The 534,759-nt window shown below is 42.5% G+C and overlaps 4 protein-coding genes, 2 long non-coding RNA genes and 2 other non-coding genes across 10 annotated transcripts; 2 read left to right on the forward strand and 6 right to left on the reverse strand.

Annotated features, from left to right (window-relative positions):
* Positions 1–27,449: 27,449 nt before the first annotated feature.
* On the reverse strand, positions 27,450–41,275 carry KCNK17 (potassium two pore domain channel subfamily K member 17). Its single transcript, XM_037051986.1, has 5 exons — positions 40,890–41,275; positions 37,912–38,026; positions 33,206–33,366; positions 32,590–32,764; positions 27,450–28,198 (listed from the first exon to the last, which is right to left on the reverse strand). Exons 1-5 carry the CDS (start codon positions 41,160–41,162, stop codon positions 27,888–27,890), a joined length of 1,035 nt encoding a protein of 344 aa, XP_036907881.1. The 5' UTR covers positions 41,163–41,275; the 3' UTR covers positions 27,450–27,887.
* Positions 41,276–43,024: 1,749 nt separating this feature from the next.
* Positions 43,025–49,150, reverse strand: KCNK16 (potassium two pore domain channel subfamily K member 16). The gene is made up of 5 exons (XM_037052000.1): positions 48,938–49,150; positions 45,943–46,057; positions 44,501–44,667; positions 43,609–43,774; positions 43,025–43,248 (listed from the first exon to the last, which is right to left on the reverse strand). Exons 1-5 carry the CDS (start codon positions 49,148–49,150, stop codon positions 43,025–43,027), a joined length of 885 nt encoding a protein of 294 aa, XP_036907895.1.
* LOC118991059 (uncharacterized) lies at positions 43,152–45,029 on the forward strand. Its single transcript, XR_005067336.1, has 3 exons — positions 43,152–43,213; positions 43,620–43,780; positions 44,128–45,029. It is a non-coding gene; the product is annotated as an uncharacterized LOC118991059 (long non-coding RNA).
* A 9,566-nt stretch (positions 49,151–58,716) lies between the features above and the next one.
* On the reverse strand, positions 58,717–486,068 carry KIF6 (kinesin family member 6). Of its 3 annotated transcripts, XR_005067343.1 has the most exons (23): positions 485,924–486,068; positions 480,351–480,460; positions 475,434–475,508; positions 387,931–388,078; positions 382,915–383,024; positions 364,322–364,451; positions 342,456–342,662; positions 329,009–329,152; positions 328,008–328,094; positions 315,383–315,486; positions 266,635–266,740; positions 265,630–265,768; positions 260,969–261,184; positions 157,787–157,895; positions 145,369–145,424; positions 100,142–100,192; positions 79,820–79,904; positions 78,041–78,176; positions 76,946–77,043; positions 67,960–68,067; positions 66,519–66,625; positions 59,470–59,913; positions 58,717–59,159 (listed from the first exon to the last, which is right to left on the reverse strand). XR_005067343.1 is itself a non-coding variant. In XM_037052020.1 (22 exons), exons 1-22 carry the CDS (start codon positions 485,987–485,989, stop codon positions 59,903–59,905), a joined length of 2,403 nt encoding a protein of 800 aa, XP_036907915.1. In that variant the 5' UTR covers positions 485,990–486,068; the 3' UTR covers positions 59,299–59,902. The 3 variants fall into 3 exon arrangements, 2 of the variants coding, with proteins under 2 accessions (XP_036907915.1, XP_036907928.1); XM_037052020.1 differs by lacking the exon at positions 58,717–59,159 and having other exon boundaries at positions 59,299–59,913; XM_037052033.1 differs by lacking the exons at positions 58,717–59,159; positions 364,322–364,451; positions 387,931–388,078; ... (1 more) ...; positions 480,351–480,460; positions 485,924–486,068 and having other exon boundaries at positions 59,299–59,913; positions 382,915–382,979.
* Positions 146,654–148,539, reverse strand: LOC118991073 (ganglioside-induced differentiation-associated protein 2-like). Its single transcript, XM_037052047.1, is given in 6 exon segments — positions 146,654–146,841; positions 146,843–147,215; positions 147,461–147,662; positions 147,665–147,818; positions 147,820–148,181; positions 148,317–148,539. Coding segments are annotated over 6 exon segments (1,488 nt in total). The 3' UTR covers positions 146,654–146,667.
* Positions 301,429–301,563, reverse strand: LOC118994556 (small nucleolar RNA SNORA48). The gene has a single exon (XR_005068081.1). It is a non-coding gene; the product is annotated as a small nucleolar RNA SNORA48 (small nucleolar RNA).
* Positions 313,560–313,666, reverse strand: LOC118994454 (U6 spliceosomal RNA). Its single transcript, XR_005068052.1, has one exon. It is a non-coding gene; the product is annotated as a U6 spliceosomal RNA (small nuclear RNA).
* LOC118991078 (uncharacterized) lies at positions 460,572–462,360 on the forward strand. The gene is made up of 3 exons (XR_005067345.1): positions 460,572–460,648; positions 461,130–461,229; positions 461,700–462,360. It is a non-coding gene; the product is annotated as an uncharacterized LOC118991078 (long non-coding RNA).
* Positions 486,069–534,759: the final 48,691 nt, after the last annotated feature.

Consider the following 534,759-nt stretch of genomic DNA (forward strand, 5'->3'; position numbering starts at 1 on the left):
CATATGCACACAGCCGTGGAGATGAACACATGGCCGCTGTGTGTGACAGTGGGAGGCAGCTAACAAACGTGTCGTTGGAAGACGCCAGGGTAAAAAACGGGCATGTGTCTCGGAAGTGCAGGCACAGCAACAATGAAGCTACTGTTAGGTGTCAGCCTAGTGGTTACTGTTGGGGCAGAGGCAGGGGCAGCAAGGGGAGAGGTTTCTGAAGTGCTATCAGTCCCCACTTTGGCTCAGACCCTGAAGTCCCTGCGCCTGTCTGGGGCCTACGCTACACTAGAGCTGAAGACCCATCAAAAATGTGGGTGACATTGTGGCAGAGGGAAAGCAACACATGTGAGAAGCATGGTGAGTCCCTTGGGGGCTGGGGGGCTGGAGGCCAGCCCTTCACACGGCTTCATGGCAGGTTGGCCTGACCAGCACTGGGGAGACTAGTATTAGAGGTGGTGAATGAAACGCAGGATCTGGGTCCAAAGCCCATCTGTTCAGTTCAGTGGACACCAAAGTACCTGCTCTGTGCCAAGCATGGATCTAGGTTCCCTAGAGTTCCAGATGGAATAGGACTTGGTCCCTGGTCTCACAAAGCTCACAGCTTGGTGAGAGAAAGACGTGGTGTGCAGAAAAATAGTTAGTATACAACAAGATAAACGCTGCGCAGGGAGGTACGTGCCCATGTCACCAGAGCCCAGAGAAGGAAGCATCTGCTGTGAGCGGGAGAGACGGCACACGAGAGTTGAGCTCTGAAGGGCCACCAGGAACCACAAGGCCAGCAAAGAGGGTCTAGGCAGGGCACAGCATGTACAAGGGTTCAGGGGGTAGAAAAGAGCATGGTGCTTTGGGGAACTGCATTTCCTCTGCATTTCCTTGTTTGTGCAAGACAGAGAAAAGGTGTGAGGCAAGACATTTGGACAGAGCAGGGCCCCAAACTGAAGTGCTTGGTTTACCTCACTCAGGAGCTTGGACAGCAACAGATCTTTCCTCCCTCCATCCCCCTCCCTCCCTTTTTCCCTTCCTTTTTTTCTCCCACTTTTTCTTTTCCCATTATAAAACCAATACATGCTCCCTAAAATCACTTTGAAACATGCAAAAACCAGGAGGGTAGAAAGTAAAGACGAGAACTTTGCCAATTCCCCATCATTTTCCCATGGCTTATTATGATGCCTGATTCCAGTAGAGGCTCAAAAAATACTTATTGATGGCACGGTACTGTGAGGCATGGCAGGCAGGGGATCATCCTCCTTGGATTCTTCGTATTCACCAGTAACAGTAAATGCCATGGCAAGGAGTCGACGTAGAAACACCTCACTTTGGGGCAGGGTGGGGAATTCAGGGAGGGCTTCCTGGAGGGAGCAGTGGGGACACTGAGACCTGAAAGTCACAGCAGGAATTAGTCCCAGTGAGGATGTTCCAGGGAGGGGGAGCAGGATTCAGTGAGGCCCAGAGGCATCAGAGCCCTGGGGTCAGGTGGGAGTGGGACTGACAGAGAGCAGAGGTGGCTGCACCTCAGAGTAGGGGCATGTCCCGTGGGGCTTTGTCTGGAGGACAGCTGGGTTTCGACGAGATAAATTGTGCTGCGATACATTTTGTAGCAAAAAGAGTGAATCCAGGGAGGCAAGAAGATGGGACGCACAGAGAGGAGAGACCGTTACCCAGGGGACAGAGGGAAAAGTGGTCCAAGCAAGGGCAAAAGGGACAGGGCAAAGAGCAGGACTCATGGAGACCTTGAAGGTAGAGTAGTCCTGGGGACTGATGGGCTGAAGGGGCGGAGGAGAGCGAAGCGTCTAGCAGGACTCTCAGGTTCACGGACCTAGCTGGGCAAGTAACTCAGTCTGGGGAAGGGGAGGCCTGGGGACAGTATGTAAAGGCTTTACTTACTGTAAAGGTTTTATTTACTGCCACACCTTTTCATTATTCAAATTCACTGTTTGCAAGTGGCTCACAGTCACTGATGACTGACTGAAGTGACAGGTGGACTGCCCTGGTGCTCCGCTGGCTCTCAGCCCCTTGCTCACTCCTTGCTAGCTGGCTCCTTCCTGCCTGAAGGGCTCGTCTTAGCCCTGGTTCTTGGTCTTTGGGCTTCCCTCACCACCCCTTCTCCTCCCGTCACTCCCTAGTTCTTAAGGAAGCAGACGCTTTTCCTCCCTGGCCCTAAGCCCAGTGGCTGGCCCTCCTCACTGTCACCTCACTGCTCCTGACTCATTCCTGCACAGAAATGCTCCCTCTACCCCCAACCCCGGCTTGGCAGTCCCGACTCTATTTCCCGTTCTCCTACCCGGGGTTTTTTGCTGGCCTTCTCTCATCTTTCTTCTGAAGCCGAAGCTTCTTCAAAAATCTTCCTGAGCCTTCCAGGGCCCCCTGAATTCTGCACGAGTGTGTGCTTCAAATGTGCATGCACACAGGCAGACACAACCACAGCTGTAGGTCTTCCGTGACACAGGCAGGAGGTCACCCTGATGCTGACACGCAGATGTCGGGGCACATACCCTGGTGCCTGCAGAGACACGTTAGGCTGGCATCTCCCCAGAGCCCGGTCTGATTCGTTCGTCTCACAGCCTGGCACCGAGGAGGTTCCCAGTGAACACTTGTTGGATCGAAGAACGTGGCAGGCACATGTGCTGCGCAGGCCTCCCTTTAACAAGGACTTGCTGCCCAGCTGCAAGGAGTATGGTGAGCTGATGGTCCCAGTGTTAGGTTCTTTGGGGACCCCAGGGCTGGGACTAGGGTGAGGAGAGTGAGGCACTGGGGACACGAAATGGCAAGAGGTGCTGCCTCTCAGGGTCATGCAAGGACCTCCTTTCATTCTGTGCTCCAGGCACCTTACTCACTGTTCTCTGGCCTGGCCTTGTAGGCCAGTGTCTTGGGCCTGGGCATCTCGACCCAGCTCAGTCAGGGCTTCCCATGGGTAACATTTGCTCTGGAGTTCCCCCTTGGGCTGGTAGAAACCTGTCAGATCTGCCCAATCTTGCTTCTGCCTATTTCCCTGCATGGAAGTTGCTTCCTAGTGACCCTGTCCTGTGCCTAATTTCATCTCAGCAGCTGCTTCCTAGAGCACCAGACCTGATGAACAGGTGCATCCAGATAACAAAGAAATTCACACACCCCTGTGAGTGTCTCAAGCTTGGTCCTAAGCCCAGTGCCTAGCACACATGAGATGCTCAATAAATCACCAGTGAGTAACTGAGTGGGGAGGAGATCCCCAAGTTGTCTGAACTCCTGGTGGGAGGCCAGCGACTTCTTATGCTGAGCTGGCTGGATGTCTCCAAGCTGGAGTTTCCACAGCACCTTGAAGGTAATAACTAGGGTGGAGGAGCTTTTCCGTGGTTTAAACAGTTCCGTAGAATTTATGCTTTTAGATGAGATAAGGCCACTCAGGTCAAGTTAAAGGCCGCCCCTTTGCATTTGGCAGGGTGGCTATCAGAGCAGCGTGGTAACACTGGCTTACCTGGGGGTGAGCGACCGGCAGCTACGCAGAAACATGATGTCACCAGGCATCACAGAGGCACATGAGAGGACTGGGAAGGTCTGTGGTGTTGGACCGTCATGCCGATATCCTCAGGGAAATCCCCCCGACAACTCTGAGCCTCAGTTTCCCCAACTGTAAATGTCCTCTAGGAATGTCCTGTCACGGAGGCTGTGAGGATTGGGTGAGACCGTTATGTAATGAGTCCATAATTGTATCCAGCCCTGGGAACAGTGGCGCCACCATTATTGTCATCTAATGCCCATTGAAACCTTTTGAAACGTGGAGTCACTGGGCATAAATGCCATGAGGTGTCCTTGGCGGCTGTTGGCCTAACCGCATGGAATGGACCAGGTCAGACGGAGACTGTTCATTTTGAGAATGAGAGAGAGAATGCCAATGTGAATACAGAAAACATGGGCAGGAGCTGAGCCTGGGAGACAGGGACAAGCTGGAAGAGTCAAAGGCACAGAGAATCCTCAAGGTCTCAGCCCCCAGCGGGGCTTGGTCAGGGGTGTGGGAAGTGGATAGCCTGTCTGTACTTACAGCATTAGGGTTTGGTCAATGTCCCAGGGATGTTCACGGCAGTCAGCCTGAAGGGTTGTTACAGGCACAGGATCTGATACCTGGATTCACCAGGAAGAGCCACAGGCCTGCCTTTCTGTGGGTACCCCAAGGCCTTTTAGAAAGAAGACTGTTTCGTTCTAGGAAGCAGGAGGTTGCATATAAAGCCTTAACATGGTCTTGTGTTCTGTGAAATACTCATGTATATACAGAATAAAGACTGGAAGGGAATATGCCAGAGTGTTAACCATCACATTTTTCACTTAGAGAATGGGATAATGAGCAATTTAAATTTTCTCCATGGCGTGATGATGTGGGTGGATGGAAGGTGGAATGGAGAAAGCCAACAAAGATTAAAAAACCGTATTATCCTCAAGGTCCGCTTAACGTGGGGATGAGAATCCACCGCCAGCTTATGACTTCTGGTGAACACGTGACGGCGAGCCAGCAGTGGGAGCCCTATTACTCCTTTCAGGATGGACGCAGGGGTGGCCTGTGAGGCCTGAGCGATCCTCTCAGAGTCTCATTTATTCTCTTCTTCCACAGGAGGGAAACACGGAGACACAGGTCCCATTTGCCCCCAGGGCTTTGCTTGGAGGAGCTTGACACTTGGAGGAGACCTGTGGAGAGAGATCTCTGCACTCTGACACCGGATGCAGCTTCTCATTCTTGGGAGGAAGAGTCTGGACCCTGGGCCTTTAAAAATTATGTATGTGTTTATTTATTTATGTATTTATTTTTAGAGAGAGGGAAGGGAGGGAGAACAAAAGGGAGAGAAACATCAATCGGTTGCCTCTCCCATGCTTCCTACAGGGACTTGGCCCACAAACCAGGCCTGTGCCCTGACTGAGAATCAAACCCATGGCCTTTCACTTTGTGGACCGCTGCCCAAACCACCGAGTCCCACTGGTCATGGCGGTTCACCGAGCCTTTGGATAATCTGGTAAAGTTTGTGTCTGGCACTCTCATCTCTCTTTTCTGAGCTTTCTCTCTACTTACAGACAAACCTTCTTGTTCCCCACTGTCTGCATATTTTAATGACTCTCCTGGCCTCATGCCTTACCTGTTGCCAAATTATCCTCTTTCATCCCCAGATTCCTTCCCCACTTTTATGTTTCCCTCACTGCCCTGTTCTTCGCTATCTCTTTGCAACGCATGCTGACATCTTATTCATACTATAGTGTAAAAGACCCCCACTCTGTATTACCATTCATAGAACAAGATATTTTAAAATATATTTTATTGATTATGCCATTACAGTTGTTCTATTCCCCCCCTTCATTTCCCTCCACCCTGCACAACCCCTCCCCCACCATCCCCCCCTTTAGTTTATGACCATGTGTCTCAAGTACTTTAGATTCTATATTTCCCCTACTAGTCTTGCCCTCCCCCCTGTCTATTTTCTACCTACTGTCTATGCTACTTATTTTCTGTACCTTCTTCCTCCTTCTCCTCCTCCCACTCCCCTGTTGCTAACCCTCCATGTGTTCTTCATTTCTATGGTTCCACTCCTGATCTAGCTGTCCTCTTGGTTTGCTTTTGTTTTAGGCGTGGTTGTTAATAACTGTGAGTTTGCTGTCCTTTCACTGTTCATATTTTTTATCTTCTTTTTCTTAGATAAGTCCTTTTAACATTTCATATAATAAAGGTGTGGTGATGATGAACTCCTTGAACTTGACCTTATCTGAGAAGTACTTTATCTGTCCTTCCATTCTAAATGAAAGCTTTGCTGGATAGAGCAATCTTGGCTGTAGGTCTTTGGATTTCATGACTTGGAATACTTCTTTCCAGCCCCTTCTTGCCTGTAAGGTCTCTTTTGAGAAATCAGCTGACAGTCTGATGGGAACTCCTTTGTAGGTGACTGTCCCCTTATCTCTTGCTGCTTCTAGGATTCTCTCCTTCATTTTAATCTTGGCTAATGTAATTATGATGTGCCTTGGTGTGTTCCTTCTTGGGTCCAACTTCTTTGGGACTCTCTGAGCTTCCTGGATTTCCTGGAAGTCTATTTCCTTTGCCAGACTGGGGAAGTTCTCCTTTATTATGTGTTCAAATAAGTTTTCCACTCGTGGCTGTTCCTTTTCCCCCTTCTGATACCCCTACAATTCGGATGTTGGAACATTTAAAGATGTCCTGGAGTTTCCTAAGCCTCTCCTCATTTTTTGGAATTCTTGTTACTTCATATTTTTCTGTTTAGTCATTTTTTTCTTCCTCTGGTCCACCCCCTTGATTTGAGTTCCAGTTTCCTTTCTATCACTATTGGTTTCCTGTGCATTCCCCTTCATTTCAATTAGTTTAGCCTTCATATGTTCCTCTAATTTCCTCTAGTTTAGCCTTCATAATTTCCTCTAATTTCCTTCATTTGTTCCTCTAACTGGTTAAAATCAACCAGTTCTGTGAGTGTCCTGATCACCAGTATTTTTGAACTGTGCATCTGAGAGGTTCGCTATTTCTTGGTCGCTTAGAGTTATTGGCCCTGGGGCTTTGAGTTCTTCTTGAGCCATATTTTGGACTGCTCATGCCTGTTATGTATGAGGAGCACAGCCCTAGGTGTTCACCAGGGCGGGGCAACTCAGTGGCTGGGTTGTGACGCTGCATGTGGGGGTGGGGTCAAAGAGGAGCAATGGCGGTCCCCTCTGCTGCTTCTCGCCGCTGGGGCCAGCGCAGTCTGTCTCACTGCTCACTCCTTTGCTGGCTTATCTGCGCACGCATGTGTGACCACAGTCAGCCTGCCTCCCTGCACCCTCACTGGGTCTGCCCGTCGCCACCCCACACCTGGGATTTGCCCATGGCTGCCTGAGCACCTGGGTCAGGGCGGGCGGGGGGTCTTTCCTGCTCAACCCTGCTCCACTGCTGGCTCCGCCCCTCTTACCATCCTGGTTTAACAGTTCGTTGTTGTTGGACTTCCGTATAGTTCAATTTTCTGTGTTTTGGCTGCGTTTTTGTTTACTAAACCTTTGTTGTCTTTAAACTTGGTTGTGGGAGAAGGCACAGTGTTTCCACCTATGCCTCCATCTTGGCAGACGTCCCATAAAACAAGATATTAGTAAAAGCGGCTTTATAATGGAATTCACTCTCTGGAGAAGTAAGTGTAGATGAGCCAGAATCCAGAGCTGAAATCAAAGGCCTGGGTTTAAATTTTGTCTTTGCCGCTAAATCATTGGCTAACTTTGGGCAAGTCACATTCTTTATGAACCTCAGATTACTCACCTGTGGAAGCGTGATAGGCCCTCAACATGCCTTTTTACAAATCAGATCACAAGATATTTTTCATCTGATTTTCACGCAAATCCTGGGGTTCCCCGGGTAGGAAGCCCTGCTATTCCAATTTGCCTTTCAAAGCCCAGCTCAGATAAGCCCCTCTCCAGTGGCAACCCTGCCCCCACCCCCAGGTTGATCAGTCTATTCCAGGGCTGGGCAGCCTCTGCATCTGGCACTGGTTCTTGCCTCTCAGCCCCCTACCTTGCATTAAGAGCAGTGATCTGTTATTGTTCCTTTGGTTCCCCAGGGCCTGGCACACAGTAGGCCTTCAGTGGCTGTTCTAGTAACACGGAATGACACCAGCTGCTCTGGATCCTCTCTTCCACAGTGTTCAGTAGCTCACCCTGCGTGGCTTCTACTAGAAACCCCGTGGGTGGGTGTTTGTGTCTCCATCCAGGTTTCTAAAGACCATACTAGAAAGGTCTAAGTGTGGAGGCCAGGGCCCCCTCTGCTGAGGCCGCCACTCTCACAGTCCTACAATCACAGCTGGTTCAAACACCAAGGAACTTTCAAATGACTTGCCCTGCCCTGGGCCAAATATCATTTTAGAAGTGCCCAGCCCAGCACTGGCACCCAGTAGGTGCTTCTTGGATGTCAAACACTAGTTCCTGCCTCCTCCCCTCCCTAGCAGGTGAAGGTAAGAAGGGGGTTTCTGATAAACGCCTCTGTGAGGGCTGAGTGAGGGGTCCCACTGCCACCCCGTGCCCTGGCACCTAGGCTCCTTTGTAACTTGTCCGGAGTCTGCTTCTTGCTCTCAGGGGTCTGGGTGTCCTTCTCCTAGAGGAGTTGGAGAGGTTGGGGTGTGCGACAGAGAGCGTGGATTTGGAGCTGGGCAGTCCCAGAACCACCACTTCACAGACGGGCCACCTGGGCAAGTTCTGTGCCTCTCAGGACCCTGATGCCCTCATTTTATAAAATGGAATAATCACAGTAACTGCCCCATTGGGTTGTTGAGAGGCGTAGGTGAGAAAATATTTGTGAGGTGACAGGCAGAGTAATCCGGAATAGTAATCCCTATGTTCATCTCCAAACAGCGTTGCCATTGTGGGCAGTAAGAAATACCCGCCTAGAGCAGCCCCTGCCAGGGCCTCTGGCCTGGAGTGGGCCCAGGGGAGGCCCTGGCAGTTGCAGAGCACCCAGACAGCCGTGCTCTGGCTGCTGGCAGGGCTGCAAGGACCAGGGTGCTTGCACAAGATTCGGGATGGAGAGGCAGGTGGCTCAGTGTTGTGCAAAGCACAGATTTCCCCAGGGCCACAGGAGCGGCAAGCCCTGGCCAGGCTCTCTTGGTGATGAAATGTGCCCAACCTGGGTGGAGCGGGTCAGCCACAGCTATGGTCTGGCTGCCCCACCCTGTTCTCTGGAGTGAGGAGAGAACGACATGTCTTCCTCTGGGTGTAAGCCTGGCCCAGAGCCCAGGGTCCAGGTACAAGGAGGGAGGGGTCAAGCAGAGGCAGAGAGAGGGCAGACCCTGATGAGAGCCCTAGCTCTGCTGCTGGCAAGCTGTGTGGCCTGGGGCAGGCCCCTTTCCCTGGCTGGGCCTCAGTTTCCACTCGTTTCTAAGGCCCCTTTTACCTCCAGGAGTGCCTGCTTCCCACCCTCCCAGGAAAAGGCAGTGGGGTTGGCTAAGTTTCTGTTTCTGTAAAGGAACCTGAGTTTGGGTTCTAGTTTCATTTGTTCGTTCATTCATTCACACATTTATTTGTGTTTTCCTAAGAGCTGGGTCAATTCTGCGGCAGTTAGAACCCCTGTTCTTGAAGCTTGAGGGTCCTACTAAGGTGAGAAGAAAAGGTACATGTCCTCACATACCCTGAATCAGTCAGGTGATGGCAAGTGCCCAGAGCATCTCAGAGGGTGTGATGGCAGCTGAGAGGAGCCACGTGGGGCTGGAGGAGCGAAGGATGTGGCACACCAAAGGGAAAGGGGGGGCATTTCAGGTGGGGGGGGGCATGGTGTGTGCCTGAGAGGGCAGGAGCTGGAAACCCGGACAGTGCGGGACCCCTCAGGCCATCGTCCACACTTCTGCTTCAGTGCACTGGCCCTGCTGTGGGGGGTCCTTTGGGGCTAAGCTTCATTCCTGTCCCCCTACCCCCGGCTCTGTCAGTGGTTTCAGTGGTGCTGGTGACCGGTTGAGAGCAGCCGCTCGTGTGGATGAGACTGGACATCTGCGGAGTGTGTGTCAATAGCTGCCTTTCTCTCACCATGCTCTCTTTCCAGGTTGCATCCTGGTTCTGTCAGGAGCTGTGATTTTCCTACCGCTGAGTCACCCGGGGAAGGGCAAGGAAGGAGCGTGATTAGAAGTATTCCAGTTCCCGGGATTTCTCATTTCTGTTTACAGGAATTGATAGCCGAGTCCCAGGAGTCCTGTGGTGAGCTGGGCCAGAGCCCTGGCAGCGCCCTAACAAGAATCTTCATCAGATGAATGGATCTCTCAGGGCACAGCCAGGGTCTCCAGAGCCTGTGTCTCCCCTCGGACTGGGGCTCCCTGGACAGGGCTGTGTCTCCTTCTTTCATCTGGAGTTTTTTTGAGGGGTCGGTTGGTTCTCATATTTTTGTGCCAAGCTCCCTGTTGTCAGGGGACTCCGCATGCCCATTTGGAGATACTATTCACCCCATTGTCAGGAATAGACTAGGTGGGCTGGTATCTCCTCCTGGGGTTCCTCTTACGGAGGTTCCCCAGAGCCTCCTGGGTTCCTCCAGAGCGGCCCCAAGTGGAAGATTCCAGGACATGGAATCTGTCGTTTCCTTTTCCTTCCTCCTAGTCGGATCACCAAGGGCTTCAACCCTTCTCTCATCTCCCCTCCCCATCCCTCAACATACCATTTCTACCCATCCCTTTGGGCCCCTGGTGTGACTGCGGGCCGCTCTGGTACTCTGGTATTGACCAGGGACCGAAGGTGGCAGAATTGGGCCCTGTGGTCGCAACCAGAGAACAAACAGATGGAGCAGCACTGGCCATCTTCCCCCTTGCCTCCTCCTGACTAAAGTCCACGTGGGCTTGCTCTGGCTCCATCCTCAGTGGGAGCTGAGGGCCAGAGAGAGCTAACTCATGCTGTGCCCACAGGTGAGATAACAGGAAGGACTTGCTGGTAACTGGCCAGGCTGGGGGCAGTGAATATTAACCAGAGAGAGGCTCTGGCAGCATTTCCGTCATCCCTCACATTGTCTGGGACTCTGAGGCCACTGCCCTGGGAGCAGCTCATCAAGGTGACTCCTGTGTGCCTTGTAGCCCCTTCCACGCACAGCTGCTCCTGGCAGAGGCAGGTACTGTTTGCAGAGCCTGCCCTTCTGACCTTGGGTGTTAGATAATGTGGATCCTTCTCAAACTTTTCCACCCAAGACGAGCCCAAAAGGGCCAGACCACATTTCCCTGAAGGCCTTGGCTTGAAATAGCCAACTAGAAGCCCTAGTAAAATCTCAAGTCTTCTCTTTATCTAAAGCCCATGCATAAAGTTTGCATTCTCCTTCATCATATTTGTGTTTAATATACAAGTAATATTATTTTTCTCACATTCTTTGGGTCAAATGGATGTTGCAGGAAGATGGGGCACATTCACCCTTTGGCTTCAGCGCCCTGTGTAGGGTGCTGTGGCCCTTCCTCTCCTAGGGCCACTTGGCTCTTCTCCCTGGGGGAGATCAGAGAGGAATCTCAGTCAGCAACTAGTTGGCTAATGAATTCACCGACAGTTGGGGCTGTGTGCCCCCTTCTGCCTCGGGCCCCCTTGTCATGCCCACGAGCCCAGCCACCTGACAGGCCCGCAGGGGGAGCACCGTGGCACTGGCAGAAGCGTGAGGGTGCCATCCAGCCAGAATCGGGGCCAACTCAGAGGAGGAGGTGCTGTGAGAGCCGGAGGGGCGGCCTTTTCCCTCTTCCCTGTGCCTAAGACCTGACATTTCTGACTCCCAAATGCTTCTCAAACCCACTTAACTTTATTTTCCCAGTTTTGTTGAGACATAATTGACCTACAGCACTGTGTAAATTTAAGGTGTACAGCAAATGACTTGACTTTCACATATTGTGAAACGACGATCACAATAAGTTCAGTTAACATCCATCATCTCATATAGACACCCTCCTGCCGCAAAAAAAAAAAAAGAAAAAAGAAAAAAGAAAGAAAGAAAGAAAAAAGGTTTTTTTCCTTGTGATGAGAGTGGTTAGGATCTATTATCTTGGCAGCTTTCAAACATCCCCTGGAGCAGTGTGGGCTCTAGTTATCACGTGCATCACATCCCCAGGACTCACTTGTCTTAGAACTGGAAGTTCCTACCTTTTGACCACTTTTATCCAAGTCCCCTCCCTCCTACCTCTGGTAACCGCAAATCTGATCTCTTTTTCTGAGTTCTGGTGTTTTTGGTTTTTTTAAAGATGTTACATATAAGTGATGTCATATAGTCTTTGCGCTTCTGTCCGACTTATTTGACTTACTATAATGTCCTCCAGTTTCATTTATGTTGCCACAAATGGCGTTCACTTCTTTCATGGCTGGATAATATTTCATTATTAATCGCACATTTCTTTATCCATTTCATCCATCAATGGACACTTAGGCTGTTTCTGTGTCTTGGCTATTGTCAGTAATGCTGCTAGGAGATGGGGGTGAGGTTATCCGTTTGACACAGTCTTTCTGTTTCCTTTGGATGTATTCCCAGCCGCGAGTTTGCTGGACCGTATGGTAGTTAGATTTGCTTGTTTGGAGGAACCTCCAAACCGTTTTCCACAGTGGCTGCCCCAGTGTACAGTCCCGTCAACAGTGACAAGGGCTCCCTTTTCTCCGCATCCTCACCAGCATTTATCGCTTGTCTTCTTCACCATGGCCATTCTAATGGGTATAAGGTGATATCTCACTGTTGTTTTGATTTGCATTTCCCTATTAATCAGTAACATTTAGCAGCTCTTCATGTACCTGTTGGTCATCCATACGTCTTTGGAAAAATGTCTATTTAGGTCCTTTGCCCATTTTAAAAAACAATTTTAAAAAATATTTCACATATTTTTTAGAGAGAAAGTGGGCTTGAGAAACACTGATGTGTTTGAGAAAAATATCAGTTGGCTGCCTCTTGTACACCCCCAGCTGGGGGCCTGACCCGAAACCCAGGCATGTGCCTGGACTAGGAATCAAACCGGCAACCTTTGGTTCACAGGCTGGCTCTCAATCCACTGAGCCTCAGCAGCCAGGGCCATCTCTAAAATTGGATTGTTTGGGTTTTTGCTGTTGAGTTGTAAGAGTTTTTTTTAAAGTATATTGGATAGTAATCCCTTATCAGATATGTGGTTTGAATTATCTTTTTCTATTTTATAGGTGGTATTTTTATTCTGTTGACACATTTTTCAAAGTAAGCTTTGAATCTTATCTCAAAATCTTATCGCATTCTTTTGCTTAAAACCCTCTGTACATGTCCCAGTAAATTCTGGGTAAGATCTGCCTGGTGGCCCGTCTGCCTGCCTCTCCATTCCCATTTCTTCCCTCTCTCAAGTCTGACATCTTTCTTTTCTCTTCTTTCAGAGGCTTTGCAGGTGCTATTTATTATCTCTCTTGTAGAACAATTTTCCAACCCCACCCCCAAGCCCATGCACCACACTCCTCTCCCTACACATTTCTGCTGCCTCTACTTGGCCTCCTCATGTCCCAGGCCTGGATGAGGTGCCCCTTCGTCCCAGCACTTTTCCTCAAAGCCGCTGGAAGATATTTGTGAGAGGTTAACTGGTGCCCTATTTTCTCAGGGATGGGCCATGACAAAGCAGAAGGTGGAGAAGTCCCTGGTCTTTGTGTTCTACTCCCCAAGCTCCTAGGGGAATGGCAAGGATGAGGGCATTGAAGAATGTGAGAAACATTTTTAAAAAAGTAATCATGTGAAAAAACGCTGAATATCACTAGTTATTAGGGCAAAGCAAATTAAGACTACAGTGGGATGTCACTTCATACACATTACGATGACTACTATTTAAAAAATGCATTTGTTGGAATGAGGAGAAACTGGAACCCTTGTGCACTGTTAGTAGGAATGTAAGTGGTGCAGTTGCTGTGGAATACAGTGTGACAGTTTCTGTAAAAATTAAAAATAGTATTACCATAAGATCTAGCAATTCCACTTTTGGGTATTCATCGAAAAAAACTGAAAGCAGGGTCTTGGAAAGATGTTTGTACACCTGTTTCATCGTAGCATTATTCATAACAGCCAAAAAATGGAAGCAACCCAAGTGTCCCTTGATGGATAAGCAAACTGTGGTGTATACTCACAATGCAATATTATTCAGCCTTAAAAAAGGAGGAAGTGCTGCCATATGCTACAACAAAGATAAACCTTCAGATGTTATACTAAATGAAATAAGCCAGTCACAAAAAGATAAATACTGCATGATTCTACTCATATGAAGCACTTAGAGTAGTCAAATTATGGAGACAGAACGTGGAATGGTAGTTGCCAGAGGCTGGAGGAGAGGAACGGAATAGGGATGATTGTTCAATGGGTATAGGGTTTTAGATTTTCCAGATGAAAAGAATTATGGGGATGGATGGTGGCAAAGGTTGCACAACAATGTGAATGTATTTAATACCACTGAGCTCTACACTCACAATGGTTGAGATGGTAAATGTTACGTTGTGTGTATTTTACCACAATTTTTAAAAAGGTGAACCCCCCTAAAAAAACAAGGGAAACAGGACCCCTCTCCACTTCCATGATAGATTGTATTTTCAAAAAATGGTCACAACCATATTTCTTTCCCATACGCTCTTCCAGAAGAGGTGCAGTCTATTTCCTTCAAGAGATGGAGTCTATTCCTCATCCCATTGTAACTGGCTGGGGCTTTGTGAGTGTCTGGAAGAACTGTGTGCTTCCCAGGCAGTACAGCTTCTCTCCTCTCACTGTGCTCACCCTTGACAAGCAGCCACCGTGTTGAGAGAAAGCCTAGGCCATGTGTAGGAGTGCTAGGTCTCAGCCAACAACAAACCTCAAATACCAGGCCTGAGTGAGTGACTGCAAATGACCCGTCCTGTTTTCAAGACCCAGCTGCTGCTGGGAGGAGCAGAGATGTCCCCATTGAGCCCTACCTGAATTGTAGCTTTATGAGCAAAATAAATGTGGTAATTTTAAGCCATTAAGTTTTTTGGAATATTTTGTTACACAACCATAATAACTAGACTCCCCAACCCCTATCCCTTCCTTGACTTGAAAAAATACTTTGGGCTAGAAGAAAGGAGGGGAGATTGAAAGGAGGGGATAGAAATAGCGAGGTTGAGAGTACAGGATAATTAGTACATTCTCTTTTCACCTCACTCTAAGAGGCATTTGAAATAGAGATTGAGCTATAAAGAAATAAAAAACATTGCAATTCATGCTGACACGAGATTGTAAGCAGAAACCTCTGTGTCCACACAGAAGTGGGATTGCCTGTTGACATGTTTGTGTCCTAGACTCCATGTCTGTCATTGTCTGGGTCCCCTGTGACTCATCAGGCCCAGGACCATCCTGTTACAGAGAAGACACTCAACAAATAGGCATCCATGAGTCAATGAATGAATGGCGAATGAGTGAAACCCAAAGCCCATTATGGGTTTTTCATAAAGGTCTTGGTCATATATTCAGAGATTATTCATGTAAAGTCAGGCTGAGAGACTTACTCTTTTTATAGATAAAGACACTGAAGTCCAGATGAGGGTGGTGACTGGCCCAAGGTCTCATGTCTAGTGGGTGGCAGAGATGATCCAAAACTTAGTCTTCAGGTGCCCACCTGTGCTCTGCCCACCCCTCACTGGCCCTGACCACCACCAGGCCAGTCAGACCCTGGAAAGGGTCAATTTGGAGAGTCTTCACCATCCCAGTTATGATCTGCTCCTGAGTTTACTGGCTGGGCTGGTCCTGGACCCTTAAGGGATAATGGGAGATGCAGAGAAACCATCAGAAAGGGAGCTCTTGTGGGCTGGTGATGGGGACCAAGAGAAGATGCTGTGGAAGAGTATCTATCACATAGTAGGTAACTCCATAAATATTTGCACTGAAAATGAATTGCACTGAAATGAATGGAAACACCCAAATAACTATATAAACAAAAATAAATCTGACAAGTTTTGTGACTGAAAGTAAACTCATGGGGTGATCTGATCATAAATTCCTAACTGAGCAGGCCATGGTGGGTAGTCACACCCCCCCACCTGTAAAAGATTTGTCTCTACCTTAAGCCTCCCTGTCCGTATTGTCCTTGTGCATCTAGGTTAGCACCCCTTTGAAAGGTCAGAAGTGGTCCTCTTTTCCAGGCCCCTCAGAGGCATCACTGCCTCCAAAAGCATGTAATCTTGTCCCAAATGAATGAAAATAACTGGAACCGTCATTCTCCGGGTTCTGAAACTGTCATGCTCAGGGCACTTGAGACCTTGCTTCCTGGCTCAAATAAACTTGTAAAAATCCTCTACAGATTTGGATGTTCCAATATCTACAATAATTACAAACTTGTATGGTGAGTGCCGTGTAAAAGGTTTCGGGGAGATGTAGAGCGTCTGAAGAGGGTCATGCCTTCCTTCTGGTGAGGCCTCCAAGGAGATGGCACTTGAGCTGAGCACCGGTAGGTGAGAGGGAGTTGAGGGTATGGAGAGGGTGAGGGGGCAGCCTGCATGGTGTTCTTGGCAGAGGATATGGTTTATGTAAAAGGCTCCAAGTGATGGAGAACCGGGCTTGTCTGAGGAAACAAGATAAGGCAATGTGACTGTTTTAACAGAGGAAGGCAGCGTGTGACAGTGGTGGAGATGACAAGGCTAATGAAATAAGCAGAAGCCAGACCATTGGGGCCTGGGCACTTTGTCAGCTAGCTAAAAGACTTCATTTCCCAGCTCTCCTGGCAGTGAATTGTGGTCATGTGACTAAATTCTAGCCAATGAAATGTGAGCAAATGTGTTGCCTGATCTTTAAAAACATCTCTTTAAAAAGAGCGAGGGACCGTGGCTGGGTGGCTCAGTTGGTTCTAGCATTGTCCTGTATACCAAGATTGCTGGTTTGATCCTGGTCAGGGAGTGTATGGGAGGAAACTGATTGATGTTTGTCTTTCACACAGATGTTTCTCACTCCCTCTCTCTCTTCTCACCCTTCCTCCCTTTCTAAAATCAATAAACGTATCTTTGGCTGAGGATTAAAAGAAAGGTGAGGAGTGCGGAGTTCCTTTTTTTCCTCTTCTTTTATTCTCTCCACCTGAATGTAGACGACTCAGCTAGAATTCACGAGGCCATCTGGCACCATGAGATGACTAGAAGATGACGATCATAAACCAGTCAGTGTCAGGAGCTCCATGGGGAAATATAGTGTGGAGATAAAAATTTGAGATAGGTCAAGCTGTGTATAGTTGGTTGTTGAAATCTTGGCAGGCACATGATGGCCTAGGGGAAATGTGGAATGAGAAAAGAAGATGGCCTAAGGAGGAACCTTGGGAAAAAACAACATTTGTAGAAATTGAGCTGGCTGGGTGTCCGGGATATGACTCCAGTTAAAGCCTCCAGTCTCCACCAGCCCAGTTAGAGGAGCTCCAATGTCTTCCTCTGGAATTCCCTTATCTGCAAACAACAGGACCCTTCAGAGTTGTAGTCAGTCCCAAAGGGCTAACTCCTGAGGCCAAGAACGGGCTGAGAGGATTGGAGCCTTTTCGTCCCACAGACCTCATGGCCACAGGTCAGTATTGCAGACTGGTGCAGCACATTCCTCTCCCTGAACATCCCTAAGAATTTATGCAAACTGGTCTGCCCCCTCCCCAGTTGTCCTCAATTTGAGTGGCTAAGGGGTTCCTTAGAAGCAACACTTTACCTGACAAAGAAGGTCAGTTGTCCTCCATTTCAGAAAGGAAGGAAGAAAAGAAAGAAGCAAGAAAGGAGGAAGAAAGGAAAAAAGGAAAAAACTTAAAGACAGACAAATGGTCCTGCTACACCTCGAAGGGTGACAAGGTAGGCAGGAAGAAGTCCAGGAAAGGCAGCCCCCAAGACGGCCAGGCTCTTGAGAGGGATAAGGGAGATGAGGCTGCAAAGTGGCTGGTGCTGTGGCCTGAATGTCTGTTTTCCCTCAAAATCCCCCCGTGGAAGTCCTACCCCCAAGGTGATGGTGTTAGGAAGCAAGGGCTTTGGTAGTTGCTTAGGCCATGAGAGTAGAGCCTGCATGAATGGAAGTCATTCCCCTTATGAAAGAGGCCCTAGAAAACCTCCATCTCCCCTCCCACCACTGAGGACACACTGAGAAGGGGGCCATCTGGGAGCCTGGAAATGGCACTCACCAGACTTCCCAGCCTTCAGATCACGAGGACTGAACTTCTGTTGTTTACAAGTCACCCAGTTAATGGTGTTTGGTTATGGCAGCCCGAGCTGACTAAGACATCTGGACTTAACAACACGAAGGGACGCTTTGGGGTCAGATTCCACAATGGAGGGTGTGAAGGGTGTGGCCAGGTGAGGAAGCCGCCCCTGTGTACCTCCTTGTCCTCCGTGTCCTCCTGGAATCCTCACAGCTGCCCTGAGGACAGGTATTAGATCCTGACATACCTGAGGACAAGTGTTTAGAAGCAGGAAGACTGAGGCCCCAAGAGGTTAATGTCAAGGACCTCCTAGGAGTACAACTGGAATTCACACAAGGTCTCTTTGTGCCTACGTTCCTGAACCAGCAGTTCTCAGAGTGTGCTTCCCAGACCAGCAGCTTCAGCATAAGAATGCCTTAGAAAAGTCATTTCCCCTAAAATTGCACACTCTGTGGGTGGGGCCAGCAACTTGTGTTAGGACAAGCACTCTAGAGCATACAAAATGCATGTTCAAGTTTGAGAGTGACTGTTCCAAGCCCAATCTGAAAATGGTGCATGCTGACCCTCCCTGCCCCTCTCCTAGGCAAGTGAAACCATGGGGAGGGATTTAACCCTGACCAGCTCCAAGCTTCAGTTTGCCTGCCAGCCCCACCCTTGAACTTAGCTCCATTAGTGCAGGCAGGGTCTCCTCTGCGGGGAGAGACGGCTCTGCCAATCTGGTTTTTTCTTTCTTTCTTTTTTTAAAAATACATTTTATTGATTATACCATTACAGTTGTTCTATTCCCCCCTTCATTTCCCTCCACCCTGCACATCCCCTCTCCCCCCTTCCCCCCTTTAGTTTATGACCATGTGTCTCAAGTTCTTTAGATTCTACATTTCCCACACTACTCTTGCCCCCCCCTATCTATTTTCTACCTACTGTCTATGCTACTTATTCTCTGTACCTTCTCCCCCCTCTCCTCCTCCCACTCCCCTGTTGCTAACCCTCCATGTGTTCTTCATTTCTATGGTTCCGTTTCTGATCTAGCTGCCCTCTTGGTTTGCTTTTGTTTTAGGTGTGGTTGTTAATAACTGTGAATTTGCTGTCCTTTCACTGTTCATATTTTTCATTTTCTTTTTCTTAGATAAGTCCCTTTAACATTTCATATAATAAGGGCTTGGTGATGATGAACTCCTTGAATTTGATCTTATCTGAGAAGCACTTTATCTGCCCTTCCATTCTAAATGAAAGCTTTGCTGGATAGGGCAATCTTGTATGTAGCTCTTTGGATTTCATGAGTTGGAATATTTCTTTCCAGCCCCTTCTGGCCTGGAAGGTCTCTTTTGAGAAATCCGCTGACAGTGTGATGGGCACTTCTTTGTAGGTGACTGTCCCCTTATCTCTTGCTGCTTCTAGGATTCTCTCCTTCATTTTAATCTTGGCTAATATAATGATGATGTGCCTTGACGTGTTCCTTCTTGGGTCCAACTTCTTTGGGACTCTCTGAGCTTCCTGGATTTCCTGGAAGTCTATTTCTTTTGCCAGACTGGGGAAGTTCTCCTTTATTATTTGTTCCAATAAGTTTTCCACTCGTGGCTGTTTCTTTTCCCCTTCTGGTACCCCTATAATTCAGATGTTGGAACGTTTAAAGATGTCCTGGAGGTTCCTAAGCCTCTCCTCATTTTTTTGAATTCTTGTAACTTCACTTTTTCCTGTTTGGTCATTTCTTCCTTCCTTCTGGTCCACCCCCTTGATTTGAGTTCCAGTTTCCTTTCCATCACTATTGGTTTCCTGTGCATTTCCCTTCATTTCAATTAGTTTAGCCTTCATATGTTCCTCTAATTTGCAACTAAAATCAACCAGTTCTGTGAGCATCCTGATCACCAGTGTCTTGAATTGTGCATCTGAGAGGTTCGCTATTTCCTGGTCGCTTAGAGTTATTTGCTCTGGGGCTTTGAGTTTTTCTTGAGCCATATTTTGGACTGTTCGTGCCTGTTAGGTATGAGGAGCAGGGCCCTAGGTGTTCACCAGGGCCGGGCAACCCAGTTGCTGGGTTGTGAAGCTGTATGTGGGGGCGGGGCCAAAGGAAAGCAATGGCGGGCCCCCTCTGCTGCCTCCAGCCGACACCACGGGCTGCGTAGTCTGTCCCACTGCTCACTCCTTTGCTGGTTTATCTGCGTGCGAATGTGTGACCACAGCCAGCCCCCCACCCGAGCCCTCACTGGGTCAGCCCAATGCGGAGCTGCCTGGGCACCTGGAGTCAGGGGATCTTTCTTGCCTGTCCCTGCTCTGCTGCTGGCTCTGCCCCTCTTGCCGGCTGGTTGAACGGTTCATTGTTGTCCGACTTCCGTATAGTTCAATTTTCTGTTCTTTGGCTCCGTCTTTGTTCTCCAAACCTTTGTTGTATTCAAACTTGGTTGTGGGAGAAGGCACAGTGTTTCTACCTGTACCTCCATCTTGGTGGAAGTCTGCCCGGTTTTTCCCCAGGAAATTCCTAATGAGGGTGGGCAGAGAGGGGTGTAGCTGTGGCCTCAAACCCTGGATGTAGTCTGGGGTGAGAAGGGGAGGTTCATGTCATCTTGGAATCAAGTCTTTTGGTCACCTGACATTTTGTGTAAAATGCATGGGATCTCTCTCACTCTCCCCTCACTCTGCCCCCTGTAGTCTCAGGACACGACTGTCCAAGCCAAGGTTGCTTTTAAAGGGGAGTTGGGGAAATGGGAGTTTCTGGCACAGGCTTTGGGGAGTTTGGTCATTTCCGGTTCCCTCCATGAACAGAGGGTGATGATGGTAATGATGATGACCACCGTGTCTATAACCTTTACTCAGAGCCAGTCCATATTCTAAAGTCTTTATATGCATTAATCATTCAATTCTCACAACCTTGTGAGGGAGGTATTATTATTATCCGGTATTAGATGGAGAAACAGAAGCACAGAGCGGGTAAGGCCCCTGCCCACTGTCAAACAACCAGTAAGCCGTAGAGCTGGGCTCTGAACCCAGATGGCCTTCCTGTCGTGTCCACGCTCTGGGCTGCTGCGCTGCTCAGCCTCCAAATAATAATCAAGGCGGTGATGGGGCTTTTCAGATTCCAGGCACTGTTGAAATCGCTCTACTGTTGAATCGCTTTAAAAAATGTGGATGTTCTTACGATTGCAACAAGTGAGATATTTCCAGCTGACCCGTGGCATTGATGGATCGAGCAGTTGTGGTTTAGGTTATTTTTGTAACGGAGCGTGTGTGTGTGTGTGAATGTGTGTGTCTCAGCAGGAGAAGTCGGGAAAGGCGAGGCCAGAGATTGTTGCTCTTCTCGTGGTGTCATGTTCTAAAATGAACCTGCACATCGCGCCTGTGGTTCCTGGGGAAAAATAAACCAATCCCCACTACCAGTCAAAACAACAATATTTGCACAGCTCTGGTAATAATCGCTGGAACCCGCCCTCCCTCTGGCTTGCTGGCGGCACTTTGCCCCCAGCTCACTCTCAGTCACAGGGCCCTGCAGCCTTCTGTCCACGGAGCTCGAGTTCTTGGACTCACAGCTGCTCCTGGCTGCCTCGGGGCTCGCCTCTTCTGGGAAGGCTTCCCGATGGCTCACGCCTCCACACTGGGCAGGACTCAGTTCAAGACCTTGATGCTACCTCGTTGCCCTTCTCTCCCTTCGACCTCAGTGATGCAGGATTCTGTGGTTCTCCTTCCACTCCTAGATGGAACTGCCTGTTTCTCCACCCCCCCCTCTAAGCTCAATTCTCCCCTTCTCTTCTTCCTTCTTTTCCCTTGTTTCTCTTTCCTTTCCCTTTTCTTGTCCTTCCTTTTCTTTCTTTTACACTCCTTTCTGCCCTGCCCATTCCTGCCCCTGCCTTTGCTCTTGAGGTTCTTCCACCTGGTCTACCCTCCTTCCCCCTACCTGTCCACCAGGGACCAACTCAGGTCCTCAGGCCTTAGTCCTGCCTTTCCTGAGGCCCACAGGCCTGACTGCACCCTTCAACTGCCCACAGCTCTTCACCATCCAGCCAGCCCCACTAGCTCAAGCATTCGGATCATCCTCAACTTATCTGCCATTCATTTAAACATGTACCGTGCATCCTCCAGGTTCAAGGCCTGCCTCCTCCATTGTCTGGACAACTCCTACTCATGCTTCAAACTCACCCAGACGATATCTCTTCCTGCCGTGATGACTTTTCCCCCAGGTAGGCAGGTGTCCCCTGTGCTCCCCTGCCCCCTGCAAATGGAAAGTGTGGCTAACACATATGTGATGGATGCTGGCAGTGCCCTGCCCGCTCTGGACTCACCATTCCCACATACTCAGTAGGCTTCCGTGCCCCATGTGCTGGGGAGTTAGCACCTCCCTCCCCAGGGAGCAGTCCCCAGGCCGTGAGGAAGGGGATTTGGGGATTATATTTCCCAGCTCCCTTGTCCCTCAGTGGGGTAACTGGGAGACATGCTCCCCGTACCCCAGGCTTCCAAAGTTCTGTAGTGAGACGGAGCCCCAATTGCTGACAGCAGTTACCTGCTCATTACCCCTCTCCACAATGGTGTCTTTTCTTTGCTTATTTTACCTCCTTGCTGATGCTCTTGGAGCCACTTCCTAAATAAACTACTTGCAGTCAAGTCCTGTCCCATGATCTGCTTCTGGGGAACTCAAACAAAGAAGCCAAATCATATAGAACTTAGTCCATGTCAGGCACTTTCTGAGTTCTGGATTTTTATGAGCTCATTTCATTGACGCGACAGTGTCTCTCATGAGGCAGAGATTACAAATATCACAACTATTCACCTATGAGGAAACTGAGGCACAGAGAGTTTAAATAGAGTGGGGACTGAGGGGTTTCCTTGGATGTGGGACTTCCCTAGGTCAGCGGCTGGAAAACTGGGGCCAGCTGGTCACCCGAAGGTGAAGTGACTTGCCCGAGGTCAATAGCAGTGAGTGGGGGGTGAGATTGCACCCGCTCTGGGCCACCAGCCCAGCCCCAGCCACGTGCTTCCCCTCTAGAAGGCAGGGTCATGTTTTGCACATTTCTGTATCTCTACATTTTGTGAAGATGTTGGTTGATGATTGAGCTGGATGTTGGGGATGAGAAGGAAACAGGCAAGATGCAGCCCTGTCCTTGGGGAGCCACAAGTCAGAGGGGGAGAGGTGATTTCTCCCGTCACAGAGCTCCCGGTCTGGTGAAGCAGTTTCCTGTTGGGGACAGGTCTGCCCTTCCTCCCTGACCCCTCTGTAGGGCCCAGAACAAGGTTTAGAGGAGACTTTTTCCTTCCCTCAAGCTGCTGTCACCACCCAGGCACAGGCAAAAGCAAGTGAGAATGACAGGGTCTGCCTGGCACCTGGTCTGGGTCTCCACTCTCGATGTCACTCAAAGCAAGAGCTGGAACCTCTCCTGGATCAGGTGGTTGGACTGGCTCCACCAAGGCTTTAATTGGGCGCTTTGAGCCTCCATCCCAGTCGGACTGCACTGTCAGTAGGAGGATGGAAGACTGATGGACTTGGTGCTTGGATCAGTCAGGTCCTTGCAGGGAGCAGGTGGTATTTTCCGGGGGTTCACTGTGGAGACTATAGTGAAGGGCCCAGGCACAGAATGTGGGCAGGTCTAAGCCATGAAGTGACTCCCAGAGACCAGCACAGTGGGGAGTCGTTGCCACCCCTTGCCTGAGGACACAAGAGGGCTCTTGCTGCAGCTCAGCCAATGCTGAGGGGGGGGCGGCACAAGGACAGGTTCTGTGCTCTGGGGCAAGGAAGGAGGCCACTGCCTGAGCCAAGGCCAGCAGGGAAAGGGGGCAAATACCCTGGCTTCTCTCTGAGCCTTCGGTCCCACCACCTCCCCTCTCAGGCCCAGTCACATCAAAAATGAAAGACTGAAAGAGCCTGGGGGACTCAGTTGGTGGGGGTCAGCCCCTGCACCCACTCCGAGGGTTTGGGGGTTCAGAGAGTGAATGGGGAGAGGGAGCAGAGAGACCTTACTCTGGTTAGAGTAAGGCTGAGGCTCACACCCACCCTCTGTCCCCTCCACCCAGGGCAGTGACCTGACCCCAGAGGCCCTGCCACTGGGTGAGTGGGAAACTGCTCCTCCAAGACACACACTGCCCTCTCACTTTACAGGCCGTCTCCTGGCCTCCCAGAACATTGGCAAGTTTATTCCTTCCATCCCCACCTCGTTTCCTGCCCCTCCCAGGTCCGCTGGAGGCCCCAAAGCAGGCATGCCCAGGAGGTCTCCTCAGAGGCAGAGGTGCACAGAGGCTCCAGGAACTGCCCCATGAAAGAGGATGGGGGTGGGGGAGCGTCAGTCCAAGAAGAAGGGAAAGAGGGGAGAATAAATATTTCAGAGCCCTATTTTGTACCCTATTTTGCAGCACGGTTGCTTTTTCATCCATTACTCATCCCCCCACATTCATTCAAATATTCCTGAGATTGATATCAGAATTTCCAATTTGGGGATGGAGACAGGAGGCCCAGAGAGGTTTTGTGGTTTCCCAAGTGTTGCACAGCAAGCCAGCAAGCAATAGAGTCCGTTATAGATTCACATCTGCCTGAGTCCAGGAGAGAATAAATGAGGTAAAAGTTGGTTTGAAAAGACGTGGAAAAGCTGGAATGTGGGCAAAGGCTGAAGAGCATCCTGACCTCAGGGCCAGGCAGGGGCAGGGAGCTCAGCCAGTGGCTGGTGGGAGGAGTCGCCATGACTTTGTTTTGAACTTTGGGAGAAAGAGCTAGTAGGGTGGGGAGCCCCCCTGGCTTCCCACAGGGCCATAACTGGGGTGGGGGACGTTCAGCTTGGTCACCGGGTTGCCATTTCTGCCTCCAGGCCTTGGTCTCCCATGGATCCTTGAGGGGTAGGGAGAGGCTTTGGGACCCGAGCGGAGAGGGCCTGAGAATCTTGAGCAAAGATCCTAGAGAGGAGCTGAGAAGCCCTTCGAGAAGGGAGACTGCTATCTTTCTCGCCCCAAGAAATAATTTTACTGGAGATGAGTTTTGGCCAGGAAAGAAGGCTAAGAGACAGGGGCTCCAGCATTGTGTACTGGGGCAGGGGGCGGAGAGAGAGGTCAGGGGGGTCAGGGCCAGGACCCGTACTGTGTATTTGTGGGGGTGGGGGTGGGAGGCGCAGGGACCAGCAGGCAGGGTGGTTGGGGGAAGGCAGAGGGAGGGGTGTGGCTTCAGGGCAGTGCTCTCTGGGCCTGGGGCCCGGGGTGGGGACATGGTGAAGTAAGGGCCCAGGGGAATTGGGGATGGGGGAGTCTAGCATAGCTGTTACCCCAGACTGAGGAGTCCTCTGGCCTGGCTCCTAATGTAAGTGGTCACCCCACCCCCCGCCAGGCCTTGGGATTGGAGGAGCCATGAGGGAAGGGCCTGGGGAACTGCTTGCGTGTGTGTCCAAATGCTTAAGGTGGCCCCAGGAGATGGGTGGGGCTGGGAACTGCCCTCCCAGAAATGTGGTCATGAGAGCAGCTCAGACAACAGCCGAGGGAGTCGTAGTAGTAGTAGTAAAATTCACACTCCCTGAAGTCAGCCCTTTCACAGGTGAAGAGGCACAGAAAGGGAGGTGGCCGGCCAACATCACTCAGGGCTTAAAGGGAGTGTCTCCCTGCCCCAGGCTGGGCACGCTCTTCCCGCCAGAGGGCTGGCAGCAACCTTTGTGATTACCTGCAGGGACAGACGACTGACTACCTTTGGTCTTCACGTCCACCAAAAAAATATTTTTCCTTGTCTTCAAACAGCATAAAGATAGCTCCTTTCTCACAGAGATGATGGGAGAAGTAAACGACTTAGTGAAAGAGCTTAGGACAGTGCTTGGTACACAATAAGCACCCAATAACTGTTAAAAAAACAATGACAATGATGACGATAGAAGATGCCACTGTTTTAAAGGGGACCAAAATATGACACAGCCTGATTTTGCCCTGGCTGTGCGGAAGCCACGGAGCTGGGCAGCCTGTCCAGCAGGGAAGGCCGCTGGCGTGTGGGGTCTGCCTGTCCCCCGGTGTCACGGGAACAGCAGTGGCCCAGCATCTGCCAACTCGGCCTGCACCTCCTGGTCTCCGCCAGGAGGCTCCCCTGTGACTTGTGCCTGTCCAGACCCTCCCTCCAGTCCCACGTCACTGCTTGCTCAGCCCAGTCTGCTGGTCCGAGCCCCAGGAGGGGTCAGCTGAGACACCGCTTGCTACATCACATCGTCTGCCTCCTGCCTTGCCCTTTGGGTCTGCTGTGAGTTGCCAGCAGCCAAAATGCTCACTATTGCTCTTTCTGGGTTGGTGCACATGTCTCTGGTACTTTACATGCGGGCCCATTTAGTTCTGGGAGAGCAGCCCTGCTCCTATCTCCGTTTTGGAAGGAGAAAACTGATGCAGAGACCTTAAGTGACTTGCACAGGGTCACAGAAATGGTGAACCAGCAGGTTGGCTGCAAATTTCACACCCTTATCAGCCACACTCTACTGCTCTGAGCGGACCCCTTTACTTTCTCCTAAGGCTTGGTGGCCTGACCAAGGCTTTGTGAATGAATGAATGACTTTGGTGCTTGTTGGCACACCGGAGGACTACTTTTTCAGACTGCCCTTATCAAGTCATCATCACCTCCCCTCCCTCTCCCTCTTGCCTATGAGGAAAAGCTCTCACTGCCCATTTTATTCTATGATTTCTGTCCAGTGGCCTGATTCTGTTTTCTGGTGCCTTCCCCAGACTCAGACCTCTCCACATGACTCCAAACCCGGTTTCTTACACCTCTCTCTACAACCCCTCTCTCTTCAGTATTTGTAAAGCAATGCCAGTGACTCTTCTCATTGGCTGTGGAGGTGACATCTGTAAGGAACTGGCCAATCAGAAGCTTTCCTCTGCTCCACTCCCAACACCACAGGTTGCTTATCTCTGAACAGGAGTAAGAGTGTGCATGGGGTAAAGGGTTTGATGGGGGACAAGGAATCTCTCTAGAGAGGCCAGGCATGAGAAAGGGTTCAAGGTGAGTTGAGACCACAAAGGCCAACTCAGTGCTCTGACCTCTCTCTCTCTCGGCTTTTAATTGCTTGGTACTCATTCTGGAGTGTAAGTACAGAGGATGCCACTTCCATACCTTCAGCAGTCTCTTCTTCACCTCCCTTTACCTCTGCTCAGGCTGTGGGCCTTAGGCAATGGGCACAGGCCTTGTTTACTCACTGGTGTTTGCCCCTGGGTCTAGCCTTGGTCCCACGTAGGCCCAGGCCAAATGGTGCAAGCCTCATGATGTAACAGCTCTTCCTTTTTCTTTGGTCAGAAGGCTACTCCTGACCCAGTTCCCGGAGGGCCCTGATGCTAACGGGTTTGTCCACAAGGAGGTGCAACATGTGTCCCCAGGGTCCCTGTGATGCTGTCTGTAGGATGGTGGACAGGAGTGGAATCACAGGTATCTACTGGGGCCAAGAATCTAGCTGCCCCAGGTGACCATCAGGTGTTGGTTGATACTGTCAGGGGCTCCTGGTTGGGCTTGGGTACCCAGGTATGGTGAGGACCACACCATTATGTCCTGATTAGTAGCAACCCTGAGCGAGAGATAGAAATGCTCAGGGTGAGATGCTCTGCAAACCCTACCTGGCTTCCCAAACTGTGGCCGGAGCCTTCATATGCAGTGGGGCAGGATGAGGCAGGAGGAACCCACTGGCCTGCCCCTGGCTTTTCCGTGGTGTGAGTGAATGACAGAGCACGGAATCAGCATCCAAACTCCGACCAGCCACCCGCTGGCTGTAGCAGCGGTGCAAGTTCTCACAAGTCTTTAGTGGGCTTGCCTGAGGGTCTCTGGTGGTGTGGGTGGGGGGCACACTCCAGCCTTCAATCAGTTCCCTCCACCAGCCCTGGGAAAACTCACCTGGGGAAGAAGTGGTTTCTCTGTGTGTGCCTTTGTCTCCGGGTATGTGTATGTCAATTAGACTTAGTTTTGGTTGTGTCAGAAAAACTCAAATAATAGTGTTTTAAATAAGATTTACATTTATTTCTCTCTCACATCAGTGAAGTCTGGCAGTATTTAGTCCAGGTTTGTTATGGTGTCTCTGTGACCATTAGAAATCCAGGCTCTTCCTATTTTACTGTGCCACCCACAACAAATATGACCTCTACCTCACGGTGCAACATGGCTGCTGGAGCTCCAGCCACCAAAACAGCATTGTAGTCAGCTGAAAAAAGGGAGTGGGGAAGAAAAGCACACACTGCCCTGAACTGAAAAACACATCCATGTATCACACAGGATACTCCTTTATGCATCCTATTGGGCAGAATCTAATCATATAGCTGCCCTTAACCTTAAGAGAAGACAAAAAAACGTAGTCTTTAGTCTGGGTGGTCATGTGCAAGACTAAAATAAGGAGTCTTGTTACCGAGGAAGAAGGTGGAACAAATACTGGAGTAGAACTAGCTGTGCTTTCCGCAGCACAAGACCTGGGTAGGGGGTTCCAGATGCTGCGTGGTTTCCACAGGCCTCTCCCGATAGCAGCCGGGTCGTGGGGAGTGGGGCTCTGCCTCGTCATCTGGGTCCTGCCTCCAGCCTCGGGGCTTGGAGTCCCCCTTGCAGCTGTGGTGACAGCAGGAACACGATCTTCCTGGGGTCTCCATCAGGGAGAGGAGCAGTTGGATGATCAAGGCCAGCCATGCCATCCCAAAGAGGATCCAGAGGGACACTGTGTTCTTGTACCACAGCGGGTACCTCCGGGAGGGGTCCATCCCTAGAGGAGAGGCAAGGTCAGAGGATGAAGTCCTGGGAAAGTCAGGGCCATGGCTCCACAACAGAAATGGACAGACACAGTGTGACACCATGAGCAGAATATGGGAAGTCCAAACTGGTCTGAGATTGCTGGCCTGGTGGTCAGGTCCACAAGACTCCAGGAAGCCTCCCTGGATTGGCAGCTTGGGTTCGGAAGCAAAGTTTCCTCTTTGTCTAAGGTGCTCTGTGTTCTAACATGGGGTTCCAGGCCAGCAGCGCCAGCACCACCTCAGAGTTTGTTCGAAATGCAAATGGTTGGGCCTCACTCCACACCTCCTGAATCGGAAACCCTGGGCGTGGGCCCAGCAAGCTGTTCTGATGCCTGATCTCCTTTTTGCCTCTCTCTGTGTGTGGTTCTCCTCATCTGAAGGGAGGCGGTATGCTAGGAGCCTCAGGAAGAACAGGTGGAGCTGCTGGAGTTTGTAGCCTGCCTCAGTTCTCACTATCTGAGTGACCATCTGTCTGACTGTCCCTCACCTGTGAAAAAGAGAAAATAATTTCTTATCCTTGGTTTTTATGATTAAGCCCTAAATTCTTATCCCAGGGCTCCTGTTTACTTCTCCAGCCTCAACTTACACACTTCTCCCTTTGAGTGTTGGGCTCCAGTTACTCTGGTCTTTTTCCCTTTGCTTCATCTATCATCTTTCCTGCCCCAGGGCCTTTGCACTTGCTGTCCCCTAAGCTCAGAATGTTCTTCATTTCTAATTCCTCTTGGCCTGGTTATCTCCCTCATCCCCCAGGTGTCAGTTCAGCCGTCACTCCCCAGTGACTAGACTGAGACCCTCGGTTCAAAGTTCTCACAGTGCATGCGCTTTCGCTGGGTGAGTGGGCCTCAGCTTCCTCATCTAGAAGGCGTCCTCCTTCTAAGACTGTTGTGACTATCCTACAGGTCCACGGTCCGAAGTGCTCAGAGTGGTGCCTGCAACACAGCATGGCGTGCTGTTTGCTGTGGGTGGGCGATCGTTGCCCTCGCCATTGGTCCCCACACTGGTGCCCAGGACTGGGCGCAGTCAGGACTGGATGAGGAATCGTTGAGGGAGGGCACAAAGGGGGTGCTGTGGGGTTCAGATCCTCATGTCGAGGGCCTGCTTCATAACGGAGTTCTCCCCTGTCTGTTTCCTGGGGGCCGTCTTGCTTCCTTCATTAGCCTGGGATCGCTCAGAGGAAGAGCTGTGCTCCTACTTCCTGACATCCTTTCTCTCTTAGCTCCCTGTACCAGCCGTCTGTCCACCCCCAACCCTGTCCCAATGGCCCCAAGACAACCTCTCGGCCTGTCCTCCCACGGCCAGGACCCTCGCCTGGGTCCCAGCTCAGGGAGGAGCCCACAGCCCACGACTGACCTCACCACCGGCAGGAGCCAGCATTGGATTAGGCTGATTGGGTTAGGGGGCGACGATTCCGCTGGCAGTCCCAAATGCGATCAGCACTGCGTCAGCTCACCGCCCCTGCCACCCGCTGGCTCAGCTCGCTCCTGGCAGCGGAGGGGAGAAGGTGTTCCTCTCCACGTTCATTTTATTTTTTTAGCTGAAATCACAAGTGGCAGGAGACCTGGCAGCTGGCAAGGCGCTCAACTGAGTTGCAAATGCAATTGTGGGGCCTCCAGGTCCAGGGAGGAGCCGGTGGCTGGGACCTGGAGACTGGTCCTGCCACTGCCTCTGGGCAAAGAGGAGCAGCTGTCTGTTGGGACACCACCCCTGAGGCTGCTGACTCAGGGACAATGGACACCCACAGTCCAGTGGTGGACCCTGGCATTCCCATCCAAGAAAGGGGGTTGACCCTGTACCTGGAGGACAGGGGAGGCTGAGAGACATAGAGAGTGGGGTTTGCCCCCTCTCAGCTGTGGAAGATTCTGGAACACATGCATATAAGGAGCCCTGACTTGGGGGGTCTCTCCTAAACCTGCCCTAGGCTTGTCTGCTCTATGACCTTAATGAACTTTTCCGCCTCTCGGGGCCTCACTATCTCCTCGTAAATGAAGCAGTCAAGGGCTCTCGGTGTGGTCACTTGCCACTGAAATGGCTGCAGGAGGAATCAGAGTGAGTAGCAAATCTCTGAAGAGGTAGCAAAGGGGGCAGCTCTGCCTGCTGCCCCTCTGGACTTTGAACGGGCTCTCGTGGGTTTGGGCCAGGCTGCCTGAGTCAGGGTGTTTGGTGGAAGGGGGCTCTGTCAGGTCTGTGCCCCGTGCCCCTGCCTGGCCACTCCCCAGGCGTGGCTCGTAGGATAGCAGAGGCCCCGATCCGCCCTGCCCCTCCCTGGATGGCAGCAGAGGCCCTTCCTCCCATCCCCAGGGTGCCCATGTCTGGAGAGGGCCCCCCCCCCTTCCCTGCCTCAGGGGCTATGGGGCCTCACACACCCTCACAGAGACTCCCCTCAACTCCGCATTGGTTTTCCCACAAAGACCAGACTTTGGGAGCCCCGGTGACTCCTGGCTGGGGTCCCGTTCCCACTTTTTTGCCCTCCCCATGCACTGGGCTCTCTCAGAGAACCAGGCCTTCTAGGACTAACACCGGGGACAAATCCTGAGTTTCATGCTCTGAACCCTGGGGGCGGGGGAAGGGGGAAGGGTGCTGCAGGACCCGCTGGTCAGAAGAGCATTTTGGGAAGGCCCAAGTGTGTCATGGGAGGAAGGGGGCTCAGAGTGGAGAGGGAGGCGGGACCTGGTCATGCAGAAATTCCCACAGGCCTCGTCATGGATTTTGTACTCCGTCCTAAGACTCTGGGAAAAACGGAAGACTCTCAGAGGAGCTGGGCAGGTGACTTGATAGCACTTGTCATTTTTAGAGACCGTAAGAGCCAAGGGGGGACAAGATGGAGACTGTACCCACCCACGGTGTCATCCTCATTGTCCTCTGTGTCAGTGGGACACAACCAGCCAGGTGAAGCTGCCCCGCCTGGACTAGGGGAACGGCAGTGGGAACAGAGAGGAGAATTCAGATCCCAGAATCATCCTGTGCGCTGCCACGGCAGGCGGAGCCCCTGGCGCTGCTGGCCTCAGCTCTCCTAAGACACACCTCTCCACCCTGAGGGTAGCAGGGGAAACATGACCCAGCTGGAAGAAGACGTCTCCAGGACTTCCTGCCAGAGTGAGGCTCCCTCCCAGGATGAAGGATGTCAGGAAGCGGTAGCATAAGGCACCTGACACCAGACCCTTCTTCCTGCAGAAGGAGAGTTTCAGAGAAGGGGACCTTGCACACAGGCTAGAAGGCACTGAGGACATCTTAGCCATCGCCTCTCCCAGGCACCTCATTTTACAGTCAGGAGCACTGAGTGAGGCCCCAAGAGGGAGTGTGTGGAGGGGTCTGGAGACAGTATGAGTTTTGGAATCAAACAGGTGAGAATTGAGATCTCACTAGCTGTGCAATCTCAGGCAAGTGGCTTGGCCTCTCTGAGCTTCAGCTTCCTCCTTAGTGGAGTGGGGTGACACCCGTGACTCTAGGTTTCCTGATGAGCTAGCTCTTCGTTACTTGGATAAAACCACATACCCATATTCCAGGCTGGTTCTGTCTCCGAAGGAGTGAAGGTGGGCAGGGCTGCCTCCCTAGTTTAAGACCAGGGGTCCAAACAAATGCACAGAGCTCCTTGAGCCCAGTGTGGTGGTGGTGGTAGTGGCCACTGCTCATACAGTGGACCTTCAGCTCCTGAGGCTGAGCTGCTGGGTCCAGCCACCCCTCCCTCCCACCCCCACAGAGTGTCCTCTACTGCCACCTGCTGGGCATGTGCCTCAGCTTTATTATGCAAGGATTTCTAGGGCCCTAGTCTTGCCCAGAGGGGTTAAATCACAGATTAAACCCCACCTTTGGGATTTTGGCCCTTAGGGCCATGCAGCCCATTCTTCCTGGCACCCAGAGTGCGGTTGCCAATTGTTTCCCAGTGCAGGGGCTGGGGAGTGGTTTCCTTAGTCTCCTGGGCTCTCCAGCCTGATCCTCGTGGGCGCAGCCCAGGGGCAGTAGGAGGCTTGGTGTTTAATGGGGCAGCGTGAGGTGGGGAGGAGAGACCCTGGGACGAGGACAGACTGGGGAGGGGGTCAGGGACTCCCCTTCTCTGGTGAGCTCCAAGAATGGAAGTTGACCCGTGGACGTGCGAGGCGTTCCCGGCGCTTGTCAAGATGGCCAGGAGTTCGACTTACAGCCTGAAGCTCTGCCTCAGACTCCAGCTGTCACTTTTGCTGAACAACCTTAGCCTGCTCACACGACAAAGGTGGGCTGACCCTGTCTTCTGGTCTTTGGGCATCAAGCCCCCACTGGGCCTGGAATGAGCGGGTGTCCCGACGACATGGCCAAAGGGGCAGACGAGTGGAGGGCCAGGCCGCGGAATCCCCAGCCACCCCTCCCGCTCGCCGCCAGGGGCTCTCACCAATCACGTAGTCCCCGAAGCCCACGGTGCTGAGGGTGATGAAGGCGAAGTAGAAGCCCTCCACGTAGCTCCAGCCCTCCATGTAGGAGAAGAGCAGCGGGGGCAGCAGCAGGAAGAGCGGGAGGCCCAAGAGGAGGGCGCCGGAGCCTGCCAGCCAGCGGGCCTTGGCTGGGTCCTGGGGGTGCACACAGCGCTCAGCCCGCGTGTAGCCTGTCAGTGCAGGGGCAGGGAGCGGACAGCATGGGGGCCCTGGGCTGCCTGGGGCCTCTGCACCTGGCTGTGTCTCCGGGTTCCCAGCCAAGGCCTTGGCGCCTTGTGCCCTTCCTAACTACCAGGTCCCACCACGTCTCCCCCAGTGATGCTCTTTTATTACTAAACACCCCTTCTAGGCAGTGACCCCCCAATCCCACCAGGTCCCCACCAGTAACTCTGATACCTAGAAATAGTCCTCCTGTCCCTGCATTGACCCCAGGCCCCCATTCCCACCACGGCTCCTTTCCCACCAGACACTCTCCGGGGGCACAGTGACTGCCCTCGCCCTCATCGGCCAGGACTCCCCGCGGTGCCCCCTCACTCCACAAGCGCCCCTCCCCTGCTCTGCTCCCTTGCCCCTCACCTGCCAGGTGCCGCCCAGCCTGTGGGCCCAGCGGCGCACTCCCTGTTCCATGAGGTGCCCCAGGCGATTGAGCACCACGAGGTTGAGTGGGATTCCCACCAGAGCAAAGAAGATGCAGAAGAGGCGGGCGGCCATTGTGTGGGGGCTCAGGTTGCCGTAGCCTGAGGGGAGACAAGGCACTTCAGAGGATCTTTCCTTCACTGGGGGCCCCATTCCTAATCCACTTCCGACGTGGCAGTTAGTGTTGGTTGAGGCCTTCCTGTCCTGTGCAGGCGCTGTGCGGGGCGCCAGTACATCCATTCCCTCCTTCCAGGTGGGTTGACGCCCCATGTTCCACAGATTGGAGGCTCAGCGGTGTGTGTGAGCTCCAACCCACAAAGTGTGAGTCCGTCTTTCCTCTCTTCACTTCCTGCCTCTCTGGTGGGCGAAGGAATGTAAGACAGGGGCACAGGACCCCATGGAGCCCACTGCCCCCGCCCCTCTGGGACGCAAGCTGCTGGGCCCAGGTGGCTCCCAGCACCAAAGGCAGGCTGCCCCTGCCCGATGAAGGACTCCTCTAACCAGTCATCTTGCTGGGGGACTCCCATTGCCTGGCCAGGCCTTTCTCAGAGCCTCACCGCATCCAAGCTCATCCCCACCCAGGGCCCCGCTTCCTCTCTCTCCATTCACAGATATCAGACCCACTTTGCAGCCGAGGCTCTTGCCATCTCTCCTGCTCCTACTCTATGCTTCAAAGGTGCCCCCCCTCCATCTCTTACACACCTGATTCTGTCCTGATAATCTGATTTCCAGATGGTCCTAACACACCTGGGATCCTTCCCAAACCCCTCGGGAGTGAGGGTCAGAGGATGGACCATAGGTAACCTGGGGGAGGTGGAGGTTGGGCTTCTGTCCTGAGGATAAGGGAGGGGGGAGGCTCGGGGAGGGGGAGGTGTACCTAAAAGGAGTCCATCATTCTGGACATTCCTTCCTCTTCCATTCCCCTCCACCCCTGTCTCTCCACTTCTTGGTCACTATTGTCTTGTCTTTCTAAAATGTGAAACTGATTATACCATCCCCCAAGTTATTATGCTTTATGATCGCTCACATCTGCTGTGGAAAGTCCAAACTTTCGCCCAGCCCATCACTGGTCCAGTTCTGGCTACACTCCTGCCCTGCTGAACCCCCAGATGCCCTCATGGCCTTTGAACACGATATTCCCCCCACTAAAAGAATGCTTCTTTCCCTCTCTGCCCACCTGTAAATGGCCCAGCAAGTCAAGTCCTGGCCCCTGGTGGAGAAGTGGCTCTACCAACACTCTGCTTGGCTTTGCGGGTAACCTACCCCTGTGGGAGAATGATTTGTTTCCCTGCCTGCCGCCCCTGAGGGCTGGGAGCCCCTGAAGAGCAGGGCCTGGGCCTTAGTCATCTTTATATTCGCAACAACCGGCACAGGACTGACGCTCCCTAGGAGCTCGCCATACATGCGTCACATGAGTACAACACTGAATGAATGAATGGAAAGTACAGGAATGAATGTATAAATATTAAATAGACAACAGAACTCCTGGGGGGTTTGGGAAGGATCCCTGGCACCCTGCCCCGTGTCACCACTTAAAGTCCCCACCCCTGACTCCACACTTAACTCCCACTGTATTGAAACTGGCGGTTTACTCATCCGCCTCACTAAGAGTTCTCAGGGGATCCGGTCCCGAGAGAGGCCAGAGCATGTGCTAGTACAGAGGGTGGTTTGGGAGGCAGAGTCCCTTCCGGGGTTTGAATCCCAGCTCTGCCCCTTCAGATTCTGTTTCTTCATCTGTAAAATGGAGACCTCACAGTGTGGTACAGGAATGAAGGGGGCCATGAGGTGTCCTGCAGATGAGAATGTGAGCTCTTGAGCATCCAGCACACAGAAAGCGCTAAGCAGCTGTTTGCCGTGGGAATGAGTGGATGGATGATTGAACTCCCCTGAATCAGCTCTGGTCCGAGGGCTTCAGAGGCCTCGTCCGGAGCCCCCTCTATTTTTCCTTCCTGGCCTTTATGGGTCCCTCCTTAAGAGGAGAGAAGTCTCTTTGCTACTGGCATTGGGAAGAGGTAAATGTCTCGGGGACCCTGTCTGTCTGCCTTCTCACCAACTCCTTCTCCTCCAGCTGTGGGTCCCCCAGGGTCCCATCCTCCGTCCCTGGGGGTCTTTTCATTCTAACTGGAGGGATGGCAGCACTTAGATTCTGAATCTGGGAGGCCTCCACAGACGCCTTTGCCTTTCCAAGGCTGACAAAGGTGGGTTTTTCTCCTTCCCATCCTCTCTGTCAGCCCTCAGGTCGGCAGAACTAGTGGACATCAGTTCAGTCTGTTGAATGCTTGGTGGCCATGGCCCCAGTGCCACCTAATGCCCCTCTCATGTCAGTCTCTCTCCCACCTGTCAGCTCTGTTGCTAAGTCCGGTTCTAAGACACCCTGCCCTACCAGGTCCTCTGTGGTTGGGCTCCCCTGTATCTTCCCAAAACCAACACTCAGTTCCAACCCTCTCCAGCCATCTGGTCCTCCTTATTGTTCCCCCAACTCACCAGCCACACTGTTCTTCGGGCCTTTGCACATGCTGGCGGAGGGTGCTTTCCCCACTTGTCTGCCTGGTTTGTTCCCTTATTTTGTGTATGTTTCTGCTTCCATGTTACTATGTCAATGGCCAGCCATCTACAGCAGCCCCCACCTTCCATCACCGTCAAACTCCCTTCCCTGGATTTATTTTTCTCTAAGCACCTCTTATAACCCAAGTGTTGTCTACGTATCTGTGAGTTTGGTATGTGCTCCCACACAGTAGAATGTCATTCCGCCAAACCTAGGGACTTGCCAGCTTGCTCACCACTATATTTCCGGCACCCAGAGCTGTCTGGCCCACACGAGGTACTCAGTCTTTTCATTGAATGAATGGGTGGATCGATGAGTGAACAGATGAGCCGGCTGTGGGTGGACTTGCAGATGACGAAGGGCTCAGGCCTGTCCTGCCGGCCCAGGAGTGTCACGTGCCTGTCAAACCCTGTTTCCTTCCAGGGCTTCAAAAGCACAGCCTGTACAGGGTGCTGGTCCGAAGGTACTGGAAAGAGCCAGCGGCCCTCAGCTAGGTTTCAAATCCTAACTCTGCTTCTTACTAGCTATGTGATCTTGTGAGGGGGGGGGGCGTGCCACTTCTCTGTGCCTCAGTTTCCTCATCTGTGGCATAAAAATGGTAAACCCTGTCCTTGGAGTTTGTACCCTATGGACAAAATGTGAGGTGAGGCAAGGCCCCCTTTTATCCGCCCTCCTTCCCCTCAGCCAGCAGAACAAAGCAGAGAGGAGGGGAAGGGAAATAGACCAGGCTAAGCCCTATAGAGTCGGGAAGAGACATCCTGTGGAATTCTGAATTCAGGGGGCCAAAGCCATAGGCCTGGGGCAGATGGTGTAGTCAGTGTGGGGTTCAGAGACCTAAGATCCCTACACATGTGACCGTGCATGACATCCTGTCACCCTGGAACTCAATACATGCTGGCGGAACGGGTATTTGGGGGACTCATTAGCCTATCAGCGTTTGTTGAGTCCCACTGAATGCTGGACCTTGTACTAGATCCTGGGGGTATAGAGATGAATAGATACCATCCTGGCCGGTCCTTCCAGGGCACAGGGTCCGTGGAGTGTGAGGCGCCTTCCAGGAATGCTTGCCTCAAGTTGGAGCACTGTCCAAGCTCCTTTGTAGCCCTGAGACCTGCTTCCCAGAGGCTGGTCTCAAACTAGGTCAAAAGTTTGGCTGATTTAAAACTAGATGGAGAGTCCCCTGGGTGCTCCTGCCCGGCTCCTCTCTGGGAGTACAGAGCACGGGGTGCTGCTTTCCTGGGGAGAGGAGCCTGGCTAGGCAGAGCTGGTGGAGGTAGCCTGAGACACAGGCGGTATCAGCCTGCCACCTGGTGGTCATCCTTGTGTCATGCAGGGCCAGGGCAGGGGGATGGAGCCATTTGACTTATTTCCTGGGTCTAGAGCTGGGGTACCTAAGGCTGCTCTTCACCTTCCCCTCACAAAAGCCCTCAGGTGCCCTCCCAAGAGAAGCTCCACCTCTGCTCTCGTGAGGGCAGGGCTAGAGAAATGGGGGTGGTGGGGCGGGCTGATCTGGCCCAGGTGTCCTGGGTGTGAGGGAAGAAAGGGGCTTGGAGGGGATAGTGGTGGGGTGAGGTGGTGCCTTCGTGAGCTGAGGAGCGGCCTCCAGGAATGGCCACTTCTCCCTAAAGGCTGAGAACAGGTCAGGTGGAAAGGCTGTTTGGGGGGGTTCTCTCCCCCCTTCCTCACCTCACAAGCCTCACCCATGTCCCACCTCCAATTACTCCTGGGGTCAGTGTTGGGTGGGTTTGGCCGAGGAGACCAGGGCACGTACAGCACCCAGAGCAGCTTTACTCCTGCACGGGAGACCCTCTGCTTCCCGAGAGGTTGTGGGAGGCAGAACCCCAGGGAACTGTCCATGCTTCTTCCCCGGACCTTGCACAGAAAGGGAGGACCCTGGTGAAATGCATAACCTGATACGGCAGATCTGCTGTGGGCCTGGGACTCTATTCCCAGATGGTGCCCGCACTGCAGGCACCACCTCTCTCGGAGTCCTGAGGCCCTGGTAACCTCACAACCCCCCCCCAAAAGGCACTGGTCCACTGTCCCTGAGGGGGAGGCCACCCTCCCCAGCCCCGCCCACCTGGCCCCATCCTGCTCTTACCAATGGTGGTGATGGTGGACACGGAAAAGAAGAAAGAGCCCATGATCTCCCAGCGTCCCATGCTGGTGGTGTTGCTAAGGACGATGTCCCCGCTTTGGTAAGCATGGACGATGCCCTGGGGGAAGAGGCTGCAGTGACCACCAGGCTCTGCGGTGTGACTAGGCTCCTGTGCCCAAACCCATATGCATGTGCACACGCACACACCTGCACACACAAGCTCATGGCCGATCCTCACAACCACTGAGGCCAGACTGGCCTGGGCCAGCAGGCACTTCCCTTCCAACCTGGGGCCCCCTAGGGCAGGAAACACGGGGGCAGCTCCCTCCCTGCCCTTTCCCCCAGAGCCCAGGTCAGCCCAGGATATCTATCTCACAGGCTGGAGGAACACCTTTTCTTCTCTGCTCACTCCTGTTCTTGCAACAAGCATGGCCAGGCACAGCATGTGGTATTTTAGGGGACATGAAGATGAAAGAGACATGACCTCAGCCCTCAGTGGGACAGAGACAAACTTAACTCTAATGTGGTGCAGTCAATGCAACTTTCAGGCAGCACAACTGCGTGATAGCAGGCAAGGCACCCCGCCTCTCTGGGCCTCAGTGCAAGATGGAACACTAACAGCACCTACCTCATAGAGCTGTGAGGGCTAAACGAAGTACTCGGTGTAAAGACTCAGAACAGTGCCTTGGACGTAGTAAGTGGTAGTGGTGGTTGTCATCGTTATTGTTACAAATATGATGCTGGAGGAACACGGAGAGGAAAGGGGCTCATTCTGACGGGGGTAGGGAAAGAGGCTTCATGGAGTGGATGACATTTTAGTTGGATCTTCCTTGAGAGTCAGACAGGATTCTCCCAGTGGAAGGATGTTTGTTTAAGTAGATGGCAGACAGGAGTGCACCTGGGATTTCAAACAGGGAGACTGAAAGGTCTTTGGGAGCCAGGCCGTGCTTGGCTCTGCCACGCCAGGGATAGGGTGACAGGCCTCTTCCAAGGCCACTGAGCAAAGGAGAGGCAAGCTCAGGGTGTGTGCTCCACGGCAGCTGGCAGTGGAGAAGATGCGGGCAGACTGGAAGGGGAAGGACTCCTGCAGGGGTGAGTGATGGAGAGGGCCTGGCCTGCATCCTGGCACAGAGTGGCCCAGGAGGAACAGAGAGGAGATATTCAGAAGCCCAGCCCTCTGGCCCTATTTGGTGTGGGCAGTGAGGGAAGAATGTGTATCTGTGAGGCTGGTGGAGGAGGAGGGCTGCCTGGTCTTGGCCTTGGGGGAACTATATGGCCGCTAGGAAGTTGCATGTACATGTCTGGACTCAGGGGGGCAGATCTGGGTTGGAGACACCATATCCTTGTTCCTGGGGATGAAACCAGAGGACGGTGTGAATGGCGTGAAGCAGAAGGAGGTTGGAGGGGGAAGCCTTGCTGGAAACACCCACATCTACAGGTGCACACTGAGGCAGTGCTCATGGTGGTTCACAGCCCCAGCTTCTTGGCTATGTAGCTATATATCATCTGTACTCAACCTCTCTGAGCCTCTGTTTCTTCATCTCTAAAACTGGGGTTGTAACAATGGTACCTATCAGTGAGGTAGGTGAGGATGAAGCAAGTCAATACGCTAGGGACAGGGCTTGACACACAGTAAGTGCCACATAGAAGCATTTAGTATTGTTCTCATCCCATCATTGTCATTTTTCCTGGGCCCAGGGAAGTTGATCTCCTTTGCAAGGGGAGTGGCACAGAGCCTCCAGGACCACCAGGCAGAGGACTGTAGAAGTTCCGCGGTGGGCAATGGAGGTGCTACATTAGCTCTTTAGTGGAGATGGTCCTTGCCCTGCCCAGCTCCAGGCCCTGCTGAGCCTCTCAGTCCAAGGGCTCAGGACTCCACCACAGTCAGGTGCCCAGGTTGCAGGCCCTGCCCCCTGGGAAGAAATTTCCGGCTATCGGGCAGCTGTCTGAGCTCCCGGACAAAGCCAGGGCCTGGGATGTTTACACATCCTCCAAATCCCAGCAGCTCCCAGTCCAGCACCGCCTGCGCTGAGTTGGAGGGCACCTTAAGCCATCCTCCATGCCCAGCCCCAAGAACCTCCCCTTGCTCTCCCTCCTCCGAATGCCTGGCTGGGTCCCCATCCCCTGAGCCATGTGGGTCCTCAGGAACCCCTGCATCCTCCAGCCCAAGGCTCCCTTCTGCCCTTCCAAGTCTCCAAGCCCAGCCCAGTGTCCCAAAACGTGGGGTCAGCTAAAGAGCGCCCCTACATCCTCCCCTCCTTCTCTCTGACTCGGATCTACGCACTTGGAGCCCCAGGACCCTGGCACACCCATCTGGACTCCATTCCACCACCGTCCGGACAGGCGTGCCCTGAATCCCCTTCTCCCCCCAGTCCTAGAGGGTCATGCCCCTGTTGTTGCTCATTTTTGGCACCGCGCAGCGCCTCCTATAGCCCTCGTCCCTAATTCGCATATTTGCACCCGGAGTCTGTCGAAGGGGCCAGGCATGCCCTTTCGTTCTTCGCCCGTGGTCCGACCCCGACACAGCGCCGCTGGGTCCCAGTTCGACTCCCTCTCTTCCACTTCCCAAGCCGGCCAAGAAGACCCTGCCCCTGTTCTGACTCGACCTGGCTCTGGAAGCTCGTGACCCAGGTAAGAGCGCCCTCAGTCGTCCTCATCCCCAAACTTGGTGTTTGCACTGAGAAACTCTCGACTGGGCGGGTGCTGCCGTCTGGTCCCTACAGCGCTCACTGCGCGGTCTGGTGCGGCGCGTTCCTCTCGGGAAAGTTCCCGGGCTGTCCAGCCCAACCCTCTCCCCGACCCCCGACACACGCGCCGCTCGTCGCCCCGATGTCTAGCCCCTCCACCTCTCTTTCGGAGAAGAGCTTCCGGCCTTTTCCCGTCCCGAGCCAGGGAGGCACCTGTCGCCCTCCGCCCGCCACCCCGGGCTCTCCTGTCCCGGATTTCCCCGCCGCTCCCGGGCGGCTCCGCTCGTCCCTGACCCGGATCAGCGAGTCCAGCGCCGAGCTGTCGAGACACGTGAAGTTCCGCAGCAGCGCCCACTTGTCGCGCTGGAATTTCGCGCTGGAGTCCTTCGCCGCGGGGCTCTCCAGCATCCAGAACACGGCAGTGCCCAGTGCCAGGTAGGCCAAGTAGATAAGTAGCAGGAGCACGATGCCCGGCACCGCACAGCCCTGCGCCTTGCCCTTGGGCGCTGCCCGGGCTCTCCGCTTGCACATAGCAGAACAGACACGGAGGCTGGAGCCGGGAGCCATGGATGGAGGTGGAAACAGGAGTTCTGCAGTCTCTTCTCTGGCTAGTGGCTGCCTGTGCCCAGTCTTCTCAGCAAAGGAGGCGCGTGCCGGACAGCCCTGCCCCACCCTGCACCGAGATCCAATCCCGGGGGCAAAAAGAGGCCCTGAGCTCTGGCATCTGGCCCCGCCTCGAATGTGTACGAGTGCCCCCCGCCCCCCCTCGCCGCCCCGCCCCGATCTGAGGAGAAGGGGGGCTCTGGGTGACTGCCTGCGCTGAGAAGGAAGGGGTCCAGGGGCCTCAGCTGTCCTGGAGCGAACAGTGGGAGGGACGCCTGGAGACCACACTCAGAGGGGAAGAGAAAGCAGAAGCCAAGTTTATTGTCGTAGGGTCCCTGCCTGAGTCCTTGGACCCTGGGACTATCTCCAGGATTCGCTGCCTTTCAAGCCCTCCCTGGCTCTCTCACACCATCATCCTTTCCTATGTGTACCCAAAGATGAGGGCCCCAGCTGATCACCACTTGTCCGTGGACTTGGAAGGCAGAGGGGCCTTGACCAGGGGGCTTGTCCATTACCTAGTTCTGAAGGGACCCTAACTCCCTCTTCTACCCAGAGTGGAGGAAGGGTCCTGGGTCCCCAGGGTTCCTCAGCTTCTGATCAGAAAGTCCTGGGGTGGAACTTAGGTCTCTCTTGCTGCTGCTGCTGCAGATCCTTCCCTGGGTGTCCCACTTGGAGCCTCCTCTGCTTCACAGCCCTTGCTGCAGGCCCATCCAGAGTTCCCCGGCCACTTATGGGCCTGCCATGCTGGCAGTGGCCTGGGAAAGGTAGGGGACCAGGTTTGCAGTCCTTGGTGAGGCTGGGCCTTGGGACAGACTGGTCTAACTCTGTTCTCTCCCTCCAGCCAGAGGTGTCGCAATCTGGCAAGAGAAAGGCCATGCAGCAGAACGTGTTCCCAAGGGGAGGCTGGCTGGTGGAGCTCATTTCCCGGAAGTCCCCTGGGATCTGCTGACTCTCCGTTTTCCCAGGGAAACACGTGTTTGAAAAGGCTCTTAAGAAGACAGGATCCTAGAGAGGGTGATGAGGTCAAGGGGTGCCCTGGGTGGGAGTCAAGAGAGACCATGTCCAGGAGAGTGGGAGGGATACCCAAGACCCTGTAAGCCTTATTCACTGACAGCTCTAGCCTTCTAGGCAAGAGGCACTGGTAGGCTTTGACGGGCAGCTTGCCTGCCTCTCAGTGTGGCTTCCTGAGGGCAGGGATCTTGTTTGCACTGAGATGTGCCCAAATCCCTGCCCCTTTCCTTCACCCTCCCTGCCAGCCATTCCCCTGGGCTCTCCCATACCCTGGTCTGCCCTTGTCATAGCAGTTTGACTACTGGGTTGGGTGGGGTTGCCTCTCTACTTGGCTAGTCCTTCTGCTCAGCTAAATGCACATGGAGGGCAGGGACTTTCTTTCTTGTACCCCAGACCCTGACACAGTGCCCGACACTAGTGGGCCCAGACCAGTGCACCTGTGCAAAGAGGCAAAAGTAAAGTCACCCTTTGTTTGTGTCCTGTATGAGGTCTCCTGGGAGGGGGTGTGAGCAGGACAGTGGGGATCTGGCCACAGTGATCCACATGCCTGGTCTCTCTGGAGGAGAGAAGGGCAGGGGCTCTGAGATGGCATACATCTCGCTCCACACACATCTGTTCTTGATGCTGTCTTGACATTTTCTTTCTGCTACTTTCTTGGACATGCCTGCCTCCTTTCTTTTTCCAGTGAGCTCCAGCAACCAGTCCTGGCTGGGAAATGAGTGGATTGGGAGAGGAAGAGGTGGGTTGGGAGGTCCAGAAGGAGTATGGGCTGGGCTGGGGAAGCTGGGAGGGGCTCCAGGGGCCACTGGGGGGCCTCATGCAGAGACTGGGATCTTCTGAGATCTGGAGAGCCCGTTGGTCTCAGGGACTCCCTCTTCCTTGAGGCTGAGGCCCCTGCTGAGCAGCCAGAGCTGAGAGCACCTGTGCAGAAGCAGGGGACCTAATGGGAGGACCAGAGCCAGCCATGCCAGGCCCAGGAGGATCCAGATGGCTGCCAGGCTCCGGTACACCGAGATGTAGTGCTTGCTGGGGTCCGTGCCTGGCAGGGAAGGGGGGCATGATATGTTCCAGGGGTCTGTGGGCACAGCAACCCCCTGCCCCCGCTCCCCACATCCAGAGGGGTCCTGCTAGCCTCACAACAAGGATCTGCAATAGATGCTTCTGGGGAAAGGTGACGGGTTCCAGACCAGCAATTTTGCAGGATGTTGTGAGAATTAACAGCAGCCTCAGAAATCACTCATCTCTTCCAAAAACCATGGGCTGTCTGATCCTCAGTAGGACCCCCCACTGACATCTCCTCATCCCCCAAGTCCCGGTGTCTTTGACCCTGAGATACACCTAATGCTTGCTGGGGTCTGTGCCTGGCAGGGAAGGGGGACATGATATGTTTCTTTCTTACCAACAACATAGTCCCCAAAGCCGATGGTGCTGAGAGTGATGAAGGCAAAGTAGAAACCCTCACTGAAACTCCAGCCCTCCACGTGGCTGAAGACCATGGGCGGGAAGACGAGAATGACCAGAGTCCCCAGGGTCAGGAACAGAGCCAGGCCCAGGACCTGCAATAGCTGGAGGTAGGAAGGGGATCTGTCACTGAGTCCACTTGGAAGGCCCCAGGACTGTATGGGGTGGGGGGAGTCTGGGGCAAATTTGGGAGTGGGCCTGGGTATTAGCTAGGTCCCTTTCCTGCCCCCGCAGAGCTTGGGGGTGGGGCTTAGATCTCTTTGTGTATGATCTTGCTCAGCTTAATAAAGGTGTGGTCAGGTGTCTCAAGGCAGAATTCGGATTCCTTTGGCCTGGGAGATCCACTTGCACTGAGGTATCCCAGATTCCCCTGCACCCTTGTCCTCCTAGTGTGCCTGGCCAATGGGGTGGGCACTGGGGGCACGCGGGGCGGTCTGGTGTTTGTTTTCAACCCCAGGAAAGGATGTGAAGCTCTGCAATGACCATGGAGATGCACCATGTTGACCTGCTGTCGGCAGGAGGCGTCCGGCTGTTAGCTCCTTCGGGATGTGTGGCAGCTACAGAGAACTGCCTGGCTCAAGGGCATGCCTTCTCAGGGAGTTCTGGTCTTTCAGCCCGCTGCAGGACGACTCCGACGGGTTGCAGAGGTCCTCGAGGGCGGGCCAAGTCTTTGCCCAGCCCGCACTGCATTCGACCTCTGCCCACTCCTGTTCTCCCACTGGCGCCTACCTAATGCCCACTTGCCACACTCCATCTCAGTGTCAACCTCTGAAGGATCAACCTGCAACAGGCTCTGTCACAGCAGGGCCTCGGGGAGGGAGGGGCCCTACCTGGAAGCGTCTGGGCTGGTCCTCCCACCTCTCGAGGGTGGTCAGGTGGGCACGCAGCCCTGTGCCCAGGTGGTTGAGGAAGATCACGTTGAGTGGGATACCCACCAGGGCGTAGAAGACACAGAAGACCTGGCCTGCGTCTGTGCTGGGTGCCAGATTCCCATATCCTGCAGGGGAGGAGGAGTGTGTCAATGTGGGGAAGAGAGAGCTCAGAACTGCTTCCCCCACAGACTCTAGCAGAGGGTGGTGGTCTTCTACCACCTCTGCAGGGAGGAGGGAAAGGTCTTGCGATCTCATGAGCACTCTTCCCATTCTCTGCTAGAATGATCTCTATTGATAAGACTCCTGCTTGTCTTTCAAGGCTTGTCTGAAACGACACTGCCTCTAGGAAGCCCTCCTGACTGCCACCCTTTTCCTCCCTACTAGGTGTGATTCCCCACAGTGCTTTGTGTCATTCCTATCTAATTGTCTACTTTGCCTTGTACTATTAAAAAAAAATCCTTACCAGAGGATATGTTCACTGATTCTAAGAAAGAGGAAGGAAGAGAGAGAAATGTAGATGTGAGAGAGAAACATGCATCAGCTGCCTCCCAAACGCCCCCAGCTGAGGATCAAACCTGTAACCCAGGCCTATGCCCTGACCAGAATCAAACCTACAACCCACTGGTGAACAGGATGATTCTCCAACAGCCGGGGTCACCTGGCCGGGCATGTATTGCCATTTTTGGTGTGTTTATCTTACTCCTCTTCATGGGAGTGGAAGCTCCTTGAGGGCTGAGTCTGGGTCTGATCCGAGTTTGTGTATGTACCCTCCCACCCGACTCCTTCCTCTGCCTCTGTGTCACCGGGGCTCAAAGAAGGTGTTGGATTTAACTGGCCTTGATTGAATGGATGGGGGTTTCCTTGAGGGAGGTGGAGTGGGTTTTCTGGCTGAGGGGTGTAGCAGACACTCTCAGTGCCCTGTCCCCTCGGAACACCTGGGATATCGCCCACAGCTCTGTGCACAGCTCCTGCACACACAGATGACTCCCTACCCCAGGTCCCCGCATCTCTCTGTGCCTGAGAGATTTTTCTGGCTGCAGGAGTTCACTAGGTCTGTGGGCAGGTCCAAAATGCTAGAGAGTTAACACATCCAGGATTAGCTCTCAACCAGCCAGGGCAGGAGTTAGGAGGTAAATACCCCTGCTTTTCACCCCTCACAAGGAGGACGTGCTCTACCTAGCCTCTCAGAGGGTCCCCAGTGGGCATGAGCCCAGTTGCCCTGCCCAAGAACCTGCTCATGGATGCAAACTTCATTGCTTTCTCTCCCCATTTCATTTTCCCACTCCTCTACTGGTGCTTCCTGGAACTGTCTCCTAGATAAACCACATCTGTGTTTCAGCATCTGCTTTTGGGTAACCCAAACCTAGAGAGGGAAAGCCCCTCTTCGCCCCGCCCATTACCTATGGTGGTGACAACTGTGCCCGCAAAGAAGAAACTGCTGCCGAAGTCCCAGTTGCTGGGGTTGGTGGAGTTGCCTTTGGGGTTCACGCCCTTCACCCAGGCTTCCACGATGACCTACGGGATGGCAGGAAGAGGCCGCTGACCACACCAGCTGTTGGTTAAGTTCTCAGCAGGTGCTTCTGTTGTCACCTCACTTGGTCATATTCTTAGAAAGTCTCTTTTCCCCTTCATGGGAGAGGAAACTAAGACTCAGAGTGGCTCCTTGCCCAAGATCACTGGATTTCAAATGCACTGTCTGTCCTCTGTCCAGGACTGACTGCAGTGTGGGCTGTAAGCATGAGCTGGTGGACGGGAATGGGCCTAAGGAGGCAGAAGATGCCTAAGGAATGGACCAGGTGGGAGAGCCTGCCTGGGGCCAACAGGGTGAGGTGCAAATGGGTTGTAATGGCAATGGGACGATTTCAGGCTGTTCTTGGAAGGGTTTAACTTGCGAACACAGGGTTTAGGGTCCATTGGGAAGGCAAGGAGCTGCCTTCCCATGGGGCTGAGGTTTCCCTGTGCTTCCAGGGAGCTGGTAGCTTTGCTCTTTGCTGCCCCCTAGTGATCCTCAGCCCAGGACTACAAGAGAAATTCCAACAGAGGCCAGGGCAAAGGTCTCCTTTTGTGTGTGTTGCAGGTGTATGCATGCTTTATGTGTATGTTGAATGTGTGATGCTTTGTATGTATGTGTGGTAAGTGTGTGTTTACAGAACCTGAACCCGTCCCTGTAGACTCAAGCCAAGACCCTCTGCCCCTGGGCTCAGCCCTCTTGGATATGGGCAGGGCTCCCTCCCTGTCGGCTTCCTGATCCAAAGGCAGGCAAGAGTCAGTGGGGAGGGGGGCAGCTCCGGCCTCTAGTTCCTGTGGGAACTGTTTCCCAACTGAGCTCTGGCCAGGGTCGGGTAGTCCCCTTGGGCCAGGCCGGTTAGGGGTCCTGACACAGGCTGTCTGCTTCTTCTCACTTTGGCAGAACTGGCCTCTTCACATGTGGACTTTGGCCTCCCTCTCTTTCCCACACACCCAGTCAGACCAGGATGGAACATTCTGGAGCACACCGTCTCCTTGGAGACCTTTCCCCTTGGGAACCCCACTTGCCTGGACCCCGACTGTTCCCCACCCTGACGTTCTCCATTCTGCTGAGGAGGGGCCTTGATGTCATCGCACGTGCTGGTTGGGGCACCCTGCGTGGACCTTCTGCCCTTCTCTAAGAACCCATGGCGGGGAAAGTCAGACTCTGGTCCTGTGGACCTTGGCTTCATTTCCTGATGGAGTCGGCCCTTCATACTGCTTGTAGTACTGTTTATAGCTTTTCCCCTTGTGATCTGAACAGCAATGCGTGTTCTGGAATCTCGTCCCAGAATTCTGCTTTTCAGCTAGACATCCTTGGGCAAGTGAGGTCCCTCCTAAGGGGCTGAGGACCTAGGGATGTCCTGGGCTGCCCTGGGGAGGCCCCCCCGGTGGGGTGGGGTTAATCAGTGGCGCCTCCCTCGGGGCTGCAGTCAAGCCTCCTTTTACAGAGCTTCCCACCTCAGCCAGCAGGTCCTTCCCACACCCTCTGGGTTGGCTTTGACTCAGGGCCGAGGGAGAAGGAGGTGCCAAGGCCTCCAGGGCCTCTCCCTTACCCGCACCCCACACCTCCCAGAGTCTTGAGCGACTTCTGAATCCTTCTCAGCTCTGATATGGGTGCTGTGGCCCCAGCCCTGTATTGCTGGGGAGCAGCGAGTGAAGCCTGAGGCTGGGGGCCTTATTTCCTAGAAGAAAGGGCCAGGGCAGGTCTCTCATAGCCAACCCATCTTCTAGGCCAGCTGTTTTCCATCTTGAGTGGGCACCAGCATTCCTGATTCGTGGGTCTGGCATTTCTAATGAGCTCCCAGGTGACTGGTGCCGAGGCAGCTGGTCTCGGGGGCCACACTCTGAGAACTGCTGCTACTCTAGGTTGTATCCTGCCTGGCACTTGTGCTCATTTGTGTGGTGAAGAGCATCAGTCTGGATGTGAGTTCTGTCTCAGCCACGAACGGTGCAGCCTTGGCCAGCACAGGCCACCCTCTGTGCCTCAGTTCCCACCTACAAACTCAAGATGGCAGTAATGTAGGTGATTATGAGAAAACCCCTAAAACGCTGGGCCCCAGGTGCTGGATCATGACCGGTGTAGCCCCATCATGGCGATGTGGTTCCCCACTGTTTAAGGCACGTTGTAAATGCTCAACAAATATCAATGATCATGGTGATGACCTTGCACTTGGCTTGTTTTTTTGAGGTGGGTGTTGTCATTCACTCCGCCCCCTAGTCTCCAATGCATTTACCTTCCCCAACAACACCCAGGTTTTGCCTTGTTTCTTGGAGAGATCATTCTGGGGCCCCAAAGTTTGTACAGGGAAGCACAAAGGGTCTAGGCAGGGGGACCCTTGGTGAGCAGGGGGTGACCTGCTCTCCTATCAGAGGGAGTTTCCCATGGGTGTGGGGCTGGTGGAGCTCAGTTGCCCTGGCCATGCTCACCAAGCCCAGCTCCAGGTGGAACCAGGCTGGGGACGGCCACTGTGGTGGCTCCTCATGGCCTTTATCTGGGACGTGAGGTGGGGAGAGGGTGGAAGGAACAGCGGCCTGGGGGGGGAGGGGTCAGGGAAGTGCAGAAGTCTGGGAGAAGGAAATTTGCACAGCATGGAAACGCTGATGCTCTCAGCTCACATTTATGTAGCAAGTGGCAAGTTAGAAAGTGCTTTTAATCTGCTGTTGAATGTCAGCAGCACAGATATGATTATTCTCTCCACCTTCTCAATGAGGAAATTTGGGGCCAATGTCACGGCATTCCAGTTTTAGACCTGGCCCTAAGTCTCCCTTTGTTCTGTTCCCATATCCTCTGCTTCCAAACAGGGCACTGGTCCTGGGTTGTGGCTCTGGATGGGCCACCCAAACCCCCATTCTGCCCACCATCCCACAGTAGCATCCCCACTTCACCTGCAGAAACTGCTCCAGGGCCCGGTGGTCCAGGCAGGTGTAGTTCTCCAGGAAGCGCAGCTTCTCAAACTGAAACTCATCCCTGGACTGAGTCTCCGCCTGCTTCTCCAGCATCTGGAAGACAGTGGCTCCGAGCAGCAGGTAGCAGATGTAGGCTAGCAGCAGGGGCAGCACCCGGCTGCCCCAGCAGTGGCAGAGCCCAGCGTAGGGCATGGCGTGGCCAGGACTCTGCCAGGTCTGTGGGGCTGGCTTTGGGAGGAGAAGTGGGATGTGCGTGGGGGACCTGCACCAGCCTCCTGCCTGCCTTGCCCTCCTCTGCGCAGGTGGCCGGGAGTCTGTTTGAACAGTGCAGCTCAGCTTGGATGCACTAAGTGCTGTGAGTGCAAACAGCCTGCCACCCCCCACCCAGCCTTCATTTTCCGTAGAGAGCAGCAAATGGAGTGGACCCCTGAAATAGACCTACTGGTTCCTCCTGAGGTCATCGTGTCTCATCGCCCTCTGCCTCCAAGCTGGATGTTTCTGGGCCAAATCTGATGCTTTCACTCTGCCCAGGCCTGAGTGGCCCCCTCAGCAGCCCCCAGCTTCTTACCCATGATGGCTCCAAGCCCCCAAGCTTAGGAGCTGGGAAGAAATTAGATTTGGTGTGACTAGAACTTGTCCTCAGTTGCCTTGACTACAAAATGGGACAGGAGAATTGACCTGCTTATTGGGGGAATTAAGGATGAGTAAACTGGGTGACAAATCAGGGCAAAGCAAATAGACAAATGACACTCTCAACGAGGAAGGGTTTAAGGGTTGGTGCTCCTAACAAATTGGATGCAATTGCTTCAGAGCTTTTGCTGGCAGTTCCCCTTGCTTGAAATCCTTGAGCTGGTTCCCTTCAGAGGGTATTGTGTTGGTGAGATATTTGTGTGAATGGAAAAGAGGCTAAAAGCATACGCTGGCGCTGGGTGGGCGTGAGTGAAGGTCTTTCCTCTCTTTCTCTACTTTGCTTATGTATGTGTGTATTTGTAATTGAGTTTTATTGAGATATGATTTACACACCATACCATACATTGAGAGCACACAATCGAATGGTTTTTTAGCGTATTTTTAGAGTTGTGCAATCATTCCCACAATCAGTGTGAGAACAACTTCATCGCCTTGAGGGGAGACCCTGGACGCCTTAGCTGTCAGCTCCCCGCCTCGCAGCCTGCCCTGCCAGCCCCGGCAGGAGTTAGTCTGCACCTGTCGCGCTGGGCTTGTCTGTTCTGGCCATTTCACATGCAACCGCTCAGTATGTGGCCTTGGGTGTCTGGCTTCTGTTAGTTTAATGTTTTTTAGGGCTCATCCATACTGTAGCATATCAGTACCTTATTCTTCTTTATGGCTCAATAATGTTTCATTGTATGAATATGCCAACATTTTATTTATCCATTTTCAGTGGACAGATACTTGGGTTGTTTCTACTTTTTGGCTATTATGAATAATGCTGTTATGCATATCCATGTGTAAGTTTTTGTGCACACATGCGTTTTCAAGTCCTTTGGCTATGTACTCAGGAATGGAATTGCTGGGCCACATGGTTACTCTATGTTAAGTGTTCTGAGGACCCACCAGACCATTTTCCAAAGTGGCTGCACCACTCTACATCCCCACCTGCAGTGTGTGGAGGTTCCAGCCTCTCTGCTTGTGTTTTCTGATGGTTTTTGTAACGAGCTCTGGCAGAAGACACCAAGTGGCCTGCCCAATAGCCTCTCTTTTCTTCCTGGCAAACGGAACCCCACTTTGTACATGTCCGGCAGTGGAACATGATTGGTCCCACCCATCACAATAGTCCCCTTCCCTGCTGTCCCCGGGAGCAGCCCTGAGAGGGGGTTTGTGTGTGAGCAGTGCAGTAAGTCAAGACCAATAAGGGAGCGGGGCAAGTGGGGCCAAGAAGGCACCATCGTCCTGGACCGCCTCCACCTGGTTCCCGGGGAGCCCAGGTGGGTCAAGCACACCCAGTGAGGCCCAAGTGGAGGCAGGGGAGCTGAGCTCTCGTGTTCCCACACTGGCCATCTGGGCACCTCTGGCTCTGTGCATTTGCCCGCAGTATGGCCCCAGTAGCTCGTGGACACTCCACTGAAGAGCCCCAGGTGCAGGTGAGGCCATTGGAAGCAAAAACACATTCAAGTGGGAGAGAGGAGTTCAGAAATGGGGAGGGGATTAAAGGATTGACACCTCCTTTCCAAGGTCCCTCGCTGCTGGGGTGGCCATGTGACCCAATTCTGACCAATTAGATCTGGGCAGAGTAGGCGGAGGAGGTTCTCTCCTGACAAAGGGTTCAGCCCCAGCCGGCCCTCTTCCTGTCTTTTCTGAAGGCAGAGATGACCGCACTGCGGAGCGAACGTGTGTCCTCCAGGGAGAGGTCAAGAATGATGAAAAGATGCTCAGCTGATTTGTGCACACACCTGCCTCTAGCTCTCTATTCATGTCAGAAACATAAGGCCCACTTGTTTAAGCTGCTGTTATGTATTCCATTACTTCCCAATAGTTACACGAGGCTTTAGTTTTTTAGTTGTTCAAGGCTTATTTGAGTTGGAAGGGATAGGACCCCCCTCGAGATATCTCTGGTAATTGAAATAATCTGTGGTGGGAAGCCAGGAGCAGCCAGCGTTCTGGAGGAACCAGGTCTGCCTCCCCACTCCCCACTCCCCACTGGTAATGTGCCTGCCGCCTCTTCTCAGGGGAGCCCCTTCCACTCATCCCAGAGGGTGAGTTTCTGGTCGGCGCCAGCTCCCAGGGCCTTCTTCTCCCAGCATTTCTCGGCTCAAATGCTCTAGGAGGCAGTGTGTCTGAACGCACCCTTTCACAGGGGCCATGCCAGGCTGAGGATGGGCCGTCCATGGGTCAATCCCCACCCTCAGCCAACTGGCCCCAGCCAGCTGACACCCCACATACAGGTGTCACTTGGAAGGGACTATGGGGAGTCATGCACCGTGGCAAGTATGTCTGGGACAAGTAACTATGGTTCTGGAGGGAGGAGGAGGAAGGGGGGGAGGAAGGGAAAGAGAGGGAGAGGCAGGCAGGTGTGCCTTACAGAAAATAAAAACGAGGGGGGATTTTTGCTCTTTTCAGGTACAGGAAAGATCAAGAGAATGATAGTGACATAGGGTTCTTCATCTGCTCCAAGGCCAAAACCAGAATGACCACAAATACAGGCTGGCCATGAAGGCTGCACATAAGGACTATCCCGAGGCAGTGACTAGTGGGGTCCTTTGTAACACCTCACCCATTTAGTGGTTCAGGTGGGGTCCCGTCTCGGGTGGCAGCTGCCTTCTCTGCAGTCCTGCCGATTCTGGGTTCCGTGAGGTCACCTGGGATCTGCAGCCGCCCAGTACAAGGCCCTCCTCACACCCAGAGCTTTCCCAGACAGCACTGCGCTGGGATGTGGCCTATTCTTGGAGGCAGATGAAAGGTCTGGGGCCGTAAAGCTCACCCTGGACTAGTGTTTCCTTGTGTTTTGGAGAAGTGGGACAACAGAGTGCAGGCTGTCATCTTGTCACTACAGACTCATTAGTTTCTGGTTTTAAGCAAAAGTTGTAGTTAGAATTGCAAGGCTGTGTGATAATCAAATCCTATTTTATTGCCCTGGAGAAATTCAGTACGTGAAGAGTTCTCTTGTGTGCCATTTAGGAAGCTTATCTGTTGACGTCTGGGGATCTCAGGAAGGTCTTAGCAACCTCTGTGGCCTGAGTATCCTCAACAGGTCTAGACACCGTTCACAGGTAGTGGTGGTGGTTCTCAGGTGGGAGGAAATGAAGGGCGAGAGAACGCACTCTCTGCATGGGAGAACGTGGTGAGCCAGAGGGACGTCTGTGAGGCGTTGGGGTGCAGGGAGGGCTGGATCAGCCATCACCGACGCCCTCCCTCACTCAGGTCCGGGGCAGGGAGTGGTGCCAGGCTCACTGCGGGCAGGGCACAGCACTCCGTTCCTTTACGGACAGCAATGGTGCCCCTCATCTGCAGTTTCGCTTTCCATGGTTTTAGTTATCCAGGGTCAACCACAGTCTTAAAATACTAAGTGGAAAATCCCAGAAATAAACAAATCACAGCTTTTAAATTGCATGCCATTCTGAGCAGTGTGATGAAATCTTATGCCTCCTGCTCCGTCCCACCCAGACGTGAGCCATCCCTTTGCCCAGTGGCTCCACACTGCACACGCTCCTGCCCATCCGTCACTGAGTAGCCTGCCAATTACAGGATTGGCTGTCACAGTGTTGCAGTGCACGTCACCCTTATTTTATTTCATAATGGCCCCAAAGCACGAGAGTAGCAATGCTGGCAATTTGGATGTGCCGAAGAGAAGCCATAAAGTGCTTCCTTTGAGTGAAAAGGTACATATGTATAGGAAAACACACACACACACACATTTCAGTACTATTGTGGTTTCAGGCATCCACTGGGGGGCTTAGAACATATCCCTGTCAGATAAGGGGGAACTACAGTCCCTGTTGAGAACCTACTATGTGCTGGCAAAATTGGACAGACTATGGCCTCCTCCCACCTTTCACAGCCGCTCTTCATCTCTCTGCTCTCTCTGGGCCCACCCCATCCCCTCCTCTCACACTCAGGCTCTTGCAGACACCCACAGACCAGCAAGGCTGGAGTTAAGGATAGAGTCTTCCCCAGGAGCACTTTCTGCTCAGTGGGGGATGTCGGAAAACCCGAGGCTGCAGAGCCAAAGGATGGCGACATTATGGTGGGTTTGGCGGGTGGGGTTCAACGTGAGAGGTTCTGGAAGTGCTCCGGCTGCATCCAGGGAGCCCCCTTTCCCTGTCGCCCCCCTTTACTCATTCAGTGCGTGCCGATGGAGGCCCTGTGTGTGCTGGGTCGTGCCTCAGTTTCTGGTTGGCTGTGGCCACACGAGCTCAGGTTTAGGAGCAGGGCTGCAAGGCTGCTGGGGCCTCCTCTACCCTGCAAACCTTCCAGCTGCTTGCCTGACACCTCCCCACAGGGGCCTCACTCCACTGTGAGCAGCCGATGGACATAGGTCATGATTTATAATCCCTTTCGGGGAATTATTGCTGCTAATGGGCCAAGCCAATTCGTGCTTCCCAAGGAGGGGAGGGCAAAATCAATTAATGGACGGTACCACGGCCAGGCCTGATGGCAGAGTGTGGGCCGACATCCGGCAGTGATAAGGAACTTTCTGAGGCTGAACTAATAAGGAGATTGGAGGAAAAAGAAGAAAAACAACCCCCCTCCCCGCCCCAGATCAATTTTATGTATAATGGGCAGAGAATGCAGAGTAAACAGAGCAGCGGGGTCGGGCTCTTTCCATCTGGGTGAGTCCTGAGATAAGGAAAGGACAGGCTGCCTCCCCACCGTCCAACATCGGCATTCACTTATGCAGCCACTCAATGTGCACATATCCGCACAAACGAAAAAGGGCACGTTCCAAACCGGAACCAACGGGAGAAGATAAGGCAGACCTGCCCCTGCAGGGAAAGCCCACAGGCAGGCAAGGAGCCCTGGTTTAAGATCCTGCCACCCTGGCTGAGCCAAGCTAACAGACGGCACCACGGGCCACAGCGACACGGGCTGCCTGTGGTTGTTTGGGCTCCAGAGGTCTCCCCACGGCACAGCACAGGGTGTCGTCCTGTGTGGAGGCAGCGGTGCAGGTGCAGGTTCCTGCGGGCCTTTGTCTGTCCTCATGGCCAGAGAGAGTGATGTCAGGGGACCCGCAGAGAGGATGGGGAAAGTTGAGGGGTGATTGGAGGGAAAAGCTCAAGACAGGCAGAGAGACCAACAAACAGACAAACCTTTATTGAACTTGCTCAGAAATTTCCTTTTTTTTTTTGAGCAGCAGAACTCTTCTCTCACGCGAGACCTTTCCCAGATGCCCAGTGTGTAGCATGAGAGCAGGGCCCTGGTTGAAGGTGGGAGGGCTCTTGTTTTCACCAGCCCAGAGAGCTGGATTGCAAGAGCCCTGCATGATTCTGAAATAGATGCCCTTGCCTAACTGGACTTGCCTCAGAGCGGACCCCAAGGCAAAGTTCGGATGGGAGTAGTTCATCTGGGAAGAGATCCCGGGAAAAGGTGCCAAGAGAGTGTGGAAGAGAGACAGGGGCCAGTGCATGGTATGTAATGGAGCAGGTGACTGCTGTGGGCACCTGGGCCTCAGCTCCCACTGAGGACCTCTGGGAGAGTGTGTGAGGCTGTCCTGCAGGGCAGCAAGGAGCCGGCTGCTTAACTACCCTCTCCTGTCCTTCATTAGGTGAGGACTGCTCCAGGGGAGGTTACCTGCTGCACCACCAGCTGCCTTGCCCATGGGCTGAGAGTGCTCTTGTGGCCAAAGAGAATCTTCAGAAAGAGACACACAGGTGCTTGGGACAGGAAGCCATTGGTATGGATGGGACTGTCCACAAAAGCTGCACATGAACTTCAGGTGGGCTGGGAGACATGGGCAGGGCACTGCCGATGTCTGTCACAGACTCTTAGTTTGCTACCTCTTTTTCTGAGTCATTGTGGTTTGTAACCCCTATAGGGCAATAGCTCCACTGTGCAACCTAGTGAAGGAGTTGCCCAGCTTGGGAGCACAAGAGTGAGGGGACCATGCCTCTTTCCCTTGGTGGCCACTGCATTTGAGGAAGGCAAAGGGATTGTTCAGGAATTCACTGGATACCTCACATTAAAGCAGCCCCTGAAGTCTCCTTACCTCTACAAACGATGGAAAAAACCCAGAAGCAAGAGAGTTTGGAGCTAAAGCAGCAATAAGCCTGAGAAGACATGGACCAGGAGGTGGATGAGGGGTGTTGACCAAGACAGACTTCGTCTTGACCTCAGGGAAGAGCAGAGCCTCCCCAGGGCCTGAGAGAGAGAATGAACCGGGGACTGGAGAGGAGAAAAGGCCATGGCTGCTCCTGGGTGTGTGGGGCCCTGGCACATATTTTTTGTCTGTATAAGCAATTTGATTAAAAATGTACCACATTCATGAGTCCACGTGAGGTATAGTGATTTGTTGGTGAACATCCAGAATATATGGTAGAGAGTGATACTCATTGATTTGTTTGTTGTCTAATCATAAACATGTAAAGATTCTTTGTCCTGTGTCTGTGAGGGTCACTCAGAGTGGCACATTGGCACCCTTCTGGTGGCCCAGTCGTGAGCGATGCCATGAAAGGAACGACCAGTCAGCAGGAGTGATCGGCTCATGGGGCTGTCCTCCCTGAACCTGGGACTGACAAAGGAACTCCAAGACAACTCCAGACACATGAACCCTGGAGTGCCTCGGGGCATCTGGTCAACCCCTTGCAGGAGTTGAAGAGCACCCGGCAGGGAGAAAGCTGAGGCCCACGGGAGCCTGGTCTGGGCTGGGGGCGGCCCACAGGGATGGCACTGCTGGCCATGATGGCCTCAGAGGGGACTTGGAAACTTCCTAGCACGGCACTTCAAAGTTCAGCGTCCTCTGAGGCATGGTTGAGGGGATCTCCTTGCCCGGCCTTAAGGACACTAATGAAAAAGCAAACGCAAAAGATACTTACTTGAAGAGAAGATGATAACAATCACTCACACATAGGACCAGAGGGGGAATGAAGCTGGTCTGGGGAAGAGTTGCCTTGTTTGAGACAAGGAGTTCAGTGGATAGAGAGGGTGGACCTAACCAGCTCTCTGCCTGCTCTTGGCTCTGAGTTCCCCCTCAGTGGGCACAAAATTGGCTCAGCCTGGCTAGCTGCCACGTGGCCGCAGAGACCCCTAAAGGAGGGTGCTGCCTCTTCCTTTGCTGTAAGAGAAGCACCCAGGGCCATATCCAGAGGCCACTCTTCAAACAGGGGAGAAAGCCTGTTTTCAAGGAAACGCTATTCCCTCTCCCCTGTTTTACACATACATTTTCAACTTTCAACACTCACAGCCGACTTTTCTACACCTCCTCCGTCTTAAAGCCCTGGAAGCCCCTGGAGACACGGCACAGAAGACTTTCCTCCCCCATATTCTTAGATGACTCAAATCCCTGGTAGATCCCCTATTTGCCACACTCCACGTTCCTGTTAAACTGCTGAGCCTGACCTCCTCTCGCAGCCCCCTGACCTGCTATTCTGGTCCCAAGGCTTTTTCTCTTTTCCCTTCCGCTCCACACCTGCCTGGCTCTCACACCCTTGTCCACGTTGCCAGTGAGCCTAGGCCCATCCTATCCCACCCCACTCCTTAGCTCAGGTTCTGTTTATTTGCTCATTGTCTATCTCCCTAATTAGAATCTAAGTTCCAAGAGAGCTGGTGCTTTCTCTGTCTTGGTTACCTCCAACTCCTTAGAACTCGGGACAGTGGGAGGCATATCCTGTTCAAAGAATGTCTCCATCAGTGACTCATGTTGACAATGAAGGAATTACAACAGACATCTTTCTGCCTATATTTTAAATACATATGCACCGCATTTTAAAAATGTCCCTGTCTACCTTACCTGTCATCTATGTCATTCATAGGTCTGTTTCTATTTGTATTGCTTGGTTTCTCTCCGCATTATGAGCTATACTTTCCTGCTTCTTTGCACGCCTGGTAATTTTTAAATTGGATGTCAGATGGTGTGAATTCTGCACTGTTGGGTGCTGGATATTTTGTATTCTTTTACATATTTTCAAGTTTTTTTTCTGAGACTCAGTGGAGTTACTTGGAAACTTACTGGAAACAGTGTGCTCTTCTGAGGCTTGCTTTCTGGACTGTCAGGCAGGACCAGAGCAGCCTTTCTCTGAGGCTCACTTGGACCCATTTCTGAGGCACTACCCTTCTGAACTTTGGATTCAATGACCTTGTCGTGAGGAGGTTTCTCTGCTTGACTGTTGGAAACATGAACTGTTCCTGGCCCTGTGTTATCCACCTCCTTCCTTCTGCTAGTTCTTTCTCCAGTCCTGGGTGATTTTCTCACATCTATTCATTGGTCAGCAGTTAGCTGAAGACTCAGGAGCACCCCCTGCTGCTCTCCAGAGGGAGCCCTCCACCTCCACCTCCCCATCCCCATCGCTATCTCTTTCTCTCCCTCTTCTCTGCAGCTGACACACCTCTGGTACTCTGCGTTGCAAATTTAAGCCACCTCGGCCCTCCCCGGACTGCCCCCTCCATTTCCCAAATTCAGGGAAACCAGTAGGCACCCCCTGACGCCCCCTTCTTGAACTGCAGCCTGAACACTGCAGGCAGTAAGTTGCGGTAATCATAGGGCCACCTCATTTGTTTCTCTTTTGGGTATCAATATCCTCGACTGCCTTTTATCCAATACCTGAAAACCATTGTTTATATATATATGGCAGTTTTCAGTTGTTATTGTGCTCCAGAAGGACTGGGCCCTGCCCCAGGGCCTCTGTCACAGAGCCAGCCTCAGCAGCAGGAGATCTGGGCCCTGCCTCTCCCGCTCACCAACTGGAGGAGCATGTATTGGGTACCGACTCATGCTGGGGCCACAGTGAGAGCAAGACAGACGGATCCCTGTGCCATGGAGTTTTTAATCTTGGGGTCGGGGGTGCAGGCCATAAAAATATAGGCCAATAAAGATGATATATTAGATAGTGATGAAGAAGGTAAAACAATCATGGGTTATAGGGGGTACTTCTAGTTGAGGTGGTCAGGGGAAGCCCCCCCAGGTGGGCGCTTTTGCCACTAACTAGCTATATAATTGTGAGCCAGGGCCTCCCTTTGCTTCAGCTTCCTAATCAAGTCAATGAGAGTGTTCCTTAGTGGAGCTCTAAGGGCCTGTCCAGCTTTCAAATGCAAGGATCTGTCTTCTTCAAGGTCCTGTGCCTATAGAACAGAGAGAACAGGGGCAGTGGACGAGCACTTTTATTCTGTTAGCTTCATTTCCAGGTGCCAGTCCTCCCCCCGCCCTTGCAGCCACCACCCAATGCCTCCCAAGGGTTGGGCATCCTCCGCTGGACCTGCATCGGGAGCCAGGGCCTGGATGTAGGGGGGCTGCCTGAGACAAGACTCCCGGCAACTGTTTCTCCAGTGGGAGTGGGAGTCTCGGCCCAAATCCTGTAGTTTCCCACGGTGCCCACGTTGTAGAGCTCCTGGGAGCTGTCCACTGCTCTGTGGGTGCTGTGGTGTCCTTTGACCCTGCGGGGTGGAGGGCTCCCTGGAGACACAGATCACTCAGACACTGCCTAGGGGTTATCAGGGCATTGGGGTGATGGTGCAGGGTTTGGTCTCAGAGATTGGAACTGGTCACCAAGATGCCCTGCCTCCCACTGCCCTGTTGTTGACTCTGACCTACTACCTGGCTTGCCCTGGCCATTCCTGGGCTTCTACACCAGGGGANGTTTCTCCAGTGGGAGTGGGAGTCTCAGCTCAAATCCTGTAGTTTCCCACGGTGCCCATGTTGTAGAGCTCCTGGGAGCTGTCCACTGCTCTGTGGTGTCCTTTGACCCTGCGGGGTGGAGGGCTCCCTGGAGACACAGATCACTCAGACACTGCCTAGGGGTCATCAGGGCATTGGGGTGATGGTGCAGGGTTTGGTCTCAGAGATTGGAACTGGTCACCAAGATGCCCTGCCTCCCACTGCCCTGTTGTTGACTCTGACCTACTACCTGGCTTGCCCTGGCCATTCCTGGGCTTCTACACCAGGGGAGGGGCAGGGAAGTAGGCTGGTGAATAGCTAAAAACGACTGTTATTTCCCCCTGTCCCACCACCGTGAGTGTCTCTGCACTATATTATGATGGCACCACTTATAATCTAAAAGGGTCACCGCCATCTATGAGACGACCACTGCACGAGTGAGCTGAACCCCTCGTCCTGATCCCAGCACCCTGGCACTGCCCGTCCTGGCCTACAGCTCCAGCACCCACAGCGCAGGTGGCCCCAGCCTTGTGGGCAGCCTCCAGGACACCACCCCTAAAGAAACACAGCCCCCTCCATTGAAATTAAAGTCACTAGTTGCTCCCAGCAGCCCCCAGATCACTTCTGGGGCCAGGGTGAGTGAGAAGAGGAGCCTTCATCTGTCCTCCATTCTTGCTGGACACTTATTGGAAACCTGGAAGGAGACAAGATGTTCTTGTTAGGCTGTGCAAGGAGGCTCCGACTTCACCCGGGACCGAAGGGCGAGGGGTGGGCCACGCAGGCCCCACCCCCTGGGTGTCCAGCCCTGCACTTCTCAGAGGCCTGACTCCCAGGGGCTTCATTTACTCCCCAGGCTCTGAAGGAAGAAGTCTTCTTTGCCCTTTGCCAGTTTCATGTCTCTGAGCCAGAACCAACACTCATTTTCCACCCCGTGGTTCTCAGGGACACACCTACTTCATTCTCCAACAGATTCTGTCCTTTCTTTTTGCTCCAGATATTTGTTATAGGCCAGCCTGGTTCCCCCCAAACACGTCATCTCCATGCCTGTCACCTCCCATGGTTGGGCACAGAGATGGGTTCTCTGGATTAAGAACCAGAGCTCCTGAGTTCTAGCCAGGATGGTCCCCCACCTGTGACACTTGTAACTTTGGAACAATAATGTTAGTTCTCTGGGCCTTGCTTTCCTTGTTTCCTAATACCTGGAAAAAGCAAAGTGGCCAGCATGGCTCCTGGCTTCTCCCAGTGGTCCATGGACCATTAGCATGGGCATCTCTGGGGAGCTTGTTCAGAAACACAGAATCTTGTCCCCCCTCCCCACTGCTCCCCAGACTCGCTGGACCAGAACCTGCTTTTTAACAAAACCTCTAGTTTCAGTGACACGTTAAGGTGTGAGGAGAACTGGTATGAGTGACATGCAGTTAATCTGCTTAAAGTTTTGCTCTCACAATAAGAGTGAAAGGGAATTTCTGACGATTTTTGGGTGGAGTAATGAACATAGTGTTTAAAAGCAGCTGCAGAAGGTGGTGAGCTGGAGGGGTGAGGCCGTTGCAACCATCCGGTGTGGCCACGGGGGCCCAGCAGTGGGTGGGGAGGGGGTGTGTGGTCGGCCTGATGGTGCTGAAGAAGAATCGGTAATTCTCTGTGACACACTGAATGTGGGAGGTAGTGGGGAGGATGAGGTTGAAAAAAATTCAAGGCTCTGAGCCCTTGGTCCTTCAGATCGAATTCTGTGTGCAGCCCCCCAGGCTGGCCTCACTGCTCACAGAGCTGATCTTCAGTTTTAAATCATTCCTAGCTGTCCCCACTGAAGCAACCCTGGGACAGGATGGAAGACAGGCAGGCACAGCAGAGCATACGACAGCGATGTGTCCCAGTCACTCTGGACCTTTCGCGCACAGCCCTGCTGCTGGTTAGAAACCCCTGCGGGGCCTGTGGAAATCCTGATGCCCAGGCCACTCCTGTGACTGATGAAGTCAGAATCTCTGGGTGGGCTCAGTAGATTCTGATGAACAGCTGGGGCTGAGACCCACTGCTTTCCTGTCTCTGTTCCAAGGACTGGCGAGGGCAGGTACAGGGCACCACCAGCCATGTGGCTGCTGACCAAGTCTCTGGTCTTGTTTCCTCTGCACCACTGACCGAGCAGCCTGGGCCAGCAGTGTGGAGACAGAGCCAGCTGTCACCCCAGGACTCTCACTGGCTTCCCAAGACACTTGCGTGCAGGGGTGACGGGTGGGGATGGGGTGGAGAAGAAAAGCCACAGACTTGGGCTCAGAGGGCGTAGCACTCCAAGACATGGTTCTCGACCCCAAATAAGAGGCACTATTTTACCCTGGCTGGTGTAGCTCAGTGGTTTGAACACGGGCCTGTGAACCGAAGGGTCATTGGTTTGATTCCCCATCAGGTCACACACCTGGATTGCGGGCCAGGTCCCCAGTAGGGGGCATGTGAAAGGCAATCACACATTGATGTTTCTCTCCCTCTCTTTCTCTTTCCCTTCCCCTCTGTCTAAAAATAAATAAAATCTTTTTTAAAAAAGGCACCATTTTTACTTCATATTTTACTTTATGAGCCCCAGTTAAGTGGTGGAGCTGTCAGTCGATATTCAGATTTTGTGACTGTACATTCCCAGAGTGGAGGTTTATCTGCGGCCACAGATAAACCATTAATAAAAATCACACCTCACCACGTGGGCCAGACTTCACCACAGAGGCCAATTGCCCCACCCACAGCACCCTGGCGCTTGGCATCTGTGGTCATTATTTGGGAGAGGCTGACCGCTGGGCAAAGGGGGAATCTGAATTTGACAGATGAGAGAAAGGCTGCCAGGGCCACACAAGGCAGAGACAGCCCCTGCATTTAAGCCTCTTCTCTCCCAGTTCCGTGTCCTTTCCATGCCACAGGGAAGGTTCCAGAACAAAGGAGAGAGAGAAAGCTGGAGACTCCTTAGAGTGGAGATGACGGGGTGGGGGCGGTGGGGACACTGAGGCGCCCGGTCGGAGCCTCTTCCTGGCACCAACCGGAGAAACGGGCATCGTGGTCACAGGAGTCACACAGAGGTTCCTGTCCAGATGGAAATACTTCTGATCTCAAGAAATGAGGAAGATTAAAGAAAAAAAACACTCTAGAAAGGATTTAACCTCATTTTCTCAGATTTTAAAGCCATCCTTGGTAGTTAGAAACAGCAGATTTGGCACCATGGACGACTAACCCCTCTTATGGGAGATATATACCTGTCCACAGCTGCCCCTGGCGGGGATTCAAACTTTCCACAGCTTTTCCTTGAACCCTAAATCAGGTAGATTCACATGGGCCTTGGCGAGGTCTAAGAGCCAGTGGGAGGCTTATGCTAAATCACCCTCTCTGGGCTCCTGTTCCCAGACTGATAGTCACAAATTCCCCATAATGAGCACTCCTGAAAAGCCCAGACACACAGGCCCCTAAATTAAGAGCGGAGGGAGCCCAGGGGAGAGGGAAGTGTTTGCTTTGGCCGGGGAAGGTGCCTGGGCCCCGGCCTGTGTGTTTGCCTGACAGGCAGGCTTGATAAGTGGGCTGTGTAGACAGTGCCGCGCAGTGGGACTGGCGCCATCTGCCACGCGGCCAGAGAGGCAGCACCTGCTGGCCTTTCCGCCCTGACCTGGCAGGGGGAGGACCTTTGTCATCCTGTCTTCAGCTTCCTTTGCAGCCCATGGTCACTAAGAACCCAGGGTTATTTTTCTTCCCTTAAGAATAAAAATTGAACCCTTGAACTTGCTTGTTTTGATGAATGACTTCCAGGCTGCTGTTTGTTTGGAGAACAAAGCTCCCCAGCTGCAGGGAGGGTGGAGGCCCAGAGACCAGCACCGAGGGAAGGGTGGCTTTTGAGACCGCGGGGCCCGGTGGAGAGTGTGCAGAAATCCTGGGCTCTCCTGGCTCCGCCATGTGTTTGCTGGGCGAGTTATTCAACCTCTGTGAGCATCCGTGTCCTCACCTGTCCAAAGGGAGGTCACACTCTTGGCTCCGTATACCTTACAGGAGTGCTGAAAGCATCAGATGGAATAATATAAATAAAAGATGTATAACTGGTAATGTGCTGTACACGTTTTAATAAGAGTCCTGCCCTTCAGGCCAGCTTTTCTGCATCGTCGAGTGTGGCGGGAAGACAGCATCGTGACTCAGACCTTGGGTTCAGGTTTCTTCTCTTCTGAGAGGGGTGGATGAAAAAGTCTCTGTGATGTGTAAAAAAGGTGAGTAAAGGTAACTCAAAAGTCTTGCTCACTTGTGGACTTCTTGATGGGAGAAATGGCCGTTGATTTTTATGAATTGTTCTGGGGAGGGGCCTCCCTGCCCCCAAAGCCAACCTCTTTCTCCACCTGGCCTGGAAATTATATCTTGTACTTTCTCAAAAGATGTTCTCCTGCAGTTCTGGTCCTGTTTTCCACACCATCAATTTCCTTTGTTTCACTGACCATTCCTTTCAGTAGATAAACGTCTTCAAAACCATTTAAAACAAAAACAAAATCCTTGCCGCTCTATGCCGCCTTCCTTCAGCTGCAGCCCCCTCTCCCCTCTTCACAGGCAGACTCCCCGAAAAGACGTCTCCACTCACTGAACTGTGAGTTTAGAGGCACCTAAACTCACAGAGAGAGGCGTCTCTGCCTCCTCTCCCTCCTTCTTCCCTCCCCCCTGCAGCCACGGGGGCTTTATCCTCATAGTTCCTGGCCTGAAAGGACACGTGTCCAGGACCGTGTGTCATGCACGTGGCCAGTGGTCCATGTTCTGCCCTTGCTGACTCGACCTCTCAGTAGCACCGTACTCTCCTGGCCTGTCTACCCTGCGACATGCTCTCTGGCTGACTTGTCTGGGGTCATCACACTTGTTCACCCACTGGCCCATCTCTTGCACTGGCTGCACCTTCTCAGGGTCTTTGGCTGCGTCTTCCAGCCAACAATAAATGTCATAGCAACTAGGGATTTTACACAGTGCAGCAGCTTTCCACACCACCCAGACCTCCCCGCTGAGCTCCTGACTCAAGTCCAGCTGCCTACTCATCTCTTCTGGGCTTTCACACGGCATCTGAAACTCCAGGTCCTTCCTTCTCTATCCACTCCTCCCTGTCTTCTTCATTTCAGAATATGACACCACCATCCTATCACCAGCTGCTCAGATCAGAAGCCCAGAAGCCCTCCTGGCTCCCCGGTCTCCTTCACATCTCATACCCAATTCGCTGGCAAGTCCAGGCTGCCCCCATCCCTGGCCTGGACCTTCCCAGGAGCCTGATCACTGCTCCTCCTGGCCCTCTACAGCCCCCCGCCCATGCATACAACAGCCAGAGTGAGCTTTCCAAAGCAGCAGTCACAGCTCAACCTGCCGTGGTTTGAACTCTTCAGTGAGTTCTCACTGCATTTAGAATAGAAGCCAAACCCCTTACACAAGACTTGTGTGGTCCTGCTGCCTTGCTCAGCCCCCAGCCACCTCTGGCCTCCTTCCCATCCTGTGACCAAGCAAAGCTCCTTCCCTTCAGGCCCACTCACTCTCCGAGTTCTCTGCATGGACCTCCCACCCACAGAACACCACACAGCTGCTTCATTCTCACTGCTCAGCCATCGGGTCAAAGTTCTCTTCTCCAGAGAGGCCTCCCCCATCCATCCGGCTAAAAGTGGACTTCCTTGTTGTGCTGTACATTACATATTATAGCTATTTCACAGCACTCATGAGCGCTTCAAATGATCTGATGTATCAGTTGATGTGTTCCTCACATCTCCTCCCTCCTCCTGGAATGTCGAGGGCACTCTGTCTTGTTCGCTGCTGTGGTACAGCTCACTGCACTGGTACAGCACCTGACCTACACAAGATGCCCAGTAAATAGTGCTGTTTCGCTGACTGGCTGCGCAGAACTATTCAGTGTCTGACACATGTCAATAGAGCATTTTGGGGATAGATGAGGCCTTGGAGATCACTGAATCAAAATTCAATGTTTTCCTTTTCCTTTCTTTCTTATTTTAAAGATTTTATTTATTTGTCTTTAGAGGGGAAGGGAAGGAGAGAAAGAGAGAAATATCTATGTATGGTTGCCTCTCGTGAGTCCCCTTCTGGGAACTGGCCTGCAACCCTGGCATGTGTCCCGACTGGGAATCAAACCGTGATCGTGTGGTTCGCAGGCCTGCGCTCAATCCACTGAGCTACACCAGCCAGGGCACCTTTTTCTCTTTTAGACAAGGAAACTGAGGATGAGAGAAAGCAAGTTACGTGACCGAGGCAACAGGCAAGATTAGTGGAAGAGCCTAACTGTCTCAGGGCTCAGACCAGATTTGACAACGGTGTTGATGGCGCTGGTCCAGTGGGGAGCAGAGGACAGTAACTGGCCAGCATCCTGGTGAGGGAGCTTGCTTGCCACGGATGAGGACAACAGGGCAAAGGCCAACCTCTGCTGGGGGTGCTCCACTCCTGTGCAAACCTCCCACAGTCTAAAGGGCAGAGAGTTGGTCATGAAGCCAAGGGTAGGCCCCTCAGGGCAGGTCTCAGTCCTTATAGGATCCAGGTCTGTCATTTTATCCACCAAGGAGCCTGTTGACATGTGAAAGCAATGCTAAGCCTGTCTAGTAACCTTGGATCATTGGGTCGAGGCTAAGAGTAGAAGCAGGCTGGGGCGAGGCCCTGAGGCTCGCCTGTGTGTCTCTGGGGAGAGGGAAGGCAGGAGAAGAGGCGGCCTGTCCAGCTCTTGGGCAGGTGGGCACCTGCCAAGGGGAAGGGGGGGCAGTGGTGAGGCCAGGAAGGGCCTTGGCTTTCTCCTCCTGTCGTCTGGCACCCACACAGATGTTTTCCGTAATTGTTATGGTGCCCTCAGGCCTGGGCCTTCTAGTAGGAGTGTTTACAACTACAGCTCATTGGCGAGATCCACTCCCCAGCAGGAGACTGATATTTCTAGCCAGGGATTCCACAAGTTACCACCCCCCCCTCCAGCCCCCTTCTGTTGGGTGGGGCCTGAGGCAAAGAGAGGTGGTTTTGGGGACAGCGATTAAAGGGAGATGATGACCTGGAAGAGGAAGAGATGCTTTGCCAAACAGGGAAGGCGGGGCTGGGCTGGTCACGCTCTTCGCCTGGCTTGGGGTTTCTGTTACTGTCTCTTGTGGATTTCTCCAGGAGGACGCAGAGTCCAGGCACAAGGGAGTGACCGCAAGGCCAGGCCTGTGGCTTCAGGGACATGCAGGGAGCTTCCTACTTCCTTCTCACCTCACTGCCTGCCCAGCCTCCCCCCTCTCCTGTCCCAGGGCAGGTGAGCAGAGTGCGGTCACCTGCGGCCCTGGAGGAAGGTGCACTTACATTTCTTCTGTAGAACGTTCTGTCTGGCCTTGATGAATGCCAGGATGTCAGAATCTGTCTGGCTGTCTCCGGTGAGAGGGATGGACGACACTGGCTTCTCAGAGATGCTGGGGACAGCCACATGTCACACTTTACTACACCCTGTGTTTGGGCTCAGTGCTTACCTTTCCAAAGTGCGTTTTCATTTTCAGTGACCCGATGTCCCCCAGGACGCCATGAGAATGAATCTGCCTCTTTCTCACTCCCTCCCCCGTATCTGTGTGGGAGCCACAGCGAAACTTCACGTGCAGATGTGTCCTGTTCTCCCCACCTCTCCATCCCCTCACCATTACTCCCCTCCCCTTGCCCCCCAATTTACCCAAAGCCAGCCCGTTTGACCCGGGACCTATCTTCTTCAGCACCCACTTTAGACGTCATATGCCTTAGGATGCTTCCCCAGTGTGTCCCCATCCCCTCCATGGCTTAGCTGGTTGCTTCTGAGGCAGAGATAACTATTCTCCCTTCTCTCCTTAAAAACAGAACCATAATATTTAGCTAAAGAAGCTGCTATAGTGCAAAACTACATTTCCCAGGTTCCTTTGCAACTAAGTGCGGCCAGGTGACCAGGCTCTGGCTGATGAGATTTGTAAGAAGTGCAGAAATCCCCTTACAAAGGGAGGGATGTATGTGGCTTTCTCCCTCTTCTTTCTCCACCCAACTCCTTCATGTAAAACCCTCCTCAAGAAAATCCAGAGCTATGTACTCTCCTGGCTTTACCACGCTTCCATTCTCACACCCATCCCTCCACACAGCAGGTGACAGTCTCCACTCCCTTGGAAGGCAGTGGGGATTACATGCAACCAAATATTAATTATCACAAGTAATTTTTTGTATCCTCATTCCAGCTGCAACTCAGCCAGAGGTGCTAAAGCAGAATCACAGCAGGGGGCAGGGAGCTGGGCTGGGGCTAGCCCTTCTCTGTTCTCTCTGGGGTGGGGGAAGACCTGGCAGAATTCACCCCTGGACGTCTTGGGTGAAGAGAAGGGTCTGCCAGGCGCAAAGGGCAGGCACGGGGGAGAGGCTCGATTCACTTTGTTCACCCTGGAATGAATGGCTCACAGGACTTGGGCCAAGCTTGCTAACTCTGTGTCCTTCCCTGCTTGAGGTGGAGTTAGTAGCCGATTTTGGGACTGTCTTGGGCTGGCTCTTCTTTCTTTTAATGGCCCCATGTACATCTATTCACAAGAGACACGATGTGTCTCTGCCCACACAGGGCCCCAGTAGCACTGGGAGAGATTCCAGGGGATTCTGGGTGGCAGAGTGGAGACTAGCCTGGGCTCTCTCTGTGCGGCCCCTGGACAAGGGCCTCCTCAGGTTGTGGGGGAAACAGACTGACGACTTCGATCCAATCTACCCACAGCAGGGGCTGGCCCAGGCTCAGAGGGAGGAGAAGACCACAGACCTGTCATCCAGGGAGGCTTGAGTGCTGGTCTGCTCCAGGCTGCTGCACAGGGTGGGGCAAGGTGAGGGCAGGATTTTCCTGGCACTCACATCACCGTAAAAACCAAACCTACAAAGGAGAAGGTATGGGAGGAGGCTTACAAAGAGAAATTCAGTGTCTATATTTAGGGACTGTATGGACTGAATATTTGTGTCCCCTGAAAACTCATCTATTGCCATCCCAACTTTGATGATGTCTGGAGGTAAGGTCTTTGTGACTCTAAACCAGGTTTAGATGAGGTTATGAGGGTGGGTCCTCATGCTGGTACTGGTGTCTTCATAAGAAGATGAAGAGAGACCAGTGCTCTCTCCATCACGTGAAGACAAGGCAAGAAGGCAGCCACCTGCAAGCCAGGAATAGGGTTCTCCCCAGACTCTCTCTTGACATTGATATGGGTTTCTTCAGCCTTCGGAACTGTGAGACGTGGATACACTTCTGTAGTTTAAGCTTGCCTATGGGATTTTGTTATGGTAGCCTGAGCTGACTCAGACAGTGGGCCAAGACTCCTCAGCTGTGAAAGATGTCTTAGTCAGTTCTGGCTGCTGTAACAGAATACCACAGACTGGGTGGCTTAAACAACAGGAATCCGTTTCTCTCAGTTCTGGAGGCTCGAATTCCGAGCTCAGGGTGCCAGCGTGGCTGTGACTCTGTGGGAGCCCTCTTCAGGAGAGCCGATGGCAGACTCGCCTGTGTTCACGTGGTGGAAGGAGAGCCAGGCACCTCCCTGGCTTCTTTGTTTAAGGGCACCAATCCCATTCAGGAGGCCTCCACCCTCATGACCTAGTCACCTCCCGAAGACCCTATCTCCAAACACTATCACATTAGGGATTAGGTTTCAACATACACATTTTCGGAGGACACATTCAGTCCATAATACTCCATTTCTGGCCCTTCAGAACTCATGTCCTTCTCACCTGCAAAATATACTCATTCCATCCTCCTAGCTACCCTCCCCCCGCCATCTTAACTTGTTTCAGCACCAACTCTAAATCTGAAGTTCAAAGTCTCATCTAAATTCACTTAATCAACTATAGGTGAGATTCAGGGTATTCTTGGTTTGTCCAGAGGCTAAATTGCCCTCCAGCTGTGAACCTGTGAGTCCAGATAAGCTTTGTGCTTGTAAAACACGGTGATGGGACTGGATTTAGACTCTTTCCAAAAGGGTAAACAGAAAATAAGGAAGGGTGATGGGTGCCAGGGGAGACAAAATCCTAGCAAGGCAAACTCCCCAGGATTCTGAAGGCTTGAGAAGAATCTTCATTGGCTCGACGACCTGCCCTTCAGACTCACTAGAGTCAAGGTCCTGCCTTCTGGACCCACTGGGGTGGAGGCCATCCAGGCTCTGCTGGGCAGGGGTCACGCTCTCATGGTTCTGCTAGATGCTGGCTTTCCTCCGGTTTTGGGCAAATGCTGTTTGCCCTGTGGAAAGCAAGTCAGTGGGCCCTCCTTTTGAAATGGAGGGGCAGCTCTGAAGGTCTCTGAATCACCTTTGGCGTCGTTCGTCTATTGCCTTCAAGAATAGCACATATTCACAGCAGGATAGCTCTATGGTCCCATCCTGTGAAATCCAAGAAGTCCAACAGCCTGCCCTCATTCCTTCCCAGCTTCTCCTCTTCAGTTCACACTGTCAGTGTTCCTGGTGGGGTGGCTACTGAGTCCCTGGTTCACACCTACACTCATCTCCTCATGGTCACCTGGCCACACCCTTGGTGCTCTCTTCTGAAGACACTTCCTTATATTTTGCAATAACAATAGGCTGAGATTTTCCAAGTCTTTACATTCTAGTTCTTTTTTGCTTAATAATTTCAACTGCAAGTGATCACTTGCTTCTTATATTTTACTATAAGCAGTCAGGAGAAGCCAAGCCAATCCTTCAACACTTGGCTTAGAAATTTCCTCAGCTAATATCCAATTTCATCACATGTAAGCTCTACCTCCCACAGAATACTAGAACTTAAACACAACTCAGCCAAGTTCTTTGCCACCTTATTACAAGGATTGCCTTTTCTTTATCGTCTAATGCCATGTTCCTCATTTCTGTCTGAGACCTCATGAGAATAGTCTTTACCATTCGTCCCTATTTCTGTCAACATTCTGAACATGGTTATTTGTCTTCTGGGAGATGATGGGAGCTTTCTCGACAGCTCTTCTGTTTCCTCTCGGAGCTCTCATCAGAATTGCCTTTAAAAGTCCCTTTATGCCCTGGCCAGGTGGCTCAGTTGGTGGGAGCATCATCTCATGCACCAAAATGTTGCAGGTTCGATCTCTGGTCAGGGAGTGTAGGGAGGCAACTGACAGATATTTCTTTCCATTGATGTTTCTCTCTCTGTCTCTGTCAGTTTCTCTCTCTCTTCCTTCTTCTCTATTTAAAGAGTCAATAAACATATTTCTCAGGTGAGGAAAAAAAGTACCCTTATGATAGTTTTGGCTACTTCTTATTGTGTAGTTCAAAACTTTCTAGCTTCTACAGACCACCTGGCTCCAAAGCTTCTTCTACATTTTTTGGTGTTTGCTATAGCAGCACCCCGTTTCTGGTACCAATTCCTGTTTGAGTAAGGTCAGGCTGCTCTAATAAAGTACCACAGACTGGGTGAAATTCACTTCTCACAGCCCTGAAGGCCGGAAGTCTGAGATCAGGGTGTAGCGTGGCTGTATGCTGCTGAGAGCCCTCTTCTGGGTTTCGGACTGCTCACTTCTCATTGTGTCCTTACACAGAAAGAGAGTGAGCTTCATCTCACGACCTACTCTCTTCCCAAAGATCCCATCTCCAAATATTATCACAATGAAGTTAGAGTTTCAACATACCGATTTTAGTGGGGCGAGGGGGACACAGACATTCAGTCCAGAACAGATGGTTCATACAATAATTTTCATGTTAGAGCATTGCATGCATTGGATATGCAAATTGAACAAAAATAACCGAGATCACAGTTGTCATTTATAGACACTGTCTACACACCAGGTTCTGGGAAAGCGCTCTGCAAACATCCTGCTATTTAATCCTCTCAATAGCCTCATTATCCCTACCATATACATGAGAAGACTGAGGTTTAAGAGATTTTGAAAGAGGTTAAAGGAATTTTGAAAGTTACCCAGCTGGAAGTGGCAGAATCTGGGTCTAACATGACTCAGTCAGGCTTCAGGATCCGTGCGCTGAGTCTTGATGCAATATTAACTGGACCCAACTCTGGTGCTCTGCAGGAGCAGGCTGGACACATGGCTTATCCCTGGCCACACCAGCTGCCCTTAGGAGGCCAGCTGTGTTTCCTGAGTGAGGTGTCAGAATGAGCAGCTCACACAGATACGTTTTTGCCTATTTTACTAGGCTGTCTGGTGCAAGGGCCTCACCTCGGGTTCTTAGTTGGGTATAGCCGAACCCAGAAGCACCCCCTGGGAGATAAAGGGCCAGCGGCCAGAGCTGTCCCAGATGCCAGTGGCAGGGTGGGATCTTCCTGACCGCTTTGGATCCGGTCTCACCTAAACAGCACAACAAAGCTGGAAGAAATCTAAAAAATTACCTGCTCAGAACCCTCTGTTTAAGAATGGGAACACTCAGACCCATGGTTAGAGGCAGGTACACCAGCTTTGCCAAGTCTGCACCAAGAGTCCAAGGAACTCCCCAGGCCTGACCTGATGCTAGCTCACCCCTGACTACAGCCCCTTCCCCTACAGCTCCAGCCTCTGCCCTCTCCGTTCTCTTCCAGCCTCGGGCCTTCCTACCCTGGGCCTGCCCTTCACAGGTTCAAGACTGTGGTTCAAACAAGCAGGAACATAAATCAGACCTGGGACTTTTTCCCCCTGATGCTTATTTCCCTGCACCCCAGAGACTCTCCACTGAGTGGGCCAGTTGAAGATCTGTTGTTTGATGAGGGCTGCTGCAGGACCAGAGATAGCCACTAGGTGGCAGGCTGTGCACACTTTTTTTTTTTTTTAAAGAATAGGGGTCAATTGTCAGAGCTCTAATTGAAGAGTTCTCCCTGCAGGCCAAGAGAGGGGAAGGAGAAAGGGCTTTCCATTTCGCACGTCCAGGTCAGTTTGGAAGCCATAGCAAATCTTGTAAGATCAAGTCATTAGCACACAGATGCTTCATTAGTTTGATGGTTTCCCAGGGGATCCTTTCCTACTATCCCAGGGAGTGTTCACAGGGGCCAATTGGGAGTGGACGGGAGAGGGCAGAGATGGACATGGCAGGGCAGAAGGGCCTTGTGACCACACCATGGCAGGCCCCCCTGCAGGCCCAGATGCCCAGCCTGGTGCTTCAACCAGCTCATGCAGGAGCATGGCACAATGCAAAGGCGTGGGGCTCCTAAAGGAAGTAGCTCCTCTGTTCCTAAGCTGCTCCAGTGTCGCCGGATGCCCTGGCCTGGTTTCTGAACCCTCACGTTGCAAATGCTTCTGTCCTTTCTCTTGACCAACCTGCCTTGGACAGCGAATTAATTTCTCATGTTGACCTGTATTCTGGAGGGAACCTACCAGTCATCAGAATTAATTATCTTTCTTAATAAAAGTTAATCAGCAATATTAATTATAATTAGACCTCCTGGGTTGCCAATCAGAGTGTTGTGAATGGAGCGTGATGGGCCCGCAGGCCCTGAGCATCCCCTGGGAAGTGATGACATCGGGTTTCCTCCAGACCCGAGGGGCGAGGAGCAGCCCCTGTCCCGAACTGAGTCCGTCAGCAGCAGCCACGCTGGGGCTCAGGTGCAGACAGCCAGCCGGACTCAGTCGCTCCAGCAGCTCCTCAGTGGCACTGGAACATTTATCTGCTCACAGAATAACAGTGTCGGAGGGGCCCTGATGCACCTTACAGAAGACAGAGGGAATTCCAAAGAGGGAGCTGGCTTGCCCAAGGGCCTGCTGCTCGAAAGACCTCTGATGAGGATTTGTTTAATACACTCTTTGTGAAAGTCTAAATGGAGGGACTCTTGGAGGTGACCACCAGTGATCTCCTGGGCACCTGTGAAATCCAAGGTCCTGAACTTCAAGGCTAAAGATCTCTTAGCAGGCGCATCCAGGGATCATCCTGAATTGGAATACCCAGGAATGCTGAGCCAGCATAGGTCCTACTTCTCAGACGAGGTGGGTGCTGGAGCAGGAGCGCGATCCTAATAGCTGGTTTTGGAAGGGTATCGCATTCAGGGCTAGTTCTTAGACCTAGTCTGTGGTGGGCACTCTCTCAGAGAGCTGGCAGGCGAAGGCCTGATGAAGGACACATGGGCAAGCGATACAGAGTGGCAACCTTTGCTGATAAGGACACGGCAGAAGGGCAAAGAAGCACAGAGAGGATGAGAGAAGGAGAAGAGGGAGAAAGGGAATCAGGGTGGGCAGGCAGACGAGTAGAGTGAGAAAGTGAAAGAAAGAATGGGAAAATGAAGGAAGTGAGGAGTAGAGCTGAGAAAGGAGGAGAGGCAAGGAGTGGGAAGGAAGCAAGAAATGCCACTCGACGTGGCACCTGAAATTCTGGAGTGAGCTGTAGCTCTTCACATTACTAACCAGAGTTTAAAGCATCACACCCTGTTCTTTGGCCTCAGTTTTCTCACTAGTGCGACGAGGGGATTCACTTTCAGGTTTCTCAACCAAAATGGTGGGGCTGATAACGGAAGTCTGCTCTCCAGGCCAGAAGCTGGCCTTTGAGGGGAGGACAGATTTGCTCTGTGCAAACCCTGAGCCTTAGGAAAATCAGAATGTGGACACATTGAGAGAGGAGAGGTTCCAAGCAGGAGAGGCTGATGTTAGAAAGAATATAAAGAAAGCACATTTGTATGAAACAGTACAGAATACAAGCAGGAAAATGCTACCTCCCACTAAAGAACAGAAGGTACATGTGTCCCTGAAGGTCGGTCATTAATGTCAGTGGAAATCAACTCGAGGAGTGGAGTTGGGGGCGGCCAGATGCTGGCTGGCCTGGGTTCCAATCCCATTTCAGCACCTATTAGCTGGGCGACCCTGAGCTAGCTAATCAGTCTCTCAGAGCCCAGTGTTCTCACCTGTAAGGTGGGGACAACGAGAGTACATACTTTGCACGTTTGTTCAGTGCCTGGGCCAGGGAGCCCTTGGGAATGGCAAGGGATATTATTACAAGAAAGTCAATGCTGTCTCCTTGGGGAATTTAAGGACATCAGAGACTAGCCCTCCACTTGGATATTCACAGACAGTGTTTGAGATGCCACAGTGACCAGGCAGAGTTTTGTGAGCTTCTCCGTCAGCTGATAAAGCAGGTGGCAGGTGATTTCTTTGTCAGAGGGGCGCCCCAGGCCTCGCCCTTTCCGAGCTCTGGCCAGAACTCCTTCCCTCTCACCTGCCTGTTTATGACGTTTCCACCTGTAGTTTTTGGTGTTGAACTCCTGCTGTGGGAGGGAATTTGGGGGTGCTGACCACGTGCAGTCCAGGCATCTTAACACACACTGTTCAGGACAGTTGGTTATTCCTGACAAGGGCCAGCGATTGGACCAGAGCGTGGCTGCCACCTCCGGGGACGCCTGAGGGCCATACCCCAGGGACTGTGCTTCAGCAGCCCTCAAAGGGCTTGCCTGTGGGGAAAAGCTCCCACAGCCATCTGACATGCGCACTTGAAATCCAGGGTTCTGAACGTCACTTTGCAGGCACAGTCTATTCCTACCTCCTAGCCCCGGGGTGTGTTTACTGGGCTTTTCCTGACGGGCCCACTCATCACAGGTACACACACCCTCTTTCTTCATTCACTGTCTTTGGAACAAGAGAAAAGTTGGAGACGGGACTTCATTGGGCAGGATAGTCCCACCAGCAGGAGCTATGCCGGAGATCAGACTGAGCCTGGGGAATACCCAGCGGTTCTGAGCCTCGAAATTGCGTGGGGAGCTTATTCTCCGGTGGAGGACACAGGAGGGGCTCAGAGGGGAGCCAGAGCAATGACGCGGGGGGGGGGGGGGGCAGCTCTGGCCTCTGGGCCAGCTCGATGTGTGTTTTTCAAGCATGCTCCGGGGAGTCCTGGGGTTTCTGGGAGGGGGCCTCTGTGGGGAAGGGGGCAGGTGTGCAGGGCTGCAAACTCAAGTGCCCCAGAGGCTGTCAGGGACCCAGGGGAAGGCACAGGGGAGGTGCAGACGCCAGCTGCCTGCACGGCCCAGGGCAGCGCTGTGGTTTACTTACATGGCCTTTTACTCTTCATGAATGGCCTATTTTTAGGGAAGTTTTATACAAAATCGAGCAGATAGTACAGAGAGTTCCCATGTAACCCCTCCTCTCTCCTTATAGTTTCCCCCTCATTACCACCTTTCATTGGTATGGTATATTTGTTATATCTGATAAACTAGTACCAGTACATTATTACTCAGTGACACAGGGGCTCGTTCTTTCCGCTGTGTGTTCCGTGGGTTTTGAGAAATGCATAACATGCACCAACCATTGCAGGGTCCCACAGCACAGTCTCATTGACTTAAAAATGCCCTGTGGCCCTGACTGGGGACACTCAGTTGATTGACAATTGTCCTGCAAAGAGAAAGGTTGCCAGTTTGACTCCCAGCCAGGGCATGTGCCTGGGTTGCCGTTTCCAGTTCCCAGTTAGGGGCCTGTGAGAGGCAACAGATTGATGTTTCTCTCTCTCTCTTTCTCCCTTCTTTCTTGTCCCTCTAAAAATAAATAAATAAAGTCTTTAAAAAAAATTCCCCTGCATTCTCCTCTTCATCCTTTCACCCCTCCACCCATCCCCTAGACATTACTGATCTTTTTGCTGTCTCCATAGTTTTGCCTTTTCCAGAATATCATAGTTGGAATCATATAGTGTTTAACCCTTTCAGACTGGCTTCTTTCACTCAGTAACATGCATTTAATTTCCTCCATGTCTTTCTGGCTCGATAATTTGCCTCTTTATCACTGAGTAATATTCCATCACCTGGATGCTCCACAATTTGTTTCCCCATTCACACTTTGAAGGACGTCTTGGGGCAATTATGAACGAAGCCACTGTGAACACCCACGTGCGAGTTTTGGGGTGGACAGGATCCCCAACTCCCTTGGGTATCTCCGTCGGTTCTTCACACTTGTGACAATTTCTCAGACATTTCCCGTGTCTGCTGACTTTGACAGCTCTGAGGAGAACAGGTCAGGTATTTTGTAGACCGTCCCTACATTGGGACTTGCCTGCTGTTTGCCTCATGGTCTGACGGGGTCATGGGTTTTGAGAAGAAGACCAATGAGAGCCATTCCCAGCACATCCTATCAAGCAGACTGTCTGACACCTGCCCCATCCCCCTCCTTCCCAGTGAGAGAGCTCAGCCCCTATCCAAACCCAGTGAGAGGATCGCTCCTGATGGCCCAGACGAAGGCTGCTCTCCTGCCCTGGCCTCTGTCAGGAATGTCTGACTGGGGGCTGGCGAAGGCCAGAGTCACCGACTCTGCCGCCTGAGTAGTGTGGTTGGAAAGAGATAAGGGTGCAGATGGCACCAGAAGGAACCTGCCTTCAAAAGGCAGTGAGCAGGGAGGTGGTGCCCCTGCTGGGTTGTGCCATCATTTGGGGAAACCAGCTCTGGGCTGCCGTCCTCACTGGGGCTGCCCACCTCTGTCTTCACTCTGTGCTGGACAGTCTTTACCAGAGCAGACCGACTCCCCTCTGCCCTCCCACCGACACCCACCCCTCCCTCTCCCCCGCCCCCTCCCACGCTGACCCCTTATTCTCCTTACTCTCCATTCCCACCTGCTGCCGACCCCTTCTTCAGGGCAAGACCAGGGCTTATGTGGTCAGTTGCTTCTCCTGTTGCCATGGCAGCGGGTCTGTGGCGGTCAGGATAAGGGGAGGCCTGAGAGGTTGTGCTCAAACAGGCCTAAAAGGCACCAGCCTGCGTATTTACAGATGATTGAACAGTGAAAGTGAATAGACCCTGCAGCCTGTCACCATTTACAGCAGAAAGAGCTGGCTAAGGGCAGGAAGGAGCCATTTGGGGCCCCAGCCTTGTCAGCAGAATTGTCTTCCTACCTGTTGCTGGAGGGAAGCCGGGGCCCTTCGTGCTGAGATTCAGGCACCTGGGGGAAGGGCTGCGTGTGGCTGAGTGGGTTCCCCGCTGCAGAGTCCACCTGTTGGCCCAAGGAGGAGCTTCATTCACAGTGTTAGCCTGAGTCTGATGGCATGGGACATGCCCTTCATTTAGTTCCCAGGGGGAAAGACCAGCCGTGAATCCGCATACGTGGCATAGGTGGGAAGAAGGAAATGTAGGCGTAGTGACGAGTGTGATGACAGGCCTAAGACACTAATTTTGGGTGGCAGGGTTATAACAGGTAATGTGCGATTTATTCTTTGTGCTCTCCTGGGCTAAGTTTTCCAAATTGAGCATGTATTACTTTCTGCAGTTAGGAAAACATGTTTAAAATGTGATCCAACAATTCTCCAGAAGTGCTTTCTGGTTTCGCTTCCCTTGTTCCAGAGAGATGCTCCACTTCATGTGGGGGGCTGCTCCGCCACCCACCCCGGGACCTGCGCGCCCCCACACGGGGCTCGGGGACAAGGGACCTGCGCGCCCCCACACGGGGCTCGGGGACAAGGCTTCACTGCAGCTCACCTGGGGCTTGGCAGAACGCCCAGAGCATGGTGGGGGGGGGTTCATTTCCCACTTGCCTCCCTGTGTCCCCAGGATGCTGTCACGGGGCAGTTCTGAATCACCTCCCGTGTTCTGATGAGGCTTACTGCTTTCCAGCTAGCCCTACTCAGGAAGCAGCCCCACTCAGGGTGTGTCCACAGGCTGTAAAACTGCTCAGTGGCAGCACAGAATTGGCACGTCAGGAGCAGGGTGCCCCATCCTCCCTGTTGCAGTCACCTGGTCCCTTTTAGGTCAGTGACACCCTGTGGGACAGAGGACCCACGGAGCTGACACCTTTGCATTTCTTGTTACTAAAACGAGGGCTTGCTTCATGAGCTGGGGCTGAGGGCACATGGGCCTGGGAGTTGAAGCCCCACACTCTTCCCCTGGCAGCCCCGTGGGGGCTGTCTGCCTCTCCCCAGCTGCCCTGCTGGTCCCTAGGCCCCAGGAGGAGGACGGGTGCTAGGGCAGCAAGGAGCCCGGCCAGGCACCCGTACCTGCAGTCTGCTGGCCTCCCTGGTCCACCAGGCTTCAAATTCCTTCTGCAGCTTCACCTTGGCTTTATCCATGAGCAGCTGCAAGTGCTCTATCTCCACCTTCAGGGCCTTCAGGCGTGTGAACATTACTTTATACCTGCAGTGGCATCAGAGGAGAGTCTTGAAAGTCACTGGTGGCAGGAAGCGCTGTCCATGGACCTTTAGCTGCCCGTCTGTGCCTCAGTACTGTGCTGGTGATTGGGACTCTAAAGTTGCCCACTGAGGCCAGGGTGTCCTCCCACCACAGAGGAGCAGAGCCGGGCATTTTTGTCCAGGGGGCCCACGGGCCTCCGTGTGGGAGATGAACAACCATCTCCCAGAGTGGCAGCTACCGTTATGGAGCATTTGCGAAAAAGCAGTTGCTGCTCTGGGCACTGGACACACATACGCTCATTCAATCCTCTCCCCAGGATTAGGAAGGAGACACTGTTATGCATCCTATCTGCTGCACAGCTTTGGAACCTCGGGCATGGAGAGGGTAAGTATTATAACTTATTCCATGGCACGGAGGTAACAATGAGAGCAGCCAGGGTGGAGCCCCAGGCCGTCTGGCTCTGGAAGCACGGTCTTCACTGCCTCCCAGTCCACTGGTTCGCCCCTGTGCTGAGGACCAGAAGGGGCAACGCGCTTGTCAGTGCACGAGTGGGTGTGAACCACGCACATTTGGGCGTAGGGCATGCTGCGGTGAGTCAGAAGTCGTCCAGCGGGAAGCACTGAGCCGACCCTGAGGTGGAGAGTGAGGACCAAGGGGTCAGGACGGGGCACAGGAAAGACACAGAGGGATGGATGGGAAAGGAACTGAGAAAAGTAAATGGAGTGAGGGGGACAGCAGACACCTGGGGGGTGAACCCGGGGAGTGGAGAGCAGCCGTGCGGGAGGGCAGTACCAGCTTTCCGGAAGGAGGATGTTGGCAGGAGGAAACAGCACATGGTTATCAGGAGCGACCTGCCCGCCAGTTGCACGGGACCTGGTCCTCAAGTCCCTGGAAGGCAGGGGTGTGTGTGTGTGTGTGTGTGTGTGTGTGGTGTGGGGGCAAGGGTGAACAGGTTTGCTCATGGTACGTGCCTAGCCAGCCTAGGGGTGGCCTGTATTGCAATGATACCATTGGCACCTTGAGAGCAAGGAGGTGACTTGTTTGGTCTCCCCAAATCTCTCCATGGCATGGAGGAAAGAGCAAACGTTTGCTGAATGCACGTACAAATGAATGAACTAAGAAGCTTGACCGAAGTGTTAGTCACAAGCAAGATTCTGTGACCATGCTGCGTACCAGTAGTAATCGCCATGTGTCTGTTTAGGCCTGAGGTTTCTCACTCTGTAATTGAAATCACTGGGGACTCAAAATGGGTACAGGGGGGTATGATGTTCTCAGGATGCTTGCAGACACGTGAGGGAGGCAGACCTCTGTGGTCATATTTCTTGTCTCCCCTAGATGGCAGCAGCAGACAAGGCTGGTTGCTTCGGCAGTGCCAGCCTTGGACCTTGAGCTGGTGAGTGGGCCTACAGCAAAGGGCTCTCCCTTCTTGATACTTCTGCTTCCATCCCAACCTCGCCTGTCCAGGGTTCCCCCTCAAGGGCAGCAACTTCTCCAACTGTTTTAGGACCCAGCTGCTAGGCCCACTTCCCAGGGAAGCTCCAGGCGTGATCCGGGCATAGCTACTCTTTAGACCTTAGGCAGCTCCAGTCTCCCTGGGAACCCTCTGCGGCTGGGGGCAGGGTGGGCAAGGAGAAGAGAAAGGGCACCTTGTCTTTTCTTCCTCCAGTTGTGACCGCAGCTTCTCTTCCAGCTGGTCTGGCCCCGAGCGCGCGGCCATGTTTTCAGAGATACCTGGAGAAGGGAGATCAATGCTCATGGCTTACTTCAATGGGGGAGAAAGGTGAAGGGAAAATGTGATATTTAGGCAGATGATAGAGCCAAATGGATGAAAGGGAACCCTGTGAGTTCCTTCCGGGGCCTCAGGATGGGAGCCCACTTCAGGCCCCTCCTCTGGATGGTGGCCCCTGCTCTGATGGACGCCCCCACGAGGCTCCCGTGACTCTGCTGGTCGGCTGTCCTCACGCCCAATGTCTGTCAGAGGAAGAGGATTCTTCCTCACATGGCTACTAATCCTTTTGCTATTGAGTTCACTCACTTCCTTGGAGTCCCCGGGGAAGATGCAGACTCACACTTCCCCATCCTCTGGTGCAGAGACCTTTGCAAACCAAGATGTTATTAAACCAGCTCCCGTCTTTCTTTGCACCAGCTGAGGGGCTGAAGTCTGTAGTCTTCTGGTTTTGACTTCTCTCTAAAGCCGTGGTTCCCAAGCCTGATTCATCCAGGCATTGCAACAAGGGCCGAGACCCACACTCAGATGCGCTGTCCATAAGACAGGGTGACAGGACTGTGGTGAGGCCTTGGGGAGGGCTGTGTCCCCACGGGTGATGACCCCCACAGCAGGTTGCCGGGCTGCCCGCTCCGGCTGGTGTGGTTACCTGGAACCTGTTCTTTCCTGGCTGGGTGGTGAGGTCTGCTTACCCTCCCAGGAGTCTCTGTGGGGCTGCACTGCATTTTTAGCCTCAGAGAAGGCCCTGCTTTCAACTCCATGCAGGGCAGAACCCACTATGGGCTGGGTGATTTCTCTGAACATGACTAGACTTAATCCTTTTAGTGCCTACCTGAGGTGGTGTTGTTCCCACTTTACAGAGAAGGGCACCGAGGGTCAGAGAGGTTAACTTGCACAAGGCCACATGGGTTTGTTTGATTGCAGGGGTCTTGGATTCAGAAATTCCTTCAATGACATTTCCGATACACGGCCATTCGGTTTCTGCCTAAATGCTTACTTCCATTGGTGGGGAGCTCACTACTTCCTATGATAGCACATTTCACTGTGGGCAGCTCTGTTTTCCCTACGAGCTGAGGCCTGCCACACTAACTTCTTTTCACCTCTATTTTGGATCTTTGGAACAGTATAGCATGTCCTCCTAATGTGATAGTTCTTTAAATATCTTAATAACAACAACAACAAGATACCACATATGTCTGGAGCGATATTCTCAGGCTGACTCTGCCCTCACCCAAGGTCTCAGTGACAGTTGACTTTCTAACTGATCTTAAGTCCAGAGTCTAAACCTGGACCTAACACTCCCGTACGTGTGAGAGGGACTGGGCAGAGAGGGGCTCTCCTTGCTGTGAAAAGATCATGCTCTTTATTTCCACAGCAGGTGAATTACTACCTGACCATGTATCGAGGGCCTTCGTATGCCAGGTTCTGCCCAGTGCTCTGCATGTCTCATTGTCAATTCTCAAACAGCCAGGCAGGGGAGGCGTTACTGTCTCACTCCAGTTAGACTGGGGGCTCAGAAAGGGCTGTGACTAACCCAGGGACCCAGCTAGTACGTGGCGGAGCTGGTTCTGAAGAGCTGAACGTTGACACCAGGCAGCCTTCCCAGCAGCTTTGTCACGGTTTTGGCCATGTCAGCTTCCCATTGGCCATTGCTAGGCTTGAGGTCAGTGGAAACACTTCTCATGTTTTTAGGAGTGGCTGTCAAAACACGTCCTGTCTCAGTGTGATTGTCATTCTGACCCCAAACGCGACGTGCCCGTTTACTGGGGTTCGGTCTGTTGAGAGGCCCTTACTCTGTCCTGTGCTTATTCTCCCCTGACTGTTGTTTTTGTCGTCACCTAATTCATTGTTAAGTGTGTTCGGCAGATTAGGATTCTGTCCTTTATCTTCCCTGTTGCTTTCTATCCCTGTGTCAAGTGACAGCTGTCATTTGTAAAGTGATGGAGCAAGCGTCTGACTCCATCGTTGACACACAGGAGACGTTTCTTAAACTTCCCAACAGAAGACCACACTGTCACCCACGCTGGTGCATTTTACTGGCCCCAAGGAGCCAGACTGCCTGTCCGTGTAGCCACGTGCCCCAAGCATAGCCCCCACGACAGGGACCGGCCCTTCTGCTCTTTGCATCTCGCCTACTTTGTTCACGGGCAGGATGCCCTCGGTGCTCTCGGTGTTCACTGGCCCTCGTCCTCTGGAGAATGTCAGCCGTGAGAAACTGAAGAAAGTGTCTTAGCACCAAACTGATACCGGTAGGACTTGAAATGGACAGAATATTTCCTCTTCACAGTTTCAGAAATGGGCAAATGTATCTTCCAGCCTCTTAAAAACAAAAGCTGTGAATCTGTTTCCTTCTTTTAATACATTTGAGCACCCCACCAAGACAACCTCTTAGAAATCCAGTGAAGTCCCTCCTCTGTGGGGACTGGCTGGGCGTTCTGCAGGCACACACTGCACGACTGGACACTGGGGGCTGGGCTCCTGGGGCTGTCCAGGGGAGTCTCATCCAGTGTCCCCCCCGCCCCCAGGGGGTCTCAAGGGGCCTCGGGCCTGGCTGAGGGAGGACAGAGGCCGAGATGCGCTGGCTGCCCCAGCTTGAGCCCCGAGCCCTGTGCAGGAGAGGGGCTCTTGCCCCACCCTGTGGCCGGCTGTCTTTTCCTGGAGCCCTTGCAGGTGCCCCTAGCAGGTCAGAGTTGTGGGTGTGCTGGAAACCTGAGGGCATCCAGGGGCCTAGGGCAGGGAGAGCATTCTGAAGGCAGCTGACGAAGAATGGAAGATGATGTTGGCTACTGTGTGGGGGGCATGCCCTTGGCCACACTCACTGTGCTGCCTCATTCATTCTTGTCATTCTAGCCAGCAGATATCATCACCTCCGTTTTCCAGGCAAGGAGGCCAAGGCTCAGGGTGACCAGGTGGCTTGCTCAATGCCATAAAGCTACCAAATAGCAGAGCCAGCCTTTGAATCCAGGACTAGCCATCCATTCACTTATGTAACAAATGTTTATGAGTGTTGATGTGGGCCCACTCCTGTGCCAGGGCAGCCTACTGTGGAGGGCAGACATTAAACCACCCCAAAACTGAGTCTGTGGTGGAATGCCAGGGGCTGAGAGCTTCTGCAAGGAAAGAGAAAGCTGGGTGCAGGTTGGAGGGCAGCCATACTAGGCAAGAAGTCAGGGGCCTCTCTGAGGAGGGGACATTTGAGCAGAGCCCTGAATGAAGAGCGAGAACAGAGTGCAGAATTCAGGGTGGAGAGTAGAGCAGCAAGTACAAAGGGCCTGAGGGGCGTCTGCTGGTGCATCTGAGAACAGTGGGAAGGCCAGTACGTCAGAGTGTGGCCCCTTCTCCCTGGCGTGATTTTGGCATGTGAGAGCGATCACTAAAACTCCTCTTCCAACTTCTCCATTCTTCTCTGACCCCCCCCTCCACACACAGGGCAAGGGAGAGAGTGGTGGGAGCTGAGGCCAGTGAGGAAACTGAGCCCAGATCACACAGGACCTTGTAGTCATGGTCAGGGATTTGGCTTGGAGAGAAACCAGAAGCTGGAGGGTTTTGAGTAGAGGAATAGCTTGATCTATTCCTTTGGTAGCTAAGTCGAGCAGGTTTTTTTGCTGAGCAAGACAAAGCTACTTCAAACTGAAGAATAGTTCATGTGCGGTGGCGCCAGCGTGCTGTAGACCCGTCAGTGATCTAGGAGAGAAAGCTGGGGCACGGAACCTCGGCAGCCAGAATGAGGGCACAGCATACCCCCAGGACACAAGCCATCTGCCTGGTCACGACACCCAAACGGGGCTCTTGCCCAAGTTGCTGTTTGCTTAGTGAAATGCACTGTAACCCCACCAGGAGACAGCCCCTGGCTGCATCTGATGCTTTTGGCTGCTTGGCCTTTCTGACGAGAAATAGGGGCTGGGAACTAAAGGGAAGTGAATAAAAGCACTGAGCAGAAGAGCAGAGGAGGAGGGAGTTACTAACGAGTGTTTGGGCTTTGTCGGTCTCTGTGCCTGTGGGACTGCTGCCAGAGACAGGGCCTCCAGCCACCTGACAGGAGCACACAGAGCCCTCCTTTCAAGCATGGGGTTCTGGCTGGGACAGGGGCACAGGAGGTCACAGCCCCGAGTGGCCTCCGAGGTCACACTGTGAATCTGTATGGGCAGTCGGCTCCAAAGCAACACAAAAGCAAGAAGGAAGGGCTTTATGCCGGTGGCTGTGGATCTGAATGTCACACTCGGAGGAAGCTCTGAGCTGTGAAATAGTAACTGAAACTTCAAACAGGGCACACGTGGTCCCAGGCTGGCCCTGCCTCTGCAGTGTCAGGTCTTCAGGGGCCAGCAACACACGGAGGACGGGCCCCTGGCCAGGAAGGCCAGCCTCCTGTGTGCCCCCGTGCTCCCTCCCGCCTGGCGTGATTTCAGAGGCACTGGAGAGATCACTATAACTCCTCTTCACACACACGCACACACACACACAGACTCTCCTGTGCAGTTATTTAATGTCTGAGGTGTGCAGAATTTCCTTTCTTTGGTCAGGGTCTCTCAGCTGGGGGTGCCCACGGGGGTCACTTACAGAGTCTGCAAAAACACAGGCAGCCGAGCCCCACCCAGACCTACTGAGTTAGAGTTCGCCTGTACGTTCCCTCGTGAACCCTTTTTTTAAATCAAAATATTTATAACCATAAGCATTTATTTGGTAAATGCTAAAGCAACTAAATAAGCAAAACCCAAGACAGTCAGGGAAGAATTGACAGGCAAATTAGCATTTGGTCTTTGTCACATAATTTAAATTAAATAATCAATAATTACATGCTGGAACAGAATGATATTATTGATAAGGTTGATTTAAGTGCCATCAGTGGAAATCTCCTACAAAGACAACACATGTACTCTCACTCAGCCAATACAAACCTAAAATAAATTGTCATGTGAAAGACTCCATAATTTAAAAAATCAAGATGAACTATATTGGGATCGAATTATCGGATTACACTATTCTGAAAGGAAAAGCTGACTGATAAGTTTAAGCAACAATCAAGGTTATTAATAAATGTAAAATAACACTGTGGCTAATTAATCTCGTTTTACATTATCTCCCTGGAGACTTCTGATGCTCACCCCGTGTTAAGAAACGCCGTTGAAGGCTCCGAGCCCTGTTTCAAAGCAAGTGCTTCATCAGGATACAGCCGGGTGCAGAGCTGCCGAAGGTTGGGGAGGGCGGTGTATGAGCTGGCGTGTCCCTCTGGGCCCTGCCCGCCTGCTAGATCTGTGGGAGCCACTGTGGAGAAAAGGGGCCTCGGAGTTCGCAGCGAGAAAGTGCGCTTTCTGTGGGGCTGGATCTGCCTGCACCGGCCCTTGTGGGTGGTGGATAAAAGCTGAATAACGATATCCACTGTGTGGTTGCTCCATGGATCAGGGACTCCATGTGTCTTATATAATTATCACAACCCCCACTGCGGATGAGTTCCGACAGGAGAAGTAATCTGCTCAGGATCACCTCACTGGTGGGTACAGCTGAAGTCAGGAACTGGCTTTATCTAACTTCAAAGCCTGTGCTTTTTCCTCTGTAAGTGAATCCAATAATGAAGGAAGCCACAGGGCAGATCATTGAAGTTGGTCTTGACTTGTCCTTGGTATTCGAAGGTGATGCTCTTTTCCTTGGATGCCTTTCAGATCTGGGGCTTGGGCAGAGAGAAAGCCTCAGTTTCTTCCTGAGTGCTGGCCTTTGAAAGCTGCCCTTTCCTAACAAAACCGTGGCCTGCATCCTCACTCCACCTGGCATTTGCAGCTCGCCTGCCCCTCTCCAAGTTCAGACCCCGGAACGCCCAGGGCCAGCCTGCTGTACCCACCTCCTTGAAAGGAAACATTGACTCTCAATCAGAATGGCAACACTGACAGCACCAGAGCTGAATGTGGGTTTCCACAGAGCAAAGGCTGCAGGCCCCGACGTGGCAGTCCTTGGCCAGTGCTGCGTGGGAGGAGGCCGTGAGTTATGTGGCTCTTCCGTGGCAGGCAGACCTCAGAGCCAGGGCAGCCCTCCCGCTGGTCGCCTCAGCTCTCCAGCACATGATTCATTCGCTGAACACCCTCTCTGGGCCTCCTTGGGGCTAAGCTGTCTCACAGAACAGTAGATCACTCGGCCGCACCTTGTTTGAGGAGTCAAAGTGTCCATTCTTGTGGAGATTAATGGTGTCAGTGGCTCAATGACCATGATGGTCGGCAGCTCAGAGGGAAAGAGTCTGGCTTCCCAATCAGGCCATTTCCTGTTTAATGGCTCAAATTTATTGTCAGCTGAAGTGATCACACGCTAACGGGGGCTCAGCACCACCATCGGTCTTGGTGCTGATTCTCCGAAACAGCAGAGCTGCCCGTGGCCTGCTCAGACTGAAGGGCTTGAAGAACAACATCCTGCAGGCACATGGCTGGGACTGATAACGGCACACTCACAGCCCCCCCGCCACAAGCCCCACACTCACTGCCTTCCACGCAGGGAGAACAGGGCACTCTCTAGAGAGGACACAGCCCTGCTTCTGAGCAATCACGATGGTTTGGCATGCCAGTTCAGAGCAAAGACACGCCCAGACACCCCCTAATAGAAGGCCGTCTGCCATCTCTTTCTGCCTGAGGCACCTGTTACCTCCCCTGCTGCTACTCTAGGCCTTGCTGCCTGAGATCACGCCCCTGGGATGCTGGCTTCCCTCCTTCACCCCCTCCCCTTCCCCATCTTGTTCCCTGGGGAGGACGTGGACCCCAGAGGGTTAGCGTGCACCAGGGTCAGTGAACTTGCAGGCAATATGAGGGAGACCTGGGGCATACGGCATACCCAGGAAAGCCATTTTTAGTCTTGTTACTTGCTTTAGTTCACACAGGTTCCCTTCCATGGCCACCTCTGTTCTCACTCTCCCCTATCTCTTCACAGCCCTTTCTGCTTTAACCCAAGATCTACCGTTTGGCTTCTAGTCAGCATTTCTCTGGTGGCAGCCACTCAGAGCCTGGCTTGGTGACACTCTTACCAAAGCTTGTAGTGCTTCTTCTCCCACCCATGTTGGCCCTCCAGGGGCAGGTTTGTCCTGAGGCTGCCCCTGCCTGCTCTCCGGCCCACTGTGACTTCCTCACGCCTCAGTGGGAAGCATGTTCGAATCTGAACTCAGAATCCAGTCCCTTGGCAATTCTACCCTCTCTCACTCCAGCCTCACTGGCTCATGGTGACCACAAGCCCCGGTCCCAGCGGCTATTTAGAGACATTAGCAGGAACCTTGGCATCTCTAAAACCCAGTCACATCTTTGTCACACAGGACCCAGCCAATCAGGAGTGTTCTCAGGACACACATAACCTTTCAGGGAAGACAGTTTCTGTTGTGCCTGCAAGAGTGAGCCGGGCCGTTCCCCCGAGAAATGCCTCTGAGGGTTCCGGTCAGTGGGGTCTGGGTGATTGTCTTGATTGGCTTATAAGAGAAATTTCAGGACCATCAGGAACTGAGTTGAGGACTCTTCACCAAACCATCTCCTTCCACTCTTGGAAAATGTACCTGTGACTAGACAATTTGTAAGTTAATACGTTCATCTGGCAAAAGTGTGTTATATACAGTCAAAAGCTCTGAGACAGACCTCACAGTGGAATTGGTACATTTTCCAAGTAAGGTGGCAAAAGGTGGTTAGACAACCAAAGTACCCACGTCAGTGTTGGAAAGGACTGAGAGGGATTTTCGAAGAGGATTTCATTAAAGAGAGCTAGCACTTGCCCTAAGCCTGCCTTATCTTCCGCACTGGGCGATGTGTGTGGAGGGCCTTCTCCCTCTCTCAAAAGTAGTCATGGGGCTCTGAGCTGGCTCCAAGGAGACCACTTGGAAAGCTTGGTAAGAGTTTTCAGGCAGGACAGTGAGAAGCTAGGGAAGTTCCTGGGCAAGTGGAACAGGGAAACTGAGACAGCTGAGCACAATGGCCTGAGCAGTTTACAGCCAGGGGCAGAGAGATGGCAGGGGGCACAACTGGGAAAAACAGGGACCTCACCCCCAGGGTAACCTCTCCTGCCCTGGCCTTTCCTCCCTGGAAGTGACATCTAGGCCCCAGCTGTGTTTTAGCTCCAGGCCCAGAAAAGCTGCAAAACCAGGTGGGGAAGCCAGAACCGATGCAATGACTAAAGACCCCCTGCCCTGGAGTTGACCAGTCAGTGGAGACCACGACCCTGAGAGAGCACACCTGGAGAATGGATGGCTGTTCTGCTGCAGCCCTCCCCCGAGACCTCCCCCAAGAGTGATAAAGGCCTTAAGACAAAGGACTCAGGTCTTGCATTCTCCGGGAAGCAGGCCTCCCCATTCCCTTCTTCTTCCCCCACTTCTTTTCCCGGGGACACGAGTCGGGAAAGGCAATGGGCAGCTGGCAGCTGGTCCCAGGCTAATCTCCTAAACCCTGTCCCCGAAGCCCCCTTTGCTGTGACTTCCCAGTGAGCCACGGCAGCCCAGCCAAGGCTCTCCTGTTGCTTCTTCTATGCTAGCCCTTCCTTGTCTTACTGTTAACAGCTTTAATAAATGGATTCTCATAGTCATAAAAAAAAGAGTCCTTGGGAGTGTGCATGTGTTTGTGTGCACACACATGTGCCCAGTGGACTGATGTCTGATTCCCACTCAGGAATGGGACAGAGGGGGCAGGGTCTGCCCTCAGAGAGGGCAGGGTCTGGGCTGATGGCATGCTGGGAGCGAACAGAGACCTGCTGCTGTGTTCCTGTGGACCTGGCGTGGGCTACAGGCTATGAGCACGGAAGAGAGGGTATGGTCACCCAAGTAAGCCGGTAAACGAGTAACAACCAGCTCTCTGAAAACAAACAAATGAACACCCTGATTTGTAGTGGTAGCCAATTTTGTGGTGTATATACTCCCATCATGGCCAATTTTATTGTAATTAATTACTTTATTTTTAAAAGATTTTAATTAATTTTTAGAAAGAGGGGAAGGGAGGGAGAAAGAGATGGAGAGGAAACACCGATGTGAGAGAGAAACATAGATTGGTTGCTTCTTGTGCGTACCTCAGCCAAGGGACCAAACCTGCAACCCAGGCCTGTGCCCCTATCGGGGATCAAACCAGTGACCTTTCACTTTGTGGGACGCTGCCCAACCAACTGAGTCACATCACTCAGGGCATCATGACCCATTTTAAGCTACCAACTCGATGTTCCTGAATTTGGACCAGGGAAGAGATACACACAGTTCTCATGAGCCAGTATGAGCTGGCTACTACCCACTTAGACTCTCTAGCACATGACTTGACTCAGATCCTTTTTAATAGCGCCACCTAGAGGGGCAATGGGACCTTAGTAGAAAAAAGCCTGGCAGTGGACCACAGGGGGCCTGGGGGCTATGCATCGGATCTATTCCATTTGCTTCTCCAGATCCACCCTCCACCCTCTTCCACTCTTCTGCTACTTGCCCCAGGAAGCTGGCTGGTAGAACACTGCACTTCCTTACCCCTTGCCTCTGGCTGGGCTCAGCCAGTGGGGAACACAGGCAAGCGACTGGGGGCTGGGAGGAGAAAGAGGCTGAGGCAGTTCTTTCTCTGGACATCTCTGCAGGTACCATGAGCTGGATGTGCTGCTTGACCTAAGATCACAGCTCCTGTCAGATGGTTAGAGCCTTTCTGTGTTCAGGTCCTGGTACCTGCTCACTTCTCTTGCTCCCTGGATGTCTAGGGGTGGCGATGCTTCCTGCTTTGCTGCTACTACTATGTCTGGGCTGCGGTGGTCTCCCTTCCAATTCCCCTGCACTGCTCCCATCTTTGTCCACAGACCCGTTTGCAACTCTCTTCCTAACACCTAATTTGAGTCCTGCCACCTGCTTCCTGTTTGAACCTTCACTCACACAAGTTCAAAAATGAAGATTAATCAGAATCAAATTGGGTTTTGCTTTTTACTACTATTATCACAACGATTCCAATGACACAGTAATTTTATTTGATCTCTGAACTGTGGGAATCGAATCCTTTTTAGAGTTCTGGAAATTATTATAGACCATTTCAAAAACAAACAATTTTGGAGAATTATATAAATAACATGCATGTACCACCCCTGTATTTTGAAAAATCGAAATAGTTAGCTATAGTTGCTTCAGTTTTTGTTTTTGACCTTGAACATTGCAGAGCTGGCAGAAAGCTTCCTTGGTGCCCTCCCCAGCTCCTAAGACACGCCGCCCCCTTTTATATTCTCACCCTATATATTTAATTCCCTTAAACATGACTTAGCTAGTTCTTATGGAGAGGTGGTGGCATAGGTGTTCTTTTTGGAAATATTTGTTGGACTGAGTACCTGCATGTAAATATTTTGTGTATCTTTCTGGATTTATGTTATCTTTGACAACAAAATGTACAAAGCTCCCACCCCTTGCTCCCCAGTAAGTACTGGGCTGGCCAAATGTTCCTGCCCCGCCCCCCACATGATGGCTGTAGGAGAGCTTAGTTGTCTTTAACTTCATTCAAAACAATTTTGTTAGATCGTATTGTGACAGCTGTCATATCAGCATGCACTTAAAAAACATCAAAACGGGTGAATTTTTGCATAGCCATTTTAGTATTGAATATGGAAGGAAATATGCAACATTTTTGGCATATTATGCTTATCTTTTTGAGAAAGGTAAAAATACAACGGAAATACAAAAGATTTGTGCAGTGTACGGAGAGGGTGCTGTGACTGACTGGACGTGTCAAAAGTGGTTTGGGAAGTTTCGTGCTTTTTGCTGGGTGATGGTGCATGGTTGGGCAGGCCGGTGGAGTAGACAGGAATCAAATCGAGACAGTACTTGGAACGATCAATGTCATACCGTGCAGGAGACGGCCAACATACTCAAAATACCCAATTCAGTAATGTTATTGGTGAAAATGAAAAAGGTGTCTTTTATTTTACAGGAAAACTAAATGGACTTTTTGGCCAACCCAATAGTATTGAACATTTTTGGATTTACATAAATGTTATTATTACATATATATTCTTCAACAATTTTCTTTCTTTCAATCACCATTGTGTTTTTTGAGATTTATTCACATTGCTACAGGTAGATCTAGTTTATTAGTTTTAAATTCTCTACAGTGTTCCATTGTATGACTGTATCATAACTATAGCTCTATTCACCCTCCTGCTGGGAGGTCTTCAGCTCGTCCCCTGTGTTTGTCCATTTGACTCTTCGGTGTGGTGAGAACAAGGCTGCAGTGAGCATCTCAGGCACATGTGTGACCCCTCCTTGGTGTATGTTCCTGGCATGGACTTTCAGGGGTGTGGGGTTTAGGTATCTTCATCCCTATATGATTGTTCATAGATTTTAACTGTACAGTTCACTTTGCCCTGCTTCTCTTTTCCTTTTTGTTTCTTTTTTCTGAGTGGAAACTCCTCTGCTCTGCTCTCTGGGTGTCACCTGTTGGCAGCTCTGCCCTGATAGACTAGTTATATCTATCTCCTGTGGGCCCCTGGCTCCTCAGCATGGCTCTCCTGTGGTCTCCTGATCAGACACTAGCATATTCAAAATAGCCCTTAAACCTTTTTGTTGGTTGTTTGGAAATGGAACCTATTGTTTGTGACTGAGCACATATGACCCTGGTTTCTTGTTGGAGGGTCACCCAAGCTCATCAGCTTCTTTGAAGAAATGGAAAGGTCTTACCCAGCTCACTACATGCACAGCAGAATCAGTCCTAGGAAACACAGGGACCTTTCCTGGGCTGAGATTTGCCAAGCGTAACTGGTGATGTCTACTACTAGACTAAATTCTACTAAAATTTTGTTTTCTGTGTTTGTTATGGGCTGAGTGTGTGCCCCACCCCCAAATCTGTGTGTTGAAATTTAATCCCCAGTGTGACAGTATTTGGAGGTGGGGCCTTCGGGAGGTAACTAGGTCAGGAGGGTGGGATTGGTGCCCTTACAAGAAGAGGCCCAAGAGCTAGCTCACTCTTTGTCTGCCATATAAAGAGAAGGCAGCAGTCTGCAACCCAGAAGAGGGCTCTCAGCAGAACCCGACCATGCTGACACCACAATCTCAAGCTTCCAGCCTCCGGAAGAAATACATTTCTGTGAGAAATGAATTTCTGCTTATCAGCCACCTAGTCTATGGCAATTTGTCATAGGTAGCCCTAACTGACTAAGACATTGGTCAAATGCCTAATTCACCCAAAGTAGCAGTCATGGTTTCTGCACATTTGGAGGCTGAAAGAAAAGGTTCTGGCAACTGCTAGCAGGATCATCAGTGGTCAAGTACTCAAGGCAGTAGACAGCCCTTCCTGGAGCTTGACTGTATCTGTGCACAGAAGTGTGATTAATAGTGCCTGTGAGCAAATATGGGGGGAGAGATGAGGGAACTATAGGACTGGGGTGACCTCCACCAGCTTTGTCAATTGTTGCTGGTGGCCCAGAGCCAGGTAGGCTCTGTACCCTGGGGCTATGGTATTTGGTTCATTTAGTTCCTGGCACTCAGAGTCCAAGACCATGACGATCCACTGAGCCTTCTACTCTGTCCTCAGTTTCATCACACGGACACTGTGCTTGACACTCAGACCAGCCCATTGGAGTAGGTGTTCTGGTGTGGACAAGGAAACAGAAATTCAGGAAGATTAGTGGACCAAGGTCACAGGACTAGCACATGGTAGAGGAACAATTCAAGCAGGGATCTCCTGAGTTCATGGTGAGGGCTCTTTTTACTAAACCACAGTTACTGTTCAAGACTGGCACCGGCGCTGAGGCCCACAGCCTCCTTCTGTTCTCCAGGTTGGCTGGAGCGAGAGTCTGGAACCATTCAAAGGGTCTGGAGCCTCAGAGATTGGGAGATGGGCTGGGGAGTGGTGTGAGGACTCCTTCTCACTTCCAGCTTCCATCTTGAGCCTAGAAACTTGGTCAAGGACTTGTGTCACTGAAGCTGGTCCTATTTGCACAAGGAACCATGGATTAGAATAGATACAGGAGGTGAGCTTTTATCACTGGCTGTACTGAGCTACCAATTGAAATGCCATCTCAGCCTTGGGGGCAGCTGCTTCCCTTACAATCTGCCTTGCTGCCAGGGGTCGGCATTTTGACCACTTACTTCTGAGAAGATGAAGGCATTGCTAACCCACCCAGGCCCTCCATGTCTCCTCACTAAGATTGCGTGTGTTTCCTGCCATGTCTTTCCAGACTTCCTGTGAAGTCTGCATTCACAAAGAGGTAAAGTTGCAGCCCTTGAGAGCTGGGGGCTATGAGATTCACTTGTTCACTCAACAAGCTGACACACATGCCAGCTAAGTCTGAGACTGTGCTGGCCACAGGATATCATTTGGCCAGTCACCCCATTTTACAGGTGTTGGAGCCTGGGCACAGAGCCCCTTAGCTGGTGCCTGGTGCATTTTTAAGGGAAAAATGTGATCCCTGAGACGTCACTGATTTATTCAACAAACGTTTACAGAGGACCTACTGTGTGTCGATCATTGTGGGCGGTGTTGGGGAAGTTACTCCGCACAGCGGGGGAGACACATGAGACCAGCACTTACCACAGATGTGCTAAGTTCCGTCACAGAGGTGTGTGCAGAGTTCTGCATGAGCCCAAAGGAAAGACAGCTCTGGGAAGGGAAGCTTGGACTACCTGCCTATGCAAATGTCTTACACCAAGCCCCAAGGTTGGAAGGGAGGAAGACGTGTTAAAAGCTGCAGAACCCTCTCTTCAAACAGAAGCTTAGTGGCAAAAAGAGGTATAAAACTTGCTTTGGTTGAATCAGGGTGGGTGGAAATCCCGAGGTCCAGCCACTTACAGAGTGACTTCCCTCACACTCACCTCTGGGTCCCACAGAGCCCATTTTGAAAACCACACTCTAGACTCTAGGCCGGAGGTCCCCTCCAGTTCTGCCTCACTCAGTGGTTCCCCTGCACACCCGGAAATCCTGGTTCACACACTGTCTGGGTTGTGCCAGGTGCTCAGTGAACCAGGTGAATCAATGGACAAGTGTCTGGCCTTTTGCTTTCTCTCAGATTCGTTGTCTCCCTGTGCAGAATTCCAAAGAGCATTTCAATACTCAATCTTAAGTGATTTTACACCAAATGGTAGAAAGTGGTGACTTGGAGACCAGCAGGGATGCCACAAGAGGTCACTGCAGGAATTCTGTTTGGGAGGAAGGAGCTGCTTGGAGGATGCTGGAGCAACAAAGTAAAACACAAGCCCTCAGTTTGGTGCTTCCCCACCCTCCTTAAGGCCCCAGCTGGGGACTAGAGCTGTCACTGCCCTGTTTCCAGGGTCTGGTGGCGCACACCACCGGTGGCACTGCAGCCACAGTGGACTGTTCTTGGGGCTGCTTTGCTCCTGGGGTAGTGGGAGGTGGGGGAGGGGAGAGGAGGGCTGTTCAGGAGGCTAGTGTTTGTGGGGGCATCTCACATGTCATTTGGAAACTACCAGTGCCATGCTTATGAAATTTACTTGTCATTTGTTAATCATTATTATTGTTGCTATCTTCTGTAACAGCATATGAACAACATGCTTACATAGAGGCAATGGGAATGTTCCAATCAGTTATGTTTTTGCAGGAGTTAGGTCAAGGAATAAATGTGGAGAAAGGTGTGGTGTCATCCAACGTGGACTGAGCTTCTCCAGGGCAGAGATCCCCTACTTCCATCTACCACAGAAGAAAGTAATTGACTGACCACCTACCCTCAGAGGCAAGGCCAGGTAGGGTGGCGAGTGATCGGTGCTCTATGCAGAGACAGCCAGGCGTCCTTGAGGCCCTTCCTGACTTGGGTTGGGAGTGTGTGTACCCGGAGAAACAGCCCGGGTGGGGGCGAGGTGAAGGCTGAGGTAAAGGCTGGGGTGAAGGCTGGGGTGAAGGCTGGGGTGAGGGCAGTGTGGGTGGGACAGACTGGTCAGTCAGCTAATGAATGCTGGGGAGCTGGGTGACTGCCTGAGGCTTTCTTTTTTCTAAAAGGCCTCTTTGACCAAGACTTCCTTGCTCACAAATGCTCATTGGCTCCACTGTCTATAATGTAAAGGCTCAGATCCAAAGTTCTCAATGGACTGGCCCAAGGCACCCTTTTAGCCTTTTCCTCAACTGCTTCAAATCTACTCCCTAGGGGGGTACTTCTTCCTCTACCCCTGCACACACCAAAACATACCATGCACATGCCACACACTACATACACCACACATACATCACACCACCCACACACCATACACATGCCACAGACACAGCCCCCTCACACCTTATACACCATAAACATTCATGCCACACATACCAAACATATGACACACACGCCACATGCACACACCACACAAACATACACACTACACGCAACAGCCCCTCCTTCCCACACTCTCCACTTAGGCTTTGAATCCTGCCTGTTCTTTAAGGCTCAGCCCAGGCTGTGGTCTTAGTGACATGCCCCAGGCGCCATCCCCTCTGGAAAGTCCTCGAAGCTCTGATGGTCAGTTCCTTTCTCCTGACACAGGCCACATGCTGCTTGGTAGTGCCAGGTGCCTTTTCAACTTGAATCACAGGCAGTTGGTAGAATTTTGCCAGCCCCTGATTGAATGTTGCTCAGAAGAGACTCTTGAGGGTGACAGCCCACGGTCTTGGGGCTGGTTCCCCCCGGTTTTATTCCTGTTCTCTGCAGCTACCAGAAAGCGGGATACTTGGAGCATATTTTCTCGGCCTCTTACATAAACACTTTCAATGAGTTATGATTTCGTGTCAGGCCTCTCACTTCTATGGAGGGTCGATATAAGACTCATCTGGTTGAACAACATTTTGGCTTATTTTGTAAAGCTGCAGTTGAAGACATCTTTCATGATGCCACTCAGTGTCCTGTATACAAAGATCCACATGATAAATTCTGGGTTGTGTTTGGTTCCAGGGAGAAATTCTATTTTTTGCAGATACATTGGTTAGCACACTTCCTGTTGCCAGAAAAGAAAACGGTAACTCAGGGTGCTTCACTTTCTGCTTAGTGGCTAGATAAGAAGGAGCCAAATTTATCACCCATGTGTTATAATCTGCTCAGTTATGGGGTCTGAAAGCACTTACTCCTACTTCTTCTAATGGACTTATTTTATTTTATGTTCAAATGTTTCATTATACTTTTGCAAGATGTGTGAGTCTGGAAGTCATCTGGAGAAGCACTGATTGGGCCTATTTATTGCCTGTGCTGGCTGCTAGGGGTAAAGATTCATTTGACTGCACCCAGCCTTCTAGGAGCTCACATTTCAGTGTGGAGAATAGTTGGCTGGTGCTCTAACAGAGGTGCGTGGGCTGGAGGGCAAAGAAGACCTGGGGACAAGGGCCCAGGGCATGAGTCATGGAGAAAGTCAAGGCTGAACTGGTTTGGGGACAGCAGGGGAAAGAGGACACTGAATGGCACAATATGTATGCATCAAAGCCTGACATTAGAGTTATCCTTTTATGCACGCAGCACCTCATGCTGGCTAGAGTAGAAACCTTGGAGGGCAGGCAGCGAACCTCTGTGCCTTTGTGGACCCTGCTATGCCTGCCTGACGCAGGGCTGAGGGCCCGGCTGCAGGTTGGAGCATGGGGTCTGAAGCCAAGCCGCCTGTATTTGCATTCTTAACTGAGTAACGCTAGGCAGATTCACGTAACCCCTTTGGGCTTTAATGTAAACTGAGGATAATAGTAGTCTCTACTCATGGGGATTTTAGGAACGTTACAAAAGAAAATATAAGAGCTTAGAATCACGCCTGATGTGTGGTAAAGTACTCAGGAAACGTTTGCTGATTGCATTATTGACAATACTATACCACTGAGGGTAACCAGGGCAACGAAGTGGGAAAAAAGCAGTGAATTCAACTCAGCTAGCTGAATCTAGTTCAACTAGTATCATTCCCAAATGATGCTTAATTTAAAAATAACATTGTTGCCTGGGTCAGTGTGTCTCAGTTGGTTGGAGTGTTGTCCCATAAACTAAAAGGCTGAGGGTTCGGTTCCTGGTCAGGACACACACCTACATTGCAGGTTTGGCCCCTGGGTAGGGGTGCACAGGAGGCAACCGATCAACGTGCTTCTCTCATATCAATGTTTCTCTCCCTGTCTTGCTATCTCTTTCTTTCCCTCTCTCTTTAAAATCAATAGGCCTGTCCTTGGGTTAGAATAAATAACAACAACAAAAACCATTATTTTGTTTTCTGAAATATAGTGTGGGAGCAGGCTCTGCTCTAAGCCCACTAGGGACTTTTGGTGGTTAATTATATTTTTGGAACTGGTCATTTATGTGTCTCTTAAAGAACCCCCTCCTACTCCAGCGGCTACATCCAGGGGCTCCCTGGACCCAGTGCTTCACCCGCTCCCCTTCTGTCCACTTGCTTTGGAGAGGGCCAGGGTTCGTGGGGAGGCAGTCTGTGCAGGAGAGCTGTCACGTGGATTTCCAGCCAGGAAGGGAGTAGAAGTCATTTTCAGAGTGCAGACATGTTTGCACAATCTGGCCTCTCAACGGATGCTTGTCTGTGTGCCCCTGGCGTGATGCTAAATGCTTAACAATGGGCTCCTCAGGGAAAAGGGCCTCGAGTTACATTTGCCAGTTCCTTGGTGCATACTCCCACCCCGCGTCTCCCGGCCGCCTGAGTGATGTCCTGCATGCGGGTCCACAAGACGTGCACAGGAGCCACGTCGGATCGCGTCTCTGTGACACCCACACAGCTCGTGTCAAGGATCTCAAGAGCAGAGATAATAGTAAAATGCAGTAAATTAGTTAGGAAGTGATGAATTTTGAGTATCTGTTGCCTTTGCTTTTAATGTACTTTATTTAACTGTATACAATTAATTTGAACAATACTGGGTTTAACCACGGCTCCCAAATTCCTGAAGTGGTAACAGCTGCTCTTCCCACGCGGCCGAGCCCCTCTGGAGCAGGGCTGGGCCCGCCTCCCTCCACCAGGGTGCGCCTCTCCCACACGGCGCCTCTCTGGTCACTGAGCTGTGCTCCTTTGAGATCCGAGACTGCCTTATCCGAGACTGTTTTCTTGGGTATCAAGATACTTATACATACAGAGCTCTATTCTTATGCAAAATACATGAGAAAACATCTGCTCAAAATTGCTCATTACCTCCCACCCCACAGACAACCAACCGTCTTCTACGCTTTCATGGAAACTTAGGAACATGGCGGCAAAAAGAAACAATACCAACGGGAACACTTAGAATGGAGAATGAATGAGGGAGGAGTGAAGAGAAGAAGACAAACCAACAGAGGAGAAGGGAATGGGAGACACACACAAAGCCAACAAGGGGGGGGGCAAGAGAAGACCTGCCCTGTCACAGGACATCAGGGTGGGTTCTAGCCTTCCACCCAGCGTTAGGCTGAAGGGCAAGGTTAAGGCGGGGGCGGCTCTGTGAACAGTCTGCTGCACTGAGAGATTTCTCTCAACAAGAAGAACTCTTTTCTGAGCTGTGGTCCCCTGGGACCATGAGCACTGGTGGCTCCAAGTCTCCCTCAAACAGCTCTTAAGGAGTTTGGTCAGCAACATGGTGTTCGCTCCCAGAATGGCAGCTGGGTGACATGAACAAATCTTCTCTAAAATGGAATAGCATGCTTTAAAAATAAATAGGTATTTCAAACGCACTTAGTAGACTTCCAGCCAAAGTGCTTTCTGTTTGAAGTGGGCTGGTTACTTTGGGCAGAGCTGGGCCCTCTGGCCCTGACACCTGCTGTAATTTGGAAGAAGGCTCCCAGGAATGAGTGGAGGAAGTACCGAGGGGGATGGTTGAAGACAGGCAGCAGTTTTCCAAGGACCCCGGGGGGCCAGACAATGGGGCGGGGCAGGGAGGATGGAGTACCTCTTGGCCTGAAAGCCACAGAAAAGGCTCCCCAGGCCCTAGATAAAAATTATCCCTGGAGTTACACGAGTGGTACCTTCCACCTCATTGTTCCTATTCGGCCAGGGTCATAGAGATTGGAGGAGACACCAGATAGCAACCTTTAAATGAAGGGCCCAGGGGCAGCCCTTAGGGATGACTTCCCATTCAGTGACCTACCCAGGAGGCCCAAAGGACACCTTGACAGCTCCCCAGCAGAGGTCATTGTGCCCTTCCTAAGTCCAGCTCTACAAGTTAGGGTCCCAGGGAATCCCTGGCTGCTTGTTGAGAAAGGTACTTGGCAGAATCTTGGCTCTGAGCCCCACTCTCTGGCCTTGGGAGGGCAGGCATGGCACACTGACCTGCCCCTCAGTCCTGAGGCCAACAGTGGGAAGCTCAAGCTCAGGTCAGTGGTCGGGCTTTGCTTCTTTATTTCTGACATAATCAGTAGGTATTGATAGGATCGTTATTATTACTGAAACTGAACAACAAACCTTCCTCATTATCCAGGTTACTAGGATCAAGTGTGTCATCCTCATGACATTGAAGCTGTCCTGCATTTCTCCCCTAGAAGTCCTGAGTACTGGCTTCTCCAACTCCAGGTCACCCCAGGACCAGGCCATCTCTGGAGGAGCCCTTTGTTTGAACACAGAAATTGCTTATTTAGTCAAAGCTGTGTGTGTCCTTGGTCCCAGGCTCGCTGGAGAGGAACAAGCTGGTCCTGCCCAGATGCCTGCTCCATCAGCCTTCCTGGGAGCTGCGTGCTCCTCCCAGCTCACTTCCTGGGGGTCACAAATCAAAAGGGAGCATTTTCTGCAGATGTCCCTGCTTAAAAGATGCCAAGGGCCTTTTAGAATATCACCACATTTGTTTAGCATTTGCATTATTAGTGTACTGAAGTTGTGGTTAGTAAGTGGCATCGACTCAGAGAACTGGGTTCAAATCCGAGTTTCACACTTAGTGTAGCCATGTGACCTGCAAGTCAGAGTTGTCTTCACACGGAAAATGCACTTACCTTTCAGAACAGTGGTGGGGATAAAAAAAGACAGGGCACGTAAAGTGTGCACAGAAGTGCCCAGCAACCAGAGGCTGTTTTCTCCACCAGGAAACAGGCTGTTACCGTTAGCAGGGGCTCTAGATTAGTTAGTAGTGGCTCTAGAAAGCTCAGAGTGGGACCCTGAGAGGCTGGGTCATAGGGGATGAATTTAGTTTGGGGTATGGGTGGACAAGGTCAAGAGGATGAGGCGGCAGCTGGGAGGGTGGGTGCCAGGTGTGATAGCCATGAGCAAGCACACAGGTGGGGGAAACGGTCCCCGGGAGGAGGGGCATCAGTCGACAGCTGCACTCCACAGCAGACCTTCCTTTCTTCACCTTTCCTAGGCTTTGGATGGGCTATGTTTTAGCTGAACGTGGGCTTTCAGGACAGGCTAGCTTGTATTACCTTCACCTTCCTCCTACAGGACCCACTTTGTACTCACCTAGAGCTACTTGCTGCAGATGCCGCTGGGTGATTTCTTCCTTCAGGTGACCTGTCAGAGACACAAGAGAAAACACTAGTGAGTTTGCAGTGGTCTGGAAGAAGAGCTGGCCTCAGAAGCATGCGGCAAGCTAAAAGAAAATATAGGGGAAATAAACGAGACAAGCAGGTGCAGCTTCCAAGAAGAGCCCTTCTATGCTCTGAGTTTTGTTGAAAGAAGAGGCTGCAAAGGCTGGGCCCTGGCCCTGGCACCTCACTGCCACTACATTTCACCTTTGGAGTCTATTATTTGGGGGTTCAATTACCTTAGTCTGTCATTGCTAATTTTTGTCAGGGCTCTGATCTCTTAAATAGGGATGGAGGGTCTGATGCTTTATAATGCATAGGGCCACTTTTAAATTCACTCATTATTTTAAGCTATATGAAACTGTGTCAAATGAGAAAGACGGTTTTGATTTGTCGTAATCTTAAGATAAACACAATGTTTGACCATTTGGTATGAAACACATATAATTCTAGGTTGTATTAATAAAGGTATAATGTGTAGATCAAAGGAGGTGATAGATCCACTGCACCTTGCAGTGATAAGACCACAGTTGGTATTTTTTCTAGAAGCTACTTTTTATAAGGAACATTAGTAAAATAAAAAAATATATTTAGAAGATGGTAACTGGGATGGTGAGGCATCTGAAATTATGCCATATGAGAAATATCTGAGGTGACCTGAGACAATTAGGTGGGGAAGAAAACATTTGGAGCGAGAAGGGGTATGAAGATAATGACTGTCTTAAAAAATCTAAAAGTCCTACAGCTGAGGGCTGAGGAAACAGTTGTTTTTGTCCTACTGCTGAGGGCAAAGGCAAACTGAATGAAGGCGGACTTGGAGCTCAATATGAGGAAGAAACAGCTCATAATGAGGACTGTCTCAACATGGATTATGTTGTCTCAAAATCGACCAATTTCCTGGCAAAGCAGAGAGCCCCTTCCTGAAAGTGCTCAAGGAAAAGCCGAGTGACCCACATTGGGTTGTTAGAGGGAGAATTCCTGCCCTGGGGAAGAGTTTCCTCCATCTCCAAAACTCTAGAATTCCATGCTTGAGAATGGGTGAAACAGCAACCCTGGGGGGTGTTTACCTCCAAGGGCTCAGCATGCTTGCTAAAATATCAGTGTACATTACATTTGCGGGATGTGATCAGGCCCCTGGGGGATTCCAAGAAAGCCTGGGAACTTCACTGCTTCCTTGTCTAACATACAGGAACTGGCACAAATAACACCCCTTTTTATTACATAAAAATCTTTTATTACAAAATCATAAGCATGCAATTCTGTAACAACAATATCACATTCAAACACACTATATGACATTCTAGGTGAATGTTCACATTGCTGTCCATCCTGTGTAAGACATTCACACACCCTAACGACCACACTCAACGTGTCAGATCCTGTATTTCTTTCTCCACACAAAGTGCGTTCTACACCTCAGGGGCTACAGCTGAACTGAGTCTTCAAAAGTTGTCTACAGCTGAACTGAGCAGACAATAAGGCAGTCACAGGAGACCCCGTTGTTCACCCAAAGTTCTAGGGCACTTGTGGAATGTCATGATTGGGGGGACAGCGGGGATGGCAGAGGTCATTCAATTTAGCTTCCCACACGACTTAGGAATGTCTTCTACAGAATGGAATGGTCATTTCACGTGTCCTGCCCGCCCCACTGATTAAATTGTATATAAGCAATGACTGATGTGCTGACACCTGTTTCTTCATCACTATCCAATTTGGGTCTGGTCCGTTCTCTGGAGGAGCATAGAAGAAGGACCCTCTCATGGGCAGTGAGAGCCCTTCATATGACTCAGGATGCTGTGAATTCCCCACTTAGACCCGTCCTTTCTGGGTTAACATCATCAGTTCCTTCAGCTCCCCCTTGGAGGCAGCTGTTTCCAGGTGTGTCATTGTGCCTTGCCTTCCTGTGTCCCCCACTGGAGAGGACTGTGCTCAGAGGAAGCCAAAGATTGGGCGGGCGCGGTGACTGCACCCTAATTCCTAGTTGGGAGGGTGGGACTCAGGGGATGTGTTGAGAGGGAGTTGGGGATGTGGTCACCTGGTCCAAGGATGAGTACTGGAAGGGCCTGGAGCCAACAGGAACACGACCTGAAGCACAGGCCAGCCCCAGCCTCAGCCCCAAATGGGATCTGCTCCCCACTCTGAGCACCCCACTCTGAAGACAATAATGGCCATTATTGTCTTCATCAGCAGAGCGAAGAGGCTGGGGGTAGGGGTGCTGCTGGGCTGAGACTCCTGTCTGCATTAAATATCGCTGACTTGAATTTTAAAAAAGCACAGCACACACATTCTTTGAGTAAGAAGACACAGTGCTGTGACAAAGGCAACACACCACTTAGACACGTCCCTTTGTTTAGAGTAGGCCACTGAGGACTTTCTCATGCCCACTGTCTGGAGAGCCAATGCCACACAGGACCCAGCCCATTTCCTGGGGATCTGGCCCGGGTGCCTTGCAGCGGGAGCCTCCTGTGTGCCTGGGTTCCTCCTTCCCAGTGACATTGACACTGACCTGCTGCTGTGGAGCCTCCTTGACAACCTGCCTTCCCAACTACGGCCTCCCTGACACGGGTGTCCCCAGCTCACTCATTGCCCCCAGTAGGTGCTCAGCCTTGCAGGTCGTGTGACCTGCCTGTCTCTGTTGGAATGACCGGGCTCCTGCTGCCAAACCCTGGGGAAGCTCTTTTGGAATGACAGGGTTAAGGGCTCTCACAGCCTCCAACCTGGGGATGTAAATATAGATGGGATTTTGCCACCAGGACTGAAAGTTCTACAAACTCCCCAAACATACCACCTACCCTTGGAACAATGAGCTATTCCTAGGGGACAAAAGGTCCGTCTTTATAATGCTCCATATTGTTAAAGGTAAGTTTAAAATGTGTTTAATGATGCTCTTTTGGTGAATTGGCTAACATCTCTCATCACAGGGCAATTTTTGTTTCTGAGATCTTCCTGAACAAGCTTCTAAAAATAGCCTTATGGCTGATACCTAACTGCATTTTCCAACAGAGCCGTTCTTCCTGCGAAGATAAGTCTCTGCAGTCTGTTGGATCTTCCAGCTCCACAGGTTTTGGCAAAGGAAGGAGTTGAGGGGGACAGCAGAATTCACTCAGCACGCAGTGCGCTGTCACCAGCACGGCGATACATTTTGCTGGTTTTGGCCTGTGTTCCTGGACACATCCCCACCCCGACGTACAGTGAAGAGATGAAATGGAAACAGAACTCCAGGCCTGAGGCAGGAGGTGGTCTGGGAGGGAAGCCAGGGTGGGGAGGAGAGCTGGCTTATAGGAGAAGAGTAATTAGTAGTTTTGTCTGCAGTAAGTTATGACAGTACATGCCAGAAACATCTCTCCCTTTCTGATTCATTAATTGACAGAGAGGGGGTGGCAGCAGCAGGTAGTGGGGTGGTGTATCATCTATGCAAATTCATTACCCCTTGATCTTCCCCAGAGTCCTGAGATGTAGTAAAGCTGATATTATCACATGGGATTTGAGGGAAGCTCCAGAGGAGACACATGACTTAGGAGTAGCCATGTGCAGGTGTGTGCACTGCACGGTGTATGTGCTGCCCTGTACCAAGTAGTACATATGAAAAGTATTATCACCAAGCAGAAGCAACACTAATTTTTTACATCGATACTCACTCTTCCAGATCAAACAATTTTCCTAAGCTTCACACTTTATTCTGCATGCATGTTAGTTTGGAATCATTCAGCAAGCAAAGCTGCTCAGCTGGTGCGAGCAGAGCTATTCACTTTCAACCCCCACGCTGGGCCGTCGCAGGGACCGGAGCAGCTTCTCGGCTCGGCGCCTGCCTGCGCGTGTTGATGTAGCTATAAGTAGGAATATTTACGCTCATCCACTATGTGTTAAGCACTATGTTTGAAGTGCTGTGGAATCTACATACTGGTGGCAGATTCTCTGCTAGCTCAAGAAAGTTCGCATGATACAGGGGACAGTAACGGGTGGCCGTGGGCTCTTCGTTTTAAAGCTGGACCCATGGCTGACCTTGCTCCTTCATTGTGGATGGTTCCCTTTCCTGCTGAGTCTGTTTGTCTTTCACCACAGCACTTTTGGGCATTTACAACCAACCACTTGGAACTGGACGTGAGGTGAGTCAAACCTCTTTGCCGTTTTGGTTATAGTAGAAAATAATGACAAAATTTGTTGACAGAAAAAGTTCAGCTCAAATCCCAGTTCTGCTACTTCCTGTTTGGCAGGTTACTTAACATCTCTAAGCCTCCATGTTATCATTTGAAAAATGAGAATAATAATATAACTGTGATAATATCTGCCCCATTGTATCTCAATATTTTTGAGAGAATCGAGAGCTACCAGCACAGATGATATGCCTCACGAGTTTTAGGCAGCAAGGCACTTTCAGGCATTGGACGGACACTACACACATAAGGGGACAGGTCCTGCCGGCCAGGTGGCCAAATGCCAGCCGCGGAGGTAAGTGTAGAGGAGGGAAAGGTGGGTTAGTGGCGTGAAGGAAGGCGTGACGACCAAACGTGAGACTTGAGTGGATCCCTGAAAGAGCAGCGGTGTTAAGGTGGGGTTGGGAGAGTCATCCCAAGCCAAAGAAGACTGCTGGGCAACAGGGTGGGGAAGGCCAGGCGCACACTGGTTTGGGGCAGGAGTTAGAAGGGAGGGCTGGAGTGAAGGAGTAGGCCTGGGGGAGATCAAGTTCTAGTCATACTAGGGTCCAGGTAATCACCGAAACCTCTGGGCAAAGCTGTTCTTCTCTTAGGGTGAGGGTCAGAAAAAACAAAACAAAACAAAACAAAAAAGAGAAGCAAAACACAAAAAAGAGAAAAAGTCTGTTCTGTTCAGCTATATTGCTGCAGTATTCCAGTAAAATCGGCACAGAACGAACGTCAGTAGCGGCATTGGGGAAGGGGAGAACGCATAGAATAGGCCTCCTGTCTGAGGACCCCCTGAAAGAAAAGTTGTAGTTAGTGGTCCTGAATTAGAGTGTTTATTTCCGCTGTGATGTGGGAAGCCAGTTTCTTTGTATTAACAGAAGATGGCGATGACTAAAAGGTTACATTCTCTAAAGGCTGTTTGTAGAAATAATGGGATTAGCATAAATTAAATGTGTAATCTTTAGATAAATTTCCAACAAATAGGAGTGTGTAAATGCTTTGATGCCTCAAGTCAATCATTTTCCTTTCCTCCTTGTTAATTATATCACATCAGGTTTTATCTAAACTTGCTTCTATAATTTGAATATCCATTGAGACAGGAACCACCTCTTCCCACCGTAGCAGTGGCGGATAAAATAAAAAAAAAAAAGAGAGAGGATATCAAGAAAACATTGCTGGATTAGATGACCAGACAATTCTGAAGACCAGAAGTGGGACAGAAATGCGAAGCGGCTCACGGAGCCTCAGCCTCAGCTAGCAGGGCTCTGGGTCCCGGAGCTGGAGGGTGACAAAAAGGCTCTGTGCAAGGCAGGGCGCAGAAGCCCGGCTCACGGTCTGATGCTGCAGGTTGGGGTGAGACCCCCATCCCTCCACATGTGAGTAGAAGGGGACTGAGGAAGAAAAGTGATGCCAGATGTCGCTGGGGGCTGTGGTTCACGTTCCCCAGGAAGTCCAAGTAGGAAGAAAGGTACAAAGTCAGCCTCTCTCCAGTTCATATATGCCAAGCTGACTACTGACACTATGACCAAGTGGACCATAGCCCAATACTGCCGTGATGTCACTCAAATTGTCATTATTATAGCTGCTTCTGGCCTGGGGGCCTGGAGGGTCTGGCAGACAGAGAGGGATGAGCACAAAGGGACAGAGAGAAAGGGAAATAAATAAAATGTGTTTTATTAAAAATGGGCCTGCCCACCAAAATGCCAAAATATATGAAGAAATCTAATGCTGTAAAAAGATAGCAAAATCAATAGTTGGGACATGAATTCATTACAGATGAAAGTAATTTCCTGGACAGGCGGATCAAGACATTTATCAATGCGGCAGCACAGAGGGTGAATTAGTCTTGCTCTCCAGTCCATGGCCCGCCGTCCTCATCAGTCTGCACGTACGTGCGCCTGTGCTTTTGTCCCTGAGCCCAGGCCCCACCCCACCCCCACTCTCCTTTTCCTCCAGTGGGCTTCCGCATACATGTACTTTCATTGTATGTATTCTTACGGTTTGTCTTAAAAGTTTTTAATGTATGAAGGTAAAATTATGTGACAACTCTCTTTCTGTTTCTTAATCATCACTACTGTTTTTGACAGCTACTCACTTTGCTGTATGTGTATCTAATTCTCAGTTTCTAAGCGCTACATGCACCCCACAGTGTACACCCTCACACTTTATTCCCCTTCCCTGAGGTCTGAACAGCTGGATTGCCTCCCATTCCCACGGGTGCAGATCGTGCTGAGATGGCCGTCCTGGAATGTGCAGTCCGACCCGTCTGTGAGGAAAGGTCTTCTGCCATCTCAGCAGTGCTGTGCCCTTGGTTGGAGGTGCTGCTCTCCATAACGGCTGTGCCAGCCTACACTTCCAAGACAGATGTTAAAATAGGTGTGTTGTGAATACCCAGAGTTAATGGAGGTCTAGGTTTTCTTTAAAAAAATAAGAAATCATACAACAAATGGGTATAGATAAAATAATAAGTGAATAGGAAAGAAATGTTGAAATGAAAATTAGAGTGACTGAAACAAAAAAAAGCAATAAAAGAAGACTCTGGCCAAGATGGAGGCATAGGCGGAAACACTGTACCACTTCACACAACTAAATTTAAAGACAACAAAGATTAAGACACAAAAACACAACCAAAACAGGCAGAAAATTGAACTGTACCAAAGTCCAACAACAATGAACCATTCAGTCAAACTGATAAGAGGGGTGGAGTCAATGGCCTGTGGAGACCGGTCACGGCAGGAAGAGCCGGTGGTTGGCATGGGGAGAAAACAAGCAAACCCAGTGAGGCGCACAAGGCGGCTGGCTGACCGCAAACGCACATTCACACACGGATAAACCAGGCCAAAAAAAGGGCAGTGAGACAGACCACATAACCCAGGGCTCCAGCGACAGGAAATAAAGCCTAAAAGCACCAGTTGAAAACAGTTGCGGGGGTTGAGGTGCTGGGAGAGGCTCCTAGCCTCACAGGAGAGTTTGTTGGGGAGACCCACAGGGTCCTAGAAGGTACACAAGCCCACCCACTGGGAACCAGCACCAGAAGGGCCCAGTTTGCTTGTGGGAAGTGGCAGAGGGGACCAAATCCAAGAGAGAGTGGAACAAACATCATTGCTCCCTCTCTGACCCTGCCCCTGGTCACAACCTAGCAACTGGGTTGCCCCACCCTGGTGAACACCTGAGCCTCCACCCCTCAGACGAAACAGACATGAATAGACCAAAACATTATGGCTCAAGCAAAAGAACACATCAAAGCCCCAGAGGCCATATTTGTAAGCGGCCAAGAGATAGTCAACCTATCAGATGCACAGTCCAAAATACTGGTGATCAGGATGCTCACAGAATTGGTTGATTTAAGCCACAAATTAGATGAAAAAATGAAGGCTACACTAAGTGAAATGAAGCAAAATGCACAGGGAACCAATAGTGATGGAAACAAAACTGGGACTAAAATCAATGGAGTGGACTAAAAGGAAGGAAGAAATAACCAAACAGAAAAGAATGAAGAAACAAGAATTCAAAAAATGAGGAGAGGCTTAGGAACCTCTAGGACATCTTTAAATGTTCCAACATCCAAATTATAGGGGACCCAGAAGGGGAAGAGGAAGAGCAACAAGTGGAAAACTTATTGGAACAAATAATAAAGGAGAACTTCCCCAATCTAGCAAAGGAAATAGACTTCCAGGAAGTCCAGGAAGCTCAGAGAGTCCCAAAGAAGGTAGACCCGAGGAGGAACACACCAAGGCACATCATAATTACATTAGCCAAGATGAAAATGAAGGAGAGAATCCTAGAAGCATCAAGAGATAAGGGGACAGTTACCTTCAAAGGAGTTCCCATCAGACTGTCAGCTGATTTCTCCAAAGAGACCTTACAGGCAAGAAGGGGCTGGAAAGAAGTATTCCAAATCATGAAATCCAAAGACCTACAGCCAAGATTGCTTTATCCAGCAAAGCTCTCATTTAGAATGGAAGGGCAGATAAAGTGCTTCTCAGATAAGGTCAAATTCAAGGAGTTCACCATCACCAAGCCCTTATTATATGAAATGTTAAAGGGACTTATCTAAGAAAAAGAAGATAAAAATATGAACAGTGAAAGGACAGCAAACTCACAGTTATTAACAACCACACCTAAAACAAAAGCAAACCAAGAGGACAGCTAGATCAGGAGCGGAGCCACAGAAATGGAGATCACATGAAGGGTTAGCAACAGGGGAGTGGGAGGAGGAGAAGGGGGGAGAAGGTACAGAGAATAAGTAGCATAGACAGTAGGGAGAAAATAAACAGGGGGGGGGAGGGCAAGAATAGTATAGGAAATGTAGAAGCTAAGAACTTGTGACACATGGAGATGAACTAAAGGGGGGGAATGTGGGGGAGGGGTGTGCAGGGTGGAGAGGAGTGAAGGGGAATGGGACAACTATAATGGCATAATCAATAAAATATTTTTAAAAAGCATTAAAAGAAATAAGAGAATAAACCACAGACTTGACATATTTTAAAGAGAAATCAGTGAATTAGAAGATAATATAGAAAAACTCATCCAAACATAGCATAGAAAGCAAAAAAGACAAAAATGGGAAAAAGCAGTTAAAAGTCACAGACAAGAGATCGAGAACCACCATCACCTGTCTAATACGAGTTCTAGAAGAAAAGAATGGGCAATGAGGAAGAAGGAATATTTGAAAAGATAGCAGTTGAGATTTTCCAGAATTGAAGAAAGACATGAGCTCCCTGGTTGCCCATGTACTCTGAGTATTGGACCAGATAAATATAAATAAATCTGCCCCTAGACATGTTATAGTGAAACTGCACAGCTTCAGGGAAGAAGAACCACTGTCACCAGCTTCCAGGCAACCTGCCCCGGAACCACTTAGATCATCACCTAAGGTGAGGTGGTCCCCACCTCAGTGACAATAGGTGCCAGGAGTCAACCAGGGAAAATAATGTTCACTTGAATTTTACAGATAGTCAGGCTGCCATACAGAGGGGAGGGCACAGTAAAGACATTTCCTGTGACGAGGGGTCTAGGAGCACATGCCACCCACAGAACCCCTGCCCCCAAAAGAACTCAACTGAGAGGCAACCAGACATGAAGTTTAAGTGCATGCACTCTGGAGCCAGGATCCCTGGTTTGCATATCAGCTGGGTCACTGATTCTGCTCATGGTTTGGCAAATTAATAGCAGGGATAATAATAGTATCTGCTATGAGAATTGCATTAGGTCACATATGTCACTAGAAGAGTGCCTGGCATATAAGCTGTGTTGGTGTGAAGAGTAACTGTTGTGATCAGTGAGAAGAAAAATAAACACAAATAGTAGGGTAAAAGAAACAATGATGAGCATGAAAACAAAATAGTTAAATAAAAATATTTAAGTATTGACCATAAAAACTCTGGGTGTGTGTATATGTGTGTGTGTGTGTGAAAACTAACCCTTTATGCAAAATACAAGATGGAGATAAAGTAAGGGCATGTCCAATGGGGAGTTAACATGAGCTACAGCTCTGGATGAAGGTGGAGGGAGGATGCATTTGGAACGACTACAGACATTGTTATAGTTATTTTTTAACTTAAGAAAAATAAAAATACATCATATAAAGACCAAATAGATAGAGGATCCGAAAAAAGATGGGGGATGGTTGTGGGGACAGAATGACAAAATTTTAACAATTCAACAGAGCAGGAAAAGAGAAAAAGGAAACAAAGGAGACAATGGGGGGGAAAGGGGTAAGCCATCCTGTTTTTGGTCAAACAAACAATGGCCAGAGCCTTACATGGGTATTTGCACGTGTGCGTGTGCACAGATATATGATCGTATGGCCAGGGGGGTAACAGGAATGGATGTCCACAGAGCTGTTGTGATGGGTCACCTGAGGGTGGAAGATGAATTGGGTAGAAGAGGTAGAGCCAAGTAAGACAAGAAAAAGATCATACTTTAATAAGTGTGTCTGGTGTATGGTTTGTATGACAGTATATTTGTATATATTGATAAGAAGAAGTGAAAAATTAAAGTCCCACTGCAACACACTTCCTTGAGAGGAAAATGCGATGTTATACAGCACGCTGAAAACTGTGCTTGGGCATCCGCCACACATGTGATGTCATCTGTCATGTGTGCTGACAAACATTCACAACCTGAGTCTCAGTGACGGGGCTGGGGCAATGAGGAGAGTTTCCGCTTGTTCGTCAGAGCTCTGTTATTGCCTGGGAGCCTGCTGATGGAGGAGGAGGAGGATGGAGACTCAGGGAGCCCAGAACAGCAGCAGCAACCCATTGGCCTGGGCTGGGCAGCCCCTAAGGAGTCTCAGCTCCCTGGGAGAGCAGAGGAAGACAGATCCTCCCCTGGGTTCTCCAAGGAGAAAAGTTCAGCGATGAAGCATTGAAGGAAAAGCCAGGAATGGTCTAAATTCTGGGCAAATATTTTTAAGCCTTCTCATACCAAAATGACACTTCAATTGTCCAGAATTCAAGATTCTTCTTCCATTTAGGATGCCTAACACCATATTTGGTAATGTTATTAAGTAACAGAGAGGGGAAAAACAGTTCATTCTTAAAAATAATAATTTCAAGATGAACATTGTAACTTGACTTGACCCCTCCCACACACTCCTCCCCTCCACCCAGGATTTTCTCAGGAGTGCCCATCACCTTGACCCCAGTCTTGTAGAGGAGGATGTGCCTCATAATTGATGAGCATCTCAACTCAGGATGAAAACCCCAGACAGCAGTCTGGGCTCCCCAGCTAGTTCCTCTCTTATCTCATGTTGGGGAGTACTCTCGTTTTTAAAAAATGACCAAATTATACCATGTGTGGGAGACCTGCTTTCTGTTCCTATGGGATTTTCATTCTGGCTACCCAAGTAATCATCATAATGATGCTAGATTAGCGCATTTTGTCTGAAGCTCAGGCATTTGGCTCTGTATATGCTTAATTAAGCTAAGGAGCTTATTAATATCACTATTCCAGTATGTGATAATATTCCATAAACATGTTCAGAGAATTAAGTAACTGAGCTCATTTGTTAACAGCTCAAACAAATGTGCAAGTAGGTAAGCGCAGGAAAAATTTCAGCTCAGCAACCAGCATGCATTGTTAAATACTAAACACCTCAGGGAGCTCAGGGCTCACGATTATGTTGGCATCCACCCAACAGTTGTTACTTTAGATGCTCAGATGTTCTCATCTCAGCCAGGGAGAGAGGCAACCAGCTTCCAAAACCTGCCCTGGAGGAGTAGCTGCAGACCAGTCCTTCCTTCCGTTTTGGAGACATGGCTCTGGCTGCCTGGGATGCCCCCTGGGGTGAGGGGAGGGCCCACACAGCATGGCCTTGGACTTTCATTCCTGCTTTTAAGCCCAGAGGTGGCACTGGGGACACTCCCAGGGGTGCTCCTCTGTTCCAGTGAGGGTGGGGGCAGGTACATCCCACCTCTTCCCGATGGCCCCTCTCACAATGGGGGCTGGTTTGTATGGGTCCCTTATTGACTGTGGAGGTGAAGGGCAGGGTTCACTTAAAGCTGTGAGATAAACCCCAAGCACGAAGATGTTTGACTTGGCAGTAGACGTAATTCTTGGATCGATTAAAACATGCAAACAGTGAGTTTTACATGGCTCTTTGATATAAGCAATAAACTCATACTACAAGAGAAAGCTTGATCCCACTCACTTAGTTTAAATCAGTAGAAAGAAACATGCCCCAGTTAAGGCTCCTGGCTGGTCGAAACATCAGCTAGCCTGTGAATAACAGAGTTGGTGCTTTTCTCGGTGTGGGAACTGGTCTCCAGTAGCAGAGGCTGGAGATGGGGAGAAATGTGTCAATGAGTTTATAAATGAAAGTCAAAATCAAATGGAAATGGTTTTGGCTTTCAGGTTCAAAGGTCATTTCTTATGTGCTACGTACATGTACTTGTTGCTTCTTTCAGGTGCAGTGGGCCAGGCCCTCCACCTAATTCACATGGGGTCCTGTGCTCAGTCTGTGCAGTCGCCTACTGTAGGCAGGGGGCAGGGGGCTGGGATATATTAGTGGAACTCAGGGTGCTGAGTCCCAGGAAAGGGGCCAGTGGAGACCCTGGGGAATCAGAGTGGAAGTGGGAAGTCAGAGAAGGATGCCAGACCAGAAGGATGTCTGGTCTTCAGAGACCACCGAACTGTCATGCAGGCTCACTTGGAAGGAGGAGCAATGGGAAATGGCAGGAGAAATAGCAGAGGGAATCGTGGGCCTGGAACAGTGGAAAGAACATGGGCTTTGGGAACAGGTACCACTTACTACCTTTTACCTTGGGCTACTTAATGAGCTGAAAGAGAAGCAACTTGGGCTTCGTGCCTTCATTTAAATAGGAAGGTAACATCTTCATGGCAAGGGTGCTGCAAGGATTAGAGAAAATGTACAGAAAGCACCCAGCACAGGGCCTGGTATGTGCTAGGTGCACAGTAAGTGGGAGTGAGTGGGTGGTAGTGGAAAGAGTGATTACCACAGTGGAGGGAGGTTGCAGTGCTTGGAACACGGGTAACAGTACTGTGTGGAGGACAGAAAAACATAAAGCCACTGCAGTTGTTTCCAAGGCCTTGATTATGGTCAAATATGATATGACATTGGCATTTTCCCCTGTTCTCTTTTCTAAAAGCATCTTTAAGCCTAAATTAATAAGTTATCTTGGGTCCAGTGGACTAAACTGAAGGGGCCTCTATCCCCCAGTGGGGACAGTCACATGTCCTTGCAGTAGACACAACTCAGGGCTTCACAAAGCAAAGCTTCAGAGTTTGGGAGTCGGTGACTACAGCTACAGCTTTTTATAGATGTGGGACCCCATGCTAGCCCTCTGCCTTCCGATCAGTTACTTACCCTCAAATTCACCACTACTTTCTTTAGTAACAGGGTCTTTCATTTCCAAGTTTATACAGTCAAATATGATTGATTTCTGGATACGGAAGTAAATGACTTTTTAATAAGCTTGCTTGAAATGTTGGTAGTAATAGTCCTGTTTTCAGAACTGGAATGCCTCCTACCATCATCCTTTAGTTTTTTTTTTTTCTTCTAGAAAATAACACTAAAGCTCTTTCTCTTTTTGTTTGTATTATGGCAAAACATCACCGCAGAGGGGGAGCAGGAGAGAGGCACAGACAGACTTGCTGACCATGGCAAAGAATGATTTTCAGGAATGATGTGCTTCAGAGGGAACAGTGTCTCCTCTCGGAACTTGAGTTCTGCCCACATGAAATGCTGCTATACATGGCTCTGTTTCTGTACCGATTTCAAGCCCAGTGGGCGTCACCTGGGCATTCTGGAGAAGTGGAGAGTAAGGAAACCCAGGGAGTTAGGACTAGCATTAGGGTGCAAAGCTGATAGCAAAGCCAGAGGGAGGTGTTTGTGAGGAAGCCCTGGGAGAGGCGAAGGAAGCTGAAGGAGGGAGAACCAGGCTTTTCTGTAGGAGACCGTTCTGCTTGGTGTGGGCCCAGCCCCCAGGGGCAAACATTTACTGCAAAGTAACTTCCTAAAATCCAGGCTAAACCTTCCAAGGACGAGTGTAACCAGTTCAACCACTTTTGTCCTTTTCATTTGCAAATATCCCTCTTTTGTGATGTGATTAGCAGCATTGGCTCCTTTGTTATCTGCAAAAGGTAACCACCTAAAGCAATCTGTGCATAGTAAATGAGGGCCATCATGTCATGTGCCCAGAAACCCAATAAAGGCCTGTCATGGTAGAGGCCTCGGCTTTTTCTCCCCTTGAGAGAAAGGCCATGTTGTCCCTTTTCCTCCCCCAGACTCAGTAGTCCATGTGAATGTCTCATTTCATCCATAATGACGCGGACACTGCGGGCCAGTGTCTGCATCACTTTTTCACACATCAGAAGGGGCAGGGAAGGGGGGGACTGGAACCTGTGTAATGGGCTGATGGCACATGCTCAGGTGTAGCATCTTTGAGTCGACAAATTCTAGTAATAACATCAGGAAAGCATCAAACACTCAGTAAGAAGAAACACAGATGCTGGGAAGGAATTGTCATAATATGCAAAGATAAGAACAATTTACAAGCTTAATGTTAAAACTTTAGGGAACAGAGATCCTTCAGTGTGTAAAGAATCCCTTATGACAGATTGACAATGAATTACATGTTATATGTTCTTTAGTGTATTGGCATTAGTGTTTTGGTGATTATAAAAATATTTGTAGGGTCTTTCATAGATTTACTTGCATACAATCTTATTTTTCACATAAAGGCCTAATCCTGAATTATGGCTTTTCCTATCCCTTGTGGCTGGGGATGTATGGACAACTGTACTCTGTGGAGTAGACAGTGACGGTGACATCCCAGGGCACAGTGATTGTTGAGAATTCTCATTTCAGCAGAAGCAGCTTCTCTTTCAGCTCATGGGCTACACTGGTCAGCAGCTGCTCTGGGGTCTAACAGGTGAGAGAAGGAGACAGACCTTCACATTCTTTGAGCTTGGAAAGATCAAAAACTTCACAATCAGGAGCAACCTCTGCCTTTCAGGGGAGAGTCTGGACATTATCTCTGAGGCAAAGGCAGCTCTGTTTGAGATATTACAATCATTTAATGGGCCACCTGAGGTCTGTACATAGAAAGTTAAATTTAACCATTCTTTGGGAGGCTCTAAAAATGAAAATAACTTAAATGCAGGTGCTTCAGGCTACAAGTTAGGTGTTCTGAGTTCAGAAACACAGGTTGGGTGTTTCTAGATTGGGTATTTCTTTAGCAGAACTATGTTTCCACATGGCTAGAGAATTTTTTTCTCTAAATATGCATGTACATTTTCCAATGCCTAAAAAGTAGTGTTTGGCCCTGGCTGGTGTGGCTCAGTGGAGTGAGTGCCAAATTGAACCCGTGAACCAAAGGGTCACAGGTTCAATTCCCAGTCAGGACACATGTCTAGGTTGTGGGCCAGATCCCCGCTAGGGGGCGTGCAAGAGGCAACTACACATTGATGTTTCTCTCCTTCTCTTTCTCCCTCCCTTCTCCTCTCTAAGAGTAAATAAATATATATTTTTTAAGTAGTATTTGTGCTTGAATGGTGTGATGGTTAATTTTATGGGTCAACTTGGCTGAGGTATGGTATCCAGATGTTTGGCCAAACACCAGTTTAGATGTTACTTTGAGATATGATTTCAAAGTAACATTAGATAACATTTCCATCAATAGGTTTTCTGTAAAGAAGGCTACCCTCCATAATGTGGATGGCCCTAATGCAACCAGATGAAGACCTAACAGAAAGAAGACAGAGGTCTCCTGAGCAAGAAGAAGCTCCAGACTACCTTGAGACTTGAGCTGTAACATCACCTCTTCCCTGGGTCTCCAGCTTGCAGACATGCACGGCAGGAGTTGAACTGGCCAACTCCCACAATCACACGAGGGAATTCCTCATAATACATCAATCTCTCCTCTCTCTGTCACTCTGTCTCTCCATCTCTCTCTCTCTCTCTCTCTCTCTATATATATATATATATATATATGTAAATATATATATATTCTCTCTCTCTCTCTATATATATATTCTTTCTATCTATCTATCTACCTACCTACCTACCTACCTACCTATGCATATTCTATGGTTCTGTTTCTCTGGAGCACACTGACTAATATAGAGGGTATGGGTGTATAATATTGCCCAAGCACTTGTTCCAGCACTTTGGGAGCAGAGGACAGACCACAGTGAGAGGGACATGCAGGCCCTAATCTTGTTCTCACCTTGCATGTGAATGGAGGTTCTAATTCAGGTAACTAATCATGCTTATAATAACAGGGGAAAGGCACTACTGGTATTTAGTGGGGTGGTCCTTGTCCTGTACAATAAAGAATGGCCCCTCTCAACAGGCCAATGGCATTCCCATTGGAAAACATGACATTTGATGAACAATATGACAAGGAGCCACTTGGATTAGTGACTTGCTTGTGTCATTTAAGACTAAGTAGCCCAGAGTTTGGAAAAACAAAGTGCTATGAACTATTTGGTAGGGCTATGAGTCCAGACAGTGGCCTGGAGAGAGTGAATATATAAAGAGACAGGTGGGCCTGGAGGCCAAAGTAGGTGGCTGCTTGGAGCACCTGGCTGAAGGGACAAAGAGGCCACCAAGAATGAGGCCTCAGAGCCACTGGGTCAAGACCCTGAAAGAGTCCCACTTCCATAGTAGTTTTTAGCTACTTTCCCAGGAGCATTTCCATTAGCCCCAAGCCTTTGGTAAAGTCTTGTAGAAGTCAGCTTGGCCTAGTTAGATGTGGTAGCCAGGGAAACAGGGCCCCTGAAGCTAGAGCAGTGGCCACTGGCATGCCACCAGCAGAAGACAATGGGCCCAGCCAACCGGCAGCACAGAGGAAGATGAGGAAGGTCGATGCATATAACAGAGCATTCAAGAGGCAGTTCTAGGAGACCACCCCAGGAAGAGTCTGGGGACTAGTTTTAAACTGAATGGACCAATTTTTAGCAGTAAAGCCAGTAGGGACTTTGGCTCTAACAATTTGGGAATAAAAAGGAGGCACACACCTCTCAGGCTGTCACAGGTTGGTGAGGCCAGGGCTGTCTGAGAGACTCAATAGGAAAAGTTTCCACCAGTGCAGCTCCTACTCCAGGACAAGAACAAGTGGCTTACATGGGAGGGCGGGGGGCGAGAGAGCCATGCAAACTGGAAGAGGACCACATTCTTTCAAACACAGCCTGGATGGTCATATTCCTAACTAATGCCAACTCGAACTCACAAACTGCTGAAGAAATAAAATCTGGTTAAATTTGTTCCTTTTCACCCTTTTTAGAAAATTTCAAAAGCTAATATTTTGCAGACAGCTCTATGCTGGACACTCTGACAGGCCTCATGGGGTCCAAAATAAACATACCTGATCTAGATTCAGTCTCATCAGGGGGCCCAAGAAGCAGCCAAGGAATTAACAGAGGAATCCAATGATCGTTTCTTGTTTCAAAGGGCCTCAACTGGAAATAACTCTGGCTTTGGAGGATTCGTGTGAGTGTGGTAGGAGGGAGGATGGAGCTGTGGGGAGAGTTTATGGATCCGTGTAGGTTTATTTAAAAGGATTTTGATGCTGACATTGGAGAAAAGATCGGACTCCTGCTTCATGGCGATGAATATTTATAATCTTTTCAGAGTCAATACCAGTGAAGAATGAAGATGTGTGACATACAGTTTCTGGTGAGAACTTTGCTCTGGGCCTTAGAATATTGTCTGCTGGAGACAGTCTGCTTGAGGTAACGATTTTCCGTACCACAGAATTGCAGAAATCTGTTTTCTAGAGTATGTGTCAGCACATTCATGCCAATGATCCTCTGTGGGTTGTTATTTTAGCAATGAGAGGGCGTTTAGTGGAATTGGTGGTTTTTCACCTGGATCTTAGGAAATCACCGACTATGCTAATATAGCGGATGAATGACGGGTGAGCTAAGATCTTGCATAAACATCAAGAAAAGAACAACTAATTATCTGGATGGCAAGTAGAGCATCTTGAATTCCTAATAATGTGATATTATCAATGTGGACAGTGATTTCTAGGAAGCTGTCCAAGGGGCCAGAGGCCTTCCTGTGGGTTCTCAACTCACTTTTTTGTGGGTTCTCTCAGATCCCGTCCGAATAATCCAGGCCCAATTCCCCGTCTGCCCTTCACGACCTCAGTTATGGTGACCCTTTAGTGTGGGTCACCTTTAGGGTGGTTTCTCCCAGCAGCAGACCCTGGTACAAGTAGTTCCTTTGATAAGTGATCCTTGGAAATACTGATAAGAAAGTGGGGAAATGAAACAGGGATGGAAGGCAGCCAGAGGGGGGCCATAGCCCCCAATGTGGGCAACTGAAACTCAATCCTCCTGGGGACCTCCGGGGGCTGTGTAGGACACACACCTCTGAGTTGTCCTTCCTAGGGGTAAAGGAGGTGGGTATAGGTACACCAACTTCCACCAGTCATTGGTTGAGGGCTCCTGGAGGGAGTTAAATCCCTAACACTGGCCTGTCCAGGTGCAGACCTTGGGTGGCTGGAGAAGGCTCTCAGGGAGAGGTGAAGGTGCTTGCAGGTGGAGTCATGCTAGCGTGCACAGAAGGTACCAGGGAAGTGGAGCTCTGACAGTGTCTGCTCTATCCTTTATTTCTTTTTCTTTGTCCTCCCTGTTTGAAAATATTATTACCTCCTCAGCTAATATAGTCTCTTAGAAACACAGGTAATTCTCTGGCAACCAAGTCAGCACAAAGACAGGCAGATGAAATGAAATAAACTTGCCAGTCCATTGCATAATTTTGTATAGGTCTGGCTGGTAATTTGGGGGCCAGGTTTATTGGACCAGCATATGGGAATAACTATCGTAGCTCCTAGTTTTCTACTGACCATATTTTAATAGGAACCATATTGCCCAAGCCTTGGCTCATATTCTACATGCTAGGATGTGCTGCTCTCTCTTGCTACCTCAGTTACCCTTTTAGGAGTGATACCTAAAAATGAAGCTCTGACACCAGAAGCTCCTTAGCTCTTTTTATCAAGATCAGCTTTTGCTTGGTGCAGTGGAAAGGAGACAATGTGTTGCTATGATGGTAAATGCCTCTTGGACCAATTCTGGCAGAGGCTGACACCATCTGGGGCATGAAGGACTCAAGCCATTTCAAGGACTTATCCTAGAACAATTCAAACAATGCCTCTTCCTTAGCCTCGGTTCCTCAGTCTAGAATTATCCTCTTTGGTAAAATGTCTGATCACCAGTCACCTTTGCCCCCCACCCAACCTTTTATACTCTCTCACCTGCTCCATTGGTCTACCCACCTGTCCTTTTGCCAATTCTACACTCTCTTAATTACAGCAGCCTACAGTAAATCTTAAACTTGGGCTGTGTGAGTTCTCCAGCATTATTCTTTTATAAAATTGTTCTCATTGTTCTAATTCTATTACCTTTCCATATAAATTTTAGAATCACCATCTTCATAGCTATAAAAATTCTGCTGTAATTTTTATTTAAATTGTATTAAATCCAAAGATATAAAATTTTCTAATTATTGAACATAGCATATCATCATCTGTTGATGATTTTTAAAAATCATCATGATCTGTTGATGTTTTTTAAAAAAATTGTTTCATAGATTTTGCTAGTTTTTAGCATTGGAGTCTTTCACATATTATTTCTTTATTTTTTAACTTTTTAAAGTTATACATTAATCCTATTATATATACACACATATATTCATACACATATGTTCTATAACTATATAATACATTTTAAACTATAGAAAAATAAATATTTAGCCCTGGTCAGTGTGGCTCAGTTGATTGGAGTATCATCTCATAAACCAAAAGGCTGTGGGTTTGATTCCCAGTCAGGGCACATGCCTGGATTGTGGGCTTAGTTCTATACCAGGGCATGTATTGGGGCCAACTGATCCAGGTTTATCTTTCCTGCTGACATTTCTCTCCCTTTCTTTCCCTACCTTCCCCTCTCTTTAAAATCAGTGTGCATGTCCTCTGGTGAGGATAAAAAATATGTAGTTTTGGTTGTCAGCTGTTCATTACTAGTATAAAAAAGTATGATTAATTTCTGTGTGTTAACACTGTATCCTGCAACCTTGCTAAACTCCTTTATTGCTTCTAGGAGATCTTTTGTAGATTCTTGGAATTATCTAAGTAGCTGTACAAGTACTCATACAACCTCTCATGTGTGACTAGGGACAGTTTTATTTTTTCTTTTCAAATTCTATGCTTTTTATGTGTTTTTCTTGCTTAATTGCACTGGCTAAAACTTTCAGTATGGTGTTAAACAGGAGTGGTGAGAGTTGACAATCTTGTCTGGCTGCTGATCATAGAGAAAAAGCATTAATTCATTCACCATTAAGTATGGTGTTACTGTGAGTTAATAGATGCCCTTTATTTGGTGGAAGGAATTCCTTTATATTTCTAGTTTGTGGAAGTTTTTATTGTGCATGTTAAATTTTATCATTTTTTTCTGCATCAAACAACATGATCATGCATTTTTTCTTCCTCAGTCTGTTAATATGGTAGATTATAGTATTGATTGGTTTCTGAATACTGAGCTAGAATTGTTTTCCTGAGATAAGCCTCATTCATTGTGGTATAGTATTCTTTTTATATATTGCTGGATTTAATATGCTAGTATTTCAATGTATGATTGGGGAGTACATTAATTTATAGTTTTCTTGCGATGGTTGTCTGGCTTGAGATCAGGATGATACTGGCCTATAAAATGTGTGGGAAGTGTTCCATCTTGTATGTTCTGGAAGAGATTGTGTGAAATTGGTGTGTGTGTGTGTATGTGTTTTTAAATGTTTGGTACACTTGAAAAATAAAAGTATCTGGCCCTTCAGATTTGTTTTTTGGAGGACTTTTAACTATGAATTTGATTTCTTTAATAGATATAGAAGCAATTTTTGTCATTTGAGTGAGTTTTGGTAGTTTGTGGCTTTCAAAAAATTTGTCCATTTGCTCTAAATTGTTAATTTATGGATTGTTTGCAATAATATTATCCTTTTGATATCTGCAATGATATATCTCTTTCATTCTTGTTATTGTTATTTGTGTTTTTTATTTTTTATTTTTTGTCAATCTGGCTAGATGTTTATCAGTGTTAACGATCTTTTCAAGGAACCAGTTTTGGTTTCATTGACTTTGATTAATTTTCTTCTTGCTTTTCCTTCTTCAATTTCATTGACTTTTTGGCTCTTTACAGTTTCCTTTCTTCTGCTTATTTTTTAAATTATTTTTTTCTAGTTTCTTAAGATGAATGCTAAGGTTGTTAATTTTAGACCTTTTATTTTTTTAACCAACATAAGTGTTTAAATGGTATAAATTTTTTCCTAAGTACTGCTTCCAGTGCAACCCACACATTTTGATGTGTTTTATATTCATATTCATTCCTTCTGTTGAAAATATTCTAATTTCTATAGAATATTTAGAAATGTGTTTCGGAAATTTCTATTATCTTTCTTTTATTGATTTCTAGTTTAATTCTATTAGTTAGAAATCACACTTTGAATTATCTCAATTATTTTAAATTTGTTCTTTTTTTCTAACAAACATTTTATTGTTTTTTTCTCTGAACAGATCCTCATGCAAAATGGTTACTTTTCCCCAGTATTCTCCAGTAATTATTTTTTATTTTAAATTTGTTAATGTTTTCTTATAACCAAGAATGTGGTCTGTGTTGGTAAATGCTTCAAGTACAACTGAAAACGAAGTATATTCTGCTATTTTGGGGTAGAGTGTTCAATAAATGTTAATTAGATTAAGTTGGCTGATTGTACTGCTTGATTTTTCTATATCCTTGTTATGTTATGTCCACTGTACTATTGACTACTATGAGAGGAGTATTGAAGTCTATACTTATAATTATGAATTTTCCCAATTCTCTTTTCAGTTTTATCAGTTTTTGCTTCACATATTTTGGAGTTTTGTTGTTAACTGCATACACATTTAGGATTGCTAGGACTTCTTGCTGAATCATCATGTCATGTTCTTTGTATGCTTAATTGTTTTTTTTTTTTTGCTCCTCTGTAGTCTACATTGTCTGATTTCCTTTGATTAGAGTTCATGGTGCATGCTTTTCCGTACTTGTACTTTAATCTGTGTATATGATTATATTTAAAGCAGGGTTCTTGTGTAGGTCGTAGGGTTTGGTCTTCCTCTTGAATAGGGTTTGGTCTTTTTCTTGAATCCATTCTGCTAATCTTTGCCTTTTAATTGATATGCTTAGACTGTTTGTATTTAATGTCACTATTGTTATGTTTAGATTTAGGTCTACCATTTTCCTATTTGTTTTCTCTGTTTTTCATTCTACTGCTTTTCCTTTCCTGCCTTCTTTTAAATTATTTGAGTGTTTTTAGGATTCTATTTTAATTCACTGATTCAGTTTTTGATTATATTCCTTTGTAGTGTTTAAAGTGGTTCCTTTAGGGATTATAATATATACTAAAATATTCAAAGTGTACTTAGAATTAATATTTACCACTGGAAAGCATAGCAACATAGAGGCCCCTTTACCCTCTACTCTTCTGTTGTAGTTGTCATATATATATATAATCCCATCAGACAGTGTTATAGTTTTTACTTTCAAAGTCATAAATTTTTAAATTAATGTAAGAGAAGAATAACAGACTATTAACTTATTTAGGCATATACCATTTTGATTGGTCTTCCTTTATTTCTGATTATTCTAGTTTCCTTCTGATATCGCTTACCATCTGTCTGAACAATTTTCCTCAGTTTCTCTTAGAGCAGGTGCTGGCAGCTGGCAGAAAATTTTCTTAATTTTCTTTCTTCTGAGAACGCCTTCACTTCATCTTCATTTATGAAGGATATTTTCTCTCATTATAGTATTCTGGGTTGATAGTTTTTTACTTTCAGCACTTTAAAAATGCTCCTGCCTTCCTTCTGGTTTCTGATGTGACACATACAATCAACTGAAGAGTTGCTACACTGGAAACTTTCTCAATTTTTCTGTTTGTCTTAAATTTTAACAATTTTATTATGATATGTTTGGATGTGAATTTCTCTGAGTAACCTGATATCTTTCAACAACTTGGGAGGTTTTCATTCTTTCTTCATTCAAATACTTTTTACAGCACCACATCTTTCTTTCCTTCTGGGACGGATAAAACAAAGGTTAAACTTCTGTTGTTGCCTCGCAAGTCCCTGTGCCTCTGTTCATTTAAAAATATATAATGTACCCATTTATATTATGCACATCAATGGTGTTTAGCATATCCACAGGATTATAACCTATAACCACCATATATTTTTTAAATTTAAATTTAAATTTTTAAATATATTTTATTGATTATGCTATTACAGTTGTCCCATTTCCCACCTCCCCTTTCTTCCCCTCTGCCCTGCACACCCTCTCCCACCTGCATTCCCTCATACCCCCTTAGTTCATGCCCATGGGTCATATGTATAAGTTCTTTGGCTTCTATATTTCCTGTACTATTCTTAACCTCCCTGTCTATTTTCTACCTACCATTTATGCTACTTATTCCCTGTATCTTTCCCATTTCCTTCCTCCCCATCCCTGCTGATAACCCTCCATGTGATCTCCATTTCTGTGATTCTGTTTGCGAGTTTCTTGTCATTTTACTGTTCATAGTTTTGATCTTCTTTTTCTTAGATAAATCCCTCTAACACTCATATAATAAGGGCTTGGTGATGATGAACTCCTTTAACTTTATCTTATCTGGGAAGCACTTTATGTGCCCTTCCATTCTACATGACAGCTTTGCTGGGTAGAATAATCTTGGATTAGGTTCTTGCTTTTCATGGCTTGGAATATTTTTTTCCTAGCCCTTTCTTGCATGTAAGAAATGGAAGGCAAGAAATTGCCTTTTAAGAAAGGCAATTTTCTTTTAAGAAAAGAAATTGTAGTTTCTTTTAAGAAATCAGCTGCTAGTCTTATAGGAACTCCTTTGTAGGTAACTCTCTCCTTTTCTCTTGCTGCTTTTAAGATTCTTTCCTTCTCTTTAATCTTGGGTAATGTGATTCTGATGTGCCTTGGTATGTGCTTCCTTGGGTCCAACTTCTTTGGGACTCTCTGAGTTTCCTAGACTTCCTTCAAGTCCATTTCCTTTGTCAGATTGGGGAAGTTCTCCTTCATTATATTTTCAAATAAGTTTTCACTTTCTTACTCTTCTTCTTCCCCTTCTGGCACCCCTATGATTTGGATGTTGGAATGCTTAAAGTTTTTCCTAAGCCTCTTCTCCTTTTTTTTGAATTCTTGTTTCTTCATTCTGTTCTGGTTGAATGTTTATTCCTTCCTTCTGGTCCAAACCATTGATTTGAGTCCCAGTTTCCTTCCCTTTGCTGTTGGGTCCCTATACATTTCCCCTTATTTCACTTTTCATAGCCTTTACTTCTTTATCTTGCAACCATACTCAACCAGTGCTGTAAGCACCCTGATTACCATTGTTTGGAACTGTACATCTAATAGTTTAGCTATCTCTTTGTTGCTTAGTTGTATATTTTCTGGAGCTTTGATCTGTTCTTTCATTTAGGCCTTTTTTTTTTTTTATCTCAGCTCACCTGTTATGTAGTAAGGGGCAGAGCCTTAGGTGAGGCAACTGATGTCTCTATGTTGTGTTGCTGCATGTAGGGGAGGGGTCCGAGGGGAAACAATGGCACTTGTTCAGCTCTCTGCTAGCTTTCAGTCACTTTCCTTGCTACCCTCAAGCAAATTGGGCCCTTTCAGTGATGATTCCCAGGTGGGTGGGCTTGTGTACTTTCTAGGACCCTGTGGGTTTCTCTGATGAACTCGTCTGTGAGGCTGGGAGTCTCTCCCACCGCCTCAGCACCCAAAGGTTTTTTCAGTCAGAGGTTTCGAGGCTCTATTTCCCTGTGCTGGAACCCTGGGTTGCGTGGTCTGTCTCCCTCCCCAGTTGTTCTTCCTGGTTTACCATACACAAATGTGGGACTGCCCACTCTGCCAGCTGCTGCCTCACCTGATCCGTGAGCTGCTGCCTTGCCCACCCAGCTGCTGCACTGCCATGAGTCCTGTCTACCCTGGCTGCCCATCTCCTCCCCTCCTACTGGTCTGGATGAATGTTTCTTCTTTAACTCCTTGGTTGTCAGACCTCCATACAGTTTGATTTTTCTGTCAGTTCTGGTCATTTTTCATTTTTAAATTTGTTGTTGTCTTCCTTTTGATTTTGTGAGGAGGTACGGTGTATCTATCTACACCTCCATCTTGGCCAAAAGTCCTGTTTTTTGAACATTTTCATCATTTCTAAAGGGAACCCCATACCCATTAACAGCTATTCCTCATTGAGCCTCCTTAGCTGTAGGTAAGCACTAATATACTTTCTGTATCTACAGATTTGCCTGTTTTAGGTATGTTATATATTAGGATCATATGTAGTCTTTTGTGCCTGGCATCTCTCACTGAGCACAATGGTTTTCAGGCTCATCCATGTTATAGCCTCTGCCAGCGCTTCATTCCTTTTTGAGGCTGAATAACACTCCATTACACGAATGTGCTGCACTGTGTTCATACATTCAATGATTTGTGGAGACGGGTTATTTCCACTCTGTAGCTATGGTGAAGAATGCTGCTATGAACATGCCTGTACAAGTTTTTTTGTGAACATAAGTTTTCAATTCTCCTGAGTATATTCCTAGGAGTGGAATTGCTGGGTCATGGTGACTCTGCATTTGACCTTTGGAGGAACTGCCAGGCTGATTCCCAAAGAGGCTGCCCGTTTTACTTTCCCACCAGCAGTGTGTGAGCGCCAGTTCCTCTACATCCTCCCCAACACCTGGCTCTTCGATCTTGCTGCCACCGTGCGCGTGAACTGGTGTCTTGTGGCTTTGATTTGCTTTTTCATGATGACTAATGAGCTTGAGTATCTTTTCATATGCCTACTGGTCATTTGTGTATAATTTTGGAGAAATGTTTATTCAAATCCATTGTCTTTTTAAAATAATTGAGGTGTAATTGACACATACCACTTTATTAGTTTCAGGTGTATAACATAATGATTTGATATTTGAATATATTGCAATATAATCACAACAATAAGCAGTTTTCTTAATTGTTTTCATATTACTCATTGCAAAGAAATACAATTGATTTTTGCATATGATCTTCTATGCTTCAACCATGCTGAACTCTATTAGTTCTAATAGGTTTTCTTTTATGAACTGCCTTAGAATTTTCTCTATATAAGATCATTTCATTTATGAATACAGGTAGTTTACACCTTCCTTTCCAATCTGGATATCTTTATAGAGTTAATTTTTTAATACTAAAAGTGGAACTTTACATTATTCTTCCCTCATTTAATTTTGTTTTGATACATAGTTCAGTTCTCTTCATTTGGGCTGAAGAGTGCATTGTGTTTGCGTTTCATCATTTTTACCCCCAGCACCTGGCACACTGTCTGAAGTTTTGCCTTTAATAAATGTTTGCCAGATTAAGATGGTGGTATGACTTTGTAATTTTGGTAAGAATGTTTCCTCTGTGTCTTTCATTGATGTAAATGTTAAACAATATTGGTGCCACCAAGATGTCTAGGGTTCCAGGATATCAACAGTGGTGGCAGTGACACTCAGAACCTGGCCTTTCACAGAACCAAGAGGCCGCACTGGAAGTAGGAACAGCAGCCTCAAGAAGCAGTGTGGACGCCCCAGCACAGCACTGGCGCCGGTCTCGGGGATGCTGACATCAGAGGATGAAGGTGGGGCATCTTCACCTGGCTGGGGCTGCAGGCAGCGCCGAGGAGCCTGAGTGGGACAGGAGGCAAACAGCTGCTACAATCTGGGTTGAGAAACCTCGATTATGAGCAAATGTGAAATGCTGTCTGTGGACTCTTAAATTCAGTGGGAGGGGATACTCTCAGGTGGCTGAGGGCCCCAGAATAGGATGTAGGAGTAGAACCAAGCGTAATGGCTATTTCATCACAGACTGCAGTGGTCTGGGAAAACTTGGGGTAGACCTGCAAAAGTTTATCGCAAATATTTATCTGATTCGTTTCTCCCCTCAAGTGCCAGTCCATTTTTCTTCTTTCCCTTAATGTTAAATCCCTAAACTATCTTCTGTTTCTTAAAATCCTAGACAACCTGCAACACATTATTTCTGGCTTCAGTACCCACCACAGAGCCCCTCACAGTCTACTCTCCATCATAATCAATTGACATGCTAATTTTTTGGAATACACCTTTTCCTTTGTGTTGCTCAGATTAGATAATTTCTCTTATTCTTTCTTTAAGTTCACTAACTCTTCCCTCTGTCTCTCCATTCTTTTCTGGAGTTCATTTGCTATTTTATTTTCCATTTGGTTCTTCATATTTTTGATATTTTGATTGATACTTCCTTTCAGTTTATTTCAAGAGGCTCTTCCTTAATTCTTGAAGCATAGTTTTAGGAGCTGCTTTGTCTTTGATAATTCTACCACCATGTCAGGTAGGGGTTGGAATTTAGTGATTGTCTTTTCTTTGACGAGTTGAGATTTTCTTCGTTCTTTCTATGCCACATAATTTTGGATCACATCCGGAACATTTTCAGGGTCTTGTCTAAATTCTAAGACTACTGATTTCCATTTGTTTGTTTCAGCAGACAGTCAATCTGGTTAGGTTCAGGTCACAGATTCCAATAAAATTTCTTTGGCCTGTGGTCCCAATGGCAGCTCTGTTTTCAAAGGCTTTGCAGTGCTATTCGAATTCATCCCATGTGCGGGATGAACAGCAAATGTGTGGGTAGAATGTGGCTACCCAGTGGCCAGTATGGGGCCTGGGGGTAGCCTACCTTATAGCAAGACAGTCAAAGCCTTTGGTGCACTCTTTAGATCCATGCATGGTCAGTTTGAAAGTGAGCCCAGGAGTTTATATAAACAACTTTCTGGAGCCATTGGCCTGATCTCTTTCCCCTCTGTGATCTATCTGTCATATTATGACTCCTGAGGCCCCACTCTGGACCTCTAAATTCTGCTGTGCAATTTCCATGACTATGTCTGCATTTAGGACTGGGACCAAGCAGTGGAAGGACAGACAGGAAGAAGCAATGGAGAGTCTTCCCACACTTTTGCTACCACAGCTCCTCTGGTTAGAATGGAGGAATCTCCTCCATCAGTTCTACCTTTCTGTCTGGCTGCTGCTGCTGCTTGTCTCTACCGCCAAATGATCTTCCGGAGTGCCAACGTGATGGTACTTCGAATTCTGGTCTTCTCCCCAAATCTGCCTGCTACCAATTGCTTTTGGGGTTCTCAGGTAGCTGCTCCATGTGTTTATAGTTGCTTTCAGTAGGAGAGAAAGGATGGAGTGTGATTATTCCACTTTGCTCAGAAGTGGAACCTCATAGTTTTTAAAAAAATTTTTTTATAACAATGTGTCCATCTCACTGGCCATTTGTACAGTTAGGGCTGAAAAGTTACATCCATAATATTTGCTTTATTTCCTTTTCTCATCATGCAGGCAGACACAATCTCTCATTCATTCAGCTCATTAAGTGATTGTATTTGTACTGTACTTAATACCTTTTCAAACCTCAGACATTTGTGCCCATGTGATACTATCGACCAGGTCAGTTCTCAGAGTCCCTCCTTACCTCCCCTGCCTCTAGAACATCAAAGTTGAATTATAGAAATCCTAACAGCCTGGCCTTGGGTGATGTATGGCAATACTTATCACAGCCATATGTCTTCTATCATTCATTTAATTGTGTAATCTTAAGCCATTTTCATTAAATTCAGGCACAAAAAGGAGAGGTTGTTACCACTATTAGCTAATAGTAATTCAGATGCTCTAATGAATGCAGTAAGATAAGAAAAAAATGCTAAGTAAATGTTAGAAAAAGATTTTTCTTTTGTGATGAATACAATTGCACTTCTAGAAAACTTAAGAAAATAGCAAGAGAAAGACCTCTAAAATTAAAAAGAGAATTTGATAAGATAAATGAATACAAAGAAAATATATTTTTAAAAAATATATATTTTTCTATCTCGGGAAAAAATATTCCATTCACAAAACAGCAAAAATTATAATGCATTTAGGAAGAAATCTTACTCCTAGGACTCTGTTCCAAGGATCGGCAAATTGGGGGCTGGCAGGCCATTCTGTCCTGCGGTCTGTTTTTGTATGGCTTTGGACTGTGAGCTAAGAATGGTTTTTACATTTTTATAGGGCTGTTTAAAAAAGGAAGAGGAATATGCAACAAAGACCACGTAAAGCCCATAAAGCCTAAAATATTGATATTTACTCTCCGGTCCCTTACAGAAAACGTTTCCATAGAGGTAAAAGCACCAATATATAAAAATATATGTGCATGGGTGTTGGTGTAGCATATTTCATATGGCAGAAAAGTGGAAATAAAGCAAATACCTGTCAACTGGAAGATAATTAAAAAGATTGTGATAAAACCACTCTGCAGAATATTATGCAACCAATTAAAAAATGAAATACACCAGTTGATTTGGAGGAATGTACAAGAAATTCTGGATGCAGTGAAAAGCAGGATGCAGATTAATATATTTAACATGATTATGTTTATCTCTTTTTCTTTCTTGTTTAAAAAATACACCTCAATCTCCCATGTAAGTATGTGAATGTTAATATATTACACTGACAAGGAGAAAGAATTTTGAAAGTTAGGCTAAGGGGCGTGAACACTTCTGAATGGCGTTGAGTAGGTCTCAGAGGTGTCTGAGTGGGAGTGTGGGGGAGAGAGGTGAACTGGAGCTGTGGCTTGGGGATATGAATCTTTATAATGCAATCCTTACTACTGATTACACAGAATCCCAATTTAAAGGTGGCCCACTTCCTACTGGCAGACTACTGCCAAATCTGCTGTTTTCCTCACCACCGACCCTTCTGTTCAACGGATTTTTCATGTTTGGATTCTTCTTTTGCATTTGAACAGCCTTGTGGCTTTGGCAGTACCTTGAGTCAAAGCTGGCTCTGAACTTTTTCCTCTGCAATCCATCCTCTCCATCAAGGGACACAGGCAGAAAGGTATTGCCAATACTGTCTTCCTGAGACCACCTAGGGAGTCACCCTTTTATTCTAGTTAGTGGCTGTTAGGGCAAAGTCTTCCCCAATTCAGCTCCACCACTTGAGGATTTGGTATCTGGCCTCCCAAGTGTTGGGCCCATTTTTGCATGTAATGTCATCTCTGTTTTGGGGGTTAATAAAGGTTTTGTTCCAGGTATCTCACTGAAGTTAAATTCTCATGAGTCCTCTTCATCACACATTTTTTAAACAAGATTGTAGCATTTACTTCTGTACAAATACATGGTTTCATAATCTTCAAATATATACCTGGTCTTGTTTTTGATTATTGGTGCAGGCAATTAGTAAACTTTATGTCTTTGAGGTTCCTTGTCTATTAAGTTTACTTGGTACATTACCCATTTCTGTAATCATTCCTTAATTATTTACTTTTGTCTTCCAACAAAAGGGAGTACCTCAAAGGACCCTAGTGTTTGCTATTGAGTTGCTAGGTACTGTTACATTCTAATTATTTATTAGGAGGTTTTCTAGACTTCAACATCATCTCAACATGTGTTAATAAGTTGTATTGCAAAACACAATTAAATTTTAAAAATATTCAAGCATCATTAAAGATGTCTTCAATAAAGATTAAGTTAATAAAGTTGGCATTTACATCATTACAAAGCTTACATTTTCAGCAGTAAAATCATTAGACTTGTGACCTGTATGCAGGAGTCATTTATTCATGTAGTGACTACAGGCCAACTGATTGGGAATCACCATGTCCAGTTTTGACCCACAGATGTTTGAGTGAGATCTTTGCAGTGTGACCAAGGTTACCTTGAACAAGTGTGATGGTGAGGCAGCCATGATAACTCCTAACTAACAATTTCAATAAAAGAAGAGCAGATAATACAATCGTTTGTAAGAAAATTTTTACAAATTAGAGAAAAACAATTTTCCTAGGGTTCTTCCAAAAACTTAAGAGAAGATTAAAACAAGTGAGAGACTGGAAGACAACATCTGCTACATACTCCAAGACAAAGGCCCAATATCCAGAGAACACAAGGAACTCCAGCAAATCAGAAAGAGAAATTCAGCCAACCAATGGGCAAAGGATGTAAGACATTCGATTCCACCGGCTGTCAGGGAAATGCAAATTAGGACAGTAATGAAACACCATGTTTTGCTCTCCAGCTGGCAAACCCTAAAATGACTGGTATTATTATGTATGAGCAAGGATGCAGGGAACAGGTACTGCCACATACTGAGGGGGCTACAAACTAACGAAGAATTTTGGGAAGAGAACCGGGGAGGAGCTGTGAAAATTAAAAATATACAGCCACTGTTATTCTCCCCAGTTCTACTTTTAGGTGTCTATCTCAAAGAAATACTCATTTGTACACAAAAATTCTGGCCTTGTTTGTGATAGAGAAAAACTGAGGGAAAATGAAATGGTTTATCCATACTTAAAAATAGCTGCAGTAGAAATGGTGAGCAATAGACCAATACTCATTCTTTAGTGAGAAATGCAAAATTCAGAATAACACGTTCATTATGGTCCCATTTATGCAACAAAACAAGGCATTATTGTATGTCTGCTGCTTGTCTGTTATCCATCTATGCATCTGTCATCTATCAATCATCAATCAATCAATCATCTATCTATACATCTACAAATGCAGAAGGGGATGGAAGGACATGCAATAAATTGTTGAAAGTGATTATTCCCCTCTGGAGAGGGGCTATAGTTTGTACTGGGGGAAAAGCACTTATGTTTGATATGTATATTAATGCAGTGTTTGAACATTCCACAGCAAAATACACGAATGAATCACTTGAGCAATTAGAAAGAGACAAAAATCTAACCCTCCAATGGCTCCATAATTTTCTAAACTCCAGATTAGGGGAGAGGCCCTAGGAAGACAGGCTTGCCCTTCCTTGACTGACTTAGCCCTTGACCACTCTCAGCAAGCTATCTGCCTCCCTCTTTCACTCTCTTCCTGGGAGTAAAGATAGGGGAAAGGCTTCTTTCACTGACTCTCATTCCTTCTTTTTATCATCAACTTGAACTCAGAGAGAACATGTAAGTTTACTGGGTACCTATACAACAGAGGCCTAACACCTCCTTCTTAGTTGGGCTGTGAATTTTCCTGCCACCTAAGGGCATTGACCTTGGAGCACAACAGAAACTGGATTCCAGTTGTGCCCCTTATGAGCTGTGTCTTATTCGGCATGTTCATTAACTCCTATAGGTCTCAGTTTCTTTATGTATGAGAGGATAATAACAATATCTCTACCAAAGGTAGCCATTATTATCATTAGGGTGGGGACTCAACCTCTTTGACACTTGCAGGCCCAAAGTCTGGCTTAGACACATGACGGCTGACCTTGAGCTTCTCTGCTTACCCCTAGTCCTTTTAGGCAACCCCAGCTTGGTCCAAACACTGATACCAGGTTTCAGGGTCTCTGTGGCATTCCTGCCCCTTGCCATCCTTTCAGCATTGCTCAGGAAGCTGCCCAGGGTCCTGCTGTTATTATTTATTTTTCCCACCAAACTGCCTGGGCTTGGCTTTTGTTCATGAGATGCCTGATTAATGGTGCAGCCTGGGTGTGCTAGGGAGCATCCCTGCCTTTTAAATGCTGTCCAACAGCAGACAGACACCTGAGGGAGGAAGAGCACAGGACTCCTGCGGTGGGTCAAGGGCTTCTGCTTTCGACTTCTTCCTCTCCTCTGAAAGTCTGTGCTTTCCTGAGCTCATTTGACCATGGAGTCACACATGTATAATTTTAGGCTTGAGAAAGGAAGTCATGGTACAGGCTGTGTGTTAGAGAGTGGGGCTGGTCCACAGGGTCATGTTACTACATGAAACCAACACCAAACCAAAGCCATCTCCACCCTGAGCAGAATGGCTACTGTCTAGGGAAGATATTCCCACACCAGTGTGTTCTGTTTTTGAAAGCTATTAGTGGTTTTTAGCACGGGTTGCATCCACGTTTTCATGGTGGTCAACAGTGGACACAGCAAAGCCTCTGCAATTTTCAGCTTTCTGCTGTCCAGCATCACCAACAGAGCCCCTACTCAGCCACAGTTACTCATTCCCCCTTTTAATGAACATAAAATGATGAAATACACTTTTCTCCTTAGAAAAGAAATAACATGATATCAACTCTCTTTCCTTGGAAGATGAGTATGGTGAGTCCAGCTCATGCTCCTGTATTTAAAGACAGTCTCCCAAGAAAAGGGACTTCTGCCAAGATGGAGGCATAGGTGGAAACACTGTGCCTTCTACCACAACCAAGTTTGAATACAACAAAGGTTTGGAGAACAAAGACACAGCCAAAGAACAGAAAATTGAATTATACGGAAGTCTGACAACAACGAACCGTTCAACTGGGACCGGTAAGAGGGGCGGAGCCAGCAGCGGAGCAGGGTCAGGCAGGAAAGATCCCCCGACCCAGGCACACAGGCAGCCCAGACCCAATCGGGATGCAGGGCAGACTGACCGCGGTCGCACATTCGAGCACAGTGAGACGGACCTCGCAGGCCCCAGTGGGCGAACCCAGTGGGCGAACCCAGTGGCTGAGGGCTGACGGCAGTGGCACATTTGCGTGCAATGGGACGAAAAGCGCGGGCTCTGGTGACGGTGGCAGCTGCGGCCTTAGTGGCGGGAGGCGGCAGACCGGACCACAATTGCTCCTCTTTGGCCCCGCCCCCATGTACAGCGTCACAACCCAGTGACTGAGTTGCCTTGCTCTGGTGAACACCTAGGGCTCCGATCCTGATACGTAACAGGCACGAACAATCCAAAAGATGGCTCAAGAAGAACTCAAAGCCCCAGAGCCGATAACTTTAAGCGACCAGGAAATAGCCAGCCTCTCAGATGCACAGTTCAAAACACTGGTCATCAGGATGCTCACAGAACTGGTTGATTATAGTCACAAATTACAGGAACATAGGAAGGCTAAACTGACTGAAATGAAGGGAAATGCACGGGAAACCAATAGGAAAGTAAACTGGGACTCAAATCATTGGAGTGGACCAGAAGGAAGAATGAAACATCCAACCAGAAAGGAATGAAGAAACAAGAATTCAAAAAAATGAGGAGAGGCTTAGGAACCTCCAGGACATCTTTAAACATTCCAACATCCGAATTATAGGGGTACCAGAAGGGGGAAAGAAACAGCCATGAGTGGAAAACGTATTTGAACAAATAATAAAGGAGAAATTCCCCAGTCTGGCAAAGGAAATAGACTTCCAGGAAATCCAGGAAGCTCAGAGAGTCCCAAAGAAGGTGGACCCAAGAAGGAACACACCAAGGCACATCATAATTACATTAGCCAAGATGAAAATGAAGGAGAGAATTCTAGAAGTAGCAACAGATAAGGGGACAGTCACCTACAAAGGACTTCCCATCAGACTGTCAGCTGATTTCTCAAAAGAGACCTTACAGGAAAGAAGGGGCTGGAAAGAAGTATTCCAAGTCATGAAATCCAAAGACCTACATCCAAGATTGCTCTATCCAGTGAAGTTTTCCTTTAGAATGGAAGGACAGATAAAGTGCTTCTCAGATAAGGTCAAGTTCAAGGAGTTCATCATCACCAAGCCCTTATTATATGAAATGCTAAAGGGACTTATATAAAAAAAGAAGATGAAAATATGAATAGTGAAAGGACAGCAAACTCACAGTTATTAACAACCACACCTAAAACAAAAGCAAACCAAGAGGACAGCTAGATCAGGAGCAGAACCATAGAAATGAAGAACACATGGAGGGTTAGCAACAGGGGAGTGGGAGGAGGAGAAGGGGGAAGAAGGTACAGAAAATAGCATAGGCAGTTGGTAGAAAATAGATAGGGGGGAGGGCAAGAATAGTAGGGAAAATATGGAATCTAAAGAACTTGAGACACGTGGTTATAAACTAAGAGGGGGAGAATGATGGGGGAGGGAGTGTGTGGGTGGATGGGAATGAAGGGGGGGGAATAGAACAACTGTAATGGTATAATCAATAAAATATATATATTAAAAAAAAGAAAAAGTAAAAAAAATAATAAAAAATAAAAACTTAAAAAAAAAAGACAGTCTCCCTACTCTGGGTGCCGAGGGAGCCCTCAGCCTGGAGGGACCACCCACCCACAGACTCGTGCTGCCTCTCCCCAGCCAGGAGCTTCCTGCTTCCCAGAAGAGTTGGCACTTTCTGCAGGTTATTCTGACACCTAGATCTGGCAAGTTATTTTTGCAATAGGTGCATGAAACTTATCATGTCAAGGATGTACATTACTCTTATGATGAGATTAGAATACATCAGCTGTCTTCCAAAGATCTGAAATGACTCTCCTATGAGGGGAAGAAATTTTATTTTAAGGCATTTTGTTAAATAGAATAGGTGTTGGAAAAATTGGTTCTTTGAAAGAAATTCAGCTTAGAGACTCAGCTTATGCAATATTTCACAATAAATCCTAAATAAGTTGAGTGTGAATAATAGAATAATAAAATAAACTATAGGGAAATTTAGGAAAGCATTAAATAGATAGCTATCAATGAAAAACCCATCATTATTATTGTTATAACAGTAAGTACAAAAGCAATGGAAGAAGTCATAAAAGAAAATATCAATAGATTTGATGATATAAACAATAATAAAATAAAACCCTGCATATTAGAGTGCACTTTACAAAGACTAGTCACTATCATTGTTGGTATAACAAAGCAGTAATGGCCAGGTGCTTCCTGGAGAATCTGGAAATAAAGAAGTTGATGTCATCTTATAAGGCTTGGACCAACAAAAATTTTCACCCAACTTTCCGTGAGGTAAAGCCAAGAGGATACAAGATGTTAATCACTGTGCCTGCCCTACTTATCTGCTTTAAGGGAAACCCCCCTGTCACTCTGTCTGCTGCCTTAGTGGTCACTTTCTGAAACACAAGATCTTGCTTCCTCCCTGGCCACAGTTGTCTGGCCCAGAGGTGGGTTTCTGACCCAAACGTAATACATTCTCAAGCAGCTACTCTCTTTGAGGCCTAGACTCATAAATCGGGCCAGCCAGGGTCTCTTTCTCTTAACATTGAGTTAAGAAACAAGCAAATAATCAGCTTGTTAGCCTTGGGGACAATGTTTCAAGGCGCTCTCAGGTTACGTCTGGAGTAGACTATGGGCCTACTCGGTGGCTGTAAAGCAGACCTGCACGTGTGGAGCAGAGGCCCTGAGGGTAGCAGCGGTCAGTGCTGGGCTCAGCCCCCAGGCTCCTGATGGCCCCCAGGTGGTGGCTCTGGGTCCCATTCCAGTTTGGAGCAGTCCTAGATCTCGTTACTGTATCGTGATGAGATTCTTGTCATCTCCACACACACACCCTAAGTCTGAGCTAGTTTACTGCGTCTCTGTTTCTGATGACCAAGGGATGATCAAACTAAAAGTAATTGTTTCTATGACTCCAAACACTATCAACATGACTAGAAGTTCATCCTGAGAGGCAGGAGTGGGATATAATTGTAGTTTAGTAAGTAGAAGCCTAATAGAAGAGGTATTTTATCTTTTCTGAAGAAAGGGGTCTGTGCACCAGAGGGGGCAGGTCTGTCTTGAACTGACTGTAATTGCTGTAGGATATTTGCTGCTGAGGGCAGTGGACATGGAGTGAGGCTTCACCGTGACCTTGAGAATCTAGGTCTCAAATCACTTCACTTCTCTTTGTTTTGATTCCTTTTGTGCTTTGTCACACCTATTGACTAACCTTCTGATAACGAATCCATTTTGTTCCCTAGGAGAAGATGCCTTAGAAGGAGGCAAGTTTAAGAGTTCCTGTCTATAAAAGAACATCCTCCGTGGTATATTTAAAAATTGCCTCTCTGGTTTATAATGAATTGATTGGCATCTGTCATTCTTTCTCAATCCCGACAGCCACGGTCAGATCCTGGACCCTGGTACATTTACTGAGTTCAGACCACCCTGTCAGGACTCTTGGAAAGCAGTCATCCATCTTTTTCTGCTGATGTTCCTTCGTTTATGCATGACAATTATTGGTGTTACCCATTGTCAGTTACTATACTCTACAGCCCTCCAGCTTGTTCAAACCTTATTTTTTGTTTATTTGTTTCATACCCAAGATGACAGCAACACATTCAATCAATTCCACAAAGATATCATAGGGCTGATTATGGGCTATCATTCAGATAACTCCATGTCTTGAAATTTCAACCTACTGAATTGTTACAGAAGGGATCTTAAGAAATCAGCTTTGCTCTCTCCATCTCCATGAGCTCTCTCAGAAAGATGTTTATCTATCCTGCACGTAAAGGTTCCTAGGATTTCTACCCATTTAATTACCCTTTTGGGGCAAAATGTCTTTTTAAATGAGCAACTATTTTTTTTGCAATACAATTGAAAATTATTTCCTGCTTTCTCAGTCTCTTTAAGGATAAATTATGTCACTGGCCTGCCTGCATGATATCAGGTAACCAACGGTGGGTTCTCCTACAGCTGTTTCTTTTACAGGAATCAGCTCATATGTGATAGGTGGAAATGGTGTTATTGGAAGTGGTCTCTCTACATCCCTGCCCTCGGTCCAGTGTGGCCAGTATCCTTTCTTAGAAGAGAGAATCTCTCTCACTGGGTGGCCCTTTTCATCTCTCTGTGCACTGTTCACGTCTCTGTTACTCAGAGCCTCGACCCTCCTCATGCCCTCTCTGTCACAATAGCTTCAGTTTAGAAGAACAAATCTGCTGTTTTAGATAGCGTTTATTTTTACATTAAGAATGTAACATGTTTTTAAATTTATAGTATGATTTTTATTAGAACTGTAATTGGTTTGTTAGAGTTCTAGCTATAAAGTTGCATGGATTTTGAGATGTCCTCCTAATCTTAATAACAATCCTTGCTTTTTTGAGCATGTATTCTTGTATTCATTGCATTATAGCAGGAGCAACTGTACTTAACACCAGTTTTTGAGTTGCCCATTTACAGTTTTCTTTTTTCCTAGGATAAATTAGCATGACTGTTTCTAACTAATATCTCCTTTACAGAGTTCTCGTTTCAGGCAGCAATACATTTCTGAGAGGTCTGTAGTGAACATGAGGGTTTTTCTGTCCAGTTAGGCAGGGCATTTCACTGCTCTGGATGCAGGGATCCCCTCAGAGAGGCCCATGGTTGAAGCCAGGACAGCCATTCTTCCCCATAGGGACTTCCGCCAACATTGTTGGGAAAAATCCCTTAGATTGGGATTATGAATTCTACAGACCATGCAGGCTTAGAGCTTTCAGGGGCACTCTCCTGCTAAATGCAGAGGGGCCATCAGAGAACCTAGTCCAGTAGGATTGAGAGATTGAAGAAGGAGAGGAGAAACAGGAGGGGGAGGGGGACGGAATGGGAGGTCTAGGGGAGGAAGAAGTGTGCCTTTGAAGCCAACCGCAGTCCTTGGACTTTTTGGTTACAGAGACAATAAATTCCTTTTTATGCTTACAGCCAAACATCCTGACCAACACAAATTAAGCCCAAATTAATTGATTTTTTTGATAGGTTTAATTTAAAAATCAAACTAAATACTCCAGTGCACAACCAGAGCTTAAAACAAACATGTGGTGAATCACTCCACAAAGCAAAAATCTACTCTGTAACTTTTTAGTCATCACTTTAGCTGCTGTTTTCTGAACCTCCTCTCTCCCATGGAGAGTTACAGAGGATATGCAAGGTGGGCGATGAGAGGCTGGGCAGGGACAGGCTGGTGTCTTGACTTCCGCATTTCTTCTTTTTCAGATACAGCATTTTTCCCTTTATGGTACAATTTTGTTTCGTGTCCCTGATGACTTCCATGCCTGTCCTTAATCAGGCTTTCTCTACTCCTGTCTGCTAGTTTTGGTATTTAAGTACAAGTACTTCATTACACCTTCTCCTTTCAAACCCCATCTAGGTTTAAGTTTTGAATTCTCTCATGTTTTCTGAAGCATCAGTAAACCCACTCTGCTGCAACTGTATACAGCCTGAAAACACAACCCTTCCATTTTCCAAACCATTGAGTGGGATAGTCAAAATCCATGTGGGTCTCGTAATCCTACCAGGACTCCTGGAAGCCCAGAGCACATCTTTCTGCAAACTAGAAAAGGGTGCTCGTAGGTGCCCTAAGGGAAGATGTGCCCCTGATCTTGTGCACATGGAGTGGGGAGCAAGGACAGGCTGGGTTTCAGACCCCTCTCACTGCCACAGCTGAGTCCATTAGTCATGTACCTTGGTAGATGTACATGAGTAATCTTCTTGGGCTACGTGTGCATGGGCTAGGGTCTAGTTGGAGCCAGTTGTTGGGCATATCATGTAGGATGAAGGCCAAATACTCAGGGAAACTTGGTAGCAGCCTCGTAAAATTCTAGTTAGAAGAAAATGTCACAGTTAAATATATCTGAATTTATGAAGGTAGTATACTGTATTTAAAAGTTTTTGAGTTGGATAGAAATTGATTTTAATTCCAGCCTGTCTGCTTAGTAGGTCACCTCACTGAAACTCCATTAAAAATCTGCAAAATAATGATAATACCATGTTTCATAGACTTTAGACTGCATCAACTGTAAGATATAATCATCATTACAGAGGTTTTTAAAATATAAAAAATTTAAAATCAGACTATGAAAAAATAGCCAGGTGGGGTTATTAACTGTATCCTGATTTGAAGTGTTAAGACTATAAAAATTGTGTATCTTAGAATATGTGACGCATGGTAATACTCGCTTATAGCTAATGGCTCTTCTCTGTGAGGATTAAATGAAATAACATATGTCAAGTTCTTGCCACAGCTCAGAGTCAGTGTTCAATAAATTGTGGAGGCTGTTGTTGAAGCTGGTGACTAATAGTAACAAAAGAATATGCTTGACTCAGGTCTTCATAATCTAGCAAAATTACCTGGCTGTTGCTTTTCCCCTCCTCCAGGATAAGATACCAGAAACCAACATGCACAAGTAGGTCTAGAAGTAAATCTCAGAGGAAGATTAAAGTACAGAAAATGTACAAAACTGAAAAACAGTCCTATTTATTCTGCTGATGGAGACCCAATCTGATTTCCCCAAATCCCAAATGTACAAGACAAACATTTTTAAAAAGAGTATTGTTCACAAGATGGAAGCATCAGTTGATATACTGTGCCTCCTCGCACAACCAAAATAAGGACAACAAAAATTTAGAAACAGAAAAATAACCAGTACTAAAAGAAAATTGAACTGTATGGAAGTCTGACAACCAAGGAGTTAAAATAGACATATTCATTCAGACCAGTAGAAGGGGCAGAGTCAGGCAGCTGGGCAGAGAGGGGTCGGGGCAAAAATGTGGTGGTTGGCGGACCCTGGGCATGCAGGTGGTGGCTGGAAAACCCCGGGTGCAGGGCGGCAGTGGGCAAACCCAGCGAGGTGGTAGATTGTGGATGGGTGCAGCACACAAGGTGGCTGGCAGACTGGGCGGTCCCACATTCATGTGCAGATAAACCAGGTGAAACTGGGGAGTGAGACAAACCTCACAGCCTCAAAACACCGATTGAAAACACCTGTGGGAGTTGAGCTTCCAGGCGAGACTCTCAGACTCATGGGAGAGTTCACTGGAGACACCCACAGGGTCCTAGAATGTATGCAAGCCCACCCACTCAGGAACCAGTACCAGAAGGGCCCAGTTTGCTTGGAGGAAGCAGTAGAAGAGACTGAAATTCAGTAGAGAGTGGAGCAAGTGCTATTGTTGCCTGTCGGACCCCTCTCCCCACAAATAGCATCACAACCCAGTGATATGGGTTGCCCCGCCCTAATACCTAAGGTTCCGCCCCTCACTGTGTAACAGGTGCATCAACACACAAAAAAAGGGCCCGAATGAAAGAAGAGATCAAAGCTCCAGAGAAAATATGACTAAGTGACAAAGAGATAGCCAACCTATCAGATGCACAGTTCAAAGCACTGGTGATCAGGATGCTCACAGAATTGATTGAATTTGGTCGCAAATTAGATGAAAAAATGAAGGCTACACTAAGTGAAATAAAGGAAAATGTACAGGGAATCAGTAGTGATGGGAAGGAAATTGGGACTCAAGTCAATGGAGTGGACCAGAAGGAAGAAAGAAACAATCAAACAGAAAAGAATGAAGAAACAAGAATTAAAAAAACTGAGGAGAGGCTCAGGAACCTCCAGGACATCTTTAAACTTTCCAACATCTGAATTATAGGGGTACCAGAAGGGGAAAAGAAACAGCCACGAGTGGAAAACTTATTGGAACAAATAATAGAGGAGAACTTCCCCAGTCTGATAAAGGAAATAGATTTCCAGGAAATCCAGGAAGCTCAGAGAGTCCCAAAGAAGGTGGATCCAAGAAGGGACACACCAAGGCACATCATAATTACATTACCCGAGATTAAAATGAAGGAGAGAATCCTAGAAATAGCAAGAGATAAGGAGATAGTTACCTACAAAGGACTTCCCATCAGACTGTCAGCGGATTTCTCAAAAGAGACCTTACAGGCAAGAAGGGGCTGGAAAGAAGTATTCCAAGTCATGAAAGACAAGGACCTACATCCAAGATTGCTCTATCCAGCAAAGCTTTTATTTAGGATGAAAGAGCAGATAAAGTGTTTCTCAGATAAGGTCAAGTTCAAGGAGTTCATCATCTCCAAGCCCTTATTTTATGAAATGTTAAAGAGACTTAGAAAAAGAAGATAAAAAACATGTATAGATGTAGAAAATGACAGCAAACTCACAGTTATTAACAACCATACCTAAAACAAAAACAAACTAAGCAAACAACTAGAACAGGAATAGAACCACAGAAATAGAGATCACATGGAGGGTTAGCAAAAGGGAAGTGGGAAGAGGAAAGAGAGGGAAAACGTACAGAGAATAAGTAGCATAGATGGTGGGGAGAAAATAGACAGGGGAGGGCATGAATAGTATGGGAAATGTAGAAGCTAAAGAACTTAAGACACATGGACATGAACTAAAAGGGGGAATGTGGGTGGGAGAAGGTGTGCAGGGTGGAGGGGAGTAAAGGGGGGAAAATGGGACAACTGTAACAGCATAATCAATAAAATATATTTAAAAAATAAAAATCATTTTAAAAAGAGAAAAAAAGAGTATTGTTCAGATGGTGGTTTGGGATCCTTCTCTGAATTTGGGGTAGGAGAAAGGAAACTTTCAGAAAGCTTTGATAGCTCTTTTAGTGTTTGTTTTTCCTTCATCTCTCACTCACAGTAACTTCTATGACATTTCCTGTGATCTTCTAAATGAACATTGATTGGCTCACTCGTGAAAACCCTTCTGTGCAGCACCCTGTGACGTTAGCTCTCATTTAGGTCTGGACGGGTCTGTGGAGGATGAAGATGTGCCAAGAGGTGTCAATCAAACCCCTTCACCTGCCTCCAAAGCAGCTGGTTCCTGGACTGGTCTAGAAGTGGGACTTACACCAGAAAACAGCCATTCATTGTTCTCTGTTGCCAAAGACAATGCTGCCAGTGGTAGAAAGAACTCTGATATAGAAACACTGATGCCAGAATTCTAATGAGTGAAAAATGTCCTGTTTTTTGCACTACCTCCAAAGCATTCTATTTCTTTTCCCACAGTTTGGGTTCAATAGCATTTCCAGAGACAGATAAATGGAATCAGGGTGTATATGAACATGTTCAAGACATCGCTGACATGATGAAAAACTCTTGTGTGTAGAACAGGTAGACACAATGAAAATGAATCTCCTATGGAAACAAATATTCTATTATTTTTTTATTCTTCCATCTCTGATCTAAACTTGTTTCAATATCAGTCTTGATCTAAATAAATAATGAACGTAGAAGAACAAAAAGAAGTTTGCGGCAAGAGTTCATCTACCTAGTTTGGGGTGGCTTGTTATAAGACAAGCAAATAACACGGAAGTTTCAGATTTACTGACGATGCCATGTAAGTATAGATACGTGGTCCCTGTCAAATTGATAGTGTCCAGAATGACACTCAAGTGGCAGCTCTAGATCACAACGCCAGAGAAAAGCCAAACTACCTGAGAAGACAGCGGCGACCTCAACTTGAAACATGGGGACTGGCTGATCTGTAGTTCCCACACAGTTTCCTCTCTGCAGGCCAATTACTCTTGCACTCACTGCGTCTCACTTTTCCCCGGGGGGCCAGAGACAGCATGTGGCACAGCTTGGGAGTGAAGCTGAGCTATCATCTCACGCAGGTAATAATACATCCCTGCCATGGGCTCACCTCCTGACCTTTAGATTCACAAAAGGACTCCCTGGGAACTGAAAATGTCACTTGACTTAATTTCTCCCTGGGAAGTACTAGCTAGTTCTGCTAGTTCTCCTCGTAAGGTCATAAATATCCTGAAAACAATTCCTTCAAGGTTACCTTGGAAACTTTAAATATGTATATCAATTCTACCTTATACCTCCTCACTCTTAACCTTGTGTCTGAGACGCCGTGATGGTGGGTTGTTCAGTAATGGGGTTGAGTCTCAGTGACCCACTTACTTGGGCCTCCTCGGATCAAGAGCACATTTGAAAGATGAGTGACTAGAACACCAGCGTTAGTCTGCTATTCGCACAAAATGAAGAGTGACATTGGCTTTATCAGTACCACTAAACCGGCTACATTCTTGTTAGCAGTGAATGTTAGAATCTCAACATTGTTAGTCTCCAGAACAAAACACAGGTCTACTTGCCCAGGGCTTCTGTGAGCACATCTGCTATCACAGACAGCCCTGTGGTGGCTCAGTTACAGCCTCAGCCCCTGCCCCAACTCGTGCAGACGCGGGGCAGCCTCCCACTCACCTGGTCTCAAGAATGTGGCAAACGGGATCCATCAACACACATCACTGCACTGAAATTACGGAAGATCTGGGACTGTTTGTGACAACAACTCAAGGTCTCAGACTGAAAAGCTAAGTATATTAGTATAGGTCATTGGTCCCTTCCGTCAGTATTCTTCTATCAGTTTCATTAGTGTTGGGACAGCTTTATTTTGGTATGAAGTGTAAGATATTTTTAAGGAGCAAAACCTTACACTACTTTTTTTTTTTTGTGGAGAAGCTATCTATTTATTTATTTGAGAAGCAATTTATAAAAGTTCTTTCCCTCTTATCTCCCCAGGTATGAAAACAGACCATTGGGTCCTTGGAGTCGGACAATGCTCACAAGTCAGCTGATCGACGGGAGCCTGCTTCCCTGCCTCCCTCCTGGCCGCCAGCCAGGTAGGTAGGTCAGCAGTGACCTGCTGTAGGGGATCTGCTTTCCTGCCCCAATCAACTACCTCATTGCTTTGGGCCACCGATCCCGAATCAGGTAAGCTATGAATATTATTTCCAGAAAAAATGCACACGCTCGTAACCCCTAATTTTTTCACGCAGTTTCAGGAGTTTGGGGCCCAGGCCAAGAAAAGAGCTTTCCATAGGGTTTTAAAAAAACAATTACATTAAAGAAGTTATTAAAAATTTAAAACATTTTTGGTACAGAAATATCTATGTGCTTTTCTATAAATGCATTAAACAATCAGATCTAATGATGAGTCGAACAGCTACTGTAACTTTGAAGTACTGATGACTATAAAGTGTATTTTCCCATGTCTGCCAACCGTGCTGTGAAATGAAGATATCTGTGATCGCCACTGGCGACAGGTGCTGCTTGTTCTGCTGTGGCCTGCTGCCTGCACTCATCACTGAAGCCGGGCGAAACTGCAGTTAGAGGTCAGTGCAGCACTAACCTCTAAGACTCTAGAGGTTCTTGGCCTGATGCTGGGCATAGCCTTTCTGACTCAGGCCAATGAGGAGAATATAGAGCTCCCATTTTCTCAAATAAAGCAACTAGAGGTTATCACAATTTTCAATATCTGTAGAAAACACCAAAAGGGACATTCAGGGTGGCTTTTGTCCCAGCCTTATTCATGAAGGGAGGAAGACGGGGACAAGAGGGACTCGGAGACTCAGCTGTGAGCTGGTTGGTAACTTCTGCCTTCCCTGCCACAGTGGCAAAGGCTCAAGGAATCCCCTCCGTGAGTCTGCCCCAGGCTGGGAGATGGATCTCCACGTGTCTTCTAGCTTGAAGTGAAAGACACTTTCCTCTTGCTTTAACGAAGATCTGTGGCATACTTTCTTTGAGTCTGCCTCTGGCTCTACCCTCAGCTTTCTCAGGATGCTCACTTAAGTGGGGGAGCCCTGCTGAGCAGCCTGCATCCTGGGTAGACACACTGGCTCATTTTTGCTTCCTCCCATTGGCTTACTGAATGCCCCCCCCAACCCCCCAAATAAACACCTGTGCCAAAATGCTAAGTATAAGCTTTGGGAGGTGGAAGAGTGTTTCACAGCACTTGAAAAAATGAATTGTCACTGTAATCCTGTGGTGATGATGGGCTGAGCTATTGCTGAAAGACACCAGGGGAAAGCTTTCTCATTGGGATGCTAGAGCTCAGGCCTGCATGGGGATGAAAGTTCAAGTTTTAGACAAAAGAAACTGCTTTTCCTGATGGTTGAAGGGAGGGATGACACACTTCCAAGGAAAGGCATTCTCAAAGCCCCTCCTTGGCTGGGCCCTCCGGGATCCAGGTGGCACGGCTTTGGGGAAGCACGTCCTGACCTGATTTTCACCAGGGAAGTGATCTGTGAGAGAGGCTCACAGAAGATCGTTGCTTACCAATTTTACTTCTTGCTTCATTTATGTTTTCTCCCAGGGCCTTTGCTTCAGAAAATCTGGAGAAAAGAAAAAAAGCAATGAGAGTTTATTTTGTTCTCTTCAACCTAAACTATGTTTTAAAAATGATAGATTTCAGGGAGGCCTCTAAATTATTATAAAACTTTCTTAAAAGACATAAAATGAAATCCAAATAAATGAAATATACTAGGCTTAAAATAAAGATACATTTTGTATTAATCACAAGTATTGTGAATTTTTACTCCTCTACCCAGCACAGAATTTGCATTCTCATATTCACTAGCGTACAACTTTCAAGTTCTAGAATAAAGCATGGCTCTACGCTTTCTGTGCTATGTGTGCTCTACAGCATTAGGATCTTATAGTTACAGTCAAAGACCACATGCTTAGTGTAAATTAAGTAACTTTTTCTCTTTTATTATAAAGTCCTGCATCAGAAGGCAGCAAACGATGGGTGGTGAGGAAACAAACCCAGCCCACCCCGTGTTCCTGCGGAAGGACCTGTGTTGGAGCACAACCATGTCCAACTTACACCCTGTCTGTGGCTGCTCGCCCGCTATGATAGCAGAGCTGAGCAGGCTGGACACAGGCTGCATGGCCTGCAGAGCTGAAAATGTTTACTATCTGACCCTTTACCGAAAACATTTGCTGACTCTTGTTATAGCTGATGTTAACCACATTTTGAAAATATAAAAACAAGAAAAATTATCTGTAATAATCCCTTACCCAGAAAGAAGCACATTTTGAGATGTTTCCAGTCTTTTTTCTAGCCAGTTTTTTTACAGAGTCCAGATCATGCCGTATACATGGTACTGTGCTTTGATTTTTTTCATTTAGCATTATAACGTATTTCCCTGTGTCTTTATTTTTTCCCCACTGGTTCTATATAATCTGAGAAAAACTTAAGTATACAAGGGAAGTGTGAAATGTTAAAGAGATGATGTGAACAATATTGGTGGCTTGTCTAATGGAGAATCCAGCGTCCTTTCAGGAAACTGAAGATGCTCAAAAGCTGCTCCCTATTTTCTATCAACCACCCTCTAAAAATGAACATTTTCATTCGATACAAATATACACATTGAAAATAAGTGTGTAATTCAGAACGGTCTACCATTTTTAGATTGCTTGTGTGCCAGAAAATATAGAGTCAATAAAAAATACCAGAGAGGTGGAGACAAAAGACTCTGGATCTGTACAGCAAAAATGAGTATCACTTCAACAGGTAATGATTCGGGGAGGAAGTGGTGACCTTGGAAACCAGTAGCACTGAAAGGCGGCAGGTCACAAATCTGGTGATGGGGGGTAAGATGTATAGTTAGGCCCATTTTCCCTAGCACCACATTCAAGGATAAAAGGAGGAAAGTCAGAATGTTCAGGTGAGATGGCAGAAAAGAGCTGGTGGAGGCTGTCCATACGGTGGGTTTTGTCCTTCAGTTCTGAGACAGAGAAGGCGGTCAAAAAACCATGTTGATACCTTTGAATGAAGTGTCGGATGAGTAAAATAAGCAGCCTTCAAATTTCTCTTGTACTCAACATCAACAACATTGTCAAGTTTCTTCAGGAGGTCAGAGTCCAGGTGATTGTGTTCGCTGGTCAGTGTGTGCAAATATACTACTACAGAGTCCTTCACAACAATGTGATCCATTACATGGATAAAACATAAGACAGCCTTGTCCATATCTACTAATGTTAGTAGATAGGTAATGTTTCTTCCAATGACCACCATCACTGTGCGACCATAGTTATCAACATCTGTTTGGTATAAGGCTTTTAGAGACGCAATATCAGAGAGAGCCTCAGATCGTGCTTGACATAACCAGTGATTGTAACAGCTCTGAAGTGCCGGGGAGAGATCACACCCCAGGTGTTCTTAAAGTGGGATTGAGGTCCTGAGCCTTTTTCCAGGGGTTTGTGAGGTGAAAATTATTTTCATAATAATACTAAAATATCCTATGCATTTTCCACGTGGACATCTGCACAGATGGTGCAGCAGCAGCTGCTGGGTGAAACTCCTGGTGCCTCCGTAGGAGTCGAGTCCGAGGCCCCTGATGGGGGGAGCAGTCAGAGTCCTTCATTTCTCTGATGTTGCTTCTGCACGGCTGCCTCTGATAACTGTCCCTGAAGGATCAGCTTTCTCTGCTCATCAATATCCCCTTCCATTCCAGCAAAAACATGAGAGCCAATGAAACAGAGATCAACCTCCAAGCCTTCGTCCTCCTCCTCTTGGTCATCCTCACTGGGTTTCTTACTTATTCGCATCTGCTGTTCAGATACCAAGGCTCCTCTTCTGCAGTTCCGATACCTGCAGGTAGGTACAGCAATGACAGCCTCTCCTCCTGCAGTGACCTTGGGAAGTCCAGGGGTAGCAGCTTTTGGTAAGTAGCCTCTTCCAGTTCAGAGACAGCAAATACTACGCTTTCAATGGTCTCTCCTATGAATCTCAAAGAATCTCCTTACAGTGTGAAGTGCTATGTGTTTTGCATCCTCTAAAGGATAACCTCGTTTTACAGAATTGATGACACAGACTCCAACAGAAGAGACGGACTGCTCTGTTAGCAGCTGAAGTACGTTTCTGTAGCAGCTGTACAGGGAGCTTGCAGCTGCTGTGTAGTAGCAGCCCTTGTACTTCGGCCCCACTGTGTGAACGATGAATAGGGCAGCTAAGTGAAATTCTTTTGCCAATTTGGCTTTACCCATCCAGCAACATTGAGGTTTCTGGAGTTCCTCCTTCAGATCAGACCCTGAAAGCATGAAGATACTTTTTTTTTCATGCTGCCTACTGGGGACCTGGCCCACTACCCAGGCATGTGTCCTGACTGAGAATCAAACTGGCAACACTTTGGTTCTTGGGCCGGTGCTCAATCTACTGAGCCACACCTGCCAGGGCTGAAGATACTTTCTGATACAGGATTTTTATCTAGGACTTCCACTGCTGGTATTTGCAACGGCTGTACAGTTCAGTAATGCCACATCTTTCCTGAAGAAACAAAGAACAACTTTTCCATTGATATTCTTGCTATACAGAAAAGGTGATCTAATAGTGTCTGTTTCAGGTGCAGTATCAGGACCACTTAATTCATCCTCACGCGAGTCACCCCAGTTTGGTAGTGTATCCGCATCCACAAGCTGGGAAGGTGCACCCAAGGTATTCATAAAACGGGAACTTCAGCTTGTCTTCTCCCAAATTTCTCAGCAAGTCAATTCACTGGAGACATTGGCCCCTCTCTTCTCCCGGATAAGCTGTCCCCAAAAGCACCTCAGGGGAGAGGAACCCAGCAGTCGGGGGGAGATGAGGCAGGCTCATCCTTCCAGAGAACTGACAGAACTGACCCCGCCCCCACCCCACCCCTCTGCCCGCACATGCCAAGTCTGGGTGCCTCCCCTCCCCATGTCTTTAGAAACTTCCCCCTTATCTTTGATGGCTGTCTACTTGGTGGCCGTTTACTAATGCACCAGATGGTTGTGCTGATGTTTACTTCATGGTTCCTCTATATTTTCCAACAAACATTGATGAGACACCGTGGAGAGATGCAGAAGTGGTGTGGGTCAAGGCCCACGAGAGAAACATGTGCTACAGGACCTTACGAAATACTCATTGCTTTCCCATCTTCTCTTTTCTGCCATGAAACTGAAGAGGCCCCTGAAAATCTATGAAACAAATACATAACATATGGCTATAGTATATCATTGTGCTATGGAGCAACGCTGGCCATGCCACTAGAGGGCTGGGAGGGGCCTATCCGTGGGTCAGGAAAGCTCACGTACAAGGTAGGACTGACCTGGATTTTATGGTGCATAGAACTTTTTAGAAAACTTTTATTATGGAAATTTCCAAATAGACACAAAATAGAAAAATAGAATGAACCCGCATATCCCACCATCATATGTCATCAATTGTCAACATTTAGCCAGTTTGATTTTAGTTATCTCCTCTCTCCCCATCCTCTCCCCACCTCTCAAATCTTTCTGGAACCAGTAAGACCCAGATGTATTGTTTACCCATCACTGCTTTAGTTGCATAGGTTTTTGTGAGAGGAAGTAGAGAGAGGAGGGCATTTCAGGCAGGGGAACAATATGAGCAAAGGCCAGGGTGCCACGGCTGCTCTGTGCTTGATGGAGAGAAGTGTGAATTATGTCATTGCTATTTTCCAAATCTGTCTCCTTGGCCTGTGGCTGCAGACAGGGGAAGTTTCCAGTGAAGGGGACTAAATTGTCCCTCAACATTAGGTTTCTTGGAACTCCACCCCTGGCTCCCTTAGGTATTCAGGCTCATCAAAGATTATGCATGTTCTCTCTTCAGTTAGGGCCTGTCACCTCCTGGAGAGGAGTGCAGTTTCTTTTGATACCATGAAGATTGAATCTGGCTCAGTATACATTCCTATTACATGTAGGTCACTGTGTTGGGCTCGGTGGGCTTGAACTGGCTTTGTCTGCTGGGCAGCCATCATCTGAGGTTTGGTCCAGGTTGCTCAGAAGATGAGGACTTTTCATGCTTTGTTTCAGCCAAGTGGGGGGACTAGAATGGTTTGATGGTCACCCTGTCTATCACCAGTACCTAGGATTTCATAGGAATTTGATAGTCTTTTATTGCTCAGTGAATGATTCCTCTTCCTGCCAGATGGGTAGAGTGTGGAAACTAGAATTATGAAAATGCAAGAGCAAGGCTGCAAAGCTGCTGAAATTCATGTCAGCACTGGAAGACAGCTGAGTGGAGACAGCAAGCTGAGTGGAGTGGAAGGTACCTTAGGCAGAACAGGCGGCCTCCATAGCAGCACTGCTCAGAGAAGTCCTGACAGGCCTGGGATGAGGCCCCGGGTGACCACACCACCACCACAGCAGGGCCGGAGGCATGGCAGAGGGACCTGCTTGGTGCTGTGGTCCATTCTCTCCAAAGAGCTGCCCAGGTCTGGCAGACATGATGGGGGACCCTGTGAGCTGTTCCAGCTTCTTCTCTGCAGCCCAGTGCCAAGCTAAAAAGGGCTTGCCCACTGAAGAGGTGTGGCTGAGGGCTGTCCTGTCTCCATGAGACCATTTTCCCTTTACTCCATAGTTGTCAGCACTCCAGGCCACTCCACCCACATGTGTTCCTGATCCCTAGTTGTCAAGACAAACTTTTTCTTAAGGAATCCCAGCCCTGAGGGAGATGAAAAGGGAAAGGAAGCTACCAAAGAGCTGAGACAAAGGGTGACTCCTAGGCTGCTATGCCCTCATTCGTCCTTGCCCACTCTGCCCCACAAGGACCCAGGCTGAGTTCTGCTCATCCAGACTGCGCCAGGAGGAGTCTTCAACTCCTGATCTTCTAAAAGACACACACTCCCATTATTGGTGTGGCACAGGGAGCCAACCTGTGGCCAAGGTGGGGACCCTGTGATGATTTTCCCTAGTGCACCTGCCTCAATAAATGCCCTAAGGTGCTGAGGAGGTGTGGCCTTCCAGGGAGGTCCTTGAGGAGGGCCAGGTAGAAGGCTCTGGGACTCGCCAGAACCTCCTGTGAGTACCTTGGGTCTCACTGCTGGGGCCAGTTTCCCATCAGAGAGTCCCTGGTTGTGTGCTCACACTGGAGAGTGCAGCGCTACTGGGGACAGGTCCAGTGTTGAGCTGGCAGGCTGTCCCATTCACCAAACAGAAACATCTCTACCTCAGGGCGAGGCCTGGGTTTGGAAGGGAGAAGAAATGCAGTGTCTGGTTGTTCTTTCACACTTGGCTTCCCATGACATCCAGCCTTCACAGATCCAATTGCATTCACTTTGTGCCTGGCACCGTACTGGCAACGGTCCCGAGTGCAATTCTCTTCCATTGGCTTCTGTGTCACATCACTTGGCTGTCCCCGGCTGCTCTGTCTGTCTCCTTTTCTGTGTCTTCTTCTGTAGGTTTCATCCCAACCCTGTCCTCATGCCAGTGCCTCGTCTGTAACCTCTACCTCAGCTCTGCTTTATTTCCTGACCCTGATCCAGCTGCTTATTGGATGCCCTGCAAATAATCAAAATTCATTGTTTCCAGAGTAGAACTGATTGCCTTCCCTAAAGACTTCCCCCTCCTTCCTATCTTTTCTCGTTTCATTGCAGGGCACCAACATGCACCCATGTGCTCATGCCAATAACCTGCACACCATCCTTTGCTCCTGTCTCCATTAGCCCCTCCACTCAATCCTGGAGTCTCATCTATTCTCCACTCTCATTATCTATCATAACATTCCAGTTAGCTTTATTCTACTTGGACTTGTAGAAGAAGCTGTCATCTCTTTCCCAGATTACTCTAATGACTGCTTGTTTGGCTCCTTGCATTCATATTACTCGTCTTTCCACATTTTAGCCTGAATGAGCCCTTATCTTAAAAGCAAACCTGACCCTGTTATTCTCCTGCTTAAAACTCTTCAAGGGTTCCCCAGTGACATCAGGAAATAGCTCGGGTTCTTTAACATGGCAAGGCAGACTCCTCCAGCTCTGGCTCCTGCCAATCTCCCCCGATCTTCCCTGGCATACACACCTCTGTTCTTCCAGGAGGCCTGAATTGTTTTCAGTTCAATCAGAGTTCACATTTTCTTGCTATTCCTTTGCTAGGACTCTCTTTTCTTGATCTGGCTAATGTCTAGTGAGCGTTTCAGTTTCAGCTGAGATGTCTCTTTCTGTGGACAGTGTTCCAGGACTGTGTAAGTCTGCAGTAAGTGTCACCTGTGTGCTCTGCAGCACTCCAAACTTCTGTCACCACAGGCAGATGGTGCGCTATCTTGGGATTGCTTGTCTACTTGTTTGTTTCCCTTTTGATATCCTAAATGCCATGAGGATAGTGACCACATCTGTTTAATTCACTCTTACATCCCCAGAGTTTAGGACAGGGGCTCACACTTAGTAAGAATCCCATAAATTCTAGAGTAAAAGAAGGGGCACGTGGGTGAGCAACGTTTGTGATGTGGGAAGGTGCAGGACTGGGAGTCAGACACTGGATTCCAACAACCATTCTTCCTCTTAGCAGCTGGATCTCAGAGTTCTCATTTCTAGATGAGAAAGAGACACCTCTCAGGGCCAGGATGACGTGAAAAGTTCATGTGCAAGTGTGCTTTGGGATTGTGAATCATGATCACTACCTGGCCCTGTAGGAACCCCAGGGTGGGATTGCCTTTTGGAAGCAGTAACCACAGACAAAAGTAGGTGAGCATCATCTTGGCAGCAAACCAAAGATGGGATCCTTGCAAGTCTGGTCAAGGACATCCAACACAGTTTCAAAGTTTCTCATCTTCAAAGGGAATACAAAGGATAGGGGGATTGAGTTAGAAATTCATGTAACTTCCAGGGCCAGCCCCTGCCAGAATCCCATCCTGCCTCAGTGTGTGTTTGGCAGACATAGACGTCATCACGGGGGCAGCAGCTGAGGAGGCCTGATGAAGAACCGTTTACTGAGGACCTTGTGCAGTGGCCACTTTAACCCAGGGCCACAGAGTGTTCAAAGCCAAGGGCTCTCCAAGGGCCTCTGCAGTCATGCTCTTTGTCATGTCAGCTCAGACAGTTTCTTTAGGCCAATATAGAAAACACATCATTGGAAGGCAAGAGGGCTCCTACAACATCTTTCCTAGTATTCTTGTCTAGGGTGATGAAGTTAATATATTGATTATTTGTAGAGTGAATATTTAATTCTTTTTCATGTCAGAGAGGAAGAGAGAAGACTGGGCCTGTATCTATGCCACTGCCTTCTCTGTAGACCTGTCCCTGACATGGTACCTTGGTGCATCTGCTATATTGCAATGAAAATGCACCTTTCATTTCCCTTACACTTTTAGAAATAGGGTATTACTGCTCTATTTTGTCTCACTTCTGCCTCAAGATGGCTGTCGTCTCATTACCTGTTGAGAAGTTCCTTCCCTGAGTCACAAGAAGTCTATTGCTCCACTGTCCTACTTCTAAAAAGATACAGCACAATCAAGCAGTTTTCTGGATTGCTAAAATTTCCCAAAGTCAATTTCAAATTGTCATTCTGAAGCAAAACAGTGTTTTTGAGTATAATTTTTGAGGCCAGCACTGTCTTAATAACTGTAGGGCAGCTGAGAAGATTCTAACCTAATATCTGCTCTCAGAGTTTATAATTCTAGTTCAGGAGACATGTGTAAATGCAAAAAACAAATGAAAAAAATAATAAAGGTTAAAATTGAAGTCTAATAGGAATCAGAGAACTCCTATTTGTCACATACATTATTTCCAGATGGTACTATGGGATTTGTTGGGTTTAGAGTCTATGTCTGAAGGCTCCAGCTGAGTAAAGGGAAGCTTTTCTTGGTTTAATTCATGTTATCAAGGACTTCTTTCCAACTGCGGTTAATCTCCCTGTTTTTTCTTCCTTTGCTATTTAATGGCACTCTTTGAGTGACAGGTTCAGTTTGTATGAAAGCTCTGGCACAACAGAGTTAGCTGTGTGGTGCGGGGCACGTGGGGTTTCCGGACTCTCTTCACATTATTATATCCTGTGAGGATGAGTCATGCCTGAAAATGCAGCGATTTTCAATCACAGTTGTCTTGTACTGAAAAATTGGCTCTAATTCCGTGAAGGGCAAACATCCTATTATCGTGCCAACATCTTTGTTGTAAGAGTCAGGCTTTCCCCAGATGGAAGCCAGAGCTGAAGCTAGAAATCACCTGTGAGGGCAGCACAGGGTACGGGTAAGAAGGGGAAGAAAGCCACTCTATTAAGTAACACAGACATGTAAGCCACTGATCATCTCCTCCTGCAACTCTAAATCGACTCTTACACTCTTGGGGAGCTGGGGGAATCAGAAGGGATCCCTATATTTGGGCTTAGAACTTGATTACCATGTGTTGGAGAGGCTGAGCTGGCCCAAGGCTCAGGTGTGGAGGCAATTCATTCTGAGTCCCTCTTTCATGGACTTTGCCAACACGCTGTCACAACACTAGAACCAATGACAAGAGTTATTTAATATGGAAGTCGGGATAAAATGGCAAGCCAGGCCACTATGTCCTAGTTGTTGAGGGCTATTACAAAGGTGAGACTAGGTAGTCAGTAGAGTTAGGAAATAGTTTAATGCCATCCTGAGGAAACTCCACTGGTGCATATCTGCATTCCTAAGACTAGCTAGTCTTCGCAGACATGGTCCCTGTGATGCTCCTGGTCTCTGGAGGGAATGGGAGGGAATGGAAGCAAACATGCGAAGGGGATCAGGGTTATGGTGGACCGGTTCCTACAGTAGGGGTAGTACGGAGGACATCCCTATAAAGCACATGTAGGACCTCATTTTGATGCCTTCTGTAGGAACACTGGTTCATAGTTACCTGTTTTCATATAAAAACATTTTCTTTAGTCCTCTTCTTTAAGCAGTCATGAGCATGTCATATATAGTAATTGAATACATTTCATGAATGCAAATAAAAGCTCCCTCCCTGAGAAAGCGGTAGGTCATATGTTAAACTCCCCAGTACCAAATATTCCTTTAATGATCATTCATTATGGTAACTTCAAACAGATGTGACATTTTTTAAAAATGTGGGCAGGTCTCCCAACTTTTCATTTGACTTAAAAAGACTGATTTACTGCCGGGAAAAGCTCTTTCCAGAGGAAAGCTTTGTGTGAGTTTCATTAATTCCTTTGTTCAATGGCCTCAGGGAAGATGGGACCACCAGTATTGCCAGCCCATCCTGAGTGATTTAGATGTGTTTAAACCCAAAAGCACATTTGTCACATGGGTTGTCAGAACTCTACTAAAGTTTAGTGAGCTCTGTAGTAGGAGGCTTCAAAAGACAACATCTTCATCTCTGTCTCTCCCCCAACACACCCACCCCCACACCCTGCTGAAAACAGACCTAATTAGACCAGAGGGTACAAACCAGGGCTGGGAAACATGCATGCTAATTTTACAATAAGAGAGATGAAGTAGTCTGTCTTTTTAGGTCAATGGTTCTTAAGTTTGAGTGTGCAAGAGAATCACCTGGTAACTGGTTTAACCTGTGGAGGTTTTGAGATCCTATCTCAGAGGTTCTGGATCGCAAGGTCTCTGGACACTGTCTAGGTAGCGGTTTTCAAACCTGGTTGCATGTTAGAGCCTTTAAGCAAATGGATGCTCAGGCTTTATCTAATTGAGTTAGATTGTCTGGGGAGGTAGGACAAGGTGTTGGCAGCTTTTACAAGCTCCATGGAGCCAGGTTATAGGCACTGGTATGAGCAATGACAACTCAGACAGGGACACAGCTAAGGGCTCTTTGGAAGTCCTTCCCGGATAAAGCAGCTGTCATCTAGCTTGACATGCTTATCTTCAGACAAACAAAGTATCCTGCTTCAACATGTCCCACTGACTCTACTAAAAATGCATGGCCTACAGCATGGAGAAGCCATGGACAGTTTGTGAAACCCCTGATTTATATGCCAAAATGTGTGGATGTGCATGTGTCCATCCTTCTGAGGAGAGGGCTCTCAGCCTTCACCAGCTTCACTTCATTTTCTGCTCCCATCCCTCATTTTCTTCGTTTATTTATTTATTCACTCATATCCCTAAGTTTTGGTCCAGTTATATTGCCCCACAGAGGTGACCATTCTTATGGTCAAAGTATGCTACAGTTTATCTTTTTGTTTGACTATTTTGTTTGTGTGTGTGAACATATTTGTAAGTTATGTAAGTTGTTTGTTCTCAGGACTCTCCTTGGTAGCACATTACTCCATGGCTCCCACAGGCTGCATCTGACCCCACAGAAGCTCTCCCAGTGTTTCACCTCTCCACTCCCCTGGGGATGGACACCCAGAAGGTTTCCAAATGTCTTTGGCCACCCACACAGCTGCTGCGGGCATCTTCATATATGTCTCCTTCTGAACCATGAGAACTTCCTGGGTGATACACCCGGAAGGGGAGTTGCCGGGTCACTGGGGTGCATATACGTCTTTGGACTAAGAAGGACTGTGCTGTGCTCCAGATGGCTGCTCCGATTACACTCCTATCACCTTCACTGCATTCCTGTCAATCTAAGACCCCACCAACCTCCCCACCAAGTATAAAAGCTGTTGGTTAAGGTGGAAACTGGGCCCTCAAAGCTGATCGCCATTCCTTTCTGTTTTCCCAGTCTACCTTCTTTCCCACGCCCCATGGCAGCTGTGCAGAACCTTCATTACCATCTGCACAGAGAAAAGAGATGTCACCTTTAATTTTCTCCTTCTACTTGTACATGCACTGATGTCAGCCATGTCTTGCTTGGCCGTTCTACTCAGGCCTCCTCCTGACTCCCAGAAGCCTTGCTGTGGCCGTCTTTCTTTCCTTTGCTTCTCTCTCAATCTCCCACTTTTCGCTTCTGTGGCCTACAGTCTCGGCTGAGTCTCTGAAACAGACTTCCCTTCTCCTTAAGCCAGCTCCTTTTTTCTTACAGAAATGTTTTTACCCATCATAAACTTTTTGAACACATTGTTTGCTCAGTTTCTTCTGACTTGCTTTGTCACTCCTGACACTCCAATCCCTGTTCTTCTAGGTGCCAAGTCCACGTGAGCTTCCAGCTCCACCTGCTGATTTCTTGGTAGCATCTGCCACCACTGACAGCACGCGGCTTCTTGGAGCAGTTCCCCCTCTCAGCTGTTGGGACAGTATTTTCTCCTGGTTCTCCCTCTTCTTTTCTCTCTGCTTCTTCTCAGGCCCTGCTATGGCCTCCTCTTCCTCTCCCTGTCCTTCAGAGCTTTCCCTTGTCGTTTTCTTGAGAGAGCTCATCTACTCACGCATTCTTGAATTGTCATTTACAAGCATGACTCTCAATCCTGGATCTCATTTTAATTCAGAAATAGTTTTTGAAAATATACTGTATGTTGAGATCCAGAGTCACATGTGACATAAAAGGGTTCACAGTCTAGAACTCTCTTTCGAGACCCATACAATGTGAGAGTCATTCTGTTTGCAATGGTTCGAGGTATGTATCTAATTCATGGGTTACCTGAAACAAAGAGTAAGTTTATTCTGAAGGACTCATAACAGCCTGGCTCCACGCTGTCAGGAGACGAGGCTGCCTGCTCTGCTTCTGGCCTGGAGAATGCCCCCAAGGCTTGTGGGTAACAAGACGTGCATGTGCGCACTTTCTGTGAAGTTGTGCAGGGCCACCTTCTAGGACATCTTTTTCCCCTGCCTTTGGAATAGTGGATATTGAGAGAGTCTCAAGCTGATGAGAATAAACATACAATGTGAGTCTTGTGTAGAAAGTTAGTGCTGCCAATCCGACCCCTGACGTTACTTACCCAGCAGTACTAGGGTGATGATGCTTACACACCTGAAAGAGAATAGTACCAGGCTGGATGTAATTCACTGTGAAACTGAGTATAGGTCATGCCTTCCTTTCAGGAGTTAGGTTGGGCAGATGAGAGAGGACAGAAGCAAGACTCCTCTTGCTGGCCTGGCTAAGCCTCGGAGGACCAGTGAGTCCCCAACCAGCCTTACCTCTGTTTCAGAATCTGCTTGTTGTCTTCGATGGTAACGCTGTCAGTGTGGTCCCTCTTGAAGATTTCAAAAGCCTCCTGCCGTCCTAATGACATCTCCTCTCTCATCCCTGTTGGAGACACAGGGAAAAGGCCTCAGTCTCAGCATCAGGATCCTATTAATTGCATTGTCACTTTACTCAGACCACAAAGCCAGCCCTGCTCCAAGAGGCCCAGAGCAGAGAGGGTCTGGCCAGACAGGTGGCCCCAGGCTCTTCCAGCTGGCTGCCAACCGGGAGGAGGTCGTTCCAACGACAGTGACACCCACTGCACCCTGTGGGGCTGTGCCTGCTTATCCATGTGACTTGTGAGGGGTGGGGTTTGGAATGCCTGGTCAAAGGAAATGAAAACAAGAGTGCCAAGCCCTCAATTGCCAGGAACATCTGCAAATGCACTTTCTGCCATCACTCAGTGCCATATTTCTCTCTGTTTTCCTGTTATTCCCCATTTTGGTTTTCTGTTAAATTTCAACCTGAATTTCCAGGCATTTAGTTTTAAAAAAGTGTAATTTAGACTGAAAGATTTAGAATCTAGACAATTCTGCTATTTGTCTCCATAGAACAGCTTATTCTTGTTTCCTGGGGCTACCAAGGAACCTTGGGTCTTACCCAGGACTTAGCTTCTCAGTTGCAAGACCCACAAGCAGACAGAGGTGGAGGTCCCTAGTTCATGTCTAACTTAAACATCCTGTATCACTATTGCCACCACAGACTAACCTTCACTGCTGGGCTCCACTCAGGGACCAACTTCTGAAACCCAGAGTCAGAATGGCCAAGGCCCTTGGAGAATGCAGCTGACATTCCTGCATTCAGGCTCTCTTCCTTACGCCTCCCAGGGTGAGGGTCAAATGCAGGTGTGTGCTTAGGACTCTCTAGGTGAGAGCTGAATTCACAGCTGGATTTTTGGATGACCCACAATCATTTTTATGCCCCTGCCCTTAGTTCCTTTGTCCATGTGCTCTTTGTCCATTTAACTCTACTTACCTTTCCAGCCCTGGCTGAGTATTACCACCTCCCCAAAGCTTTTCCTGAAGCCCAGATAGAATAAATCCTCCCTCCACTAAGTACCTATCGATGCTTCTGTAACATGCACAGCCCATAGACACTGTCACTTTACATGACAATTCTTTCTGGTGAAATATAAATTTCTCTGTGGGTAGAGAGGTATTTTTTTGGTGAATCCTTGGTGTCTTGTTTTATGACTGGTATTTGGTATGTGCTCAACATATGTCTATTAAATGAGTCAGGTCCAGAATGAATTGGGATGATGATGAGTTTCATTCTTATTGCCCTAGGAACACAGTCCAGGGCTACAGGGGTTTACCCTGAGGCCTAGGGCGCCAGAGATGATGCATTCATATTCGCCACATAACACGTCTCCTGCCTGTAAAAAACCCATGGAGTCCCGTAACCTAGCCTCAGGGGGAGGAACTGGACCAGCCCATCTGACACCAATTTAGTGATTACTGTTGATAAAAATAGCACCATAAAGAATGTCTGAATGGTGAAGCACACAAAGACACTCCACCCTTTTCCATCAGAAGCGAACGGGCACAGCTCAGTGCTGTCTCCACATCTGCTCTGCACACTGCAGAACTGGGGCAGGGGGGCCTGGAACTGGTCTATGAGAGACTTGGACAGATGAACCCTGATGTACAAGAGACATTAACCAGGAGCTGAGGGACATTCTCCATACCTCTCCCCTGCCCCTGGTCTGTGCTCATTTTAACATGTATGACATGACTTTCACTGTGTAATAGAATGACAGAAGGTAGAGTGAATGAGTCTCTTTGAATAGAGTTGGGGAAGAGAGAAACTACATAGAGACCACGTTGGAATCTGCCTGTGGGATCCCCAAAGTGCCTCCCACAGAGGAGATGAGAAGTCTCCCACCAACCAGTGGTGGCAAGGGTGGGAGCATGGGATGGAAGGTTGCTCTAAAAGCTGCAGTGAAGGAGAGGGTTCATGGCCTTTCCTCTCCCAGGCTCTGCTTTTTTGTAGAGCTGACAGTCTGAATGGACAGCTGTGTGGGGAGGATATGTAGAGGTCTGTCAGTGCCCGGGATGCTGTTATGGCAGTAGGTCCTGGATGAACTTAGACTCAGTGGAAAACCCCACTGGATCCTCCCTGAGGCGGGGAGAGGCCTGGGCAGTGGGGGCAGAAATGGCAGGATGTGCGCAGAAGAGACAATCCCAGGAAGGTAGGTTGGGATCATTTTGCAGAGAATCTGGAAGGTCTCACTAAGAAATTTGGTGCCAGTGTGATATCATACACAAGTCACCAATTTTCAAAGACTTGAAATATAGTGAAGTACACATTACGGGGAAGTTACACTGGAGGTGTTTAATACTTTCGGTGATTTAAAGAGCACTGGGGTCCTGCAGTGCTATGGGCTTATCATCAGCAAAGTGGTATCAGTTTTCCTCCTGTCACAGTGGACACATATTCTGGAATTGGGGTTCTTTGATGGTGGTGACCTCAGGTGGATGAACATTAGTGTGATGGCCATAATCCTGGCAATAAGCATCCTAAGTGTCTCCTCAGGAAGGCCAAGGTGAGTTGGCAGCTGATGCCCATCGTCTGAGAGCGAAGAGGCAAAGTAGTTCCTGAAAGCCCAGAGAGACTTCATAGCTGCCTTGTGGAGGGGCAGACTGAGTCCGCAGACAGGGCAGCTGAAAGATGAGACCCCAGGCTCCATCTCAGACCTACTCTTGTCCATCCCCATTCTGCTTGTTTAGAGCCCACATCCAGCTCCTTTTGGGTTGTACTAACAGATCAGGTTCCACTACAGTTTGGGGTCACCCATGAAGGTAATGAACCCCTTTTTACTTACTGAAGAGCTGTCTCCACCTCATTTTCCCTCTCAGGATTAGAAAACAACTCCTTCTCACATGCCAAGCTCTCACACTTGCAGTATGTGGTAGAAAGAGAAGGACAGTGGAGCACAGGAGTGACTGACAGCTCACCCTGCTAATGAGATAATGAGCCTGTCTCTCACTTTAAATCAAAAGCTAGCAGTGATTAAGCTTACTGAGGAAAGCATGTTGAAAGCCATGGTAGGTGAAAATCTAGGCCTTTTGTGCCAAGCAATTAGCCAGGTTGTGAATGCAAAGGAAAAGTTCTTGAAGGAAATTAAAAGTGCTACTCCAGTAAACACATGAATGCTAAGAAAGTGAAACAACCTTACTGCTGAGGTGGGGAAAGTCTTCGTGGTCTGGATGAGATCAAACTGGCCATGGCATCCTCTTAAGCCAAAGCCTAATCCCCAGCAAGGCCCTAAATTTCTTCAATTCTATGAAGGCTGAGAGAGGTGAGGAAGCTGCAGAACAAAAGTGTGAAGCTAGCAGAGGTTGATTTAAGAGAAGAATCCATTTCTATGAAATAAAAGTACAAGGACAAGTAGTAAGTGCTGATGTAGAAACTAAGGCAAAATTATCTAGAAGATCCAGCTAAGATAATGAATGAAAATGGCTATACTAAAAAACAGATTTTCCAAAACAGCCTTTTATTGGAAAAAGATGCCATCTATGGCTTTCACAGCTAGAGAGGAGAAGTCAATTCCTGGCCTCAAAACTTCAAAGGACAGGAAGACTTACCTGTTAGAGGCTAATGCAGCTGGTGAGTTTAAGTTGAAGCAGGTGCCCATTTACCATTCTGATCATTCTAGGGCTTTTAAAATTAAGCTAAATCTACTCAGCCTGTGCTATATAAATGGAACAATGAAGCCTGGATGACAGAACATCTGTTTACAAGATGATTTACTGAAAATTAAGCCCACTGTTGAGACCTAGTACTCAGAAAAAAAGATTCTTTTCAAAATATTATTGCTCATGCCCTGACCTATGTGGCTCAGTCAGTTGGGCATTGTCCCACAAAATGAAAAGGTCACTGGTTTGATTTCCTGTCAGGGCACATGCTTGGGTTGAGGGCTGGTCCCTAGCTGGGGTGCACACAAGAGGCAACCAATTGATGTTTCTCTCACAGATTGATATTTCTCTCCCTCTCTTCCTCCCCTCCCCTCTCTCTAAAAATAAATGAAAAAATATTACTGCTAATTAACAATACATTTAGTTACCCCAGATCTCTGATGGAGATGTACAATAAGATTAATGTTGTTTTTATGTCTGTTAACACAACTTCCATTCTATAGCCCATGGACCAGAGAGTAATTTTGACTTTCAAGTCTTCTTATTTAATAAGTACATTTCATAAAGCTATAGAGGCCATAGATAGTAATTCCCCTGATGGATCTGAGCAAAGTCCATGGAAAACCTTCTAGAAAGAATTCATCATTCCAGGTGCCAATACAAACATTTATGACTCATGGGAAGAGTTCAAAATATCAACATTAACAAGAGTTTTGAACACGTTGATGCCAACCCTCATGGATCACTCTGAGGGATTTAACACTTCATTGGGGGAAGTAATTGCAGATGTGGTGGAAACAGCAGAGAACAAGAATTAGAAGTAGAGCCTGAAGATGCAACTTAATTGCTGCAATTGTGCGATAAAGCTTTAATGGATAGAGAGTTGCTTTTTACGAATGAGCAAAGAAAGAGGTTTCTTGAGATAGAATCTACTCTTGGTGAAGAGGCTGTGAAAATTGTTGAAATGATGAAATATTTAGCACATTACAAAACTTAGTTGAAAAAGCAGTGGTAGGGTTTGAGATGATTGGCTCAAATTTTGAAAAAGTTCTACTGTGGGTAAAATGCTGTCAAAGAGCACCGCATGCTACAGAGAAATTGTTCATGAAAGGAAGAATCAACCAATGGGCAAATGTCATTATTGTGTCATTTTAAGAACTTAAGACATTTCCACAGCCACCCCTAACCTCAGCAAACACTGCCCTGATCACCAGCAGCCATCAACTCTCCAGCAAGACCCTCCACCAGCAACAAGCTTATGACGCACTGAAGACTCAAATGATTCGCATTTTTTAGCAATAAATTATTTTTAAATTAAGCTATGCACATTATTTTTAGGCATAATGCTATTATAAAAAAACTTTTATATGCACCGAGAAGCCAAAAATATCTGTGTTACTTGCTCTTTTGTGATATTCATTTTATTGCAGTTTTCTGCAATATCTCCAAGGTATGCCTGTATTAACTTACTCAAACTTCTCCATGATCCCTGGTCATAATTTCATTTTACAGATGAGGAAGCTGAGATTCAATTAAGAAACTATTACATGGGTGAAAATGGCCCAGTTCTGCTCTTAGATCAGTTTTTCTAGGGAAAGCATGCACAGTTAGGGTGGGGGTGGGGTGAGCAGGGAGCAGACATGGAAATGACATGGCAGTAGTAGATTTAACCACGAAATTGCGCTCTTGTGAATGCCTATCTTGTCCAAATCTTTGAGTTTGCTTTATAGTATCACAGGAAAAAAGAAGCATGAGTTTTGTATACCATTTGCATAGTTCACTTCATTTATTGGAATATTCTAAAGCTGTTTCTGGAATTTATAAGCTCCACGAGGGCAGAAATCTTTGTCAGGTTTTGTCTGTGGCAATGATTCTGGCACGTGGATGGTCCCTGGCACTCAGGAAGACTCAGTCAGATGTCTTTTGGGAGAATGGGTAAATATTTTAAAGGCTTATTGTTTTTCTTTTCAATGTAGCATATGATGACTTTATAGGGGAAGCAAAGCAGGCCTCTATCGCTCTCCCTCCGCCACATGCTCCCAGGCAGGCTCATCCCTCATCTAGTGTGATTTTACAAATGTAACACTGTTTTCTCTGCATTGCACACCACCATGCTTCAGAGCCCACCATTAGAGACGAATGCCAAATATTTGCATACATAAAAACACGAATATTTTTGAAAACATCACTATTTTAGGGCGAGCAAAGAAAAATCCCATGATTTGTTGACAGTTAGCTAACAGGGTCTGCGAAGACGGGAGACATAAGATGGTGTCTCAGGTTGGTGCCAGAATCAGAGGGAGCTGAGCTTGACAGGGAAAATAAATTGCAACTTCTTGCCACCTTTGTTTAGTCTGATGGACTCAGCTGCTCACGAAAGTGCAGGCCCCGAAGAGCTCCAACTTCCCATTCCCATTTTTAGCTCTTAGCTGTTTTCTTTTAGCGAATTTCAATCACAGGACCCAGTGTCAAGTCCCAGAAAATATAGATGACTCAAAGAAGCCTGCTGGCTTGCTGAGTCACAGGACTGTTTAAAACCTAAAGGAGAGCAAATAAAGCATCATAGGATGGTATAAAATTTCAAACAAAGCAAAACAAAACAAACAAAGACCCCAACACACCCAAAGATCCTGAAAGGAGAGGAGTTTCTCAGTCTAAGTCCCCAAAACATGACGTTGCACTTATGGGCTGGGAACTGAATGAAAAACACTTCCAAGTCCTAAAGGTGCCCCCTTCCGGATTTCGATGACTATTAAGGAGCACTCAGGTAGAAATGAGAGTCAACAGATGCTCTCCATGTTAGTCTTGCATTGGATTTCTGAAAACGTCAGGCTGCCAAAGTTCTAGGCCCTGGTGCCCGTGCGTTTCTTAATGCTTTCCCCTTTTTGCCAGCCTGAAATTTGGTTTCTTATTCGCTAAAGAATCAGTACTTTTGTAAGCAGTCCCCACTCCCAATGCAGGGTCCCATGGAAACCAAATGGAAAGGAAAAACATCGGAAGTAGAGAGTTTATGCTGCCGCCTTTGGGCCTGCTGTCTGACTTCCTTTAGTCAAGGGCATGTGGGCCAGAGCGCATTTTCCTGGCTGTTCCCAAACAACCTACTGCTGCTGAAGTTATTGCTTAAAAATTGACAAAAGTAAAATAATGGAGACTTATGTTATTCGTGCTGAAAAATGATTTCTTAGAGCCAAAAAAAATTTTCCGTGGGAAAGACATTTGTTCACGTTGGTGCCTCTGACCAAACAGGGAAGGGGAGAGGAGAAGACCAAGGGGGAATGAGGGAAAGTGAGAGATGGGGTGGATTCCCAAGGCAGGGGGCTTTGGGGCACATTGCTTGGGGCTAAAAGCATGAGAAGGCTCAGAAGTGGCTGGAGACACTCAGGTCTGACTCTGGGCAGAAGCTAGATGTGGGAGGTGATTATAGTATCTGTGGCTCGGTAACAGAAGCTTTCAAAGCTTACTGAAGGTAAGAGAGTGATACAATGATGTGATAAGAATATACACTATGTAGCACATAGATGTGCCTATCATCATGGGAAGCAACAGGCAGGGATGAAACTTTTTTCTTGTATGCTACATGATACAAGGTTCTATAGGCACTGAGAGTTCTCAGTAAATGTCAACTTCGTGAAATATACAAAAATATCCTCAGATATTGTTAGAAGAGAAGTCCATCCTTTAGTGTGTGGAAAGGTTAGAATGAATGGCCCAACGGGATGGAGAGGAATGAAGAACTTAGAAGAGAGAAGGGGATAATCTATCAAGGCAGTACAGCACACAAAGGTCAGGAGGGCTGTGAGAACCAAAGGAAAGGTCAGCGGTCCAGCACCCTTGGGGATGAGGCTGGGAACAAGGATGTCCCGGGGACGTGTTGGCTACAACAGAAACTCTGGGATGAAGGATGAGTCAGCAGCTTCTAGCATGGAGAGCAAAGGGTCTGTTGATGCTGAACTGAATAAATTTGTGATGTGCGGAAATGCTTTAGGATCTTATAAAGAGAAATGGATTATCTCCTAGAAAAATCAAAAAGCACATCTGAGACATTGCCTTTCCTGTCTTCCCCCCATGGTGGGGAGGATGCTGTCATCTAGGAAGGAGGAGGTTTTAGAAGTTACATGAAGGAGTGGCACATAGGAAGCCCATGTTCCCACTTTCCTTCCTCCCACTGACGGAGGACATTGCTAACTGATCACATATCCTTTGCTAGGGACACAAATGATAGCATCAGAGTTTTTAGCACAGTTCTTTAGGCAGCCTCTCCCAGTCAGCTGTCCCTGGCCTGGAAGCACTTCCTCTATTAGACGGCTCCCAGATTACTACCCAGTACAAGACATCTGCTGTTACTTTTGCCACTCCTGTGCTTTCAGGATCAAATAGCTGCCTGGTTCCATCACCCTAGCAGTGATGTGCAGGGGCCTTCCCCCGGGAGCAGTGAGCAGCATGTGCTAGAGTGCCTGAATCACCAAGAGTGGCTGTAGCAGTCTGGGAGTAGGTGCCGAGGAGGCCCCTGTCCCTGCTTCTGCAGGGCCAGGATGATGGAGGCCAGCACAGGAAGTGGTGCCATGTGCCATAGGCCTGTTTGCTTTAAGGGCCAGGAGAAGCTCAGCTACAATTTGAGGGGTTGCTGGGTGGGGACAGCAGGGTATGAAATCTGAGGATGAGGGGAAGACAAAACCACTTAGCCACGGCCAAAGTGACTGCAGATGTGAAGACTAAAAAGTAGAATTTGGGGGTGACCAAGGACATTTGCACAACCTACTTCCTGCTTTTGATTGACAACTTCTGGAATGGGTTAGTGCACCATGGCCTTGGGGTTAAAGGCCTATGTTCAAACCAGATGATACCACCTGGGCCGAAATCCTCAGATTAAGACTTGCCTTGGAGTTTCCTAAATTGCCACATGAAAGATGTCAAAGGAGAACCTTTAATTAGTAGATTCTTCGGGCTGGGTTGGACCAGGCTGGAGCATGGCAGGCTTGGCAGGGGCTCTAGGGAGTGGAGTGTAGGAAGAATCTGAAGTGGAAAGCCACAGAAACCTTAGGAGACCCACCCAATGGTGGCACCACGTCTAAATAAATCAAACGGGTTCCTAACTCCTGGTGCCAGAAATCACACATCCCACCAGCAACTCTACCAGGCCCAGCAGCGCAGACCACGTGGGCTGGGTGGAATTAAGGCGTGGGGCTTGAGGCAGGGTGTGTTTCTCTTTTGTCTTGGTAACCATGTCCCATTCATCCTCCTGCCAGAAGCGTCCTGGGCATTAGCCTGAGCAGGTGAAGAAAGGCCAGGTGTGCCAACCAAGTGGGCAGGCCTAGGGCCCCTGTGAGAATGGCAGCTGCTTGGGGGTAGTTGCCCATTCCCAGCAGTAACGGTAAACCTTAAACAATGGTCCCAAAGGTCATCTTCAGAGATACTTAATTTTCCTAACCCTGCATCTCTGGGGTTTTTATTTTGTGAGTGTTTTTATTCAGGACAAAGTACCCACATGGGTTGCTTAGAGAAACCCATAGGCAAATGCAGGCATGGAGCTTGGAGAGCAGCCTGGGTCACGTTGGCATTTCTGTGTTTTGGAGTTAACTCAGGAATCTGGAGACTAGCAATGTTTCCATTAAACATTAGCCAGCATGCTGCCAGGCTAACCTGGATTTGTGAAGCCTTTTCCATCAGTTTCAGTCCATAGATGTGGCAGCCCTGAAAGAGCCTTGGTGTCTAGTTCCATGTCCAGTATCTGGACCAACCCTGGGAATTTGGTGGAAGGACATGTGTCCTAGCACTTTGTGGGTTAAAGAGCGGTGGCCGAGAGGCCACCTGAACAGAAAGTCAACATTCCTCTTCAGCTTAGAAAGAGGCCCCAAATTCTTTGGATCTGATCAGCACAGGACTCCCTGAGTTTGAGATGGCTCGGCCACTTCCAAAGGCCATGGTTAATAAGATTCCACTGACCAGCTTCCTCCTGATGAGTTCAGTTCTCGTGCGGGCCTGTGCTTTGAGGGCAGTGGCTAAAGCTGTGTCCACATGTCCAGTTGTCTGAAAAACGAGGCAAGTTTTCTATCTATGCCTAAATTAGGGATGAATTCTGTTCTAGCCTCAAATGTATTTATATACATTTTTAAAAGAGAATTAAAGAATTATAATCTGGCCTAGCAGCAAAAATGTCCCTTTTCCTGAAATACAAGTGGATTTAAATAAAATTCTGATGCCCTGGCTTGGAAATAAGCACAAGGCAATATGGAACTTGGGTATGCTAGAGTTCATTCTTTGGGGAAAAAGAGAAAGGGAAACTTATTTTTTACTTGCTTTCTAAGTGACAGACACTATTCTGTATTTCACAAGCATTAACTCACAAATCCTAACTCAGTATTCACTACAACTGTATTGGTGGTGAGTGGGGGAGCTAACACTGATTGAGAACTTGGTGTGTGCTAGAGGAATCGAATATGTTGTCTCATGTAATTGTCAGTGATCCTGTCAAGTAGGTAGTATTGGGCACATTCTAGAGGTAAGGTAGCTAAAGTTGAAAAGGTTAAAAGTAACCACAGGACAACAGTTAGTAAAATAAATTCTTAATAGGTTTGTTTGACTCCAAACCTTTTCTTTTGCATATTGTGTTGCAAGTGAAAGTCATTTGCCAAGTAGAAATAATCTCATAAATACTGGCAAATCACTGAGGTCAGACCTATAGGGTCAGGGGGTCAGAGGTAGTAAAAAGCAAAAGGCAGTTTTGGAGGATTGTGATTGGACGTGGACCAAGAATCATAAATGCAAACAGCAGGCAGCTCAGAAGAGCTAGAGATCTATCTCTGTGAATGGGAAGCTGGGGAAGGTCCCAGGTGGCCCTGCTTCACCTGGGAACCCAGGGAGCTGGGTATGGGGGACACACACAAGGGGAAGGTTGGCTGACTTGAGTCTCTGCCAATACAACTTTATTAGTTAGCCAATTATCTCAGGTCTGCTTGAATAATTATCTTTCCCTAATCCACATGGAGCTTGCACTCAGAAGAGTTGCCACAATAAAATAGTTTATGCACTTAAAATGGTTCTGTTGGGCTGGAGCAGGGGTGGGGTGGGGTTACTACAGAGGAGAGAAGGGGGAGGGCCCAGGTCCAAAGAGTGTGGTCTTTGGCAGAAGAGGTGAAAAGGACCCAGGAGGCCTTCATTTTCCTTTTGAATTCTTTGTGTCCTAACTGCTTCTTCTCTGGAAAGCATTTCACTATTTAAACATAACATTTGTTTATTCACTCAGGCAGTGAGTTAACTGGGGAAGCAGATCATCTGTCAAGAAGTACAGAGCGTATACTCTATTGACAATCCTCTCCTATAGGCAGTCACAGATAAATAAAAGAAATGCTGTCCTTGAACTTATAATGGGTTATGGGAAGGCCAAAGCTTACAGTATAAAGCATAAAACTCCCCACTCATAGACAATGCATTGGTGGTGAGACAACACAGATAGTGCAGGTGGTCGTGCGGGAGCAAACAACGGCACCTAATCAGATTGCAGAGGGACTTTTCAAGGAAAAGCCCTCCTAAAGCAGGGTTTAAGGAACTCAGGGGCAGGAGCTGGAGGGAAAGAGGTCGATGTTGCTGCCTGCGTAGGGAACATAAAGGCAAAGCCGTAGGTGTGGGGAGGAGCCCCCTGTGTGGAAGATCCAGCACAGAGATTAATTAGAGGGACCTTGGGGTTTCCTTTGGTGTAGGGGGATTTGTTCCCAAGTGACCTCTTGGTCCTGACACCACTCCCTTAACCGGTTCCCTGCTTGCCCAGGGCGGTCCCAGGCAGAGAGCCACTGAAGTTTTCTATAGGCTTGTCAGGCAGTTCTCCCTTCCTCAAACGACCAAAGAAGAATGTTGGCTTTACAGTGTAACCTCAGGCTATTCTTCTGTTATTTTTGTCTAGTGGCTGGGCAAAGGAAATAGAATTTGTAGTCAGAAGACAGGGGTATGAATGCTGGTTTTGCTTATTAGCTGTAGGACTTGGGTCTGCCATTTAAATTGCTCTAATCTTAGGCTCCTCATCTATACAATGAAGCTAATAAAAACTCCCATTTCTTATAAGATTATTTTGAGCATGATATGAATTAATCCATGTAAAAAGGAAAGAACAAATGTAGCTTTTATAATAAGGTTAGCTATAACTGCTTTTTGCTTCTGAGATTTTGCGTTCTATCTGCAAGAAATGTACAAGATCTTATGGCTTGTACTGGCTTATGGATTCATTATGAGTTACTTCCCCTTTGGCATTTTTCTCAACTACTCTTTTACTGTGTTGTACCTTATGACTTTGCATAAGCTATTACAAATAAAGTTTGGAGGGTGTATGTGTTAAAAAAAAAGAACTCCCGTCTCTTAGTGTTACTGTGAAGGGTCAGTAAGAGGAGGGGGCCCTTTGTGTAGATCTTGTGTTTGGAGCTACTGACCACCTTCGCAATGACGTATTTCTGCGACCATCTCACCTGCCCACTTCTCCAGCCCTCTGGCCATGAACTCCAGATGCATGTGAATTTGCCTTCTATGTTTGTAGACCCAGGCCCAGTGCCTGAAACATAGTAGACACTCCAGACAAGGTTTGTAGATGGAATGAATGAGCAAGGATGAAATATCTCTAGTTACCTTGTTTTTCTTAAAAGCATTGTTAACTGTACATATATCTAATGCAGTTTTCTGTGTATATGTTCTATAATAAAAATAAAGAAAGCAGAACATAGCATCTATGACTTACTGATATAAAAGTCTCTGACAGAATGAATGAATAAATGCGGAATACAGTATAAAAAGTGGAAGTGTAAAAATGAGTTATTTTCATCATATGTAATAATAAGTCATCTAAAAACCTACACACAGCAAGCTGTTTAGAGAGCAAAAACTACTTTAATACAGTAGGAGAACTCTTAAGTGGGTTGCAAATTATGGGTTAGTCAGGTAGGGTGAGAGTGGCTTAAACTGTCAGGCGGGCTGCATCTACTGTGTTCTCTGCTTCCCAACCACACCAGCTGGGCTCGTGCCACAGGAATAACTTCAGCTCATGAGAAAATAGATGCAACAAGGCAGAGGCTTCCTCCTCTTCCCAGCACCACATCTCCTGGTGGCTTCACCTGCAGTCCAGGCTTCCCTCTGGTCACCATCTTATCAAAGGTCCCTTTTCATAGACAAAGCCTCAGCAGAATCGTCTACATTCACCTTCTCTATCCCTCACCTCCCATTCTCTCCTTGATGCGGTCCAATGGAGTTTCATCTCCTCAACTCCACTAAACATCCCCAGTGATCTCAGCATCGCCAAAACCAACAGCCAGTTTTCTGGTCTCATTTTAGTTAACCTCTCAGTAAATGGCAGAGCAGTGAAGTCACCAACTACTCCATGTGCCACCATCCAGGTCCTAGGTCCCCTGCAGGGAACAGATAGCCTAGGTCCCCAGACTATGAGCAGCAGTGAGGGGACTTTTTGGCTAAAGAACTGAAGAGCCACTGTGGTCCCTCTGCCCTCGCTCTGGTGAGTGGTGTCATTCCAGACAGAGTCCACGTCAGCCTTGCCCTGGTGGCCACGGACCAGAGATCCCACCCTTCCAGCCCACACTGTGCATGCAGCGAGAACAAGGAATAACTCGTTGTGATAAGCTACCCAAGTTCACTGTTAATTTATCACCAGTCTGTCCCGACCAGGGTGCAGCAGTGTTTGACACAGCTGACCCCCGCCTCCCTTCTGCCTGAGCACTTCCTTCCTCCTCACTCCCTCCTGGTTTTTCTCCTGCCTTCCTGGCTCCCTTTTCCAGCCTCCAGATGCTGCAGCGCAGTGGGGTGCAGTGCAGTGGGGCTCAGCCCTGGGCATTTTTCTCTTTCAACAGGTGATTTCATTTAGTCTCATAGCTTTAATGAGTATTATAACCAATGGCTCCAAAATTTATATATTTAGCTCTGACCTCTCCATGGAGGGTCAGGTTCGGATATTGAATAGCTTACTTGAAATCTCAATTTGAATGTCTACTTGGCATCTCAGACTTAACATGCCCCCAAACAGAACCCTTAATTTCAAACTCCATTCCAAACTCTACTCCAAGCTGTTTTCCCTAATTGCTTCCATACCAGTAAATGGTACCACTCCTCAAGCAGAAACCCCAGGACTCTTCCACGATTCTTCAATTTCCACATCAGCTCCAGAGGCAGGTCCTGTTTGCAACCCTTTAAAAATGAGCCTTACGTCTCTTTGCTTCTCTTTGTCTCTTTTTTAAAATCCCAACCTAAGTCACTACCATCTCTCACCTGGAATGTCTCTCACCTGCATTGTCAGCTCCTATCTTGCCCTCCTACAATGTATTCTCCACATAGCAACCTGAGTGATTTATTAACAATGCAATCATGTCAGTCCTCTGCTTTAAACTCCCCACGGCTCCTGAACAAACCCCAGCTCCCCAGTCTGGCAGGCCTTACATCATCTCTCCTCCTCACGCGTCACCCAGATCTTAGCTCACGCCTTCTCGGCTCATTGACCTTCTTTCAGTTCCTCAAATGTGTCAGTCATATCCCCACCTGCAAGCCTTTATGCTTGCTGTTTGCTCCTTCTGTCCGGAATGTTCTTTCCCTGATTCTTTCTGACTATCAGTTCACCTCTCTGCTCACAAGTCACCACTTTTGGTCCCCACCCCAACTGTTTCCACCTGATTAATCTGTTTCACATCTGTCCTAGCTTCCATCACCATCTGAAACTGTGCGTATGTATGTATTGTATGGAATGAAAACTCCACAAAGGAAAGACCATTCTGTCTCATTCACTGCTTTTCTCCAGTGCTGGGAAGGCAGGAAGAAAGGGAGGGAGGAGGAGAGGATCACAATCTTACTGGAAATAGGATCCCCTAATAGGTGCAAGATTTGCACCCTTGCCCCTGCCTTCCAAATCAAACCTAAACTGCTCTCTTGTGGAGATGCTGACTCTCACTCATGCTGGAGTCTCCCGTCTCCGCACCCACAACCGGAATTAGAAAAATGCCCCTTTTTTCCACAGGCCCTTGCTAACCCACCTCCCGATTAATCCTATTGGCTTTATGCTTCTGTTCTTTCCTTCTTACTTGGTTTTCACTTTCGTGCTTGTTTACGTTTTGTTTTTGTTTTATGAATACCACACCTATAAGTAATTCTTTCTAAAGGGAGCCACACTGAAGTCCACCTATAAACGGTGAGGCGGCTTGTGAGAACAGTTATCTTTCCTCGTCCTGGCAAGAACTTCCACGTCTGAAACAGAGGAGCGAGAGGCGCTGGGGCTGCCCGTCAGAGTTTCTGCCGGCTGCAGGGCCCGCCAAGTAGACAGCTGCCGGGCATCCTCAGCAGAGAGAAGTCACTTACCACTAGAGCTCATTGGCATTACGCCATTCAGGGAGGTTTCTGAGGGATTTTTCTTTCCCAGAAGCATTATCCCATAAGAATTCAGAGAAATACATTTGATGCTGAAGGCAAGTCCTAAAGATTTAAATCCCCATATCTTTACCTGATAAGGTAAGAACAGGTCCAAAGCTTTTACTTTTTCTAATTATCAAGGTATAACTTGTCCATTGCAAAAAAAGTTTGGGAAATAATAAATGATGTAAAGACGCAGAAAAAAAGGCACTCATAATCCCTCTACCTTTCAGTTTTTTCTGTGCTTTATTTTACTGTGTAGTTAAGATAGCATTATATATACAATTTTACAGACTATTTATTTCACTTAACATTATCTCATGTTTTTCTAAGCTACTACATTCTTTATGAATATTACTTTCTTTGGTTGTATAATATTTCATTATAGTCCATTCCCTAATACTGAATACATATTTATATATAAATAATGCTGCAGTGAGCACATTGGTATATAAATTTGATTCCGCATGTAATTAAATTAATTATCATAGGTATTACTAAGGATCCACTCTATCCCTGTTACAGTTCTTGGAGCTGGTGAGCAAAGATCTATTTCCTTAGAAAGCTTACGTTCTACTGAAGGGAACAGGCAGAAGAAGCAAATGAACACATACTGTTAATTAGCTCTAGGAAGAGAATAATGGAAAGTGAGGAATATGTGATATATGAATAATGGAGGAGGCTATTTTCGTTAGAGAGATGAGAAGAAGGGGATTCCTCCTCAGAGGAAGTGGTATTTGCATAAAGGCATATTGGATGATTTCTGGAGGCTAGACTCCTCAAGGAAGTTTCTGAGTTCAAAGTTCTTGCTTTCTAGGAAGTTAGATTGCTCCCTGTCAGCAGTTATCAGCAGTGCCTGGAAGGAACAACAGTTATAAAAAAGGCACCTGGCCAGGGTATGATCTGGACAAAGTTACCCTGTTCCTCTATTGCTTAGTTTTCCTTCATGAAGTGGCAATAATACTACTTGCATGTGTACATTTGTGTTGTGTGTGTGTGTGTGTGTGTGTGTGTGTGTGTGTGGTAGAGGTGGCGGGTTGGGGATAGCTGGGAGAGGAGATGGTTCTTGCATCCCAGAAGCACTGGATGAAGGAGCAAACACACACACACATCTGTGAAAAGGGAACAGCCAGGTTGTCCAGTGTGAGCAGGGCATTCCAGTTGGTGAAAACTTAACTGGAAGATGATTATGGAGTGTGTGGCATGAACACTTACTGTGTCTGTGTTCTACACATAGTAGGTGGTCAATAATGCACAGTGAATGAAAGGAAGAATCCAACCTCTTGAGAAAAACTTACTGACACTGGAAGACTGAGAAGGAAAGGTCTTCGTTGACTGGTCACATAGCAGTACAGCGTGGCTCATGATTTGTTTATCAGACGCTACAAAGAAAGCCTCTTTTCATTCACGAGCCTGCAAATTAGTGGTATCCTCAGTTTCCTCATTCATAAAATGAGATTAGTAATGCCTACTTCATAGGGCTGTGTGAGAGGTTAAAAGGGATTGAAATATGGAAAGAGCACAACACGGATTCGTTCAGAGCATCCCCGGATAAATGCTGTTGCTCTCCCTCGACTTATACAAGTGGGTGGGAAAGGATCAGGGGTGGTGGGAGGTGGGGCAGCCGTAGGAAGAGCTGCGAGGTCTCTAAGTAACTTGTACTTCCCCAAACTCCAGACAGGGTTGTACTCTTTTGATTTATCTGATCTTTAGTAGTGAAAATATTTTGTTGCATGTACGATAATTAATGTTGACAAAAACTCCAAGGAAGCCTTGTTTGATGGCTGGTATTAAGCAAAGTTATCAAAGGCATGCATATTAGCATCAGATTTAAATCCTCTCTTCATGTCAAATGATTAACCTGATTTGGAAAACATAGCTCAAATCCTATCCCCTGATTTCCCTTGGGTCTTTCCAGCAGCTTCTCCTGCAGACCTAGGTCCTGCTGCTTCCACAGGCCCTGCTGTAATCCCCCTGCTCTGTGTACCCTCCTCCACACCACTCTGACTTCAGGCACAGGTCTTTGTAAGGTGCATTGGACTGGGCACACACTACTTGGGTAGTGTATATTTGTCTGGAGTGGAACACACATTGGACACGACCTCCTGTATCACCCTTCTCTTTCCCACACTCCAGTGATGTCCAGGGCTCCTCACTCTTTGAGGTATCCAGGGGAAACCACGGATCTGTTCCATCTGCTCTGGCCTCACAGTTCCTCCTTGTATTTAGCTTCTTCTCTCTTTGCTGCATCTCCTCACGTGGCAGGGGCACATGAGTAGCTTTCCTCTCGGTGCTTGCAGTAATAGCTTTTGTCTGACTTCTTCCCTCACTGCTTAGGTTCGTGTGTGTGTTTCAAAATCCTGTCTTTTCTGTAAGCCAGAAGCAGAACTGGATTGTGGAAAACAAAACCAAGGGCTTTAGGCCCTGATTGCCACCATCTGCTACAACTGCAGGGAGAGGAGGAAGAAGGAGAGGGTGCTAAAAGTTAGGTAGGAAGGATGAAGAATCTAAATTTGGAGAAGCTTCTCAGATTGGCATTCATCAGTGGTGGAAAGTGCTCACTGGCACATGCTCTGGGGCTCCAGGACCTGGTTAACTGTTTGTAGTGCACATGGCTGGCCAGAAAGATTCTCCTCTCTGCCCAAGCCTGAGAGGCTGCCTTTCACTTGACTGGGTTTGCTAATGAGCTGTGGTTGCCTCGAGCAGTGATTTGCTCTCTGGATATAATGAATACAAAGAGGGAGCCCCCCTGCATGGGCTTAAAGCCCCCCTGCATGGGCTTCCTCTTGTTATACACAGCTAGTCTTTGAACTTGTAATTATGAGTCACAGGGCTCCCAGTCTGGTGCAAAAGTGACTCATTTTAAGCAAATTATCAGTTTTTGCCCTGTAACCAAATGCTGTGATCAGTCATTCGTTAAACAAAACAAAAAAAAGGAACAGTTTTATTAAAAGAGCGGGATGTGTGAAAGAACAAACTGCACTGTGCTTTCCAGACGTATGGACCAAAGTCAAACTCAGGCCCAGGGTGAGCCAAGCAACAAAATAAATAGTAAAAATGGCACAGAAAGCAAATGATCAGGAAAATTCATTTCAGAACAGATGCAAAACCAACTTTTGCAGCCAATAGCATAAAATTTCAATAATGCAATGATTCCTGGACATTCTCTACTGCCCTCATGCCAACTCACTCGGACCTACTGGAATTGAGGTCGAAGAAGAAATATATTTTGGGGGGTTGATTTAAACATAGTTTAAGAGTCGGTGATGATAGATGCAGATGAGTTGCCCAAAGGTGGTTACTTTGACAGAAGGACTGGTAGACACAGTAATCAGAGTAAATAAATGTAATCTAGTGATGAGTCTGTGATGGAGGGAAAATTCCAGAGCCTTCTGTTATGGAGCCTTCTGAGGACACCTGCTATGTTAATGGTCTTTGGCTGAGGAAATACTTGAAATGATCATTATCCCTTTGTCAGTTGCCAGAGTAGTAATGGACCTGAAAAGACAAAGACAATTTTTTCTCTGATGCCTTAGGAATGCTTAACACTTCCCAGGACCACAATAAAGGGAAGTGGGCCCAGAGTGAACTGGTCCAAGTATGGGTTTTTTTTGAAGAATGGTTTGAAATTTCTAATTAATCCCTTTAAATAGCCACCTACTCATCAACACCATGACAGTACATTCCATAAGCTGCATGGGGAGCTTGGCTCTGGGTTAAATTGTCTGACTTACAAATTTTAGATGCTTCCCAAATTACTTTCAATTTAAACTTGCCTTTCTTGTTTCTTTCTTACATTATTTCTTGCCCCTTCCATAGAAATCATAGTGGTTAAATGGCTATTTTCATATGTTCTTAACTCCTCCAAATTAAATAAATTAATCACTCAATATATTTTGGAATATCTATCTTCTATGCTTTCTGCTAATCATTATAATTGATAAAGAATCAGTAAGAGCCATGAAAAGTAAAGGCAGAACATAATGGTTAGCAATCATCTCCTAACTGACAATTTCAGTACACATTTTCAATTTTCATACTTCTATGCCTCTCTCCAGTATCTGAATATTCCTTAATTATTAAAATTGTCTTCCCTGGTATCTCCAAAGAGGTTCCTCCTTATTCCCTGCTGAGGTCTCTGACTGTTCAGTGAACGCCTCCTTCATCGGCTGCTGCCCTGACTGCCCATCTCAGTGGCATTACTGACAGTGACGTGAGTAGGGATGGAAAGGGCGTGTCAAGTTCATTAGACATTTCTGTAAAATGTGATGACTAACTAGCTGTGTGAATATATATATTAGAACTTGAGTTGCAAATAACAAAAACCTAAGGTTTAATCTGGCTTTAAAAATGGATTGTGTTAGTAAAGGTAACTGAAAAATGCAAAGACAACACTGGCTTCAGGCATGCTTTGATGCAAAGAATCAAAAAAAGGAGAAAAGATTAACCTGAGGAAATCACTAAAAAGGAAGCTCAGACATCTACTGATGTAGAAAATATGAAAGACTGAAATGGAAAAGAGATTAATAAGGTCCAACAGATGTCTAATAGGAGTTTATAAAGAATAGAGAGAATGGTAGAGAGTTGAGAATATGGTTCTACATTTTCTAGAAATAATAAATATGTAAATCCTGGCATTTAAGAAGCACAATAAATTCTCAGCAGAAGAGTAAATTAAAAAAACCCTTATTTGCTAGACATACTATTGATAGTGGGAGCACCAAAGACACGGGATCTTAAAAATAGCCAGGGGTTTTAAAAGGCATATTGCTGCTAAGAAGTAACAATTAGATTGAAAGCATATTTCCCAATGATAACAATGGACACAAAAAGTCAATAGGATAGTATCATTAAAGTATTGATAGAAGATAAGTATTAAGTTTCTATACTCAGCTAAATCGTCATCCAAGTGTGGGGGCAGGAAAATGCTCACTCTCCATTCTACCCATGTAGCAAGTTCCAGATCTAGCCTCAATTTCAAGCACTTGTTCACCAGCATCCAAACACACTATGTCCTCTCCTGACCTCTGGGCTTTTGCAGTACTGCCTCCTTGGCATGGAATGCCCCTCCTCACATGCGGTTTCCAACTAATTCTCCCATTTTACCTCAGGAAGAAGACTGCTGAATCCAAAAGAAAAAAATAGATAAATAAAGAAATAGGAAAATCTAAACAAGAAGTGCTTGTATATAATAATATTCACACTATTTATTAACTTAGAGAAAAGAAAGAATAAAAATAAATCATCATATTTTGGACAACAATAATGGTTAAGATGAAGAGAACTTTTAATTAAAATGTTCTGAGGCACTTCTGTTGTTGAGGAAGGTGGTAGGACTATTAACTAATTCTAGATTTCATAAAGTAAAAGTTGCTTGATAAAAGGTAAGAATAATAGATATAATAATACATAAAATGTCCAAGCCAATATAAAAAACTGGAACAAAAGAACTTCTCAATAAATCTACTAGAAATAGGAAAGAAAAAAAGAAACAAAGACAAACTACGGTGAATAGAAAAGATACATTGAATAGAAACAATAAAATCCAAGACACCAGTAATCACAATATATAGAAATAGATCAAATTCACCAGTGTAACAATAAACATTGTCAGATTGGACTTTAAAAATCTAAGTATATTCTATTTATGAGAGACACATGTAAAAGACAAGGGCTTGGAAAGGTTGAAAGTAATAGGATTGAAAAAGATACTCAAAGCAAACGCTAACCAAAAGAAAACTAGTGTAGCAAGAAAATTCCAGTAGCAGATTATTATCAGGCAAACTATATTTTAAACAAAGTACATTGTTGGACCTAATAGGCTCAGTATATATTGATAAAAAGAAGAACTCACAAAGACATAATTCATAAATTAGAAACACTAAAGTATAGCATCAAAACATATAAAAACAAAGTAAACAAATTACAAGAAAAAATGGCCAAACTATTACCATAATGAAACATTTTAATATTTTATCATAATAATTGAAATATCAATGAGATAAAAATTAGTAAAAACATTGACAATTTTAAGTAAATGTCCATAAGCTTAACACAAAGAACACACAAAAACCTTATACCCCCAAAACAGAAAATATATATTCCTTTAAAACATACATGGAATATTGACGGGTCTCAACAAGTATACAGAGTTAGTCACAGATAACACTGATAACAGTGCAATAAAATTAGAGGCTGACAAAAAGCATCCTTAAAAACTTTGTATGTTTAAACATATACAGAACATCTCAAAGTTACTCATGGGTAGAAGAAGACTGAAAAGAAAAGTAGGTGCTATTTATACAATGGTAATATTTTCATATCAAATTGGACTACAGCTAAATCTGTAATTACTGGAAAATTTACAGTTTAAGGATTATATTAGAAAATAAAGAAGAGAGTAAGTTAATGAAATAAGCATGTATAATAAGAACAAATTTACTTATACCATTCCCCTGCTTAGAGAAGTATCCCACTTACTCCCCACCCAACCCTTATAGAAGGTCCGAATTCTAGCCTCAATTCCAAGCAACCTTTTCTCAGTACCCACATACACTGTGCTGCTTCCTCGATTTGGAAGGCCCTTCCCCACATGGCAGCTCCAACTCACTCTTCTAATTACATACAGGTCAAGGGCTGCCTCTTCTGGGAAACCTTTTATTTCTCCTCAGCAGAATTATTAATTTATTCTTACATTGTTCACATCCATTTCAATATACAATGAACTTTTGTCATATGAAAGGGAGTGTGTATTCATGAATAAAACTGCTAAACTGGGTTGTCAAAGAAAAGTTTTTAGAAGAGGTCAGCCTTAAGCTAGAATTTATGTGAAGCCAAGCTAGGTATTGTTTGAGGCTCAACTTAATAGCAGTAGGAGTAAGCTCAACAACAAATTATAGTTAAGATTTATTGAGCACTGCTTTTGTAGGTAAGGAGAGAAAAAGTCCCTCATGAGCAGACTATGCAGGCAATATGAATGAGACTGACTCTGTCAACTGGCTAACCTGAAAATCATCCCTAGTCCTCTTCACCTTTGCCTTCCTTTCACTATAGATAGACAAAGACTGTTCAATAAAAATACAATGTAAGTCACATATACACAATTTTAAGTTTTCTAGTAGATCCACCAAAAATGTAAAAAGAAAAGGTGAAATTGATTCTAATATTTTACTTAACTCAATATAACCAAAATACTGTAACTTCTATATGGAATCAATATTTATAAAATCAAGATATTTTACATTTGCCTTTTATAATAAATCATTGAACCTCTTTGCATCTTACACACTTACAGCACACCTCCTTTTAGACACTGAATTGACATGATAAACATGATCTTTATATTTCATAAAATTTACAATGTTCCCAAACATTCTTAAAGGTTTTCCAATAACCACAATATGTGCTAAAAATCTTGTCCTTAATATTTGCATCCAAATTGAAAAAACTGGTCAATTAAGCCCTGGGTGGCGTGGCTCAGTGGGTTCAATGTTGGACTGAGAAGCAAAGGGTCACTGGTTCAATTCCCAGTCAGGGCACATGCCTGGGTTACAGGCCAATTCCCCAGCAGCGCACACTTGAGAGGTAATCTCACATTGATGCTTCTCTCCCTCTTTCTCCCTCTCTTCCCCTCTCTAAAAAGAAATAAATAAAATATTGAAAAAACCCGGTCCATTAAATATTTATGTGTAATACTAGAAAGCATGCATGTGGCTGTTGACATGTGTACTACAATACCATTAATTCTTGTGCCATGCAATGATTAAAATGAAATGTAGTCTTACCAAAGCAATAAAGTGTACCCAATGGAAAAATGTTTTTACTGCTTCTATGTTTATATTTAAATTAAATTAATTAAAATTACATAAAATTCGAAAGTCAAAGCCTCAGTCACACTAACCACATTTCAAGTACTTAACAGTCACATGTAGCTAGAGGCTCCCACATTGTACAGTGCAGCCTTAGAGGCTAGAAGAGCCACATATCCGTGTTCTCGGCAATTTTTGTATCTTAGGGTGGCTGTATGATACATTTTGGCCAAAGAAATGTATAACAAAGTTTAGAGGAATCTTCTGAAAATTCTTTTGCTTTCCTGATAAAGGAACAAACACAAGAAAGAAACTCCTCCTTTTTCTTGCTTTGAAATGTGAATGTTATGTGATACCCAGAGTTAGAGCAGACTACCTCCTTCATTACCTCCTTCTCATCACATCATTAGTGATGAAGCAACAACCTGAGATCCTCATGACACTCACTGAGCTGCTGAACTAACTCTGAGATTGTCTACCTTTGAACTACAGTGTCTGTTCTTATAATTTAAGTCATTAATTGACATATAATACTTGCAGCTGAAAGCATTCCTAATTGATACAATGAGGATGACACATTGGGAAAAGAGACAAATAGGCAGCCTGAGTAGGGCAGAAGTATATGTTGAAAATAGTAAGTTTTCGGAGATGGGGTAGAGTGAGAAAATAGAAGGCCCACCATACATCTCAAGAGAGAAGCCCAAAGTAATATAGCTGCCCTTGCCTTATGAACCATATCACACCCTGTCCTTTCTATAATAGTTTGTACATGCCATTTTTTGTTACTAGATTATAAGGGTACTTTTACAGAGAAAGTATTCAGTAAATATTCATTAAGCTAAATAATTAGATTTAGAGCTGGAAGCATCAAGATTGGCTCTTCAGCCTAGATCAAATGTTTAACATTAAAGAAAACCCAGTAAACTAAAGCCCTCAGTGAGAATATCTATTAAGGGTTCCTGTATTATTATGTCAAGTAGAAAGTCCTTGGCTTAACTTTCATATCCCATAAACACCTAAAACAAAAAGGGCCATATTGAATTGAATTTTGCCTAACCCCCTCCACTTTCCACTTAATTACTAGGTAGCACCTTTACCCTTCCTCTGACATTGGCTTCTATTTTAACTTCTCTGAACACATCACACCGAACCTCATGGTGTCCTTTCTCTTATTCCTCTGAACCAAGCTTCCTATTTTCTCTCCTTTTTCTCATGCCTACAGTGTGAGAACAGGCCTCTGACTTATAGCTAGAATACTCGGCAAACAGCTTCCAGCCTCATCAACCCTAACCTACAGTACAGTCAAATTCCTCTGATACTATTTTTAAAGTCACATTCAATATTTTTTCAGATTTTAAAATAATACATTTTTGCCCTGGCTGATGCAGCTCAGTCAGTTGGAGAGTCATCCCGTACACTAAAGGTTGGGGGTTTGATTCCCAGTCAGGACACTTGCCTAGGCTGTGGGTTCAATTCCTGGTCTGTCAGAGTGTGAACGAGAGGCAGCCAATTGATGTTTCTCTTTCATACTGCTCTCTCTCTCTCTCTCCCTTCCTTCTTCTCTCACTAAAATCAGTACACATACTTAAATGAATATATTCTTTGTAGAATATTTGGAACAAATTTTAAAAAGAAAAAATAATCTCTAATCTGACTACCAAGAGATAACAATTATATTTTAGTGTCTCTTCTAGACTTTCAGTGCATGTTTAGATCTATGTACCATGACTGAAATTGTATTATAAACAAACTTGCATTCATCGTTTCCACTTCTCATCACATCATGAAACATTTCCTGTGTAATTAAAAATTCTGCAAAAGTATTTAAAAAACAACTTCATGAATCCCATCAGATGGCCGTTCTTTAACTCACTTAGCCATATTTTCATTTCATCACTTCTCTTTTCTGATTCCCCACAGTGGCTGCCAATTGTCTTTTGTGTTAAATACAAATTCCGACTCCTGGGCCTTGTTCGGTGCTGCTGCTCCACAGCTGCCTCTGGCATTTCACATGCAGCCCAACAGATTCCTTCCCACGTAAAACTCGCTTCTCTCCTGCAGAGCCATCATTCATTTCCTTCCTCTTACATCTCTGTCAAACCACTGGGTTCCTTAAAATTTACCTTGGTCGTCATTCCAAGTCTTCTACTGTCCTTTTCCTTGTATTTCATATATCACAGTTTACCTGGTGTGCATGTTTATGACTTCGACAGTTTGTAGCTGGTCATATTTAGGTTTCTACCATGTGCGTAGAGTCTGACAGAATGGCAGGGGCTGGCAGTTGGCCAGAAGAAAGAAGCATGGAGCTAGTGGGCTGCAGGCCACTTCTGGGACCTCTGTTGCACTTTATGAGGTCTGGTCCTCTTGGGAAGGCAGAGGGTATGAGGTAGGACTGCTCTCGAGCTCAGGGATGAGCAGCAGGGAGTAGTCGATGTTAGCCGGCTTTGATCAACAGGATAGACCATCAGGCATTTGGATACCCCCTGCATTTCCAGGTTAACTGAAAACACATGTATTTTGGCTGCTGAGTATCTGGAGGAGGAGAGAACCTCTGTATATATTGGAGGCTTACCTTCCTTTTGGAAAAAAATGTTCTCAATGAAATTCAATATTTGCTTTCGATTAGCTGGTGTGTTAAAGTATAAACTTGTGCACTAACTCAGTGAAGCATCCCTACTTTTGCATCTAATGTTCCTTTATCTCACACAGCTACTCTTTTATAATTGAAAATTGTGAGCATTTGGTTAAAAGCAGAGTCTGGAATACAAAACAGCCACTAGTCTCCTCAGCCCAGTCAGGCCATCACTTGGCAGCTTGCTTTGAACCAGCCCGCATGCCGGTGGGCTGAGGGGCTCGGCTAGGCCTGGTGGGCTGATCACAGCACCACTCACTGGAGCTGGGCTTGTGCTCTCGAGTCTGGTCCTCTGCCTGAGGGAGATGTCACAGCTTGTTGATTTCATTGCAGTGGTACACTTAGGGTGGATTAAAGGCCTCTTAAAAACTGCCTTCCCAAACTGATCACTTTACTCTTGTTGGACAACAAACTTTGGTCCTGACAGCATGACTGTCCGAGTTTATGGCAAAAGAAAACTATGTGAAAACCAGGTTCTGTGCTTGTTAGACACTCGAGCAAACATTTGGATGGCACTTAGCAACTTTTTGATGTATTTGTAAACTCTAAGTGGTCAGCACTGCTTTCCTAGTAGCCCATTTTTCTAAATATGTGTCATATCAGCAGATGGTGGTATGTTTCTCATTTTCCAGAACATGCCATGGACTGGCTTTGCTGCTTCTCTGGGTGGGCAGGGATGCCATGCCCGAGGTACGCAGGAGCCCTGGAGGAGTCAGCTGTGTTCTGTGGGTGCTAGCATCCTGGCTATGAAGTCACCGAGGGAGACAAGGAGGAAGGTCAGATGTGCCCACAGAGCGACACACAGACACAGCTTTGGTTAAAGAAGAATTTTGTACAAGTATTTTTGTCTGCAAAAATCACAGCAATGATGTTATCATCAAGAGGCAACAGCAGTAAATGAAAAAGTTGCCAAATGTGAAACCTCTGAATCATCTGTAACTCCTTCCCTATCACTGGTATTTTATCGGCCACAAAGACCTTTTGACTCTGTCTCAGGTGGAGCTCTCCTACTCTCCTCTTCTTCGTCCCCATCACCACTGCCTTCCTTGGTTCAAACCCTCATCAGCTCATCTCTAAACACACGCACCTTAAACCTTCTTAATGTGTCTCTCTGACTCCACTGCAAGCCTCTCTTTATGCCTGTCAGGAGTAGTTTTCTAAAATACATCTAACTGTTTTCCTCTGAGGCTTAAACACTTTCAGAGTTTCCCTCGTGTTTATGTTCACAGTGTAATTTCCAAACTTTATGAGTTTAACAACTGGGTCCCAACCTAACCCTTTTCTTCTGCTGTTCTCCACTATACAGTGCATCTGGTGGTGTAACTCCACTCAACCACCCAAAGTCCTCTGAGCAATTCACACATATTGTGCTTTTGCATGCTTCTGTTCTCTCTGACCACACTCGTATCCATTCCTCGAATGTTCTTCTCCATCACTTCTGTAGGACGAATTTATTTCAAGAGGCAGCTGAGATGCTGCTGCCCCAGAAGCCTCCTTAATTCCTCTAGGAAGAATGTTACTCCCTCTTGTCTGTGACACAGCACTACCCACATGCCTTTCTCATCCCCTGCGACATTATATGGGAAGCGCTCCTTTACTTTGATCTCCGACTTCTCTGTGAGCTCCTGACCCCAGGACTTTGCACCCCAGGAGTAGCACAGAGCCTCATATATGCATGGTGCTCATTCGTGTTTGCTGAATACACAAATATGGTGGCAGAGGAAGTTTTTCTAATAAACTGTTTGGTGTGACAATAAGACCAACCTGCCACCCTCCCTGTTTTTCTCCCTCCCCACACTCCCTGTCTTCCTTCCAAAAAATCACCAGTATCCAAACTCTTCTGGACCTCCTGGAAGACATAGAGCAAGGGTCCCTAAGGTCAAAATCAAAGACAAGGGAGTTGGTATTTCCAAAATGGTGGTGTGAGGAGCTCGAGGGCCCTCTCACCAGCAAAACAACCACAGCTAGTGAATTTATTTTTAAATTAAAATCTCTGGAAATTATCCTATGGGCACATAGGAAATGGGAAAATATTTATTTAAAAATCTGCTAAATCTTTGTAAGAATAGTGAGAGTTTTTAGCACTTGAGCCAGGAGTCATTCCCACCCCCACCCCTCAACAAATTAGTGATAGTAGCTATACTTTGGGTGAGCGCAGATTGGAATACAAGGCTCCCTTTTCTCATAGCTCCCAGTCTGGGGTTATGGTGTCTTCCTAGGAGGGGTGGACTGCTGGCATTTCTTATGACCCCCAGCTCTGTGTTGCAAATGAAAGATCGGGGGCTCCCCTGCTCCACTCAATCTCCACTTTTAAAGCAGAAGCTCTACCCCAGGTGTTGCAGGACTAATTGCCTTGGTCCTAATCGCCTTTGTCCCATTGTGCTCATAAAGTGATTGCTCCATGCTGGGAGAGGCCAGGAAAGAAGGGAAAACGTTACTGCCCCTGGCTAGCACCTCACTCATTAAGCTGCAGCATCACTTCAAGAGAAGACCATGGTCCCCATCCTCAGTTCCAGAGCAGCTCAGAGGTTTGGCTCAGACGAAGAGGAAGGCATAACAAAGAAAGCTTCATAGTTCTCCTCCAGGTAACGAACTTTATTTTGAACAGAAACCATGGAGAAGTTCACATCTAAGGGTGCTACTGAAGCAATGGAGATTTTGGTAGAAAGAAATTCTGAGATTGGTAGCTCCATGAAGGCAACAACTAAACTAGCTTAAGTTTAATAGGCCAGTTAGAAATTTAAGAAAGAGACAGCTAATGAGAGCCCTCCTGAGATTTGAACAGTCTCGAAGCCTGGCCTCAAAGAGGACTCCTGCAAAGGGGCCGAATTTAAGCACACCAAACTGTGGAGCACTTTATGCTCAGCACTGTTACAAACAATAGAGCAGTCAGCTGTCAATGAGTAGAGGCCAACAGCTAGATGTGATGCTAACAGAGGCAGAAAGCTTAACAGAGAGATCAGAAAAACAGTGAAAGAAAGGCCTGTGAAAACCACTGTCATTACAGGGTAACTGCCCACAGATAGGATTGTGTCTTCTGGAGAGTATCACCAGAGGCTGCACACTGCTCCGGAAATAGACTTCGCTGAGATAGTCCAGCCAAGTCAATAAACAGGTAAACAAACAAATAACAACAGGCCCTGGGGGTGGGTGACAGGGATCAGTCTCCATAGTTGCTACAATACATTATCTACAATGTCCAAATTTAAACAAAGAATTATGAGAAATGCAAAAAACATGGAAGTGTGATCCATACACACACAAAAAAGTAAATAGAAACTGCCTATTAGAGGGTTTAAATGTCAGCTTAGGAAACAAGGATTTCAAACCAGCTATTATAAATATGTTCAGAGAGCTGACTTAATTAAAAGCTTAGATTAAAGCTGACTTCTCCTCAGAAATTATAGAATCCAGAAGGCAGTGGGATTATATAGTCAGCCCTGAAAGAAAAAACAACTATCAATAAAGAACTTATATCCAGCAAAATTATTTTTCAAAAATTAAGGTAAAATAAAGACATCTGAAAGCAAAGTGGAGAGAATTCATTGCTGGATCTTCCTTACAAGAAATGCTGAAGAGGGGACTTCCAGCCAAGATGGAGGTGTAGGTGGAAACACTGTGCCCCTTCCCATAACTAAATTTAAGGACAGCTAATTTTTAGAAACAAAAACGCAGCCAAAACAGTGAAAATTGAACTGTACGGAAGTCCGACAACAAACCATTCGGCCAGACAGGTAAGAGGGGCGGAGTCATCGGCGGAGCAGGGTCGGGCTGGAAAGATCATTGGGTCCAATCGACCCAGGAGCGGAAGCACAGGTGGTTGGTGGATCCCAGGCATGGGGTGGTGATGGGCGGACCCAGTGAGGGTGCAGGTAAGCTGGCTGACTGCAGTCACACATTCGAGTGCAGATAAACCAAGCGAAGCAGCGGACAGTGAGACAGACCACTCAGGCTAGGGCCTCAGGAGGAATTAGAGCCTGAAAGCACCAACTGGAAAGACTTTCTCAGCCCCACAGAGAGTTCATTGGAGAGACCCACAGGGTCCTGGAGAGTACACGGGCCCACACACCCAGGAACGAGCACCAGAGGGGCCCAATTTGCTTGTGGGAAGCCACAGAGGGGACAGAAATCTGAGAGAGAGCAGAGCGGAGCAAAGCGCCATTTTCTCCCCCTCTCTGACCCCACCCCCACATACAGCATCACAACCCAGCCACTGGGTCGCCTGGCCCTAGTGCGGACCTAAGGCTCTGCCCCTCATATATAACACGTGTGAATAGACCAAACATTATGACTCAAGAACAGCTCAAAGCTCCAGAGCCTATAATTCTAAGTGACCAAGAAATAGCCAACCTTTCCTATGCATATTTCAAAATACTGGTGATCAGGATGCTCAAAGAATTGGTTGATTTTAGCCACAAATTAGAGGAACATATAAAGGCTAAACTGATTGAAATGAAGGGAAATGCATAGGAAACCAATAGTGATGGAAAGGAAACTGGGAGTCAAATCAAGGGAGTGGACTAGAAGGAAGAAAGAAACAACCAAACAGAAAAGAAGGAAGAAACAAGAATTCAAAAAAATGAGAAGAGGCTTAGGAACCTCCAGGACATCTTTAAATGTTCCAACATCCAAATTATAGGGGTACCAGAAGGGGAAGAGAAACAGCCACAAGTGGAAAACTTACTTGAACAAATAATAAAGGAGAACTTCCCCAGTCTGGCAAAGGAAATAGACTTCCAGGAAATCCAGGAAGCTCAGAGAGTCCCAAAGAAGGTGGACCCAAGAAGGGACACACCAAGGCACATCATAATTACATTAGCGAATATTAAAATGAAGGAGAGAATTCTAGAAGCAGCAAGAGATAAGGGGACAGTCACCTACAAAGGACTTCCCATCAGACTGTCAGCTGATTTCTCAAAAGAGACCTTACAGGCAAGAAGGGGCTGGAAAGAAGTATTCCAACTCATGAAATCCAAAGACCTACAGCCAAGATTGCTCTATCCAGCAAAGCTTTCATTTAGAATGGAAGGGCAGATAAAGTGCTTCTCAGATAAGATCAAATTCAAGGAGTTCATCATCACCAAGCCCTTATTATATGAAATGTTAAAGGGACTTATCTAAGAAAAAGAAGATAAAAAAATATGAACAGTGAAAGGACAGCAAACTCACAGTTATTAACAACCACACCTAAAACAAAAGTAAACTAAGAGGACAGCTAGATCGGGAGCAGAACCATAGAAATGAAGATCACATGGAGGGTTAGCAACAGGGGAGTGGGAGGAGGAGAATGGGGGAGAAGGTACAGAGAATAAGTAGCATAGATGGTAGGTAGAAAATAGATGGGGGGAGGGCAGGAATACTATGGGAAATACAGAAACTAAAGAACTTGTGACACATGGACATGAACGAAAGGGGGGGATGGTGGGGGAGGGGTGTGCAGGGTGGAGGGGAGTGAAGGGGGGGAATGGGACAACTGTAATGGCATAATCAATAAAATATATTTTTTAAAAAAGAGCCCTGGCTGATGTAGCTCAGCGGATTGAGCGCGGGCCTGCAAACCACACGATCGCGGTTCAATTCCCAGTCAGGGCACATGCCTGAGTTTCAGGCCAGTTCCCAGCAGGGGACTCACAAGAGGCAACCATACATTGATATTTCTCTCCTTCTCTCCTTCCCTTCCTCGCTAAAGATAAATAAATAAAATCCTAAAAAAATAAATAAAAATAAAAGAAATGCTGAAGAAATTTCTTCAGGCCAAACACAAGTGACTCTAGATATTCAAATCCATATGAGAAAACAAAGACCACAAGTAAATGTGATGATGAAGGTAATTACGGACATTAGATTGTATATTTTTTTCTTTTAACTGATTTTTAAAGGCATTTGTATAAAACAATGTGTATATAATTGTATTGTGTGGCTTCTAACATATGGAAATTTAATATAGTTGACAATAACACCACAAAGAAGGTAGGTGGGGGCAAAGCTGTACTGAAGTAAGGAAATTAGCAGCTTATACCTGATAGTAACTTGAATTCATGAAGTAAATGAAGAGAACCAAAATGATAAATCATAAATATAATAAACTCTATAAAGGCATTGTTACTTGCCTTTCTTCTCTCAGCTCCTTTAAGAGGTAAAATTATATGAAGGAATAATTATAACAGTGCCGTGTTGGGTTTATAACATATAAAGATGTAATATGTATATCAATAATAGCACAAAAGGGAAGATAAATAGATCTATATAGAATTAACATTTTTATATCTCACTGGGGTTAATTAGTATATATCTGAAATAGATTCATGTACTTTGTTTGGGCATATTTTAAGCCCAAACAAACAATAAGAAATTACTCACTAATTAATAGTAAAGAAAACATTCATTAAAGAGTCCTGACTGATGTGGCTCAGTTGGCTAGGCATCATTCCACCAGGTGAAAGGTCAGTGGTTTGATTCCTGGCCAGGGCACAAGCTTGGGTTGCAAGTTCGACCCCTCATCAGGGCGCATAGGATGGGCAACCAATTGATATTTCTCTCCCTCCTTTTCTCTCTACCTTCTCCTCTCTCTATAAAATGAATGAATGAATAAATAAATGATCATTAAATGAATTAAAATGCTACACTAGAAAATATTCACTTGATTCAAAATAAAGCAGTTAAAGAAGAAGAGAGGAAAGAAAAAGACATGATACTTAGTAAACAAAAAGTAACATGGCAGATACAAATTCAACTAAAGCAATAATAACATTAAGCGTGAGTGGATTAAACAATCCAAACAAAAAGCAGATGTTACCAAATGGGATCAAAAGAACAAGAACCGAGTATATGCTATTAGAGACACACTTTATATTCAAAGGTACAAACAGGTTGAAAGTAAAGGATACAAAAGTTACATTATGTGAACAGCAGTCATAAGGAAGCTAAAGGGGATGTCAAACTGCTTGAATTACAGAGGCAAAATGGTGGAGGAGTGAATGGAGGCCACACTAACCTCCTCTCAGGACCCACCTGGAGTTACAACTAAATTGTGGACAAATCACTGAGAATAGACAACTGAAAAATAGCCAGAGAGAAGCCTTATGACCTCCAAAAGACAGAAGAATCAGCTTCAGCAGCAGCTGACTGGTAAGGAGTGCAGTGGAACTCAAGAGGGCTGACTGGGTTCCCACAGGCAGCAACACTGGAGGAATAAATAAGTGGCTGGTTAGATCACCCTGAGAAGTGTGAGGTCTAAACCCTTCACTGGGACCCCCAGACTAGAGCACCAGAGCCCAAAAAGTACACAGATAACAACCAGTGGCGAAATGTGGCAGGGTTGCTCTCTGCTAGAGACATGCAGTTGGAGATGCAAAGAGCTGTTTAAAGGGCCAACACAGAAATTCTCATTTGTAGCCACTTACGCAGGGCTCCAGCAAAGGCAGGGGCACGGAGGCTGGAGATGCCTGAGAGGAGACCGAGGATGGAAGCTTTGGTGAGAAAGACCAGAGAGTAGTCTCAGGGATCCTGGTGCTGAGTCATTAACCTATGGCAGCAATCGTTTTGCTCAGGCAGATCACTCCCCTCTGAGTAGCAGCCTGAGGGGAAACAATAGCCCCAACCCCCAGGAGTGATTCTGCCCTGCCCTATGGGGCTTATGCATGACTCCTGGGTGCAGAGTGACTAGATTAACAAAAGAATGAGACAGTCACAGACAATAGATCACTGGCAGTCTTAGAGCAGCCAGCCTAAGGTCAGATGGGGTCAACATCTGACATCACCAGAGGCAGATCCAGAAAGGAAAAACAGTGGTAAATACTAGAGGCTACCAAGAAGAAATCCACTGTGGTCTTCTCCAGGATTAGCAATATTTTTTCTCCTTTAGAGTTTTTTAACATTCATTTCTTTTCCATCAAGTTTGTGTATACTACATTACTAGATTTTATATCTAGTTTCTTCCTCTTTTTTCTTATAATAGTCTTAATCTCTTTATATCCTTATTACCACTGGTTCTTTTGCTGTTGATAATAGGATTGTGGGAAGGGAGGAAGATATTTTTGTGGATGTGGGTTTGTTCCCTGGGCTTTGAGGTTTTGTCTTGGCAGGACCTGCACAAAAGCACACAAGACGTGGTGGGCCAAGGGACCCTCAGTCAACCAGCTGGAGGGAAAGACCCACTGAAGAATGACCCAACAACAATCAAAACCCAATTACATACAGAGAAACAATATAAATGTCATAAAGGGCATCCCAAGAGCATCAAGTTGAGGAGATCAAGTACACTGCACGATGGAATCTCACAAGTATTCTACCTTAGAAGTTCACACCACAAACTCAAAACAGATCAACTGAAGAAACAGAGGCAAAAAAGAAGAGTCTCACAAATAACGGGAAGACAAAGAAACAACCATCAATTGAAAGGGAAGGAGGAATCTTCAGAAAGAGTGCTAAATGAAATACAGGCAAGTCAACGATCAGATAGTGAGTTCAAAATAATGGTTATAAGGAAACTCAATGAGCTCAGTGAGAATCACCAAAACTACAGGGAAGCTACAAGGAACTTACTGCGAATTACACCCACATGAAAAAGTACATAAAAACAATCAACAAGGGCCAAGAGGAAATAAAGAATACAATTTCTGAACTGAAGAACACAGTAGAAGGAATCAAAACCAGCCTAGATGAAGCAGAGGATCAAATTAGCCAGCTGGAAGACAAAGTAGAAAAGAACTCTCAGAAAGAGCAATAAAAGGAGAAAAGACTCAGAAAGAACAAACAGTGTTAAGGGAATTGCAGGACAACATGAACCAGAATAATATCCATATACAGGGATACCAGAAGGAGAAGAAGAGGATCAAGGGATAGAAAACCTGTTTAAAAAAGTAATGATGAAAAACATCCTTAATTTGATGAGAGAAAAAGTCATACAAATCCAAGAACCAGAGAGGGTCCCAATCAAGAGGAACCCACAGAGGCCCACTCCAAAACACATTAAAATGTCAAAATTCCAAGACAGAGAGAGAATCTTAAATGCGGCAACGGAGAAACAGGAAGTAACAAACAAGGGAGCCCAATACGGTTAGCAGCTGACTGCTCAATGGAAATGCTCCAAGCCAGAAGAGATTGGCAAGTAATATTCTAAGTAATGGAAAGCAAAGGCCTGCAACTGAGACTGCTATACCTGGCAAGGCTCTCAATTAAAATGAAAGACAAAATAAGGAGTTTCCCAGATAAAAGAAGGCTCAAAGAATATACCTCCTCCAAAACCAGCACTGCAAGATATGCTAAAGGGACTGCTTTAAGAAAAGGGAGAAAACGAGTGAGAGAGATAGAGAGAAATACAGGTATGAAAGGAGTTAAATGGCAAGGAATAAGTATGTATCAACAACAACCTTAAATGTAAATGGATTAAATGCTTCACTTAAAAGACATAGGGTAGCTGAATGGATAAGAAAATGTGACCTGCACGTTTGCTGCCTACAAGAGACCCGCTTCAGAACAAGACTTACACAGACTGAAAGTGAAGGTTTGGAAAAAAATATTCCAAGCAAATAGACAGGAAAAAAAGCTGGGGTAGCAATACTTATATCAAACACAATAGATTTCAAAACAAAGTTCATAAAAAGAGACACAGAAGGAAACTTCATAATACTCAAGTGAAGAAGCTATCAAGAAGACATAAACATTATAAACATATATGCACCCAACATAGGAGCACCCAAATACATAAGGAAAATCTTGGAGGACTTCAAGAAAGATATAGGCAGCAACATACTTATATTAGGGGATTTTAACACCCTACTGTCAACAATGGGTAAATCTTCCAACAAAATACCAATGAGGATATTGAGGCATTTGACAATGCCCTAGATTAAATGGAATTAAATAAGTATATATAATATATCAGTTAAAAATATATATTTTACATATGATGTATAACTAATATGTATGTAAAAGACCTATACATAGAAAACTACACTCAGAAAAGTACACCACATCAAAGAGAGAAATTAAGGAAGACACAAATAAATGGAAGCAAATATCATGTTCATGGACTGGAAGAATTAACATCATCAAAATGTCCATAATACCCAAAGCAATTTATAGATTCAGTGGAATCCCTATTAAAATAGCAATGATATATTTCACAGATATAGAACAAACCTTTCAAAAATTTATATGGAACCATAAATGATCCCAAATAGCCATAGTAATTTTGAAAAAGAAGAACAAAGTAGGAGAGATAACAGTACCTGACATCAAACTATATTATAAGGCCACAGAAATCAAAAGTCTGGTAATGGCATAAGAACAGACACATAGATCAATGGAGCAGAACAGAGAGCCCAGAAATAAACCTGAGTCTCTATAGTCAATTAATATTCAACAAAGGGGGCAGACGCATAAAATGGAGAAAAAATAGCCTTTTCCACAAATGGTGCTGGGAGATATGGACAGCTACATGCAAAAAAAAAAAAAAGAAAAGAAAGAAAGAAACTCAACCACCAATACACATCACATACAAAAATAAATTCGAGATGGATAAAAGACTAAAATATAAGTTGCAACACCATAAAAGTCCTAGAAGAGAACATGGGGGGGAAATCTCAGATATTCCAAGCAGCAATATTTCATTGATATGTCCCCTAGAGCAAGGGACATAAAGAAAAGAATAAACAAATGGGACTTCATCAAAATAAAAAGCTTTTGCACAGCTCAAGAAAACATCAGTAAAATGAAAAGGGGACCAACTGTATGGGAAAATGTATTTGCCAATGCTACCTCAGACAAGGGTTTGATCTCCAAACTACATAAAGAACTCACATGACCCCACTCCAGAAAGACAAACAACGCAATTAAAAAATGGGCAAAGGACCTGAACAGACACTTCTCCAAGGAGGACAGGGGGCCCAGAGACACCTGAAAAGATGCTCAGCATCACTAGCCATCAGAGAGATGCAAATTAAAAACACAATGAGATACCACTTTCCACCAGTCAGAATGGTCGTCAAAATCAAATTAACAAACAACAAGTGCTGGAGAAGTTGTGGAGAAAAGGGCTGTTCGTGGGAATGTAGACTGGTGCAGCCACTGTGGAAAGCAGTATGAAATTTCCTCAGAAAACTAAAAATGGAACTGCCTTTGACCCAGCAATTCCACTGCTGGGATTATACCTTAAGAACCCTGAAACACCAATTCAAAAGAACATATGCACCTCAATGTTCATAGAAGTACAATTCACAATAGCCAAGTGCTGGAAGCAACCTAGATTCCTATCAGTAAACGAGTAGATCAAAAAACCACAGTACATTTACACAATGGAATACTATGCAGCAGAAAGAAAGAAGCAGCTCCTACTCTTTGTGACAGCATGGATGGACCTGGAGAGCATTATGCTAAGTGAAATAAGCCAGGTGGTGAAAGAGAAATGCCATATAATCTCACCTATAATCAGCAAAATCTAATCTAATAAAGTCTAGGAATCTAATCAGCAAAACAAACAAGAAAGAAAAATATAAGCAGAGACATAGAAATTAAGAACAAACTGACAGTAATCAGAGGGGAGGTGGGAGGAGATAACAGTGGGAAAGGGAGAAGGGTCATCAAAGGATGTGTATAAGGGACACATGGACAAAGCCAAAGGAGGGTAGTATTGAGGGTGGGAGGAGGGGATGGCTGGGGTGTGTGGGAGTGGTGGGGGAAAAATGGAGACAAGTGTACCAGAACAATAATAAATAATAATAGAGAATAAATAAGTAAAAAAATTTTAAAAAGGAAGTGAAAGTGGCTATACTAATGTGAGGCAAAATAGATTTTAAAACAATAAATGTCAGTAGAGATAAAAGGGTTCATTCTATAAAGATAGAAGGATTAATCCTTCAGGAAGCTATAACAATTACATATATACAACTAAAAACAGAGCCCCAGGAAAGGTGAAACAAATCTGACAGAACTGAAGAGAGAAACAGACAACTCAACAATAATATTTGAAGATTTTAATATGTCACATTCAAAAATGTATAGAACAACTAAGGAGAAGATCAACAGGGACACAGAAGACTTGAACTATTCTATGTATCAACTGGACCTAACAGACATCTATAAAATACTCTATCTAAACCAAAATACACATTCTTTTCAAGTGTAATATTTTCCAGGACAGACTATATTTTAAACCATAAAATAAGCCTCCATAAATTCAAGGATTAAAATCATACCAAGTATGTTCCCTGAATAGATTGGTGGTAGGAAAAGGCAAGGGGGATTATAGAGCAGAGAATAGGGAAGAGCCCGGAGTTGGGATGTCAAGGATAAGGGAGGGGCAGGTAAGGAGGCAGAGGAGGGAACTTTAGGGTGTGAGGTTCAAAGTTCAGAGTTCTGATAGCCATTTTATATAGATAAAGGACCAAGGCAGTAACAGCAGCTCACACACTCTGACAGGTGGCTGAGCTGTACAAGAGGCATGATGTGACTGAGTACCACCCAAAGCCTGCCTGGCACCTCCTGCCAGTGATACAGGAGAGCACAGACTTCTGAATAGAAGCATCTGGATTGGTCATAACAGATCATCCAATAGTGTATCCTAGTCAACTTGTCCTCAGGTACTTCAATCTGGAGTCCCCCAGATTGTCCTGGAGAGGATCTAAGGATGACACCTGTGACACTGAGTATGGTTAGGAGAGATCTTTTTGCGTGCTCCCCAGGTCATGTGGAAGATGTGCATTTATAGGATTTGGTTTAGAAAACAACAGCTTTTGGGGAAGGAAAAAGAAATAATATGTAGAGGTTTTTTTGTTACTTTCATGGGTAATCATCTACTAACAGACGTTTCCACTATTCCCCTTAAGTGAAACATTTGGAGAAAAGTGTGAACTTCACCCATGAAGACCCTTCCCAGCACGTGCATGTACTTCCAAGGGAGTAACAGGCACTCACTACCTGTATTTATGTACTCCCCCTTTTCACACTGGCTCTTTCTAGATCATATTGCTTTAAGATGATCAGATTTTTCCTTCAATGGAACAGCTCTTTTCCTCCTTGACCTTTTAATTCGTGTTGAATAATAAAACTTAACATTGAACTGTGATTTGATATTACAACACCAGGGATGCCAAAGGTAAGGCCTCAAGTTTGCCAGAAGTCTGTATTTCTTGGTCCAGTGAGATTTCAAGATGCAATCTGGAAGTGTTTTAAATGTCAAAAGAAATGTGACACCCTCTCTGCTGTTTTCATTTCCTTTTCTCTCGTTCATCTTTTCCCCTTGGCATCTTTATGGTCTCCATGTTTCCTCCTTGAGGTAGTCTGTCCAGCACAAGGACCCACCTCTTCCCAGGGAAGGCTCTGCTGTGCACAGAGCAGCTGTGTTTGCTGACCATCTATTTTTGCTTCCTCTTCTTGGACTCTGACCTTTCTTTCCATTATGCTTCTGTGGCCCACACCTAGACTCCTCAATGCTTTTTTTGTCTGGCTGTGACATTGAGCTCTTTCTGTCCTTTGTGCCAGCTATGCACATGGATTTATTGTACTGTTTCTGGACAAGGACACTGGCCACATGGCCAGAGCTGGGCATTTCATGTATTGGGTTCTTATCACTGTATAGGCCCTCAGTTAATGAAGCCACATGTGTTCAGTAAATGAGTACCTGTGATGGCTGTAGGCTATCCAGAGACTCTCAGGTGCTCTGGCCCTGAATGCTATCAGGAGAAATGTAATTTTCTACCTTGAGTTGGGTCCCAGATGTGTTGGAAGAGGATTCTAAGTAATTCAAGCCATAGTATTCTTCCCAATGGAGCTACTTTAACTCTAGGAAAGGGAGGTTTTCCCTATATATTTACCTTGATCTCAATAGAGCTACTTCGTGAGCATCTAAATTCAGAGAATACATGTGTAGCCTTTCTGAGGAATGAACAAACATCAGGATATCATAGAGTGGAGTAATAATAACTACATGGACTTCTTTCCCCATTTTTAAGTGAAACCACTGATATTTCTGACACACCCAGGAATTCCAACTGTATCCTGAAGCCACAGAAATCTAGCACATGAAGCATTTAGACTTGATGTCTGAGAGCACTGTATGCTAATACAAGTAGCAATAAATCCCTCCCTGGACCCAACACTTCCAATAAGCTATTAACTTGCACCTTCTTCCCCTTCACAAGCAAACTCCTGGAAATGCTGTCAGTGTTCCCTGGCTCCTTTTCCTCAACTACTCTTCACACCTCATTTCACTGCAGTCTGGTTTCTATACTCAGCACCTCATTGAAATTGCTCCTCTGAGGTCCCCTACCACTTCCTTATTGCCACACCCAATCTCACTCTCTTTTAAATAGACTTTATTTTTTGAGCAGTTTTGGGTTTACAGGAAAACTGAGCAGAAGGTACTGAGATTTCCCATATGCTCCCTACCCCCACACATGCATAACCTTCTCCATTATCAACATCCCCCACCAAAGTGACACATTAAAATTGTTGGATCTACATTGACACATCATTATCACCCAAAGTCCGTAATTTACATTATGGTTCACTCTTGGTGTTGTACATTCTGTGAATTTGGACAAATGTATAATGATCTGTATCCACCATCATAGTATCATACAGAGTAATTTCACTATTGTAAAAAATTATCTGGTCTCTGCCTGATTTTATTTTCCTTCATACAACCCCTGGTAACCACTCAGCTTTTTACTGTTACCATAGTTTTGCCATTTCCAGAATGTTATACAGTTAGAATTATATAGTATATAACATTTTAAGACTGGCTTCTTTCATTTAATAGTATGTGTTTAAGGTTATTTCATGTCTTTGCATGAGTTAATAGTTCATTTCTTTTTAGCCCTGCCTAATATTCCATTGTCTGGATGAACCACAGTTTATTTAACCATTCACTTTCTGAAGGACATCTTAGTTGCTTCAAAGTTTTAAAAATCATAAAGAAAGCTGCTACAAACATCCCTGTGCAGGTGTTTTGTAGACATAGTTTTAAAAGTCCATTGGCTAAAAATCAAGGTGTGTAATTGCTAGATCGTATGGTAAGAGTATGTTTAGTTTTGCAAGAAGCTGTCAAACTGTCTTCTAAAGTGGCCATTCCATTTTGCATTTCCACCAACAATGAATAAGAGTTTCTGTTGTTCCACATCCTTTCCAGCATTTAGTGCTGTCGGTGTTCTGAATTTTGGCCATTCAAGAGGTGTAGTTATCTTATTATTGTTTTAAATTTTGTTAAAAAGTTAAAACAACATCCTTATTGTTTTAACTTTTGTTTCCCTGATGACATATGATATGACAGGTCTCTAGCCCATTTTATTGTTTAGTTACAGTTGGCCCACAATATTATCTTAGTTTCAGGTATATATAACCCAGTGATGGTTATATAACTTACAAAGTGATCATCCCAATAAATTTAGTACCCATCTGACACCATACATAGTTATTACAATATTATTGACTGTATTCCCTATGCTGTACTTTACATCCTGATGACTATTCTGTAACTACCAATTTGTACTTCTTAGTCCCCTTACCTTTTTCACTCATCCTCCCAATCCCCCTCCCATCTGGCAACCATCAATATGCTCTTTGTATCTGTGAGTCTGTTTCTGTTTGGTTGTTTGCTTACTTTGTTTTTTTAGATTTAATTGTTAATAGATATCTATTCATTGCCATTTTGTTCTTGTTGTTGTTCTTGTTGTTGTTATTCTTCTTCTCTTCCTCCTCCTTCTTCTCCCCTTGACATTTCATGTAATACTGTTTAGGTGATGATAAATTTCTTTAGCTTTTTCTCATCTGGGAAGCTCTTTTTATGTCTTTTGATTCTAAATGATAGCTTCTGCTGGGTTAGAGTAATCTTGGTTGTGGGTCCTTGCTTTCTATTGCTTTGAATATTTTTTTGCCAATCCCATCTGCCCTGCAAAGTTTCTGTTGAGAAAACATCTGACAGTTTTATGGGAGCCTCCTTGTAGGTAACTAGCTGCTTTTTAATTTCTGCTTTTAAGATTTCTCACTGACTTTAATTTTGGCATTTTACTTATGATGTGCCTTGGTGTGGACCTCTTTGGATTCATCTTGTTTGGGACTCTGTGCTTCCTGGATTTGATATTATTTCCTTCACCAGAGTAGGGAAATTATTTCTCCATCATTTTCTACATAGGTTTCCAATTCCTTGCTCTCTCTTTTCTTTCTGGCACTCCCATGTTGCAAATGTTGGCACACCTGAATTTGTCCCAAACGCTTCTTATACTATGCTCATTTTTTGATTCATTTTTATTTTTGCTATTCTGATTGGTTTTCTTCTGTTTATCTTCCAAACCTCTGATTTGATCATCTGCTTCATCTACTCCACTGTTGACTTCCTGTAATGTATTCATTTGAGTTAATGTATTCTTCATTTATGACTGTTCACTTTTTCTATTTTCTAGTTCTGTTTTCATGTTTTCTCTGTGTTGAAGTTCTCACCAAGTTCCCTTACTCTTCCCCTCAGTTCATTAGGCATTCTTATAGCCAGCATTTTGAACTCTGCATCTGGTACTTTGCTTGTCTCCATTTTATTGAGTTCTTTTTCTGAGTTTTGTTCTGTTTTTTTCATTTGGAACATGTTTCTTTGTCCCCTCATTTTGGCAGCCTCTCTGTGTTTGTTGCTGGTAGAGCTACTATGTCTCCTGGGCTTGGTAGTGTGGCCTGATGTAGTAGATGCCCTGTAGGGCATGGAATTACCAAGCTTGGAATTCCAGGTCATCCTCCACTCCAGCACACCATGTGGGCTGTGTGCACCCTCCTGTTGTAGTTGAGGCTTGATTGCCATTGACAAACCAATGGGAGGGATTTACCCCCAGGCTGATTGGCTGCAAAAACTGGCTGCAATCATTGTGGAGGATTGGCTGTGCAGGAGCCAACCTCATGGAGCAGGACTTCAGTGGGGCTCTGGTGTCCACTGAGTCCACCCCTTAACCGTGTTGCTTGTGGAGGTGGTTGGGTGCTCCTTTGATGTGTTATGAAGCTGTCCACTGAGTGTGCCAGCTCTGGACCACCCAGGATGCACAGGACAAAGTTAGCCACTACTTGTGTCCTGCCCAGGGTCACCTGGCATTAGCTCCAAAGTAATCTACAGATAGCTACCACCTGTACTGGGCCTGGAGGTTCCCAGGAAAGGCCAAGCTGTGAAACAGCTTGCCATTAATGGCCAGCTGCCATTGATGCTGGGCCTGGAGCCAGTTAGTGAGAGGTATGGGGCATGCTGATACTGCTTGTTTGAGAGATTTTAAGAAAGTCTGAAGCCTGAGCCACGACAGGCCATTTGTATGTATAATCACTGGAAACAGGTTGAATGGGGATCTCAGGGAATCACCAGGGCAAGGTGAAGACTGTTATCCAGGTATGGTGCCTGCCTAATGGCTCTGTGTGTGTGTGGGGGGCGGGGGAGGCTGGCTCAGGAAAAGAAAAATGTCCTCTGCCAGAACTTCTGTCTGGGAGAAAGCTGCCCCTTCAGCCCTCACCTTGATGCTGTATGTCTTTGGTGTCTTTTGAGGACTCCNGCACGCTAATACTGCTTGTTTGAGAGATTTTAAGAAAGTCTGAAGCCTGAGCCAAGACAGGCCATTTGTATGTATAATCACTGGAAACAGGTTGAATGGGGATCTCAGGGAATCACCAGGGCAGGGTGAAGACTGTTATCCAGGTATGGTGCCTGCCTAATGGCTCTGTGTGTGTGTGGGGGGCGGGGGAGGCTGGCTCAGGAAAAGAAAAATGTCCTCTGCCAGAACTTCTGTCTGGGAGAAAGCTGCCCCTTCAGCCCTCACCTTGATGCTGTATGTCTTTGGTGTCTTTTGAGGACTCCTGTCCAGCTAAATTTCAGGCAGTTTTGAGTGATGGTTATTCTGTGGTTTTGTTGTAATTTTGATGTAATTGTGGGAGAATGTAAATAGCATGTTTACCTACAACACCATCTTGACGGGAAGGTTTTGGCCCACTTTTTAATTGGGTCATTTGCTTCCTAATTGTTAAGTTTTAATTCTTTGAATATTTTGAATAATAGTCTTTTACCAAGTGTGTCTTCACAAATATTTTCTCCTAGTCCGTGGCTTCTCTTTTTATATTCTTGACAGTGTATTTTAGAGGGCAGAAGTTTCTAATGTTACAAGTCCAGTTTATCAACTCTGTTGTATCTAAAAAGCCATCACCAAATCCTAGGTCACTGGATTTTCTTCTATGTTATCTTCTAGGAGTTTTACAGTTTTGTCTTTTACATTTAGGACTGTAATCCACTTTGAGTTAATTTTTGTGAAGAGTGTAAGATCTCTGTCTAGATTCATTTTCTCACTTATGTATGTCCAATTGTTTTAGCACCATTTGTTGAAAAGACTATCTTTTCCCCATTGTATTGTTCTTCCTCTGACAGAAAACTGTACTTGAACAAGAATTAAATTTAAAAAAAATCAATTGACTCTATTTATACAAGTTTGCTTCTGAGTGTCCTGTTCTTTTTCATTAACCTATTTGTCTATTCTTTCACCAGTAGTACACTGTCTTGATTACTGTAGCTCTTGAAGTAAATCTTGACGTTGAGTAGTGTCAGTCTTCCAACTTTGTTCTTCTCCAATATTGTGTCGACTATTCTCGGTCTTCTGCCTCTCAATATAAACTTTAGTTTATCTACATACACAAAATAAGGTTTTTTTGGATTTTGATAGGAATTGCATTGAATCTGTAGATCAAATTGGGAAGTACTGACATCTGTACAATGTTGAGTCTTCCTATCCATGTACATGAAATACCTTTACATTTATTTAGTTCTATTTATTTTATTAGAGTTTTGTAACCTTCCTCATAAAAATCTTATATGAATTTTGTTAGATTCTTAAGTGTATCATTGTTTTGGATACTAATGATAACAGTATTGTGTTCTTATTTTTTATTTACTTATTTTTTTGAATGGCCCCGATTTCTTTATTTTTTTAAGTATTTCTATTGATTATGCTGTTACAGTTTTCACAATTTTTTCCCCTTTATCTTCTCTCCACCCTGCTACCCCAACCCTCCAGCATTCCCCCCTCCCGCTCCTTAGGACATGTCCATGGGTTGTACATATAAGTTCTCTGATTTCTCTGTTTCCTATATCATTTTTATCTCTCCCATCTATTTTATGCCTACTAATTATGTCGCCGTACCTTTCCCCTCCCCACTGAAATCCCTCCATGTGATGTCCATTTCTGCGATTATGTTCCTGTTGTAGATGTTTGCTTAGTTTGTTTTGTTTTTGTCTTTTTTAGGATCAGCTGTTGATAGCTGTGAGTTTGTTGTCATTTTAGTGTTCATACTTTTGATCTACTTTTTCTTAGGTAAGTCCCTTTCATATTTCATATAATAATGGCGTGGTGGTGATGAACTCCTTTAACTTGACCTTATCTGGGAAGCACTTTATCTGCCCTTCCATTCTAAATGAAAGCTTTACTTGATAGAGTAATCTTGGATGTAGGTCCTTGCCTTGCATGACTTCAAATACTTCTTTCCAGCTCCTTCTTGCCTGCAAGGTTTCTTTTGAGAAATTGGCTGATAGTCTTATGGGCACTCCTTTGTAATTAACTCTCTCCTTTCCTCTTGCTTCTTTTAGGATTCTCTCTTTATCTTTAATCTTAGGTAACTTAATGATGATGTGCCTTGGTGTGTTCCTCTTTGGGTTCGACTTCTTTGAGACTCTGTGAGCTTCCTGGACTTCCTGGAAGTCTATTTCCTTCACCAGATTGGGGAAATTTTCCTTTATCATTTGTTCAAATAAGTTTTCAGTTTCTTGCTCTTGTTCTTCTCCTTCTGGCACCCCTATAATTTGGATATTGGAACATTTCAGGTTGTCCCAGAGTTTTGTCTCTCTTCACTTTTCTAGTCTGAATTCTAGTCTCTTCACTTTTGAATTCTAGTTTCTTCATTCTGTACCTGTTGGATGTTTATTTTTTCCTTTTGTTTCAAATTGTTGCTTTGAGTCCTGGTTTCCTTCCCATCACTGTTGTTTCCCTGAATATTTTGCTTTATTTCATTTTGGATATCTTTCATTTGTTTTTTCATTTTTTGACCAAGCTCAATCAGATCTGTGAGCATTTTGATTACCGGGTCTTTAAATTCTTCATCATTCAGGTTGGCTATCTCCTCCTCACTTGGTTTTCTTTCTGAGGTTTGCTGTGTTCTTTCATTTGAGCCATATCTCTTTGTCTTAGCACCTGAGAAGTTGTAAGGGGGCAGGGTCTTAGGTATTCACCAGGGCAGGGCAACCCTCTTTGCTGTGCTGTGGGAAAGGGGCCAGACAGGGAACAGTGCAGCTTGCCTGCTTGTCTCTAAGTGCACTTTCCAATGGACTCTCATGTGAGGCTGGGAGTTTCTCCCACTGTGGCAACTGCCATAGTCCACAGTCAACTCTGAGTCTCAGGTTCCCCTTAAGTCAACCTCTCCTGCGCCACCTCACCACAGCCAGCCCCACCCCCAAGGTCTGCGGCCTCCCTGTGGTTTTTATGAGCAGGCCTGCACAGTCTACTGCCTTACCAGTCTGGTTGTTCTGGTTGACTTTTTCTTTAATTCCTTGGTTGTTGGAGTTCCATGCAGTTTGACTTTCTGGCACTTCTGGCACTTTCTGGCACTTGATTTTAGATTGGTTGTTATCCACCTTTTAGTTATTCGAGGAAGGGAAGGGTTTCTACCTATGCCTCCATCTTGGTGGAAACTCCCATGTTGTGGTATTGTTTTTTTAATTTAAAATTGTACTTGCTTATGTATGGCATATAGGAAAGATATTGACTGTATGTGAACTCTGCACCATGCAACATTTTTTTAACTTATTCCTTTCTAGGTTTTATTTGTTTGTTTGTTTTTTCTCTGAGCTTCCAGGATCTGTGATTTGGTTTCTGACATTACTTTGTGGGAAATTCTGAGTCATTACTGTTTCAAATAATTTCTGTGTTCCTTTTTCTTTTCTCATTCTGGTATTCCTATTATACATGTGTTACACCATTTGTAGCTGTCTTACTCTTCTTGGGTATTCTGTTCTATTTTTTTCAGTCTCTTTTTTCTTTCACTTTTCAGGTTTAGAATTTCCATTTATCTGCTTACATTGGCCAGCTCTTCTTGAATGATGTCTACTTTATGTATGAGAGCCTTCAGCATATTCATCATAGCTGTTTCAAATTCCTGATCTGATAATTCCAACATCCCTGCAATATCTGTGTCTAGTTTTGGTCTGTCTCTTCAAACCTTTTTTTTGTATGTATTGTAATTTTTTTCTTGATAGCTAAACATAATGTCCTGGGTAAAAAGAATGGCTATAATTAGGCCTTTAGTAATGTGGTGGTAAGGTGTAGGGAGAGGGAAAACATTCTGTACTACTGTGATTAGATCTCAGTCTTTTAGTGAGCCCGTGCCTCTGGACTGTGACCTTCACACATACTTCTCATTTCCTGCCTCTCCCACCCCTTGTGTGGGACGGGAAGGCTACAGGGGACTCGAGTGGGGTACTTCTCCTTTTCCACATGGAAGGCTAGAAGGGGCTGGTTGGGTGTTCTCCTTTCCTCAGCTCAGTCAGGCTCTGAAGAAACCCCAGCAGGTTAGGTTCTGGTTAAGCAGTTTCTCCTGAGGGCAGACCTTGTTAAGAGGAACAGAATGCTTGGGTATGTTTCCAAACATCCCTTTTCCCCCTCCCACTGTCAGATACATCAGGGGATTTTTCTCTGATATTCACTGTAAGAATATGGTAGAACCCTTGGAAATAAAACTCACAAAAGTGTGCCCCCCCCCATAAAATTCCGTGGAACTCTTAACTCTCAGAGTTGGCTGCACTGAACCTCCAACAATCCATCAATCACACTCCAGGTTTCCCTACCACCGGTTCCTGTGGGTTTTTGCTTCAGTTAAGTTACAGTTCTCTATATTTGCTTGTTGGTCTCTCTAATTTTGGAGGCAGTGGTTTGCCTTGTGACCTCACTTCTTTCATGGATCTAAGAAGGATTGTTTTTTTCAGTTTGTTTATCTTTTTACTATTGTTAGGACAGGCAAAGTGGTGACTTGCAAACATTTTAATTGTGGGACCAGAAACCCTGCAGTGGTCTCTCTGCAGTCCTTAACCTTATTTGATACTATCTACTAATTTCGATTCTGTTCTCTTGGTCCCTAGGACCCCGAATTTTGGCTGTCCTCCCTCTCCCTGTCTGTTCTCACTCAATTTTCATGACAGGCTTCTTCTCTTTTTAAATGTAGAAATCCCTCCCCCCACCCCCGCAACTAGAAACTTTTATGACCCAGGTACCAATATAATTCAAAAATTGCTACCCTAAAAATGGTAAATGATAAATGACCCCAAAAGATTAATTGTTGGTATTTTTGCCTTTTGTATTATTGAGGAACTAAACACAGACCCATAATATAAACAAAATCTATGGTTGTTCTCAAAGGCAGTAGGAAATCAAACAGCTGTGTAGGGCATTTTCATAATGCAAAGCAAAAATAACAAATAACATGCACCCATGCACATGCATGTTCTAAGGTGACACTCTAGTTTTAAAAAATAGCTGCCTGGCTTTCTTGGCCTTGCTGAGCAATCGAACACTCCAGACTTTCTGCTTCTGCAGGTGAGTCCTTGCCAAGTAGGCCAGAGTGATTCACACCCTCTCTGATAACTCCTCAGGCAGCTTTTGTTTTCATGCAACTGCAGTGCCAATGTCCCCAGAATCCCCAAAAAGAAGAATGCTGCAAATTTTCCAATCATTTACTGAGCATAAAAATGATACTTTCTAAACATTCACAAAAATGTAAAGGATACAAATTGACATGTAGAAAAATAATATTTTGATCCTTTTGTTGTATGTGTGACAAAACCTTTAAAGAGCCCTGAAGTTCACACTTTCCCTACACATTCTCCAGTTTAATAGGCAATCCAGGAAGGCCAGCTGCATGTTCATTCAGTTTCCCTGAGTTCTCTGGACCTACTACTGCTTACTTGACAATATTGAGTTTAAGACACAGGGCCCTACATATCAGGAAGAGACTAAATGTTGTATAATGTTATATTCTCTTTACAATTGATTTCTAGAATGATGTTAAGAAAAATTGGTTAAAAACAAAAGTGATAAACTTCAGTTTTTTGCAAACTTTTCTTATCAGAAAAATCTTCATTCTCTGGTAGTATAGGATAAATGACTCTGCTTGATATATGGGTCAAAAATGTAACAGAAATCAGGGTTAGAACACTAGGTATATTTATCTCTAACTTGACTTGTAGCTGTATTTTTTCCTTTGCTCAAGAGCTTTGCTGATTAATTTGGTAATTGAAGTATGATAGAAAACTCAGGACGCGTTCTTTTCAATAAACAATTTTTCCTGGTGGAAAATTCATTTGAGTTTTGATCCAGGATCATGACAATATCGCCCACTTCTGTTCTCTGTTTGGCCTTGGAAAAATCCAATCCTGGAAATAAAATAGATGTATATTTCCTAAAAGGTTTCATAGTATTTCTGTGTGACTCTATAGAAAAGCTAGTATCTGGAAACAGGTAACAACTAAAAGAAGGGATCTCTGACATGAGAATGTTTAAAGACAGTTATTTTTAAGAGTTTGAAATATTTTAAAATCTTTGGTTATATGTAAGCCATAATGTATAGTAGGTAATTCTAAGTAGGTAAAATATTAATAAAGATATTACCCATTTTGGGCTTAACAAAGTCTTATAGCAAACTTCTTTCGCAGTTAAGAATTCTCTTTGATCGCAGCTATCCAGTAACTAAGGTAACTAGCACACCGTAAGCACTTGATAAATTTCCCTTCTTTATTTGCATGAATGAAGTACATCTCACAAACCTTGTATTTTATGTCAGAAAGCCAGAGTCTTGCCTATTTCCATGGGGGTGAAACTGACCATGGAAACATAATAACGTGAGCTGGATCGCCCGTTCTTCCTGTGATGGGGCTGTGGTCTGCAGGCTTGTTCTCTTTTTCTGTCTCACAGCTCCTCTGGGAACTGTGGGCACATGGTGGGGCTAAGCGAGTACTTGGTTAGAGCTGTGTGTTGTCATATGTGGTTTGTGAATTTTGACAGGACAAGCTTATCTCTGAATAAGTGGCAAATTTTAAAGAGTGGTTCCAACCCTAACTTTAGTTGAGCTGCCTTGCAGCGCACCCATTGCCCAGTGGCATGCATAGTCACTGGGAAATCGTCAGAGGTATCGATGCTCATTTATCCCAGAGTTTGGATCCAGGACAACTGCTGTGACTTCACATGATCACAAAACAGTTTTATAATGGTTCTGTTGATGAATGTGGAGGTAATGTTTCTTCCCTTGCACTACTCAATGCCTGAATTCCTTCATTTATAAACTAATTTTACAATTAGTTAAGAAACAAATCCCAGAAAGGGCACCAGTTTGGTTCAAAGAGTCTAATCAAAGTCCTGGCTTCTTTTCACACATTGTGTGATCTTGGGCAAGTCATTCAACCTCTCCTGGCTCCTCCTCGCCTATGAAATGGGTGGGTGGTGAATATGGAAATAACATATACATGTGTTCTGGGGAGGAAGTGACAAAATGAACACAGGTGAATGAACCAGACTGTTAAATGCTGAACATATGTTAAAGTTGTTTCTTCTTGACCTGCCATTCAAACAAACATCCTTCCGCCCACAAAGTAACAACAGAAAAGAACCAGTGATGGAGAGTTTGCAGGTAACCCAATTTTGCAAGTGCTCTCATTCTAAGTAGTTACCATATTTTTCGAACTATAAGATGTACTTTTCTCTCCACAAATTTGGGAGGAATACTGGTTGTTAATGCTGCTGTTGAGTTATGTTTACATTTACATTGGTGAAATATGTTATTTATGTTATTAAATATTTTACCACATTTTTTGCTTCAAAATTTTTTTCCCTATTTTCCTCCTCTAAAACCTAGGTGTGTCTTACGGTCTGAAAAATATGGTAATCTCCATCAACAGAACTATTAAAAATATCAAGGAGAGTCCCCATTCACATTATTTGCTTAGATCCCTGACACTGTTTGATGAAGCTGTTTTCCGACATAGAAGGTATGGAATCAGGGCTGCAACCCAAGTTTCAGGTCCGCCTCCTTTTCCTGGAGCCTTTCTGCCTCCCAGCTCCTCAGCGGGGCTGTGGCTCCTGACCAGTCCCTGGCTAGATAGGAGCTTATGTTCTGGGCTGGGCTCAGCTCTCATTCTGTCATGAGGAAGGGGGAACTTCATGAGCAGGTGGAGGGCTTTGTGCTTCCTTTTGGGGTATGTTTTCCTTTGGGGGCCACAGGTCAGCTGGAGCAGAGCTGTTAGGAAAGGCCCTTCAGGTACCAGTGCACCATGGAGGGTCTTGCTGACAATTGCTCTCACTCTTTGCTCACCTAACAGTGGCTTCTTTTTGACTGAAGGCAGAATAAAGCAAACAGTAGTTGGCAAATATGCTGCCAGAGACTGGAAATCATAAAATTCATACAACTAACAGACAGGCAATCGAACATGCTATGTTTGTGGGCTACGGTATTTTCATGTGGGAACACACAGAAACAACAGAAAAACAAGGAAACTCGGGCCTGTAACTCCAGCAAATGACAGTCTGCATGGTCACCAGAGCTGATTTCTGGGTGGAATCTGAGGAGAAATGAAGCTGAAAGGAGCCTGATGAAGCCACATACTGGGGCCTTGTTTTGTCTCTCCTGATTTACTAGATAGTTCTATGAAAACCACTTAATCATACCAGCTCCAAACCACTCTTTAAGTGAATAAGAACCCACAAAAAAGAGCTGTGAGAGCCCTTCTCTCCCTAATCCCTCACCTTTCTGGGGATAAATAAGGCATTTCATGTAAGATTCTCCAGTTTTCGGCCTAAGGCAAATAACTCTTCACCCTTTGAATCCTGCATGTAATCTTTGAATACATACATGCTGCTTTTACATCTGCTCCGTGAACTTATCAGATCTTTACGCTGCTTGTAGGAAGAACCATTTCTGAGTGAAGACTAGTAACCCCAATCACATGAGCATTTATTTAATAGTTTATGTATTCATTCACACAAACATTTATTGTACTTATCAATCTTCATGGAAAACTGATTATGTAGCAAAGCATTTGGGAAAGCTCTGGGAGGGATACAAAAATGAAGATGTCAGTCCCCTAAGAAGAAGCTTAAAATTCTTTGGGCCCCTGAATATAAAGAGATGCTCAACCTCATTCATAGTAAGAGAAGAGCAAATTAGAGCCACACAAAGATTTTGCTAATAGATGGGAACAGACGGCAAAGTGGAAGTCACTGTGCTGGCGGGGCTGCAGGGACCAGGCAGGCTCAGGCACTGCTGGGAGACCGCAGGTTAGCACCACCCCCCAGAGGGGAAGGCTGCACGTCTCTACTAAAATTATAAATATACATAGACTTTGATGCAATGAGCCCATTTGTGGAAATTCATTCTACAAATAGATATGCACACCTACAGAATGATATGAGGGCAAATTATTTCTTACAGCACCATCTAGAATAGCAAAAGATTAAAGAAAAACACACCCATCAATAAGGGGCTGGTTCTGTGTATAATGGAATACTAAGCAGCAGATAAGAAGAATGATGTGGAAAAGTCTTCAAGAAGAATGATGTGGAAAAGTCTGACAAAAGCAAAATCCAGGTAAGTATGTACAGCATGTTATTATTTTTTTTTGTAAAAAAACCAAGAAAGATAAGAATATACATTAGTATTTTCTTGAGTTATCATAAAGAAACCCTGGAAGTGTACCCAAGGGAGTCCTGGCAGTGGCTTGGAGTGGGGGTGCGAGTGGGTGGGGTGGGGAGTGGAGTGCCAGGTGGGAATGAAGCAGCTAGGGACAGAGGGGGGAAACCTATCACTGTATACCTCTTTATGTTGTCTGCACTTAAAAGCCATGTGGGTATATTGCCCTTCATAAAATGAAATAAGTATGCTTTAAAATTTTTTTAGGAGAGACAGATGTTCTAATAATATGTACAATACACATAAGTACCTCATTTTAAATTAAATTTAAAACTCCTTGAGGGATGAAACACATAGAACAGGGGTGTCAAACTCATTTTCACTAGAAGCCACATCAGCCTCACGGTGGCCTTCAAAGGGCCAAAATAATTTTAAGACTGTGTCAATGTAACTACTCCTTAACTGTTAAGGAGTTGAAATTGCATTCAGCCCTTTGAAGGCCACCACGAGGCTGATGTGGCCCCCAGTGAAAATAGTTTGACACCCCTGACATAAAACCTTTTAAATTAATCTCTCAAAGACAGTTTCTCCCTCTCCAATTTCTCTTATAAACTCTTGACAGATTAATCTTCCCAAACACCCCTTTAAGACAGAGTGCCAGAAATGTTCCTTTTTGATGCCGGCATCAGATTCAAATATCTCTGACTTTTAGGGCTCTCCATAAACTCACCACACCTGCCCGATACAGTCCAATGTCCACTGTTGAGATGCTTTCCAAGCATCTGGGTTTGTCGTTGTTCTTGACTGTGTCCATGCCTGTGCCTCTGCCTGGCCTAGTTTTCCTGTCTGTGGGGATGCCCTCCACTCTGCCCTCTGTCTATCCTGAGCTCTGCTGACCTCCAAGGCCCCTCTCGCCCTTAAAAGCTGCACTTTAAGCCCATGTTTATGTATTCCTCATATGACCTCCATGGTACTAATCATCAGTACTGCATGCTTAAGTGATTCCACAGTGAGATTGTTATGTCTTCAAAGGTAAAGCCAACGGAATGCATGCACACATGCATGCTCACACACACACACACACACACACACACACACACACCACTGGGACCCTTGGCAGGAAGCAACGTCAGCCTCACATGTGTCCAGCTTTGTGGGTCCTTCTAAGAAGAGGTTGTCCAGGTCATAGCTGTAAGGATTGGCTAGACCCCAACCTGTCCCTCCCTTGCTGATTCAAATAGGTATATAGGAAATCTGATTAAATGATCTGGATTCTTATCAACTTTTACTTATATAATATGCTCCCATTCTTGAAATCAAACTGAAATCCAAACGTTACTGATGGTGTCTGGTGAACTGGAGGGTGGTCCCATGTGGAGCTTGTTTGCATATGGGTCCCTGCCACCACTAGTACCATCACCCCCAATCAGGAGGGGTAAGAGGGAAGAGGGGACAGCTTCAGTTCTCAACCCTTTTAAGCCCAGTCTGAGCAGGATGGAGCAAGAGCCTGCAGGTGGAATCAAAAGCATGTCTCTGACTCTGTGAGGGAGCCAGCCATTCATGGCAATGGGGCTCTGGGACAGTGAGAAATGGTGAGAATGTAAAGTAGCTTTGACAGTTTTTGAGTTTTGCAGCTTTGGGGAGCCCAAGAAGCCAGAGCCTGAGCAGGGTAGCATGGTGAGGGATGAATAAAAAGTGACTTCTCAAGCCATGGACATCAAGGAGGAGAACACTACAGAATTACGAGACACGTCAGTTCTTGAGCAATGCAAGATACCCACAGGGGCTGCCAGAAGTCCCTGGGTGCTGAGGGGATTCTGAAGGAGGCTGGGGATGGAAGCGGGTAGTGGTGAAAGCCAGCAGCATCCGGATTATTTCTGTGGGGGTAACCTCGTCCACATACCCAAGTAGACGACATCTTGAGAAATTCAGCTTAAACTTGATATTCATCAATTCCCCCTGCAGTGTGGGGCCCATGATCTCACTGATAAGGAACACATAGTTTGCATGACAGAATTTTAGAGCTAGTGCTGGGAACCACCAGCAGGTTTCAGCCCAGGGGCTGACTCCCTCCATCCACTGGTAGTGACTCCTTGGAGTCCTGCTGAGATGGATTTTGAAGCCAAGTTGGACTCATTGGACGAGAGCATCACAGTCCTTTATAGAAGTCTATGGTGGTTCAGAGTGGAGGGCACACTTTCTGCAGATTTGTCATCTCACTCCTATATTACAGTTAAGGAGAAAAGAAGTGGCTTGTTGCTTGCTCAAGGTCTCTTTACCAAGCTAGGTCTCTTCTCTCCCTCCCTTGGCTTCTCCATTGCCTTTTACATTTCTTTTATTTTTTTAGATAAATGGAAAATTAAGGATAATCAAAATAACAAATGATCTAAAACCTTGATTTTAGATAATAGTCTTATTCTTCCAGCCCTTTCCTACACTCCTCTATAAAAGAAACTACGAGTTGCTCATAAAATAGTCAACAAAATTGAGATTTTTTCCTTTCTTTCTGACTTTCTGTTATCCTTCTGGGGAAGAAAGAAAAGGGAATCAAATAGGCAAAGCACAGGAAGTCTAAGGAGAAACAAGTAGAAAGTATTTGACTGGCACACAAACTGAGTGAGTAACCCAGAACGGACGGTGCCCACAGACCTTTCTCGTTTGCATCATGATTGCCCTCCACAACCTTGCTTTCCTGATGCCCCCTTCTCCATCTCTGCCACACACAATGCCTACCCAGCTCCACATCTGATTCCTGAAGCTGGTTTTTTATGAGGAAGTAGTGATTTTTAAAGATGTCCCACCTGTCGCATCACATTATGAGTCACCACACTGGGGTGCACCTTTGTCTGACAGGCCAAGTTTTCTCTGCTCACACTTTAAAAGGCCATCTTTCACTCACAATAACAATTCAAAGACCATTGATACAGGACAGAGTTTAAACTAGTGCATCTCAAGCATCTGAAAGAGATCTAAGCTTGGACCCTAACATAAGGGCGTGAGTACTTCAGTGTTTTGCTGCTCTTTGAGGCCTTTGTCCTCAAAGACTCTGCAGGACTCAGAGAGAAAAACTCAAGGACTGTTACTATATAGCCAAGGTGTTAGCCCAAAGAGAAAAGGGAAGTAGAAAATCCTAAGAGCATTTCAGAATCAGTAAATGAAACAAGACAGACTCTGATGGAAGACAAAGTATCTAAAAGTGACATTGTAGGTTAAGGCTGCACAACCAAAAGAAGGATAACAACCAATTTAAAAACAAAAACCAACCAGAACCACCAGAAAATCCATCTGTATGGAAGTCCAACAACCAAGGAGTTAAAGAAGAAAACATTCATCTGGACAGGTGGGAGGGGTAGAAATGGGCACTTGGGTCAGAGAGGACATCTGTCAAGGCAACTCCTGGCAGATTGGGTGGTCCTATATTTGTGTGTTGATAAGCCAGGAGGAACAACTGGGGAGCAAGAGACCACACAACCCAGGGTTCCAGGGCTGGAAAAAGAAAGTTTCAAAACCTTCGGCTGTAAAAATCTGTGGGGGTTGTAGCAGCAGGAAAAACTGCCGGGCCTATAGGAGAGTCTATTGGAGGGGTCCACAAGGTCAGAGAACACACACAAACCGTCCCACTCAGGAATCAGCACCAGGAGGGAAGTGTACCTACAATTTGCTTATGGGTGACAGGGGAAGTGGCTGAAAGGGGGAAGAGTTGAGCAAGCAGCACTGCTCCCTCTCCGACCCCTCCCCCACATACAGCCACATGACTCAGTGAAGTAAGTTGCCCTGCCCTTCCCTGCCCTAAGGTTCTGCCCCTTACAACACAACAGGTGCACCAAGACAAAGAAATATGGCCCAAATGAAAGAATAGATAAAAAAGAACTAAACAATGAGGAGACAGTCAAGCTATCAGATGAAAAGTTCAAAACACTGGTAATCAGGATGCTCACAGAAATGATCAAGGATAGATGCAAAATAAAAAAAGAAGTGAAGGTTATACAAAGTGAAGTAAAGAAAAAGATACAGGGAACCAACAGTGAAGGGAAGGAAACTGGTATTCAAGTCAGTTACTTGAAACAGAAGGAAGAAATACGTATTCAACCAGAAAAGAATGAAGAAACAAGAATTCAAAAAAATGAGGAGAGACTGAGGAACTTCAGGGACAACTTTAAACATTCCAACATCCTAATCATAGGGATGCCAGAGGGAAAAAAGAAAGAGCAAGAAATTGAAAACTTATTTGAAAAAACAATGAAAGAAAACTTCCCCAATCTGGTGAAGGAAATATATATATACAAGTCCAGGAAGCACAGACAATTTCAAAGAAGTTGGAGCCAAAGAGGAACACACCAAGACACATCATAATTATACTACTCAAGGTTAAAGATAAGGAGAGAACCTTAAAAGCAGCAAGAGAAAAGGAAATAGTCACCTAGAAAGGAGTTCCCATAAAACTATCGGCTGGTTTCTCAAAAGAAACCTTGCAGGCAAGAAGGGGCTGGAAAGAAGCATTCAAAGTCATGAAAGGCAAGGACCTACATCCAAAATTACTCTATCCAGCAAAGCTATCATTTAGAATGGAAGGGCAGATAAAGTGCTTCCCAGATAAGGTCAAGTTCAAGGAGTTCACCACCACCAAGCCATTATTACATAAAATGTGAAAGGGACTTATCTAAGAGAAAGAAGATCAAAACTATGAACAGTAAAATCACAACAAACTCACAGCTATCAACAAGTGATCCTAAAAAAGACAAAAACAAAACAATCTAAGCAAACAACTAGAATAGGAACAGAATCAGAGAAATGGACCCTCCAATCACATGGAGGGTTATTAGTGGGGAGGGGTGGGGGACAGGGGAAAGATGCAGAGAATAAGAGGCATAACTGGTAGGTACAAAATAGGGGGAGTTAAGAATAGCTTAGGAAATGGAGAGGCCAAAGAACTCACATGTATGACTCACGGACATGAACTAAAGGGGAGGAATGCTGGAGGGAGGGGGAGAATAGGGTTGAGAGGGATAAAGGGGAGGAAAAATGGGACAACTGCTGTAATAGCATATCAATAAAATATACTTAAAATTATTTTGTTAATTATAAGACATAAACAAACTCATTTTTATTAAAGGAAAGTGACATTTCTCTGTGACTACCTGTTCTATTTGTTCCAAAAAATACTTATTGAATTGTGACTGAGGGCCAGAAACCAGGGATAAAAAACAAACGCATCAGTCATACTCTGTGCTCTTCAAGTCATTGTGTGGGGGCCCCACACACATGTAAACAGATGATTTCAGTAACGTGTGACAAGTGCAATGAAGACGAAGGCATAGAGCCAGGAGAACACTTTCCAAAGTGATTTAAAAGTGATTGCTGCTGCTAACATTGGTTTTACTCTTCTTGCACACTACTCCACATGTGCATCTGTGCATTTCTATCTCATCTCCCCTCCTATGTGTAGGGACCACATTTTCAGCTTACGTGTTTTGTTTGTAGGATCTGGTCTACACAGATGCTTAGTAAATAACTAGATCCAGAGATATTTATTGAGCAGCTGGTACCTGGTGTAAGACTGAAAGTAGAGGCTTCCTATGTTGAATAAATTAATTCTCACATTCAAGAGTGTAGTTCAATGAAAATGAAAGGCATGGTCTGATAAAGGATCTCAACAGCAACACACACAAAAGCGCTGTGGGACAGCGAGGCCAGGAGTGAATAGTCTGCTTGAATAAACAGCAAGGCAGGAGGTGGAGGAGGGTGTGGAGTGTATGGAAGGGAGTCCAGGGAAAGAAACCGGTGGGGGACGCAGCAGCAGGAGACGAGAAAAACGTAGACAGGCCAACGCCACGTTGAGGACCTGGAACTTGATTTTCCAGTCAACAAAAAGTCCGTGTTGACTGACTGATGGCATTAATGGATTTCAGGAGTGCTGCGTATATGTGCAGATTAGTCAGTATTACTGAAGTGAAGCAGTTACTGAGAGCCACCTGTTCTGTGAATCTTGATGTGAATTTTCTCTGTACTAAGCTGCATCACCTATGCTAAGCACTGGGCCTTTATATATAAAGGTATTACTACTTCCTCACGCACAGGCCAGGCCACAGGGCAACAGGTTCCCTAAGGTGGTCAGCCTGTGCTGGTGATTGCCATCATCTCTGCCTCGCCTGCACCTGGTGTCGGCCTCTCTGGCGGGGCGGGGGGGGGGGGGGGGGGGCGTGCCGTGGGGGCCACTCTTACCAAGTCTGCAGGACATGCCCTCTGGGCCCCTTTCCCTGGCATCTTCTCTCAGCTCTGACCCCTCCCTTTATCAGCTTCCCTCTGCCTGGAAATTAACTGTCACCACCCTCCCCAGGGCTCCGCCTTTGTCCTGGAGATTTCTCCATTTTATAGTGAGGAAATTAAAGCTTAGTGATGTTAAGCAACTTGTCCATTGTCACACTAGCAAGCCTAGTTAGTGGAAGGGGACCTGCAGTGGTGCCCCCAGGGCTGGAACCCTGGGTACATTCTGACAGTGACACGAATGCAATCTACATGTAGTATATGAGATTAACCACCTGCAGAGCTATGTCATAGATAGACTAGAAGAAAGGGAAGCTCTAGAAGTTTAATCAAGATATGATGAAATGTAAAAATACTCACATCTCCTCATCAAAGAGATCATTCCTGAAGCTTTGTCTAAAATCATGCCCCTCGCTCAATCCTCCCCAAGGGCTCAACATCAAAGAACACTTATGATGTCTTTGCTCACCTCACTGTTTACTGTCCCATTCCCTTGAATACGAGTCCCTTGAAGGCTGGGGTTTTGTGTCTTAACCAGACTCTGCTCCCCAGCACTTTGAATAGAGTTTGGCACATAGCAGTGGATTGATACAACCTAACCTTTAGTGATTCTCAAGTGAGAAGCTTGAGAAAGCACTACCCATGTTCCACTTCCTAGAGGGAGATTTGGACCCTCCTCTCTCTCACCGGTAATCAGTGTGCAGAGCGTCACTATCGCAAAGGGATTGTTGGCCCCTCGGGTCTGTCGGAGCAGCACTGGGGGCAAGCCTCTGATATCTAGGCTGAACAAGGGAATTAACACATTGTTAGAAAGAAAATGCCAACACACAAAGATGGTAAAGAAAAGAGATAGCACTTACTCTGGGCCCAGCAAGGTCTAAGTGCTTTATATTTTGTGAGTCATTGAATCCTAACAACTATCTTAGGAGGGAGATGGTATATATTATCCCTCTTTTGTAGATGAGAAAACAGGCACAGAGAAATTAAGTAACTTGCCTGAGGATATACTGTTAGGAAGTGGGATTTGACTCCAGGTACTCTGGCCTGGAGTCCATGCCAGGTGATACAGAACACTGCATGAGGAATATTCCTAGATTGGCCTGCAGCTGATTTGTGCAACAAGGTAAGACAGAAGTAACAATACCAGTCTGGGCCTCGCTTTCCAGATTAGCAATTTCCATTTCTTCCCTCTGGAAGCTCTGAGCTTTTAGGGAAGTAGTCTGACAACCCTGCGGGGCAAAGCCAAGTAGAGAAGCCTGAGACTACATGGAGAAAGATGGGCTCAGCGGGGTCCAGGTTTCCAGCTGTCCCTTCTCAGGCACCAGGTAGATGAGTCATCTTGAACTGTCAGCCCTGCCCAGCTGACTGTCACTGGGGATTTAATGTCACATGGAGCTGACCCCTACCTAAATTTCTGATTCACAAAGGAATAAGCTATGGTAAAATTGTTGTTGCTTCTCACCACTGAGTTCTGGGACGGTTTGTTAGGCAGTTATGTCGTGTTAACCAGAATAGTGGTCTTTGAACATTTTGACTGTGACACACAGAAGGAAATATATTTTCCAGAAAACACATACACACAGGACAACCCCGAGATTTAGCATTGGCTACTGGCTTTGAAACTCCAAGTGACCGACTGCTGACCTTCCATATCTTTTTTTAAAAAATATTTTATTTATTTATTTTTAGAGAAAGGAGAAGGGAAGGAGAAAGAGTGGAAGAGAAACATCAGTGCGTGGCTGCTTCTCACGTGTCCCCCACCGGGGACCCGGCCCGCAACCCAGGCAGGTTCCCTGACTAGGAATCAAACCAGCGACCCTTTGCTTCACAGGCCCATGCTCAATCCACTGAGCCACACCAGCCAGGGCCATATCTTTATCAGAATTAAACTGAAGACAGCTTTAGAAATAGGTTTTAAAGTATTTTCTACTTTTCTTAATTTTATATAAAATTTTTGTTTTCAAAACTATCTTTGACTGTTTGAATTTCTTTTGTGGGATTTTTTTTCTTCCTTGAGGATCAGTTTTCCCTAAGGAAGGCTATTGACAATTTTCCAAATTGTTTCTGTCCCAAATCACATAAATTGGTGCTCACTGAATACATGTTAGTTTAAAAATGGACTGGAGAGATATCTCAGCTGGAAATGAGGTCTGCACTGAGCTACGTAATTGTTATCACTAAAAAGAACCTTAGATTATTTATTTCTTACTTGTTGCCAGCACAGAAAATGAAGAATACTTGCACTTGAGCAAAAATCTCAAACAGGAAATCTGAAGATCGGAGAGGGTCGAGGACCAGGACAGGAGCAGCGCACGGTTGTGGGATGAAGTGTTTCCCCTGTGGCTGGCTTGATAAAAACAAAACAAAGACAGCTCTGCCAGGTAAGGCCGCAGGAGAAGGGGATGAAAGGACAAAGCTCTCACCAATGAACAAACCAAACCTTACAAAGATACTTAATGCAAACCCAGAGGCACTGTGAGTTTACACTGCCAGTCATTTCCAAAAGGAAAACTGAGGTCTTCTTCAGAGCAGTGCACTGAGTCCAGGGAATGGCACGGATGGCAAAAATCACATTCAGAAGTTCTGAATGTGAAGTTAACCTGTGACAGTGTTGTTCTTCTTATCCTCTGGCCCAATTTCACCCTTGAATATATGGAAAAGTTCTTACTAAGACAGGTGGAAGTTAAATGTGCATGCTCAAAGGACAAATTTGGCCCACTGTATCTTTGCAAAGATATAAATAAAGCACTAGAAGTGAAAATGATGGTTGGGCGATGAGGGTTCTTGTCTCAGATGAGGGATGCTGGGGGAGAGGGGAAGCGCTTCATTATTTTCTCCTTTGGAGAGGCTCCAGCTCTGTGTTCCACAGAGGCCGTGCCTCTCACTGATCCTGCAGTGTGTCCACAGGAACATCATCTTTCCAAGGAAATGCTCTGACCCCTGCCGCAGAAGGTTCTGGATGATGTGAATAAACTTTTATATCAAAGGATGAAAAGTGAGTTACCACATCTTTCTTGATGAAAGAAGTGGAAATGCCATTGGTGGGGGGGAGTACAGGTTTGGGAGTCCAAACCAGTGTTTTTTGAGCCTGTTGTCTGTTACCAATAAGTTACCTGACTTTGTGTGCACAGCAAATGACCTTCCTGTACTAAGCTTCAGATCTGTAACTAAAAATAAAATGGCTGGTTGACAGGCTAAATAAGACATCTTTAGCTCCAGTAGTCTGTGATTTTATGACATACAAAATTTCCTGTAAAAATGTTCTACTAGCAATTAAAGGTGATGATAAAATTAAAAAGGGGAATAAAAGAAGTTAAAACAGTACTTTATCTGAGAAGATTGTGACAACCCTTTGGTTTTCCTAAGGGTGAATGTCACTGTACTATACATGTAATAATAGCATGAGTAATAATAGCAAACTTTATTTAGCAGCTACTACATGAATGTCAGGCTGTATGCTGGGCACTTCACATTCACCACCCCTGACCGTTACGGCAGGCTACACACTAAGTGTGGTAAATTGTATTTTCCAAAGCTGGCCACAATGATATTCCCCATCCCACACATGCTTCTAGAATTTTGTCCTTTCTCAAGAGGTGGAAGACTGATTTATTTGAATCTGGATGGACTCATTACTCACATGTAACCAAGTGAATGTTGCAGAAGTAATTCTGGATGGTTCCTGGGGCTAAATCCTAAAAGGCAATGCAGCTTCTGGTTTCTTAGCTAGAATACTTGCTCTTGAAGACTTTAGTTGGTAAATAGGCAATCTGGCTGGCTGCTTATATGTTGGGGGCTGGCATGTTGTGAAAAAACCATGACAGAGACCACGTGGACAGGTCCTGAGACAACATGAAAAGAGATGCCTAGACAGCTCCCAGCTTCTCCAGCAGCCCTCTCCCCACGACGCAGCACCAGCTCCCATTGGAGAGTCCCTAAACCAGATCCACCAAGCCAATCCCTTCCAATATCCTGATCCAGAGAAATTGTGAGTGATAACAAGATGATTATTATCTTAAGCCACTAAGTTTGAAGTAATTTGTTACTTGGCTAGCTGACCAGTAGATTTTGGTAATTTTGGTACCTGAATTAGAGTATCTCGTCAACAAAAACCTGTGGTATACAATATAACAGGTGGTATTGGCCTTGGGACTAGACAGTTGTAGGAAGCTAGAAGACTTGAGGAGTCTGTTAGTGAAAGCCTAAAGATTTTTAAAGAGAGTGTTAGCCAAAGGCTCCAGAAGGCTATTGGTGAGGCCTTAATGAAAAGTGAGGGAAATATCATTTGAAGAGAAGTAAAGGAGACTCTTGTTATACAGCAGGGGAAAGTTTAGCAAAATTATCACCAGCAATAATGTAGAAAATATAAATTGTTCCTAAAGAACTCAATGATTCAGCTAGGAAGATTTCCAGGAAGAGTGTTAATGTGCTGCCTGGTGTCTCCTAGCTGCCCATATTAAGTGAGAGAGGAGAAAAATGAATTATGAAAGAAGCTTCTCAGTTTTTGAATGGAAGTTGAAGAAGTTTTATAGAATACAGAAATTTTAAAGGGTACAGCCTTTCCTGGCTCAACCCTTTTCAGCTAGCAAGGGGTTCTCAAATGGCTTCCTGGAAAAGATGGCATCCAAGGTAGGGTGTTAAGATGCTTTGTTAAGACCCCATAAAGAACTCTGATCCTTTCAGACAGATAAAAGGACTCCTAAGAATCATGGCTCTCAGATACTTATAGAGTTAGAGAAGGACTGACCTTAAAGAGATTCATGGGTGTGAGTTTTGTCTAATGGAGTAGATTATAAATTGATATTCAGGCAGCCCATAAAGTTTTTAAGGAAATTGTATCCTTTTGGGCTGAAGGGGACAAAGATAGTGCACAATATAAAAGAGCCATTGGACCTTCAACCTTTTGTGGGTAGGAAGTAAGCTGAGAAGTTGCTCAGTTGCAAATGTAGGCCACTTTGCATGGAAAGAAATGGATACTCCAGAGACTGGACCCAAGGGAAGAGGCAAAGCCACAGAAAACAACAGCCAGGAAGTAGGTTGGATTCCATTGAAGGACCTGGAGCTTTGTGCCTGGATAGATTTTATAATTGCTATAACTCGGTGCTTGCTGAGTGCCTCTCATTCTCCCCCTTTCTGAGTAGGGTCATCTAGCAGTTATGTGAGTTTGACATCACAGCGTATCCATTGTATGTTATCTGTGTTGGGGCAGGTGACTTGGGGAAGTACGGTGCTCACAGAGAACTACCCAAGGAGTAAAAACCAGGACCTGATTTAGAGTCTAGACCTTGAGCCTAATGCTTTCTTGAGGCTCCTAATTCTTAGAGGAAAAATTATAGCTCAGAGCACAGAAACTGTCATGTTTAGTGTCTTGACTTCTTTTTCTCCCTGACATCTAAGTCATTAACTTAGGTCTTATTTCCTTCATGAAGATGACTACTTTCATGTTCATGATGATGAAAAAATGGTGATGAAAGCCTGGTGTCCTTCCTTCTCCTTTTCCAGAACCTAGGGGGTGTACTTCTCACCGGAGAATTCTTAGTTCCATCACTTTCACTTGTGAATGACTCAGAACCTACTTATGGAAGATAAATCTTGTATATTCTGTAATTTTAGAGCTGGAAAGGATCTTAGAAGTCCAAGAGTTCAAACCTTTCATTTCATAGATGAGAACCTTGAGGTTTTATTTGTCAGTGGAATGATTTACCGTAAAGTGGTTAAGTGACTTGCCCAAGGTCATGTAATTAATGACAGAGTGAAGGCTAGAAATCTCTCCTGTCATTCCATTCCTGCATTCTACAAGCTTTTCTGAGAGCCTGCTATTTGTAACCCATGTCTTAGATTCTTCCCTTCTCTGGGTCCCTTTCACACTGACTAGATGTTAACCAGAATCAGAAGTAAACAGGCATTCCAGCCAGTCTACTGAACCCTTCTTGTTTAGCATATAGTTCTAGAAAAAGTTTGATGAGCAGAGATGTTAAAGCTATTGTCTTTGGCATCCTGTTGTCTGTGGTTTTGGATTGTTTATGCCACATGGCTTGTATACCACCTTACCACAGATAATCAGAAACTAAGTAAATTGGCTATTTTCTTCCTTTAAAAATTTTTTTATTTATTTACTTTTAGAGAGAGGGGAAAGAAGGGAGAAAGACAGGGAGAGAAACATCAATATGTGGTTGCCTCTCACGTGGCCCCTACTGGGGATTGGGCCTACACCCCAGGCATGTGCCCTGACTAGGAATCGAACCAGCTACTCCTTGATTCGCAGCCTGCACTCAATCCACTGAGCTACACTGACCAGGGCTACTTTCTAACCAGAACATTCTTCTTTCTCATATGGCCAACTTCAAATGTACAAACTGCATTTAATTCAAAATTTTACAGCAACTTTTCTTACCAGCTGCTTTGGTACATTCCCTGGCTTTTCCCAAAACCCATCACTGCTGCTTAGCAAAATGGAGCTCAACCTGGAGCTCCTCCCAGAATCTTCTTTTGGTTTCTTTCTACACACATCTCAGTGAGATCTTGGCATCTTTAACCAAAATTTTCCCCACTGCTGGCACCAAACCTGTGTTGCACAACTCCCTACGTGAGGAATATTCTCTGTTTCCAAGAACATTAAGAACTTTCTTGATATCTTTGGAAAAATCTCAGTAAAGAAACCACTTCCTCTCTAGTCCATTAGGGACTGTCAGTGTGGAACGTAGATTCTCCACTCCTTCCCGGTTTCTTGTTTAGTGTTTACTATTGACTTGATAGTTACATAACACACAAGGTAAGGATGATATCTCATGAGTGATGCCGGGCAGTCCCTGGTATATAATCCTGCACTCATGAGACTATAATATTACCCTTAGAGTATAAGATTCAATTGACTAAGTCCTGCGAATATTGCTCACTTTACATCTTAGATGTTTATATATTAAGAAGTATATACAGCCTCTTTCTTAAGAAGTTTCTAAAGTAAATGTTTTACAATGAAATAACTGATAAATTAAAAGAAATTAATACTCAGTATCAAATGAGAAAGTATTGTGGCTTTTTGTAGGTTAAATAATCATAGACATTTTTGGAGCACAAGAGAAGGGGAAGACACTTGAAACAGTATTTTGATGAAAGAAATGTGCAGAACTACATTATTTGAGCAGAAGCATATGTTAAACTTGATAACAAATTAATGTGTTTAGAATTATACATTTTTGAAAGAAAGTCTAATATTCAGATGTAAAAGAGTGGGGTATTTTATTTATGGAAAGAAAAAGTATTACAATATTTTCTTATTCCCGGTAATTTTTGTAGAAAATGGTGAGGTGTATGAGTGTAAGCAATGGCAAATAGCTAAAACCTATGCAAATGCCTCATGACTCTATAGACAAAAATGACAGGAAAGACTATTTGGACTGGGTAATCCACAGAAACTTTTCTAAACAGGAAGGGTCATTGCCAGGGTCATCTTTGACCAGCCTGCAAACATACTTTTCACATTAGGGGAGTTTCTTGGGGAACTGGAGATGGGGACATCAGAGGCTGCGGAGCTGCCAAAGTTATTTTGGGGAAGGAAATAAAGGTGGAAAAAATCTGCATCAGTGTTTCCACACCCCATGTCGGTGGTCACTCCAATTCCAACTGGTCACCAACATTTCCAGTAGATGAGATAACTGCATTCCCAAATAGCCACGGAAGGGACAAATCACTGTAATTAAAACAGTTTCCAGATCCTGGGTCTTTGAAGACACAAGTGAAGGGATAGCTGAGAGGACTTGGTCTGGGCTCTGCTCTGCATGTCTCTGTACCAAAGTGAAGCTGGAACAGGGAGGACACACAGCCCAGTAATTTGTAGCAGCAAGAGAGCAGCAGCCCCTGTGTTGAGTGGAAGAGGAAGCACTTGGTATAAACAAGGATGCAGGAGGCCTCCAGGAGTGTGAGCACTTACTCAGCAGCTCCCTGTTCTCCCAGCTGGAGCTGGATGTAAGTTTTCTGAGGGCAGGCAGAGTGACCATCATCTTTCCACTTTGTATCTCTTTCCTCAGTGGCCACCTTGGTGCCTCATCCCAGTATTTCCTGCAGTATCCTGCAAGGAACAGAATCTTTGCCCTGTTAAAGGTCTTACGTATGTAAAAGAGTGGAGCAGTGCAGAGATCAAATAAGCCTTAAAAATGACAGGTTAAACAAAACAAACAGTTGTATGGGGGTTTTGATAGACCATCAATAAATCAATGGACCACATGACTCTTAAAGGGCAAGATGGATTACTTAGCATCTCTTAAACTTTCAGATCAGAGAATACCTCATGCATGGATTATTTTGCAGGACTCTATTTTATGGGTGGCACCTTCCATCTGGGAGGTGCTCCACATTTTTTGAATTGAATTGATATAGAGTAAGTCTTACCCTTTCACTCGTGCCAGTACATTTCTCCCCGGGTTTCCTTTCCTGTGTTAAATATTCTCTGTAGACATACTTCTCCTGTAATTATTACCATAGTTTCTATCATTCATTCCTTTTTAGTCTGTCTGCGTTCCACACTGTTAAGACCTGTGAAGGAAGGTTCACCACTTGTCCCCATAAGCTCCCTCTTGTGGGGATGTTCATTAATAACTTTCAAGACTGGGGTGTTCAGACTGAATCTGTCACTTCAGAGGCCATCCAAATGGCCAAGGCAACCCAACAGGTGAGACTGTCACTACCGCTGTGTTATGGACACTGCCTCTCTCCAGCTACCCGGGATCCCACTGGCAGCCAACACTGGTCCTGCTGACTCACCCAAAGCTGGCAGCCATCGATATCCCTGGCCCTTCTACACGGGGAGCTTCCTCTCCCACTACCCTACTTTTGCCATTTTCTTTGTATTTGTTTGAAAGAGCTTTATTGAGATAATTCATATAGCCTAAATTTTATCCACGTGAAGTGTATAATCTAATAATTTTTGGTATATTCGCATAGTTGTGGAACTATCCCCACAATCGGTTTTGGACTATTTCACCGTGCCACAAAGAAACCCTGTGTGCTTTAGTTACTACCTCCCAGTCTCCCCATGCTCTCAGGCCCTAAGTGACCACCACTATACTTGCTGTCTCCATAGACTTGCCTATTTAGACATGTCACTTAAATAGAATCATATGTGTTTTTTTGTGGTGGGCATTTTTTACCAAGCATTATGTTTTCCAGGCTCATCCATGTTATAGCATGTGCCAGTGCTTCATTCCATTTGGGGGCTGAATAAAATTCCATCACACCCTGGCTGGTCTGGTTCAGTGGACTGAGTATTGGCCTGCAAACCCAAAGGTCACCAGTTTGATTCCCAGTCACGGCACATGCCTGGGTTGTGGGCCAGGTCCCCAGTTGGAAGAGAGTGAGACGCAAAAGATAGATGCTTCCCCTGCATTGATGTTCTCTCCCTCTCTTTCTCCCTCCATTCCCCTCTCTGTAAAAATAAATAAATCAATAAAATCTTTAAAAAATAATACTCCATCAAATGGATATATCACATCTTGATTATACATTCATCAACTGGTGGACATCTGAGCTGTTTCTACCTTTTAGCTTTGTGAAGAATGCTGCCATGAATATTCATATACAAATTTTTGTATACACGTATGCTTTCAGTTCTTTTGGATGCATACCCAGGAGCAGAAGGGCTGGGCCATAAGTCTACGCTTAACCTTTGGAGGAACTGCCAGACTGTTTCCCAAAGAGGCTGCCCATTTACTTTCCCACCAGCAGTGTGTGAGCGCCAGTTCCTCTACATCCTCCCCAACACCTGGCTCTTCGATCTTGCTGCCACCGTGGGCGTGAACTGGTGACTTGTGGTTTTGATTTGCTTTTCCATGATGACTAATGAGCTTGAGTATCTTTTCATATACCTATTGGTCATTTGTGTGTAACTTTGGAGACATGTTTATTCAAATCCATTGCTCATTTTTCAACTGAGTTATTTGACTTTTTATTGTTGAGTTGTTTGTATTCTTTATATTCTGGATACCAGACCTTTATCAGATATATTAATTTTCAAATACTTTTCTCCCATTTTATTTTATTTTTAAATATATTTTATTGATTATGCTATTACAGTTGTCCTGTTTCCCCCCTTCATTCCCCTCCACCCTGCACACTCCCTCCCACCCACATTCCCCCGCTTTAGTTCATGTCCATGTGCATACTTATAAGTTTTTCAGCTTCTACATTTCCCATACCATTCTTACCCTCCCCCTGTTTATTTTCTTCCTACCATCTATGCTACTCATTCTCTGTACCTTTTCTCCCTCTCTCCTCCTCCTACCCCCCTATTGCTAACCCTCCATGTGATCTCCATTTCTGTGGTTCTGTTCCTGTTCTAGTTGTTTGCTTAGTTTGTTTTCGTTTTTGTTTTAGGTATGGTTGTTAATAATTGTGAGTTTGCTGTCATTTTACTAGACATGTTTTTTATCTTCTTTTTCTTGGATAAGTCCCTTTAACATTTCATATAATAAGAGCTTGGAGATGATGAACTCCTTGAAGTTGACCTTATCTGAGAAGCACTTTATCTGCTCTTTCATCCTAAATAAAAGCTTTGCTGGACAGAGCAATCTTGGATGTAGGTCCTTGTCTTTCATGACTTGGAATACTTCTTTCAACCTCTTCTTGCCTTCGAGGTCTCTTTTGAGAAATCAGCTGACAGTCTGATGGGAACTCTTTTGTAGGTTACTGTCCCTTTTTCTCTTGCTGCTTCTCAGATTCTCGCCTTCGTTTTAATCTTGGCTAATGTAATTATGACATGCCCTGGTGTGTTCCTCCTTGGGTCCAACTTCTTTGGGACTCTCTGAGCTTCCTCGACTTCCTGAAAGTCTATTTCCTTTGCCAGACTGGGGAAGTTCTCCTTTATTATTTGTTCAAATAAGTTTTCCACTTGTTGCTCTTCCTCTTCCCCTTCTGGTACCCCTATAATTCAGATGTTGGAATGTTTAAAGATGTCCTGGAGGTTCCTGAGTCTCTCGGTTTTTTTTTTTTTTTTGAATTCTTGTTTCTTCATTCTTTTCTGTTTGGTTGTTTCTTTCTTCCTTCTGGTCCACTCCATCGATTTGAGTCTCAGATTTCTTCCCATCACTATTGGTTCCCTGTACATTTTCCTTCATTTCACTTAGCATAGCCTTCATTTTTTCATCTAACTTGTGACCAAATTCAATCAATTCTGTGAGCGTCCTGATCACCAGTGCTTTGAATTGTGCATCTGATAGGTTGGCTCTCTCTTTGTCGCTTGGTTGTATTTGCTGTGGAGCTTTGATCTGTTCTTCTGTTTGGGCCATTTTTTTTTGTCTTGTGGCACCTGTTACATAATGAGGGGTGGAACCTTAGGTGTTCACCAGGGCAGGGCAAAAGTCAGAGAGGGAACAACGGTGTTTGCTCTGCTCTCTGTTGAATTTCAGTCCCTTTTGCCACTTCCCCCAAGCAAACTAGGCCCTTTTGATGCTGATTCCTGTGTGAGCGGGTTTGTGTACATTCTAGGACCCTGTGGGTCTCTCCATTGAACTCTCCTGTGAGGCTGGGAGTCTCTCCCGGCACCTCAACCCCCACAGGTGTTTTCAATCAGTGTCTTGAGGCTTTATTTCCCCGCGCTGGGACCCTGGGTTGTGTGGTCTGTCTCCCTCCCCAGTTTTGCCTGGTTTATCTCCGTGGGAATGTGGGACTGCCCAGTTTGCCAGCTGCCCTGCATGCTGTGCCCCTCCACAATCCACTGCCTCATTGGGTCTGCCCGCTGCCACCCCACACCTGGTGTCTGCCAGACACTGCCCATGTGCCCGGAGTCCAAAAGCCACCACTTTTTTTTTTTTTGACAGTAACCCCTCTCCTCCTGTTAGCCCAATTCTGCCCCTCCTATCAGTCTGGATGAATATGTCTATTTTAACTCCCATGGACTTCCATACAATTCAATTTTCTGTCAGTCTGGTTTTTTTTTTGTTTCTGAATTTCTGTTGTCCTTATTTGGTTGTGCAAGAAGGTACAGTGTGTCTACCTACACCTCCATCTTGGCCAGAAGTCCCTTTTCTCCCATTTTGTAGGTTGTCTTTGCACTTGCTTGGTCGTATTCTTTGAATTACAAAAGTTTTGAACTCTGGTGAAGTTCAATTTATCTATTTCTTGTTGTTTACATTTCAAATGTCATATTCATAGAACCATTGCCAAATCCAATGTCACGGATATTTACCCCTACGTGTTTTTCTTAGAATTTGTAAGTTTAGCTCATCAATCTATTTTGAGCTATCTTTTGCAGATGGTATGAAGCTGAGATTCAACTTAATTCTTTTGAATGTGGGTATCCTGTTTTCCTACTGCCACCACTGAAGAGACCATTCTTTTCCCACTGTATGGTCCTGGCACCTTTCTTGAAAACCAGTCAACCATAGCTGTGTGGCTTTATTTCTGAACTCTCAATTCTATTCCACTGGTCTATGTGTCTATCTTTATACCACTACTATACTGTCTTGCTTATTGTCACTTTGCTGTGAGTTTTGGATTTAGAAAGTGGTGAGTCCTCTAACTTTTCCTTTTTCAAGAACATTTTGGCTATCGGGGTCCTTTGAATTTTCATATAAATTTTAGGATAAGCTTGTGCTTTTTACAAAGAGGCCAATGGCATTGCCTCTGTAGGTCAATTTGGGAAGCATTACCATCTTATCAATTTTAAGTCTTCTGATCCATGAACATGGGTTATCTTCCTATCTATTCAGATGTTCTTTAACTTCTTTCAATAATGTTTTACAGCTTTCAAATCTTAAGTTTTGCACTTTTTAAATTAAATTTATTCCTAAATATTTTATTTTTTGATAGTGTTGTAAATGGAATTTTCTTATTTTTATTTTCAAACTGTTATAGCAAAATGTATAGAAATATAATACACTTTTATATATTAATCTTGTACCTTACAAACTGATGAGCTCTTTTGTTAGCTCTAATAGTTTTTTAGTGGATTCCTTAGAATTATCTATACACCAGATCATGTCATCTGTGAATAAAGATAGCTTTTTACTTTTTCTCTTCCAATCTGAATGCCTTTTATGATGTTGACTTTTTAATATAAGAGTAGAACTTTACATTTACTTCAATCCCATTTAATTTTGTTTGTCTTAACCCACAGAATGCTTTTTTAATTGGATAGTCTTTTAGTGCATTTTGTTTACGATTCATTTTTTTACTGCCAGAAGTTTTCACAGTGTCTGCTGTTTTGCACTCAATAAATGTTTGTCTGCTGTTTGCATTAAAAAAATGAGATGTGATATGAATCTGCAACTTTGGTAAGCTAGTAGTGTTCTGGATCTTTCACTGATGTAAATGTTAAACAATATTGGTGCCATTAAAATGTCTAGGGTTCCAGGTTATCAACAGTGATGGCAGTGATACCCATAACGCACCCTTTCACAGAACCAAGAGGCCACACCAGAAGCTAGAGAGCAATGAAGATAAAACCTCAAGAAGCAATGGAGGTACAACCATTTTTAAAAGAGTTTTGTCTTTTCTTTCTTTTTATTAGTTGCTCAAATACAGCTGTCTCCATTTTCCCACCACCACTTTTCCTTAGTCCACACACCCCCACCCCCACCCTCAATCCTTCCCCTCTTTGGCTTTGTCCATAGGCCTTTTATACATGCTCATCAATGACCCTTCCCCTTCTTCCCCCCTTTGTTGTCCTCCCTCTCCCCTCTGGTCACTGTCAGTTTGTTCTTGATTTCAATGTCTCTGGTTATATTTTGTTTGCTTGTTTGTTTTGTTGATTAGGTTCCAAAACAGTTTTCTTCAAAACAAATTGAACCACACATAATCCAGCAATTTCTCTTGGGTATATATCCAAAGGAAATGAAATCAGAAGTGTTTTGAAGAGATATCTGTACTTCCATATTCATTACAGCCTCACTCACAATAGCTAAGATATGGATACAACACAAGTGTCCACCAGTGGATGACGGGGATGAGTGGAGGGAGGAGGAAGAGAGTGGATGAGGGATAAATGATGATGGTCAAAGACCTGACTTGGGGTGGTGAACATGCAATACGGTGTACAGATGATGTATTGTAGAATTGTGTACCTGAGACCTGTATAATTTTGTTAACCAGTGTCATCCCAAGAAATTCAATAAAAAAGAAAATGTGGTACATGTACAATAAAATATTATTCAGCCTTTAAAAAGTAAACCCTGTCATTTACACATTGAGGAACCTAGAAGGCACTATGTTAAATGAAATAGTGCAGGCACAGAAAGACAAATACATCATTATCTCACTTACATGAGGAATCTAAAAGTGTCAAACTCAAAGAAGCAGAGAGTAGAATAGAGATTGTCAGGGGTCAGGGCACTGCAGTGTTATTAACTATGGTTGCCATGCTGCATGTTAGACCATTAGAACTGATTCACCCTGCGTGACTGGAATTTTGAACTCTTTGACTGACCCTTTATTTTTATAACTTATTCAGAATAAATTCTGGAGATCTAATGTATAGCATGGTACCTATAGTTAATAATACTGTATCGAATTTTTGAAATTTGCTAACAGAGTAAATCTTAAATGTTCTCACCACACACACACACAAAGGCATGTAAAGTGATGGATATGTTAATCAGTTTGATTGTGGTAATCATTTGACAATGTGTACATATGTCAAAACATCATGTTGTATACCTTGAATATGTACAATTTTTATTTGTCAGTTATATACACCTCAAGAAAGCTGGAAAATAGTGATGAATAACATTTTAACAAAAGAAGCAGTGTGGACAGCACCAGCACAGCAATGGCACCGGCCTCACGGACACTGACATCAGAGGATGAAGGTGGGGCATCCTCACCGGGCTGGGGCAGCGGACAGCACCGAGGAAGCCACAGCAGGAAAGGAGGCAAACAGCTGCTATGATCTGGGTTGAGAAACCTCGATTATGAGCAAATGTGAAATGCTGTCTGTGGACTCTTAAAATTAATGCAAGGGGATACTCTCAAGGGGCTGAGAGCCTCAGAATAGGAGGTAGGAGTGAAAGCCAAAAGAGGGCTATTTCATCTCAGGCTGCAGTGGTCTGGGAAAACTTGAGTCAGACCTGCAAAAATCTCTCAATCACAAATTATTTCTTTGATTCACCCTTCCCCTCAAGATGCCAGTCCATGTTTCTTCTTTCTGTCAATTTAAAACCCTTAAGCTGTCGGCTCTACTTCCTCAAATCCCATACAAACTGCAATCCATTATTTTGGGCTTTAATATCCACCACCTACTGAAGGCGATCTACCCAAAAGTCTCTTAGATTTTGCTGTCATATCACACTTCATTTGCCACACGACCACAGGGCTGATGGAAGTCACAAGGGAAGGCGGAGCCTGCCACATTCTGGCTGGGTGCTCAGATGGCTCAACTGCCTCCCATAATGAGCGACAGTGACAGTCTTCCTGACATCCCTTGGGTACTTACTCTGCTCAGCTGTAATTTTAAGTACCATGTGTGTATATATGTCTATATAAATGTATATGTATACATGCTACATAAATAAATATATATCTACACATAAATGTGTCTATATGTGGACATATTTAAGACTCACAGTAACTGTCTGAGGGTTAATAAATTTCCTCCTTCTTTGTAAATGTCAGAGTCCAGGTCCCGACACCATTCTTCCTGCTCAAATGCAGTTGAAGGAGTGAAGTTTAGATTAAAGTGAGCCCCGCCTTTCTCAAATCTGAGATGGTCATAGGGTGAGTTAACCTATTTTTATGTGAAAATCTTATTTACAGAGAAATTACCTATTATGCTCAATGTCTAAACTCAACAGAAGCCACTTAACAATGGTAGATTATTAATATTTTTATACTGAATTCAGAATAATGAATATAAATTTAGCTCAATTATTACATGACTAAAATAAGTCAAAGCCTGGGTTAATACAGGTTTATACTTCAGAAACTCTACTTTTTCGAGAGCCATCAGAAAATTAGCCAATTTGGGAATTCTACTTTGATTTATAGTATTTAATCAAATCACTTAAAAAGGCTAGCTCTTATACCAGATTTACAAACCCATCACAAAGTTAAAATCATTCCTAGGGTCACAAAGATGGCAAACTGGAGTTTTCTCCAAACCGCTTCAGGAGGCAGGCTGAATGCAGAGGTCACGTGGCCATACCCAGCTCCCCTGGCAGCAGCTGGAGTACACTAAAAACGGAAAGCTGCTCACTCCACTTCGACTCCCTTTTGCAACCTCGGTAAGTTCCTCAGTGACAGGAGCGGCCTGCCAAAATATCAGCATCAGGATCTGGTCCAATGTAAACACCCAGCATTGTGGGGCTAATGCGCTGAATTAGAGTTATGTTACTGCCCGCCATTCCTCACTCAAAGATGACTTTACAGATCCAAGAAAAACAGACCCGTCAGCATGAAAACTGGTATAGTTGTCAAATAGGGAGGCTAATGCCATTCAAGCCCATTGTCTTAGCCAAGTCTGAGGAAGACCTTAAAAATCACGGGCTTCTGACGGACCCCTTGCTGGGGCTCCCCAGACCTTATTTTGAACTGCCCAGGCAGACGGGTCTGGGAGGAGAGGAAGGGTCTGGCTGTTTGATCTGCTCACCAGTCAGTCAATTCTGGCACAAAGCACAGTGTTCAGGGTTTCTGACCACCCCTCTCAGACAGACACAGAACAAAACTTGTTCCTTACATTAAAAACTGAGAGATTTAACCATAGGGATTGCCTCCATGGGGCCCTATGAGGCCTGACCTCCAGAAAAGGCCATGCTGACCTCACCTTTGACAACCCTTCATTGTCCTGTCATCCCCTCCTGCACCCAATTCGTGTTTCCTAACTTTTCCGTAATGTTCTTACAGATGCCTTCTGCCTGTCCTCTGTACTACGCAGCCCAAAGCCCCACTCTTCTCTCCACATTCTGCAAGTGAACTTCTAACAAAGAGACCATAAATGGCTGGGGACTAGAGAGTCAACTTGGTCATATTGAAAACTTATTCTTGGTTGTTCATATTTAAAGGAAGTTTCTGTCCTATAAACTAGAACTCTAGAATGTCTTACACAGAGGACAATTCTACAGTTTTCAAACTTCGAGGTGTGTCAGAATCATAACTTACGAAAATGTAGAACGGGTTTTCTCACAGTGGGGTTTGCACTCACCAACTGCCCTCACAGAGCGTAGAGTTTAGCATGTTGGGGAACACTGGCCTGGACAGAGACCAGGACCTCCCGCCTCCAGGTCCTGGGCTCTGCCCACACGTCTAGGTTTTCAAAAAGCTCCTCAGATTATTCTGATGCCACTGAGCCACAGACCTCACTGGCCCATACAGTTCCCCTATCTTCCTCCAGAATTCCTCCCTGAACAGTGGCTAATACAATAATTCAGCAGGGTGAACATTCTCCTGTGAGGGACACAGGGTTGAGGGTGGGGAGACCTGGCCATTTAGAAAGTAAAGAGAGGGACAGGACAATGAGTGCTCGCCACAGACAAATGTGATTGCTTCACGGTTTCTTCTAGAGCAGGGTCCGCAAGCTTTTTAGTAAGGGGCTAGATAGTAAATATCTTTCCCTTTGTGGGCCACATGGTCTCTGTGGCATCAAGGCCATCAGTTGCCATGGGAAAGGACATGTAAACAAATGAGCATGACTGGCTTGCACTCAAACTTTATTAAAAAAAGGAGAGGCTGCAGGCCATGGGCTGTGGCCATAGTTTGCTGACGCCTGCTCTAGAGTCAGTATTACAACAAATATCTTTAAACAAAATCACAGAAGGAAAGGAGATGGTAAAGTGTTGGGTTCTAACTGCATTTTAACAATTATTTCAAAATAGCTGGTAAGGGAAAATTAAGTAGCACACTTGTGAACATGGACTTCCCTACAGTTAAGGAAGACTGGCATATTCAAGCCCCCTGGCCTTTCCTGTGAGCACACAGGAAGGGAAATAAATAGAAAGGTGGTAAAAAGAAATGTTAATTAAAAATAAACAGTTGATAAAGGCTCTGGAAACAATGAGTAATCACTTAGAGAGACTGTGATATAGAGAATATGTAGAAAAAAATAAGGGATTGAAACACAAAAGAACTCAACCAAGTGTGTTAGGCATTGTGAGCTGAGACCCTGCCCTTGGGGAGATTGAAGTGCCATGGAAAAGAGGTCCTTACTTAACCGGATGGTTGGAATTGGGTGCCTAAGGATAATGGAGATCTAAACTTATCTGAGCCTGGAGGTACAGGAAGACTTCCTGGAGGAGGTGACACAACCAGAACCTTGAAGGATGAAGATCAGTTGGTCAGATTTTTTTTTTAAATAAAAGAGAACCAGAAAGATCACTACAAGATGCAAAGCCATGAGCAAAAGCATGCAGATGAGAAATGACAAAATGATACGCTCAAAGCTGAGGAGGCAGGAGGCTCAGGTCACCAGGAACTGTGTCCCCACTGCTGGGGCCTGGCATTTCTGGTTTACTGCCCAGTGGGACACAGTTTCTCAACAGCCCTTATTGGTTCCCTTGATGCCTGCACACACCTCTATAAATAGTTCCTTTCTTAAAAACTTCTTCAAATATTCCATCTCTATTTTGTGCTGGTATGAAAAAGTATGAATTGAGAAGGTGGGTGAACACCTCTTCCCTTCCCTCTTAGGCCAACAGTAAGAAAGTCACTTTCTTTCAGAAGAACCCTCACTAGTAGCCTCTTCAACATCCCCTAGATAGCCTCGAGGTGGGCGGTTATAAGCAGCACATAGAAAAGATGGTTTCAGCTTCTCCTGTAAAAGCTTATGATTTACTTTAGGAACATAGTAACATATGTAAATTACTTCTCAAAACAAAGGTTGGAGGAACTGCTACCTACTGCGGGTGTAGGGGGAGCAGGATGAACAGTGGCTAGTATTGTCCTTACTTCCCATAGGGAGAGGCTGGTTGTCAAGCAGATTTGCATTGGGGATGGGGCATGACATCTGGGGTGGCTTTAGTTGGGGGAAGGCAGAGTGGGATGCACGTGGGAGATGAGTTCTGGGCTGTGCTGTGCTCGAAGTATGAACTCTAATGTGTCAGGGATGAGAAGACCATTTGTCTAATACCTTAGCTCCTAGCAGTGTAGACGTGGGGATCATCAGAAACAAGATTCTGGAAGAAAGGCAAAAATTGGGACAGTTCTAGCAAAAACTGGAGCAAAGTCTTATAAAATGTGTGCTAAATGTTAGCAATGCAGTGTCCCAGGGCCCACTTGCAAAACCCTGTAAGTGATTCTATGCATTGGAGCTAGGTAACCAATGGACTGGAGGGATGGATGGGTTCCAGAGGCTACTACCAGTAGAAAAGAAGCCAGTGTAAAGACTCAGAAATAAAGAGAAGAATCTTTCATCTCTACAGAAAGATTGAAAATGTGGTGGCAGTTAGAAACAGTATTATTTTAAATATTGTATTCTTTTCTTTTGCCCTACGATTCTTTTTTGTTCTCAATATAGGATTTTGCATATGTTTTAATTGCCAGCCTTTGATCATTTGTTTGTGATGCTGTTGAACCATACAAAAGGGAGAGATTTCCAGATTTTCTGGAATTTGCTGGCGCACTCTTTTTCAGCCCTGTAGGATCTGGGGTCTCTGCAGCCTCCCACCTGTAGCCTATGTCTGCCCTGGCCACGGCAGGTTGCATGTTACCAGCCTCAGCTGCTGAGCTCTGGGGCAAGATTTGCCACCCCATGCCAGTGTTTTGATGTTCCTAGCAGTGAGCCTAGTAGCTCTGGTGTCTGTCCTTCCCTTCCTCACTCCATGCAGAAGGAGGTTATTTGAAAGCATTTTGCCCTGGCTTCTCTTCTTACCCTGCCAAAATGCAGGTCCATCTTGAGCTTCACTGACCTTGACTGACACCTTAACATCCATCTTGGTCCCTGCAGGTCCTTTTAACCAGGGGACTAGCTTCTATTTCTTGTACCTATAAACACAGGCTAGTATCTTCTTGCAAACTGACTGACTGTGAAGATCTGCAGGAATGTATCCACCCTAACTTTGAGTTTTGTTTGCCTCCTGGAAGGAAGTCCACTAAAATTTGGTACTATGTGCCAGACATATCTCTATGTTTTTGTTTTTGTTTCCCAATAATTTTTTCAACAACCCCAAAAAGTAGGTATCATTTCCAATTTTATACAGGTAAGGGAAGTGGGGCTTAGAGAGGTTAAGTAATGTGCTCAGGGTCAGAGAGCTACTGAGAGCATATAGATGAAGATTGTAGTCAAGATATTTATGCCTCCAGAACATGTTCTTTCTTCCATACTGCAACAGCTGGCTTCCTGCTGGTGTTCCTGAGTTCACCACAACATTGCGATCTTACAGCAAGTAATCTGGCTGCCTTTTTTGGGGGGGGTCAGTCAACCTGCAGCTAGGTTTGTTTTCCCCACTGCCTGTGGCAACTGCTTCAGGCTTCCTCTTCTTCCTCCCTACCAGATTCTCACAGATCAACATTTCTCGGTCCCTTCCCCTCTCTCTAAAACAAAAAAACAAGCCCTGACCAGTGTGGCCCAGTTGGTGGGGCCAGTTTGATTCCCATGCAGGACAAATGCCTAGAGTTGTGGGATCAGTCCCAGTAGGGGTAAGGTTGAGGCACATACGAGAGAGGCAGCTGATCGATGTTTCTCTCCCTCTCTTTTTCCGTCCCTTCTCCTCTCTGGGCCTGAACCTGCCCCGGGTACACAAACAGCAGGTACTTGCAGGCTGATTACTTACTCTCTCCATCCCTATCCACCATGATCCACAATATTTTCAGGCATTGTTTCCACAAAACTAATAAAGCCCAAACTTTAGGGCTGCTCACCTGCATGGGCCCTTAGAGGATGTTAGTGACACGGCACATGACTGAGATATTGTAAAACTTTTAAAAGTCAGATATTTTAATTGCAATCAGTTAAGACCACCGGATCTTCCTATAGTTTGGAAGTGCAAAATGTAGGAGTGACCACTGGCATTTTGGGATCTAAGGAGAACATTTAATCTGGTCTTAGGGTAATACAATTGCACGATCCTTCGTTGTTTTTGTTTACTTTAAATTATTGCTAGTGATCCTGGTGTGGCAATAGTCTCCAGCAATCCATTTTCACTCACTGCCACCTCACCCAACATTGTGGCATAAAGGTCTAGGTCTAGAGGTTATACTATGATATGAACACGTCCCATGTCACCCAGTGTTGGAAGATTTTGGCACTGGAATAGAAATAAGGTTTGAATGTATGAACATAGAGATGGGTCTGTAGAGGCAGAAATCTCCTCCAAATCTGATAGCTCATATATGAAAGAACACGTTGGAATTTTTCCAGTTTTTACAATTCTAACAATTTACATGATGTGACAAGGATGAGTTGCAAATCTGAAAGAATCTTTTCTAAACTACTAATAATATAAACAAGTTTCAGCTAACCATGCTTAGAAGGAAAATTGAGTCATCTTTCTATTCTGTCTATGGAAAATGATATTACAAAATGGTTCTATAAAGCAGTTAGCAAAGATTATGCAGTAAAAAATGTAGAGAAAAAGTGTTATAGAAGTGTGTTAATTAATTAAATATTCTATCTATACGGATTTTGTCTTTTAACTTTTTAAAATTTATAATGTGCCATCAAGTTTTTTCTCACTATTTCATAACTATTTAACTTTATTTCTAATTGTGAATTAATAATTTTGTATTCTTTTTCTTAAAGAGAACTCCCCAAACTACATAGGCTTCAGTCCACACAAACAGGGGTGCTCCCCATTAGTGGCGTTTACAAAAGGGCTGTCTGGTCTAGGTCTAGGGGTGCATCAGGTAAAAGTTGGCAAGTTTTTTTCTTTTCGAAAATTTTGTTGTTGTTTTTCTCTTTCCTTGGGAAATAGAAATTTGAGCCAAACAAATGCCTCAAATGAGGAGCAAATCTCTGTCCTTCCTTTCCTTCCTGCTGCCAACCGACCACGTCACCTCCATCTAGGCATTAGCATGTGAGAGGAGAGGGTGCCATGAGAGACTGAGAGTCGGCAAAACCTTCCTGTAGGGCACGAAGTAGGGAAAGAATGCAAATACATTCACTGAGTGCGTATAAATATGTATGTACACAAACATAACGTGTATAAGATTTAATTTTTGCATTGCTTAGAATAATCCTGGAATACCTAGAAATGAAATCATTAGAACTTCAATTAAGTCCACAAATATTTTTCTTGCTAATAATTACATGTAGAAACTATGTAAAATATAACATAGAAAACGAGATGTAATGAAACACATCTGATTATCTCACTTAGGAAACTACTTGAGTGAAGTTTCCCAAATAATTATCTGAACTCAAAACTTGATAGTGTCCCTATTTGGTTTTCAGGTTAAATGAATAGATGGAAAAATGGAAAACAACATAGCACTAATCTAAACACTGAAACTTGATTAATGACAGAAAAATCAGCACTGTTTGCATAGATGATTAGAGTGAACAAACTGAAGAAAAGCTTAAAAAATATTTTTATGTTAAGTTGTGATGAAGCAGATCTATGATAAAATAAATGCTCTAAAACCTCAACTGGAAAGAGAGAACTATGAAACCTATTAAATTTTTTTATCTGCGTGAAAAACTTTTATATATAACACACATTAAATTCATGTGGATCAGAATGAGGTAAGGAAAATATTTCAATTATGAGGACTGGGTTTCATACTATACTGGAGGCTCTTACAAGTTTCATTCTGATTGTTCAGACAGAGGAGCTTTTTCACATCTTTATCAAACCCGAATGTCTAGAGACAGGAACAAAGAAAGATTTAACAAGAGAAGTAGGTGATGTCATGGGTGGGAACCATGTTGGAAGAGGAAGAATGGGAATTTAACACCAAAATATACCATCCCCCAGTCACTGATCTGGACTCAGCTAAACCAGGCCCACTGGCCTCTCTACTGTGATCACATTCATCTGCTCTTGTGGTCCAGGCATGTGCTATCCCTTCACGTTTCCTGCGATTCCCTCCCATGTCTAGTTTCCTGATCACCACCCTAAATTTGATTCTTTTTTAAAAAAGATACATTTTATTAATTATGCTATTAGTTGTCCCACTTTCTCCCTTTTATTCACCTCTGCCCCATACCCCCTCTCCCACCCACATGCCCCGCAAGTTCATGTCCATGGGTGGTATATATAAATTCTTTGGCTTCTCCATTTCTTATGCTATTCTTAACCTCCCCCTGTCTATTATGTACCTACCATTTATGCTTCTTATTTCCTGTATCATTATGCACCTCCCTTCGCACTGATAACCCTCCATGTTATCTCCATTTCTAGAACTCTGTTCCTGTTCTAGTTTTTTGCTTAGTTTGTTCTTGTTATTTTTAGGTTCAGTTGTTGATAGTTGTGAGTTTGTTGCCATTTTACTGTTCATATTTTTGATCATCTTCTTTTTCTTAGATAAGTCCCTTTAACATTTCATATAATAAGGGCTTGTTGATGATGAACTCCTTTAACTTGACCTTATCTGAGCAGCACTTTATCTGCAATTCCATTCTAAATGATAGCTTTGCTGGATAGAGCAATCTTGGATGTAGGTCCTTGCCTTTCATGACTGCAAATACTTCTTTCCAGCCCTTTCTTGCCTGCAAGGTCTCTTTTGAGAAATCAGCTGACAGTCTGATGGGCAGTCCTTTGTAGATAACTATTTCCTTTTCTCTTGCTGCTTTTAAGATTCTCTCCTTATCTTTGATCTTGGCTAATGTAATTATGATGTGCCTTGGTGTGTGTTTCCTTAGGTCCAACTCCTTTGGGACTCTCTGAGCTTCCTGGACTTCCTGGAAGTCTATTTCCTTTGACAGATTGGGGAAGTTCTCCTTCATTATGTTTTCAAATAAGTTTTCAATTTCTTGGTTTTCCTCTTCTTCTTCTGGCACCCCTATGATTAGGATGTTAGAATGTTTAAAATTGTCTTAGACATTCCTAAGCCTCTCCTCATTTTTTCGAATTCTTGTTTCTTCATTCTTTTCTGGTTGAATGTTTATTTCTTCCTTCTTCTCCAAATCATTGATTGGAGTCCCAGTTTCCCTCCCTTTACTGTGGGTTCCCTGTACATTACTCTTCATTTCACTCTGCACAGCCTTCACTTCTTCCTCCATTTTGCAGCCATAGTCAACTATTTCTGTGAGCATCCTGGTTACCAGTGTTTTGAACTCTGCATCTCATAGGTTAGCTATCTCCTCATCACTTAGTTCTATTTTTGGAGCTTTGATCTGTTCTTTCATTTGGGCCATATTTCTTTGTCCTAGTGCAGCTGTCATGTTGTAAGGGGTAGAGCCTTAGGTATTCACCAGGGTAGGGCAACCCACATCTCTACATTGTGGTGTTGTGTTGGGGGGCGTCTAAAAAGGGAACAACGCTCAGCTCTTGTTTGGCTTTCAGTCACTTCCCCCACTACTCATAAACAAATTGAGCCCTTCAAGTGCTCATTTCTGGGTGAGTGGGTTTGTGTATGTTTTAGGACCCTGTGACCCTCCCCAATAAACTCTCCTGTGAGGCTGTGAGTTTTCCCAGCCACTGCAACACCCACAGCTTTTTACAGCCAGAGGTTTTTAGGCTTTATTTCCTTGTGCTGGAATCCTGGGTTATGCGGTCTATCTTGTTCCCCAGTTGTTCCTCCCTGTTATCTGCACACAAACCCAGTGTGACCGCCCATTCCTCCAGCTACTGCCTTGCCTGTTCCAATTTTGATTCTTATCATTAACGCTTTGACGTATTATCCTAAGTAGAAAAAGAAATCTTTCCTTACCAACACTCTGAAATATCTCTCTCACATTGTACTTCTGGTCTGACAACACAGAATGCACTTGACAAAATTATCAAAAAGTGATGGAGGAGGTACTATTCCTTTATGTCTCCCAACACAGAGGGGGAAGAAATGGGACCCCTTCCACTGCCAGCAAACTGTGGAAGATATCCAGCAGACTAGATGCTGGTCAAAATTTCATGACAATAATTCCATCAGTATGAGAATGTCTAAATTGCCTGTGATATAACCACATTTATGCATCATTTAAAGTGACTGAGGTTGGTCTAGATGTATGAAAATAATTAAGCCTCCAAGACATATTATTGAGTGCAAAAATTTTCAGGATGATAACATTTACTACAATGTAAGTTTCATAATGGCAAGGATCTTTGTTTTATTCTGAATTCAACTGTCAGCACCTAGGACAGACCTAGTCCAGAGCAGGCACTTAAACTTTGCTGAATATACAAATATAGTCACATAAAATAATGTTATATATTTGTTATAGATTTGCTATATATAAAAAACCATGTATTTATATATAATAAATATATTTATATCACTTATATTACTTATATATTACTTAAATATATATTACTTATATGGTTTAATTATATTAACATAATATATTATATTATGCAACATGTAAAATATGTTATATATTATAAAATAAATAAATATTTATAGTATATCTATATTTGAATTATATATTACTTATATACAAATATATACACGTAAGTATATAAACACATATATACACATGTATATGAGAAGAAAAGTGAATTATAGGGGTACCAGAAGGGGAAGAGAAACAGCAAGTGGAAAACTTATTTGAACAAATAATAAAGGAGAACTTCCCCAGTCTGGCAAAGGAAATAGACTTCTAGGAAGACCAGGAAGCTCATAAAGTTCCAAAGAAGTTGGACCCAAGAAGGAACATACCAAGGCACATCATAGTTATATTAGCCAAGATGAAAATGAAGGAGAGAATCCAAGAAGCAGCAAGAGATAAGGGGACAGTCACCTACAAAGGAGTTCCCACTAGACTGTCAGCGGATTTCTTAAAAGAGACCTTACAGGCAAGAAGGGGCTGGAAAGAAGTATTCCAAGTCATGAAATCCAAAGACCTACAGCCCAGATTGCTCTATCCAGCAAAGTTTTCACTTAGAATGGAAGGACAGATAAAGTGCTTCTCAGATAAGGTCAAGTTCAAGGAGTTCATCATCACCAAGCCCTTATTATATGAAATGTTAAAGAAAAAGACTTATCTAAGAAAAAGAAGATAAAAAATATGAACAATGAAAGGACAGCAAACTCACAGTTATTAACAACCACACCTAAAACAAAACCAAACTAAGAGGACAGCTAGATCAGGAGCGGAACCATAGAAATTAAGATCACATGGAGGGTTAGCAACAGGGGAGTGGGAGGAGGAGAAGGGGGGGAGAAGGTACAGAGAATAAGTAGCATAGACAGTAGGTAGAAAATAGACAGGGGGGAGGGCAAGAATAGTAGGGGAAATATAGAATCTAAAGAACTTGAGACACATGGTCATAAACTAAAGGGGGGAGAATGGTGGAAGAGGGGTGTGCAGGGTGGAGGGGAATGAAGGGGGGATGGGACAACTGTAATGGCATAATCAATAAAAACAAATAATCTCATATACACAGTTCTAACTGGGGAGGTGGGATTGGAAAATTGGGGTAGGCTGTCAAAAGAAACTTGATGTTATTTGTAAGGTTTTTGTTTTTAGAACAAAAATATGTGCAAGTATTAGTTGTAAAATTAAAAATTAAAATTTTTATGGTATCATTCTTACTAAGCTATGTGGATGTGTGGCCACATGCAACGCAAGATAATCTTAAACACTCCTTCCATATGCTGTGCACAGCTCATCTGAGGTCTGTCCTGACAATAGACTGCCCTGATTTCTGCATCAGGCACCAGGAAGCCAGTTGACTCTAGCTGGTTTCCTGATCCCTTTCCTGCTCTTTCCTTTTATATGTTACCCCAAGAGTTAACACCCAGTCAGATGACACTGTCCCTGATGTGGAGTGAGTACTGGAGGAAAGAAAGGTAACAGCTGCAGCATTTCTGCGGAGCCAGCATCCCTCTTATTGCTCCCTCACAGGCCCACTCTCCCACTGCATTGGGCCTGCTCTCCAGGCATCTAGAAAACAGGCTCTGTCAGTGTAGTACCCTATCCATGTGTCTTTGCCTCAAATTGCCTCTGTTTAATCTTAGCTGAGAAAGGAGTTGACTAAGTGAAATGCACTGAGGGAGAATGATGTATATTTCTAGACCCTAACCTTTTTAAGTTTCGTTTACCCAAATGAAACTGAAACTGAGGCAATTTCAAGCTTAGGGAAGAAGGCAGATGTTTTGGGTAGAGCATCTCTAGCCCCCACCAGAGGTCTTTACTGTGGGATAAGGAACCAGAGGAAAGGAGGAAGCGTCATACTGAATCCAGACTGTAGCAGGGGTCAGCTGACCACCTTGTGCCTTAACTTCGGCAGATTTGGTGTGTGACAATGAGCAACACAGGTGCAAGGGAGTTCGTCTTTCTGGGTATGTCAGACACCAGCTGCAGCATGTACTGGTGAAAAACAGGGTTTTAAGCCCCAGAGTCAATCTTCTGTCAAACAAAGCTGTTTCATGAAAATGGTTAATTCAACACCAAAGCAATAAGTCTGAGGATAATAAGATCCTGTGGGTTCTGTTTGGTAATGGCAAGAATCGATTGTTTCACACAGCATATGTAATTAAAGTAGAAGGGGTAGTGAGCAATGAAGGTCTGAAATAAATATACTAACCTATTACACTTTTGCTTCTGCTTAATATTTTTTTAAGGAGCCTTTCTCTTGTATATCTAAGCTAACACAATCAGTTTAACAGAACTTGATGATTTTGGAGAAAGCAATGGACCAGTAAATCCTGTGTATCTCCCTGTAGGACCTTATCAATAAACTGCCTTGAGGCTCAGTGAAAAAGTCACAAAAATCCCCATATTAGGCAGAGCATGACTTTTCCACTATCGCATACACACCAAATGCTGTTCTGATCTTGCTTGTGTTTAAGAATAAAGTGGGTCAAAAGAATTCATTGAGATCATAAAGGGCAAGAGAAACACTAGAGGATAGCAACCCAGTAACTGCTAGACTTAATGGAATGTGAAAAATTGAAATTTAACTTATAAGTCAGTGAATTAACCATCTACATAGTTCTGGACATTGGGTATGGCAGGATATTTGTTTAACTTATTACAGACTAAGAAGACGAGAACAGGATAGGATGTACTAGAAACGCATAAAAAAACGAAAGGGTCATGTGTGTGTGTGTTGCATGCACTTGTATATTGTGTGTGTTAGGTGCATGAAAGTATATGTATATACACATATATTTGCACAGCTATGATTGATGGAAATGAGTTAGAGTCACTTTGCTATCTAAGTTAAGTGATGAGTATTGCAGACTAATAATAAGAAAAGTCTCCATTGCTCTTTCTCATCTCAATGGACTGTGAAATACTGAGGTGACAAATCTCACTGAGATTTTACTGTAATATAGAAGAATGACTGAGTAACATAGGACTTGAAATATGAAGTACTATACTATAGTCTTATAAAAAGAATATGTCAGACCTGGCTGGTGTAGCTCAGTGGATTGAGCGCGGACCTGCGAACTACATGATCGTGGTTCGATTCCCAGTCAGGGTACATGCCTGGGTTGCAGGCCAGTTCCCAGCGGGGGACTCATGAGAGGCAACCATACATTGATATTTCTCTCCTTCTCTCCTTCCCTTCCCCTCTAAAGATAAATAAATAAAATCTTAAAAAAAGAATATGTCAGATATTAGCTTGTATCACTAATATAAATTTCTACTGAAAGGAAACGATACCATGGATACATTCAAAGTCCAGATGGTGCTGACACCTCAATTCAGTCACTGGTAATAAGATTTGAAGGATGAGCCGACTGCTACATGACACTTCTTGGAAGGACTATTGTCTGACTCCTATTAAACTCTTGTGGGTAAGGTCATACATATCCTGCAAAATGTCACTCAAACCCTCCAAATGGTAAATGTTGAGTTTCTAGAGAAATAAAGCCCCTAAAAAGAGATATGCAAACACATCTTAACCACACAACTGGAGAAGGTAACCCCATCACCTAAAAATTCAGGATAGCCTTAAGTTGATTCTCATCATACACTGAAGACGGGGAAACCTCAATGTTAAATGTTAATATCCCTCTGGTGCATCTGTCAGCTTCACTAAGGCATATGGCATCATGCACAAAACTGAGCTCTGGAAGCTCCTACATCTGGCTGCCTTCACAAACATCCCCAGGCCTTCCTGACTGTGTGATTAGTCAAGTTAGAGTGGAAAGCACTTCAATGGAAGAAAGCAGTGTAAATAATAACTCTATTTTTGTTTGTCAGCAGAAGGAGAGGAGGCTAGCTAGGCACCCAGTATTTCTGGTCATCTGAAAAATTTCCAAAGAAATAAGCCACATTATTAATAAAAGTATTGGTTATAAAACTTATTTCCAAAAGCAACCATATACAAATGACTGGGCTCTAGGAGCACACTCACAACAGATATGGAGTTTATTGTACCTTGGCTGGAGTCAGTACTGGGCACTGATAATAAATCTGGAGAATAAATAGCTGGATTCAGTGATACTGGGCAAACTCTATGTGCAGCAAAAGTATGTTCATGGGGAACAGTACACAGGGTGTTTTCCCAAACAGTGTTCTGCACAACACAGCATCCTGTGAGATGTAGACAGGCGTTCTCAGACAAAAGTCTGAGAAACACTATGTACTATAACAGCCTTGTCCATTCCATCCCCACCCTGGACCAGACACCTAGAATTCCACTAGCCTAGGAAGAAATAGATGAAGGACAAAGGATAGAAAGCTTTTGTGTTTTGTGCTCACATGAAGACCAACTCCACTTCCCTCCCTACTTTACTCCTCCCCAACACTTCATGCACCCCATCCCCCAAAGAGACCCCTGAAGAAGTCCGGCACACTAAAAACCATACTAGGCCTGCTTATTCCTCTTGTGAAGAAATTTCTTACAGGCTACGTAAAATCCCCACACTAAGGAAACACCACAGCAAACAAAAGGGCCTGGGGGAGTGTTGTCAGATAAGATACAAGACTTCCAAGTTAAATTTGAAGTTCAGATGAATAATGAATAACATTTTAGTATAAGTATGTACCAAATGTTGAATGGGATCCAGTTATACTAAAAAAATAAAATTTGTTGTTTATCTTCCATTCAAATTGATCCAAGGACTTCCAGTTAAGATGGTCGCATAGTAAACATGGCTCACCTCCTTGCACGACCACATCAAAATCACAACTAAAATACAGAACAACGATCACTCAGAAATTGAGTTGAATGGAAGCCTGACAACTATGGAACTAAAAAAACCACACCCATCCAGCCTGGTAGGAGGGACAGAGAGGTGAAATGGGCTGGTCTCACATCCACATGGGGTGGATAAAAATTCAGGAGGGGTATCTTGGAAGCAAGGAGTCCTAGCCCCACACTGGAACCCCCAGACCAGGTTTCTAGTGCCAGGAAGATAAGTTCCCCAAACTTATGGCTGTAAAAGCCAGCATGGATTGAGTCAGTGGAAGAAACTTCAGGAGTTCCAAGCAGTTCCCATTAAAGAAGTCATACATGGACTTACTCAGACTCATTCCCTCTGAGCTCTAGCACGAGGGTAGAAGCTTGAAAGGCACCAGTGACATACAGGGAGAAACTGAAGTGCCTGGTACCAAGGCAGGAGCTGGGAAACAGTTTTTTCCCAGACATAAAGGTGGACAGAGGCCATTATCCCTTTTCTGACCCTTCCCCCATCACAGCCACAGACCCAGTAGGTGGGTGCCATATCTGAGACTCCATTAACCTGGCTAACATTTTTTTGCCCTTCCCTGGAGATCCCCTGAGACTCTGTTCCACCCAAATTATGGGCCCATCCAAGTTGTTAACCATGAGTTTTCCATACGAATGGCTGGTCTTGGCTCATGCTTCTCAACTTCCTAAATCCTATCAAACAAGCAATAGCCAGCCTCAGTAAGCCACTGGCCCCCAAACCTCTTACTAAGTGGGCCTGGGGCCACTATCAACAGCTAGCCTAAATTCACAGCTTGGCTTTGCCTGGGAATCTCTAAGCCCAGATAAGTAGCAGCCACCTCAGATTGCTTTATAGCTCATGAGGATGGTCCTGGGCAGAACACAGGTGGGGACTGACCTTGGCCTCTACCACCTGGGAAAACCCAGAGATTACACACCCAGTGGGCAGCTATAAATCACGCTGGAGCAACATGCATCCCCTACACAGAGGGCAGAAGTTGGTGGTCAGTGGTCACAGCCAGTCCTTGCAGCTGACTGGCCTGGATAAATCCCTCCCATTGACCTGCCAACAGCAATCAAGGCTCAACTACAAGGGCAGCGTGTACTCAGCCCACATGAAGGGTGGACTTCAAATATTCAGCTTGGCCAATAGAGGAGGCTGTGCCACTGGACCCTACAGGATACCTATTACATTAGGCCATTCTATCAAGACCAGGAGTCATGGCAGCTCTACTTAGTACATAGAAACAAAAACAGAGAGGCTGCCAAAATAAGTAGGTAAAGGAACATGGCCCAAATGAAAGAACAGATCAAAACTGCAGAAAAAGAAGTGAACAAAATGGACATAAGCAATCAAACAGATGCAGAGTCCAAAACACTGATTATAAGCATGCTCAAAAAGCTTAATGAGGTCCTCAGCAGCATAAAAAAGATCCAGTCAGAAATGGAGGATACACTAATTGAAGTAAAGAATAATATACAGGGTCAAAACAGTAGAGTGGATGAAGCTGAGAATCAGATCAATTATTTGGAAAATAAGGAAGCATAAAACAACCTCATGGGACAGAAAGAAGAAAAAAGAATCCAAAAAAGCTGGCTAGTGTAAGCAGCATCTGGGACAACTTCAAGAGGTCCGGCATTCGCATGATGGGGTGCCAGAAGAAGAAGAGAAAGAGCAAGAAATTGGAACTCTATTTGAAAAACTAGTGAAAGAAAACGTCCCTAATTTGGTGAAGGAAATAGATATGCAAGTCCAGGAAGCACCGAGTCCTAAACAAGATGGATGCAAAGAGGCCCACTCTAAGACACATCATAATTAAACTGTCAAGCATGAAAGATAAAGAGAGAAGTACAAACAGGCAGTTACAGAACAGCTATGGGGATGCAAATTATAGTATAGGAAATGGAGAAGCCAAAGACCTTCTATGCATGACTCATGGACATGAACAATAGTGTGGGGATTGGGTGATGTGGTGGGAGTGCTGGGTGGAGAGGGGAAAGGGGGAAATACTGGGACAACTGTACTAGTATAATCAATAAAATATAATTAAAAAATTGACCCTAGTGTCCTCTGTTTTTATTTCTAAGTCTGGTAGTAGCAGCCAGAAGGCATCCCTCTTTTGTGATTTTCAGGACATTGTTCAGCACAACACAGCTTAATGAGGTTCAAGATGTTAGAAAATGGGGTGCTGGAGGATTCCCAAGAAACCTTTGTTTACCAAAATGAAGCAGAACAATCAAAAGCAAATTAACAGATTCTTGGAAACATAACAAGAAATGGGGGAATGAGATGGAGAGAGAGATCAGCCTGAAACACAGGAAGAGGGTGAAGTGATATTTCTGAGCAAAGCTTTCTGGCTGGGGGAGGCTGCAAGGCAGAGTAACAGGAGACAAAGGGCTTGTCGAACAACGACTGAGGTTCTAATAAAAATCCAGCCTCACCTGTGTACAGTGGAGAATGGTGCATTGCTTCCAAGGTGACCTTTTCTGTCACACTGGCCTCTCCCCCCTCAACATATTTACTGATTGCAGTAAATAACAACATAATCATAAACATGAAGACCAGCTAAGCCTAACTGTAGTGGGAGCACAGTGGGAAATTCTGCCTTGCGTTGTCAGAGCAGTTGATAGATGTTTTACAAAGATCATGTCTTCTGCTACAAAGAAAGTCAGGGTTCGTCTATCATGTTCCCAAAATACATTTCCTTCTGAACACACTGACAGAAACCATTTTCATCTTTGTTGTTATAAATCCCAGAAAATCATATCTGAACAAGGCAGTTCTGATGGAATTCTCACACTCCAGGGTGAAGGCAAATGATGCAGCTACTGCAATTATTGCCTCTCATCGCAGGGTGAAGTCTGATTATATTATGGCTGTGGGAAGCAACAGCTAAAATTGTCAGATAGGAGCTTTACGGATTCTCAGCTCCGCGCTTGACCCAAATAAAACAGACCAGAACAAAGAGTATACGTGATTCAATTCCACCTCTCCTGCTCCGTGTTACCTCTAGAGGGGGCTCTGAGGAGGCCACTGAACAGTGAAGACATACTTAGGAGCTTGCAATTTAGGAAATACAATACTAAATTTATAAATATCAGGCTTAGGAATGACTCGTTTCTGCAAAGCCACAAAATTACTGCTACTGATGCAAGAACAACCCCCAAATCGGTGTCTCCAGTCCTCGAGGAGCGGCTGCTGCTGCCGCTGGAATCCTCTACAACTCATCAAGAGCAGGCGGGGCCATACACCAACGCCCCCATGATGTGGGAAGAATCCCTGATGTGAGAGAGATCTTCCAAAGCCTTTCCAAACATTTCCATGCCATATATTCTCCCCTAACATCACATGGCCCTGTGATTTCACTGGGAGAGCAGTTCTCCAAAGGCTGCTCTCCCCCAGCTACATTCCAGGGTGAATGCACTTCAAAGGAAATCCTCGGGAACATCCCATGTGAAAAGCAGTAAGAGCCTGAGTCTGCTACACTTACCAGGCCACAGCCCCAGAATAATCAATCTCACCAGGACTTTTACCTGTCATCTTTCCTACCCACAAAACACAAGAGCCACCAGGCAACTGTCACCTTGCATATTATTGTTGACCTTCTTGCCTTACCTTGGTCTCATCCCACCCACTCCTCCAGCACTGCTGGCCTCCCTCAGAACCTGTCCTGCTCTACTCTCTGGACCTTGCATTCCATTGCTTATTAAACCCTGCCCCATGCTCAAGATTTTCAGGGAACACCCCCTTCAGCTCTTTTTTATCACAGAAATTTGACCTCCCCTCAAGAACAAACTGCTTCTTCTGGAGCCCTCTCAAGTAGAGGATGTTCATTCTGCTATGATGTAAACACCAGAAGGGCCAGAAACAGTGGCCTTCTGATTCACCAATACCATTTCAAAATCACTATTTTTTAACATCAAGGCCAAAACTCTTTGTCCTTTGAGATTTGTGCCATTTAGTCCCACTACCCAGGCTCTCTGATGCTGATATTTAAGGCTACTGGTCCAATGAGTGAACAACCTCCCCCGACTTCACAGCTACTGCAAGCAGACTTTGGCTCCTTCCTGGCTAACAGGTTTCTTTTCCAATCTATTTCCTGCCAATATCCTGAATGATTTCAACATCCACAAAGAAACTCCACCTAACAAGCCTACCCTCAGAATTCCTTAACTTCCAATGATTTGTGTGACCATTTCTGGCTCATTTCCTTATTCCTACTCTTCAGCCTGGTACAGTGAGCTCTCTGCCTCCGCACTCTTTGAAGTTGCTTTGGCAAAGGTCGGTGACCACTTACCATCCAAATCCAATAGACTTTGTAGTCCTCATCTAACTTGACCATTTTTGCAACATTCAATACTGTTAACCACACCCATCCTTTTGAAACTCAATCTCTAGCCTGGTTTCTGAGATCTCACTCTTGCCTGTCCTATTCTCCTTTGCTGGTTCTTCTGCTTGGGGATCCTGAATGTTCGCCCATTGGCCCCTTTCTCCCCTCTTTATCCTTGTTACCCACCTCTTTCAGCCACCTTATCCACTCTCATGGCTGTGAGTCCAAGTCCCATATCTCTAATTAACTTCTTGCCTTGAGCACTAAAGCTATATATTTATTAGCTTAGATGCTACCCTCTCATACTCATTCTCAACATATCTATAATTAAACCAATAGACTCTCCCTCCAAACCTGCTTCTCTTTACATATTCAATGCCATGGTAAATGGCACCATATCCACTCAGACACTTGGGAGTCATTCTAGATTGTTCATCTCACTCCCATTGTAATCAGTTGCAAACTAGTTCTCCTTGCTATGTGTACTCTCTAAAGTTTTTCTTCTCTTCTCAATCCATATTGTGGCTGGTTTGATATAGGACCTGATAATTTCTTACCTAGAGTGCTATGACAAAATCCTGCTTATCTTCCTTCTAGTTTCTGATTTGTGAGCACGTTGCTCTCAGTGATCTTACTTTAACAGAAATCTGACCATGTCACTCTCCAGTTACAAAGCCATAATGGCTCCCCGCTGCCAAGAAAATAAAGTTCTAAATTTGAAAGCATGGCTTTTAAGCTTTTCCTGAGCTGATCTTCCTTTAGTTTTATTTCTTGCTAAACACCATTGTATCCACACAAACCCTGCAATCCAGCCAAACCAAACGTGTGAACCCTCAAAACATACCACATGTTCCACACGTCCATGCTTTTGTTTGAGATGTTTCCTACGCCACAGTGCTCTGTCCTTTTCTTCCCTCTTCTATTTATTCTGCCAGCCATAAACATGATTGTGCTGTGAAGATTTTATTTAAGTACCACCTCTTCCATCCAGGTTTTCACACCAACCCAGGGAAAGTTGCCCATTCCTCTTCCATGTCTTGTGACACCCTCTCTGCATGTTCACCATGGATCTTCTTCCAGACTGTAAACCCTCTAACAGGTACTGGGTCTCATCCACCTTTTAATTCACAACACTTAACACAATGTTTATTAAATGAATCGATAGTAGCCACTGCTCTTATAGCTAATGATAGAGCTTCGTGTTTTGCAGAGCCTCTGTTATAGAATGTTTACATTCTTTACCTCATCTAGAATGGAACACTGCTTCACATGTTCTAGAGGTTAAACATATCACTGGTGAAAGAGTAATATCTCATTACCCAAGTCTGAACAAGATTCTGCATGTGTATGTGCATGTGTCCCTGTCTGCACATGTATCTGTGTTTGCGTGTATGAGAGAGGAGGGGGAGGGCCTGCTGTCTCTCTGCTTTCTCTGCTGCCAGAGTGAGAGGGCATGTGTTTTCGGCATCTCAAGCAGGAATGCAGAATACACTTTGTCATGAAAATAATGCTAAAAGTAGTGATTACACAATTCCTTTATTTATTCAGCTTTATGAGTTATTTTACTATAGAGTTACATTATGGGCTATAAAGCTAAATAATTCAGTTAAATTAGGACTACATTGGTATTTTGGATGTTGTGGGGGATACCGTGATATGACATCTAGATACCCCTTCAAGAATCAAGGACTTCAAGAATAACATGAGGAGGAATAAATTTAGCCAAGGAGGTGAAAATCTGTATATTTCCACATTAATGAAAGAAATAGAAAATGACACATATAAATGAAAAGATATTTCATGTATTATAAGAGTCAATATTGTTATACTACCATACTACCCAAAGCAATCTTGGATTCAATGGAATCCCTATCAAAATTCCAATGGCATTTTTCTTTTCTTTTCTTTTTTTTTTTTAAAGATTTTATTTATTTATTTATTTATTTTTAGAGGGGAAGGAGAGAGGGAGAGAAACATCAATGTATGGTTGCCTTTTGTGCGTCCCCTGCTGGTAGTTAGCCTGCAAGGAACCGGCCTGCGACCCAGGCATGTGCCCTGACTGGGAATCGAACCGAGATCGCCTGGTTTGCAGGCCCGCGCTCAATCCACTGAGCTACGCCAGCCAGGGCCCAATGGCATTTTTCAAAGAAATAAAATAATCCAAAAATTTTTATGGAGTCAAAAGAAAAAACCCAAATAGCCAAAGCAATCTTGAGAAAAAAGGACAAATCTGAAAGCATCCTACTTCTTGATTTCAAACTATATTTTAAAAAGTATGACATTGGCATTACAATTTGATATATAGATCAATGGAATAGAACTAAGAGGCTGGAAATAAATCCATGCATATACAGTCAATTACTTTACAGTAAAGCAGCCAAGAATATTCAATGGGGGGAGGGATGGTCTTTCGATAAATGGTGTTGGAAACACTGAGCAGTCACACGAAAACAAATAAATCTCAACTACTGTTTTGCATCATACATAAAAACTAACTCAAAAGGAATTTAAACATTTGAACATATGACCTGAAATTAAGAAACTCCTAGAAGAAAAGATAAGCAGTAAGCTCCAAGACACAGGTCTTGGCAGTGGTTTGGGGAATCTGACACCGAAAGCAAAGACAAACAAGTGGACTACAAAAGGCAAAAAAGCAAAGACAAAAAGCAAAAATAAACAAGTGGGACTACATCAAACTAAAAAGCTTCTGCACAGCAGAGAAAGCCATCAGTGAAATGAAAAGGCAACCTACTAAATGGAAGAAAATGTTTTCAAATCATATATATGAGGATAGATGATTTGAAACAGCCAAAATACATAAATTACTCATACAACTCAATAACAAAAAAAAATAAACAATCCAATTTAAGAATGGGCAGAAGATCTGAATGACATTTTCCAAAGAAAATATACACATGGACAATAGACACATGAAAAGATGCTCCACATCACGAATTGTCAGACAAATGCAAATTAAAACCACAGTGAGGTATCACCTCACTTCTGTCACAATGGCTGTTATTAAAAAGACAAGAAATAAAAAGTGCTGGTGAGGATGTAAAGAAAAAGGAACTCTTGTGCACTGATGGTAGAAATGTAAATGCTACAGCCAATGTGGAAAATAGTATGGATGTTCCTCAAAAAAGTTGAAAATAGAACTATTGTATGATTTAGCAGTTCTACTTCTAGGTATTTATCCAAAGAAAACAAAAACACTAGCTCAGAAAGATATCTGCACCCCTATGTTCACTGCAGCATTATCTAAAATGGCCAAAACATGGAAACAACCTAAGTGCCCACTGATGGATGAATGGGTAAAGAAATACACAAACACGATGAAATATTACTCAGCCATAAAAAGAATAAAATATTGCCATTTGTAACAATGTGGATGGACCTTAAGGGTATTATTCTAAGTAAAATAAGTCAGACAGAGGAAGACAAATACCATATACTACCTTTCATATGTGGATTTTAAAAAAGAAAAACAAGCTGATAGATACAGAGAACAGATTGGTGATTGCCAGAGGTGCATGGTGAGTGTGAGAGAAATAAAATTTGAGGTAAAAAAAAAGAAGAAAAGAAAAAACTTATTCCTCCGGCTGTTGGAAGCACACTAACAGGCAGTCTTCAGTTGTCAAACCTATTTGACAACTGAAGGGGTTTTCTTAGCTGAAAAAATATGCCCTAGTTAAAGCCATGCCTCCTGCCAAAGATAGGCCCCTATCAAATGACTGAAGATCATGAAGGCAGAAAGGCCTGTCCCCTTGCCTCAACTGAAAAGGGTTCTGAAAACCTGCTCAGCTCCAGAGCCCCTGAAGCTCCTGCCAGGACTGCAGTACAGCTCAGCCTTCCCTCTGCCGGCTGGCTCCTGCCCTCACTTGCAAAGGTGTTGGTCCCAAGGGCCCTTCCTCATACACATGTGGCTCAGACTGCTTCCTAGGGAACCCAAAATACCTTTACATGTGAAAATAAAACCTGAGCATAAAAATAATCAACTGAAGGATTAAAATTTGAATGCAGTGTTTGCTAAAATGAAAGTTACCTATGTTCTGACAACAATGTTTATATCGATGATCCTCTATCCTAGAGCCAAAAAATAGGGTTCCATTCCCAGGACCATCACTAACTTTTCTGTTCTACTGTGTCCAAGCAAGTTGCTTTGGGCAGTTGGTCTTCTATAATTGATTGGTTAGGGTGTTGTACCAGACCTGAATGCCTACTCCCAGCAATTTCTGGTTTGAGGGTATCACTCTTATTTGAAGAAATATTTTGCTTCAACAGACAATATCCAATATACTTTATGGATATAACTATACAAAAAGACAGCCTTTACCCAAAACTTCAGGATGAAGTAAGAAAAATGGCACTATGATGAATATGTGACAGAATATGATGCTTCCCACAACAGGGCAGGGAAACGGGGATGTTGGCCTGTATCTTACCTGTTTTCTTCTGTGACTCTAGAACAATACTTGTTCATGCTGGTGAAAATAAACACACAAGCAAACAGCACACACATGCAAACCTTTGGCCTTTTCAGGCTCATTCTATCTGGCTAAGCCTTCCTCTTCTATGTCCTCTTCACTGTCATCACATCCTTTTTTCTAAGTCATTTCACCAAGCACTTGGGTTCCAGGTTCATGGTTTCCCTTTATCTACGTAACCCAGCTATTTTAATACACAACTGTAATGTCCGTAGGAAGTAGGTACCCATTTCACCAAGCTACTTTCTGCCTCTTTGATACCTCTAATTCTTTGAATTCTCCCCATATTTGGAATCTGCGTCCCTCTTCCTGACCATACTGTTTTCTCCAAAAGTACGGAATTGACGGCTGACGGGACTAGGTTTTTCAGGAACTTTCAACTATTCAGGCCCTTTTCTTGAGCATTCATTACACTGAAAGATGGCTTTATCAATTTATTTATCTCCCTCACTGCATTAAAAATTTCTGAGGTGCTCATTGATGGTGACTTCTATGCAAGATAGGTAAGGCACATAGGTGCTCATGGGTGTTTGCTGAATCTAAGTGTCAGAAGTTGAGTCCCATCTGAGGCCACGCCACTTTCCTTTAGAAAACACTTTGACTTCTATTTGTTTGCTTACTTTTTAGTTTTAAAGACCTTATTGGAATCACAAAGATTGTCAAATAAAACAAACATTTAGAAATGAGCATGAGCCTTGATTTTAAAGACAGAGGTCTGTTTTCTCACTCTCTCTCTCTCTTTCTCTCTCGTCATTTATTTGTTTCATCTAATCTGTAGACAGTTCAAATAGGAGGGATGTAAAGAGGTAACACTTAGAGCAAACCTTGGATAATTAACTGGTCAGTACTGTGCTCTTCAGAAGCGGAACTGGCCATAGTGCTATAGAGAAGGCAATGATCTGTTTACCGACTACCTCTTCCATTGCATTTATGGGAAAATATAAAGATGAAAAGTGTGGTCAGTTCCAAAAAAGAGGGTAAGATTGATTAGGAGACATGAGGCCTAACATAAAGCAAACTGGAAAGAATGTTAGAAAGTCTAATTTCTCTTCTTTTTCTCTGGTTGTTTTATGGGTTAATTTTGCCTCCATCAAGTGATCTTTGAGCTTTTCTTTTCAACTTTGTGAAGGATTGGGTATATTATGCCTTTATAACAGTAGCTTTGACCTAGAGAACAATCTTTTGAGCAGGAGTAAGGCAAACTTCAGGAACCGACGCCAGGTCTGAAGCAGTGTCCCGGAGAAGCAGCAGCTCCTGTTCTCCTGTCTGTGACCCAGCTGCGCCCGCAGTGCCGGGAGCACTCAGAGAGCCAGGAACAAGGAAAAGAAACAGAGTTGGCCTTTTGCCATGAAGAACGGCTCTGGGTTCCCTCCAGGATAGCTCTTCACACTTCTAGCCCCTTCTGTTTCCATCATTCCCAACTTGTACTGTTGTGATATTTCCTAAGCCATTTATTCATCTCCATTATGCCCTAAAGATTTCTTCCACAGACACCTCCACAGAGCACAACTGTCACCATGCCCTTTCTGCAATGGTGGTTTCCTTGCAACCAAATGAAGAAAATTCCCTGGCCTGGTATTCAAGGGTTTTCATAATGTGTCCCTACTTACTCAATAAAGAAATGTAAGAAATTAAAACAATATGAAAGTATGGAAAGTTAAAAGAGGAAGTTCCCATCTATCCCTCAACTCCCATTCCCTGAAGCAACCATCCTGACAATTTCCACTCATTTTTGCAGCCTTATTTCTTCTGACTTCCTGTATTTCTCCAAGGCCCCAGCTAAATAAATAGCCCTGCCAACTATACATATTTTTCTTCGTCCTATTCTAGGCCTTTGTTCATAATATTCTTTAAACATGTAATGTTTAGAATGTTCTTTGCTCCATCTTTGAATAACCAATTCTACCAATCCTGTGAGACCTAACTTCCTTGTCACTTGCTCAGTAATGCTTTTCCTAATCTACTTATTAAAATTCTTCTTTTCTTATTTGAATCTCATAGCATTTCCTCTAGTTTCTGCTTATAGCACTCGTTATTTTATTTTCTGCTCTTTGGATACAAAGGCAAACTCCTTTACTTAAATCTAGGCACTCAGAGTCAGAGGCCATTTCTCTGTTCATCCCGGCACCCCCCAAAACACATCCCCTTGGACCTTCTATGAACATCATGGAGACTTAATAAATTCTCACGCAGTGAGAGAAAGAAGCCTGGAGCTGTGGTTCTGGCTTTCAGTTCACCTTTTAAAATGCCAATGACATTCCCTGTGATGAGTGGGTTTTGTTAGCATCCCCGGCAGTTAATGGACCTGGCAGGTCATCAGGGGATATGAAATACTGGCTGGCTCCAGGTATCTACTCGGAACTTATAGTCAGAGAACTGAAACAGGAAAAATAATCCAAATAAACAAAAAACAAAACAACAACAAACTAAAAAATCTATGCCCCCCCCCAAGAAAAATTAAAACCAAACAAACTATAAAACTCCTGCTATTTTAAAGAGAACATTATGACTCTTTTCAAACTGCGCGGAGCTTAACAATCCCTCCTATTATTTCAATAAAACCAAAGCAGACATTTAACCTCCAAGACAACAACAAAAAAACCCCAAAGCCTTTACCCTCCCTCTGTTTTGGCAGGCTGCTTGCACAATGACTCTGTGGGATTCTCTAGTGAACCATGAATTTGGTTTCATGTTCTTTCAGCAAGAGAAATCTGAAAGGAGTCATTTTTAGCACAAAGGGGGGCTAAATGGGAGAAGGGGGGTCACCAAAAACTGGAGACAGTTTCCTAAGTCGCAGAGTAGAAGACCATCAAAGATACTTGCTTTCTGCATTAAAGAGCACCCAGGGGTGGCGGGTAGAAAAGGACAACACCTACACAGGCAGAAACACATTCAAAGCAACATGGTGCTTAATTTTTTTATTTGGTTTAGAGAATACCAGCTTCTTGTACATAAAATGCATATAATGCAATAATAAAATCCTAATCAGATCCTAGGATTTTAAATGTTGTAACAAGCTATCCCATTACCTGTTGCTTTGCAGCATTGATCCATCCACAGCAATTTTCATCCTATCTGTAGTTTTGCCAAAAAAATAAAATCAATCCCCCATCAACCCCTCCTCCAAATGCTTAGATCATTATCAATCTTTTGTGAGCCTGCACCTATTTAAAGTTTTTGCTATAACTGTATCCAATGACAGTTAAAACAACTCAAAAATCCTTTCAACTGTAAGGCTTTTCTCCAAAGCTCTTTACCTCATTTGTACTTGGACTTCACAAACAATTTCCATTATTTTTTCTGTGATTTTCTATTCAAGTAAACTTAATTCATTCTCCAAACAAAGCTACAGCCTTTCTTGATAACAATATCAGGGGAGGGAAAGAGTTACTAGAAGTTGACTATAATTATGAGTTAGCAGAGAGATTGAGATGCTGTGGGGAAAAGGAGTTATGAGAAGAGAGATGGTGTGGGCGGGAGAGAACAGAAATTGAGAAGGTGTGGCAGGGGGGTGGGAGGTGATGTCCAAGGCCACTTCTACTTGGGCACATGGTATGCATCTTCGGAAAAGGCCAGTAAACTGCGTTTGTTCTATCCTGAGCCTGGGGTTCGGATGTGGGTACTCACTGTGACTTTTCATTTTGGCAGAGATGCCAATGCTGTGTTCTCTGTAGCCAACGATGCCAATTGTCACAGGGCCAGGGGAGGCCCTGTTCTTTACCTCCATGAAGAGCCTCACCAGCCACCCAAAGGCCTGGGGCCAATCCTCACCCTATCTCCCCCCACCCCCCATCACAGCCTTGAGTCACCAAGTCTTGTTTATTCTACCTCCTAAAGGCCTCTAATACCCCACCTTTCTCTCAACGTCCCCACCCTCTGACCTGGACTACTATACTATAATGGCCTCTAACTAGATACGCAAACGTTGTGTCCTCTGCCAATCTATTCTTCTCAGCCTCTCACTCCCCAAAACCCAACCACCCTGACTTTTTGCTTCCTAAAATGCTTCTTTGTACCACAAAGTCCCAGAAAGCTGTATAAGTGATTGTTCTGCTTGCAATATTCATTCCAGCCACACTCCCACCCCATGCCCCCTTTTACATCTTTCTGGTCTTCACTGAGGTAAGGTTCCCTAGCATGTGCTCCCTCCGTAGTCCAGAGGCGTACTTTGTAACAAAGTATGTTCAATTCTGTTCCATTCTCTGTCAGTCTGTGTGTGTTCTGAGGTCAGAGACTGTGTTTTCCAAATACATACTCACTTGTAATATGGGATAAAATAAGAATTTATGGGGTAAGGATTAGATTAGTAAATTCAAGTGGAAAACTTTGAATAGTACCTTATATAAGGGCTATGTAAGCTTTAGCTATAGTAAAAATAAATATAATAATAATGATGATGATAATAATTATTATTAGTAGTACAGTACCTAGAAGCATGCACTCAATAAATAGATGTTGAATGAACAAACTGATGACTAATACCCACAACAGACTACAAGGATGCCACACAGAACACAATCACAGAGAGGAGTAATCACTTTCCCTAGTCTACAGCCACCGTGATAAATGATAAAAACTGAATTTTTGGTTTCCTGTGATTTTGAGTTTATCCTATGCTGTTACTAAAAAATACTGAAAGCAAGAAGATTTGGAATTAAAAGATAAAGAGGGGTCACATATATGGTAAGGAAGGAAACTAGACTTCAGGTGGGGAGCAAGCAAAGTACACAGATATCAAATTATAGTCTTCCCTACCCGAAAATTTTAAGAGATAAAGGGACATAATATCACAAACTCTATATCCAAGCTTCTCAATCTCATCTGTATTAACTAAAACATATTTTTCTTAATGACTGCAATCCTCTAACTATTCCAAAGCTATCTTTTAGAAAATCATGCGTGTCAGCTTACCCATCCCAATAAATGTTTATAGAGAAAATTTCAACTCATGTTGTCAAATCAGAAGCTTTCCCCCCCTTTGTCCTAGTACATGCCACGGTTCAGATGCCCCCGTGTCCCTAAGAGAAAGGCATCAGTCACATCCCTGCACATGTGCTTGGCTGGTCTGCTAGGAAAAGGAAAGTACACAAATCCACCTGGGCCTCTGGCCTGAGCCTGGAGCTGTGCTACCGACACACTCTAAAGCTACAAATGGGGAAGGAGCCGCCGAGTGGGTACAGCCCTCTGAGATCGTCTGATAAAGGTTTGCTTGTTTATTGCCCTTCTCAGCAGGCTGGAGTAATATTTTTAAGTTATGTAGCTGCAGATAGTTTATTCGAGTTCAGAAATAAGCACTGTGTCATCACATCAGCAGTGCAACATCCGTCCTTATTCTTTCCTTCCTACGTTAAAGGGAAGTCTTCGTTCCTTTTGCAAAAGTTAACTATTATACTGTTGCCCTGGATCCATCTATTTCCGCCTCTGAACACTGTGGCAATTCAGACATTGTTCTTTCAGTTTAGTCTTCAATTTTGAAAACTGATATTCTATTTATTTGATATTTGTAATAAAAAATTCTAAAAATCAATGGATACAGCCTACATTCTTGCACATTTAAAACTGAAAAAAAAAAGTGCTATGATAAATTCCATTATGGAGGATGAGGAATACTAGAATTTTTTTTGAGGATGCATAAACTTTACTTGGGGTCTTTTGTATCTGCTGCCCCAACTACAAGGCCTCAAGAAATATTAGTAATAATAAAAATGATAATTATGATGATAAGATTATAACTGTTTACACTTTTTACTTTTTATATTGCTGTATCATTTATGACAGTCTGTTTTCCATTTAAGGTAATAAAATCTACACTTATAAAAAAGTATCACTGACCTGCTTTTCTCTGGAGCAAGCTGGATCGGTGCTCAAAAGTAGTGGAATCCTGGACCTGTGTGGGCGTGGAGGACAGCAATGGCCTTGGACCTTCCGGGTTCCCAGGAGGAAAGGGTGAGCTCTGTGTGTGTTGGCATTCATTTCTATCCATGCTGGATAAGTGGAGAGCATCCTGAACTTTCTTCTTTTCCTTCTTTAACATATTGACCAGAATATCTGAGACTTGACTTAAGGATTTCATGACTCATGCTAGATTATAATGATCAAAACACAAGTGTTTCAAATGAGACTAATATTCCCAATAATATTTTCCATTTCTCACACTGTAAAAACCGATTAAAGGAAGTCTCCCGTTTCCTGGAGTCATAACGCAGGAGGCTATGGCCTTTCGACTTGGCGCCATTATAGGAAAAGATAGCAAACCCAAAGATCTTTAAAGTGTTCTGTGTTTAAACCAATTAAGCCTTAAAATTTTTATGAAAGGTTTATAAAAATAAAACAAACACTGAGTAGCAGTAGGTAATGGAACTATGTATATATCAGTGAGTAAATAAGAGTTTCATGCAGGAGGTTCAGGAGTGGAGAGAAGCAGAACCGGCCCAGCTGGCGGATGGGCCGAATCAATCCAGGTAGCCAGAGCACCCCATCTGAGTTAGAACACCTTCTAAAAGGCTTCAAAGTTACTTTGTTTAAAATATCTAATTTTGGGTCTAAAACTGAATTCAAAACAGGTAAATTATTTGTTAGATTATCGCTTTAAAATGCACCTTTTGCAGGCCATTTAGATATACTATGAGTACTGATGATAAGTGATAAAATCATTCTACTCTTCTTCACCATTCTTTTCAGGTTTGGGATGTCTAGAACTCTAAGGGATTTTTTGCTGTCCCTACAATGAAAAACTATAATCCACTTTGAGAATGCCAGAACTCTAACTGCATTTGAAGTGTAATGAATTCAAGATCTTTCTGTTCTAGAAGTGGCTTTGTTAATGTAAGAGTTTGAGGAAATACGAGGATAGAACAGGAGAGACTGACACTCACACTCAGGAAGGGGAGGGAGCAACCAGTTATGCTCATTCTTGGGCAAGTCACATGGAAATCATTTGGCTTCCATCTTCCACCCCAGCTTTGACTCAAACTTTTCAATTTCTGGAAGAAGATCAGTTGTTATTTTACAATCCCAGTGAGGCCTCTATCCTTTACCTTAAAAAAACCTTGTACCCACCAAAGGTGTTCAAACCATCTGTGGTGTCTAGGCACTGGCCCGACAGAGAAGAATAGGGATCTGCTCAAATCTTCCACTCCTCTTTGTAGGTGCGTGATTATCAACAGCAGCACCACGCACTCCAATTGGCTCACACCACTGCAGTGGCAACATGCTTTCATTTACCCATCCAGTGATGTTTGCTGGAGCTTGTACTATGTGCTAGCCAGTATTCCAGATCAGAAATAGAAAGGCGAAGAGGCAGCATCTCATAAAGCTAGTGTCCTACAGGAGAAAGTCAGGTCACACACAAGTGCATGTGCACACACACAAACGTTAGAGCATGAAAGTGCCAGACAGCTTATTTTTAAAAGGTCAAGAGCAACTGAATGGCTACTGTACATTGGGTGCTCTCCTTTTTAAGAGTGACATTTATGCTGATATCGGAATGACAAAAAGAATCCGGCGAGAAAGAGTACCTAAGCAGGGGAAATGGGTAGGGTTAAAACCCTAAGAAGTGGGCCTGGCACTGCTTCCCAAGCAGAGAACATTTTACCCTCCAGGGGACATTTGGCCAGGTCTAGAGATATTTTTGGTTATATATATGGAGTGGGGGGGGGGGGGTAGGTGCTGTTACAGAAATGTAGTGGGTAGAGGCCACAGATACTGTTAAACATCCCACAACACGTAAGAAAGCTACCACAACAAAGAACTGTACAGCCCCAAGTATCAGTGGTGCTGAAGCTGAAAATTCCTGTGTTAGAAGAACAAAACAGTCACTGTGACTGAAGTCTATGGGACAGGGGTATAAGAGATGGAGTCAGAGTGGCAGGTGGGGCATGATTGCGTAAGGCTTCATAATTTGGAGTGAGGAGTCTGAATTGTATTCTCAGTTCAATGGGAAGCCCCTGGAGCATTTTAATCATACAAACTATGTGTTCTGATTCACATGTTATAAAGATCACAATACAAATCTATCTTTTTGCTGCCTTCCTTTTTCTCACCGTTCCTTGTGTTCTTCCCCTTCCCACTCTGTTTAACTCGGGTCTTCCTTTGTGTCAGGTTCTGAGTGGGACACTAAGTGAGGCTCTGTTATATGTTTTCTGAAGGGGGCGTCTGAACTGCATTCAAATTGATAATGTCACTAAAATGACATTACTTTCACTCTCTTTCCAGGACAAATATTCAATGTTGTCCACTTCTATTTTGGTCGCATTACAGTTTTTTGTTTACTTCAAGTATTGTCACTTTCTTTTCCCCTGTTACAACATAGCGTCCTTATTTTGCCTGTCATAGTCTTGGCCTTCTTGGCTTTACTTGGTTCGATAAAAAAATATGAAGATGCCTTCCAACCCAACTGTGAAAAACTATGCAATTTCAGGAACCTTTCTTGGTCATTAGCCCTTGATAAGTGTAAACTCTTTAATGAGTACGTCTTAGCTGCTGTTTTTCCTTCCTCTGACTGATCTACAGTTGTCTATGGTGATATACTGCGTTCTGTAGTACTGCAGAGCGCTCACAGTACCTCCAGGGGACGATCTCAGTGGCTTTGCTCGGCACTATAGGGTTGTCAGGGCAGGTCTGTGCTTCTTCTCCTGAAGAGGAGGAAACTGCTTCACTGAATCATCGTGAAGCAATGCCTGGAGAGCTGGGATGTCAATCTGGGTGCAAACTTTAAGTCCAGGGTTCTTTGCCCCATGCCTCTTACACACTATCACTTTGAATGAGTCTCAGAAGAAGGGGGCCCTGCTTGAGTTTTTCAATCAGGAAAGAATCTAGTGTAGCCACCCCATGAACAGTGGTACCTGAATTTGCCAGTGAAGAAGGAAGATGATGTATGTCTCTCTTTCCTTGTCATACCTCATTTCATCCCTTCTCTATATACAGCCATTCATAAACCCAGAATAGGATTAAGAAGTTGGTAGGAGGCCCTGGCTGGTGTAGCTCAGTGGATTGAACACAGGCTTGTGAACCAAAGGGTTGCTGGTTCAATTCCCAGTCAGGGCGCATGTCTGTCTATCTTTCTCCTTTCCTTCTCCTGTGTCTAAAAATAAATAAATAAAATATTTTTAAAAAAAGAAGTTGGTAGGAGTTATTTAGGGGAGAAGATCCTCAATTAGGATCAGGCCCAGGAAAAGCAACAGAGCTCAGACTGGGGCTGGGCCAGGACTGAGGTCTAGGCTGGAACCATCCTGGGGATGGGGAGGGGAGGGAAGAGGAGAAGGAATGCAAGGTTACAACACCTGTGGCAGCTCCCCTAAACAAGGGCTTGTGTGGGCATGTTCTTCACAGTTGAACCTACTGTTGCTGGATGATAAAGCAGCTAAAACTCATTTGAATCAGACATACAGGGTCTGCTAGTACTCAAGTAAAATTAGACACTGAAGTTAATCAGGCAGTGTGCCTACCTTATATTTGTTTTTTTTTGTTTGCTTTTTTTTATCTCTTTGTTACTGGATTCCCTTCATGTAGGTTATTTTTATGCATTTTGCACAATAACTGAAGTTACAATGCCTTTTAGTAATTTAAGAAATGAGCCAAATATCTCTCGATAAAGAACAGACCAAAATAATTTCTTGTGTATGTTTAAATCTGCAAATGTAATGAAAATGTCAAATCTTTCAAAGAAGCTTGAAAGATAAAATAAGAAACGATACTGAAGACATGTGGGGGAGACCAGAGGTCTAACTCAACCACCAAGGGCTCTTTAGAATTAACCACCTGGCCCGTCACTGCAGGTAACTCCCACGGGCGGCCACCACGTTCAGCACCCGAAATACACTACCTCCTCGAGCCTGAGAGAGTTCTATCATGAACGCTCATCTGTACCATCTGTACTCACTTCCAAATTTGGGAACATTTGTAAGTGGAATCCAAAGCAGTAGATCTGGCTTTTAAATAAAAAGTTACATTTAAATCAATCTCTGCACTTCATAAGATAAATACCATTTGTCATTTTTCAGCCATCATTTGAGTTTCAGCCACACACAGCCACAAATTCTGGGCCATGGTGAGGCTGCGGTCAGCCTGGTGTCCGGTCCGCTAGCTAAAGATAACCAGTTAACTTACCACTTCAGGGCTAAAACAGAGCACTGCAGAGAAGTCCAAGAACACTTAAAAAAATTTAATGTTAAAAGATGGTGTAAAAAGGCCCATACTTTTCAATAGACTTGAGATTTTTAGTCTCTCTTTATATACATACACACATACACACATATACATTTGAAACATTATAGTAACTATATCTGGCTAAAATTGTTTTCTTTTTTAGCAACTTCACTTCTCTCTAGTTGCTGCATTTTGTTTCCTGAAGAGACATTTCACTTCTAAACAGAAAGAAGTGACGTGAATTGGAAGCAGGGCGGGGAGCGAGGTGATGTAGCCAGGGGAAGACATCTAAGTGCTCCCACTTCCCGGTAGAGGGAGGTTGCTTTTTATTGCCTCAGAAAGGATACTGATTTCATTATCTCTCTGCTGTAGAATATCTCGCAGCTTTTTATATTCTTCCTCTTGTAATGTCTCTTGGCAGTCCTGATCTTTGATTTCGGAGGACACTGTGCTCTTCCCATAAATCTTCTTGTCATTCAGTAGTTTCTGGAAGATGGAATAAGAGCTGGTGTCCATTCTTCTATTCCAATTTGTTTCCTCAACTCTTTCCGCCTGTCACAATGGCTTGTACATGTCAGATGTACATGTCCTTTCCTGCCACCCTGTCTGTGCAATGCAGGTCCCTTTGCTTGGCATGTCTTCCCCTCTACTGTCCTCTCTCTGTCCTCTGTCCTCATGCTCCTCTCCACTATTTGACCTCTTCTTCTCTAAACTGGGAAATTTCTACTCAAACATGATCCCCTCTTGAACTTCTTTCACTCTCTCCATAACCCCAAACCACTTTTAAAATAACACTTAGCATTTATTGTGAGTATTCCTTACATATGTCTTCTCCATTACTTACTTATTCAACTTCACCTTCTCTATGCCTGGCTCATAGCAGATTTGCAACACATATGCATTATCTTAAAGAACTACGCCAGATTGTAAGTGAGGTAGAAGTAAAGGTTAATGATAGTCCCACTAGGTCATCACAAAAGGTAAAACCTAAGTCAGAGAAAAACTGAGGATTTATATGGATACATTAAAACTACTAGAAAAAAAAAGAAAGATAAAATTCTTTTGATTTAGCTTGAACATAAATGGTTTTTGAACATGGAATTATTCTGTGTAGAAGGCAGAGATTCCTGGCAAAAGAATTGGAAGTCTATGGTCTGAGCTTACTCATTGGCAAGTAGCAGACAAGCTCTGAAGAAATTCGATGACGATCACAGCCTTGGTTTGAAGATCACCCTGTTCTGGCTGTGTGAAGATGAGTCCTAACTTTTTAAGAGGTGCTCAACTAGGAAAGCTTTACTGTAGTTTGAGTGTAGCAAGTGATGGCTTCTACTAGAGGAAATGCTCACACTTACCTTTAAATGATGGAAACAGTGATGAATTTTACGCATATCGGAGCCAACCTCTAGTCTACTCTCTGGATCCTGGTCTTCCAAAAAGGATGTTATTAGTTTTTCCAGACTAAAAATACACAATATATGAGAAGCAACTATGAGCTAGGAACTTAAATTCTAACAGCATTATTTGCTTGGTTAACATTTGAAATACAGAATATTATTCTTACTTCTTTATGAAAATATCGTTATCTAAGTGATTTGATTCTAAATATTAAGGGAAAAGAAACAAATCGACAAAGCAAAACCTGAAATTATGCAATTCATTTCCAGTGAATTTTCATATGCAGCTTTCAATGTAAGGATTATTTGATTTATACAAAACATGCATTCTGGCCAAGCTGAATTTCTATGCCCCTGTGCCTACCTGCATGCAACCTTGCTTGAGAAAGTAATGAAAAAGTATTAGTTTCATTAAAAACTCATGCTACTTAGCATCAGCAATAACCTCAATGATGCTGCACAACCCTTTCCATCATTTCTGGTTGACTTAGATTCTTCACAGTGGCTATTCCACATCTTCCTACAGCTCTCATGCTTAACCACCACCCTTTAACTCCTTGTCAACCATGTGACTTTTCACTAGACTAAGATAAGAATGTCCAAGCTGGCAGAAATGGGCTCCTTTGGTTTCCTTTCTCTTCATCTCAGAGTGTCTCACCACCCAGGGTCCCTTGCTTTTTCTACATATTTTGCATAATATCTGTCCTCCTTTTCATGACCAAAATCTCACTTTAGGCCCTCCTCTTCAGGCTTACCTTATTAATACCAGGGTTACCTGATTCATTTCCTTCTTATCACCTCTCCATACTGACTGTTTCCTCTTTGCTTACAATTATGTTCATGTTTTTCCTATTCTAAAACAAAACAAAATAGAAAACAAAACACCTCCCTTTGGAGGGACCGTCCAACCACCCTATTCAGCATCCTACTTTCGTTTTTAGCCTTATGTGTGCTCACTACAGTCCATATTGTGTTCTACAGTCTGTGTACCACCTCAGCTACCTTATTAGCTTAGAAGCATCATGAGGCAATTCTGGCTCTTACTCATTTTGTATTCCCTCTCCGCCACTCAGTATGCAGAGCAACACACACATTAGATTCTCAATACAAATGTGTTAATTAGTTAATGGATTCATTTCCATGGAAATCATTCCCCTTTCTTTGAGATGAAACTCTTCATAAGGAAGGGGTAAGGATGGCAATCAGTATCTAAGATGCTAAATATTGTAATAGGGCAGCAGCATATCTTTCTCACATTATTATGAAAATATTTGCATACTTTCAGCATCTTTTTAAATTGTATGCATGTCCCTTTCACTGTTACTATCAGCCCATTTAAACAAGACATTATGATTTCCATCTTAAAGCAGCCTTGGACTTTACTTTTTTCTCTTCGTATAATCTATGACACATAATAGCTGATGTTTACAAGTATGCGACAATTTATACTGTTTTTTTAAGCAGTTTTTTTTCAAGTAGAAGGGTACTTGTCATTTGTACTATTTGCTGATTGATAGCATGTTTCTTTGTAGAACAGAGCTTCAAACCACCACACTCATGGAGGTTCATTTCTGACTCAAAGACTTTTATATGTTTTATGTAAAATATTACAAAATACATGCTTATGAAAAATACAAATATGGATGTGAAAAAATTAAAAAGTTAACATTTCTTTCTTCCCCCGTCACCATTCCCATCTTCTTTAAAAAAATTTGTATTTATTTCTTTTTAGAAAGAGGGGAAGGGAGGGAGAATGAAAGGGAGAGAAACATTAGTGTGAGAGACATTGATTGGTTGCCTCTCGAATGCCTCAACTGGGGATCTGGCCTGCAACCCAGGTATGTGCCCTGACTAGGAATTGAACCAGTGACCTTTCAGTTTGCACGTTGGCGCTAAATCCACTGAGCCACACCAGCCAGGGCATTCCATCTTCTTTATTCCCTCTTAACACCTTGAAGAATCTATTGATAACAGTTGAAATATGTTTTTTTAGCTTTTAATGAAGCAGATGCCTATATCCATATGTTTATAGATTTTGGTTTTTTGTTTTTACAAAAATTAAGTCACACTATGAGTAGTGTTCTGCATCATTACTTTTCTAAATGATTTATAACAAATTATTCCATGACAGTACATATATAATAGAGCTATTTCATTTTTTACAGCTGCACAACATTCCACAGTTTGGTCTATTGATCCTCTCATGACGGACATTGAGGTGGCATATTTGTAGCTGCTACTTTTCCTCTGTAAGCCACGAGGAAGCCTGGATCTACAATTCCCTCTTAATAAGGCTTCAGAAATGTATACCCACTTGCATTTTTCCTAAACACTTGGAAAACATTCTGGAACCTTGAAAATCACCATTCCTTCTAAGATATATCCATTATTTGGAGTAAAAGTATTTTGTGGTTTCCAATGTCCATAAAGTTTCCTACAGACAATATTAGGTTAGAAATAGCAGTTGATCAATTCTTCTCTCTTGCTTTTTCTTTAGAAAATAATTTCTTCTGTACAGTTTGATTATAAAGTAGATATTCTAGGAAATATTCCACGAAGGAGGGCTTAAGTGGAATCCTAGTTCACAAGAAAACACTAGAAGATACAAGCCTGCTGACTGGCAGGTCACTCAGCTGCCTTGGGCTTTGGCTATTCCACCAAAGCTCATGTCTCACAAAATAATGGTATAGGATACAAGGAGGACCAGGGACATGGTCCAAAGAAAAACTTCTTCCTAATGAAAGAGCTGTGTTGTTTTACCATTTCTGGGACTCCAGTCTGCTACAAAACTTAGAGCAAAAATCAGGCCTTTGACAAGAAATTTTTTTGTCAGTGCTTGAGACCACAGGCCTATTTAGACAAGAAAAATGCCTGGTCTTTCCTTTGCACATTGATGTATTCTTGAATTTATTTTCTTATCAACCAAGTACTTGGTCTAATAATTAAAGTGTAAAAAAATTGCCTAATTTAGATATTTCCGATATTCTTCTCTAGTGGTTAAGAGTGAACGATTGACCCTAAATTCTCTGTATTTTCCTATCTCCAAAAATAGCTTCTGAGCTCATAGCCAGTTGCTGCTCCCACCGAGGGGTCTCTGGCTGCCAGAACCCTGTGGGATGGAGAAGAACTGTTTGCAGAACAGGCTCTCTGAGGAGGTCAAGTGAGTATAATAAAGGCTATTCTTTAGGAAAAGCCCAAGTAAACAAGAAACTTGACTTTTTCTCTATTTTCACTAAGAAAAAAAAGGAAGAGAAAAGAGCCCTATGAGAGGAGTATAAACAAATGTATACCATCCCGTTATAGTTCATATGGACAGGAACGATCACAGGTAATCTACACATGACTGAATACGTAACGTGGGTGACGGTGGGTGATGGGGGCATGTTTGGTGACTACACCCAGGTCAACCACACTGACTGAGTGCAGCCCAGCTCAGCTACTCTATTGTATCAAAGATTTGATACCTGGCCACATCTTAAGAGTTGGCCGCATTTCCTAACATGTGCTTTACCCTCTTGAGACCCCTGTACTTTTTTTTCTGCTTCAAATATTTTTTCCCCAAAAGTGAAGTTTTTTCTGCAACCATATTTTTGTGGAATTTACATTTAACACTGAATAAAAAGGAAAAGCAAGTTAATTATCACTAACATTAGCTAATATTATTTGAGCAAGCACTAAATGCTAGATGCTGTTCTGTGCCTTTGAATACATCATTTCTTTAATCCTCACAAGTAGGTGAGATAATTACTATTATTGTCTTCATATCATGGGTCAAGAAACAGAAGTACATAGAGGTTAAACATCTTACTGAAGTTCACGTAGCTAGCAAATGGCAGAGATGGATTTAAACTCAGGTAGGCTGGCTTTCAAATCTGAGTTTTTAAGCACTGTATTTATCACACTGTAGCAAAGTTACTAAATTTGTTTAGATATCATGTTTGGCAATGTGTTTATAAGTGAATTCCATACTTACTAGGAGGTATGGAATTCACTTTTCTTTGAGGTTCTTTTCTAGGAAGTTCTTTGAGGAGGTAAATTGGTAACTAGAAAAGCAGGAAATAACTAAGTAGCAGTTGCTTGGACCTTAACAAGGCCATTGCCCAGCATGATTTATATCAGTAAAAGATGTTAGAAATGAGTCAGAGTGTTCCACATTAGGAAATTAGTTAAATGAATTATGGCATAGTTATGTACTGAGTTAAGTAACTATTCAAAACGGTGGTGAAGAGAGAGGTATATGTGTATATACTGACATTAAAAATACTTATACTATATTATGATAGGTTGACAATGAATCCCTTTACAGTGATTCTGCAAGTACTGTGTAACACCCAAAATGACAGAAAGGAAGAGATAAAGAAGGGAGGGAGGGAGGGAGGGAGGAAGGGTAACAATCCTGAGACTTCTGCCCAGTTGCCTTTGGCTGAAGAACATTTATTATCTCCCTGTGAAAAGAGACACTAGTGATCCAAGCTGAACTTGCTCTTTCGTAATACTTTTGTGATTATGTTACATTTAACTACTTATTAAATTAAGTTCACTGTTTATACATTGAGTGTGATTATGTTTTCATTATTCTGAAATAATCTTTGTTTCTAAAAATATTTTAAAAATATGTTCCTGTCAGCATTAGCCTCTAAAAATGGGCTAGAAGCCATATCTCTCTGGTACTGATTGTGGGAAAGTTAGAAAACAGGGGATCAGTACGTCAGTACAAAATAGCGTTTCCTAACTGGGGCATGGAAGCCCAGGCTGCTTCCTACCCACGGGACAAATATAGGAGGTGTGCCCCAGGGAGTGGGGGTGGAGCATGTCCTTGCAGTCAGGGGACAGAATCACAGACATGTCCCACAGTACAGAATTACTCCAGGGAACTTGCTAAAAACAGGCTAGGCAGTGAAAAGTAATGGGGCCTTGTCCTCTGATCTGGAAGTAGAATGTCAGTTAGATAAAAAATACCCCAGTTGGCGTGGCAGGGCTGTTTCGTGGTAGAGTCATGGAAGTGCCTGGTATCTCTGAGTAGATGGTCCTTAGTGCATCTGGCTTCTGATGGTTCTGGGGCTGGAGATGGCAACTCATTCCAAACAGTAAGGAAGGAGTTCTGATTTAAGCACTTAACTGCTATAAACTATACCAAAAAGTCTTAAAATCTGCCTGACATCTACCAATCATTTAGCCATAAAATATGACTCCATCCAGGATCGGCTGTCCTTGACAGGGTTAAACAATGGGGAGAATAACAAACTATAATTACATATTAACATGAGTAAAGTTCTAAAAAGAGCCAGATAAAGATATAACAGTGATAAAGATATAACAGATGAAGATATAAGAGAAAACTTGATAATTCTTAATGTCCTGGAATATGATCATTAAATAGGAAGAGTAAGCAAATAGTCACAAAATTTAAAAAACTGATCAGGGTAGAGAAGACAGGTGGCTGAATTATTAGGTTGAATAATTTCAATTATTAAGTAATTCACCACCCAATATAGGTTACAAATTTCTCATCTGCAAAATGTGCAAAATAATATTATCTCTAAACTCCTTAAGCTCTATGAACTAAGATAACACAAGGAACAAAGGGAAGGTACTTACTACCTGGCCCATTACTGCCTTGCTATTGAAAGGCATTAATGTGTGAACAGGGGGCCTAACAGGCATTGGCTGGGAGCCTCTTAGAAACACAATCGAAGGTTCCCTCTCAGACCTACTGGACCAGAATTTAGGCTCCACCCTGACTTGCTACATCTGCATTTAAACAGCAGTCCTCGGTGATCTGTGTTCACATCGATTCATCTTTGAGAAGCATTACAAGGCCACCTGTTGTTGAATGCAAGAACATATATGCATTTTCAGCCTGGGAACCAAACAAATAAGTAACTCTAAATATTAAATGAAGAGTAACTGACATCCTTGGATGGTCAGCTATGTCTTGGCCGCTGTGCTAATGATTTTGCATGTTTTTATTTAAGTGGGAAAAAATTAAAGAGATCATCACAGTCAGGTTTTCAATAACTGCCTTCTCCCAATTATTTCATCATTACTCTTATTGAACATCCATTGTACACATTAGGTACTCTCACACGTATTTTGTTATTTATCTGTACAATAAACCAATAAATTATTTTCTCTCTATAGGTGAGGACAGGAAACTTCAGAGAAGTTAAATAATTTGCATATTATTACAAAGTCAGGGAACTGAAACACGGAGATTTAAAACCAGGTCTTTTGAATCAGGGAGCCCCACTCTCTCCACACAATGCCACTCAATTCCAAAAATGTCTCCCACTTTGTCATAATCCCTGATACACTAAATTTATATTTTTCAGTTAGGAACATTCCTGCACATTTTTTAAAAACGAGTAACGATGCAAACAACAAGGTCAACAGGATCAACAAATAAATTTCATGCCTGGCACCTCACAGACAAGAAGATTAATAGGACACAATAATGGGTGTTCTTGAGAACCAGTGGTGGGTAGGCAAAGGAAGGCCTTATTTGACTGCTGACACGGGCTCCTTAAAGGGATATTGTCCTTTAAAACACAGTGTTGGGATAGTTGGTAATTTACAGAAGGAAAGTTCAGATAAGAACAATAAATTCACAATTTATGATTAAGTATAATCCACGAGACACGAAAAACTGAAGGCTGAAATTGTGCCAAGAGAACTACGACCAAAGGAAACGACACAAATATTTTTCAGGGTCATTAGTTTCATGTTTGTTTTTTGTTAGATTCTGCTGAAAGAATGATTCCCAACTGGTATAAAGGTAGTTACGTCAAGATATTTTTCTTTTAGAAATCTCTGGTCTGCGACAAGTATGTACATTATAAGCTCCCCTAGCTCTAACCAGTAAGTGAAAGACATGGTCCGTCATGTGCAAGGAATTGAGTTCAATGTCAGCCACTTTGTTGGAATGAGCTCCTTTTAATATCAGCAGGAGGCCAGAAAGTTATAGTCTTGGTGATGTAGAAGAAATTCCTACTGAGTTTCCCTTCAAGATTTATCTTAATAATGCATATTTCCTTTACCTCCCCCAAAGCAGTTATGTGGTGCCTCAAATGCAGAGTTGCACAAATGTTTGATATAATGTTTTCAAATAGCAAATGTGAAAGTCTAAACAGGTTTGCCTCTTTAATGGTGAAAATTTGCTTACTTTGAGGGAATGCATTTGTGGCCATGTACTTCAGTTTATGGAAACTTAAAAACTATTTTAAAATAATTTTTAAATAAACTAAAACAACTTTAAAGTTAAAAAGACATATTTTTAAAAGCTATTTTATAATGTAATGATGAAGACTTGTGAAAAGTTATAAAAATTAATCCTGATTTTGTCAATCCAGATAGTCACATATCCAATTTACTTAAAGCTGTATACATCTTGATATGATTGAACATTTTAACTTCACTAGACACAGAAAGTCTTAGTGGTTTAGAACAAATGTAAATAAGAGATGAAAATCACATAAATTAATCAATTCATCAATATTAATAATTCCCTTTTAAATTCTACATATAGCTTTTGAGGTCCTTGTTTGCTACACTATGTTATTTGTGTTTAATGTAAACATGAATACTCATCGACCTACTTCCGTAATAAAGAAGAAACTGATTTACAGGGACGAGAAGGGTGGTATGGTAGGATGGGGCAGGGAAGCTCATTGGTGAACAGGGCAGGTGGTGACAGGGAATCTAACAGACAAGTCACATTCAGGAAGGCAGCAATGACAGTCAGCAGAAACAGACAGTCCAACAGACAGAAAAGGCTTCCCGTCAGTGTGGCAGAAACAGAAAGGGCTATGAGAGAAGTTAGACTGGATTGAGGCTTCCAGGAGAGTGCAATTGAGAGACAGATTCCCAGGGAAAGGAGTGGGAAGAAGGCACAGGATTAGAATGTGGAGAAACTGCCAAGAGAACCTCTCTAAGGAGAACCCTGAGGATAGTGAGCAGATCAAGTCTGGGGAGCAGAAGGAAGGCAAAAGGGGAGGAGGGTTGGGGTAGGTGGTGAGAGGAGAGAAGAGAAAGGCGGACTACAGGTAGATGAAATCAGAGCATACCTATGGAAAAAAAATTATCGGGAAATTTGGAAAAATAGGGCCAGTTAGAAATGGAATAGACTGTACTATAGCTATATACCTCCATGGTTAAAGTTTACCAAGTATAGACTTTCCTTCATTAATTTGGAGTAGTAAAACCTTTATCCATTCTTTGCACCCTCTCTCTGAATTCTTTTCCTGTAATTCTGACTTGTATGAGATTATGTTTGTAGGGAACATTAAACTTTAGAAAATTGTTCCATTAGCAAAAATTCTAAAGAACTTGGTTTATATGCAAAAACGTGGAATATATATATATATATATATATATATATATATATACACACACACACACACACATATTGATATTGACTTTAAGGTATACATATATATATTTTTAATTTTTAATTTATTTATGTTTAGAGGGGAAGGGAAGGAGAGAGGGAGAGAGAGAGATATCAATGTATGGTTGCCTCTCATGCATCCACTGCTGGTAACTGGCCTGCAACCCAAGCATGTGCCCTGACTGGGAATCGAACCCTGATCCTCTGGTTCACAGGCCCATACTCAATCAACTGAGCTACACCAGCCAGGGCTGTATACATATATATTTAATTAGATGGAAAACTTATAACAGTCTTAAAAAACAGATTTCAAAAGATTTGTTATATAAAAATACAAAGTAAGCCCTTGTGGGTACGTTCCCATTTCATAAATAATTTACTTTATTCTATCTTACAAAAAGTAGTATATAGGTGTTTGGAACCATGTATATGTAATATTAAACTTAAAGCAAATTTATGTAAATTGAATCATATAGTATCATCAAGTTCTATATTAAATTGAAGGTGGGCTTACAAGGTGAAGACAGGGGCCCTGAGATTCAATAAAATCACAGGAAGAAATATTGGAACTTTAATAAATTAAATGTTTTTTAAATGACCAGTATATTATTAAAACAATGGTGCAGGACCGACATAAAGAAAAGTACAAATTCGGAACAGGAACAAAGAGGAAAAGAACACACTGGGAGGCTTATTCTGAGTGGAAAGATACAGGACTGTAGTCTCTTCCTAAAGTCATCAATAAAAGTTAAAGTAAATTCAATATAAGTCTCAGTGCATTTTTCCTGAAAAAAATGCATATACACATGTAACGCAAATATTCTGTATATCTTTTGAGGGGTGAATGACCTCCAACCCCCCCAAATCTACTCTGGACTACATAGAACCTCTGTTTGGAGATGTACATATATATTGATATAAGAGCTGAAAATTGGAATAAAAAGTGCAGGTTAGAAAACAGAAAGTAAAGTATGAATCATTTTTTATTAAGATACGTATTTATATGTATTCATTGAAAACTTTGAAAGATTACAACCAACTAATGTTATCTCTGAATGTTGATATTACAAGTGATTTTTCTTTTTCTTTATCCACCCTTTCACTTTTCCACAATGAACATGAATTGTTTATAAAAGAAAATATTGTAAAAATCTTACAACTCTCATGTCTACATGTTAAAAACAGATAAAACTCTAAAACTTACTGATAACCATTCCAGTTACTTTTCTTGATGATAGACCTCTGGGAGAAAGACACACCTCATTTGTTATTAGGGCCTTGAAATAAAACCCAGTTAAAAGGCAAAGCTGTTGCTCCGTTGCTTTCAGACGGGTTTGATTTGTTGATATGATCTAATTACTTATTTTATGGTCCTGATTACAGTGGTTAGTGGCTATTGCTGCATTTGTTTATCCATCCTCTGAGCAAGCTATCAGGAACCTGGTGTTAGATGTTGCTGCGATTTATCATTTCCATAAGTGCACATTTGCACACTGGGAGTTTTTTTTCACATGGCATTAACCATATAAAATTGTAATTAGAACAAACATTTGTTTCAGGAAGTCTTTAAAAATGTCTAGCTCTAGGTACACCCAAACTTTTCCTATGAAACGGCTATTGGGGAAAGCAAGAAATACGAATATTCCTGGTTGTGATGAAGGGTCACACTCCTTCTTTTAAAATAATTCCTTGGAGCTACACTTCCGTACCGTACCCCTCCCCACCAAAGCCAAAAGCATTAACATTGAAAAAGCATTAAATAACTGGAAGAATTACAGTATATATATGCTTTCACACTCAAGCCTCTAACTGAGAATCGAGTACTTGGACTTCTGATGGAAGCACTGTGGAGGTCAAAAGAATCCAATGTGTCAACCATGACCCAATACATGGAATTGCCATTCATACCTCATCCCTGTTAGTCTGCTTTCAATATTCATCCCTTTTGCCCATTAGAACCCAAAGCATTTAAACTTTAGGAGAATAAAATAATCATTAAAGTACAGAGACAGCCATAATATGGACACAGGCTTTTTAAATCATATTAGATAACTATGTCTGAAGAACTCAAATGCTTCCATAAACTACTTCAGGATAATTAACACAAGCTGTAGACTATGCCTTTAGTTTTAGTTTTAATATCTTCAAAATGTAGTGTTAGGACCAAAACCACTTTGTACCGATGTGGAGAAACCTCATCTGTAGTGAATTATATCTTGTGAACAATTTCAGAGATCTGACTTTTATAAAATAAGAGAGAGAACATTAGCCATTAATGGCCTCTGGGATATTTAATTCACAATGCTTAGGTTATTGCTTATAAGCCGGCCATTATTAGAAGCTGGGGTAAGTATGCCTAGGATCCAAAAGATGTGAACTCAGAAGGTTAGCAGATAATCTGTCAATTTTTTAAAAACATTGTCTGATTACATGGGCCTCTTCTCTTCAGGTGATGTGAATTAACCTTATGGTATAGATATTCACGCACTTGTCTCCCTTACAAGATTGAAACTCACTAAAGCCAAAATATCACTAATTTATCTTTATAATCCCCACCCTGTCATCCCAGGGGCAAGCACCTCATTTTGTTTAATGTTCCTGCTGTGGGCCGAGGACATAGGCTTTATGTGATTGAGGGAGGCAGCCTTTCTAGGGGCATTTTGCGGAAGTCACTGCCTGTGCATTTTCTGATTCAAGTCAGACCCTCTAAAATTTCCTGCCTTTGAACAGATCTGAGCAGTAGCAAACAGGAATAGAAATAGCTGAAGCAATGAAAATAATACTGCACACATTCTTGAGGTTGTGTAACTGCAGTAGGAAGTTTCTGAAGTATTAAAAGCTTGATGGGGGAACTTCCAGCCAAGACGGTGGTGTAGGTAGACACACCGTGCCTCCTTGCACAACCAAAATAAAGGACAACAATTTAGAAACAAAATAACAACCAGAATTGACAGAAAATTGAACTGTATGGAAATCGGACAACCAAGGAGATAAAATAGACACATTCATCCAGACTGGTAGGTGGTGCAGAGTCAGGTAGCCAGGTGGAGAGGGGTCTCAGCACAAAAAGCGGTGGCACTGGGTGTGCAAAGCACCTCCAATGTGCAAGAAGGCAGCAGGCAGATCCTGGGTGCACAGGTGGCGGCTGGCAGATCCAGTGAGGCAGCGATTGTGAATTGTACGCAAGGCAGCGATTGAGGCATTGTACGCAAGGCAGCCGGCTGACCAGCTGGTCACACATTCGCAAGCGAACAAGCCAGGCGAAACTGGGGAGTGAGACAGACTGCACAACCCAGGGTCCCAGCACCAGGAAATAAAGCTTCAAACACCAATTGAAAACACCTGTGAGGGTTGAGGCACAGGGAGAGACTCCGAGCCTCACAGGAGAGTTTGCTGGAGAGACCCACAGGGTCCTAGAACCTACACAAGCCCACCCACACAGGAATCAGCACCAGAAGGGCCCACTTTGCTTGAAGGAAGCTGCAGAAGGGACTGAAATCTGACAGAGAGCGGAGCAAGTGCCATTGTTCCCTCTCTGACCCCTGCCCCACATACAGCATCACGACCCAGTGTCTGGGTTGACCCACCCTGGTGAACACCTAGGGCTCTGCCCCTCATCATGTAACTTGTGCCACAAGACAAAAAAAAAGGCCTAGGAACTTCTGCCAAGATAGAAGCGAAGATGGAAACACTGTGCCTCCTCTCACAACCAAGTTTAAAGTCAACAAAGTTTCAGTAACAAAAACGCAGCCAAAACACAGAAAACTGAACTAAATGAAAGTCCAACAACCATGAACTGTTCAACTGGACCGGTAAGAGGGGCGGAGCCAGCAGCAGAGCGAATTGGGCAGAAAAGATCTCCTGACCCAGGCTCGCAGGCAGCCGTGGGCAGATCCCAGGTGTGGAGTAGCAACAGGTGGACCCAATGAGGGTGCAAGGCAGCAGGCTGACCGTGGTCACACATTTGCACGCAGATAAGCCAGTGAAGGAGCGAGCAGTGAGACAGACCTCGCAGGTCCCAGCAGCAGGAAGCAGCAGAGGGGACCGTCATTGCCCCTCTCTGACCCCACCCCCACATACAGCTTCACAACCCAGCAACTGAGTTGCCCTGCCCTGGTGAATACCTAGGGCTCTGCTCCTCATACGTAACAGGTGCGAAAAGACCAAAATATGGCTCAAGAAGAATCCAAAGCCCCAGAACCAGTAACTCTAAGCAACCAAGAAATAGCCAACCTCTCAGATAGACAGTTCGCAACACTGGTCATCAGGATGCTCACAGAACTAGTCGATTTTAGTCACAAATTAGAGGAACAAATGAAGGCTAAACTAATTGGAATGAAGGGAAATGCACAGGAAACCAATAGTGATGGAAAGGAAACTGGGACTCAAATCAATGGAGTGAACCAGAAGGAAGAATGAAACATCAACCAGAAAAGAATGAAGAAACAAGAATTCAAAAGAATGAGGAGAGGCTTAGGAACCTCCAGGACATCTTTAAACGTTCCAACATCTGAATTATAGGGGTACCAGAAGGGGAAAAGAAACAGCCATGAGTGGAAAACATATTTGAACAAATAATAAAGGAGAAATTCCCCAGTCTGGCAAAGGAAATAGACTTCCAGGAAATCCAGGAAGCTCAGAGAGTCCCAAAGAAGTTGGACCCAAGAAGGAACACACCAAGGCACATCATAATTACATTAGCCAAGACTAAAATGAAGGAGAGAATCCTAGAAGCAGCAAGAGATAAGGGGACAGTCACCTACAAAGGAGTACCCATCAGACTGTCAGCTGATTTCTCAAAAGAGACCTTGCAGGCAAGAAGGGGTTGGAAAGAAGTATTCCAAGTCATGAAATCCAAAGACCTACAACCAAGATTGCTCTATCCAGCAAAACTTTCATTTAGAATGGAAGGGCAGATAAAGTGCTTCTCAGATAAGGTCAAAGTCAAGGAGTTCATCATCACCAAGCCCTTATTCTATGAAATGTTAAAGGGACTTATATAAGAAAAAGAAGATGAAAAATATTAACAGTGAAAGGACAGCAATCTCACAGTTATTAACAACCACACCTAAAACAAAAGCAAACCAAGAGGACAGCCAGATCAGGAGTGGAACCATAGAAATGAAGAACACATGGAGGGTTAGCAACAGGGGAGTGGGAGGAGAAGGGGGGAGAAGGTACAGAAAATAGATAAGGGGGAGGGCAAGAATAGTATGGGAAATATAGAATCTAAAGAACTTGAGACACGTGGACATAAACTAAAGGGGAGGGATGGTTGGGGAGGGGGTGTGCAGGGTGGAGGGGAATGAAGGGGGAGAATTAGAACAACTATAATGGCATAATCAATAAAATATATTTTTTTAAAAAGGCCCAAATGGAAGAACATATCAAAGCTCCACAGCAAATACAACTAAGCAATGAAGACATAGCCAACTTATCTGATGCACAGTTCAAAGCACTGGTGATCAGGATGCTCACAGAATTGGTTGAATTTCATCACAAATTACATGAAAAAATGAAGGCTATGCTAAGTGAAATAAAGGAAAATGCACAGGGAACCAATAGTCATGGGAAGGAAACTGGGACTCGAATAAGTGGAGTGGACCAGAAGGGAGAAAGAAACAATCAAACAGAAAAGAAGGATGAAATAAGAATTCAAAAAAATGAGGAAAGGCTTAGGGACCTCCAGGACATCTTTAAATGTTCCAACATCTGAATTATAGGGGTACCAGAAGGGGAAGAGAAACAGCCACAAGTGGAAAAGATTTTGGAATAAATAATAAAGGAGAACGTCCCCAATCTGGCAAAGGAAATAGACTTCTGGGAAATTCAGGAAGCTCAGAGAGTCCTAAAAAAGTTGGACCCAAAGAGGAACACACCAAGGCACATCATAATTACATTAGCCAAGATTAAAATGAAGGAGAGAATCCTTAAAGCAGCAAGAAATAAAGAGACAGTCACTTACAAAGGAGTTCCCATCAGACTGTCAGCTGATTTCTCAAAAGAGACCTTGTAGGCAAGAAGGGGCTGGAAAGAAGTATTCCAAGTCATGAAATCCAAAGACCTACATCCAAGATTGCTCTATCCAGCAAAGCTTTCATTTAGAATGGAAGGGCAGATAAAGAGCTTCTCAGATAAGGTCAAGTTCAAGGCATTCATCATCAAAGCCCTTATTTTATGAAATGTTAAAGGGACTAAAAAACATGTATAGTAAAATGACAGCAAACTCACAGTTATTAACAACCACACCTAAAACAAAAACAGAAACAAACTAAGTAAACAACTAGAACAGGAACAGAACCACAGAAATGGAGATCACATGCAGGGTTAGTAACAGGGGAGTGGGAGGAGAGAGGGAGAAAAGGTACAGAGAATGCGTAGCATAGACAGTAGGTAGAAAATAGATGGGGGAGGGCAAGAATAGTATGGGAAATGTAGAAGCTAAAGAATTTATGACACATGGATGTGAACTAAAGGTGGGGAATGTGGATGGAAGAGGGTGTGCTGGTTGGAGGGGAATGAAAGGGGGAGGAAATAGGACAAGTGTAATAGCATAATCAATAAAATATATTTTTAAAAAAGCTTGATGGGGGCACTTAGGGACTGAGAAGATAAGTTACCTTTATAGCAAACATAGTGATCAGCATTCAAACAGAAAGTGTGGCAAGTGTGGGTGCAGAGAGCTCACTGGAATCAGGAGACAAGGCAGAACCAGAATTATGAGAGAAAAGGGGCCTAAGTCAGAATCATAAGAAATCACAGGGGAGGATCCACAGCTAAACCTATACCTACATAGTAAGGTATTATAAACCTATATATTACTTGCAAGGAACATCTACAACAGTGAGTTTAAGCCACAAAGTGATTTTTGAAATAAAAGAATACTGAGAATGCTAGCATCTAAATATCAAATAGCAATCTTTTAGAAACAAACACTGCAAACTTCCTAACTCTGTGTGGAAGACATACTCAGGAGGTTCAAAACCCAGCTCAGCCAAGAGGAAGGTTCTGCTCAGCATCTGGACAGGTGCCTGGGGAAGCCACGGGCAGGACAGGGTCACCTAAGAGTCCCCAAAGAGTAAGTACTGTCCTGTGATTATGAGGTCGACATGAGGTGATCCCCAGCCATCTGAGCTTACAGTTGTGTGACATATTGAACGGGGGCCATATAAGAACATGTTTCTGTGAAACCAGCAATACTGACTGAAACAAACAAAAAATCCCATACATTTCTGCTCTTCTTCTTTGGCTGATAACAATGAAGGAATGAACTTTGGACAAGTTAGTTATTTGACCCAAATGGTGGCTAATAAGAATAATTAGGATCCACCCCTGTGTTTCTTAGTAACTACCTCATAGGTTAGTGGCCCCATGATTACTTGAACTGTGAGGAATTTCATTATTGGCATGAACTCTTGAGTTTTATCAGCTGTGGTTACTTCTACATAAACTGTCTCATATGAAAACAAGCACTGGTTAATATACTTCAAACACACTGAAAATGAGCCAGCAGCAGTGAGTGGATGTACTTTACAGCCCTATTCTCTGTCTTACTCAAAAGCCAGTTCCTTGGGGTGGAAAGGGGAATACAATTCCCCACAAGTCCTTTCCTTGTGTCTTACTAGACATTCCAAAGACCCCTTCTATGTGGCATCGTCAGAGTGAATGAACAGTGGTGCAGGAAATCCAGATTTCCATATAGACCTTAGCTTCGGATAATGAACAAGACAGAAAAATCAAGCCAATGTAGAACATTGCTTCCATTTGCCCTGAAAACTCCTTAGAAGCAGGATTCAGGTTAAGTCACCACTGTAAACCTCACATCTTTGTGGCTCAGGGGCCAGAAAAAAGTAGTTCTGAAGACAGACAAAACAGAATTCAAATTCTGACTCTGCATCTCATCTTGCTAGCTGAATCTTATTTGCCTCATGAAGTTACTGTGGAATGTTTTACTATATTATATATATAAAAATGTAACACAATGCCTATTGGTAAATGTTTAATAAATGGCATTTATTTTTATTATAGTTATTACTACATGTTTGCTGAGTGATTTGATTATAACTCAGTATATAATCAAATATGAGTTAACTTACTGTATCTTTAACAAATTTTTACATATTTTTATTTTGTTTGATAATAAAATTCTGCATTATATATGCAAAAAGTTTAGAAAATACAGAATAAAAAAGTTACTCCAATTCTGGAAACCCAAGATAATACTGTGAAATTTTTATTTTTATTCTTTCAGGCTTGTTTATAAGCATATATACATATATGTGCATATATGCATACATATAAATGCTTTTTTTGTTATAAAAGTAACAAAATATACAGTTTGAAAATGTTCCCAGGTCAATATCATCTATATGGGTTTTCATTGACATTGACATTTGCTGCATTATATTCCACTGAATGAATGTATCATAATTCAATTCTGTATTGTAAGTGGTATGAACTTGTCAGGCAAAAGCTTCATATGTACATCTTTGTGTCCTTATGGACAAACTTGTAGAAGTTAAATTCCTGAGCCAAAAGCCAAAGCCACTTAAGAAATCTGTATGGTTTTCAAAACTGACCAGCAAGAGGTATATGCTAAATATTATACATGGATTTGCTCAGATCTCAGGACCATGCTTCCCTGCCCACTACCCCTGATTGGTCCTGTCTACTCTGCTTGCAGTATAAGAGCTCATCAGCACAGGCTATCATCATCCTTCTCATTCTTATCAGTAAGACTGGAAAAAAATCACATCTCATTTTAATTTGCATTTGTCCAACAATGAGCAATTTTCATTTCTTGGTGGTTGCTCTCTTCCTCCAAACTTATATGTAAAGAGAACAAGAAAGAGGGAGATGTAGGAAGAAGGGGAAGTGTACAAACTTCAATTAGGGGTTTCAGATTAACTAGAAAAGTCAATATTCCTCACTGTGTACTGCCTAGCACCTGCTAGTTGACTGATCTGAAAAGCGCATTGTCGAGGAAAGCAGTTGAAAAGCATTAATAGTAGGAGGTGGGCTTACGAACAAGGAGAAATCTGATTTTTCTAGTAAGTTGAAGAATTTATATGTCAGGCAAAAGTTACCTCGATATTAATGATGACAAATTTTTGAGGTTGTGGCAAAAGTCATTATTGGTATGCTCAGTCAATAATAAATGCAGAGAAAGCCACTAGGAAAGTTGGGCTGCGAGAATGAAGACTACTCTGAGATGCAGAGTATAAAACATCCTGTCTTGAGTCCTCATGGAGCTGCGCTCCTCAGAGTGGGGTAACTCACACCAGGGCAGGTGGTTTGTAGGCTGGTGGCAGGGCAGGGTTGCCTTGGGGATGACTGNTGACAAATTTTTGAGGTTGTGGCAAAAGTCATTATTGGTATGCTCAGTCAATAATAAATGCAGAGAAAGCCACTAGGAAAGTTGGGCTGCGAGAATGAAACATCCTGTCTTGAGTCCTCATGGAGCTGCGCTCCTCAGAGTGGGGTAACTCACACCAGGGCAGGTGGTTTGTAGGCTGGTGGCAGGGCAGGGTTGCCTTGGGGATGACTGTCTTTCCTGTCCGGATGTGAAGGTGGGCAGGGAAGCAGCGCTTCTCCCAGAGAGCCTGGGAATGCTGGCGGGAGGGGCTCCTATGCAGGAGGGCAGCCTGAGGAGGAAACGGGTGCCTGTGTGAGGCATCTCCCATTCTATTTTGGTGAGTGTTTGTTAGGAGTTGAATATATACTGTGAACTTGGATTTACATATTATTTGGGGATAATTGTCCATTATGTTGTGCCAAAAAGAAGGGTCTGTCAAACTACCATTTTTTGATAGGTGTAAAAGTAAAAACAAGTAGAAATTTCCCCAATGCTTAGCTGAATACAATGATAATCGCCATCTCATAGCCCAGTGAATAACACAAACTGTCCTTGTTCCGTTTGGGGACATTAAGTTTATCAGCACTAGGATGTCGTGCACTGGGATTCTTTAACATAAAAAGAGTTTTGAATTTTCTCAGCAGTTCCCACATCTTAACCTAAATATCAGGGGGTGGGTGTCCATGTAACGCGGCAACATTTCTCAGAGTCCTTAAATTGGCTTTGATATCATGTATGGATAATTCTTGGAGCAGTGACTTTTGTGCATTTTGATCTATACAAACAGAAATTTGGCGAATTAACTAATCTTTCTTTTATTATGTCCTTTACCCTCCTGGTTTTTATTGCCCATTTTGTTTTAATCTTTATTTTTTTTTCAAAAGCAGGTGTCACTCCTTCTTACATAGCTCCTCTGAGCCGGTGCCATCTTTTTTCACAGCGCTAAGAAGGGCCTGATGAAACTTCAGGGGAAAGGGGGAAGGGTTTTCAGGACCAAGTATAAAAGACACAGGGACAAAAACAAGGTGGGGGTGGAAACAGGAGGGAGTGGGGGAGGCCTGGGGGGTGGGCTGGTGGGATGGGAGTAAAAGGCAGAAGACTGTACTTGAACAACAATTTAAAAAAAAGAAGTGCTCAATATTCAAGGATTGAGAATTAAAGCCCTGGGACGGATCTGAATTCCCAGTCTCCAGTGGTAGCAAGGTCAAGGAATGACATAGAAGGAAAAATCTCAACATCTCTACTCCCAAGCCTTGGGGGATAAAGCTAAGACAAACTGGTCTCTCTGAACTCTCTTTAGCCCACAGATTTGTAAGCAAATAAGATAAACCAGAAGTTTACCCAAAGGTTAGTTTTTAAGTTCATTCAATAACTTATCTCCTCCCCCCTAAAAAACAAGTAATCAAACAAACTCCTTCTCAGTAATAATGAAAAATTTCAACTCAATTCATCTTGTCCATTTTTAAGATTTTAGGATGTTCACTAACAATCTTATCTTTGTGTATTTTTAGTACACTGTTTACAGATGTTGAAATGATAAATTCAGCAAATGAAAAGCAGAAGGTTTTGTTGACATGTCAAGCATTTGAAAGAAAAAATGGAGAGTTCAAAATAAAAACAACTGGGAAGTACCTGGAAGAAGCATTAAGGTATTAAAATGGAATGTCCACATTCCTCATCAGAGAAATGCATATTAAAAAACTATACATTTAAATATATAATTTTAAAATTATATAAATGTATAAATGTAAATGTATAAATTTAAAATTATAAATTTAAATGTATAATTTTAAACTTCCACAGAGAGATGCACAGAATCCCACCAGGCCAGGCATCCTGGAGAATGGGTGGAAAAGAGGACAAGAGCTTGCAGTCTACAACTTCATGATGGATATAACATCTGTAAGTCCCTTGCAAAGTCATGTAGGGGATAAAGCCTTCGTCAATGTCACTCAAGCAAAATGTGTCTTTTACTTCAGGTATATATCTCATGTACTCAGATATGGACACACACATATACATATGGGTTTCTTCTTTATGTTTGTGTATTTTAGAATTTTTACATTGAGTATGTATTACTTATAACTTGGGTCCATTACGGCATATAAACATGCATATATATATTTACAAAATTTTTGTTTAAATGTGTAATTTTATTTTAAATAAAATATAAACTTTATGCATCAGTTCTCTTTAATGATTGAGGCTGCTACTTTATCTTTAAATTTCCAAATATCAGAGGTTTCAGCAAACTTTTTGCACTTAGGGAGTATGTGGAGGTCTGTTATGGTTAAGGAAGTGGACAGTAAGATGCATAGCAAACAACTCCAATTTGGAAGTGTTTCATGAACATTCTATTCTAGAAACTTATAGTTTTGGTTTTATTTACCCATTTAGGTATACAGTCTTATATCAACTGTATAAGAAAAACACCACTCTAAGGCCCTGGCTGGTGTAGCTCAGTGGATTGAGCGCGGGCCTGCGAACCACACGATCGCGGTTCGATTCCCAGTCAGGGTACATGCCTGGGTTGCAGGCCAGTTCCCAGCAGGGGACTCATGAGAGGCAACCATACATTCATATTTCTCTCCTTCTCTCCTTCCCTTCCCCTCTAAAGATAAATAAATAAAATATTTAAAAAAAAAAGAAAAACACCACTCTAAAGCAGCCAACTGATAGTACACGATCTTAGAGCCATATATATATTATATATGTATTATATATAATGAATATAATAAATATAATAAATATATATAAATAAATAATATATATAATTATAATATATATAATAAATATATATAAACCCCAACAACAAAACTCCCAGTCTTGTGGGAGAGTTTGTTGGAGAGACCTACAGAAACGTACACAAAACCACCCACTTGGGAATCAACACAAGAAGGGCCCAATTTGCTTGTGGGTAGTGGAGGAAGTGACTGAAAACCAGCCAAAAGCTAAGTAAGCAGCATTGTTCCCTCTTGGACCCCTCCCCCACATTCAGTGCCGCAACACAGAGATGTGGGTGGCCCCGACCTGGTGAATACCTAAGGCTCTGCTTCTTTCTGTGTAACAGATGAACTGAGACCAAAAAATGGCCCAAATGAAAGAGTACATCAAAGCTCCAGAAAAAATACAACTAAGGGACAAAGAGATAGCCAACCTATCAGATGCACAGTTCAAAACACTGGTAATCAGGATGCTCACAGAATTGGTTGAGTATGATCACAAAACAGAGGAAAAAGTGAGGGCTATGAAAAGTGAAATAAAGGAAAATGCACAGAGAACCAACAGTGATGGGAGGGAAACAGGGACTCAAGTCAATGATTTGGAGCAGAAGAAGAAATAAATATTCAACCAGAACAGAATGAAGAAATAAGAATTCAAAAAAAAAGAAAAAAGGAGGAGAGTCTTAGGAACCTCTAAGACAATTTTAAATGTTCCAACATCCAAATTATAGGGGTGCCAGAAGAAGAGCAAGAGCAAGAAATTGGAAACTTATTTTAAAACATAATGAAGGAGAACTTCCCCAATCTGTCAAAGGAAATAGACTTCCAGGAAGTCCAGGAAGCTCACAGAGTCCCAAAGGAGTTGGACCCAAGGAAGCACATACCAAGGCACATCATAATTACATTACCCAAAGTTAAAGATAAGGAAAGAATTTTAAAAGCAGCAAGAGAAAAGGAGACAGTTACCTACAAAGGAGTGCCCATAGGACTATCAGCTGATTTCTCCAAAGAAACCTTGTAGGAAAGAAGGAGCTGGAAAGAAGTATTCCAAGTCATGAAAGGCAAGGCCCTACATCCAAGATTACTCTATCCATCAAAGCTATCATTTAGAATGGAAAGGCAGATAAAGTGCTTCCCAGAATAGGTCAAGTTAAAGGAGTTCATCATCACCAAGCCCTTTCAAAATGAAATGTGAAAAGGATGTATCTAAGAAAAAGAAGATCAAAACTATGAACAGTATAATGACAACAAACTCATAACTATCAACAACTGATCTTAAAAAAGACAAAAACAAAACAAACTAAGCAAACAACTACAACAGGAACAGAATCACAGAAGTAAAGATGATGTCGAGCATTATCAGCAGAGAGAGGGACAGGGGAGAATGGGGAAAAGGGTACAGGGAATAAGAAGCATAAATGATCTAAAAAAATAGACAGGGGCAGGTTAAGAACAGTATAGAAATACAGAAGCCAGAGAACTTACATGTATGACCCATGGACAGGAAATAAGGGGGAGAATCATGGTGGGTGGGGATGTGCAGGGTGGAGGGTAATAAAGGGGGGAAATGGGACAACTGTAATAGCACAATCAATAAAATATATTTTTAAAAAGAGTACACAGGGGCAAAGCCAAAAGGCATAGGTTCAAGGATGGGAGGCAGGGATGGGTGGGACAGGGGGTATGGTAGAGTGAAAATGGTGAAAAACAATAAAAATAAATTTTAAAAACATGATTACTGCTATATTCTAGTACAGAAACATGACAAAATATCTATATAACTGAGTAGATTCATCAGCAGTAATAAAAATTGTATCAAGGAATTATAGGGAAATAATTGTTTAGTGCATAGCACGAATTACTTCAGTCCTCACAAGAGCACTCTGAGGGGTATGATCATTATTATCACACAACAGATGAGTAACTGAGACATAAAGATAGTATCATTTTCCCATGGTCATAGAGCTGAGATTAGATGATTTATGTGGAGTGACAATTTTAAGTTAATGCATCTCTGCCCTGACCCATTTGGCTTAGTTGGTTAAGTGTCATACACACACAAAAAAGGTTTCGCATGGCAAAGGAAATTAAAACATCAACAAAAATTAAGACAACCCACAGAATGGGAGAACATATTTGAAGATACATCTAATAAGGGGTTAATATCTAAAGTTTATAAAGAACTTACAAAACTCAACACCAAAAAAACCCCCAAACAACCTGATTAAAAAATGGACAAAGGACCCAAATAGACACTTCTCCAAAGAGGACATACAGATGGCCAATAGACATATGAAAAGATGCTCAATTTCACTAATCGTCAGAGAAATACAAATTAAAATAAGATATCATTTCACACCTGTCAGAAGGGCTATTATTAATAAATTAACAAACAACAAGTGCTGGTGAGGACATGGAGAAAGGGGAAGCCTTTTGCCCTGTTGGTGGGAGTGCAGACTAGAGCAGTCACTGTGAAAAGCGGTGTGGAGATACCTCATAAAATTAAAAGTAGATGTGCCTTTTGACCCAGCAATCCCACTTCTGGGAATATAACACTAATTTGAAAGAATATATGCACACCTATATTCATTGCAGCATTATTTACAATCGTCAAGATATGGAAATAGCCCAAGTGTCCATCAGTAGATGAGTGGATAAAACAACAGTGGGACATTTACATAATGGAATACTATCCAGCTGTATAAAAGAAGAAAATTTTACCCTTTGGGACAGTATGGATGGACCTGGGAACATTATACTGAGATAAACCGGTCAGAGACAAATATACGATTTCACTCATATGTAGACTCTAAACAACAAACTGAACTAACAAGGAAAATGGGGACAGACTCATATATGGACAGCAGGATGACCACTGTTAGGGGGGAGTTAGAGGGTAAAGAGATTGAGCAAAAAGGAAGAAGGATTCAGACATGGACTTGGACATGGACAACGGTGTGGTGAATCCTTGAAGAGTGGGGCATAGAGGACTAAATGGTAATAAAAAAATACAATAAGGACTAAAAAAAAAGATAATGCATCTCCACCCTAACTGGTATGGCTCAGTTGGGTAGGTGTTGTCCTGTGAAGTGAAAGGTTGCTGGTTCAATTCCTTATCATGGCACATACCTGGGTTGCAGGCTGGACCATTTGGAAGAGGCAACTGATTAATGTTTCTCTCACATGTCAATGTTTCTTTCTCTTTCTCCCTGCTTTCCCATCTCTCTAAGAATAAATTAATTAATAACTTTTTTAAAAAAAGATAATGCATCCTGGCTGGTGTACCTCAGTGGATTGAGCGCAGGCCTGCAAACCAAAGGATCGCGGTTCCATTCCCAGTCAGGGCACATGCCTGGGTTGCAGGCCAGTTCTCAGCAGGGGACGCACAAGAGGCAACCATACATTGACATTTCTCTCCCTCTCTCCTTCCCTTCCCCTCTAAAGATAAATAAATAAAATCTTTTAAAAAAAGATAATGCATCTTCTTAGAGTAGGAGAGTCTATATTAGAATTTAAGTTTCTTGACTCAATCCATTCAAATTTTCTCTGACTGATCTCAGTGACTCTGAGCATAGTTCAGAAAGTAGTTGTGGGCAAAATTCTTAATATTTCAGGTAATTCCTCAGTCATTCTCACTCATAGATGAAATCCGTAAGGCATAGCACACAGTGGATAGCAGACCAATGTGCACTGAATCTAAATGTCAGGAAGTGCTTTCTATCAACAGACTCGTTCTGAGGACTCTTGTTGATACTGAACACCCTGGGGCAGATCTGAGTTAAGGTCCTAGAGATGAAAAAATAAATGGCTCATGAAAGAAGGCAGAGAGGAAACTGGGGCCCTGGCAGAGGGTTCACTGATTCATTCACTGAGGATCTACCATGAGCCAGGCACTTTTCTAGGTGACAGAGACATAATGAAAAATACCACAGATAAATTCCCAGTCCTTAACCCTTTTGTGAAGTAGAGAGAGAAAATAGGATATAAAAGAAATTAAATACAATATTGCTGCTATGAAGAAAATGAACTCAGCATAAAGGGCATAAGGGTGATGTGGGAAGGTGTATTTTAGAGAAGGTGACCTGGGAAGGTCTTCTTGATAAAGGGACATTTGAGTAATGAAGACTTTTCAGGGGAGGGGTGGAGTGATCAGGGAAGTGAAGGGTAAGTGTGGGAAGGAATGAGCCCCCAGAGGTTGCCAGGGGCCAGGCCACATGGGGCCTCTGCAGGTCATGGGAAGAGGTTCTGGATAGTGAGGAGACAGTCAATATCATAGTCTCTGGGACAATTTCACCTATAATGACAAGAAATTAGGCCTAACATTCTTTGTTTGTTTTTAAAGATTATATTTATTTATTTTTACAGAGAAAGGAAGGGGGGAAGAAAAAGAAGGAGAGAAACATTGATGTGAGAGAAAAACATTGATCGGTTGCCTCTCCTATGTGCCCCAATGAGGGACCAAATCTGCAACTCAGGCTTGTGCCCTGACCGAGAGTTGAACCAGCGACTTTTCACTTTGCAGGATGACACTTAACCAACTGAGTAATGCTAGTCAGGGTGAGGCCCAATGTTCTTAAAATTGTTCATTTTATAATGAGAAATCTGTGTAGGACAGAGTTCACTCATATTTTAATTAAGAGGTTGTTCAGACTCCTGCATGTGTGCCTCTCTTTCATTCTCTCTCTCCATATTCCTCTCTCTCTGTCTCTAGCTCTACACTCCTACATCTCTCTACCTATATCTCTTATCTCTGTCTCTATCTCTATCTTTATATCTACTCCTATCTTTCATCCTTGTGGAGCATGGTTTCCTAAAATTTATTCTTCTCTGAGTCTACAGTGGAAGACGCTTCCAGGGGATAATCAGCAGAATTCATCATGTCACAAAACTTATACACTGTAAGGCATAATTGTGAAACATGTTTTTAATAATAGTTTGACAAATAAAACCACTTTGGACACCAGTGGCAATAAACTGAATATGAAAAGGATAAAGCATTATTGATCCAAAATTAAGTACTAACAAGAAACTCTCCCTAAAAGACTGTTTTGCCATCTGATTCTAAGACAATATTCACTCAGATAGTGTAGGGTAATTATTTATTTGGTTTTTGGCTTAATTTCATTTCTAAAATAGACTGAGGGTCACATTATAAGACATAATTATGGTGATGGTCTATCTCAAATTATATGTGACAATCTTGATTTTAATTATTCTGTTCCATACTTTTGGAAAGAAGTTATCAAATTTTTGTTCAAGAGAGCCACTATACCTATAGTTGAAATTTATTTCATGGTTCTAATCCATTTCAAACATATTGAGAAACTGAACTCAATTAAACTTTTATTAGAGTACTGTAATAAAACATTTGAACTGAAAGTTAAATGTGATGAAAATGCTTACTTTAAAAGGATGAAAACTATGATGATTTTCTTTAAGCCACTCCCTCTGTAAAGTCTTCCCTCTCTATGCCCCTTCCCTTTGCAAAATACTCCCTCCCCATCTTGAGCCCTGTATAGGACGGCAGCTGAGCATTGTCAATAGTAACATATCTGGCTGTCTGCTCTGCTATCTCCACTGCTAGCCTGTTGTGGGTCCTCCGGTTTGTCTCTGAGCTCCCAGGTTCCCCAATCAGTATGTGATGTAGTATTATTAGTACTCAATCAGTGCTTTTAAATAGCAAAAATTAATAAATCTATAACAAATCAGTTTCATTCCAAAGTGAGATTTATTTGTTAGAAAAATGATTCTTCCTTTAGGTATATTTATTTGCATTTAAATAAAAGTTTGAAAGTCAATGAAACTTTTATTAGTACAGATATATGCCCTTTCACAATAAATTCTGTATTTGTTAGTTTGAAAACACAATGTGGACTACCAGTCAAGATGGCAGCATAGGTAAACATGGCTCACCTCCCCCAACAAACACATCAAAATTACAGCTGAACAACCATCACTCAGAACTGTCAAAAATCAAGTTGATCGAAGTCCATCAACTATGGAATTTAAAAAAACCACATCCATCCAGACTGGGAGAAGGGACAGAGACACAGAATAAGCTGGTTCCACACCCACGTGTGGTGGATGAAAATTCAGGAGGAATATCTCGAGAGCAAGGAGTCCTAGTCCTGTTGCAGGTGCCCCCAGCCCAGGGATCTAGTGCCAGGAAGATAAGCCCCCATAACTTCACTTCTGGCTGCAAAAACCAGTGGGGACTGAGTTGATGAAAAAAAGCTTCTGGAGTCCCAAACATTTCCACTTAAAGAACCCACACACACACTTACTCAGATTTACTCCATCAGAGCCCCAGTACTGAGGTAGTAGCTTGAAAGGCAATAGTGGCATACAGGAAGAACTGGAAGTATCCAGCACCAAGGTGAGAGTTAGGGGACAGCTTTCTCCCAGACAGAAAGGTGGGCAGAGGCCATCGTTCCTTTCCTAAACCCTCTCGTCACAGAGCTAGCAGGTAGGTGCTATATCTGATACTACATCAACCTGGCTAACAGCATTGGCCTCACCCTGGGGATGCCCTGAGTCTTCATCCCACCCAACTTATGGCCCACCCAAGCTGTTAACAGTGGCTTTTCCAAATGAATGGCTGGTTTTGGCTCATGCTTCACAACGTCGTAAATTCTCTCAAACAAGCAACAGCCAGCCTCAGTGAGCCCCTAGCCCCTGTACCTCTTGCTAAGTGGCCCCAGGCTCAGCACTAACAGCAGCTGGCCTCGATTTACAGCTTGGCTTCACCTGGGAATCTCCATGCCCAGATAAGTAGTAGCTATTTGCAGATTGCTTTGTAGCTCATGCAAGGTGATCCCAGGCAGAACACAGGTGGGGGATGACTTTGGTCAGCATCACCTGGAAAACCTCAGGGCCTGTGAACCCAGTGGAGACCTACAGAACACACTGGAGCACCACCATCCTGCTCCTGACAGCTGATACTCCACAGAGGGCAGAGGTTGGTGATCAGTGGTCACAGCCAGTTCTTGCAGCTGACTAGCTTGGGTAAATCCCTCCCATTGACCTGCGAACAGCAATCAAAGCTCAACTACAAGAGGAGGGTGTACTCAGCCCACATGAGAATACACCTCGAGTATGCAGCTTGGGTGATAGGGGAGGCTGTGCTACTGAACCCTACAGGACACCTATTACATTAGGATATACTACCAAGACAGGGAGTCATAGCAGCTCTGCTTCGTACATAGAAACAAACACAGGGAGGCTGCCAAAATGCGTAGGCAAAAGAACATGGCCCAAATGAAAGAACAGATCAAAACTCCAGAAAAAGAAATGAACAAAATGGAGATAAGCAATTAAACAGATGCAGAGTCCAAAACACTGGTTATAAGGATGCTCAAGGAACTTAATAAGGACCTCAACGACATAAAAAAAAGATCTACTCAGAAATGGAGGATACATTAATTGAAATAAGGAACAATATACAGGATAACAACAGTAGAGTGGATGAAGTGGAGAATCAAATCAATGATCTGGAACACAAGGAAGCATAAAACAACCTTGCAGAACAAAAGGAAGAAAAAAAGAGTCCAAAAAGAGAGAGAAGAAGATAGTATAAGCAGCCTCCAGGAGAACTTCAATAGGTCCAACATTTGCATCATAGGGGTGCCAGAAGATGAAGAAAAAGAGCAAGAAATTGGAAATCTCTCTGAAAAAAAAATAGGGAAAGGAAACTTCCCTAATTTGGTGAAGGAAATAGACATGCAAATGCAGGAAGCACAGAGAGTCCCAAACAAGATGGATGCAAAGTGGCCTGCTCCTAGACACATCATAATTAAATGCCAAAGTTTAAAGATAAAGAGAGAATCTTAACAGCTGCAAGAGTAAAGCAGTTGGTTACCTACAGGGGAGTTCCCATAATACTCTTTGCTGATTTCTCAAAAGAAAGTTTGCAGGCTGGAAGGGCTTGGCAAGAGATACTCAAGGTCATGAAAAGCAGCGACCTACAGCCAAAACTGCTCTACACAGCCAAACTATCATTTAGAATCCAAGGGCAGATAAAGAGCTTCCCAGACAAGAAAAAACTAAAGGAGTTCATCATCAACAAACCATTATTATATGAAATATTAAAGAGACTTATTTAAGAAAAAAGAGATCAGTACTCTGAACAATAAAATGGCAATAAATACATACCTATTAACAATTGAATAAAAAAACCAAACTAAACTAACAAGAACAGCGACAGAATCATAGACATGGAGAGAGATTGCACAGATGGGAGGGGGCTTGGAGAAACGGGTGAAGAGGTGAGGGGATTGAGAAGTACAAATAGGTAGTTACAGAATAGGCATGGGGACGTAGAGTCCAATATAGGAAATGGGGTAGCCAAAGAACTAATACGTATGACCATGGACATGAACAAAGGTGAGGAGATTACCTAAAGTAGTAGGGGGGTACTGGGTGGAGGGGGACAAAGGGGGAAAATTGGGACAACTGTAATAGCATAATAAATAAAATATAATGAAAAAAACAATGTTTGGTTTTATATCACAACTATATTTTGTCTTGAATATTTAACTTTATAAAGAATAAAAAAAGAAATCCCATTAGGTAATAATTTCCAAATAAGTCCCAATATAAAGCAAAGCCCCCAAAGATGGAAAGTGAGGTCCTACCTTCAGCTTTGAAAATGGATTAAGGGCCTGAGGGTCAAATCTAGCACAGCCCCCAGCTTTCCCAGCCGTTTCAACCTGGAAGGAGGGTGTTATTCCCCCACAGAAGCAGTGGGTGAAAAACAGTGACTTGAGGACCATAAAGAGCATGAGGGAAGGCTGCTTTGGCTGGTGGCCCAGGTGGCTGCAGGAACCTTTTCCCATTTAGTAAAATGGGCACCGAACGAGGGTATAATTTGCTTAAGGGACCTCCTGCCTGCTTACATGCATTTCTATAGCTTAGTATCTTAAATTCTGTGATTATATACTCATGAGACAGTCAAAAAGCTCTCAAGTCTTTCCCTGTGGGTTTTAATATAACATGTATAATCTTTTTCTGTGTTAATATTCACTGCTCTTCTTTGATTATGTGCCAGAAAATGATACAAATAAAGGTGCTGTGACATTCACTTAGAGTAGACACAGGCCCTTTAGCATAGTGGGGGACACAGATAACAAATAATACCTTGGGGATATGATTATAAACAGAGATAAGTGCTATGAAGAAAAAGGACAGAAACCATAATAATGTGTAGCATAGTCATGATATAGTTAAGGCTGAAGATTGGAGAAGATGTCTTTGAGGAAAAACAATTTAAACTGAGGTTTGAAGGATGTATAGAACAAACAAAACACAGTGTGTGTGTGTGTGTGTGTGTGCTCCTGTGCACATACAAGTTATCCTACTCAGAAATGAGAAGAAATTGCATGTGCAAAGGCCCTACAATGAGACAGCACAAATGATTTAAGGCAATGAAAGGCCACTCTTGTTGAAGGGACAGAGGGGAAAAGGGGAAAAGAATACAAAATATGGCTGAAAACACAGAAAAGGATCCAATCAGGCAGACACTTACGGGCCATATAAAGGATTCTGGCTTTTCCTCTAAAACAATGGGAAGTTAGAAGTTTCTGAAGAGTTTCAAGAAGAGAGTGAAATGATAAAATTCACACTTAAGAAAAAGAAATACTCTGGCTACACAGAAAATGGCTCCGAGGGGAGCAGAGCGGGTTCAGGGAAACCTATTATGACTCCATTTCAGTGGTGGGAAGAACATGATTGAAGTTTGGACAGGGGTAGCAGCAGCAGAGGCATGGTGAAGTAACCCGGTTCAGGACATGTTTTTTTTTAAATATATTTTATTGATTATGCCATTACACTTGTCCCATTCCCCCCTTCACTCCCCTCCACCCTGCACACCCCTCCCAGCTATTCCCCCCCTTTCCTTCATGTCCATGTGTCACAAGTTCTTTAGATTCTGTATTTCCCATAGTATTCCTACCCTCCCCCTGTCTATTTTCTACCTACCATCTATGCTACTTATTCTCTGTACCTTCTCCCCCCTTCTCCTCTTCCCACTCCCATTGCTAACCCTCCATATGATCTCCATTTCTATGTTTCCGCTCCTGATCTAGCTGTCCTCTTAGTTTGCTTTTGTTTTTGGTGTGGTTGTTAATAACTGTGAGTTTGCTGTCCTTTCACTGTTCATATTTTTTATCTTCTTTTTCTTAGATAAGCCCCTTTAACATTTCATATCATAAGGGCTTGGTGATGATGAACTCCTTGACTTTGACCTTATCTGAGAAGCACTTTATCTGCCCTTCCATTCTAAATGAAAGCTTTGCTGGATAGAGCAATCTTGGATGTAGGTCTTTGGATTTCCTGACTTGGAATACTTCTTTTCAGCCCCTTCTTGCATGTAAGGTCTCTTTTGTGAAATCTGCTGACAGTCTGATGGACACTCCTTTGTAGGGGACTGTCCCCTTATCTCTTGCTGCTTTAAGGATTCTCTCCTTCATTTTAATCTTGGATAATGTAATTATGATGTGCCTTGGTGTGTTCCTTCTTGGGTCCAACTTCTTTGGGACTCTCTGAGCTTCCCGGATTTCCTGGAAGTCTATTTCCTTTGCCAGACTGGGGAAGTTCTCCTTTATTATTTGTTCAAATAAGTTTTCCACGCATGGCTGTATGGCTGTTCCTTTTCCCCTTCTGGTACACCTATAATTCAGACGTTGGAATGTTTAAAGATGTCCTGGAGCCCTGGCTGGTGTAGCTCAGTGGATTGAGCATGATGATCCACATGCCCGTGATTTGATTCCCAGTCAGGGCACATGCCCAGGTTGCAGGCCAGTTCCCAGCAGGGGACTCACGAGAGGCAACCATACACTGATATTTCTCTCCTTCTCACCTTCCCTTCCCCTCTAAAGATAAATAAATTTAAAAAAAAAAGATGTCCTGGAGATTCCTAAGCCTCTCATTATTTTGAATTCCTGTTTCTTCCTTCTTTTCTGTTTGGTTGTTTCTTTCTTCCTTCTGGTCCACTCCCTTGATTTGAGTCCCAGTTTCCTTTCCATCACTATTGGTTTCCTGTGCATTTCCCTTCATTTCAATCAGTTTAGCCTTCATATGTTCCTCTAATTTGTGGCTAACATCAACCAATTCTGTGAGCATCCTGATCACCAGTGTTTTGAACTGTGCATCTGAAAGGTTGGCTATTTCTTGATCACTTAGAATTATAGGTTCTGGGGCTTTCACCTGTTCTTGACTCATAATGTTTGGTCTGTTCACACCTGTTATGTATGAGGGGCAGAGCCCTAGGTGTTCACCAGGGCTGGGGACCCAGTTGCTGGGTCGTGATGCTGTATGTGGGGGCGGGGTCAGAGAGGGAAAAAAATGGCGCTTTGCTCCCCTCTGCTCTCTCTCTGATTTCTGTGTCCTCTTCGGCTTCCCACAAGCAAATTGGGCCCCTCTGGTGCTGGTTCCCGGGTGTGTGGGCCCGTGTACTCTCCAGGACCCTGTGGGTCTCTCCAACGAACTCTCTGTGAGCCTGGGAGCCTCTCCTGGCCCCTCGACCCAGAGAAAGTCTTTCCAGTTGGTGCTTTCAGGCTCTAATTCCCATCACTGGGGCTCTGGCCTGAGCAGTCTGTCTCATTGTTCACTCCTTCACTTGGTTTATCTGTGTGCGAATGTGTGACTGCAGTCAGCCAGCCGCCCTGTGCCTTCACTGGGTCCGCCTGTCGCCACCCCATGCCTGGGATCCACCAACCGCCTCCGCCTCAGCCCCTGGGTTGGACGGACCAAATGGTCTTTCCAGCCCGACCCTACTCCACTGCTCAGGACATGTTTTGAAGACAAAGTAAACAGAACGTCTAAGTGGATTGGATTTAGGGCATAAGAAAAAGGATAGAAACAGAGGTAAGTTCAAAGTTTCTAGCCCAGGCAACTATAAGACTTGTAGAGACATTGACTGATGGGCATTCAGAGGCAGAGACCAAGTCTGGAGAAAGGTAGAGAAGACTTTAATTTGGGGAATTTTGAGTTTGATGTCAGCTGCGAGGTAGGTGATTATGATTAATGAATATGGCATTCAGAGAAAAAATACGGGCTAGAAAGTGGGTATACGTAATCAGCATTTGGATGGCAACTGAAGTGAGGGGGTTGATGAGATCATAGGAAAAAGTGCAGAGTAAAAGAAGAGGAGGAGCTAGGAGAGTATCTTAAGAAATGCCNAGAACATCTAAGTGGATTGGATTTAGGGCATAAGAAAAAGGATAGAAACAGAGGTAAGTTCAAAGTTTCTAGCCCAGGCAACTATAGGACTTGTAGAGACATTGACTGATGGGCATTCAGAGGCAGAGACCAAGTCTGGAGAAAGGTAGAGAAGACTTCAATTTGGGGAATTTTGAGTTTGATGTCAGCTGCGAGGTAGGTGATTATGATTAATGAATATGGCATTCAGAGAAAAAATACGGGCTAGAAAGTGGGTATACGTAATCAGCATTTGGATGGCAACTGAAGTGAGGGGGTTGATGAGATCATAGGAAAAAGTGCAGAGTAAAAGAAGAGGAGGAGCTAGGAGAGTATCTTAAGAAATGCCAACATAAAGGAGGGGGTCTGGGCCAGGGGGCCAACCAGCAGTATAGGATGGGAAGAAAACAAGAGAGGAGAATATTTCAGTGGGGTGGTAGTAACACAGAATGCTGCTGGAAAGTCAAGAAAGATGACGACTGAAATATACCTATTACATTTATCAACATCGAGGTCATGGGTAACTGTAACAACACTTCAGTGTGATGCGGCAAAGCCAGACTGGAGTGTGTTGAGGAGGGATGGAGGGAAGAAAACGGAAACAGTGAGTGAGAGCAACTTCTTGGAGTAGTTCAGCTTAAAGGAGAGGAAAGTAAGCAGTAGCTAGTGGGGGAGATTGGGTCAAGGGGAAATATTTTGGTTTTAAAACGGGGAAAAAATTGAGCCCATTCAAATACTACTAAGAGTCCAGTAAAGAGGGAGAAATTGAACATAAAACCCCCCAGAAGGATAGCTGAGGTTCCTGAGATGGCAGAAGGGCCTGAGATTGAGTACAGTTGGTGAGGCCAGCTCTAGACAGGAGACAGAACACATTCTCCACTGTGCAGGGAAGGAAGGAGAGGGTGGATACAGATGCAGGTTGGTACATAAGTTTGGTAGCAGAGCAGGAATCAGCAAGTTCTAACTTGTGAGGGTAGTAATTCATTGTGAAAAGATGTGTTTGCGTGCACTGAAGGACTTGTAGTCAAAGATAAGTTGCTATTTTAAACTAAATACAGAATGAAAATTCTTCACTGTACAGTTTTATTTTATTTGGCTTTGTTTAATTAGTAGTCTTTTAACTTTATATTATCTTTTATAATATATATTTTTAAATTTAGGTTAGTTGAGGTTAAATTTACAGAGAGTAAAATTCACTCTTTCTAGATGTGTATTACTATGAGTCTTGACAAAATGTATACAGTTTCATAACTGCTACTAAAATCAACATACGGAATGTTTCAATCACCTAAACAATTCCCTCTTGCTCCATTATAATCAATTCCCTCCCCCACCAGCCCCTGGGCAACCACTAATCTGATTCCTAGTCCTATAGTTGTACCTTTTACAGAATGCCACACCAGTGGAATCCTACCCTATATAGCCTCCTGCGTCTGCTGGCTTCTGTTACTTACCATGATGCCTTTGAGATTCATTCAAAGTTGTCAAATGTATCAATAGTTCATTCCATTTTTACTGCTAAGTAAGATTCAATTGTTTAGCTAAACCAAAATCCACTTAGACACTCACTGGTTTAGGCTGTCCCCAGTTCTGGGAGTCTATGAGTAAAGCTGCTATAGATATTTGTGTAGAAGTCTGTGTGGGCATAGATAGGCACCCAGTAATGGGATTGCTGGGTTTATGGTGAGTGTTACACTTAATGTTATCAGAAACTGCAAAATAGTTTTTCCCAAGGGATATACCATGTTACAACCCTACCACAACGTATCAGAGTTTCAGTTTTCAACCTCACCAACACTTGTTATTGTTAATTTTAAAAAGCTACTCTAATAATTGTATATATTATCTCATTAAGGTTGTAATTTGATTTCTCTGGTGACTAATGATTTTGAGCTTTCATGTCCTCATTTGCCTCTGAATATCTTCTGATACAATGTCGAGCCTAATATTTGGTCCATATTATTGTTTGTCTTCTTATTAAATTGTGCTAATTTAAACAATATTCTGGATATAAATCTTTGTCAGATACATATTTTTAAAATGGTCTTTAAATCTGCATTATTTACACATTCTTTATTTTCCTTTTCTTTTTTCCATGTGTCTAGGGCATGAACCAGGCATTAGCACAGACCGAAGCCAAGCTGGCATCAACAAGGAGTTACTTCGTTCCTGTCTGATATGAGACCAGCATCCGAAAACCAGGCGCAACCATACCCAGCTCGGGGACATGTATGTTCTTAACAGTATCCTTCAGAGAGCAGATGCTTTAGATTTTGATGAAGTCCAGTTTACAATTTTTCCCTTTTATGGTTTGTGCTTTTTATGTCCTATAGAATTTTTGTCCAATTCATGGTCACAAAGGTTTCTCCTGTCTTTTCTTTTGAAGTTTTACATTTAGGTTTGAGATTCATTTTAAATAAATGTATGTGGTGTAACGTATGGGTTGTTATTCTTGTCCAAGTTGTTTTATCTATTCTAGGTCCTTTGTATTTCTGTGAATTTCAAAAGCTGCTTGTCAGTTTCCAAACACACACACACACACACACACACACACACACCTGCTGGAATTTTGATTGGGATTACATTTAATCTATAGATCAATCTTGGGAGAACTTATATCTCAGTTTTAAATAGCCCAATCCATGAACATGCTATATTACTATTTAAGTGTTCTTTGATTTTTCATCAATGTTTTATATTTTCCAGCATACAAATCTTGCATATATTTTGTTAGAGTTATCTATAAGTGTTTTGTTTTTGATGCTATTGTAAATGATGCTGGCATTTTATTCCAATTTCTAATCGTTCAGAGTTAGTATATAGAAGCACAGTTGACTTTGCATATTGACTTTGTATCTTACAACTTGGTTAAGCTCTTCTATTAGTTCTCTTAGCCTTTTTAAACTAGATTTTTTGTATTTTCTACATAGACAATCATGTTCTCTGTGAATAAAGATAGTTTTATCATTTCCTTTCTGATTCTTTATACTATATATTTTATTTATTTTAATTAATTAATCAATCATATTAATTATTGCATTGACTAGATCCCTTAGTATGGTAATTAGTAGAAGTGATAAAAAAGAATGCCTTTGTTTTCAATTTTAGGGAAAAAGAATTCTTTCACTGTTTATTTCATATACATAATGATGACATACGGTACTTCATTAGGTTGTGGAAGTTCCCTTTTACTCCTATTTCACTGAGACTTTTGACCATGAGTATAAGTTGAATTTTGTTAAATGTTTTGTCTAAATCTGCAGAGATAATCAAATGGATTTTTATTGTTGTTGCTGTTAAGTTTATTGATATGACGAATTACACTGATTTATTTTTGACAGGTAAACTTCTCTTGCATTCCTGGGATAATTTCCATTATCTATTATCTTTTTTATATTTGTTGGACTTTATTTGCAAGTATTTTATTAAATATTTTTATTTATAGGTAATGTTAGTCTGTAGTTTTCTTTTCTTACATTTGTCTGCTTTTGTTATTAGGATGATACTGGCCTTGTAAAATAAGTTGGGAATTGTTCCCTCCTTCTCTGTTTCCTGAAAAAGTTTCTGTTTAATTGGTATTGTTTATGCCTTAAGAGTTTGGCAGGGTTTCTGTGATGTTATGGCCTGAAATTTCTTTGTTGGAAGACTTTTACTACAAATTAATTTACATATGTAGATACAGGACTGTTCAGATTCTCTATTTCCCTTGAGAGAATTTTGGTAGTCTGTATCTTCTAAAAATCTGTCAAATTTATCTAAGTTGGCAAATATATTGTCATAAGTCATTCATAGTATTTCCTTGTTACCCTTTTAAAAAGAGATTTTTTGCCCCATTGGAAAATATTCAATGAATGGAATATTTGATTATGCATATACAAATAGACACAAGGGAGGGAATTAGGGGAATGTGGCTAAGTATAAATTCAGTCAGCAGACTTCTGCAGTAAGTATGAATGAAGGGAGATGTGTTTCTGTGGATCCTGATTACTACCTACTTCAAATCAGATCACAGAATTTCTGAGCTGACTTTTGGTTTTCACCTCAGTATTATATCAACTCAATATATTGCTTCAATATTTAAATTTTCATCCTCAACCTTCCTTTAAAGCTCCAGAATTCAACCTGTACATCATACACTCCTTCATTATGTTAAGAACAGAATATTTCTTATTCTCGACCAACTTCTTTTCCCAAGATTTTCATCCCCTGATAACGTGTTTTAAGTCTTGAGCTTTTACTACTCTCCTTCCTACATATCTTTTATATTTGTGGCCATCACTTCTGTTGATTCTTCCTCAACAAATTCTCTGAAATTTGTCTCTTCTACTCACTGTTTACTGTCTTTTCCTTCACCATCACTCCGAACCCCATTGTGATTCATTCTTGACTTCTCAGTCCTGTTGATTCTATTCATTGTAACAGCCATATAAATCTTTATCATGTAAATTCTTTCACAGTCACCCTGTTAAAATGGACACTTCTAGTTTAAGTTTCTCTTTGTACTTCCTGCTCTCTGAAATGCTCTGTATTTTAGTTATTGATCTTGTGTATTATCTCCTCCCCATTAGAATACAGCTCCACGAGGGAAGGACTTTGTTGTGTTCATTCCTATATTCTTGCACTGAGAATAGTGCCTAGCACAAAGAGCACAGTAAACATTACTAGATGAATGAAGTAATTGCAATGCTCTTAAATGACAATGCTTCCCAGTTACATTAAATATGGTAGCTCCTCTACCTATGAAGTTCATAACCCATAAAAAAGTCTCCATTTATCTGTTTAATCCTATTCTTCGATAGTCCCAAAAGAACCCCAGGCTCCTGCCAGGAGTGAATTTCAGTCCAGATCCTTGCTAGTTAGTGCCTCTTCTGTGCAAGCCCCACACTGGTCTCTTGCTATTGGCCCCCCCACCCTTCGCTTCCTCACACTGTGCGCATCTCCTCTCAGCACCATTGTTTCCGTGGTCCCCCTTCATCTTACAATGCTACCTTCTCCTTTTTGATATCCTTTCAGGCTTTTTTAGCTTGCTCAGTGGGTGATATCTGCCATGACTTCCCTCATCTGAGTTTCTACATCATGATTTAGTTTTTCAGTATCACAGATAATGAGTAAATAATGTATTGAACTGTGTGCAACAAACTGATATTAGACTTATTTATTTTTGTAATTATTTATTGATTTGAGAGAGAGAGGCATCAATCTGTTGTTCCACTTACTTATGCATTCACTGGTCAATTCTTGTGGGTGTCCTGACCGGGGATCAGACCCGCAACTCTGGTGTTTTGAGACAGTGCTCCAACCAGCTGAGCAACCTAGCCAGGGCTTTGATGTTTGATTTAAAACACAGAGTGCAAAGACTTGGTAGATAGCATTTAGTCTAATTCTCTTAGTTCACACATACAAGGAAACAAGTCTGCAGAGCTATTAAAAACTAATATGAGTAGAATTAGAACTCTAAGTAAGGTTTTACAATTCTCACTGTCCATTTTTTCTTTCCACTATTTTCTTATTCTCTGTGTTAGATATACATATATATGTGGGTGTAAATGTGTGTATTGTGTATATATATTACTTCCCAATAAAACTATAACTTCTTGGAATAAAACATGCAACTTTCTGTATCTTATATTTCTGAATCCCCTAAAGCACCTATTAAAATAATTAGCATGTAGTAGGTGCTCAAAACATTCAGGTTGAAGGATTAATTTGTTTGCAAAATTTAACTAAGAGAAACAAGGCAGAGAAAGGCAAATACTGCTTGAATCCACTTATATGTGTAAAATAAGAAAGGTGAACTCAGAAAGAGAGATTGATTGATGGTTATAAGAGGCTAGGCATTGAGGGAAATAGGAAGATGTAAGCAAAAAGGTCCAAACTCCCAGTTATAAGGTGAACAATTTCTGGGGATCTCATGTTCAGCATGCTGTCCATAGGTAATAGTACTGCATTATATACTTGAAGATGCTCAGAGAGTAGATCTTAAGTGTTCTCACAACACACAGACACACGGACAAAAGCAATGATGTGAAGTGATGAATGTGTTAACTAAGTTTCTTGTGGTAATCAATTCACTATACATGTATACTATTAAATAATCACATTGTACACCTTAAAATTAACACAACATTTTATGTCTATTATGCAAGTGGGGACCCAGAAAAACAGAATTTATTTATAAAAATTATGTATTTATTCTTACATATTTAAACTTTAATCACCTTCAAAGTCCTCTCCATTTGATGCAATACACCTATCGAGACTTTTTTCTGCTGCTCAAAGCAGTTCTTGAATGCGTAGAGTTTGATGCCATTTAGTGCTTTTGCCATTTGTTGTTCTACCTCTTCCACACTGACAAAACATTTCCCTTTGAGGACTTTTTTCATAGGGGAAAGAAAAAAAAGTCTCTTGGGGTGAGATCAGGTGAATAAGGAGGGTGGGGCATAGGGGTCATGCTGTTTTTGGTAAAAAATGGCTGAACACTCAGCGTGGTGTGGCAGGTGTACTGGTAAATCACCCATCAGTAAATGAGCAAACCTACTGAAAGAGTCTTCAAAAAAAATTTCACTAAAGCCAAATGCAGCCTCTTACAACAATGCCCGCTGGTACACTGATACAGATGGGTATCTAGAACACTCACCTAGCAGGGGAAGGCTGTATTACAAGGGGCCTGCCCTCCAGAAGATAATTTCATTTTTTCGGGGGTCCCCCTCTCAATAAAGCTGGTGGGAAAAAGAAAAGGATCTGGAGGTTTGGAAGTTCACTTTGGGTGAATTTTAGTCCAAGAAATCCAATTAGATTCCAGCTTAGAAGTATACTGTTGTTACATTGCAAATATTCTATTCATTTAGACTTGAGCCAGGATATACTGTTTCCATCCTAGCCAGACATCTAAAGCACAGGTGGCAAACACAAGTCCTGCAGGCCGAATCCGCCCTCCACCTTATTTTATCCAGCCTGACACCTTGTTTCTATCCAGTGGCAGCAACACACTCTTGATTAACTGTTAAGGGTAGTTACATTGATAAAGTCCTAAAATTACATTTGGCCCTTTGAAGGCAATTGTGAGGTTGATGTGGCCCCGGGTGAAAAAGAGCTTGACATCCTCAATCTAAAGGATTTTTCTTTTTTTTTTTACTAGAGGAAGAAAGAGGTATGTGTTTAGAGAATCAATCAGAATCAAATCTTCACCCAATAAATTCTATATAAGCATTAACATGGCTATGCAGCCTCATCCAGCTGTCTCTTTTCAAATTTACACAGGCAAATAAAAAGAGATATAAACTAAAAATATTATAATAACTGGAGGCTGACATCTGAAATCTTCAAATGAAGCATCCAAATCAATGCAACATATATTTACATTAAGAACTGAAATGTTGGCAATAGTTTGAAACTATTTGATAGGGCCCTGGCTGGTGTAGCTCAGTGGATTGAGCGCGGGCCTGCGAACCACATGATTGCGGTTTGATTCCCAGTGAGGGCACATGCCTGGGTTGCAGGCCAGTTCCCGGTTCTCAGCAGGGGACAAATAAGAGACAACCATACATTGATATTTCTCTCTCTCTCTCACTCCTTCCCTTCCCCTCTAAGAAAAATAAATAAAATCTTAAAAAAATAAAATAAAATGAGCCTATATATATATAACTATATATATATAACTATTTGATAGGGCTAGGTATTAACCAACATCTCTAAACTGTCCAATGCATACAGAATAGAATACATTATCCATTAAATATTTGCTTTCTGACATCCTTCACAGAGTGCCTGATAAGAATGTTCTCATGCCATGTCAGTCAGCATAAGCTTGGGAATCAAGAGGAAGAGAAACAGACCAGAGGTCAAGCACATCTGCCCTTTGTCCTGCCACACCATGGACCCTTCCTCTCTTCAACACCACTAACCTCCTCCCACCCTAACCCAGGGCAGGCCTGGATGCAATGGGAGAATGGAAGCCGACTCACATTCCTGAGTGCATGTGCCCTAGACAACAGAGAAGTGCAGTCTAATGATATGAAATAGCACTGCCACATTAGGGGCAGGTTTTAATTTATCTCTTTTACTTCTAGACGATAAATCTGATGATTTTTAAGTTGCACCAACAGTCAGTCTTGGTAATTATGGAAAAACATAACTGCAACAATATAACAAAAAAACACGTTATCTGAATAATGCTCACTGCCAGTTTGAACAAGCACCAAAGTTACTGATTGCTGGAAAGGCCTGTGCTTTGCCCAGGAGGGGTGGATGTAGTGTGTGCCATTTCCCTAACTGCTGACTAAAAATCATTAATACACGTAATGCTGTGTAGTTATCTTGACAGCAGAAAAGTCATTTCATGAGAAACTGTTGACGTTTACTTACTAGCACAAGAACTAATTTTACATGGTTTCTGAGCTCAAAATTAATCATCACTATCTCTGCAATCTCATGTTTTATTCATATCTGAATTTCATAACACTATACACTACATCATAATTACTTGTGCTCGTGTCTGTCACTGCCATTAAATTTTGAGTGGGGGTCAGGTTTCAGGTTTTGTTCATTCTTGTGTTCCTCTCAGGGCCTACAGTAGATTTTTGTGAATACTAGATGAACAACAAATGTTGAATGAATGAGTGAATGAATGAATGAATGAATGATAGAATTGCCAAAAAACCTAATGGCAGCCCTACAGATTGTATGTAGACTCTGTTTGTACGTGTGTTACCTGTGGATAAAAGGAAAACAATACATAACCTAAGAGTTCTTCAGTATTCTAAATCTGTTGCCACAATTTTCTCTGCTAATTCTACCTCCAAACTCCTTGAAAAGCATTCAATTGCTCTCAATACCTTTTAAATGAAAATATCTGTTTATGTATAAATAACAGGTTAGTAAAAGATATAATGTAAATATAATACAATATTAAGTATATTAAGAAGATGTAATAAAATTTGCTCATTGTTTCTTACACAATTTTTTTTGTGTGTATGAAAGTATAGTCTGTGAGAGTTTTTTTATAGTTGTTCAGGTACAGTTGTCTCCATTTTCCCCCTACCACTTCCCCTTCCGTGCCCAAACCCCCCTTCTACCCTTGAACCTCTCCCCATTTGGCTTTGACCATGTGTCCTTTACACATGTCCCTTGACAACCCCTCCCATTCTTTCCCACATTATCTCTCTCCCCCCTCCCCTGTAGTAACTATCAGTTTGTTTTTTATTTCAATGCCTCTGCTTATATTTTGCTTGCTTATTTGTTTTGTTGATTAGGTTTCACTTATAGGTGAGATTATAATGGTATTTGTCTTTCACCAACTGGCTTATTTCACTTAGCATAATGCTCTTCAGTTCCATCTATGCTATCATAAAGGGTAGAAGCATCTTCTTCCTTTCTGTGGTGTGGTACCCCAGTGTCTAAATGTACCATATTTTTTGATCCACTCATTTACTGATGGACACTGAGGTTTCTTCCAGCACTTGGCTATTATAAATTGTGCTGCTATGAACATTGGAATGCATAGGTTCTTTTGAATTGGTGTTTCCCAATTCTTTGGGTATAATCCCAGTAGTGAGATTGCTGGATCAAAAGGCAGTTCCATTTTTAGTTTTGTGAGGAAATTCCATCCTGTTTTCCATAGTGGCTGCACCAGTCTGCATTCCCACCAACAGTGTACTAGGGTTCACTTTTCTCCACAACCTCACCAACACTTGTTTGTTGATTTGGTTATGATTGCTATTCTCATCCATGTGAAGTGATATCTCATTATGGTTTTAATTTGCATCTCTCCAATGGCTAGTGATGCTGAGCATTCTTTCATGTATCTCTAGGACCTATGTATGTCCTTGGAGAAGTGTCTGTTCAGGTCCTTTGCCATTTTTCAATTGGATTGTTTGTCTTCCTGGCGGGGAGTCATGTGAGCTCTTTGTATATTTTGGAGATCAAACCCATGTCTGAGGTATCATTGGCAAATATGTTTTCCCATATAGTTAATTCCCTTTTCATTTTGCTGATGTTTTCTTTAGCCATGCAGATGCTTTTTATTTTGATGAAGTCTCATTTGTTTATTCTTTCCTTTATGTACCTTGCTCTAGGGGACATATCAATGAAAATATTGCTGCATGAAAAATCTGAGATTTTCCTGCCTATGTTCTCCTCTAGGGCTTTTATTGTGTCACAACTTATATTTAAGTGTTTTATCCATCTTGAGTTTATTTTTGTGTATGCTGTAAGTTGGTGGTCAAGTTTCCTTTCTTTGCATGTAGCTATCCACATTGCCCCAATACCATTTGTTGAAGAGACTATTTTGACATCATTTATGCTTCTGCCCCTTTGTAGAATATTAATTGACTATAGAGACTTGGGTTGATTTCTGGGCTCTCTATTCTGTTCCATTGGTCTATGTGTCTGTTCTTATGCCAGTACCAGGCTATTTTAATTACCGTGGCTTTGATATAGTTTGATATCAGGTATTGTGATCCCTTCTTTGTTCTTCTTTCTCAAAATTGTTGCAGCTATTCAGGGTCATTTATGGTTCCATATAAATTTTTGAAATGTTTGTTCTATATCTGTGAAATATGTCATCAGTATTTTATTAGGGATTGCATTGAATCTATAAATTGCTTTGGGTAGTATGGACATTTTGATGATGTTAATTCTTCCAATCTATAAGGATAGTACATGCCTCCACTTGTGTTTTCCTTAACTTCTTTCTTCAGAGTTATATAGTTTTCTGAGTATAGGTCTTTTACCTTTTTGGTTAGGTTTATTCCTAGGTACTTTATTTTTCTTGTTGCTATATCAAATGGAATTTTTCCCCCTGATGTCTGTTTCTGATATTTCACTGTTGGTGTACAAAAAAAGGCCTTTGGTTTCTGAATACTGACTTTGTATCCTGCTTTTCTGCCAAATTCAGGTATTAGGTCAAGTAGTTTTTGGTGGAGGCTATAGGATTTTCTGTGTACACTATCAACGTCACTTTCTATGTAAACTCTCTATGTCATCTGTAAACTATGACAATTTTTCTTCCTCCTTGCCAATTTGGATGCCTTTTATTTCTTTTTCTTGTTTGCTTGTGGTGTTCAGGACTTTCAATACTGTCTTGAATAAAATTAGTGAAAGTGGATATCCTTGTCTTGTTCTGATCTTAGTGTGAAAGCTTTTAGTTTTTAACCATTGAGTATGATGTTGTATATGGCTTTTGTTACATTGAGCTATGCTCCCTCTATTCCCACTTTGCTGAGTGTTTTTATCATAAATGGCTGCTATACCTTATCAAATGCTTTTTTCATATCTTTTGATATGATTATGTAATTTTTGCCTTTCCTTTTGTTTAAGTGATGTATTATGTTTATTGACTTACAAATATTGTACCATCCTTTATCCCTAGGATAAATCCCACTTAATCATGGTTTATGATCTTTTTAATGTATTGCTGGATGAGGTTTGCCAATATTTTGCAGAACATTTTAGCATCTATGTTCACCAGCAATATTGGCCTGTAGTTTTCGTTGTTTGTGATGTTTTTATCTGGTTCTGGGATTAGGATAACGCTGGCTTCATAAAAAGAGTTTGGGAGTCTTTTTCTTCTTGGAGTTTTTGGAATAGTCTGTAAAAGATAGGGGTTAGCTTTTCCATAAATGTTTTGTAAAATTCTCCTATGAAACTATTTGGCCCAGGGCTTTTGTGTGCCAGGAGTTGTTTTTTTTTTTTTTTATTACTGCTTTGATTTTGCCAGCTGTAAGTGGTCTGTTCAAGCTTTCTGCTTCTTCTTCATTCAGTTTTGGAAGATTATATTTTTCTAGAAATTTGTCTATTTCACCTAGGCTTTCAAATTTTTTGGCATATAGTCATGCATAGTAATTTCTTACAGCTCTTTGTATTTCTGTAGTATCAGCTGTAATCTCTCCTCTTTCATTTCTGATTTTGTTTATTTGGGTCCTCTCTCTTTTTCTTTTCTTTCCTTTTTTTTGTTGATGAGTCTGCTTAAAGGCTTGTCCATTTTGTTTATCTTTTCAAAGAACCAGTTCCTGATTTATTGATCTTTAAAATTGTTCTTTTAGTCTGTATGTCGTTAAATTGTGCTCTGATCTTGGTTATTTTCTTCCTTCTACTCGCTCTGGGCTTTGTTTGTGGTTGTTACTCCAGTTCTTGTAGATTTATAGTTAGGTTGTTCATTTGAAATGTTTCTATCTTTTATAGGTAGGCCTGTAGTGCTCTGAACTTCCCTCTCAGGACTGCCTTGGTTGTGTCTCATAAGTTTTGGACTGTTATGAATTCATTTTCATTTGTTCCAGAAATTTTTTGATTTCTCCCCTAATCTCATTCTTAACCCATTCATTGTTTAATAGCATGTTATTAAAACTACACAAATTTGAGTGCTTTTGATTTTTTTCCTTGAGGTTGGTTTCTTATTTCAGGCCATTGTGGTCTGAGAAAATGCTTGATATGATTTCAATTTTCTTGAATTTGTTGAGGCTTGTTTTGTGTCCTATCATGTGGTCTACCTTTGAAAATGTTCCATGTGCATTTGAAAAAAATGTGTATTTTGCTTCTTTGGGATGAAGCGTTCTACATATATATCGGTTAAGTTCATTTGATCTAGGACATTGTTCAATGACACAATATCATTGTTGATATTTTGTTTGGAAGATCTAACCATTGTTGATAGTGGGGTGGTAAAATCCCCTAGTATATGTGTGTTGCTGTCTACATCTTTCTTGAAGTCCTCCAAAATTGTCCTTATATATTTGGGTGCTCCTATGTTGAGTACATATATATTTATAAGGTTTATGTCTTTTTGATGGATTCTCCCCTTAAGTATTACAAAGTGTCCTTCTCTGTATCTTTTTATGACCATGTTTTGAAGTCTATTTATTTTCAATATAAGTATTGCTACCCCAGCTTTTTTTTCCCTGTCCATTTGCTTGGAATATTTTTTTACAACCCTTCACTTTCAGTCTGTGTAGGTCTTTTGTTCTGAGGTGGGTCTCTTGTAGGCAGCATACGTAGAGGTCATGTTTTCTTATCCACTCAGTTATGTCTTTTAGGTGGAGCATTTAAGGTAGCTATTGATAAGTACTTATTCCTTGCCATTTTACTCCCTTTATACCTGTGTTCCTCTCTCACTATAATTAGCACTTGTATCCTATTGTGCAAGTGCTGCCAAAACAAAATCACAAAGCCTAGGGAACAAACCTACATCCGCAAAAATATTCCTCCCTTCCACAATACCACTGTCAACAGCAAATGAATCAGTATTAATAAGGTGGTAAAAACATTAAGACTATTATAAGAAAGGAGAGAAATAAACTATAATATAAAATATAGTAACTTAATATGCACAAACTTGATGGAAAAGAAATGAATGTTAAAAATCTATGCAGGAAAGAAAATACTGCTAATCATGGAGGAGATCACAGTGGATTTTGTCTTGGTAGACTCTAGTATTTACCACTGTTTTTTTCTTTCTGTATTGATCTCTGGTGAAATCAGATGTTGACCTTTCTGAACTTAAGCAGCCTGCCTCCAAGTCTGCCAGGGATCTACTGTCTGTGGCTGTCTCCTTCTGTTGTTAATCTAGTCACACTGCACCTAGCAGTCAGGCTTATGCCCCCATGGGGCAGGAAAGACTTCCTCCTGGTGTCAGGGCTATTGTTTCTCCTCAGGTTGCTGCTGCTTGGAGGGAAGTGGTCTGCCTGTGCAGGATGGCTGCTGCAGTATGGGGGATGACTCCACACTGGGATCCTGGTATCTACTCTCTCAGCTTTCTACCCAAAACTCTTGTCCCCAGTTTCTCCTTAGGCATCTCCAGCATACCCTGTGCTGCTCTACATCCGCTGGAGCCCTGGGTAAGTGGCTGAAAATGAAATTTTGTGCATTGGCCCTTAAACAGCTTTTTATATCTCAAGCTCTCCATCTTTGGCAGAGAGAAACCCAGCTGCTTTTCACTGTCAGTTGTTACCTGTGTAGTTTTTGGGCTCTGGTGCTCTAGGCTGGGAATCCAAGCCAAAGGTTTAGACCCCACACTTCTCAAGGGGATCCAACCAGTTGCTTAATTATCCCTCTTACATTGCCACCTGTGGGTGCCCATCCAGCCTTCTCAAGTCTCCACCACACTCTCCACCAGTCAGTGCTGAAGATAGTTCCTCTGTCTATCCAAGGTTATAAGGCTCTTCTTTCATCATTGTACTGTTTTTTGTTCTGGGTGACCTCTCCACAATTTAGTTGTAATTTAAGATTGGTCGAAAATACAAAACACTTCAAAAATTTGCGTGTCATTCTTGCACAGGGGCCAGGTGAATCTTCTCTGTGTCATTCTAATTTTAGTATATGTGCTGCCAAAGCAAGCACTGGATGCTTTTTTATGTCAGCTCTACAATTCCCCAGATTTGGTGCAGCTGAGACTACCTGCAGTGTACATTTACTTAATCTGACTTCAGAATTTTACCCTTGAACCAAGCCTCCTGAGTCATATGCAGGATACACAGGAATTAAGAAAAACACTGGTACTTATTTGATATGTTGGTCATTTCCCCTTTTGTCCCTGGAAACTCCATTCCATGACCTTTTTAACAGCTGGCTTCTGGGTAGTTCAGCCAATGGGAGTCACTGGGAAAGGGGCTGGAAGGGGAGAAGAGGGAGAAGCTAGGGCTTCCTACCAGGATGATGCCTTTCCCAGCACCTGGGGCTTCTCAGTGGCCCTGCTTCCATTGGTGACAGCATTCACTGTGGTCCAGCTCATGTATGTCAGCTCCACTCAGGCTTTGCTATCACAACCTTCTACCCCTGTCCCTTGTTCCAGGGCCATGGCAGCTACTGCCTGTCCTGATTGCTGGATGTTGCAGCGTGTCCACTATACCACGTCCTTTACAGTATGTATCCTCTATTCAATTCCTTTTGTGGAAAGGTTTAGAATGATTTTATCTTCCTGGCAGGACCATGGCATGAAAATCAAAATTCTGAGGTGACACCTTCAAAGATAATAATTGGTAATTCCTTTTTTGAGGTGACAGGAGGACCATAGTGAAGAAATTCTCAGTACGTAAGATACCTCAACTTACTTCAAGGAGTGACATGAAATTTTTAAAAATGTGAATTTTGGCATGATATTTCAGCTTATAGTTGCATATATGCCACAAAGGAGTTTTGTGAGGAAAGCCTTAAGGGCCTATCATATTATTAAACACACTCTTCTAAAATTAGGAAATGCTATGTAGAGGAATAGAAGCTGACTGTATAACAGAAAACTTGCTTAGACTTACCTCCAGGGGCAGCCATGAAATAGTTTAAAGAAAATACTTTTATTATCTCTGTTATTTACCATTTTCTATGTTGAGAGAGGGTTAGGTGAAATGGCAATATACATTTAGAAAGATCTTGTGTAGCTCTAGTTCTTATTTGGAAATAGAAACTACCACTGCCTTCCAAGCCTTGTCTATTATTATCGCTCCACCAACACTTCCTAAGCAGCACAGAAACAACAAGAAAGCCCCTCATAATTAGAGAGAAAATGGGAGTCATCTCATGCCATATGGCCACACATCTGAAGGCTCTGAATGATGCTGCCCTCATGTAAAGCCCTGAACACCTGGTTTCATTTCCATTTCAAGTGTTTGAACAATAGTATATGGGCCACCTATGTATTAAAAGAGAGAGCTTACTTTTGCAGGGGATTTATTGGTGCTTGCAGCAAGATGCTGTTTAATACAAAACGAGATTCTTGACTTCCTTTCAGATCGGAGGTCCACAGTGTGAGAGTGTTTGGTAGATGTGTTTTAAAACTGCATGACAATTACACAACCCCTTTTCTTTAGTTGGCACAAGAAGGGCATTCCCACCCTCCATGCTCTGTTCCCTGCTTCCTCAAAGCTTGGTGGACAAAAACACTACCAGCCTGAGCCAGCTTTTCATGGAAAGCTGCCACTCTTAACTGGCGCCTCCATGGAATTTCAGACTGTCCCAGGAGACCTTCACGCTTTGAGGTGAATTCATAACACTAGGGCCAACAAAGAAGTTAACACAACCTTATACTGTCAAGGAAAAAGGAAAAAAAGTCTGCATGCTTACTGAAGGAGCTCTGCCTCTGTGAGCGCCTCTGTCCTCTGCTCCCCAGTGACAATGGCCAGTTCGTCCTTCAGCTCCTGGATTTCCTTTTGTAGGCGGATAATCATCTACAAACGGCAAGGCAGAGAGTAAACGTCAGCTCCTAATTAAAGGGAACTTGGTGAGAGAGAACATACATTTTTCTTTGTTTTTTTAATCCTAACCCAAGAATATGTTTATTGATTTTAGAGAGATGGGGAGGGAGGGAGAGAGAGAGAGAGAGACATTGATCAATTGCCTCCCATACACGCCTAGATGATAGACCAGAGATCGAACCTGCAACCTAGGGATGTGCCTTGATGGGGAACTGAACCTGATACCTTTTGGTGAGACATCTGACCAGGGTCATACATCTTCAAATTATAAAGTATTTTGAGGATGTAAAAATGTATAGAGAATGATGTAAAAGGCACCCCCATACCTACTACTAAGCACTGTTAAATCTTTTGTTAGAATAGTTTTAAAATTCTTTTTAACAAATAAAACATTACTGACAAAACTAGAACTCCTTATTCCTATTCCCCTTCTGTCCTTCCTGAGGTTGTCACTAAACTGCATGTGCTGGGGAGCATTTCCCCATGTTTTCAGATATTACTCCACATGTATGGATGTACTGTAAATAATGTATGGTATCATTTTCTACACCTTTAATTTTATGGAAATGTTATTATCACTGCACCGACACTGCCTTTTATAAGAACATGTACTTGCAACTTTTTTTTCCCAATGTGTGGTTGCCTCTCAAGTGGCCCCCACCAGGGACCTGGCCCACAACCCAGGCATGAGCCCTGACTGGGAATCGAACCACTGACCCTTTGGTTTGCAGCCTGCGCTCAATCCACTGAGCTATACCAGCCAGTCCCAAGTTTCTTTATACCAATTTGTACTGCATAATGTCACTCTAGTTCCTTAATTTTCAGAGAGATTATATATATATAACTTAAGTAAGGGAATAGATCACAATTTAGTTATCCACGTTTCCTGTTGATGGACATTTAGGATTTTTGTCTCTGGGCACATATGTGAGTTTCCCCATAGTGCACACTATGGGGAATTGTGTGATAGTAGAGTATCATATCTTCCCTTTATTATACAATATATATTTTTTCTTTTTTAAAAATATATTTTGATTATGCTATTGCAGTTGTCCCATTTTTTTCTCCCCTTTATTCCCCTCTGCCCTGTATCCCAGCTCCCTACAGCATGCCCCCTGCCCTTAGTTCATGTCCTTGGGTCACACTTATAAACTCTTTGGCTTCTCCATTTCCCATACTATTCTTAAGCTCCCACCCCCACCCCCCCATCTATTTTGTACCTACCATTTCTGCTTCTTATTTCCTGTACCTTCTTCTCCCATTCTCCCCTCCCCCTCCCTGCTGATAACCCCCCCATGTGATCTCCATTTCTGTGATTCTGTTTCTGTTATAGTTGTTTGCTTAGTTTTTTGGTTTTTTTTTAGGCTTGGTTGTTCATAGTTGTGAGTTTATTGTCATTTTACTGTTTGCATTTTTGATCTTCTTTTTCTTAGATAGTCCCTTTAACATTTCTTATAGTAAGGGCTTGGTGCTGATAAACTACTTTAACTTGATCTTATCTGGGAAGCACTTTATCTGCCCTTCCATTCTAAATGAAAGCTTTGCTGGATAGAGTAATCCTGGATGTAGGTCCTTGCCTTTCATGACTGTAAATACTGCTTTCCAGCTCCTTTTTGCCTGAAAGGTTTCTTTTGAGAAAACAGCTGCTAGTCTTATGGAAACTGCTTCATAGGCAAATGTCTCCTTTTCTCTTGCTGCTTTTAAAATTCTCTCTTTATCTTTAATCTTGAGTAATGTAATTATGATGTGCCTTGGTGTGTGCTTCCTTGGGTCCAACTCCTTTGGGACTCTGAGCTGCCTGGACTTCCTGGAAGTCTATTTCCTTTGCCAGATTGGGGAAGTTCTCCTTCATTGTGTTTTCAAATAAGTTTTCAATTTCTTGCTCTTCTTCTTCTTCTTCTGGCACCCCTATGATTTGGATGTTGGAAAGCTTAAAGTAGTCTCAGAGGTTTCTAAGCCCCTCCTCTTTTTTTTTTTTTTTTGAATTCTTGTTTCTTCAGTCTGTTCTGGTTGGATGTTTATTTCTTTCTTCTGTTCTAAACCATTAATTTGAGTCCTGGTTTCCTTCCTGTCACTGTTGGTTCCCTGTGCATTTTCCTTTACTTCACTTTGCGTAGCCTTCACATTTTCCTCTCTTTTATGACCAAAATCAACTAATTCCGCGAGCATCCTGATCACCAATGTTTTGAGCTGGGCATCTGAGGATAGAGATAGGTTGGCTATCTCTTCATCACTTAGTTCTATTTTTGGAGCTCTGATCTGCTCTTTCATTTGGGCCTTATATTTTTGTCTTCGTGCACCTGTTACATAGAAAGGGGTGGAACCTTAGGTATTTACCAGGGCAGGGTAACCGATGTTGCTGTGCCGTGTTGCTCTATGTGGGGGAGGGGTTTGAGATGGAAAAATGTTGCTTGCTCAGTTCTCTGACAGCTTTCAGTCACTTCTTCTACTATCCACAAACAAATTGGGCCTGTCTGTTGCTGGTTCCAAGGTGGGTGGTTTTGTGTACATTCTAGGACCCTGTGAGTCTCTCCAATGGACTCTTCTGTGATATTGGGAGTTTCTTCCATCTCAACCTCCACAGGTTTTATAGTCAGAGCTTTGAGGCTTTACTTTCCTATGCTGGAACCCTGCCTTGTGAGGTCTGTCTCAATCCTTGGTTGTTCCACCCAGTTTATCCGCATGCAAATATGGGACTGCCCCCTCCACCAGCCACTGCTTCTCCAACTCTGCCAGTCACCCTCTTGCCAAGAGTCCTCTTCAATGTGGCTGCCCACCTCTCTCCACCCTTCCTGCTGGTCTGGATGAATATTTCTTCTTTAACTCCTTGGTTGTCAGACTTCCATACAGTTCAATTTTCTGGTACTTCTGGATTTTTTTTTATATGTTGTTCTTTTGGTTGTGCAAGGAGGCAAAGTGTGTCTACCTATGCCTCCATCTTGGCTGAAAGTCCTACATAATATGTTGTTAATCTTTTCTTCAGAGTTGTATAAATTTCCATTCTCATCAGCTGCGTATACATGTTCCCTTTTCCCACATTTTTGTCACTACATATGTAGCACAGGCAGAGACTTTAATTCTGTCAATCAGGTACATGTAAAATGGTATCTCAATCAGGTCTAATCTGCATTTTCATGATTATTAGAGAAGTTGATTGTTTTCATATACATGGGCTGTTTGGGTCTGCTCCTCTGTGAATTATTTATTCACATTCTTGCTCAAATTCAATTGGGTTGTTTTTGCTTCTCTTTATTCATTTGCAAGCTTCTTTACATAGTCTGGATATGAACACTTTATTAGTTTTGTTCAATACACACACTTTCTTCCAATTGATGTCATATTTTTCATTTTGTAGTGTTGTTTTTGGTACATGAAAGTTTTAAATTTCAATATAATTTTATTATCAATTTCTTCCCTTACGAGTTGTATTCCTGTGTATCCTTAAAGAAAATCTATTTTACCTAAAACCATAGGAACATTTTCGTATATATTTCTATAAAAGTTTTAAAGCTTTGCTTATCACATTCAGGTTGATTTTACTTTGTATAAAGTATGAGATCTGGATCTAATTTGTTTAGTTTTTATACAGCTAGCCATGATAGGTTTGCTGTTATATAACATATTTTCACATATAAATGCATCTTTTTCTAGGCTATTGGCTAACAACATTTCTCTGCTTGCCTATATATATGGCTTGCCACTCTGTTTTAATGAGTTTAAAACATTTTGGCATCTAGATAGAACAAGACACTTCCATCTTGTTCTTTTCCATAACAGACTTGGCTATTCTTGGTCATTTCCTCTTTCATATAAATTTTAGACCCAGCTTATAAAATTCTGCCAAATGCTCTCCTCAAATTTTAACAGAAAATAAATTTGATTAAAATAAATAAAATAAATTTAGTCAGGTGTCAAATTCATGATGCTGAATCATCATATCCATAAACATGGTATGGTTTTCCACTGATTCTTTTTATAAAGATTTATAGTTTTCTCTGTAAATACCTCATGTCTTTAATTAGATTTTTCCTAGAATTTTAAAAAGTCTGTTGCTATTGTAAATGCAATTATTGTAAAATTGCATTTTCTAATTGTTGGTTTTTTGATTTATAGGAAAGTGATTCATTTTATATATGGATTATGCACTAAATAATTTTATGAACATCATTTTGGACTGTTTATCATTAAATGCTCTCTTGAATGTTGTATATAAGCAACCAAATTGTGTGCAAGTAATAATAGAACTTGTTCTTCTTTCTCAAATCCTCATTCATTTCTTAAAAATTGTCTCTGTCCTAGCTAGGACTTCCAAGTGTTTCAGAATGATATTAAAAATAGAAAGTAAATAGTGCTTGGTTTAGAATATTTTGTTTCATTTTATTTCATTTAACTCTTAAAATTTAGATCTTTCTATTTAACTTTTATGTCCAGATGAGCAAATATGTAAAGGAAAGAAAAGAAAAGGCATGCTTGCCTTATTCCCTTTAACAATCCCCTTTTAAAATGGTTGCTGTAAAAGTGCCAATTTGGCAACTGGCCACTTGACAAGAGCACAAATTTGAGGGTCAAATTGTTATTTCAGAGTGGCATTAAAATCTAATTTATATATGTATATATATATATATATATATATATATATATATATATATATATAGGCATACCTTGGAGATGTTGTGGGTCCAATTCCAGACTACCTGTAATAAAGCAAGTATCAAAATAAAAAAAAATAAATAAATAAATAAAAAAAAATAAAATAAAATGGTTGTTGTAATATTTGGTTGATGCCCTTAATCACTCTAAGCACATTCAATATTCAGGCAGTCCTGCGAGGGAAGTTCACAGTGATACAGGCCTATCTAAAAAAGACAGAACTATTTCAAGTAAACAACCAAACCCTACAAGAACTCAAGGAACAACAACAAAGACAGCCCAGAGCAAGTAGACGGAAGGAAATAACCAATATCAGAGCAGAATTAAATGACATAAAGAGTAAAAGGACAATTCTAAGGATCAATGAATCCAGAAGTTGGTTCTTTGAAAAGATAATGAAACCAACAAGCCTTTAAGCAGACTCATCAAGAAAAAAAGAGAGTGGACCCAAGTAAACAAAACCAGAAATGAAAGAGGAGAGATTACAACTGATACTACAGAAATACAAAGGATTGTAAGAAATTACTATGAAGTACTATATGTCAAAAAATTTGAAAACCTAGGTGAAATGGACAAATTTATAGAAAAATATAATCTTCCAAAACGCAAGGAATAAGAAGCAGAAAGCCTGAATAGATCAATAATGGCTGATGAAATTGAAGCAGTAATCAAAAAGCTTCCAATGTACAAAAGCCCTGGACCAGACAGTTTCACAGAAGAATTTTTAGGATTTAAAGATGAGCTAAACCCTATCCTTCACAGATTATTCCAAAAAAATCCCCCAAAATGGAACACTCCCAAACTCTTTTTATGAAGCCAGCATCACCCTAATCCCAAAATCAGATAAAGACATAACAAAGAAAGAAAACTTCAGGCCAATATTGCTGATGAACATAGATGCCAAAATTCTCAACAAAATATTGGCAAACCTCATCCAGTAATATGTTAAAAAAGATCATACACCATGATAAGGTGGGATTCATCCCAGGTATGCAAGGACGGTACAATATTCGCAAATCAATAAACACAATATATCACTTAAACAAAAGGAAAGACAAAAATCACATGATCATAGCAATAGATGCAGAAAAAGCATTTGATAAGGTACAGCACCCATTTGTGATAAAAAATTAGCAAAGTTGGAATAAAGGGAGCATAGCTCAACATAATAAAGTCCATGTTGGCTGTAGAGACCTACAGCCAACACCATACTCAATAGGAAAAACCTTAGAGCTTTCCCACTAAGATCAGGAATAAGACAAGGATGTCTGCTCTCACCATTCCTATCCAACATAGTATTGGAAGTTCTATCTGCAGCAATCAGACTAGAAAAAGAAATAAAAGGCATACAAACTGGAAAGGAGGAAGCAAAACTGTCACTGTGTGCAGATGACATGATAGTATACATAGAAAATCCTATAGACTCCACCAAAAAACTACTCAACCTAGTAAGTGAATTTGGCAAAACAGCAGGATACAAAGTCAATATTCAGAAACCAAAGGCTTTTTTTGTACGTCAACAATGAAATATCAGAAACTGAAATCAGGAAAAAGATCCAATTTTATGTATAGAAAAAAGAAAAATAAAATACCTAGGAATAAACTTAACCAAGGAAGTAAAAGACCTACATTCAGAAAACTACACAACACTGAAGAAAGAAATTAAGGTAAACGCAAACAAATGAAGCATGTACAATGCTCACGGATTGGAAGAATTAACATAATCAAAATGTTCATACTACTACCCAAAGCAATTTATAGATTCAATGCAATCCCTATTAAAGCACCCAAGACATATTTCACAGATATAGAACAAACACTTCAAAAATTTATATGGAACCATAAATGGCTCCAAATAGCTGCAGCAATTTTGAGAAAGAAGAGCAAAGTAGGAGGGTTCACAATGCCTGATATCAAACTGTATTACAAGGCCACTGTAATCAAAACTGCCTGGTACTGGCATAAGTAAAGACACATAGACCAATGGAACAGAACAGAGAGCACAGAAATAAACCCAAGTCTCTATGGTCAATTAATATTTGACAAAGGGGGAAGCAGCATAAAATGGAGTAAAAATAGCCTCTTCAACAAATGGTGTTGGGAGATCTGGACAGCTACATGCAAAAAAATGAAACTCCATCACCAAATTATACCATACACAAAAATAAATTCAAAGTGGACAAAAGACTTAAATATGTGCGTAACACCATAAAAGTTCCAGAGGAAAACATGGGCAGGAAAATCTCAGACATTCCACACAGCAACATCTTCATAAATATGTCCCCTAGAGCAAGGGACATAAAGGAAAGAATTAACAAATGGGACCTCATCAAATTAAAAGTCTTCTGCAAGGCCAAAGAAACTAGCATCAAAATGAAAAGAGAGCCAACTGGATAGGAAAACATATTTGCCAATGATACCTCAGACAAGGGTTTGATCTCCAAAATATATAAAGAACTCACACGACCCACTTTAGGAAGATAAAAAACCCAGTTAAAAATGGCCAAAAGACTTGAACAGGCACTTCTCCAAGGAGGACATACAGAGGGCCCTGACACATATGAAAGGATGCTCAGCATCACTAGCCATCAGAGAGATGCACATTAAAACCACAATGTGATACCACTTCACACTGGTGAGAAAGGCCATTACAAACAAATCAACAAACAAATGATGGAGAGGATGTGGAGAAAAGGGAATCCTGGTGCACTGTTGGTGGGAATGCAGACTGGTGCAGCCACTGTGGAAAACATTATGGAATTTCCTCAGAAAACTAAAAACGGAACTGCCTTTTAACCCAGCAATTCCACTGCTGGGATTATACCCTAAGGGCCCTGAAACACCAATCCAAAAGACCCCATGCACCCCAATGTTCATAGCAGCACAATTTATAATAGCCAAGCACTGGAAGAAAGCTAAGTGCCCATCAGCAAATAAGTGGATCAGAAATCTATGGTACATTTACACAATGGAATACTACGCAGCAGAGAGAAAGAAGGAGCTTGTACCCTTTGCAATGGCATGGATGGAACTGGAGAGCATTATGCTTAGTAGTGAGTGACAAATACCATTATGATCTCACCTTTAACTGGAACCTAATCAACAAAAGGAAAAAGCAAGCAAAATATAACCAGAGACATTGAAATTAAAAACAATCTGACGGTAATCATAGGGGAGGTGGGAGGGGATAATGGGGAAAAGGGTTTTCAGGAACAAGTATAAAGGACACATGTACAAAACCAAGGTGGGAGTGGAAGCAGGGGAGGGAGGTGGGATTGGTTGGCATGGGGGGGAGTGGTGGGGGAAAAATGCAGATAACTGTAATTGAACAATAATAAAATAATTTTAAAAATTAGAAAAAAGGAATGTTCGATATGCAAAGTTTGATGAATCTTCCAATGTGTGAATGTTTAATGTTAGCAAATATTTTGTTCTGCATCTAATGATGTGATCACATAATTTTCATCTTTTAAACTGTAAATGTGATGAATCACCTTAAGTTGTGTAATTATTTTGTTACTATGAACAACCTCAGAGATACAAAGGAGTATAAGAACACTTTGCACACCAACTGACATAACTGAAACCCCTTAAGTGAACACCAATGTACCCACTACTTAGCTTAAGAAATAAACAACAGAGACATTGAAATAAAGGAAAAACTTACAGTAACCAGAGAAAAGGGGGGAGAAGGATAATGGGGGGATACAGGAGAAGGGCCATGGACAAACATATATAAAGGACAAATAAGCCAGGCAGTGAAAGACAAATACCATATGATATCACCTTTAACAGGAATGTAAACAACAAAACAAACAAGCAAGCAAAATGTAACCAAAGACACTGAAATACAGAACGTGCTGACAGGGTCCAGAGGGTAGACGGGAGAGAAGCACAGAGTAAAAGGGGATGGACTCACATGAATAAGTATGAAAGACACATGGACAATAACTAAGACGGGGGCGGAGATGGGAGGGGGGTGGGGAGCACTGGGGGGTGCAGGGCTGGGAAGACAAGAAAGAAAACTGTACTTGAACAAAAGTTAAATAAATTAAAAAATAATAAATTAAAAAAAAAAAAGGACACATGGACAAAGCCAAAGGTGGTAGGTTCGGGATGGGAGGAGGGGATGGGTCTGTCATGGGGGCATGGCAAGGTGAAAATGGAGACAACTGAACTTAAATAACAAAAAATAAATTAAAAAATATTATGACTGAAAAAAACAGAAATAAAACATTACAGACTCTTTTAAAGCCCTTGTCCCTGTATAGCTTTCCCTAAATGAATTTTCCTTTAAAATTCCCTAAATTTGGTGTTTATTTTTCCCATGGTTATTTTTCTTTTACTATACATTCATTTCTTTTCTAATGATACCACCTATTATATTAATGATCATATGATCGATCATAATGCAAAGTTCCTAAAGTAAGATTTAGTGGGTGAAATCCAACTTTTATTCTTTAATATTTGGTAAACATAAAAAAAAAAAAACACTGAGTCTGTTCCTTCCCTCCTTCTCTTCTCCCTATCCTTCTTTTCAGTAGCTTGTTATTATTGAGTCAACTTATTTATTAGTTAGAGATCTATTAATATTTTTGAATTTTTCTTGCTTTAGTTTCAGTGTTATGTTTTTCTAGGATGTTGTCCACTTTGTTTAAGTTTTCAAATTTATACCATAAAATCATTCAAAATACTTTATTATTATTTTAATATATTTAATGTACCTTTAGTTAAATCTCTCAGCATTTCAAGTATTTGTTATATCAATTTGTGCCTTCTTTATGGATTTCTTTCATTAGATATTCCAGAGGTTTATTCATTTTATTAATCTTTAAAAAACTAAACTTCAGGTTTTCTTGTTTTTCTCAACTCTATCTTTGCTTTGGCTTTTTGTTTTTACTTTTTTATGCTTTTTAGTTTCTGTATTTCTATTCTTTTGATTTATTTAAGTATCCATTTTCCAGCTTCTTGGCTTGGGGTTACCAGACTAAGAAAATCATGCAAATTTGAACATCGAACTCATGTGAGGCAGAGCTTTAGAATTTCAGATTTTCAGAGAAACAATGTTTTATTCTACCTTTAGTCTAGGCTAAGGCCAAAACATTTCCTTTGCAGCTCCTTAAGCCAGGAAACAGATTTCTTCCTTCTAGGTTCAACTTTTCACCGGTTTTATTGGAGAGAGAAGAGATGTCTTAGGTTCAACATGCACCTTCCAAGGGCTTTGACTTCTATGCCTTTATTAAAACCCCCTTCATCCTCTCTCTCCATGACAACTGCAGCCTCAGCTTTGTTTCCCGGCTCTGGGGAATTCTCTTGCTTCCTCCAGCTTCAGACATATATTTCAAAAGATGCTTGTTAAATTTTATACAGGTGAGTTTCATATTATCTGTACCATATAAACAGGGCCAGAATTTCAAAAAAAGGTGATATAAATATTTTGAACATGACAGTACTTCTAGAATTTCATTTAAATGTGCAGAATTGAGTTGATGTTGGTTGTTGCTTCTTTTCAAAAACATTCTTAGAATCATGAAGCTAAGCAGAATGAAAATCCTTGGACAGAAGTATGTGAGTCATTCATTTTTACCCTTCCTCTACTAAATTAATCTCGATGCCATGTTTTCTGCTTCTACTGACATTTCCAATGTCAAAGCCAACAAACAAATTACCTTCTGTTTTACTGAAGAGAAATCTTACAACTTAGCTAACTTTTCATGATTTTGAAGTTATCCCAGTCACACTTTCCCTCAAATTACTGCAGGAATTTTGGAATGAGAGCCATCCTGAGAAGATTTTGACACATGCCCAGTGACCACAGAATCTGGCCTGTACACAGACTTTGTTTTGTTTTGTTTTTGTTTTCTACCTATATGCATCTTATTTACTTTATTTTTATGTTGTATTGTTTATACTGTTATAGTTGTTCCAATTATTTTCCCCTTCAACTCCCTCTGGCCAGCCCACCCCCCACTTTCATAGTTAAACCCCACCCTGTTTGACCATGGGTGGTCAAACCCAATCTTGTCCATGGGTTGTGGTTAGTTCCTTCATATCTGTTCAGTTATTTTATCACCTTGTCTCTCTGAGGCACTAATACTGATGAAGGGAGCAAGTCCAATATTACAGGGCTGGTCCATATTTGCCATTAAATGTTGAGAGTAAGACATAGGAAATCTCACTCAAGTTGTATTTTGGGTGGTTTGAGGACAAGTTTTCAGTTTCATGTGTGCTTCAGGAATGCTCTGTACATAAAATAATGAATGGCAATGTCAGTTTTTGAAGCAATTATAAAAGGGACCAGGAAACCACACTTGTCTATTACCAGATTGTTCTGCACCAGGAAGACCTCAGCATTTGTTCAATTATCAGCTATTAGCTTTTGACTCCGATTTCTTTTTTTTCTTTAAATATCCAACTGACCTGCATCAAATACATGATAATGTTTACCTATCTTCAAACTCCTCAAGTTACTTCAAAGAAAAGTCTCTCTAGACAAATTTAAAGAAAAAAGTCCCAATGTCTAATATTTATTTTCCTTTAATTATCAACTAATTTCTGGCTTCCAGCTAATAATACTCCCATCACTGTCTTTCTCCTTCTGCACAGTAATGTTACAGGGCAGTTGGCAGGGTTGGGACAGGAGAAGAATTCATCCTAGGAGTTCAATTCCACTTGACACAATTCCTTTGAAATTTGTTTCCTTTTTCCAGTGAGGGCCCTGTGTGACGCTGTATCTGACCAGGGCCGGGACTGGAACAGATCCTGCCTCACCCATTGGTTTCTTCTAAAGAGAATTCCATCAGGGGAGCTCAAGCCCCCTGAGGCGAGCAGGACAAAGCATAGCTCCATTATTTCTTTTTCCTCCTTCTCCTCTACCCTTCAATAGAATGATTTCAGGGGAAGAAGGGCAAATAATCAAGAGGAAGTCATTAATATGGGTAAAAGTGAATTTGAGATTTTTCTTTTGGAACTTGAGAACTTTGTAAATGAAACACTCTTGCTAAGACTTCTCATCATTTTTTACAATGCATACTACTAAGCTTCCCCCAGCTTGTTTTCTAGAAAAATTAAAGAAATAAAAGGAAAGCTGAGTGACTTGCAAAGTAATATAATCTTAATTTTGGAGTTCTACAAAATTGAAAATTTTATTTTAACCTTTTTTGTGTTGGCATGAGTTGATTCCACTTTGCATTTCATTTATGTAAGACTAACAAAATAGAGAATAAAGAAAATATCTGCGCTTATAATGAGTAGCTGAATCAGGTAACTTGCAAACATTTTTGTTTCAAAAAGCACTTTGATAAAGTACATTTGATTTTCATGAAACTAGAAAGCTTGACCATTTTTTCATGGACCAAACCATTGTTAAGTTTTAAAAATCTCTAGAAAAATAACAACAGTTATCTAAAACATGGTTTTATTTAATAAACACTAGGACTTCTTTTTTTTCCTACAGCTTTCCAAAAGATGGTCTATTATTATTATCTCCAGAAAGTTAAGTGCTTTGAAAGGTTATGACCTGCGCACAGATGTAACTGTATGTGATTCCACCGTAAATCTCCTCAGGACTCACCACACACCTTACTAGTGGAGTAATGGGGGGCTGCAGGTAAGGGCACAGACCCTGAGTCAGACTGTGTCTGCACCCTGGTTCTGCTACTTAGTAGCACTGGGACTCTGAACAAATTATTTAATATTGCTGTGCCTCAGTTTTCTCATCTGTAAAATGGAGATAGAGATGGCATCTACTCATGAGGCTGTTGTGAGAATTAAATGAATTAATATGTTCCCAGGACTTAGAACATTGCCTGATTAGGGGAAGCAAGTGCCTAAAGTTTACTTACCAATCTGGGGTCAATTTCTTCATTAAGAACAGCTTCATTCTTTATGAGCGCCACCCGCTGTGCAAATCTGCAGGTAGATATAGACTCCTAAGAAAACAAATAATGCCTTAAAATGTTACAGCACAGAGAGATAAAACTTAATTTTTGTTCACAGGAAAAAGATGCACATCTAAAGAGTGACATGTACAAAACAATGAGGAAACATGCTTCTAGATTAGGGAGTTTTGCTCTGGAACATTATTTTTATTAAAATGTGGCTTGGGTTTAATAAAATGATCAATGCCAAAGGTGTGGGAGATCCTGAGGTTCTAAATGCCAATTGGTATGTGTTTCTCAACTATTGATTGTTAAAGCAGAACCACCTACGCAAATCATAAACAGAGGAGATAAGCTAATCCATAAACATGAAGGACTACAAATGAAATATCTGTGACAGACCAAGAAGAGAGGCTTTCAAGGCACAATACAGTGCACTTGGGGCTTGGCCTTATTTGGAGAGGCCCCCTGCCACTTCTTTCAGAGAAAATCTGGATCCCAAATACTAAACTGAAATGCATGAAACATCATAAAGCAACTCAGGAAAGCCATTTGTTAGCCAGATCCTGCCAAAGCATCCTGGGTATTGTGACCAAAGACGCTGAGGAACACACCTTGGAAATGTCTCCAAGGCATCTTAGCAAACCAGAGAAAAATAGAGCAGGACAAGCTGATGGGTCTTTTCTCTCATGTCTCTGGCCCAAGGTAACCAGATCAGGAGGTCTTCTCAAACTTGTGTATGGGGCTTCCTAAAACCATCCTGTATATGTGAAATCAATTCTCAAATGGGTCGTTACAATGCTGACAAATAACCCAAAGGTGTGAATTCTGGAGGATATACTCTAACCTGAATACATACTCTAACCCAGCTGAAAAGATGGAAACCCACCCAGGACCCTCAACTCTACTGCACAGACTAATGTTAAAACTCAGACCAAGAGCTCCAGAAAGAAGAACCAACATACGTCAATATTCCTTTTCTCTAGAGAGAGTGTTGCAATCATGGTCGTCATGCAGTTCCCGCCCAGACTGTCTCTTAGGATACTGGTCATCATGGAGTTCCTGTATGGAATGTGGGAACGGTGTTTTTCTGAAAGGGCAATGATAACCTGAGGTGAGGCAAAAAATAATGTTATCAGCTTCGCAGAAAATGTATGTCCAACAACTGAGGGGCAACTACAGTAAAAATACTGAAGGGAATAATAACCAAATGCATGGTGACACACAGAACTCAGGCTCAGAATAAATATCTTAACAATATCCAGTGCAGTCGTGGTGAAGATAGAATGAAGTAATTGTAGGAAATACATACCAAGATGACCCCTGCAATTTTGGGACAGATGATGTAACTTGTACAAAATGGGACACATTAGTATTCTGTTTTTAGCTATTAGAAAACTCATATAAAGACTCGAGAGGAAATCATGCCAGATTTGAAAAATCCTAACAAACTCAGTCTCATCTTCAAGGTAAAAGGGGCAGATCAGTATTATTCTGATACCTTTTATAGGCATCAGAAGTAGCCTATCTGAAGTAGCCTTAACCAGAGAAGTAAACATTTTAAATTAAGAAAATGGTATTTTTAAGACTTAAAAATGATAATTTTATCTTCCTAGAGTGGGGTCATGTAAGTTCTTTATATATTTTGGAGATTAACCCCTTGTCTGAGGTATCATTGGCAAATATGTTTTCTCATACAGTTGGTTCTCTTTTTATTTCAATGCTGTTTTCTTTGGCCTTGCAGAAGCCTTTGAATTTGATGAGATCCCATTTGTTTATTCCTTCCTTTATGCCCCTTGCTCTAGGAGATATATCAGTAAAAATGCTGCTGCATGAAATGTCTGAGATTTTCCTGCCTATGCTCTCCTCTAGGACTTTAATGGTGTTATGGCTTATATTCAAGTCTTTTATCCACCTTGAATTTATTTTTGTGTATGGTGTAAGTTGGTTATGGAGTTTCATTTTTCTGCACATAGCTGTCCCGTTCTACCAACACCATTTGTTGAAGAGGTTATCCATTTTATGCTTCTGCCCCCTTTGTCAAATATTAATTGACCGTAGAGTCTTGGGTTTATTTCTGTGCTCTCTGTTCTGTTCCATTGATCTATGTGTCTGTTCTTATGCCAGTACCAGGCTGTTTTGATTACAGTGGCCTTGTAATACAGTTTGATATCAGGTATTGTGATCCCTCTAAGAAGACAAGCAACTCAATTAAAAAAATGGGGCAAAGGACTTGAACAGACACTTCTCCGAGGAGGACATACAGAACATCCAGAGACACATGAAAAGATGCTCAGTATCACCAGCCATCAGAGAGATGTAAATTAAAGCCACAATGAGATACCACTTCACACAGGTTGGAATGGCCATCATAAACAAAGCAACAAACAACAAGTGTTGGAGAGGTTGTGGGGAAAAGGGGACCCTAGTTCACTGTTGGTGGGATTGCAGACGGGTACAACCACTATGAAAACAGTATGGCATTTCCTCAGAAAACTAAAAATGGATTTGCCTTTTGACCCGGCAATTCCACTGCTAGGATTATACCCTAAGAACCCTGAAACACCAATCCAAAAGAACCTATGTACCCCAATGTTCATAGCAGCACAATTTACAATAGTCAAGTGCTGGAAGCAACCTAGATGCCCATCAGTAAATGAATGAATAAAAAAACTATGGTACATTTATACAATGGAATTCCATGAAGCAGAAAGAAAGGAGCTCCTACCCTTTGCAACAGCATGGATGGAACTGAAAAGCATTATGCTAAGCAAAATAAGCCAGGTAGTGAAAGACAAATACCACATGAACTCACCTTTAATAGGAACCTAAACAATAAAACAATCGAACAAGCAAAATATAACCAAAGAAATAGAGAACTGGCTGACAGTGACAGAGGGGAGAGGGGAGGGAATTTCAGGGGAAAAGGGGAAGGGTTTACAGAAACAAGTACAAAAGACACATGGACATAAACTAGGAGAGGTGGAAATGGGAGGGAGGGGAAGGACTTCGGGGGTGGGCTGGGATGGGAGTAAAAGACAGAAAATTGTACTTGAACAACAATTTATAAGCTAAATTAAAAAAAGAAATGATAATTTTAAACTAATAAAATTTGCCTCCAACCAAGTAACTTATATCTGTAAGCAAATCAAAACTAAGTATCAGTTTAACAACAAAAACTACATATTGAGTTATTAGAAGCTGCCTCTCTTCACTGGTGACTTACTTTTTTTTTAAAGATTTTATTTATTTATTTATTTTTAGAGGGGAAGGAGAGAGGGAGAGAAACATCAATGTATGGTTGCCTTTTGTGCATCCCCTGCTGGTAGTTAGCCTGCAAGGAACCGGTTTGCAACCCAGGCATGTGCCCTGACTGAGAATCGAACCGTGATCGTCTGGTTCGCAGGCCCGCGCTCAATCCACTGAGCTACGCCAGCCAGGGCTGGTGACTTACTTTTAACTACTATATTTCTAGCAGATCTGTGCCTAAAGCCCTTGATACTTGAAACAGTCTGATACTTGATGAAGAAATTACACTTGCCTCTAGAATTATACTATTTATGAAGGAGAATTCTCTAATTGGTGATCAAAATGTAAAACTCAATATGGTACTAATATCTTACTGGAGTGTATACATGTTTCTGATTAATTAAAAAAAACTTATAGATTCATTGGGAAAAAAAATAGGCAGTAGGGGTGAGTGGTGGAGACCCCAGATTCTGGTGCCAGACTGTCCAGGTCCAAGTTCTAGTCTCACTAGGGTCGTTTCATTCAGTATCTCTGCCTCTGCCTCCTCACCTGTAGTAAAGGGGGAAAACAGTACCTACCTCACAGGTAGCAGGGAAGATTAAAAGAGTTAAAATGTACAAATTACTTTGAGTAGTGCCTAGCCTGTAACACGTGCAGTGTACACATTTGCTATAATTTAAGTAATAGGTCTAATTTGTGTTGGTTTCACTAAGCCTTACGCATCTTACTCCTGAGTGTCTTAGATACTTAAGAAGGTACTAGATGGATGGATGATATATGAATGAAAGGCTGGTATGCATTGTCCCCAAAAAAGACCCACCAGAGATTCACAGCTTTCCTGGGAAGAATCCAGTGCTAGGAAGCCCACTGCAAAGCATCAGGAATATGTCACCCACAGATGTGACTTCAGGGGCACCACAACACCCTGGCTCTTGAAATTACTGCCAACACATGCCATTGTTCCACTTTTCCCTCCTTCCAGGTGTGTAATTCCCATTATCAGGACTTCCACTCCTTTTGTTTACAAAACCAGAGTATTATTTTTGAGGGCTCTTTAGAGCAGTATACAATTTACACCACTGGCCTTGCCTGAAAGTCATGACAACAGATTTCACTACAAACAAGAAATCCTGTGGTATTTCTCTCAAGAATCACGTTTCCCCTCTCATAAATGAGGCAATCACACCATACCCTTGTGCTTCAAACCTCTACGCAGCCTCCTCTAGATTCAGTCTGAGCTGATGGCTACACACCCTTCCTACTAGATAAAAGCAGCCTGACCAGAACTAGCTCACGCCCTGTCCCTAAATCCACATTCTACCCTTTCTCCAGTGACTACCCTTCTCCTGTCTAAGGCCAGCTCTCTATCCTCTCCTCTCACCTATTTTGCTCCTACAATGAACCTCTCTCTCCTCTAATCAGTTTTTCTCCATCCCCTGGATCATTCTGATCTTGCCTGCTCACAATAGCACTAAGCTCAGGTGGCTGGCTCTCTGCAAGGTCATCAGCAACCCCCACTGAACCAAAAGCAGCGACTGCCATCTTACTAGATTTCTGCACTGAGAAAGCATTTACCACAGGTATTCACTGCCTCCTTTAGAAACAGTATCTACTTAGTAATCAGGACACCACTCCTTCATGGTTTTCATCTTTCTTCAAAAACTAGTTAAGCTATTATTTAGAATGGGAGGGCACATAAAGTGCTTCCCAGACAAGGTCAAGTTAAAGGAGTTCATCATCACCAAGCCCTTATTATATGAAATGTTAAATGGACTTATCTAAGAAAAAGAAGATGATCAAAAATATGAACAGTAAAGTGACAACAAACTCACAACCATCAAATGAACCTAAATAACAAAAAAACAAAGTATGTAAACAACTAGAACAGGAACAGCATCACAGAAACAGAAATCACATGGAGGGTTATCAGTGGGGAGGGGAGGGGGGAGAATGGGGGAAAAGGTACATGGAATAAAAAGCATAAATGGTAGGCACAAAATAGACAGGGGAGGTTAAGAACAGTATGAGAAATGGAGAAGACAAAGAACTTCTATGTATGACCCATGGACATGAAAGATGGGGGAATGCTGGTAGGAGGGGGATGCAGGGCAGAGGGGAATAAAGGGGAGAAAAGTTGGAAAAACTGTAATGGCATAATCAATAAAATATATTTAAAAAAATAAAAAACTAGTTAATGAATGCTTCCTTTTCTTCTTCCCAAATTGTAAATATCAGAGTGTGCAGGGCTCTGTCCTCTTCTTTTGTTATCTGCTCTCTCTCCATATGCAAGCTTATGCAATCCCCTGGCTTCAGATACATCTACATCCTGATATCTTCCCAGTTTATACCGTCAGCCTCAACCTCTTCCCTGAGTTTATCCCTGTGGCAACTCTACAGCTTGGGTGTCTATTTTTGACTTTCTCTCCCCTCCACCCCCAAACCTTATTCTTTCCCAGACTTTACCCATCTACTGGCTCAGTCCAAAATTTTAGGCCTCATTCCTTATTTCCCCTCATCTCCAACTTCCAATCCAGAGCAATTTTCTATTAGGTTAGCCACAAAACATACCCAGAATTGGACCACTTTTTCCCACCTTTCTGCCATCAGTCCCATTCAAACCTCCACCATCCCTTCCTTGGAGAGCTGCACAAGTCTTTGAATCTATTTCCTGGCTCCCTCATTTGCCAGGAGATAGATAGATTCATTGTCTACTCTCATGGTCTACTCTCCCATGGTCTACTCTCCACATAGAAGCCAGAGAGATCTTTATAAAATGGAAGTTACCTCAAATCACTACCTTGCTTACAACCTTCTCAGTACACTCAATATCATGACCCAACTCCTATGTGATCTGGTCCCTGTCCACCTACCTGACCTCATCTCGTCACACTTTCATTGTTCACAGCACTCTAGCTGTGCCAAGCTCACCCCACACCACAGCCTTGAAACTCATTGCTCCTTTTACCTGGACATGATTTTCATATGGCCTCCTGCTCCTCATCGTTTGAATCTTTGCTCAAACTCTATCTCTTTACAAGTGCTCCCCCTGAACCTCCTATGAAAAGCAACACCCTTTATGTCCAAGCTGTTGCCACATTCAATTTTTCTTCCAGTTCTTATCACTTATCTGAAATTTTATTTATTATCTTGTTAGTATCTGCCTCCCCACTAGACTTTTTCTCCACAAGGTCAGGGACTTCCCTTTCTTGTTCATCGCTCTTCCATCACCACTGCCTAGTATAGCACCCAGCACCTAGCACATGTGGCAGAAGCCGAATCATCTCATTACAGCCCCCATTCCAGTTTTACTTCCTAGAAAACTACATTTCCTAGTCTCTCTTGTAACTCAGCTTTTACATGAGACACAGCTCCATCAAGCAGACACCCCTGTGTGGGGTTGGGAGGTGAGTGAAAAGAGGTGGTTGCCATGAGAAGATCAGATTTATAGACAGTGTGATAACAAAGGCACCTGGTTTTCCTGGGGCAGCAGGGAAGTTTCTGGAATCTAGGATTTAATGTCTAAGTGCCACATGGGGATAACTGTGGTCTCTGCGGAGCACTTTCATGGTGTCGTCAGATGTGTCTCCTGGTTACTCTGCTCCCAGCTGGGCAGTACCCAAGCCCAGTTTCCTAACTTTTCTTGAGGTTCTTTATATTTAATAAACTCTATGCTGCTTAAATTAATTAGAGTGGGTTTTCCAGTTTGCAACTAAGAAATCTGACTAACACAACATGTGCTCAACAGATTTTGTTAAATGAATCTGAATAGATAAATGAGTAGATTAATTAGCTTCACCTGGGAAGGCAGTATGAGGGTCATTAGTATAGAATCAGATTTAAGAGTACTGATTTGGTATAATTGGAAAGGAAGTGGGGAAGGTGACAGACCCGAGTCTGAGTGGCACGGATGCAGCATGGGGTTCTGAGAAGTGCTCCAGACCCTCAAAGCCAAGACGACAATGAAGTATCGGAAAGAGGCAAGGGAAGTCTGACATGCACAGAGAGGTTGGCGTTACTGTTTATGAGTCATCAGTTAAATCTCTAACAGTGTTCTAAGTACTTTGAAGTTGTTTCATAAAGCAGATGTCACTGTTTTTCTCTGTGCTAAAAATAATACTGATATCTCTTCTATTCAACAGCTTTATTGACAATTTAGGTAATATAAAGGAGAATATACCTACTGAGCTTCCTATTGACATGAAATGGTGTGTTAGTTAACTTGTCTTTGGTTGCAGTAACAGAAAATATAAGCCAAGTTTTCTTTAATCATAAGGAAAATGTATTGGCTCAGTGCTGTCACCAAAGAGTTAACTTATGCCCATCTCTCTGCTCTTTCATACGGTAGAAGTCTGCCTCTCCTCATGCCCGTAGGATTGCTGCCAAATGCCCTCATGCTACAGACTTCCCTATTCATAACTGAGGTGGGAAAGGGCATTTCTTTTCTAATCATTAAACAAAAATCTGAGCTTCTCTAGAGACCAGTTTGGGTCATGGGCCCATCCATGAACAAACCAGGAGAAAGTCAGGCTCTGAGTGGCTTGGCCTCATCAGGGTGACTCCTGGGGCTGGGATGGGCTCCCGGCCACTATCCCCTATGATGAGTGGTATGGAGGCAACCCAATGTCCTTCCCAGAAAGGGTTCTAAAATTGTTAAAGGAAAGAATTAAAACTTGCAATGGGATTATGAATTAGAAAAATGGAGGAAATGAAGCCAGTTCGGAAGAAGAGAATGAACTCAGGATTTAGAGTCAGAATCCAGCTTCTCCACTTGTGTGAACTTATGTGAATCTCTTACATGCATCTGCCTCAGTTTCTCTACCTGTAAAATCCCCACCTGTAAAAGCGGGATGAGAAAGCCTGCCTACCTCATGGAAATGTTTTAGAGATCAACAGAGAGCGTTTCTGGCGTTGTTCTTGGTAAAACAGAAGCACTGAGCTGTGCTAGGGTCTGAAGGCTACGGACTTTGTGGTCCCTTTGGAGACCTGTTTTAGCCATAGACACCCAAGCCTAGGTCGCTTCGTCAGAAGAGGACTTGGAGCAGGTACCTTTGTAATGCTGAGGAACTTGGGAGTGCCACAGTCAGCCCATATATAGATTCTCAGAAGCACCCAGAAATGGCCGGTGTCTGGGAAGATGCAGAGGGAGGGGCTGCTACTGGCTCTCTAAATTGGGCAGAAACCAATGGATCTGAATAGCACAGGGTAAGGAGGTAGTCATACAATCTGGTTTTTTTTAAAGTTTACTTCCACTTTGCATTTCATGTGATAATATAATAATATGGTCCTGAAGACATTCTTTAAGTGACAAGAAGTGAAACTGCACATTATACTTAATAATATCTCCAAGTACCTAGAAACCATGACCAAAATCAGTAATTTGGTTTACTATTGAATGAATTAAAGAGATTTACTTTAAAGAGATCAGAAGTGCATAGACAATTATGCTCTGAAAACTGAAAAGATTTGTAGCGGGCACAACGAGTACTAAAACCATCATTTTTAATTCTGAGCACAAAACGTTCAGTGGAAGCCAAGCGGAAACTGAAACTCTGGAAGCCCCACTCACGTTGGATAGCTGGCTGAAGTGACCCCGATTCAGGTTTCCGTGGAGGCAGAAAACACTCCCTGTTCGCAGTGGTTTCTCACTGCATGTTTGGGCTGGTGGTCACACCAGGAGCACTTGGGAAGCCCATGGTTAGAATAAGTACGCATGGCCCCTTTTCCCTGCATGGACTTGATTTCCGGACAGAGGTGCACCCTGTTATTGTGGCTTGAAATGTTTTTGAGGAGACTTTTTGGTAAAAAAGTACTGTGTACACAAAGAGAACTCCAAAACCAACAATACCCTGGCAAACAGAATGTTACTTACTTAAGAGCACAGTAAGGTGCACTCATCTCAGAAAGTCTGTGCCCTGTACGCAGGTGAAAGGTCTTGCAACTACGGTCGGAAGGGCAGTTACAATTCTGCATAGAATTTCTATCACCAATGTGAGCTAATTAATTTAACAAAGGTTGCGAAAATGTTCATTGCCTAATCCATCTCCATCTTACATAGTGAAACTGAGACAGAGAGAATGTAATTATTTACTGACACATGAACTTCTATTATGACATTTATCTTACTGTATTGTGAGAATTTGCTCACAGGATTTGTTCTTTCACTAGATAATATGACAGCACAGACTGTTTCTCAATCATACATTTATCCCCATTGCCTAACAACTCATAGCACCCAGTGGATACTCAATCACAATTTGTCAAATGAAGATAGTTTTTTTAAAGTATATTTTATTGATTATGCTATTACAGTTTTCCCAACTTCCTCCCCTTTGTCCCTCCTCCACCCTGCATCCCCCAACCCTCTAGCATTCCCTCCACCATAGTTCATGTCCATGGGCTGTACATAGAAATTCTTTGAGTTTTCTGTTTCCTATGATGTTTTTGACCTATCCCCATCTATTTTATCACTACCCATTATGCTTCCTCCCTGTACCTTTTCCCCCCATTCCTCCCTTCCCCCTCCCCACTGAAAACCCTCCATGTGATGTCCATTTCTTTGATTCTGTTCTTGTTCTAGTTGTTTGCTTAGTTTTTGTTTTCATTGTTTTTCTCTTTTTTAGGTTCATTTGTTGATAGTTGTTTGTTGTCATTTTACTGTTCATAGTTTTCTTCTTGTTCTTTTTCTTAGATAAGTACTTTTAACATTCCACATAGTAATGAACTCTTTCAACTTCACCTTTTCTGGAAAGTACTTTATCTGCCCTTCCATTCTAAATAATAGCTTTGCTGGATAGAGTAATCTTGGATGTAGGTCCTTGCCTCTCATGATTTGGAATACTTCTTTCCAGCCCCTTCTTGCCTGCAAGGTTCCTTTTAAGAAATCAGCTGACAGTCTGATGGGAACTCCTTTGTAGGTAACTGTCTCCTTTTCTCTAGCTGCTTTTAAGATTCTCCCTTTATCTTTAATCTTGGGAAACTTAATGATGATGTGCCTTGGTGTGTTCCTCTTTGGTCTAACTTCTTTGGGACTCTCTTGGCTTCCTGGAAGTTTATTTCCTTTGCCAGACTGGGGAAGTTTTCCTTCATTATTTGTTTCAATAAGTTTTCAATTTCTTGCTGTTGTTCTTATCCTTCTGGAACCCCTATAATTAGGATATTGGAATATTTCAAGTTGTCCCAGAGGTTCCTAAGTCTCTCTTCATTTTTTTGAATTCTTGTTTCTTCAATCTGTTCTGGTTGTATGTTTATTTCTTCCTTTTGTTCCAAATCATTGACATGAGTCCTGGTTTCCTTCTTGTCACTGTTGGTTCCAAGAATATTTTGCATTATTTCATTTTGTGTATCTTTCATTTGTTCTTTCATTTTCTGACCAAGCTCAATCAGTTCTGTGAGCATTTTGATTACCAGGGCTTTAAATTCTCCATCAGATAGGTTGGCTATCTCCTCATAGCTTAGCTCTCTTTCGGAAGTTTTGATCTGTTCTTTCATTCACGCCCTAATTCTTTGTCTCAGGGTACCTGTTAAGTTATAAGGGGGCAAGGCCTTAGGCATTCACCAGGGCAGGGCAACCCTTTTTGCTGCACTGTGATGCTGCCTGTTGGGGAGGGACCAGAAAGGGAACAAAGCAGCTTGTCTGCTCGGCTCTACCTCGCTTTCCAACGAACCCTCATGTGAGATTGGGAGTTTCTCCTACTGTGCTAACCCTGCCATGGTCCACAGTCAGCTTTGAGCCTCAGTTTCCTGTTCAGTCAGCTCTACCCACGCAGTCCACAGCCTTGCTGTGGGTTCTCTTATTCATCGCTTCATGGGTCTGGTTGTTCTGGTTGACTGTTTCTTTAATTCTTTGGTTGTCAGAGTTCCATGCTGTTTGATTTTCTGGCACTTCTGGTTCTTTATTGATTTTAGATTGGTTGTTATCCCCCTTTTGGTTGTGTGAGGAAGTGAAAGGTTTCTACCTATGCCTCCACCTTGGCCAGAACTCCCTGAAAAGCCTAAGGCTCTTCTGTTTTGTTTGAATGAACATAGTTAAACTAATTTGTGTTACACTTCTAGTCTTATTAGGCACACAAAGAAAATTTGATTATGAAAGTCTTCAAATTGTTATTTCATTAACAGTATCTGCCTACTCTTTTTATTATTCTCATTCCTATGGACTCTTTGGTTCCCTCTTATCTCTTTTGGTGTGAAATAAAAAAAATTTCTATACTATCTACCTACCTTCCCTCTGGAAGCTGCTCCTTGATGTACTCAACCCCACATGTCCACATTCACATACTAGTTTTCTATATTTATGTTCTTCTTTCCTCTCCTGCTAATCTCCTCCTCCTCCCTCCATTATCTTGTGCTATGACCTCTGTGAAGACTCTTGTATATCAGTGTAAATAGTTAACAACTGGAGTGCTGCAGTGGGTGAATATGAGATAGATAAATTATAGTCAGAGACCCAAAGGTCAATGATATGTAAACATCAGTGTGACCCTGGGTGAATCCATCCTCCTGGACTGGAGCTAAGGGCTGACAGGCTCCCAGTTCTCACTGCCTGACATGCTGTAACCCCATCCTTACCTGGTTCACTCCTACTTATTCTTCAGGTGTCTGCCTCCTGTCAGCCCTATGAAGACCTCCATGACTACCCCTCCTCGGTCTAAGTCCCCCATTACAAGACATCCTTACTCCTTGTACTTTCTCTGCATAGCTCTCCCTGGACTACAGGTGCATACTTCATTTTACCTATTCAATGTATGTGTCCCTCCACTGGACCATGAGCCCTTTGGGATAAGAACTGCATCTGTTTTGCTCACCACTATGCTCCAGGGCAAGCATGGATAGCAGCATGTTATTGCTCCTTACAAATATTTGTTAAATAAATGAATCAGTTATATAGAAAATCAAATGCCACTTCCCCCATGAGGCTGATCTTATGAGGATTTTGTAGAGAAGATATGTGGGAAGAGAAAGAGTTTTAATGACAAGTAGCAGCTTGCAAAGATCATGTAAAATAAAGGAAAAGAAAGGGTTAGGGGCAGCACATTTCTCTTGAGTGATTATAATGGATGGAAATTCTGATTCAACTGATGAATGTTATTTTGTATGAACAGATGGTCATAATAGGAATTAAAATAGACAGTGCTACCATCTGAAACAAGTACGTACATTTCTTTGAAATAAAGCACTTTGAATACAGTCAGTCCATTATGTTATCATATCAATGTATTGTAAGTGTCCTATTGAGTAAAAAGCTCTGGTAAGTATAATTAGTGTGAATTATTTCAGCAAGAAATCGCTCAGGAATGCTGGCTCTTGTTTGAGTCACTGAAATGATTTGAATGCCATGCAGACCCTCATCTCTGGGCAAGGCATTACTGGGAATCATTGGGTCACAGTCTGACTACGTACACCTTGTCCGGACAAAGCTCCCTTAGCTTTTCTCTCATCTGCTTTTTCAGCTATCTTGACCATTACAAAGGATTTAACACCAAAACAACATCAGTCTCCAAAGGTTATTAGGCAGTTTTAAAAAAAGGTGTTTTTATTTTTCTCAAATCTTCTGGCCTCCAACATTCATTAACAGGTCCTCTGCCTTGCCAACCTACTCTGTATTTCTCCACTACAGTTTTTGATCTTGGTTCTCTTCTTTTCAGAGTTTGGAAGTATTTCTATCTTTAATATTCAAGTCTCAGCACTTGAGGCTTGAGCTGAAAGGAATGTGAGAAACCATCTCACTCAATTCACTCATTTTAGAAATGAGAATTTTTTCTGGAAGATTAATTTGGCTAAATTCAGATAAGCTTTCTCTGCCCTCAAAGTCAAATTCACAAATTAAAACGAGCCCTGGCTGGTGTAGCTCAGTGGATTGAGCGCAGGCCTGCGAACCACACAATCGCGGTTCGATTTCCAGTCAGGGCACATGCCTGGGTTGCAGGCCAGTTCCCAGAAGGGGACTCATGAGAGGCAACCATACATTGATACTTCTCTCCTTCCCTTCCTCTCTAAAGATAAATAAATAAAATATTTTAAAAAATTAAAACGAGAACACACATGGGGAAGGACTGTAGCAAGCTTGGGCAGGAGCCTGGAGGGGAGTTAAGGCAAAGGGAACCATCGTAGAGTCAAAATTACCACCTGGGTGAAGTCACCAGAAATGGAAAAGATAATGCTCATCTCTAAATTTTGTTCCCATAGCTAACCCACAAGCATGAAGAAATAGGCCATGGGAGGCCATTTAAACCTACATTCGCATCCACTACTAATTTTACTACAACAACGATGAAGCATAGTGAAATAAAGCACAGGATCTGAAGCCAAGCAATTTTAGGTTCAAGTCCTCATCTCACCACTAGCTATGAAACTCGGGAAGGCTTTAGGAAGACCTGAGTTTTCAAATCCATAAGATGGGGATAATAGCTCACATCATTAGTACAGGACTGTTGTGAGGTTTAAATAAAATGGCACATACAAAATGCTAACAACTATGCCAATGTGCACAGCAGCATTAATCAAAAGGTGGGAACACCCCAAATAAGTGTCTATTAATAGATGAATGGATAAACAAAATGTGGTATATATGTATAGTTGGATGGTGTTCAGCTTTAAAACAGAATAAAATTCAGATACGCACTACAAGACAGATAAACCTTGAAAACATTATGCTAAGTGAAATAAATCAAACACAAAATGACAAATATTATATATATGATTCACCTTACACGCATATCTAGAATAGGCAGAAAGTAGAATAAAAGTTACCAGGGCACAGGAGTACAAAGACATAGGGAGTTACTGTTTGATGGAGACAGAGTTACTGTTTGGGATGATGAAAAAGTTCTGGAAATAGCCAAAGGGCAGTAGGATTGAGGGTGGGAGGCAGGGGAGGGTGCAGTGGGAAAAAGCGGTGATAGAAAAATAGAGACAGCTGTTTCAAACATTCATAAAAATGATTTTTTTAAAAGTTCTGAAAATAAATGGTGGTAATGATTGCACAACATTGTCAATGTACTTAATGCCACTGAACTGTACATTTAAAATTATTAAAATGGTAAAGTTTATGCTATTTTACCACAATGAAAGAAGAAAAGGAGCAAAACAACAAAAATGCTAGGAGAATGCCAGATACAAAATACAAGGTCAACAAACGATTGTTACATCTCACTGTGCCCATTTTACCTGTTCTAAGTAATGCAGTGATAAGTTGATGTACTTGGCCTCTGTGAGAAGCTGGCCCCCCACTCCAGTTTTTGCAACTCGCTCTGAACCAGCCAGGTCCACCAGATGAAGTTTGGCATGTCGGACAGTTGCAGATCCTGGTTCTTTACTTGATAAATGGATAGTGAAAATGCAATGGGAACGAGTTGAAGCTTGGTTCATAGGAGTCTACAAAAAATATTTTGGAAAATATCAACAGATATAAATTTATATTTCTGATAAGACATTTCCCATGAAGCCAACCTTGGCCATGGAGAAACAACAACAACAACAACAAAACTCAAAACACTTATAGCTGAAATCCTTTAAATGAACTATTTTACTATATTACCTCTTGAATGCTTGGTAACACATGTGGATGGGTTAATTCAGAAAATAAGAGTTTGAACGAGGCTAAGCTTGGGTCCTCTTACCAATGTGATAATTTTATTTCATTACATGACCACAATTCATACTTGAACTTTGGCTTGCCATGTTGAAATGCTTAATCTGGCTATCATGGGATAGCAGTGAGAATAGACACATTGAGAGAATTCATTACACAATTGTAATCACAATCCATAGATAGACTAGGATGCCCAGCATCTCTGCTACTACCTGACACTAAACCAGTGGTCCCTGCCAAAGTAACAAACAAGAAAAATAAATACAAAACATTGTGATGGGGAAATAAGAGATAGAGTGTCATCACTAGCAGAAAATATGGTGGTACCACCACCATGGTGGTATGGTGGTTCATTTCACATAGAACATGCAAGAGCATATACAAACTGTTAAAAACTAAAAGTATATCCAGCAGGGTTGCTGGATACAAGATCAAAATACAAAATTAATCAAGTTCTAATAATCCAGCAACAATTAATCAGGAAATACTCCATAATAGCAGCAAATATGATGAGATAATAAGGGGATAATCCTATCAAATGTGTAATTTGTAAGGAAAAAGACAAAATTATATTAAAGATACAAAAAGAAAACCTGAATAAATAACATGCTAGGGATTAAAATACTATTTCATGGGTGAGAAAGAAAATTAATATACAAGTAATGTCTCTATATTGAATGCAGTTGAAGTAAAAACACCACAGGTTTTGTTTCCAGAACAGAAGAAACAAATTAATTCTAAAAATCAGATGGAAGAGCAAATATTGAGAAATTAAAAACAACCAATTATATAACAGAAGAATCAGGGAAGGGGACTTGCACTGCTACATATCACGGTGTATCACGATGTCATCAGAGTTAGAACGAGTGGTGCTGTAGGAATTCTGTAGGACACAGGTGACATCACACCACAGTGGAGAAAGGATGGCTAATCAATAAAAGGTGCTGGAATAGCTGGCCATCCATCTTGAAAAGTTTAACTTTAGATAGCTTCCTCACGCTATACATACAAATAAATTTAAGAATGTGTTAAAGACTTATGGATAAAATAATACCACTTTAACATTAATATTAGAAAACATGCTATAATCAGCCCAAAGTAGTAATGGATGTTTTGTGACAAGACATAAAATACAAAAATTAATTTATTTAAAATATTTGACCTAACAACCCAAAATTAAAGAACTTCTGTATGATAAAAATCTATCACAGAGTTTAAGCATTAAGAGAAGATATTAATGATACATATGGCTGACAAAAGATTAGTTTTAAAATAAAGAACACTCACAAATCAATAAGAAAAAGACAGATAACTCAGAAAAAAAATGAGCAAGGATATAAACAGGCAACCAATAAAGAATAAAACTAAAAGCGATCCAATAAGTACTTAGAAAAAAATGTTTAAACTCAAAAATAATGAGGCCAAATAATTAGAGCCATAACAATAAACTTTTTTATTCATATCCATTGTACTGGCAAAAAAAGTTTAAAAATAAAGTTTATCAAAAGTGTCTGTAAGAATATAAAGAAATGGGAACTTTTACATGCTACAGGTGGGGATATAAATTAAAAACCTTTTTCTGAAAGCAATTGGATAATAGGTGATAAAACTGCAAATGCCTGTAATGCACAACCTAGAAATAGATTACTAGGTATATTTCCTAGAGAGAAATCTGGGACAGGAGAGAGAGAGAGGGAGGAGAAGGGGGAGAGGTAATGAGAGAGAGAGAGAGAGACAGAGAGAGAGACAGAGAGATCATTCACTGAAACAGTGTTTGGGATAGCAAGAAACTGGTGTAAGGTTTACAACCTAAATGGACATCTTTTATGGAAAAGATGAATAAACTGGGATAAATCACACTATAGAGGCATTAAAGTGAAGCAACTTTTCCATTGATTTAACCCAGACTGATTTGTAAAATAGAAGGCCGAGGAAAAATAACAAGCTAAAAAATGATATAAACACTATGATAGAACTTATATAATTAAAATGTAATATGTGATCTAAAAATATTTATTCACGGTGATGTAACTTAGGCTGTTAAATAATAAAACTATGGCCTGAAAGTATATGGCAAGTTAATGATAGTGGTTGCCTCTTTGAAGAATGAAAGTGAAAAGCCAACAAGGAGACTTCAACTTCCTATTTCTTTTATTTAAAAATTATTGGAAGTAAATTCTGATATCCAAAAACATCTAAAAATAAGAATTATATAAAATATTTCGATTGAATGTCCATATGACCAAATGTATTCAGAGCTCCCCTTTTGTGAAATGGCACTTAACCAAAGACTCTCCATGTGGATACACATGTATGCAGACAGGTTAACATACTTGGATGCTATTTCAACCAGAAATTCTATAAATTATTGATATTCCCCATTGTTGACTTACACCAATGAGCAAAAAACACAGATGTCAAAATACTGGCATAGTTTCGGTGATGATGATGTAGCTAGTGAGTTAAATAGGCTGAAAATGTGATCCATTACTTGTCGCCACTATAACTATATCCAACCTAGCCAGTGTGTGATTTTGCATGCTAAAGTGGATCAGAAAATAACTGTGCATGTAAAACCGCAAACTCAAATTTAGAACCTAAGTTGAGGTGTTTTGGATGTGACTGTAAGTTATTTGCAGAACTTAAACATGGGTTTCATTTCACTGTTACTTTCACACAACAATAAATCCTACAGTACTGTAATAAAAGTCAAGTTGACAATCGACATAAATGAAAACCATAGAGACTGTCCCCAACAGCTGCCTTCAGCTTCTAAACTGATATCCTGAAATCACAGTAAACCGTAGGTCATTAGTGAATATTGCAAAAGTGTACCCATTTCAAAGGAATGTGAGATTTACATCAATTAAATTGTATTTCTGGAGTCTGTAATTAAAATGCCATAATATGCTGTAGGAGTCCATGCCTACAATTTTGTAACTTCTCATAAATATTTTCTGCATGAAGTAGTAGTTGGTGTCCTCTTAGCTAAAATTTTCTTAAACCTCAGAAAACATTCTTTATGTGTAGCTGTTTAAGTGTGATTGAATATGTGGGTGTCTGCTCTGTGTTTATTTAAGGACATCTTTATGTCTCATAGGCATGCCCCTACGTTTGTCCTTTTAAAGGTAAAATTGTATTAAAACATTTCTGAAACTGCCTAAGAACAGATGGCACCATTTAGGCAGATTCATTCAAATTTAAGCGCACATTTTAAACAAATGTGCTCTTGGCACTAGAGACTGTGCCTTTGGAAAAATTCTAGTGATGATTAATCAGCCCCATGCAAAGAACTTGCACATTTCATATCAGTCTATGTATACAGCCCTGTGTCAGGCAGTACAGAGACTAGAAGGAAAATAAGACATGGACCTTGCCCTCAAGGAATTTATAATCTAGCTTAGGAGCTGAAAACAAAACATTTAAAATTAGAGTAAAAAATGAGAAAAAGGTAAATGAGCTGTAAAGAAAGTGATCTATTCTCAGCACCGAGCATACAGATCCTCCTTAAGACCTAAGACTGCTAGCTATTCCCTCATTCTGGAAGCTCTCCACTCCCCTACTACTCCCTAGTTTCCAGAGCCAAACACTCCTGGTACTTTTCCTGTCTCCTTTTCCTTTACTGGGCACTTTCTTCTCCAGTCCCTAAATTAGAAATGTCGCAAGTTATGGTCATCATATTTCTTTCCCTTGTGGAATCTTCCTTCTATTGCTCTAATTCTCATCAGATATGCACTCTAATGCAGTTAAAAATCACACACTAAAAACCTTAGAATTTGCAAAGAACATGGGGGTGCATATATCTTTTTTAATTAGTGTTTTTGGTTTCTTCGGATAAACACCCAGAAGTGGAATTGCTGGGTTATATGCTAGTTCTACTTAATTTTTTGAGGAATCTCAATACTATTTTCCATAGGGGTTGTCCTAGTTTATAATCCAACAGAGCATGAGGCTTTGGTATTCTTCACATCCTCACTAGAACTTGTTCTTTGTTGTACTGTTGATAACAGCCATTCTGACAAGTGTGAAGAGATACTTCATTGTGGTTTTGATTTTCATTGTTTACAATAGCCAAGATATAAAAGCAACCTGAGCGTTCATCAATAGACAACTGGATAAAGAAAATGTGGTGTATCATTTATCTGTCTATCATCTACCTATCATCTATCTATCATCTGAAAACATGGTATATATAACCACATTTTCTTTATCCAATCATATATATAAACTGAAATAGTATTCAGACATGAAAAATAAAATCTTGTCATTTGGGACATGGGTGAAACTGGAGAGTATTATGTTAACTGAAATAAGACAGAGAAAGACATATATGATTTTACTTATATGTGTAATCTAAAACACAAAACAAATGAATAAAACAAAAGAGGAACAAACTGATAGATACAGGGAACAAACTGATGATTGCCAGAGGGGAGGGGAGGCCCCAAAAGGAGAAGAGGATTAACTAGTACAAATTTTCAGTTGTAAAATAAGCCATGGGTGTGTAATGTACAGCCTAAGGAACATAGTCAATTGTATCATAATAACTATGCATGGTGATTGATGGTTACTAGACTTATTATAGAGATCACTTTGTAAGGTGTATAAATGTTGAATTGCTATGCTGTACACCTGAAATTAATAGAATATTGTATGCTGGGTATAATTTAAGTCTGGTTCCATCACTTACTAGTGTTGAAATTTTAAGCAAATTTATGCAAAGTAATTTTGGTTTTCATATCTTTGTAATGCCAAAGTGATACTTACTTTGCTGCAAAAAAATTGTACAAAATAGCAATTGAGTTACTTAGTGTTGAAGTGGTCCATGATCTGAAAAGGTCATATAGCTGTCCATCACTGTTGATACTCTATTCAGATACCTCCTGTATCCTTATTTCCAAATACAATTTTTCTGTACACCAGATAAGAATGTCTAAGCGCTTGACTGATATTGTCACTAAAATGCCTTACCATCTTGCCTTACCAACATCCTGAATCTAGTATTTCCCCCAAAGCAATCTCATTACACCCCTCAATCTCTATCCCACAAATGGATATAAAATCTGTCCTATTCCTATTCCTTTACCTCTCATCTGGATTACGATAATTTCTTACTAGTCTTCCCATCTTTACTCATCTCCTTCAATTGTTCTTCACTTTGCAGACAGATTACTGCTTTTAAAAGACATATCTGATTATGTCAATCCTATCTATATCCTTGAAATACACTGACATGCTCCCTAAGACTAATTATCTCTAGTTTCTTCAACTGTGTCTTATGTAACTGTTTATCAAACTTTTTAAAACATGGCCCTTTCACACTCTACATTGAATATATTCTTTCAACAGGATCATAACCACAGCAGAAAACACTGGAATCTGCATGTCGCCAACAGTAAATAAATAGCACATGAAGTGTCCTAACATATATCCTCCAGTCTTTTACCCAGGCTATGGCATTTCTATGGAAAACATACACACATTTATCTGATGACTTCTTTTTATTAGATTTGCACCCCAAAATTACAATCTGTTGAGATAATTCCAGATCTTGATTTTCATTCAATTTTATGCTATCTGTGGATGAAAATACCTAGTATATCCTCACCCAAATGATGTGTAAGACATCAAATAGGGCAGAACAACATTCCCTGAAGATGCCACTACTCTCTACTCTGTTAGTTAACAGTTACCAGTATATTCAAATTGTATCCAAATACTTTCATAGACCTTCAATTCCTCTTTATATCCCAGAGGATGTTTTAGAAGACCTTATCAAATAAAATGAATTCACTTGATCTATGAAGTTTTATAACCCTATCAGAAAAGTGAATGAAATTAGTTTAAGATGAATCAATGCTGACTCTTTCCTAATTGTTTATTGGACATAATTTAATAATCTTTTTTCAGATCTTTTACTTAGGGCTTAGTTATCAAAAATATTAATTTGTTCTTTTCCAAATATGTTTTCTCTTTTGGAAAGTTGAGAAAAGATGACTTTTATTTTGGGGTAAAATTCTAAACATCTCTAGGCTCACTGGGTTTCTTACAGATGTGTCACATCTGTAGTCTGTGGTCAATGAAAGTTACTTTTTCCTCTTTCTCATCTCCAGTACACAAAGTCGTACATCTCACTGAAGGTCCACCTGGAGGTTACCTCCTCTACCCAGGTCCTCCACTCTCTCCCTTCTCCCACCCAGGCTCTGAACTCCTTGAGGGATGAAACTGTCTTATTCATCACTGTAACCATAACATAACATAACTTTTTCAAAAATATTTATTAAATTGTTGACTGTCACTCATTTCTAGTTTTTTGGACTCTCTATGACATGTCTCTTAATTCCTAAAAATCTCCAACTCATTTGGATATCACATCTGTAGATTCTCTAGGTGTATAGAACATTACACATAGGAGTCTAAAAGTTAGAATTTTTTGAAACAGCTAGATTGAGTCAAGTCTCTCTATTTATCTAGAGCTCCAATTCTCCTTTGTTCCTAACCCCAGACCTTTTAAACTACTGTCCTTATTCTTCTGCATAAAATGTCCTCTTTCTGGCCAAATATTGCCTAGTGTTTCTTATTGAAAAAGTAATACCCCTTTTCTGCTCCAAAAATAATCCTACTGAAAATTTATTTATTTTCATGAATTCCCTTGGATTATTCTCAATTGACGTTGATATTGTGTTCAAAAGGCCATTTGACCCTTCAGCTGAAGGATCGTCAAGGAACATGTATAAAGGACCTATGAATAAACCAAAGGGGGTAGGATTGAGGGTGGGAGATAGGAGATGGATGGTGAGGTAGGGGAGACCAGCAGTGGGGGGAAAATGGGAGACAATTGTACTTGAACGATAAAAAATTAAAATATTTAAAAACTGAACAGTAAAATTAAAAAGGCCATTTGACATCCAAACTCTGGAAAAATTCAAAGAATGAATTGTTCCAAATAGATTTTAAATGTCCATCATTTTTAAAAGTGTATTTTATTGATTTATGCTATTACAGTTATCTTATTTTTTTCTCCCCTTCATCAGCTTCCCCACTGCACCACCCCTCCCACCAGGATTCCCCTCTCCCTTAGTTCAGTCCATGTGTCATACATATAAGTTCTTTGGCTTCTCCATTTCCTATACTATTCTTAACCTCTCCCTGTTTTGTACCTACCATTTATGCTTCTCACTCCTTGTAACTTTTACCCCATTCTACCCCACTCCAACCTCCCTGCTGATGACCCTCCATGTGATCTCCATTTCTAGGATTCTGTTCTTGTTCTAGTTGTTTGCTTAGGGTTTTTTTGTTTGTTTGTTTTTGTGAGTTTGCTGTCATTTTACTGTTCATGGTTTCGACCTCCTTCTTTTTCTTAGATCAACCCCTTTAACATTTCATATAATAATGACTTGGTGATGAAGAACTCCTTGAACTTGACCTTATCTGGGAAGCACTTGATGTGCCCTTCCATTCTAAATGATAGCTTTGCTGGATAGAGTAATCTTGGATGTAAGTCCTTGACGTTCATGACTTGGAATACTTCTTTCCAGCCCCTTGTTGCTTGCAAGGTTTCCTTTGAGAAATCAGCTGGCAGTCTTATGGGAAGTCTTTTGTAGATAACTGTCTCCTGTTCTCTTGCTGCTTTTAAGATTCTCTCCTTATCTTTAATATTGGGTAATGTGATTATGATGTGCCTTGGTGAGTGGTTCCTTGGGTCCAACTTCTTTGGGACTCTGTGACTTCCTGGACTTCCTGGAAGTCTGTTTCCTTTTACAGACTGGGGAAGTTCTCCTTCATTACTTTTTCAAACAAGTTTTCAATTCCTTGCTTTTCCTCTTCTCCTTCTGGCACTCCCATGATTCAGAACATTTAAAATTGTCCTGAATTTTCTAATCCTCTCCTCCTTTTTGTGAATTCTCATTTCTTCATTCTGTTCCAGATGAATATCTATTTCCTCCTTTTATTCCAAATTGTTGATTTGAGTCCTGGTTTCCTTCCCTTCACTGTTGGTTCCCTGTATATTTTGCTTTATTTCACTTTGCATAGCCTTCACATTTTCCTCTATTTTGCAACCATACTCAATCATTTCTGTGAGCAACCTAATTTTCAGTGTCAAACTCTGCACCTGATAGGCTGGCTATCTCTTCATCACTTAGTTCTATTTTTGGAGTTTTGATTTGTTCTTTCACTTGGACCACATTTCTTTGTCTTGATGCACCTGTTATGTTGTAAGGGGCAGTCTTAGGTATTCACCAGGGTGAGGCAACCCGTGTCACTGTGTTGTGGTGCTGTAAGTGAGAGAGGGGTCAGAGAGGGAACACTGCCATTTGCTTCGCTCTTTCTCAGCTTTCAGTCACTTCCCCCACTACCCATAAACAAATTGGGCCCTTCTGGTGCTGATTCCCAGGTGAGTGGGTTTGTGTACATTCTAGGACCCCATGGGTCTCTCTAATGATCTTTCCTGTGATGCTGGGAGTTTCTCCCACTGCTATAACCTCCACAACTTTTTTACACCTAGAGGTTTTGAGGCTTTAGTTTCTTGCACTGGAATCCTGAATTGTGCTGTCTGTCTTGCCTCCCAATTGTTCCTCCCAGTTCATCCAAATATGAATGTGAAAACACCTGGTTTGCCAAGCTGCTGCCTCACTCACCCAGTCCTCCAGTGGCTGCCTTGCCAAATGTCCTCTCTTTGCCAGCTGCCCATGTCCACCCTTCCTACTGGTCTGGATGAATGTTTCTTCTCTAGCTCTTTGTCTGTCAGACTTCCATACAGTTCAATTTTCTGGCAGTTTTTTTGGTTTTTGCTTTTTAAATTTGTTGTTGTCCTTTTGGTTGTGGGAAGAGGTAAAATGTATCTACCTATGCCTCTGTCTTAGGTGGAAGTCTCATTATTATATTTATTTAAAGTCACAGGTAAGACACTATCCATATTGTTTCACAAGATGCTTGCATGTATTTTACCTGCAGTTCAATACCTGTAAGTTGTTCTGAAGTACATAACTTAAAATGCCTAAATGTTTCCCTTATTTTTACTTGTCTGCCCAAAGAATCATGGCTAAATTTGTCTTTAATGGCCAAAATTCCAATTGTCTACTATATCCTACTTTATTTTAAATCAAATTTATCTTTTTAAGAATTTGTTATCTTTAACATTTTTGTCCAGATTTATATGTTTTAGGATGTGAGGATGCTGTGGCTGTGACATGTCACACTATTAATTGCCAGGGTTGATTTGGCTGACCTGGCTGGGTGGGTGACCCTTCCTCCCGATCCATGTGTGTTCCTCCTGAAGCTGCATGCTCAGTCAAGGAGGATGACCTGCCCAACTAGAGGAGAGAACCGGTCTTTGGTCAAGGGTACATGAGTAGCTGCGCTCTCCTGCTAGAACCTCCAAACAAGCTCTCAAGGTCCAGATTTATATGTTTTGATATTGTAAATAGCTTCAAACCCATTTGAAAAATAGATGAATATGTAACATTAACATAAACATTGTTTTTACTAAAAAGCCATGCCACATTTAAATTTTGTGAGGAATAATGCATAATTATAACTGATACATGCACATTATATTCATCAACGGAGATCTAATTACACTGTGGTAGCAAATTAACAAATAGCACCATAATCTCAGGGGCTTAAAATCACAGGTTTCTATCTTGCTCACATTACTTGTCCATTAATGGCAGCTCTGCTCCATCTACTTGACACTAAGTTAGCAAGGCTAGGGGAGGAGCTGCCAACTTATAAGGCTACCACCTCAAAATAAAGCTTCAGGTTTTGCCATAAGAGGGAGAGAGATTAAGAATAGAACTTCAGATCTCCAAAATATATAAAGAACTCACTTGACTCCACTCCAGGAAAACAAACAATCCAATTAAAAAATGGGTAAAAGACCAGAACAGACACTTCTCCAAGGAGGACATACAGAGGTCCCAGAGATACATGAAAGGATGCTCAGTATCACTAGCCATCAGAGAGATGCAAATTAAAACCACAATGAGATACCACTTCTCACCAGTCAGAATGGCCAACATAAACAAATTGACAAACAACAAATGCTGACAAGGATGGAATTCTAGTGCACTGTTGGTGGGAATGCAGACTGGTGTAGTCTCTGTGGAAAACAGTATGAAATTTCCTGAAAAAAAATAAAAATGGAACTGCTTTTTTGACCTGGCAGTCCCACTGCTTGGATTATACTGTAAGAATCCTAAAACACCAATTCAAAAGAACCTATGCACCCCAATGTTCACAGCAGCACAATTTACAATAGTCAAGTGCTGGAAGCAGCCTTAGTGCCCATCATTAAATAAGTGGATCAAAAAACTATGGTACAGGCCCCAGCTGGTGTAGCTCAGTGGATTGAGCACAGGCCTGTGAACCAAAAGGTTGCTGGTTCAATTCCCAGTCAGGGTACATGTCTGTCTCTTTTTCTCCTTTCCTTCTCCTGTGTCTAAAAATAAGTAAATAAATAATTAAAATAAAAAACTATGGTACATTTACACAATGGAATACCATGCAGCAGAAAGAAGGATCTCCTTCCCTTTGTGACAGCATGGATGGAACTGGAGAGCATTACATTAAGTGAAATAAGCCAGGTGGTGAAAGACAAGTACCATATGATCTCACCTATAAGTGGAACCTAATCAACAAAACAAACGAGCAAGCAAAATATAAGCAGAGACATTGAAATAAAGAACAAACGGACAGTAACCAGAGGTGGGGGGCAGGGGGAAGGGGATAACAACGGAAAGAAGGGGAAGGGATGTCAAAGAACATGTATAAAGGACCCATGGACAAAGCCAAAAAGGGGTAGGATTGAGGGTGGGAGGTGCAGGTGGGTGGGGCAGGGAAAAGCGGTGGCAAGATATGGAGAAAACTGTACTTGAACAACAATAAAAAAAAGCCTCAAAACAAAGTAACATCTCATGTTCACTCACACTTCATTGGCCAGAACACGTCACATAAACTCTCCTCAAGGAAATGTGTGCATTGGTAATCTTTACCACACTCATTATTTTAAAAACCCAAACAATACAAAAAAGAGTGAAAATGAAAGTAGAGATCTCCCAATCAAAATAACAATAGTAAAGTTTGATTAAAAATTGTTTAGACATTTCTTTATACAGATATAGAAACAGAAAATCAGAAGTACTTTTGTTACCAAAACAAAAGCATATTGTACATATTTGAAATTATTAAGTTTTATTTAAATTTAATAGAAAAAGACAAAAGAAATAGAAGAAATTAGTGACCTTTAAATAAATGTTTTTGTCCCCCATGGTTAAATTAGACAAAGAACATGTATGAATGTATGAAACATGTATGAAATGTTTTTGTCCCCCATGGTTAAATTAGACAAAGAACATGTATGGACATGGGATGGGACATGGTTGGTATTGAGGGTTGGGGTGGGGGCAGGGATGAGCAGAGGAGTGCAAGAGGGGAAAATTGGGACAACTGTAATAGAATAACAATAAAAAGGATTTTAAAAGATATGTTTATCTTTTTTCTAAAAATATCTCTTTAGAATCATGAAATACTCACAGATGGACACCACCAACAACAGTGTGGTGATTGCCAGGGGGAGACGTGAAGGAGGATGTGGGGGAATAAATGGCGATGGATGGAGACTTGAGTTGAGGTGGTGAACACACAATATGTTGAACAGAGATGTGTTATAGAATTGTGTACCTGAAACCTGTGTACTTTTGTTAACTGGTGTCTCCTCCAAGGAATTGAATTAAAAAGTAAAATAAAAAATAGTAATTTTTTTTAAAATGAGAAATACTCATAGAAAACATTAAGGGACTTGGGTCATTATGTTGACATATAATATTTATACAGTATCTATCTATTTCTTGCTTTGAAATATAAGAAAATTAGCTTACTTATACTACTACTCCAATCTCTCCTTTCTAACTCTAAATTTTTGTTAGGTTTATTATTTACTTTTACATTTTTAAGGTTTATAATATTCACATTACACAATTGTTCATTTTTAGGTCCACATTAAAATATATTCTAAAATTCTATGTTTTTCACAGACCCCACCAGTCTATCTCACCAGTCCTTTGTAATAGTTTCAGTTCCTGAGCTCTTTATTTTGGTTTACCTTTCCGTTGGTTAGACTGCATTGTCAAGCAATTTTTAAAAAGAATCCCTGAGTTCATTTTCTCTCTGAATGTATACATGCTTAAGAATATTTGATGTTTTTGTATTTTTAAGAACAAAATGATAATTCTGCTGCATAAAAAATTGTAGGGATACAATATTCTTGCTTCAGAATTGTTTTCATTGTCTCCTGTCACTGAATGCTACTGTGGAAAAGTCTGAGAACAATTTCTTTCATTTTCACTCATAGTTGGCTTGCATTTTCAGACTTGATCTCTGTGAGACTCTTTCTTCAGCTTTGGAGTTTAATAAGTTCAATAGATTTTATCTTGAATTTGAGCTTTTTCAATTTTTTAAAGAGTAGTCTGCAGATAGGTTAGAAAATATTCAAATTAAGTTTGTGTCCAGAATACATTTATTTTTAAAAATTTTTTGATGGTATTGAATTTATTTTTTTATTGTTGTTCAATTACAGTTGTCTGTGTCCAGAATACTTTTCCTACCTGCTATGTCCTTAGCCTTTACAACACACACTTTCCTCAGTTTTTGCACTAAGAGGTCCAGGATGGTAAAACCTCTTAAGTCACAGACTCACTGAACTCTACTCACAAAGGCCATCTTAGCAATGAGCCTAGACCACTGACCACAAAAAAGGCCTGTCTTTAACATTTCTTCTTTGGATGCATCTTTTATAGTGTAGAACAAATATCTGTGTAACACTCCTCTCCCTGCACTTGCCTATATTCTTAGACATCATCACTTTAACCATAAGATCATCAGATTTGCACTTGAGAATTGTGACCCTTTCTCAAAGGGGAAACTGTATCCTGCCTGAGGTTGGAGAATATATGCGTTGGCTCTCAGCACCCTTCTCACCACAATTCAAATCTCATAGTATTTGCCAGGTTTTCTGATGGTTTGAGGTTATGGCTATTTTCTTGTTTCACTGAAGATAGCTTTTATTCCCCTTCTATTTTTCACATTTTGTTGTTGGTGGTGGTGAATTTCAGTAACACAGAGTGAAACTTGCTTTCTTCTGCCATGTTTACTTACAAATGAAAAATTTAAAGACCAAAAAAATTCTAGAGCTAATTTTTTACAGCCAAGATTATGTTTCTCTAATCATGTGTATAGGGTAGGTACATTTTAACATTCCAATGACTGCATCACACTACTTCACTTATTTTTATAAATGTTTTAAATCTCAAAACTCATGGTTCACACAGCACTGCAAATTGAATTAGATGAGAGCAGAGTGAAAACTATGTCATAACACAGAATCCCTATTTTAAAATGTATATTTCTCATTTTTTATATATATGGAACAGAAATGCCTGGACCATAGTATGTGCTGAAAATTTAAGTTCTTTTCCTTCTGGTAAGGTTCCGCAGTAGATAAGAAGAAGAGGTTAAAATTGTTAATATGTCTTTTGCTAAGGTTTCTAGCACCATATTGAGTCCTAACAAGGAGATGATATCCGTATTATATGTAACAAGAGCAGGGCCAAAAATATTTATCCTGCTAAGCATTTCGTTCTTCCCAGGCTTATAAATCTTGAAATAAACTTGCTAATTTATTTACAACTAATGTATCTTTCAAACAAAAATCAGTGAGTATGTGTTAGTTAATGTCCTTCTAATGGTGTAGTGGAGTATGATTCTGGAACATTAATTACAACCTAAATCCTCTTATTTCCCCCACACACCACACAAGGAGATTGCGGCTTAGTGTTGTTAACAAACACAACCTAACAGTGAAGATATTCTTTCCTTCCTGTATTACCCTGTGCCTTCAGACAACATGTCCAATGGCAGCTATTCCTGTGGCTGCCATAACCCTACTAACTCCCCTCACATCCTGTCTCCCAACTGTCTTTACATGTCTGCAAGGTCACACAACTCGCTCCAAAAGTTTGACAATGAGCAAAGTCTGAGAGTTTATAATGCACATCAACACAACTCAAAGACATCTAGTATGTTTTTTATTTCAAGAAAAGAATTATGTATAAAAACCTGAAATAGCTCCTGGAAAAATAACTTCTAAATCCCATAAACATTTTGGTAAGTTGATTGTTTGGAAAATAAACTTTTCCAAAAGGTCTGGAGTCTCACAATGCTTTTAAAAGTCAAAGTCATCTGTCATGTGCTCTTTAATCGCACACTTTTGATTCTGGTCCTGAAATATCAGGTCTTATCACCTGAAATCATCAGGTCTTCCTCTTCTATTAATTCAATAAAACAATTAATTAATGACTGACCACATCACTGCCAGGTACAAAGAGAGTAGAGATGAACCAGTTAAAAGTCTTGTCTTTAAAGAGTTGCTAGCTGAGAACTATAGGGTCTTTGCAACTGTTATTTAATTTAATTCTTATTATAATCCTAAAAGGTAGCTATTATCATGCCCATTTTACAGGTTAGAAAGTGCAGTTTAGAGCAGTTAGGTTATTTTAGACCAGTTAGGTCACCTACCCTAGGACATACACCTGGAAGGGGAGGAGCAGGGCTAGAACAAAGAGTCTCTTGGAAGCTTGTGCTCTTCACCATGACCTGACAGGGATGGGCAGTGATGGTGAGGAAGGCACAAAGTGGACATCAAACTGACTGGAGGTACTCACCCAGTGGCTCACGTGGGGAAGATAGCCGCGTGGGAAAAAAAGCAAGACAACCACCAAGGGACCCTGGGCTCTCGCAATGTTGGCATAGAATATTCTTTTCTCACCAAAGTTCCCCTCCAAGCATTTTAATAGCAAATGTTGCATATTATTAGATATAGTATATTATTGCTCCTGCATTAATCAAAGTCAAGATCCATACCAGGTACCTTTTATATAAGGAATTATATCCTAGGTTATTTGAACACTGGGTTAATTTGGTAGGGCTGCTATAATCAAATACAACAAACTGGGTGGCTTAAACAACTGAAATTATTATCTCACAGTCCTGAAGACCAGAGGCCCAAAACGGAGGTGTTGGCAGGATTGGTTCTTCCTTCTGAGGACTGTGAGGAAATTCTGTGTTCCAGGCCCCACTCCTCAGAGATGACCTCTTCATGTTCACATGGCATTCTCCCCGTGTATGTGTCAATCTCTAAACTTTCCCACTTAATAAGAACACAAGCCGTGTTGTTTAGAGCTTGCCCTAATGACCTTATTTTAACTCGATTACCTCTGTAAGACCCTCTCTCTCAATAAGGTCATATTATGAAGTACAGGGGTTAGGACTTCAACTTATGAACTGGGGGCAGGGAGGAATAGACACAGTTTAATTCTTAACAGACACTACTGTGAAGTTTTGATGAGAAGGACCCAGGACACTGTTCTCTTCCCCACATCAGCTTATATATAAGAGGCTCCTGTTAGTCTCATGATTCACTTTGGACAACATTATTATTTCTTAACATGGGTATTTAAATGGCACTTTTATCAATGGAGGCTACTTCTAAAGGGAGGATTCAAAATGAACCTTGATTTTGTTCATTTAGAACAGTTTTATCTTTTTTTGAGGTTCAGGAAAAGTCTCCATGCTCCAGAAATTTCTGGTAAGATTTACTCCAACCTGAAGATGATCCCCCCTCTCCATGTCGCAGGCCAAAATGGGAACAATGGGTGGTTGCAACCGGGCATCAAATTTTAATTCAAAATAATAAAACACTTTCTAATGAGTGGAATAATTCCTTAGTGAACTATTCCATTTCTAATCTGAACAGCATTGCATGCTATCCAAAGCAGAAACCATAAAATGGACTGATTTGACTACATTAAAAAAAGAAAACTAAACAATTATATGATGAGAAAAGCATTTGGTAAACATATGACAAAGACAAAAGTTATTATCTTTAATGTTCATGCATTCGACAATTGTCTACCGAGTCCCTAGCAGGCATCGGGCTCCGTTTCTGGGAGCGGTGGTCCAGGGGTGTGTGCCTGCAGACAACCACACAACCAGACCTACGCTAACGCGCCAGGTGGAAAAAAACAGAAGACATAAACAAAAACAGAAATATGAATGGTAAATAAAGATATAAAACAATATGGTAATCAAAAACACAACCTAAACAGTATTTTTTTCTCTTTTTTTGCCTACCAAATTGGCAGAATTTTCAAATACAGTGGTGTTGGCAAGGGTGCAGAATACAGACCTGCTCACATACTTTTCTGGGAGTGGGTTTCAACCAGCTTCTCAAGGGAAAAACCTAAATTGCACCCAACTTTAGCCTGAGCACATTTAGATACTAAAACGTACATCCCTGGGCCCAAATGCAGAGATTCTGAATCCAGAGATCAGAAATCGCATCCCCCAAACTGTGTCTTTTGACCACAACAGGGCACTCAATTGCAAGTTCCCCTCTGGCCATACCTGGGGACAGGTGCTTAGATTACGGGCAGGATCAAGCAACTGGTCCCACCTATGGAACTCTGCAGGGCCTGACAAGCAAATGAAGAATGTTTTGCTCAATTACACTCGATTAATTCATAGAAACATTTAACTATAAGACAGAAAGTATCAAGTAATACTTAGTACTGGGGAGGGTTGACACTGGGTCACATGCAGGTCACCTTTTAATGTATTTATTCTCTTTGACACAGCACTTCAACTTAAAAAAATTTACTCTGAGGATATAATCAGTTCTTATTCAAAACACTGGTAGGATTACAGAAATTATTCAAGAGTTCTGAATAAGCAAGAAGAAGATGAAGCTAAATTTGATAACTCCTCCTTAAAATGCTGGCTCTGAGGGAACCTGAAAGGAAAGAGCACTCCTCCTGTGCCACATAGTCAGGCTTTGCTTTACAAGTGTTTTTCTGAGACTTCCGCCAAGATGGAGGCATAGGTGGAAACACTGTGCCTTCTCCCACAACCAAGTTTGAATACAACAAAGGTTTGGAGAACAAGGACACAGTCAAAGAACAGAAAATTGAATTATACAGAAGTCCGACAACAACTAACCGTTCAACCAGACCAGTAAGAGGGGCGGAGCCAGCAGCAGAGCTGGGTCGGGCAGGAAAGATCCCCTGACCTAGGTGCGCAGGCAGACCGGACCCAGTCAGGGTGTGGGGCAGACTGACCGTGGTCGCACATTCGCGCACAGTAAGATGGACGGTGCAGGCCCCAGAGGGCGAACCCAGTGGCGGAGGGCTGACAGCGGTGGCACACTTGCGTGCAGTGGGACGAAACGAGAGGGCCCTGGTGATGCTGGCAGCTGCAGTGGGAGGCAGCAGATGGGACGCCATTGCTCCTCTTTGACCCCACCCCCACATTCAACGTCACAACCCAGAGACTGAGTTGCCCTGCTCTGGTGAACACCTAGGGCTCCGATCCTGATACGGAACAGGCACAAACAGCCCAAAAGATGGTGCAAGAAGAACTCAAAGTCCCAGAGCCTATATCTCTAAGCGACCAAGAGATTGCCAGCCTCTCAGACGCACAGTTCAAGACACTGTTTATCAGGATGCTCACAGAACTGGTTGATTATAGTCACAAATTAGAGGAACAAATGAAGGCTAAACTAATTGAAATGAAGGGAAATGCACAGGAAACCAATAGTGATGGAAAGGAAACTGGGACTCAAATCAAGGGGGTGGACCAGAAGGAAGGAAGAAATGGCCAAACAGGAAAAAGTGAAGTTACAAGAATTCAAAAAAATGAGGAGAGGCTTAGGAACCTCCAGGACATCTTTAAACATTCCAACATCTGGATTACAGGGGTACCAGAAGGGGGAAAGAAACAGCCACGAGTGGAAAACTTATTTGAACAAATAATGAAGGAGAACTTCCCCAGTCTGGCAAAGAAAATAGACTTCCAGGAAATCCAGGAAGCTCAGAGAGTCCCAAAGAAGTTAGACCCAAGAAGGAACACACCAAGGCGTATCATAATTACATTAGCCAAGATTAAAATGAAGGAGAGAATCCTAGAAGCAGAAAGAGATAAGGGGACAGTCACCTACAAAGGAGTACCCATCAGACTGTCAGCTGATTTCTCAAAAGAGACCTTACAGGCAAGAAGAGGCTGGAAAGAAGTATTCAAATTCATGAAATCCAAAGACCTACAGCCAAGATTGCTCTATGCAGCAAAGCTTTCATTTAGAATGGAAGGACAGATAAAGTGCTTTTCCGATAAGGTCAAGTTCAAGGAGTTCATCATACCCAAGCCTTTATTATATGAAATGCTAAAGGGACTTATATAAGAAAAAGAAGATAAAAATATTAACAGTGAAAGGACAGCAAACTCACAGTTATTAACAACCACACCTAAAACAAAAGCAAACCAAGAGGACAGCTAGATCAGGAGTGGAACCATAGAAATGAAGAACACATGGAGGTTTAGCAACAGGGGAGTGGGAAGAGGAGAAGAGGGGAGAAGGTACAGAAAATAGCATAGACAATAGGTAGAAAATAGATGGGGGGAGGGCAAGAATAGTAGGGGAAATATAGAATCTAAAGAACTTGAGACACGTGGTTATAAACTAAGGGGGGAAGAATGGTGGGGGAAGGAGTTTGCAGGTGGATGGGAATGAAGGGGGGGAATAGAACAACTGTAATGGTATAATCAATAAAAAATAAAATAAAATAAAATAATAAAAAAAGTACAAGTGCTTTCTGGTTACTATGACAACTTCTGGATTTCTCTGTGTGAATTTTGAAAAAAAAATGTATAGTGTGTTCTTTTTATCCTGGTAAGCTCACTCTGAGCTGACAAATTACATTCTGACAGCTAGGTTAAATTCTAAAACATGCTTTTTTTTAAGGGACTCTGAATAATAAAGTATTTCCAGAGACTGACAGTTATTTTTCATTTGTATTTTTATGCATTGTTTTCAATTAATTTAAGAGATAAACCAAAGTGCTAAATGTTCACTGTATTTTTTAAATGACTCAAAAATATATCCTCACTTGAAAAACTGGACATATGTCAGTTTGTTGCACTTGTGAAATGTGGCATAAGGAAAGAACATGGGCTCCTGAATCAGTCAGACTGGGGCTGGACCCTGGCTTTGCCACCCACTAGTTGTGTGGTGTTGGACAAGTATTCCAACACTTTGAGCCTCAGTTTCCCATATAAAAGAAGAATCAGAAATATATATATACATATATAGTATCTACCGCAGCATCAAGTCTATTGAAAAGGTTCTCAGAATAACACAATAGCTATTATTACCAAAGAAGATACAAATGCAAGCGCAGCACAAACATCCAAACCTATTAGATTTGATTGAAGAAATTAGGCTGTATACTGGGAAAATGAATTAACTGAAAAAAATGCACACCAGCACTATCTGAACTGTAGTTCTTCAGGTTTTAGGTTATTTCTAATAATATCATTAGGCACTCATCGGTAGGTGGCAGGAAGAATAGTTGGGATTTTGTAAGGTGGTAGAACATGACAGATAAGCTTGAACAAGAAAATTTGAGGTCCTCAAAACTTTACGATAGGTTGAAAAGATGTAGTCAGCTAAAGTTAACAAACTAGATAGCAACTGGCCAAGCTTCTGAGCTAATGGAGGTCATGGTAAATAAGGGCCAAGAGACCTCAATAACTCATTACAGATGAGGGAATGTAATTGTGAGGACAAGGCCTAGATTTCTCTCAGGATTAGTCACTTTTGGAGAAGGGTTAGCACTGAGGCAGGAATATGCTTCTCCTTTTTGTTTTCCAATAGTATTTATTTTCTTTTTCATATTTCACTGGTGGGCACAATCCATTTATGTTCTGTATCTCCTGGTTTGCTGCTTATTAAACTGTGTATGGATTTTTAAAAAAGATTTTATTTATTTATTTCTGGAGAGAGGGAAAGGGAGGGAGAAAGGAAAGGAGAAAAACATCAGTTGGTTGCCTCTGTGACCTGATCCGGGACCAAACCTGAAACCCAGCCATGTACCCAGACTGGGAATTGAACTGGTGACCTTTTGCTTTGCAAGGTGATGCCCAACAAACTAGCCACACTGGTCAAGACAGGATAAAAATTTTTCCTGATCCTGTCTTTCACCAGTATATGCCTTAATTCTTAAACTGCCTTTATTCCTTAGTCTTTAATTGTTGTGACAAATAAAAGTAACAGATGACCACATGGGCAAAATATTGACGCAAAACACAAATGCAAATTTTTGTAAAGCAGAACAAGATATTCTGAAATTAAAAACTATGTAAAACTCTTATGAAATGAAAATAATAATTTGAGTCCTTAAGTCTATGTTATACATGGCACATAAGTTCAATTTATATTGATGCAGTACTGTAAAAAACAACCCCCCTACCACCGACAAAAGTAAGGGCCCAACACAAAAACAGATATCAGCACTGTATTTTCAGTATCTGAATCTGGTTTCCATTTACCTATCTTGTATCTGAGGTGCTGTGTCCCACTGAGTGGAAATGGGGCAGGAAAAAAGGTCAGTTGATAGACTTCCTCAGAATGCTCATCCTCCCAGCTTATTATCCTCACCCACCACTTGTTATCAGACGCAGACAATCTGGGAGCATGGTCTACAAAGGAAGCTGCCAGGGCTAACAGTGAGCTGCATATTTGGGGAACTATTCCCACGCTCCCGCAGCCACCCTTCCGCTCTGTTCCCATCACTGCAGCGTCACTGGATGAGAGCTTCCTGACCCTCCATCTCCAGTCAGTAACAGGTTGAGGTTAGGGTCCCCTGACCAATTGGGGTCAATCCTAGCTCCTGCCTTGGGTTCCCAGATGAAATACAGGTGCCTACTCTGATCCAGGCACCTAGCTTTGAATGGCAGATGGACAACAAATAGTACAAGTATGTCCCAAATACTGCACTGAAACATCCTCCTATCACACACAGCAGCAGTTGTTGCCAGATCTGCCAACAACAGCCGCTATGCACAGAGCAAGCGCTTCCTGTACTCCAGGCAGTGCTCCCCATGCCTTCTAAATAATAATGCACTGAATACATGAAATTATATGGGTATGTAAACAAATAATGGATAATCAAGAGATTATCCATTATAATGGATTATCCATTATAATGGATAATCTGAGATTTGGAAGAATGATTCTGTAGTTTTAAATTTCAAAAATTATGCAAAAATTCCTATAATCAAGATACTTAATGAGTTCTCATTCACTAACTGCAAACCAATTTGTGTGAAATTGAAAACTAGAAATTTGTTTCCCAGATTTTAGAGTAGATTTTAGTTTCTGCCCATTAACTAGCTGGTTGACCTTGGGAAACAAGGTCTCTTTACTTCTCTGGATCTAGATTTCTAATATGTAACATGAGATTTAGGCAGGATCATTGCTAAGGTGGTTGCTGTCCCCCAAATTCTATTATATCTTATAATACATGAAAACAGCTTGCAGAGAAAAGTTGACTACCTCTGCAATCATTCTGTTGGTATCTCCTAAGAAAAGCAGATTCAGAGCTTCTTCCTCTGTGGTTGCCTGATGAAGAGACAAGTTTTTCAAGTGAATGTTCTGATTGGGGTCCTCCAATATTGTCACTTTCCTGAGGAAATGAAAACAAAAACAAAAACAGGGTACTTGGAGAATGAAAATAACTTGTCTTTTTTATGTTTATTTTTTTAAAACGGTACAGTATGATGTCTTGAACTTATAAAATCAAGTAACACACAAGAGAGCAGACATTGCTTGACTAGCATCACACACTGACGTCACCTTGACAATGAATCAGAGAGTTTTGGGGCTGCGAACTGCATCACAAGCTCCTGATTTAAAGCCATCTGCCTTAGCAATCATCAGATCACTAAATCATCTTAAAATGCACATTACTAACTAATTAAAAATGCAAATAGATAACCTTCTACCTACTTGGCCATATTGTCTTCTCTGTGTCATAATTCAATTTCTTGAATGGGTAATGCACTAATTTTTTTTGGCTACTTTTCTGCTTTTGTTCAATTTCATATCAATTTCAATTTAACCTGACATTTGAAATTGGTTAGCTTATCAATTTAAACATGATGAAAAGCAAAGAATCTGCCACTCCCCTAGGTGTCATTACTTGTCTACTTTTCTTATTAACATGAGTAAAAAAGTTCTCAAGAATTCTTATAAAAGTTTTAGTTGTCATTATTATTTTTATGTCCATCACGTATGTTTCTTGATCCTTTTTTAAATAGTATTCCTTTTCCTTCCATCACAACCTTACACTTAGAGCCTTGGAGCTGGAATTGTATGTTCATCCATTACAACTGCCTTAATGGGCAACCTGGTACCAATGCCATTTCCTCCCAGGTGAATCCTAACCCTGTTCCTGGAGCTGGCTTGCCCATACTCTCCTTAAAGTCCTTTTAGCACTTTTTCCAACTGAACACAACTTGGCCAAACTCCTCATACTGTGCTTCAAAGGCCTACAGATTCAAGCAACAAAGTTACTAGAGAGAGTTCCTGTTTGCCTCCTGAGTTTGGCCTTCCTGACTTTCTTAAGTATTGTTAGGAGAAGTAAATCTTATAATTTAAAAGTATTGCTAAATCACCTTTAAGTGGAACATAATTAACAAAAGAAAAAAGCAAACAAAATATAACCAGAGTCATTGAAATTAAGAACAATCTAACAACAGCCGGAGAGGTGGGGAGAGGGGACAGTGGGGAGAAGGGTTTTCAGGAACTACTATAAAGGACACATGGACAAAACCAAGGGGGAGGGTGGGAGCAAGGGAGGGGGCTGGGGGGGAGGGGTGGGGAGAAAATACAGAGAACTGTAATGGAACAACAATAAAATAATTTAAATATAAAAACCAAACGAAAAATATCTCCAGGTATCTGCACTTGCTTAACACACTTAAAATTGATGATGATAATAACAAACATTGGCATCATCTAGCAGTATGTCTCTAGAGTACAGTTTGCAAATAAACAAACACTTGTCACTTACCTATTAATAAGAACACACCTAGTATACCTTAAAAACAATATTTTGCCAATACCATAATTTTTCTCATCCCTTTTGTAAGGAAGTTATCTGGACTTTCTTATGCAATTTGAGGACACTTAAAATACAAATCACAGGAAGAAAATGTAGCTCTACCAGCACATCTGTGACCAACATGTCACTAATAATGTATTCCTTTGCCAAGTTTTAGACTCCTTTTTGTCTCCTTCAACAATACCAACTAAGATGGAAAAGGATCTCTTTCCTTAATGAACACAAGTGTATTTTATTTATTTTTCAACAAGACTCATAAGTAAGCTTATTAAAAATGCTAAAGAGTTCAAAAATGCTTGGAAAACATGAAGGCATTTTAAACTGAAATGGACGAATTGTGCTCTATTTTTAGGAACCTCCTTTATTCCTTAAACTTTATTTCACCCTGATCCTTCTGAAGTACTCAAGAAGATGTGGCTAAATTTAACCTCTAAGGACACAGAAGTTAGAAACCTTCCTAAATCCAGTTTCTGGGGCCTAAAGACGCAGAGGGTCAGTAATATTGGAAGGAAGACAAGAGGTATGAAATCAGTGATGAGACAGTACCCCTAAAGTGTGAAGAGAGTTCTGCCTTTTTTAACATGAAGATAAACAGAATTCCTCAACTCTGAGGCAAAGTCACCTCTGATACATGTGGTAAAACCAAGACAGGTACAATACTATCCTGTGCAACTTCTGAAAAGGGCGAGGTAGACAGCAGGAAACAATTCAAGAGGGGGATGCTCACACTCATTGGGCACATGCCAGACACCTGCAAGTGTCTCATTTAATCCAGGTGTTCTCACCTTGGCTGCACAGAGAAACAACCTGAGGAACTTAAATAAAACAAGACACACTGGGGCCAGGTCCCATCCTGAGAGATTCTCCTTTGATTGGCCTGAGGTGTGGTACGGATATTAGAATTTGTAAAAAGATCCAGGTGATCCTCATGTGCAGCCGAGGTTGAGAGCCACTGGTTTCATCTCTCATAACTCCTCAAGGTACATGTATGGGGAGGAGGTTTCTGGTTTCTTCATCTATACTTTCTACCCAGCTCCACCTCATGCCCAAAGGGTAAAGTTACTTATCTTCTTGGTTGTCGATGAAGTCACTCTTGGGCCATATCTAACAGCCAAGGTCACATTTTAACTGCCTGTCCTGCATGGATAGTTCCTTTCCTACCTCCCTGATCATGCAGCTGATGGACCAACTAAGCCACCCATTAACCACAACAATAACTAAAGTTCAACTGCAGATTATGGGTCTACCTAAACTTCCACATGGTTTATACCATTGCTGAGTCAGTCTAAGTGACAGTAAGCACACATCATGGGTATATCTCTCACCACTACTTTACTGACATAGAAAACAAGCAACTATGGAATTTTAAGAGTGTTTGCTTATTAGACAACCTAAATGGACTTAGGATTATATTTATATAGAATAATTAGGAGCATAAGGTAGAAAGTGTTTGTGAAATGTCATCAGTGGCATTTGGCTAAGCTACTCTTTCCTTCTAACTCGTTCAGAGTCTTTGATCTCTAATGTGGCTACTTCAGAACTATTATACTTCTACATTCACTTCCAGGTGCTTGTCCAGCTTTGTCACTGTGATCAAAAAAAATTTGCACATGACCCCAGTTATCTCTTATAACTTATCACTATTCATTTCTCTGACTCTTCTGATACTATTTTTCCCTCACTGTTTTCTGATTTCTTGACCATGGAGGTTCTGAAAGTACATATAAAGGCAGGTTGGTGTGCAAATTAGTTTAGTTTCTCTCACGGCCATCTCCCTCCTTAGGGCTCATCTCTGGGCACACTATAAAAGGCTCCATTTCTGGCATCCACATGGATTCTTCTGCAGCACAAATTTCTCTCTCTAGTCAGGATCTCCCTCGCCAGCTCTTCTTAGATTCTCTCCTGATTTCTGCCCAATCGGTTGGACACAAGACTTTGAACTTTCCCTTATTTCCCTGCCTGCGGTCATTGAAAAATCCCTTTTCACTAAGGCTTGCAGCCAGTGTGTCAGCCCCACCCACTCTGGTGCCTTTGCTCAGAAAAACCCAACCTGAGTCATGCCCTGGGTACTACCTCTTGCCTAGGTAGGCTAAACCTGGGAGTGAGAATGTTTTAAACTGCTGCTGGCGGAATGCTTTTTCAAAGTTGGAGAAAATAAGAATGATTAGCAAAAGTTTCTGTTCAAGTTGCTTCTGTTCTCCACCCTTTCTTTTCCTCTCTCTCTCTCTCTCTCACACACACACAAATTGATAGCTATTTCCTGAATCCTTAGTTGCCACTTGATTCTGACTGTAATTTTCATGGGCTTGAAAGAGGGCTCTAATAGACTTTCTTAAATAAACATCCTAATTCCAAGATGGAAACCCCCAAACTATTTATTTGATTTTTTTGAAAGCTCCTGTGAATCATTTTTCCTACAAAATGTTTCTAAAATGTTTAGATTTCAAGCAAAAGTCACTGATAGCCTTAACTTGGACATCTAAGTGGAAAAGTTCTGCTAAGTATACTCGGTCTGCTTAATGATGGGGAAGAAGCAAGCTTTGTGTTTTCTCTGTAAACAGAGAATCTTTTCCATTTAGCTAAGTATTTGGAATGTGAAGGCTCTTTCTAACTGACTGGAAGACATATAAAAAGCTATTGCCAAGCTCTTGTCCTCAATAACGGAAGCCCGCCCTACCCATGCTCCACCTCCACAACACTCTGGCACCACCAATCTGCTGAATACGAACCTTCCAGGAGTTACTGCAATGAATCTGCTTCCTCATTTCCATGTTGTAGACAAATGCTGCCATGGCGATTTCTTTTTTTTCCTACTTGCAAATGCCCCATGTGATTGTGAGGCAATGTATTGCACACAATGGTACCATGTCCAAGGAGTGCAATTAATATGAGTTTATATATTTATTATGACAAATGTCCATCAGAGTAAAGTGTCTTCTAACAAAACCAGCATATCACAACAGATTTCCAACAAATGGCAGGGATGCCTTTTAATAATTCACATGAATCTGCCATACAGACTAGAGGTGGCCCTGTCTGGGTACCTTGACTTTGAGCGATAGCAACAGTAGTCAGGCCTCATGAAAATGTGAGGGGGGCCACCAGGCTCTTTTAAGCAGCTAGACATGTTTTACATGTTGTAAACAGTTTCACTATTCATATTTCAATGAAGAGCTTATTCTCTAGTTCAGTGGTTTTCAACCTCCTTTTGTGTGTCAGCCCAACATACCTTCTCAGAAGTTCTTGATAGGATTTGGGGAAAAGATGTACATTTTTAGGAGAAATAGGTAAGGGCAGCCTCCTTCCTGTATTTAAACAATTTCAAAGTCAGATTTTCTTTATATTGACTTTAAAAATATAAAAGATTTCCTCTGTTATAAATTACAAAGAGTTGAATCATATAATTTGAGAAAGTTTTATGAACCTACAATACATTTTCTAATGGTCTTAACCTAGACAGAATAAGCTAACGGTAATGGATATTTCTGCTATTTAACCGCTATTGAAATATTTTGAAAACTCTTTCTAGTAGCTTGAAATCATATTTTTCTTCATAATTTTATCTAACATTATATCTTTTTATGGATAATGAATATAATCGCACATGGCATTTTAGAAATTAAGTTATTTAATTTAACCTACTAAAAACACCAGGCTCCCTAGCAAATATTCCAGGAAAACTATACTCATTCTCTTCAATCTCTTTTAGATAGAAGCAAAAGTAACATTTTCTAACCCATTCTATAAAGCTAGCATTATCCTAATACCAAAATAGACAAAGACATTACAAGAAAACTACAGACCAATATTTCTCATGAACACAGATGCAAAAACCCTTAACAAAGCATTAGCAAATCCAATCCAATAATATATAAAAAGAATTATACACCATGACCAAGTGGAATTTACTCCAGGTATAAAAAGCTAGTTTAACATTAAAAAGTCTACTATATAATCAATCATATTCAGATACTAAAAAAGAAAAATTACATGGCCATATCAATTAATGCAGAATACTCATTTGACAAAATCTGATGCCCATTTATGATAAAAACTTTCAGTGACTAGGAATAAAGAGGAACATTCTCAACTTGATAAAGATTACTATAAGAACCTACAGCTAACGTTATACCAAATTTTGAGGTACTCAAAGCATTCCTACTAAAGTCAGATATAAGGCTGGGATGTCCTCTCTCACCACTGCCTTTCAACTGGAAGGTTTTACTGATACAATAATGCAAAAAAGGAAATTAAAGGTATATGAATTGGGAAGGAAGAAATAAAACTGTATTTACTGACAGATGACATAATCATTTATAAAGAAAATCCAAAAGATTTTTTTATAAAGCCCCTGAACTAGTAACTAATTAAGGCAGCATTATGAAATACGAGGTTAAAACACAAAAGACAATTGTTCTTCTATATACTAGCAATGACCCGGTGGTAACTGAAATTAAAAAACAAAATACCACTCACATTAGCATTCAATGAAATGAAATAATTAGGTATACATATAACAAAATAAGTACAAGATCTATATAAAGAAAACTACAAAACTCTGATGAAAGAAATCAAAGAAGAACTAAATAAATGAAGAGATATTCCACGTTTATGGATAGAAAAACTCAATATTGTCCATTTGTAAGTTCTTCCTAAGTTGATATATAGATTCAATGCAATCCCAATCAAAATCCCAGTAAGTTATTTTGTGGATATTGACAAAATAGTTCTAGAGTTTATATGGAGAGACAAAAGATGCAGAATAGCAAATAAACATTGAAGGAGAAAAAAACTGGAGCACTGACATTACTGACTTTGAGACTTACATATATCAGGGGACTTCCAGCCATGATGGAGTCATAGGTAGATGATCTTTGCTTCCTCATACAAAATAAAGAAGGACAATAACCAATTTAAAAACAAAACAATCAGAACTGCAAAAAAAATCAAGAACTGTCAGACTGTATGGAAGTCTGACAACCAAGAAGTTAAAGAAGAAACATTCATCCAGACTGGTAGGAGGGGTGGAGATGGGCAGCGAGGGGTAGAGAAGGGGTGGAGATGGGCAGAGAGGACATGCAGCAAGGTGGCAGCTTGTAGACTGGGCAGCTCACATATGCATGTAGATAAACCAGGAGGAACAACTGGGAAGAGAGACAGACCACATAACCAAGGATTCGGCGTGGGAAAGGAAAGCCTCAAAACCTCTGGCTACAAAAACATGTGGGGGTTGTGACAGTGGGAGAAACTCCCAGTCTCACAGGTGAGTCTGTTGGAGAGACCTACAAGGTCCTAGAATGTACACAAACCTACTACTCAGGAATCAGCACCAGAAGGGCCCCATTCACTTGTGGGTAGCAGGACAAGTGACTGAAAGCCAGCCTAGAGCCAAGCAAGCATTATTGTTCCCTCTCTGACCCCTCCCCCACAATGCAGTGAAGTGGGTTGCTCTGCCCTGGCAAATACCTAAGGCTCTGCCCCTTACAATGTAACAAGTGTGCCAAGACAAAGAAAAATGGCCCAAATGAAAGAACATACCAAAGCTCCAGAAAAAGAACTAACCGATAAGAAGAGAGACAACCCATCAGATGCAGAGTGCAGAGCACTGGTAATAAGGATGCTCACGAAAATGATCCAGTACAGATGCAAAACAGAGGAAGAAGTGAAGGCTACAAAATAAAGAAAATATACAGGGAACCACAGTGAAGGTAAGGAAACTGGGACTCAAACCAACAATTTGAAACAGAAGGAAGAAATAAACATTCACTGGAGCAGAATAAAGAAACAAGAATTCAAAGAAAATTAGGAGAGGCCTGGAAACCTCTTGGATAACTTTAAATGTTCCAACATCCAAATCAGAGGGGTGCCAGGAGAAGAAAAAGAGCAAGAAATCAAAAACTTATTTGAAAATATAATAAAGGAGAACCTTCCCAATGTAGCAAATGAAATAGACTTTCAGGAAGTCCAGGAAGCTCACAAAGTCCCAAAGAAGTTGGACCCAAGGAAGAACATACCAAGACACATCATAATTACATTACCCAAGATTAAAGAGAGAATCTTAAACGCAGCAAGAGAACAGGAGACAGTTACCTACAAGGAAGTTCTCATAAGACTAGCAGCTGATTTCTCAAAAGCAACCTTGTAGGCAAGAAGGGGCTGGAAAGAAGTATTTGCAGTCATAAAAGGCAAGGACCTACATCAAAGATTACTCTACCCAACAAAGCTTTCATTCAGAATGGAAGGGCAGATAAAGTGCTTCCCAGATAAGATCAAGTTAAGGTAGTTCATGATCACCAAACACTTATTTATATGAAATGTTAAAGGGACTTATCTAATAAAAAAAGATGACCAAAAATTTGAACAGTAAAATGACAGCAAACTCACAACTATCAACATCTGAACTTAAAAAAAAAAAAGTGTGGTTTGTTTAGAGAAATAGCAATGTGTGGTTGCCCCTCACACACCCCCCATCAAGGACCTGGCCTGCAACCCAGTCATGTGCCGACTGGGAATCGAACCAACCCTTTGCCTTGCAGGCCAGGACTCAATCCACTGAGCCACACCAGCCAGGACTCAAACTGTGTATTCTTCCAAATGACATCACAAGCCTAAATTACTCAAAACTCTTTATATAATCCTATAGTTTTCCTGTATATACTCAAAATTTGGAACAGATTGCAAAAAAAAAAGTAGTACCAGAATAAAGCAAACAATTTATAAAGCAATTACAAAGACAAGACAATAAGTCAAGTCCATACCAATACTTAATTTAAATTGTGTATTTCACCTTTTAATCTCAAAAAAAGAAATTGTATGCATTTGTTTGCATATAAAGCATGAGGAAATGAAATTGACTGAGGTGACAATGTTTTCCCATTATTAGTTAATCCAATGGAACTAAAAACTCTAAGTATCACAGATATACTTTTATATTCCAGAGGTATAAGTGAAAATACTGCAGCTACTTCTTCCAATTTTTACACACATCACATATAGGCAATGATTGGTAAAAACTAACACCCATGTTACACACAGAATATTTGTGGCCCCAAAATTCACAGGCTAAAGCCCTAATGGGTATTGGTATTTGGAGGCAGGACCTTTGGGAGGTGTTTAGGTTTTGATAAGGTGATGAGGATGGGGCTCTCGTAATGGGATCAGTGTCCTCATAAAAACACACAGAGAGAGAGATCAGAGCTCTTTTCTCTCAGCCATGTGAGGACACAGCAAAAAGTCAGCTACCGCACATTAGGAAAGGAGCTGCCTCCAAGAGCCAAGTCTGCCAGCAGCTTGAGTGTGCAGTTCCCAGTTCCCAGAACCTTGAGAAATATGTGTCTGCTGTTTACCCACCCAGTCCGTGGCATGTTATTATGGTAGTCAAGCAAACCTCCTGTCTACGACACTTCTGATACTGAGAAGGATTTCTTTTCATTGTCCATTCAGAGAAGGGGATCCCAACTTCTGCCTTGTTAATTATCCTAGTGGGACAGGTTTTGGGTAGGACTGTACTGTTTTCAGGCTGAAGGTACTATATTCCCTCTGCCATGGTCATTGGCAACATTCCATTTCTCTAGGAATAAGCATCCGGCCAATCCATGATGGACATAATACGTGACTTACCATCACTCGTCACCAGCCACTTGTTCAGATAACCCTGCACCCCAGCTTCCAAAGAGGTTGCATCTTAACTATGTTAGTAACTTACTTAGTTGAAGAAAAGACTGGAGTTGGTTTTAACTTTGAGATCTATAAGCCTGGAAATCTCTTCAAATGCTCAGTGGGGCCAGAAAAATAACACAAAGTGTAATGCAATAGGTAGGAGTAAAAACTAGAGGACATCCTCCATCTAAACTTTAGATTCTAAAGGTACTAACTTCAAAAATTTTAATCAGAAAATGTCTAGGCCAAACAAAGAAAGTTTAGAGCTGATGCATTCGGAGCGTAAGTCGAAAGGTGGGCTTGCAGGGTGTACAACCTGCGGCCAGTGGGCTGCATGCGGCCCAGGATGGCTACGGATGCGGCTCCACACAAAAGAGTAAATTTACTTACAACATGAGATTTTTTCGTTTGTGTTTCTGTTTGTGTATTTAATGTGTGACCCAAGACAACTCTTCTTCCACCAGTGTGGCCAAGAGAGGCCAAAAGGTTGGACATCCCTGTCCCTGAGACTAGAGGAAAGCAGGTGAGTGGGAATAGGGTGTGAGGCAGGAAGGTGAAGGAATTCATGTTTCACTGTTCCCACATGCTCTCTGAGCTAAGGATAAAATGGGTTTCAAAGAATATTAGGGCAGGTGATACTTGACTAAAGAGTCAGACATTTGATATAATTATCATGAGGAATGGAGAAAAGGGACTAAACACACGAAGGCCTTGTTCAGCAGGCTACGGTCCCAGCTGAGGATGGAGACCACACTATGGTAGAGTTTCTCTAGCTGTCTCTGAACTCCCAGGTTGAAATTAGTGTCCTCCCTCACTCTTCCTTTAGGGGATCCAGAGCATCTGACTGCTTATTGTGTAAGATTGAAATGATCAGTTTATGAGTCTCTTCTACTAGACTAGAGCCCTGTGAGGGCAGGAATGGGTACTCTCAGAGCCTGGCAGAGTGGCTGACACTCAACAGAGGGCTGAAATGGACTCAGAGCTCTGGCTCAAAGAAGAGGCTCCAGAGGAGTGAGGAAGCCCAGGAAACAACAGTCTGCTCAGAGCTCAGACAGAATGCCAGGACATAACACGGATCTTTCTGGCAAGAGCACCAGCATTCCACGTCCAATGTTTGATAGACTGAGGTTGATATCCTGGTCTATATTTTGGCAGACATGGACTCCTGGGGAAATACCACAAAATCAACAAGAACCTTATTTTAGTCATGTATAAAACATGGATTATGATACCTACTTCCTTAAATGAGCTAATGTATGTAAAGTCCCTAGCAAAAAGACTAGCATATGATAGATGCCCACCTCCCTCTTTGAGCGATTTTCCTAGTGTCTTCAAAAAGAACTTTCCCTGGGTGGATGAGGGAAGGGATTAAGGCAAACCACCAGAGACAGAATCACTTGGGAACCTCATTCAAACATATTTCATACTTGAATTTTCTGAAAGTGAAGGCCAGGAATCTACATTTTAACAACCATTCCAGGAAATTCTTATACAAAATTACATTTCAATTAACTGGATTATTAATTTTGCCCCTCCTTTTCACTCCCTCCCTCCCACTGCCAAATTCCCACACTGCTCTGGGGTCTCACTCATTCCCATTTACTCCAGTCCTACACACCACTGACTGATTTTTATTCCAAAAAGCAGTTCCAAGTATACTATGCCCTTGATAAGAATCTCCAAGGTCTACACCTTTACTGTCAAAACTTTGCATTCATCTTTTCAGTCTTACTGTTCTGAACTACTCCCATCCAGTCAAACAGGCCCCTTAACTGTCACAGAACAGGCTGTATGCTCCTCAATGTCCCCACTAGAGTTACCATGTGAATGCCACACCCCGTGCCCCAAGTCCCATGCCTCCCCTCAAGAGCTATTTCATATCATCTCTATGACTCTTATCCTGACCACATGACCTGATGTGATTTCTTTCTCCTTTAAGCACTTCTCATTCTTGGTGCCTCTCTTATGATGTTTTTCATATTTCACCTGATCTGTTTTGTATGAGTTTTACCTCCTCAGTGGGTTCAAGGAAAGCAAAGACTATGTTAGCAAACTCAGTGCCTAGCACTGTGTTGGGAGCAGACATTGGACCTCAGTAAAGGTTTAGTGAGTAAATGAGTGTTTCCACATGACCACTCTAAAACCATGAGGGCAAAGGCAATTACTTTTTTGGTAACTCCAGCATCACTTTTGCAGCATTTTATATAGATTAGGTATTAGAAATGTAGTGAATTAAATTTAAAATCTATCAACATTTTTTCCTTTGATGACAGACTGTTTTAAAAACACAAAACAGCCAAGATTCCAATACTAGCTACTGAAGTTTACCGACTTTTTTTAAAAACAATAATAACCATGACCAACTTTGGAAACTTAAATGGAATATGTGTCCCTATTTAGGAATACTAAAATTAAACCAAAGTAACTATTTTGCCTACAGTTGAGACCAGCAGTTACACTGTTTTACTTCATGAGGCATACTTAGATTCCAACTATATTCTTTTTATAGCATATGATGTAAAGAGCTTACAAAAACAGAAGTACTATTTTCACTTATATTACTAAATACAGAATAGGCTTAATACAAATAAGTGTGTATGTACATATATGTTCTATATAAATATACTGCCTGTTACATTTAATTAAACTGTTTATTTTGTGATAATTGTATATTCATGTGTGGCTGTAAGATATAAAATGTAGAGAGACCCCATGTATCCCAGTTTCTCTCAATGGTAACTCCTTGTAAAACTGTATTAAAAATATCACACCCAGGACAATGGCATTGATATAACCCAATGATTTATGAAGATATCTTGGTTTTGCTTGTACTTGTGTGTGTGTCTGTATTTCTGTCACAGTTTTGTGTATCCACAGCCATAGTCAAGATACACAACAGTCCATCACCACAAGGATCCCTCACTGGCTGCTATAGCCATTCCCACTTCCTTCCCTAATTCTTTCCACTACTAACCTTTTATCTATTTCTATAATTTTTCCTTTTAAAAATAGTACATAAATAATATTTCATTCAGCATAATTCCCTGAAGATTCACCCAAGTTGTTAAGTGTATCAATAATTTATTCCTTTGTGAGCCCTGGCTGGCATAGCTCTGTGGATTGAGCGCGGGCCTGCGAACCAGACGATCGCAGTTCAATTCCCAGTCAGGGCACATGCCTGGGTTGCAGGCCGGTTCCTTGCAGGCTAACTACCAGCAGGGGATGCAAAAAAGGCAACCATACATTGATGTTTCTCTCCCTCTCTCCTTCCCCTCTATAAATAAATAAATAAAATCTTAAAAAAAATTATTCCTTTGTTATTACTGTTTTATTAAGTAAAGGTTCATAGATTACATTAAGATTCCCTCTTTGCACTATAAATTCTCACAGATACAGAGTACAGATTCGTGGTTGCCAGAGGTGGCGGTGAGAGGAATGGGCTTACCACACTGGTTTGGTGGTGATGAACTCCTTTAATTTTTTTTTTGTCTGGAAAGTTCTTAACTTCTCCTTCAATTTTAAAAGATAGACTTGCTGGGTAAACTAGTCTTGGTCGTAGGTCCTTTCTCTTCTTCTTTATTTTCTCCCAGGTTCTTTAGTTTTTATTGTATTTTTTCCATTACCATTTAGTGTCCTCATACTCCCCTCCCCTCACAATCACCACACTGTTGTCCATGTCCCTGAGCCCTTTTCCCTTTTTGCTCAATCCCTCCATCCTCTAACCTCCCCCAGCTTTAGCTGTTACCCTGCTCTCTATGAGTCTGTTTCTGTTTTGCTTATTAGTTCAGTTTGTTCATTAGATTCCACATCTAAGTGAAATCATTGGTATTTTTATTTCTCTGACTGGCTTATTTCACTTAGTATAATGTTCTCCAGGCCCATCCATACTGTTGCAATTCTTCTTTTTTACGGCAGAGTAGTATTCCACTGTGTAAATGTCCTGTAGTTGTTTTATTCACTCATCTACTGATGGGCATTTGGGCCACTTGCCTGTCTTGGTGATTGTAAATAATGCTGCAATGAACATAGGGGTGCTTATGTTCTTTGGAATTAGTGTTTGGGGTTCCTTTGGCTATATTCCCAGAAGTGGGATCAGTGGGTCAAAAGGCAGATTCATTTTTAATTTTTGAGGTATCTCCATACTGCTTTCCACAGTGGCTACACCAATCTGCATTCCCCCAAAAGGGCATCCTCACCAGCACTTGGTGATTGTTGACCTATTGATTGCAGTCATTGACTGGTATGAGATGATACCTCATTGTGGTTTTAATTTGCATTTCTCTGGTGATGAGTGAAATTGAGCATGTTTTCATGTCTATTACCCATCTGTGTGTTCTCTTTGGAGAAGTATTATTCAGGTTCATTGCCCATTTTTTAATTGGGCTGTTTGGAGTTTTTGCAGTATTGAGTTTTGTAAGTTCTTTATAAATATTGGACATTAACCCCTTATCAGATATATTGGTGAATATAGTGTCCCATTCTATGGGTTGTCTTTTCATTTTGTTGATGCTTTTCTTTGTTGTGCAAAACCTTTTCACTTTTATGTAGTGCACTATGTTTATTTTTTCTTTTGATTCCCTTGCCTGGGGATATATATCCAATAAAATATTGCTATGATCAATGTCTGAGATTTTGCTGCCTGTTTTCTAATATGATTTTTATGGTTTTGGGTCTAATGTTTAAGTCTTTGGTCCATTTTGAATTTATTTATATGTGTGTTATAAGAAGGTGGTCTAGTTTCCTTTTCCAGTACAATTTTCCCAACATCATTTATTGAATAAACTATCTTTTGCCCAATATACATGCTTGCTTCCTCTATTGAATATTAATTATTGTGAAGGTGTGGGTTTCTTTCTGGGCTCCCTATTTTGTTCCATTGATCTATGTGCCTGTTTTTATGCCAATACCATGCCATTTTGATTATTATGGCCTTATAGTATAGTTTGGTAGTAGGTAGTGTGATTCCTCCAACTTTGTTCTTTCTCAAGATTACTGTTGCTATGCAAAGCCTTTTGTAGTCCCATGTACCTTTTTGAAATATTTGTTCTAGTTTTGTGAAATACATCATTGAAATCTTGATAAGAATTGCACTGAATCTATAGATTACTTTGAGTAGTATGGAGATTTTAATCATGTTTATTCTTTTAATCCATGACCACAGGTTGTGCTTCCACATATTTGTGTCTTTTTTTATTTGTCTTTTCAGTGTCTTATAATTTTCTGAGTATAGGTCTTTTGCGTGCTTCATTAGGCTTATTCCTAGGTATTTTATTCTTTTTGAAGCAATTGTGAATATGACTGTTTTCTTAATTTTCCTTTCCACAGGTTTATTATTGGCACATATAATGCAACTGATTTTTGGATATTAATTTTGTATCCTGCTCCTTTGTTGAATTCATTTGTCAGTTCTAGTAGTTTCTTGGTGGAATCCTCAGAGTTCTCTATGTATAGTATCATGCCATCTGCAAAAAAGAGACAGTTTTACTACTTCCCTTTCAATTTGGATGCCTTTCATTTCTTCTTGTCTGATTGCTGAGGTTAGGACTTTCAGTACCATGTTAAAAAGAGAGGTGAAAGCAGACATCCCTGTCTTGTTCCTGATCTTAAAAGGAATGCTTGTAGTATGTACCTGTTGAGTATGATGCTGGCAATGGGTTTGTCATATGTAGCATTTATTATGTTTAGGAATATTCCCTCTAGTCCCACTTTGTTGAGAGTTTTTATCATAAATGGGTGCTGGATTTTATATAATATGTTTTATGCATCTATTGATATGATCATGTGGTTTTTATCTTTCATTTTGTTTATGTGGTGAATCACATTTACTGATTTGAAAATGTTGCAACCTTGCATTCCTGGACAAAAAACCGACTTGACCTATCTCTAAAAAACAAGAAAAAGCTCAAATAAACAATATAACTTTACACTTAAAGGAACTTGAAAATTTATAACAAAAAAAAGAGCCCAAAGTGAGTAGAAGGAAGGAAAATAATATAGATCAGAGCAGAAATAAACAAAATAGAGTCCAAAAAACAATACAAAAGATCAATGAATCCAAGAGCTGGTTAACAAGATTGACAAACCTTTAAGCAGAGTCATCAAGAAAAAGAGAGGACCCAAATAAATAAAATCAGATATGAAAGAGGAGAAATAACAGCTAACACCAAAGAAATACAAAGGAGTGTAAGAAATATTATGAACAACTATATGCCAACAAACTGGACAACCTGGATGAAATACATAAATTTGTAGAAACATACAATCTAAACAAACTAAATCAGGTAGAATCAGAGAATCTGAATAGACAGACTACACCTAGTGAAATTGAAGCAGGAATCAACTTCCTTGCATCCCCCATCCAACAAACAGAAACCCTGGAATGGATTGCTTAACAGGTAAATTTTACCAAACATTCTGGGGAGGAATAAGACCTCTCCTTCTCAAAGTATTCCAGAAAATTTAAGAGGAGGGAAGGCTCCCAAGCTCATTTTTCATGAGGCCAGCATTATCCTAATTCCAAAACCAGATAAAGACACTACAGGAAAAGAAAATTATAGGTCAATATCCCTGATAAACATAGATGCTAAAATCCTCAACAAAATATTACCAAACCAAATACAGCAATGCATCAAAAAGTTCCTTGTATTTTTCCACTTTAGATATTTCATGCCAAGGCCTTCTGGACTGAAATGTTTCTGTTGAGAACAGGCTGACAGTGACCAGAGGGAAGAGGGGAGGGAATTTCAGGAGAAATCAGCTTTGTCTTATAGGAGCTCCCTTATCAGTAACTAACCTTGTCTTGAGGATTTTATATTTTCTCTTTGTCTTTAACCTTGGCATTTTAATTATGATGTGTTTTTTTTCTTCACCAGGTTAGGGAAGTTTTTGGACATTATTTCTTCAAACAAGTTCTCATTCCCTTGCTCACTTTTCTCCTTCTGGCATGCCTATGATGCAGATGTTGTTATCATTCATGTTGTCCCAAAAGGCCCTTAAACTATTATCATTTTTAAAATACTTTTTTTTGCTGCTCTGATTGGATGCTTTTTGCTATCCTGTCTTTAAAATTGCTGACTGACTCCTCTCATTCATCCAAACTACTGTTTATTCCTTCCAGTGTATCTTCATTTCAGATACGGTATTCTTCATTTCTGACTGGTCCTTTCTTATGGCTTCTATGTCATTTTTCATGCTGTTAAGCATCCTTTTAAACATTATTGTGAACTCTATATCTGGTAAATTGCTTACCCCCACTTCATTCCATTCTTTTTCTGGAGAGTTCTTCTGTTCTTTCATTAGGGACCTGTTTCTTTGTCTCCCCATTTTGGCTGCATCTTTGCATTTGTTTCTATGTATTAGATAGATCAGCTATGGTTTCCAGTCTTTGTGGAGTGGCCTTATACAGTAGGTGCCCTGTGAGGTTCAGTGGTACAGTCTCCTTAATCATGTGAGCTGGGTGCCTGAGGAATGTCCTTTGTGTGGGTTATGTGAGCCCTCCTGTTGTAATTGAGTCTTGATTGCTATTGGCCCACTCATGCGTGGGATCAACTCTCAGGCTGGCTGACTGTGAGGCTCAACATTGACCATGGTGTGCAAGCTGCTATGCAGATGTTGATCACATGAAGATTTCACTTCAGCAGGGTTTGGTGCCTGCTGAAATCTCCCTTTGGAAATGCTGCTTGTGAAGCTCCTTGGATCCTGCTCTGATGTTGTCTGAAGCCGACCACTGAGAGTGTTGGCTCCGGGCTTCCTGGGAGGGACTCTGGTGCAAAGCGATGTCAAACGCTGCCTGCGACTGGCCCTGGGAAACCTGTTTGGAAGTTGCAGTTATCTACAGTTTGTGGCTTCCTCTGCTGGGTCTGGATGTGTGCAGAAATAACCAAGCTGTGTACCAAGGCTGGCTTTTACTGGGCCCAAAGGAGGGTCAGCTAAAGTCTGAAAGCTCCCAGAGATCCACCTTTACCTGCAGGCTTTCTGTTAGGCTTATTAAGTGTGTGAAACCACTCTTTCTGGTTTCAACTGTAATTAACAGACACTAGATAACAGAAATTTTTTGTAATATAGTGTGGGTTTTTTTAGTATCGATTGAAAATGTTTACCTTTTTGTAAACATAATTCTTCAGTTTCTTTATGGCCAATTTCTTTCATATAGTAAATAATTTTTCCTTTCTCTTAATTATTATACAAGTTATTTAGAGTACCAACAATCATCTTCTTTTTAAACTTTTTCCAATGTATACTGTAAGCACAAAAGAGATGACACATAAAAACATTCCATTAGCCCTGACTGGTATGGCTTATTTAGTTGGATGTCATTCTGCAAAGTGAATCATTGCCAGCTTGATTCCTGGTCAGGGCACATGCTTAGGTTGTATGTTTGGTCCCTGGTGGGGTGTGTACAAGAGGCAACTGATTTATGTGATGTTTCTCACTCACATTAATGTTTTTCTCCCTCTCTTTCTCCCTTTCTTCCTCTCTCAATAAATAAATTAATTAATTAAAAAAATTAACATTAATAGAAGAATACATATAAAGGTGGTATAAAGAGTATAACTTATTTTCTTTATTATTTCTTCTTATTTTATTTACAAATGAAACAGCTGGTTGTTGATCTTTTTGGTAGAGGATTCATACATATTTTAATTGTTTTAGAATATTTAATAAGAAGAAGAGTGAAATGTGTTTTCCTGGTTCTGGTGTCTTCTGATATATGAAGATGTCTGGGACAAAGTACGTGTATATGCATTGTTACCAATTAACATGTGTCTAATTTAGGCAGATAGTCAAACCAGCAGTGAGTAACGTTACACAAATGTTGGCAGGGTAACTTATTCCACTCTCAGATAAGCTCTGAAGACTCTATTTATAGTTTAGTCTTGAAACAATCAGTACCAATTGTGACCAAATGATTGTCACTGTTAATCCTAATAATAGCAGAAAAGGATTGGGGGAAAACGAAAAGTTTTATTTTCTCTCTTTCAGATTCTCTTATTGCTGCTTGAACCCTCATTTGAGTGCCCTCTTCAGAGAAGGCCACAATGAGAGGAGGAAAATGGTTTCAGGTGGCCAGAGCGAAGGAGCACTGCCCTTCCCACCGCTCCTCTCTGCGCCCACACTCCGAGAACTGCCACTGCTCTCTCCCGAACCAGCTCCAAAAGAGACGTTTCCAAGAACAGAGTTTTAAGCAATTTTAGTTCCCATTACTAGTGAAAAAGTATCCATTTTACTACAAAATGACTCTATCACCCAGTATTTGTTATTTACAATTGAGACTAGAAACATGCGAAGTTTCAGAGAAAACAATTAAAGGAAACATCTGAAAGTAATCCGCCCCTACTCCCGCCTTTGTTGTTCTGCTACTCACGGCAAGTCTTCCAAACTGGAGGCTTCATGTCTTGGATCCAATAGATCATAGCCACATTCATTGTAGATTTCCAAATAAGAAATGTGTGTTGTATATATTTTGCTGCTGTCCTGATTTGGAAAGGGGAGAGATATTATTTAATGGCTATAAATAATGATGCAGCTCAGAGGAAGACAAGCACATTTATCATTTTAGTTTCCTCAGTTTCTCTCTTTCCCTCTCTCACTTTGAATGGCTTACATTTTTGACTTGTGACACTTTCAAGTTGCCAGCTACCATATACCCAACACTTTTCCTTCCTTCCTTCTTTCCTTCCTTCCTTCCTTCCTTCCTTCCTTCCTTCCTTCCTTCCTTCCTCCTTTCTTTCTTAATGGCCAATACCCATGATTATAAGCAATTTCAGTCTGTTACTTTGTATTGGTTCCACATTATATGTAAGAAGTCAATATACTTACAATGAGCTGACTTGGTTGCAGAAATGTGTAACACCATTTTCTTTTACTTCCCAGACCAAAAAATAGTTTACTAAGACAAAATAAACTTACATTCTGTGAAAAGTCTATTCATAAAAGAACAAAGAATTGTTTCTTTGGTATAAAAGTTTCAGTAGCAAAAAACTTTCCATCTTGAATCACATTTTTAAACTTTTCTAATATTTAAATTTTCTAATGACATAAGTAGGTAATGTACAAAAGTTAGATGGTGTAAAGCGAATTCCAGGGGACAGAAATGTCTAGCTATATAGCTGATCAAGTAGTCATAAGCACAGACATCACCAGGTCACTGCCTATACCTTACCTGGTGGATTTTCCGGGCCCAAGTGGCAAACCAGGGGTATTCAGATTTTGATTAGAGAGAGGTATTTCCTGTGAGTCACTGCTGAAGTGCAATGACATAGGTGTCAGTGGATTTAGGATAAAATGTCAAGGGGACTGGTTCGATGGTTCTGGTCTTAGTTCTGTCAACAGTCAAAAAAGCAACAAAAACAAAACAAGAAAACCAACATTCTCCCTGGAATGAAATAAAACAGGGAATTTCTTCAGAACTTGGGATTTCCTCAAGAAATATTTGTGTCTTGTGGCAAGAAGGTCAGCAGGTTATCAGAGTGAATACTCACAGAGTGGATTTGCTTAAGATCAATTTCCTGTTAAATCACATCCATATCCAAGACAATCCATTTACCAGGTGTCATTCAAGGAGAGAGAGAACCAAACCACAGAGGTGGGGAGAAAGCAAACCCATCACTGGGATCCTAGTCCCACTAGCTATGGCCTCAGTTTCCTTAATTTAATACCCATTAAATTAAGAAAGCCAGACAATGAATTCCTATACGTTCTTCAGATTAAATAGCTCAGATTAATATAGTTCTCTCATCCTGAAATGGCCCAAACTATTCAAATAAAGATACTACCATTTCATTAAATCAAAATAATACATGAAAAATTCCGGCCACTCTCAGCCAGCACATGACTACAGTAAAATGCTCAAGCTACAGTTCTGAAATTTCACATTCTAGTGTTCTAGTGCGAACTGAATCTTTACTAAACATATTTCTTCCAACTAACTGCTGGAAATTCTATCAGTGTGGTTGTCTCTGGCTGCCTACCCTGCAAATGATCTGTCAGCTAGTTAAATTAGTAACCCAGTTTAGTAAAGGCACCATTTCAACATAACTCTCTGGGTTGAAGCTTGGCTCAGTGCAGGTATCTGAGACTGTACATACTAGACAGACTTGGTGTGGCCTTCAGGCTAGTGAAGTGCTTCCTAAAATACTCCATGAAATATTCATGGAAAAACTGATCCTTGGTGAACACATGCAAGTGAAGCAAAAGTAGGTGTACAGTCGTGAGTGTGCAAAACAGTTTACTCCTGAACTGTTATTTATTAATTATTGAATTATTTTCATGTGAACGACTGTAAATGTACTTTTGCCCTACCCTGTGTATACCGTTCCTCTCTGGAAGATTCACAGAGCCCATTAAAGGCCACAACAACATCCCAAGATCCTGTTTAAAACAACATATTCCTAAAACTTCTCTGAGCATATCTGAAATATGCTGTAGATTGTGGTCTGAGGTTCTGTGGTTTTAGCATGTACTTCTGAGCTCATCTTAGCACCAGAGCAAAAACTGGATTTAAATTCTGGGTCTGCCATCTGTCACTGAGTGTTCTGCACTCCTATGCTCAGTCTTTTAACCATGAAAATGGGGGATAATAACTATTATCTTGTGGATCTGTTGCAACAGAAAGATAGAGCCTGTATTTAAAATCCTACCAAAAATGTGTGATCTGCAATAGTCACCAATAAATTGTTACTGCTGTTATTATTATTGCTGCTGTTATTATTTTTATATTTTTAAACCCTTTAAATGGAGAATTCTGTACGTGAATATAAAAAGAAAGGAAAAGACACAAGGAAAAGCCAACTTGTATGTCCACTTGCAATGGAGAAACTCTATTCTTCCAGAAGTTAGAAGAAATCTATGATTTCTCTTCTAAAGAGGAAGTCAGGCCCACGGCCCCAAGATGATAGGGATAATGCCTTTGGCTCCTCTGCTTCTGCCTTTTCTAGGCTTTCGTTGGCATGAAATTCGCGGAGCTCTGTGGCAAGCTACCTTTCCTTATTACTCTTTTTTTAGTGTTTAGGATTGCCAGACTGTAATGTAACACACATGTTCTCTGCAGACAGTCTTTTCTTCTGCCCCCAAACAAGTTTGAACCTCATAATACTCAAAAATAATGGGCAGGGATTTCTAAAATAAATGCACTCAATTTTCTTCTCTTAACATCATTGAAACTGGGCTCCTATCATACAGGCATTTTAGAATCCAGTATGTACTGGCTCTTGTTTATCTTGAAATAAATACTTTGCATAAGTCAAATATTTTATTTAAGAATTCCACAGAGCACCATGTGGCCCTCTAAAGCAATCAGTTGGGGACAGCTAAGTACCTGTCTGAATTTTTTTGGCTTTACACTGTGGACAAACTTTATGACGCACTTCAAGTTGCCTCTGCCTTGCCATAGTCCAGTTTGACTACAATGAATGTCTTGTTCCCCATCATGGAAACTGTCTGTTTACGAAGAGTTGTGCTGGCTGTAAATTCGTCTGATGGCCTCTCTCCAAACTCAGGATCGTTCAGGATAAAATGGGGCTTAGAGTAATGTCAATGACAAACACAGAAAACAATGAACCCAACACATGGTAGGTACTTGGGAGACATGTAGATTTTTAGCATTGTATTCATATTTTGGTAAACACAGACAAAATTTTTAAGAGACAAATACATTTTCTATTAGAAAATGATTTGTTGATTCTGTTTAACTTTATCAAGGGGATTAGCTTTGTTCTGAGTTTCAAAGGGTTCTTTGAAATTGGCCAGGGATCTTTTCTCCATGTGCACAAATAGGACATTAAGTCCTCACTTAACATTCCCAATGCGTCCAAAGGCTTTGAGAGAAACAATACATATTTTACCAGAGGCTAATTGATATAAACATGAGTTAAGTTCCTACAGCATCTCATCAACATTTTAACAAGACTTGGGACGAAATGATCTTATTCAAAGACCTGCTATACACAGCTGTAGTAATAACGTTCGTGTATTGAGCATCTACTATGTGCCAAGAACTGGACAACATCCTTAAATACAGTACACTCAGCTCCCAGAGCAACTCTACAAGCCTGAACCTTTAAGAAACTGTCCCAAGTCACCATGCTGTAAGCAGAAGCAGGTTGGCCTGCACCAACTTCAATGACCTTTCCAAGACTACACACTTGCACATTAGGCCATAGCAATGAAAGCCATTACAAATACATCCCCAGTTTGTGAAATCTGAGGGAAAAAAAAAACAAAACAGCTAATGTCAGAAATAAATGAGTAAATGAAAAGAAGGGATTTGAATCCAACATATGTACTATACTCAACTCCCTGTTCCAAGTTTTCTGGCATGCAGAATTGGAATGTTTGAGCTAGTGAGAGATGAGCTGAACTAATGGGTAATTGCTACTTTATGGGTGGAAATTAGAATTATGCAGATCTCAGCGATTTCTTCTTACTGTTGCAACTTAAAATGCAAACAGCATACAGTTGAGAAATTTTAGAATGACTGTTATACTGACCTAGTTAGGACATTTGTCATACAGAATTTGTGCAACCAAGCAATTGTTGGAACTACTAGGGATGCTAGAGATCCTCTAGTACTATTCAATCTCCACTTTCATGGAGGGAACAGAAACCCAGAGAAATGGCTCATTGTAGAGAACCTGTTTAAATACAACCAACAAAACAAATCCAGTCTGGGATACAGGGCAGTGTATAGAGTGATAAAAAGCGCACAGTTTGGTATTGCACATACCTGGAATGGACCTCCAGATCAGCTACTTACAAGAACCCAGAAAAAGATATTAATCTGAGACTTAGTTTCCCCAAATATAAAATGGGAGTAAAGATTCCTACAATGTTAGTTGTATTATATGTTGTATTAAATATTGATAAAACAATAGGCACTTGGAGCCACAGTGCCTACTGTTTTCTGATGCATAAAATATAGATAGGGAATTTGCCCTTATAGTAATATTAACTGCAATAGGATTTTTACTCTGGTAGATTCCTGTGAGCTTCTTTTAAAAGTGTAATAAAGGAACAATCACATTATCCTTTTCAGGGCTTTAGCAGCTAAAATAAAGATCTGTTTTGGCAAGAGGGCATTCTTTAGTTTCTTAATGGAGAATGTAAGATATGGAAAATGTGTTGTCTGTTCTTTTAACCTCCATGTGTATATCAGAAGGAACTCCCTTTGAGCCTTAGCTGATACAGCATCCCCTTAATGAGAAGTACTTTCTTAATTTCTACTTCTTCAGCAAAATCCCAAAGTTCCCTTCAATGTGAAGGCCAGAATTACTGCACGATAATCCTCTCCATTTAGATACAATATACTGTCACCATAAATTTCTTGCTCACAGTAAATTTCTGCTGAATGCATCAAATAAAAAACGAACTTGTAGTTCCATACCTTTTGCAACTGCTCAAAAATGTATGACAGTGTCCTTGGGATGATGCCTCTGTCCCTGTAGCGCTCTGCCCCACCTGTGATGGTGAATGTCTTACCGCTGCCCGTCTGCCCATATGCAAAGACGGTGCCATTGTAGCCTGCCAGGACACTACATAAAGAGATGACACACTTTTAATATAAAAACAGATAATTGCATTTGCATTAAATGGCTTGTATTATAATAGCAACCTGACTCACTACTTATGAAAAGATATCTATAGAAATTTTTCTCTATGTGAGTATCTAGCCAGACTTACTTTTTAATGAGGAGCATCAGCAGATTGCTCTTTTTCTCTAAGAAAGCACCAGCAACAAAAATGGGGACCAGACACCTTAAATTTTTCCTTTCAAATAATCAGATTTTTAAAGTTTAGAGTGGTTTTATATTTACAAAACATTGCAAAGATAGTATGAAGAGCACATGTACACCACACCTAGATTCCCCTATTTTCCCCTAATGCTCACTGTCACAACTAATGAACCGATATTGGTATATTATTACAAACTTTGTTAAAGTATCCTTGGTTTTTATACAATGTGGCCTACTTTTCATCTTTACTAAGATACACCTGACATACAACATATGCAAGTTTAAAATGTACCATGTGATGATTTGATACACGTATATGTTGTGAAATGACTGCCACAGTAACATTCCTTAGCATGTCTATCACCTCATATAATCAGTGTATTTTTTGGACCATAAGATACATTTAGGTTTTAGAGGAGGAAAATAGAAAAAAAATTGAAACAAAAAATGTGGTAAAATATTTAATAACATAAGTAACATAATATTTCACCAATGTAAATGTAAACAGAACTCAACAGCAGGATTACCAACCATTATTCCTCCCAAATTGGGAGGTGCACTTATAGTCCAGAAAATACGGTACTATTTCTTTCATGGTAATAATATTAAAGATATATTCCCCTAATGACTTATGTATATATAGGATCTGGCAGAAGTAAGACCTGCTTGAGTGTGGTTGGTAGGGTAATAATATGGGAGTAATAATTCATAGTTTTAATTTGAACATTTTGCCTAAAATGTCATATGGTGTGCTTGAATGGGCTATTGTTCTGTTGCAGAATTACATGTTTATGATATTGTGATAAAAGCTTTTGTAATAAAAAAGGGTTTTATTTGTGCTGGACCCTGTATAATACACTATTGTTAACTACAGTAACCATGCTGTATATTAGATCCCCAGGATGTATTTATCTTATAACTGAAAGTTTGGACCCTTTGGCCAATACCTCCCAATATTCCATACCCACAGTCCCTGGCAACCACCATTTTAGTATTTATTTTCATGAGTTAGGTTTTTTGGATTACACATACAAAAGCATACGGTATTTGTCTTTCTCTGTCTGGCTTAGTTCACTTAGCATCAAGCTCTCAAGGTCGATCCAAGTTGTCACAAAGGGCAGGATTTCCTTCCTTTTCATGGCTGCATTGTAGTCTTGAATGTGTGTGTGTATACACATCTTCTGTTGGGAACTGCCCTGCCTGGCTTCAGAAGCTGTAACCAACCACCCTCCCCCCCAACCATGGCTAAGGTTGAGTGAGCGACCTTCTGACCATAAGCGACTAAGGAGACAAAGCTTATCTCCCTGGCAGAGGTGTTGCCTCTCCTCCTTTTACTTCACCCTGCCTGGCCCCTAAAGCTTGATTGGTTACCCAATGACAGGTAAGACTCCTCCAGGGAGGGATGACCTGTGACAGGCACAATCATGGGTAGCCTCAGGGAAAGACTTGGGGGGCTATAGAAAAAGGGGATGATGGATCCTCACCCCTCGGCTTTGATATAGCCTGAGTCCTCATTCTGTCTGCAAGAAGTCTCCTAATCTCTTGGCTGCCTTAGTTCCCCTGTCTGACTTAAGCCTAAAACGAAGCTGGAGGTGTGCTGGAAAGGGTCAGTTCCTAGGGTGATCAGGCCTAAGAAAGAATGCATAAAATCCTATGAAACCTACTTTGCTAATATCCTCAGTTTAAATAATAAGGGACCAACAGGAAGTGAGTTTGTTCCCCAAAATTTTATGGCCCTTTAACTATCTACCCTGACTCAGAATAAGCCCTCAGAGTTCTTTGAATGTTATCTATTGTTTAATCATTTCTGCCTGACAATGATTGATGAGCTTTATTCCTGTGCAAATTGAACCCAATAAAAACCTGTTGAAGTAAGGGTCCCAGTACTCTCCTCTTGAGAGGGTGACCGAGACACTCCAAGGCTTTTTCTCCTCTTGACAGAGGAGCCATGCCATCCCTTTTCCTCCACAGGATTCAGTAGTCTGTGTGAACTTGTCTCCTATCTCATCCACAATGCCTCAGACCCCAGCAGCTGGGATCCAGGCCAATCTTCCTTACCCATTCATCCGTCAAAGGATACTTAGGTTTTCCCACCCTTTGGCTACTGTGAATGATGCTGCAGTGAACATGGGAGTGCCAGTATCTCTTTGAGAGAGTGATTTCACTTCCATCAGATATATACTCAGCAATGGGATTACTGGATCATATGGTTGTTTTATTTTTAATTTTTTAAGCAAATTCCATACTGTTTCCCATAGTAGATGCATCAGTGTACACTCCCACCCACAGTACACAGAGATTTCCTTCACTTCACATCCTCTACAGCACTTGTAATCTCTTGTCTTTTTGGTAACAGTTATCCTAACAGGTGTATGGAGATACCTCACTGAGGTTTTGAATTGCATTTCCCTGATGATTAAATATGTTGAACCCTTTTCATGTACCTTGCCCATTTGTCATCATCTTTGGGAAAATTTCTATTTCAGTCTTCTGCCCATTTTAATTTTGTTTGCTACTTTTAATTTTTGCTATATTAACAATATTAATGGGTTTTTTATATAGTTTAGATATTAACTACTTACCGATAGATAGCTTGAAAAGAAGTTGTTTTTCATTTTGTTGATTGCTTTTTCTGCTATAGATGGAATTTGATGCAGTCCTATTTGTTGATTTTTGCATTTGTTGCATGAGCTTTTGGTTTCAGATCCAAAAAAATTGTTATCAAGACTGATGTTGAATTAATGTTTTGTGTTTCTTTGGATAAATTGCCAGAAGTGGAATCACTGGGCCATAAAGCAGATTTATTTTTAATCTTTTGAGGAAACTCCATACTGTTTTCCACAGTGGCTGCACCAATCAGCATTCCCACCAACAGTGCACTAAGGGACTTCCTTTTCTCCATATTCTCCCTTTTCTCCATATTCTAGCCAACTCTTGTCATTTGTGGATTTATTGATGATAGCCATTCTAATATCTCACTGTGGTTTTAATTTGCATGTCTGTGGCATTTAGAGACATTGAGTATCTTCCCATGTCTATTGACCTTCTGTATGTCCTCTCTGAAGAGGTGTCTATTCAGATCTTCTGCCCATTTTTAAATTGAATTGTTTGTTTGGTTTTTTTTTTTTTTGCTGTTGAGTAGCATGAATTCTTTATAAATTTTAGATATTAAGTTCATATTAGATTATCATTGGTGAATATCTTCTCCCATTTAGTGGGTTGTACCTTTGTGTGTTTTTTTTATGGTTTCCTTTGCTGTGTAAAACCCTTTTATTTTGCTGTAATCCAATTTGTTTTCCTTTTGTTTCCCTTGCCCAAGAAGATATATTCCTATGCTCATTTACAATGTTATTTACATAATCAAGTTATAAAAGCAACCAAAGTGCCTAGCAATACACAATTAATAAAAAGCAATGGCAGATATATATAATGGAATATTACCAGGTCATAAAAAATAATGAAATCTTATTACCATTTGCTATAGCATAGAAGGACCTAGAGGGTATTATGCTCACCAAATAAGTCAATCAGAAAAAAATAAATACTATATGATTTCACGTATATATGGACTCTAAAGAACAAAATAAGTGAACAAACAGAACTGAAACAGATTCACAAACTTCCGTGTCAAGATGGTAGCATAGACAGACATGGCTTACCTCCTCACACAACCACATCAAAATTACAACTAAAATATAGAACAATCATCACTCAGAACTGACAGAAATCAGGTTCAGTGAAAGTCTGACAACTATGGAATTAAAGAAACTGTATCTACCCAGACTGGTAGGAGGCATACAGATATGCTATGGGCTGGTCCCACACCCACATGTGGTGAATACAATTTCAGGAGAGATTTCTCCAGAGTGAGGAGTCCTAGCCCCACACCAAGCACCCCAGCCCAGGATTCCAATGCTAGGAAAATAAGTCCCTACAACTTTTGGTTGTCAAAACCAGTGGGGATTGAGTCAGTGGAAGAAACTGCTGGAGCCCCAAGCAGTTCCTCTTAAAGCACCTGCACATGGATTCACCTACTCAGACTCACTCCCTCTGACCTCCAGCACCAGGCTAGCAGCTTGAAAGTCACCAGGGGTATACAGGGAGAAACTGAAGTGTCTTGTATCAAGGCAAGCAGAGGCCATCTGCCCCTTTGCTAAACACTCCTCCTACAGAGTCGGTAGACTGGTGCCATATCTGAGACTTCAATAACCTGAGTAACACTGTCTGAGCAGCCTTTGAGATCCCTGGAGGTTCTGCCCTACCCAACTTATGAGCCAACCCAAGCTGTTTTTCCATATGAATGGCTGGTCTTGGCTCAGACTTTATAACTTCCTAAATCCTACCAAACAAGCAACAACTGGCTTCAGTGAATCCCAGGCTTGGCCCTAGCAGCAACCACCTTAGATTCACAGTTTGGCTTCACCTAGAAATCTCCAAGCCCAGAACAAGTAGCACTACCCCAGACTGCTTTATAGCTGAGACAAGTAGCCCCACACAAAACATAGGTAAGGGCTGACCTTAGTCTGAACAACCCGGGAAACCACAGGGTAGGTGCACCCACTGGATAGCTACAGACTATATCAGAGCACCACCACCCTGGTCCTGAACAGCTGATACTCCACATAGGGCAGAGGTTGGTGGTCAGTGGTCATAGCCAGTGCTTGCAGCTGTCTGGCCTGGGCAATTCCCTCCCATTGATCTGTCAACAGCAACCAAGACTCAACTACAAGAGGAGGGTGTAATAAGCCCACATGAAGGGCACACCTCAACTACCCAGCTTGGGTGAGAGGGGAGGCTGTGCCCCTGGACCCTATAGGACACGTACTACATTAGGCTGTACTACCAAGACATGGAGTCAAAGCAGCTTTGCCTAACACATAGAATCAAACATGGGAGGCTGCCAAAATGGGTAGACAAAGAAACACAGCCCAAATGGAAAAACAAATCAAAACTCCAGAAAAAGAGCTCAGTGAAATGGAGATAAGCAATCTATCAGATGCAAGTTCATGACACCGGTTATAAGGATGCTCAAGTAACTTAGAGAGGACCTCAACAGATAAAAATGATCCAGGCAGAAACAAAAGATACACCAATTGAAACAAAGAACAATTTACATGGAAACAACAGTAAAGTGGATGAGGCCAAGATTCAAATCAAATATATGGATCATAAAGATGCAAAAAAACCCAAATAACTAATCATAAAAACTAGAAGAAAAAAAGAACCCAGAAAAAATAAGGATAGTATAAGCAGCCTCTGGGACAACTTCAAGAGGTAAAAAATTGACATCATAGGGGTACCAGAAGGAGAAGAGAAAGAGCAAGGAATTGGAAATCTATTTGAAAAAATAGTGAAAGAAAACTTCCCTAATTTGGTGAAGGAAAAAGACATGCAAGTCCAGGAAGCACAGAGAGTCCCATACAAGATGGATGCAAAGAAGTTCACTCCAACATACATCATAATCAAAATGCCAAAGATTAAAGATGAGAATCTTAAAAGCGGCAAGAGAATACAAGTTAGTTACCTATAGGAGTTCCCATAAGACTGTCAGTCGATTTCTCAAAAGAAACTTTGCAGGCTGGAACAGATTGGCAAGAAATATTCAAAGTCATGAAAAGCAGTGACCTATAGCTAAGATTGCTCCACTCACCACAGATATAATTTAGAATCCAAGGTAAAGATAGATAAAGATATAATTTAGATAAAGAGTTTCTCAGACAAGAAAAATCTAAAGGAGTTCATCATCGCCACACCAGGCGATGATGGGATTTATTTAAGAAAGGGATTTATTTAAGAAAACGAAGATCAAAACTGAACAATAAAGTGGCAAAAAATACAAATCTATCAACAATGGAGTCTAAAAAACAAACTGAGCAAACAAGAAGGAAAAAGACAGAATCATGCATACAGAGAGTGTTTTGATGGTTTCCAGATGGGAAGGGGTAGAGGAGAATGGGTGAAGAGGTGAGGGGATTAAGAATTACAAATAGGTAGTTTCAGAATAGCCATACAGTATAGGAAATGGAGTAGCCAAAGAACTTATTATACACATGTCCTATGGACATGAATGGGGGTTATTGCTTGAGGGAGTGGGGTTGCTAGGTGGAGTGGAGCTGCAAAGGGGTGGGGGACTCAGGACAACTGTAATAGCATAATCAATAAAATATAATTTAATAAAAAGAAACAGATTCAGAGATAGAGAGACTACTGGTGGTTGCCAGAGGGGAGGGGGTTTGGGGTGAAAGAGGTTCAGGAACTAACAAGCACAAATTGCAAGTTACAAAACAGTCATAGGGGAGTAAGTAAAGCATAGGAAATATAGTCAATAATATTGTGATAACTATGTATGGTGCCAATTGGGGTCTGGAAATATCAAGGGGGATGCTATGTAAAGTATACGATTATCTAACCACTATGCTGTACCCCTGAAATCAATACACAACTTTTTTTAAAAAAAAGATCAGTGTCAAGGAGCTTTTTCCCTATGTTTTCTAGAAATTTTAGTCTTGGGTCTTACATTAGGTCTTTAATCTATTTTGAGTTAATTTCAGTGAGTGGTGTAAGATAGGAGTCCAACTTTATTTTTCTGCATGTGAATATCCAGACTTCCCAGAACCATTTATTCAAGAGATTACCCTTTCTCTTTTGAGCATTCTTAGGTAACGTGTAAAATATTTGTTGTATGTGCATGGGTTTATTTCTGGGCTCTTGATTCTGTTCCATTAGTCTATGTGTCTGTTTTTATACCAGTACCATATCATTTTGATTACTATAGGTTTGCAATATAGTGTGAAGTCAGAAATGCCTCCAGATTTGCTCTTTTTTCTCAGGATGGCTTTGGTTGTTGAGGGTCTTTTGTGGTTCCATATAAATTTTAAGATTTTTTCTATTTCTATGAAAATACCCTGCTATGAAAAATCCCATTGGAATTATGATAGTGAGTGCATTGAATCTATAGATGTTATCTTTGGGTAGTATGGACATTTTAACAATATTATCTCTTTCAATCCACAAACATGGAATAGTTTTCAATTTATTTGTGTGTTTTTCAATTCCTTTCATGTTTTGTAATTTTTAATGTACAGATATTTCACCACCTTGGTTAAATTTATTACTAAGTATTTTATTGTTTTTGATGCTGCTGCAAGTAGGAAATAAATTTTTTTCTTCAGGTATTTATTACTAGTGTATAGAAACATAACTGATTTTTGTATACTGATTTTGTATATTGAAACTTTACTGAATTTATTAATTAGTTCTAACATTTTTTAAATTAAATTTTATTTTAATTGTTGTTCAAGTAAAATTTTCTGTCTTTTACTCCCATCCAAGCCCACCCCCTAGCCCTCCCCACCTCCTTCCCATTTCCACGCCCCCACCCTGCTAGTTCTTGTCCATGTGTCATTTATACTTATTCCTGTAAACTCTTCCCATTTCCCCCTGATAGTCCCTCCTCACTCCCCTCTGGTCACTGTCAGCCTGTTGTATTTCAGTGTCTTTGGTTATATTTTGCTTGTTTTGTTGTTTAGGTTCCTGTTAAGGGTGAAATCATATGGTATTTGTCTTTTACCATCTGGCTTATTTCACTTAGTATAATGCTTTCCAGTTCTAACAGTTTTTGATGGAGTCTTCAGGATTTTCTACATTTAAGATTAAATCATCTACACAGAGATAGATCATTTTACTTCTTGGCCTCTAATCGGATGCCTTTTATTTCTATTTCTTGCCTAACTGCTCTGGCTAGGACTTCCAGTACTATATAAATAAGAGTGGTGAGAGGTTACCCTTGTCTTGTTCCCAATCTTAGCAGGAAAAAAAAATTAACATTTCACCATCAAATATAATGCTAGCTATAGGTTGTCATATATGGCCTTTGTTATAATGATGTATGTTCCTTCTATACTCAATTTGCTAAGAATTTTTATTACAAAATGTTTAATTTTGTCAAATTCTTTTTCTGAACCTATTGAAATAATCACATGGTTTTTATCTTCCATTTTATTAATTTAGTGTATCACAATTACCGATTTGCATATGTTGAATCATCCTTGCATTCCATGGATAAATCCCACTTGCTCATAGTATATGGTACTTTTAATGTGCTGTTGAATTCAGTTTGCTAGTATTCAATGTTTTGAGTATTCTTGCATCTATATTCAGATACTTCAGTCTGTAGTTTTCCCTTCTTCTTCTTATATTGTCCTGACCTGGCTTTGGTATCATGGTAATACTGACCTCATAAAATGAGTTTAGGAGTGTTCCCTCATTTTCAATTTATTTAGAAGACTTTGAGAAAGAATAGCATTAGTTTTTAAATCTCGGTAGAATTCATCAGTGAAACCATCTGGTCTTAGACTTTTCTTGGTTGGAAGGTTTTTGATTACAGATTCAATCTCCTTATTTGTTATTGTTCTGTTCAAATTTTCTGTTTCTTCGTGATTCAGTCTTGGTAAGTTGTGTGTTTGTAGGAATTTATCCATTTCTGTGGGTTATCCAACTTTTCTGGCATAGAATGTTCATTGCCTCTTATAACCCTTTGTATTTCTGTGTGTCAGTTGTAACGTCTCTTCTTTCAGTTATGATTTCATTTATTTGGGTCTTGTCTCTTAGTTGAGCTACAGCTTTGTCAATTTTGTTTATTTTTGCTTCAGAAAAACAGCTTTTAATTTCATTGATCTTTTTATAGCTTTTCTGGTCACTATTTTGTTTATTTTTACTCTGTCATTTCCTTTCTTCACCTAACTTTGGGCTTAGTCTGTTTTTCTAGTTTCATAGGGTACAGATTTAGGTTATTTGTGAGTTTTGTTTTTCTTAATGTAGGCATTTATAGCTATATACTTCTGTCCTAGAACTGCTTGTATTGAATTTCATAAGTTTTGGTATGTTGTATTTCCATTTTTGTTTGTTTCAAGGTATATTTTTATTTCCTTTTTGAGTTCTTTCTTGACCCGTTGGTTTTTTAAAGAATGTGCTATTTAATTTCAATACATTTGTGAATTTTTTAGTTTTCCTCCTGTTACTAATTTCTAGTTTCATACCATTGTGGCTATGAAAAAATATTTGGTTTGGTTTAATATTATTAGATTTGCTAAAGTTTGTTTTGTGATCTAACATATGATTTATACTGGAGAATGTTCCATTTCTGCTTGAGAAGAATGTATATGCTGCTGTTGATGGGTGGAATGTTCTATATTTGTTAAATAAATTTATTCCAAGGCACAGTTCACATCCAATGTTTCCTCATTGATTTTCTGTGTGGATGATGTATCCAATGTTGAAGTGGAATATTAAATTCCATGACTATTATTATATTTTCACCTTTCTCTCTTCAGCACTGTTAGTATCTGCTTGATACATTTAGGTGTTCCCTATGTTGGATGCATATATATTTACAATCATTACACCCACATGATGAATTGACTTTTTATCATTATACAGTGATCTTCTTCGTCTTCTGTTACAGTTTTTCACTTAAAGTCTATTTTGTCTGATATAAATATAGCTATTCTTGCTTTCTTTTGGTTTGCTTTTGCACAAAATACTGTTTCCTATTCCTTCACTTTCAGGCTGTGTGTTTCCTGGAAGCTGAAGTGAGTTTCTTACAGGCAGCCTATGCTTGGCTCTTGTCTTCTAATTCATTCAGTTACTCTTTGCCTTGTGATTGGAGAATTTAACCCATTCACATTTAAAGCAACTATTGATAGGTAAGGACTTACCAATGCCTTCTTATTTCATTGTTTCCTGGCTATTTTATAGTTTATGTGTTCCTTTGTCCTTTTTTGCTGTCTTTCTTTGTGAACTGATGCTTTTTCCCTGCAGTATTCTTTGATTCCTTCTCTTTATCTTTTGTGTATCTAATATTGGTTTTTCTTTTGTGTTTACCACAAGGCTTATATAAAGTGTCTTATATGTAGAACAGTGTATTTTAAGTTGATAACAACTTTGATCACATGCAAAAACTGTACCATTTACCCTTCATCCCATGTTTTATGTTTTTTTAAAGTTTTATTTATTTATCTTTAGAGGGGAAGGGAAGGAGAGAGGGAGAGAAATATCAATGTATGGTTGCCTTTCGTGTGTCCTCTGCTGGGAACTGGCCTGCAACCCAGGCATGTGCCCCAACTGGGAATTGAACCATGATCCTTTGGTTCACAGGCCCACGCTCAATCCACTGAGCTACACCGGTCAGGGTCCATATTTTATGTTTTTGATGTCACAGTTAATCTCTCTTTATACTGAATATTTATTAATAAATAATTGTAACTATAGTTATGTTTAATACCTTTGTCATTTAACCATTATACTAGAGTTAAGTGATTAACACACACCATATCACAACATTAGAGTATTTGGAATTTGACTATATACTTACCTTTACCAGTATTTTTATATTTTCATACATCTTTTGTTAATAATTATTATTCTTTCATTTCAATATGAAGAACTCTTTTCAGAAAATTTTGAAGGACTTAGTACAGGGAGTGACCAAAAAGGTATTATTCCTGTGTAGTTCAACTTTCCACATTGAGAGGCTTAATGATTTTCCTCCATGTGAAGGTATTTGGAATTGGAACTACTATGGTATATTTAGATGAATAATTAAGAATCTTTCTGCTCAATGGAATTTGCCACAATGATATAGCAATGTCTCATTAGCGATATAACTTGGATATATAGTATTTCTTGGCCATAGAAATATGGCCATTACCTTCATTTACTAGGTAAATGAAACCCATATCTTCCAGTGTTAAACCTTAAACATTTTTAATAGAAAACTTTCTAAAATATTTAGGTATTCTGTGTCTTAAAAAGCAAAGAATTCAGAGCACAAATTAGCCTTTCATCTTGAGCTAGCTACGCCTATGAAAAGTGAGTACTATTGTGTGCTACACTCTTACCTGCTGATTGTTATGTCTACTTTTTATAATTAAATCTTCTTTTTCACTGCCTGGGTCCTGCCTCTAAAGTGTGCTCCTATTCCCTGCATCTGCTGTGGGACAGAAAACCAGATTGTAAAACTTCACAGAGTGCTGTGTAAAATAAAAAGGATCTACAGAACACCTATGTATACTCTACAACTATTTGTTACTGTAATAAAATAAGTAATTAATGTAAATGGGCCAAAGTTGTCTCCAGTTCCTTTTTTCTAGAGCCTCTTATTCCAGCTTCATCTTGTGCACCCTCTCCATTGGGCACTGGGTAATTTCATATGTTTCTGGTCTCATCTGTTCTAAGGGAAGATACTAACTAAAAATAGGGAAGAAAAATGGTAGATTAAGATCCTTCGAAAATTCACTCCTCCATAAGAACAACCACAGAGGAAAAACTGTCAAAATCAAATTGTTAGGAACCCTGGAATTATCCAAAGACTCACAGGAATCCAAAGAGTACTCACTCACTTAAGAAAAAATGGCCGAATCTCAGTACAAACAGTGAGATTTGTGGTGTTTTACCTTCACCATTCCCATTCCTTCTCCCCAGCTCTGTGGTAGCCTTGAAAAACAACATCTTTGCAACCAGAGAGACGAGTGACTACTGGTCGGGGCATTACATGCTTGCAGGTTCCCCAAAAGCCCAAAGAATTGTACTTCTCTAATCTGTCTGGCAGCTCCCAGGAAAAGCCTTACTCACAGTACTTGTCTTTGTCCTGACTCAGAATTCACTACAAACAGTACAGGAAGTCCTATCCCTATGGTGTTGTTTGAAAAAAAATCATAATGAGTGTTTAATATAACAGTTGCTTCAGGCTGAAATACCAGCAAAACAAACAAAAAGGTGAATAAATCTAACAATAAAAATCTGTGAAACACAACGTCTATAAGAGTGTTTGAAAAGTTGATAAATATTCCTAGGACTCTAGAAAAGCACATACATGTGCAGGTGTTTTGCATGCCCAGGAAAGATCTGAGAAAGTCATTATATCTCACCTCTGGCTGACCTTGAGGCTGCACAAGCAGGAAGTGAAGGCTAAGGCAGAGTTACAAGCTCCCAGTGCACACAGAAAGCCCTTCATCAAAGAGCTTGAGACTGATTTGCTCAAGGCATCTAAGGAAATTTATGTCTAATCATTAGCTGATCACTAAGCTACCTACCTCAGCAAGGATTTAAGAGGCTGTATACAATGAAGAATACAGACTTCATAAAGTTAGCACAAAAAATTCACTTAACAAACAAACAGCAACAGCAAGAACAATAACAAACAAAAACAAGCCCTGGAAAGGGTTGGAATCTGATTTCCAAAGCTGTCATACTATATTACTTAAAATGCCCAGTTTTCTGACAAAAAAAAAAAAATGAGGCAGAAAGAAAGAGGAAAAGAATTTGCCATACATAGAAAATAAAGTGTTTAACAGAAACAGTCCTTAAGCCAAAATTTTGGCTTATTATATGAAGAGTTTAAATTAGCTATTATAAATCTGTTCAAAGGACAAAAGCAATGCATGTTGAAAGAACCAAAAGAAAGCATGAGAATTATGTATTACAGGAAAAAATGTTAATGAAGATGCAACTTATTTCAAAGAACCACACATTCTGGAGTTGAGAAGTAAAGTAATCAAAAAAAAATTCACTACAACAGCAAATTTCAGTAGGTAAAAAAATTTTTTCATTAAGAAAAAAATCAGTAAACCAGTAAACTTCAAGATGGGTCAGTTGAGATTACCCAGTGTTGATGAGGATGCAGAGATATTAGAACCTTTATACATTGATGGAGTTAATGTAAAATGGTGTGGCTGCTTTGACAAACGGTTTTGTAATTTCTCAAAATGTAAACATAGAGTTACCATATGACCCAGCAATTTGACTTCTAGGTATATGTCCAGCAGAATAGAAAACATATGTCCACACAAAAAAATTTTTTAATTTTTTTTTATTTATCTTTAGAGGGGAAGGAAAGGAGTGAGGGAGAGAAATATCAATGTATGATTGCTTCTCATGTGTCCCCTACTGGGAATTGGCCTGCAACCCAGACATGTGCCCTGACTGGGAATCGAACCGCGATCCTCTGGTTCACAGGCCTGTGCTCAATCCACTGAGCTACACCAGCCAGGGCTCCATACAAAAATTTATAATGAATGTTCATAGTAGGATTATTCATAATAACCAAAAATTCAAAAACAACTCAAATGTCCATCAACTGATGAATGGATAAACAAAATGTGATCATACCAGGAGATATTATCTGGCCATAAAAAGGAATAAAGTGTTGATACATGCTACCAATATGGATAAACCCTGAAAACATTATGTTAAGGAAAAGAAGACAGTCACAAAAGGTCACAGTATATTCTGGTATAAGCAAATTCATAAAGGCAGAAAATAGATTAGTAGTACCAGAAGCTGAGAATAAGGAGAAATGGAGAGTACTGGTGATGGATATGGAATGGGGTGATGAAATATTCTAAAATTAGATAATAGTGATTGATGGTTACACATTTATACTAAAAATTACTAAATTGTATATTTCATAGTAAATTTTTGATATGTAAATAATATCTCAGTGAAGCTGTTATAATAAACTAGTAATGGGGAATCTGTTTTCAGTTAGAAACTACATGTTTTATTTTATTCTTAAAATTTTAAAATTTTTAAATTACAGTTAACACTCAATATTATATTAGTTTCAGGTGTATAGCATGTCAGTTAGACATTCATTGAACTATAAAGTGATCACCCCAATACCCACCATACAAAGTTATTACAATGTTATTGACTGCATTCCCTAGGCTGTACTTTACATCCCATGACTATTTTGGAACTGCCAATTTGCACTTCATTCCTTCATCGTTTTCATCCATGCCTCCCACCAAACCTCCCTCCCCTCTGGCAACCATCAGGTTTGTTATCTGTTTCTATGAGTCTCTTTCTACTTGGTTCGTTCATTTATTTTCTTTTTTTGATGGTATATATAACTAGATGTGTTTTTAACACCTTAACAGTACCATTTTAACAAAACACAAAGACAGAATAGTAAATAAAACAAGGTATGAGGGGACTAGAAAAATGGCAGCAAGGTAGGTGGGAGCAAAGCCCACTTCCCCCTGCACATGGGTGACACACCTATCTGATCCACTGAGGAACAGAGTGAACAGCCAACAGTACTCCAGCATATATGAAAACAGGAGATGAAAAATTGCAGAAGACATTGAAAAACCAGACATGAGACAAAAACAACCCTGGAACTGTGAAAAGACCACAGTTGGGCCCAAAGAGGGGGCATCCCAACAGCTGAGACAAGTAGGTAGAAGCTGCAAACACCAGGATACCTGCTGGAAGAGAAAAGCCACCACTAAAGGAACCACCAACAGGTAACAACAGAGAAAGGTTGTTGTGGACCGCTCTGCCCCGTTCTAGGAATTGTAACTCTACCTGCTGTGGCTAAGGAGGAGTCAGTGACCTCTGGAATGGGAGCTGCAGGAGACAAAGCTTGTCTCTGGTAGCAAATGCTGCCTCAGTTTCCTCCCTGCCCCCAACACTTGGTCAGAAGTCTTTGACGAGTAAGACCTCTCAGAGGAGGAAAAACCTAGGCCAGACACGATCACTGGGAGGCCACCATGGAAGGACTTGGGGGGCTGCAACAAAGAGCAATGGACTCTCGCCCCCCAGCTTTGACAAAGCCCAAATCCCCATGTCCTCTGGGAGAAGCGCTTCCTGGCTCTAATCCCCTTAAGTCTGAACACCTGATGAGGAGGGGTGCTCCTCCTGCCTTCTAGAGCGTGTCCTGGGGGAAAATCTGGCATCACAAAGACTTCCTGATAAACCTGTGAAATCAGCTCTGCTAAGAGTGCTTTCATTCATATATTAAGTGTTCAAGCAAGAAACCCTAAAACACTGACAGACTCTGACTTGGACTAAGCCCTCAGATTTCTTTGAAATGTTATCTACCGTTTGATCCTTGCTGCCCTGTATTCCTGTGTATTACAACCCAATAAAAGCCCTTGGAGGAAGGGGCTCAACACCTTTTTCCCCTGAGAAACTGGGCACCGCTCAAGGCCTTTTTCCTCTGGGAAACTGCCCACCTCTCCTCCCCAAGCAGATCATGTCTCAGTCATGTTTACTCTCATCCGTGGCACACGGGGGGACTTGGGCCTGAGGTGTCATTGGCAAATATGTTTTCCTATCCAGTTGGCTCTCTTTTCATTTTGATGCTGGTTTCTTTGGCCTTGCAGAAGACTTTTAATTTGATGACGTCTCATTTGTTAATTCTTTCCTTTATGTCCCTTGCTCTAGGGGACATATTTATGAAGATGTTGCTGTGTGGAATGTCTGAGATTTTCCTGCCCATGTTTTCCTCTGGAACTTTTATGATGTTACAACATATTTAAGTCTTTTGTCCACTTTGAATTTATTTTTGTGTGTGGTATAATTTGGTAATGGAGTTTCATTTTTTTGCATGTAGCTGTCTAGATATCCCAACACCATTTGTTGAAGAGGCTATTTTTGCTCCATTTTATGCTTCTGCCCCCTTTGTCAAATATTAATTGACCATAGAGACTTGGGTTTATTTCTGTGCTCTGTGTTCTGTTCCATTGGTCTGTGTGCCTGTTTTTATGCCAGTACCAGGCAGTTTTGATTACACTGGCCTTGTAATACAATTTGATATCAGTATCAGGTGTTGTGATCTCTCCTGCTTTGTTCTTCTTTCTCAACATTGCTGCAGCTATTCAGGGTCATTTATGGATCCATATAAATTTCTGAAATGTTTGTTATATATCTGTGAAATATGTCTTGGATACTTTAGTAGGGATTGTATTGAATCTGTAAATTGTTTTGGGTAGTATGGACATTTTGATGATGTTAATTCTTCTAATCCATTAACATGGTACATGCTTTCATTTGTTTGTGTCTTCCTTAATTTCTTTCTTCAGAGTTATGTAGTTTTCTGAGTACAGGTCTTTTATCTCCTTGGTTAGGTTTATTCCTAGGTACTTTATTTTTCTTGTTGATGTATGAAATAAGATTTTTTTCAGATTTCTTTTTCTGATGTTTAATTGTTGGTGTACAAAAATGCCTTTGATTTCTGAGTATTGACTTTGTAACTGCCTGTTTTGCCAAATTTATTTGTTAGGCCGAGTAGTTTTTTGGTGGAATCTATAGGATTTTCTATGTACACTATTATGTCATCTGCTAATAGTGACAGTTCTGTTTCTTCCTTTCCAATTTGGATGCCTTTTATTTCTTTTTCTTTTTTAAAAATATATTTTATTGATTATGCCATTACATTGTTCTATTTCCCCCCCTTCATTCCCCTCCACCCTGCACACCCCCTCCCCCACCATTCCCCACTTCAGTTTATGACCATGTGTCTCAAGTACTTTAGATTCTATATTTCCCCTACTATTCTTGCCCTCCTCCCTATCTATTTTCTACCTACCGTCTATGCTATTTATTTTCTGTACTTTCTTCCCCCTTCTCCTCCTTCCACTCCCCTCTTGCTAACCCTCCATGTGATCTTCATTTCTGTGATTCCACTCCTGATCTATCTGTCCTCTTGGTTTGCTTTTGTTTTAGGTGTGGTTGTTTATAACTGTGAGTTTGCTGTCCTTTCACTGTTCATATCTTTTATCTTCTTTTTCTTAGATAAGTCCCTTTAACATTTCATATAATAAGGGCTTGGTGATGATGAACTCCTTAAACTTGACCTTATCTAAGAAGCACTTTATCTGTCCTTCCATTCGAAATGAAAGCTTTGCTGGATAGAGCCATCTTGGATGTAGGACTTTGGATTTCATGACTTGGAATACTTCTTTCCAGCTCCTTCTTGCCTCTAAGGTCTCTTTTGAGAAATCCGCTGACAGTCTGATGGGCACTCCTTTGTAGGTGACTGTCCCCTTCTCTCTTGCTGCTTCTGGGATTCTCTCCTTCATTTTAATCTTGGCTAATATAATTATGATGTGCCTTGGTGTGTTCCTTCTTGGGTCCAACTTCTTTGGAACTCTCTGAGCTTCCTGGACTTCCTGGAAGTCTATTTCCTTTGCCAGACTGGGGAAGTTCTCCTTTATTATTTGTTGAAATAAGTTTTTTCCACTCGTGGCTGTTCCTTTTTCCCTTCTGGTACCCCTGTAATTCAGATGTTGGAACATTTAAAGATGTCCTGGAGGTTCCTAAGCCTCTCCTCATTTTTTTGAATTCTTGTTACTTCATATTTTTCTGTTTGGTCATTTTTTTCTTCCTTCTGGCCCACTCCCTTGATTTGAGTCCCAGTTTCCTTTCCATCACTATTGGTTTCCTGTGCATTTCCCTTCATTTCAATCAGTTTAGCCTTCATATGTTCCTGTAATTTGCAACTAAAATCGACCAGTTCTGTGAGCATCCTGATCACCAGTGTTTTGAAATGTGCATCTGAGAGGTTCGCTATTTCTTGATCGCTTAGAGTTATTGGCTCTGGGGCTTCGAGTTCTTAAGCCATATTTTGGACTGTTTGTGCCTGTTATGTATGAGGAGAGGAGTCTTAGTTGTTCACCAGGGCGGGGCAACTCAGTCCCTGGCTTGTGACACTGTATGTGGGGGCGGGGTCAAAGAGGAGCAATGGCAGCCCCCTCTGCTACTTCCCGCTGCTGGAGCCAGCGCTGTCTCACTGCTCGCTCCTTTGATGGTTTATCTGTGCATGAATGTGTGACCTCGGTCAGCCCACTGCCCTGCGTCCTCACTGGGTCCGCCTGTTGCTACCCCACACCTGGGATCCATCCATGGCTGCCTGGGCACCTGGGTCGGGGGATCTTTCCTGCCTGACCCTGCTTCGCTGCTGGCTCTGCCCCTATTACCAGTCTGGTTGAACGGTTCAATGTTGTCGGACTTTTGTATAGTTCAATTTTCAGTTTTTTGGCTGTGTTTTTGTTTACTAAACCATTGTCTTTAAACTTGGTTGTGGGAGAAGGTACAGTGTTTCCACCTACACCTCCATCTTGGCGGAAGTCCCCTTTTATTTCTTTTTCTTGTCTGATTGCTGTGGCTAGGACTTCCAGTACTATGTGGAATAGGAGTGATAAAAGTGGGCATTCTTGTCTTGTTCTTGATTTTAGTGGGAAAGCTCTAAGGTTTTTCCCATTAAGTATGATGTTGACTGTAAGTCTATCATATATGGCTAGAAGTCTATCATATCATTTATTATGTTGAGGAATGCTCCCTCTATTCCCACTTTGCTAAGTGTTTTTATTGCAAATGTGTGCTGTACCTTATTAAATGCTTTTTCTGGATCTATTGATATGATCATGTGATTTTTGTCGTTTGTTAATTTGGTGTATTATGTTTATTAATTTGCAAATATTGTACCATCCTTGCATCCCTGGGATGAGTCCCACTTGGTCATGGTGTATCATGTTATTAATGTATTGCTGGATGCAGTTTGCTAATATTTTGTTGAGGATTTTAGCATCTGTGTTTATCAGCGATATTGGCCTAAAGTTTTCTTTCTTTATGTCTTTATCTGGTTTTGGGATTAGTATGATGCTGGCTTCATAAAAAGAGTTTGGGAGTCTTCTATCTTCTTGGATTTTTTAAAATAGTTTGTGGACCCTTGCTGGTGTGGCTGAGTGGATTGGGCCCCAGACTGAAACAATCTGTGGAGGATGGGGGTTAGCACTCCCTTAAATGCTTTGTAAAATTCTGTGAAACCATCTGGTTTAGGGCTTTTGTGTGTGGAAGCTTTTCAATTACTGTTTCAATTTCATCAGGTGTTATTGGTCTGTTCGGGCTTTCTGCTTCTTCTTTATTGAGTTTTGGTAGATTATATTTTTCTACAAATTTGTCCATTTTACCTAGGTTTTCAAATTTCTTGGTATATAGTGCTTCATAGTAATTTCTTAGACTCCTTTGTATTTCTCTGGTATCAGTTGTAATCTCTCCTCTTTCATTTCTGATTTTGTTTATTTGGGTCCTCTCTCTTTTTTCCTTGATGAGCCTGCTTAAAGGCTTTTCAATTTTGTTTATCTTTTCAAAGAACCATCTCCTGGATTTATTAATTTTTAGAATTGTGCTTTTAGTCTCTATGTCATTTAATTCTGGTCTGATCTTGGTTATCTCCTTCCTTCTAGTTCCTCTGCGTTGTCTTTCTTGTTGTTCCTCGAGTTCTTGTAGGTGTAGAGTTAGGTTGTTTATTTGAAATATTTCTATCTTTTTTAGATACGCCTGTATTGCTATGAACTTCCCTTTCAGGATTGCCTTTGCTGTGTCCCATAAATTTTGGATTGTTTTGAGTTCATTTTCATTTGTTTCCAGAAACTTTTTGATTTCTTCCCTAATCTCATTCTTAACCCATTCATTGTTTAATAGCATCCTATTCAATCTCCATGATTTAGAGTGTTTTGGGGCTTATTCCTTGAGATTGGTTTCTAGTTTCAGTCCCTTGTGGTCAGAGAATATGCTTGATATGATTTCAATTTTTGTTAAATTTGTTGAGGCTTGTTTTGTGAACTATCATATGGTATAGCTTTGAAATGTTCCATGTGCATTTGAAAAGAATACATATTTAGCTTCTTTGGGATGAAGGGCTCTATGTATATCAGTTAACTCCATTTCATCTAGGGTGTTGTTTAGTGCAGCTATATCTTTGTTGATATTTTGTTTGGAAGACCTGTCCATTTTTGACAGTGGTGTGTTAAAATCCCCTACTATAATTGTGTTGCTGTCAATATCTTTCCTGAAGTTCTCCAAGATTTTCTTTATGTATTTGAATGTTTCTTTGTTGGGTGCATATATATTTACAATGTTTGTATCTTGATGGATTCTTCCCTTGAGTATTATGAAGTAACCTTCTGGGTCTGTTTTTATGTTTCTTTTTTTGAAGTCTGTTTTATCTGGTATGAGTGCTGCTACCCTAGCTTTTTTTTTTTTTCCCAGTCCATTTGCTCGGAAAATTTGTTTCCAGCCCTTCACTTTCAGTCTGTGTAGGTCTTATGTCCTGAGGTGTGTCTCTTGTAGGCAGCATATTTGTGTGTCATGTTTTCTTATCCATTCCACTATTCTATGTTTTTTGAGTTGGGCATTTAACCCTTTTACGTTTAAGATCATTATTGATCGGTACTTATTCATTGCCATTTTTCGTACCTGTGTTCCTCTCTTTTTCACTTTTTTTATTTGTGTTCTTAAAGCAAGCCCTTTAGCATCTCCTACAGAGCTGGTTTGGAGGAGGTATATTGTTTGGGACTTCTTTTGTCCAGAAAGCTCCTTATTTGGCCTTCTATTTTAATTGGGAGCCTTGCTGGGTAAAGTAGCCTTGGTTGTAGGCCTCTGTTTCTCATTACTTGGAATATTTCTTGCCATTCCCTTCTGGCTTCTAGTGTTTTTGTTGAGAAGTCAGCTGCTAGTCTTATCGGGGCTCCCTTGTATGTTGCTTCCTATAGTTCTCTTGCACCTTTAAGATTCTCTCTTTATCTTGGAATTTTGCCATTTTAATTATGATATATCTTGAAGTGGGCCTCTTTGGGTTCTTCATGATTGAGACCCTCTCTGCTTCTTGGATTTGCTTCTTTGGGTTTGATCCCAAAATATATAAAGAACTCATACAACTCCATTCCAGGAAGACAAAAAACCCAATTAAAAAATGGGCAAAAAACTTGAACAGACACTTCTCTAAGGAGGACATACAGAGGGCCCGAAGACACATGAAAAGATGCTTAGCATCACTAGCCATCAGAGAGATGCAAATTAAAACCACAATGAGATACCAGTTCACACTGGTCAGAATGGCCAACATAAACAAATCAACAAACAAGTTAAGTATTGGAGAGGATACAAACAAAAGGGAATCCTAGTGCACTATTGGTGGGAATGCAGACTGGTGAAGCCACTGTGGAAAACAGTACGGAATTTCCTCAGAAAACTAAAAATGGAACTGCTTTTTAACCTGGCAATTCCACCACTGGGATTATACCCTAAGAGCCCTGAAACACCAATTCAAAAGAACCTATGCACCACAATGTTCATAGCAGCACAATTTACAATGGACAAGTGCTAGAAGCAAGCTAAGTGCCCATCAGTAAATGAGTGGATCAATAAACTATGGCACATTTACACAATGGAATTCTATGCAGCAGAGAGAAAGAAGGAGCTTATACCCTTTGCAATAGCATGGATGGAACTGGAGAGCATTATGCTAAGTGAAATAAGCCAGGCAGTGAGGGACAAATACTGTATGATCTTACCTTTAACTGGTACAAAATCAACAACAGAAAAAAGCAAACAAAATATAACCAGAATCATTGAAATTAAGAACAATCTAATAATAGCCAGAGAGGAGGGGGAAGGGGACAGTGGGGAGAAGGGTTTTCAGGAACTACTAAAAAGGACACATGGACAAAACCAAGGAGGGAGGTGGAAGCAAGGAAGGGAGGTAAGTGTGGAGGGGGTGGGAAGAAAATATGGATAACTGTAATTGAACAACAATAAAATAATTTAAATTAAAAAACAAAATATGAAAACTAATGATAAACTTCAGCAATTAACAATGGGATAGACATTTGGGTGAGAACATTTCTGAGCTTCGTAAAATCAAAAATGCAGGTGGCTGCCTAACTAATCTCAGGCAGAGACAATTCTGATTTGTAAATAAATCAATGCTTTACGAATCTAAACTTGGATCGGATGACATCTCCAGTGCAGAAATCTTCTTCCTTTTTCAAAATGCATTTTCTATATAAATTTAAATTATAAAGCTAAACTATTTTGTCATCTGTTATCTTTTAATATTCTCATGAATAAAAGAAAAATAAAGCTTCTACCCTCTTGGAGATTATAAACTGAAGTATTACTCCACACATATCACATTTACATGTTAGAAATAATAAAAACCATTCATTTTGTTTTTAACTTTTATGAATGTTTACTTGTTTAACTAGACCCCAAGTAGAAGGCCATTCTGAAGTATCTGCATGAAATGAAACTTCATTTTATTTATCTAGATAAGAAGGTTTTAAGAATCTCCTTATATAATTATACATCAAAGTAACCAGCAAAAATTATTATTGTGATGTAATTTAGTTCACTGAACCAAACAAATAATATTATAGTCCCTCAAATATGAACATATAACATAGTTTAAAAAAACAAGAAAGTAGTAAGATTATGGATTTTAAAATTGGTGTCATTAGAGATCTTCTAACTACTTTTTGTCCAAGAGAAGGATCCCTTCTCAGGTATTTTTGAAAAGCAGATATCCGCACAACGCCCCCAACGGCTGTTTGGTCCCTAGAGTCAGAGAAACCTAGTGGGGCTGCCTTCATTTTTGAGAAAAGAGGGGCAGGTAGGGTGGTACCCTGAAAGGCCCTGTAGTTTAGTCTTAGAAAAAGTAAGAAGACCAGGAAAATAAATGTTTATATTTTTTAAAAACTGTGTACTAGAACAGAAAAGAAATCAGTTCACTCAGAAAACACAAATGGTTTCCGGGAAAATGGCAGCGGAGTAGGACAGAACAACAGTTCTCCTACCCCTGGGAGAAAATTCTAGCAGATCTACTGAGGAACAGTACAATCAATTCCCCAACCAACAATTCCCCAGCATTTATGAAAATAAGAGACCAGACATAGTGATGGACCAGAAAGCTACAGGTCGGTGGGGTCTCAGGGACGCAAGTAAGGTCGGAGGTGGCCAGGCAGGCAACCCTCAGCCAGCGCATAACAACCCTGGAGCCAGGGCTGCCGCAGTGGTCGGGGCCCAGAGGCTTTTTGTCTGCGCCCAGTGACAGGGGCCTCTGCCACGGAGGACTCATTGGGAGCCCGGCACCTATGAGTAAAGACAAAAGTGGCATCAGCAGGGCCGGCTGCCCTCGGCCAGCCCCTAACACCTCGGAGCTGCCGCTGCCTCTGCATTATGGGTATAGAGGCTTCCGTCTGTGGCCAGTGCCACAGAGGACTCATGGGAGCCTGGCACACAGTGGAGCATTAGGCTGGCTACGCGGTCCTTGGAAGAGAGCTGGCTCCCTCCCTCCCCATCTAGGCGGGGCTGGCTGGCAGAGACTTGTCTGCCTAGGTTGGCAGGGAGGGTGGCAAGGACAGGGGGCCATGTTCAGTTGCGATTTCTGTGGCCACCAGCCCACCAGCCCAGGAAATTTGGGAGGAGCACTATCCTAACCGGTCGGGTTGGGGACTGGGCTGGGCTGAGAGGAAGGTTTTCTGGAGAAGTTTTTATTGGAAAGTGGATTGAGGTTTTCTCCTGTGAAGGAAGCTTGACTTGCTTCTCACCCAGCCACAGGACTGGAAAGGACCAGTGCCAGATCCCATGGGACCCAGGCAGTCTGTTGGGTGAGCGGGTGCCCACACCCCAGTCTGGTAGCCCGGCTGGCACATGGGAATGGGCCTCGGCCTACAACCCAGCCCACAGAGGGGTCCTGCCAAAACGAGAAAAACCGGAATGGACAGTTTGAAACCAACAAGGGAGGGTTTTTTTTTTAACTTTTTTTAACCTTTTTTCCAGTAATCGTATATTTTTTAAATTTTATTGTTGCTGTAACTTTCAGTACTTTTCCTCTCCTTTCTTTTTTCCTGTTTTAGTCCCCTTCCTTTCATCCCAAATTTATTGCTTTTTCCTCACTTCTCCTGCCCCTTTTTTTCTGTTTGTTTGTTTGTTTGTTTGCTGCTTTCTATACCATTATAAATACTTCACAACACATCTCTCAGGTCTTAGCCCACTTTACAGGTTCCTGAATCCTATTACTGTAGTGATTAACTCTACTTGCTCACATGCTATGTCTATTTACTATTCTTTACTCTCACCTTACCTCAAAATCTGACCACCCACAACCTCACTGCTTTCTAGATACAACTCACAAGCCTTCCCTCCCCAACAAGAGACTTATCTTTGGTCTATCCTTTCTTAAAAGTGGCAAATTGGGTTGGAGATTACAGTTAACACTATATAGAGCCTAAAGATCTTCTATCCCTTCTCTACCGGCTGTGACTGTAAATATCATAAAGTACTCTCCCGCTGTCATAAATCATTGTGCCTCCCCCTCCAGCTGATCACACACACATAAAGAAAGCAGTAGGTGGAAGCAGAGAACATCAAGATACCTGTAGGAGACTGCACCACTGAATTTTACAGGTATTCTACCACAGAAGTTCACAGGGACTCAGAACAGATCAATTTAAGAAGCTGAGGTTAACAAGAAGAGTCTCATAAACAATGGGAAGACAAAGAAATAATCCCCAAATGAAAGAAAAGGTGGGAGTCTCAGGAAGAATGTTAGATGAAATAGAGGCAAGTCAGCTATCAGCTATTGAATTCAAGGCACTAGCTATCAGGAAATTCAAAGAGCTCACAATGAGCTGCCAGAAACTAGAGGGGAGCTACCAGAAACTAGAGGGGAGCTACAATGAGCTCTCCGCAAACTATATCAACATGAAAAAGGAAATAGAAACTATCAGCAAAGGACAAGAGGAAATGAAGAATACAATTTCGGAACTGAAGAACACAGTATAAGGAATGAAAAGCAGGATCGATGAGGCAGAAGATCAAATCAGCGAGTTGGAGGACACAGTAGAAAGAATCTCCCAGAAAGAGCAAGAAAGAAAAAAGAGGCTCAAAAATAATAAAGAGGGATTAAGAGAAATGCAAGACAATATGAAACGTAATAATATCCGAATAATAGGAATACCAAAAGGAGAAGAAGAAGAACAAGGGATAGAAAACCTACTTGAAAGAGTAATGATGGAAAATTTTCCTAATTTGATGAGAGAAAAAGTTACAGGAATCCAGGAATCACAGAGGGTCCCATTCAAGAGGAACCCAAAGAGGCCCACTTCAAGACACATCATCACTAAAATGGCAAAATTCCAAGACAAAGAGAGAATCTTAAAGGCAGCAAGGGAGAAACAGGAAGTAACATACAAGGGAGCTCCAATAAGGTTAGCTACTGACTTCTCAATGGAAACACTCCAAGCAAGAAGAGAATGGCAAGAAATATTCCAAGTAATGAGAAACAGAGGCCTACAACCAAGGCTACTTTACCCAGCAAGGCTCTCAATCAAGATAGATGGCCAAATAAAGAGCTTCAAAGACAAAAGAAGTCTAAAAGATTATACCTCCACCAAACCAGCTCTACAAGAAATACTAAAAGGACTGCTTTAAGGAAAGGAAGGAAAAGAGAAAGACGGAGAGGAACTGTGGTACAAAAATGGCAATGAATAAGTACCGATCAATAATGATCTTAAATGTAAATGGATTAAATGCTCCAATCCAAAGTCATAGAATAGCTGAATGGATAAGAAAGCATGACCCACACATATGCTGCCTACAAGAGACACACCTCAGGACATAAGACCTACACAGACTGAAAGTGAAGGGCTGGAAACAAATTTTCCGAGCAAATGGACAGGAAAAAAAAAAAGCTAGGGTAGCAGTACTCATACCAGACAAAACAGACTTCAAAAAAAGAAACATAAAAACAGACCCAGAAGGTTACTTCATAATACTCAAGGGAAGAATCCATCAAGATACAAACATTGTAAATATATATGCACCCAACAAAGAAACATCCAAATACATAAAGAAAATCTTGGAGAACTTCAGGAAAGATATTGACAGCAACACAATTATAGTAGGGGATTTTAACACACCACTGTCAAAAATGGACAGGTCTTCCAAACAAAATATCAACAAAGATATTGTAGCATTGAACAATGCCCTATATGAAATGAACTTAACTGATACATACAGAGAGAGCCCTTCATCCCAAAGAAGCTAAATACACATTCTTTTCAAATGCACATGGAACATTTTCAAAGATAGACCATGTGATAGGACACAAAATGAGCCTCAACAAATTCAAGAAAATTGAAATCATACCAAGCATTTTCTCTGACCACAAGGAACTGAAATTAGAAACCAACCCCAAAGAAAAAACCCGAAACACCCCAAATCATGGAGACTTAATGGTATGCTATTAAACAACGAATGGGTCAAGATAGAAATTAGGGAAGAAATCAAAAAGTTTCTGGAAACAAAAGAAAATGAACACACAACAACCCAAAACTTATGGGACATGGCAAGGCAGTCCCGAGAGGGAAGTTCATAGCAATACAGGCTCACCTAAAGAAGATAGAAACATTTCAAACAAACAACCTAACCCTATGCCTGTAAGAACTTGAAGAACAACAACAAAGACAGCCCAGAGCAAGTAGAAGGAAGGAAATAACCAAGATCAGAGCAGAATTAAATGACATAGAGACTAAAAGCACAATTCTAAGGATCAATGAATCCAAGAGATGGTTTTTTGAAAAGATAAACAAAATAGACAGCCTTTAAGTAGGCTCATTAAGGAGAGGACACAAATACACACAATAAGAAATGAAAGAGGAGAAATTACAACTGATACTACAGAAATAGAAGGTATTGTAAGAAATTACTATGAAGAACTGTATGCCAAGAAATTTGAAAATCTAGGTAAAATGGACAAATTTCTAGAAAAATATAATCTTCCAAAACTCAATGAAGAAGAAGTAGAAAGCCTGAACAGACCAATAACAGCAGATGAAATTGAAGCAGTAATAAAAAAACTCCCATCACACAAAAGCCCTGGACCAGATGGTTTCACAGGAGAATTCTACAAAGCATTTAAGGAAGAGTTAACCCCTATTCTTCCCAGACTATCCCACAAAATCCAAAATGATGGGAAACTCCCAAACTCTTTATGAAGCCAGCATCATCCTAATTCCAAAACCAAATAGAGACACAACAAAGAAAGAAAACTTTAGGCCAAAATCGCCAATGAACATACATGCTAAAATCCTCAATAAAATATTGGCAAATCACATCCAACAATACATCAAAAAGATCATATACCACGACCAAGTGGGATTCACCCCAGGGATGCAAGGATGGTTCAATATCTGCAAATCAGTACATGTAATACACCACATAAACAAAAGCAAAGACAAAAACCACATGGTCATATCAATAGATGCAGAAAAAGCTTTTGATAAGGTACAACGCCCATTTATGATAAAGGTACTCAGCAAAGTGGGAATAGAGGGAGCATTCCTCAATATGATAAAGGCCATATACGAAAGACCTACAGCCAACATCATACTGAATGGGCAAAAACTAAAAGCTTTTCCACTAAGGTCAGGAACAAGACAAGGTTGTCCACTTTCACCACTTCTATTTAATATAGTATTGGAAGTTCTAGCCTCAGCAATCAGGCAAGAAAAGGAAATAAACGCATTCAAATCAGAAAGGAGGAAACAAAACTGTCATTGTTGGCAGATGACATGGTAGTGTACATGGAAAATCCTATAGACTCTACCAAAAAACTGCTTGAACTAATAAACAAATTTGGCAAAACTGCGGGTTACAAAGTCAATATCCAGAAGTCAAAGGCATTTTTGTATACTAACAATGAATCAGCAGAAGCAGAAATCAAGAAAAAAATCCCATTCAATACAGCAAAAACAAAAATAAAATATCTGGGAATAAATCTAACCACAGAGGTGAAAGACCTGTATGCAGAAAACTACACAACACTGAAGAAAGAAATCAAGGAAGACACAAACAAATGGAAACATATTATGTTCATGGATTGGAAGAATTAACATCATCAAAATGTCCATACTACCCAAAGCAATTTACAGATTTAATGCAATACCTATTAAAGCACCAATGGCATATTTCACAGACATAGAACAAACACTTCAAAAATTTATATGGAACCATAAAAGACCCCGAATACCAGCTACAATGTTAAGAAAGAAAAACAAAGTAGGAGGGATCACAACACCTGATATCAAACTGTATTACAAGGCCACTGTAATCAAAACAGCCTGGTACTGGCATAAAAACAGGCACATAGACCAATGGAACAGAATAGAGAACCCAGAAATAAACCCAACTCTCTACAGTCAATTAATATTTGACAAAGGGGGCAGTATCATAAAATGGGGTAAAGATAGCCTCTTCAACAAATGGTGTTGGGAGAACTGGACAGCTACATGCAAAAAAATGAAACTCGAGCACCAACTTACATCATACACCAAAATAAATTCAAGGTGGATAAAAGACTTAAATATAAGCCATGACACCATTAAAGTCCTAGAGGAGAACATTGGCAGGAAAATCTCAGATATTTCACGCAGCAACATTTTTACTGATACGTCCCTTAGAGCAAGAAATATAAAGGAAAGAATAAACAAATGGGATCTCATCAAAATAAAAAGCTTCTGTGCAGCTAAAGAAAACAGTATTAAAATAAAAAGACAACCAACTGTATGGGAAAACATATTTGCCAATGATACCTCAGACAAAGTATTAATCTCCAAAATATACAAAGAACTCACACGACTTCACTCTAAGAAGACAACTAACCCAATTAAAAAATGGGGAAAGGACTTGAACAGACACTTCTCCAAGGAGGACATACAGAGGATCCAGAGACACATGAAGAGATGCTCAATATCGCTTGCTATCAGAGAGATGCAAATTAAAACCACAATGAGATACCACTTTACACCGGTGAGAATGGCTATCATAAACAAAGCAATAAACAACAAATACTGGAGAGGATGTGGGGAAAAGGGGACTCTGGTCCACTGTTGGTGAAATTGCAGACTGGTACAACCATTATGGAAAACAGTATGGAATTTTTGCAGAAAACTAAAATTGGACCTGCCTTTTGACCCAGCAATTCCACTGCTAGGATTATATCCTAAGAACCCTAAAACACCAATCCCAAAGAACATATGTACCCCAATTTTCATAGCAGCACAATTTACAAAAGCCAAGAGTTAGAAGCAACATAGGTGCCCATCAGTAAATGAATGGATCAAAAAACTATGGTACATATACACAATGGAATTCTATGCAGCAGAAAGAAAGAAGGAGCTCCTACCTTTTGCAACATCATGGATGGAACTGGAAAGCATTATGCTGAGTAAAATAAGCCAGGTGTTGAAGGACAAATACCATATGATCTCACCTTTAACAGGAAGCTAAGCAGCAAAACAAACAATCGAGCAAAATATAACCAAAGACACTGAAATAGAGAACAGGCTGACAGGGACCAGAGGGGAGAGGGGAGGGAACTGAAATTTTAGGGGAGGGATTTAGAGGAACATATATAAAGGATACATGGACAACAGCTGAGAAGGGTGGAAATGGTAGGGAGGGGGGAGCACGGGGGGTGGGATGGAATGGGAGTAATTGACAGAAAACCGTACTTGAAAAATAATTAAATCAATTTTATAAAAATTTTAAATAAATAAATTGAGACTTTAAAAAAAAAGAAAACACAAATAAAACAAATTATTAGTACTAAAAACAGAATTCTGAAGCTCATAGAAATTATATTATAGCCCTGGCCAGATAATTCAGTTGGTTAGAAAGTTATCCTAACATGTGAAGGTTGCAGGTTCAATCTCTGGTCAGGGCAATACAAGAATTAATGAGTGAAGGCATAAATAAGTGGAACAAATCAATCTCTCTCCCCCTTCCTTTCTCTCTTTCTCTTTCTAAAATCAATAAACAAAAATTAAAAATAAAATAAATGACATTTATGTTTAACTTCACTAAAAATCTTTGCTTCATGTCAAAAGACTAATCTGGAACTGATCTAAATTAAGGCCTGTATTTTAAATACATGGTTACTCTGTTTCTCCAGCTTGACTTTCACACAGTTCTAAGAATTCGAGTAGCTGAAGTTCACTTTTTGGCCTGTTTTTGATTCTCAGAACAGTTCATTTCTGTCCACTGCAACCCTCTTCCTAGAATAAAGTCCCCCAGAAGCAGTCTCAAGCAGCTCTTTGATGTAGCCCATCATCTTTGATAGAGAATATGGTAAGTAGTCTCCTAACTGTCTCACTTTCAGAATACTTCTGCATGCATAATTCAGCAGCCTAAATTTTTAAGAGAAATTTGGACCCAAAACAATAGTAAGCCATAATTAATACAACATAACTCAGTTTTGCCACATATAAAATTAATCTTCTGATCTGTTAAGCCAAATGAGTATGCAATTTATAAAATTTTAAGCAAATTTTGGTTATGGAGCATTTCCTTCTGTTGTAAAGAAGGAAGGAGAAAAAACCTGGGGGGACCCATCCTTCTGGGGAACTTGAGAGGGCAGTAGAGCTGGAAAGGTGTGTTTTTCTGTCCAGCAACTTTCTTTTTTTTTTCTCCTTTCATCCAATTTCTTATTTTGTAATTACAGTTTACATTCAACATTATTTTGTGTTAGTTTCAGATGTACATCATAGAGGTTAGAAAACCATATAATTTAGAAAGTGGCCCCCCCTATATTTCTAGTACCCATCTGGCACTGTATGCAGTTTTTACGATAGTATTGACTATATTATCTATACTGTACTGTATCTTTTCATTCCTGTGACTACTTTGTGACTACAAATTTGTACCTTTTTCACCTAGCCCCTCAACCTCCCTCCCCTCTGGCAACCATCAGCCTAATTTTTATGAGTTAGTTTGTATTTTATTTGTTTAGGTTGCCCTTCAGATTTCACATATAAGTGAAATCATGTGCGATTTGTCTTTCTCTGTCTGACTTGTTTCACTTAGCATAATACCCTCTAGATACATCCATGCTGTCACAAATGGTGAGATTTCATTCTTTTTATGATGCAGTAATATTCCATTGTACACATGTACCACTTTTTTATGCACTTTTCTATTGATGGATACTTGGGTTGCCTTAAATCTTGACTATTGAAAATTATGTTGCAATGAGTATTGCAGTATGTATATTCTTTCAAATTAGTGCTTTGGATTTCTTCAGATAAATCTCCAAAAATAAAATCACTGGGTCATAAGGCAGTTCAATTTTTAATTTTTTGAGAGATCTCCATATATTTTTTCATAGCAACTAATCCAGGCTGCATTCCTGCCAGTAGTGCTTGAGGGATTTCCATTTCTCCACATCCTCACCACTTGTTGTTTGTGGGTTAATGACAGCCAATGTGACAGGCATGAGGTGATACCCCATTGTCATTTTATTTGCATCTCTCTGATGATTAGTGATGTTGAGCATCATTTGATATGTCTATTGGCTATTTGTATATCTTATTCGGAGAAGAATCTATTCAGGTCCTCTGCTCATTTTCAATCAGATTGTTTGTTTGTTTTGATGTTGAGTTTTACAAGAACTTTATAAATTTTCAACACTAACCAAAGGGAGGAAGGATTGAAGGTGGGAGGTGGGGGTAGGAGGGCAGGGGAAGTGGTGGTGGGAAAATGGAGACAACTATACTTGGCTAAAATAAAAATAAATAAATAAATAAAATTTGTAAAGAGATCAAGTAGGAGGTATCAAACTACCTGGAATCAAACTCTACTACAAGGCTATAGTATTGAACAGCCTGGTACTGGCATAAAAACAGACACATAAATTGTTGGAACAGAATAAAGAACATGGAAATAAGCCCATTATTATGTGGTCAATTAATATTTGACAAAGAGAAAAATATGCAATGGGGTAAAGACAGTTTATTCAATAAATGGTGTTGGGTAAATTGCACAGATAAGATACATGCAAAAAAAGTGAAACAACCACTTTCTTACACCGCATTAAAGAATAAACTTCAAACAGATTAAGACTTAAATGTAACACTCAAACAAATAAAATTCCTAGAAAAAAATACAGAAAGTAAACTCTCTCATATTTCTCTAAACAATATATTTAAATATATCTCTTCAAGCAAGAGGAACAACAGAAAAATAAACAAATGGAACTTCATTAAACTAAAATGTTTTTTACTATCTACAACAACAAAAAAAGACAACCTACTAAATAGGGGAAGATATTCTCCAATAATATATTTGCCCAGCAATGTTCTTAGTTCTTGTTCTATGGTAAAACCTGCCCTCGCCTCACCCCCCACTCCCACTATTCTTCAGGGTTGTGAGGAACAGTCAGGTTATGGACACATGACTCGGGCTTGACCAATCACAAACTTCATTCCACCATGGTCCCTCCAATCCATGCCCCATTTATAACAACCACTATTCCAAGAGGCTGATGACATGTCTCAAGTAGAGCAAATAAGGAAAAAGCTTTTCCTCATTGTATAGCTTTTGAGAAGTAAAAAGCTCTTTTTTGCTGGGGTTCATGAGCTGTGGCTACCGGGGACCATGCCCCTGCCCTTCTACACAAGAAAGTAGGGTCAAGCAGAGGTCAGATGGGTGGAAAAGGAATATCGGTTATGACAGGTTCCTAGTTTGAGTAACAAAGACCCTGATTTTTACAGCGCTACCTTCAACTCTCTGAACTAACTCAGTTATGTGAGGCAAGAAATCCTTTCTTTTCTTTAAGTTAAGATTCTGTTATATGTAACCAAGAGTCCTAACTAATGTAAAGTTTCTACAGTAATCTGAAAAACATCTTTTATACCTTGGTCATAAGCCGGCAATGAATCTTGCCTACAAGAATGTTTATCTAAATGAGAATGCCTTTGTGTGGACATCTGGTCCTCAGTCTGCCACAATCCCCAGCACTCCTCATGGTCTTAGGTGTTGTTGCTTCCCAAAGGTATGTAACCTGCCTACACTTGAAGGCAGGGCTGCATCACCGCCCAGTGACGGAGTGGCAGTTGTGGTGCAGTCCATGTAAATGCCACCACTCTCCCGGAGCTGCACAGCCCTCCCCATCCATGCCGGCTACCGTGAATCATGGCCCCTGGAGGTGTGCGACACGGAACTCCTGTTTGAAACCATTTGAGTTTAGTTCCCCCAGTTTAGACACCATCCCTTCTAAAAGCAAGTTTTGGCGAAGTCATTCTAAGATCTTTTGCAGCTTCACTTGTATTCTAACTGATCTGGGTGTAAGTCCTGATAGAGAAATAAAGTAGGTTACATAGCTAACCTTAGTTGACCTAAATGAAATCATTAGCTATTTTTTGGAAAGAAATACCCAAGGCCAGGATATCTAGATTAAAAACAACCTACACATACTAAATAGGTTTTTGTCAGAAAAATTAAATTGCAAGTGTAGATTAAGTGGTAATTGATACATTTGGGATCATCGCTGAAAGCTTTTGTAAGCACCTGTGAGCATATTGGTTATTGGACGCAGATCACAAACAAAAGGCCCACAGGCCAAGAGCAGCCAGCAGAGTATTTCGTTTGGCCAGCAGTGGCTTTTCTTTCTCTCTTGTTCTCAATCCGGTCTGATTGCCCTTGGCTCCTGGGACCTGTGTTCAGGCACAGATACCACCACTCCCTACTGCCCTTGCTGACTCACTTCAGTTTAGCTGCCTGCCCTCCATGCACTTCTCAGTTTTGAAACTCCTTGTACAAATTAACTCAGATAAATGCTAAAAGAATAACACTATGATTTTAAAAGGTAAACTAAATATAGACATAGAAAAATCTTTCAGAGTTTGAAATGTCATAGGCAAAGTCCTCAAACCAACAACCACCCCAGAAACAGACTGAGTATCTCTCCCAATCACTGCTCACATTTCTTAAGTTTTAAAATATGATAGAAAACAAGAATGTTGGGCATTCTTCTCAAATAGTCACTTGGGCACAATCAGGACTCCCACGCTTGGATGTGTCACAAAAACCAGACAGCAACCGCCTGTCTTGAAAGTGTACATTCTCCTCCTTGGATATGGGGGCTGAGAAGAAGGACCTTTGGGGGTTCTTTGCTGCTCTGAAATTCTCAGGGATTTGTTCACAGTTTTGTCTCAACTACTTCAAACCAAACTTTGCAAGAGGCAAACCCATCATGGGGCATACAACTCAAACACTCTCTCAGAAGGATCTTCGAGATCCTAAGCACACTAAACAGCTTCATATCCATACATTCATGGACCAAATCCAGGCCACAGACTCTCTGAATGAGGCTGTTTATTATTTCCCAAATTCCTGAAGAAAACATTTTGTCTTAGTATTAATAATAAGCAGCTTCAATCCGGAAACAAAACAGAAATGTATGAAACTTCAATAAAAGAAAATGACCTCTTCTGAACACAATCCAGTTCTGAAATATGTTACAGTTTGAAGTCCAGTGTACGTATTACAGTATGAAGGCTACATTTTTTATCTTATTTCCACTGTGAAAAATGCATTTGCTATAGCATTTCTGACAGACATATTTCTGTGATCCTTGAGAATAAACAGATTCATTAAATACATATTATTTTCAGATGACCATCTAAGGTGGCAACTAAAATGAAACAACAAATATTTTATACAATAGTATGGAAAAATTCATTGTCTATAGAAATTTACTTGGGCACAATCTTGCAAAAAGGCTGAACTTATTATTTTGTGTTTCTTTTCTAGGGATGCAAAATAAAATAGAAAATAAATTCCCCTAACATTGTAACACTGAGTTCTCTGTCAGTATACTGATCAACCACATCCTTAAAGCATCAACTGCATTATGCTAGAAGCCTGGCATTGCAAGGCAAAACAAAATAATTACCAAGATAAATATTTAAGGTATATGAAGATGTGCACATATATTATACCTATATAATTTTCTAATTTGTAATGTTAATCTATTATTTTTAAAAAGCAGAGTTATAGCCCTAGCTGGTGTAGCTCAGTGGATTGAGCACGGGCCTGTGAAGCAAAGGGTCACTGGTTTGACTCCCAGTCAGGGCACATGACTGGGTTGCAGGCCAGTTCCCCAGTAGGGGACACACATGAGGCGACCACACATTGATGTTTCTCTCCCACTCTCTCTCCTTCCCTTCCCCTCTATCTAAAAATAAATAAATAAAATGTTTTTAAAAATAAAAATAAAAAGCAGAGTTATAAGTGTGTCTTGTGGAGAGAGAGAGAATTTACAGAAAGTCCTCTCCAAGGTGTTCTCATTAGAAAAAGGCAATGTGAGAAAACTGTATTTCCCTGGGGATTTGATCCTTTTCCTCACAAGGCAGAATGGAGCTTCTTGGCCCTCTAGCCAGGTGAGTAGGTAGAAGCAGAAATCCAGGAATTCAGGCTAAGAAGTGGGGACTAAAGGGCTTACACTATGGGAAGGAGTTGTGTGAAAGGTTTGAGAGAGTGCGATAGAGAAGAAGTCTCTCTAAGGCGGCAGGGAGAGCAGCAGGTAGTTGCCACGGTGTGGAGGAGGAGGAGGAGAGAAGCAGCGAGGAAAGATGTTTGCAACACATGAAACATGCACTCCTCCACCCCTCGCATTTTGCTGAGAGCCTGAATACATCCTGACCTTTGTGTATCTTCAAAAGTGACAATGTACACAGACTAGACCACAGGGAACTCTAGTTTATATTTGAGTTACAAGCCTTTCGCTTTATACTTCTAGTCTCAAGCATAATTGCAAAATAAGATCTTCTAACAATTTCAATTTTGTAAAAAATGGAAAACATTTTTCATGTTCTTGGGTATCGATCACACTTTGATTTCAATGGACAAAGGGAATTGCCCTTTGGAATAGAAAGATAAGTTATAAATACATCATGAAGTTACTAATCACTGGGCTTTAGTTGTATCATGGATACATGGTGATTTAATGAGATTCAAGAGCTGCAAGTCTGAAGCAGAAAGATGTGACTTGATTCACATCACTCATAAAGGAATGAGGAGAAAGGAGAAGAAAATAAGGCAGAATGTACGGGCCATACCACTATTTAGCTGACTATTGAGCTGAGTAATGTCAAGGTTATCCTGCAGGCCATGGAGAATCGCTGAAGAGCTTATACAGAGGGGTGGCAGCCAAGCACTGACTAGTTGTCACTAGAAGGGCACACAAGCAGACATGGGCGGCCAGCCTTGGCTGGGAAGGCATCATCTGAAGGGCACTCCATGAAGAGTTAATGAGGAGAGCAGGAGAAAACAGTGTTCACCAAACTTTGTGAGAAACCTATCCTACTATTAGTTCATGGACAGCATAGATGAAATGCCACCTTTACAAAGTGCTCCTTACAATATGGTCTTGATAAACTAAATGACCTCTGGTCTTAAAGCAGTCAATCCAAACTTGCATATCTACGTTTTTCTGAAGCACCTCAATCTCAGTTTCATCAAAACTGATCTTATTATTTTTCCTCTCAAGTACATTCCTCCTCCTTCATCCTCTAGAGGACTTCTTCAGATAAAAAAAAACTAAGCTTTACAAAAGTTAACTAAATCAAAGTCATATTTATTAAGTGATAAGACTAGAATCCAGGTTTATCTGGTTCCAAATACATTTTTCTACTACCTAATTAAGTTATAAAATGAATCTGACCATCTTTTTAAAAAGTTGGTAATCCACTGTGTTCATTAGAATGATATACTGTAAAATATTCATTCGAATATTTATTTATGACACATCAAGACATAATTACATTACCCATGATTAAAGATAAGGAGAGACTCTTAAAAGCAGCAAGAGAAAAGAAGAAACAAAAGCAAACTAAGCAAACAACTTGAACAGGAACAGAATCACAGAAATGGAGATCACATGGTGGGTTATCAGCGGGGAGGGAGTGCGGGGAGACTGGGGAAAAAGGTACAGGGAAAAAGAAGCATAAGTGGTAGGTACGAAATAGAGAGGGTGCATTAAGAATAGTATGGGAAATGGGGAAGCCAAAGAACTAGGGGAGGAGAATGCTGGTAGGAGAAGAGGTACAGGGTGGGGGGGTGGATAAAGGGGAGAAAAAATGGGACAACTGCAATAGCATAATCAATAAAATATACTTTAAAAAGTGAGGGCTAATCAGAATAAAACAGTTAAGATTAATATAACAAACTGAGCTATTTATAATTAAGTTACTCGCTCTAATACTTTTCATTTGTTTTCTCTTAATACCATACCTTTGTTGCTCACTACATGCAGTAGTAAATGCAGTGTATATTTATAGTCCTTTCATCTGGGGTATCTCGATTTTCATTAATTACATACTAAAGTCCTGCCAAGCACTGGAGAGTATGTATCTCTGCCTACTAACTAGGATGGTTAAAGCTAGGAGAGAAAATTAACAACAAAACACACACCTATCATCCATTGAGAGAGAAGCAAAAGAGGTGTCTTTTTAACATCAGCATATTAGTCATAAGGTTAATAGCACAGAAAACAGAAAAAAAATGGCTAATATTTTGTAGGGTTTTCCTCCTTAGGACAGCCATCAAAAGGAGAAAGTACCAGAGACATGGCACTTTCTCTAGGAAAGGCAGACGTTGTAGAGCAGCCAAATAAAGGACTCGGATATTTGCTCCAATTCCCTCTGGTGCCTCATATCTAAAAACTCTCTTTAATTCCACACTTGGAATCCAAGGATCACAGGGGGAGTGCAACATGTAATGAGTGACACCAAAGGTAAGTTCGGGTTGCTGGAAGGCTCTTAAAATCTGAAGGAGAGGGAAGGGCAGAATCACTTCTTCAACTTCACAATTTGCTGGCAGTTAAAGTAACAGAAAACTGCGAGGCTTCAAAAAAAGAAATTCCAGAGAATGCCAGTATGGGGGAGGGGGGTAAGGGATGGTTTCATAGGCTTCTTGGGAAGAAAGCTGGGAACTTGGTCCCCTGAGTGCACAGGAAACAGAAAAGCTCCGGAGTACAAAATGGGATAAAGTAGAATAAAAACCAGCTACTTGAAAGCAATTCCTCATATTCTTTCAAACAGTAGGAATTGGTTCATTGATGTGGCCCATTATTACGACCTTGTTGTTTTCAGGGTAGCACTGCAGGACTTGTAGGAGCATATGCAATGGCATTAATAGCTCTTCTTTACAAAGGTAACAAGAGTCAGAAGCCCGCTCGTAAAGAGATATTAATAATTTAAATGTGCTTGAGGTGAACAGGTCAAGTCAGTCACATTCACTGATCTCTACAGTGAGGATAACAGGACTCGAGGGTGGGGGGAGACAAGCTGTTACTTAAAAAAGAAAATAGAAGTTACCATACAAGAAACTCCTCATCTCTTCTCTCTACTCCCAACTTCCATTCTCACATCCCACATATATAAATCCGTCTCCTCTGCCTCATCACTTCCTCCTCTTCTCTGGCACTAGAAGATCGGTCCTTCTCCTATCCAAAGCTAATCTCTTCTACCTAAATTGTAGATTGTATTCTCTCCTACCTCTCGAGGACCCTTCCCCACCAATAACCCCTCCCCTGTATTTTTTACCCTCTTTCCATTCATCACTTCCTCTTTAGAAAATAATGAGGTGCAGGCTCAGCTTTCTCCTATCACTGTAAATATTTTTATTTATTTTTGATTATACAAGTAATTCATAAATGCAGGAATATGCTCTTGTTAAATTTTCAAAAATCACATGTCAATGAATTACATGTAAGTCTCCCTTGAATATAATTCCCCTCCCCTATCCTCAAACTTTTACCACAGTTAATCACTGTTATCCCTTTTCCATGAACACTTGCAGACTTCTTTACATATAGCCTTGTTGTATGTCTTCTACTCTTTCTAAATAACTGGTTTAATACTCAGTGTACTGTTGGGCAATTTGTTTTGTTCATTCAAAAATAAGTCTTATCACGTACGAAGATCTGCCTCGTCCTTGTACACTCTAAGTCTGAACAGTACACTCTCGCAGTAGCTTATCCATACTTGCAATGAAAGAGTTCCTGCTTCACTAGACTCCTACATAATGTTACCAAAATTTTAATTTTCCAATTTAATAAGGGAAAGATGTCTCTCCTATTTCTAACTTTCATTTATCTGATCACAATGTGATTAAGTATACTTTCATATTAATATTTCACAGCCATCTTGAACATAATTTTATATGTTTATTCATTAATTATATTTTCTCTTCAAGGAACAGGCTGTTCATGTCCTTTGACTAATTTTGTAATAGATCATTTGCCTTTTTCTTCTTAATTGGTAGGAGTTATTTCCCTTTTATAAATATTAATCCTGTCATAAGGTGAATATTTTCTTCCACATAGTAGTTCACCTTTTAATGGTGTTTATGGTAGCTTTTGTTGTCCAAATTGTTCTGATCAAGTCACATTTGTTGTCTTGCATTTTGTGTGATTAAGAGGGCCTTCTATTTTCAACAATCACAAACATGTTTTCCATTTCCCTGTACTTACTGCTTTTTAAAAATAATTAGTTATTTAATTCATCTTATGTTTATTTTTTGTTAATGGCATAAGTTAGAATCTAGCTTTGCTTTTCCTCAGTTGATAGCTGATTTTCCCAGCACCACTTATTAAATGACCCATCATTCCTCAACTCATTTAAAATGCTACCTTTATTGCCCTGGCTGGTGTAGCTCAGTGGATTGAGCGTAGGCCTGTGAACCAAAGGATTGCTGTTCGACTCCCAGTCAGGGCACATACCTGGGTTGCAGGCCATTTCCCAGCAGGGGATGCATGAGAGGCAACCATACATTGATATTTCTCTCCCTCTCTCCTTCCTTTCCCCACTAAAGATAAATAAATAAAATCTTTTTAAAAAATAAAAAAATAAAATGTTACCTTTATCATAACTAAATTTTCATTTACACAGGGTGAGGCAAAACTAGGTTTACAGTTGTTCGTGTGGAAAATAATATAATAATTTGTAAATACTAATAAAAGAATAAACTCTGTGTTTCACATACTCACTATGAATCTACTTTTGCCCCTCCCTATAAATGAGACTCTTTCTGAAATATCCATTCCATCCTATTAATTTATCTGCCCATTTCTGTACCAACACCACACTATGTTAACTATCACCGATTCACAATATGGTTTCACATCCGGTAGGGCAAGGCTTCACATCTTTGTTCTTCCACAAAATTGTCTTGGCTATGCTTGCGCATATCTTTTCTTTGTGAATTTTAAAATTAGTTTTTTCAAATTCCAATTCTTCTAATTTATTTGACTACAGAACTCATTTTTCAAAGATCAATGTTCAAAAGAACACACTTCAGTGGTACAATGGCTTAGATTGTATCTGGCCCAAAGATGTATTTTGTTTGGTCAGTCTTGTGTTGACCCGTTCGTGTTTTTAAAAACGTTTGACACCCACCTGTGAGCCAAAAGTAAATAATGACTGTGCAACAGGGTGCATGTCTGTGGCGGGGGTGGGGGAGGTTGTCTTTGCTTTCCCAAATGGCAACAACTGGCTGGGGCCAAGTGGCAACTGCTTCTTTTATTTACATGGGCCTTAAGTCCAAGTTCTCAAGTTTCTGAACTTGGCCCCTGTCGCTTATTTGTGCTATTTGCCTAGACCCTAGACAGCCTTTGCCTCTGAGGACCTCGCATTACAGTGATGCTGTCCCAAAGAGTCTCATGTCCCTCCAATTTGTCCTCTCTCTACATTGCCACCAGAATGCTTTTTCTTTAACACAAATAACTGGGCTGCCACTTTGATTTAAATTACTTGGCAACTTCTGATTGCTTTTAGGGTAAGATCCAGTTTTCTCTGTAGGCCATATGAGGCTTTTCAGAACCTGGAATACTTTTTCTGTGTCATTTCCAATTATCTCCACATTATCTGTTCTCTAGGTATTTCTCCTGTCTGTCATTCTCAATAGGTTTCCCATACAGTCATCTATACTTGACTTTAAGTTCTATGTGGAAGGCCACTCCACCACTCACAGACCTCACTTTCCAACCACCTGCCCAACCAAATTTGTTCTTTCCTCATATGTGGTTGCTTGTACAACACCTGCACTCCAAGTCTCAGACTCAGCTCCATTACTGCCTACCCTCCACGGTCTTTTCTGACTACGCCCCCACCACCATTCTCACCTCCCCACTGCTATGGCGAGAAAGGACCAAGGCTCTTCTTCTGCGTCCCTCTCACACTCACCCACCTGCCACTGCATCAGTGAGTGACTCATTTTCGGTCTGTTTGACCCATACAACCGTGTCCCCTTTATGGACAGAAATTCTGTCTTAACGCAGTATCTCCTAAACCTTGAGCAGTGTAATTGGAAGTCTATAGACACTCAATGAAACATACGGAATAAAGGAACAGGAGTTTGGAGAGAGGGAAAGGAAGGATGGTTGAATCAATCAATTATTGCTTCTACTCACAGGAAGCTTAGAGTCATACAGAATTCTGCTCATTATCTAAAAATAATAGCATAATCAGCATGGCTGAATTGAATCCCTAAGGAGAGAGTAGAATTCTCTTTGTCCTCTCTAACAAATGGTGTGGACAACTACAAAATTGTTTCTCTGACAAACTACAAGGGTTGTGTAATGCCACAGGCAAGTTTTCTCTAAATTTAAAGTTAAGGATTTTACGTGTTTTTTGTCTTGTAGCTGACATATTTTTCATTTTCATTTGAAAATAATACATAAATCTTATGGTAATAAGTGATAAGTATGTGAATATTTTTGTTGCACAGTTATTCAGCAGTCTATAAAGTTAAGACAACCTGTGCTTAAATAAGACTTACGGATGCTCTTTGGCACATACAAATATTCTGCTCACGCATTAAAGACCAATCAGCTATACCAGCTTTGTCAAAAAAAAATTAGCTTAACAAGATGCCTAAACCCTATAATCACATCTATAGATCATTCTTAGTTGTTTTAGTTTCACTTTGGCATTTTTAGCATCTGTCGAGCAGACTTGTATGTGTACATATAAAACACAAAATTCCATTAATACGACATTAAGGTTTCAAGTTTAAACATACAGGAAACTGAGAAGTTATAGCCCTCATAACAACTTTAATGTACCCACTTTATATTTTCTACATGTGTTAGGTTAAGGTACTAAAATGTTAAACATTGAGCTGGAACACAGAAAGGACACATATATAAACCATCTACATTTTCATTTGCATAGAACGTCTACCTTTATTTTCAAAGAACTAACACTAATATGATCTGTTTTCCATACACATAATAGATACACGTAGAAGGGAGCTGGAAGGGAGCCTATTTTATTTAAACATTCAAGTGGTTTAAAGTTCAATATTCACACTATATTAAGAACACCTTCAGACTACATTAAAAATTGCTATGAATTTTCAGTACATTTTTCATAAAATTTAAAAAATATATAGAAAGTACTTATTTCCAAAAGAAAAGAAGTACATGATCTTATTAGGTATCTTGAAAATCCTGTAAGTTGTTGGAAGAATAAAAAAAGTATATTTAACAGTCACACAACATCTTTTCAATTCTATTTATTATTTTACTTTCTCCTAAAACTCTTTTTATGCAGAAATTTCAGAAAGAATTCTGTCAGCCTGGAAATAAGCACCCACCTCTCTTGAAGAGCATAATTTGTTTCACAAATGAGGGGGAAAAGCTTATTTTGCTCTACTATTACTTAACTCAGCATATTAAGTTCAGAGTTACACATTAAACAATTTCCCTATGAGCTGAGGCCAAGCACACACAGTTCTACCCAAGGGGGAAAGTTTAGAGTGAATGAAAACAAAACTCAAGAAGGAGGGTCTTCACACAGGCGGCAGTCAGCCGAGCTAGAGCATAAAACTCCAACATGGTGTGTGGCTCTTATTTGAATACATGAGAAAGAACTACCAAATCGTTTAAGCACTGGGGCTTAATTTTGAGTTACAACAAAATACAAAACCTTTGGGCCAGAAAGAGCTGCCTGGCTTGTCCTTCTGCTCTCAGGTAGGCCCACCCCAACTATCCTGGACAGAGGGGAAGTTAAAACTGTAGTTAGAGCCTGCCAAGAGAGTCCACAATTGCTCCTAATAACTCATTCTAGTATTAAATCACTCTGTCAAGAAATCTTCCCAATATCTCCAGTAAATCCTTTGTGCTGAAATTTAAACCGGAAAACTGGCCCCAGTGTGACTTTAACATGTGGTTCCCTAACCTGGAGGTTATACTGTAGCATAAAGCTCACACAATAGGACTGATTCTCTATGTATTTTACAGCAATTTCCCAACAGTTACTTAAGACTATCTGGGCCAAGAAAATGCTACACACAGAAAATTTATGTCCTATTTTGTTACAGTATTTAGAATATCATCTCATTAATCTGAGTTTCTTTTGTTAAATATGGCCATAGGTCTAAGACCAGCAAAGCAGCAGATCACAAAAGACCAGTTCTCTACACATGCACCACACTGGTCTGTCAATAATCAAACTGGTTTTTTTGCCATATTCATGGCTGATCAAGTCAGGATTGATCAGCTCAACCATGCAATGATCTTAGTCGGGAAAGTTATGCTTTGTATGATTTACTTAGCCTTAGAGAAAAGGCTTAAATTAAGTCATGCAAAAAACTGGCCTACCTAGCCATATTGAATTTATCCATTATATGCAGTGTAAAATGTTTCACTAAAATAGCCAATCAAGAATTTGTTGAAGGCCAGTTATTTATCCCTTCATTTATCCATTCCTTCTACATTTATTCCAACAAATAAATGCATTTATTTACTCCAACACTGATGATTCCCTCTCTTCTACAGCACTGGTCTAGATACAATATAATACAAATAAGTAAAATTCATGGGCTATGCCAGAACACATGGAGTGTACAACCCAGTCTATACTTGGATGAGAAGTCCTGGCCAAAAGGTGCTGCCCAGTCACTGAGGGTATCATCAGAGCAGGTAAGGACCCTGGGTGGAAGTTATCCAGCTGTGTTGTCAGTGTCCCTATGGAGGCTTTAAAGTGCACGCTGCTGATTTCAGATGTATAAATTGCTCACACAATTTCCTCAATGACACTTTGCTTCAACAGCACAAATCTTGCACTTTTTTTCCCCCAGGTCATCTAAAACAGGCTTTAAAGAGCCAAATATTTTTGAGCTACAGAGCCCCAGTATTCAGTTTATTCTATTGGGTGATATGAATGTCATCAGTCTAAACATACTCAGCACTGTGCCCCCAGTCACAGAACTTTACAGTAATTCCAAAACACTGAAAGTTAACATGAGATAATAACTTTGTCTGAATATACTAATATGATCCAGAAGCTCCCATTTTCTTTCCAAATAAGTGAAAAGTTAAAGTAAAGTTATTCTGGTCAACAAAGCCATTATGCATGATTCCATAATTACACATCAGGTTTTCTCAAGAAAGTAATAGTTTCCTTTTCATTCCCTGTAAATCCTATGAAAGCACCTTGCAGTGCTTCACACAAAAAGCTGGCGCTTACATATTCATTGCTCGGCTGCTCTCAGTGAGAACTGCGAAATCCAGATTGGTTTTACTCGCACTTCAATTACTACACTATGGAATCAGTCACCCTGAAAGGCTGATGATGTACACAGGAACCTACACACAGTGACTATCATTCACAATCAGTCTGAAAAGACACACCAAAGGCTGCTCTTTCAAAAGCTATTCTCACTGCAATTGTGTATTGCCAGAAGATCCAATAATAATTTTTTAAATGGGTAGGCTCAATTCTTCATCGAGATTCACTTCTACCATCTTCATAAAGACTTTTCTGATTCTATTGCCACACTAATCCCCTTGATTTGCATTTATTTTTATTCCTTTGTAAAATTTCTCTGATTGCCCAGGCCAAGTAGCTCAGTTGAACCAGAAGGGAGGGGGGAGGGGAGGGGGATAATGGGGGAAAGAAGCGGAAGGGGCAAGCAAAGGAATACAAACAGAGAACTCATGGACATAGACGATGAGGGGGATTGACTGTGGGGGCGGGGGCGGGGCAGGGTAGGGGTGAGCAGTGGGGGAAAAAGGCAGAACAACCATAACTGAACAATAAATTTTTAAAAAAGAATACTTGTTTTAAATCAGAAATAGTGTAGAAATGTTCAAGACAGGTTCACTTACTATACATATGTTTGATCATTATTATTAAGTTGCTTACTACATGTACATGTTTAATTACCATTTTCTTAAGTGCTTAGAATGAGTTTCTTGTTAGGTTTCCAAGTATGCCCCACTGGGCAGTTGAGGTGTTTGAGAAATCAAATACATTAAATATGTAAATGAGGTTTCAGACTGAATTACCTAAATTGGAACCAGAGTTAATTTTTTTAGTGAAATTTTAACTGTTAAACTTGAATTAACCAAATGTTAACATAATAATAAATGAAAGAGACTATTCTTACTTTTATGTAATAGTGACTAGATTTAAAATAGAATCATAAGATTTGTAGATTGAAATAGGTTTCTGAATGCATAGCCTTAATATATTAAATATTAACTTAAAACCCAATTAAATGGAGGAAGCCCTTGTAAAAATTCTCCATGGACAATAAAATACTCAACCCAAAAGCAAGGACTTTCTCTGCTATGTTTACCCTGGTGTCGTTAGAGCCTGAAACTGTGTCTGCACACAGCAGGCAGTCAAAAATGAACATTTTGGCTTGCATGGCTTTGGGCTGGAATCCACCGGAGCAATTTCTTCGAGTTCGACCTGGTATCATTCTGAAGATAAAATCAGAGCGACAGTCATACCAACACCAATGAAAAACCTTTGTTGTAGAATATAGGCAGACTGAAAGAAATTTAACTTTTGGAATAGGATTGCCAAGGGATACTGTGGGCAACAAGACCTGTTTAAGCATGGGTCTGTCAGGGTTTGTTCCTCCGGGGTGACTGCAGGTGGATTACAGGGAAAGAAACAGCAGGGCGGGGGGTGCACTACAGAGTCAGACATAAAACTAGCCAGCCTCAGGTTCCCTCAGGAAGAGCTCCCACATGCTACTAAAGCCAAAGCAGAAGCCAGGCCAGTCGCACAGTGTTGGACACTCAAAAAAGGTCAGGATAGCACATGTAGGCACTTCTAGAGTTGGCTGAAAAGCTTTAGGAAAAAAATGTGCTGATTAGAGGAATTTATGAAATTTGAATATAGCACCAATAAAACTGGAGAGCATTTTGGAGGAAATGGGGCCCAGGTAGCAAAGTAGACAGTCACTTCCCAGATAGGAGCTGGGAAGGGAAGTGATTACAGGGAGTAGTAAGTAAAAAAAAAAAAAAAAAAGGCAAGTCTGAGGAAGTAATTGCCTTTTATTTATTTATTTTTCAGTTCTGAGGTTTGGCTTTCCCTAAAGGTATAGGCTGAGGAGAATCTGTTATAATGACAGCAAGAGAGTGGATGAGGGGGAACACAAACACTCCCATAGGTGAGAAAGTGCAGATTTAAGCAAAAATTCCAAGTCAATTCTATGGGCACTGTTTGACACTAGAGCACATAAATGAGCCAATAAAAATATTGAAAAATGTGTTCCTAGTACCTAACATGCACTAGGACACCGTGGTGGCCAGTACAGGCAGGTCCCCATCCACACGGACTTACATTCTAGTGGAGAGAATTGTGATAGGAATTAATGCTAATTTAAAATGTAAAATAAATGTTGTCTATAATATAATATCATGTGGTAATAGCTGCTATAAGGAAAAATAATAAAGCAGGGGAAGGAGACTGAGAATGCGAGGACTTTCGAGGATTGTTGGGGCAAGGAGGAGCAGATCAGAGAGTTCAGTTTTGGCCTTTTGGGGCTGGGAGACGGAAGGCTGTGAAGGAAGAAATAGAAAGTTGGCTATCCTGAGAATCACCATCTCTGGAAATTACCCAGCCTTAGACAATGGCATGACAATTACCTCTAATTTCCCCACATGATGGCAGCCTTGATTCTGAGACTAAAGAGTCTTAAACTCTTTTCCAACCCTTCCCTTCTCACTGGCAGATGGTTGCAAGTCTAAGCAACTGTCATTACAGATCTTCTCATGGTATTTCTAAATAAATCAGGGTTCTGTGGACGAAAAATACAGTGTTTTTCATGATAGTTGACTACACAAAAGCATGTGAAACCTGTTTGGTGATGAATTCCTAGGTGAAGAAGGAGCATGAGCCTGCCTATGAGCAAGGTTCAATTACAAGCACAGGAGATCTAGAGGAACGAGCCAGCAACAGCCTGTTTACATTTCCCCTTCTCTAGCCTGAGCTACAGTGTAAGTAGCAAGTTAGAGAAACCTTTGTGTATGCCTTTCAAAATGAATTAATTCTTTGTCCCCCGTGTGATTTACTTTTGGCTTAGGAAATCAGAAAAGCAGAGCAATTTATTTACTGGTTGTTTTCAAAAGAAGAGTGATCACAGGATGAGTCCAAACGCTGACTCATCTAACAAAAGGTACACAGTCATGACAGACTGAACTAGTTAGAACCTTTTGTCCTACAGCCCAAGGAGCCTGCAGAAGTCTCTCGCCAGGAAGTCTCTCCCTACTGAATACAAGACCCAGAAACCCGGCACTATCAAAACCCCTGATATAATAAGGTCATTCAGCCTTTGCTTGACTACTTCCCGCGGTAAGAAGCGCATTTCCTCATGAAACAATCATTTCACTTCTCCTCAAGTTTAACTGGTGCACAGCATTTTTGTATTTCGAACTCCAGGGCACCTCATGGTAACCTTCCCTGAATGCTTCTGCTCTGCTTCATCAGGTCCTCAAAATTTCATTAATTATTCTATAAATTCCTCAAATAAGAACTGCAAATGCAACTCAAAACCCCCTCCATTGTAATTTTAAGAAATATTTATTATTAATTTCAATGTTATAATACAACTTTGTGAACATATATTTAAGTTCCCTTTTAGTACTTAAATGGCATCTACTTAAAATGAAATTTATCTGGAAAAATATCTAAAATTATAAAAAGCACTGAAGCATTTATTCCTAAGATTAAATATTGAGCAACTTTAATTACACCATAAAATCCTTATTTTAGTTAATGGCTAGAAAGTAATTTGAATAAATTTATTCTTAAAAATTATTTATTTATTTTTACTTAACAGCTATACATTTGATTTATGAAATAAAGGATAAAATATAGTCTCTTCAAGCATTGGCTTAGATGTTATGAGAAGGTGCAAAAACAGACCAAGGGAAAAAAAAATAAATGAGAAAATCTAATAAAACAAACCAAGTCAAACATTTCAAAGGTCACTTTTTAATTACTTTACAAAGCGTTCATTATGTAAACAAAACTCTACTCCACAAGTCATACTATTTCCCCACCACCACTCTGATTCTTAGAGAAAACAGCTAAAAGCATTCCGAGGGGCTCCTTTGTCTCTGAACACTAATGTTAAATAGTCTGTGGGCACGATGCAGAGCACACATGTAGGATTTACCCAAGACATAGAGGCTCGCCGCAGAACTTAAAAACTGACCTGCATAATTCATGGGGGTGCCACATCTCTGAGGTGGTGAATCACTTCCTTTGCTTTAAAATATTTTCCACATTTCACACAGGTCCATTCTCAGTTTATTTTCTTTCAAAAATGTTACTGCTCATTCACAGTCAGCTACTTAAACTTTAATTGTAATAATAAACTGTCATTTTCCCCTGCCGCTTGACTGATCTCTGTCATGCAGGGCACTAAGCTTTGTGCCTCAAATAAGATGTTAAAAGGTACATTTTCCAGGAGTAGAATAGATACATTTAGGGGTATGCTGGCACCTTTGACATCACAGCATGGAGCCTATAGTCCATCTGGAGGCTGGACCAGAGCAGAGGTGACGGGTGCTGGCTGGGGCCTGGACTCCAGCACACTTGGGCTGTGGAAACAGCCAGTGACAGCAAACTACAGGTTGCTTGCTTCTCTTCCTTTAAAACTGCCTTTTTAAGTAGCCCAGGCAGAAGTAAGTGAAAAGCAGATAGCCCACTCTCCTGGAAGTTACTTAGAAAGGGTCCTTTAGTAGAAAAAACTATCCCAAGCTCAGCTAGGTGACAAAGTCCCCACTCCACAGTGACACTCTGAGAAGGCCATGGGGCTCTGCCTCACTCTCTCCATGAAAGCATTGTGTCTTTCCCCACTTCTTGGTACCAATATCTGCATTTGTCAGCTTAGGCTGCCATTATAAAGTACCATAGACTGGGTGGATAAAACAACAGAAATTTATTTCTTATGCTTCTGGAGGCTGGAAAGTCCAAGATCAAAGTCTGGCAGGGTTCAGTTTCTGGTGAGAACTCTTTCTGGCTTGCAGACAGCTGCCTTCCCCCTGTGTCCTCTCAAAAAGAGATCTCTCTTTTTCCCTTTTTTAAAAAAAATAAGACCACAGCCCTTTTGGATTACTGCCCCACTCTTATGACCTCATTTAACCTTAATTACCTCCTAACAAACTTAGGTCCATATACAGTCCTAATTGGAGGTTGGTGGGTGTTGGGGTTTCAACATATGAATTTTGGAGGAGATACAATTCAGGCCTTAGCAGCTAGAAAAGAAATGGACTGAATGGAAAAGAAGTAGCTCACAAAATCTTCAAGTTTAGAGTACCAGAGACAGAAAATTGGCAAGAGAAAAAAGAAGCTGGACAGCCAGAACCATGCCCCAACCATGCCCAGAACCATTCAGATGAGGATCCCATCGCTACCACTGTGCACCAGTGCCCAGGCTGTCGGCCTCTGCTGCCTCAAAGTCCAGCTGCCGGTGTCATGGGCACTGCCACCACCACCAGCCGAGGTACCCACTTGCCCTGCCTCTGTCAGTCTCAGTTCAACATCCCAGGAATCCGATTCAGCAAGCCCAGGTCACAAGCCAGAAACCTAGCTGCACAGGATGCCGGGAAAGCAAAATTGGGCTTTTTCTTAGCTTCTTTAGTGCAAGACAGGCTTCCTACCAAGATTAATACGATACAAAGTTCTCTAACACAGGAAAAGTATTCAAATGCTAGACAGACACCTCTCCGAATGACAAATACCCCTATAATTACTATCTTCTGTTACAGATGGTAAGTGTATATATGCATATATTTTTTAAAAACAGAAGTTTCATAAAAATATACCCTTCTTACAGTTATAAACTCTAATAATGTCAATCTCTTCTACTTTACATTATTAAAAATGTCTGACTACTAACAAGTAAATTGATTTTTTTACATACTAGATCATAAATCACAATATGAAAAGCCTAGGACTAAGATTAAAGTCAGCAAAAATGGAAAATATTTAGGAAGTTATCCAATTACTAGATGAGAAAGGATAAGGGTGTGCACTCTGGCTGGTGTGGCTCAGTGGATTGAGCACAGGCTGTGAACCAAAGGGTCATGGGTTCAATTCCCAGTCAGGGCACATGCCTGGGTTGCAGGCCAGGTCCCCACTGGGGGCCAAGTGAGAGGCAACCACACATTAGCATTTCTCTCCCTCTCTTTCTCCCCCCTTCCCCTCTATCTAAAAATAAATAAATAAAATCTTTTTTTAAAAAAGGATAAAGGTGTGGACTAGGGCACTAACTGGGGAAATAAAACATTGGGGACAGATATGAAATACTTTGAAGATGAAATATTGACAGGACTTCCTGATTAATGAATGTTAGTTGGAATTATGGAGAGAAAAGTATAAGAATAAAATGTAAAATTTCTAGTCCAGACAAAAACTTATTTCTTAACTAAATTAAGCTCCTTCACTGTAAATGTGGTTGAATTGTTAGCTTGCCTAACAAATTTTCAAACACTAGCAAAAAAAAAAAATGAGCCAAAGTCTTGGACCAAGTAAGATACCCTGGGTAAATAAGTCAACACAAGGGACTATGTCAAAATAGATCAAATTGATGTCAGGCATCTATATTGTACTGTGTTTCTGGGCAAGTTTGGAGAAGAGAAAATTTTGAAAAAGATTGAAAGGAAAAGAATATCTGAAAGTAACATAGTATATTCAATATTTTTAGCATTCTTTACTGATATAAAGATACTTTGCAACTTTAGGAATATAAAATGCCTAAATGAATTTATTCAAAAAGACTATAGAGAGAAGAAAAATGGAAATTAGCCTTGTGAAGCTTTTCCCAGAAATGGACTGTGTAAATTTAACTGATATCTCTATGACATAGCAAACAAAAGAAAGAGGGTGAATGCCATAAACTACAGACCGGCCAGACGGGAGTTGATCCTGAGCAAAATGCAGGGAGAGATAATCAGATGACCAGTTCTTCTGCACTTCCGCTCTGCCAGGCTATGAGCATCCTGAGAGAAGGAACTGCAGCCCACTGTTATTTCTGTCCCTGGTGCACACACTACCTGCAATGGCACACAGCAGGTACTTTAAGAAACAGTGGTGGAAATAAATTGAACCAAGTGGGAAAATGTTGAAATGTAAGCTGAAATAAATAATAGAGTGAGGTACGTTTGTAGGTAATTTCAAAGAGTTCTGATTAATGTCCACCAACAGAGAGACTCTTCACTGGCTTATCTCTGGGCGATGTGACTATGACTTCTTAATCAACAAACAAACAAGCAGCAAAATATAAACAGAGACACTGAAATAAAGAACAAACCGACAGTAACCAGAGGGGGAGAGGGATAATGGGGGAATATAGGGGAAGGTCCATCAAGGAACACGTGTAAAGGACAGTAGGGTCAAAGGTGGGAGGTGAACATGGGTGGGGTGGGGGGCCGTGGTGAGGGGAAAATGAAGGCAACTTTACTTGAACAACAATAAAAAATTTTAATTTTCAATTATAATTTATATTTAATATTCTTTTTTTATAAGTTTCAGGTGAATAACATAGTGGTTAGACAATCATATACTTTACAAAGTGTTTTCCCCAATATCCCCAGTACCCACCCGGCATCATACACAGTTATTACAATATTATTGACTACATTCCCTATGCTGTACTTTACATCCTTGCAACTATTTTATAACTGCCAATTTGTACTCTTAACTCCTTCACCTTTTTCACCCATTCCCCCCAAACGCTTCCCTTTTGGCAAACATCAGTTTGTTCTTTGCATCTATGAGTCTGTTTCTGTTTTGTTTGCCCATTTATTTTGTTCTTTAGATTCCCCCACATATATGCGAAATCACATAGTATTTGTCTTTTTCTGTTTGACTCATTTCATTTAGCATAATACTCTAGGTCCATCCATGCTTTTGCAAATGGTAAGATGTCATTCTTTTTTATGGCCAAGTAATATTCCATTGTATATGTATAACAGAGCTTTATCTACTCAACTATTGATGGGTGCTGGCATTTCTTCCACATACTGGCTAATGTAAATAATGCTGCAATGAACATAGAAGCGCATATCTTCTTTCAAATTAGTGTTTAAAAAATTGAAATGGACTGCTTTGTTTTAATATTGTTACCAAACACTTGTAAAAAATTGAAATCATATGTACATCAAATTAATGAATGACTCAGCTTTGAGAGTTAAAACTAACATACTAGATAACTGAGTCAAGGCAAAAAAAAAAGCCTGAATGAGCACCAAATTTAAAGGCAGGAGTAACAAAAATGTAACAGAAGTCAATAAATGGTCCTGCACCTCAATAGTAACAACAGACACACCAGTGTCATTAGTACAGAACAGGGAAATATGTAATGACTGAGACTTCCAATTCTTCCACTTTTGGCTGGCCAGAAGACTTGAAATCTCTTCTAAAATCTACTTAAAGACTCTGGACAGAATATAATGTATACCCTTTAAGTACCTAGCTAAATCTGCAAAACAAAAAAATGTTAGAAAAAATGCCTAGAGATCAAAAAACAAAAAAAACAAAAACAAGTGCATGAGCTGATGCTGGGGCAACCCCCTGAGAGTACTGGGGGTAGTAAAAGAATTCTAGTATCAATAACCAGGGTTTAGACCAATACAAAGCGGGTAGTTGGAAATAAGACCCCTTTATAAACCTGGGACCAAAAAGCAAATAAAACAAATTTCTTATCTACCTATCAGCATGGGAAGTGACAATGAAATCCACCTGTTTTTCCCTGAACGATAGGTGGAAAAATAAAAGGTCTTCCTTCAGCATTAGTAACCATTTATCTATTCATGTGCACAACTGAAGTATATCTTTACAGTACCTAACTGGTCTGCATTTCTCAATCACTGAAATTAATATAAAAAGCATTTTGAAGCTGATGATAGCTCTGGGACAGCAGACAGAAGCAAAAATAAACCTAGTCTATGGTGACATGCCCTTCACACTGTAACTGCAGTATAAGACTGCAACAACCAAAATCTCACTGAAATAACCTAACAATCCAAAACAATGAAATCCACAGGATACAATCCACCAAGAGTCAGCAAATGTAACAAACAGTAGGTCCAGACCGGCAAGAACTTTTGATGTAAAGATCATACAGCACATGTGTTTAAAAATACTAAATACTTAAAATAAGTAATAACTATAATAGCAAGACAGTATGAAAAGCAAGAACAAATAGAAATGGCAAATAAAATTATAAAAATGAAGATATAATCATTGAAATTTTAAAAAGTTAATGTAAGAGCTAATGAGGTTAGTCATAAGTGAAGAAATGATTAGTAAATTAGATGAAATATCTGAGAAAATTACCCAAAATGCAACAAAGAACAATATAAAGATTAAAATATATATTTCTCTTTTTTACTTTTTTAAAATTTAATTCTTATTCAAGTACAGTTTTCTGTTTTATATTCCCTGCCCTGCCCCCCCTCAGTGCTCCCCACCTCCCTCCCATTTCCTCCCCCCACCTTAATTATTGTCCATGTGTCCTTTATACTTATTCATTTGAGTCCCTCCCCTTTTCCCCTATGATTCTCTCCCCTCTCCTCTCTGGACCCTGTCGGCCTGCTCCGTATTTGAGTGTCATTGGTCATATTTTGCTTGCTTGTTTGTTTTGTTGTTTAGACATTTCTTAAAGCCTAAGAAAATAGCACAGAATAAAAAGGAAAATGTGTGCTTAATATGAATTATAAAAGGAGGCATTAAAGCCAAGTGGCTCAGTAGGTAGGCACATCATCTCAGACACCAAAAGGTTGCTGGTTCAATTCCTGGTCAGGGCATGTGCCTAGGTTGTGGGTTTAATCCCTGGTTGGGGCACATATGGGACACAACTGATTGATGTTTCTCTCTCACTCTTGCTCTCTCCATCTCTCTCTAAAATCATTACACATATCCTTAGGTGAAGATTTTTTAAAAGCCAGGCATTAAAGAGAATGAAAGAGAAAAATTCTTCAATGAAAAAATAGCAGAGAATTTTCCAGAACTGAAGACAGATGTGAGTCCTCAGATTTAGGAAGCACAATGAGTCCTAAGAAGGAGAAATACAAATAAATCCACATGGAAACATATCATTGTGAAACCACAGAACATATACACAAAATAAAACTCTCGAAAACAGTGCAGGAAATTTTTTTTGGGGGGGAGACCAATTAAAAAGCAAGAATTAAAAGATGATAGGATGATAGCTTCAAAGTATTAAGAAAACATAACTGTCAACCAGAAATTCAAAATTCAACAAATATATAAAACAAATGAAATAAATAAATATGGAGAGTTAACAATTAAAGGATGTGCTCTGAAAGAGCTACCAAAGGATATACTCCAGGAAGAGGAAAATTAAAACCAGAAAGAAGTGAAAAGGGACATTGAGCAAAGAAACTGAAAAAAATATGGGACAATTCACACATTCACTGATTTATTTATTTATTTATTTATTTAGCGAGACTGGGGAAGGGAGGGAGAAAGGGGAGAGAAAAATCATTGTGAGAGAGAAACATTGATCAGATGCCTCTCTCTCATATCCTGAAATTGCAACCTAGGCAAGAGCCCTTGTAACAGGGTGCAGCCAAGAGAGGGACCCCAAATAGGAATGTGGAATGGGGCCCCAAAACTCAAGGTGTCCAAGAAACATTAGAGAAATATATAGGATGCCCTCCCCCCCCACAGGTTTGAGTTGGGGGAAGGGACACATGGAGCAGGAACATGCAGAACTGTGGATGTTCTGGCGTGGTCATTTGCAGCTAACCTCTGGCATGGTCATTTAACATATCTATAACCTTTAACTTGTTTCATAGATATGTTAAATAGCTGTGGCCATGCTTTGAGCCAGGGGGATAGAAGCGACTTCCACCCAAGATGTAACTGAGAGGCAACTACCCCTGGTTATAAGGCCTACATGAGAGCTTGGAAATGACTGGCTCCACACCATGGGGCTATGCCTGGCAGCCCAGTAAAGCTGGAAAGATATGGTAATGCTGGCAGGTGTAACTGATTATAGGAGGGGTCGGAAATGGGACTGCAGAGGAAGATTGGCCCAGGGATTTAAACCCAGGCTTGGCAGCCATTCAAGGGAGAACCACACAGCTTTGGCGAGAGTGAGGACCATGTGGCTTTGGGATGCTCCCTTTTGCCATGTGGCTTAGGAAGCAGGAGAGACTTTGTTTGGAAGAAAAGGGGTGAAAGGACTCTTGCTGGTGGGCCACGAGAAGGTGCCATATGGCTTTGGATTAGCTGGAGATCCTGGTGGCAACACAGCTGATGGTGCCGGGAGCCTGAATCACAGACTTCTACTTCTTTTCCTGAGATACAGTAACCCAGATTAGGGCAGAGGGAGAGGGAAGGACTGTGTGCATCTGTTGGTATACTAAAGGACTTTGATATTTTAATGGGGACATTGGGTCACTACTTTAAGTCTGTATAGCTTTAAATAAACATCTCCTTTCCTTTTCACAAATCTCTCCATTAAGAGACGTCTTTCCTTTGGCAGCAGGCATAGAGGACCTAGTGGGGGTCCTTTCGGTAATAGTATATCGTACCCCCAAACCCTTGGTTCTGTTTTGTAACACCCTGACCAGGAATCAAACTGGCAACCTTTTGTTTTGTGGGACAACATCCAACCAAGTGAGCCACACCAGTCAGGGAACTGACTGATCTTTTAAAATAAAATAACAATAATGGTGACTAATTTATATCACATTAAAACAAGGCATAATTAAAACACTTAACAATAATAAATAATATAAAATGGGAGAAATGTTATTAAAAATAATCATATAAATCAGGAGATTAGAAATATTAATTTTAGACTCTATGAATTCAAGTATGCTTATACATTATTAATGATAACCACTAAAAGAAAAGAGAATGTAAAACTTCCAGATAAGCAGTAGAAATTTTTTAAAGTTGGTTAGCAAAATAGAAGGGAAGAAAAGGAAAGGAGAAACAGAAAAAGACAGAAAAAAATAAGATAAATAGAATGTAAACATGACAGAGATAACAACGAATATCAGTAACCATTAAATTGACTAAAACTTGAATAAAAAAGTGAGAGTAATTAATATTTCATTACAAAGAGATACAACTAAGCCATAAGAACATGGAAAGTTTGAAAATAAGAAGATGGAAAATACATCTCACTTTTGTGTGTACATTCACACATTTTGCTGTGGGTTATATCAGTGTTTGATTACCGCGTTCTGGCTCAGACCCTTTGGCAATATTCTCTACATGTGTTGTGGGCTTCCAACATGGGCTTAGATAAGTTCTTTTTAAATGAACTTTAGGATATAAAGAACTGTTACAGATAAAGTCAGTTACTGTCTATCGGAAGATGAGAGATTCTCAGAAAGATGAAGCAATTTTGATCAAATACTATCACCTCCAAATACACAAGGCAAAAACTGACAGAATTACAAGTAGAAATACACACATCTGGAAGTTTTTATACACCTCCCTTGGTTCCTGATAGATCAAAAACAAAAATGAATCATACAAATATAGCACACTTGGACCACAAAGTCAACAAGCTTGAACCAAAGGACAAATATGGAATCCTGCATGGAAGTTAATTAGCTATTGAAAGCATTTAAACATTCTGAAATTGATCCTTGGAAACATTCTGAATTGATCATCAGGTAGACAGTTTGGTCAAATGACCTCTAAGATGGAAACTAACTTTAGGATTGTTCAGTTTCAATAAATATTTAATTCAAAGATTTAAAATCGAGGCTCCCTCTTTTTTTCAAAACTGGGTAAAGCTCTAGGATGAGTTATAGCTTGAGGTATAAACCTCAATGTTCCCACTGTGTTCCACTTTGAGTCTGGTGTGGGGTGGGGATCACCAGGCTAAACCCAAAGAAAAACTTCATGGGTGTAGTCCAAAGGGAACCAAATCAAACAAACCAACAATTTTGCACAAATTCTCATGGGCCAAAACCACTGAATTTTGCTCAGCAACAAAGACCTATATTAGACCCCCCTCATCAACTGGAGCCAAATTGTTCTAAACCTCAGACATGTCAGAGCACTGTTCTGTTTGAAAGATGAGCAAAGGGCTAAATTTCTAAAAAACTAAAACTATTAAGTTTCTCTAACATTTCAGAGTCTTTCATTTTAGAGTCTCTAACATTTTGGAGTCTTTACAATGGAATAAATTTAGAAGAAAGAAATCGTGCAAGGCCCAGCACCCTTTGCCAGGCAGCAACGTTTTCTCCCAACAGCCACCATGATGGGGGGAGGGGGGAATTCAACAAACAAATGAAAGCAGCATTCTAGAAGGAAAAAATAAATAACAAAGCACATGTTGAAACAATATAATGGGCTAAATTTACAATTAACATCTTTGTAAAGACAGACTTGGCCCAAATATCAGCCTGTATATACGATTATAGTTCTACTGTCATAAAAACACATCAGGGAGAAAGGGAGCCAGCATTTAATTGGTCTATACAGTCAGTGCCCACTGGTATAGAAAACAGTGCTGAGTGTACTACGTATGAATTTACATTTGCAAATTTATGATATCTCAGCATCCCTCTTTGGAGAGCTCCATTAATTTATTTACTTTACATCATTCTAAGGGAAGCATTAAGGAGGTATTATCTTCACTGATGTTTACCTTACAGCAGGGGTGTCTGGGAAGGGTAATGGTGGGGAGAGGACAAGGAGGATGGGAGAAAAACTAACAGAAGAGTCGTCTGTCCTACGAGTTTCTAGATCCTTTGGCTTTTTCTTTAGTTCCCTTAGGCTTTTGTATATGTCATTCTTTCTCCCTGTAATATCATCCAGAATGCCTGTTTCTGAACCTAAGATGTTTTACATCAGCGCATAGATATCACATGGCATGGGTTCTTTTTGTGCATGACAGCAATTAACAACTCAATACTGTATCTTACAAGATCTGGCATCTCAAATAAAGCAAATAGAGTGAGTTCTAATTCCCCAAGCAAACTATCTCTTTGTCAGTATCTCCAACGGTACTTATCCTGGTGCTTTCACTGAGTACGCACTGAGTGGTTGTTTAGACTGGCCTTCCAACAACCTACAGTTCAGTAAGATAACTGGTGGGGAAAGATAAATAAGACAACACCAATGCAGAATCCACTGAGACATACATAAAACTGTAGAAAGGAAGTAGGTCAGGTGATTTTTTAACGGGCAGATTATACTCATTGTGGAGGAAAATAAGATGGGCTTATCAATGAAGACGATCTAAGAACTATAGGAGAATGCAATATAACAGGCTCGGGAGAAGGCAACATCCCGTTCTGCTTTGATAGCTTGACAAAGACTAGAAATAACTGGCCATTAAGCAAGGAGCTTTGCTAAAAAGAGCAGAATAAGATGTAGTAGATAAGTAAGAAAGTAGCTATAGAAATAGACACTACCATCCCATTAACCCCCTTTTCCCAAGCACCATTATATTAGGCAATGTAGGGAGTTTAATGGGGAGTACAGGTAGGAAATGCGAAAATGAGTGAAATGCAGCCCTTGTGCTTAGTATGTACAGGATACAGACAGAGAATTACAATTACAAAATGATAAGGGCCATGTGTTGAGTGTTATGGATACAAAGGACAGGGCATAAATACTTCTGTCTGAGAGAGTCAGAAGAAGTTCCTAATAAATGACTTCAAAAACTCAAGACATTTTTATTATAACATAGCATTTACATGGCTCATAACATTTGAGCCATTAAAACATAAATTTGATGGTCTGATTTGAACACAATTACCATTACAATGAAAGAAAGAACTTCTAATATAACAAAGCTGTTTCCACATTTCAGAACACACAATTAAAAACAAAAACAAAAAACCTCCATTGCTCTGTTTACAACAAGCTGTCAGCACCAAACACTTCATAACAGGAACTGTGTTCTGTTTTGTCTTACTTCATTTTCTGGCCCTTGTTCATGTATATTCTCATGTGCAAAAATAGCACTTGATCATGACCCCTTCATGTTACAGAAAGTAGGAGAGAACACTGTTTAGCTCTAGGAACTTTTCTAGTCACCAAATAGTAATTGCCTTCTCATTGTTCTCTCTGCCTCAACTACTTCTTCCTCCAATACTCAAATCACTCAGTAAGAAACAAGCACAGAACCCAAAGGGAATATTCCCTCTGCACAAGGCAGGCAGATCCCCTAGATCCCACTCACTTGCCATTTCAGAGTCAGAGTTTTTCTCTTCACAGTTCCAGAGAGAAACAGAGAATCGGCTGTTTTAACCCAGGTTTTGTAGACTGGAAAAGCAATCTCTGGTTTTGTGAGAAATTCCACCGTAACAAAGCCAATGGTAGGCCCTATGGAACTCACAATAATGAGATTTTAACACTATTGGCATTATGTATATTCAAGGAAAATTACATTTGGGGGAATAATGAATATAATGGAAGCTCCAAGTTCAGAAATATAGAGTTAGAAAAATTCACTACCTTTCCTTTCAGAGAACCAAATATGTTCATGGAGGTGAAAAAATGAAGTTCTGTCAATTCGCTCATTCCACAGATACTTATGAATGCTTACTACATACCAGACCCTCAATGAAGTGCTGGGAATGCAGCAATGAACAAGACCAAAGGGATCCTGTTCTCATGGAGCTTATATTCTAGGTGAGGGAAACAGACAGTAAGTAAAAAGAGAAAAAGATCAGAAAATATAAGTGCTATGAAGAAAATGAAAATAGGGTGATAAGCTAGAAAGTACCTAGATACATTATTTAGATTGAGAGGTCAGAGAAGGCCTCCCTGAAGAGGTAATATTTAAGCTAAGATTGGAGTGACAAGGAGGAACGACACCTAGATAATTGGGCCCAAAGGTAAGAACAACCTTGGCTTGTCCTAGAAAGAGAAAGAAGGCTACTGTGGCGGGGCCAAGGGAAAGGAAAAGGTGATCTGAGGCTCCAGGAGAGGCCAACCGTATGCAGGGTATCCAACCTTTTGGTATCTCTGGTCCACATTGGAAGAAGGGTTGTCTTGGGCCACACATGAAATACATTGTGACATGAAACACAAAAAAATCTCATAATGTTTTAAGTAAATTCACAATTTTGTGTTGGGCAGTGTTCATAGCGGTGCTGGGTCTCATGCAGCCCATGGACCCCAGGTTGGACACCCCGGTAGAGTTTTACAAACAACATAGGGGAATCTAGGTTTTATTCAAAGTTTAACAAAAACATTGTGTAGTAATGTAAACAGGTGGATGACTGGATCTTATTTACATTTTTCAAAGTTCACTTTGGCTGCTGAGTGGAGAATGAACTATGAGTGGGCAACAGAGCAATCAGTGCTACAATACTGACTAGGGTATCAATGGTGAAGAAGAAAAGTGAGTCAATTTGTCACACACTTTAGGGTTTAGTCTGTAATACCTGCTAACGGGAGATGAGGAAGAAAGTCATCAAGGACGACTGCAGCCATTTACGGAGATAAGGGCAACTGAAGGAGGCCAGATTTGGATAAGGACCAAGTTCCCTGAAATACGTTATCCTTTGGATGACCATTAAATAACCAAGTGGAGACGTGAAGAACATGATTAGATATAGAACTCTGGAGTTCTGGGGAGAAATGAGAGCTGGAGATACAGATTTGCTAGTCAATGGTACAAAGATTGTATCTAAAGCCATGGGACTGAATGACAACCTAAAGGTATCAAGAAGAATTGGTCCAAAGATGAAGCTATGGGTGTTAAGAGTTTATGGAGAAGAGGAGGCATTGGAGACAAGAAGTGCCAAATGAGTAAGGGAATAGAATAGTGTGTGAGTCCATTTGGATCCTCTGGGAAGATGACACCAAAATGGGATTAGATATACAAGAGATATATAAAAGAGGAGGGAGCAGATATAGATAAAGAGAGTTTCAGACATTATACAGGTCTGTGGAAAAAAAAAAGAGGGATGGAAGGATTGGATGGAAAGAGCTTCAGGCCACAGCTTGGTTCTAGAGAGACTTGGGTTGGCCAATGGGAACTTCCTGATCCAATGTGTCTATTTGAAAAATCTCATGTAGTGAATGTCCCAGTTCTAGTGCCCCTATCATGCTCAGTTAATGTCAGTGAATACTGTGAGAAAGCCTGGGCTATGTGCACACTGTGTTGGACCTAAATGTATGGTAGATGAAGGCTATCACTCTGTAGCCAAATCACATGAAGGGAGACCTAGGTGGGACACCTCCAAAGGCACCACAGTGTGATGTTATGAAAATCAGTACTAAAACAATGTTTCAAAAAAGAAGATAAAGTTAGCCCTGCCAAGCGCTGCTCAAATATCAAGAAACACAAGTATGGGCATGTGGTCACAGTTTTTGACAAAATGGAGGTCACTAATGACCTTAACAAGAGTAGTCTCAGGGGGTAGAGAAAACAGAATTCCAACTGGAGAGGGTCAAGGAATGAACAGAACATGAAAAGTACAGAGAAGAGGACAGACAATTGTTTTCAGGTAGTTTTCCTGGGAAAAGGAAGGACAGAAATGGGAAATAGCTGGAAGGGTAAATCACGGGCATCAGTTTTGTTTTAAGATAGAAGATACTAAAATATACTGATGAGAAAGACCCCATAGATTCTAAAAACCAATGACGGTGCAGAAAGAAGAAAATTCCAAGTGCCATATACTTGAGAAGACAAGAGAAGAAGGCCTCAGTAAACAAGCGGATGATGACTGGCCTTTGGCCGGGACAGGGAGCTCTGAGTATCGTATCAGGACACCAGCCACAGAGTTAGGAACAGACACAGGCTGGCAGGTTTGGTGGTGAAAGAATGAGGTACTACTTGTCTGATTGGGTCGATTTACTCAGTGAAATATGAAACAGCTGAGAGTAAGAGAAAGGGAAAGGAATACAGTTCATCTGAGAATTAAATTCGGGAACAGTCATCTCTGAGAGCGAGAAAGCAAACATACCAGGAAAGTGTATTAGTATAAAGCTATAAGGAGTGCCCACTTGAGATAAGTGGGCATGAGTTTATAGTGAGACCAATCAACACAATTAATGTTTTCCTCTAGAAATATTCAGTGGACTGAGTGTAAGTATGGAGTAGGAGGGGGACTAGGTTTAACGAGACAAGGGGTTTTGCTAAGTGTGTGATATGACACGGGAAGAAGTGGAAAGATACGGGGTATTTCTCGTGCTGGATCCCACCCCAAGTGGACCACCAGTTGTGAGCAGATAAAACTGAAGATGGCTGCAGTGGCTGAATGGCTGGAGTTCTTCAACATTTCAAACCCCTAGGAAAACTTTTCCTTCTCCTCTCCTTCTCAGTTTGGGCAATCTCTGTACTTACTCTTCTCTTGTTGCAAATTAAACTCACAGATATTAAAACTAAGAGTATAATGCATAAACCTGCTATATAAGTTTATTTTTGTTTTAGTTGGTCAATGGCAATTTTTTGAGATTTTCTTTTTTTGAATGAGGGTTAGATTTTTAAAACATTGCTGTACTTAAATATCCTTTATTTGGATGGCAGATGAAAGAGCCTTTTGATGAACATAAACAAAATAACTCTACATGTCATCTCCTTAATTCTTTGCCAGGACAATGGAGTAAATCATATTTGGCTTAATCTGTCTAGATCTCAAATGTACATAAAATGGCAGTTTTAGTAAAAAAAAAAAAATACCACCACATTGCTCTTTCTTATTTTTTGGAAATCTTTCCTAAAAAGTAGGTGCAACTAGATTTTCCTAGTTATTTGAGCAATCCTTAAAAAGGCACTTAAAATATACTCTCTTCATGCAAAAACATTTGACCAAAAAGGTGCTATTTACGCCAATCATGTGGTAAAGCTAAAACATTTTAGTAAGCAGCTTTCTTATAACCTTAAAGCTACAGTTTACTTCAGAATAAATCTCGAATAAAACACTAAGGTAAGTAGTTTGACAAAATAGAAATGATTGCTTGTGCTCACAGATGTGAATTTCTGGTCAAACTCCCTAGTCTGGCAGTTTAAGCCCACGGTAATATTGTGCTGGGTTCCGGGCAACAAGAAGAGGGAACTGCCAAGAAACCCTGGCCTCCTCCCAGGACCTGACCGCCCACATTAGAAAAAATGACGGGGAAGCAAATTTGTCAAGAACAAGACCTTCACTGCAGAATAACCACCCAAAACCCAAAGTATAAACAACCACTCGTTCAAATGTACTATTTTTAACAACAAGAACACCTGAATCATAAATGTATGTTTTTCCTCCTTTGAGTTCCTAAAAAGCAAGTGAATTTTTAAAATTTGTGTATACCTGAGACCTGAATAATTACAGACTATCACTCCATGAAGTTTTAATGATCCAAGGATCCCATAGGAACTATAACAGGGCTGTTTCTTTATTTTCAGTATTTTAGCATGAATAAAAGAAGCTACACATTGGGAAGCTGCTATGCTGGAAAAAATGTAACTGCCAAATAAGTCATCCAGAAGCAGCATATTACAGCAACCACGGGCACCTACAGTCCAGAATCAACAGACTGCAGCTGCAGGCAAAGGCAGCGCACAACACAAGGCCAAGGGGACGGAAAATGTGACCGGTCACAGCCCAGAAGAATACGCGGAGAACAATGGACAATGAAGAATGAGCGGTGGATGCAGCGGGCAGGGCAGAAGACGTCTCCCAACACACAGAAGACAGCAAAATGATGACTACGTCAGTTCTGGGAACAAACTGACAGGACCAAAATGATGTAAAAACTAGGTCATTGTGAGAAATGACCAACTGTTAATGTCAGGTTCTTAAGAACAGAAAGAAGCTAAATTCAAGCCTTTGAAGAGTTCATATTTTTAAGCAAATACTTAATGGTTGGCAAAGAAGTTTTTTCACCAGAGCAGAGGATAATAAGTAAATTTTGAATTTCTTATTCCTTAACACAAAAGAATATCATTCTTCCAGTCTTTCCCGGGGAAAGTAAAAAGATTACTATCTTTTGAAGTATTAAGATGAAAATGCTACGTGGGAAGAGGGCCCTGGTGATAATTTGATCAACCCTACCTGTCGACATAATTAACTTGGATATATTTTGTTCTGTGAATATTCTGAAAACAATGGCAAAACACTATTATCATTCATATCAGCATACTTGGGAAGAGCAGACACTTAAGGTCATGAAGCCTCGAGGCAGGCGAGTCCTGGCTCTGTCCTGCGTAAGCCCTGCAATCTTTGCCGGTCACGTGGTGTTTCTGTGCTTTCCTTTCCTTTTCCTTCGAATCGGGATACTATCTGTACTCACCTCATAGCCTCGCTGAAGGGATTAAAGTAGTTACTCCCTGTAAAGCACTGCATCAGTGAGGATCCAAACAGGCAATAGATGGGCCACTCCATCCACTGAGGAAATTTTTACAAAGAGGTGGGACACATAGGGGAGCCTCAAGAATAGTCTCAGTGGATCTGTTACTACCCCTTGGCCTGGAAGTAGAGTGGGAAAGAAAGGTTACTGGAGTTCAGAAGGGGACAGCATTATTATAAAGATTAGGCTGCCTTGAGAAGTTACTGATCTTCAGAATGAAGAAAACTGCTCATCCAAGGTGACCTTGCAGGAAGAAAGCTGAGGGGAAAAATAATCTGACCTCACCTTCCCTTCCCTACTGACCTCCTGCTGGGACTTTCCATTGGCTGAACCCACTCAGAAGCCAGAGGGCAGGAAGCAGATGGATGAGCTCATAGGTCAACCCGCCAGGACAGAGAATAGGTAGAAAAGGAAAGACAAGAAATGAGGTACTGAAACCATCTGACAGTTTTAAGCTTCATCTACCAATCATGTCATCCAATCAGTACCAATTGTGATGATTAACTCACAAGACTGAAGTGCAAGATCAATAGAACCTATTTTCATCTTGATGAGTTTAGAGCAGGGATCAGGAAACTTATTATTTATTAAATTTATTATGATCCAGGAAAAAGAGGCATCACAGAAACCAGCCATAGTCTTTCTCAGACCCACAAAAAGCTGCTACCGTACTATGTGACCAAGCCAAGCCCACAAAGAGCAGTGTGGAAGGGGACACACCTGCGGGGTCCTCCAGAGCCTTGGGCTCCTAAAACAGACACCCAGAGAGTCATGAGGAAGAAGTGCAGGGATGTATGTAATCTGGCTGTTTATTTATTGTGAATAACGACTATCTAATTCTGAAATATAGTCACTGTAGAAAATATTTGGAGACAATAATATGAAACCTACTTTCTCCTCTCATCATTTAGAAGTATGCTGTAAAAGGTATAAAAATGTTTAGAATTATGTGAGTGGATTTTAAAGCAAAAAATGCAAGAATTAACAAACATCGGGTCATGAAATGCTGCTGTTACACAGTCTGACAGTAACAAACATGTCCTGTGCGTTTGGTCACAAAGCCAAATACAACGTGATACCTTTTTAAATTTTGTTAATGAATCATGTTTTTATTACCTAATTAATTCAAAGTACAAGAAACTGTGTGTCATTTGGTAAATGGGGAAAATTAAAACATTTCTTTGTATTTATATATATTTTTATTAGGATACACTTTATAATGTAACGTTTACTAATAGAGTGATGTGAACTAAGATAATACTTCCTTTTAATCTACATGGTGAATGACTACATAATTTAAAACATCGCTAAAGGGGTTTTCAATAGTACACTCTGGTGAAAGGGTGAGTGAATCTGAAAGGGTAATATACACTGATATAAGGCAGGGCTTTTCAACATTTTTCATCTCATGGCACACATCAACTAATTACTAAAATTCTGTGGCACACCAAAAATTATAGTTTTTTTCCAATCTGACAAAAAATAGGTATAATTCTGATTCATATACAGCTAATGGCTATTGTTGTGTTGGCTGTTCTCATTTTTTATTTGACAGTCTAAGGAAAAAACAGGTCAGTGCCCCTGACTAAACAGTAAGGTATGGCCTGTTTTAAAAATTCTTGTGGCACACTGGTTGAAAATCACTGATATAAGGTAACTGAGACTAGAGAACTAGGCAGAGGCCAATTCTGGAAAGCCTTGCGTGTAAGGCCTTGAATAACGGGCTTCCACTTCATTCTGCAAACAACGGTAAGTCGTTGAAAGTTTTCAGCTGGGAAGGAATAAAATTTGGTGCAATCGCTTAAAATGGTTAACCAGGAGTGTAAACACACCTGCAGTAGCAAGAGCCTAGAGCAGGAAGCCAGCTAGAAAGGCAGGAGGGCAGGTAAGCAGGAACCACCTGTGGGCACAGACCTGAAGCGAGGGTAGTGTGGGGGAATGGACAGACAGGATCAAACAGGAAAAAGACAGTGAGAGGGAGGGAAAGAGAAGGAAGAAGGCAGGGAAAAACATACTGTGAAGGAAGAATGGACAGGACAAATACAGGGGACATGGGTAAAAGATGGCTCAAAACATCTTCAAAGTTTCAAGCATAAACATTGCCAGGCTGCAAATAGATCAGGAGTGAAATGCCTTTAGCTGATAAACCAACAAAGTGAGAAGAGAACACCATCCTGATGGAAATGGCCACAGGCAGAGGAAAACACGGGGAAAGAAGAAATCAACTGATGCAGATGTGAACTTCAATGAAGAAAACATAGAGGGAGGCAAACGTAGGTTTACAATTGTTTATGTGGAAAATACATTAACTAATAAATAACAATACAAGAGTAAACTCAATGTTTCACCTACTCACAACTGTGAACCTACTTTTGCCCCACCCTATAAACAGACAAGACAATAGCAAGGAGGACTAGAAGTAGGGTTGCCAGATAAAATACAGTTAAATTTGGATTGCAGCTAAATAACAAACACTTTCTAGGATAAGCATGACTTATGAACATTTGGGATATATTTATAGTAAAAATGTATTCATCGTTAATCAGAAATACAAATTTACTTGTTGTCCTGTGTTTTCATTTGCTCAATCTGACCACCCTCGCTGGAAGTGAAATAGGAGATGAACTTCTGTGAGAGGCAGACTGAACTGGAGACAAAAGTCTGAGTGGTGCATTTTAGTCGAGGAAAACACAAACTTAAAACTAGAGAAAAAGAGTCTTTCTATGCTCAATTTTTTAAAACCACTAACTTCCCCAAAGTAACCATTGCCATTCTTTTCAAACATATGACCATACGGAGACATGCTGCCCTTTGGTTTGGTTTAAGGTCCCTGTAATACATCACTCCGAATCGTGCTCAAGAAGAATTTTATTGAGGAAGTTTCACACTCCCATTTTTGTCCACACTCCTAATCTTGGAGCTTAGAAGACACACGAGGAACACATGAGGTAAACTGCCAAACAACTTTTTCAGTATGCTAAAATTTTGATACATGACATCACAGTGAGGCCTTAAACATATTTGAACATGTTTACATTTCAAATAAAATATATTCTGTACTTTTATACGTCTAACAAAGACGAATGATGGTTTTATCACTGAGACATTTCTGGACCTCTGCTCATTACTTATTTTGCCAAGTAACCTCTAAGGAGAACTATTTTTACCAGACCCACACTTCAGTAAATTTACTTGAAGCTACTTAATATACAACCCCGTTACACTCTTATTGCTCCTTACAGGATTTGCAACATGTGAGGTGAAACAGAAGTTATACTCGATACTTTTTAAAGATTTTATTTATTTATTTTTAGAGCAGGGTGAAGAAAGGGAGAAAGCGAGGGAGAGAAACATTGATTGGCTGCTTCTTGTAAGCCCTGACCAAAGACTGAACCCGCAGCCCAGGCACGTGGCCCGACTGGGTATGGAACGGTGACCTTTCATCTTGTGAGACGACGCCCAACGAACTGAGCCACGCTGGCCAAGGCAATACTCAATATTTTTTGAAGAGAGAAAATAATACCATATTTAATATATCTAAGCCTTCCTTTTAGAAGTGACAAACAGGGTACCAGCTGTTAGGGCAGAAATGAAGCAGCCTTCCATCCATCATAAACAATGCTCATCTCTCAATTCCTTGAGGAATGAAGGGCGGGACTAACAGGAACGGTGTGTGAGAAGCAGCGGCCACATGTGGAATTAGTGTAGAGACTCACTGCCCAGATCAATGCACCCATGTGCTCCGGGGAAGTCAGTACATGCCAGGACTCTGAGAAGATGCCCCAGCAACACCTTACAACACACCTGAGGACTCAGGCAAGAGTAGGAAGGGAGAGCTTAAGGGCAACACTAGCACAAACCCAGAGATAGGTAAGACTTTTCCAACTTGAGAAACATGATATTCAAGCTCAATGAACAATGTCTGTGGTACGTCTTAGACAATAAATTATAGGCAGATACTCCTGGTCGTCTCTCAATAGTCATTCTCCCCCTCTTACTTAATAACCAACCCCAAATTTTAATTGGGCACCTGACTAAAAGAATAGCAGGCATACCTCAAAGATATTGTGAGTCTGGTTCTAGACCATGGCTATGAAGAGAGTATCGCAATAAAGTGAATGATAATCTTTTTGTGGTGGAGAGTCCTGCCTTCATTATGCAACAAAAAGCCCCACAACATCTGACATGCAATACAGCAAAGTGCAATAAAACAGGGTGTGCCCGCACACATCCCTGCCTCGCTTACTGCTTAGTGTGGCCGTGTGACTGAGATCTAAATGGAAATTTTGTGTGAGACTGCCAGTAATTCTTCACAAAGGAATAGCTTCAAACCACTCCTACTCTCTCCTGCTGCCTAGGAGGAGCATCTTTGGGCGGAAATTCAAGCAGCCATGTTGTACCACAACATGATGTGACAAGAATAGAACAACAAAAGAGAAGGAACCTGGGTCCCCAGTGGCCATGAAGCTACCAAGGCAGCTCTGGACTGCCCACTTCCAGGTTTCTTTTATGTGAGATAATAAATGCTCGTTATCTTTAATGCCTCGTTGACACAGCTAATGTATGTATATGTATGTCAAATTTCTCAGTGTCTATGGCCTAACACATAGTAGAAAACTAATACATGTTAGTTCTTCTTTATTTAATATATTACTACAGACAACCTCAAATATAATGACATCTGTAAACTTCCTACTGTTAAACAGATGGGTTAATTTTGAGATACCACAGAAGGACACAGTCAGAATGGGAACAAGTCCCATTCTTTTCCTTTAATTTCTACAGTCACCCCTGAATGTTTTTAATTCTTAAATATCTCATCGGGCCCTGGCCAGTGTGGCTCAGTTGGTTGGAGTGTCATCATGTAACTGAAACATTCTGGGTTTGATTCCTGGTCAGGGAACATACTCAGGTTCTGGGTTTGACACCTGGTCCAGGCGCATAGGGGAGGCGACCTATTGATGTTTCTCTCTCACACAGATGTTTCTCTCTCCTTTCCTCCCTCTGTAAAAGCAATGAAAAATATATCTTTGGGATATATATATATATATATATATATATATAATACATTATATATGTGTGTGTATGTATATACATACACATTGTATGTATATCTATATATCTATATATCTCCGCCCCCAAAGATATAGTTATATTATCATTATCTTCAAATTGATTTGGCTTTGTTTACTTTGCCTAGTAACTCTAGGCAGAGGTTTNTACTCAGGTTCTGGGTTTGACACCTGGTCCAGGTGCATAGGGGAGGCAACCAATTGATGTTTCTCTCTCACACAGATGTTTCTCTCTCCTTTCCTCCCTCTGTAAAAGCAATGAAAAATATATCTTTGGGATATATATATATATATTATATATATATAATACATTATATATGTGTGTGTATGTATATATCTTTGGGATAATATATATATATATTATATATATATAATACATTATATATGTGTGTGTATGTATATACATACACATTGTATGTATATCTATATATCTATATATCTCCGCCCCCAAAGATATAGTTATATTATCATTATCTTCAAATTGATTTGGCTTTGTTTACTTTGCCTAGTAACTCTAGGCAGAGGTTTATCTGTCCAGTTTGCTTTCTTATCCCTCTTTTTCTGGTATCACCAACATCCCGTCCTTTGGCAGAACCTCTCCCCATCTCCAGGCAATACAGGTGGGGCCATCAAACAGGTTGGGGGTACCTAGGTAAAGAGCATACTCCAACCTCTAGAAATAGTGATTGGTTTGGGGATGGGCATGGCACTCCACAGTCCTCAGGCAGATATTCTACTTAAGCTCATTGGGAAGATGAGGACTGGTTCTACAAGCTTGTAAACTTGGAGGCACCAGCCACATACAGGAAATGGAGATGGAAATCCACACACTTCTACACTTCCTAGTAACAGAAGCCAGTAAATTCATTTTTCTTTGATTTGATACCTCAAGAGGTTGCTACCTCTTGTCATTGAGAAAATCCTGCAGACTAATACTCGACTGGTCAGTTTTCCATGCAACCAGTTAGGTTGGTTGACATGGTAAAATAAAATACTGTAGATTGGGAGACTACAGAAGTAATAACTTTTTAGTGTCTGTCTTAGTACCCCGAAATTTTGATTCTTATCACTTCTATAATTTTAGTCCTATAATATTAATATCATATGAAAATTGAAAAAATTTTGGGACCATGCCTTCATCTCATCTAATATGAGATTGTTGCCATGATTTTCATCCTTTAATTACATTTAAAGAAGGTAATTGAGTTTTATGTCATATCAACACTTAGAAAACAGAGTGTTACTTAAGTGTTTCATTACTCTGGTGGCTTCCCTGGAAATCCAAATTTTATTGTCTTGATATAAACACTCTACCAGAAACACAGATAGCACAGCAACTTCCAGAAACAATTTATCCCATTAAAAAAGCAGTTTCATTTGTTTAAAGCAGCATGCAGCACAAGTCAGCATTTCTTCAAAAAAGGAAACATCCTAATTGTAACAATAATCCTGATTTTTGTGTCAGTAAGATGCATATTTGGTGTTATCACGATAAACTTATTAAAATGAAATCAGAAGTAAAAGAATATTGATTTTCAAAGATCCTAGCCAGCAAATATACATTTGAATCTCTACAAAGCTATGGATGAAGAATATTTTGTCTATGAATACAAATAAGTCCTAACACAATTGGCTGTGTACCTAGATTCAGAATGAAAAGACAGACACTCCTAAGTGAAAACTTACCGCACTTACCATTATCTTATCATTTAGATTGAGACAAAACAGGGTCTCATAGGAGATAAATATCCTTAACAAGTAAAGAAAGAATTAAGTCACCAAGACTTTCTTTTATTGCAGCTGTTTGAGCCTTTACAACAAAGTCTGTAGCATTCTGAAAGTCTTTTCAGGCGCTAAATATGCAATAATTATAGGTAAACATGGTTTCATTAGAATGCATTGAGTGTATGGCTCTGTAATGGGAATTTCATTAATTAAAGTAGATGGAAACACAAAAGCATTAGCTATAAACATTTTGAGGAGTCAAGAATCTAATTTTCTTACTGCACAACAAAGAATAAGACACTGCAGTTATGTGATTAACCATGGCTTGCATATAGCAACTGCATGTTTATCTAGTAGTTTCAGACTTCATTCACTCCACAAATATTCACTGGGCATCTACTATGTGCCAAGCACCATTACAGGTGCTTGGGAATCATCTGTGAACAGAACAGGTTCTTGTCCCCATGAGGCTGATGTTTTAACAGAGAACACAGATCATGTACAATAGATATGGTACATCTAAAAAAAAGTTGGACCCAAGGAAGCACACACCAAGGCACATTATAATTAAATTACCCAGGATTAAAGATAAGGAGAGGATCTTAAAAGCAGCAAGAGAAAAGGAGACAGTTACCTACAAAGGAGCTCCCATAAGTCAGCTGATTTCTCAAAAGAAACCTTACAGGCAAGAAGAGGCTAGAAAGAAGTATTTGCAGTCATGAAAGGCAAGGACCTAAATCCAAGATTGCTCTATCCAGCAAAGCTATCACTTAGAATGGAAGGGCAAATAAAGTGCTTCCCAGATAAGGTCAAGTTCAAGGAATTCATCATCACCAAGCCATTATTGTATGAAATGTTAAAGGGATGTATCTAAGAAAAAGAAGATGATCAAAACTATGAACAGTAAAATGACAAAAACTCACAACTGAACCTAAAAAGACAAACAAACCAAGCAAACTAGAACAAGAACAGAATCACAGAAATGGAGATCACACGGAGGATTATCACCAGGGAGGCAGAGGGGGAAAAAGGTACAGGAAATAAGAAGCATAAATGGTAGGTACAAAATAGACAGGGGGAGCTTAACAATAGTATAGAAAATGGAGAAGCCAAAAAACTTACATGTATGACCCATGGACATGAACTAAGGGTGGTGGGCATGCTGTAGGGGGATGCAGGGTGAAGAAGAATAAAGCGGAGAAAAGAAATGGGACAACTGTCATAGCATACTCATTAAAACATATTTTAAAATTGCAGCCAGAAGGTGATAAGTACTGAGTAAAAAGAAAATTCAGAGGAAGGCTGTAGGGTCACTGGCAGGAAGAGGGGCCTGCTGCAGGTTTAACTGGGTGATCAGGGAGCTCATTAAGATGACATTGTAGCAAAGACTTTGGAGAGATGGCAGTGCGAGCTATGTGGGTACGTGGCAGAGAGCATGCCAGGCAGGAAAAACAGCCAGGATAAAAGCCCTGAGGCTGAAGAGTTCCAAGTGTTGAAGCCTGAAGCAGAGTGAGCAAAGGGAAGAATATTAGGGGGACAAAACCCCACAAAACTACAAGGTAAGGGCTGCTTTGTTTACAAGGGGGGGTGCATAGGATTAAGGGCCTTTATGGTGGGAGCAGTTACATTACTTGCAGGATTACTTCCAGTACACAGTGAAAATGCAGGGCCCCTTGTCCAAATAGAGGAAAAGTGCTGTCAAAGGTACTAAAATATAAAGGTTTTTTCCCTTTAAATTATTTTAGTATCTATAATACAGGGATAACTTACAATCAGAGAGTTAACAGTATTACACAAGTAATGAAAACTTTTCAAATAGCAAAAAATAATATGTTGGTGTTACCATTTTATATAACACAAAGTATTTTATTAGTATGTTATCTTGATTGGTCATACAGTTTTTCTCATTTGCTTTTCTACATACTCATTTATGAGATCACCAAAATGTGTATATTTAGCAGCTTCATTTTCAGTCGATACAACTGAAGGCCCTTGGAAAATACAAGATCACAAAAATGTTTGATAATCTCTAATTTTCAGAAAGGTCTTTCTGCTGATGGCACTGTTGTGGGAGCTGCTAAAACGACCGCCCTGAGAGAAGTCACTGGTGAATTATTTCAAGACGTCAACTGTAGTACATGTAAGCTGACGAATCTTGCAAAACAACTTCTCAAAAAAGATATAACTTTGTGCAAATCAGTTTCTCATGAGTTTGCATTTAATTTTATATGCAAATATATACAGTGCATTTTAACATTTCCTCTGACATCTCTGGTAACTTGTGGAGGCTGAACAAGAAAATGAAAGTAGCTTCATGATTTGTATGCAATTCAAAACACCTGTTTATGCATTCTGACACTCTATGATTACAGGAAAAATTAATTTTAAAATTGTCTTCCACATTAATTGGAAACTCCTAAAGCATTCTATGAAAAGGGTCCTTTTCTGTTGAATGCGATGATCTTTAAATTTAATTTATATTCCTAAACTTGTAGATAATTCACTTTTGATGTTGCAGCAATTTTCAAAACTAAAAACTCTAAACTTTTAAGAATTCCAACAACTGTATGCTATACTTTATTGCCATGTCCACATGTCTGCTATTATTAGGTGACTATTTACTGATAAAGTTTGCTGCCCAAGTGCCAGCAGTTCCTGTTCAGATGCTCAGGCTGGAAGTTAACACAGTCGCTCTGGGACCACCTCTGGGAACCCATGGGACAGCCTGGCTCGCATGATGTCCTGGTGCTGCCCCCTTGGGAAGCCCCTGCTCTCTCTCATGGGCATGCTGCCCTTCTGCCGATGCTGCCCTGGTCACCACCACCTAACCGGGTACCCGGGTGCCTGCCCCTCAGGGTTCCTGGGTGCCCTGGACTGTCCCCAGGTATGCAGTGCATAGGCAACCAAACCCTGTTGTGTGGCCGCTGCCTTCTCTGCCTGAGCCGTGTGTGTCTGCAAACTGCTGCTGGACCCCAGCCACATGCGCACACTGCTGCTACAGGGATCTCCTCTCCTCAGGAATATGCTCCTTGGAGCAAATTTCATTTACAAATGCAAGTTCAAAAATAAAATTATCAATGTTAAGAAGTTCAAGACAGCAACAGCAGAGAAGTAAAGCAAGTGTGGGCCCCATTTCAGTGCAGGGCCCTGAGCAGGGCACAGCCCAGGTCTGTGAAGCTGGAGGTGCTTCTTTCTTGGCTATCATAAACAGCTGGGCGCCTTCTCCAAGTGAAATGGGGAGCCACTGAAGGGGTCTGAGCAGGGGAGTGACACAATATGCTTCACTTGCGGTCACCAGTGAAGGTTACAGGCTTTGCACGTCACACTAGAAAACTAGACCCAATAAATTCCTCTGATTCGAACAACGAACTTGATTTACACAAGAGTCATTTTGCTTTTTGGATATCCTATACACTCAAAAGTAATTTCTACATAAAATCACTCTATACAACCTAACTGTATACCCTTTTTATTTGCCAATAACATCTCAATAAAACCATGGGGAAAAAACCTAATTTCTAAATCTTTATTCAGGGCAACATCAACAAAGTAGACTAAGTCTACTTATGTATACAGTGCCCCTGATTTATTCAACGTATTTGGCTGTAATGAACAAAAATGGAGGGAGGGATGGAAGGGAACTGTAAGCATGTGAGAGCATGTGGAAACAGGGTTCCCATCAGGTGTGGGCTTGCAGGACCTCCTGCTGGTTTATCCTGGTCGAAGTCATCACCTCTGCTGATTCATAACTATGATCCCTGTTGTCTACGGTGATCTCTCCAGCTCTCCTTCCCTATCTGACAGTCTTTCAGTTTCTGCTCCGCTGCCAACAGCCAGCTTTGTTCAAAGTCTCCGGTTCACACTGCCAAGAGTGAGACTCTGGCTCATTTCCAGCTGGGCAACACTGTTAGCCCAAGATCTACCTTCTAAGCCATGGGCAGCCTTTGCATCACTGCCCTTGACTCCGATTCCTTCTTCTGATCCTCTCAGCTGTGGCTGAAGGACACAATGCCACAGGGCAACAGCACAGGTCTCTGGGGTCACTCCCACCTGCACTGGAAACTGTAGGCAAGACAGTTTTCCTTTATCAGAATCTGAGGAAGGTAGGCCTGGAAATGGCATAACTGAACCCTTACACAAAATGTCTTCTAACACACAGCTTAATTCCTTCCATTTCAGTGTAAGAAGTTCAGTGTCTGAAATTCCATCTTGGCCTAATTTTGGTAACAAAAGATCTTTTTTATAACAAAACTCCATCTAAGAAAATTAAGACTTACTTGTAGTGGCTGACATATAGCTAGCACTCAATAAATGTTAGCTGAATGAGTGATGAATAAAGTTCAACTTATCTAATTTCTTTCCTCTGAGAACAGTTACATTGTATGAAGACATTTTATGGACTAAAAAGAAATGCCATTTAGAGCACATGAACATTTGACAGAACACTGGGAAGAGGGTGTGGCAGCTAAAGGACCATACGGAGGTCACGAACATTTGGAGAAAAAAAAATCCAGATGATAGGAAGTAAAAGGGCAATTGCCGCTCACCTTCAAACTGCAGCCCCCAACACTGAGCAAGAAGACACAGCAGCCCCCCACTTTGGCTTATCTGTAACGGCTGGGAAGAAAGGGCTCATACCACAGAACACTGCTGAAAAGTCAGATAGGATGAGGAAAGAAGAATGTCCACTGATTCAGTGCCATGAACATCATTGGTGAACTTAGCAAAGGGTGATTGCAATAAAATGAAATAAAATATGTAAATGCAGTCATGTGATATAGCAGTTTAAGGATCAAAGGACTATGAAAGGAAGCTTTATTCCAGCCTCAGCTCTGCAACCTAACTCCAGCATGCCCTGAAGAAGTCAATTAAATGCTCAGAGCCCTCCTCCTCATCTAAAATGGGAATGATAAGACCTACCTTCCCATAGCGTTCTTGTAAAAGTAAAAATTGAGACAATACATGTGAAAGTTCAATGAGATTGGCAAAGCTCTACAAAAAATGAAGTGTATTCTCAGAGTTATCAAATAATGATAAGTAAATTTGCTTGGGTTACTTAGCAAAAAGTACAGTAAAAATGTGACCAAAAATACTTGGCCAAGCATAAAAGGAAAGGCCAAGTTCACTGAGAATTTCAGAAATTCTATTAAAAGAGCTCTGCTCCAAGTAAAGTGACTTTCCAATGAGGAAAATATGCAGACCTGCTAGTGATAAAGCACTGGATAAATTTATTGCTCTATTTCCCCAACAGTGAGAACATTCTATGCATGGTGCTGCTTTTTACTACATGCAATTGTAATTCAAATAATTACGGTAAAAATTGTGCTAGTTGTAATCAATCATTACACATTTGTATAGAAGGATTTTACAAAAGTCTTTGCATTTTACTTTCTGTCTTTATAGATAATTCTTTTGGAGAATATTAAGGTGAATGATAGTAACTAGAAATATTTTGGATTATCTGAGAATGCATCTCAAGTCCTGAAATAAAAATGTATGATAAAATTTCAAACTTGTGCCTCAGGCGAAACCAAATCTAAAACCAGTCAAGAGGGAAAAGTCTGTAAAGAAAAACTTTCATACCTTGGTAAAACCTTAAATTGGATTGAAAAATCTTTTTCTATAAAAATGTTGGTGGGGACCCCAAACAGATGATAGCTGATAGTTACTGAGCACATACTATGTACCAGGACTTGTGTTTTTTCATGTGTAGTTCATTTGATCACCATGGCAAATAATGTAGCTATAAAGTATCATTTTCCTCACTTTCAGATAGAAAACTGAAACACAGACAGACTAAGTAATTTGTCCACACCCACACAGCTAGTAAGTATTAAAGTTGGGAGCTGAAGCATGCATGAGAAATAAACAGATCTTTTTAATCATCTTGTGAATGTCAACAATACAGTAGGAAAACACGAGGGGTGCCCTTCTGAACACGCAGCCCTGCACTACTGCACAGGCCTCATGCCCAGGAAGACTCCCCTGACATCATAATAAGGTGCTTCAACTGATTTTAGAAAGGCGTGGGATGTAAATTATAAACAAACATCAATTTCAAAATTATAAAGTTGTTTAAAGTGTATCTTAGATCTCAGAGAAAGATGTTCTTAAAGACAGATGCCACAAGGAGCCGGTGTTAAGCGTCATCCTGGGTCAGTGAATCTCAGACTTCAGTGTGCGCAGGAACCAACTGCAGGGCTCATTAAGCGCAGGTTGCTCTGATTCAGTAGGTCTGGGCGAGGCCCGTGAATCTGCACTCCTACCAAGTTCCCAGGTGATGTTGATGGTGCTGGTGCAGCGACCACACTTTGAAAACCACTAGACTAGACAAAAAGGCAGCTGTCTATTCTCTTGTTTTAGATTCATTGAAAAGACTTCTGTCCAAAAAATAGTTCGTGCAATAAAGACCATCCCTAATACCTTCAGCAAGAATGAGAAGGCTGCAGCTCCTAAAAAAATAGTCTTCTGTACCCAAATGCTCTGAGTATCCAGTATACACCCAACTCTGCTCTAGGAGCTGGAGATACAGTAGCAAACAGAGTCCTTGTCATCACGGAGTTTTCACTTGAGTGCACGGAGGCAGACAATGAACAAATTTAACAAGTGAACACCGCATATAGCATATTAGTTGGTGATACATGCTATAAAGAAAAACAGACACCATGAGTGAACCTGGGAGAAGAGGGTTCTAGACAGAGGGAGCAGCAAGTGCAAAGGCCCTTAGTTAGGAACACACATGATGTGTTTGAGAAACAGCAATATATAATGTTTTTAATTATGTATGAATGAAGTTTTCTACTCTTTCAGAGTAAATGGGCAAAATGACACTGAGTATGTGAATTTCAGAGTATTGGGGGGAAATGGGGAGAGCTCTCATCCATACTCAATGTGCAGATAATTTCTCTTCTTTATTCCAGTACCACAGCGTTTTGAGAACCCAATCTTCCATAAAGATGTAGATCCAACACTATTGGCTTTTGTTTTTCTTTTGCATTTTGTTTTAATCTGCTTTGCCATCAGGGTAATTGCTGAGGAGAGAAGCCCAGAAGTTTCAAAGCTGCAACTGGGAGAAAGGAGGAGTCGTAGCAGAAGTTAGTTCGCTCCTGCACCATCTACTTGAGATCCCCTGTTCCCATTCACAGCGACGGCTTCATACTGCAAGGGCCTGTGGCTCTCTGCCCTCACACTTACCCCACCTACAAGTTCTTGTTTAACTCACACCAGTGAGGCTGGACTTGCCACGGTGTTAACATCCTGGAACAGGGAAGCACCCTGGAAGCAGCCTCAGACCCATAAGAAACAGGGGTGCTTAAATACAGAGGGGCTTCTCTGTCCTTTGGTGGGACAGCTCTGAGGCATGCTCCCCTCAGTCCCCCAGAGAATACGGGTGGGACTGAGTGCCCACAGTGGTCACCTGTTCTTTAACATACCTGATGGTATCTTCCCTTACTTCCCTGTTGCACATCCTTACTCCCCTAGTGGCGCTTCCTGGGCTCCCCTAACAAATACTCTACTTTCACTAGAATCCTACTTCCGGAATCTGCTGGAAGGGGTGCCAGACGAAGACAAGTACCTTCCCGGTAAGGAGTCACATCACTGTGCGAGAGCATCTCTGATCTTTTCAATTCAAGAAATGCTTTTTATCTTACCATTGACCCAGAGATTTTCACCACATGTATACGCTCTGTCAGAGAACTCAGAGTCTCCACAAATTGCTTCACACAACTCTCAAGCCATTTTTTTTGAGGTATTTCATCAAATGAATTGCAAATAGCTTTTAACTTTTAGTTATCGCCACCAAGATTTCTTGACTGGTCATTCTTAAGAAGACGCATCCAGAACTAGATTCATTTGTTTACCAGCAATGATAAGATTTGTATTTTAAATGTGCATTGTTAGTACAATCTACGCTTACTAGATGGACTGCAGTTGCTGTCTCCAAATTCACTAGCTGAGGGTGAGGAGGCCAAATTATCCTCTTTTTTGAGACGCTGGTAGAGCACCTCAGGGTCATCATCTTGTATAATTTCATGGTTTCAAGCTGATAGGTTTTCATGTTTTTAACCACAAACTCACATTTTTCAGTTGAAAATGTAATTTAAAACGTGTTAAACTTGCAAGTTAGTAAAATCACAAAAGCCATAAATGTAATATCAGGAAATTCAGTGTAGCAGGAAGTGGAGCCGAGCACTGGTATGTGTTTATAAACAATGCATCTGACAGAACGAAACTGTGGCGGAAGCTGAACGAATCAGTGGGAGTCAATGGGTTTTTGTATAATTCGGTTGTGACCAGTGTTTTCTGCTTGAAAGCCAACTTTGAGAAAAATAAAGCATTTGCTGCCAGGCATGTTCTGGTGAATGTCAACTGGGAATACTTTATTGAGTCTCATGGGGGAGAAGTTCTAGTCTAATGATTTAGATTACATAACTTACTGACTGGAAGAACATCACAGAACAAACGATACTAAAATTCTCACATCTGGGAATATTACCGTTTTATTTGGAAATAATTATACATGTACAGGAAGTTACGAAGAGAGAACAGAGCGGTTGTGTGCACACTGCACCTGGTTTCCCCAGTGGCTACATCTCACACAAGGATGGCATGTCATCCAAACCAGGGGACTGACATCAGTAGCGCATGGGTGTAGAGTGTATGCCATTTTGTCATGCATGTAGATCTGAGTAACCCGCATCACACTGTCACCACAGAGATCCGATGATGGCGACATCTGGCCGATTTGAATGAAGAATAGAAACCTTGCTTCCCTTTAAGACCCTTTTCCCTCCCCCATTTATAATTGTCCTCAGACAATGCTTTCATTTTTGCTTTGATTGTCAAACACAATTTTTCTTAACTCAAGAGAAGGAAAGCTTATTTTATTAATGTATATTTTGCCCATTCTGTTGTTCTTTCTCCTTAGTCTAATGTTCCAAGCTTCATTCTTTTTTCATTTCTCTACAAGAACTTTCTTTATGCCTTCTTGTAGAGGAGGTACATTGGTGATTAATTCTCTTAATTCTCCTTTGTCTGCAAATGTCTTTACTTTCCCTTCATTCTTAAGGATAATCACACTGAGTATAGGATTCCAGGCTGACAGGCCTTTTCTTTCAGCACCTGAGGATATTCTGCTACTTGCTTCTAGACCCCATGATTTCTGATAAGAAAGCCACTGTAATTCAAATCACATGTCACATGGTAAGGCATCATTTCTCTCTCACTGCTCTCTTTTGCTTTAGTTTCCTAAAATTTGACTACGATTTGTCTTGGAGTGGATTTCTTTTGAGTTTACTCTGCTTCCTAAAGCCCTGGTTATATGCCTTTAGCCAAATTTAGGCAACCGTCAACCATTATTTTTTTAAAAACCATTTCAACCCTACTCTCTCTCCTCTGCTTTCCTTTCCTCTCCTCTGGAACTCTGATGACATAAATGTTAGACCTTTTGCTATAGTTCTCACTGGTCCCTGAGGGTCTGATCCTTTTTTTTTTCTTTTTCAGTCTGTTTTCTTTCTGTTGTCCATACTGGGCAATTTCTGTTGTTACATCTTCAAATTTGTTGATTCTTTCCTCCGACCTCTCCACCCTGCTGTTGAGTCTACCCGCCAATTTTTTTTTCAGTTATTGTAGCTTTCAGTTCTAAAATTCCCATTTGGTATTTCTTTATATGTTTTTTTTTCTTTGTATGCTGAGACTTTATATCTTTTCATTTGTTTCAAGTATGTTTATAATTGCTTACTGAAGCATACTTGTAATGACTACTTTAAAATCCTTGTCAGATCATTCTAAGGCCTGTACTTCTATACACTGGTACCTGTGGATTGTTTCTTGTTATGCAAGTTGATATTTTCCTGGTTCTTGATATTTCATATATGATGCATGGTTTTTAATGGTCTCCTGGATAGTTTTGGTATTAGAGGATTCTAAATCATGCTTAATTCTTTTGTTTTAGTAGGCCTCCTCTGATAACTACACTAGTGTAGGGACAGCAGTGCCATCTGGCTCCTGCCAGGTGAGGTGAAGATCCAGGCTCCCCATCAGCCTTTCTCGACACGGGTGGAGGGGCCTCATTGTTATGGATGGAGCTGAGATTTCAGCCTCCCTTTCAGGGCTCAACTCACATCTCCCTAGAAAGGAGAGGGAGTGATATGGTGTAGCTATTCACTGACACCACCGCAGGATGGTGGTGACTTAGGATCCCCCTGTGCCTCGTACTAACAACCTGGGGGCAGGAGAGGGAGTTGTTACCTTCTCTGATACCATCCTGGCAGTAGGAGGTTGGGTACAGCCGGGCCTTGGCTGAAGGGGTTGGGGGTGGGAGTGGGGCTGTGGGTTTCTCTATAACATTTGCATGAAGCAGCACAACTGGTATCTGAAAAGACACAATGAGATACCACTTCACACTGGTGAGAATGGCCAGCATAAACAAATCAACAAACAACAAGTGTTGGAGAGGATGTGGAGAAAAGGGAACCCTAGTGCACTGTTGGTGGGAATGCAGACTGGTGCAGCCACTATGGAAAACAGTATGGAATTTCCTCAGAAAACTAAAAATGGAACTGCCTTTTTACTTGGCAATTCCACTGTTGGGATTATACCCTAAGAATCCTGAAACTCCAATTCAAAAGCTCCTATGCACCCCAATGTTCACAGCACCACAATTTACAATAGCCAAGTGCTGCAAGCAACCTAAGTGCCCATCAATAAATGAGTGGATCAAAACACTATGGTACATTTACACAATGGAATTCTATGCAGCAGAAAGAAAGAAGGAGCTCCTACCCTTTTCAACAGCATGGATGGATCTGGAGAGCATTATGCTAAGTGAAATAAGTCAGGTGGTGAAAGACAAACACTAAATAATCTCACCTGTAAGTAGAACCTAATCAACACAACAAGCAAGCAAGCAAATTATAACCAGAGACACTGAAATAAAGAACTGACAGTAACCAGAGGGGAGGTGAGAGGGGATAATGGAGCGGGGTGAGGGAAGGGTTTTCAGGAAAGGACACATGGACAAAACCAAAGGGCTAGGATCAAGTGTAGGGAGTAGGAATGGCTGCGGTGGCGGGGAAGAGTAGTGGGGGGCAAATGGAGACAACTGTACTTGAACAACAATTAATTTTTTTAAAAGAGACATAAAGTTAACCACAAAAAAAAGAGAAAAACTCATAGAACTATACAACCCAAAGAGTGAACCCTTATGTAACTATGGACTTCAGTAAACAATAATGTATCAATGTTGGTTTATCAATTTCAACACATGTACCATACCAATGCATGACACTAATAGGGGAAAAGGAGGCAGGGAGCGAGGATATGGGAACTCTCTGTACTCAGTTTTTTCTGTAAACCTTCAACTGCTCTAAAAAATAAAATCCATTCATTTTTTAAAAATAAAATGAAAAGCTTCTGTCTTGCTAGGCTCCCCCTTCCTAGTCCTCTGGCTGTAGAGGCAGACTTTCCTGGCACTCGGGTCTCAGCCTATTGGTGTTTCTGGGTTGCCAGTTTCTCCAGCATCCATTCTGAAACACATAAGAAAAACAAAAACCAAAAACAGGAACTCTCTGCCATGTTCCATACTGTTCCTCAGGTCGTAAGTTCCCTGGCTAGTCCACCTTATTCTCTCCACCTTTCAGAGCCTTTTTATGTTTTATATATGTCTAGAGTTTTTAGCTGTACTTAATGAGAGGAACAGAGAAAAATGCATCTATTTCAGCTTAGGCTGCAGACGGAAGTCAAGGAGCATATTTTAAAGTGGCAAAAGGAATAAAGATTTTTAGTTTTTCATTCCTTACATTGAATAGGGCATCGAAGTTCACAAAGTACCTTCAGACACATTGTTTCTTTTCATCCTCAGAGCTACCTTGCAAACTTGGTACTCCTAGCACCCCCTTCCTCAGAGGTGACTATTGATTCAGCAGTGACAGGTCTCAGGCAAAATCACATAGTTAGTTAGTCACAGGGCTTGGGCCAGAATTAGGTTATTCCACTTGATGCCAAAATTTTTTAGACAGACTTGGTAGAAGCCTGAGTACACAGTTATAGGATAAATCTGTCTTTAAATATTGTATATAAATGAGATGTTATTGATACCTTAAGTTTACCATTTCAAAGTCACACAATTGAAGTTTGCCTAAAGTATGAACATTCTGTAGATAACATATTTAAAGTCAATGAAGATAGGGATTCCCCCCACCCCAGGTCTTTTATTTAGTAAGTTATTCTGCTCAACAACCCTCTCCTTCAGAGCTGAATGGAAGAAAAACAAGACTCTGCCTCATCTGAACACCCACTGCTGCAGCACACCTTCCTGCAGAGCGAAGCCCAGGTTAGTGACAGTGGCCAGAGCCCATGGTGGTGAGCAATGGGGAAGAGGGCTCTCATGCCCAGCAGATGAGCTCGGGGTATGCCCCTCCAAACAGCCCATGCCAGTCCTTCCCCAGAGGCACTAGGGCGAACCACAGTGAACAGAAACCGTGTTCTCAAACAGACAATGGCCCTCTCAGATGACAGAAAGAGCCCGCCACCAAGAATCACCAACTTTTGGAGGAAAATCTGCACCAAGCGAGCGAGGCACCAAACTCAAGAGTCGAAGTACACACACATAAAGAAAAGGTATACAGGAATAGGAGCCAATGTTTCCAAAGGAGATCATACTTGTCCTGAGAGCAGGGGTGTCAAACTCAGTTTCACCAGGGGCCACATCACCTCATGGTTGCTTTCAAAGGGCCAAAATAATTTTAGGACTGAATGAGTGTAACTACTCCTTAACCCTTCAAGGAGTAGTTCCCTCTAAGACACCCCTGCCTTAAAGGGAAAAGAGAGGATCTCGCATTCATAACAAAAACAGATTATTCTTCATTTCTTATAAATAAGAAATAAAATTGTAAGAATTAAAATTTTAGGAGGTAGGTAAAAGAGTATGCACATGGCTAAGAAACAAATTATCATGCTCAAAGACTGAGCTAGTGAATTCTTCTTGTACTCAGACAGAACCTGAAAACAGAGAGATTGAAACTGTGAGTGGGCAGTTATAATAGTTGAAGGACAGAACCAGTAGTTCTGGAACTAGAAGTTCCAGAAAGAAATAATAGCTATGTTGAAGGGAAAAAAATTATCTTTCAATTATCAAAATAATGATCAATGTGACAACCCTGGAGTCTGAATAGAAAAGTTTTCAGGTTGAATTGGCTGAATGATAAGAATGCATGAAAAAATAACCATACCTAGACTCATTGATATGAAATTTCATAAAAACAAGTACAAAGAAAATAAAATCCTCAAAACACAGAAAGTAAAAACAGGTATTTCCTAAAAAGAAAGGAGATCCAGATTGATAGTGACGTCTACTCAGCAGCCCTGCAGGCAAAGAGATAATGGAGCAATACCTTCAGTTTTCAGAGAAAGGAACTTGTAACCCAGAATTCTATACCCAAAATGCCATTTAACTGTAAAGGAAAATGAAAGGCTTCAGAAAACTCCCCAATCTCGAATTCTCACTAAAAAATTATTTGAGGATGGTTACCACAAAACTAAAAAGGGATCCAAGAAATAGGCATGAGTATAAGAAACAGTGATGAAAAAAGAAAAATAGAGACAGATTTAAATAAATGCTGATAATAAAAATGAGTAGTAGCAGTCCAGAATGAAATTATCAATTGATTTCAACATCTGAAGTGGTAGGGGAGTAGGAACGCCAAAGTAAAAGTACGCTTAGGTCACTGAGACAAGGAGAAACAGGCAGACAGAGAGAAAATTTAGACATTGAGAAACACACAAAGAAGTTTATCTGTCTGAATTCACACTACAGAGATATACTGAAGTACGGTGTCCACCTGGGAGAAGATGGAAAGCACCAGCAAACAACAAAGAGCATAAGCCAATAAACAGTGAGAAGGGAAAAAACGGGGCATGGTACATGGAAATGCAAATTAAAACAGAAGGAATACTCCCTGGCTGGTGTAGCTCAGTGGATTGAGCTCCAGCCTGCGAACCACACAGTCGCAGTTCGATTCCCAGTCAGAGGACTCACGACAGGCAACCATACATTGGTATTTCTTTCCTTCTCTTCTTCCCTTCCTCTCTAAAGATAAATAAATAAAATCTTTAAAAAAAACAGAAGGAATACCTCCAAACACCATTACAATAAACATAATAAACATGAACAACAGGTGCAGTAACCAATTAAAGAGAAGGCACCCTGAGTTTGTTTAAAAAGGCAAAAGCCAGCTATATTTTATTTATCAGACCTATACTTAAAAACAAAATGTCTCAGAGTAGTTGAATTAAGAAATCAAAAGAGATAACCACATAAAGGCTAATAGAAAACAAAAATAAGCAATAGTAGTTTTCAGAAAAAATGGAATACAAGGAGAAAAGTTTCAAAGGGACAAAGAGGAATGTTTCCTACTGATGAAAGACATGATTCACTGGGACCAACTAGGGCAGCCTGGAACAAGGTGTTCTTACCTGCCACTTCTAAAATCCTGTCATCGTTGGGTCGGGGGTCTTTGTGAGTCAGTGAACAAAACCAACTCCCAGCCTTAATAAAAAGCTTTTGTTCTAGGGGAAGGACGACAGACAAAAAACTAATAAGTAATTAAACTCTACAGTATGTCAAATGGGGACAAGTGCTGAAAAAAAATAGGGAAAGGTGACAGGAGGTGCAGTTTCAATAGGGTGACAAAGGAAGGTCTTAGTGAGAAGGCGATATGAGCAAAGACTTCAAGGAGCTGAGGAAGCAGCTACGCTGATCTCTGAAGGAAGAGAACGACAGACAGGAGGGCACAGGCAGCAGCTGGAGGGTGAGGTGGGCTCAAGCTGGCAGCGGTAGTCAGCAATGGGAGGAAAAACCAGACATCCGTGAAACAGAAACAAAGGCTCCCTCTCGGATGGTTTTAGGAAGTTTCCAAATAAACACACAAGATCAATCATCTGAAAAGTGGCATCACCCAAGATTACTTAGAAAAGGAGACTTTTAGAAACACATGGCATCCAGTCTAGGAGATATGAATTTAATCTACAGACCTAGAACACTTTACTGAATAGAACTCTAGGTCTTTAGTCACAATCCAATGTTACTGGGTTACAACTATACACAAAATAGCGGGCACCCACTCGGCTGCATTTTACGCACTGCGAAGAAAGACACATTAAAGGAGAAGGGCTTAATTCACAAGTTTGGGGATCTAACGCACAGCATGGTGGTTATAGCTAACACTACTGTACCGTAGGCTTGAATGTTGTCAAGGGAGCAGATCTGAAATGTTCTCGCCACAGAACTGGTAATGATACGATGAGATGGAGGTGGCAGCTAATACTCTGGTGATAACCATTTTGCAATTTATAAACACATCGATCGGGTCAACATGTTGTGCACCTTCAACTTACAGAATGTTAGATGCCGATTATATTGCAATAATAAAGCCGGAAACAAAAGAGAAGGGCTTGGTTTGAATAGGGTTTATGAAACAGGAATTTGCGGGACAAAATGTGGCACAGTGCTTCCAACAATGCTCCTGGGGAAGGGTCCACTGATTAGTGGACTTTTCAAAGTGGGTTTATTTAGTGGGTTTATTTAGGTACAGTTTTCATTTTAATCATCAAGATAGTTATATCCAGGGATTATTAGGTCACCCAAATGATTTCAGGATCGGAAAGCAACCCTATCAAGTAGCAGCTCCCCTTAAAGACCCCCTACAAGAGGAAAGTGTACTTATCAAAGGACCTGAGTCCAGTCCCAAGGAGGCTTTGCTGGTACATATGAATAAAGCGGCATTCTGATCTACTCAATGTTACCACGTGACTCCAGTTCGCATAGTCGTCAGACTGACACTTTCTGGATACACAGAAACAAAAGGGGCCGAGAAGCTGAGTGAAATATAGTTATTACACTGAGATGGAGCTGGATCAACCATTATTAGGCCTCCCAGGTGACACCCATACCTAGTTTTACATTATTCCAACCACATGTTTGCAATACTGAACTGAGGAATGACCACTGGGCTGAGAGCCAGAAAACCACCTGGGACTCTGCCACCACTAGCCATCAAAGTTGAACAAGTGTCACTCAATCTCTCAGATTCTCAGAGAGTTATGTATCTTTCAAAATGGGAGTAACAATAGCTATTCTGTCTATCACACTGGCTTGTTTTAAGGCTCAGAATCTAAATCTAAAACAAGCATCTACATGAATAAAAGGTATTAATGTGATCATCACTATATACCCTGTATCCTGAGTATATAATTGATATGCTGAAGCACATCACCACAATTATCTGAGAACTGAAGACAAGAAAAAAACCACTAACCCACTAAACAAAATACAGGAAATCCTACCTCTCAGCAACTGGTTTGGCAATGTTCTCAAAAATGGTCTCTTGGTTTGCATCTTGATCAAAAATCCTTTGAAAACTGCAAATGTGGAAACAGTAATTATTTTAAAGCTGAGCCTTCAAACACTATTGGATTAACATTTTTTCCTGACAGCTTTGTAAATCACCCCATATTTACATCACTGGGCTTACCTAACCCAACACAATGTTTGTTCTGTAGTCCCAACCACACTGCGCTGTTGTACCCCCAGACGCAAATGGTGGGCAAACACTATTGCTTTGACAAGATCTGCACAATAAATCCCTCTGAAAAACTGCAGCAGCTTTGAACCAAATAATAAATTGTGTGTTTTTTAGCTCTCAAGAGGGACAGTGTCTGCAATTGGCATCAAATTCAAATCTAGATAAGTGCATAAAATGGAAATCCAAGAACAGGATGTAAACAGCCAAAGAACTTCTGATGTCTGACCTGTAAGAAAAGAATGCAGCTGTGAAATATATGGTTATTGAACTTGGTTTTAAAATTCTGAACTAAAGTTTATTTTCCATTAATTAGGTACTACATCCTACTGTTAGCTACTTAATTTTCAGAGGAGTTTATTTCACTTTGTTGATCATGAGTCAAAAGTCAAAAAGTAAATTATGATAGATCTGTCCTGCAAAGAGAACTCTGTATCAGATTGTCAAGGCTAGGGGCCTGGGGAGGTGGGACGGTGTCAAGTTCACTCTTCCATGCAGTGGCACTCTGACTAGCTTAGTATGGGATCATAAGCACAGTGGAATGCTTGGGGACACACAGCCTATTCTTTGACAATGTGGTAAGTTGCTACTTGCAAGCATTTCCTTCAAAAAACATAATTGGGGGAGAGAAAGAGAGAGAATGTAGCATCTAAGGTAAAATGTTAAATATTGGTGAATCTCCCACATAGAGTATAGGAAAGTTGGTTGCATTATTTTTCCACATTTATGGCATATTGAAAAGTTTTCAAAATAAAAACTGGGAGGGGGAATGCTTTAAAGCAAAACATTTAAAACAAACACAAGCAGCTTTCAGAGTGACTTGGGAGCTTTCGGTCTATGTATCTGCCCAACCCAAGTGAATTGGGTGCATCTCTGATTAATACAGAGACTACATTAGAAAACGTAGGGCTGTTTTCACTACTGAGAAGTTTGGAAGGATATCTGGAGCTGGGCTGGGAATATACAATAGAATGGAATTCATTGCCTTTAATCAAAGTTAACTTCAAAACATCCCTTTGGCTTATCAACCTCCCTTTTGAAGAAGCAAATAATGAAACTATAGAAACAGAGATTGTAAGGCACTCTGGCTACTTTGTCATTTAGCAGCCAAGATTATATTTTAGACAACATTCCCCAAGGCACCCAAACACTCCCCAAACCCTGTAAGTGCACTGGAGCTTCAGATATGAACACGAACACAACACAGAGGATGCGGCCGCTCAAGTGATTACTGTGGTATCTGAACACAGACCCAGTAGTGCTGCCGAGGATGAGAAGGCTGCTTTGATTCTTTACCAGGCTGATGATGACTGAGTGAATCAACAGCCATTCTCAGCCCCATTTCCCCAAGCAATAGGAATTACCTCTATCACCACGTAAACCAAAGTGATGACAAGCGTTTCAATAAACCATACCATAGCTTTAGATATCAAATATCATTATCCCCAAATATTTAATTTTATATAGTAATAGTTGCATAGTAATCTGGAAAGGCATTATGGTCAGCTATTTTCTGAACACCTTTGAAGAGAAAAATAAAATCATATGGTTTCACAAGTTGGGTCTAATCTTTTACAGAGGAAAAAGGTGCTTTAACCCAGGAGGATAAAGCAATTTACTTATGGCCCTGGAGCAAATCAATAATGCACCTTGAGACATGACTGAGGTTTCCTGTTTCCTAGGAAGTCCTTTAATTTATCTGGAGGTTGTGTAAGCTTTTTCTACACTCCATTTCAAATCTGACGTACGTTGATCTCTTCCCACCCCGAAACTATTCAATCTGGTCTTTCTCATGCCAGTAAATGACAACTCCATCCTTCTAAAAGTTCAGTCCAAAACACTTAGGGCATCCTTGACTCCTCTCTTTCCATTACACGCTACATCCAACCCACCAGCAAACTCTGTCATCTCTAACCTTTAAAATACATGCAGAATCCAACTATTTCTCAACATTTCCACTTGCTACTATCCCAACCCAAGCTATCAAACTGTCTTGTCTGGTCTCCTTTACTCCCTTCCAGTCTATTTGCTACATGTTAGCAAGAATGATCCTGCTCAAACAGACGTGAGATTATTTTATTCTTCTGATAAAAACCCTCTATTGCCTTCCATGGCACTTTAGGAAAAAGTTCCACATGATCTGGCCACTCTGCTGCCCCTTTAACCTTCTCTCCCTCTCCCCCTCGCTTACTCTCCTCAAGCCACACAGATCCCTTATCTCCAAACAAGCCAGGCATTGTCCCATCTCAGGGACTTAGCTCTTGCTATATTCTCGGCCTGGGATTCCCATCCCTCAGATATTTGTCCGGCTTCCTTACCTCCTTCAAGTTTTGTTCAGATGTCACTCTCTTGTACACCTTCCCCGCCTGCCTTATGAAATCCTGCAGCCTTCCCTCCCCTTTGCTGCCCTTCACACAGGCACACCTCGGTCCCCTCCCCTGCCTTATTTTGCTCCATGGCACTTTACACTTTCAGACATACATTTTACTTATTGATCTGCTTGTGCATCTCCTCCCACTAAATGGAAGTGCTGTAGGAGCAGGGCTTTGCTGCACCCCCTGCTGTGTTCCTAGCCATTAAAACAGCACATGGTGAATGGTCAGTAAATATTTATTGATTACATGAATTTTCTGGGGTGAAAACAGCCTTAAAATGCTAAAATATTAACCTCTGAAGATATGTCTATTAAGAATTTTACTAATTTCTTTATTTAAAAGACAAAACCAATGTTTCTAATTCAGAGATTAGAAAGAATGATTAAGAAATATAAAAATAAGCAAACAGCACTTTCCCAATAAGCCTATATTTAAATGCACTCTGTATCTGTGTAACATACAGAATACTTTGGAAAGGGTCAATACACACAGCCAAGGTCAGTTTTTTCTTAATAATCAAACAGAACCATGCTGAAGAAAATGTTTTAGCAAAATGTGGCTTAGAGAGAATGCTCCAGGTCAGCCGTCACGAAGTCCAATAGCTGCTAAGGTACGTAGCACGTGTCAGTGGGAGATGGCCCTTCAGAAAAACTAAGTCCTTCATTATAAGGCTGCTCCTTAAAAGTAGAATGAGAGGCAATGGGGAGCCAAAAAGACAAGGCGAGGACCACCTCACTGTGTGAGCAAGTGCTACAATCCTGCTTGTACTTAGTGTAAAAGGGGACCCAAGAAGATGGGGTGAGGTGGGAGGAGAGACACATGCAGGAGAGACAAAGAGCAGAGTTCTGAAGACCAAAGACAACTTTATGAGACAAACAAGTAAGTGTAAATAAATATGAGTTAGAGAGAGAAAGAAAGAGAGAGAGAGAGAGAGAATCATAAAAAATAAATATCCAGGACAGTTCTATCCAAAGGGCAAGGGCAGAAATAGTCTCAAAATAAGAACTATGTCTGACACCCTAGAGAGAAATGCAGGAAAGCAACTGGGATTCCTTCAGCGGGACCCAGAAATCACCACTAAGTATAAGCCTCAGACCAAATATGGATTTAACTTGGGCTCAAACTCCTCCAAAAAATCAAAAGTGAGGATTAAAGGCAATCACATAATCTGAAACTGGAAAATGGAGACCAAATGAAGCAGCCATCGTCACACAATCGGAGGCCTGGCTGCTGGCGGAGTTTCTGGTCTGCAGGCATCTATGACAGTCCAGGGCGGCTGCTGGGCGCTTTGCTCCTGGACCATGCAGGTCAGCACTGTCCAAAGGAAATGTAATGTGACCCAGAAACGTGAGTGTGTGTGTTACTTAAATAAAACTTCCTAGTAGCCACATTTTAAAAAAAGTAAAAAGAAACAGAAGAAATTAATTTTATCTTAACACAATATATTAAAATTTTTATCATTTTAATGTAAAAGCAATATGAAAATATTCTTGAGATATTTTACTTTTTTTCACACTAAGCTTTCATAAATCCTTAATATATTTTATACTTACAGAACATCTCAATTTGGACTAGCTACACTTCAAGTGCTTAAGAGCTCCATGTGGCTGGTGGTTTCTACATTGGCCAGTACAGTTATAACATGTTCATATGTGCATTGAGGTCTCTACACTACTGATGTTATAAAGAAGGCCCACCTATACAGGGTACAGATTTTACCGTAAGTTCTTATCTTTAATAAAATTTAGTCATGCACTGAATTTTCTGTAAGTGCTAAACTGTAGTGGGCTGATTAGGAAAAGAGTAACACTGATATATAAGCAGAACCAAATCAACAAAACAAATAAGTAAGCAAAATATAAGAGACATTGAAATAAAGAACAAACTGACAGTAGCCAGAGAGGAGGAGGAAGAAGGATAATAGGGGAAGGGGCATCAAGGAACACGTGTCCAAAGGACACATGGACAAAGCCAAAGTGGATAGGTTCGAGGATGGGAGGCAGGGATGGACGGGGCAGGGGGTGTAGTGGGGTGACAAATGAAGACAACTGTACTTGAACAACAATAAAAAGAACAGAAAGGCTGGGATCTTGGGATATCACAGTGGACACAGAAGTAGACCCTCTTTGCAACTTTGGGCACAGCGATGAAAAGAGAACTTGAATTCTCTGTCTACCAGATGAAATGGAGAGCTGCACTACATTCTTCCCAAAAAATGGAGCTAAGGATTTCACCAGTATAAATGAGTGCAGTATGCGTTAGTTCAAGAGTAAAATAGAAATAAAGAAGGAGGAAGATAAACTTACTTAAATTTGTAGCTTTCTCGCTTATTATTCACAAACCCATCTGCCAGATCACGAGGTAAGATAATTTCCAAGCTTGGTGCTACTTTTTCGCTGTCATCTATGGAATAAATCTGCAAATATGAAAACAACACATGAGTATAAAATGCTAAATTTCTGGCTTGAAGTATGACCATGTTGTTATGATGTGCATTGTAATTTTATAAAAAATTAAACTTTTAAGATAAAAAGTCAAAACATAGTATAATTTGGGTAATTTTCCTCTTTGAACTGTGTGCAGACTCAAACAAATACATGGAACTGAAAAAGAGGTAAAGCCGAAATGAATGCTCTGTCACACAGGTGGCAAACACAAGACCCGCGGGCCGAATCCAGCCTCCACCTGGTTTTATCCTGCCCGGCACACGTTGTTTCTACCTGGAGGCAGTGCCCGAGCTCTTGCTTAACTGTTAAGGAGTAGTTACATTCACACATTCTTAAAATTACATTCGGCCCTTTGAAGGCAACCATGAGGCTGATGTGGCCCCAAGTGAAAATGAGTTTGACACCCCTGCTCTATCAGATCATCTTTGAACATTTAATACTCAATTTGAACATCTGAGTATCACTGTTGTTGAGAAGCTAATAACCCTGAAAGCAATACATTTTCTAAATATTGCTTTGGAATTATATTTCAGAAATTAACATTTTACTACCAGCAACAAGCATTTCTGAGCACTTACAAAATGCTAGACAAGAAGATAAAAGGACTCCATCTGAGACTTCTGAAGGAACTCAAGAGAACGCTCTAACTCAAATTATGTTCAAAGAAGCCCAGGTTTTCATGAGACACAGGCTGTTGACAAAAGATACATGGTTTCAAAAGACACATATAATTCATGTCTTCGTTGTCATTTTCAAGGTTCTACTCCCAGCTCAGCCACTAATTAGCAAATGACCAAGGGAAAAATCACTTAACCTCTCTAGGCTGATGTGAAAATGAAGCGTCTTAGCCAACTCCCTTACAACTGTAATATTCTCTGACTGTCTTCTTAGCTATGCACTTCTTTATTTATTGGCCAGAAAAATCAAGAGTCAAGGTCATGTGGAATAAAGAAAAGAATAAGATTTTGAGTCCAAAGATCTGGGTTCAATGCTGATCTTAATTTACCAGATGTGTGACCAGCCACCACATTCAGAATCTTAGCTCCTTACACATAAAATGAGGAAAACAGAATTGCCTCCCTTACAAGAATGCTGTGGGGATCAAATGATGTCATGGAAATGGAAGCATTTTGTAATGTACCATAAAAAATGTTAGTCATTAGATTTAGAGGTTTTTAAGAAAGACTTCTTGTCTTTCACCAGGAAATAAAATTCTTTCTAACAGGCAATACTTACTATTTAAGACCTATTAGATGTTTCATTGCTGGGGCTGGTGTGGGGAAAGTCATATTCTTAAACAAGTAATAGCCTACCTAAATCTCCAGAAAATCTGAATAATTTCCCTAAGCAGACTTTTATTGAACACTCTCATTGAAAATGTAAAGAATCTGTGTGAAATGAAATCATTTATAGAAAGTAATGGCATCAGGTCCAAGGCTTTCTAGATAGGTTTTCTCAAGAGACATTAAAAAATTATGTCCTGTAGGGCACTACACTGAAAAACAAAGGGTTAATGCCCAGACAGGTGAGTAAAAGGGGGGTATTAGACATGAAATATACAGGAGAGTTGCCACACAATGAAAACAACAACAGCAATAAAAGCCTGTAACACTCAGTGCTCAGAAGACAAGAGGCCTATCCACTGAAGTGAAATAGCGACATCCACCACTATCACTAAGTCATTCTCTGAGGCCTTAGGAAAAGCCCCTTATAACCAGAAAGCTTGTTTAGTCAAATAGATTGGCTTTGTAACCTTAGTCACAAAGTATTTGAAATAGAGTTGTTTTTTTAAGAATAGAAGACATTTTCAAGGGAGTTCCAGCCAAGATGGCGGCATAGGTAGAAACACTTCACTTCCTCGAACAACCAAAAGAAGGATAACAACCAATCTAAAATAACCAAAAGCACCAGAAAATCAAACATAAAACTCCAACAACCAAGGAATTAAAGAAAAAATCAACCAAAACAACCAGACTTGTAAGGCGGTGGACCACAAGGGAGAACTCAAAAAAAACCAGGCCAAGGGGGCTGAGAGGCAGGGCTAGCTGCTGAGCTCAGTGGGCTGCACGGAGGGGCTGACTTATGGGGAAAACTGAGGCTCAGAGCTGACTGTGGGCTAAGGCTGGGGTTGCCCCAGTGGGATTTTCTCCCAGCCTGACAGGAGAGTTGAAAAGTGCACTAGAGATGAGCAGGCAAGCTGCATTGTTCCCTTTCTGGCCCCTCCCCCACAGGAGGGTTGGCCTGCTCTGGGGAATACCTAAGGCTCTGACCCCTTACAACTTATCAGGTGCACCCTGACACTCCAAGACAGAAAAATATGGCCCAAATGAAAGAACAGAGCAAAACCTCAGAACTAAGCGATGAGGAGACTGCCAACCTATCTGATGGAGAATTTATAGCTTCGGTCTTCAGAATTTAAAGCATTTTAATCAAATGCTCACAGAACAAATTGAAAACTTATTTGAACAAATAATGAAGGAAACTTCTCCAATCTGGCAAAGGAAATAGTTTTCCAGGAAGTCCAGGAAGCTCAGAGAGTCCCAAAGAAGCTGGACCCAAGAAGGAACACACGAAGGCACATCATCATTAAATTACCCAAGATTAAAGACAAAGAGAAAATCCTAAAAGCAGCAAGAGAAAAGGAGACAGTTACCTACAAAGGACTTCCCATTAGATTATCAGATGATTTCTCAATACAAATCTTGCAGGCAAGAAGGGGCTGGAAAGAAGTATTCCACATCATGAAAGACAAGGACCTACATCCAAGATTAATCTATCCAGAAAAGCTTTCATTTAGAATGGAAGGGTAGATAAAGTGCTTCCCAGAGAAGGTCAAGATAAAGGAGTTCATCATCACCCAGCCCTTATTATATGAAATGTTAAAGGAACTTATCTAAGAAAAAGAAGATAAAAAATATGAACAGTAAAATGACAACAAATTCACAACTATCAACAAATGAACCTAAAAGAAATGAAAACAAAAACTAAGCAAACCACCAGAACAGGAACAGAATCAGAAAAATGGACATTACACAGAGGGAGTCCAGTGGGGAGGGGGAAGAGGGGAATAGGGGGAAAAGGTACAGGGAAGAAGAAATATAATTAGTAGGCATATAATAGATGGAAAGAGATAAAAATGGTATAGGAAACAAAGGATTCAAAGAACTTTATATGTACAACCCATGGACATGAAAAAAGAGGAGGGAATGTGGGATGGTTGGGGGCCATGGTGGAGGGGGGATAAAGGGGGAAAATTGGGAAAACTGGAATAACATAATCAATAAAAATACTTAAAAATAAAAGAATAGAAGACAATTACATCTCATGAAAAGATAAATATGAGAATATTTTGAAATATACAAAGCACTATACAAATGAAAAGCCCTGCCATTATCAAAGGTTCATCTTACATATTTTCTGATTTACCATCTCTTTGTTACTAAAATGTAACTTACAGTGCCTTAAGAAATTAGGTTGATGAAGTAGTGGAGTCATAAAATTAAGAAGAAACAAAAGAAAACTTTGAACCACTCTTGGTTTAAAGCTATAAGCTGCATTTCCAGCTTGAGAAACAATCATACAATCTTTTGGGGACAAAAAGATAGGATGTTGAAAGTGGGATTTCTAAGAGAGAGCAGGAATTTGTTCATCTGTGCTCTCTTGTGTGTGTGTGTGTGTGTGTGGCATAATGTTGTATCTCAGTAAGAAATCTGACCTTATACAGTATGACACCTAAAGATAATTCCTAGAGCACCTACAGTATGACACCTAAAGATAATTCCTAGAGCACCAACAATCTACCGAATCCCTCCAAAGAAATGCAAAAGAAAGCACATTAGAATATACAAACACTGCACTGTAAGAAAAGAGAAAGTTCAATATTTAATCAGAGATTCTCCATCAGTCCCTCCCCCAGTCCTGCCTTTGTTCTCTCACATTACTGTATCCAGGCACCTGCTTATGACTGCTGAGTTTCTGTCAGTAAGTTCAACATTTTTACCAAGAATCTGAGGGGGAGGGGAGGAGACACTACATGTACTTTTTACATATGATACATTTTTTAAAACCTTGTAAGGGTATGTAAGAGGAGAGAAATTGGGATTATACCCATGGCTCCTTTCTACACCGTTTCATTAAAAAAAGAAGAACCAATATTTTCTTTGGAGTCTTCTCATGCATCTTCCCACTGCATTCCATGAGTAAAAAAGAGTGATGACAAAGATGCTGTATTCTCCTTGTTTTAAATACATAAATTATATGAGACAAATACTAAACTATGAGATGCTATGCTGTTACATTTATACATGTGCATAATGTAGAAGTATAGATATGGGATAAAGATAAAATATTAATAATATACCCATTCCAGGCACTGACTAATATAACTGAGATTGCTCTTGCCTAAATCCTCATTTTGAGAGGCAAAAATTTTTGTCTGAAGATCTAAGGGCTTTGGAATAAAAAAATCCAACATTACATTCAGGATCCTGCCACTCACGAGGTGGATGGCTTGGCCACATTACTCACCCTATCTGAGACTCAGTTTCCTCATCTACAAAATGAGGAAAATAACCCTAACCTTGCAGGGTTCTCATGAGAACCAGGAAGATGTAGCAAAAGCACATAAGTGGTAAGATTGACTATGCCTCTTTCCAAAGGCAGAAAACAATGTTTTAATACATTTAAGAAGCATTCAATGCTTCTTATCTCTGCTCAGAGCAAGGTCAATCTCTTATTCTTTGTATACTTCTGAGTTTAGAATACTAGAGAAAGAACCTAGTAAGTGCTCTCAGCTACTGTTTTCTGAATAGAGTATATGCACATTCTTTGTGTTAGGATGCCTATATGTCTGGTTACATGTGCAATCAGTATATATCAACGCTCACGTTTCTGTTGCAAAATGAAAATATAGTCAACAAATTCTAAGGGCCCACTATGTGCACAGCCACAGTGTATATCCTCTGCTTATCTGTATTTCAATCTATTATCTGTAATATCTCAGATATATATGGACCTGCATCTCTTGCTTGCACGTTTTGCTCAGTGTGAGAAACATAAGTTTAAGTGTATATGCGTGCAGAGATGCCTAAACGTTTCCCAGAAAGGGGCAATACGGCCGCCGCGTAGTTGAAGCACATCCTACATGAGTGTACAGACGTAGGGAGAGCACGCGCGTCTGCCCCTGCGTGAACAGCTGTGCCCAGGTGCAGGGTATGTCTGCACCCACAGAGCTGTGCTGGGTGGGAGTGCCCGAGTGTCTGTCCGAGTCCTCACAGCAGTGCGCTGGCGTCTGCGTGGCTGTCGGGGCTCCTCTGACTGTGCTGGATCCCAGGAGGCTTCAGGCACTGGACGCGAAAACCCCTAAGCCGTGCCACCCTCCCCCAGCCGGGAGGCCCTGCCGCTCCTAATACCCTCGGCGCTCCGACCCGTACCCCTTGTGGCTGCTTCCGGAGAGTGGGCTTCACCCTGGCGAAAATCTGGATCGTCTGCTTCACCATCTCCTCCTCGGCTTTGTACTGACCCTTGACCTCTCAGGACCAGGTTCCCAAAACTTCTGACTCCCACCACTTCCTGCGAGCGGCAGCCTTAACGACAGTAACTAGGGACTCTACCCAAGGAGCAATGCGCCTCCAGGACCGCCTCCTCTCACTAATTGGTTGCTGATAGATTGGGGCGGCCCCGAAGGAGGGACTGAGGGGTGGGTTGGGGCCGATAGAGTGGAGAGTGCTGCGCATGCGCGCGGTAGAGGACTGGGTTAAAGCTGTGGATTTAGCACCAGAGCTGGCCTGGAGGGTGCTTAATGGGATGAGAGTCACCATGCCTTTCCCTGTTCCTTAATCCATCCTTCCTCTGTGCCAGCACCTCTGTTTAGCACTGAGGCCTTTCTGTTTTTTAGTATTCATTCATTGAAGTAATGACATTTGATCAGTGACAGTAATGTGCTGGTTTGGGATCCTGAGCTGAGTAAAATTGTCTCTGCCCTCTTGGAGATTAGGATCTGATGAAGCATACAGATTTGCAATAGGAAATTAGAAGTTATGTCGGGGGTGCCCTTGACCAAGTGGGCCAGTTGATTGGACCTCATTCATACGCCGAAAGTTTGCAGGTCTGGTCCCTGCTTGCAGCACACACCTGGGTTAAGTGTTCTATCCCTGGTCAGGGCGCATACAGGAGGCAATAGACTGACGTTTTTCTGTTTTACGTCGGTGTTTCTCTGTCTCTCTCTCTCTCCCTCTCTCTAAAAGCAATAAATTTATCCTCGGGTGAGGATTAAAAGAAGTTGTTTTTATGTCGGGATAAGCAAGGGCTTCTGTGAAGGGACAGGCAAGACTAGAGAAAGGAAGGGCTGTTTCCCATTCAATGGTCATATCAAGAAAGAAGGGGCTCCCTTGCATATCGTTGGTGGAAATGTCAGTTGGCGCAGCCACTGTGGAAAACAGTGTAGAAGTTTCTCACACAGTTAAATACAGAACTGCCATATTATCCAGTAATCCCACTCCTGGGTCTGTATCTGAAAGAACTGAAATCGGGATGCCCAAGAGATATTTGCGTATTTATTGTAGCATTAGCTAAGATACAGACCAATGTAGTGTCCACTGATGGATAAATAGATAAAGAAAATGTGATATATATTACATACTTTATGCTCTATATCAGTAACGGAGTTACATATGTAGAGGTAATGGAGTTAACCACATACAGCTAGAACAGGTGACACTGAGTGTGTCTACCGACAACATGGTCCCTGTACGGCATGTGAAATATAAATGTGACTGATATTCATGTTCTTGCAAGACAGAAATTACCTTTTCTCTTTGTGTAAAAACCATCAAGCTACATTGACACCCAACGGGTATTAGAAAATAGTAAATCCGTTTGAATATAAAATGGAATGTAATTCTGCCATAAAAAAGGAGAATGTAATCCGGCCATTTGCAATAATATAGATGAAACTAGAAGGCATTAAGCTAAATAAAATAAGTTATACAAATAAAGACAAACACTGTGTAATCTCACTTACACGTGGAATCTGAAATAGTGGAAGTCGGAAACAGGAAGTGGAATGGTGCTCATCAGGGACTGGTTGGGAGAAGTGGGAAGGTGGTGCTCAAACAGTACACACTCTCAGTTCTAAGAGGAATGAGTTCTGTGGATCTAGTTCACAGCATGGTGATGATGTATTACATACTTGAAAGTTGCTGAGAGACTGAATCTTAAACGTTTTTGTCACACACAGAAAAAGTATGTGTGATGGGAGGTGTTAAGTGACCTAATAGCGATAATCACTTCACAATATATACATGTATCAAATTATCACATTACACACCTTAAACTTATATGTCAATTATATCTCAGCAAAGCTGGAAAAATATATAAAAGGACAAGCACTTCAAAAGACACTGTTAAAACGTGAAAAGATGTTCAGCATCATTATCTACCAGGGAAATACACATTAAAACCACAATGAGATATCACTACACACCTATCGGAATGACAAAAGTAAAAAATACTGACACAACCAGCTACTAACTAGGATATAGAGAACTTGAGTCATTTACACATTAAGAGTGTGAATGCATAATGTAAAACATGTCACAACTAATAGTACAGCAACTCTAAAAAACAGTTTTGCATTTTTTTTACAAAACTGAAGATGCAATTACAATAAGATGCAGCAATTGTGCTCACGGACATTATCTCACAGAAATGAAAACATGTGTTCACACAAAACCTGTGCATAAGTGTTCATAGCAGCCTTGTTTATAATAGCTCCAAACTAGAAGGAACCCAGATGTCCTCCAACCAAAGAATAAATAAACTGTGGAATACTATTCAGCAATAAAAATGAAGAAACTACTGATACATATAATAACTTGGGTGAATTTCCAGAGAATTATGCTGAGCGAAAGAAGCCAAACTCAAATGCTGTATGATTCCATTTTTATAACATTCTTGAAATGACAAAATTATATAGATGGAGAGCAGATTAGTGGTTGCCAGGGGTTAGGGAGGTGGGGAGGGGGTGAGGTGGCTGTGGCTATAAAAGGATCCTCGTGATGGACTGCTCTGTATCTTGACTATCTTGTGGTAGTGGTCACAGAAGCCTACCCATGTCACAGAATGACACAGAACAAAGCACACACTATCTGTACCACTATCTTGTGGTAGTGGTCACAGAAGCCTACCCATGTCACAGAATGACACAGAACAAAGCACACACACACAGTGCACATAAAACTGGTGAAAGCTGAATAAGTTGAATAAGATGGATGAATCGTATCAGTGTCCACTCCCTGATTGTGACCTTGTACCATAGTTATGTGCGAAATGCTATGATTAGGGGACCTGGAGGAATGACATGCAAGATCTCTCTGTATTACTTCTTAAAACTGCATATGAATCTCCAGTTACTTCAAAGTAAAAAGTTTTTTAGAAAGAGCCCTGGTTGGTGTAGCTCAGTGGATTGAGCACAGGCCTGTGAAGCAAAGGGTCGCCAGCTCAATTGCCAGTCAGGGCACATGCCTGGGTTGCAGTCCAGGTCCTCAGTGGGGGACACATGAGAAGAGGCAGCCACACATTGATGTTTCTCTCCCTCTCCTTCTCCTTCCCTTCCCCTCTCTCTAAAAACAAATAAATAAAATATTTTAAAAAGTTTTTTAGAAAGAGACTCTTAGAGAATGAAAATACTAGCCATGAACTGGGAGGACATTTTTGCAAAACACTTATCTGATAAAGGGCTTGCATACAGAACACCTTAAAACTCAATAGTAAATAGGAAAGCAAACTATCCAGTTTGTTTTCTAAAAATGAAGGTGGGCACACATTTGAACAGACACTTCCCACTTTACAGATGGTAAATAAGTACATGAAAAGATATTTAGTGTAATGGATCATTAATGAAATGCAAATTAAAACCACAATAAGATACTACAACATATTTTTTAGAATAGCTAAAAATAAGAAAATAAAACTGGCAATACCAACAGCTAGCATCTGGAACTCTCTCAGACTTGGCTGGAGAGAATGCAAGATGGCCCAGTCACTTTTAAAAACAAATTCATACTTTCTTATATACATAGCAACACATATACTTACCATTAGACCCAGCATTTCCACTTTTAGGTGTTTACCCAAGTGAAATGAAATGTAAACAAATGATTATTGTGGTTTTATTCACAATTGCCCAAAACTGGAAGCAAAGTAACTGTTCTTCAACTGGTAAATGGATAAACAATCCGATACATCCACAGAACTAAAAGGAATGGACTGTTGATACCCGCAGTGATGTAATTGAATCTCAGATTTATTATACTAAGTGAAAGTTGCTGAATTCAAAGTTACACACATTATAATCCCACTTATATGACATTCTAGAAAAAGCAAAACCATAGTGACAGAAAACAGATCAGTGATTGCCAGGAGTTGGGTGTAGTGAAAGGAGTTGACGACCAACAGGCATGGGAGAGGTTTTTTTTGGGGGGGAGGCAGGAAGTAATGGAACCCTTTCATATTCTGATTGTAATTATGGTTACATGACATTCATCAAAACTGTATACATTCATCAAAATTCATAGAATGATCTATACACTTAAAGGGTTGAATTACACTGCATGCACATCATACCACTATAAAAAGGGTAAAAAAACAGAGGATGGAGTATGAACAGGGATGGAGTAACAAGGATTGAGGAAAAGAGAGAACTAGGCATTTATGAAGTAGACTTTAAAGGCTTCGTTACTTGGTGGTGAGGAAGAAAAGACTTGAGATTGCGCAACAGGGCTGTCTGCATATCCTGGCCGTGTGACCCCTGCGGTGACCATGGGAGTACCAGCACCTCTTCACTACTGATCCCCTGCCCTTCAGGAATGAGGCAACCTAAGTGTCTGTATACACACAACAGAATGTGATTCAGCCATTAAAAGGAAATCACTGCAATTTAAGATAAGATCAATAAAGCTGGAGGACATTATGCGAAAGTGAAATAAGCCATACAAAGAAAGACAAATGCTGTGTGATATCACTTATATGTACAATCCAAATACAAACAGTAGAAAAAGAGAGTAAAGTGTTCGTTGCCAGAGACTAGCGGCTGAGGGAAATAGGGAGATGTTGGTGAAAGGGTACAGAATTTCAGCTGTGAGATGAATAAGTTCTGAGGACATTGTGGCTATAGTTAATTATATTATATGCACACTTGAAATTTGCTAAGAAGCTACATCTTAAGTGTTTCACCACAAATTAAAAAAATAAAAAGGTATGGTGAAGGATGTATTAATCAACTTCCTTGTAGTAAATATTTTATAATGTATATAAAATGTATATTAAAGCATCACATTATACACATTAAGTATACACAATTTATTTTTCACTTATACCTCGAGAAAGCTGGAAAAATAAAATTGGGCTATTGAGTGTATAATGCAGGTATTTACCTGGACAGGTGAAATAGATTATGATGGGAAAGGAGGAAACAAGGAGTTTGGTGCATGTTAAATTTCAGGTACCTGTGGTACTTCAACTGGTCATTTCAGCTACGTCTGAAAACCCAGATGTGATAGCCACTCAGGAAGGCTGAGGCTGTGATCCTAGCACTGATGGTTGAAGATGCGGGGAGGAGCTGCAAAGAGGCCTGAAGGAGCACCTGGAGAGGTCTGAGGGAGAAAAGGGAGTGTCGTGTCATGGAAGCTGAGGGAAGAGAAGATTTTGAGAAGTTTTCAACCATGTGGATACTAAAGAAGATGTGCTAAAAATGTCCACCCAATTTAACAACTAGAAAGTCATTGGCAACCTAGCCAGCAGCTTCAGTGGAGTGGTGGGATCAGAAGTCAGATTTCAGGAGGCTGAGGAGTCAATAGGAGGTTAAGGAGTGGAGGCAGCCAAGGCTACTTCCCAAGACAGGCTTGGTGGTGAAAATTTGGTAAGAAACAAAACACAGGGTGAGAACTTGAGGACCCCAGGGTAAGAAATGGTCTTTCATCCATATCTAGGGGGGTATAGCAAATAAAGAAGGGGAGGTTGAAGGCACAAGAAAGAGAAGGTAATATGTGTTTGCCCCAGGTGGATAGTTGGTATTATACCAAGAGGGTGCAATGGAAGAGGCAAGGGAACCAAGGGGATTCACGGAAGATCACTTTCTGTGTTGAATCATGAGGTCCAGGCTGCTTGCCAATGGCCTTTGAGAGGAGGAGTGTTGTGAAGTTAGGGAGGACATCTACGGGCCTAAAAGGTCAGACCTTACATATCCTATCTTGAGCTCCCAGTCGCGTGATCAAATGCATTGATAAGAAAGATTTGTAGATTCGAATCTTTTTTAAATATTTTATTTATTTATTTTTAGATAGAAGAGAAGGAGGAAGAAAGAGAGAGACAAAACCATCAATGTGAGAGAGAAACATCAACTGGTTGCCTCTCAAATGCACTCTAACCGGAGACTGAACCCACAACCCAGGCCTGTGCCCTGACCAGCAATTGAATCAGTGAACTTTTGCTTTGTGGAAACTTCCTCACCAACTGAGCCACACCCACCATTCAGGGCTTGTAGGTTCAAATCTTGCTTCTACCACACATAAGGGCATAACCTTGAGCAAATAATTTATGATTTTTAGTCTCAGTTGTCTCATCCAAGAAATGGGATGGATAACAACAACAGCTACCTTATGGAGTTGCCATGGACTTTATGTGACACATGCATGTAAAAATGTTACTGCCCTGGTTGGGTAGCTCAGTTGGCTAGAATATTGCCTCAATACACCAAGGTTGCAGGTTCGATCCCTGGTTAGGGCACATACAAAAAAGCAACCAATGAATGCATAACTAAGTGAAACAACAAATTCATCTCTCTCTCTTTCTCTCAAATAAATAAAAAAGTCTTTACTGTAGTGTCTGATGAATAGAAAATGCTCCATAGCCAAAGGACTCTGACCTCTAGACTAGATTCTTTTGACTGTAAACACCTCCTAAGGAGCAGAAACTATGACACGTATGCGAATGAGACATACCAGGGATTGCAAACTCAAATATCTCCTGGGCCCAGACTGATGGTGTAAGTAGGGCTGGCAGACAGGTATGTGACAACAGAAGTTGTCACTCTGAACTGGAGACCATGTACCTCTAACTAAAAACATTCTCTTCAAAATGTTAAAGCACAGGGCTGTCTAAATAAAGCACATTTGTGGGCCCCCAGTTTACAACCTCCGTGTCTGTTCCTGGTAGAGCCAGCTTTAGGAATTCCCAGGCCCGATGTCTCTGACAGGTTTACCTAAATCTCAAACAGATGGCCCCTAATAGGTATAAGTAAATTTCGAGAGTAAATCTCCAAGTTACAGTGTCTTTTCCACAACTGGATATACGAGTATATTCAGTACTAATATTTGCACCTTATCTACTTGCTTAAGTATGGAAATTAAGATGTCTTTAAATTGTTTAAAAACACTCTTGAGTTCTGCAGTTGCCAAAATAACATCTAATTGCACCAGGCAAATTAGTCAGGGCTTAGAGGTCTCAAATCTGTAAGAAATTAAGCTGTGCCTGAAATGAATTAGTCTATAAGCAAGTTAGCTGGTTTCTGTTAGTATGTTTTTCAAGAAAAAGTGAAACTCTAGCGCGAGTTTTCGACTATCTCTTTAGCTGTTGGTACTACAACTATAAAAGGCACCATTTTTTGGTAAGTCTGAAATGGGGCCAGTTAAAATTTTATGGGTTGGTAATTTTGATATTATAAGATATGTACATAAAATGAACTAATTGCAGTAAACTCCCACTTCCCCCACTTTATCCGTGGTTGTGGGGGATCTGTGACCATTTGTTCTAAAATCTTTTGTTATGATATACCTCTCCCCCAGTGATCAGTTGAGACAGAGTATTCAGATGGGAAGGGTAGGCCCTCACAAACAGTACAGAGAACATTTGATTGGGGTCTTCTCCTAGTAAATTACTCAGAGAAAAAAAGACCAGTAACCAGAATTTTGCCGCCTGCTGCTAGGTAGTAATATGAATAGCGCAAAACTCAGCTGATGTGAACTGTCCCTGCACTCTCATGAAAACTACTGTCTTTCACAATACGATCTCAAGAAATGTTTGGGGATCACATCTAGGACATCAGGCATAATTCCCTAGTGTCCCCAGTTGAAGATTTTATGGAAAGAATTTAAAGGACAAAGAAAGAAGTTATTTGCTGTGGTGGATGTTTTCCTGGAGATCCCCTTGTCATCTGAGGCCCCGTCCATCAGTCTTATGCATGGTCAGTACCAGAGGGAACCCCTTATACTTATTCTATTGTTTCTAAATCAAGTGGAGAATACACAGAGCATTTTCTGGTACTCATTAAATGCTAAATAATAACAACATGTTGTTAAATTGCAGAGCAAGGGTACCATGGAGTCTGTAAGATATAATTTCAGTGAAGAATTTTCCTTTGAGAATATGTTTGGCTAATTTAAAGCATAATTTCATTAACATAACCATCTCTGTACACATAGCGGAGTGGAATTCATAAAACTTTACTAGCACTTGGGTTTATAGGATCTCAGCGGGAATTACCGGGTTTGGTAAACGTGCGCTCCCTCCCTTTTCTCATCAGATGGTGGCTGCAGACTTTGGACATCATACTGAGCTCTCTTTGGGGTTCATCCCCTTTCTGGCTGAGAGGCAGAGGCCCCCTTCCTCCTGCTTTGTCTGACTCTCTTCCTGCAGCCCTCCTGGGGCTCCCCTGACAGCAACATCAAAGTCATTCATGGCTGGAAACTGGTGGCCAGCCATATGGAATTACAGCCCAGGCTCTCTCAGGATTACAGAGTGTAGCACACGAACCAAATGACAGTGCCGTGGCACAGAGGAAAGGCTGGTGAAGCCTCCAGTTTTGAATGGAAAATATGACTGTTCGTATATTTATACACAGGCTCCTCATAAACAACCTGAGTGTTTCACCAACATCCCAATGAAACAAGGGATGGGCTGAGTTAAAAATAGCCTCTCTTCTAAGTAAATTACCCACCCTGCCCTATCTCCTCGGGGTGTTTACTTTAATGTATTTCTTTGCATATTTCAGAATTATAAAAACCTCTTACCAACAGAGAGCATAACTTAAGACATGAAAGAAAATGGCTCACACAGCAGATTTCCCTTATCTAATGCATTATTATTGCCACAAAACCCAACCACACCTTATCAAACCTGAATCTATTCAACAGCCTCATCTGCCCGGATCTCTACTTCCTTCTCTCCCATTCACTTCTCAACCTCCACAGTCTGGCTATTGCCTTCCATACTCGACAGAACCTGTGGGAACTTTGTACCTCCAGAGAGATACCTTTTGTCTGCAGAAGTTGAAAAAAATCCTGACAAACGCAGTTGCCCAGGCTTGACCTCAAATCTGACCCTTGCTCTTCCTCTCTCTTAGGTAGCTATATGCAGTTTCTAAGTCTTGATGATCTTGCCTCCTAAGTATATGTTGTCTCTTTCCCATCAAGTCCTGGTTCAGTACTTACTGCTGTAGTGTGGCTTTTTGTCTCTTTATGGTAAGTGGAGGCAGTCTGGCTTCCTCACCCAGGTGTCTGGGTAACTAAGGGAAGCAGGGGTCCCATAGCCTTGAATGGACCTGATAAGTAGTGTGCTCACAGTCTGGAGACTGGGTCCGATAAACTGTTCCCCCATAACATGAAGTGGGCTCGCACGCATGGTGAGAAGCTGTGTAGCATAAGATCTGTTGGCACCCTTCCAGCTTTGTTTGCCTCTAGTACTTAAGTAGGTAGGGACTCCCTGCTGGGTGCCATGCTGGGGAGCAAGGGCCATGACAGGTGCCATGCAAGGGGACAGGTGACGTGCAGTGCGCCATGCAGAGAGACAAGCAGCTTGCAGCATGCATGGCTTGCCCACCTGTGAATGAAGGCATGCCAGACATCCCAATGGCTCCATGAATATTCTCTGTCGGCCCAAATATTATGAACCTATCAGGCCTTGCATGGTCGCAGCACAGTCTCTTGCCAGACCTAGAAAAGATCTCCTATCTGCTTTTCTTGCCTCTAATCTTGTCCTTTCCTTTATTCCATCTTCTACACCTGCTACCAGATTATCAATGAACGTTCATGTCCCTCCTTGTTTGAAAACCTCCAATCCTTCCCTGTTACAAATGAAACAGAGTCCAAAGAGCCTTCATAACCTGGTCCCAAACTGTCTTTACTTCAGTTTCATAGCCCTCATCACGTCCTCAGCCCCTCCTTCCCTGCCCCTGTACTCCAGGCACTCATTTCCTGCAGCTCCCAAACTTGTCATGTATTTGTGTCTCCAGGCCTTTGTCCTCACTGTTCCTTCTATTTGCAGCGCTGTTTCCCACCTTATATATTAGGAAAACTCAACCCACCTTTCAAGATCCAGCTCAAATGTCACCTACCCTGTGAAGACCATCATCCCCATCTCCGATAGGCAAAGTTAATGACCCTCTGTGCAGCTGCATGTTGTATGTCCCTTTGTAATATTGTCCTGTCAATGTTACCTGAATGTGTCTGTCCCCTCATCATGCCCAGGGATTATTTAAGGGTTTGACTGTTTCCTCTGTATTCCCAGTGATTAATAAGGTTTTAGACACATACCACAGATTTTCACATGTCTGATGAATGAGTAGATTCCTAACTCGTTGCAAAAAATTAATAAAACTCTAACAGTTTAAATTTGTATATGAGATGCATACTTTGATAGTGAAAATTACTTTCTCCTCTCACCCAAGAGAGCGCAGATAACTCACAGACTGAGTAGATACTGGAGGAGAAAATGGGTTAGAAACAAATACAGCATCACTGTTTCAATGTCTGAATACTCTTTCCTCAGGAACACAAAGATGGTTACAAATTTCCCAGGGTGATAAAGAGAGTGAATTTACATTTGTATCAGTGGAAATAACAGAAACAGTGATAAGTGCAGAAAGCAAAGCAGCCTATTGTTCAATTAGGGAGTTTTGTCTAGGATGTCTGGGAAGCACTGAATAAATCTAGGAATAAACTTGTTTTTAATTTAAAAAGAATGCACCATTTACAAGTGACCAATTAAGTGGTTATCCACCTTCTTTTGTTTTGTGTTAAAACAGGTTTGTTCAGATGACCAACAAAGTGCCTTTGGCATTTCAATCAACCGTTCTTCCTCCTTTCTTATGATTTTTATTCCCCCCAAACACCATAGAAATGTTTTCTAGTACATAGCCAGGTGCACTTTCCTCCCTTCTCTTTTCCCAGCTCTTGCTCATTGTTCAGATCCCGGGCAAAATATCACTTTCTCTGAGAAAACTCCCCTGCTCATCTAAAAGTACATACGGAGCTTGAGCTATTCAGGCCCTTAGCACCCTTGTGCACCCCAATTGTATATTTACATTGCTTTGTCATTATTACTTATAATAGACTCTACTTACTCACCATCAAATTCTTAGTCCATATACATATTACCTTCTTAATAAAAATGGATTTAATGCTAGGTAATATATTTGTTGAATGAAAAGATGCCCATGGGGTGAGAGGAATCAGTGTTGTCTTTAGTTGGCCTTCTTCCCAAACAGACACTGAGACGAGATTTTGCATGTAAGGAGTCCATTTGGGCAGTGACCTCAGGACAGGGAGGGACAGAATAACAATGGCAGGTACTATACGGGTGGGTTATCATAGTGAAAAACTGCGGCATAATCCCACCAAGGACCTTCTGAAAAAGTGCTTAACACAGCTCAGCCTTGTTCCCCTGCCCGGTGAGGGGTGAGGAAAGTAGGAGTGTTTATCCAACAACTCTTGCTTCTCGAAATTTGGGGGATATTCCTGGGAGCGTAAATATCCCATTCCCCAGCACTTCCAGGCTACCTGGAGTGCCAGTGCCCTGGCTTTCAGAGAGAGCCAATGGCTTTGAGAGAAACACAGGTGCCTGGGGTACAACATGCACAGGAATGCCCATCAGAGTCGCAGCAACAACTGGAGTGGACTGGGGACATGTGAAAGGGTCACCAGCATCTTCTACAGTAAGCACTATTAGTGGTTTTCTTTTAAATATTATCTTTTAAATGTGTGTCAGCAAATTACCAAACACATTTGTATAGTTTTAACTGCTGCATCATTATCTACCTCTAAGTAACAGGATCTGCGGCAGGCAGTCAGATAGGCGGGAGCAGAGCAGGGACAACCGCCGCCAGGTGCAGAAGGTTGGAAAGTCCTGTGGGGGTGGAACTCGGGGTGGGGGTGGGGGTGGGGAGCTAGCGATGAGCGAAAATGGAGAAACAAGGACCTTGCCCCCAGGGTAACCTTCCCTCCCTTAGAATATTTCTGGTCAGGAGGCTTGGACACTCACTCCTCCAACCCTTTCTCCACCTGGCATGTCCTTCATGATAAGCGCTACAGGACCTTAGTGGAGGAACGAAAAAGAGGGCTGGAGAATGGCCCTTACGCCTTAAGCCCCAGGACAATGAGGTTCTGGCCTACATCAGATACATCTAATCCTTCACTGTGTTTCAGCTCCAAGCCCAGAAAAGCAGCACAACCAGACAAGCAAGGCCATGGCTGCCCTCAGGACCAGCTGCATTGACTAATGGCAATCCCCCCACCCCCATCACTGACCTATCAGTGGAGACCACTACCCTGAAAGGACACACCTGGAAAGCTGATGAATATTTTATTGAGATTCCCCCCACCTCCCCTAAAATCTCTACCCTTCGAAGCTCTTAGGACAAAGGACCCAGCAAGCTCTTCCCCCCAAAGCACAACCCCCGCCTTTCTCCCCCTCCCCACCCAAGCTCCTTTCCCTTGCCTCTCTCTCCTAAGCTCCAAGGGTCCTTCTTTTGCCTCTGTAACTTGCTTCCTGAGCCCATTTCTTCTACAGCTCATTTTTCTACCTCTTTAACTTTCTAAATAAACTTTGTTTTATAGTTTGTCTTGGCTCTGAATACTTTCTTAGCCAGAACTCAAGCACCAAGGTTGCTGAACAGAGGTCCAGTCTGATCCCATCAATACAACACCTGGTGCCATTTTTGTCACCACCAACAGCGCTACCTCTGAATAATAGTGCAGTATTTTGTACAGTCATAGGAAACCATATGAGATTCGTCTGCTGTAGGAACACATGACATCTAATCTTTGCATAGATGTTTGGAACACCTTTACCAACCAACCATCCCCTTACCGCATCGACTTGATTGATAATCCCTGGTCTATGTCTGCATCGTGTTTTATAGTGTCAGCATGAGTTTGGATAACATTCAATTTTTATATACTAAACATCTGTATTATACAACTTATTTTTGTGGCTCAGTTGCTAAACCAAGCATTAACTTTCCTGAGTAACATGTTGGTATCCAGCTATACAGTCATATAATTTTTTAAGTGCCCATGGTCAGATGAGTTTGGGAAATTCTGTTCTAAAGTCAAGCCCTACTGAAATAGTTTTGATGGCTTCTCACTGTCTATTAAATTATAACCATCTCACCAAGACACTCCACAAATTAGCTCCCACCCTTTCCACTTTTTCTCCAAACTGAGTCAGCTTCCCTCTTGCCCCACACGGTGTGCTCACACACTGCACCCACACTCTCTGTGCTTCCTCCTGACCTGGCATTTCTTTCCTCCATCCCCCGTGGCTGCCTACTACATCCCTCTTATCTTTTCAGGTCCATCTTAAATTCCATATGCTTTCATTTCTCATCACATTTGCAAAGTGACATCTCCACTCTCCTGTCTTTGAACCCCTTGCCCTTGTGTATATTCACTTAAAGCTCTTTATATAATCAGCTCTCTAGTACTTTCACTGAAAAGGTAGTATTCTCTACCCTGGCCTAAAGTCTTCCTACCAGATTTTGTAAGTTCACTTGAATGGAGAAACCTGACTCTCTCGTTTTCATACCCTGTACTACCTTAGCAGAGTGCCTGGCACATAATACTCAAACATTAAATGTTCATTGAATTAAATTCCTAAAGTTTATTTTTAAACTAACATACAGTAAAATTCACTTTTTAAAAAGCACAGGGCTGTGAATTTTGACAAATGCATAGAGCTCTATGTAACCATCACCATAATTGGGATGTAGAACAATTCTATCCCCCTCCCAAAACTCCCTCTAACTGCCCATTTGTCCTCCGGTCATCTCCTCACTTTGTGCCCCTGAGAGCTAACTGATACATTTTCCATCCCTACAGTTTTGCCTTTTCCTAAATGTCATAAATGGAATCATACGAAGTGTAGCCTTTGATTCCGGCTGCTTCCTCACAGTGCACTGCACTGGGGAGCCACCCACTCTGTTGCATGTGTCAGTGCTCTGCTCTCTTGTATTGTTGAGTCTGCAGATCGGACCACCATGTGCATTCGTCCGCCCACTGCAGGGAATTCTGTCTTCATTTCTCTAGGGCTAACTCTTAGTAGGAAGGTTGCTGGGCTACATGGTTAATGCTAGATAAAATTTATAAGAACCACAAGATTAGTTTCCGAAGGGACTATACAATTTTCCAATCCATCCAACAATATTTGAGAATTCTACCTGCTCCGTATCTTCATCAACACTTGGCATTGACAGTTCTGATGAGCTTTTTGGCTATTTAATAAGTGCTTGTATTTCGTGAGGTTATAATTTTCATTTTCTTAGAGATGGATGATATTGTGCATCTCTTCCTGGGTTTATCTATAATTTGCATCTTCTCTGGTGAAGGGAAACCTTTTGTCCACTTTTTAACTGGTATTTATTATTATCGTACGTGTGATATATAACTTGTAGATGTTTTCTACAAGTCTATAGCTTACATTTTTATTATCTGAACAGTCTTTTGTAAAACAAAAGTTTTTTCAATGTTGATAAAGTCCAATTTGTCATTTTTTAATGGCTCATGGCTTTTGATGCTATGTCTAATCCAAGGTCATGAAGATTTTTCTCCTGTGTTTGTTCCGAAAAGTTTTATAGTTTTACACTAATAATCTTACACGTAGGCCTATGATGCATTATGATACACCATAAAAGCTTTCATGTAAGGTATGGGGTATCCTGCAGTGAGCTGAATGGCTTTGGAAGACAGTTTGCCTTTACTTTATTGCTCCCTGCCTTCACTTCAATCACTGCAAGCCTAAAGATGCTCCCATTTCTTACATCAAGGTTATAATTCTAGTGAGAATCTTTGAGGCTGGGCAAATTTGAATTGAAGAAAGGCTTAGTTTTTTTCAGATTAGCTGACTGTAAGGAGTTTTAATAAAGAATAGAAGGCACAGATACTGAAATGCATCATCCTTGTTCTGACAAGTAAGTACTGGTTGGCAAAATCAACATACACTATGTATGTTCTTCTGTATGTATGGATCCATTCATTTATATACATACATGTATGCACACACACATACACACACCTATAGACTCTTAAATATTTCTGAGTTATTGCCTCTCCCTAGAGCTTTGAGCCATAGTTTTACATATTCAGAAATTCCAGCTACCCTTCTCCCAGAGTCAGGAGATTCTGGTTAGTGGCTTTACAGTTTGTCACAACTGTCACAGTATTCAGTTTCTAGAATGTCCTTGACTTGGGTAGACCGAAGATAGATTTTCCATTACATCACTTAGAAATGGATAGGTCTTTCCATAAACACACTTAGACACTTTACCCCAACTCTCACTTTTTTATATTTCACTTGGCCATTTTTTAAGGGTACTTTTGCTGGTAACCAACACATCCCTTTTCACGCTGCTGGCGCTGTCAAGAAGCTTGAGTGTATTTGTCCTGCCCAGAATCAGCAAGGACAGCAGTGCAGCTTCCCTGCCAAGTCCACTGCATTTGAGGCCTAAGGCACCCCTATCACCCCATCACTATGAGACCTTCACATGGAGTTGGGAGCATCTTCACTCTCTTGCATTCAGAATTAGTGACTTTCTCACTGTTGTCAATTATTTTGTGTTTATGGGTTCATTTAATGTAGCACTGTGCTACTTTAGCCTAAAATATTATCTTTTAATAAAACTAGTAGTTATTTAGGTCAGCCTTTACAAACACATGAATACTTTGGGAGACTGAATTATTCATATGAACTCTTCATTCACTGTCCCCCACTCACCCACAGGACAATGGGACAGTGGGAGGAGTTTACTTCTTCCTAAAGTCCTCATTATCGACCATGTGCCTGGCCAGCGGAATGTAGTAAAAATGACATGAGCAGAGTTTTAACGTATGCTTACATGGCTTGGCTTGCCTTATTGTACTCCTGGGATCACCATAAAAGAGCATGGCTCAGCTAGCTTCCATCCCTTCAGCTTGGGCCCAGAATAAAACACACAGAGTTGACTCAAATCTGATCTGGAACCTGAACCTAAACTAGTCAACCTGCAGCCTGAAGGAGAGCCAGTCCACAGAACAGTAAGAAATATAAAGTGCTTGTTGTTCTTCATAAGCCACCCAGTTTTTGTTGCATAGCATTATCACAGTCATAGCTGACTAACGTGCTTACCTATCTTCAGTTATGTGTCCCGTGGGAAATAAAGTCAGCAGAAAACCCAGAACAAATTGTTATTCACTAGGATGAACAAGTACATAGTTGCAGCCATGAATCAGACAGCTATGATCACCTCGTGGATTTTTTTGCAGCTTAGCCCATTCTTCAAGAATATGCTTTGAGCAGTTTTTCTGTGTATCGATTTAGTAGGATCAATCCATATAAAATAATAGAATGTAAAGGCTGCCATGTCTTAATTATCCTCACAAGTGCTAGATCTCAACAACTGGAGCCTCTATCGAGATTTTATGATTCATAAATGAGTGATGGTACAGGTTCCAAGATATAGAAGCCAAATTTCTAGACAATAGAAAGAGCCATTAAAATCCAGCATTTCCCCGATGATATTAACAGGCCTTGATCATTAGCAGTTGTTAAAGTGTCCATTGCAATGCTTAGTGAGTATCAGCATGGAATAGCAAGCTGTCCCTCGTTTTACTCTTACCCCTAAAGGAACATAATTTCTGGCATTACTTGCTCTATGAATGTGGATGTCTTTTGCAGTCACGTTATAAGGGTTGGCTAACTTCACAATGTATTTCCTGTACTCTGGATAAGCTGGATAGTTTTATTTGAAACCTTTTATTACGGTGTGGCTTTTAAAAATCTAAGGACATTGATTGATATTCCTTTTACCAAGAATGTCTCAGAATAGATGACATCATCTTCTCAACAGAAAGTTTCTAGGCTACCTTAAGCCCCAGATTTGTCTCTTTAAAATAAGGCCAGCTACCCTACTTTTAATGCATTATATAAGGTCCTGAATTAAAAAAAATAATCACCAGTACATGAAAGCCATAACCTTATAAAGCATGTGTTGGCTCAGCTCATCTTCTCAAAGCTCACCTCCCCTTCTGTGCCTTGACTTTTTCTGCCTCTCATCACACCATTCCATTATCCCAAAATCAGAATGTTTCTCTTCTGATTAGGCAAACACAGGCAGATTTGACAAGACTTAATTGCATAAGAGATGTTTAGCCTACAAGAACAAACATGAAAGGGGAACATTACAGTTGTCTTTTAATATTTGGTGGTCTGTCATTGAGAACAAGGAGCATGCCTGTTCTGTGTTGCCAGGGAAAGAATGGAGCTAGACAAATAAGAATAAGTCATAGGGAGGAAATTTGGGCTCAGTTACAAAGCTTTCAAACAATTGGGAATGTCTAGTAATAGGACAGAGCGCAGTGAACATTATGTCAGTGGATACGTTCAAGCTTCTCAGGCATAATAGAGACATAATTCCTGTATCTCTGAGTACCTTCTAACTGCTTAATTCTCTATGGTTAATCACTGGGAGTGTTTGTGCAGTGTGGGACAACAAGGGCCACACTGAACTGTCCTGGCCTAAATGGAATCTAAATTAAAAGATAATATGTAGGATAACAAGCATTTTACTTCCTTGCATTCTGCTGGCTAGTTTTTCTTTTTCTCCAGAGCCTGATCTCCATTGTCAAGAAACATAAATATGTGTTTATCATTATGGATGAGACAATGTCAATTTACTGCCTTCCTTGGCATTCCTGAAAGGAACTTATTACTCCCTGTTCTATTTCCTGACCACAACAATTTTGAGGTAAATGTCTTTTAATCTAGTAATTAATATTAAGAGTATACTAAGATAAATATGTTCTATGTAGGTTTATTAAATCAACAATGCATTAAAAAGGCACCAAAATGATATATGGTAAAAATTATATCTTCTTTTCTTAAAAAAATCCACAAAGTTCATATAGTTTTTAACAATATTTACAATTTATCTTGACCATCCAGATGATTTATTTTGAGATTTAAGATTATTTTCTACTTACAGACAACCTTTAGAAAGTCTCTCACTGTGATCAGTTAGTACTGAACTATCTCAGTGTTTGAAAGAAAATGTCCTTCCTGAAGAATTTTTTCCAGTGAGGAATTCTAGGTTAGCAGTTATCACTTATAGATTTTTTTGCAGCACACTAAAGGCATCAATCCACTGGTTTCTAGCTTCCATCGTGCTGCTGAGAAGTCAGCTGTCAGTGTAATTTTGATTCATTTAAAGGTAATCTCTTTTTCTCTTACTGCTTTTAAGATATTCTCTGTCTTAGGAGTATTTTAGCTTTCCTCTAATGCACCCAGATATGAATTTTCTTTTTTTAATCTTGTTTCTGACTTTTTATGATTCTTAAATTGGAACATGCAACTTAGATTGATGGTGTTCATCAGTTCTGGAAAAATTTCACCACTCAATGTTCAAATATTTCTTCTTATTACTTTTCTGTCACTTTAAAAAATCCAGTTAAACATCCTAAAATTTCTCATTATATACACTATATTCCCTATATATTCATTCTGGGTTTTCTACAGTTTTTGCTTGTTTGCTGTTTGTTCTCCATGCTTCATTTTTAATATTTTTGATTAATCTTCTAATTATCTAAGTCTCTCTTCAGTTGCTATTAAACCTATGCTATTAAGTTACTTAATTTGGTTATTATATATTTTAATTCTAGAATTTTTATTTGATTTTTTCAAATATACCAAGTAATTTTTTTCTGACTTCTAGTCTTATGCTGTAATTTTCAATTTATCTTTTTAGGTCATTGAATAAATTAAACAGGATTACTTTGTGGTCTGTCTCTAATAATTCTAATATCTAGAGTCTTATGTCCTACTCTTTTCCTTTATATTATATTATACACATAACGTTAGCCCAATCTCCTTGCTTATAATTTTAGTATCTGTATAATATTTTGTAGGTATGATAGTTTCTTCAGCTGTAAGATGGGAATATTTCCACTTTTTATGGTAGTTGCCTGGGTTACAATGATTAATCTTTTCAAGATTGGACTCTAAATATTTATTTCTGTTGTCCTGTATTTTTGCAATGATTATAACTTTAAATATTATGTTTGTGTGTAAATGTGGTCTGAAGAAAACATAAAAAATGAATTAAAATATAGGGTATTGAATTGTGCGTGTTTAAATATCCTGTTATTTATTTTGGAATCTGTTTGTGAAATAAACATAAATCACAAAAAATAAAATGAGTAGCTTAGTGGGTTGAGTGCAGGCCTGCAAACCAAAGAATTGCAATTCGATTCCCAGTCAGGGCACATGCCTGGGTTGAAGGCCAGTTTCCAGCAGGGAATGCACGAGAGGCAACCATACATTGATATTTCTCTCCCTCTCTCCTTCCCTTTCCCTCTAAAGATAAATAAATAAAATCTTTAAATAAAATAAAAATAAAATGAAATGAAGTTCTTAGACCTAAAATGGTAATGGCTAATATTTTGAGCAATACTATGTGCCAGGCCCTATTCTAAGACCTTAACATGTATTTGCTTATTGAGTCATCCCAGCAACACTCTTTGATAAGTATGATTATTATCCCTATTTTATAAAGATGAGAAAGTTGAGGCATGAAAGGGTTAAATAACTTGTGTCCATGACCCCACAATCAGTAAGAGGTAAGGCTAGGATTCTAACACAAGCAGTATTTGTCCGGAATATACTTTCTTAACTATTGCTTTATGGGGGGCGGGGGGGGGAGGAAGCAAGAAAATATATACAACAAAAGTATCAAAAAGTATAACACCACTGGTTTGATCACATCCTCTCTGACACCATTCTATACTAACCTCTTTTCCTAGGGGACTAGAAAAAGAAGATGAGAAATGAAAAAGAAGGTGTTCTAGATACTATGCATGTGTAACAAATCATCCAATATTTAGGGGCACAAAACAATCATTTATTTTGCTCAAGGGTTCTATGGGTCAGGATTTTAGAAAGGGTGGAGTGAGTCAAGCCGGTCTCACTTCACAATGTCTAGAGCTTCAGCTGGAAGACTTGAAGCTGGGAATAGGAATCATGCAATTACCTGAAGTGTCCTTCACTCTTCATGTACCTGTCTGACTATTGATGCTGATCATTAGCTCAGAGTCTCAGCAGTTCTCCATAGGCTACCATGAGCTTTCTCACAATCTATGATGCTATCTTCCTCTGGAGTTAACAGTTTCAGAGAGAGAGAATTATATATATATATATATATATATATATATATATATATATTCAATTTGTGTGTGTAGAGGTAATTTAATAAAGCCTGTATGCATGTGTGGATGGATAGATAGATAGATAGATAGATAGACTGAAACTCTTACAACCTAGCTGGGAAGTCACATAGCATTTTTTTCTACCATATTCTGTTGGTTGAAGCACTTAGGAGCCCCAACCCCAGCTTAATGGCCAAGGGTTCTACCTCATTTCTTGATTGTCTGGAACACACTCATCTTTGCAAGGAATTGTACAACAGTTAATGGCTTCAAAAAATAATGCTTACCCAGCCTCTTGGAAAATCAGGATAAAATTCGCTTCAAATAAAGTGACCAATCCAAGCTTTGAAAAGAAACCCACGAGAACTAGGTTTTTTTGAAACAAAACAGAAGCCCTTTTGCCTGAACAACTTCTTCAAATTTACTTCCAGTCAAGGGCTTATTACAGAGACAAATGACCCAACAGATTCTTGGAGACTTTTCCTTAACCTAGCAGGACAATGGATTGATTCCTAGTTGCTTTTCCATTCTCTGCCCACTCCAGAATTCATATGCTGAAAAAATATAGACCCTATAGAACCAGATTGTAAACTTCTTGAAATCAGCTTCTGAGTTTAAATTCCCTTGTAATCCTGAGAGTGTTTAGCACATTTTATGCATATGATAGATTCTCAGATATTATTTAGCTATAATTTAGCTTCCAGTAATGTGACAAAAGGTAAATGTTTGAAAATACAGAGCTGATTAAATTACCTCTACACAATAGGTCTGACATTCAGAGATAGTGTTTCTAAGATCTTCAGCTATTGGAAAAATATATGAAACAGGGAAATCCCCTCCTATCATCACACAAATGAGGAAATACTCTCCAGAAAAGTGGACCTCCATCAGGCTATTCCTAATTAATTAAAAATTTATTTCAACTGAACTAGGAGCCCTCACACTGTACATTGATCTCAGCCATCTTTATAGTTTCATCTACCTCCTAAAAGCGCATGATTCTGAAATCACTCTCCAACTTCTATCCCTTTCATGACATCTAGACTACTCTTTCCCACTCCTTAGTGGAAATGTCCACTAGAGTGTTCGACAGCCAGCTCAGTATTAACATGTTTAAAGCTAAACTCCACATCTGTTCTTCCTCATACTCCAAATATTATTTTATAACTTTTCCTCCCTACTGGACTAATGCCAGAAACCTTGGCATCATTCTTAATATTTCCTTCAACCTTACTCTCCAGAGATATAATCAGTTGCCGTATCCCATCTCATCTGCCTTCTTAGTTGTTTTAATTTCTTAACATTTTTTGCAATTTAATTTACATTTTGTAAAATTTTCCTACTTTAACTACGTTATTCAACATGTCTTAACAAATGTATATAGTTGTACAACCAACATCACAGCCCAGTTTTAAAACCTTTCCATTACACCAAAAAGTTCCCTTGGGCCACATTGCACTCCCACCTGGCTCCAAGCAACCACTTCTCTGGTTCTACAGTTTTGCCTTTTCTAGAAATTTCGTATAAATGGAATCATACAATATAAAGTCTTCTGTGTCTGGCTTTTTTTCTTATTGTGATGTTTTTGAGATTTATCCACATTGCTGCCTGTATCCATAGGTTGTCCCTTTGCAAAGTTCATAGCATTCCATTGTACAGATATACCACATTTTGCTTATCTATGGACATTTGGGTTGCTATTGACTATTATGACTAATACATGTAGGTCTTTGTGTGTGTATAAGTCTTTGTTTCTTTGGGGCAGCCCAGAACTGGAATTGCTGGTTTATATGATAAATGTGTATTTAACTTTTTAAGAAACTGCCAAAGTGTTTTTGCAAATTAGTTTCTATTTTACATTCCCAGCAGCAGGGTATTTAAGTTCAGGGATTTTTTTTCGTTTTCTTTTTTTTGCATCTTTATCAACACTTGATATTATCTATCTTTTGATAGAAGCCATTTTATTAGAATAGAGCAGGAGGGCATTTCATTATCACTTAATTTGCATTTCTGTATTGACTAATAACATTAAACATCTTTTCATGATCTTTGCCATCTATTTATCTTCTTTGGTGAGGTATCTATTAATATCTTTTGCTCTTTTTTATTGAGTTGTTTGTCTCTTATTCAGACTTGTAGAAACTTTAAAAATATTTTTCAGATACAAATATATTTATCAGCTATATGTTTTGCCAATATTTTCACCTAGTCTGTGACTTTCCTTTTCATTTTCTTAATAGTGTCTATTGAAGAGTCAATATTTTCAGCTTTTTGGCTCTTTTGATGGCTCATGCTTCCCTTCCCACAGCCACTTTCTTAATTCTTTTCCATTCTTGGCTGCAATTTTTTCAGTAGCCTGTTGACTAGTCTCTGTATCTCTACATCTCATGTTCTAAAATGCTTTTTGCTTTCAGAATTAAACACAAATTTCTTAGCCATGCACATGGGACAGCTACAAAAGGGTACCCCTCAAATGTCCTCCCAAAGAACCTACCGCAGAGAGCAACACTGAGAACCACCAGCTGCCACAGCTGTGGATCCACCTCAGCACTCATACGACAGCCACGTTTATTCTGAACTGCCCCTGAACAACGACTGAGCGTGGTGGTGGGACCAGGGCTGAGCCATCCTGCACAGTGCAAGTTTCTTCGAAACAGGCAAGCTTTGTTTGGGAACTCCCGATCAGCCTTCCAAGGTTTTCTCAGGACTCTGCTGTAGCCTGAAGCTTCCAACCGTATTTCTCCTTCCCTCTTTCCTTTCACAGGTGTGAAACCTACATCACAACCTGAAGGGTCTCCTAGTCCTCTCCCATTTCCCTTTCCACTCTCCTTGTGGGTGTTTTACCCAATAAATCTCTTGCACCATAACCCTAGTCTGGCATCTGCCTCTCAGAGGACCTAGACTGCCTCAACAGGTAAGGGAATTCTTGATTTAGCCCCTTAAATCTTGCTGACTCTTCAGTTGTCAGTGAGCTGTGCCTTCCATTTCCAAACATCATGACTATGGAGGGAAAAAGGGCTTCCCTTGCCTCATCTAAGATTCCTTCTTTTTGCTCCAGCTTCTGAGGTAGCATTAGGAAAATCAATCTGTAGTATTACCGAGGCCATAACAATGTGCCAAAGAAGGCTTGTATGAGTAGAAGGAGCAGAAACTCTGAGGGAAATTCAGCTCTTACCTCCATCGACACCCCCCACCACCTCCTTTTGAGCTGTAAGTGTAGAAGAAAGAAAGAACAAAAGAATTTTCCACCCATGGGGGGCTATTCTCCCTGTGCCCATAAATAGTCACTCTTCCTTTGCCAAAACAATGCTTCTGACAGTGCTCAAATGTGGTGCTACAGGGGGTTCTTCAGCAGTGAGAGACAGGACAGGGAAGTGAAAGGTTTATCATCATAAGAATATTGTGGACCCCCAGCAGGGTGGCTCAGTTGGTTAGCATCATCCTGTACACACACACACACACACACACACACACATCTTGTGTTTAAGCCCCAGTCAGGGCACTTGTGGGAGGCAACCAATCAATGTTTCTCTCTAAAAAGTCAATAAATGTGTCCTCAGGTGAGGATTAAAAAAAAATAAGAAGAAGCCAAGCCTGTTTCCATGTGTAGAATAGACGACAGCTTAAAAAGTAACAATAGAAATATTGCAGGGCTCTTAAAAAAGTACAGGGATCTGGGTCCCAACACAAACTTTCTAGACTAGACTCTATGTCAGGGGTGTCAAACTATTTTCACTGGGGGCCACATCAGCCTCGTGGTGGCATTCAAAGGGCTGAATGCAATTTCAACTCCTTAACAGTTAAGGAATAGTTACATTTATACAGTCCTAAAATTATTTTGGCCCTTTGAAGGCAACCGTGAGGCTGATGTGGCTTCTAGTGAAAATGAGTTTGATGCCCCTGCTCTATGGAGAAAGGCACTGGAAGCCACATCAGCCTCACGGTTGCCTTCAAAGGGCCAAAATAAGAGAAATTGAGAAATTCTGATGGAGGGGTTAAGAACACAGGTACTAAAGCCAGCCTAATTCAGTTTGATTGTCATTTCTGACATTTGTAGGCTACATAATGTTGGATGAGTTCCCTAACATTTCTGTGCCTTAGTTTTATCTCACTATTAATGAGATAATTAATAGTGCTTCCCCCAAAGGTTGCTCTGAGCACCCAAAGAGTTCATGATTTTAGAGTGTGTAGAACACTGTCATGTAGCCATTGCTCATTCTATTTTAACTCTGTTTTTACTGTTGTTGTTATCGTTATCATCGTCATCATTACCACCATGCTTATTTGTGAGAGAATTCAACAAAGATCACGAGCACTGCTAGGTAGTATGCCACATCCAGATGGAGAGAGCATGTTTGGCAGGGGTACAGTTCGGACACAGAAGTAGGCAAGACCCACCATCTGCTCATAGCTAGATGATTTTTTCTTACCCATCATATTTTCCTGTTTAAATCTCTATCACCCAGGGCATGCATCTGGGAGCTCTCTGCCAGCAGCAGGAGTTGGATCTGTGGTTGGTGTAGAGACAAGGTAACAGCCTTTGATCTTGGCTTCAGAGAGGCTCTGATATACACAGAAAAGAGTCATGAGATCAGGGTTCAAACCCCAGGGTATCTCATTAGAAGACTGAATGAACTTGATAAAATTATTTAAGCTCTTTGAGCTTCTGTTTCCTTCATTTCTGAATGTTTGCTAGCTCTCTGGGCTAATGTGAGGCTTAACTGAGATGATGTATGTATATTCGCTGGCAATTGGTGGGGCTGAAGAAATCTGTGTTCCACCTTGTTTTAGCGGTGCTGTTTTAGCTCACTAAGCTAGCCCATCCACAGGGCCTGGATAAGCCCCGCTGTATCCTTGTGAGGGTGAGTTGCAAGACCTAAAAGGCCCCCCAAACAGCGAAATCTATAACTCAAATAGTGCATCTTCACTTTGGGTGTCTGGGTGGTGTGTGGGACTTTTCCCTCCTTACTCATGTATTGCGTCATCACTTACCCCTACAGTCTGGGAGTGGTATTGCAGCTTCAGAGGTGTAAAACGCTGATGGAAACCTCAGCTCAACTACTCCAGGTCTTTCCCCAAACCCTGGCTTGGGTTTCATCAACATGATTTTGAATTCTTACTCTCTGCCTTCATGTTGAGCACATATGGACTCTTTAAACATGTCATCAAAGTGTTTTCAAAGTTTCCAAAGTGGGCTTTAGAACAGGGCGGTAAGTAACATCATCAACGCAGCAGTCATTAGTAAAATAATCTTTTTAAACAGGCTAGTATGTTTGGAACTTCGAAGTGTCCAAGTTTCAAAGGAATGTATAAACTAGTTGGTAAAAATTTTATTTTTTTTTCAAAACTAGAACAGTTCTTAAAGTAGTTGCCAAAAAGGTGCCTAATTTAGAATGGTTCTTTCCATTCTGGTTTGAAAGGATTTGCTGTGCGGTAAGGTTGTGTAACGAGGATTACAAATCAGAATTTACTTCTTCTAGATTGCTAAGCTTAAGGAGAAAGTTAGTTCCCCCAAATAGATGGGACAGCACTTGAAAGCTCTCGTGAGGTAAAAGGCAGGATTATGCAAAGATAGTAACAAGCAGTTCACAACCTTTTTGCTATATTTCAAGTGTGATGGTGAACTCCTGCAAGCTAATAAAACCTAAAAATAGAGATGTAACAAAAACTTTTTGGCACTGAGAATGAAAATTCTAAGATATTCTAAAAATTTGCTAGATAAGCAACTCATGTACAAAGGTGAAACAAATCATACAAATTGTATGATTGATTTATTTTCTTCTGAGTCTTTCCTTCAGGGAAAAATTATTTCTAGAGAAATAGAATGGAAGTCTGGATGTGGTTGCCAAGACATCCGTTGAAGAAAAATTGCATCTTTTAGATTAAAACCAGGATGGAGTAACACCCACGACAGTGGAATGCCCTGTTCTTAGGAAGCTTTGCCACAGCTGATCCTTGTGTCCTTTGTATAAAAAGGAGATGCTATTCATAGGTTGATAGGGAGAACCTTTTTTTTTTGGACAAAATGTAGCCAGTAAGTGGAATCCTATCAGAAAACTGTTTAGGAAGTGCCCAGGGATGAAGGATGGTGCCACAGCAAAGCCTCTTGTCCTTCCCAGATAAGGGCTGGCAAGCTGTTTAAGAGAGTCCTGTGCACATTAATACATTTAAAACACAGCCCCAAATCCAGCCAAGTAGAAAGAGACTTTTAGCCATACACTTAGACCTGTGTTTATTCATTTATTGCCACAGAACAAGGTATTCCCAAACTTAGTAGCTTAAGAGAGCAACAATTTTATTATTTTTCATAACTTTGGACTCATTTGAGGAGTTTCCTCCTCCATGTGGTATTAGCTGGGCATACTCAGTAGCATTCAGCTGATGGCTGGGCTGGCTGTTCTGGCAAGGCCGTGTCACAGGTCTGCTGACTTGATGCTGCCCTCTGTTCCCTTTCTGTGAGGTTATCTTGGGCTTCCTAACAGCATGGTGGCCTCAGGGCGGTGCAACTTCTTATGCAGCGACTGGTTTCACTAGGTCTCAGAAGTTACTACCCATCACTTTTGTCACATTTTTTTGGTTAAAGCAACACATAAGGCCAGCCTAGATTCAAAGGGAAGAGAGAAGAGAAATAGATCCCTCATCTTGATGGAGTAACATGCGCATGCAATGAAGAAAAGAACTGGCGGCATTCATTCCTCTTTCGGGAGTCTCTACCACAGTCTGAGAGGGTGGGGCTACCAGGGGGTGACTCTGGGGAAAAGTGTAAACTCAGGCGAGGCAGGGGAGAGCCCTGTCTGGAGACAGAACCAATATGGGAAGCTTGTTAAAGCTGAAGCAGTTTGGTGCCAAATTTCAGGTAGAAGTTCAGAGATAGTACAATAATATGTTGATCCTGAGTAATCTCAAGGGATAGGAGAAAAGGGAGCTAGGGAAACTATACTAACATGAATCAGACTTCTCATGGGTTTATTTTAAAAGTTAAATGTCTATAGAAAAACAAGGCCTTTTTATAGGTCTTTGTATCATCGATGTGACTCTGTAAGCTCACGGCTTTAGGTAAAGAGCTGGGGCTCTAAAGAGATTTAGTCCAGAGATGATGGGGCCATGAAACCAATCAGCTGCCTGGTGCTGTCCTGGCTGCAGGTGGCTTCCTGGTCGATGCGTCGATGCATTGGAACCTTCACGTGAAGTAGTCAGTGGTTTTCATCAGGGAGATAGACGTGCCCTCCCAGGGAGTTCTTGTAAATGTGGTCTTGCTAAAGACTGCTGGTGGTGCTGGGAGCGCTCCTGACGTTCAGTGGGTAGGGGCCAGAGATGCTAAACATCCCAATGCCCAACACACTTGGGGATAATTATCCCATTCCACATGTCAGCAGCACCCCAGTTGAGAAACTCTAAACAATTGGGTGATGTAGGGTGTTTGGGTTGAAAATGTGGAATTTGGAAGATGTAGGGACTGTGAGATCCCATGATAGGCTCTTGTCTTCTAGTAAGATCACAGTCAAGTATGATGCTAAATTGTAGGAAGTATGGCGCTTATAGAAAATACACTCTTTAGATCACATACTAAAAAGGGCCATCATTGGGAACATGCATATTCTTATCATAGCTTTTGTGAAATGTTAAGTGGAGAATCTAGAAAAGGTATAATTTTTTAATAGAAATAATATTGTACTATACCATTTGAAAACTTCCTTCCAGGAACTGTTTTATCTCCACATATGGAAATCATGACATGAAGAGATGTTTCTGCTAACTGTGTATGGGATCATATTTTATTCTTCCTTAATCCAACTGATTTTCCCCCACATGCCAATCAATCAATAATATATTGTCTGTCGAATGCGGTCTTTGATGGTGGTTGAACCTGATATATCCTCCAGCATGAAATTCACCTGGTGTTGCAGAAACATACTCTGCAATGCTACATTTAGGAAGAGAACTTGCATTTAGGAGGAAGTTCTGTTCAGTCTGGTCAGGAAATTGCCCCTCCTGACTTTAATTTTTTTCATTTTCTCTTCTTTGTTTCTTTCTAAGCTTTTACTCTTTTATGTGGCTGTGACTAATAAAGAGATTTTCTTGGAGGGCAGGGAACGTCCCATGTGCTGCTTGGTATTATCCCTCCTGAGGCCTGGAAATGGCCTAGGAGTTTGCTGCTGTGTGGTCGGCAGATAGGAATCAAATGCAGTAGCAGCCAAAGGGAGAGTTTGTCTCACCCACTCCTCAGCTCCAAACTTTCAGATTTTAAAAGCTTTTTAACTGCTTCTAATTTGTCAGTAAATAATACAAATTCAGCACAAACAGAAGTGATTTAATTGGGTACATCGACATCTGCTTTTGCAGCCATGAACTTCTGAAAGTCGTGCACAGATATTTGAGTTGAGTCCACGTTGACCATGAAGAAGGTTGTGAGAGGGGGAAGCTCTAACAGATACAGTGTAGACTTTTGTTATCCACACACAGTGCATTACCTGTGGCAAATTTGAAATCCCGACTTTATTTCTTCTTCTACCTAGCACATATCTGGACTCCTGCCCTTTGTGGTTAGTTGATGTGTGTCCTGGGAATGCAAACTCATTTTAGAGCATTCTCTTTGATGGCTTGGAAGGCATTTGAGACCATGCAGAGCCCCAGGGTCATGATTATGAACAACAATTATTGTACTGGAGATTTACAGATGTGTTGGTTACTAGAGGGTTGTGGTTAATAGAATGTTGAACAACAAAGAGTTTATTGTATAACTGAGGACCACAAAGCTCCCCAACAGCAAAATACATAATCTCAGAAAGTCAGGGGATCTGGAGAAAAACACACAAAGTTGGGTTTTTCCTTTATAAAAATTTTTTGTTGTTGTTCCCCCAAATTAAATGGTCAGAGTTTTGAAAAGTCACCCTGTGGGAAATATGTTGCTTCAAAGGAGAAGGAGATCAAATGTAGATGCAATAAGCCAGTGTCCCTCATATGTAAACTCTTTTCCACAGCCTGGTTAAGCATTTGGTGAAATCTGATTAGCTCAGGTCACTAGGGAACCATTTAGAGGCTTTTTACTTCATTGCACTGATTTGGGTCATGAAACTGCACATGAAACATCAGACCTGATCTTTCAGGTGCAAACTGAAGCACAATTCAGGAACTACATGACACTTTGTACTTGATGCATTGACTCGACACTGCCTTTTAATACTTTCAATTGCCTTGAATTCTGGCAACCAGATATTTAAATTGAGTTATGCTAAGAAGGTCACCAAAATGTAAGAAAGCTCCATGGTGGTAATGCTGATTATATCAGATGAATGCATATTTTTGTGACCCATTTCTCAAGACCAGTGGAGTGAGATGTGTAATAGACCAAACCTTGTTGAGTTTATCTCATGCATTAGGTAGACAGGCTATAGAGTGCCAGGCAGCTGATAGTAGAATATGTTTCTGTCTAGTGACCGCTGCGGATACCTTTGACTTCCTCTTCCCGATCCATTCCCTATCCCCTTCCACCTTTCTCTGTGCTCAGGGAGACATACTTTGGATTTGCCCAATGTGGGGGCACCAGCATTGGGAGACTCAAAGAAAGAGAGGTCAGGAGATTCTTCCCTGACACCCCAGTTCTTAAAGTACCTAGTAGCTGCCTTCCTCTATCGAAGTCTGCAGCTCACTCTACCTCTGCTTTCTGGTAACCATTCTCTCCCTCCATCCTTTCAGGCCGACTAGTTGTAACAGCTCCCTGCTGTGGCCAGTCCCAGGATGGAGCACAAGCTTTTGTGGGTTCTTTCTCCCACTTGCACCTTGGGAAGCCGACCCTTCATTAAGCTGGCCTTCCTTAATCCAGTTTGAGTGTGATGGCCTGTCTCCTGCTGGAACCTTGACAAGCACACAGACTTAGTTCACTCCTTGTTGTATATAATGCCCCATTTCCCAGGCTATAATCATAACAGACACAGAAGAGTATTTCTCTCATCCCTCTGCCATGCCCCCCCCACCAGCTCCCTGCAGAAATTTCAGTTTCCTGGTGTCCCAGCAATTCCCTTGATTTGACCCTTTGCAAGCACTACCTTCTTCCCCTCCTGTGCAGTTCAAAAGGCAGCAGTGGCGGCTTTGCCCCTGATGGCTTCCTGAGTTCAGATGCAGCAGGATATTTGGGCAACATCCCCAATACGAACTCTTGAAGCATCTCTGGCTTCCAAACTCCAGCTCCCACCAGCAATCCTGGCTGCCACTGTCATGCTCTGCTCCTCACTCTCACTGGAGAGTGAGAGGATGCTTCTTATCTTTACTTGTTCTTTGTCAGAGTCCTCTCGGCCAGAGACTTGGACTTGGGCCCAGTGGAATGGGTCAGAGTTTAGTCTGAGTGATAGTTAATGCGCTGATCTTAACATCAGGCCCCCTTTGGTTTATTAGCCCCTTGTACTGAAGTCAGCTTCCCCACCTCTATTTATCTTTCCCTTGGGATGTGTTCTTTCTCAGGAGTCAAGTTTCCCATTCAAACAGTGCCCCGAGGGACTTGCTCTGTTAGTTATTCTTCTAGGTCTGCCTAGATATGTCTGGGTCCTAAGGGGAATACAGCTTAGATTCACTTGATAACCCTCATATGTTCTAGTCCTCTTATGATCCTGGAGACTCACCCCTGCCCTTATCGGCTCATCTGTGCTCTGAGTGGCTGAACTCTATGGACTCCTTCAGCTGGGTTCCCTCGCCTCAAAATGACACTTGGGCTCAGGCAGTAGGAGGCTGTGGCAGGGTTATTAGAAGGGGAAGCAGAGAAGGTCCCAGTGTTTACTGCCCACCGCTTCCCTGTCCGTGCAGCTTGGCAATAGCTGCTTTCTCTACTTATGGCCACAGCTCCTACAGATCACCTTCTACTAGGGTGACTGACAGCTTTTGCTGCATTCTGACGAGAATGCCTTCTTTAGTCCTTTCAGTCCTCGGTGTGGTATGGTGGGCAAAATGGTCCCCCAAAGATGACACACTCGAATCCCTGTGAATGGGTTACATCACATGATTACAGTTAAGGTCCTCGTAAAATAGGGAGATTATCCTAGATTATCCAAGTGGGCCCAATCTAATCACACGAACCCTTACAAGCAGAGAAATTTCTCTGGCTGGAGTAAGATAGATGTTGCAGAAGAATAAATCAGAGAGATTCCAAGTGTGAGAAAGATTTACTGCTGGTTTTAAGGTGTAGGGACCAGAGAGAGGCTCTAGAAGCCTTCAGCTGACTGTCAGTGAGGAAACAAATCTCAGTCCCACCGGTGCAATGAACTGGAGTCTGCTAACGACCTTAATGGCCATGGAAGGAAGCTCATCCACAGAGCCTTCTGAAAAGAACCTTGACCTCAGGAGTCAAGTTTCTCAGCCTTGTGACTAAGCAGAGGACCCAGCTGAATCACACTGTCACCAGACTTCTGACCCACACCACTGTAAGATGGTCAGTTTATGTCATTTTAAGCCGTTAGATTTGTGGTATTTGTTACGACAGCAGTGGAAAATGAATGCCGGTGGTATGCCTTTTCTTTGCTGCTCGTCTTTGGGTGCCGCACCACTCCTTGGTGCTCCCTGAACTCTGCCCACACCACTCCAGTTGTCTCTTTGGTTCCCTTTCGAACAGCTGCCTTCCCTGCTGGCACCCTGAGTGGCACACCCTGTTCTATTTGAAAGCCCTAATGAAACTCCTCCAGATATCTGCTAAGTGGTCATGATATGTTCTTGAAATACACAGTGTAATAGGTTTCATCAGGGTATATAAGCCACGTGTCTCATATAGCCCAGCAGACATTAACTGATGGAATTTTAACACTATCTGGAGAGTTTACGTGTGAGGTCTGCAATATAAGAGAATGTTGCTGCTCTTATCTCCAGGATATCTGAGGTCCTTCTGAAACAGGATGAGAACAAAGATCAGAAAGATATGACATTTAGCACCTCAAAATGTCCCTAGGAACTCAGCTGCTCAGAGACCTACATATCAAGATTGGCTAGGCAGGTCACGGCACCAAGGAGAACAGGGTGTCTGGGTCCAGAGAGAAAAGGCTCATTCCTACTGCTCGTGAAGGACGTGCCCAGTCCGGGCAGCCATCTCCCACACAGAGTTCTGGCACTGGTCCAGATAAGAGGGTGTGTGAACAGATCCATGCTGCTCAGGACGGGCCTGCAGGTGGTGGGTCTTTTCCATTTGCTGCATGTACTTAATCGTGAAATACTGTCTCGTGTCCTTGCTCCCCTGAGTTCACAGACACATCCTTGCCCTGGTTTTGAGAGGCTCCCACTGCAAGAGAGTTTTAAAAATCTGCTCCTGGTCCAACAGAGGGAAATGAGGCTGTGCTTTAGAGAAGCAAATTGGTTAAGATTGGAGCCTTGATGAGAAGATAAAGGATTGGCTTTCATTTTACTTGAAAGTGAAGTTCCCCCTCATTTATATTCCCCAGGGTCCTTTGGGTATTGTGCATTTTCACTGGGACCTGGATTGTGCTTCCATTACAATAAGCTTTGGATGCTGGTGTCATCAGAACTCTGCAGCTTTAAATCAGAGCACAAACTAGACACTTCACTGGGCTTTTGTTTTCCTCACCAGTCACAGCCAGTCCTGGCCGTAATGGGTAACATGTCACTAATTATAAACAAGCAGACAATGGAGTTTGTTTTTACCCCTGAGAATCTGCACTCATTCTCTCAGTCTGATCTGAATGCATTTTCAACTGTAATAGAAACCAGAGCTAAGTGCTTTGGGGCTTTATTATGTGCTCAGAAAAACAGAACTAAAAGGAAAACCCAACCCAAGTTTTAAAAAGTTGAGTGCCCACCCTGTGTGGATTGCTCTACATATAATTTCTCTAGTAGGTAAAATAATCCTGCAAATTCACCCTGACCCCTATCACCCTTAATTTATAGATGAGGAAGCCAAGGCTAGTGTGGTTATTTCCCCTGAGCAGGGCCACCCAGTTGGCGTGCGTTGAAGTCGGGATGAAACAGGCCCCTCTGGCGCCAAAGCCCAGGCGTGAGACGTTTCACCATGCTGCCGCACCAACGAATTTCCCCCCAGAATTTAGGGGTCTTTAATTTTCTTCTTGAGTGTGCCTTACTGGGGCTGGAAGGAAACTCTCCCCTCTTCCATTCTTTTGCCTTCCATTAAAACTACATCTCAACCCTGTCTGATAAATAATCTTTTTAGAACACAAAACCTCCTTACAGACCTGTGGATTGTGAAGCAGCTGCTAGAATTCCGCTGTTCCCCTACACCCACGGAGGAGGAAAACTCATCCTCGCAGACCAGACAAGTGTGTAGCCAGAGAAAAATCAATCTCGCCTGTTAGAACTCAGTATAGGCTCTAACACTCCAGGCCTTCCCCCGGTTAAAAGTCCAACTTGAAATAAGTCTTCCGTATTTTTAACAATCCTTTCCATACCTCTACTTATCACCCTCCACCCTGTTTATTCTTTACCATTCTTGAGTTAGAAGATGATAGGTAAAGAGATGGAAATGGAGATAAGGGGGATTGGGTTGGGTGTAAAAACATCCATTGTATTAAACTTTGCTAAAACGTGTCCTTGCAGATATCAAGCTGACAGGTGCTCAGAGGCCAAGGCAGGTAAGGGGGCTGCCTCTCTGGCCTGGCATTTCAGATGCCACTGGGCACACCTGGCTAAGTATATGAGCTGCTCGATTGGAGCCTCTCTTATGGTTGGGAGATCAAAGCAAAGTGTCCCCTCGGAGTCTGGTCTTTCTGAAGGAGCCTTAGTTTCTTCTGGAAATGAGATCCCAGCCGAGAGAGGCTGCCCGCCGTGGACAGAGATCAGAGGGAGGGCTGGGCAGTGTGGTCAGTGGTTGGTAATAGTATTCCAGCCCAGGACTAGCAAGGCTTTGAAAGAGAGCCAGGGCACTAGATGGCAGGCCCCAGGCTTGGTTCAGAGAAAGCCACAGAGGGTACCAGGACACTGTGAAGATCTGGGAGCTGATTTGCTCCCCTGTGTTGTCATGTGCGATGTTGGCTGAGCTGGGAGAAGAGTGGAACCTATGTCAGCTGGGTCCTCCCCATGCCCTCTGCTCCTGCTTCATGAGGCCACACTCAGCTGTTGCATCCCTCCACCCTAATCAAGATTGCCTTCCCTCCATCCTGATTTCTCCATCCAGTTTGGAATACTTCCCTAAGCAACAAACTCCTATTTTAACAACCACTGAATATGTCCCCCTGGGAGCCTCACAGCCACACAAATTTAATACTCAAAACTGAGCTTACCATTTTCTCTTCTCCAGAAATGCTTTCCCACTGTTTACCATGTTGATCATGGGTATGACTCTTCCCGATTCTCCCAAGAGGGAGGATTCAGAATCCTCTGAATCAGGATCCTGGCTTCCTGCATTCAGAATCCTTCAGTGCCCAGATGCCACCCTCATTCATAAATCTTCTATCTCAGACTTAGCTCAGGTCTCCCTCATCTCAATGGAGGATTGTCGCAACTTACCACAGCCTCCCCATTGCAGCCTTGGCCCCCTGCTGAATCTACCTTCCACCCTACCCTGGAGTGCCCTTCCTAAGCCCTCTGGATTCAGGCACACTTCTGCCCCATGGTTCTAAAAACTCCTGTGCTTTCTGGAGCACAGACGCCAAACTAATCAGTCCTTCATGCTTCAACTTACAACATTCCTGACCTCATAGAACACCTACGCTCCAGTGTAGGCTCTGAAATCAGCTTGCTGATCTCAAATCCTGGCATCTTGGGCAAGGTTTTGTTTTGTTTTTATTTTTTTCTAAGGACAAAAGGCATCTGACAGTCTCTGCCACACTCACTGACAGACCTTCTGACTACTGGAGTGATATATGTATATACATATACTTACACACAGGAATGCACAGAGCAATATAAAAAGTGTCTGCTGAGCACTTACCATGTGCACAGGTACAGTTCTAAATACCCTATACACATTATTTATTTCTCCCTTAGGCCCTCTGAGGTAGCTATTATTATTATTAACCTCAATTTACAGATAAGGAAATAAAGGCACAGAGAAGTTAAGTACCGGCTCAAGGTTGCATAGCTAGGAAGTAGCAGAGCCTGGATTTGAACCTCTGCTGTGGGAACCCTGGAACCCACACAATTAAATATAATGCGACATCACCTGCTACTGCCTCGTGCCCTTACGATGTGCTTTCTGTGTCTGGAAGAGCCCCTCTGTTTGACTAATCTGGGGATTTTTTTCTCAGTTAACTCTTATACTTTGGGACCCTCGAAAATTAAAACTGGGAGGGCTCTTGGTTCTGGTCCAAATTTTCCACTGTTTAGAGAACAAGAGTGACTTAGAATCACACAGGAGATCAGACAAGGCCCAGCACAGAATTTCCACACTACTTTTGTTGTATGTTTCTGGATTCAATTTTTCACTTTTTAGCCCCTTGTTATCTCATTTCTGGTTTAGGGTTCCTGTAAGACCTACTACATTTCAGAAAGAAGGGGGGAGGTGTCTGTGCACACACACAGACACACTCGAGATACAGCCTCAGCTTATCCTTCGTGAGTTCTTTACCTCCAGTAAAACTGGGCATCCTTCCCCAGTTCTTGTTGATTTTATCTAGGCTGCAAATATGGAAGCAACTAGAGACCTTCAAAGAGCTAAATACCTTACTATGACTGTGCTCATCTGTTACTAATGCCCAGTGAATGCCAACAAGGACTAACAAAAGCAGAGGGATAAACACATTTAAGCCAGACCAATTTCCAGAGAAATAATTTAAAGATTGTTCACTCAAGTGCTTGAAACACACAAAAATAATGATTTCCCCATGGATACATTGTGTGCTGGCTGGCACTCTAACTTTGGCCTTACATGCAGAATCCCATATAAAGTTAGGGCAAGATGAAAAGGAGCAAACACTGCGCTGTGGAGGGGGGCCATCGTGTTGCAGCCGAACACCCCTGCCAGAAACCATCCGGCTCCAGTCTGCTTCTGGGGACTGCAGATGCCCGGGTTGCTAAAAGCCCAATGTCCACAGGAGTGCCATGGGTGGACACTGGGACACACAAGGAGAGGGCAGACACTTACCTGCTGCGATGTTAGGGGGAGTAAGCTTCTGAGCCTGCCCACAAGGCAGGTTTGCCCATGTTTATTTGCTTCCTTTTTACAGAGAAAAACATCAAAACAGACCAGTTGGGCAGTTGCGGAGTGCCCTCGTCCCACTGGCTGAGCCCAGAGTCACGGGGGAGACTGCCTTATTTCAGATGCTGGTGTGCACTCCACCTTGTGCCCCTCCAAACTGTTGGGAACCGTGAGGGGCTTTAGCCACCTGGGGAAGATTATCTGACCCTGATCTCCAAAGACTAATTTTAGGTATGCCCATCCCTCTCATGGTAGCCCGTATTTCGGCAAGAAATCAGTGTGGCCAACCCTAGCCATTTGTAATTACTCCTAAGCCCTCCATCGGGGACATCATCAACGATGGCAATGACCTTGGGAAGGTCTGCCCCCTGTGTTTCCTTGCCTAGGGTTTCCAGGCTCTAAGGGTCTATCAAAAGTGATAAGTTTTTTTCAGTGTTTCAAGGAAGCTAGACAACAAAAAAAACTTATATGTTTGGTAATAAGAATGCACATGTTGGCTAAAGAACAGGTTTCTTTGAGTATGGCTAAAATTATATTAATTCAGAATGTAATGATGCTACTACATCCTGTTCATAAGTATTAACTGCTGCTGATGGCATCTTAGGACTAGCTGGGACTTTTTAAAGACATCAGATCTGGTTGTTGGGACCACATGCTGTTTCTTCTCTCCCAGTGCACATTCGACCCAATTCGTCACCCTCGCTTATGTTTCTGAGAAGTAGAATATCTGCTTTGCCCCTGAATTCGGAGCTCATGGCTTCTGTTATCTTTCCCAAGCTCGGGTTCTCTGTTTATCAACCTACACACGGATGAGAAACCAGGAAGAGTAAAGAATAAAAACTTGCCTTCTCTCCTCACCTGTCTTCTCCAAATGTTTTATCAGCAGGGAGGGTTGGTGGGGAACTCAGCAGGGGTGTGTCCTCCAGGGGCCTCAGTGGGGGTCCTGGATTCAGACTGAGTTCCCTTGTTGAGGACTTCAGAGTGAGAGAACAAGTCATGGAGCCAATCAGGAGCCCCAGTGCCCAAAGAGATTATATCCATTCATTGGACATAGAATTACAGTCAAAACTGAACTGCCCACCACAGAAAGAGTGCTAAAAGGGGACTTGCTGGTGAGGCTGGAAACCACTGCCTCACCCTGCCCAGGCTCCACCTCCAGTTCTGCAATCAGGAGACTTGTCTGACCCTTTGGGAGGGGGATCTCTCAGCCCCAAAACTTCATGTGTCACTGACGTGCTGTGAGTTTGAAGATGGTAAAGAATCAGGATCAAAATTAGAAAGCTGCAAACTTAGAAGGAGTCTTGGTTCATCTGGAAGGGATCAAATCCCAGGAGACAAGTTCTTTTATATATTATATGAGTAATGTATGAAGAAATTGCTCCTGAGAGTGCCCATTGGGAAGTTTAATGGGAAGAAGACAAACAAAGACACTTAGTCAAAAGTCTAGTGGGGGAAGGATTCAGCTTGATTCCATTCCACAGGGACCCTCTGGACTGGACCTTCTGCCTGTCAGTGGCCATAAGCCCAGGCAAATGACCTGGGCGTCATGCTTCCCACACCATAGTCACAGGTTAAGGGCCTTTGGAGGTGGAGGGGGGCCTCTCGACAGCCTCCCAGCTCCTTTCCTCTTTGTCGGAGGAAGAAAAGTGACTCTGGTAGCTGAAGACAAGCCACCCAAGGTGACTTTTAGGTGTAAGAGATAGAAATCTCACCCCTCCAAAAGTAGGGGATGAACAGAGAAATGGTAAGAAGGGATCCCAGGGAAACATCTGGGACCATTGACATTGTCTGCTAAAACCCAGTGTCCCATCATAGGTTTTTCTCTCCGGCTTGACTTCTCTGGCCTGACCAGGCCCTGTGTCTCTGGCTTGTAACTGGCCATTCAGACTCTGACTTGCAGATCCTATGTTTCTGCCTCCTCAGTTAGGGGACAATCTGTCCTATAAGGACCAGTTTTGCTGCGGCAGAGGGCAAGAGGCTGGTGTGGAGCCCAGCCCATCCTCCTGATTGCCTTGCCATTATCATCCCCACACTTAATCCTGCTGTAGAGATCAGCAAGGAATGCCCTGGGTCTGTTCACATAGTGGGTCTTGCACATATTGAATCACCGAGTACTATCTGCCATGTAGGATTGTTGTTACCCCTGCTCCTTTTCATTGTCCAGTTTATAGGGGTTTTCATCCATATGCATGAGTTTGTTTATTGTCTGGATTTATCAGATGAAATGGTACAAAATAATATATTCATGATTTATGTGTGTGTGATTTTGTCAAGTGAAGAAATTCATCTTCGAATATTACTTGGCTACAGAAAAGAATGAAATCTTTTTTTTAAATTTAATTCTTATTCAAGTACAGTTTTCTGTTTTATACTCCCTGCCCTGCCCCCCGCCGTGCTCCCCACCTCCCTCCCATTTCCGCCCCCCACCTTAACTATTGTCCATGTGTCCTTTATACTTAAGAATGAAATCTTATATGACAGCATGAATGGAACTGGAGGGTATTATGCTCAGTGAAATAAGACAGTCAGAGAAAGACAAATAGCACATCATTTTACTTATACATGGAATCTAATAGAAAAAAACAAATGAACAAACAAAAATGAAACAGAATCACAGATACAGAGAGCAGACTGGTGTTTGCCAGGGGAAAGGGGGATGGGAGATTGGGTGAAAAAGGTAAAGCGATTAAGAAATACAAATTAGTAGTTACAAAGTAGTCACAGGGATATAAAGTACAGCATAGGGAATATAGTCAGTAATATTGTAATAACTATGTATGGTACCAGGTAGGTATGAGAAATATCAGGGGGAACATTTTGTAAAATATGTCATTGCCTAACCACTATGCTGTACACTTGAAACCAATATAAAATGATATTGAATGTCAATTGTAAATGAAAATTTTTAAAAATGAAATCCATTTTCTTTAAACAACATACATCAGTGCTATCCATTCTAGGGCTGTTAATGTTGGTGATAACAATAAATTTATAACAACAATAATAATAACGGTAGTAGTTAGTGTTTTTTGCACCATGCACTGTGCGTCACATGCATTACATTGTCATCATTCTTGTCATTCCCATTCGCCAAGGAGAAAATCGAAGCACAGAAAGGTCAGGTAACTGGATGATAACCACACAGCTACTAAAACATGGTGAATATATTTGAAGGCAGGTTTGACAGCCCCCTAAGTTCATCTTCTACTCATTCATATTGCAGTCTGCTGGTGGTTGCCAATGTAGACCTTTGGAAATGCCTTGAAGTGTGGTGAAACGAAGGCACGCAGTTACGGACTCAGCACTTCGGAAACCAGTGGGAAGGTGCCTGAGAGACACTTGAGAATAACAATAAAGGGGACAGAGGCCTGGCCCTCACCCCCTGAGTGCCTGTGATCTGGACTGATTATTAGGCTGCTGATAGTTCCATGTCTAACCTTAATAGACTACTGAGCAATTGATGAAAATCCCACGAGTCCATGAATACGGTACTAGCTTAGCTTCAATCCACATTCTTATTTATTCTCCCCCAATTTTATCCAATATATATGCATTTTTCCTTCGCTTCAAAGGGAAGTTGGAAAGAAAATGAGAGGAATAAAGGGAACTAGGAAGCTGGCTGACAGTGACTTTGCACTTTTTCTCTCACATTCTCCGTGCACACATACATAGGAATGACAAGAATTCTCACACTGGTATCTGTACTCATAAGGTCACAGTGTTCGTCAAATTTGGCCTTCTGGTCATAAACCAAAGGGCATGGTCCAGAAATGGATGAAGATGATACTGTAGAAAATTAAAGAACATTTTGTGAATTTCAGGTTTTATTTTATAAAGCAATGGCACAGAAAGATCATCTGAGTTGCTTGAAAAGAGCTTATTTTAAATCTAAAAGTAGCTGCTTTGTACTAAAAAAGGGAGGGTTGGTGGGAAATAGACATACTTTACTGTGGGTGATTTAAAAAGCCAGCTATTTCTAGGGATTAAAACTCTCTACCTGGGTTTGAATTATTTAATTACTTAAAAACTTGAATGAGCATAATACAGTTAATTTGTCAGTTTTTGGGATGACCTCTCTGTCATCATGTCCTCTCCAGAGGAGCTCTGGTGGGTTTATCTGGGGCGGCCCCCGGTTGTGCTGAAGCCTGCAATAACACTTAGTCCCTCTTCCTCCCGACAGGCCCCTCCTCAGGGTCATTCACAATGGTTTCCTTTGAGCCCAAAGAGCCTCAGTCTTGAAGGCCTCTGTCTAATGTCTCTAAGGAAAACGCTGGAATCCCTTGGAATGGAGCAGAACTGGAAGAGGAGACGTCATTATCCCAGAGCTGATTGTGAATGGTGCTGTTTAGTCTGTAAAGTACTCAGGTCTGGGGAGTGTAATGTGATGCTTTAGGCTGGCTGGTCTCTGTGGCCCTTGTCAAAGTGTCAGGCTCTCCGTGGCACCAACGCTGAGCTTTTCGGGGCAGTATCTTGCTCTCCCTAACCCAAATGGATGCTTCAAAAGACCAGTCTCCTATTAGGTGCCGAATAGCTGTGTGTACAAAGGGCCTGGACTTGAATCTTGAGGATCTGAGTTCAAATTCCAGCTTTGCCTCTTTCTTGCTGCTTTATCTGAAGTAGGGCCAGTCACTACAGCTGCCCTGATGTAGTCTTGGTTGTGTTAAATGGGCCTCATCATTTCTACCACACAGGTTTAACAGAAACCTTCCTTCTGGTAACCACGACACTGTTGTCTGTGAGTTTTTGTTTGTTTGTTTTTCTTGTTTGTTTATTTGTTGCTTTTAGTTTCATATGAGTGAAATCATATGGTTCTTGACTTTTTCTGTCTGACTTATTTCGCTGAGCATCCTATTCTCAAGATCTACCCATGACATACCACCTAACAGCTGTTAGGATGGCTTTTATCAACAAGAAAAGTAATAACAAATGTTAGAGACTATGGAGAAAAAGGTACCCTCATTTGCTGCTGGTGGGAATGTAAATTGGAACAGCCACTACAGAAAACAGTATGGAGGCTCCTCAAGAAATTAAGAATAAAGTTATCACGTGATCCACCAATCCCTCTTCTGGGTATCTACTCAAAAAATTTGAAAACATCTATTTGCAAAGACATACTCATATGCACCATATGTTCATTGCAGCACTATTTCTCGTGGCCAAGATGTGGACAGAACTGAAGTATTCTTCTCTAGGTGATTGGATAAAGAAGATGTGGAACATATATACAATGGAATACTATTCACCCATAAGAAAGGATGAAATACTGCCATTTGCTCTCAAATCTATCTGCTCTTTGAGAACCCTGGCTGGCCTAAAGACCTGTTCCATAGATGTCTCTCCCCTACCAATTTTGTAGAATTCTAGCCATGCCCTATACCACCCTGTGTTAAGTAGGTCTCTCTGCTCTTCTCCATTATAGTATCCTGGCTGTTTCCTACATAGCATTAGCCACATCTTTCGTTTTATTTGTTTAGTTATTCTCATCTGTCCTCCCCACTTCATTGTGAGCTTCACAAAAGTATGAACACAGTTGGGTTAGTCACACTGTGCCCTGACACCTAGCATAGTACCTGACTGCTCAGTAAATACTTTGTAGGATGAATGAATGAAAAATAATATACCCCCAAGATTCAGACAATAGGCAGATTGGGTGAGATACCTTCCTTGCTGGCCTGGGAAAAGCTCAAGATCAGAGTCATGTCCCTGGAAGGTCCACCAGCGCAGCTCCATTCTTGGCTACCCTAGGGTACATCGTCACATTATTTTCACTACACACAGCCTTGGACTCCCCACCTCAAGGCTACTTTTACACAAACAAGAATAACTTCATTTATGCTACTGTTATTTTGAATTTTTTGCTATATGCAGTCAGATCTTATTTCATTGATACGCCAGGGAATTTACATTCAAGGGCAGCTCCATTGGGCTAGAGGTTGCTTTGAAATAGCAAACAAAGTAATGAGGGGCCTGCCTGTGCTTCTGTGCGGAGAAGGCTTCACCAGAATCCTGGGTGTGTGGTACAAGAAGGAGTGTCTTTACCCCAGTGACAGATACAGCACTAGGAAGACTTGGCCACACTGCTCATTAAGCCAAGCCCACTTTGCTCAATACGGACTCGAGTGCACATGTGTTTTAAATTATTCTCTTATTGCTTAAGTGTTTGTGGTGTCTTTGCTTTTAACTCGGGGGCCTGAGAGTAGAAGGAGGGAATCTCACTCTTCCCCATGCCTACTCCCAGAGAGGAGACCCTCACAGAAGCTCCCCTCACTAGGCCTAGTGAAAGACCAGTTGGTTAGAAGGACAACACCCCTGGGTGTGAGAAATGAAGTGACCACCAGGCTTCCCTTCTAATCCTCCAGAGCCCAAGTCCCAGTTTGGTGTTGTGTTGGGAAATCTGTTGTTGCTTTTGTGGCAAGGCTAGCGTATACCTAATTAGTCTGTGTGTCTTAAATCCATCCACTCTTTAAGAGAAAAAAAATAGCTGGAGCTTAAAATAGTTCAGTTTTATAGGTGGGAGCCATGGCCAGAGCTTTAATAAATATTGAAAACCTCTTGTTGGTCTTTGCTGGACCCACTTCTGGGGCAAAAAGCTGCCGGGACCTAGCTGATGCTCTCTGCTGGGACCACGGGTTGGCTCTCACGGCTACAAGGACACACATCTCACGGCAGTTAGGCATCACCACACAGGGCCTGTCAGAGATGAGAGAAACCAGAGCATCGTGGAGATCAGTTCTACTGTTTCGTATCTGAGAAAACAGGCCCAGAGCTGGGGAGGGACTTGCCCAAGGTCTCACAGCTCGTCATGGCAGAGCTTCAACTTGAACACATCCTAGCTTCACTCCTCACCCTTATACCTCAAGTCAGAGGCGTATGTGATCCATCCTCCACGTTTAAGTGGCGTTCCTCCCATGAGCCTCACCCATGATCTCTCACCCCCTGAATCAGTGACTTCTTAATCCTGTTCATCTGCAAGAAAAGCAAACCACTTGTTGAGTCCTCAGCTTGTGCCTCGGCCCTGTGCTTCACACATGGAGCCCATGTGATTCTTGTAAGTGACTTGTCCAAACTCATACAGATTGAAAGTGATTGGGGCTTAGATCTGGGTCTAGGTGTTCTTGCAGGTATTGGGATTGTCTAACTCCAGAGTCCCCAGTCTTAACCACTGTACTAGATGGACTTCCAGGCTTTTAGCATCTTAACATTTCTGTTCAAGAAATCCAGTGCTACTCACCAAACACCAACAGACCATGTCCCAGGAGCGATTTTTCTGTGATGATGATGGAATCAATGGATTTAGTCATATGTTCTGGTCTGTTCCACTTTGTGGACACATTTGTGGCCTATGTTGAATGAATATAGCTTGTATGATTTCTCAACTCATGCTTGCACAGTTTTGAATGGGACCCAGAATGAGAGAGGGTGCCTCAACAGATCCAAGCTGCTGTAGAAACCGCTTTGCCATGTAGGCTGTCTGGTCCAGCACATGCAGTGGTGCATGAAGTGTCTGTGGCAGACTGAGATGTTTGTGTGAAGGGCCCTTCGCAGGTCCTAGTCAGTGAATTCACAGCAAAGACCATCAACATTTTGAGCAGATATGCCATCCTATATTAATACTTATTCTCCTTTGAGAAACAGCTTTGACTTGCTCCCAGGCCTTAGTAGATGCTAAATATATGTGACCATGGGCCACCAAGTTACCATGTAATTTGAGCAGCCCCATTATGAACTAGGTGTCAGGTATCTGAAACATTAAAAAATAAAGTTAGTCGTGGTTGATGTGGCTCAGTAGATTGAGTGCCAGCCTGTGAACCAAAGGGTTGTTGGATCTATTCCCAGTCAGGGCACATGCTTGGACTGAGGGCCAGGTGTCCAGTAGGTGGTGCATGAGAGGCAACCACACATTGATGTTTCTCTCCCTCTCTCCTTCTCTTCCCATCCATCTAAAAATAAATCAATAAAATCTTTAAAAATATATATAAAGTTAGGCATGCATGCCTCACTCTATCATCAAGTGAAAGCGATGTACATAAAACTGGGCTCAAACAAGCCCTAAAGCAGTGGTCCCAACCTTTTTGGCACCAGAGACTGGTTTTGTGAAAAATAATTTTTCCATAGACCAGGGGGTGGGTGATGGTTACAGGATGATTCCAGCAGGTTATATTTAAGTTCACCTCTGCTGTGTGGCCTGGTTTCTAACAGGCCTGGACTGGTGCTGGTCTGGGCCTGAGGCTGGGGACTCCTGCCCCAAAGAACAAGTAAATTCCATGAACAGGTAGTGTAAATGTCATGGCCCATACTTATGGACATTCTTCCACGGCTCATGTTCAGAAGAGACCCACATTTAGTTTAATCCTCTGCTGTCACTGTCTTGAAATCTTTAACTTTTGAGCAAGGGGTCCTTGATTTTCATTTTTCTCTGGTCTCCACAAATTATATAACCAGTTCTGTCTCTGCCACGTGGCTTAAACTGTATCTATGGCTGCATCTGAATTTTGTATGACCAGGTGACTTAAAAAAGAGTCAGACATGATTTAGGTGATTATCTGTGAGATACAAACACAACCTGAAAAGGGATGGCTATAAAACTATAGCCCCACCCCACAGTGTCCATGAAGGACAGTGTTGAATGAACATCCCTCCAGTGAACAGAATTGTTCATCTTGCCAGGAGGAAGACATAGCTAAATGTTGGGATCTACACTGATTCATGCACAGTAGCTAATGGGTTGACTGGGAGGCCAAGGACTTGGAAAATTGCTAACAAGGAGTTGTGGGGAAGCGGTATAGGAATAGATTTCTCTGAATGGGCACATAATATAAAGATATTTGTATCTCTGCCCAACAAAGAGTGATCTGAGCAGAGGAGGAGCTTAATAATTTGGTAGACAAGGTGACTCATCTGGATATCAGACAGCCTCTCTCCCTAGCCACCTTTCCTTGACCAACTGGCTTGTGAACAAAGTGGCTGTGGTGACAGGAATGGAGGTTATGCATGGCCTCAGCGACATTGACTTCCACTCACCGAGGCTGATCTGGCTACAGCCATTGTTGAGTGCCCAATATGTCACTAATAGAGACCAACAATGAGCCCTTGAGAGTTCACCATTTTGGGGGGAGGAATGAGGAATCAGCCAGCCACCTGGTGGCAGGTCAATTATAGTAGGCTGCTTTCAGATACTTTCTTTGAATATAGATTTGCCTGCTTACAATGCTTCTGTGAAAACCACTGTATGTGGATGTACAGAATGTCTTAGTCAGCCCCATGGTATTTAGTCCAGTGATGCTTCTGACCACAGAACTCATTTTACATCCAATGAAGTATAGTAATGAGTTCATGCTCATGGATTTTTCCTGATCTTATCATGTTTTTCATCACTCTGAAGCAGCTGACGTGCTAAAATTGTGGAATGGCCTTTTGAAGATATGGTCATGATACCAGTTGTGTGGCAATACCTTGAAGAGCTGGGGCAATGTGCTACAGAATGAGTCATGTGTTCTGAATCAGTGATGAAGATATGGTGCTCCTTCCCTCACAGTCAGGATTCATGGGCTCTCAAATCAAGGAGTGGAAATGGGAGTGAGTTCTCTCACTATTTCCACTAGTGTCTCTGTATTTTGGGATCTTCTTGTCTAAAGAGCATCGTTTTCGAAGAAGAAATCCATCGACCACAGCAATGAGTCCATTAAACTAGAAGCTGGAACTTCTTCCTGACCTCTCTGGGCTCTTCGTGCTAGGGAACCAACAGACAAAGGAGGGACTATTGTATCAGTGTAGGTGATTTTATTAAGGGAAAATTGTTTGCTGTTATACAATGAAGGTGAGGAGAAATGTTCTAGTATATCTGGAATTTAGGAGATTCCTGGTGGCATCTGTTAGTTCTCCAATGTCCAGTGATAAAAGTCAAAGATAAACTACAGCAGTCTAGAGCAGGCTGGCCTGCTAGCAGTCCAAGCTCTTGAGGGGTAAAAGTTGGGTCATTTCCATCAGGTAGGAAATCATAGTTACCTAAAGATGCTTATTGAGGGCAAAGGGAATAGTAGAAGAAGGTAATTATAAGTACAAGCTACAACAATATGACCAGTTGCAGAAATAAGGACTATAATAGTTATGAATATTTCTTTCTTATTTTGCTAGGACCATATTAACTGATTTTTCTTCTTTTCCTTTGCCATTTATTTACCATCAAAAATAAGATGTGATAATAGTAGTGAACTTTATATTTTAGCAGTTAATCTACAAGATATCAGCAGATGAGTATGACTCAGTTGGAGAGGAATGAACATTGCCCAAAGATGGACAAAAGAATTTTGTTTCCTCTTTTACTGAGTAGATTACTGCTTTTGGTAGTACATGAGATTGTTGCATCATGTGAGGCAAGGCGTGATCTTGCTGTTGTGTCTTTTTTTGATGTTAAATACGACTAAAACAAATGTGTGTGGTGTCAAGTTTTCATGGATGGGCTGTGGTATATTTTATTCTATCCACTTAGCTAAGCTGAAACTGTTTCCAGAATTCTCTTCTCTGCCTTGTTCACGTCAAGGACGGCCACAAGAGAAGTATTCATAAGATTTTAAAGGCAGATGTGAAGCTATATAGTTACTTTGTTATGCTCTGAAGGTTGTTGCACAGCAGGCACTACTGAAACTCACGCATGTTGTGATTGACCTGCTGATTCATGCTATTGATAAGGGATGGACGCTGGACACAATCTACCAGCTCCCAACAGATATCCTTCCTTCTCTGAATCTTGGACCAGGTATATGTGAAGTTGTGTGGCAAAGGTACCAGCTAATTCTGCAGGCCACTAGGGTCATCAACAGCAGCAGTGATAAGAGAGAGACATGGTCTGGTCTGCTGTTCTAGGTTTCAGCTAAACCTCAGTCTCCCCAGTTCCCATCCATCGTCCCTTCACAACTTCTAGCTCTGGTAACTTTGCGCTCGACCTGAGATACAGAAGTGATGGTCTTAGAAAGATTGCATCACCAGCCTCAATGTTAGGTCTCATCCCTTAAAAAATCTCTTATCTTCTACCCCTCCTCTCACTCATAGTGGCTCATCTTCCCTGAGTGAAGAACCCTGGCTGATCGAACTGATACGTCCTCTCTCAAAGTTCTTTTTTATTCATTACTCCACTTCATTCTTATAGTAACTCCTTGAGGTAGACATTACTACTGTTAATTTGAAGATGATTAATTTGAAATCAGATAGGTTAAGGGACATTCCCAAAGTCACCTAACTATTAAATAGCCAAAACAGGACTCAAAGCCAAGTCTAAATGATTCTGAGTTCAAAGCTCTTCTGCTCCCCAAACACTTTGACTCTACACTTTGTTATATTTCTCAATTTGTCTTTGTTACTGTGTTCTTATCTTGGTGTCACCAGACACTAAGAAATTAGTTGTCATGGGGGGTGATGGTGAAATCAACTTGATCTTTGTCTCCTGCTACCCCTTTCCCTGCTACTAGATAAAATCTCAGGCCCTATGACTTTTCTATTCATTAGTAGGCAATACAAAGTTCTACAAACATGTTAGGTTGTAAAACGTGGAGTAGGTTTAAATACTGTATGTTAATCAGCACTTCAATTTATATTTGGAGTAACGCTCCCTTCTTCTCTGACCCTCACCCTCCCTCCAGCTAAACTGGCTGCAGTCTGATTGCCTGCCTGCCTTTGGGGAAAGGATGTGGTTAGCATCCTTCTCTCTTCCTGGCCTCACTCCTTCTGGCTCTCATCCTCATCCCAGATTTGAAGTTGGGAAGAAGGAAAGAGGAAGGAAAGTCACTTTTTTTTTCTAAACAGTTTTGCATACCATAATTTATATCCACAAAATTCACCAATTGTTAAGTGTATAATTCAATAATTTTAGTAGATTTAAAGGGTTGTGCAATCATTATAAATGTAACTCTTTTAGAACATTTCCATTAACCCCAAAAGTTCTCTTGAGCCCATTTTCAATTAGTCCCCATTCCTCCCCTAGTGCAAGGCAACCACCGATCTGCTTTCTGTCTTTATAAATTTGCCTTTTCTGGATATTTCCTATAAATGGAATACTATACTATGTGCTGTTTTGTGTCTATATTCTTTTACTTAACATAAAGTTCTTGTTGTTTTTTCCTATTGTGGCATGAATCAGAAATCTGTTCCTTTTTATTACCAAATACTATTCCATCATATGGCTTTATAATGGTTTTTCCCAATTTTTTAATTTAATTATTTTTCAAGTACAGTCTTCTATTACTCCCATCCTATACCACCCCCGTGCTCCCCCCTCCCTCCCATTTCCACCCTTCTCAGTTGTTGTCCATGTATCCTTTATATATATGTTCCTCTAAATCCCTCCCCTAAAATTTCAGTTCCCTTCCCTCTCCCCTCTGGTCACTGTCAGCCTGTTCTCTATTTCGGTGTCTTTGGTTATATTTTGCTTGCTTGTTTGTTTTGTTGTTTAGCTTCCTGTTAAAGGTAAGATCATATGGTATTTGTCTTTCAACACCTGGCTTATTTTACTCAGCATAATGCTTTCCAGTTCCATCCATGATGTTGCAAAAGGTAGGAGCTCCTTCTTTCTTTCTGCAGCATAAAATTCCATTGTGTATATGTACCATAGTTTTTTGATCCATTCATTTACTGACGGGCACCTAGGTTGCTTCCAACTCTTGGCTATTGTAAATTGTGCTGCTATGAACAT

This window comes from Sturnira hondurensis, unplaced genomic scaffold, assembly GCF_014824575.4.
Source record: "Sturnira hondurensis isolate 20B ecotype Veracruz unplaced genomic scaffold, ASM1482457v3 Scaffold0000880, whole genome shotgun sequence".
Classification (NCBI taxonomy): Eukaryota; Metazoa; Chordata; class Mammalia; order Chiroptera; family Phyllostomidae; genus Sturnira; species Sturnira hondurensis.

Excerpts from the sequence above, each read along its gene's own strand:
- KCNK17 (XM_037051986.1), bottom strand. The coding sequence starts at position 41,162 with ATGGCTCCCGGCTCCAGCCTCCGTGTCTGTTCTGCTATGTGCAAGCGG. Across the intron at positions 33,367-37,911 it reads GTCCACCATCACCACCATTG|GCTACGGCAACCTGAGCCCC; the intron begins GTAAGAGCAGGA and ends GTCTCCCCTCAG. Across the intron at positions 32,765-33,205 it reads GGCTGGGCGGCACCTGGCAG|GACCCAGCCAAGGCCCGCTG; the intron begins GTGAGGGGCAAG and ends GTGCACCCCCAG.
- KCNK16 (XM_037052000.1), bottom strand. The coding sequence starts at position 49,150 with ATGCCCTACGCTGGGCTCTGCCACTGCTGGGGCAGCCGGGTGCTGCCC. Across the intron at positions 44,668-45,942 it reads CACAGTTGTCACCACCATAG|GATATGGGAATCTGGCACCC; the intron begins GTAATGGGCGGG and ends CCTCCCCTGCAG. Across the intron at positions 43,249-43,608 it reads CTTTGGGGACTATGTTGTTG|GCACGGACCCCAGCAAGCAC; the intron begins GTAAGAAAGAAA and ends CTTCCCTGCCAG.
- KIF6 (XM_037052020.1), bottom strand. The coding sequence starts at position 485,989 with ATGGTGAAGCAGACGATCCAGATTTTCGCCAGGGTGAAGCCCACTCTC. Across the intron at positions 480,461-485,923 it reads TCCGGAAGCAGCCACAAGGG|ATTTATTCCATAGATGACAG; the intron begins GTACGGGTCGGA and ends TCATATTTGCAG. Across the intron at positions 266,741-315,382 it reads ACAGAGGCAGAGCTCCTTCA|TCTGGAAAAACTAATAACAT; the intron begins GTAAGCATGCAG and ends GTGTATTTTTAG.